Source organism: Schistocerca gregaria, chromosome 4 (assembly GCF_023897955.1).
Source record: "Schistocerca gregaria isolate iqSchGreg1 chromosome 4, iqSchGreg1.2, whole genome shotgun sequence".
Taxonomy (NCBI): domain Eukaryota; kingdom Metazoa; phylum Arthropoda; class Insecta; order Orthoptera; family Acrididae; genus Schistocerca; species Schistocerca gregaria.
In genome coordinates, this window is record NC_064923.1 from 182,422,172 (window position 1) to 182,998,887 (window position 576,716).

Here is a 576,716-nt window from a genome sequence, read left to right on the forward strand (position 1 = left end):
AATGGGAATCATGTGATCACAAGGAAGTAGAGGACGCATCTATTTTGTGGTGAGGTCACTTCACACCGTACATTTTATCACTGTAGAAACATTTGACTATGAATCAGGCGACAATTTTAATTTTTTTAATTTAACGTAGGATCTAATTTGTATTTGGACGAAATGAACGGCAATTCCCATTTACGATACAAACCACAAGCCTGGCGTTTTCGATCAACTGCGATCGATGACAATGTATCAAGAAAAAATGTAAAGCGAAAGATTTCTTGTTAACATATTACGCTTAATAATTTGTTGTTTACATTAGTCAAACTATATGAATGTGTCGAAGCATATAAATAAAATGCCAAAACTTTTCAGACCTGCAGAATTTGTTTTATATAAGCAGCACACCCCGCTGTATGAGGGAAAAGAAGGGGACCCGTGCAAAAACGTTCCTGTCGGAGCACAAAAAGGCGAGTCTGTTTGCCTTCAAGAGATTCTGACAGAAATATCGGAACCAGCTGCCTCAATCCTCATTCCGTCTTCCTCACCACAAACTGTGGCGTATTCGCGCTTTTTTGTGCCGAAAGAGGGTAGCAGAGAGGCAGTGACGGTGGTAGAGAAAGGAGACGGTGACCGTGGGAAAGAAAGAGAGGAGACAGTGATGGTGGGAGAGAGAAAATAACAATGAAATAGAAAGAGAATCGGATGAAGATAACACCTGTGGGAGCCAAAGAGACATGAGCTACTGACTGTAAGAGGTCCCCTTTCGCACTTGATCAACTTGTTACAAATTTGTCCCATTACCCTCATCCTCTTTATCCATGTGTTGAAGTTTCCTGGTCGATTTTCCGAGCAAGCCCTAACCAAGAACTAGGAGAGGAGACAATGGTACTTGAAGAGAAAGACAGCAAACTGCAGAAGAGAAAGAAAGAGACGGTAGCAATGAGAGAGAAAAAGAATGGGACAAAGACAATGATTTAGTAACAGAGAGATAGTGAAAGTGCCAGAGAAGGAAATAATGGTAAGGAAGAGAAAGCGATGAAGGCGGTGCCAGCGGGAAAGACAGACAGGGGAAAGTGCCTTTGGGAGACAAGGCAGACAGTGGGAAAGAAACAAATATAGACACAGTGAGAGGGAGATTCTGGATGTGAACGCTTAACTACAATGACAGACTATGAAAATGAGTTTAAAATGTGTGTATTAAAAGATTACGAATGTTCTCATATTCTAAAATCTTTGGTGAGAGAGTCTGACTGAAAATTGAGGCTTCTGGTACTCTACGTTTATTTTGGAGTTTTGTAAAGAGTAACATTTTAGCCTTTTTTGTGTTCCGATAGTACTATCTGTCCGTTGGTAGTATAATAATTCTCACTCACAAAATTATATCCGGATATTCTTCTTATAGACACATCTGACAATTTAGAGTAATTTTTTTTTTTTCATATAGTGACTTGGACACACACACGCCTTTGGAGAAACTTCTTGACGGTTGCGTGTGATTAATATTCCTTTTGGTTTTAATTACTAGAAGCACTTCGCACTTGATACAGTTATCGTCCACTTCGTATCTTGACTGTTCATAGAACACTCTACACTGTCTGTTTGATGTGAGGGTAGGATATCTTCTACAACCTGTTTCCCTTCTTTTATTCGAAAAAAAAAAAATGGTTCAAATTGCTCTGAGCACTATGCGACTTAACTTCTGAGGTCATCAGTCGCCTAGAACTTAGAACTAATTAAACCTAACTAACCTAAGGACATCACACACATCCATGCTCGAAGCAGAACTCTAACCTGCGACTGTAGCGGTCGCTCGTTTCCAGACTGTAGCGCCTAGAACCGCACGGCCACTCCGGCCGGCCTTTTATTCGACTTTAGGAATTCACTCCATGTTTATATAGGCCTGTTTTGTCTGGTATATTCTTAAAATTGTTGCCGACGACTTTCCTCCTTACGCTGGCTATTTATCTCGAGCTCCATTACTAACCGTGGGGAAATAAGCTTCTGTTGTGAATTCTGAAGTCACGTCCAACGCAACAGGTTGTACTTCAGAATCTCAGAATACACAGGCAGCTCACACTGTTTGGATTCGTCTATGGCTCTTGGATGTAATAGTATCTGGGCCGCATGTGTAACGCATTACGAAAATAGAGCTCTGTTCATAATCGCGCACGCGATGTTATCCTCCGCCGCGAAGCCGACCTCACAACAAAGGCAGCTGGCCAGCGTAAATCGACCCGGCGCGGGACACCAGTCCGCCGGTCCGTAACTCACGCCTCACCGTTTACCCAACGCAGCGTCAAACCATCTTGCAGGAAGCGGTTTCCAGCGCAAGCTACCCCAAAAACACCTACAAACTCTGCTTTGTGACACAGTAACACTTGACATTCTACGACATTTAATTTTGCTACCAGACCTATTAATCCACAGGGATGATTGCACACAGCTGAACACATTGCAGACATGAATTTCAGTTACAGAATTCTTAAACACTACTTCAGTCTGTGAGGCACTTTTTACATTGCTGCATTACTAATAACATGAAATACTGTTGCAATACACACTGATGGACAAGAAGTCACGGAAAATTTTTATTTATTTAATCGTATGGATAGGACCCCCCGTCGGGCAGGCCGGTCGCCGGGTGCCCGAATTTCAATTTGACTCCAGTTCGGTGACCTGCAGTCGATGAGGGTAAGCACAAAATCCAGTCCATGGGCGGAGAAAATTCCCCAACCCAGCAGGGAATCGAACCCAGGCCCAGAGGACTGACAATCCGTCCCGCTGACCATTCAGCTACAGGGGGCGGACGTCATGGATAATGACATGGACATACGGAGATTGTGGTAATATCGTGTACACAACGTATAAAAGAGCAGTGCATTGGCTGAGCTGTCATTTGCACTCAGGCGATTCACGTGAAAAGATTTCCGACTTGATTATAGTCGTACGACGGGAGTTATAACCTCTGAACGCCGAATGGTAGTTGGAACTACACGCATGGGACTTTCCATTCCGAAATATGTTAGGGACTTCAGTATTCCTAGATACACAGTGTCAAGAGTATTACGAGAATACCAAACTTCAGGCATTAGCTCATCGCCGGCAAGCCGTCCGGAGTGGCCGAGCGGTTCTAGGCGCTACAGTCTGGAACCGCGCGATCGCTACGGACGCAGGTTCGAATCCTGCCTCGGGCATGGATGTGTGTGATGTCCTTAGGTTAGTTAGGTTTAAGTAGTTCTAAGTTCTAGGGGACTGATGACTTCAGAAGTTAAGTCCCATAGTGCTCAGAGCCATTTGAACACCACGGACAACACCGTGACCGACGTCCTTCACTTAACGGTCGGGAGTAGCGGCGTTTGCGTAGAACTGTCAGTGTCAAGAGACACGCCTCAATGCTTGAAATAACCGCAGAAACCAGAAATACGAACTTATCTGCTAGGATAGTATTGGGAAATTCGTCGTTCACAGGCTATGGCAGCAGACGACCGACGAGAGTGCTTTTGCTAAAAGCACGACATCGCCTGCAGCGCCTCTCCTGAGCTCGTAACCACATCTGTTGGGCCCTAGACTACTGTAAAACCGTGACCTGGCCAGATAGGTACGGATTTCAGTCGATAAGACTTGATGGCAGGGCTCAAGTGTGGCGCAGACCCGACAAACCCATGGGCACAAGTTGTCAAAAATGCATTGTGCAAGCTGGTGGGGGTCCGTAACGGTGTAGGCTGTGTTTACGTGGAATGGACTAGGTCCTCTCATCCAACTGAACCGATCATTGACTGGAAATGGTGGTGTTCGGCTACGTGGAGACCATTTGCAGCTATTCAGGCAGGTCATGTTCCCAGTTGTATGGAGGACAATGTGCCGTGTCACCGACGTACAATTGTTCGCGATTGGTTTGAACAACGGTCTGGACGATTTGAGCGAATTATTGGCTTTCCGAATCGCCCAACATGAATGTCATGAAACATTTACTGGTCATATTCGGGAGATCAGTTCGTGCGCAAAATCCAGCACCAGCATCACTTTCGCTATTATGGACGGCTATAGAGACAGCATGGCTCAGTATTTCTGCAAGGGACTTCCAATGACTGGTTGAGTCCATGCCAAGTCGCGTTGCTAAACTACGCAGGACAAACAGATAACTGGCAGGTATTAGGAGGTATTCTGTGACGTTTGTCACTCAGTGCACCACTGGCGGTAAAACATGGAAGTATTTTCTGAATAGAACACCGTACACAATGACGTATTTCGTTATTTAATCGCACTACGCTACGAAATTTTTACAATAGTGGAGTGTCAGAGATGCTCCAAATATCCCCACCAAATTGTGAAGAAATTGCATATCTAGGATACAGCGTATGTTTCTAAGGACGAAAGATTCAATTTGCCAGAAGACTTCAAGTATGAAACTGGTCGAAACGTCGCTACACATCGACCAACTTACTCTGCTAATATTCAGAGAAGAATTTACCAAGGATGACTCTGATTTATTATCTAGTCAATGGCGAGATGATTGGGAGGTGCAGCTTATTATACGATGCAGAATGTAATAAATGGAAATATCTGTGGATCAATAACGAATATTACCAAGCGACTGTCAAAAGGAAAACTGAGGAGTATTGATTTCGCAAGCTTTCCCTGGCGGTGTTCTCAGAAGCTCCATGAGCAGGTTAATCAACGGCAAAACTCACTTTGTTCCTAGAGCCGCTTCATCAAAATTTCGAATAGTTTGATCCAATCCTGAATTTGCTTCTCTTATCTGTTGATATCTACTCCAGTAGCAGTAGCAGTAGCAGTAGTAGTAGTAGTAGTAGTAGTAGTAGCTTTATTCATCCGTAGATCGGTTTTACAGGGATACAGGACATGTCAAAGTATTTAAAAATTTACATCAATTTAAAATAAGCTATTACACATATATTTACGGGCTTCTAGTTAGAGACAATATACTACACATGAACGCCTCAGATGTCTGTTTCACACGTTCTGATGTGGATCTTCCTCACAAAATGTTCCTCCAGCTTGGCAGCGGCATACGTGACGTTCATAGCTCCCAACGTTTTAGGTTATTAGTTGTACGAGCAAGTCAAACTTTCTTTCAGATATGTTGTAGGGATTAGAGGTACATATATTGAATAATAGTGGTGAAAATAACGATCGACTGATGAATCCGTTTATGGTTGTTCTTGGTGCAAGCACTTTATCATTGTATTTGATAACTACTATTCTTTGGATTGGTTGTGCCAACTATCTATCGCAGAAGCAATGCTGCCTGATCCTTTTTACGAGAGTAGTAGGATTAATTAACATTATCGTATGACTGAGTAATTTCTAAATACATAGCGAGAGCATATCTATTCTTAGCAAGCCCTTGAAATGTATCCGTAGTTAGGCAATATTGCAGCCCCCCTCCTCACCCCCCCCCCCCTCACAAATAGACCACTCTTTTACCGCTCTGTAATTCAAGCCAAAGTTGTAATGTGTCCTGCCACTTTTGGGAACGTTATTGTGGACCATTATCCGACAGCATCCGTTCAACGCGGCCCACTTGCTGCAGGAAGTCACGACGCAATGCGTTGCTGACGGCCGCACCAGTTGCCCTTTTTTAGAGATGACAGTGTTACGAACTTGGACGTTAACTCCATAACCACCATTATGTAGGTATACCCTCGTGCCGTTCTAGGCAAGGTCCCATGAGATCTGTCGCTACTGTTTCCCGCAATTTGGAGGGAATAATCGGCTACATTGGTGCCTGCGTGCGTACTGAGTGTTTTTGCCCTCTGACAATGTTTGAACACGCCCAGTACTTTACGAATTATCCTCTCCATGTTTCGGAAATAGCACAGGTTCTTTAGGTAGCACTTTCTTGGGCCAAAGTGAGCGTTTCTTTAACATTGAGGAGGTGTGGATCTTTATGCTGTTCTGCCTGTATGTTAGTCATTGACGCCATTATAAAATTCTCGAATGCCACCTTTTTATGTAATGAATAGAGAAGGGTTCGTCCTCAGAACATCTACCCTTTCGAGTTGTCCCTCCCATGGCAGAACGAGACAGTGCGTCCGTAATGATGTTAGTGGGACCTGGGATGTAGATCGGTGTGAAGTCATACTTCTGGAGTATGGAAATCCACCGGCCCAGTCTCCCTGTTGTTAACTTCGCCGTCATTAAAAATTCCAGTGCCTTATGGTCTGTGTACACACTCGTTTTTCTTCCAAATAGGAAGTACCTATACTTCTGGAATGCCCAGACAACGGACAAAGCTCGCAGCTCAGTCACGGAATAATTTCGTTCGCACTTCGAGAGCACTCTGCTTCCGAAAGCGATGGTTTTGTGTGTCATCCTCCCATTCTCCACGTATTCTTGGAAGAGGACACCATCGAGACCTGTTTGTGAGCTGTTGTGGCCATGCAGAAATCTTCTGACAAGTTCGGGTGTGACAAGATCGGGGCCGCAACCAAAGCTGCCTTTAAACTCTTAAACTCTCGGTCCACGATCTCGTTCCACACAAATGGCATTTTCTTGCCGGTCATGGCACACAGTTTTGGGTGGCTAATTATTCCACATAGCGGGCCACGGTGGCCTAGTGGTTCTAGGCGCCTCAGTCCGGAACCGTGCGAGTGCTACGGTCGCAGGTTCGAATCCTGCCTCGGGCATGGATGTGTATGATGGTTTTAGGTTTAAGTAGGTCTAAGTTCTAGGAGACTGATAACCTCAGATGTTAAGTCCCATAGTGCTCAAAGCCATTTGAACCAATTTTTTTTCATCCACAAATATGAACTTTTTATAAAAATTAACCACACCCAAAAATCCACGGAGCTCTTTTTTTGTCTGGGGTATCCCGAATTCGGCTATCGCCGCTATCTTTTCTGGGTCTGGTGATATTCCATCACCTGAAATTATAACTCTCAAGAAAAGTACCTGAAGGCTCCCTATACATGACTTCGTGATATTAACCGTCACCACATGTGCTTTCATCTTGTCTAGCAGTGCACTAAGTATCTCGTTGTCCCTTCTCCATTCGCATTCCCCTATCAGAATATCGTCCACATAGCAATTTATCTGCTCCACATAGCAAGTTATCTGGTCCAAAGTCGTTCCCAGACCTCGAATGAACGCTGCCGAGGACACATTTAGGCCTAATGGCAGGCGTCTGAATTGGTAACATCGACCAAACGCAATGAAGGCTGTGTACTTCCGACATTCCGGTGCCAGCTCGATTTGTCAGAAACTGGTCCGAAAGTCGGTGGATGTAATTACTGACACGCCATGGGAACGCTACAGTGGCTCCTCCAATTTCTCTGGCCGGTCAGTCTCCTCTACAATAATGGTATTAATCTGGCGTGAGTCGAGGACAAGGCGGATACCCCCATCTCGCTTATCCACGACCTGCACCGTGTTATTATACGTTGATGTCCTGTATTCAATTATTCCGTCTATCATCTTCTGCAGTTCTAGCTGTACCTCTTTTCGATAGGCTAGAGGAATAGCGTAGGGCGGTACTCGAAATGGTTGGTGTTCTTTCACCTGAAAGCAGTACTGAAATGCTTTCAGGGACCCAGGTTTCGGTAGAAATACGTCAGCTTTGCGCCTGAGTATCTTCTCTAATTCTGCCCTATCGCTCTCCCCTACTTCCGTCAAGTTATTCAATTTTATATTAATGCCCTCATGTAGGTCATATATTGACGTATCTTTCTGAACATTGCTACTCAACCCTCGGTTGTAGCGTGAATGTTCGTCATTTGATTGATTCTCATTTTCTAATCTCAAGTAGCTGTACGGGATTTGCCCTTTGGCCACTTCCTCGTCGAACCGGATACGGATATCCCCACGTTTTCCTAATAGAACAGTTCCACGGCCGATGTCCGTAACTGCCTTTTGCTCCGTCAGAAAGTCCATTCCAAGGAGGACACCGGTGGTCAAGTTGGGCACGACAAATAGATTTGCCACGAGAGGATTACACTGGAACATAAACTCCAGTCTTATTTGCCGCGTTATTTCCGTGTTTCTGCCCGAGATTGCCCCCCGAATTCTTGTTTTCTGAATTTTCAACGTTGGTACAGTTGTACATGCGCCCCATGACTTATACAGCTGTTCTGAGATCGCAGACAGTTGACTGCCACTATCCAGGATCGCATTGACTTTCACGTTCCCGATTATTATCTCTGCTATTGGGTATAAATCATGCTTTTGTCTGTCTCCCGCTTCTTCCATGAGTAGGTCTCCTACATAAACGTAATCCAGCATTCTAATGTGGTCACTACCAATTTGGTATTCGGGACGGGGGTGGTCACTTCTGCTATCGGTTTTTGTCAAGTGTGTGAGCCATTTTGCTGCTGCGCTCGTCCTGGGTTTGGAGGTCGGATCTCGAGAACCAGCAAGCTCTCTTGTCCTCGGTGCGGTGGGTAATTATTTTGGAAGTGGTTTCCGTGTTCACGGTTACCGTTCCAACTTCCGTTTTGTTCGTTTTCACTATTATAAGTATTGTTTCGGTGCTGGATATGGTATCTCCGGTTACCGTTCCAATTCCCGTTTTGCCCATTTTGTCTGTTAAACATCTGCCCGTTAAACTGCTGTCTATTGTCGTTGCCGCGCCAATTATTTGGGCCACGGTGCCGGTTGATTACAGGAGTATTCTGTGGATGATCACTTTGTGACTGCTCGCCGCTATTCTCCTTCTGTTTTAACCTCATCTCTGTCTGTTCTTGCGTTATTACAAATTCTACCACTCGCAATATCGCTCGAAAACCCTCGATGTCATCAACACATTTACCTACAAGAACCTGTTGTTACGCTGGCGGCAGCTTCATAAAACATAAGCGAATTATCCCACTGTCACTGTAAGGCAGTGATTTTTCTTTACCATTTGGTAAAAGAATTTTATCGCGCTCTTAAAACCCGACCCTTCCATGTCTCTTAGCATCATCAACTCTTGCTTGATTCTGTCCTGTGTTACTCTAGAACAGGACTGATTCAAGAAAGCACTACGAAATTCCTCATATGTTTTGCACGATTGTGCTGTCTTTCTCATGGTTCCTGCGACCATCCCTTCTAAGTGTGCGCATACGAAGTCCATCTTCTTTTGCTCCGGCCAATACAGCGGTATTGCTTCCGTGAATTGTTCCATGAAGCTCCGAGGATGGAGCACATTGCCTTCCTCCGTGAAGTGATGGAATTTTCGGATCGTGAGATACTGTTCGTGATTGAATACGTTTTCTGCTTGTTTCCTTTCGCGGCAAATCGTGTGTGGCGAGCTCGCACGTGTAACGTGTGAGTCACAACGTCGCAGTGGTATACAGTTGGAAACTGGCTGCATCACTGGCTCTCTATTCATTTTGACTGTCTGCCGACTTCCGGTACAAGGTACGGTGCCTTGTGATGTTTCACTCTAACTCGGTACCGACATCGGTCGCATACTGCCTTCGCACTGCCTACCGTCTGTATGCGTATGTACGGGCTCTTGCGTACTTGCATCCGCCCACACTGGTATTGGTGTTCGTCTTAACCTTGTTTCTTCGCCTAGCTCTGTATTTACCCGTGTTGACGGTTGACCGCTCTCTCTGTTCGGCAATTCAACGACTGCATTAGTGTTGCGCCTGTCTTCACTTTGTTTTTGTGTTTCTGCCCGTGATCCGGTGGGTGCGTCTTTTCTTTCTAACAGAAGACGCAGCCTCTCCTCTAAACTTTTCTCTATTTTTTTGTATTAAGCTTCCTGACTTTCGATAGACAATTCCGAAGTATGTGTCTTCTCGTCCTCTAATTTCCGAATACGTGTGTTCAATTTGGTCAGTGCTCTTTTGCCTAGTTTGGCAGTCGTGCGAGTCTCCGATCTAGTCTCTTGTGTAATTTGGTTTGCATTACGCGCTACTATTTTAGCTTCTTGCACCCGTATCTGCGCTTTCGCAACTTCCGTTTTCATTTCCGTACGGTAACTTTTCATTTGGTTTTCGATACCTTCCATTTTCGTTTGCAATTCGAGACACGTTTTGTCTAATTTGCTTTGAGTTTTAGTTATTTCAGCTTGTAATTCACTTCGTGTTTTGGCTAATTCAGTGTGAGTTTTATCTGCTTTGTTCACTAATTTGATTAGGTAACTTAAAATGCACGCCATCCCACTATTTTGCTCTAGGGTCTGGTCATTTCACATCCCCTCTAAATTAACAGGTGAGAAACGATCTTCTCTTGGTTCCCATCTATCAATCTCTGATACTGTCCGCCTATACATGTCCTTAGGACTGGTGCATTACGCTCGGTATATTTCTGCCCTACTGATACGTCTCCGTGACAGTGGACTCGCTGTCCCAAACTCCTGCACTAATGTTTCCGGCTCAAGATGCTGCTGTGTTGATTCGTCGGTCCCCGACGGACACCCCATTAACTCACTGTATTCGCTATTCTCTCCTATCTTAAGCAGTTCGCTGTCAATTTCATCTCCCATTCCTTCCCATTCAAAAATGGTTCAAATGGCTCTAAGCACTATGAGACTTAACATCTGAGGTCATCTGTCCTCTAGAACTTAGAACTACTTAAACCTAACTAACCTAAGAACATGACACACATCCATGCCCGAGGCAGGATTCGAACCTGCGTCCGTAGCGGTCGCGCGGTTCCAGACTGTAGCGCTTAGAACCGCTCCGCCACAGCGGCCGGCCTTTGTTCTGTCATGGTAACAGTAACTGGGTATACAGTTCCTACACCCATGCTCTTCTCTCTAACCTTCCTTCGCGTAATCATCTGTCACAAATCAACTACCCAACACAAAACATATACAGTCTACTTTAATCCTAGTACACCACATGAAATAAATTAAACACAACAACAGCAACACAAACCACAACTAAATCACGAGTTATTACAACGCCGTTATGCACAATACCAGTTAGGGCGGGACTCACTTTTACAACACAAATCCTGAAAGAAAAGACATATCATTCATTAATACAGGCGCCGCTGGAGTATTTAAAGCAACTAGTTCTGTTCCACACATTTACATATTTAATTACGCACTCTGAGATCTGTTAGTCCTTACACAAAATATCAGAAGATTCCTATTTTTGCTCAATCCTGGCAGGGTCGCCACGTGCAACGTATGGGGGTTTATTGTAAAATTATCGATATATTGAAAAATATCTAGTGGTAGTCTTAGTCGACCATGAGTTGCTATCTGACTGAAGTTGACTCTGTTTAAATGCGCGGTTATGCCCCCAGTATCAATTGCATCGAAATTGCGGTAATTAGCATATGATACCAAATTAAGATTTATTCAGAAAACAGGATGAGCAATATTTCTAGCCTAACATAACAATACAATACACTCTTAACCTAACTAGCCTATCATGGGCACAATGCATTCTCTTTTCCTAACTACTTAAGCCAACACTGAACCCGCAAGTGACTATTCCAGTTCTGCCTGAACGGAGAGACTCAGAGAGCGCCAGTCAAAGAGCTAGCGGAATATGAACTCATTTAGAATTACAGTGCCCTACTTTGGCTGATGATTGCTAATATCACCGTAATTCTCCGTGATGATTATGACGGTCGGCCCAGCCAACGTAGTGATGTCTTTCCCGTGAGCGAGCTTGGCTTTAATCTCCAACGTGGACGTGGTTTGCACCCGTACACTCCTGTACGTAAGAGTTCAATTGCGGAGTCCGTCACTAGTCAATACTCAAGCTACTTGCACATATGCCAAGAGTAGTTGGTCGACTCAAGTGCGCGACAGCAAAGGTACACTTCAGATTGCATATGAACACCACAAGTTAGTACAAATCTGTTTCTCTCCTCAGAGGAACAGACAATGCTACGTGTGTGGAGTCGTATGCTCTAAACTATTCAGAGTTGGAGAGTAACCACTGGACTCAATGCCGGTAACTTCTCCAATCTACTTCTCTCCACGCTCTCGAAGCAGGGCAGCCAGACACCGCGACTGCTCTCTTCCACAGCCGACCCCAGAGTCCTACTTCAGAGTGTTTTCCAAACCTGGCCGTTCTTCGCCGCATGGATCCGTGCGCGTTGGTAGCCAATCACGACACAGATTTCCATGTATCCGTGCGCGTTTGTACCCAACCACGACACAGAATTCTCCTGCGGTTACTGTTGCCGCCAAACTTTTAACACGTATCTCTACACGCTCTGCGCCAATCCCGTCACAATCTTCCGCAAATTTTCCACTGTGGCGCCACTGTGGGGGCCGAACCGCACAATAACCCTGAATCGTGGTTCGGTGTGGAGCGGCGGAGGGATGATGTTGACTGCGGTGGTCGTCGTGGGGTTGTGGACCACTGCGGCTGCGGCGGTGACGGAGCCTCTCCGTCGTTTCTAGGCCCCGGGTAACATACAATTCGCTATATAAAACTATAATAGATCTGCTCGAAGAATTAATAGTCAGTGCGGTTAAGTTAGAGAGCCTATAGTCGAAGATGATATTGAGACATATTTTGTGTAAACAATTGCAAAGAAGAGGACAGACACGCCTAAGGCTCTGATATCATGGGTGATTGTTGTCTCCTCACCACTATCTCTCCCCTCCTCACTCCTCTTCCCGGCACCATCCACTTCCTCGCTACAATAAACAACTGCTGTCATGTTTAACAGCCCAACTGTGCAGTAGCGACGCAAACAGACGTACGATGTGCTAACTAACACCATAACACTCTCCACACCCCACAATTCAAGCGTTTGAATGTGCATAAGGGCTAGCTTCCACAGACACCATTATATCGACAGAAGTTTTTCCGGGTTAACATTTGGAACAAGTAACCTCGCTAACACTTTGTAAGTAACAGAACTCATCGCAGTAAATACCTTATTTGCTGTATTATAGTGTAGTCAATGGCATTAGAAGATTAAATGATAGCTTCCTCATTCTTTCAAAATTAAGACGGTATTCATAGCCTTGCAAGGATTGAAAGCTGTTGTAGAAAATTTTGTGCCAAAACAAGCAACTGCTATTGTCGTAGACGTCAAAGGCAAGATATTGCTTAAGTTCTCTCATTATAGCATAGGTCGCTACATTCAGTATCCAGCGAGAAAAAACGCAGTAGGCAAAGTTTTGCTTTATAATCAGCACCATTAGCAGTGGAAAATGCAGGAAACAAGTTATGGGAGTTGTGCAGATTACATTACAGCAAGGGATGGTAAAATTAGAATGGATATTATCTCTGTTAGATGTGGATCCTGTCAAATTATTTAACACACAAAATCACGACCGTCTATCGCTCAAGAATTGAAACATATTTAAATACTTCTGAAGATCAATCTTTGGCAGTGACCGATATGAGATGTTTGAACAGTAAAAGTTCCTAGTAAAGCATCTTTATATTTTCTTTCACCTCATGTAAAATATAACTTCAGGTTTTAGAATTGAATCTAAATACCAGAAAGCACTGGTAGATGTAATGTGTGTATTTCTTGGTGGAACACCAATTGCTGTGGCTGTGGCTGTGGCGGTTGCTATGTGAGGTTTTGTAAGAATCAGTAGGCGCAAATCAGTACTTGGCGAAGGCGCACTCCAAATTGATGTACTGCAAATAGTTAAACTCTTAGAACATATATTATACATAAACAATTGCGTAATTTTACTGACTAATTTTTCTAAGAGGAATTAGAAGTTAATACGTGATGGAACAAGTTCAGAACATCTACCGTCACTGAACACTAATATTATAAATACATATCTAGAAATTTCTCGCTGTGAAATGTCAGTTACACCACCATTTAGGATGGAACTCCACGGTCACTGCTTTTTCGCCTCATAGTATGGCAACATATAGCAAAGCAATGGTCAACACTCAGTTGTAATGTTTTGGTGGAAGGGCAGTATAAAGCGACTCTGGCCTGAAGTTCATAATGACATGACGTCACTGGGACTCAGTAAGGTGATTGTGTGGTGTACGCAGAGCTGCCCCCCTACATAGTTCGACCACGACACTTCTGTCTATGTTTAGCGGGCCAGAAACGGGAGCTGCCTCACTTACGGGGCTGTTAGTAAACAGACGACGCAAGGCACTGTGTACAGCGAGCCGCCAGCAGCTGCTGCAGCGTCCGGGGGCACTAGCTTTGCCACTACGTGGCGTGTGAGTGGCAGCCTGCAGCGGTATGATCGGCGGGCACTGTTTCACATCCGCGTGGTACCGCGGCCTATCCTCCCACAGGCAGCTACATACAAATAGGTTTGCGGTCCCCCCGGATGAGGGCGGACACGTCCCGTACTCAGACGGATTAAGAGCCGCTTCAAGTTCCCGCAATGGACTCCGTCTGCTACGACCGCTTCCGCTGCTTGCCTTGCCACCGCGCCGTCTTCGCCGTGACCCACATCCGCCGCCGCGCTTCTGACAGCCGCTCACGAGGCACCACTTCGCCGTGCTTACCAGTGGCAGCCTCCAAGCTGCCCGCCCCGTTGAACCATGCCGAATTCTCTTCCCCTCGAGATATTGTCCAGGATAGCCAGTTTCCAGTTACCCGCCAGGGCAGCCGACAGCGCTAACAGGCTGCTTCCTGGACTCGGGTAGACGCGCCGGTCCCGGATCGCATCGGCACAGCGGATTAACGACGAGGGCCGATGTGCCGGCCAGCCTGGATGTGGTTTTTAGGCGGTTTTCCACATCCCGAAAGGTGAATACCGGGCTGGTCCCCATGTTTCGCTTCAGTTACACGGCTTGCAGCCATCTGAACACATTTGCACAATTCCATGGATTACACTCGACACAGTTGGGGTACACTAATTCTGTCCCGGGGGGTATGGGGTGCCGGCAGGAAGGACATCCGCCCACCCCTTAAACCATTAACATGCCAAATCCGATAAACTATGGCTGACCCTGCGTCACTGCGGGACAAGGCTCAAGCGATAGCTAGACAGACAGTTTCCAGTTATCAAGTTATGAAGATGTTGTACCTCAAAAATGTACTTTGTTTAGTTACCATAATAAACAGCTGTGTTGTAAAAGTTTCAACACCACTCCTCAATATGAGGACATTACAGAGGTTTGTACAAAAGATGTTACGTTATTACTATCCTTTAACTCTCTATGCTATGATAATCTCACATTTTGTTAAAGGTAATAATAAAGTGAGGTTTGCAGAAAATTGTGAGAAAGTTCGCAAAAATAACACCGTGGGATGTTACGTATCACGTTGCACCTTTCGGTCTTTGCCACCAGATGGCACGCGATAGCAACCGTTTCCATTGAAGTATTGGAAACATGTCCGAAATTTTATCTTCTTCATTGGATGCACAGCATATAAGTCATATGCGAGTGGTAGTCTGCCCTCCGTCGACATAAAGTGAATGCCTTGGCCTAGGTTCACTGTCACCTGAAAAATGCTCTGTGTGTACTGAGAGCTTACTAATATTACGCTATAGTTCTTAAATTCATGCAGGCATCACTCGAGACTTTGCGCCAGGTGGATACACGTCTGCCACGTCTTGATGACGCAAAATATTTTTGGGTGTGAGATACCGGTCTAAATTGCGCTCCGTGTATACAGACAAGTAAAGTGAACGTACTGGGTGGTTATAATTAAAGTGCAGCTACTGCCAGTGGTCCAGTGTGGGCTGTAATTATCGTACTGCAGCAAGACTTGATAGGTATGCTAATGTCTTAACGGAAAACCTATTTACTCTGGAAAAAAGTTATTTTCACTTTTGACGACCGCGCGAATCTGGCGCTGTACACTGTTCGTATCACGGCATGACATCCACGCTGTAGTTCGATGAGCTATAGCGTGAATGAACAGTATGACTATCGAGGAGAGAGACCTTGAAACTGTTTTATGTGAATGGCAGCAATGACAGTACTGCATTGAGAGAGTATCGCCGAATAAAAGCTGTGGGGAGAGGCCTCATGTCATCAGATGATTTGAAGAAGACTCTACTGAGCCGGCCACGGTGGCCAAGAGGTTGTAGGCGCTTCAGTCCGGAACTGCGCGACTGCTACGGTCGCAGGTTCGAATCCTGCCTCGGGCATGGATGTGAGTGATGTCCTTAGGTTAGTTATAGGGGACTGATGACCTCAGAAGTTAAGTCCCATAGTGCTCAGAGCCATTTGAACCATTTGAACGCCAATGAGTTATTGACGAGGTTGCTGTTGCTGTAACTGAGCATGCAGCATTTCCGGATAGTGCTAGCGCTCGTGCAATGTCACCCAAATTTTCGATCCAATGGTCCACAGTAAGAAAAGTTTTGCAGTCAAATTTTACTCTGTTACCCGTACATGGACCTTGCCGTTGGTGGGGAGGCTTGCGTGCCTCAGCGATACAGATAGCCGTACCGTAGGTGCAACCGCGATGGAAGGGTATCTGTTGAGAAGCCAGACAAACGTGCGGTTCCTGAAGACGGGCACCGGTCTCTTCAGTAGTTACGCGGGCAACAGTCTGGATGACTGATCTGGCCTTGTAACAGTAACCAAACCGACATTTCTGTGGTGCTACTGCGAACGGCTGAAAGCAAGGGAAACTACAGCCTTAATTTTTTCCGAGGGCATGCAGCTTTTCTGCATTGTTAAATGATGGCGTCCTCCTGGGTAAAACATTCCAGAGATAAAATAGTCCCCCATTCGCATCTCCGGGCGGAGGACGTCATTACCAGGAGAAACAAAACTGTGCGTTCTACGGATCAGAGCGCGGAATGTCAGATCCCTTAATTGGGTAGGTGGCTCAGAAAATTTAAAAAGGGAAATGGATAGGTTAAAGTTAGATGTAGTGGGACTTGGTAAAGTTCGGTGGCAGGAGGAACAAGACTTCTGGTCAGGTGCATACAGGGTTATAAATACAAAATCGAATAGGGGTAATGCAGGACTAGTTAAATAATGAATAAAAAAATAGTAGCGCGGGTAAGCTACTACGAAAAACATAGTGAAAGGATTATTCTATCCAACATAGACACGAAGCCCACACCTACCACAGTAGTACAACTTTATATGCCAACTAGCTCCGCAGATGACGAAAAGATTGAGGAAATGTATGATGAGATAAAAGAAATTATTCAGATAGTGAAGGGAGACAAAAATTTAATAGTCATGGGAGACTGGAATTTGATAGTAGGAAAATGAAAAGAGGGAAACGTAGTAGGTGAATATGGAATGGGGGTAAGGAATTTCGGAAAGAGCAGAACTTAATCATAGCTAACACTTGATTCAAGAATCATGAAAGAAGGTTGTGTACGTGGAAGAGGCCTGGAGACATAGAAAGGTTTCAGACAGATTATATAACGGCGAGAAACAGATTTAGGAACCAGGTTTTAAATTGTATGGCGTTGGGGCGGCTGTGGACTCTGGCCACGATCTATTGGTTATGAACTGTAGATTAAAACTGAAGAAACTGCAAAAAGGTGGGAGTTGAACGATATGGGTCGTGGATAAACTGAAAGAACCAGAGGTTGTAGAAAGTTTTTAGAGAGAGCGTTAGGGGACGACTGACAAGAAAGGGGGAAAGAAATACAATAGAAGAAGAATGGGTACCTTTGTGAGGTGAAATACTGAAGACAGCAGAGGATCAAGTAGGTAAACAGACGAGGTAACAGAAGAGACATTCAATTTAATTAATCAAAGGAAGAAAATATAAAAACGCAGTAAATGAAGCAGGGAAAAAGGGATACAAACGTCTCAAAAATGAGATCGACAAGAAGTGCAAAATGGCTAAGCAGGGATTGCTAGAGGACAAATGTAAGGATGTAGAGGCATATCACTAGGGGTAAGATAGATACCACCTACAGGAAAATTAAACAGCCCTTTGGAGAAAAGATAACCACTTGCACGAAAATCAAGAACTCAGATAGAAAAACAGTTGTAAGCGAAGAAGGGAAAGCAGAATGGTGGAAAGTATAGAGGGCCTATACAAGGGAGATGTACTTGAAGGCAATATTATCGAAATGGGAGAAGTCAACCTCAGGGAAGATCAGTTTGGATTCTGTAGAAATGTTGGAACACGTGAGGCAATACTAACCCTACGACTTTTCTTAGAACATAGATTAAGGAAAGGCAAACCTACGTTTCTAGCATTTGTAGGCATAGAAAAAACTTTTGACAATGTGTACTGGAATACTCTCTTACAATTCAGAAGGTGGCAGGTGTAAAATACATGGAGCGAAAGGCTGTTTACAATTTCTACAGAAACCAGATTGTAGTTGTAAGAGTCGATGGGCATCAAAGGGAAGCAGTAGTTGGGAAGGGAGTGAGACAAGGTTGTAGCCTCTCCCCAATGTTATTCAATCAGTATATTGAGCAAGCAGTAAAGGAAACAAAAGTAAAATTTGGAGTAGGAATTAAAATCCATGGACATGAAATAAAAACATTGAGGTTCGTCGATGACATTGTAATTCTCAGCAGCAAAGGAACTGTAAGAGCAGTTGAATGAAATGGACAGTGTCTTGAAATGAGGATATAATATGAACACCAACAAAAGTAAAACGAGGATAATAGAATGTAGTTGAATTAAATCAGGTTATGCTGAGGAAATTAGATTTAGGAAACGAGATACTTAAAATAGTAGATGAGTTTTGCTATTTTGGGAGCAAAATAACTGATGATGGTTGATGTAGAGAGGATATAAGAGGTAGAGTGGCTATGGCAAGGAAAGCGTTTCTGAAGAAGAGAAATTTGTTAATATCCAGTATAGATTTAAGTGTCAGGAAGTCTTTTCTAAAAGCATTTGTGAGAAATGTAGCCATGTATGGAAGTGAATCATGGACGATAAGTAGTTTGGACAAGAAGAGAATAGCTTTCGAAATGTGGTGCTACAGAGGAATGCTGAAGATTAGATGGATAGTTCACGTAACTAATGAGGAGGTACTGAACAGAATCTGGGAGAAGAGCAATTTGTGGCACAACTTTACTAGAAGAAGGGATCGGTTAGTAGCACACGTTCTATGTCATCAAGGGATAGCCAATTTAGTGATGGAAGGAAGCGTGGAGGGTAAAGTCGTAGAGGGAGACCAAGAGATAAATACACTAAGCAGATTCAGAAGGATGTCGGTTCCAGTAGTTACTGGGAGATGAAGAAGCTAACACAGGATAGAGCAGCATGGAGAGCTGCATCAAACGAGTCTCTGGATGAAGAGCACGACAACAACGATGGCCATACGGTCGAAACAACATTTTTGAGTTTTACAAATAAATATACAGCGACCACGACATTATTTTCAAAATTTTACATTTCTGCGAGCCCCAGCTGCGAGAAGTTAATCTTAGTTTTTGATTCAGATATCTCGAATGTATTACTTTACAAATTCACAAAAACTTTTCGTTTTCCCGGCATGCATTTCAATACTGGAGTACAAGGTCCGCCCACAAAATGCAAATGAAATATTTTGTCATCCAAATCGCATATTTTGTATTAAAATACGGTTATCGCGCCATACTTTGTCGTACTCCAAAATCGCTGCTGTGGTTCCCTGTAGTAACGCGGGCCTCGCACTTGCGGTATTTTGGCGTTGTGTGGACGGCACAGCGGCCGGCCGGGGCGTGTGACAGGTGCGCCAGTCGCGTGGACGACGGCGCGCGACGCCCGCCCCCTGGCCTACCCTCGTGCCCCCACTCTGGCCGGTATTCGCGTTATTTTTAGCCGCGTCTGCCGCTGCACGCAGTCGCTCAGTGGCAGCCGCAGTCAGCGGACCGCGAGTGCTGGAGTGGGTTGGGACAGCGGGCAGCGGGCAGCGGGCAGCGGGCAGCGGGCACCGGACCAGGGCTCACGCAGCACGCCGGCGCGTCGCCGAGGCAGCGGCAGCAACAGGTAGGCGCCCGCCACGGCAGCCCACTCTGCAGCGGGTAGCTTAAAGACTTGCAGGCGTTTTTGTGTGCGGGGACTGGTCTGCAGTCTCCCGCTTAGCATTCGGGAAACCGTGTTTAGCAAATAACAAGCACTGTGCGTGCAAGTCGTTTCAGGTGGGAAGGGACACGCACTGCAGGTGAAAACAGAACGTCGTATGAATATTTGACGTATTATAAATGACTTTTGTGATGCAACGCCTTCTAACTTTAAGAAGTATGAACTGTGTAGGCGATAGAACAATAACAGTTTCATTAACTATTGTGTTTGACTATCAGTTCTCCTTCATCAGTCACGTAAAAAATTGCCACTGTCGCCTTCAGTATTATTGACACATACTGTATTGCTGTTATTTACTTTTCTCTTCAACGCGACTTTGAAAATTGATAAGTGTTTTTTTTTTATTTCGACTAGTTGTAGATTTCGATCTACAGACAACTCCGCCCGCACGCTAAAAAAAAATTAAATTAAAAATTAAAAAATAATTAAATTAAATTAAAAATTAAAAAATAATTAATATGCATCGAACGTCGTCCACAATAAGTCCACTTCAAAAAGTGTACTGCTCCATGAGGGGATTGCATATGTATTCCGTACTGCGACGTTTGAGGTGTTTTCGCCAATGAAACCACCCGCCGGTACTTCGAGAAAGAGATTGTGTAAGAACTGTGCTGTTCGTTAAGACATGTTTGTAAACTCAAAAGCCGGCCAGTGTGCCCGAGCGGTTCGAGGCGCTACAGTCTGGAACCGCGCGACTGCTACGGTCGCAGATTCGAATTCTGCCTCGGGCATGGATGTTTGTGATGTCCTTAGGTTATTTAGGTTTAAGTAGTTCTAAGTTATAGGGGACTGATGGCCTCAGAAGTTAAGTCCCATAGTACTCAGAGCCATTTGAACCATTTGGAAACTCAAATGACCAATGCGTTGGTAGATGATACCACATTACACCTTAACAGAAAAACTCAGCAGGAAATTCATGTCCACATAGGGCGTTCAGAGTGCAAACGCAGTGAGTTTCAAATACTGTCTCTCGAAACGCACTAACAATAAAGCATATGTTTCTATGACTTTTTCATACAGAATGCTCCATGTTATTAAAGAGTAGTGCATGAAGATTCCTGGCAGATTAAAAAAATGTGTCCTGGACCGAGACTCGAACTCTGAGCCTTTTCCTTTCGCAGGCAAGTGCTCTGCCATCTCGAGCTACCCTAGCACCAGTCACGCCCCCTCCTCATAGTTTTACTTCCACCAGTAAAGAGTAGTGTGTATTTCAGTTTCGAGATTCCATTTTCGGTATGTTGCTTACAGCTATCCTTTTTTCTAACATTACAGCATTCTTCTTTCATTTGCACAGTTACACTGACATATCAACTTGCCTTAGATTTTCGTGCGGTGTATAATGAACCTGTGTCGTGTTTCAGAAGTTTACAGGTTTTCCACGAACGGTTCAACACGCTACGTACTCCGTACAATGCTGCTGGCCGTGAAAATCGTAAGGAGGCGTATAGTAAACGTCAAATTATCATGAAGTGTACTGCTGCTTGAACATGCAAACGAGAAGTATTTCAGCGTAGCAAGTTAAAGTAGACATGACTGACACTGTATACATTTTGTATAGAATCAAACTTTACTTTGCTGGTATCTCATCACTGGTCGTATCTGAATGTTGATTGTTTTTCAGGAGATTGTATTGTCCCTTGCGTAAGAAGAAGAAACGTCGAAACGCAACAGACGCAACATCTTGGCCATTCAAGGCCGCAGTTCATAATACTGCGAACTGGCCGCTCGCGTTATTAGGTGTAAGACATAGGATACTTAATCGATGACATTAGGAGGATTATACCCAACGCCACGCAGAGTTTCAATGGTTCCACGCGACTAGCGCTGGAGAGGACTGCGCAGGAATGTACAGCCATTCTGCGTACCTTGACTCAGAAAATCGGCTGGTCTACAGGTAGACTAGTGTCTACGCGGACAACGTGTCGATTTCTGGAGCACCAAGGGTCGTTAGCACTGCGGCCATTGTTGTGGATTCCCTTGAGACGACGCCGGCGTTGGTGGCCGAGGGGTTCTAGCTGCTACAGTCTGGAACCACGCGACCGCTACGGTTGCAGGTTCGAATCCTGCCTCGGGCATGGGTGTATGTGTGTGCTATCCTTAGGTTCGTTAGGGTTAAGTAGTTCTAAGTTCTAGGGGGCTGATGACCCATAGTGCTCAGAGCCATTTGGGCCAACCCTTGATGCGACAGTAGGGAGAGGCACGCTGACGGTGGTGTACACAGGAGCATAGCGCAGCCACTTTTTCAGACGATTCTGTTTACAGCTTTTACAGTGGACGAATCCGTGTGTATAGGCTACGACAGAACGAAAGGTGCCGGATTGCATCCGCCATCTCCATGCGGGTCCAGCATCAAGGTGATGGTACAGGGTCCCACTGGATATACAACACGATCTCCTCTGATTAGCACTGTCAACAATTTGGGCAGTAACTGTGACATTTCTCAGATGTTAAGGACAATGGCTGTACCCTATCTTACGTGATCTCCATGGCGTTATATAAGGGACGATCAAAAACTTTCAGTCTGTGGGTGTTGCTGCAGTGTATATGAAATGTAGCGTGCCTCCGATGAGGATATACAAGCACAGACACGTAGCCAAGATGTCAATGTAGCGTTCGTGTCTTTCCACTGTGCATGTGCTAAAAACAGAAACGTGACTATGGCAACTAAATGCGTCTATTACAGGACCAGCGTACTCTTATTCTGTTCTAGCTGCTGAAGGACAAACACTGGTAGACATCCATCGGTGTACGAAGAAAGTTTAAGGGGCAGCATGTCTGTCCAATAACACCATTGCGGAATGGTGCACCAAGTTCCGTGTTCGTCGTGGTTCGACACAAGACATCGATCGATTTGGGACGCCAGCTTTATCCATTATGGAAGACTGGGAGATACTCGTACACCTGCCCTATAGTCCTGATCTCTCCCCATGCGACTATCGCTCCTTCGGTCCATTAAAAGAGATCTTTAAGGGTCCTGTCATACGAGGATGTGTAGCACGCAGTTACAGATTCTTCAGGCAGCCGGACATGGTGGTTTACCAAACGGGTATCTTCACCCTAGTGCGCCGGTGGGATGATTGCCTGAATGCTCACGGAGATTTTGTCTGATAGGCATATAGATTCTGGACTGCACGGCCTTTGAACGGAATTCTTTTGATTGCCTCACATGTTTTACCAAGATTACGCAACACCACCTGCGGTTATGATATCCTGGTCTGCTTCGATTCAGAGGCTGTTCGACTATTGTCCAGGCCAGCACGTTCTCTAGATCACCGACCCACTGGAAATATGGGGCCATGGGTTGCCGAAAGACTGACACATAGAGATGAAGCTACATGGAATTTCGTCCATCTATCTGGTACTAATCTCTGTTTACCTTCATACTCAGCCGGGAGGAGCTGCTACTTTTATAGGGGGCAGCTGCGTGTAGTCTGCTTGATTTCACACGCTTTATACCAAGAAATCACCCAGACATTTAAATATGCATTCTTTCTGCTGTACTATGAACGCACATAAGTAGGTTTTCGTTGTTTGTTATCCTGGAGTTGCAAGTTTAATGGCCAGCGTGTAGTTTCGTCAGCTCGTTCCACATATTTTTCTACTCCGTCTGCTTTTAGCTATTGTGGAGAAACGTTCTCCTGTCAGTTAATCACATCATCTGTCGTATGATTCGTGATCTGTTAATATCGTCTATCTTCTGTATAGCGGCGACTGGGCTTGTTCTAAAATGCAGTTCCGTTAGTCAAATACGACTATTTACTGCAACTAGTCAAACAGTCTCAGTACAGATTGCCAATGTATGAATAACATTATTACATTTGTAGAAGTCTGGGATGGTACATTCAATCCACTGGCAATACGCTGATGGAAATCATATGAACAGATTATTTATCTTTGTTCTTGTTGTTGTTTTACCAACGGATGTAATGAGCTACGTGTCCCTAGGATACTGCAGCGACACCGACGGCCGGAGGTGTCAGGTGATCCTCACTTGATCTGGTATAGCTGGCACTACAGTCTCAGATTGCAGGACGTTCTGGTCGGAGGTACTCTCCTGCTGTGTTCGTTAGTACACCGTCGATGCTGAGAAATAATTGTTATTTTATTTTATTCATCATCTATAAATGATGGAAGCAAAGGATTAATAATAAACAACTTTATATTGGACTCCAATTTTTGATACAGTGTTTACTGTAAACCTGCTTTTACTTTGAAGCCACTTAAAGGTGTACAAAAAAAGTCATCTTTAAACTGTAAAGTTGCACTATCTAGAAAAATATTTTCTAATTTTTAACTTTGATCATTTATGGGGGAACAGTCGGCATATCGAAATTCATAAACTATCTTGCACTGCCATACTTAATTTCTTTTCTCGTTAGTCTGCTTACTACCAAGACGGCTCTCATGATTAAGTGCTGTATTTTCATTCAGATCACTGCATAAAGCTAACATCACATGGGGACGCCCATATTCCCGTTTGTTGTCTTAATAATACCTCAGTTTTTTCACAGATTTGATGCACCCACCAGGGATTCCTCTGCTGCCTCACTGAGTTCATGACAGCAAACTTTGCTTCATAAACTATGTTACATATTCTAGTCTTTTACAGCCCTACTTTATTTTCCTACCTTTCCAAGTTGTTGCACCAAACTAATTGTTCATGGAAATGTAAACGTATTCCTTCAAGAGCTCATCCATAAACTAAATTTCTTTCCCAATTCTATGCGCTGACTCTTCGTTTCGTAATATACTTGCCCATTTTTTAATAGGCGAAAAAGCAGGTTTTCTATCTGACTCGCGAGAGAAGAAGAAAACAGCTAATGCTACATGGGAAAAGCTAAAAAGAAGGACTTTTTACCCAACATTCGCTTATATAATCGTGAGATGTATATTTTACTTAGGGTACTGTAATTTTCTTCCCTCATACGACAGTGATGTGGCGTTCTCTTTTCTCTAAAGCATATTCTGACGAAAAATCTCTCGAAAGATTCTGACAGCTACGTAGCATCGACCTGAACTATGATTTTCAATTGCTTCACAAAGCATTCGTAGAGCGAAATCATGCCTCCAGATACGGGAAGGCCCGACGTAGTCAAGATTATGTTGCGTTTTCAGTGTGTCATCCTTCAACACTAAACAACTTCATGCTTCGTAGCGGTTTGTTTGCTGTGTTTGCAGGGATCGACGAAGAAAATTCAACTGTTTTCAGTCACATTAGTTTTGCTCATTGTTAAACATTCTCCAATACCACCTGTTGTTTCAAATGGTTCAAATGGCTCTACAGACTGTGAGACGTAACATCTGAGGTCATCAGTCCCCTAGACTTAGACCTACTTAAACCTAACTAACCTAAGGACTACACACACATCAATGCCCGAGGCAGGATTCGAACCGGCGACCGTAGCAGCAGCGTGGTTCTGGACTGAAGCGCCTGTTTCTTTTCTCCATTAATTTATGCAATGCAGGTTTTTGTTTTTAAATGGTGAAATGCAATACTCGATACTTTACGTTTGGCAGATAAAACGAAAGGCATGCTTGCTCAATTAGTGCATTAACTGTTAAAGAAATTGGCCAGGTGTGAGCAGGACTCGCAGTCTGAGGGTTCCGCACAACAGGCAGTTCATGCGTTCCGGGAATCTATGGTCTCTACGATTTTTGTCTGTTATCGACGATGGTACTAACAAGACGTCGGTCCTAGGGATTCCAAAACTTTCGAGAAAGTTTTAATTTCAAGACTGAAGTGTGATAGAAAATGATAAAATAATTTTTCTTTTGACGTGATAAATTAACAATTTTTTAACTTTCCCTTCATCTATACTGTGAAACGTTTCTTCTTGTCGAATTTCATGATCCTACGTCAATTGGAGTGCCAAATAGGTTTTGATGTATGAGTTGCCGTATCTTTTGATTTCATTGGCTTAGAAGCTTAAAGCTATTGCATCGCGGAGGGACCACAGAAGTGACATGAATTTCAACTTCAGACGTCTACCTCTTCCTGAGAAGAAGGGGTCTTAACAGAGGAACAGGCAAAAAGTCTGATAACAAATGAGAAATATATTTTGTTTCGTGTAATGTAATTATAGGTTAACAATATTCGGATTTTTTCCTTTGGTTGTACCGGAAAACTGCTTCTTGGCAGATTTCGTGATTCTTAGTGAACGGGAAGTAACGTGTTCGCTTTGATGAGTGAGTTGGTGGGTGTCAAAGTATGTGACATAAATGGCCATATCTTTTGATTGCATTGTGTTAGAAGCTTCACTTTCTTACAGCGCCAAGAGATCGTTCCAGAGAAATATTTCGAACAGGCAGACATAGAGACGGACATAAGAGAGATCCCATATGGGTTACGTTTTACCTACTGAGGTACGGAACCCTAAAAAAAAACAGTTTATGAATTATGGAGACTAGTTTTTAAACTTTATTCAAGAACATTATTATAATGTCTGCTGATGTTGCGGATGAGCCGGGAAAATATGGCCTATGCTATAGGACATTGGAAATTTGTGGTAAGGTCTTATGGGACCAAACTACTGAGGTCATCGGTCCCTAAGCTTACGCACTATTTAACCTAACTTAAACTAAGTTACGCTAAGGACAACACACACACACACACACACACACACACACACACACACACACACACACACACACACACTTCTATGCCCGAGGGAGGACTCGAACCTCCGACGGGTGGAGGCGCTATAGGAAGAAATATTGTAAGAACGTGTTCCAGGCTACAGACTTTGCATGAACTGTTAATTAGTGCCATTGAAGAACACCTCGTTGTCATCTTTAGACCAACAGATTTTTTCCAGCCTCTTATATACCGAAACGCAGCGTGGCGATGCACGTTCCGACGGCGAAGGAAATGGCATCGATACCCGTCGATCCTCGAAGATTGGCCCATTCCCTTCAACATGCGGCCAAACGTTATCCTGCAGAAGTATAATTTATGGAGTTGCCCACAGGAGGGAGGAAACTTCAGACTCTAAACCATCCCTGTCTACCCTTAACCTGAATGACTCGAGACTAGAGGCAGTATAGAATAGCGACTTGTATTGTGCGACGCTAGACACGGCAGTCTGTCACACTAGGTTCGCCACGGGAACGTCCAGCCCGTTGGCAGTCATCTTTGTAATGCACGTTGAAGTGTAATCGTCCAGAAACACTACACTTGACTACTCAACACCTCAGCGACCATCTCCTACAATGCAGTCTGAGGGATCTGTGGACTTTACAGAATGGCGAATGCACCATCACTAGAGCTGTCAGCTGACGAGGTCAACTCAGACAACTCCACAGTCAGTGCCTGATTCAGTGTCGCACTAGCACTATGGAAGAAACTGTACAAGCCATAGTCATGTGGACAATGTGGCCGTCATCTCATTACACCGCAAGGTCCAGTATTGCTTCATAGATGAGCAAGACAGTGATAAACCTGCTGGGCCAACACATGTAGCTGTCGCAAAAGCACGTCGTGTACGAAACGAAATTTCACAGTACGGTAAACCAGCTCCTGGACAGCAATCACTCTGCCACCGACGTGCAGATATCGCCGGCGTCGAGGTATGTCGCCACCGTGTTTCAGGTTTCCATTCACTTGTCGGCTCTGAACTGTCTCCACTATGACATTCCTGTGGAAACTCGATCAACGTGTACTCTGAAATCCTTACTACTTATTGTTAGTGCACTGATCCACATGTTCTCGGAGTCTAGGTTTATTCGGGCCTTTCATTCCTTCTGTTGCCGTTTTCGCATTATTTTTTTTTAACGTAACATAATTAATCTGAGAATGATGATGGATAGATGAAGTTGTTTAAAACACATGTTTCTTTTGGTGGGATATCCACAACTATTATTCACTGACAATGATGAAATATGCTACATCTGTAAAAATTATTTATTTCGAAGAAGGAAAGCACTACCCAGTTTCAGGAGATACGTCCCATGTGTGTATTCTGTATTGAACCTAGAAACGACGCAGGGTCTTTGTTCCGTCGTAGCCCTCAGTGGTTCAAAACCTCACAACAGGCCATAGCAGTCCACCCTACCGCCGCCCCACACCGGATTCAAATGGTTCTACGCACTATGGGACTTAATATCTGAGGTCACCAGTCCCGTCGACTTAGAACTACATAAACCTAACTAACCTAAGGACATCACACACATCCATGTCTGAGGCAGGATTCGAACCTGCGACCATAGCAGCAGCGCGGTTCCGGACTGAAGCGTCTAGAACCGCTCGGCCGCCTCCCCACACCGAACCCAGGGTTATTGTGCGGTTCGGCCCCCAGGGGACACTCTCCAACCCCCCACCCCCCCGCCACCGCTCAACCCCCCCCCCCCCCTCCCCTCTCGGGAACGTCTCATACCAGACGAGTGTAACACCAAATGTTTGCTTGCTAGAGTAATTATACTGTATGCTTATTTGGAGACAGTGATTGGGCAGCAATTGTCGACATGGTGTAACTTAGGCAGAATAAGGGGAACCAGCCCGCATTCGCCGAGGAAGACGGTAAACCACCTTAAGAACTATCTACAGGCTGGTCGGCACACCAGACTTCGACACTAATCCGCCATGCGGATTCGTGCTGGCGACCAGCACGCCTTCCCGCTAGGGAAGCAGCGCGTTAGACCGTGCGGCTAGCCGGGTGGGCTAAGATTGACTTTAGGTACGCATCCTTTGCGGACTCATATTTTGATATGCACCTGAAGATTAACCTTAGTTATGAACCCTTTGAGGACTCACATTTTAATATGCACCTGAAGACGGGACATATGACCTGCAACTGGGTAGTGCTTCCTTTTTCGAAAGAAATAATTTTTACAAATGCAGTAGATTCTATCATTGATGTCGTTGATATTCTAACAGATATGAGAATTTCTTTGGAACAAAGAATTCATACCAGAAACAACATTCCAATAGCTTCTGTCTTATGAACTTGCAGCTTATTTCACACTTTTTGACACTGAGTTGTAGTAAAAGCCTACATTTCAACAGGATAACGCACGACCGCATGTTGCCGGTCCTCTGCGGGTCTTTCTGGATACAGAAAAAGTCCGACTGCTGCTCTCGCTACCACATTCTCCAGTTCTCTCACAAATTGAAAACGTCTGGTCAATGGTGGCCGAGAAACTGACTCGTCACAATACGCTAGTCAGTGCTCTTGATGAACTGTGGTATCGTGTTGAAGCTGGATGGGCAGGTGTACCTCTAACGCCATCCAAGCTCTGATTGAGTCAATGCCCAGGCTATCAAGGCCGTTATTACGGACAGAGGTGGTTGTTCTGGGTACTGATTTCTCAGGATCTATGCACCCAAATTGCGTGAAAATTTAATCACATGTCAGTTCTACTATAATATATTTGTCCAATGAATACCCGTTTATCATCTGCATTTCTTCTTGGTGTAGAAATTTTAATGGCCAGTAGTGTACTTCTAATCTCTTCTGTTCCGGTTTACCTACAGTCCATTTTTCACTATCATACAGTGCTGTGCTCCAAACGTAAATTCTCAGAAATTTATTCCGCAAATTAAGGCGCATGTTTGATACTAGTAGACTCGTGCCGAAATGCCCTTTTTCCCGTTGCTATTCTGCTTTGGATGTCCTCCTTGCTCAGCCGGCCCGAGTGGCCGTGCGGTTCTAGGCGCTACAGTCTGGAACCGGGCGACCGCTACGATCGCAGGTTCGAATCCTGCCTCGGGCATGGATGTGTGTGATGTCCTTAGGTTAGTTACGTTTAATTAGTTCTACGTTGTAGGCGACTGATGCCCGCAGAAGTTAAGTCGCATAGTGCTCAGAGCCATTTGAAACATTTTTTCCTCCTTGCTCCGTCCGTCATTGGTTATTTTACTGCCTAGGAAGCAGAATTCCTTAACTTCATCTACTTTGTGACCATCAAGTCCAATATTAAGTTTCTCGCTTTTATCATTTGTTCTACATCTCATTCGTCTTTCTTCGATTTACTCTGAGTCCATATTCTGTACTCATTACACTCTTCATTCCATTCATCAGATCATGTAACCCTTCTACTCTTTCACTCAGTATTGCAATGTAATCAGCAATTCGTATCACTAATCTTCTTACACCTTGAATCTTAATTCTACTCCTGAACCTTTCTTTTATTTCCATCATTGCTTCTTCAATGTATAGACTGAACAGTACGGGCGAAAGACTACATCTCTGTCTTACACCCTTTTTTAATCCGAGCACTTGGTTCTTGGGCGTCCACTCTTTTTATTCCCTTTTGGCTCTTGTACATATTGTATAGTATCCCTCTCTCCTCAAAGCTTATCCCCGTTTTTCTCAGAATTTCGGACTTCTTGCACAATTTTACGTTGTCGAACGCATTTTCCACGTCGACATATCCTACGAACGAGTCGATCTTTCTTTAGTCTTGCTACTTCACGAATGCCTCACTGGTGTATTATTTTTGTCAGCTGCTTGGATGCAAGAGCTGTTAGCTGATTGTGCGATAATTCTCGCACAAGTCAACTCTTTCAGTCTTCGGCATTGTGTGGTTGATATTTTTCCGAAAGTCAGATTGTATGATGCCAGACTTATACATTCTACACACCAACGTCAATAGTCGTTTCGTTGCCAGTTCCTCGAACACTTTTAGAAATTCTGATGGAATGTTTCAATCTCTTCTGCCTTATTTGATATTAAGTCCTCCAAAGCTCTCTTAAACTCTGATTCTAAGACTGGATCCCCAGTCTCTTAAATCGACTCCTGTTTCCTCTTCTATCACATCAGACAATTCTTCCCCCTGATAGAAGCGTTCAGTGTGCTGTTTCCACCTGTCCATCTTCTGTTCATTTCCCATTACTCTCTTAATGTTACCACTCTTGTTGTTAATGTCACCGAAGGTTGTTTTGACTTTCCTATATGCTGAGTCAGTCCTTCCGACAATCATTTTTCTTTGGCTTTATTCGCATTCTTCATGCAGCCATTTCATAGCTTCCCTGCACGTCCTAATTATTTCGTTCTTCAGTAAGGGTGACTTCTTATGCTGAAAGTCTTCGGCCACCATTGCTGATTATTAATCAAAATTTAAGTGGTGGCGCGTTTTGAACCTAGGCCCGAGAATGTTTCCATTATTAATCAAAGACGCTAGATTCTAGGCCCTTGTTGTGTCTCCATATTACTTAATATGATTGGGCCTTGGATATATCTCCTAATCTTCTTGTCTCCCCCACCTCCCCTCTGTTTGTCCATCTTCTTCTCTTCCTCTCTTTGTCATCCTCTTCTCACCTTCCTTCTCCCCCCTTTCTATACCAATCCCTCCCTTCCCCTTCAATCTCTCCATACCGCCTCTCTGTGTTCATCTGCTCCTTCTCCCTCTTTATGTCCATTTCCTCCCCCATCTCTGTCCACCTCCCACTTCCTCTTTCCCCGCCCTCCCCCCCCCCCCTCTCTCTCTCCCTTCCTCTGACCCTCATCCTTGTTTATAGTTATTGCAAATTCATATTCTGTAGAAGTATTTTAGTTACAAGTCGATAAGCCACAAATGCAGTTTTCCTGTTTCCTGTGCATGAAAGAAAAAAACCCGCACGTTTTCACAGCAGAGCACAGCACACATTTTCTTTCTTTCACCCGGTTTTAATAGAGAACCTGTACATTGTTGTTCAAATAATATATAGCATATGTCCGTCCGAATGTTTATTAAGTATCGTGAAATATTTTAAATAAATCGGCCGCAAACTTCTCGAGAGTTTTGCTGACAACATTTCCCTATTGAAATGTCAGCAAAACTCTCGAGAAGTTTGCGGCCGATTTATTTAAAATATTTCACGATACTTAATAACTTTGGAGACTCTCGCGAACTCTATTATGGTATATGGTTTCATAAGTTACAGTGCTTCACTTTTCCACTTGGATGGATCGTAGTCTCATCACTGAACAATAAACTTAAAGGAAAAAAATCTTCCAACTCCGCTGTCAGAATGGAGTCACAAAACTCTATACGTTTTTGTTTATTACTATGATTTGACTCTGTGTGTTGTTGTTTATCATCATCGTGACTTGTTGGAATTGAGTACTTAACGGTTTGGAACACTATCAATGTCGTCACAAAACACGCTGTGAATGAGGAATGGCCAATTTCCGACCAGCTTCTGTGGACTAGGTACCAAACTCCGTTAATGGGCTCTTTTACTTCTTGAAAAGCCATAAGGAATACGCCTGCGGGTAACCTTTACGTGAACAACCGCTGTCTTGAAACGGTAAGTACCTACAACGAGTGCTGTGGGCTGCAGGAGGCGCAGTGCCGTCCTCTCGACGAAAATCGCGTCACACAGCTACTGTCGAGCTGCACCTGTTGGAACAGAGAACTCAAAATGAGTTCGGTTGGTGTATTATTAGACTCGATGAGCATTGAGTAGTGAGCGAGATAGCTACGGCAGCGAAACACCTAGCGGCAACTTGCAACTGGTGCCAACGTAATCGCTTAGTGCCCATGTGATAGCTAAAAATTCAACTCAAGTTATCAACTTCATTCCCTTAGAGGCTATAGTCTTGTGAAATCGCAGGAATATATTCGATATATTTCTTAAAAGACATCATAGTCGCCGTTGACTGTTTTGTGTTACTTGAAAATGGCCATAAGGCCGAAATTGCAATAGTAACAATAAGTATTTTATACAGTCAACGGCGACTATGATGTCTTTTAAGAAATATTATACGACTGTGAATCCCAACCATGAGAAGTTGATCATATTTGAAATACCCTGTCTCTTGTGACGACATGAGTAAATGCTCAGAGATAGTGTGTGGAAGAGGAAAGAGCATAAAACGAGGATTTGAAAGATATCAAAATGTCAGCAGTAAAGCGACGTAATTGTCTCATGTACGCAAGAGCGAAGCGTTGCAATAGTCCGTGTATGGATACGTCTAAAATGGTAACACAATGGAGAACGATTATGTACTAAAGTACTTCAAGTGTTTATTTGTCTCACAAACAAGTTTCACAAAAGAAATTATCTTATGTCGACACCAAGAAGTAAACATTTTTTCTCAAACATTTAATTCAGTGTTCCCTTACCTCATTTCTAATTAATACATCCGAGAATTTTAAACATTTTTTACTTACCATTTTATTCTTGATAAAATATTCTCATCAGAATTTATGGAAGAGAAGGTGGCAAAAGTACACTACTTGACATTAAAATTACTGTACCACGAAGATGAAGTGCTACAGATGCGAAATTCAACGGACAGGAAGAAGATGCTGTGACATGCAAATAATTAGCTTTTCAGATGATTCACACAAGGTTGGCGCCGGTGGCGACACCTGCAACGTGCTGACATGAGGAAAGTTTCCAACCGATTTCTTATACGCAAACAGCAGTTCACCGGCGTTGCCTGGTGAAATGACGTCGTGATGCCTCGTGTAAGGAGGAGAAATGCGTACCATCACGTTTCCGACTTTGATAAAGGTCGGATTGTAGCTTATCGCGATTGCGGTGTATCGTATCGCGACATTGCTGCTCGCGTTGGTCAAGATCCAATGACTGTTAGCAGAATATGGAATCGGTAATACGGAGCGCTGTGCTGGATCCCAACGGCCTCGTAACACCAGCAGTCGAGATGACAGGCAGCTTATCCGCATGGCTGTAACGGATGCTCCATCCACGTCTCCATTCCTGAGTCAGCAGATGGGGACGTTTGCAAGACAACAACCATCTGCACGGACAGTTCGACGGCGTTAGCAGCAGCATGGACTATCAGATCGGAGACCATGGCTGCGGTTACCCTTGACGCGCATCACAGACAGGAGCGCCTGCAATGGTGTACTCAACGACGATCCTGGGTGCACGAATGGGAAAGTCATTTTTTTTTCGGATGAATCCAGGTTCTGTTTACAGCATCATGATGGTCGCATCCGTGTTTGGCGACATCGTGGAGAACGCACATTGGAAGCATGTATTCGTCATCGCCATACTGGCGTACCACCCAAAATTATGATACGGGGTGCAACTGGTTACACGTCTCGATCACGTCTTGTTCTCATTGACTGAACTTTGATGAATGGAATTACATTTCAGATGTGTTACGACCCGTGGCTCTACCCTTCAGTCGATCCCTGCGAAACCTTGCGTTTGAGCAAGATAATGCACGACCGCATGCATGTTGCTGGTGCTCTGCGGGCCTTTCTGGATTCAGAAAATGTTCGACTACTGCCCTTGCCGCATCTCTCACCAGTTGAAAATGTCTGCTCAATAGTGGCCGAGCAACTGGCTCGTCACCGTACGCCAGTCACTACTCTTGATGAACTGTGGTATCGTGTTGAAGCTGCATGGGAGGCTATACTTTTACACGACGTACAAACTCTGACTCAGTGCCCAGGCTTATCAAGGCCGTTATTACGGCCAGAGGTGGTTGTTGTGGGTACTGATTTCTCACGATCTATGCACCCAAATTGCGTGAAAATGTAATCACATGTCAGTTCTAGTATAATATATTTGCCCAATGAATACCTTTTTTTCTTTAGCAGTTTTAATGGCCAGTAGTGTAAAATGAAATGTTCTGCGAGGCGCCTTACATCGGTCAACGGCGATGGAGCTACGGCAGAAATGTGGTGGTACTCCTGCGCAAAGGTCCAAATTCTCAACGTGACACGTTCACAAAGACCGATGCGGAGGAGTGGCGTATTCGGTATGGAGACCACGTGGAATTTGGCGACGCGGCAGTTTAGACTAGTGTCTGTTATCTGGGAGAATGGCCTGGCTGTCTGACAGGAGAGATCTGGGGCAGCAGCGGGCGGACGGCGTTTGCTTGCCAGCAGCGAACAGCCGGGGCCACCGCGGTTACCGAGGGGGGAGCCGCGCCGCCCCGCGCCATGCATCCGCCGACCATACCGTCGACCGTAGGCGCTGTCTTGACGACTTTCGCCCTCAGTATTTTCAAACGCATCACCGTTTTTTGTCACGTTACAGTGTCAAAGTGCAACACGTTAGAGTTGAATCAAGATAATACAATTCACAGACGTATAAAACTAAACTACACTCCTCCCGAACAGGGGATGAGCCGGCGGCTGTGGCCGGGCAGTTCTAGGTGCTTCAGTTGGAACCACGCGGCTGGTACGGTCGCAGGTTCGAATTCTGCCTCGTGTATATCCTTAGGTTAGTTAGGTTTAAGTAGTTCTACGTCTCGGGGACTGATGACTTCGGATGTTATGTTCCATAGTGCTTAGAATTATTTGAACCTTTTTTTATGTTTTCCACATGCCTCTCCAAACCGCACCAACATGACGTCATTGACTCGGTGATCGTGATTTTCCAAACCTAACGACAGTATTCCTTCTGAATTAATTCTCGCCGGCCGGTGTGGCCGAGCGGTTCTAAGCGCTACGGTCTGGAGCCGCGCTACCACTACGGTCGCAGATTCGAATCCTGCCTCGGGCATGGATATGTGTGATGTCGTTAGGTTAGGTAGGTTTAAGTAGTTCTAAGTTCTAGGGGACTGATGATCTCAGCTGTTAAGTCCCATAGTGCTCCGAGACATTTGAACCATTTGATATTCGCTGCCAACATGGATGTTCCTGCAGGGACCGTAAAGTATCAGTTGGTAACTACACGTGGAGGTGTGCGTCTTGCCAAAACTGATACCGATACAAAAGTTCGCTCAGCCATTCCTTTTAAAATAATTCCCGAAAAATATTTAGGAGTTTCGTGACGGCACCACACACACACACACACACACACACACACACACATTCAGAGAGAGAGAGAGAGAGAGAGAGAGAGAGAGAGAGACCTCTACGTAATTACCTGTCGCGTGCAGTGAGCCATAAAACTTTAACAGTTTGTACATTTTCGACTACATTGCTATATATAGTACGCGTAATTGCAGCGATAGTTGGCAAGTTTGTTGTGTTCTTTAGAGGCTCCCTTTCCATGTTAAACCTGCGTCGAAAACACTGTCGCTATAGGAGAAAGCTCTCTGCGTAATTTTTGAAACGGAGAATGCGTACACTCTACAGGATGGTCAGAGACAATGCGAAAAACTTGTAAGGATGTTGCAAGGGAGATTTTGCTGAGAAATAATCGTTAAGAAAATAATTCTATATGTAGTGCCATTTCAGAATTATTTAGCATTGAAGTTAGCCCCTCAGGTCGTTGCGCGCACAAATTCGAGTACTTGCAAGCCCTAAAATGCAGCTATGCACCGGAATCTGTGGGTCCGTGAGTTACCATTTGTTCAAACGCTCGTTACCAGATAAATGCGCCTTTTTCTAAAGTGATAAATTTAAGCTAGGCGAGGAAAAACTACGTCTGTAAGGTTTGAGGGGGACCACACGAAGAGCCCGTTTGGGACACTCGTCCTGGCAGACTGCTTTAATTTGTGCGCGATGATCTGATTGGCTACCTTCCATATTGAATAACTCGGAAATGGCACTACATATCGAAATTTTTTCCCAGCCATTGCTTCCTAACACAACCTCCCCTACAGCCCGTATACTAGAGCAAGCACAGAAATGTGGGGAAATCGGATGTTAATATATCATCGTTAATACACCTAAAACCTCACATGAACATCTGCGCTCAGACCTGATTTTTTTTCATGTGTCTCCACCTTCCTGTCTAAAGCGTGTATTCGCACGAGTGTACCTCGGAGGGCACTATGCTTTTGTATATTACAGATTAGCATTGTTGGCACCTTGGGGCTAAATTTCAAAATTATGCGTGGTAATGAGTTATGGGGTTTCGTAAGAATGATCTAATTTTGTTCCGTAGTGTATTTATTCTTCTTACGTTTCCTACTACCGAGTTCGCGTCCCCTACCAGAGTTAAATTTTCATCTCAATTAGCTACCGGTATAACATTTTTAATCTCATCATACATTCCTTCACTCTCTTAATCACCTGCGTTATAACCTGATATGAGGGTGCCTGCTTTGCATCTACTTTGGCAGTGATCGTGCTGTGGTCATGCTGTTCACAGTAGCCCGACCGTATTCTAGTTCTTTATTCACTATTTTAGCCGCTCCTGCATTGCCCCTATGTGATTTTGTGCTAATAAACCTTTTTTCACAATAAACCTATTATCATGCACCCAGAGCCGCTGAAATGCATTCACCCTAATTAGAGCATGCAGGACAAAATTAGTTGGACTACGCAAATGATTTGATTCTCCGGGAATTTAGAAACGTCGTCAGGAAAAGAGTGATTAAAAAACAGAAACGGCAATAATTGGATGCAAAATTCCGTGAGTGAAGCGAAAGCGAGAGATAACGTAATAAATTGCGTGTCACGTGTAATTTTGTTAACAGTTTGAGAATTTTCAGGCGAGCAACGTTTAATTAATTCAGTAAGCCGCCAACTGTGAGAGTAGCATGATTCGTAAATACATAAACAATATATTCATTTAGAAACATGGGCATTATGTATTATCGGTGTTTATCGGTTATCTTGCACTCTCGGGTCCGCTTTAACCGTCATAATCTGGAGTTTGCTGTATTTAGAAAAGTTTCAAGGAGATTGAAACTGTCTTGAAATGCCGTCCACAGTAATACAGTGATCAGCTGGTTACCAGGAAATGGAATACAGGTACTCTAATCTCTAGCCCACGAAGCATCACGACAAGTGCAGTCAGCAACAGTTTAGAAACTGTTGTTTGACCTGGAATAAATGCATGATGGAAACCATTTAAGATGCTCACTTAATTCTTACCTTTTTAGGTGAAGAAACGAGTCACCCCTGGCCTCGAAGGAAATTCGGCTGACATGATAACTGAGCGTTCGCACGCAATACTACACTACTGGCCATTAAAATTGCTACACCAAGAAGAAATGCAGATGATAAACGGGTATTCATTGGACAAATATGTTATACTAGAACTGACATGTGATTACATTTTCACGCAACCTGGGAGCATAGATCCTTGACACTCCCGGCATTGAGTCAAACAGACCTTGGATGGCGTCTACAGGTAAAGCATTCATGCACCCAGGTTCGTCGTTGAGGACACTATCGCAGGCGCTCCTGTGTGATGCGGCGTCAAGGGTAACCGCAACCATTGCAGATGGTTGTTGTCTTGCAAACATCGCCATCTATTGATTCAAGGGTAGAGACGTGGCAGGAGTATCCGTTACAGCCATGCGGATAAGATGCCTGTCATCTCGACTGCAAGTGGTAGGAGGCCGTTGGGATCCAGCCGATTCCATATTCTGCTAACAGTCATTGGATATCGACCAAAGCGAACAGCAATGTCGCGATACGACAGACCGCAATCGCGATAGGCTACAATCCAACCTTTATCAAAGTCGGAAACTTGATGGTACACGTTTCTCCTCCTTACACATGGTATCACAACAACGTTTCACCAGTCAACGCCGGTCAACTGCTGTTTGTGTATGAGAAATCGGTTGGAAACTTTCCTCATGTCGCACGTTGTACGTGTCGCCATCTGCGCTAACCTTGTGTGATGTTCTGGAACGCTAATCATTTGCATATCACAGCATGTTCTTGTCTGTTAAATTTCTCGTCTGTAGCACGTCATCTTTGTGGTGTAGCAATTTTAATGGTCAGTAGTGTAAATCTGTTAGGCATTAAATTATGTCACGCATCAGTGAAGCACGTCTCTCGTTGTTTTTCCCGAGGGCATGCAGCTTTACTGTATCGTTAATGATGATGGCGTCCTCTTCGGTAAAATATTCCACAAGTAAAATAGTCCCCCATTCGGATCTCCGAACGGGGACTACTCAAGAGGACGTCATTATCAGGATAAACAAAACTGGCGTTCTACGGATCGGAGCGTGGAATGTCAGATCCCTTAATCGGGTAGGTAGGTTAGAAAACTTAAAAAGGGAAATGGATAGTTAAAGTTAGATATAGTGGGAATTAGTGAAGTTCGGTGGCAGGAGAAACAAGACTTTTGGTCAGGCCAGTACAGGGTTGTAAATACAAAATCAAATAGGAGTAATGCAGGAGTAGGTTTAATAATGAAGAAAAAAATAGGAATGCGGGTAAGCTACTACAAACAGCATAGTAAACGCATTATTGTGGCCAAGATAGACACGAAGACCACGCCTACTACAGTAGTACAAGTTTATTTGCCAACTAGCTCTGCAGATGACGAAAAAATTGAAGAACTGTATGACGAAATAAAAGAAATTATTCAGATAGTGAAGGGAGACGAAAATTTAATATTCATGGGTGACTGGAATTCGGTAGTAGGAAAAGGTAGAGAAGGAAACTTAGTAGGTGAATATGGATTGGGGCTAAGAAATGAAAGAGGAAGCCACCTGGAAGAATTTTCCACAGAGCACAACTTAATCATAGCTAACACTTGGTTCAAGAATCGTAAAAGAAGATTGTATACATGGAAGAAGCCTGGAGATACTGACAGATTTCAGATAGATTATACAATGGTAAGACAGATTTAGGAACCAGGTTTTAAATTGCAAGACATTTCCAGGGGCAGATGTGGACTCTGACCACAATCTATTGGTTATGAACTGTAGACTGAAACTGAAGAACCTGCAAAAGGGTGGGAATTTAAGGAGATGGGACCTGGATAAACTGACTAAACCAGAGGTTGTACAAAGTTTCAGGGAGAGCGTAAGGGAACAAATAGCAGGAATGGGGGAAAGAAATATAGCAGAAGAAGAATCGGTAACTTTGAGGGATGAAGTAGTGAAGGCAGCAGAGGATCAAGTAGGTAAAAAGACGAGGGCTAGTACAAATCCTTGGGTAACAGAAGAATTATTGAATTTAACTGATGAAAGAAGAAAATATAAAAATGCAGTAAATGAAGCAGGCAAGAAGAAATACAAACGTCTCAAAAAATGAGATCGACAGGAAGTGCCAAATGGCTAATCAGGGATGGCCACAGGATAAATGTAAGGATGTAGAGGCTTATCTCACTAGGGGTAAGATTGATACTGCCTACAGGAAAATTAAAGAGACCTTTGGAGAAAGGAGAACCACTTGTATGAATATTAATAGCTCACATGGAAACCCAGTTCTAAGCAAAGAAGGGAAAGCAGAAAGGTGGAAGGAGTATATAGAGGGTCTATACAAGAGCGATGTACTTGAGTACAATATTATGGAAATGGAAGAGGATGTAGATGAAATGGAAGATACGATATTGCGAGAAGAGTTTGACAGAGCACTGGAAGACCTGAGTCGAAACAAGGCGCCGGGAGTAGACAACATTCCATTAGAACTACTGACGGCCTTCGGAGAGCCAGTCCTGACAAAACTTTACCATCTGTTAAGCAAGATGTATGAGACAGGCGAAATTCCCTCAGACTTCAAGAAGAATATAATAATTCCAATCCCAAAGACAGCAGGTGTTGACAGATGTGAAAATTACCGAACTATCAGTTTAATAAGTCACGGCTACAAAATACTAACGCGACTTCTTTACAGACGAATATAAAAACTATTAGAAGCCGACCTAGGGGAAGATCAGTTGGATTCCGTACAAATACTGGAACACGTGAGGCAATACTGACCCTACGACTTATCTTAGAAGCTAGATTGAGGAAAGGGAAACCTATGTTTCTAGCATTTGTAGACTTAGAGAAAGCTTTTGACAATGTTGACTAGAATACTCTTTCAAATTCTGAAGGTGGCAGGGGTAAAATATAGGTAGCGAAAGGCTATTTACAATTTGTATAGAAACCAGATGGCAGTTATAAGAGTTGATGAGCATGAAAGGGAAGCAGTGGTTGGGAAGCGAGTGAGACAGGGTTGTAGCCTCTCCCCGATATTACTCAATCTGTATATTGAGCAAGCAGTGAAGGAAACAAAAGAAAAATTCGGAGTAGGTATTAAAATCCATGGAGAAGAAATAAAAACTTTGAGGTTCGCCGATGACATTGTAATTCTGTCAGACAGCAAAGGACTTGGAAGAGCAATTGAATGGAATGGACAGTGTCTTGAAAGGAGGATATAAGATGAACATCAACAAAAGCAAAACAAGGATAATGGAATGTAGTCGGATTAAGTCGGGTGATGCTGAGGTAATTAGATTAGGAAATGAGACACTTAAAGTAGTAAAGGAGTTTTGCCATTCGGGGAGCAAAATAACTGATGATGGTCGAAGTAGAGAGGATATAAAATGTAGACTGGCAATGGGAAAGAAAGCGTTTGTGAAGAAGAGAAATTTATTAACTTCGAGTATAGATTTAAGTGTGAGGAAGTCATTTCTGAAAGTATTTGTATGGAGAGTAGCCATGTATGGAAGTGAAACGTGGACGATAAATAGTTTAGACAAGAAGAGAATAGAAGCATTCGAAATGCGGTGCTACAGAAGAATGCTGAAGATAAGAGGAGGTGTTGAATAGGATTGGGGAGAAGAGAAGTTTGTGGCACAAATTGACTAGAAGAAGGGATCGGTTGGTAGGACATGTTCTGAGGCATCAAGGGATCACCAATTTAGTATTGGAGGGCAGCGTGGAGGGTAAAAATCCTGGAGGGAGACCAGGAGGTGAATACACCAAGCAGATTCAGAAGGATGTAGGTTGCAGTAGGTACTGGGAGATAAAGAATCTTGCACAGGATAGAGTAGCATGGAGAGCTGCATCAAACCAGTCTCAGGACTGAAGACCACAAAAACAACATACACATGTAGCAACAACTTAAAATTTGTGCCACGATATATGGCAATGGTGCTTCTTCGTCCAATGTCACTAGTGCTCATAAATGATAAATGGCACACCTGTGACAATGACGGACTGAGACAAGCCGAGATGCGTGCTCGCTTAACACAGTATTCTAGGTTACTCCCAATAAGATGGAAGCCTGACTTGAGTGCCGGTCTAGCGCACATTGTCAACAGCCACTTCACATTCGTTGCACTGAAGATACTTCATAACAGAAAGGTTTGCTCTGTTTTAATCTTCAACGATTCATGTCAGTGCATTTAATTTATTTCATAAACACAGTAATAACCGTAGCTAAAAGAATTTTAGATTATTGAGAATCACCTACGCTTCGTTGATGTTCAGATTGATATGTCTTCGCTACATTAACACTACATTTTGGCAATTGCAGTATTCGGAAATAAAACTGAAATGAATCTAAACGTTTTCCAGAAAATAGGCGTTTCATATCTCTACTTTGCACGTTGTAAAAGTAAGCCGCTGTGGCAGTGACGTCTATGTGGAACCAGTCAATAGAAGAACGTCGTACGCACGGGCGAGCGGGCACTGGACCATGGAATGCGATCACGGCACGGGCTGGTCGCCATCCACTCCGTACCTGCAGCTGCCTGTTAAGTTTCAGCCACAGAGTCCGCTCGACACTGGAGCATTGGTAGCGGCCGTGGTCCACTATGTGTCGAAAGTTCATCGTCACGTGTTCCCCATGGACAGGCGACACCGAAGCCAACAAACAATAAACACGAATCCTTCAGCTTGCAACGGCCACGTGAATGAAGCCACCGACTTGCTGAGTAGCAACAAGTGTTACCATACGAATTCCCATTCATCCGATCGTGCATTGGTGTTGATATCCGTCTTACATTCCAAACAACTCTGCAGCTCACAATTTCCTGGCAAACGGTTTATCGAATCACCTTCAAGCTATTTCTCCACCGTTCCACTCTGCAACAGCGTCCGGGAAAAAAAGAACACTTAAATCTTTCTGTGCGAGCTCTGATTTGTCTTATTTTATTAAGATATTAATTCTCGGCTATGCTGGTGCGCGCCAACAAAATATTTTCAGATTCGAAGGAGAAATTTGACGAGTGAGATTTCATGAGAAGATCCTGCCCCATTGAAAAACGCCTTCATTTTAATGAAGGACACATGAATTGGCCTATCGTATCCGTGGCACTCTCTTCCCTACTTCGCGATAATACAAGACGAGCTGGCCTTCCTTTAACTTTTTCTATAGCATCCGTGAATCCAGTCTGATGCGGAACCTTACCGCACCGCAGTACTGCAGAAGAGGATGGAAAAGAGTCGTGTAGCAGGTCTCTTCAGCAGTGCTGTTGCATTTTCTAAGTGTTTTGCCTATAAATGGCAGTCTTTAGTTCGCTTTCCTCACAACATTGTCTACGTTATCGTTACAATTTAAGTTATTCCTAATTGCAATCCCTAACTATTTAGTTGAATTCACAGCCTTTAGGTCAGTGTGATACATAGTGTAACAGCAAATTTATCGGATTCCTTCTATCACTCATGTGGATGGCTTTTCATTCATTATTTAGAGTCACTATTTATGGATTTGAAAAATATAACGTGAAATATGAAACAATAATTACTCTTTGGAAAAGCTATTTACGCTTGCACTTTTGGAGTGACAACTATACAAAAGAGTTACATGCTTGCTACTGTTATTGTCTTTCAAAGTAGTCACCAGCGTTGTGTAGAGTCCGATGCTAGCTATGCGGAAGGCGTAGTATGCCGTCAGCAGAGCCTGTTCTGTTGATGGTGCGAATGGAGCGGTCTACTGCATGTCGAATCTCTGGAACAGTTCTGAAGTGAATGGTGCAAATGGCTCTGAGCACTATGGGACTTAACATCTGTGGTCATCAGTCCCCTAGAACTTAGAACTACTTAAACCTAACTAACCTAAGGACATCACACACATCCATGCCCGAGGCAGGATTCGAACCTCCGACCGTAGCAGTCGCGCGGTTCCGGACTGAGCGCCTGAACCGCTAGACCACCGCGGCCGGCTTGAATGCCACGATGTGGTTCCTTCATCTTCGGAGTCAAATCAAAGTCACAAGGACTTACTTCCCGGGAGTACGGTGGATGTTACAGTACTTCCCAGTCCCATCGACCGAACAGAGCAGCCGCATTTTGCGCTGTATGTGCAATGTCTGATTTATTGGACCCTTGGGTGTTGAGTAAGTGGTGGGTGTGATGCAGAGCTCAGCCTCTGGTCAAGACAACGTGACGTCTGTGCTCTTAACATGATTATGTATGCATGGTGGCAGGGCAGCCTCGAAACGCACTGCAGTGATGTGTTTAGTCGGTGTTGGTGGTAGCAGTGAGCTGTGGCAGACTGCATTCCACATGGCAAGGATTGCTGCATTGATGAAGAGGCCATGCCACATTTTTGTTTGTTTTAAATAGAGATGTAATTGTTGCCCTTCTTCCTACCCCAGTAGTAGTGGCACAAATGTGATAAATTGTTACATGGTGCTTTAGGGCTATATTGTGTATGTAAGACATACTTACATGGATTTCCCACCGTTATATACTGTAATATTATGTCAGACTCATCCTACATGGCCTGATGTGTATCATTCATTTTACCATACTACTAATGGAGAAATAAGTTCCTTACAGTGAAATGTAGACTCGGTGCATAGAGTCTATTGTTATATAATACGTTGTGGAAGTTGCTTAATGTGGGATACGGCGTAATTTGTGAAAATATCGCACTGTAGTAATTTTAGACATTTATAGCCTCTTATGCAAATGTCTTTCGATGAAAAAGTGGGTTTTTACGGAATACTGACGGAAAATAAGAAAAATTACCCCAAAGTCGTAAATAACAAGATCATACATTGATGTGCTTGCAGAAGATGGATGGTAGGGGTAATTAGCTGTTAAATAAATGAGATATCGCGGAATTTGTTAATATACCACTCTTTTCTAATTGTTTAACATTTCAGACTTGTATTTGCACGTGTCTTAGGATGCCGATCAAGAAAAGAGGGAGAAAATTGATGAAAGAACCGCCCCGAAATTGTAAATAACGTCATACATTGGTGTACCTGGAAGGCATGCAGCATTGTGGGAGATGTTACACATTTACAATTACTTATCTGCACATGTCTTCTTTGAAAGTGGAAGAAAATAGGCAAGATTGTAACAAATTGCCTAAAACTGTAAATGGTAATTGAAGACAGTATGCCTTCAGAAAATGCAATTGTAAACAGCAAAAGCGAAATTGGAAATATTAGTTGCTCCTATTGAAGATCGACTGACATACAGAACACATGTGCTGAGTCTGTATCATGATGCTGGGTGCCCCGAATTGCGGTGGAGGAGGAGGTGGGGGTTGCAGTGGTGGTGAAGCACCAATAGGAGTACACTACACGTGTGGGGGATGAGAGGTCGCCATTTTGGATCATTAATTGTGATTATTAAGGTTAGACTTGCATAAACATAACCTGGGAGGCTATTTTTAGGTCTTAAATTATTATAATTTAAATAACAGTTATGGAAATGGAAATTAGCGTTTCGCGTCATTGGCCGGGAGGTCACTTGCGGGGCACGTCCGGTGGCCTTGGTGCAGGCCTTATTACATTCGACGCCACATTGGGCGCCGGTTGGGGATGAAATGATGATGAAGACAAAACAGTACACAGCCCCTGAGCGGAGCGGAGAAAATCTCCGACCCAGCCGGGAATCGAACCTGGGCCCGTAGGACGGCAATCCGTCACGCTGACCACTCAGCTGTCGCGACGGACAATAACAGTTATGGGCTTTGGTAAAAGCATTTATCGACTAAGTGAGACTTGTTTGAAGAAAACTGAGATCACACCAGTAGACCAAGAAGAATGCCTTTGTAACCATGTCTGAAATGTTGGTTTATCCATAAATAATTTTTGTTTTTTACATTATGACATGGTACTATAAAAAGATGACTTATGTCAAAACTAGGACTGCAAGTGAGCATTTTGTTTAGATTAGTTTCATAGAAAAAGAATGGTTTGTTTTCTTAAGTAGGCTAATGGCCAGTTTGTTTACTAAAGGAAAATAGAGGACCCTTTCTCCCAGAATCCAAACAGTTCCACTACCAATATCCTTCCTTGGATGTGAATACAGCAACTCAGTAACTGCACCATTTTACCCTTCGGTGTCTGGCAGAGGACACATTGCAAACCATATTGAGCCCACCTCCACTAGGACCTTGCCTAGTACGGCGGTGCGGGTCTCCCGCATCATTCCCCCACGCTCATTCACGAAGTATGGGACTTCATCATCATCACTGATCCTCCCCCCCCCCCCCAACCCCCACCCCCATTTCCGATTTCATTCTTGTTTTGTATATGAGAACGAAAACTGTTCGTAGCCCTCTAATCAAATTGCAATTATCATAGTTTTATCATCACGATTGGTCATCTTGCCGTAATCTGCAAGGAAGTTTCATTACATAATATGTTTGTTGGATGGAGAATTGGACATGGGCTCTCTTACCTAATGGAGTAAGATTTTCCACAACATGCAAAATCTTTCTTGTAGTGTGTTTTCTAGTGTCTGTTGAGCATATCTGTGATGCACTCTTACTTTCTAAACATACCCATGACATATCTCATAACTTCCTGTCTTTTCTACCTCTTCCATAAGAATCCCAGACGGATGAAAAACATTAAACAATTGGCCATACGAGGCTTTTGTAGGTGATGTCCATCATGCATGCATTGGGAATACCAATCTTTGGAGAAAGCGGAACCTACGATCTACTCCTCCGTTGCTAATTCTGGTAATTGTTTCACCTTCCCTTCAGACAGATACATTTAATACTATCCTGATGGCTGTGGCAGCAGTATCTGATTACCAAATTTGTAATCAAACACTACCAGATCTTTTTGACGGAATAAGTCCATTGCGTTTCAGGGTCAGCTGTCAGTCTTAACACGAGAGCTGACCATTTCCAAGTCTTTCGTAACAATTTTCTAAAGATATAAAATTCCCATGTACAATCATGCCATCTGTGAACAGATCTGGTAAACTGCGAAAGTTTTCTCTCAGGTCACAGCGTCAACAGTAACAGAGTTATCACTCTTACTTGAGATACGAGATCTCTTACGTCAACGATATCATATTAAGGATTCGGGATGGGTACTGTTGGCTGAGATTCTTCAGTTCAGTCGCATTCACAGCCTTATACTCTGTAAGCTTGTATTTTGTTAACTGGGTAATAAAGTGGAAATTTAGAGTGAGATGGCGCAGTGGTAAAACATTCGGTGGGAGAATCGGTAAAATAGCAACAACCTATCCCAAAACTGTTGATACCATCATACATTGGTGTGCTCGCAAAGTATGAACTGTGGTGGTAGATGTACAGCATTTATAGCTCCACATTTTCACGCATCCTGTTGAAAAGCGATAAAAATGGGCAAAATTGTAAAACATCACAAAAAATTGGAAGAGGGAACTAAAGGCAATATACTGTCAGAAAATGCCACTGGAAATAACTCTGCGTCAAATTGCGATAACGAAATTGGAAATATCACCTACTGCTGCTGCTGTTGCTGCTGCTGCTTGTCGATTGATATATAGCGAGGAATGCTAAGTCCGTCTCATGATGCTGGGTATCCCTCATTGCCAGCTTAATTCAGGTTTCATAGTTTCCTTAAATCTATTATGCCAAATACGTGAACGGTTCCTTTTGGGAGGGACACAGAGGATACGCTTCCTCATTCCTTCCTACCTGAGCTTATGCTGCTTGTCACGAGACGTTAAACCATAACCATAGTCCTTCTGGCCATTTTTTCATACAGGAGAACTGCATCTAAAGAGCGAGGTTATCAGCGTCCTTACACTATAGCTAAAGCTTTCCGAAAGTCAGTACACGTAATGAACGGTGATTTACTTTCAAAGAATATTCTTAAAAAAATTATTTTATTTACTAGCGATTAATCAAGAACATTAACACATTTGATCGCACTATGTAAGAATGGAAGTATTTGCCAAGGAGTAACTGATGAAATCATAACCAAACTCCTTTTAACAAAGGGGAATTTTATTAACTTTAATAGTGCCTAGAATCGTTTTTAAAAGAAAAAGATTTAAAATTATAATTTGAAGACACCCTCTAAATATCAAAGTTACAATTTATTCAGAGGCAGAAGGAAACAAGTTTTGACTGTATGAACTTTCGGCCAGAGAACTTTGCCGCTCCCTTTTGACACGGCCGTAGTTACGACCGCTCACAACAGCCTCTGAAAGACTACACTGGTGCAAATCTGCAACACACTAGATTACTTTAAACTAAAAATTTTTAACAACTCACACAAACGTATAAACTATGCACCCCGTAGGAGGGATGGAAATGGCACAAAACACTAGCAATTAAAATATTAAACTTGCCACCGAAGGTGCAACTTGATTTTAACTTCTAAGAAAATTCTTATGGTGAAAGGTTGGCAACTACATATACTAAAATGATCATTTAAATAAGAGCCCATGAACTGCAATCTTATATAAAATTCTACAAGGTTGGCCAAACAGTAGTTAAGATGCTCTATAGTACACAGATACCGCCTCTGAAGATCATAGGAAATAATATCCAAGTTTCCAAAGATCGAAACATATTTCAGGTATTAGGCCGTTACATTCCAAGCAATAAATTAGTTAACACACCAAATTCGACAAACATGACAGAGGCAGCAACTAATGTACGGTAGATTGATAGGGAGATTACCGAACAATCCGAACCGCAGGTTGCTCTAACCCGCCCCAACTCCATAAGGAAAAAACAGACCACCCACTTAATTAACAACCACCTTCCCGCGGGTGGGCAAACGGAGGAGAATGGTGGGACGACACCAAAGGAAAACGGCTGGTGACCTCACCAAGAAAACAAGTAGAATTTAACAAGAGCAAAACAAACAGCATATCACCAGTCGCTTAACTTCTAAGATACTGCGATATCTCGAGAAGACCTGGCGCAGCACCCCCAAATCGCTCTCCCCACAGCGTCGCAGCTCGCACCGGCCAGACTGATGTCGTGGGTTGACTCCTATTGCTGTGGTGTCGTCCGCGCAGCCACTACCCCTCGCTATACGCCGCGGCCCATTGGACTCACGTGGCGACCTCACATGCGCCGACACTCAAGACGGACCAGTTTCTTGTGTGTCAGTTCGCGACCGACCAACCGATCGATCCAACCGCCAATGACCTTTGACTGAGCAAACTCGAGTAGACTGGCGGCCTAACGCGCAGACTCAGATGCAGGAACGAAGCCCCGACCGGTTGACCACCCGCTGACTTCCCTTGTTGGCGAAGTGGAAAGGCTCTCATTTCACCGGCCTTAAAGGTTGATCCGAACGAAAGACATACTAGCACTCCGAACGAAAGCCAGACACTAATTGCCTAACAAATGCGGAAGAGAGACAGACTAGCAAGCTGGGGACGAGAGACTGACCCACACTGACCCAGACTGACCGACTGGCGAGCTCATAGCGCCTCTTAAATGCACCTTTTTTCCTTTATTGAATTTTACGCTGCTCTGGAGCCTACAGACTTTTTAAAACGTAAGAAGAAAAGAAATAATGAAAAGGCGATAAAACGGTAACTTAAATTGTAAAACGGCAGAAAAATTGGGGAAAGTTAAAACAGAAAGCAAAGGGTTGGCAATGCTAACAAAATACACAGGAATGAGACAAGTAACATAGTAGGCAGACAATTAAAAAAAAAAAAGACCATGGCGACAGTCTGGTTTCTGTGCGACAGTATGATGTCCGTTCGCAACACTTCCGAAAAGACACACAACACTGAACACTGAACACTCAATGCACGCACTGCACGAAAATGTCGGCACAAAGATGACACACCCTAGCCAAGGACAGATGGGTGGGGGGGGGGGGGGGTGGGACAAGGAGGGACGAGAGGAAAACCGGAAGGGGGTGGGAACCAAAGAAGGGAGAGGACTGATAATGGAGGGGGAGGGCAGGGCAGATGCGAGAGGGAATGGGAAGAGGCAGAGGGGGGGGGGGGGGGAATGCAAAAGCACTCGGGGGAGAGAAGGTGGGCAGAGAGAGGATAGGTGGGGAAAAATAGGATGGAAGGGGGAGAGGCAGCCTAAGAAAAGGATTGAGGAAAGGAGGGGGGTGAGGATCAGAGTTGATAGGAGGGATATATGGATGGAGAGAGGGCATCATCTGGGAGGGGGAGTTGATGGAAGCCACCTTGGGAAAGGAGATGAAGGGTGTAGAGAAGGAGGGTAGGGGGGACACAACAGTGAAGACGTGGCAGGGGGTCAGGGATGGGAGAGGAGAGGAGCAATCAGGGGGTGATGGGGATCAAGGCGGCGGGAGGTGTAGAGTATGTGGATATGTTCGAGGAATAGGAGCAGATGGGGGAAAGGAATAAGGTCATAGAGGATCTGCTTGGGGGAAAGGAGGCGGAGTACATGGTGCTGAAGGATCTGGAGGGACTTACAGAATTTGGGGGGGGGGGGGCAGATATCCAGGCGGGACTGGCATAACAGAGGATGCGACAGATTAAGGATTTGTAGGTGTGGAGGATGGTAGAGTGGTGCAACCCCCATGTCCGGCCAGAGAGGAGTTTGAGGATTGAGGGCGGTTGTGGGCTTTGGATTAGATGGAGCAGAGATGAGGGATCCAGGTGAGGTGACGGTCAATGGTGAGGCCAAGGTAGGTGAGGGAATGGGAAAAGGCAGAGGGGGGGGAATGCAAAAGCACTCAGGGGAGAGAAGGTGGGCAAAGAGAGGGTTGGTGGGGAAAAAGAGGATGGAAGGGGGGAGAGGCAGCCTAAGAAAAGGATGGAGGAAAGGAGGGGGGTGAGGATCAGAGTTGATCATGTCGGACAGGACAGGCGCAGACGGTAAGGGAGAAATCCAGGAGCCGGAAGGAGCGAGTGGTACGACCTATGATGATTGCCTGGGTCTTGGAGGGATTGATTATCAGAAGCCACTGGTTACACCATGCGGCAAAATGGCCTTAAATGCACGTGATCTGTCAACCTTTCCCCTTTCCCACCAGAGGGAGACGCCAAAGCTGCGATTGCCACAGTGGCGCCACCGCCAGAAACGGAGGGCGACTGCTTCACACTACACGCTGCGGCGAGCTCTTCAAAACAGCAATTTTTACCACGGCTCAGTAGCATTGACCTAAGCTGAGTTATCTGTAGCTATGTGGATCCTTTTAGAGAGCATAGTAAGCCGCACTTCACATGAACTGTGCTTGTGGAATCCGTGCAGGGCTCTACAGTCTCCCCGAATAAATATCAAACACCTGAGCGAGAACAATTCAATGGCGAATCCCTGCTGCGGCCAGACGCGGCCAGGCGTCTCATCTGCACAGGGCGCTGACGCTGCGGCGGCGTGCAGGCGCAGGCCGGGCGGCCGAGGAAGTGTGCCTCCACGCTTAGGCAGACGCAGGAAGCCGGCAGCTGCGAGGCGCGGACTGACTGATGCTGATTTACGAGCTTCGGAGGCGAGGCGCCTGGCAGCGAGCCACGCCGCCGAGGTGAAGGCCGCAACAGACATTACCGTGACGCGGCCGCTGCCGCTTCCCCTCGCCATACAGAGCGGGCTGTTATCAGCTAATGAGATGACTAAGGTCATGGGACTGCGATACGTACACATACACATGCACTACTGGCCATTAAAACTGCTACACCAAGAAGACATGCAGATGATAAACGGGTATTCATGGGACAAATATATTATACTAAAACTGACTACATTTTCACGCAATTAGGGTGCACAGATCCTGAGAAATCACTACCCAGAACAACCACATCTGGCCGTAATAACGGCCTTCGCACATCTGGGCATTGAGTCAAACAGAGCTTGGGTAACGTGTACAGGTACAGCTGCCCATGCAGCTTCAACACGATACCACACTTCATCAAGAATAGTGACTGGCGTATTGTGACGAGCCAGTTGCTCGGCCACCATTGACCAGACGTTTTCAGTTGGTGAGAGATCTGAAGAATGTGCTGACCAGGGCAGCAGTCAAACATTTTCTACATCCAGAAAGGCCCATACAGGACGTGCAACATGCGGTCGTGCATTATCCTGCTGAAATATAAGGTTTCGCAGGCATCGAATGAAGGGTAGAGTCACGCGTCGCAACACATCTGAACTGTAATGCCCACTGTTCAAAGTGCCGTCAGTGCGAACAAGAGGTGACTGAGACGTGTAACCAATGGCACCCGATACAGTCACGCGGAGTGATACGCCATTATGGCGATGACGAATACACGCTTCCAATGTGCATTCACCGCGATGTCGCCAAACACGGATGCGACCATCATGATGCTGTAAGCAGAGCCTGGATTCATCCGAAAAACTGAAGTTTCGCCATTCGTGCACCCAGGTTCGTCAGTCAGTACACCATCGGAGGCGCTCCTGTCTGTGATGCAGCGTCAAGGGTAACCGCAGCCATGGTCTCCGAGCTGACAGTCCGTGCTGTTGCAAACGTAGTCGAACTGTTCGTAGAGATGGTTGTTGTCTTGCAAACGTCCCCATCTGTTGACTCAGGGATCGAGACGTGGCTGCACGATCCGTTACAGCCATGTGGGTGAGATGCCTGTCACCTCGACTGCTAGTGATACGAGGCGGTTGGGATCCAGCACGGCGTTCCGTATTACCCTCCTGAACCCACTGATTCCATATTCTGCTAACAGTCATTGGATCTCGACGAACGCGAGCAGCAATGTCGCGATACGATAAACCGCAATCGCGATAGGCTACAATCCGACCTTTATCAAAGTCGGAAACATGATGGTACGCATATCTCCTCCTTACACGAGGCCTCACGACAACGTTTCACCAGACAAAGCCGGTCAACTGCTGTTTGTGTATGAGAAATCGGTTGGGAACTTTCTTCATGCCACGACGTTGTAGATGTCACCACCGGCGCCAACCTCGTATGAATGCTCTGAAAAGCTAATCATTTGCATATCACAGCATCTTCTTCATATCGGTTAAATTTCGCTTCTATAGCACGTCATCTTCGTGGTGTAGCAATTTAAATGGCAAGTAGTGTATATAGATGACGACAGTATCGCATACAAAAGGTACGAAAGGGCAATGCATTGGCGGAGCTGTCATTTGTACTCAGGTGGTTCATTTGAAAAAGTATCCGAACTGATTATGGCCGCAAGATGGGAATTACCATATTTCGAACACGGAATGGTTGTTGGAGCTAGACACATAAGACAATCCATTTCGTAAATTGTGTGGAAATTCACTTAACTGAGATCCACAGCGTGAAGAGTGTGTCGAGAATATCAAATTTGACGTATTACCTCTCACGGTAGGCCGACTGCCTTCACTTGGCGACCGGTAGCAGCGGGATTTGCATAGAGTTGTCAGTATAAGCAACACTGTGTGAAGTAACAGCAGAAATCGATGTTGGTTGTACGTCGAACGCATTGGTTAGGACAGTGCCGTGAAATTTGGCGTTAAGGGTCTTGACAGCAGACGACCGACGCGAGCGCCTTTCTAACAGCACGATATCGCCTGCAGCGCTTCTCCCGTGCTCGTGATCATGTCAGTTGCGCCCTAGACGGCCGGTAAACCCTGGTCTGGTCAGATGAGCACCGGTTTCATTTCGTAAGAGCTGATGGCAGTGATCGAGAGTGGCTCAGACCGCACGAAGCCAGAACTTGTCAACAAGACACTGGCGAGCTGGTAATGGCTCCATAATGCTATAGGCCGTGTTTACAGGAATGTAATCAGTCCGCTGGTCCAACTGAACAGATCGGTGACTGGCAGTGGTTACATATGGCTACATGGAGACCATTTGTAGCCATCCATGGACCTGATATTCCCAAACAATGGTGGAACTTTCAGGCATAACAATGGGTCATGTCACTTGGCCACAGTTATTCGCCATTGGTTTGAAGAACATTGTGGACAGTTCGACAGAGGGATTGGGCCAACCAGACCGCCCGATATGAATGCCATCAAACATTAATGGGATGTAATCGAGAGGACAGTTCGCGCAAAAAACCCTGCGCCGGCAACACTTTCATAGTTATGGACGGCTATGGACTCGGCGTGGCTCATTACTTCTGCAGAGAACATTCAGTGCCACGTCGAGTTGCTGTAAACGGAGGTCCGACTCAACGACTTAATCATCTCAGTGTATTCTGCAGTGTATCCCCATTCTAAAGCGGTATACTAAACAAAGAAATATCTAGAATGAGATTTTCACTCTGCAGCGGAGTGTACGCTGATATGAAACTTCCTGGCAAATTAAAACTGAGTGCCGGACCGAGACTCGAACTCGGGACCTTTGCCTTTCGTGAGAAAGTGGACCCTGCTTGTCAATAACTCTCAGCAGACCGGATGGTCACCCATCCAAGCGCAAGCCCAACCCGACAGTGCTTAATTTCGGTGGTCTGACAGGAACCGGTGTTACCACTGTGCAAGACCGTTGGAAAATTTAGCACCTAAGCTTGTGAAATAGTGGATGAGAGAACTAGTGAGGCATTTTTAAAGCTGAGAACTAGTATTAGACTAGTCTGTTAGAAATTAAATATGGGTTTCATAGTTTTAGAAATTCGACCCGTTAGTGGGTGAAATAGAAGATGAAAAGTTTTATGAAAACAGATGATTATGGAAATCGATTTTTGGTCAGAAGGGCATTCAGAAAAGACCAGCCATCCTTGGCGTTAATTAAAACTTAAGAATATTTTGCAATTTGTGAACTACGAAAATCAGAGAAAGCTATTTAAGAGTACCATGAAAAATCGTCTGCGTCAGAAATGCATAGAACAAGAAATTGATCTCTAATTTTCAATAGGCGTGATCAAAAAGTCAGTATACATTGGCAAACTTAATAAACCACGGAATAATGTAGATAGAGAGGTAAAAATTGACATACATGCTTGGAATGACATGGGGATTTATTAAAACCGAAAAGAAAAAGAACAAAGTTCACAAAATGTCCGACAGATGGCGCTGGACAGCAAAACGTCAGTGACTGCGCATGACAATGGTGTATGAAAGGAGCTGTACTAGTTCAGCTTTACGGTCCTATCGACATAGGAATAGAATTCGAGCGGATAAAGGTCCTTTGACAAATGCAGCTGTGGCGAGAATGATTTCGAAGTTCGAAGCTACAGGTTGTTTAGACGATAGACCCGTAGTGGCCGACCGAGCACAAGGCGTAATGCTGCTGAGACAGTTCTGGAAGAAATGGAAAATGTAGCGGGTTCATCTATGCACGTGGAAGTCAACGCTCGTGCAGTCGCATGTCGCACCGGCATTCCATACACTACTCTTTAGTTGGCACTTAGGCGTACCCTCCGATGCCATCTGTACAAAATCCATCGGCATCATGAACTGTTACCTGGCGATTTAGTGAAGCGGAGCGATTTGCGGTGTGGACGTTTCAAAAAATGTAGGAAGATGACGATTGGTTGAATAACGTGTTGTAGACAGACGAAGCTCATTTCACGCTCCGAGGGTCTGTCAACGCCCACAGCTGCAGAATTTGGGCTACCGAAAATCCTAGAACTGTCGTGGAAACTCCATTGCACGACGAGAAAGTCACGGTATGGGTTAGATTTACCACATCTACCGTTATCGGGCCTTTTTTCTTCGAGGAAATGCGTATTTCAGGCTTTGTAACTGTTACCGTGACGAGTGAGAGATACGCCGATATGCTACAGAATCGCATCATCCCCAGCCTGGCTGATACACATCTGCTGGAACGTACGATGTTTATTCAGGATGGCGCTCCACCCCATATTGCTAGACGCGTGATGATCGTGTGGTCAGCCGCCACTTTCGTCATGCTTGTCTCCCAGGTCCCCAGACCTCAGTCCATGCTATTATTGGCTTTGGGGTTACCTGAAGTCGCAAATATATCGTGATCGACCGACATCTTTAGGGATGCTGAAAGACAACATCCGACGCCAATGCCTCACCATAACTCCGGACATGCTTTACAGTCCTATTCACAACATTATTCCTCGACTGCAGGTATTGTTGAGGGATGGTGGTGGACATATTGAGCATTTCCTGTAAAGAAAATCATCATTGCTTTGTCTTACTTTGTTATGCTAATTATTGCTATTCTGATCAGATGAAGCGCCATATGTCGGACATTTTTTGAACTTCTGTATTTTTTATTTTTTTTTTTGTTCTAATAAAACCCCATGTCATTCCAAGCGTGTGTGTCAATTTGTACCTCTCTATCTACATTATTCCGTGATTTATTCAGTTTTCAAATTTATGCTGACTTTTTGATCACCCGGTATGCTACCAAAATTATGTTTGTTGTACTTGCTACATAAACTAATCATTATTGATGACTACATTTGTCGTTTAAATGCCATTCCATACACAGGAATATCTGTCTGAGATGAGAAATTTCATTGATGGGAGCAAGACTAGCGCTAATAGCTATAGCACCATTTATCTGATTTGCCTCTCTGTGTTATTAACACGCTATATGGAATTATATTAAGCCTGTTTGAACAGTTCAACTATGCAAAGACCGACAGCTTTATGAAGAGTCACTCACTCTTTTATAGTGTGTAGAGTTACACACGAGAAAAGGGAGTAACAACATACAAATTCTATTAAAGAAAAACAAAAATTAAAAAAAAGCAGCACGCACTAAGCTAGTACAATATAGTAGGCAGAACAGATGACAGAATTTCTAGGTAATAGGAGAATTTTCGTACACAGCGCTGCTACCTCTGGCAGCAACAACGGCTCTGAATATGTTAGACACGAAGTCGAACAGAACTTGGATGACAGAGACGCGTACGTTATTCCGTGCAGCTTTGATGTAATGCCAGAGTTGAGCAATTGTGATGTCTGGCGAGTGGTGGTATGCCGGCTGCTCGGCAACCATGACAAGGTGAGAGCTGGAGAACGTGCTCACCAGGCAGCCGGTTCAACATCAAAGCTATCAGGTACATTAGCTTTTCATGATTAACATAGAGTTCCATTTCCGCATATATCACCACAATCGAAGTATCAGTGGTTGGAGACACCGCGGACAATGAACGTCCGTCATTGTCATACGTGTCCAGCACTTGGTGTCAGAGTATGTACACGATCACCTCTGGCTCGCTAATTTGGACAGCTCCTGTTACGTTGGTGAGATCAGTGGCTGTACTCCGTCTTGGATGTTTTCGTGACGTTATCTTTTAACAGGGTAATACTGCACTTTGCTTGTGGTGCCGTTTCGCCACTGCTTTGTCCAGTAATATCTACATCTACATCTACATGACTACTCTGCAATTCACATTTAAGTGCTTGGCAGAGGGTTCATCGAACCACAATCATACTATCTCTCTACTATTCCACTCCCGAACAGCGAGCGGGAAAAACGAACACCTAAACCTTTCTGTTCGAGCTCTGATTTCTCTTATTTTATTTTGATGATCATTCCTACCTATGTAGGTTGGGCTCAACAAAATATTTTCGCATTCGGAAGAGAAAGTTGGTGACTGAAATTTCGTAAAAAGGTCTCGCCGCGACGAAAAACGTCTATGCTGTAATGACTTCCATCCCAACTCGTGTATCATATCTGCCACACTCTCTCCCCTATAACGTGATAATACAAAACGAGCTGCCCTTTTTTGCACCCTTTCGATATCCTCCGTCAATTCCACCTGGTAAGGATCCCACACCGCGCAGCAATATTCTAACAGAGGACGAACGAGTGTAGTGTAAGCTGTCTCTTTAGTGGACTTGTTGCATCTTCTAAGTGTCCTGCCAATGAAACGCAACCTTTGGCTCGCCTTCCCAACAATATTATCTATGTGGTCCTTCCAACTGAAGTTGTTCGTAATTTTAACACCCAGGTACTTAGTTGAATTGACAGCCTTGAGAATTGTACTATTTATCGAGTAATCGAGTTCCAACGGATTTCTTTTGGAACTCATGTGGATCATCTCACACTTTTCGTTATTTAGCGTCAACTGCCACCTGACACACCATACAGCAATCTTTTCTAAATCGCTTTGCAACTGATACTGGTCTTCGGGTGACCTTACTAGACGGTGAATTACAGCATCATCTGCGAACAATCTAAGATAACTGCTCAGATTGTCACCCAGGTCATTTATATAGATCAGGAACAGCAGAGGTCCCAGGACGCTTCCCTGGGGAACATCTGATATCACTTCAGTTTTACTCGATGATTTGCCGTCTATTACTACGAACTGCGACCTTCCTGACAGGAAATCACGAATCCAGTCGCACAACTGAGACGATACCCCATAGCTCCGCAGATTGATTAGAAGTCGCTTGTGAGGCACGGTGTCAAAAGCTTTCCGGAAATCCAGAAATACGGAATCAACCTGAGATCCCCTGTCGATAGCGGCCATTACTTCGTGCGAATAAAGAGCTAGCTGCGTTGCACAAGAGCGATGTTTCCTGAAGCCATGCTGATTACGTGTCAATAGATCGTTCCCTTCGAGGTGATTCATAATGTCTGAATCCAGTATATGCTCCAAAACCCTACTGCAAACCGACGTCAATGATATAGGTCTGTAGTTAAATGGATTACTCCTATTACCCTTCTTGAACACTGGTGCGACCTGCGCAATTTTCCAATCTGTAGGTACAGATCTATCGGTGAGAGAAAACTACTGCCGATGCGCGCCTCTCTCTGCTACGCAACAGCGGTCGCCCTGCTGACAGTACGTGGCGCTCCCCAAGTCGCCGAGCTGTCTCCTCGGATGCCAGGCTGCGAAGAAACCCATTTCCTGGCTCAAGATACGTGACATCGCTGCACGATCTTGCTTAGCCGAGCGAATAACGTGTCTATCCTCTCGGGTGCTACTCGTGTGGAACTGTTCAGTACGATTCTCCTGAACACACCGATTCCATGTTCGTATGACAGTCGTGGGACGCCGAGCAAAGTGTGCAACAATGTCGCATATCGTTGTAAGGCAGTCTCCATATGCCAAGATCTTTCATCGAATTCCGGCACATGCTTGTAGACTTTCTCCCTCTTACATGAGGCACAAAAAGATCTTCTCACAAGAAAACAACACTCAAATTTGCTTTCTAAATGAGAAACCTGCTACGCGATCTCTCTCCATACACAGAATGTACATCACTTTATCTCGTTTTCATGTTTGTGCTGAAGTCCTAATCACTTGCACATCTAAGCATGTTAATTTGTTGTTTCTTGGATGTCGCCTTCATAATGTTGCAGTTTTCGTGGCGAGTAGGGCGTAACGGTTCGCATCGCATTGTTAACTTTCTTTTCCCAGGCTGATTTCAAAAACCTACTGCTTTGTACCACTCCAAACTTTTTGACAGATATTGAAAATGACGCAACCATAACACAGGGTCGCGACGAACGATACCGGGTGATCAAAAAGTCACTATAATTTTGAAAACTGAATAAATCACGGAATAATGTCAATAGAGATGTATAAATTGACACACATGCTTGTAATGACATGGGGTTTTATTAGAACCAAAAAAATATAAACGTTCAAAAAATGTCTGACACATCTGATCAGAATAGCAATAATTAGCATAACAAAGTAAGACAAAGCAAAGATGATGTTCTTTACAGGAAATGCTCAATTGTCCACCATCATTCCTCAACAATAACTGTAGTCGAGGAATAACGTTGTGAACAGAGCTGTAAGGCATGTCTCGATTTATGGTGAGATATTGGCGTCGGGTGTTGTCTTTCAGCATACCTAGAGATGTCGATCGATCAATACACTTGCGACTTCAGGTAACCGCAAAGCGGGTGAGCAAACGATCATCACCAAACGAATCGTGCAAGATATCTTTTACGCTTCTAGCAATATGGGGAGGTTGTAATAAAACCCCATGACATGCCAAGCATGTGTGTCAATTTTTATCTCTCTATCTACATTATTCCGTGGTTTATTAAGTTTTCAAATTTATACTGACTTTTTGATCACCCGGTACTTAGCAAAATTTGAGTAAAAGTACTTGTTTGGGGACACGTATTATTTTTACAGTGGCAAACCGTTTGATTGCATTACACAGGACTCACTTGGAGAAAGCATCTAAAAATACAAGCAATGACGTATAAGGCTGTGATTTGGTTCAGTGTATAATATGGTCGTTAAAAGGTATCGCAACGCAACTTCAGAGTTTAGCTTCGAAAACACATGATTGTATTGTGTTCTTAATTGTGCGAAAAGAATAGAGATATGCATATTTACAGATACAAAATCTACAGATGTCACATTTTTGTACATAATAAAACTTTTCACTAATATAATTAGAAATGATACGTACATTTTTGAGTTGTGAATTCACACCATGTCTGAAATGGAATCGTAGCCATTTCACTAAAAAAAGAAGAGAAGAAGCTGACTGGGGAAATAGGCAACCCATACTCATTAATGTCTTAAAGGACTCCGATCGTTCACAGTCAAATTTGGGGCACGAAAACAAGACTCTGTTTACAGCAGCGCCCACTGCCGAATCACACTCACATGCAGGACAACCGTAAAAATTTATTCTTTATGAACACAGAAGAAGAGAGCCGTAGTTGAAGCGGAGTCGAAAGCTAGTGGAAATCGTTGAAAACTACTGCAGTACAGCGAGCACCACTACTGCCAGTTAAATAAAAGATTCAAACTACAGAAGGCACTAACTACTGATAGGCATAGTTAGCGAATGAAAGATTTTAATAGAGAACAAACAATGTATTTACCTTAATAGTCATAATATATGTAGCAGTTCATGACATCCAGTCTTACAAATTTCAAAACTCCATCTCTCTCCCCACATCCACCACTGCTGGCGGCTCACCTCCAACTGTGCAACGCTACGCGCTGTTCACATCCAGCTGCCGCTGCCCAACACTACAATGGCAGACAACAATGCAAACTAGCCACAGACTGCACACAGCACAGCCAGTGATTTTCATACAGAGTGCTACGTGGCGTTACCAATAAAAAACCTAAACAGCCTACTTACAGTTGTAACACCGCGTTATGACCACCTTTAGTCTGTTGGGACACGTTCCGCATTTCTTGCCAGTGATGAGCGAAGCTCTTGACCACGCTATAGTACACGGTAATTTCAAATCCAAGACGTGCCGCTGGAAGTAACTTGCTTTCCTAATAAGCCGACTGCCTCACTACAGCGGGTGCCAGCGTGGAAATGTTCCCACAGCAAATGGATTGTCTGTCATCTACCTTTACTGTGAATGTACTCCTGTCTCTCATCCAACATACTGAGGTTGGTGGTTGTATTCCTTCTCCGGTGCCGAATATGTTTTAGGACACTGAGAATCATACACGAATAATACATTTGCGAAGGGAGTTGAAAATACAAAACTGAATGCTTCCAAAAATGTCACAGTCTCCGCCGTAAAAATAGAAGCGCTTTTAGAAAGTGTAAAGATGTTATTGACTTGGATCCGAGATCAAAGCTAAGCACATCCAGTATTATTGTGGAATTTAAGATCCATTGGTATACATACAGCTAGCGGGTCGGATGCACGAAGACCTCTACTTCTTGGTAGGAGCCGCCTTGGCGAGTGTGAGATTAAGTTCTACTCCCACATGGGGCGTGATGGTTTCTTTTTATGTCCCGGGAGATGGGTGTAACTTTGTGGAAAGCTGCAGACAAATAAAGGGGAGGGAACAAAATCTGTTCATCATTACTCAGTTAAACTTGAACAGTAATTCGATGCGCCCTCGTCTGTTGCGCTTTTTAGCATTGCCTCGTAATATTTCGTCTTGTAGTCACGGAGGAGGAAGGCGAAATAAACGATCTGTGGGATGAATGCTGCTTACTGTTGTTTGTAAAAGCTAATGTATATCCTCAGAGGAGCAGGTTAACTGAAATATACCTTATAATTTGTCTCTTTATTCTAAGCTAATCTTTTTATTAGGGCAGAAGGAGCAAAATAAAACACTAAAATTAATCTCAGAACTGGATCTTAGGCCATGCTCGATCATCCAGGTCAGCTTCTTAGCTTGCTGCTTTGATAATTATGGTCCACGCAGAAGTAATCTGACGTGGCACAATGGAAAACGAGCTTCTAGCGAACAGGCTGTCTGTTGAAAAATGGATCAAATGGGTGTGAGCAAGCCGCCCGGTCTAAGGCGCTGCAGTCACGGGCTGTGCGGCTGGTCCCGGCGGAGGTTCGAGTCCTCCCTCGGGCATGGGTGTGTGTGTTTATCCTTAGGATAATTTAGGTTAAGTAGTTCAAAAAATGGTTCAAATGGCTCTGAGCACTATGCTGAGTTCATCAGTCGCCTAGAACTTAGAACTAATTAAACCTAACTAACTTAAGGACATCACACACATCCATGCCCGAGGCTGGATTCTAACCTGCAACCGTAGCGGTCGCGCGGTTCCAAACTGAAGCGCCTAGATCCACTTTGCCACATCGGCCGGCAGGTTGTCTATTTCGGAGGCCAGATGACCACAGATCGTAAGGATTGACCACAGGTCAGTCAGTAGCCAGTCTCCATTGGCGAAGCTCTAGGACACGAGCGAGTCACATACTTAGCTTTTTCTCTTTGTTTCCGTAGTCTAAATCTCAGTTTACTAGTAGTAGGATGGATAGGGCGTATGCGTGCTGCGTGCGGGCGCAAGAGATGCTAGCCGCAGTTCGTTAACAGCTGATGGCGCTTGTGGCCATTTTCAGCCGTCTCCAGGGTGCTCCCTCGCGGTTTCGCGGCAGCGGAGAGACAGGTGTCGCACGGCACGCCTCGAGTACTTCTTGTTCCGTCCATGAGCACTGCAGCCGAGCCACCTTCAAGTACAAGGTGTTACAAAAAGGTTCGGCCAAACTTTCAGGAAACATTCCTCACACACAAAGAAAGAAAATATGTTATGCGGACATGTGTCCCCAAACGCTTAATTTCCATGTTAGAGCTCATTTTATTACTTCTCTTCAAATCACATTAATAATGGAAGGGAAACACACAGCAACAGAACTTACCAGCGTGACTTTAAACACTTTTTTATAGAAAATGTTCAAAATGTCCTCCGTTACCGAGGATACATGCATCCACCCTCCGTCGCATGGAATCCCTGATGCGCTGATGCAGCCCTGAAGAATGGCGTATTGTATCACAGCCGTCCACAATAAGACCATTAACAGTCTCTACATTTGGTACCGCGGTTGCGTAGACAAGAGCTTTCAAATGCCCCCATAAATGAAAGTCAAAGGAGTTGAGGTTAGGAGAGTGTGGAGGCCATGGAATTGGTCCGCCTCTACCATTCCATCGGTCACCGAATCTGTTGTTGAGAAGCGTACGAACACTTCGACTGAAATGTGCAGGAGCTCCATCGTGCAGGAACCACATGTTGTGTCGTACTTGTAAAGGCACATGTTCTAGCAGCACAGGTATAGTATCCCGTATGAAATCATAATATGCTCCATTGAGCGTAGGTGGAAGAACATGGGGCCCAATCAAGACATCACAAACAATGCCTGCCCAAACGTTCACAGAAAATCTGTGTTGATGACGTGATTGCACAACTGCGTGCGGATTCTCGTCAGCCCACACATGTTGATTGTAAAAATTTACAATCTGATCACGTTGGAATGAAGCCTCATCCGTAAAGAGAACATTTGCACTGAAATGAGGATTGACACACTGTTGGATGAACCATTCGCAGAAGTGTACCCGTGGAGGCCAATCAGCTGCTGATAGTGCCTGCACACGCTGTACATGGTACGGAAACAACTGGTTCTCCCGTAGCACTCTCCATACAGTGACGTGGTCAACGTTGCCTTGTACAACAGCAACTTCTCTGACTCTGACATTAGGGTTATCGTCAACTGCACGAAGAATTGCCTCGTCCATTGCAGGTGTCCTCGTCGTTCTAGGTCTTCCCCAGTCGCGAGTCATAGGCTGGAATGTTCTGTGCTTCCTAAGACGCCGATAAATTGCTTCGAACGTCTTCCTGTCTGGACGCCTTTGTTCTGGAAATCTGTCTCGATACAAACGTACCTCGCCACGGCTATTTCCCCGTGCTAATCTATACATCAAATGGGCATCTACCAACTCCGCATTTGTAAACATTGCACTGACTGCAAAACCACGTTCGTGATGAACACTAACCTGTTGATGCTACGTACTGACGTGTTTGATGCTAGTACTGTAGAGCAATGAGTCGCATGTCAACACAAGCACCGAAGTCAACGTAACCTTCCTTCAATTGGGCCAACTGGCGGTGAATCGAAGAAGTACAGTACATACTGACGTAACTAAAATGGGGTCTAACATGGAAATTAAGCGTTTCCGGACACATGTCCACATAACATCTTTTCTTATTTGTGTGTGAGGAATGTTTCCTGAAAGTTTGTCCGTACCTTTTTGTAACATGCTGTACACTCGTCACGGGCGGTCTGCGCACACTGTGGGTGAGCGGCGGGTTGCTACGCTGTTGCGTCTCTTGAGGTGGAAAAACAATGCAGAGAGTGGTCGTCTGGCCTTGTCCATTCACCCTGAGAGCAGACCGGTGGCCGCTCCTTCAGCAGCGTCAGAATAGGCATGTGATGAGAGAGGTTTACTAGTTATCGGGAGCTGCAATGTTGTGAAGCCACTTAATAAAATAGCGTCTAGGACCGGAAAAAATTACAACGTGCAGTCGGAGTTTCTTCCGGGAGGCCTCATCCGAGATGTGAGGAGGCCTTGCCTGCGGTTATAGAGGATGAATGCTGTTGCTCTTGTCGGCACCAATGAGGGCATCGTCAGATACTGCGGGCGGCTGGGGAAAGTGGTGAAGTCTGCCGGCTTCTTTCGTAGGGTGCAAGCAGAGCTTACTATTTGCAGCATCGTACCAGAGTCTCTTGGGATTATTTGGTTTAGAGCTGAGTGGAGGGTCTCACTTTTTGATTTCGACCGTTCTGTGACGGACATGGTTGCAGATTTCTGGACCTGCGTTATAGGGTGGACGGTTGTAGGACTCCGCTTGATAAGTCACGGGTGTACTCCACAGAGGAAGTAGCAACTTTGATAGCGGACACTCGTGGATGCGCTTGGGGTCTTATTTATCATAGCCAGTCCTGCGAAGAAAGCTCGCCAGTCGGTACGTACAGAGCGAAATCAGATTGTAGACTTACTTCGTATGTAAAATATTAGCCGGCCGCGGTGGCCGTGCGGTTCTGGCACTTCAGTCCGGAACCGCAGGGCTGTTACGGTCGCAGGTTCGAATCCTGCCTCGGGCATGGGTGTGTGTGATGTCCTTAGGTTAGTTAGGTTTAAGTAGTTCTAAGTTCTAGGGGATGTATGACCTGAGATGTTGAGTCCCATAGTGATCAGAGCCATTTGAACCATTTTTTGTAAAATATTAACAGTAAATTGTCAAAGTATTCGTAACAAAATTACTTAACTTACTGCCCTCCGGAGAAGTTGTCAAGCTCAAATTCTTCTCGGAAGCGAGAGCTGGCTGAAACCTTAAGTAAAAAGCTTCGAAATATTTAACGAGGACAGTGTCACTCTAGACTGAGACATTACGAGTAGTGATAATGATGTCATCAAACGGATGATGCTTGCTAAAGTTAATAAATCTGTTCAGAAGTCTAGGAGAGTATTTATGTTGCAAGAAGCAGATAAGCAGTTGTTAACATCTGACTTAGACACTGAATGGACGCCATTTAGCTCCAGTATGACGGACGTTGAGTAATTACGGCACAAACTCCAACTGATTGTTAATTGCGCTCTTGAGACGTGGGCTAACAATCAAATTCAGAAAATGGTGGGGAAACAGATATTGTTGCGCTCTCGATTCAAAAAAGAATGAACAAATGTCGATAGACAAAAGTAAATGGAAATTCTTGCTCCTATAAGAAGGGTAATGCCTGAAGCACACAAAAACTTCTATCTTCATAATGAAGCGAATATACTTGACGAGACATCGAGAAAGTTATGGTCATACGTAAGATCACAAAGCCGGTCGAATGCTTCTTTCCAGTAACTCGTCAGCGATGCAGGGGTGTCAATAGAAGACAGCAAAATGAAAGCTGAAGATTTAAATTTCACGTTTAAGTAATTATTCGCGCAGGAGCATCGAACAAGCATATCGTCTCCAGCATGGAGAACATCGAAATAAGCATCCATGGCGGTTTTACAGAGTACTCTGCGGCAGTGGTCCTGGGGACATAGAAATAAGCATCCGTGGCGTAGAGAAGCGAACCAGTTCGGTTTTACAGGTATTCCCTATTATGTCTACGCTTGCACGCTGTGTGGTTCTTTAGTGGATACAGGAGCGAGGAATAGATGTGGTTGATAAACAGAGAGTTCATATGAGTTTATTCTACATATGAGGTAGTAAAAAAAGTACATAACTTCGTTGCTGTATTTGCAGCGTCAGTTGCTGTCAGTAGATTTGAATGTACATATATACACGGGTACAAACGCACAAGAATGGAGTCTGTGCGTGAATATTCGAACTTAAGTACACCCGCTGCTGGAGATCCGGGGGGAGGATGGTTGCATTTCATTGGCAGCGGCTGTAGGAAACGCGGCAGCGTAACTGGTGGCGCGGGTAATTGAAAGTGCGGCCGACCGGATAGAGGCCGATACCACAGGTCCCTTACTTAGCTTGCATTTATCGCGCATCTCTCGCCCAGCGCCAAGCGCCAGGAGGCTTCAAAAAAGCGCAGGTGATTCCTGTATATAAGAAAGGTAAACGAGACATTAGTTTGCTTGACAATTCTTTAATACACTACTGGCCATTAAAATTGCTACACTACGAAGATGATGTGCTACAGACTGAGAAATTTAACCGACAGGACGAAGAAGCTGTGATATGCAAATGATTAGCTTTTCGGAGCATTCACACAAGATTGGCGCCGGTGGCGACACCTACAACGTGCTGACGTGAGGAAAGTTTACAACCGTTTCTCATAAACAAATAGCAGTTGACAGGCGTTGCCTGGTGAAACTTTGTTGTGTTGCCTCGTGTAAGGAAAGGAAATGGGTACCATTACGTATCCGACTTTGATAAAGGTCGGATTGTAGCCTATCGCGATTGCGGTTTATCGTATCGCGACATTGCTGCTTGCGTTGGCCGAGATCCAATGACTGTTAGCAGAATATGGAATCGGCGAGTTCAGGAGGGTAATACGGGACGCCGTGCTGGATCCCAACGGCCTAGAGTCACTTGCAGTCGAGATGATAGGCATCTTATCTGCATGGTTGTAACGGAGCGTACAACCACGTCTCGATCCCTGAGTCAACAGATGGGGACGTTTTCAAGACAATAACCATCTGCACGAACAGTTCGATGACGTTAGCAGCAACATGGTCTATCAGCTCGGAGACCATGGCTGCGGTTACCTTTGACGCTGCATCACAGAAAGGAGCGCGTGCGATGGTGTACTCAACGACCAACGTGCTTCCACGAACGGCAAAACGTCATTTTTTCGGATGAATCCAGGTTCCGTTAACAGCATCATGATGGTCGCATCTGTGTTTGGCGACATCGCGGTGAACGCACATTCGAAGCGTGTATTCGTCATCGTCATACTGGCGTATCATCCGGCGTGATGGTATGGGGTGCAATTGGTTACACGTCTCGGTCACCTCTTGTTCGCATTGACCCCACTTTGAACAGTGAACGTTAAATTTAAGATTCGTTACGACCCGTGGCTCTACCCTTCATTCGATCCCTGCGAAACTCTACATTTCAGCAGGATAATGCACGACCGCATGCTGCAGGTCCTTTACGGGCCTTTCTGGATACAGAAAATGTTAGAGTGCTGCCCTGGCCAGCACATTCTCCAGATCTCTCACCAACTGAAAACGTCTGGTCAATGGAGGCCGAGCAACTGCCTCGTCACAATACGCCAGTCCTCTTGATGAACTGTGGTATCGTGTTGAAACTGCATGGGCAGCTGTACCTACCTGTACACGCCATCCATGCTCTGCTTGACTCAATGCCCAGGCGTATCAAGGCCGTTATTACGTCCAGAGGTGGTTGTTCTGGGGACTGATTTGTCAGGATCTATGCACCCAAATTGCGTGAAAATGTAATCACATGTCAGTTCTAGAGTAATACATTTGTCCAATGAATACCCGTTTATCATCTGTATTTCTTCTTGGTGTAGCAATTTTAATGTCCAGTAGTGTATATTATAAGTTCGAATACAATAAATCTCCTCGAGACAGAAAAGCTTCTGACTACAAAATGTGTCACCGCCAGACACCACACTTGCTAGGTGGTAGCCTTTAAATCGGCCGCGGTCCGTTAGTATACGTCGGACACGCGTGTCGCCACAATCAGTGAATGCAGACCAAGCGCCGCCACACGGTAGGTCTAGAGAGACTTCCTAGCACTCACCCCAGTTGTACAGCCGACTTTGCTAGCGATGGGTCACTGACAAATTACGCTCTCATTTGCCGAGACGATAGTTAGCATAGCCTTCAGCTACGTTATTTGCTACGACCTAGCAAGGCGCCAGTATCCGTACTATTGACAATGTGAATCATGTACCATAAAGAGCGACGTTCTCCATGAATGGATTAAAGTTAAGTATTCCACCAGCTACGTCCGTTTTTCTCAATTCTAATTCCCTTGTCATGTTCCAGACCTCACGCCAGCCTGCGTGAGCTGAGACGCGTGCATCTCGGCCTCATTTAACCATACGGTTGGCTCTCCTGCCAATCACAACACGAAACATCAAAGATTTAGAAAGCACCGGTCGTGTGAACCTCAGCTTGCTCTTTCCTCACATGATATCCTACAAGCAATGAGTGGAAGCGACATGTACATTCGATATTCCTAGATTTTTGGAAACCTATTGACACAGTACCTCGGCGCAGACCGTTGAAGGTCCGGGCATACAGTTTAGAAGACTTTAGTGCTTCTCTCTCTATCTCTCTCTCTCTCTCTGTCTGTCTGTCTGTCTGTCTGTCTGTCTCTCTCTCTCTCTCTCTCTCTCTCTCTCTCTCTCTCTCTCTCACCTGACTGTCGGAGTGAGCAGCAGTTTACATCTGTTTGGTGCTGACGCTATGGTGTACATAACGGTGGTGTCGTTGAGTGGTTGTAGGATACGAAATCTTAGACTGGGTTTCTAGTTTGTTTGATGAATGGTACCTTGCACTAAATATAGAAAACGTAACTTGATGCGGGTGATTAGGAGAAACAATCCTGCCACGTTGGGATACAGCATTCTTAGAGTGCTGCTTGACACAGTAGCATCGATTAGTATCTGGTAGTAATGTTGCAAATCGATAAGTAATGGTGTGAGAACGTCAGATTGGCAGCAGGGAAGGCGAATGCTCTACTTCGTTATACTGTGAGAATTTTTGCTGAGTGTACCTCATATACAGGGTGTTACAAAAATGTACGGCCAAACTTTCAGGAAACATTCCTCACACACAAAGAAAGAAAATATGTTATGTGGACATGTGTCCGGAAACGTTTACTTTCCATGTTAGAGCTCATTTTATTACTTCTCTTCAAATCACATTAATCATGGAATGGAAACACACAGCAACAGAACGTACCAGCGTGACTTCAAACACTTTTTTATAGAAAATGTTCAAAATGTCCTCCGTTAGCGAGGATACATGCATCCATCCTCCGTCCCATGGAATCCCTGATGCACTTATGCAGCCGTGGAGAATGACGTATTGTATCACAGCCGTCCACAATACCAGCACGAACAGTCTCTACATTTGGTACCGGGGTTGCGTAGACAAGAGCTTTCAAATGCCCCCATAAATGAAAGTCAAAGGGGTTGAGGTTAGGAGAGTGTGGAGGCCATGGAATTGGTCCGCCTCTACCATTCCATCGGTCACCGAATCTGTTGTTGAGAAGCGTACGAACACTTCGAATGTGCAGGAGCTCCATCGTGTATGAACCACATGTTGTGTCGTACTTGTAAAGGCACATGTTCTAGCAGCACAGGTAGAGTATCCCGTATGGAATCATGATAACGTGCTCCATTGAGCGTAGGTGGAAGAACATGGAGCCCAATCAAGACATCACAGACAATGCCTGCCCAAACGTTCACAGAAAACCTGTGTTGATGACGTGATTGCACAACTGCGTGCGGATTCTCGTCAGCCCACACATGTTGATTGTGAAAATTTACAATTTGATCACGTTGGAATGAAGCCTCATCCGTAAAGAGAACATTTGCACTGAAATGAGGATTGACACACTGTTGGATGAACCATTCGCAGAAGTGTACCCATGGAGGCCAATCATCTGCTGATAGTGCCTGAACACGCTGTACATGGTACGGAAACAACTGGTTCTCCCGTAGCACTCTCCATACAGTCACGTGGTCAACGTTCCCTTGTACAGCAGCAACTTCTCTGACGCTGACATTAGGGTTATCGTCAACTGCACGAAGAATTGCCTCGTCCATTGCAGGTGTCCTCGTCGTTCTAGGTCTTCCCCAGTCGCGAGTCATAGGCTGGAATGTTCTGTGCTTCCTAAGACGCCGATCAATTGCTTCGAACGTCTTCCTGTCTGGACGCCTTTGTTCTGGAAATCTGTCTCGATACAAACGTACCTCGCCACGGCTATTGCCCCGTGCTAATCTATACATCAAATGGGCATCTGCCAACTCCGCATTTGTAAACATTGCACTGACTGCAAAACCACGTTCGTGATGAAGAATAACCTGTTGATGCTACGTACTGACGTGTTTGATGCTAGTACTGTAGAGCAATGAGTCGCATGTCAACACAAGCACCGAAGTCAACATTACCTTCCTTCAATTGGGCCATTACATACTGACGAAACTAAAAGGAGGTCTAACATGGAAATTAAGCGTTTCCGGACACATGTCCACATAACATTTTCTTTATTTGTTTGTGAGGATTGTTTCATGAAAGTTTGGCCGTACCTTTTCTGTTACACCCTGTATAAGAGAGATGCTCATACTTGAGCACTGCTCGGGTGATTGGTATCCCCACCAGGTCAGATTAAAAGAAGACATGGAATAATTCAGAAGTGTCCTGCTAGGTTTACCATTTTTTAACTTCGATCAACACGCAAATATTACTGAGATGCGTCGTGGACTTTAATGGGAGTCCCTGGAGGGAAGACGACGTTATTTTTGAGAAGCAGTGTTGTGTACAGTGGAAACTTGCAGAACCAGCATTTGAGGTACTCTGAAAAATAATTCTACTGCCCCCATTTCGCGTAAGAATTACGAAGATAGGATGCAAGAAATTAGGACCCGTGCTGATGCTTTTAGACAGCCTTTTCCCTTCCTCTCTATCCGCGGATGGAAAAAGAAATGAAATGATTTTAAAATTTTGTACTTGGGTGAAGGTGCAACGGTACAACGAAATCTCCTTTTAAAAACAGCAATTTGAGCTGCAAATTGCAGGGTTTATTAAAACCCTTTATCACAGTTTCAACGTTTATGAAAACTTCTTCACAAGGAAATATAGACAAATGATTGTGGTAGAAGTACATTAAGATAAAGCCGAATGGTGGCAGTCAAATACAAAATTTCTCCTCCGTAATAAATTAAAACATTCACGACATTGTTGTTGTCATATTGTATTTCTTCATCAGTGTACAGCTTGTGCACTAGTGAGAAAATATACGATAACCATGTTGTGCGTGTTTTAATTTATTATGGAGGATGTAGCCGTGAGCTAGGGGTATCGTCTTTGATTTATAATCAAAACGTCTTCGGTTCCTGGTTCGATCCCCGCCACTGCCTAAATTTTGATAAATAATCAGCATTGGCGGCCGAGGACTTCCGGCATAAGAAGTCAGCCTCATTCTGCCAACGGCCTTGTCAAAGAGGGCGGAGGAGCGGATAGAGGTTCAGGGCACTCTCTTGTCCTAGGGGTGGAAAATTGCCCCTAAAGGCGGAAGAATCAGCAATGATCAACGACATGAGGATGCAGAAGGCAATGGAAACCACTGCATTAAAGACACGTAACGTGTATCCACAGGACATGTGGCCTGTAGTTGAAGAAGTGTCATGATGATCTCTCCATTGGCAAAAGATTCCGGAATAGTCCCCCATTCGGATATCCGGGAGGGGACTGCCAAGGAGGAGGTTACCATGAGAAAAAGATTGAATAATCAACGAAAGGATAATGTTCTACGAGTCGGGTTGTGGAATGTCAGAAGCTTGAACGTGGTAGGGAAACTAGAAAATCTGAAAATGGAGATGGAAAGGCTCAATCTAGATACAGTAGGGGTCAGTGAAGTGAAGTGGAAGGAAGACAAGGATTTCTGGTAAGATGAGTATCGGGTAATATCAACAGCAGCAGAAAATGGTAAAACAGGTGTAGGATTCGTTATGAATAGGAAGGTAGGGCAGAGGATGTGTTACTGTGAACAGTTCAGTGACCGGGTTGTTCTACTCAGAATCGACAGCAGACCGACAACAATAGTTGAGGTATGCATGCCGACGTCGCAAGCTGAAGATGAACAGATAGAGAAAGTATATGATGATATTAAAAGGGTAATGCAGTATGTAAAGGGGGACGAAAATCTAATAGTCATGGGCGACTGGAATGCAGTTGTAGGGGAAGGAGTAGAAGAAAAGGTTACAGGAGAATATAGGCTTGGGACAAGGAATGAAAGAGGAGAAAGACTAATTGAGTTCTGCAACAAGTTTCAGCTCGTAATAGTGAATGCCCTGTTCAAGAATCACAAGAGGAGGAGGTATACTTGGAAAAGGCCGGGAGATACGGGAAGATTTCAATTAGATTACATCATGGTCAGACAGAGATTCCGAAATCAGATCTGGATTGTAAGGCGTACCCAGGAGCAGTTATAGACTAAGATCACAATATAGTAGTGATTAAGAGTAGGCTGAAGTTCAAGACATTAGTCAGGAAGAATCAATACGCAAAGAAGTGGGATATCGAAGTTCTAAGGAATGACGAGATACGTTTGAAGTTCTCTAACGCTATAGATTCAGCAATAAGGAATAGCGCAGTAGGCAGCACAGTTGAAGAGGAATAGACATCTCTAAAAAGGCCCATCACAAAAGTTGGGAAGGAAAACATAGGTGCAAAGAAGGTAGCTGCAAAGAAACCATGGGTAACAGAAGAAACTCTTCAGTTGATTGATGAAAGGAGGAAGTACAAACATGATCCGCGAAAATCAGGAATACAGAAATACAAGTCGCTGAGGAATGAAATAAATAGGAAGAGCAGGGAAGCTAAGACGAAATGGCTGCAGGAAAAATGTGAAGACATCGAAAAAGATATGATTGTCGGAAGGACAGACTCAGCATACACGAAAGTCAAAACAACCTTTGGTGACATTAAAAGCCACGGTGGTAACATTAAGAGTGCAACGGGAATTCCACTGTTAAATGCAGAGGAGAGAGCAGATAGGTGGAAAGAATACATTGAAAGCCTCTACGAGGGTGAAGATTTGTCTGATGTGATAGAAGAAGAAACAGGAGTCGATTTAGAAGAGATAGAGATCCAGTATTAGAATCGGAATTTAAAAGAGATTTGGAGGACTTACGGTTAAATAAGGCAGAAGGGGTAGATAACATTCCATCAGAATTTCTAAAATCATTAGGGGAAGTGGCAACAAAACGACTATTCACGTTGGTGTGTAGAGTATATGAGCCTGGCGACATGCCATCTGACTTTCGGAAAAGCATCATCCACACAATTCCGAAGACGGCAAGAGCTGATAAGTGCGAGAATTATTGCACAATCAGCTTAACAGCTCATGCATCGAAGCTGCTTACAAGAATAATATACAGAAGAATGGAAAACAAAATTGAGAATGCGCTAGGTGAGGATCAGTTTGGCTTTAGGAAAAGTAAAGGCACGAGAGAGGCAATTCTGCCGTTACGGCCAATAATGGAAGCAAGGCTAAAGAAAAATCAAGACACGTTCATAGGATTTGTCGACCTGGAAAAAGCGTTCGACAATATAAAATGGCGCAAGCTGTTCGAGATTCTGAAAAAAGTAGGGGTAAGCTATAAAGAGAGACGGGTCATATACAATATGTACAACAACCAAGAGGGAATAATAAGAGTGGACGATCAAGAACGAAGTGCTCATATTAAGAAGGGTGTAAGACAAGGCTGTAGCCTTTCGCCACTACTCTTCAATCTGTACATCGAGGAAGCAATGATGGAAATAAAAGAAACGTTCAGGAGTGGAATTAAAATACAAGGTTAAAGGATATCAATGATACGATTCGCTGATGACATTGCTATCCTGAGTGAAAGTGAAGAAGAATTAAATGATCTGCTGAACGGAATGAACAGTCTAATGAGTACGCAGTATGGTTTGAGAGTAAATCGGAGGAAGACGAAGGTAATGAGAAGTAGTAGAAATGAGAACAGCGAGAAATTTAACATCAGGATTGATGGTCACGAAGTCAATGAAGTTAAGGAATTCTGCTACCTAGGCAGTAAAATAACCAATGACGGACGGAGCAAGGAGGACATCAAAAGCAGACTCGCTGTGGCAAAAAAGGCATTTCTGGCCAAGAGAAATCTACTAATATCAAATACCGGCCTTAATTTGAGGAAGAAATTTCTGAGGATGTACGTCTGGAGTACAGCATTGTATGGTAGTGAAACATGGACTGTGGGAAAACCGGAACAGAAGAGAATCGAAGCATTTGAGATGTGGTGCTATAGACGAATGTTGAAAATTAGGTGGACTGATAAGGTAAGGAATGAGGAGATTCTACGCAGAATCGGAGAGGAAAGGAATATGTGGAAAACAGTGATAAGGAGAAGGGGAAGGATGATAGGACATCTTCTAAGACATGAGGGAATGACTTCCATGGTACTAGAGGGAGCTGTAGAGGGCAAAAACTGTAGAGGAAGACAGAGATTGGAGTACGTCAAGCAAATAATTGAGGACGTAGGTTGCAAGTGCTACTCTGAGATGAAGAGGTTAGCACAGGAAAGGAATTCGTGGCGGGCCGCATCAAACCAGTCAGTAGACTGATGACAAAAAAAAAAAACAAAAAAAAAAAAAAGGAGTCCAAATTTTGTACTTGACTGACACTTTCCGGCTCTATTTTAATGTATCTCTGCCATAACTCGTAACGCAGTTGCCTATATTTTCTTCCGGGCATGTTCCGTAACAACATTAACTACTGTAAAATACCTAAGATTAACCATTCTAAGCGACCTAAAGTGGAATGGCAGCATACGCTAAATGTAGGAAAATCATATACCAGGTTAAGACTCAGTGGAAGAATCCTAAACTGAATTGAGCTCAACTCCGTTCGAACAGGCCTTGGAAAGAAACTTCCCGGCAGATTAAAACTGTATGCCAGACCGAGACTCGAACTCGGAACCTTTGCCTTTCGCGGCCGAGTGCTCTACCTGCTAGGTTTGCAGGAGAGCATCTGTAAAGTTTGGAAGGTAGGAGACGATGTTCTCGCAGAAATAAAGCCGTGAGGACGGGGAGTGAGTCGTGCGTGGGTAGCTCAGTTGGAAGAGCACTTGCCCGCGAAATGCAAGTGTCCCGAGTTCGAGTTTCGGTCCGGCACACAGTTTTAATCTGTCAGGAAGTTTCATATCAGCGCACACTCCGCTGCAGAGTGAAAATCTAATTCTGGAGGCCCTGGAATGCCCAACGGTACCTGCCGACCAAAGTGTCATCCTCAGCCGATAGGCGTCACTAGATGAGTATATGGACGGTAGGTGGTCAGAACATCGCTCTTCCTGCCATTATCAGTTTTCCTGACCGGAGTCGCTACGTCTCAGTCAAGTAACTCCTCAGTTGGCCTCACAAAGACTAAGTGCAACCCGCTTGCCAACATCGCTCAGCAGACTCAGATGGCCATCAAAGTGCTAGCGAAGCCCAACAGCGCTTAATGTAACGAGAACAGTTTTTACCACTGCGGCAAGGCCGTTGGCTGCTAAGGAAATGTAATTCATCCACGAAAGAAATTTACCAATTTTTTAGTTCCATAATCTGGGACCGTTACCAAGTAGGATCAAAGAAGAAGCAGAGTAGATTCAACGGAGTGCGGTACGTTTCGTTACTGGATCGTTCAGTCGGTTCGAAAGCGCTACCGTGATGCTCAACAAACTTCGCTGGCAGTCGTTACAAGAGAGGCGCTGTGTATTACGCAGAGGGTTGCTGATGTAATTCCGAGAGCGAACATTCCAAAAAGAGTGAGACAGTACAATACTTGCTTCGATATACATCCTGAGAAATGTCCACGACCAGCAAATCAGAGAAATTAGAGCTCATACGTGAGTTGATAGACATGCATCATTTGCGAATGGATCAGAGAAGAAGGAAACTATATTTCTACCAGAAGCACCCACAGCCACACTCCGTAACGTGGCTCGTGGAGTACAATCTGTAAAAGAGCTGGCCTAACTGGTAAAAAATCATTTTTAATTATATCTCACAGTTTCGTTTGTTTTTAGACATCATCACACACAAGTAGTTTATTTAATTTCTATGTATTGGGTTCTGTTATTCAGGTGGTATTTTTGACATTAGTTAAAGACGGAACGTCGTGTATCCATCTACACACACACTGTAACTGAAGAACTTCTTGTACCTGATTGTGATGAGTGACATTCGAAACTGATGTATAAATAATGAGTTTGGCAGCTGTTTATGGTGGTACAACATGTTTTCCGAAAAATTACTGGAAGTTGCGGGGCGCGAACGACTGAAAATACGTTGAAATGCAGTCTTGAGTGTCGTGCATCATGACGTTCTTTTTCAGTGATATAAAGTCGTCACTGCACGATCCGTGCTTGAAAAAGCGCACGCGATGAGTTATTGAATCATTTACTCGTAATATCGTAATGTTAGCGATGAGAGAGCATATTCTTTTAAGTGATTTATGGCGCGCAAGTTCCTCGCTAGCCAGCTCATTAATTCTGACGCTGTCAGCGCGTGGCAGGCCCCGCTTAACGAACTACATACAACGCGCTGGCGCTGATGACATCATCGCCTCCTATCTGTCTAAATAGGGCGCCTGCACAGACTCAGAGTACAATTACGTTTTCTCGACGATACAACCGTGTTCTGAGATTCACGTCACTATGAAGAATGCACTAACAAAGACATCACAGAAACAATTGTCAAAGTTTGCAATAGCCGAACAGACAGTTTTTCAGTGATCAGGATGAGTTATCGGGCGTTATCTCGCTGAAGTGACCGTGATTTAGGGACGTCGAGAAGACCTTTGCCGCTATAACTGCTGGGTGGGAGGGGGGGGGGGGGGGGAGATGTAAATTGAACTGTACGAAGTTACCTGTTGTTGTGTTTGTGTGTGGAATCCGCCCAGGAGAAGAAAGGGGGGCAGGGGGCTCTTGCTTCCCAGTACCAGCTCCTGTTTGACTAAGCACAATCATTTCCCTTGTTATGGCCACAATCCTAATTAGTTAAGGCCCTGTAGCAATTCAAATGCTAAATAAGTGTCGCAACAAGGCTTTATTGTCTAGAAAAGAATGAAAGAAAGTTTTTCGATGATAACCATGTCAAAGGTCTAACAGTGAAGCTGCACATCTGCTAGTGTGTTTTGATTAGTAATCAGTGATCAAATTGCATTTTTATTATTTCAAGAGCACATCTAACAAGGGATCACATGCCAATACGTCCTAAAGACCTTCGAAAGCCACCTCCCCTCAATGGAACTTGGCTTCCTTTTTCGCAGTTCAATCAGCGATACGGCAAGCTGTGCAAAGTTATGGATAAACTTCCAAAGAAATTTACCATACTGACAAATCGAGTTACGACCTTAGGATTGCTAGGAGGTACACATTCACCTGTAGTGTAACTGTGAGAGGAATCCACTCGAATCTTCCGTGGAGACACATTATGCCCTAAAAATGACATTTCCAGGAAAGCAATTTTGACCTTCTCGTGTTTAATAGTTAACCCTCTCTTTCTAAGCCGAGTAAGAACTTGCTTCAAATGCTGAACAAATTCTTCCCAGTTCCTACAAAAAATGACGAATTTCATTCCGCTAATAAACAAACTTAACGTTAGAAAATAACAAGTCTAACAACTGGCGGAGAACAGCAGCCCCCGTAACAAGGCCAAACACAACATAGAATTTCTGGTTCAGATCCAAGATGGCAATTACTTCTGCTCCAGCCAACCAACCAAAGCAAGTATGTAAAACGGCAATATTATAGAGTGAAGGACCAATTTATTGTACATCTCCTAGGTCTCGATTTTGCCAATGGTTGGGTACCAAAAATATGGGTGCAGAATACAGAAATTTAGAGGGATGGCTGACACCCTGACCTAACATTTTCCCTATGACGTCCTTTAATTCTTTCATTCTAGACAGACGATAACCTCAATTCTGTATGTAATAAGTTCAGTTAACCTAACACATCCATGGATTCTATGCATACCTCATTCAGTTCTTCGTTCTGGTCTGGGGATAAATGATCTAACTGTACTCAATCGTTCACTGCTTCCTACTACTGGACTGACACCGCCGGTAATTCATTATGCTGGCCGAATTAGACGGTCCTATTGATTCTGACATAAAGTGGTCCTCTCCCCAATTAGGGATTAAACCAATTATCTGAATGACACTTGATCTCAAAAAGCAACCAGTAGATATACCTTTAGTCACCCGTAACTAAATCACTCATGTGAAGTCACGAGTCTTTAGCTTATCCTTTATCCAGCCTATGTGGTAATGAAGTAAAATTTGCAGTAACATATTATGTGACCTGATTTAAGTCCACTCAACCACACACAACTTGGTGGGACAGGAATCAAACAATCCCTAAAACAGTTATTGAATTATCAGTATCCAGGAGGGCACACAGTCGCTCATAATTAACGAGACACAAATGGACTCAGGCTTCGTTGCTTAGCTAAGGTGGTCCTGGTACCACCTAGAGCAGCGACCGGTCTAATCCCACAAACTGCTTAGTTTTTCTTAACTTTATCAAGGCTCACTGGTGTCCTTTGCTCTCCCGCCTAACATGCACTCTGGCACAGGGGAAACGACTATCTGGACTCTCGTCTTGAGTTCGCCATTTGGTTTCTTTATGCGTACCCAGAATTTGATTTTATAGGGTAACTCTTCTAAATCTTAGAACATTTAGTGCAGTTTTGCAAGCATTATTAAGTATGCTCGGTCTAATGGGTTGACTTCTTCTACAACGTTTGATACTGCCTCTATCTCAGAGCATGAGATGCAAAATGCCGTCTTGAGTTATTCATATATTCTCAAAACGACTCCTTCACACCTTGGTCACTCCCGTAATACGAATCTTTTAACCGCGTCATACCCTATCGGGAATCATTTCTCTGCAAAACTGTTGATGGAAGCTCCATACTGACTCCCGTGATGGCCACTCAAAGAACGCAATTCACCTACATGTGTGGATACAACACTTGCGAAATTTCGACAGCCCTTAAACCAAACACTTCCTTTTTTTCGTTGAGTGCTACTAAATAGTATAAAAATATTGCTCAGTGTCCCAGATAGAATCCAAAGAAAACTTTTGCTATTTCATCATTCCTAATAGTAATTGTGGCAACATATCGAACTGTTTCCTCCACTGCACCGCCTCTCCACCAGGGGCCGCCAACTCTTGCACAACACAACTGTCACCTTCCTGCGCCATATTTAAATTAACCCTACACCTTCCATGGAGGTAACTGAAAGCATATCATTTAATATTGATTCGTTTTTGCGCAGCCCTTGCCTGCACCTGGATCTCTCCTAACCATGAGTATATGGCGTCACACTGCCACATGGATAAATTCTGTTCCGCCAATCAGCTATAGTCGTTCGTGCGAGAAGCTTTTTCTTTGCCCAACACCCGGTCGCCTTGCAGTCATACGAATAAGACACTGCCACTTGCTACCATCCATATACTAATTTTATGGTGCCGTGACTAATCATGTTAGCAGTGACAATTGTTTAACGCCAATCCCGCCATTTTAAAAATGTTTAGCGCTCTCTCACTATATTTTTCGCTGTTCTTTTTAGATGCAGGCAAATTTTGAAACACGGCTCCGTAAACGCAAGTTCCACCTAACAGCAATTTGTCCTAATTTAATTGAGCACGTCTTCGTTCCTTTCCTCCTCCATAGTATTGCCAACTGAGTATTAAATTTTGACTAGGAACGTTGTGAGTAAATTTTAGATATATCTTTATTAATTTTAATATTGGCAAAATGTGGTGACACTGTACTTTGCTCTTTACCATGTAGGTTACACCTGAGGATGCGGCTTTAGGCCGCGAAACCGGTTGTGTCTAATAAACACAGCTCTTAGCGGTATTCTTCTTAACATCTTACCTTTCAACAGCTCCGGATGCCCAGAATATAAAATAGTTGGCGATGGCGGCATGTAACATAATTGTGATGGTGGGTAGTATGACAGTAATAATGCCAGACCATACACAAGAGTTGCGACATTTGCAACAATCCGGAAACTAGTGTTCATTGTCGTCAACCGTCCTTCTTATAGTCCCGACTTGGCCCCATTCCGATTCTCATGTTTCCAAAATTTAAAGAATACCTTCAAGGACTTCAGCTTCGTAGTGATAAAGTTGTACAAGCAGAGATGATATTAAATAAAAACCGTCTTGATTGCAAATATTTTTATTCATATGACCGGTTTCGGTTCATTCAGAACCATCTTCAGATCTGATATTTCAGTTACAGGAGTAACCCGTCCAAATCCAGCAGTTTTCACATGCTACGTCACATATGCAAAATTATTTTCAATCAAGACGGTTTTTAAGTAACATTATAATTTCACTGATTGCTGTTGTCCCAAAAGACATTATGTCTGTTTTTGCAGAGATGATATTGTGGCTAGATCAACAAAGTCGAACATTTAACGGTGACGGTATGAAGAAGCTGATCTCTCGTTGGGAGAAATGTGTTCATCACCAGAGAGACTATGTTGAGAATTGAATATGTAGACGCAAAGAATTAAAATTGTAGAACTTTAATACCGTTTGTTTCGTTTATAAAGCTTTAAGAGTTTTCACATAAAAAAAATTTCAGCATATTCTCATAGAATCAAACTTCGCTAGTATAGATTCGAAATTTAAAAAGACATGTCAAGAATGTAGAGAATGAAATCGGAATTAGTTGGGGAACTACAATCGGAGTTTGGGAATAATATTGAGGAATTAAAAACAGAGCTTGGTTGCAATCTAGGCAAAGTAGGTGAAAAATTTGACCAGCTGGAAGCTAAACTGTAAGAGGAGGATCAATGCGAATTTGATAGAAATTAGTTGCTTAAGTGGTATGCAATGTGATCTTGTGGAGCAGAAGAACAGAAATATAATATTGTGAAATACATACAGATGCAGATTTTAAGTCCACGAAAGTAGAGATTTCTGAGTTTAACAGAAGAATGGGGATAATAAGATACAATTATAAGCAAAAATAAGTATTTTCGAAGAAACCATTAATAAGGTAACAGCGCGACATGGTAATTTAATGTTAGCATATCGTATGGGACAAGGATTCCATACTAACCCTTTTAGGGAGAGAATAAACACCGTGCAGTAGGTTTCCCGGCTACATGTGAGGATAATTTTATGGCTGACATTAGTTAGACTGCGAGACAGCTAAAATTAAATTCGTAAAAATGCAATTACAAGGGTGAGCCAGACCTGGACTAGTCACAGTTCTGAGAAATTTGTAGATTAGAAGATATTCGAAGCGATGTTCTCGAATAAGTATTCGAACCAGGCAAACCAAATGAGGTTGCAAAATGATTTTTTATATTGGTGAAGCTGTAGAAGTGGGACATAGAACATGAAAGTTGTGTGTTATGGAGCTGAAGAAATTCATCTGAATAGGCCAGTGGGAGTGCTAACAGAAATTTCAATTTTGAATAGAAGACTGCCAGAATCTTTGCAGTGGGAATACATCTACAGTCCTACTGAATGTGTGGAAGAATTTTTCAATTTCATTGAAAACATCGATAGAGATCTATGTTATAGACTAAACTTTGTTGAGTATAGAGAGAATGGTTGGAATCAAGACAGGGAAAATTACCTTAATAACAACAGTTGAAGGGTGGTGAGCTCACTAAAATTATTACCATGTGTATAAAGTTAACATTCACAATTTTCCTAACAGTTATATATAAAACAGTTTATAAAATCAATAACCAAAGCTACAGACACGCTGTACATGCGTATGCCATACAAATGGGTAGGTCTTTCAGCCAGCTATATAATGACATTGTTTACAATTTTCTTGAATAAATGCACTAACTGTTATACATAATTTATTGAATATTTTATACAATAGTGGAACCTTCCCGTCTAATCTTGGATGAACGTTTGCTTGCTGACTGAACGCTGCGTCTCTTAAAATCTTTTAACTGCTGCTCTGTCAAGACTACCTGCTGATTATTACGACGAAACATAAAATGTGTTGTCGCCGTGGCCCTCAGTCGTTACCTGAAATTATTAAGACTGATTCTTACCTTTAATTATTTATACTGGATCGCCATCTGACTGCTACAGCAAACTGTGGAATGAATATACTTACTTCTCTTTAACATAATTATAAGCTGCTGGTGGAGTTTCATAATACTTTGTGACTGGAATTCTTTAAGTTGAAGTTAATTTAGATTAGATAAAAGCTGAAGCTCAGTTTAGACTTTTCTTTTAAGATAACAATAAATTCCGTAAAGCATTTACGTGAATGATTTTGGGATAGAAAATTCTTAATGCATTTAATCTGGTAGAAGTTAACTATATTCTGAGAACGATCTTGACAAACAATTACAAGGGGTATAGTTCTTTACAAAAATTCTTAAAAAGTAGCGTTGCGCTACATACCTAATTTTCCATCAAAATTACATAACTATATTCTGAGAACGATCTTGACAAACAATTACAAGGGGCATAGTTCTTTACAAAAATTCTTAAAAACTAGTATTGCGCTACATATAGCGAGTGGCTGGCGAGCACACCGCTTCTTTCAAAGTGTTAATTCATACCTCGCTTACAGCGACCTCCTCTCTTGTCTCGCTAGCTACGACTGCCTCGTCTCACATCTTACTCGCAACTGCTCGCTTCCAACGCTCAATGCTACAAAAGTGCGGTCTCGCCGCCAACAATGGTTTTTGGTGCAGACAATCCCTGCTACCATTACAGATGTATTACTGCGCGCTGTTTCCCGCTCTTTCTCAAAATGTATCTATGCGCGGTTTCCCGCTCTTTCTCAATAATACACAATGCAATTTAATTAACAAAACAATTTAAATAAGAAAAAGTTCAGATAATTACATGCTAAAACAGTTTAAATACGCCTATTACATAATTACATATGCCGCTTCTCGGCTTTCTTAAAATTTTACTACGTTGTTGAGTCATATGGACTCAACATAAGTATAAAATTTGATTATAGAAAATAGTTTGAACAAAGTGTATACACAAATGCTGTCATACGAAATGATTTGTCTATCTCTAATAAAGAGAATATGTAAATAGAAAGGGTTTTAGTAGGAATTGTACATCAAGTAAAATTTGGTTCCCTTAAATTTAACAACAAGAATAAGAGTAAATGTGAAAATCAATATACAGATCATATGAAGCAATTGAAAGTTTACATTATGAAACATTTAATTCAAATTGGCATCTCTTAGTACCACAATTAAGGAAGGTACAAAAGGAATTGGATAGCATGGTCAAAGCACTGGCAACTGTCTGTGAATGCACTCAAAAGTCTGTTCCTTTCCCTCACATAGCACAACACCAGGTTTCGCCATGTGGTTCCATCATCGCCTTGCTCCATAGTTTTAGTGTACCCAAACACTAAGTACGTCGTCGAATAGCCTGAGTTGCCGCAGCCACATCAGGATTAAGTTCCATCTCCAATGGTCCATTAAGGTTGGTGGTGTGCATCTTGGTATGCAAACACCTATTGTCGTACATCATACTGTGGTGGGTATCTAGGTATGCAGGCACCAATTGACATACATCGGGCTGTGGTGTGCATCTAGGTATGCAAACACCTCGTCGAGAACATCATTGGTTGAAGTCACGTGTTTCACAATTCACTGATTCTGTGCTCAATAACCATGGGGATGCACAGGAATTAAGGTACGGGTAAAATTGTTTTGGCAATGGATTCACGGACATTATTGGTACCATAATTTGACTACCAAATAATTTTCCCTATGACAAAATATGTTGTGTCGTAATTTGTAACAATATGTAGTTTTAATTTAAGAATTCTTCCAGAAAATTATTCCCATATATAAAAGACATAAAAGTTCCTACTTATTCAGTATTTTATAGTATACAGATTTGTTATAGACAAGTACATTATTACTTATTCTGTATTTACATATCTTAGTTTCTTACATCATTAATTATACCAGCTTACAAGTAAAAACACACTTTGGTCATGGAATGAAGACGTTGAAGCTGAATTCGAGAACTTGAAAGAAGCATTATTAAAAGCACCTTTGTTATCACACCCTGACCCAACACAAAACTTTTCCGTTGCAACAGATAGTTCAACCACAGCACTAGGAGTACATATTTTCCAAGAAATAAAGGAAGAAGATAAGACAGTCGTGAAACACATTGCTTTTGCAAGCAGGATACTTTCTCCAGCAGAGCGCAATTATTCTGTAACAGAATTAGAGACACTATGTGTAATTTACGCTTTTAAGCGATTCCGTCATTTTCTATGTGGCCGACATACAACAATATATACAGATCACCGAGCAATCCAGTTTTTATTGTCAGCAAAACTTACGCACGATAGATTAAGCCGCTGGAAATTATACTTACAAGAGTTTGATTTTACCATTATACACATTCCAGGCACGCAGAATACTGTTGCCGACGCATTGTCGAGGTCCATTCACAATAAACGCATGGAGAAAGAAAATACCTTTTGCTACAACAACCATAGTATTATGTATATTAAACAAGTAGCTTTCGAAAAGTTTATATCAGCAGCATTACAGGATATAGAGAGAGAACAGCAGAAAGATGAAACACTGAAAGAGATTGTAACGCTTTGGAAAGACAGAAGTAACGCTAAAGTCAGACTTCATTACACTGTACATCAAAATATACCCTTTATTCGATCATACCGAGACGGTAATAATTGGCTTTTATGCATTCCGGAAGGGATCGTAAATAAACTGATATGGTATACACATCTAAGTTATGGACACTACGGAGCGAGGAAATGCTTTCTGATTCTGCGACAAAATTGCCACTTTAATAACATGGAAAAACACATAAGAAAAGTAATAGCATCATGCAAGATATGTCAAAAAGCTAAATCATCAACAGTGTCACACATTTCACCATTGTATCGCATCATACCGGTTAAGTTAAGACACATGGCAGCAGTGGATCTTTTCGGTCCAATCCCCAGAACAAATAATGGTTATAGTTATATTTTTGTAGCTGTAGAACTAACATCCAAATTTGTAACATTTTCTCCACTAAGGAAAGCAACAGCAAGAACAGTATCAAGAGCGTTTGTAAGAGATTTTCTATCAGTAGTAGGACGTGTACAGAAGGTTATTTCGGATAACGGTCCGCAGTTTAGGTCAGACGTATGGAAGAAAATGTTAGAAAGTAAGAACATAACACCTATTTACATATCAAGATATCACAGTTCTTCCAACCCATCAGAAAGAATAATGAAAGAGATCGGGAAGTTATGCAGAATTTATTGTCATAAAAGACATACAACATGGGATAAATATATTTTACAGTTTCAAGAAGTGATAAATGCAATACCCAATGAATCTACGATGCTATCACCAACCGTAATACTGACAAATAAAGACCCACCTAACAAAATTACCGAACTAATTACTTTTCCTAAGACGCGTAGGCTTCGACATTGTGAAATAATAGACACAGCACTAGCAAACACTAAAAGAGCTGCAGATCGGCGGAAGAAACAACAGAAGCAGGTAAGTCGACTACAGAAGTACGAGATTGGCGACAAAGTACTGATTCGCACTCATTTTCTTTCCAACAAAGGTAAGCACAGATGCCGTAAATTCGAACTTCTGTATGCAGGCCCTTACAGAGTTCGTAATTTTCCTTTGCTGATGCAATGAATCATTACGCGATTTTAGATCTGTGATAGTTTGTTGTATATTTGTCAATGGCGTGTTATTACTATTAGAGTTCTGTTGCACTGGGACTGGTGCAGTGTCGTCTGATCTCTCGTCATTGTTAGTATCTAAAAGATCTATTCTTGTAGTGAGTTCATTGATCTTTTCTGTCAGTTCGTTTCGTAATTTACGGTTGCTTTTGGTGACTTTCTTAAAATCTGCCTTTAAATTTTCTGTGTCATGGTTAATTTCTATGTGTTCTATTTTGTCAGTTAGTGTCTGAACGTCCTCTGTTAATTTATATTTAACATTCTGGATTTCAGTGTCTGTAGAAGTTTTCACATCGATTGTCTGTGTTTGGATTTCTGTAAGCCTGTCTTGTATTTGATTATTTGTTTCTTTGACCGTTTCGATTTCTTCCGAGATCGACTGTATGTGATTGTCTACATATGTTTTGCCCTGGGCAAACACTTTCTTTTTGTCGTCCTGACGCTGTTTAGTGATTGTTTGTAGTAATTCTTTTCGTTCTTTATCCTGCGATCGCACCAGTTTACGGTGACGTATCAAACAGTTTTCTGTGTGATTGTTAAAACGTTCATCAATCTGAGCGTTTTGTTTAGCAAAGTTTTCTGTCATTGTTTCCCGTATACTAACTGCAAATGTTGCTTGGTTATCGGATATTTCTTGAATTTTGTCGCGTAATTCTTGTGTTGATTGTGAACATTTTTCAGCGACTGTTTGAATTTCTACTTTGATTTCGTGTTTTAGATTTTGGTACATGTTGTCTAATTTCTGATCTGTGTGTGCGTGTTCTGCCTTAATTTCGTTTTTTAGATCTTGTGACCTTTTTTCTAATTCTTGTGACACTCTGTTAAAGTTTTGATTCATGTCTTGTCTCATTTGTAGCAAAAATGCCATTATTGGATCCGTTTCGGATTGACTTCTGTGTGTATTTGTATTCGTTGTTAAAGGCTGTAGATCTGTGTTCATTTGAACATCCTCAGATGATTGTGACTGCGTCACGTTTTCCGTAATTTCGGAATTTTGGTCATGAGAACTGTTGGATCTGCTACGCAGGTTGTGTAGCTGTGTACCGTTTGAATCTAAATCAGTGCTTAATGGAGTCTCTCTGTCTGACTGCATTGTAGTGGTTTCGTTACTGAAACTGTTATGTCTACTATGCGGAATTTGTGACTGTGTACCGTCTATTGCATTTAATGCCAAATTATTTTGCACTACCGTTTCATTGTCTGTGGGCATTTCTGAAGTTACTTGTTCGTTAAACGCTTCCATATTGTTACAGTTATTAAATGTCTGTTCACCTAACGTTTCAGAATCAGGGTTTTCACACGTATTATTACTGCCTATTCCAGAAAAGAATCTCTCGTCAGTATTTTGTACAGTTTTATCAGTTTGAGAACGAGTAATTATTCTGCGGGACATTGTCTATAATCATCACACGCAACAAAAAGTTTTATCAGTTTGAGAACGAGTAATTATTCTGCGGGACATTGTTTATAATCATCACACGCAACAAAATATATCACTGTTCAAAGCGGATTCAACACTGAACAAACACTTTTCAACGCCGAATCAATAAAGCAAACAGAATTGCCGATGACCTGTGAATAAAAGTTATACACTTTAGTATATGCGTTGCGCCACTTAACAGTAACTTATTCACACTATTATCAAAGTCAGTATATTCATATCCACAGTAGATTCACTAAAATGTCGTACTGAATGGATATCGCCAAGTGAAACCTTCCCGTCTAATCTTGGATGAACGTTTGCTTGCTGACTGAACGCTGTATCTCTTAAAATCTTTTAACTGCTGCTCTGTCAAGACTACCTGCTGATTATTACGACGAAACATAAAATGTGTTGTCGCCGTGGCCCTCAGTCGTTACCTGAAATTATTAAGACTGATTCTTACCTTTAATTATTTATACTGGATCGCCATCTGACTGCTACAGCAAACTGTGGAATGAATATACTTACTTCTCTTTAACATAATTATAAGCTGCTGGTGGAGTTTCATAATACTTTGTGACTGGAATTCTTTAAGTTGAAGTTAATTTAGATTAGATAAAAGCTGAAGCTCAGTTTAGACTTTTCTTTTAAGATAACAATAAATTCCGTAAAGCATTTACGTGAATGATTTTGGGATAGAAAATTCTTAATGCATTTAATCTGGTAGAAGTTAACTATATTCTGAGAACGATCTTGACAAACAATTACAAGGGGTATAGTTCTTTACAAAAATTCTTAAAAAGTAGCGTTGCGCTACATACCTAATTTTCCATCAAAATTACATAACTATATTCTGAGAACGATCTTGACAAACAATTACAAGGGGCATAGTTCTTTACAAAAATTCTTAAAAACTAGTATTGCGCTACATATAGCGAGTGGCTGGCGAGCACACCGCTTCTTTCAAAGTGTTAATTCATACCTCGCTTACAGCGACCTCCTCTCTTGTCTCGCTAGCTACGACTGCCTCGTCTCACATCTTACTCGCAACTGCTCGCTTCCAACGCTCAATGCTACAAAAGTGCGGTCTCGCCGCCAACAATGGTTTTTGGTGCAGACAATCCCTGCTACCATTACAGATGTATTACTGCGCGCTGTTTCCCGCTCTTTCTGAAAATGTATCTATGCGCGGTTTCCCGCTCTTTCTCAATAATACACAATGCAATTTAATTAACAAAACAATTTAAATAAGAAACAGTTCAGATAATTACATGCTAAAACAGTTTAAATACGCCTATTACATAATTACAATAGTGAGAAAAGCATGGGTTCCGCCATATGTACATTAAAGAGCGGCAGCATGAATGATTTATTCTATTGTCCCATTATCCTGACGTTATTAGAAGAGAATTTTGATAATGTAATATTTGAAAGAAGGTCATTTGAGTAGCATGGTGCTGCCGGACCATGGTGAATTTCAGTAGCTTGATTACTCTGTGTACCCCAGGACACATTGCCTGTAATTGAACAAGTATCGTGATGATTTCTCCATTGGTAAAAGATTCTGGAATAGTCTCCCATTCGGATATCCAGGAGGGGTCTGCCAAGGGGAGGCGACCATGGGAGAAAGGTTTCATAGCCACCGAAAGGGTAACGTTCCAAGAGTCGGGCGAGGAATGTCAGAAGTTTGAACGTGGTAAGGAAGTTAGAAAATCTGAAAATGGAAACTCAGAGGATCAGTCTAGATACAGTGGTGGTCAGTGAAGTGGAATGGAAAGAAGACAAAGATTTCTGGTCAGAACGGGATAGGATAGTGTCAACAGCAGCTGAAGATGGCGTAACGGGAGTAGAATGCGTTATAAATACGAGTAGGAAGGTACCACGGTTAATGAGTTGCTATGAACATTTCAGTGATAAGGTTATTCTCATCAGAATCGATAGCAAAGCAACACCGACAACGATAGTTCAGGTACACATGGCAGCGTCATAAGGCAAGAATGAAGAGAGAGAGACACAGAGATGTAGAGTACGTGAAGGGGGATGAAAATCTAATAGTCATAGTGGCTTAGAATGTGGTTGTAGAGGAAGGAGTGCAAGAATGTGTTGAGGGAGAATACGACTTTGGAAGCAGGAATGAGAGAGGAGAAAGAATAACTGAGTTCTGTAATAAATTTCAGCTAGTAATAGCAAATATAGTACTCTGTTCAAGAATCACAAGAGGAAGAGGTATACTTGGAAAATGCCGGGAAATAGGGGAAGATTTCACTCAGATTGCGTCATGGTCAGACAGAGATTCCGAAATTAGATAATGGGTTTTAAGGCGTACCTAGGAGCAGATATAGACTCAGATCACAATATAGTAGTGATTAAGAGTAGGCTGAAGTTTAAGACATCAGTCAGGATGAATCAATATGCAAAGAAGTTAGATACGGAAGTACTAAGGAATGACGAGATATGCTTGAAGTTCTCTATGATTATAGACACAGCAATAAGGAATATCTCAGTAGGTAGTACTCTTGAAGAGGAATGTACATCTCTAAATAGAGCCATCACAGACGTTGGAAAGAAATACATAGGTACATAGAAGACAACTGCGGAGAAACCATAGGTAACAGAAGAAATACTTCAGTTGATCGATGAAAGGAGAAAGTACAAAAATGTTCCGGGAAACTCAGGCATACAGAAATACACGTCGTTGAGGAACGAAATAAATAGGAAGTGCAAGGAAGCTAAGACGAAATGGCTGCATGAAAAATGTGAAGAAATCTAAAAAGAAATGATTGAAGGACAGACTCAGCATACAGGAAAGTCAAAACAGCCTTCGGTGACATTAAAAGCAAGCGTGATAACATTAAGAATGCAACAGGTGGTGGTGGTGGTGGTTGTTAGTGTTTAACGTCCCGTCGACAACGAGGTCATTAGAGACGGAGCTCATGCTCGGGTTAGGGAAGGACTGGGAAGGAAATCGGCAGTGCCCTTTCAAAGGAACCATCCCGGCATTTGCCTGAAGCGATTTAGGGAAATCACGGAAAACGTAAATCAGGATGGCTGGAGACGGGATTGAACCGTCGTCCTCCCGAATGCGAGTCCAGTGTGCTAACCACTGCGCCACCTCGCTCGGTAGTGCAACAGGAACTCCACTGTTAAATGCAGAGGGGAGAGCGGATAGGTGGAAAGAATACAATGAAAGCCTCTATGAGGAGGAAGATTTGTCGGGTGAGATAGAAGAAGAAACAGCAGTCGATTTAGAAGAGATAGGGGATCCAGTATTAAAATCAGATTTTAAAAGAGCTTTGGAGGAATTTAGAGCAAATAAAGCAAAAGGGATAGATAACATTCCATCAGAGTTTCTAAATTCATTAGGGAAAGTGGCAAGAAAACGACTATTCAGGTTGGTTTGTAAAGTGTTTGAGTCTGGTGACATACCATCTGACTATCGGAAAAATATCATCCACACAACTCCGAAGACTGCCAGAGCTGAAAAGTGAGAGATTTATAGCACAATGAGCTTAACAGATCATGCCTCCAATTGAGGATGTGCTAGATGACGATCAGTTTGGCAGCACTTGCAACTTGCTCTCCTGAGTGAATGTGAAGAAGAATTACATGATCTGCTGAAAGGAATGAACAATCCAATGAGTACAGAATATGGAATGAGTGAAAATCGGAGAAAGACAAAAGTAATGAGAAGTAGTTAAAACAAGAACAACGAGAAGCTTAACATCGGGATTGATGGTCACGAATTAGGTGAAGTTAAGAAATTCTCCTACCTAAGTAGTAAAATTACCCATGACGGACGGAGCAAGCAGGGAATCAAAAGCAGACTAGCAATGGTAAAAAGGGCGTTCCTGGCGAAGAGAAGTCTACTAGTATTAAACAGATGCGTTAATTTAGGGAAGAAATTTCTGAAAATCGACTTCTGCAGTACAGCATTGTATGGTAGTGAAAGATGGACTGTGGGAAAACCGGAACAAAAAATCGAAGCATTTGAGATGTGGTGCTACAGACGAGTGTTGGAAATTATGTTGGCTGATTAGGTAAGGAAGGATGAGGAATCTGAGAGGGAAGAAATATGTGGAAAACTCAAAGAGAATGGACAGGGTGGTAGGACATCTGTTAAGACATGAGGGAATGACTTCCATGGTACTAGAGGGAGCTATAGAGGGCAAAAACTGTAGAGGAAGATGGAGACTGGAATACATTCAACAAATAATTGAGAATGCATGCTGCAAGAGGTACTATGAGATGAAGAAGCTGACACAGGATAGGAATTCGTGGCGGGTCGAAACAAATCAGTCAGAAGACTGATAACTAAGTGCCATGATAAGTGTTTTTAAGAACGTCTGTTAGGTCGGAAGTTGATAAAATGTGTTAGACGGTAACCAAGTTTTCAAGTAGGCGGTTAGGAAAAAGTTCGTAGTCTTTCGTATCGGTTACATGAATCGCCAGAGAGTCAAATGGACTCAAGTGTTACTCGGGACTTAAAAATATGATGTGCTCCAGTTCGGGCTTTAAAAATATTTGTGTGTGTCATTTCGGGACTTAGAACAATTGTGCTACTTTGATCACAAGTGGTTTACATTCGGTTCCATGCGCTAGATAATAATTGTCACTGCTTACGAAAACTCTTATTGCAAAGTAGAATCAACCAATTATGCACTAAAAAACAAAAAATACCACACCTCAGCAACAGTCACCCACCTGCATTAAGCAAAATACCATGTTAACAACACAAGTATCAACATCCTCCATATCCAACCATAACTTGAAATACTTTAAATATACAAACACCAAACAAAACAACCTGAATCTATATTGACCGACAAAAATTATAATATTTACAAAAGTATCATCTCCGTTTTCAGCAGCTGCCTACGTTATTAAATTTGCAATGCGCGCAACACACACACACACACACACACACACACACACACACACTGAATATTTACCATAAATACTTAATTACGTTACCATGACATCCCCCCAAATGTCAAAGAGATGGACCTCATTTACAAATATATCATCACGCCAACAGCTTTTACCCCCTGTTAGCTTGAAACTATATGTGCATCAACTACTGGTACAAATTTTAAGTCCATCTGTATATTTTAAAGCATTAAGCAATGAATTACCGCAACCGTTAGGCAGTTATTACATGAACAGATATAATCTTAGGACCACCTGTAAAGTTTTTGTAAGGTTTACTCTCATACAATCACTCCTTCCACGCTCTCCCTCCCTCTCACTTTCTCTTTCTCTTAAGTCCTTCTGCCACCAACCAAACTGTAAATCCCAATGAGAATTGTTGTTTGTGTATAATTTTACCATTGTAGTCAACATAATTATTGTACTTAAAGTACATGTCACCTGACTGTATAAACGAGTATGAAGTTTAAGCTACATTAACTTGTCAAAATTGGATTTATATACCACCTGGGATATTTTTTCCAACGTATTCATTCGATACCTCAAAACAAAGATCCCCCAAAATCCTTCAAAAATTTATTCTGTAATGTTGTTACGTGGTATATTCTTTTTATTTTGTAACAATGTTTTCTCTTCTGCTACACGATACTTGCACCTAATAACTTACAAGCGCCATATTTGTTTACCAAATATGACAGTACATGTGATGAGTTACAACAGTGAAAGGGACGTATGATCACTGTAGATACTCTATTTTACTTATTTTATTTTTCCCGTTAGATATACGTTTAATCTTTTGGCTAAAGAAACCCAAAACCATGTTCGGAACTAGTATTTTGTTTTTCCACTAGACAGTGGCACAAGTTCCTCCAAAAAATCGTAACACACACACACAAATTTCATACTGACAAAGGTAAATCTACCTGATGATGGAGGTTTAAACCTTTGAAACGCGCCTTGGAGATAAATAAACAGTGATTGGTAACAGTAAACGTGTTGTTTCATGTAAACCAACTTTGCTTTTATATATTTATTGAGTTCACTTTCTACCTATGGGATATCACCATTCGGAATAGCTTTGTGATTTTAATAAATGCACACTTAACACTAATCCTTCGATTGTCACATTACTGTCCTACGACATCACATTTCTGAATATTTCCTCTTTTATTGTTCACAGTCATTTATTATTTTTTCTATATATTTCACTAACGCGTGTATGCAAAATTAAGGTGCCTCATGATGGATCGCTGTTTGTAAGGGTTTAAAGCAATGGTACAGGACCGAACTCCTCTTGTTCAAGTGAGCTGTACTGAGTTTTAAGGTCATGCGCTCAACCTCTGCTTGTTAGTAGGCATATGTTAATCGTTTGCATTCCGAAATCACGGCAGATAATGATATCTCCCGAGGAAACGGCAGCAAGTAATGAGTTGGATGTCCTTGTGCACTCAGTGTTTGCCTGGATGTCGCGGTTAGTGTTGAAGAGGCTGTTCCAGCAGCCATCGAAGTAAAAGGGTGCAACCAACTGTAGATTGTGGCGCACGTTGTAACGGATGTCGGCTATTCTGTGGACTCCAACATAATTTTAGAATCATTCCAGGGGCTTGCAGAGAAAGTTTAGAGACCAAGGCTTGCTGCCTGCTGCCAGACGGCAGCACTGTCTACAGATCTTGTCGCCTGCTCTCCTGGTTCTGAGTCGAGTGGATGGCTTGAAACAGAGACTTCCAGGGGTGTGTGATAAGTTAGGCTGCAAATTCTTCGATTTCCGCAACGAGATTCAGAACTGTAGGGTCCCCCAGTATATAAGCACTTCTAAAATCTTCAAATTCGATTTTCTCAAAAACGGTTGCGAGTTGCGACTTTCCGTTTACATATGTTGACGTCCTAGTTGTGTTCTGCATCCGCTGACAACAGGAATTAGATCGACGAGGGGAAGTTCGTACCTTCCCCTTGGTAGCCATGTGAAGGTGGAGCTCCTGATCCGTCTGATGCGACAGTTCCATGTAACAACAAGAGGTTATGCGATCGGTTTCACGTTCAAAACAGATGAACCCTAACGTCTAAATAATGTAATTACTACAAAATTACAGTATCAGAAAAAGTTACTATATTTCGAATTAAAAAAGCGAAGTTGATATCGATATCTCTGTGGTTAATATAGCTATGAAACAATGTATGTAATGTAGTAAGGAATGTTTCAATATACGTTTGAGTGAAAACAGAACTACGATATCTTAAACGGTTCAGGAAATGTCCGAGGTGAACAGGTTGGTTGAATCCACTTATATAAAAATATTTGTAATGTTTTGGAGAGTTGTCTCACCGGCAAAAGGCACTTTCTCGTTATTCCTCTGAAATTTCGAGGCCTGTATGTGCACAGGTGAAACGACATACACTGAGATGACAAAGTCGTGGGATAGTGACATGCACATGTGGAGATGGCCGTAGCAACGCGTTCACAAGGAATTGCAAGACAGACCATCGGCAGAGCTGTCATTTGTACTGAGGTTATCCATATGAAAAGGTTTCCGACATGTTTATGGCCGTACGACTTTGACCGCGGAAGGTTAAGAAATTAGAGGATCAGAGAGTAAATTAAGGTGGAACTATTGCAGGAGGAGATAGAAAAATCAAGGCTGAGATGGTGTGGACATGTTAAGCGAATAGAGGAGAAGAGGATACCTAGGAGGATATACGAGATGAGACTGGAAAGAAAGAGACCAAGAGGAAGACCTAGAGACAGATGGCTGAAACGAGTGGAGGAATGCGTCCAGAAGAAAGGAGAAGACTGGACCATGGTGAAGACGAAGAGATGGTGGCAAGACAGAAGACGGCGGAGAGGCTTATGTTCCAAAAAGAACCGGACAGAGGCTGGAAACTGTCCACGATGATGATGATGAATGCGGAATGGTAGTTGGAGCCAGACGCATGGGACATTCCATTTTGGAAATCGCTAGGGAATTCAACATTCCAGGTCCATAGAGTCAAGAGCGTGCTGAGAATACCATATTTCAGGGATTACCTCTCGCCACGGACAACACTGTGCCCGACGGCCTTCACTTAACGACCGAGAGCAGCTGCGTTTCCGTAGAGTTTTCAGTGCTAACAGCCAAGCACACTGTCTGGAATACCCACAGAAATCAATCCATTACGAGAGTGCGGCGAAATCTGGCGTTAATGGTTTATGGCAGCAGACGACAGACGCGAGTACCTTTGCTAACAGCACGACATCGCCTGCAGCGCCTCCCCTGGGCTACTGACAATATCGGTTGGATTGTAGACGACCGGAAAACCGTGACCTGGTCAGACGAGACCCGATTTCAGTTGGTAAAAGCTGATGGTAGGGCTCGAGTGTGGCGCAGACCCCATGAATCCATGGACAAGTTGTCTATGAGGCACTGTGCAACCTTGTGGTGGCACCATAATAGTATGTGTTGTGTTTAGATGGAATGTACTGAAAACGATTATGTTGGGCTGCTTGGGCACCGTGTACAGCCATTCATTGCGCCATATTACAGGACCATAACTCTTCGCGATTGGTTTGAAGAACATTCTGGACAGTTCAAGCGAATTATTTGGCGACTCCATCGATTTATGAGGCATTATCGAGAGGTCAGTTGGTGCACAAAGTCTTTCACCGGCAACACTTTCGCACCTATGGATGGCTGTACAGGCAACATGGCTCAATATTTCTGCATGGGACTTTCAACGATTTGCTGAGTCCTTACGTCGAGCTGCTGCACTATGCCGAGCAAAAGGAGGTCCGACACGATATTAGGAGGTGTCCATTAACTTTCGTCACCTCAGTGTTCATGCTAAATGAAAGTGAGGAAAAGTGAAACAGTCATTTGGTGTAGCTAGAACTATTTTGCTGGAGAACTGTGTGATAACTTTTGTCACCTCAGTGTACGTGATAAATGAAAGTCAGGAAAAGTGAAACATTCATTTGCTGTAGCTAGAACTATTTTGCTGGAGAACTGAGAAGAGACTTGTTCCTCGCTCCAAGAGCGGAATGGCCCTCTCCACGCCAGACGTGGTCTCTTCCATTACTCCTTCAGCTCAAGGCGTCAGAAATATCGTCTGCCAATCAGCATTGCTCTTCTAAAACGGGACAATGACATTTCGTTTAAGGCGACCAATTCGGAAATCTGTAGTATCGGCGTTTGGCGTTTGCTGTCTCCCTGTGAAAATCTCTGAAACTGCTTGCTATGTGTAAAGAGTGCCTAGGCTGGCCGCTCCCACACAATGTAGCGGAATTTGCTTTTAAGCCGAACATGGGGTCGTTCCTCCTTTCCCTCGGGCGAACGCTGTCTGCTCCACGGGCATCCACCGGCCGATGTAGATGGGTTGGGACCGGCCTCCTGGTGTGCGGTTGCCTCTCTCAAACTAAAAGCTCCTGTGACCGTCGTGTCTGGAATGTGTGTGTGTACACCAGCCTCAACCACGGTGCGCACTTGCGATTTATTAGTTATTTGTATATCGTTTACATGAATTCGTACAACATTGACTTTATCTTATCGAGTTTGGGTTCGAATGAAGCGTCTTGATGTGCGGAATATGACTGTGAGGGCGGAATTTGTAAGCAATGAAGGTCAGGAGACCACGACGTCTTACAACTGTTCACGTTCCTTTAAATATTGTTAATTTGTCTTAGTGTCTTTGGATAACTGCAGCTTACGTTCTGGGTCTAAGTATGTGGCGTTCTTTGGGCTCACTCTAGTAAAATTCCTTTTTGTTGCAAAATTACTTGATACGGAAATGAATAAATCAGGTATCATAAATTGCTTGAAAGAATGACTTCCGTGGGAAAAAGTTCCTGTGGTCCGGAAATATGAGAGGAAACGGCTTGAGGTTCCGTATTTGGAGCCACTAGCCAGCCGACCCAAGGGTAGGCAGGCTACCAGGATCCGGGCTAGGCTTTGGAACACACGTCGAGGGCGCGAGCGATAAACAGGACGGAATCCGACACAACCTGGCCTCTGCTTTTGAGAAGAGACGTGATGACGATCTGTGTACACTGGCCGAGCGTCCAGCGTTTTGCGCTGGAGTAAAATAGCGATCGGATGTTTGTGAGCCGCGACGGAAAACACGGTGCGGAGCGGGGCAGCCGTGATCGCCACGAGATGCACTGCCGCTCCCAAAGCCGGCCTGCATACTGACTGACTGATGGGTGGCTCTGCTCTGTTCGCTCACAGACAGGGCGCTGGCAAAGAACTACGTGTGTTCTGAAGCGCCTAAACATCTGTTCAAACCGCCCCTTTTTCCTACACTCCACTAACCACTGTGGCAAAGAAAGTCAAAGTGTCCTCCTCAGGATACGAGGGTTGGAACTTTAATAGTGGCAACTATTTACAGCTCGTAAAAAGTTGACACGTGTTTCAAAGTCCCAACCCTCGTACTATAATGTAAGTCCCCTTAACTCTTTACTTATGAACAGCGTGGCAGAAACTAATGCTTCTGTGACTCTGCGTCAGTTATGTCTAATCCCATACCAACTTCACGAGCGTTGCGTAGGTGCCGTAGAAGAGCTGTACCAGAGTCTGGTACTAAAGAGACTCCTTTCTAGATAATGCCCAAGTTCATTTCCGCGATGTAAGCGCTTAGAAGTGAACAGAGCTACGGAATTTTCCGTTGCTCTCTTTCCATGTTGCATGCCCCATTTTCGCGATGGGATACGCTAGTTACCCTTTCACAGGTGGAAGAAATATTCGTTAAGTGATGAATTCTTCTAGGGTTATCAGCCGTTGCGACAATATGACGCCACCACTCGGATGATAACCCGAGAAGCATTCATCAGTGCAATACGCCAAGAAAGACTGCAATCGCATATATTCGTGATGGTTTTCCTGTAGACAGAAAACTATTACTCATATCGCACCAACGAGCCGAAGTAACTGCTTCATCCACGACTGAACTCAAGCGGCCGATAATTTCAAGTTCTCCTGCATCCTTCCAAAAAGGCATTCGTCTGTTATTGAGAGGCTATTTCTGTGTTAGATGCAGTGAAGGGGGTGAATCGGTTTACACTTTTCTACGTTATGACAAACTATAAACCAATGAAGCAGGATGGGTAGGTGATTTTACCAATATATCTGTAGATAACACTCTTTTATAGCAATGAGCTATGTTCTACCTACCAAGTAATTCTTTAGCTTAGCATTGGGATCGATAACCTAGTTTAATGTATTTTCTGCAACAAGTGTCGGTGGAGTACCGAATCGGAACTCCTGAGTATCTTGGTCCTAAAGAGTGCCGTCTGTATAGAGCTGACAAAATAAATTTCTAAAATTTTGCTATGCGTAGATGGCCTTAGTTTCTTTTCCAAGTGTCTCTTGAATATCTGATTTATATTACCAGAGCTTGAAAATACAACTACAGTTGGTAGGTTCTTTTATTCAGAACACGACCGGTTTCCGGCTCTTATACTCCTATCTTAGGTCTCGTAACACTTTTGATTAGGGCTAGATAATTATTTTGCTTCAGTTGCGCATTTAATATAAGACAAATTCCATGCTGATCAGTTACAGTTCAGTTCAAATTATGTTCTGTTTAGTTAAAAGTTAACATCCGATTTTAAGTTGGATAATTGTTTGCGGGGGCATGGTTGTGGTAATACGTAGATTTTTATGGAGTGGGAGGTAAAGTTGAGCTAAATTTCATACAGAAACAAATATATTGGGGAGGTTACACCAGACGTATGCAAACATCGCAATACCCATATCCTGTGAAGACTTCACTTAGCTTGGGCGTAGAAGAGCTCCAACTTATTTTTAAAAAATCTGCATGACCAGTCACAACGATGATTTACTGCCTTCAAAAAGTTTTGCATCAGGCAATGTCGTATGTAGCTTATCTACTGTAGGCCGGTCTTTGTGTACCGAGCGAGGTGGCGCAGTGGTTAGCACACTGGACTCGCATTCTGGAGGACGACGGTTCAATCCCGTCTCCAGCCATCCTGATTTAGGTTTTCTCTGATTTCCCTAAATCGTTTCAGGCAAATGCCGGAATGGTTCCTTTGAAAGGGTACGGCCGATTTCCTTCCCAATCCTTCCCTAACCCGAGCTTGCGCTCCGTCTCTGGTGGCCTCGTTGTCGACGGGACGTTGAACACTAACCACGGCCACCGGTCTTTGTGATAACTGAGGTGACATGGACGGGAAGCAAGTAGCATTCAATATTTGTTAATTATCTGGTGACTGAATCACTTACTTTTTAAGACTTTCCTGGCACTTGTCGGAAGCTTTTTTTCCGAAAAATATTTTTGTCATCATTAATTTTATAGGAGCATTTAATTAATGTAGTTTCAGGATTTTCTCATCACTGCAGATGCTGTATACCGTATAGCACACTGAATTAATATTGAAGGTCACTCTTCGTGATGTCATACATTTTCTCCCATTCCCACGTCACTTAGCGTTTCTGTATTTTGATTTATACCGGGAGTTCACTATTAAGTAAACGCACTATTCAGAAACATGGATGAAAAACAGAAATAAAAGAAACTTATTGGCACTAAGAAAAGACCAAATATTGGAACAACATATTAACATTTCTGCGCTCGCTGGTAGCACACCGCTTCTTGTATTCGTCCACCGCGGCGCTTGGCGTCACAACACCAACTTGCAACACCTGAAGATGGGCGTATAAGGGCCCGAAACCAGTAGTGTTCTATATAAAAGAAACTTACACCTGTAGAGGTATTTTCAAAAATGTTCAAATGTGCGTGAAATCTGAAGGGACCAACTGCTGAGGCCGTCGGTCCCTAGACTTACACACTACTTAAACTAACTCATGCTAAGAACAACACACATATCCATGCCCGAGGGAGGACTCGAACCTCCGTCCGGCGGGAGGGGCCGCGCACTCCGTTACATAGGTATGTTCAATGTTTGGTATAATGCTGAGTTTCGGATGTTCCTCCGACAGGATTATTTGATTTACAGTAGTTTTATGAAACATCCCCTTAGAAAAATTGTACATGACTGTGCTTAAACTGACACACAATTTTTTTTAACGCAACGCAATCTGACTTTCAGTAATCTCTACAAGAGAATAGCCCTGACTAAATTAACCTATACGTTTCACAAATCACTTGCCTCACAAAAATCTTCGTTACTCAAACTACTGCAATACAGCGAGCGCCACTACTGCCAGCTAAATAAAGGATTCAAACTACGGAAGGCACTAACTACTGACAGGCATAGTTAGCAAATGAAAAATTTTGATAGAGAACAAACAATGTATTCACCTCAATAGCAGTTCATGATATCCAGTCTTACAAACTTCAAAACTCCGCCATTTCTCTACCCACATCCACCACGGCTGGCGGCTCACCTCCAACTGCCCAACGCTATGCGCTGTTCACATCCATCTGCCCAACACTACAATGGCAGACAACAATGCAAACTAGCCACAGACTGCACACAGCACAGCCAGTGATTTTTCATACAGAGCGCTACGTGGCGTTACCAATAAGAAAACCTAAAGAGCCTGCTTACAGTTTACGTGCAGTTCACATACATACAAGAAAAAAAACCGTGCTATTTAACTCTAATTTCTTTGAGACGTACGTCTAACTCAGAAGTCATCAATTTTTAGGAAAACCCAGCATATTTAGTGTGTGGGAACTTCGGTAGATGATAACGTAAGCAAAGGATACAAAAAAAGAAACTTTGTTCACCTGCATAACAACAACCATTGACAACAACTCGTCAGTACGAAAGACATGTTTCTATTCAACAGTACTGGTTGTGGAAATCAAGGGTGTACCTGTGCTTACTAGTTCCTCGCTCCATCCTCTACGCTGTTACTATACGACTAGTTTGCAGCTCTGTAGCAAGCACTGCCTGTTGTTGACGTAACCTGCTAACTACAGAAAAAGTCATATAGTTTTCCATCACGTCAGTGACAACTTCCCACGGCTTCAAGGTGAAAATAATTGTAACCAGAAGCCCTAAATTCATTAAATGAATTTTCACTCTGCAGCGGAATCTGCACTTATTTGCTGGCCGCTGTGGCCGAGCGGTTCTAGGCGCTTCAGTCTGGAACCGCGCGACCGCTGCGCTCGTAGGTTCGAATCCTGGTTCGGGCATGGATGTGTGTGATGTCTGTGGGTTAGTCAGGTTTAAGTAGTTCTAAGTTCGGAGGCTGATGACCTCAGATGTTAAGTCCCATAGTGCTCAGAGCCATTTGAACCATAATGCGCTCATTTGAAACTTCATGCCACATTGAAAGTGTGTGCCAAACAGGGACTCCTTGCCTTTCGGTGACAAGAAAGGCAGATGATGAGCTACTCGCTAAAGTCAAGCGGTGAAGGCGGGCAACGAGTAGTGCGGGGATAGCTCACGAAGGTCGACACAGTTTTAATCTGACAGGAATTTTGAGGACTTTTCTTAGAAAAAAAGGAGGCTTCATCACCTGATTTTCATTACGGAGGTAATAGTCAATCAGTGGTGTAATGCAGAATCGGCTTATTGATAGAAGTGTTGTAATCACGATACCGAGCCCTCTTTGCTAAGCTTGCGCCCTTACAATATGTTGTGGTTCTTCCTCACTTTTATGGAGGATAGCAAATTAATTAATGAATATTATCATTGATATTTTTCAACCTTGAATTTTAATCCCACTAATGAACCTTTTATTTCTGTCGTTGCTTCTTCAGTGCACAGATCGAACGGTAGCTTGAAAAAGATATCCTTTTTAATAAGAACACTTCATTTTTCGTCTTCTTAGTGTTTCCTCTTGGTTTTTTGTATATACTAGATATTACTCGTCTATCCCTACACCTTCCACATGATTTGCTGAGATTTTCGAACGTCTTGCACCATTATCCATTGTCGAATTTTATTTTTGTGTCGACAGGTCCTAAGAAGGTCCCCTGATTTTTCGTAATTCTTGCTTTTATTTTCTAACTGGTGCCTTTACGTTTCCTAATGCCTAACTGATAGCCAGCTAAGAGATCAATTTTTTCCCTTTCTTCTGTATACTATTCTTGCGACTGTTGTGTCCGTAGTAGGCCCGTGGTTGTCTGGCTAACTATCTATACTTCAAACATTTAGTACGTAAACGAAACATCATCACTTTTGTTTACTGTATGTACCATAAATCAAATATACATCACGATGGAAAATCTGAGCTTGAACATCAGTAGCTTCAAGCACTGTTGCAATCTCACTGTGAGCCTTCCGAGACCTGAGGGTGGAACGCTGTGAGTGGCGTCTCAAGAAGAGACGACGACAGACCAGTTGGGACGCAGCGAGTTAAACGGTGCGCGGTGTTCTGTGCAGGCGTTCGTAGCGCCAACCCAAGCAACACGGGGAGCACTGTAGCTGTCGACACCAGCTGGTTTCTCGTCTACGAGCTGCGCCTGCTGCTAAGATGTGGACGGCGCGTCGTGTGCGGCGTACATAGGTATCGTCAATACTGAATTAACGAACTTGGATGCAGGAGCTATTACACCGGTGGTGAGATAATACTCGCATTTGTCAGCCTTTTCCATCGTTATGAGGTGTAGATGATACATTGTCTACAAGTCTAGCAGTATGTGTCCAGTCTCAAAGATTCTGGGTACTAACTTGGACGGCCATTTGGTTGCTATTTCCCCCATGACTTTAGAGATTTCGAATATACGTTATGTGCGCCTTCTGCATTATTTCACAGCAAACTCTAGCTGCAATACTGGATCATCCATGTCTTCCATTTCGACTCCCCCTGATTCTTACTTCCGAGCCCATATTTTCCCATAACATCGTCTGCAATACTTCCCCCTTAGTAGAGACTTTCTCTGTGTTTTCTTTCATCCTACACTCTTAGTGCTGACACCATTGCCTTTAAATTCGCCGAAGGCTGCTTAAATATTTCTTTATGCTGTATCTCTCCTTTGGATAACCATCTGTTTTTCTATTTCTTCAAATATTTTCTGCAGCCATTTCACCTCAGCAAGCCTGAACTTCTCATTTACTTCGTTTTAAATGGCTTCACTGCTGTATTCCCGTTCTTTGCTGAACATTTTTCTATTTTCTTCTTTCATCGGTCAGTTCACCATTCTTGTATGTTCCATTAACCATGGTTTCTTCCCAGTTATCTTACTTGTAGCTACAGTTGTCTGTCCAATTCTGTCATTGCCCCTTTTAGAGATGTCCAGATGTCCATTCCTCTTTAACTGAATCGCGTACTGCGTTAACCATCATTGCAGAAAGTGTAGACTCATACAGTTTCAAATGTAGCTCATCATTCCTGTACCTCAGTATCTCACGTCTTTCCACACTGGTTCTTCCTGATGATTAAAACTTCACCGTACGCCCTAGCACTACTTATCGTCTTAGTACGAAGGTTGTTCAATAACTAATGCTCTAAATTTAAAAAAAAGCCATTAATATACATAGATAAAAGTCCTTCTTGGTGCATCACATTTGATGTTTTTTCTGTGCTCCGGTGCAGTTTCGAACTGTTCTGGCAGATGGAAGAGCCGCAGCACAGCGTCAGAATGGCGTTCACTTACGTCTCGCGTACAAGCATCGTGCTGTCATTGAATTCTTTTGTACAGAAAAAGAAACCGTGGTGAACATCCAGTATGGCGAGGCTGCAGTTGATAGGAGTGCAGTTGGGTGATGGGTATTCGTTCCGACCGGTGCATCACAACTCGACAATTAGCTCTACGGTTGTCGGTCAGCATTGGAAGTGCCTCTGCAGTGATCGAGACTCTGAGATATTCAACGATGTGCTCACGATGGGTTCCACGAATGCTCACAGCGGACCACAAGATTCAAAGAAAGACCATTTCATCTCAATTGTTGGAGCGTCTTGAGACCGACGGAGAGGCCTTTCTGTCACGGATCGCTAAGGGGGGACGAAAGCTGGGTGCACCACTTTGAGCCGGAAACAAAAAGGCAGTCCATTGAGTGGCATCATCGTTATTCACCACAAAAGAAGAAATTCAAGACAGCCCCCTGTGCCGGAAAAGTCATGGTGACATTCTTCTGGGATTGTGATAGCGTCATTCTCGTGGATGTGATGCCAAGAGGGTCAACCATCAATTCAGAGGGATACGTAAAGACTCTGAATAAACTAAAGAACCATTTCCGACGTGTTCGATCGCACAAGAATGTAGTAGAAATCTTGCTTCAACACAATAATGCTCGACCACACACAAGTCTGAGAACCAGGGAAAACATCGCCAAATTGGGTTGGACATCATTGCCTTATCCACCCTACCGTCCAGACCTGGCACCCTCGGACTTAAATCTCTTTGGGCCGCTTAAAGATTCTCTACGGGGATCACACTTTGAAGATTCAATCATGCAGTGAAAACATGGCTACGCCTAGAGGACAAGATTTTTTACCAGCAGGGAATACATGCTCATCCACCAAGTTGGCGTACGGCCTTAGAACGTGATGGACAAGACTTGATGATGTATATTGTCACCAAATACTGACTGTTAACTATAAATATCCTCTGAGAAAAAAACAATGTTGGGAATTACTTATTGATCGACCCTCATATATACCTGCTCCTGGTTACGTCTCAGTATCATACGTCTGACTTCGAAATCTCACCATGATGTAACGCAACTGGTACTTTTCTGTGTCTCCAGGCCTTTTCCAAATACGTCTCATCCTCTTGAGATTTTTGAACAGTGTATTCGCTGTTACCTGCTGAAATTTACTGCAGAATTCTACTAGCCTTTCTCCTCTCTCTTATTTCTATTACCGAAACCATATATTCCGTCTTCAGTGCGTTCTTCTACAACAGCGTTCCAAGCCCCCATGATTATTAGATAATCATCTCATCTTACCTACTTATACTTTCTCTACCTCTTCATACTTATGATGTCTGCACCTATCCCGAACTACTATTGTCGCGGTTGATTTTCTGTTTGTATTGATGACGTAATCGTATCACTGAATTGTTCAAAGTAACTCAATCTCTCCCCCCCCCCCCCCCTCTCTCTCTCTCTCTCTCTGGTCTACCTTCCTATACATAACGAATCCTACTCCCGTTATACGCTTTTCTGCTGCTGTTGATACCACACTGTCTTCATTTGACAAAACCCTTATCTTCTTTACATATTATTGACTGCCACTGTATCTAGATTGAGTGTTTTACATTTCCCTTTTCAGATTTTCTAGGTTCATTAAAAGATTCTTATTTATGATACTCCACGCTCCGACTGACACGACATTACCCTTTCCTTGGCTATTCAGTATTTTTTTCATGGCTATCTCCACCTAGGCTGTTCTCCACTCGAGATCCAAATGTGGGAATACTCCGGAATTCTTTGGGAATGGAGAGATCATCTCGACACTTTTTCAATTACAGGTCACATATCCTATGGATGCACATTGTCTATAATACAGGAGTTTACATTGATCTAAAGCACTAGTTAAATTTCTCCTATCACATGGAAGTGCCACGGAACTTTGCGGTTGAATCACGTGGCGTCATACAAATCTTCTATGTGATCCCTTCGAAATTCCATGGAAAGATGCTGAGCTATTTAGCAATTCTGCAAGACATCCTACTTCCTCCTTCCCTGTGTAGACGGCCTACACGACGTTAAATCCACAACTAATGATATCTATCAAGCGTGATCAAAATTTACCGTGTCGTGCTCTGTGGAGGCAGCTCTTGAAGTTGTATCAACATTACTCATACATACGACAGCACTGACTTGTTATAAGGTGTTGTTCACCCAGACCACTTCTATAGGGTCCAGTCACATCAAAGTGACCACCGCTTGGATTCCACGTCAACGTGCTGTAACCACTCACTGACGGCAGGTGGCAGCAGTAGCAGCAGATGGTATATAAAGAGACTGGAAGGGGGGAGGGGGGGGGGGGGAGAAGGGCGAAAAACAGTAATAGTTGTAACGTGGAAACGGAGAGATTTATGTGACGTCCAAAAGGGCATGATTATTGGCTTTCGGGCGAAGGGTTGAAGCATTTCCAAACCTGCTAAGTTTGTAAAATGTTCTCGTGCCGCCGTGATTAAAGTATACCAAAATGACGCTTTCCAAAACCTGCGCTCAGGCAGTGCGGTTCACCGAGGACCATGGAGAACAGGGGGAACAGAGGTTGCAGATATGTATACGGGCGAATAGACATTCAATTGTTGAGCAACTAACGGCTCAAATAGACGAAGGGGCTACCAACAGTGTGTCCTCAACGACCGTTCAGCGAACTTTGCTGCGTATGGGCCTCTGTAGCAGGCGCCTACTTCATGCTCCCAGCCTCACTGGCGTTCATCGGCGAGGAAGGGTGAATTTGCACGCCAGTACGTCCACTGAACATTGGACGTCCACTGAGTGGCGACAGAAGGTCTTTCCAGATGAATTACGTTTTATGCTCTATCGAACATATGTTCGTTGGCGCGTATGGCGTGAAACGTCTAAAAGCAAACAACCTGCAACAATTGTTGGTAGGGCCAACACTGGAGGGTTTTCGCTGGATTACCTCGTCATTCTGGAAGGCGCAACCGGTACCCATCCTTGGAAATCATGTCATCCCCTGCATGCAGTTCGCTTTTCCTCGGCATTCTGGAAGGCATAGCGAATCGAAATCTACCCTTGAAAACCCCTGCATGCAGTTTGTTTTTTCTCTGAATAGTGGCATCTACCAAGCAGGCCTGCTCGCATTGTACGTGCGTGATTCGAAGAGCACCAGAGTGAGTCTACCGTACCCCCTTGGCCACCAGTCCTCCGGATTTCAACCCAATCGACAAGCTGCAGGGCCACCTCATCGGGCTGTTCACGCCGTGGAGCCTCTACTGAGAAGACTTGCGCAGCTGGTCACAGCAATGAAATCGACATCGCGCCACGTCATTGTAGGTACCTTCCAGAACCTCAATAACTCTGCTACTGCACGGTTCGGCGCGGCCAGTGCTACAAAATGATTCTTCATGCTTTTGACAGGTGGTCACATTAACGTGAGTGGATAGTGTGCTTGGGTGTTCCACCCTTTTCCTTTGTCACTATGTGTACGTTAGCTGTAACACTGCATTTCGACGAAGGGAGAAATCAATTTCAAGTCAGAGTTTGGCGCTTCAATTTAATGACATACGCGCACATATGAAGAATTCTGCCACCTAACGTACGCTGTGTGTTTATGTGCGTGCGCGCTTACGAGACGGAGTGAAAGGGCTCGCAAAGTGGGGCGGATCGAGGCAAAAGACCACAGGCAGCGGCAGGGCAGCATTCCGCTGCAGGCCCGGCGCCATATACAGGGGGAGAGCGGTTGGCGGCCGGCAGCCTTGACATCCGCCGCCGTTGCAGTCCGCGAAAGCCGAGCTGCGTGCTGGTAGCTGCGGTGAATCATCCCATCACCTCCTAAACGGCACCAGGCAGTGCTTTTCACCCGTTTGGCTTTCTGTTTCACCCAGCACTCTTAAGATAGTCTTTCAAAAATTAAACTAATTCCTATGTTACGTAGTTGACAGCGTTTATAGAAGCTTAGGCCCTACAACTTGTATTTTTAGGACTCATAAACATTTTATTTTATCTATTAATACTTTTCTTTTGTAATTTCATATACCGACACGCTCCATGACCATGGAGATTTACTCCTCAGTTTGGTACTACTGGCCTAGACAAACAAACAAAATATTAAAAATGTATTCGCAGTTGCGAATGCCATCAGTTATCATCAGCTGTTGAATTGAATGACCACAACGAAAATTTGTGCTGGACCCAGATTTCCCACTTTATTCGAGGAGTCGCCTTAACCTCTTTGCCCATCCGTGTACGATTCACGGCCAGACACAAACTTCCGTATGTCGTCGTTACTGTGTTAGAAACTGTACTCGTACACACACTATCTAATCCAGAGAACATTTAAATTGAAACTCGCTGTCTGGTATCTAGGCAATGTAGTGTCTTATTTATTCGCTGACAGCAGGCAGTTAAAATGTCCTCTCTTTATCGGAATTATATAACGTGTGTACGTCATTCCTTTATACAACCGACGGTTGTTCGTATTCGCAAACGAAAATAAATTTCACGTATTTCATGACATGCGCAGACTGTTTTAACTCTCCCATCAGCGAGGGGATATATCTCTCAGATAATACGTAATTTAAAGCGTATCGAAGCACCATCATATACTGAAAAAAGTTCTAAAAATTGAAAATTACCTTACTCACACAAAACATCAGAATCCCTTTAGTAGAAAATCATCTCGTCATTATTTCAGCTAATATTGTCGAAAACTGCTTGAGTAAACACAAGTAGAAGATAGTATAAATGACGCACGGCACAATTAAAATACCAATCAACGCCAGGATGTAAAAAGCAAATCGCTCGCTTGGAAAACTCAGGTAAAGGGAGAAGTAGTGGACAAATCTCGGCGAATTGAAGAAGCACATCTAACGAAAAAATGTGACCATAACCAAGGAATACATCTACTGCGTGATCAAAAAGTCACTATAAATTTGAAAACTGAATAAATCACGGAATAATGTAGATAGAGAGATACAAATTGACACACATGCTTGGAATGATATGGGGTTTCATTAGACCCAAAAAAATACAAACGTTTAAAAAATGTCCGACAGATGGAGCTTCGTCTGATCATAATAGCAATAATTAGCATAACAAAGCAAGACAAAGCAAATATGATGTTCTTCACAGGAAATGCTCAACATCTTCACCATCATTCCTCAACAACAGCTCCAGTCGAGGAATATTGTTGTGAACAGCACTGTAAAGCATGTACGGAGTTATGGCGAGGCATAGGCGTGGGATGTTGTCTTTCAGCATCCCTAGAGATGTCGGTCGATCACGATACACTTGCGACTTCAGGTAACCCCAAAGCCAATAATCGCACGGACTGAGGTATGGGGACCTGGGAGGCCAAGCATGACGAAAGTGGCGGCTGAGCACACGATCATCACCAAACGACGCGCGCAAGAGATCTTTCTCGCGTCTAGCAATATGGGTTATTTTTTAAGTTCTAATAAAACCCCATGTCATTCCAAGCATGAGTGTCAATTTTTACCTCTCTATCTACATTATTCCGTGGTTTATTAAGTTTTCAAATTTCTACTGACTTTTTGATCAAGTACATCTGAAGTACGACATACACCTAGAAGTCTATGAAGATCGCAGGTTTTGGAAAAGGAAACATTAACACCATTTGCAGGACGAGAAGTGGGACGTCGACGTTTTTCGTATCACCTATGTAGTATCAACATCAGTGCAGTGTCATTTTGTGAATGTGACAATCAGTTTTTCGGAGCTGTAACCCCTGTTGCAAGTATGAAATTGTGATGAAAATATTTATGAAAAAGTTTAATCCATTATGTGTCCAGCTTGTATAGAACATCATTTAACTTTCCAATAGGAACCACCTACAATTTCTTTTATAAATCATTGAATTCATATTGAGAACCCATTTTATTCTGTTTACAAGTGGGAAATGACGTCCTGTACTGTATTAATTTGTGTTTCATCTGATCTGTGTTTTAACATGTTTTACTGCCTGTTAAGCATTGTTCATTGAAACATTTTTTTTCTGATGACTTGATCTTTAAATTTTAATATCACTCATGTTAAACGACAGTTGTAATGTGTAGTTGTCGTTAACCAAATATAAGGTCTTATGGACGAATTATCAATAACAATAAAAAATACTTTGTGAAGTCGTAATAAAAGTGATGTTCATCATAACTGGCTGTGTACTAGAAATGATAACACTCTTTAACAGTGCAAAGGAAAACTTTCCCAAATTAAACACAACGGAATTAGTTTGACTGACCTCTACGCATCTGCAAGGCATAAAGCTGACGTTCAAAAATTGTATTATAATATACGCCATCGATATGAAGGCACCCGGGAAAAACTAAGTCTTAATACATACTTAAATATCGAGAGATAGCTACCAAAATGTTAAATGATGATATGATATTAGCAAGTCTATTTGTAGGATGAAGCATAAATTGCTCCACTATTCGAATTTGGAGAAAAGTGACGACCATAAAACTGCAGAACCAATAGTGTACCTACAGCAGTGTGGGATCGACAGGAGTCATGAATACTTACTTAGAAAAACCAACAGGATATTCAAATGACAGTTTTTCGTTTGACGGCGTACATGACTTTAAACCGATTGGAAAAAATTAAATAAAATAGAAAGGTAGGCAGTTTGTTACACAAAATGAAGGAAGTTGTGATAGATTTTAAAAAAGGATTTAACTTTCTGCAGAACGAAACAAAATGACGAGAAAAGCTATTAAACTAGAGCGCAGGGAAGATAGATTCACTGCATACGTGAGGGGACGCCTGGTAAATTGACATGATATCCCACTATAATAGCTCCTATCACATTTTCGTTGTAGCCAGATATCTTTTCTTTACATATTAGAGGAAATTCACCATTCGTTCTCTAGAATTTCGTCAAGAGCGCATGAAAACAGACGGTTTTCTTTATAGTGATTACTATTGAACGCAGGAATGGAAAAAACTAACGAACGAAGATGAAATATTATATCTTAATATATGTTCAAAGATATCCATATTATATAAGATTTTATGTCTCTCGAGCTTAAGACCCAACCGGGAAACGACAAATAGACGTCCTTAAGCAATGTTCCCACTTGAACGAAATTTTGTTCAGATATTATAAACCTTGCGCACTGCGTATCATCGAACACAAACACACAGAGGCGACGTAAGTCTTGGGATATCTGCCAACATCCTGTGCACCAACTCGAAAAGGCGTGGACTCAACCAGTCGTTGGAAGCTCCCTGAAGAAATATTGAATCATACTGCCTCTATAGCTGTTCATAATTGCCTATCTGTTCAGGTTTTTGTGGACCAACTAACTTCTCGATCATGTACCACCAATGTTGGATGGGATTCATATCGGTCGATATGAGTGGCCAAGTCATTCGCTCGAATTGTCCAGAATGTTCTTCAAACCAATCGCGAACAATAGTGGCTCGGTGCATGGTGCATTCCATAACATTTCCATCCATGAAATGGCTGCGAATGGTCTCCAAGTAGCCGAACATAACCATTTCCAGTCAATGTTCTGTTCAGCTGGACCAGAGGACATAGTTCATTTCACACCGTCATGAAGCCACCAAATGCTTTCACAGTGCCTTACTGACTACTTGAGTCCATGGTCTTGTGCGATCCGCGCCATACTCTAAACCTACCATCAGCTGTTACCAACTGAAATTGGGACTCATCTTATCAGGCCACGAATTCCCATTCGTCTAGGCTCCAGGCAATACGGTCAACGGCCCAGAAGCGATGTCGTGTTGTTACCAAAGGCGTTCGCGTCGGTCGTCTGCTGCCACAGCCCACTGATGCCAAACTTCGCCGCACTGTCCTAACGGGTAAGTTCGTCGCACGTCCTACATTGATTTCTGCGTTATCTCACGCTGTACTGCTTGTCTGTTATCACTGACAACTCCTACTACCAATCCAGTCGTGCGGACAGAATCACGTAGGAAAGCTTTTCGCATGAATCACCTCAGTAGAAATAACAGCTCCGCCAGTGCACTGCCCTTTTATATCTCGTTTACGCGATACTACTACCATCTATATAAGTGCATATCGCTATCCCATGACTTTTGACCTGCCGCGGCTCTAGGCTCTTCAGTCCGGAACCGCGCTGCTGCTACAGTCGCAGGTTCGAATCCTGCATCGGGAATGGCTGTGTGTGATGTCCTTAGATTGGTTAGGTTTGAGTAGTTCTAAGTGTAGGGGACTGATGACCTCAGATGCTAAGTCCCATAGTACTTAAAGCCATTTGAACCATGACTTTTGTCACATCAGTGTATTCTCATTGAATTTTACACTGACGCAAGAAGAACTAAATTCGTTCAGACGAAAGCGATAACAATTATGTATGAGATCCAAAGACACGTGTCTTCTAAGGTTTGCTTGGAAGGAATACACAGTCTGTCAGTGACATTACTCATCGATGAAATTTGTTACTAAGGACCCATTCCAGACTGAAAAAGGGATATGAGCGTCACCACACTTCTCTCATCCTAAAACAGTGACACTCATTGCTCTCACTTCATGTGGGAAAATATAGGGAATCAACCATAAAAAGTTATAAAAAATCAATATATTCAATCAACTAGCCTATCTTGTTAACTGATTTTTACAGACATTAGCACATCAGTGACACTTCTATAACTCTAAAGCAGAGAATCTGAAGTTTATAATGAAGCTTCACAGCTGCAGCTGATAAACAACAGGTTCTTGGAACAATTTGAAGAAGTTTTTTCGTGTGTTCGCACCCATAATTTTCCACTCTGTATTTGCAATAGCGTTTCACAAGTTTCACAACAAATAACAGTACACACTGTCAACTGCACACGTCAGTATTTCTAATCGAAATGATTACATATCATTAGAACTTTATTCTATGTGATACCATGGATTAAAACTTTCAGTCACTCTGAGGACTTACACTTTGAGGACTATCACAGACTATATGTAGGAATAAAACTCTCCATTACGGCGTTGCATATCCTGTGTAAGCGGACGTATATTCAGACTTACTTGCGCACTGAATGTCACTGCGTCACCCCTGATATTACTTTGTTCACACCCAGTGTATTAAAAATTATCTCTGAGATAATAACTGGCTTTTAAACATTCAGGAATATTATACCATCTTTGTGATGCTGTGAAATCCAAAGACAGTGGACAGAATCCAGATATAAAATATCCGCCAAAATATCATATCAAACTATAAAGCAAATACTTGAGAAAAACCTGCTTTTACTATGCTACATTTCGATTGTGAGCGTAAGAGACACTATGATACATTTTACACGGCTTTGGGAACTCAAGTGGGAATTCCTGGAGGGAAGGAGACGTTCTTTTCGAAGAACGCTAATGAAAAAATGTAGAGAACCGGCATTTGAAGCTGACTGCAGAACGATCCTTCTACCGCCAACGTACATTTCGCGTAAAGACCACGGACATAAGATGAGATGGCTCAAATGGCTCCAAGCATTATGGGACTTAACATCTGAGGTCATCAATCCCCTAGACTTAGAACTACTTAAACCTAACTAACCTAAGAACATCACACACATCCACGTCCCAGGCAGGACTCGAACCTGCGACCATAGCAGGCCCGCGGTTCCGGACTGAAGCGCCTAGAGCCGCTCGGCCACAGCGGCCGGCCGATAAGATAAGAGAAAACGGGACTCTTGCAGCTTCATATAGACAGTTGATTTTCCTTTACTCTATCTGGGAGTAACACGAAGAAAAATGTATAATAGTGGCACGATGTACCCTCCGCCACGCATTGTACACTTGGCTACGGAGTATGTACATAGCTGTAGGTGTAGAATTCATTGTTCTGCTTATGCAAGTAGCGATGAAAACATTGTCTGTGGGCATAAAACTAAAGGTGAGATCACCTCGTCTATTAATAAACTGATCCTTAAAATGTGGAGAGAAGTCGTTGGAATGTTCATCCTAAGAAGTTTAGGACACGTGACAATGAAATACACACGTACTTCAGTCTACAGGTTAACGAAGTAGGGAAGTTTCGAATTTTGTGTGTGATAATTTCCTTTGAAGACAGGAGACAACCTTTTCTTACTTGAAGCATACCGCTGTCTACTGAAATACCGGTCGACAAACGCATTGCTTTGTGATATTTTATTACCAAACGAGTGTTGTTCAGACGCCCATTATTTCACTGAATTTTCATATTATTATAAGAAACTGAATCAGGTGTAACGTATCTTTAGTGCTGCAAAATCTGGATTCAGACTTAGATCGCGCACATTTCGCAAAGACAGATTGTAGTGACACCACATTACAACCGACACTCTGCAGGACAGGGGTCATGAAAAACGGTTTTGGCTTTCGCTTAATTTTCGCTGGTATTCCGCTCGAAATGTAAACATTAGAAACTCTCCTTTGTGGAAGATATCGAAATATCCGCCTCCAACATTATACGTCAAATGACTGGGAAATGTAATCGGCAAACGTACTGTAACAATTTTGTGGAATAGTTGTCGCATGTATTTGCTTAACTTGTTAATCACCTTTTCCACTGTACATGTTATACCGGCACTGGCATGCGTACATTAGACTGAAAAATGGAAGAACTGTCCAGTCAGAACAGGAAAAGACAAATCCCAAACTGATTAAAACGGCGGGATGAAGTGTCACTAATTGTAACTATTGTTGAAAAATTACGAACAACGTATATACAGGAAACTTAAGGGAGACGGAAGGAAATTTTTAGCCCCATTCTGCCAATTCCATTTTACCCCAATTCCATTTTACCCTTTGAAAAGTACACTTTTCAAACGAACTATAAGTGATGAAGCAAAGAAATTTGTATTGAATATACATATATGCCTCAAATTACAAGTAAAATGAACATAATACCTCTTATGGTTTTGAAGATAAAAAATTATTCTTTCACTACTAAAATTTAACTTTTTTGTAGATTAATTATTATAAGAGAGTTTCTGATAGTTTGGTGGTCCTCTATTTACTTGTAATAACTTATTATCATCTGCAGGAACAAAATCCCAAATTTCATGTTTCTAGCCCCATTAGTTTATCAAATAATGGCACCTGAAAGTAAAAAATATGTAGTTTTGAGAAAATCCATTTAAAATTTAATATTGTAATTCTAGTATAGTTACCGATAATAATTACTTACCACTAATATTTTCCTGCATCATACTGAGCATCATCTGAATCATACTGATCTTTTTTTTTTCTTCTCTTGAACCCTCTTCTTTTCTGTCTGGCTTCTTTCGTGCATTTTAAATTAGCAATATCTGCTTTGCGGATTCTCTCTTTACCTATTTGCACCAAGGGTTTTGCAGAATTTCCACTAGATATCATGGATAATAATTCCAAAACATCCAGTTTTCTAATTACACCATCATTGAAGCATAAAGTAGCATCATAAACACAATATTTGAGGGCTGTAAGCTAAACAAATACAGTTTTTGGTAACCGGTCCCAAATAACAGAATTCACACATTCATTTAAATTTTGAGTTTTCCCATTAAGACACTTCATCAACAAGGTACCTTTACAAACGTCTCTAAATATGGGTTTAATTTAATTCATTACTGATGCAGGTAAAGAATCTTTGTGGTCATATCTGGCACTTCTCTTGTACATGCACCAACTGTCAGGATCATTCAGGCAAAGACTGTGCGTCAAGAAAACCATCATATCTCACGAAAAAATTGTCATATTCATATAAAACAAAAAGTGTTTCACACAGGAAAACTCAGGCATTTAAAATATGCTAAAATCTAAAATTTGAATTTTAAAGCCCACTTGCCTTCCGTCTCCCCATAAAAAAATGTGTATTTCCTTCTTACTGGAGATGACACTAGACAAAGCTCAGTAAAGGGTCCTAGTAACATATGCCAGAAACCTATTTTTGTTTAAATGTTAGCCGTTCTGTCTTATGATAGCCATATATCTGTCGACATTGCAGTAAGTGCTCAAACTGGTTACTTTCTATTTCAGTTGCTGCCCGTAAAGGGCAGCTTTATTCCTTGGCACTCTTATTTCAAAATTATCTTCCACTCGTCGCGACAGCCACTCCTCCACAGACGGCGTGCGTCTGTGCGACGTCTCTCACGGGCCCCTTCCCTTGTTGCTAATGGTGCCGTACCTGCAAGTCAGCGGAACAAGCCGTCGCACGTTCTTTCCGGGTGGGTCGCGGCGCTGAGGACGTCGTCAGCCGTGCACGCCACGTGTCTGCCAGCTAACGACGTGGGCTAAAAAGCAACAGAATCTTGCGGGGAACGTTGGGACTCCGCGTCACTCTTCAGGTTGTTCACGCCCCACGAAATATTTACTCGTTCTGACGCCAGTATAACCTCAAAACGACATGAGCTGGACGACAGGTGTAAGTGCTACGTCTGACAACAGCATGATTAAGTACAGACACAGACACAACGAATAAGGCAGAAGCAATGAACACCAACAGGACAGCCGGCCGCGGTGGCCCCGGGATTCTAGGCTCTTCAGTCCGGAACCACGGGGCTGCTACGGTCGCAGGTTCGAATCCTGCCTCGGGCATGGATGTGTGTGATGTCCTTAGGTTAGTTAGGTTTAAGCAGTTCTAAGTATAGGGAACTGATGACCTCAGCTGTTAAGTCTCATAGTGCTTAGAGCCATTTGAACCATTTTTGAACCAATACGACACAGTGTGCGTCACCGAATGCTAACCGGTCACAACACAAGCCAAATGGCCCATATGTCAACGAGAATTTGTTTCTAGACGTACATCTATCGTAATGTTGACAATTACCGTCGGCTGTTTTCTTAGGACAGCTGTAATAGCACTATACCCAGGAGCTAGACAGTGAAGCGCTGAGGGACTGGATTACCTTATTCCCAGAGGATAAACAGGATTACACCTTTAATTGATCACGTCCATAATGAGCTTAAACATAGAAGTGTTACAGAAGGAAACTCAATTGCAACTTCTCATTAAAACCTTGAAACACTTCAAATTCCAAGGCCGGCTGTTGTGGCAGAGAGGTTCTAGGCGCTTCTGTCCGGGACCGTACAGCTGCTACGGTCGCAGGTTCGAATCCTGTCTCAGGCATGGGTGTGTGTGATGTCCTTAGGTTAGTTAGGTTTATATTGTTCTAACTCTAGGGGACTGATGACCTCAGCTGTTAAGTCTCACTGTGCTTACAGCCATTTGAGCCATTTTTAAATTCCAGGAAATTACTGCAGCTACGAGCTCTTACAGTGAGAAAATTTACTAGTGACGAAAGGAAAACTGCAAGATTCTAACAATGTTAAAAAATGGTTCAAATGGCTCTAAGCACTATGACACTTAACAGCTGAGGGTCATCACTTCCCTATACTTAGAACTACTTAAACCTAACGACATCACACACATCCATGCCCGAGGTAGGATTCGAACCTGAGACCGTAGCAGCAGCGCGGTTCCAGACTGAAGCGCCTAGAACAGCTGGGCCACAGCGACCGGTAACAATGTTAAAAACCGGTTTGAACGTTACATAGCGTTCTATTAAATTAATTATGTTCCCTAGTCACTTAAGGAATTAATTTTACATATCAGTAAGGCTGCACATTTTCTCAAGAATTGCAGTAACAAAAGACAGAGGCATCACGTTCACAAAGAGTGGGCATAGCTACTGGTATCAGACGACGGAATAATTCCACGTAGCGTTAACAGCAGACCGCCAAGCCATGACATACATAACGCTCGTCAGCCATCAGTACAAGCTCTAGGATTTAAGACTAAAATCATTAAGCTACCTGGAACACGAAAGAAATACACTACTGGCCATTAAAATTGCTACAGCACGAAGATGACATGCTACAGACACGAGATTTAAGTAACAGGAAGAGGATGCTGTGATATGCAAATGATTAGCTTTCAGAGCATTCACAAAAAGTTGGCGACGGTGGCGACACCTACAACGTGCTGACATGAGAAACGTTTCCAACCGATTACTCATACACAAACTGCAGTTGACCGGCGTTGCCTGGTGAAACGTTGTTGTGATGCCTCGTGTAAGGAGAGAAAAAGGGTACAATCACGTTTCCGACTTTGATAAAGGTCGGATTGTAGCCCGCGGTTTATTGTATCATGACATTTCTGCTCGCGTTGGTCCAGATCCAATGACAGTTAGCAGAATATGGAATCGGTGAGTTCAGGAGGGTAATACGGAACGCCTTGCTGGATCCCAACGGCCTCGTATCAATAGCAGTCGAGATGACAGGCATCTTATCTGCATGGCGTAACCGATCGTGCAGCCACGTCTCGATCTCTGAGTCAACACATAGGGACGTTTGCAAGACAACAGCCATCTGCACGAACAGTTGGACGACGTGTGCAGCAGCATGGACTATCAGCTCGGAGACCATGGCTGCGGTTACCCTTGTTGCTGCATCACAGACAGGAGCGCCTGGCTGTTTACAGCATCATGATGGTCGCATCCGTGTTTGGCGACATCGCGGTGAACGCACACTGGAAGCGTGTAATCGTCATCGCAATACCGGCGTATCACCCGGCGTGATGGCATGGGGTGCCATTGATTACACGTCTCGATCACCTCTTGTTGGATTTGACGGTAGTGGACGTTACATTTCAGATGTTTTACGACACGTGGCTCTACCCTTCTCTCGATCCCTTCGAAACTCTACATTTCAGCACGATAATGCACGACCGCATGTTGCAGGTCCTGTACCGGCATTTCTGGATAGATGAAAATGTTCGACTGCTGCCCTGGCCAGCACATTCTCTAGATCTCTTACCAACTGAAAACGTCTGGTCAATGGTGGCCGATAAACTGGCTCGTCACAATACGCCAGTCACTACTCTTGATGAACTGTGGTATCGTGTTGAAGATGCATGGGCAGTTGTGCCTGTACACGCCATTCAAGCTCCGTTTGGCTCAATGCCCAAGCATATCAAGGTCGTTATTACGGCCAGAGGTGGTTGTTCTGGGTACTATTTTCTCAGCATCTATGCTCCCAAATTGCATGAAAATGTAATCTCATGTCAGTTCTAGTATAATATATTTGTGCAATGAATACCCGTTTATCACGTGCATTTCTTCTTAGTGTAGCAATTTCAATAGCCGGTAGTGCATAAGAACAGGCTCAACACAAATTAACACACACAGCTTAAAAGCACCCTGTTCAGATATCCAAAAATGAAGAAAACTTAACCACTTGGACTTTCACAAATAACGAGCTGGTTAAGGGACCGACCATAATAACTTTGTGTCTTACACGATTAGGTAATCATTTAACCTCTGTGACAATCTCTGTCACCCACCGTGCCCCCTCTCATCACGCTATAATCATTTCAGAAGTATTGGGACAAAATTTGTCACAGCCCGGGTAACAGTACAGAACTAGTGCACGGACATTGATCCCTCCTTAAAAAACACTATGGCACACAAAGAGAGAGCGGTAATGCTGCTAGGTTTCTCATAAGAATAACAATTCGCAAGTAAATTTGTCACAGCTCACATTAAACAAAGGAACTCTTCGCACCAACTGGATAAATCAAACCGGATCTACAGGGCGTTCACGATCCCGTAAGAAGTGACCGTATCACAGCAGCCACGACTCCTCCCAAGGCATGCAGCATACGATTCCGTCCGCTACGGCCCACTTCAGGGAACTCTCTCGCCACTACGCGCTTCAAAACACCTCGACAATACTGACGTGTTCCATCCGTTCGGCACTAAAGTCCATAGCAAGTGCGCAGCTGCCACTAGGAGCGCACCAGATTTGAAGCCGTCTCAACGAACGTCATCCGACTCGTTTTTCTCTGGCGGTCGCTCACCAAGCGAGCACTACTGAGCATCCGCTCCCTTCTATCATATTCTCTGCTCGCAACCAAAGGATTGATAACTATCGGTACGTGAGGCAAGGAGGATATTCGCGCGAGGTAAAGCGAAATGCCGCGCCACGGCGGAACACCCTATATAAACCATTACCTCACTTAAAGATCTGTTACAAAAGCGAGATAAGTTTGTACCGCGTAACAATCTGTCGTTGAACGCTGGACATGTGGTAGTGATTCCGTCGATTTTTTCTTACACGTCCAGTACTCTGCTGGTTGACCTCTCACGTATTTCTCATAATTATCAGACGTAAATACTATAAGGGGCGGTCAAAAAGAAACAAGAAGGAGGCATAATTGCAGAAAACAGTACCTGTATGTTAGAAGTATTGATCCTGGCTTTTGAGACAATTATCCCACTGTGACACAAGGTGGTGAATGGCTACCTCATAAAATTCCCGGGGCTGCGATGTTAACCAGTTCCGCACGTACAGCTCGTCGTCCGAGATGAATCGTTTGCCCCTATGCTGACGTTCTTCTTTGACCAAAATGGCCCCCTTCTGATTCACTTCCTGCACCACGGAACGACAGTGGATGGCCAGCGCTCCGCAAACCTTGACCACCCTTCGCCAGGCGATCAAATCAAAACGACCAGGGCAATCTCACCAGTGGGGTCATTCTGCTCCACGACAGTTCAAAGCCTCATATGGCCAACACAGTCGCAGAGCTCCTGCAGAAATTCAAATGGGTCGTTCACGCCACCCTCCATACAGTCCAGACCCTGTGATTACGCCATTATTGGTCCCCTTAAAAAGGCTGTGAGAGGCAAACGATTCACCTCGGACGACGACGTTCAGATGCACGTGCGGAACTGGTTAACATCGCAGCCCCGGGAATTTTATCAGACAGCCATTCACCGCCTTGTGTCCCCGTGGTACAAGTGTCTCAACAGTCAGGCTCAGTACTTCTAACATACAGCTACTGCTTCATGTAATTATGCCTCTGGCTAGTTTCTTTTTAAACTTTCCCTGTACTAGTAAACACTACGTTAAGTGACGTAGTGTGCTACATATACACTACTGGCCATTAAAATTGCTACACCAAGAAGAAATGCTGATGATAAACGGGTATTCATTGGACAAATATATTATACAAGAACTGACATGTGATTACACTTTTACGCAATTTGGGTGTATAGATCCTGAGAAATCATTACCAAGAGCAATCACCTCTGGCCGTAATAACGGCCTTGATACGCCTGGGTATTGAGTCAAACAGAGCTTGGATGACGTGTACAGGTACAGCTGCCCATGCAGCTTTCACACGATACCACAGTTCATCAAGTGTAGTGACTGACGTATTGCAACGAGCCAGTTGCTCGGCGACTATTGACCAGATGCTTTCAGTTGATGAGAGATCTGGAGAACGTGCTGGGCAGGGCAGCTGTCGAGCATTTTCTGTATCCGGAAAGGCCCGTACAGGACCTGCAACATGCGGTCGTACATTATCCTGCAGAAATGTTTGGTTACGCAGGGTCGAATAAAGGGTAGAGCCACGGGTCGTAACACATCTGAAATGTAACGTCCACTGATCAGTGCTGTCAATGCGAACAAGAGGTAACCAATGGCACCCCATACCATCACGCCAGGTGATACGCCAGTATGGCGATGACGAATACATACTTCCAATGTGCGTTCATCGCGATGTTGCCAAAAAGCGATGCGACCATCATGATGCTGTACACAGAACATGGATTCATTAAAAAAAAAAAAAACGGCTCCTGTCTGTGATGCAGCGTCAAGTTTAACCGCAGCCGTGGTCTCCGAGCTCATAGTCCATGCTGCTGCAAACGTCGTCGAACTGTTCGTGCAGATGGTTGTTGTCTTGCAAACGTCCCCATCTGTTGACTCAGGGATCGAGACGTGGCTGCACGATCCGTTACAGCCATGAGGATAAGATGCCTGTTGTTGTGTCACCGCCAGTCACCACACTTTCTAGGTGGTAGCCTTTAAATCGGCCACAATCCGTTAGTATACGTCGGACCCGCGTGTCGCCACTATCAGTGATTGCAGAGCGAGCGCCTCCACACGGCAGGTCTAGTCTAGAGAGACTCCCTAGCACTCGCCCTAGTTGTACAGCCGACTTTACTAGCGATGGATCACTGCCTTCATACGGTCTCATTTGCAGAGACGATAGTTTAGCGTAGCCTTCAGCTTCGTCATTTGCTACGACCTAGCAAGGCGTCATATTCAGTAATTAGAATGCATTCTGAACAGATAATCTTGTGACTCATGTACCGTCAAGAGCGAAGTTCATCATTAATGGATTAAAGTTAAGTATCTAACTAATTACGTCCGCTTTCTCAATTCTAATTCCTTGTCATGTTCCAGACATCACGTCAGTATAGTCCTTCCCTCCGCACGCCAGCCTGCGTGATCTAAAACGCGTGTATTTCGGCCTCCTCTAGTAATCCGGTGTTGGCTCTTCTGCCAACTACAACACATGTCCTCTCGACTGCTATTGATACGAGGCCGTTGGGATCCAGCACGCCGTTCCGTATTCCCCTCCTGAACCCACCGATTCCATATTCTGCTAAAAGTCATTGGATCTCGACCAATGCGAGCAACAATGTCGCGATACGATAAACCGCAATCGCCATACGCTACAGTCCGACCTTTATCAAAGTCGGGAACGTGATGGTACGCATTTCTCCTCCTTACCCGAGGCATCACAACAACGTTTCACCAGGCAACGCCGGTCAACTGCTGTTTGTGTATGAGAAATTGGTTGGAAACCTTCCTCATGTCAACACGTTGTAGGTGTCGCCACAGGCGCCAACCTTGTGTCTATGCTGTGAAGGGCAAATCATTTGCATATCACAGCATCTTCTTCTTATCGGTTAAATTTCGCGTCTGTAGCACGTCATCGTCGTTGTGTAGCAATTTTAATGGCCAGTAGTGTATTTTGTGCCGTATCTGGCTTAGACTACTTGGCTGATTTCTTCTATTTTTATCTCCTCAGCATGTTGCTGAGTCGACGGTCTGTGCCTGTAGTCTATCAGGGTCACACACACGGTCACAGCACATACGCAGATATTATGGCTGTCGACAGTTTTCGGCCTCGCTGTCTCTTATTAGAGGTTAAAATGAGCGCTGCCCCTGACCTTCATACCTCCCCGAGGCGTAAATTCGAAAATCCATCAGCAGCGTCTAGACTACTCCTTCCACAACAACGACGTTCATTGTGGATTCGGCGCTGCCGAGGGAACCGGGTCTAGACATTTACGAGAGGCTGTAAAGATACGTTTTAACGATTATGAAAGCCCCAAAAATACCCCAGAGAGTGCCTCGTAGGCGGCGGTCTCAAGTGTCTGCCGGCGACCAGCGAGTGTTTAACGGGGCGCCGAGTGAAGAACTCGCGAAGCTCCATCGGCTGGCGACGTTCAGACGAGGTCGAGTAATCGCTGCTCATGATGCTGGTGGATGGCTGCCAACACATGTCCGACCGCGTGGGACTGTGGCCGTCGCGCTCCCGACTGTCAGCGGCACGCGATGTGAAAGCGACCTCGTTCCAGCCAGTGTTTCACGTTGAAACGACTAAACAAAGATCAGGCAATGCAGATTAGAAAATCAGCGTTAAGGAAGAACAGAGTCCGGTTCCGTTAACTGTGAATACCACCGCGGACACTGCAACATCTAAATTTCCGTTACGAGCGTAAGTCGAAGTGTGGAGCGAGCCGACCGAGAGGTTACAGCCCAGCGTCTCGACCATGTCAGGGTCATTAAAGGAGATGGTCTTGCTTAACTAGGATACGTCTTCAGCCACTGTGGTATTGAATCGGCGAATATATAGAAGAATCCGCTTTATGTGATTGACCCCCCCCCCCCCCCTTCAACATTTATCTTCATTCAAATTATTTTACATTTGGAAAAATGGTTCAAATGGTTCTGAGCACTATGAGACTTAACTTCTGAGGTCACCAGTCCCGTAGAACGTGGAACTACTTAAACCTAACTAACCGAAGGACATCACACACATCCATGCCCGAGGCAGGATTCGAACCTGCGACCGTAGCTGTCGCGCGGTTCCAGACTGTAGCGCCTAGAACCGCTCGGCCACCCAGGCCGGCTTTGTTTAGAATCTGTATTAACCTTACTGCCATATTATTTACAACTCTGAGCACTATAGGACTTCACTTCTGAGGTCATCAGTCCCCTAGAACTTAGAACTACTTAAACCTAACTAACCTAAGGACATCACACACATTCATGCCCGACGCAGGACCGTAGCTGTCGCGCGGTTCCAGACTGTAGCGCCTAGAACCGCTCGGCCACCCAGGCCGGCTTTGTTTAGAATCTGTATTAACCTTACTGCCATATTATTTACAACTATAAACACGTCACCATTTACGCAATCTGTATATAAGTTAGAATATAAACTTTCGTTACTATTCTCTTTTGGTTTAGTCAGATTTCTGTTTGTATACATAAGAATATACAGCCTACAGTTGCAGGTTAACTTTATCGTTTACCCAGGTTTCAATGTTAGTAATAACGTCTTCTTTTGAACATGAAATATTACTTAAATGTTTGCCTTAAACAAGTCATGTCCTAAATCAATTTTAAGGCAAACATTTAAATCATATTGTATGTTCTGAAGAAGACGTTATTACTAACGTTGAAACCTATGTAAACTATAAAGTTAACCCGCAACTGTAGGCTGTATATTCTTATATAAACAATATCAGTTGCTGTCACTGCATAAAAATGTTAAAAATTATGGATTTCCTTTCGTACTAATACTACGAGTGGAATATTACTATATATAAAAGAGACTAGTTCTAGGACCTTTCTATGAATGGTCCTGCAGTTGACTACTATTAGATTAAGTTTTTTGTTCTCTGGGATCCAGTGATGAAGCTGTCGGCTTCTAAGCTGAGTTCCTTACGATCTTACTACTGTTTCTGTGACGTCAAGCACCAGGTTTTCCTAAGAGGAGATCTGTTGGTGTGGAGAGCAGTGGGAGAGGGTAACTAGTGTACCTACGCTTATGTGTACACACACATACACATTAATATTTCGGTCTCCCTAGAACATTTAGTGACTGTTTATTAAACAGTATCCTTTGTTGAGAACAAGTCAGTCGGAGAGCTCCTAGACAAACACAAATGTACACGCATCTTGCTCTCCCAGTCACAGCACAAATGAAGTGTCGAGTCTTGTACTGCAAAGAGGCAAGGGAGAGGATGTTGTTGTGGGTAGCCAGTATCCTCTTCCTATAACACAAATGCACTCGTGGATTAATGCAGTTCTTTGTTTGCATGAACTGGAACGTTTCCTTAACTTGAATAGAGTCAATGCTTGTGGTACAAGTTCTTCAGTAATAGTCCCGCTATAGTCATTAATCTGGTCTTTATAAACTGTCGTAGCCAGTGATGAACTAAACCCGCTCTGCGAGTTAACTGACAGACACTCAACTGGGTGAGTGAGTGAGTGAGTGAGTGAGTGCCTCTGGTCAGTGTCCTCGGCCTAAATGCGTGCTGTCGAGAGGGTGTTGGCGGTGTGTTGCTTGTGGGTGTGTCTCTGGCCCCTCTCGTGGTAGGCGCACTTGATCCATGGCCTACTAATCGATCTTCCCACTTGATCTTTACCGATCGCTGTGGTGGCGACAGCTTACACCAACACACTAAAACAGGAAATCAGTCTGTACTTCTAAGGCCAGCCACCCTGTTCTCTGTAAACCGAGTTGGCGGCCAAACATGACTCCTATTCGATCTTTGTACCCACCTGGTGCAGGGAACACTGGGCACTAAAATTACGTCCCACAACATCACTGTCACATTTAAACTGTATGTATTATCAGAATACGTGAAGATGTTGGCATTACTAAGGTACACTTGGCACCCAAATCCAAGAGTTGTTTGATCTTTGTACCCATTTGATGCAAGACACAAAGCCATCTAAAATTAAGTATCACAATGTTATTCCGAAATCTAAATTGTCTGCATTGTTTCTCAAAAACTCGTCTTGTTTTGTCCAAAACTGATATGTCATCCATCAGACTCCGGTTATCAGGATACACGCCATGCAACATTCAGAACCTGCCTCCCCAGTAATGGAATCCACACAGTACCAGACACAGTGATTGCGTAGACCCTGTACAACACTTCCTCAAGACGAGGGTATTCAGGAATTTTAATTTTGCGTCTTATTTTCTGCTTAACACTACTGTTAAGCTAACTTCACATTCTCTTATATGTATGTCGTCAACTCTTCCTTACATTATACCGGAATTCGAGTATAGAACTTCATGGTTACCACTTTCAAAACAAATGATCGTTAAATGTACTTATTTCGCCAGTTTTAAACTCCGCAAATGGCTTTTCTATTGCTAGATACATAATGTGTAGACCACCAGATTTATGTATAATGTAACCATTCCTTTTAAATGGATTGAAATTGGTATGAAGGTTTGTAAACTGATTTTTCAACTATGCTGTAATGTAATCAAAGTCCTTGGAGCCATCATTCTCTGCAATTAGCCAACATATGATCAGTTTTATGGTATGTACAGTTAATACTGATATCTTGTTTTCTCCAACCATATCCTAATTTTTGCATATAGTTTGTATACAGTAACTCGTAAGCCTTATTTACACTTCTGCAATCGCTTGTTATTGCTAAGGGCAGAGTATATTTTTTTCCTTTGTAGCAACTGATTTCACCCAATGCTCCAATCTGAATGTTTACTTTGACCTGTTGCATTTCCAGTTTTCTTTTGTGTACGCTTAGTACATGAACTCCACTCAAGAAGAGTAGTTTCTGTAATACACAATTGTTTAAGTCTACGTGATGCATTATCTGTTTTTCTTAAAATCTGCAGAATACCATTCTTCGTGGGAACCAATCGTTTTTCGACAGTATCTGTATTTGGCGGTACCATGGACAATAATGTCCTGGATTCAGAAAAATATGTTTCTCCAACTTTAATATAACACTGAAGTAATAAGCTTATGTCATCTTTCTTGGAATCAGTCTTAACAATTTCCATATAATTAACAGGTAAGTAATTGAATCTGTAGGCAGACAAAATATTGTTTATTATCTTTTCTGGGTGTAGATTATCTGGAAGGTTCACTTATACACCAGTCAACATCTGTGTATTCTTACTACCCCAGGAGACAGCATAGAAACGTTTTGCACAGAGTACATTGGAGCACATTATAAATACTGTTTGTTGCGTTTAGTACACAGAGGCAGTATTCCATTGGATGAACACACCATCCATTCTGTAGTTATAAATCGTAGCTACCAGTCTCGTAATGCTATGTACTACATCTACGTGACCACTCTGCAATTCACAGCTAACTGCCAGGTGGAGGGTTCACTGAATCACCTTCAACCAGTTTCTCTATCGCCCCACTCTCGAATTTCATGTGGAAAAAACGAACACTTGAATCTTCCTGTGCGGGCTCTTATTTCTCTTATTTTATTACAATGATCATTTCTCCCCACGTAGGTACGCACCGAGAAAATATTTTTGCGTTTGTAAGAGAGAGTTGGTGACTGAAATTTTGTTAAAAGAGTCTGCCGCAAGGAGAAGCGCAGTTTTTTTTTAATGATTGCCACCGCATCTTGCGTATCATATCCGTACCATTCTCTCCACTGTTTCGCGACAATACAAAGTGAACTGCCTTTCTTCTTTTTCGATTACCTCCATGCGTCCCATGTGATGTAGATCCCACATCACACAGCGATAGTTAACAAGAGTATTTAATGCATAGTATAGGCGACCCCTTTAGTAGACCTGATGCGTGTTCTAAGTGTTCTACCAATAAATTTCAGTCTTTGATTAGCTTTCCCCACAACATTTTCTACATGATCATTCCAGTTTCTTATTCGTAGTTGCAGTCCAAGGAAGACGCTAAAATTGTTCGTAGTTGTATGTCAGGCACACGTGATAAAAACGATGAATCCCATATTTTTGTTCACTCCAGTGCATGTAATCTATAAATTTCTGTTCGAAGGCTGCACAGGCCAGAATCGATATGCCAATCATGGGAAATCACCTTCAACATCGAGATAATCATCTTACTGACGCACCAGGTTGAAGATACCTATTTGGTAGAACACCGTGACCTGTTGAGTGAATATGTCTGCTGCACAACCTCGCCCGACAGTAATCGTCGACTCTTCAAGTCCTTTCTTAAGGGACGGAAGGCATGTTAATGGCTTGGGGAGAGATCAGGACTGTAGCATGGGTACTCGAGTGTATGCCACTTGATTGAGGTTGAAGCTCGCCCGCCAAATCAACCGGTGTCTTGTGTCGAATCGCAACCAGCCTAATGCTTGGCGTCCCATTCTGCAACGGCGGTTTTCGACAGACATGCTGCTCCAAACATATTCTTCATTCTGTTCATTCTCCCATTCTGTCGATGTTTGTCCTTGGGCAGCCAAGAAAAGAATAGCAGCTTTGTTCCTCTTCAGACGCATTTGGTAATAACGCCGCCATAGTTGGCACGTTCACATTTATCGCATGTACATCAGAAAGACACAAACGCCACACTATTTCCTTGTCTACCTGTCGGTGCTTATAAAGGATGAACATTAATAAAACCGAGAAACTTCAGGGACGGATATCTGACTGGAAATGGAGGGAAAATAGTCCTATACACATTTGTTCGGAAATCCATCGTTGCCAGTGTAGACGGTGCTGACGAATGAAAGTTGCTCTGAACTAGGGCCCTGTGCTCCTTGTGTGTTGAAGGCTGTGTGACTGACGCCTCGTACTATAAGTAGTAGAATGGTCAGGTATTCATACCGCGAATAAGACGAGATGGTATTAGCGTACGGCCAAGCAGATGGAAACGGTCGACAGGCAGCACGGCTATACCGAAACAAGTACCCTCACAGACATCAACCACTTTCAAGCGTTTTCTGGGCGTTTGTGTGATCATGGTCCTTTCAGACAGACAAACGGTCAGGGAGGCGGCACCAGATTTGCGGGACTGGGTTCTACAGGGTACTGTACCCTCGTACAAGCTCCGGGTAAGTGACTCGCCAACTTGGTGTAAGCCAAAGTACCATTGTGTGTATCCTGCTTGTCAGTCGTATTATCCCTATCAACTGCAACGAGTGTAGGATTTTGTCGATGGTTTTGCATCATACCATCAATACTAAGGGATTTCTGGCATCAGTCCTCTTCACCGACAAAGCAAGTCTTGACAGAACTGACATCATCTGTGGGCTACAGACAATCATCTGGGAATGTTTGAGACGTCTCATCACCATCGGTTCAGCATCAATGTATGGTCAGGGATTCTTGATGATCACATACTTGGACCAGTTATTATCCACAACGCCTCGACGGAAGAACGTACATGGACTACCTGCAGAGTGCTGTGCCTGGGTTCTTTGGCGAATGTGCCTTTGGCAATACGACAGGTTATGTCGTTTCTGCAGACGAAACAGCACTTCACTTCCTCATTACAGTTCGCCAACACCTCGACAACATCTTCCCCAGACGTTGAACAGGACTGTGATCACCAGACGTAAAACACCTACATTTGTACCTCTGAGGGCGTCTGAAAAGCGATGTGAATGCTTATCCGGTTCCAGATGTGCAGACGCTTCAACAGTGTGTTCACGATGCTTGTGACGCTATTTGGAGAGGGGCCGGAACGTGCGAAACAGTGCGGCAGTGCATGGTGCGACATGTGAGCGCTTCCATTGCACCCCACGGAGGCCATTTTGAACACGCGTTGTGGCGTGAATGCGATGCAGCTCTGTGCTCTGTTGCAGGATGAGTTTCTGTAGTTGAAGGCACACCATTCATTTCCGGACACGTTTTCATAGGACTTTTTTCCTCCATTTCCAGTGAGGAATCCGTCCCCGCAGTTTGTCGGTTCTATTAGTGTTCACTCGTTATACTCGGAACAGAGTCGCGCTACGTTGCCGTCAAACGGAAACTTTTTGATTGCTCGTTATAGTACAGAAATATCTTACATATTGTTATTCTACAATTGGAGCTTATTCACATTAAACAGTGTATTCCGGCTGCCTCATGGTTGTTTACAACAAAATCTCATAATAACCTTGCATTCTACCAGCTCAATAACAATCATCTACATGAATCTGCTGCTGTATCCCAGGTACTTATCCGTTCGCACAGCTATTGCAACGGTGGCCAATTCCACATAATATAGGCCAGACACAGGATCTTTATTTTCTTGAAAAAATTTTCCATTGTTTCCGTGCTGATTCCTTCCAATATTCTTCCTCACATAATGCTCTAATCCCTGTGTAATAGAAATGGCTATTTCCCCTGGTCGCCATGTCTCGCAGAGATGACCTTAGAGAATTTGTTGCTTGGACTGTCGCTTTGCTAATTGTTATTGATCACAGATTTTAACCACAATAATTTTGTCACATATCAGTTCTGTAATTGGTCCAGTTACATTTAAATTACCCCTGCCGAAGAGCCTGCTATCTTCGATACAATTTGTGCTACTTAGGTAACAAGAGTTTCCAGATTCTCCAACAATATCTTGAAGTAACTTCCGGTTATGGCTCCTAAATTTAGAAGGCTGCTTACAATTTCCTCTTCAGTGCGAACCAGGGCTCTACGTCACATAACCGTGGTGTCACAATGTCACATATTCTGGATACTACATAGCGCTGTGCTGTACATACAACAGGATGCTCTCCCCTCGAATGCGAGACTGCCCCTACATGTAGTCAACCCGGTCGTTTGACATCATGAGGCCGATATTAGACTGAAACGGCTCTGAGCTTGTAAACCATGAGCCAGAACCACATAAATATACTACTGTTATCCTTCAAATGCCGCATTAAAAGTTATATGCTGAATTTGGAAATGATTTCACTATCTTAAAAATCTGAGACATGTATTTGACATCAGCTAATTCCTAGGAGTAGTACTGCTGCCCTATTAACAAAGTTAAAAATAACCTTAGTATAAAATTATATATTATTTTTTTGTTAAAGGACATCTTCTAAACACCATTAATAGCAAAATCAGTATTCTGGTGTAAAACCCATCATCAGTGGCATCTGATACAGAGGACAACAAACAGTTCTATACATATAGATATCTACAACATGAAAACTGTGTACATAACCTCAGAAACGTAAGTCTACTCAGATTATTTCTATATCATAAATTCCTTGTGATCTTCAACGTGATTTTCATCTGAAAAGCAAACAAGCCTGTGGATACCTAGACTCAAATTAGAACCATGTCTGTTTAATCCGTCCTACCTCATAGTGCGCAGTCAGTAACATTTCATGGGCGCAATTGACGTAACTGCCGTATTATGAAAACACTGAACTGACAGCTAGGCAAAAGCGTCTATATTACATTGTTTTGTTATTTCTGCGATGATATTCAGATACGTCTGTGAGATGCATTCTTATATGTTAAATATGTTTGGACGTATAGAATATAAGTGTGAAATATACAAAAACTATGAAATTCTAAAACGTATACAAAGTAGATAAAAACTGGTGTTAATTATCTCGAACTACGCACTGAACAAGTTGGCCTTAATGCAAAATCTGTGTCACACATATAATGAGTCAGCCAATTCGGACTTAGATTCAGTACAAAAACAGACAGCGCACACTAAGAAGATAAAACAAATCAAATTGGAAAACAGCGAGCAACTAGAAAAAGTAAATAACCCTACCATACTGGAGTCACATTTCCTATAAAATAAGTCGATTGTTTCGAAAAACTAGCCTGCGGACTAGGACAGAGAACAATGTAAGATCACACATTATACACTGCATAGAACCAATCATACAATCCTGGAGTGTAAAAAAGAACATATAGTGAATGTGATAATTTTTTTTTTGCATTATAGCAAGAGACTGAGATATACATTCATATGACGAAATACCGACATCATACTTAATGAACAGACAAAGTTACAGGAGTTATTTTAACAATGTTTGAAACGTCCCCTTTGAACAATTTTTACTAGACTGTGCTTAAACTGACACACAATATCTTTAGCGCAACGCAATCTGACTTCCAAAAATCCCTACGAAAGAATGGCCCTGACTAGCATTAATCTATACCTTTCACAAATCACTTACCTCAGAAAAAATCTTCGTTACTCGAACTACTGCAATACAACGAGCACCACTACTGCCAGCTAAATAAAAGATTCAAACTACGGAAGTCACTAACTACCGATAGGAACAGTTAGCAAATGAAAGATTTTAATAGAGAACAAACAATGTATTTACCTCAGTAGTCATAATATATATATCAGTTCATGACACCAGTTCTTACAAATTATAAAACTCCGCCATCTCTCTCCCCACGTCCACCACTGCTGGCGGCTCACCTCCAACTGCGCAACGCTACGCGCTGTTAGCATCCAGCTGCCGCTGCCCAGCACTACAATGGCGAGTATTACAACAATGCCAACCAGCCACAGACTGCACACGGCACAGCCAGTGATTTTCATACAGAGCGCTACGTGGCGGCGGCGTTACCAATTTAAAAAAAACCTAAACATCCTTCTTACATGTTTTAATGGAATAACTTCGGTCTGGAGACTCTCCATCTCCTGCATGAAAAATTGTCTAATTTGACGTGACATGGTGCATCACCGTCGGATACGTGTTGAAGTTGACAACCTCCTTATATGATAGTCAAAAATCTTGCATTAAGGGTAACTTGTTCAATGTGTAGTTCGTGACAGACAACACCAGTTTTTATCTATATCTGTTGTAATTCTTCTTCACTTTCGCTGAAGATAGCCGTTTCATCAGCAAGTCTTATGATTGATACCTTTTGTCATCAAATTTTAACCCCATTCTTGAACTTTTACTTAATTTCCGTCATTGCTCCTTCAAATATGTAATTGCACAATACGGGTGAAAGTCTACATCCAAGTTTTATACCATTTTTAATTCGAATACTTTGTTCTTGGTCTTCGAGTCTTATTGTTCTGTGCTGATTGCATATTAACCGTCTTTCCTTATAGTTTACCAATATTTATCTCAGAAATTCGAACAGCTTGCGCTATATTACATTGTCGAACTCTCTTTCCTGGTCGACAAATCCTTTGTTTTGTGTCTTAATTTTTCTTCAGTCTTGCTTGCATTATCAACTGCAACATGGGAACTGCCTCTGTGTTGCATTTAGATTTCCAAAAATCAAACTAATCGTCATCAAATGGTTTCGCGTTTCACATTAATGACGTCTTCAGGGGATCTTTTATGGGAAAAATACAATTTTGGTTTTACTTGTACTTATTGATTCGAAATAGTTCACTCCTTAATTTTTGTATGAATAAAATGTTACAGTTATCCGTTTTTCCCGCCAAAATATGTGTTTCCTCTCGTCTGACCAGAGGAGAGCGCATTGCCACTACACTTCGAAACTCGTCACATATTCACGTCGGTATGTTTTACGTATCACTTGCAAAAACTAAACTGTGATTATTTCAGAGAAAGTCCGCAGAACAGTCCTCTAACATAAAAGGTGAAACGCTTTAGAGGCGTTTTAAGTTGTAAAACGAATGAACGCTAGTCGAGTTCATGCTCAAGCACGGACTCTGCGTGGTCTTTCATTATTCCCTTCTCTAAGCAACTGTAGAAAAGTTGAAAAATCTAGTCTTAACAATGTAGACGCTGAGAGACGATTCTCAGTGCAGTAGCACTGGTTGCGGCCTTGCATTGTCTCGCCACCAGCCGGCGGAAGCGCCCAAACTGAGGACCGGAAACTATCACCTAACTAAGCACGCCCTGTGACGTAAGGGCGCCGTACAATGTCTGCAGCGAGCACACCTCATCGTATTGCATACACAGGTCGCCGAGCAAAATTGTAAGGCGTTTACGATATCGTTGGATGATACAGATGAACGAGTCTGGGGTTGTCATTCTAGGAAATTTTAGTGAGCCAATTCGATGCTTATGAACGCTTTACAGAAAGAATATCAACGAGTCAGTGGTGAAATAAAGGAAAGAGATATAGGATTTAACGACCAAACCGCCTAACACTGGGTGCCGGTTACTTTCTTACACGCAACTGCTGGAGTCAGATGCCGGCCGTGGTGGCCGAGCGGTTCTAGGCGCTACAGTCTGGAACCGAGCGACCACTACGGTCGCACGTTCGAATCCTGCCTCGGGCATGAATGTGTGTGATGTCCTTAGGTTACTTAGGTTTAAGTAGTTCTAAGTTATAGCCGACTGATGAACTCAGAAGTTAAATCCCATAGTGCTCAGAGCCATTTGAACCATTTTTTGAATAAGATGTAACGTTTCCTTGACTCCAAATTTCAATTATGGGCTTGCTTCTGTCAGTTTCACACGATTCTGATCTTTCGAAAGTACGTATAGATTAGGGAGCCACTGGCTTTAGTGGTCAAACAGTCAACGCCTACTTTTTTCGGCGTCCCTAACTGCACACGTGTTGGTTGGACACCTGGCAGATGAGGAGCGAGTCACATTCAGTACTGTGGGCGTTGTTTGTGATGTGTGTTGGGAAAGTAGTTCCCACGAAAGGTATGCGCTTGATCCGACCTAACTTGCCACGGATGATCAGCACAGTGTCTGCTACACTAAAGCTTCAGAAATTCCATCTCAGTGAGAAAGATCTGATATTTAGATAGAAGCATTTGTGCCGTAAAACTTTTCTAGCCTCAGGTAGCTTCGGGTAGAGCTTCGGGGCGAACTGATAGTCAATGTGACCTTGACTCTTGCGTAGAAGGTTGCCCAGTCTACGTTCACATTTGCTTACATTTATCGCTGTAGGGCATTTATCGACCAGGTCCGAGGGGTTATACTCAGCGGCCTGCCTAGCCAACGGACAGGGCAGTGCAGGTGCTGCGCTGTAACCAAGACTTCGCATATTTATGGAATTGTGTTGTCGGTTGATGGAATACCGTGCAACGTGTGTTCTGGAGCGACAATATGGCTGTGTGTTCTGTCATTGAGACCTTTTTTCCGCATCTGCAGCTAGTAGGAACGGAGGCAGCCAGCGACACTAAGCAACCTCCATACACTGCAATGTGGGGCAGGGTTAAAGCAGGACCTCGCCATAGAAAGAAGCTAAATTTGAATACATCCGTATTGTTATCTAGTGCGATGCTCTAATATGTGTTGGGCTGAGCAGAGGAAGAGTGTGGCATTTATTATTTTCCAGGAAAGGTGGAACTGAGAAGAAACCTACCTCTTTTTAGTATGTTTCCCTTGTCTATATTCCTCTTTCCTTTAAAGTCTGCACCTCGAAATTTTCATGTGAAATCTTTGGGTGTTGTATCGTACAAAATGAATATGATTCCTACCTAGCCGTCGTCACAACATAAAATGTCGTTTAAAAATATGTGAAAATAATTAAAGCATTTACCAGAACCATAACTCTCATGGACACATTATTCTTCACTTTCTCAATGTGAAGAGGGCATTAAGTTTTATATACGGTACTTGTAATCTCGCACAATCATTACCACACATCGATGATCCACGTATAAGATACACTTCGAAGTAAGAGATGTAAGAATCTTATATTGAAATTTCTGAGACGAAAAATTGAGGATCTGCGATATTATGTGTATTCTGTATTACTGATCTTTGTTTCAATTTCATGGTAATTGGAAATTATGCAAACAAATGATGCTTGATTTTCAGTGATGTCACCTAAATGAATGGTCTTGAGCCCATTGCTGTCAGAAGGTCGAGAACATTTTAGACCTAATATCATACAAATGCGTATTTCGGCTGATAAACACGGAGTGTCTGGAGTATGACGCGTGTTGTGTCCGTCGTCGCACGGAATCCAGCACTGGAGGGCAGACGCTACACGAGCTCTACCACGTTTCTCGGTCAGTTCCCAGTGTCTTATCGGTTTTAGCCGAAGAGGAGGGAGGGAGGGAGGGACGGGCGAGTCAGGAGCGTTGCTGGGAAACTCGGAATATCATTATCCCATTTAGCACTTTACACTGGCGTGTCCGCAGCCTCTGATAACAGATCTGTACGTCGACGTAGATATCTTAAAAAGTTACGAGATTAAGATTAGTGACTGGGAATGTCGTGTGACTAGGGCCTCCCGTCGGGTAGACCATTCGCCGGGTTGTAAGGTGTCAGGCAAATCCAACACCTTACATGAAAACCCTGACATGATAAGCAAATCCAGTAGTATGTCACATAGCTCGGAATAAATCGTGACAAATTAACCAAAGTAATACGAGTAACGAGTGAGCAAATGGAATACCACAGACTAACAAAAGAATGCCTAAATGCATGTCGTACCTTCCCACCGTGAGGCAGACGCAGTTCCGAGGGGAGAAACGAGGACAGAAGCCGAGAGCAGAACCGTGTTAAGCTAGATAAGGGAGGGGCTGGGCACCCACGCCGCGAGCCTACCTATACGACTATACAACCCGCACGTTTTAGGGTGAGGCTGTTTCGCGTCTCAGGTATGTCAAGGATCACCCCCAGCCCATGTTAAAAGCTAGAGCCCTCCAGAAATGCAGTATAGATCTTACGATAACACAAAAAGGGCCACTACCACCCGCAAGTTTTAGCGTGAGACTTGTTCGCGTGTCTGTTACATTAGGATCACTCCCCAGCCCATGTTAAAAGATAGAGCCCTCCAGAAGAGCAGTATAGATCTTACGATAACGCTAAAAGGACCACACTAGCTGCAGGTTTTAGCGTGAGACTTTTTAGCGTCTCTGTTACGTTGCAAACTTTAAAAACATTGCCCCACCACGAAAAGTATAACGTTTCTCATTGGATAGACAAAATTTTTGTAGGCGGAGCTTAAGATTAACATTGAGACCCTGATTGGTCAGATGAAAACATAGCCAGATAGTTTTTTTAAACTAACTTCGGTAAATTGTAGTAAGGAGAAGTTAGGAAGAGTTCGTTCCGAGACGGCGAGCTGGACGGCTGGTGCGCCGGCCGCTGCCGCCCTGACGCTGCTTAAACACCGACAAGGTAATGAACGCACGCGATGCCGCATTTTTGAGCGCATAAGGCTTCACTCAGAACTGCAGAAGTCTCATCTGTTACACCCCCTTTTTGCGTAATACTAGTGTCGATCGTTAATTAAAACTCATGGTGTTCACATTTGCCACTTGAAGAACAGATCTGAAACGCGATGATTTTTCTATTTTTATAGTTATTGAGAAGCCACATCAGCCACTGTAATTTACGACAGGTTAGATAAGTAATTAAAGATAATTGAGGGTCACTGTAGACCATTTTGATAGTTTTCTCTTTTGTGAAACTTAATTTAAACCTAGATTATAGATGTGATATGGCATAGGTCATCCTTCGATCGATTGTAGAACTTGGAAACCCATTTAGGGAATATTCGTTCACATTTTTGTTGAACGCAGTTGGTTTTTACCATCCTGTATTAAAACATTTCCTTTTATCAATAGTGCAATTTATAAACGATGTTTTGTGAGTAGAATAAAATTTCCAATGGTAAACTTAGCTGCTTTTTCGACGTTATTTTACCAGCTAACTAAAAATAGGAAAGCCTTGAACCCTGTCCACTATATTTAGTTAGTATTAAGATTCTTTTACAGGGAGTGCAGTGGAGCTGACGCTGAAATCATTTAGTATTTGGTTATATCATCGCTAGTCTCACTGAACTCTTCTGAATTCTACATGTCATGTGTGGTCTGGCGTCTCCTTACCAGCAGCAGGTCCCAGGTTCAAACTAGTTAATTCCCTTAAAAACACGCTCAGAGCGTCGTTGCGCGAAAGTTGTAGGGAGACACGATATAGTACAATCAGACACCACCATGAATGTTTAGAAAATGGCGACCCGGCCAGGATGGTAAAATACCATGATTGAAGGTCGACCACATGCCTAACTAGGTCAGAAAAATATCTTGTAAAAAAATTTTTTTTTCCCTTTAAAGTTATACATAGTCGAAAACAGTAGCTGCAGCGATAGATAGTAAAAGTATTCAAGAAACAGTGAGACATTATACCATAGGCAATAGCATAATTAAGTTATGAATTTTGAAAATTGTTAGAATTAAGTTTTCTCTCCAATGCAAGCGCGCAGGTGGCGGATACATCGTTGACAAGTTGGTTCTGACCCAACAAGTAAGTGAATGGATTGTCAGTCTTGGTAGTGTCAAGTCGTGTGAACAAAAAATTTATGAAACATGTGAGATCTTATGAGCGCATTTTGACGCGAAGTAGGGCGCGTGAATTGCTTTTGAAACAGAAAATAAGGGTTTCAGAAAGATTAGCAATGGCAGATCGAGACCTTGACCGAATTGAGATGGGGACCCAGAATGAAAATGGACAGATAATAGAGTACAGTACAACAGAAGATGCAGTATCGCGGGAAATAGGACATATAACGCACCATAACGAGGATAATGTACGCCAAGGCACAGAAAACCTAAGTCAGCATACGACAGAGAAGCAGGAAAGTAGAGAGACAGTCGATGAGGATTCTAACTTGCGTCTTGAATACGTAGAACCCATAGTACAAGTAATCAGAGCTTCCTCACCACAGAGTACAAGGAACGCGAGCAGAAACGCGTCACAGCAGAGTTCAATGCAATCGGTTGCGATCCAACACTTGGGCGAAAACACAGAGCGTAGGACGTCGGAACAAAACACAATAGGACCCACCAATCTGGCAGAATTATTACAACAAATTACGGAAACCATGACAAGGCAGAATAAAGACATAGCGAACCAAATTCAAATTCAGAATGCAGAAACCACGAGACAAATGCATGAGAGTAAAGAACAAAACAAAAAAAATCAGTTACACCTAAGTCATATTGAAAACGAGGCAAAAGAATCTCGAGAAGTGATAGGAAACTTAATAACAGGTTACAATCAGTTGAGAACAGACATTGACAAGGTACAAGCGGACGTACAAACATTGCGTAATGACACTCAGGACGAGATTAAAACATTACGTAACAACACCCAGGGAGAAGTCAAGAAACTAAAGAAACAGATAAACGTAATTACTAGACAAGCAGCAGGTACAGCGCGTGAAATTGCTGAAAACAGTGTGTTACACAAACGTATCACAAAAGCAGCGCTGAAAAGATATGATAACCGCATTGTCAAAATGGAAGCGCAAACGAAGCGACAATTTCAGAAATTGCGAGCAGAGTTGTTGCAAGCCATTGAAGAGCGTAGTGAACAGGATCGAACAAGCACAGAAACTGCAGCTATATCCGTATCTGTAACAGCACCGGAGAAACAAGAAATTAACGAAGATATTACGCATTTGCGATTCCAATCACAGGCGGAAAGTAACATACGTGAAATCAGACAGACAGCACCGAGGGTAAGCGAAAGTTACAGTGGACAATATCCAATGGATTTACCACAACCGGAAAGAACGACGAGAGAAATGATCAGAAACAAAAGTGGCGAAGATCGCGAATTTCATATGGAACTATGACGAAGTACGACAAAGATCATTTCCTCACAGTCAGAAAATTTCAACATTTTCGCGAAGGAAACTCATTACATCCACGAACTTTTATTGATCAATTCCGAGTAGGATTACCAGAACACTGGACGCTAGCACACAAATTAGACTTTATATGTGCACACATGTCAGGAACAGTCGCAGAAACCATGCAGAATGTTGCAGCGACATGCCGATCGTACGAAGATTTCAGAGAGAAATTTCTCTCATGATATTGGTCCAGCGAAGCACAGAACAGAGTGAAGTACGAATTATTACAGAACCCATATTTTGAAAATTCAGGAGAGAAGAGTCCCGTGAAATTTTTCGAAGTAATGGCAAACAAAAAACAATTCTTAGATGTACCATACAGTGACGGAGAGTTGATTAAATTATGCGCGATGAAGCTACCATTGAAATACCAGCAATCATTAGTAGGTCGCGAAGGCAATGACGTCGAAGCATTTAAAGGTATTCTAAGGGAACTAGAGTTCATATTCTCGGAAGATGATGCAAGAAAAAGACGAAGCGCACGTGAAAACGAAAGCAAAAAGCAGATGAATCCACAAGACACAGTACGAAGAAACAATAATTACGAACCACGCGAAAACTTCGCACCAAGAAACGACGATAGATTTCAGCAGAGAACCGGTTATGGATTTAGAAGAGAATATGGCAATAACTATAATTCACCCAGGAACGGAAACAACTATTGCGTATTTCGGCTGATAAACACGGAGTGTCTGGCGTATGACGCGTGTTGTGTCCGTCGTCGCACGGAATCCAGCACTGGAGGGCAGACGCTACACGAGCTCTACCACGTTTCTCGGTCAGTTCCCAGTGTCTTATCGGTTTTAGCCGAAGAGGAGGGAGGGAGGGAGGGACGGGCGAGTCAGGAGCGTTGCTGGGAAACTCGGAATATCATTATCCCATTTAGCACTTTACACTGGCGTGTCCGCAGCCTCTGATAACAGATCTGTACGTCGACGTAGATATCTTAAAAAGTTACGAGATTAAGATTAGTGACTGGGAATGTCGTGTGACTAGGGCCTCCCGTCGGGTAGACCATTCGCCGGGTGCAAGTCTTCCGATTTGACGCCACTTCGACCAATTGCGCATCGATGGGGATGAAATGATGATGATGAAGACAACACAACTTCCAGTTCCTGAGCGGAGAAAATATCCCACCAAGCCGGGAATCGAACCCGGGCCCTTAGGATTGACATTCTGGTTGGAAATCACATGACATCCGTTGAAGATGATCGTTGATTCCTTTGTCCAGGTTTCTTTTTTTTTTTTACAGGGGGCCACCGCCTCTCTGACCGTAGCGCTGACCACTCAGCTACTGGGGCAGACATGATTAGTGACTAATTCAGATGGTTCAAAAAGACTCATGACACTTAAGTGCATTAACTGCATTTCATTAGTACTACCGATTTCGGCCTTCATCTCGTACGAAGGTCACTAAAAACGTTTCATTTGTCATGAATATTGAAACACAAAGCACTGAATATTTTAATTCACTCGAAACACGTAATAAAAAAACTCATTCATAGCAGTTGCAAGTGCTGGAATCTTTCTATTCATATGAATAGAGCGACTGATCCTTGTAAATGCTATGAATGAGTTATTCATGACATGCTTGATGTGAATTAAAATATTCAATGCTTTGTGTTTCAATATTCATGCCAAAGGAAATGTTTTAAGTGATTTTCGTACCCGATGATGTTTTACGGCCAAAACCGGTAGTTTTTTAAAACATATAATGACTACTGAAAAAAATGTGATAATTCAGATAGGATTGTTTCCATCATCGTAACACCTCAGAGTACTGTCATAGACGCGCAGTCGATGCGAGTTCTATCAATGTACTGCATGAAAAGACCGTAGGACTTTTCGTTAGCTGTTAGTTATCTGAATAAAGCGTGCAGTGTATCGTTTATATACCAATCAGAATTTCTGATAGTGTGGAGAAATATCAGTCCAATAAGGTAATGCACTAACAAAGCAACAGTAATGCAGAGGGTCCTGATGTAACTCGCAGTTTTCATGTATTAGGTTGGTGCATAAGTTAGTACAGTTTTCGTTTCTCATATTGCTATTCCGGTTGTTATGGGGTTATTTATCGGTTGTCAATTTTTATTTCTAGTTCACTGTTGTTGTTTGAGTTTGCGTGCTTCATTTTGTAATTTGGAGATAATGAGTGTCTTGTGGTTGGCAGGAGAGCCAACACCGTGTTACTAGAGGAGGCCGAAAGGCAATCGATTTAGCTCACGCAGGCTGGCGTGAGGTCTGGAACAGGACAAGGAAATTAGAATTTAGAAACAACGGACGTAGCTGGTGGAATACTTAACTTTAATCCATTAATTATGAACGTCGCTCTTGACGGTACATAGTTCAAAATATCAGTAGTAACTGATAATGGCGCATTGCTAGGTCGTAGCAAATGACGTAGCTGAAGGCTATGCTAAACTATCTTCTCGGCAAATGAGAACGTAAGTAGGCAGTGAACCAAAGCTAGCAAAGTCGGCTGTACAACTGGGGCGAGTGCTAGTAAGTCTCTCTAGACCTGCCGTGTGGCGGCGCTCGGTCTGCAATCACTGATAGTGGCGACACGCGGGTCCGACGTATACTAGCGGACCGCGGTCGTTGCAAAGGCTACCACCTAGCAAGTTTGGTGTCTGGCGGTGACACCACATTCCTCCCCAGCAAATCGGCGTATGGTTGTGGCATAAGGCTTCCGCCCGCCGTGGGGAGGACCCCATGTTGACGTATGCGATGAGGTGGGGAGCCTAACAACAGGCGAGGCTGTGCCACCCGCACCCTGCCATTCGGACCGCGGGAGGTAAGAAACGCCTGAAAACCTGCTCCAGGCTGCACGCCAACATGCGGTGTATGCGCCCGAAGAGAGACAGGAGGAGCCGAAGGGTCGCCTCCATCAGGCCGGGGCACCCGACGGGCGAAGACGACATATGGTCCGGAGCGGGCAAGAGTTCCATGTCGGAGGACAACTGGTCACGGGAAGCGATCGGCGGCGCGTGACCGAGGGAGTCGCCCGGCGGTTGCAGCTACGCGCCCAATGCGGGCGTCGCCGGCGGGAGAACAGGCGGTGGCGGCGCGGCGCCATGGGGCCAAATGGAAGGCAGCGTCGGTAACACCTGGGAATGAGGCGAGCCAGTAGATGGGTTCCCGGGGCGCTGACCGGACGGCACCGTCGCTGAAAGCAGACGGCGAGCGGCAGATCCCGTGCGACGACAGAGGCGCAGCTGATTGAGATGCCGACGCACCTCACCAGAGGCCCCCAAAACCAGATACATAGCGCGTCCGAGGCAGCGAAGAATGCGCCCTTCCAGCCAACGCCGTGAACCTCGATAGTGGCGATAGTAGACAACGTCGCCTGGAGCAAAATCAGGTGTCTGCCGCTGCACAGGGACCTGATCCGGCGGATGTAGGAAAGACATCAAGGTTCGATGAGGGCGACCGTGGAGCAACTCAGCCGGCGAGCGACCATCTCGGGGCTGAGGGCGATACGAGGACAAAAAGAGCAATAACGCGTCCTCCCGAGAATGCGACTCTTTCAACTTCAACATCTGTGACTTGAAAGTCCTGACCAATCGTTCAGCGGCACCGTTTAACTGTGGCGAAAACGGCGCGGACGTCAGATGTTGAATACCATTGGCGTTGCAGAATGACTGAAATTCTGCGGACATGAATTGTGGGCCATTGTCGGAAACAATAGTCTGTGGAAGACCTTCAATGCAAAAGATAGCGGATAACGCTTGGATGGTGGCAGTTGACGTCGTGGAAGACATCCGGACAACAACTAGCTCGACGAAGAGAATCAGATTGTTCCTGTTCATACAGTCATGTGAGGCCACCTCTCGACAACAGAATGTCAGATCAGACTAGCACGGAATCCCTGAAGTGATGACACACACAATGTGGTCAAAAGTATCCGGACAACCTCAAAAACATAAGTTTTCATATTAGGTGCTGCCGCCTACTGCCATATATTCCATATCAGCGACGTCAGTAGTCATTATACATCGTGAGAGAGCAGAATGGGGCTCTCCGCAGAACTCACGAACTCACGGACTCCGAACGTAGTGAGGTGATTCGTTGTCATTTGTGTCATACGTCTGTACTTGAGATTTCCGCACTCCTAAACATCCCTAAGTCCCCTGTTTACGATGTGATAGTGCAGTGGAAACGAGAAGGGACATGTACTGAGAGAGACCGCCGACAGTTGAAGAGTAATGTGTAATAGTCAGATATCTATCCAGACCATCAGACAGGATCCACTGCAGGTATTATGACAGTTAGGAGGGAGGTAAGAAAACTTGGATTTCATGCTCGAGATGCTGCTCATAAGCAACACGCCACGCCAGTAAATGCCAAACAATGCCTCGCTTGGTGTAAGGAGCATAGACATTGGACGATTGAACAGTGGAAAAAGTTTGTGTGGAGTGACGAATCACAGTACACAATGTGGTGATCCGATGGCAGGGTGTGGATATGGCGAATGCCCGGTGAACGTCATATGGCAGCGTGTGTAGTGCCAACAGCATGTTTTTCATGGAGGGGTCTTGCACCCCTCGTTGTTTTGCGTGGCACTATCACAGCACAGGTCGACATTAATGTTTTAAGCACCTTCTCGCTTCCCACTGTTGAAGAGCAATTCGGTGATGGCGATTACATCTTTCAACATGATCGAGCACCTGTTCATAATGCACGGCCTGTGGCGGAGTGGTTACACTACAATAACATCCCCGTAATGGACTGGCCTGCATAGAGTCCTGACCTGAATCCTATAGAACACGTTTGGGATACTTTGGAACGCCGACTTCGTGCCAGGCCTCACTGACCGAGATCGATACTTCTCCTAAGTACAGCACTCCGTGAAGAATTGGCTGCCATTCCCCAAGAAACCTTCCAGCATCTGATTGACATTGAATATATACCTGCGAGAGTGGAAACTGTTATAAAGACTAAGGACGGGCGAACACCATACTGAATTCCAGCATTACCGACGGAGGGCGCCACAAGTTGTACGTTATTTTCAGCCAGGTGTCCGGTTACTTTTGATCACATAGTGTACATATCCGACGCTCTGTGCCGTCCTGTTTTATGCTGAGAATCTTGACATTTGAGATACTTCATGGAATAAAGAGAGTCGTATGGCACTGTTGGCTGGAGACCCCGAGAACTAGGTTCAGTTGTCTAAGCGAAGAGTTTTTGTTTGTCTGCTCAATGTTGCCCGTTTCCTCGGTGTATGTCATTAGTTTTGTCTTCAGTTTGTCTGTTGTGAGTAGGTGTTAATATTATGGTGTCGTGTTTGTGCTGAGTCATGATGAGTGGGAGAGGATGAAAGCCGGTACCAGCGCCAAGTCTACTCCTCTCGAATAGCAACAACAGGACCTCCGGGTCTAACATCCGTATCCGACGGATGGAGAACCATCAACTGTGTCACGTGCCCTTATTCCATGACACACTGTGGACAGGTTTGTGAATTTAGCCCAGGGCTAAGGAAAAAAGTTTGGACAACAGAGTCGCGCGGGATAGCCGAGGGCTCTGAGACGCTGCAGTCATGGACTGTACGGCTGGTCCCGGCGGATGTTCGAGTCCTCCCTCGGGCATGGGTGTGTGTGTTTGTCCTTAGGATAATTTAGATTAAGTAGTGTGGAAGCTTAGGGACTGATGACCTTAGCAGTTAAGTCCCATAAGATTTCACACACATTTGAACATTTTTGGAGAACAGAAATTCTTCACCATTGCCTCTTCTACTTGCCGGCCAAAAAGAGGTGGTGTAAATTTCATCCACCACCAGGATTCTAACTGGCTACTTGCGTGTTTAGCGCCATCTCACAAGTGCGTGTTACCGATCTCGGCTATGGAGATTGTTATTCCGTTGAAGGTTCGGAAGTTGCTAGGCGCACTGTTAATAGTGAATTGACATTTCGAATGTGTGTCTATATCGACTGATTATACACTGACGGAAAATATCACAACACCACAACATAAGTAATGCAGAGTTATGAAATTTCGGTAATAAATTTGTCTAGGAAACACATGTAAGAGCAGGAATAAAAAATAGCCAACCAGTTGCAAAAGATGGTGGTTTTCAAATAACCCTGACCACGGTTTCAACGAATCTAAACCCGTCTTCTTCAGAATGACAGACCAGTATACAATCCGATGATTTATAATGAAAACGCCATGGTCCAATATTTCAGAAGCTACTCTCTACAAAAAGTGCAGGAATATCACAGACAACACGGTACATGTCAACATAAGGGCAAGTACTACTTACAACTTCACATTAGCAATTCGCTCAGTAAAAGCTGTATCCACATGACATTTATCGGCAACGGTCTGTATGTACATATATAAAAACTAAGGTCCCTAGAATGAAGGGCTTGTCACGTCAGTAAAAACAATCACTTAGAATAACAGACCATGTTAGTAGCTCTATGATGAGTGAGAGAGAATCTAGAGCGTGGATACCAGGAAAACAACTGAGTCACATGCGCCGATAAACATATACGCTTGGCGGTAAGCATATTGAAGTTACTAAGAGAAGTGCAGCATGTAAATCAACGAGTATAAAATATAATATTGGAAAAGACAAATACAAGAAATATACTGGCATAACTTAAGATCCTTATAGAACTGTCAGTGCCGCGCGGGATTAGCCGAGGGGTCTGGGGCACTGCAGGCATGGACTGTGCGGCTAGTCCCGGCAGAGGTTCGAGTCCTTCCTCGGGCATGGGTGTGCGTGTGTTTGTCCTGATGATAATTTAGGTTAAGTAGTGTGTAAGCTCAGGGACTGATGACCTTACTAGTTAAGTCCCATAAGATTTCACACACATCTGAGGTGGTGGTGGTGGTTAGTGTTTAACGTCCCGTCGACAACGAGGTCATTAGAGACGGAGCGCAAGCTCGGGTTAGGGAAGGATTGGGAAGGAAATCGGCCGTGCCCTTTCAAGGGAACCATCCCGGCATTTGCCTGAAGCGATTTAGGGAAATCACGGAAAACCTAAATCAGGATGGCCGGAGACGGGATTGAACCGTCGTCCTCCCGAATGCGAGTCCAGTGTGCTAACCACTGCGCCACCTCGCTCGGTACACACATCTGAACATTTTTTGTCTGTCAGTGCACTATCATACGGAAGCAGTGATGTCAAAGTACGTTATTACAAGCATGATGACAGCAATAAAATTAATATCACATCCATTACATCAACTTATGGGAAGTAAAACCACCAGTGTATAGGCACGCTATTAAATATAATGACAGTAAAGAGTAAAAATAATGGCAAACAACGAAAGTGGGTGGCATCAATACCCTAGTACAATATAAACAGAGAAGCGAATCTGTATGCACAAAAGTTTCATAACAGAATTTCGAAGAAATGAACCACTCGCAAAGGCTAATGGTAAAGGTACGAAGATTTTTTGGCGAACAGTATAGGTCTGATACCATCGAAAAATTGCCTACAGGTAAACTGCAGCTTGTCATTTAGTACATTCCCGTCGTTGGGCTCAAGATGTTTACACATCTCTAATTCTTCCCAAAGGTCGATCCTGCGCCCTTTGATTTCTTCATGAAGAATGACTATGTATTCCAAATTTTTCGGAGTGTGGTGCAATCTGTAGATGTTCAGCAAACGTAGAGTTACGTATGTCAGCTCCTTTCTTTCCTAACGATGCTCTTTGCATCTTTCCCTCACGGCTCTTCCTGTTTGACCAACGTCCAGTTATTGGAGGTTAATTTATAAGAATTTGCAGTGGGAAACGAATCACCAGTATTTCCAACAGTGTGTATGAGTCGCCTCTATTAACTATTGTCTGTAGAGAAAGAGGGATTACAACTATATTTATTCATTAGAAGACGTTTAATCTTATAAGAAACATTTCCTAAAAAGGGAACGCATAAGAATTTTTTATTATGGGGGGAAAGGTCGTTGCACAACGTCAAACATTTTTTACAGATTCTCTGACTGAAGATGTGATCGACCATGCACGGGTCATACCCGATATTGACTGCGATCGCTCTGATGACATTTAACTTAGCTAGCTGATCGGCAGGCCATAAAGTGGTACTTACAAGACGGTGTTCAAATGGCTCTAAGCACTATGCGACCTAACTTCTGAGGTCATCAGTCGCCTAGAACTAAGAACTAATTAAACCTAACTAACCTAAGAACATCACACACATTCATGCCCGAGGCAGGATTCGAACCAGCGACCTTAGTGGTCGCTCGGTTCCAGACTGTAGCGCCCAGAACCGCACAAAAAACTCCGGCCGGTCAAGACGGTGTATGATGGAAAAACAGCTGCTAATTTATGAGTTTTCGGATGCTTAGAGTCAGCGGGGATAATATTGTCTGAATAAGTTTGCTTACGGAAGATGTTGAAATCCAAGGGGCCGTTTCCTATAGAAATTGTTAAATCTAGAAAATTCAGTTCTCCTTTTTCGTTTTGAAGTTCTCTGGTGAAGCAAATTTTCTCATGAATATTTTGATGCAATTCCGAATTGGAATTGAAAATGTTCTTTCAAGTGCATTGATGAAGACATCACCCAGAATACCGGAAAGTGGTTGCCCCATAGCCAAACCATAAGGTTGAACATAAATTTTACCGTTGAACGTGAAGTAATTATATTTGAGAGCAACTTTCAATAACCTGATGAGCTGAACAAACTGTATTGTACTCATTTTTTCGTGTTGTAGTAGGTTCCTCTCAATGAGAGATATAGCAGTGTTTAGTGGAACATTAGTATACAGAGTGGCAATATCAAAAGAGACCAACCTAGTATCAGCTGTGCATTGTATCATTTGAATTTTGTCTAATTTTTACTATTTCTGACAGAGAAGTGTTGTTCAAAAACAAACGAATCCTTACTTTTATAATGAAGACGCCTAGCTAACATATCATGGGCGCTACCTATTCCATTCACCACAGGACGAATCGGGGGAACTGTTTATGAAGCCTGAACTGGGTTTTGAGCACAGGTGGCTGCGAATTCATGTTTATAAGCCACTTTTTTTAACTTAGCGAAGAAGGTCTCTGTACTAGATAAAACATGTCGAATCTCTTTTTTAGGTCCCCTGTTGGATCTACAACAGCCTCAACGATGACATCATTCCCAAAAAAATTTACAATTTTTTTTCAATAAATTATTTTTTATGAGCAATGGCAACAGTATTGCCTTTATCTCTTTTCGAAATTAAAGCTTTATTTTCTTTCAGCTTACGATTAATTCTGTAGTGTAAACATCAGACTGCAGCGCCAGTTCTTCATCTACCATGTTGTTTAAACCCTGTACAATTTTGACTTGATCGACGTTATCCAGCTTAATAGATTCCAAACCAACTTTAAGGCCAACAATTAGGTTACAAATCACAGGCTCCTTATGAAGCTGAAATTGAAGATTGTACTTAAGGTCTTTACGTAACAAATTCTCCTCAGCCTGCGTAAACATAATGACTGTTTTATTAATCACTATACATAAACTGATGCTTCACACTGGTGTCAGCTACATTGGCATTATTACACGTGGCCCTATTATTGAACTTCAAAACTTTTTATGTCTATCCTTAATTTCATCTCTGCGGTTACGAAGCCAATCATTAATACAGGGTGACAATTACTGAACTATATGAAAAGAAAATTACAAACTGCATCTTGCACACACTTTATTCTACATGTATACGTCACTACAAATATTCGGATTTAGGTTATGACATGTTAGATATGCCTGCCATAATTGGCGATGATGTGGGGCTGGTGAATAGCGAAATTCTGCATAACCTGCTGAAGTGTCGGAACATTGATGCTGTGTATGACCTCCTGAATGGCTGTTTTCAGTTCATCAATGGTTTGGGGGTTATTGCTGTACACCTTGACTTAAATTTAGCCCCACAAAAATAAGTCACATATATTCAGATTCTGAGAACATGGCGGCCAATCGAGGCCAACGGCAGTGGCCCCTGGGTACTCCAGAGCCAGAATGCGGTCTCCAAAGTGCTCCTCCAGGACAACAAACGCTCTCTTGCTTCGATGGGATCGAGATCCGTCTTGCATAAGCCACATCTTGCCGAAATCAGGATCATTTTCGTTAATGGGGATGAAATAATCTCCCAAAACCTTCACGTACCGTTCGGTAGTCACCGTGCCATGAAGGGATATCGCACGGATCACTCCCTAACTGAACATTGCACACCACACAGTCACCCATTGAGAGTGAAGAGAGTCCTCGATCGCAAAATGCGGATCCTCAGTCCCGCAAATCCGCCAATTTGCTTATTGACGAACCCATCAAAAAGAAAGTGGGCTTCGTCGCTAAACCAAACCATACTAATTCCCATCATGCCCTGCAGCCAACCGTGCAGTTTGAACGTCTTAACGAAAACCGCTCAGAAGTTATGACGGTTTTATTTCATATAGCTGAATAAATGTCACCGTGTTCTATTCGAGATGCAATCGATTTGAAAATTGAAAAAGTCATTAAAAGATTTAGCTAAAACCAAATGCAAACAACAGGCTTCACCATTTATATTGTCTTTTATATGAAGTTGTATTGTCCTACCAGAAATGACTTGCTGCGCTAGTTTCTTTTTGAGGAAGGTTCCTTGTTCCATCACTTCACGTTTATGTGCGATTTTACATAATCAGGCATTATGTCCAACTTCAAACACAATTTATTAAAGTCAATGGCCATACCTGTTTTTACTGTCCATATATTTGTAAACAGCCTTAGACACCTTGGCAGGCAGGAACTTCAATATTCTAAACGTGGCTGCACTGCAGCAACGGTTTCAGAACAGCAGTAATAAAGGATAGCAAACAATTGTAGTTTTCAAACAACCTCTACCACGTTTTCAACGGATCTAATTCCGTCTTCTCCAGAAGGACAGACAACTTCACATTAGTAATTCATCCAGTAAAAGCTGCCTCTACATGACATTTGTCGGCAACCGTCTGTCCATAAATAAAAACTAAGGCCCCTCGAATCAAGGGCTTGTCACATCAGTAAAACTTAGAATAACAGACCATGTTAGTAGCTACATGCCGACACACTAGAGATTCTAGGCGCCTTAATTTTTATATATGGTCCTACAGATCGTTGCCGACAAATGCCATGTGGAGACAGCTTTTAGTGATTTAACTGCCAATGTGAAGTTGTAAATAATACATGCACTATGTTGATGTATACCATTTTCTTTGTGATATTCCTACGCTTTTTGTAGAGAGTAGCTTCTGCTAGACACGTAGTATTCGGCCATGGCGTTTTCATTACAAGTCGTCGGATTGTATGAAGGTCTGTCGTTCTCAAGAAGACGAGTTTAGATCCGTTGAAACAGTGTTCAAGGTTATTTGAAAACCACAATTTGTTGCAATTAGCTGGCTGTCCTTTATTCCTGCTATTACATTTGTTACCTAGACAAATTTATTCCCGAAATTTCATAACTCTACATTACTTATTTTTTGGTGTTGTGATATTTTCCGTCAGTTCTACAACCGTTGCTGCAGTGCAGCTACGTTCAGAATATTTAACACATGTAAGAGATTAACATTGCAAGACCGCAGGTTAACGTAGGCCACTGTAAATGTGAAATGCTAGTACATTAATACCTGGTGTAACCGTCAGAATGTTGAATGCAAGTAAGCAAAAATGCATGCATTGTACAGGTGCGAGAAGTCACTTCGGGCGACAGAGTTCCATGCCTGTTGCGCTTGGTCAGTCAACACTCGGGGCGGTTAATGTTGTTTGTGAATGACGCTGGAGTTGACGTCCGATGATGTTCCGTATGTGCTAGATTTGAGACGGCACTGGTGATCGAGCAGACAATGGCAACATCTCGGCACTGTGCAGAACATGGATGGGTACCACAGCAGTATCTGGGCGAGAGTTATCCTACTTGAAAGCAGCGCCTGCAATGCTGTTCATGAATGGCTGCACCACAGGTCGAATCACCAGACCGACGAACAAATTTGTAGGGTGCGTGGGATAACCACGAGAGTCGTCATGCTGTCATACGAAATCGCACACCAGACTGCAGGTGTAGGTCCAGTGTGTTTAGCACGCAGACGGGTTGGTTGCAGGCCCTCCTCTTAACCAACACATGGCCATACTGGCACCGCGGCAGAACCAACTTTTATCTGAAAACACAACTAACCTCCACTTTGCCTTCCAATAAGCTCTATCTTGGCACCACTGAAGTCCAAATGGTAGTGGTTTGGGATCCGCGGAATGCACACTAGAGGGCATCTGACTCGGAGCTGTCATTGAAATAACCGACTTGTAAATGTCCGCTGTGTCACTGTGGAGCCAACTGCTGTTCATATTGCCGCTTCAGATCGAGCCAGGGCCATACGACAAGTATGATAGTCACAATGCCACGTGGCCGTCCGGAGCCCGATCTTATCGGGACCGCATATTCCCGTGACCACCGCCGACAACAATTATATCCAGTGGCTACATTCCTGCCAAGTCTTTCTGTAATATCGCAGGAGCAACATTAACCTTCTCTTTGTCCTAATCATTCAAACCAGTGAGGTGTTGGTAATGGTACCTTTGTCGCCTTCACGGTGTTCTCGACTAACATCAACTCATCATGTCCAATCTCAAAACTACACTACTGGCCATTAAAATTGCTACACCAAGAAGAAATGCAGATAATAAGCGGGGATTCATTGGACAAATGTATTACACTAGAACTAACGTGTGATTACATTTTCACGCAATTTGGGTGCATAGATGCTGAGAAATCAAACAACCACTTCTCGCCGTAATAACGGCTTTGATACACCTGGGCATCAAACAGAGCTTGGATGGCGTGCACAGGTACAGCTGCCCATGCAGCTTTAAGACGATTCCACAGTTCATAAATACAGTGACTGGAGTTTTCAAGATGCCTGTCATCTCGACTGCTAGTGATACGAAGCCGTTGGGAACCAGCACCCACCGATTCCATATTCTGCTAACATTCATTGGATCTCGACCAACGCGAGAAATAACGTAGCGATACGATAAACCGCAGTCGCGATAGGCTACAATCCGACCTTTATCAAAGTCGGAAACGCAATGATATGCATTTCTCCTCCTTACACGAGGCATCACAACAACGTTTCACCAGGCAACACGAGTCAACTGCTGTTTGTGTGTGACAAATCGGATGGAAACTTTCCTCATGTCAGCACGTTGTAGGTGTTGCCACCGACGCCAGCCTTGTGTGAATGCTCTGAAAAGCTAATCATTTGCATATCACAGCATCGTCTTCCTGTCGGTTAAATTTCGCGTCTGTAGCACATCATCTTCCTGGTGTAGCAATTTTAATGGCCAGTAGTGTAACTAGCCCTCACGACCGTTAGACCGTGTATTTAAAGCAAATCTGATTTGCATGCTCATAGTGGCGCTCTTCTGTGACTGGCGCGAAATTTTAATAGACGTTATTTTTCAGACGTATAAACACGCCTATCAACTTTCGTTTATGTCGCACAACTCCTTCTTGCTGATGAAGTTGTTTTCCGTCACTGTGCGTGTCTCCTGTGGTTACACTTGTCGGTATCTTGCTGCCCGAGCTACAGATGCCGCGCTCGCCGCCCTCGGCAGCGGACCGCCGGCCACGGCTAGCGTGGGGCGGCATCCGGCCGCGTGGGCGACGCGCGCTGTGACCGCCGCCGCCTATCTTGAGAAGCGTCAACACCGGCCGCTGCAATCGACACACGCCAAACAAACACGACGCGCCATATTTGTTTTCAGGCGCGTTTTATTAGCCTGATGGCCTTGTCGCGCCAATCGTAAAAAAATGGCGGGGACACCAACCACGTGAGCACGAGATGCCAATGGAATTTTTCCCCCGACGGAATTGACTGTCGACAGGAAGTATCCATTACGTCGCCAAGGTTAAAAGCTATCAACTTCAGACTGCTCTGAGACACGCAGTTTCAGTTTACCATCCACGAAGACTGTGAGAGAAACTGTTGCATTCGAGGAAAACAGTGTGTGACGATGGTAAGTTAGAAACGCCATATATTTCCGTGATGGCTTCCTAAAGGATAAATAGTCCTATTAGGAGTCACAAGACTGCAGTTTCTGTTAAAGCAAGCACAGCCCACTGTTCCATTTTTATATCTTCCTCTGCACCTTAAGTAGTCCTTTAGTGAATACAGCGAGGATCACACGCCGTTCATGAACATAGAATTCAGATATCAATTTATTCTACGTCTAATATCAAGTGGTAAAAATAATACATATCTTCGTTGCTGCATTTGAAATGTCAATCACTAACCGTAGCTTTGAATGTAAAAATGTATACAGATGCAAAAGATTTATAAATCTGTCACTCTCCAGTGCAATATATATTCAGAAGATGTCGAGCCCTGGCACCTATGAGTCTGTAGACGTTATTCAACTGGAAAACACACAAAATGGTTCAAATGCCTCTGAGCACTATGGGACTTAACATCTATTGTCATCAGTCCACTAAAACTTAGAACTACTTAAACCTAACTAACCTATGGACATCACAAACATCCATGCCCGAGGCAAGATTCGAACCTACGACCGTAGCGATCACGAGGTTCCAGACTGCAGCGCATAGAACCGCACGGCCACACCGGTCGACTACACGAAATGGGGTCAGTGTACAAATGTTCGCTCTTAACTATACTACTGGCCATTAAAATTGATGCACCACGTAGATGACGTGCTACAGACGAGAAAGTTAACCGACAGGAATAAGATGCTGTGATATGCAAATGATTAGCTTTTCAGACCATTCACACAAGGTTGGCGCCGGTGGCGGCACCTACAACGTGCTGACATGAGGAAAGTTTCCAACCGATTTCTCATACGCAAACAGCAGTTGACTCGTGTTGCCTGGTGAAACGTTGTTGTGCTGCCTCGTGTAAGGAGGAGAAATGTGTACCATCACGTTTCCGAATTTGATAAAGGTCGGATTGTAGCTTATCGCGATTACGGTTTATCGTATCGCAACATTGCTGCTCGCGTTTGTCGAGATTCAATGGAATCAGTGTGTTCAGAAGGGTAATACAGAAAGCCGTGCTGGATCCCAACGACCTCGTATCATTAGCAGTCGAGATGACAGGCATCTTACCCGCATGGCTGTAACGTATCGTGCAGCCACGTCTCGATCTCTTAGTCAACACATTGGGACGTTTGCAAGGCAACAACCATCTACACGAACAGTTCGACCACGTTTGCAGCGGCATGGACTATCAGATCGGAGACAATGGCTGCGGTTACCCTTGACGCTTCATCACAGACAGGAGCGCCTGCGATGGTGTACTCAACGACGAAACTGGGTGCACGAGTGGCAAAACGTCAATTTTTCGGATGAATCCATGTTCTGTTTACAGCATCATGATGGTCCGTGTTTGGGGACATCGGGTGAACGCACATTGGAAGCGTGTAATCGTCATCGCCATACTGGCGTATCACCCGACGTGATGGTATGGGGTACCATTGGTTACAGGTCTCGGTCACCTCTTGATCGCATTGACGGCACTTTGAACAGTGGACGTTACATTTCAGATGTGTTACGACCCGTGCCTCTACCCTTCATTCGATCCCTGCGAAACCCTACATTTCAGCAGGACAATGCACAACCGCATGGTGCAGGTCCTGTACGGATCTTTCTGGATAGAGAAAATGTTCGACTGGTGCTTTGGCCAGCACGTTCTCCAGATCTCTCAACAACTGAAAACGTCTGGTCAATGGTGGCCGAGCAACTGGCTCGTCACAATACGCCAGTCACTACGCTTGAAGAACTGTGGTATCGTGTTGAAGCTGCAGGGGCAGCTGTACCTGTACACGCCATCCAAGCTCTGTTTGACTCAATGTCCAGGCGTATCAAGGCCGTTATTACGGCCAGAGGTGGTTGTTCTGGCTACTGATTTCTCAGGATCTATGCACCCAAATTGCGTGAAAATGTAATCACATTTCAGTTCTAATATAATATATTTGTCCAATGAATATCAGTTTATCATCTGCATTTCCTCTTGGTGTAGCAATTTTAATGGCCAGTAGTGTATATCCGCCGCTGGAGCTCCAGAGAGAGGTTGCTTGCACCTCATTAGCAGGGCCGTAATCGTTCGTGGTAGCGCCTTCGTGCTGCTGTGGCGGCTGCAGTAAATGAGGCGGCCGATACCGCATCCCTCCCCGCCCAACCCGGAAGGTACTGGGGCAGGCCTGTGGCCTGGAGAGAGATATGAGGGTGGTTGCTTTGGCTGGGGGCAGAGCAGATCAACCCGCGTCCTCACATTGCGTTTTGCGATCGCCAGGGAAACTGTCCCGGAAAACGAGGCGCAGGACGCATCAGACGGCACAGGTAGGAGCCTGGAGGGTGCTGCAGAGCGTACCGGCGACTAGCCGACGGTGACGGCGTCGATGTCAGTGGGAGAGACGACGTCCGGTGTTGGCGGTAAGGGCGTCGGCGGTAGCCAGGAGGAGACTTACATCGGTGAGAGGCCGCGAGTGGAGGCACCCGCTCGGTAAACTGCGAAGGAGGTTGCGTTGTAGCGGACGGACGTGGTTGCGTCACGGCGGCTGAACGTCTTGCAGTCAAGTAATCGGAAACAGTCTGATTTACTGTAGGATCACTGCTGAATCCACGGAGCCGTAGCTGATGTCGATGGCACTAATGCGTGTCTGCCCCGCTGCGAATAGTGTACTGTGCTCTGCCGGCAAATCTCAGAACAACACTAGATTCCCATAAATGTTCCTTGTTGTACACTCAGTATTGAATGACGTTCGGGCGAATTTTTCGTGGTGACGTCTAAAGCTGTAGCAGAGGAGTAAGGAAGAAGCAAGTGAAGCGAGGTCCAAAGGCGTCCCCCGTGCAAACGTTCTGCTGCGAAATTCAGGAGCAGGAAAAGTCCGACATGAGCTCAGAAATATCAGCAATGCATCTTCACTTGAATGTGATGTTCGAAGTTTTGAAATCTGCATCCTGAATGTTCAAACGAAATGTTTGGCCTCGCCGTTAGACTATGGCGAGAAATGGTGATGTCCTGAAACGCTGTAAATTCAAATGGCTCTAAGCACTATGGGACTTAACATCTGAGGTCATCAGTCCCAGAGACTTAGAACTACTTAAACCTAACCAACTTAAGAACGTCACACATGTCCATGCCCGAGGAAGGATTCCAACCTGCGATCGCAGCAGCAGCGCGGTTCCGGACTGAAGCTCCTAGAACCGCTCGGTCACAGAGGGCCGGCGACATGCTGTATTCCACTGCGTTTATGAAATTGTGCAAATTCTTTGAAAGAAAAAGGAGCTCCGTTGTCAGAAACAATTGTTTGTGACAAGCCTTCGAGAGAAATACAGAAGCGAGAGCCCTGATAGTGCTGGCGGCATTCGTCGAATGCTGTGAAACAACAAAGGGGTATTTGCTTTAGGCATCGAGGATAATCGACCAACGTGTTCTCCAGAATGGGAAAGCGAAGTCTGTATGGAGGCGTTGCCATGGAATATCATAAATGAGAACGTCGCAACAGAAAAATTCCTGGCGCGGAACGGCCCGATTGTCCGTCCAAGGGCGACATTTTCTACATCTACATCTACATCTACATCCATACTCCGCAAGCCACCTCACGGTGTGTGGCGGAGGGTACCCTGAGTACCTCTATCGGTTCTCCCTTCTGTTCCAGTCTCGTATTGTACGTGGAAAGAAGGATTGTCGGTATACTTCTGTGAGGGCTCTAATCTCTCTGATTTTATCCTCATGGTCTCTTCGCGAGATATACGTAGGAGAGAGCAATATACTGCTTGACTCTTCGGTGAAGGTATTTTCTCGAAACTTTAACAAAAGCCCGTACCGAGCTACTGAGCGTCTCTCCTGCCGAGTCTTCCACTGGAGTTTATCATCTCCGTAACGCTTTCGCGATTACTAAATGGTCCTGTAACGAAGCGCGCTGCTCTCCGTTGGATCTTCTCTACCTCTTCTATCAACCCTATCTGGTTCGGATCCCACACTGCTGAGCAGTATTCAAGCAGTGGGCGAACAAGCGTACTGTAATCTACTTCCTTTGTTGTCGGATTGCATTTCCTTAGGATTCTTCCAATGAATCTCAGTCTGGCATCTGCTTTACCGACGATCAACTTTATATGATCATTCCATTTTAAATCACTCCTAATGCGTACTCCCAGATAATTTATGGAAAAAACTGCTTCCAGTTCGCATCACACATTCTATTTGTTTATCTAAACCAAGCCACATATAATGTCGGCTCCCTAGCTGCTTAGTGCGAACTGCTCCCCAATGACCTCTGTGTAGAAGGCTTCGCACCTGCTGTTGCAACGGGGCGGGGATCAACACTCTTGCCTGTTCGTTAGGCTTGTGAAGCAAAATCATATCGTTCAGAACAGATAAACTGTTGCGATGCATAAAGTATCTTCGCACAAAGCGGTCGGGAATACGTCCTACAGTCGCGGCCAACCTTAGCTAATGTAACTTTTTAGCAATCCTAGTGATTGGCCATGCTCTGTGGCTCGTGCGATCCGCCGTGAATCAGTAGGAGCCAGAATCCAGTGCCTGCGAGTCAGACGACTCAGTATGTAAACAAGGAGCTTCCGATGCATCGAATCCCGCATCTGCGCCGACAATGTGTCAGGTTTGGTGTTACGCCGTCGGACGATACAGTACTTCATACTCGTAATTTGAAAGTAATAGCGACCAACTTTGAAGCTTCTGCGCTGTGTGGCAGAAACTTGTTTCTACGGATGAAACAATGGAGTCAGAGGCTTATGATGCGTCAACTGGAATTTTTTTTTGCCATACAGGTAATTATGAAATCTGGTTACACCGTATATTATAACCAGGACTTCTTTCTCCAGCTGACTATAATTATTCTGAGCACAGTTGGAAGTTTTGGAAGCAAGTGTAATGGGGCGTTCTGTTTCTCCAGTTTTGTGGGGTACAACTGCCCAATGCCATTGAATTAGCTATGCTATTTGCATATCACATGCTCTTTGTCTTCCTAATAACATTTTTAAGCACCTTACAGTACTGTCTGTAATGGGCTACCGTAGCTTGATTGTGACTACTTCTAACATTTTTATATAATTCCCGCTTTGTTCTACATGGTGTGCTTATACTATTAGCCAGCCACCCGGTTTTCCTGTTATTGCTAGTACCCTATGTAGAAAGTTGTAATGGAAAGCAACTCTCAAAGAGCATGATAAATGTATTGAGGAAATCATTATATTTATCATCTATGTTATCGGCACTCTTGTTCCTTGGCAATAGTTTGTAATTATATGTGACACTTTTTTGAGTAAAAAAGCCTTTTTGTGTTAAAATTTGTGCATCATGGTCTGAAAGGCCATTCACACTTTTCCTAACAGAATTCCCATCTACTAATAAAGAATGAATAAAAATATTGTCTATGGTTGTGCTGCTGTTCCCCTGCACCCTAGTTGGAGAAAACACAGTCTGCCTCAGATCATATGAATTTAGGAGATCTATCAACATCCTTCTTCTTGCACCATTATATACAAAATTTATATTGAAGTCACCATATAACTAATTTCTAGTACTTCGTACAAAGTGAATCAAGAACCCTCTCTAGCTTGAGCAGAAATGCTCTGAAGTCAGAGTTAGGGAACCTATAAATAACAACAATTAGAAGTTTAGTTTCACTAAATTCAACTGCCCCTGCACAACATCAAATATCTGTTCAGTGCAGTGCCGTGAAAAGTCTATGGACCCAAATAGAATATTGTTTTTTACGTATATAGCCGCTCCACCACACCGGAAGGAACTCCTTGAAAAACACCCAGCTAATCTGTATCCTGGTAAAGAAAGCCTCTGAATTATCAACGCATTTAAGTGGTGCTCCTACATAACAATAATTTCAGTCAACATCTGAAAGCACTTCACTAACTTTATCTCTAATACCTCTTATATTTTGATGAAATATGTTAATTACTTCTCTATTTGGAAATATGCCGGCCGCGGTGGTCTAGCGGTTCTAGGCGCTCAGTCCGGAACCGCGCGACTGTTTCGGTCGCAGGTTCGAATCCTGCCTCGGGCATGGATGTGTGTGATGTCCTTAGGTTAGTTAGGTTTAAGTAGTTCTAAGTTCTAGGGGACTAATGACCACAGATGTTAAGTCTCATAGTGCTCAGAGCCAATTGAACCATTTTTTGAAATATGACGTCCTCTGAAGATGAGCCCTTAGTTAGAGGGACGTCCTTTAAGCAGGCATACGACCAGCTGACTTCAGTCTCAAAAAGATGCAGCTCAAACACCAACTACTACAGGAATTTTCCCATGAGTGATCCCACCACCACCCACTAAACTGCCACCTAGAAGCTTTGCCAGCCTGACCTTCCGAAACCTATTGAATCGTAACATATTTATATCATTTCACCTTGAATTTCAATCCCACTCTTGACCCTTTCTTTTATTTCTGCCAGTGTTTCTTTGACTTATTGATTAAAGAGCAGGGCCGAAAGATTACATCCCTGTTCTACCTCCTTTTTAATATGTACATTTCGTTCTGCGTCTTCCACTCCTAACTTTGCCTATTGGTTCTTGCACATATTGTGTATTACCCGTCTTTTCCTATAGCTTACATCTACTTTTCTCAATATTTCGAACATCTCGCACTATTTCACATTATGAAACGAATTTTCCAGGTCGTCAACTCCTATGAACGTTTACGTATCGATATTTCTTCAGTCTTTCTTCTGATTTCAACCGCGACGTCAGAAGTGCCTCTCTGGTGCCTTTACCTTTCCTAAAGCTAAATTGATCACAATGTAACAGATCCTCAACTTTCCTTTCAGGTCTTCTGTATATTATTCTTGTCAAAAACAAGGCTACATGAGCTTTTAAGCTGATTGGTTAGAAGGCTTCGGGAAAGTACGGGGTGGGCTGCAATGTCAAAGGGTTCTTGGCAAATACAGGACGTGCTTGGATCAAGGAACAGTCGGAATTATAGTTGTAAATTGTTGTAGTTGCACTGGAAAAGTCCCTGAGCTTCAAGCGCTAATTGAAAGCACAGAAGCTGATATCGTTATAGGTACAGAAAGCTGGCTAAAGCCTGAAATAAGTTCTGCAGAAATTTTTGCGATGTCTCAGACGGTGTTCAGGAAAGATAGATTAGGCAGAAATGGTGGTGGAGTGTTTGTGTCCGTCAGTAGTGGTTTATCTTGTAGTGAAGTCGAAGTAGATACTCCGTGCGAATTGGTATGGGTAGAGGTTATACTTAACAGCCGAATTAAGTTAATAATTGGCTCCTTCTACCGACCCCCAGACTCCGATGATAGAGAGAGTCTGAGTCTCGTAACAAATAAATACCCCACTCATACGGTTATAGTTGGTGGGGACTTCAACCTACCTTCGATATGTTGGCAAAAATACTTGTTCAAAACCGGTGGTAGGCAGAAAACATCTTCCGAGATTGTCCTAAATGCTTTCTCCGAATATTATTTCGAGAAGTTAGTCCACGAACACACGCGAATTGTAAATGGTTGCGAAAACACACTTGACCTCTTAGCCACAAACAATGCAGAGCTGATAGAGAGCATCATGACTGATACAGGGATTATTGATCACAAGGTCGTTGTAGCTACGTTCAATACAGTTTCTTCCAAATCCATCAGAAACAAACGCAAAATAATTTTATTTAAAAAAGCGGATAAAGTGTCACTAGAAGCCTTCCTAAAAGACAATTTCCATTCCTTCCGAACTGACTATGCAAATGTAGACGAGATGTGGCTCAAATTCAAAGATATAGTAGCAACAGCAATTGAGAGATCCATACCTCATAAATTGGTAAGAGATGGAACGGGTCCCCCGTGGTACACAAAAAAGGTCCGAACGCTGTTGCAGAGGCAACGGAAAAAGCATGCGAAGTTCGCGAAATCCCGAAGATGGGCTAAAATTTACAGACGCGCGAAATTTGGCACGTACTTCGATGCGAGATGCCTTTAATAGGTTCCACAACGAAACATTGTCTCGAAATTTGGTAGAAAATCCGAAGAAATTCTGGTCGTATGTAAAGTAAACAAGCGGCAAGACGCAGTCAATACCTTCGCTTCGCAGTGCCGATGGTACTGTTACCGACGACTGTACCGCTAAAGCGGAGTTATTGAACGCAGTTTTCCGAAATTCCTTCACCAGTGAAGACGAATGGAATATTCCAGAATTTGAAACACGAACATCTGCTAGCATGAGTTTCTTAGAAGTAGATACCTTAGTGGTTGCGAAGCAACTCAAATCGCTTGATACGGGCAAGTATTCAGGTCCAGATTGTATACCGATTAGGTTCCTTTCAGATTACCCTGATACTATAGCTCCCTACTTAGCACTCATATACAACCGCTAGCTCACCGATAGATCTGTACCTACAGATTGGAAAATTGCGCAGGACGCACCAGTGTTTAAGAAGGGTAGTAGGAGTAATCCATTTAACTACAGACCTATATCATTGACGTCGGTTTGCAGTAGGGTTTTGGAGCATATACTGTATTCAAACATTATGAATCACCTCGAAGGGAACGATCTGTTGGCACGTAATCAGCATGGCTTCAGAAAACATCGCTCTTGTGCAACGCAGCTAGCTCTTTATTCGCACGAAGTAATGGCCGCTATCGACAGGGGATCTCAAGTTGATTCTGTATTTCTAGATTTCCGGAAAGCTTTAGACACCGTTCCTCACAAGCGACTTCTAATCAAGCTGCGGACCTATGGGGGTATCGTCTCAGTTGTGCGACTGGATTCGTGATTTCCTGTCAGGAAGGTCGCAGTTCGTAGTAATAGACGGCAAATCATCGAGTAAAACTGAAGTGATGTCAGGTGTTCCCCAGGGAAGCGTCCTGGGACCGCTACTGTTCCTGATCTATATAAATGACCTGGGTGACAATCTGAGCAGTTCTCTTAGGTTGTTCGCAGATGATGCTGTAATTTACCGTCTAGTAAGGTCATCCGAAGACCAGTATCAGTTGCAAAGCGATTTAGAAAGATTGCTGTATGGTGTGTCAGGTGACAGTTGACGCTAAATAACGAAAAGTGTGAGATGATCCACATGAGTTCCAAAAGAAATCCGTTGGAATTCGATACTCGATAAATAGTACAATTCTCAAAGCTGTCAATTCAACTAAGTACCTGGGTCTTAAAATTACGAACAACTTCAGTTGGAAGGACCACATAGATAATATTGTGGGGAAGGCGAGCTTAGAAGATGCAACAAGTCCACTAAGGAGACAGCTTACACTACACTCGTTCGTCCTCTGTTAGAATATTGCTGCGCGGTGTGTGGGATCCTTACCAGGTGGGATTGACGAAGGATATCGAAAGGGTGCAAAAAGGGGCAGCTCGTTTTGTATTATCACGTTATAGGGGAGAGAGTGTGGCAGATATGATACACGAGTTGGGATGGAAGTCATTACAGCAAAGACGTTTTTCGTCGCGGCGAGACCTTTTTACGAAATTGCAGTCACCAACTTTCTCTTCCGAATGCGAAAATATTTTGTTGAGCCCAACCTACATAAGTAGGAATGATCATCAAAATAAAATAAGAGAAATCAGAGCTCGAACAGAAAGGTTTAGGTGTTCGTTTTTCCCGCGCGCTGTTCGGGAGTGGAATAGTAGAGAGATAGTATGATTGTGGTTCGATGAACTCTCTGGCAAACACTTAAATGTGAATTGCAGAGTAGTCATGTAGATGTAGATGTAGATGTAGATTGTGCAATAATTCTTACATTAGTCGGCTTTACACCATTTTCTGCTGCTGTTATCATCCTCCTCTCGTCTGACATTGCTGCTATGTTGATCAGGTGAGAGTTGCGATATTTATTTGCATTTGGTGCCTCCTGGTTACCAGGCAGATGCTCTGATCACCGAGTCCGTGTGGCATAGAGCCTCGGCCTTGTAACCAGGGGACCCGAATTCGAATCCCGGTGCGACACAAATTTCACCTTTCTCCCCATTGATTTCATTCGATGCCCACTTGCGTCCATGATCGATAACTTTTTGTGTAGTACTATATAATGTTGGATGCGTAAGATGGTCTGAGTTAAAGTCGAGATAAATTTGATGACGTTTGTGCCTCCCCGGCCGCGGAACGCATCGCAGCAGTTAGTATCGGATGCGACGGCAGAAGTGGTGGCCGCTGAAGGCAGTATGTGTGTGTTGCAGAGTCGCGGTGCGGCGACCCATGCCGCAGCAGCAGCCGCAGCCGGCATGAACTCGAACGCGATCCGCGGCATCCGCCGCAAGAAGTCGTCGCTGTGCGAGGTCAAGATCGCCGTGCTGGGGGCGGCCGCCGTCGGCAAGAGCGGTGAGTGCACAGAGAAAAGCCGCGTCCTGTTCCACCACCCTCTCTCCCACTGTCCACCATTCGATTCAGATGACCTGGTGACTAAGGCTTCAGCATATCTCGTGGTAGGGCATCATATGCAGGCTGTTACAAAAAGGTACGGTCAAACTTTCAGGAAACATTCCTCACACACAAATAAAGAAAAGATGTTATCTGGACATGTGTCCGGAGACGCGTAATTTCCATGTTAGAGCTCATTTTAGTTTCGTCAGTATGTACTGTACTTCCTCGATTCACCGCCAGTTGGCCCAATTGAAGGAAGGTAATGTTGACTTCGGTGATTGTGTTGACATGTGACTCATTGATCTACAGTACTAGCATCAAGCACATCAGTACGTAGCATCAAGATAGTTTTTAAGAGTTCCTCCTGTTGCCATATGTAGCTTTATATATAAGTTTCTTTACTAGCACGAGCAACCGTGTGCGCTTATATTTAGCTTTCATCTCCTATTTAGCTCGTCTGTTGTTTTATCCATTTCATTTTTTGATATACGTCGATCCACGGTTGGGAATGTATGGGCTATTTAGCCCCAGCCCATGTAAAACTTTCTCGTATTTGTATGCGCATGCGCATTGAAGTAACTTCCCTTGTCTTGTGCATGTGCATACATAGCGGGTCAGGCTTGTAAGTGAGCGACCGTTTGTAGCTGCAATTTATGGCGGGTCATGGTCCATCGAACATAGGCCGGTGTGAGGTGGAGCGTACACCATTAAGTTAAGTAGTGGTTTTGACTTTGTACATATGTACTGTTTGCGTTTTCCTTTTCTTTTTCGTTTATAAAGGTATAGCTATGGTGTTCTTTTAAACATTGACAAAGGTCTTCTTAGGCACTTGCGGGTTTTATTGTTGTTCTGAAGAAGGTGTAGTTATGTACGCCGAAACCTGGGTTCACACTTAACACTAGGTGCTTTTTTCGCGATCGAGGAGGGTTTTTAGTTTTTTAACATCATATATTTCACACTAGCGCATAAATGTTCTCGCGGAGCTCAGAATCGTTGTAACAAATTATTTCCAAGACGATGGAGGTATACTTTAGGGATGTAATTAATCGAATTTTAAATAGAAACTGTGCTTTAAGTGTAGGACTAGAGTCCATTGCCGTCATTGAGATGCGGGCGAGCATGTGGTGAGGTTTTCGAAATACGTTAGGTGAGTGACTCACTTTGCAGGTATTTTTAATGGTATGAGCAGATTTTCCCTAAATCCGAGAATAGGGCGACATTTGCGGAGGATTTCGTTGCGCCTGTACTAAGAGAGGGTATCCAGGGGTCACGAAAGCATTCCTCATCATTAGTTAGCAAAGTACATTAGGAATGGTTCCGCTAGGCAGCATCGGAGAGTAGAGAAATTATTAGGTCACGAAAGCATTGATCATCATTAGTTAGCAAAGTACATTAGGAATGGCTCCGCTAGGCAGAATCAGAGAGTAGAGAAATTATTAGATACAAAGAGCATTTGTGGCAGTACCACTCTGTCGGTCTGCGCGTGAAATTTATTAATTGTGCATGACTCATTACTTGTACTGACTCTGCTTGTACGATTAACTGAAATATGATCACCAAATTAATGTTATTCAACGATTCCTGAAACCACGCAGATTAATCGAAATAGAAACTCTAGTACCGATCGTACTTGTAGGGTTGGACAGCGACACTCTGCCCGTCTGCCGATTCCACAGCTGCATAACTGGCGGGGATAGGAATGCAGAATTTGTTATTTACGCTGGTCACGCAAAATAAACATGAACACAGGTAAAAACTGCTTACATTTTTAATAACTGTCAGTGCACAAACTGTGATGAGAAGAGCATGCTGAATTCAGTGGAGCGTGGGAGAAATCACCAGAACAACTGCGCCAGGCTTTTCCTAGGCGTGGAGAGTCTACTTAGATAGTGAGAGTGGTTTCCTGCTGCGACGCAAGCTGAGGCTCACCTTTCGTGGGGACACCTGCACGACACATCTTCTCTCTAACACTGTCTGCAAGAGCCATCTTGTTAGAACACTAAAATATTTGGCCTTCCTTTTTCACTTGCATGACGTCTGTGAGTGATACTATCTTTGTCTTCTTCAGCGACTTTGAACTTAATGGTCTAGCACTCCCATCCTGCCACAAGAAACATCCGCTGAACAGAATTTAATTTTATTTGCTTATGCATTTATGTCACTTGACAAGATTAAATTCTTCACGCCAACTCTTACATACTGGGAACCCGTAGCGTGTCACCATTACAGTTTGGATAGTACTGAGCAATATACAGCCATATACTAGCTGTTTCTAGCCACGTTTTGCTGTGGCTCAGTCTGTTACAACGGAAAAGAAAGAAAAAAGAAAGCACACGTTTCTAATTTGTATAGAAACTGAATATACATCCTGATCACCTTCTCCTTCCCTGTCTCTATCCATCCATCTTCTTCTCCCCTTCTCTTTTCTCATATCCTCCTCCTTGCCGCTCTCTTTGTCCATCACCTCCTCCCATTACTGGCTGTCTTCTCTGCTCTCCCTCTCTCTCTCAATCTTCCGCAACTCCCTCTCTCAGGCCAACTCCTCCCCTCCCCTCTCTCTTGCCATCTTCTCCTCTCTTTCCCTCCGTATCCTCTAGTTTCTCTTATTTATTGTCGTTGCAAATTCAGGATCTGTAGCAGTATTTTAATAAAAGGTGATAAGTCACAAATACAACTTCATTGTTTGCTAATAACGTTTTTCTATTACACACACATCAAAAAAAGTTTTGCATCACCTCGGTTCCGAGGGTTCCAGAACCTGTACGGAAAATTGGAATAGAGATCGACATAAACGTCATTTCCGCCCTTTTTATTGCTCATGAAATCCACACATTGCATGTTCTACCACCACCTTCAGAGGTGGTGGTCCAGACTGCTGTACACAGCGGTACCTCTAATACCCAGCAGCACGCCCTCTTGCATTGATGGATGCCTGTGTTCATCGTGGCATACTGTCTGTAAGTACATCAAGGCACTGTTGTTCACTCCTCAACGGTGATTCGGCGTAGATCCCTCAGTGGCTGGTGGGTCACGTAGTCCATAAACAGCTCTTTCCAATCTATCCCAGGCATGTTCGATAGGGTTAATGTCTGGAGATAGGTGGCCACTCTAGTCGGGCGATTTCATTATCCTGAAGGAATTCATTCACAGGATGTGCACAACGGGGGCGCGAATTGTCGTCCATGAAGACGAATTCCTCGCCAATACGCTGCCGATATGGTTGCAATGTCGGTCGTAGGATGGTATTCACGTATCGTACAGCCATTATGGGGCCTTCCATTACCATTAGCGGCGTACGTCGGCCCCATATAATACCAGCCCAAAACAGCAGGAAACCTCCACCTTGCTGCACTTGCTGGACAGTGCGTCTGAGGAGTTCAGCCTGACAGGGTTGCCTCCAACCATGTCTCCGACGATTCTCTGTTTGAAGGCATATGCGACACTCAGCGGTGAAGAGAACGTGATGCCAATCCTGAGCGGCGGTCCATTCGGCATGTTCTTGGGCCCATTTGTACAGCGCTGCATGGTGTCGTGGTTGCAAAGATAGACCTCGCCTTGGACGTCAAGAGTGAAGTTGCGCATCATGCAGCCTATTTCGCGCAGTTTGAATCGTAACACGACGTCCAGTGACTGCACGAAAAGCATTGTGCAACTTCGTAGCGTTGCTGTCAGGGGTTCACCGAGCCATAGTCCGTAGGTAACGGTCACCCAGTGCAGAATAGCCCTTGGGCGGCCTGAACGAGGATGTCATCGACAGTTCCTGTCTCTCTGTATCTCCTCCATGTCCGAACAAAATCGCTTTGGTTCACTCTGAGACGGCTGGACACTTCCCTTGTTGAGAGGCCTTCTTGCCGTAAAGTAACAATGCGAACGCGATCGAACCGCGGTGTTAGGCATAGCTAAATTACAGACCACAAGAGCGGTGTACTTCATTCCTGTTGGAATGACTAGAACTGATCGGCTGTCGGAGCCCCCCCCCCCCTCCCCTCCCCTCCCGCCGTCTGATAGGCGCTGCTCATGCATGGTTGTTTACTTCTTTGGGCGGGTTTATTGACATCTCTGCACAGTCAAAGGGACTGTGTCTGTGGTATAATATCCACAGTCAACGTCTATGTTGTGCGTGTGCGTGTGCGGATGTGTCCCATATGGCGTTCCTGTAGGTATATAAAAACGCGTGTATTCGAATGCAATATTGTCTAAAAGTTTCAAAGCAGTCGGTGAAGAACTTTCAGAGATTTAAAATGTTGACAAACGAACAAGGGGCTCTTGCTAAGAATGTCCAGTAGTATATAGAAACACTCCCGTATTTAAATGCAACGTTGTATGAAAATTTCAAAGCAATTGGTGAATAACTTTGAGATCCACGATTTTGAACAAACGAACATATACATTTTTATCTATATAGATAATTGTTCATAATAAAATAATGGTATTAACACGCTATATGGATAATAATGAATATTTGGTACTAGTAGAAGCCTGTGACAACAGGAGAGAAGGAATCAATGTGGAAAGAAAGGGAACATGGCAGCGGAAGAGGGAAAATAAGGTAAGATTATCAAATGAGATGGAGGGACGAAAACGCAAGCAAAAAGGGCGGAGGAAAGCACACTGGTTTGCGGTATGAGGGAAATAAAACAGCTGGCCTATGCCGAGACGGAGGCTATGCCGTGGGTGACCCGCCTCCAATTCGCAACCAAGAGCCTAGGGCTAAGTACCACCGAGGGTACTTCGTGCTCTTCCTGTGTTATCTACCTCACCCACGTTGACTGTTCAATACATCCAAACACACAACATAGCCTCCATGCTGACAATTATCACTAAAGGCCATGGACGAAAAGCAAGCTAATCAATGGGCACCACCAGCGACTGTTGGTTGGTAACCCTCAAATCAACGAGTTGCTGCAATTTCGAAATCTCGCCTGGAGGGTAACGGCAAGCCTTCCGGAACCAGCACGTGATGTGTTATAGGGAGTTCTGAATTCCATTGGATGAATTTTTCTTTACAGAAATTTTGTCTAGTGACAGTTGATCAGAAACTGCTACTGTCAAGGTTGAGTGTGCGGTAATTTAATCCAAACTGTTGGTTTTATTCGATAACTCCTTGTATTAGATAGGGGAAATAAAATTTTGTCTGCCAAAAACTGATTGGCCGGGTTTATTAATGTAGAAATTAATGGAGCTGCATCATTGGACACTGATAATTTTCATTTTAATAAGCCTTGTGGCCTTTAATTCGGTAGTCCCCCACCGCAGATCGACATCCTTAGGTATTTAATGACCTAACAGCAGCAGTATTTGCAGAATCAGTTACGGGAATTCAGTCTCACGTGTTTATGCAAACCACAAAATCTGGTTGTTTTTTCCCCAAAAATTTTTCTGCACTTTTTTGCCATGATCAGTGGGATCACATTTGATTGAGGTCTTCTCCTCTAGATCGTTAGACTAAGTGAGACCTTCGTTATGACAAGGCCAAAGAAACTGTTACAAGTTGTTTGACCAGATAACAAAGTTCACTGCTACAAAAAACACAGTTTATATCAGTAAAAAAATAATGGATGGTTTGGTTACAGTTGCTCTAACAAAAATGCAACCACATTAAGTGTCCTTGATTCTTCGCTGTCTAGGGCGGTGACCCATTGTCACTGTCATTTAAAATAAATAAAACAGCTTTACAAAAGTATCTACAACTTGTAAAGAAACAGTTCTCCTGAGCAGCTATTAAAAACAAAGATCCTAGACATTCGGACTGTCTGCATTATGCTCTTGTGCCGGACAGGGCATGTGCCACAAACGGCTTGATTCTGCTCACTCCCATATCAAAGACCCCACAGATTCCCACAAATGACCACCCAGTACAGACAGGATTCCGCGAGCAGCAAGGTCAACTGAAGTTCCTCTCCGGGGTGGCTGTAAAGAACTCACCCCAAGTATTGTCTTAGCAAATCAGACAACAGAGATAATTAGTGTAATGCCCAACGATTACTATTAACGTTTACAATACATAATTAATTGCTTAAGACTGAGACAAAACTGACTCACACAAGAAATCGGTAATTTAATAAAAGAGATACCAAGAAGTAATCGAAAAAATTGGCAACACAGGCCATGGGGTACTTTATGGCTGGCTGGTTGCCTGGCTTGCCTGCCAGAACGAGCCATCTGTCCATGATTCACTCTCAGCAAAACTCATATAGCTCCTGTAGTGTTTGATTTCGTAATTTAATTCTTTCAGCTTTACTAGATTTAATTTGATTACATTTAACCGTCCTGGTTTCGCTTTCATGATATTCATCCTATAATCTCTTTTCAAGGCAGTATTCATTCCATTTCACTGATGTTCGAAGTTCTTTGCTGTCTCTGCCACAACACCTTTAAGTGTTTCTTTGTTTTCTCTCAACTTCCCATATTTCTTCTTGGTATCCTTTGCTGCTTGCTCAATCAAACTGAATATCATAGGGCGTAGGCTACATCCCTATACTTCTCCCTTCTCAATTCTGCCTCTCTTTCATTTCAAGCCGCGAGGCATTAGCCGAGCGGTCTCAGGCGCTGCAGTCATGGATTGTGCGGCTGGTCGCGGCGGAGGTTCGAGTCCTCCCTCGGGCATGGGCGTGTGTGTTTGTCCTTAGGATAATTTAGGTTAAGTAGTGTGTAAGCTTAGGGACTGACGACCTTAGCAGTTAAGTCCCGTAAAATTTCACACACATTTTAATGTCATTCTAACTACTAAAATTGAAGTTTGATTTCTAAACATGTTATAGATAACCCTTCCGTCCTTGTATTTATTCACTGATAACTTCAGAATACCAAAGAGCGACTCCAGTGAACTAAATCAAACTGTTGTTTTAGTTGCATTTATTCTGTAAATATGGATATAACTTTTCTGAATCTGTCTTCTAAGATAGTTCGTTGTACAAATTCTGTAAATATGGATCTGTCTTCCAAGATAAACTGTAGATCAATCCCACCTGACGTCTTCCTACGTTTTTCCTGAACCCAATGGTATCCCAGATATGCAGGAGTACTTTTGTGAAGGCAGGAAATGAGGTTCTCGCGGAAGTAAAACCGTTATGGTAAGTCGTGAGTCGTGTTTGGAGAGCGCAGTCAGTGCCGGCAAGGTAACTCAACGTGTTCGGTCAAGGGACTGACTACCCTCTGTAATGATGATGATAATAATAATAATAATAATAATGAAAAGAAAATTGTGTGAAGTCTTCGAAAGTGATCTTGGAGAGGTCTCATGCAACACCCGCAGAGACCCAACGACGAACGAACAGACAGAAAGAAAAAAAAAAGTCGGCCAAGCAAGTGCCCTCGTAAGGCGAAGGTCTCAGGTTCGAGTATCGGCTTGGCACACGGTCTTAATGCTTCTCTTTTATCCAAAGCTTTCTTTAATTTTCATATAAGACACTTCTAATTTTCAGTTATTCATGCTTTTATATCTGTGGATTTCTTTTGTAGCAGTTCCTCCTTTGACAATTTGCACCTTCTGTTATCTCATTTTTTAGACGTCTGCATTCTCTTTTGGTTGCCGTACTTGCTGAAATTTTATATTTTATCCTTTCACTAATTAAATTTAATATCTCTTATATTTACCAAGAGTTCCAATTTGCTCTTACTTTTTTTATCTAGCTATTCTTTTGTCGCCTTCATTATTTTATGTCTCAAAGACGCCTGTTTCTCTTTAATTGTATTTCTTTTGCCTCTTTCTGTCAGTCGTTACCTAATGCGCCCTTTTTCTCTTGTTTCACCTCATCCATCTTCTACTCTCTTAATTTCTAAGCTTTCTGCAATTTATCCACTTTTACTCAGCAGTTAAAAACAAATAACTTATAGTCAGAGTCCACATCTGTTCCATGAAATGTTGTGCAGTTTAAAATCTAACTATGCGCAGCATTCTACAAGGTGGTTTCCCCTATTCCATGTCCTACAACTATTTCCTTCCCTTACGTTCCCTAAATTGAATTCCAGTCACACAGGAGTTAGTAGGTATGCACGTCTGTTGTATAGTGGTGAGTCTTGGCTTTGCACTTTTCTTGACTATTGACTACGAAAGTGCATTGACTATACTGTTAATAATACACTCCTGGAAATGGAAAAAAAGAACACATTGACACCGGTGTGTCAGACCCACCATACTTGCTCCGGACACTGCGAGACGACTGAACAAGCAATGATCACACGCACGGCACAGCGGACACACCAGGAACCGCGGTGTTGGCCGACGAATGGCGCTAGCTGCGTAGCATTTGTGCACCGCCGCCGTCAGTGTCAGCCAGTTTGCCGTGGCATACGGAGCTCCATCGCAGTCTTTAACACTGGTAGCATGCCGCGACAGCGTGGACGTGAACCGTATGTGCAGTTGACGGACTTTGAGCGAGGGCGTATAGTGGGCATGCGGGAGGCCGGGTGGACGTACCGCCGAATTGCTCAACACGTGGGGCGTGAGGTCTCCACAGTACATCGATGTTGTCGCCAGTGGTCGGCGGAAGGTGCACGTGCCCATCGACCTGGGACCGGACCGCAGCGACGCACTGATGCACGCCAAGACCGTAGGATCCTACGCAGTGCCGTAGGGGACCGCACCGCCACTTCCCAGCAAATTAGGGACACTGTTGCTCCTGGGGTATCGGCGAGGACCATTCGCAACCGTCTCCATGAGGCTGGGCTACGGTCCCGCACACCGTTAGGCCGTCTTCCGTTCACGCCCCAACATCGTGCAGCCCGCATCCAGTGGTGTCGCGACAGGCGTGAATGGAGGGACGAATGGAGACGTGTCGTCTTCAGCGATGAGAGTCGCTTCTGCCTTGGTGCCAATGATGGTCGTATGCGTGTTTGGCGCCATGCAGGTGAGCGCCACAATCAGGACTGCATACGACCGAGGCACACAGGGCAAACACCCGGCATCATGGTGTGGGGAGCGATCTCCTACACTGGCCGTACACCTCTGGTGATCGCCGAGGGGACACTGAATAGTGCACGGTACATCCAAACCGTCATCGAATCCATCGTTCTACCATTCCTAGATCGGCAAGGGAACTTGCTGTTCCAACAGGACAATACACGTCCGCATGTATCCCATGCCACCCAACGTGCTCTAGAAGGTGTAAGTCAACTACCCTGGCCAGCAAGATCTCCGGATCTGTCCCCCATTGAGCATGTTTGGGACTGGATGAAGCGTCGTCTCACGCGGTCTGCACGTCCAGCACGAACGCTGGTCCAACTGAGGCGCCAGGTGGAAATGGCGTGGCAAGCCGTTCCACAGGACTACATCCAGCATCTCTACGATCGTCTCCATGGGAGAATAGCAGCCTGCATTGCTGCGAAAGGTGGATATACACTGTACTAGTGCCGACATTGTGCATGCTCTGTTGCCTGTGTCTATGTGCCTGTGGTTCTGTCAGTGTGATCATGTGATGTATCTGACCCCAGGAATGTGTCAATAAAGTTTCCCCTTCCTGGGACGATGAATTCACGGTGTTCTTATTTCAATTTCCAGGAGTGTAGTTTACCCACATCCTCTTGTGTTGTTAATTATTACACCTGATCCAGCATTACCTTCTTTGTGATCTTATGTTTACAGTCCTGTATTCACCTGACTGAAAGTAATGTTCTTTTTGCCATCATACTTGACTATGTCTCACAATTCCATTTCTTGTTGAAAGGTGACTGCATTCCCTTTTTCTGTGCTACCTAACTGCACATCCCGCGCGCAGTGTGTTCCGAGGATCGTCCACCTCTGTGCCTATATAGGCTCTCTGTTAGTGGCTTTTCGCGAACTCCTTCTTCCAGCCAAACGTGGCGACTGCAGGCTTCCTGTTCTCGATGCGATGTAGCTTCGTATACATGTTCGCTAGGCGTGACTAGCTTATAGCACGAGTGTAAATGACCGTGAACTACGTCAACGTTTAAACAAAGGGCAGCTCCAACTGAAAGTCAAAGTAAACTTCCTTCCCTCCTCCTCTCCCTCTCTCTCGCGCTCTGTTCTTCTAGCACCAGAACAGTTAACACTGATGGCGTCTTGTGTTTCACTCTTGTAGTTCCTTCTTTTAGGTCTTGACAGAACATTGCTCGTTATAAAACGTCTCTTTGTTAGTCAGTTCCCTCCAGTCACTTCACCGAGCGAGGTAGTGTCATGGTTAAGAAGTGGACTCCCATTCCGGAAAACAGCCGACCAAAACCCTGTACGGCCATTGAGACTTACGTTTTCTGTGGCATTCCTAAATAGATTAATGCAAATACAGAAACGGTTTTTATGAAAGAGCAGGGCCGGTTCCCATTCCTACTCCCGAGCTGTTAATCGTGACCCGCTACCTTTTTGTCAACAGTCCATCTTGCTTCCAATCCTGTTACTCCGATCTTTAATGTAACGATCCATCTGACGAAAATAAACGCTATCAATTTTCAGTTAATTTCTCTGACGTCAAATTCACGTTATTGCGTTAAACAAGAAATTGGGTGAACTCACTAGTATACCACTGTAGACGAATTTAACAGTACCTCAGTGTAGTCTGTTATTACTGATCGTCACTAACATTTACAATAGTGAACTACGGACCAATTAATAAAGGTGGTTACAAATTGATGATAGAAACCTTATTTACCCGTTTTAATCATTATTCAGTGGCTAAGTTCTGAAATGTCAGGCTATGCATCGAGAATTTACAGGTTCAGTCCTAAAATTTTTTCAACAACTTACCGTTATTCAATTGTATTAATGAGTTATCTCGTGAAAAATGCCGAGTTTCAGCGTGTTTCGGAGTGGACGATTAACCAGAGGTCCCCATACACCCTGCAGCCTAGCTCGGAGAAAGTAAGGACATAAACTGTGTGGTAGTCGCCTCGTCAACAAAGCGGTACTTTCAAGAGTGTCGAAAGGTACAAACTAATGGCGGTTATGTGCGAAGAAGTTTGGAATGAAAGGAGAGAAATAGCTGTTTGACACGTCACAGCCATAACATGTTTACAGTAATCACTAAACATCATTGTTAATCGATTATTTTTGTCTGTGTAGTGTCGGTGAGACAAATTCTTATCTACCGTAGGTATATTATCTAAAGGTTTGTACAATAATTCAAAGTCGCTGTTTCTATGCTAGCATTAACTAGAACACGAATTTAACCTTTAGTAATTAACTTTTCACATAGTATTAGCAATATTCTGAAACTGCTACCAATTTCTTGCACAAACATGTATAGTTGTAAAAAGGAAAAAAAATGTATAACTGAAGATCTTCTTCATGTTCGTCAGCAATATCGAAAAAAATACTTTGAAATAGCTTACAATTCCGAACACCATTCTACCAAGAGTTACATAATAAGCGTAGACGATATTTGTGTACAAATTCCATACCACTGATTCCAGTCATCCGGCGGTACAGAAGCTGAATTAGATGTAGTTAGGGTGCTAAATTTTAATAAATGTTTCATTATTCGACTTATAAAAGACGGAAAGCTACCTTAAATTATTCGTATTAGTTTAAGAATCGATTAGAAGTCAGTGAAAACAACATATCCATTTTTAAAAAAGTCCATTTTTTACGATCTCAATTACAGCCGTACTACAGAAGGCACTATATTGGAGTCTATCCAACACAATTAACATTTCACACATTCCACTATGACAACAACCACTGCAGGTGTTCTTTCAGCTAGATAGGCTACTTAGTACCCGTTAATTGTACCTCGCCGTCTTTCAAGAGCACGAAAATAAACTTTTACCACATAGCGACGTTTTGAAAGCAAGCATTTACGCACCTCTACTAGCCATGCCTCACTGTGTTTCATTGCCCATAGGCCATTTAGCACCGTTCCCGAATAAACACACCGAGCTCCAAGTTACGGCTATTAATCCTAATCTGCTATTGCCCAGCCCACAGAAGTGCAGAGATCGGCGAACGCTGTTGCAGCCCCACTGGGAATTATGCACTGGAATGCAGCAAGCGGCGGTCCCTCAGTCAGACTGGCCGCTAATTATAGGCTGATGAATGGGTGCGCGCAGAGTCTCGCTTTCTCAATGGTCCGACGTCGTGGAAATAAACGCTGACGAGTACGCTGCCGGCAGATGGACCCTTGCCGGCTCGGCCCACGTCTTCCCAGCGGGACACGTCCACAGCTCGTGGACTAGGGGCTAGCATTGCTGCCTCTGGACCACGGGGTCCCGGGTTCGATTCCCGGCCGGGTTGGGGATTTTCTCTGCCCGGGCACTGGGTGTTTGTGTTGTCCACATTATTTCATCATTATCACATTTGTGAGAGTGACTAGATTGGATTGTGAAATGTAAATGGACTGTGTAACGATAGGGACTTTGTACGGGTGCTGATGACCGCGCAGATGAGCGCACCACAAACCATCATCACCATTCCCGCGGGACACTTTGCGAACTCCCACCTACCTTGCCGTTTAATGGATTGTTCTTTCATCCAATAATGGGTCAAATGGCTCTGAGCACAATGGGACTTAATATCTATGGTCATCAGTCCCCTAGAACTTAGAACTACTTAAACCTAACTAACTTAAGGACATCACACACAACCATGCCCGAGGCAGGATTCGAACCTGCGACCGTAGCAGTCGCGCGGCTCCGGACTGAGCACCTAGAACTCCTTTCATCCCTTCGCCCTTCACGAAAGAGGGTAAGCTGACAACGGTCGATGCATCATGCCACTCTTCCTCCACAACTATACAATGCGAACTGTTAAAAACATAAAATACTTAAATGTTTCAAAATCATTAAAATTATATCATAGTGATGTCCTTCTGAAAGAAATACTGACAAGGGGAAGGTCTCAGACACGGCCAACGGATTCGGCTCAAATCTGGCAGGTCGCTTGTGTACAACCTAAAACGAAGGAATCTAAGTTATTTTGGGTCAACACCCCCCACGTTTTTGAGAAAATCACCCCTAAAGGTTCTGAAGAGCAATCGACTCAAAATTGGAGGGATCGCTAGATAAATTGTAAATAGAGCATTTTTCATCATCAGGTATGGGGTCGGCAAACGCAAACTTTTCCAGAAATCGAGGAAAGAAACTTTTATAACTGCCGCTTCTGTACCCACATGGTAAACGCTATTCGGCGACGGCGCTGATAACGCACCGGCCAAGGTAACTGGCTGGGACTCGAAGAACCCGGGTTCGAATCTCGAAAGATATGGCACAACAAACAAAAACTAGTTACTACAGCATAAACAGACAAGCTAATTACTTCAAACTACATAAAGTACTCGTCATATGTTTTCATTCACAAAACGTATTTCATTCGGCGCATTAACGATGGAAAAATCACTACATGTACTCGCGAGGTTCGTGGCAGCCTAATGACGGAAAACAACTCTTTCCGATTGACTTCTATAAGGTTCGTGCTGGACACCTTCACTCTTCCAGGTTCACAACTATAATATGACGAAGAGGCAACCGGGACAACATAACTCTCCGCGCGTGCATTCTGTCCCGTGCATCGCTGTAAACAAGCGTCGCGCGGTTGGCTGTCTGTGATCCCTCGTGAGGAATTCGCAGCACTCTTAATCGGAGTTGTTTTCACGTGACAAGGCTTAAAAGTTTAATACTTTGCTAACTCACGGCGTTTGGGAAATTAGTTTGCCTACCTTATTATTATCATTCCTTACTGATTTACTTACCTTATTAACCCTCCTGTCCCTATAAATTGAGATATGGAAAAATACAAACGAAAAGAATAACATCCGCTAGGTTTCTTCGACATGCGGAGTTCTCCCATTCCCAGTCTGTTACCTTGGCCATTGCGCTATCGGCGCTGCCGGCGAAAAGCGTTTTTCATGTCGGTACAGAAACGGCAGTTGCAAAAGTTTCTTACCCCATTTCTGGAAAAGTATGCTTTTTCGGACCCTATACCTGATGATGAAAAGTGCTCTACTTACAATTATCTATCTATCCCGCCGATTTTGAGTTGATTGCTCGTCATAACCTTTAGGGGTGATTTTCTCGAAAACGATGGGGTGTTGACCCAAAATATCTTAGATTCCTTCGTTTTAAGTGGTACACAAGCGACCTGCCAAATTTGAGCCGAATAGGTTGGCCGTGTCTGAGGCCTTCCCCTTGTGAGTACTGAAGCACTTGTACTGAAATTCGGAGGACCGACACTGGGAGTGGATAACTGTATAATTTGGGAGACGACAGGCTTAGTCATCCTCATGACGTATGGTATTGAAAATAAATAGAGCAGGTGGGTTGGTATTTGGGGACAGCTGTAATATGGAAGGTTTGGAAGCAAGTGTAACCACCACTACAGTTCCAGCTAATTAGGACTTTAATCGGAAATTTGTGGTGAGGTCTTACGGGATCAAACTGCTGAGGTCATCGGTCCCTAAGCTTGCGCACTACATAATCTAACATAAACTAACTTACGCTAAGGACGACACACACACACACCCATGCCTGAGGGAGGACTCGAACCTCTGACGGCGGGAGCCGGGCGGACCGAGACAAGACGCCCTAGACATCGGGGCTACCCCGTTCGGCAATTAGAACGTAAATGGACCGCGTATCTAAAGTTCCCTGTTGCGCGAGAAAGGCATCTACTCCGAAGAATAAAGGAAATCCGTGAAATGTAGGTGCAGTTATAATCGAATCGCCAGTGCTCTGTACTTGCAGCAATGACGACAAGAAGTAAAAACTTGGTTAAGGTTAAATGAATATAAAATTTAACTTGATATAATTATAGCAGTTATTTAAATTTGGAAAATGTTATAAGTTTAGGTAATTAATTAAAGACAATTGACTGTCGCCAGCTCACTACGTGAGCAAAATTACTGTCATTATAATCACTGTCTGTTAATGGTGAAGAACTTACGTAAGAATGCTTGGTTTTCTTGGAGGGCGAAAATAGCACAAAATTGGTAAATGTTTCTGTAGCGTGGTTACAAATGGAATGCCACAGTTAAAAAATATCTTTCAATTAAGTAGAGTCCCATGGAAATCACTTAGTAATGACCAAAGAACAACAAAATCTTATCACTTCAAAAAAGCTGTGTAAATGAAAACATTTTTTACGTTACTCACTGTAAAGTTTACTGTCTTTACTTTACTCAAAAAGCTATTTATGCTTGTTAATTAGTGAATTCTGTCATTTAGGTTGAAAACTAACGTAATGGCATAGCGTTAATCAATAACCAGTGAGTTATAGTTACGTAATTTGCAAAGTCAGCATTTCGATTGTAAAAGAATGCAAAGTTCCTGATATGGTTTTACTGATTTATTGGTTTCTCGCAATTTCAGCTTTTATTACTATTTATTAATAAACTGTTAATCACCTTGTGCAATTGCTACTGTTATTAGTTCAAGAACTGCTGTCGCGCTTTTTGACAGTATCGTATGGCCCTACTAAGCCAACGTGTATACTTCGCTAGCTTTGTTGTTGTTGTTGTTGTTGTCTTCAGTCCTGAGACTGGTTTGATGCAGCTCTCCATGCTACTCTATCCTGTGCAAGCTGCTTCCTCTCCCAGTACCTACTGCAACCTACATCCTTCTGAATCTGCTTAGTGTATTCATCTCTTGGTCTCCCTCTACGATTTTTACCCTCCACGCTGCCCTCCAATGCTAAATTTGTGATCCCTTGATGCCTCAAAACATGTCCTACCAACCGATCCCTTCTTCTAGTCAAGTTGTGCCACAAACTTCTCTTCTCCCCAATCCTATTCAATACCTCCTCATTAGTTACGTGATCTACCCATCTAATCTTCAGTATTCTTCTGTAGCACCACATTTCGAAAGCTTCTATTCTCTTCTTGTCCAAACTAGTTATCGTCCATGTTTCACTTCCATACATGGCTACACTCCAAACAAATACTTTCATAAACGACTTCCTGATACATAAATCTATATTCGATGTTAACAAATTTCTCTTCTTGAGAAACGCTTTCCTTGCCATTGCCAGTCTACATTTTATATCCTCTCTACTTCGACCATCATCAGTTATTTTACTTTCGAAATAGCAAAACTCCTTTACTACTTTAAGTGTCTCATTTCCTAATCTAATTCCCTCAGCATCACCCGATTTAATTTGACCACATTCCATTATCCTCGTTTTGCTTTTGTTGATGTTCATCTTATATCCTCCTTTCAAGACACTGTCCATTCCGTTCAACTGCTCTTCCAAGTCCTTTGCTGTCTCTGACAGAATTACAATGTCATCGGCGAACCTCAAAGTTTTTACTTCGTCTCCATGAATTTTAATACCTACTCCAAATTTTTCTTTTGTTTCCTTTACTGCTTGCTCAATATACAGATTGAATAACATCGGGGAGAGGCTACAACCCTGTCTCACTCCTTTCCCAACCACTGCTTCCCTTTCATGCCCCTCGACTCTTATGACTGCCATCTGGTTTCTGTACAAATTGTAAATAGCCTTTCGCTCCCTGTATTTTACCCCTGCCACCTTCAGAATTTGAAAGAGAGTATTCCAGTCAACATTGTCAAAAGCTTTCTCCAAGTCTACAAATGCTAGAAACGTAGGTTTGCCTTTTCTTAATCTTTCTTCTAAGATAAGTCGTAAGGTCAGTATTGCCTCACGTGTTCCAACATTTCGACGGAATCCAAACTGATCCTCCCCAAGGTCCGCATCTACCAGTTTTTCCATTCATCTGTAAAGAATTCGCGTTAGTATTTTGCAGCTGTGACTTATTAAACTGATAGTTCGGTAATTTTCATATCTGTCAGCACCTGCTTTCTTTGGGATTGGAATTATTATATTCTTCTTGAAGTCTGAGGGTATTTCACCTGTCTCATACATCTTGCTCACCAGCTGGTAGAGTTTTGTCATGACTGGCTCTCCCAAGGCCGTCAGTAGTTCTAATGGAATGTTGTCTACTCCGGGGGCCTTGTTTCGACTCACGTCTGTCAGTGCTCTGTCAAACTCTTCACGCAGTATCTTACCTCCCATTTCGTCTTCATCTACATCCTCTTCCATTTCCATAATATTGTCCTCAAGTACATCGCCCTTGTATAAACCTTCTATATACTCCTTCCACCTTTCTGCCTTCCCTTCTTTGCTTAGAACTGGATTGCCATCTGAGCTCTTGATGTTCATACACGTGGTACTCTTCTCTCCAAAGGTCTCTTTAATTTTCCTGTAGGCAGTATCTATCTTACCCCTAGTGAGATAAGATTCTACATCCTTACATTTGTCCTCTAGCCATCCCTGCTTAGCCATTTTGCACTTCCTGTCGATCTCATTTTTTAGATGTTTGTATTCCTTTTTGCCAGCTTCATTTACTGCATTTTTATATTTTCTCCTTTCATCAATTAAATTCAATATTTCTTCTGTTACCCAAGGATTTCTAGCAACCCTCGTCTTTGTACCTACTTTATCCTCTGCTGCCTTCACTACTTCATCCCTCAGAGCTACCCATTCTTCTTCAACTGTGTTTCTTTCCCCCATTGCTGCCAATTGTTCCCTTATGCTCTCCTTGAAACTCTGTACAACCTCTGGTTCTTTCAGCTTATCCAGATCCCATGTCCTTAAATTCCCACATTTTTGCAGTTTCTTCAGTTTTAATCTACAGGTCATAACCAATAGATTGTGGTCAGAGTCCACATCTGCCCCTGGAAATGTCCTACAATTTAAAACCTGATTCCTAAATCTCTGTCTTACCATTATATAATCTATCTGATACCTTTTAGTATCTCCAGGATTCTTCCATGTATACAACCTTCTTTTATGATTCTTGAACCAAGTGTTAGCTATGATTAAGTTATGCTCTGTGCAAAATTCTACCAGACGGCTTCCTCTTTCATTTCTTAGCCCCAATCCATATTCACCTACTATGTTTCCTTCTCTCCCTTGTCCTACTGACGAATTCCAGTCACCCATGACTATTAAATTTTCGTCTCCCTTCACTACCTGAATAATTTCTTTTATCTCATCATACATTTCATCAATTTCTTCATCATCTGCAGAGCTAGTTGGCATATAAACTTGTACTACTGTCGTAGGCATGGGCTTTGTGTCTATCTTGGCCACAATAATGCGTTCACTATGCTGTTTGTAGTAGCTTACCCGCATTCCTATTTTCCTATTCATTATTAAACCTATTCCTCCATTACCCCTATTTGATTTTGTATTTATAACCCTGTATTCACCTGACCAAAAGTCTTGTTCCTCCTGCCACCGAACTTTACTAATTCCCACTATATCTAACTTTAACCTGTCCATTTCCCTTTTTAAATTTTCTAACCTACCTGCCCGATTAAGGGATATGACATTTCACGCTCCGATCCGTAGAATGCCAGTTTTCTTTCTCCTGATAACGACGTCCTCCTGAGTAGTCCCCGCCCGGAGATCCGAATGGGGGACTATTTTACCTCCGGAATATTTTACCCAAGAAGACGTCATCATCATTTAATCATACAGTAAAGCTGCATGTCCTCGGGATAAATTACGGCTGTAGTCTCCCCTTGCTTTCAGCCGTTCGCAGTACCAGCACAGCTAGGCCGTTTTGGTTAATGTTGCAAGGCCAGATCAGTCAATCATCCAGACTGTTGCCCCTGCAACTACTGAAAAGGCTGCTGCCCCTCTTCAGGAACCACACGTTTGTCTGGCCTCTCAACAGATACCCCTCCGTTGTGGTTGCACCTACGGTACGACCATCTGTATCGCTGAGGCACGCAAGCCTCCCCACCAACGGCAAGGTCCATGGTTCATGGGGGGGGGGGGGGGGGGGGGGGGGGGGGGATCGCTAGCTTTAACTAACATTTATTTGATTCTACAATGAGAAGGCATTCCATTTCATCATATAATCATTAGTAAACTATTTCACAAACTTTGATTCATAGAAAAAATTAAAATTGCAAAGAAAAAATTTGTTAGCCCACACAGTTGTTGTGTTACGTAAGGATAAATGGGATTTGAAATAGGTGTAACTAGGATGGAGCCATGATTATCAGACAAGAATAAGAGAGGATATAAGGAATGTGACCTTTAGGAGGGTTACATGTCAGGGAGGACTTCATTGTACAGAAGCGGAAGTCTAACTTCTTAGGAGCGCATGTGGGATGTGTTGATGTACATGCAATAGTCTACCCTGGTTAGAATCAAGTTTATGGGATGTCTAAGAAATAAAGACTACCTACCATCCTGTCATCCTGAGCCGACAGGCGTCACTTTATGCGAATATGAAGGGTCTTGTCTTCAGCGCGCGCTCTTTCGTCCAGTTTCGTGTCCGGAGCCGCTGCTTCTCATTCAACCACCTGTAGATGGTGGTGGGTGGCTATCAACCGTACATTGCCAAAGAGGAAGCTGTGTCTGATTAAATCTTCGTAGGGGTGGGGAGGGGGGGGGGGGGTGATGGTGGTGGAATGCAGTCCCACTGCTCGGGCAGTTAGTAGTTTTAGACTACCGTGGGCTCTCTGCTGGATGGTTAGACGATAGGGTTTCCTTGTTTTCTGTCGAGGGTTGTATTGTATGTTACCCGGGGACATAGAAACGATGGAGAGGCTCCGTCCTCGCCGCAGCCGCAGTGGTCCACAACCCCACGACGGCTACCGCAGTCCACTTCACTCCTCCGCCGCCCCACAGCGAACCCAGGGTTATTGTGCGGTTCCCCCCAGGGAACGACTCACGCCAGACGAGTGTAACCTCTATGTTTGTGTGGTAGAGTAATGGTGGTGTACGCGTACGTGGAGAACTTGTTTGCGTAGGCAATCGCCCACGTAGAGTAACTGAGGCGGAATAAGGGGAACCAGCCCGCATGCGCCGAGGCAGATGGAAAACCGCCTAAAAACCAGCCACAGACTGGCCGGTTCACTGGACCTCGACTCAAATCCACCGGGCGGATTCGTGCCGGGGACCAGGCCCTCCTTCCCGCCGTGCGTTAGACCGCACGGCCAACCGGGCGGGCTACTCTTGAGGATTAGTTGGGAGCTTCAGCTGCTTCGTTACATGATTAGTTTCTGTGTTTTGGACAGGGATATCTTGAGGAGTTACTGTTTGTAACAGGGGTGAACTCTTTGAGTTAGAACTGAAGGGACCGTTTCGATTTCTGAGTGCTAGTGTAGACGATAACGAAGGTCGTGTCACTGTAATAGCGGAGGAGAGAGACAGGGCGTGGTAGTTCGGCCACGTAGTAATGTAGAGGATGTATAGGAGTAGAGGGGACATAGCCTTGGGGGATTCCTGCAGTGGGATGGAAGATGTGTGAGTTACAGTTTGACAGAAAATGTGCGGTTGGTTGGAAAGGATGCCATAATGGAGATATAATTAAAAGGTCTGCAACTGGAAAACTCTGGAACTCCCTGCGTGGTCATAGGCTCTTTTTAGGTCAAGAGATACAATAATAGTGGATTTTCGGTATTTACCTGTTGGCATAGATGATGTGGTACAGGCGTTGGATTTCGGTACAGAAATTTGGACGGAACCCTTTCTAGTTAACAGAAAGGTGAAGGTGCTGATTTAGGCGTGTATGGATAGTCTGGAAAAGAGTTGATTCGGAAACATTGCTAAATACTGAGGTAATAGTGACAGGTCGGTACTGTGCCATGTCTAGCGGCACATTTGTTTCGCTTGCTGTCAGAGAGGAATTTTGGAGGCTTTTTGAGGTGGAACGTCGTCAGAGGGCTCGCTTTCTGTGTGGGCATTAATGCGAGCGCTGCCTATGTTTGACGAAAAATGGATTTGTAAAGTTTCCCTGACCTCTGGATAATGGAGGATAGCATGGACAACATTATAGAGGGTATGAAAGGTTACTGGAAAGAAATGGAGGCGTTATTGCATATGTATATAGGTGACACAGTTATGATCAGGAGCACTTACTTTTTTGAGAAACACCTGCTTTATGTCTTGTGTTGTAATTGGTGTGTTAAGTTTTGTTTATGTTACGTTGTTTAGGTATTGAAAGCTAGTAACAGGGTAAGGCAGACGTACTGGTGCGTTCAAGGACTGTTGGAAATAAGTAATGAAAGTGGGTAGCATCTTGGATTGGAATAATATCGGAGTGGTAAGTTGCAAAGTGATTAAGATTTGCTTATTTCGTCAGGCATATGGAGTGGATATTAGGGAAACGGTTTGTTTCTAATGGAAAGCTTCACTATACTTAGAGGTGTCTATGGGAAATGTGGAGCTGAGCTTGGTTCATGTTTGATACAACCTTCTCTTTCTTTATACTTAGAAAATTTATCGTGTAGCTCTGTATTTTCTAGCGGTATGTGAATATTGCTCGGTCTTAACTGTACAGAAAAGAGGGATATAATCGATGGGAGTCACAGAGAAGGAAAAGAGCTCCTCGAATGAAAATTCGGCAGTGTGGAGTAGTCTTGGATATATTAAAGCCATCAAGGAGGGTATAGTTGTGCAGGAGATACTGATTAGGACTGACATGTGCTCACTTCCAGTAGTGTCAAAAAGACTTCTGAAGTAATGCACCCTGGAGATTAGCAGATGCTAAAATAACATCTGGGGCGGAACTGAGTAGACCTACTGGGAAGTATCTACACATTTATAAATACTTCGACAGGGTCGTTATAGCGACGATCCACATTGCTCCCTAGTTCCACAGTTCCTAATCATCTTCAGGATCGCATGCACTCAGGCTCGTGTCATTACAAAACTCAATCACTTTGGACTTAGAAACGATTAAAATTGATTTCCCCAAGACCTTGATAGAATATTTCACTTATCAGTTCGATGCCAGTTGATGTACACCTTGATGGCCAAACATGTAGATCTGATCAGACGGTCCTGGGAGCGTAAGGCTCCATCGGAAGAGCACAATACCAGATTCTCAGTTTTCAGTTCAGATTCCACACATATGTCTAAACCATCACTATGTCTCAAGTTAACGTAAACTGAGCTAAAAAGCGAAAGATTCTAACTAGAAATCAGCCTCTCTAAGTACTTCCTCCAAGGGATGTCAGTTCTGCATACTCATGGAGAGCCTTGATGAAATGATCCAGGTCAAATAGTGACAAAGCTTTCTCTGATGTATCAATAGAATGAGTGGTCCCATCCAAGTTAGTATTAAGTGGCAATACCTTTGTTTTCTGTTGTTAAGATTCGTTCGTAATTTTAATGTTACGGTTTCCATCTGCGAATGGTTCACGTACAATCTCTGTGTTCAGAAATTATATCTGCTGGCATTGGTGAGGGCTGTGGCAGCCATAGGCATGCAGTATGCCCTGCCAGCCCTTGCTTGACCGCCTCTGACGGAATGGCTCAGACAACACGGATAGTCTAAGCCCGGCACAGTGATGCTGGGTTACACTCTACCGGGGCTAGTCCACCATGCTGCCGGTGTGGCAATAGCTCATGTATCTCGACGCAGGGTAAACTCGCCGAGCGACTCACTAGCCTACGGACCCAACGTCACACGTTATCTCGAGATGGGGTGACCATTAATGCTTGTGATGTTTCGTAGTCTCTCTGACTTGAAAAAGATTAAGAATTATAACAAATTATTGATCATTGAAAAGTGTTTTCTTCGGTTTCAAAAATGGTTCAAATGGCTCTGAGCACTATGGGACTCAACTGATGTGGTCATTAGTCCCCTAGAACTTAGAACTACTTAAACCTAACTAACCTAAGGACATCACACACATCCATGCCCGAGGCAGGATTCGAACCTGCGACCGTAGCTGTCGCACGGTTCCGGACTGCGCGCTTAGAACCGCGAGACCACATTTTCTTCGGTTTCCTTGCAATTAACTGTTACAACTTACTTTACTTATTAGTAAGAAGTTGTGGTGGTCGAACGAATATTTCGTTTGCATAAGATGCTTTTGTCTGGTAAACATGGCTGTTAAGGGGATGCAAATTAATTGCTTGCAAAATAAACTAGTAACTGTAGCAAAGCAGTTTTGCATGGTGTGAGGAAAGATGCGATTTTCGGTGGCAGGAACGACATGAAGAACATTTTGCACCTTTGCTGCTTGGTCCACACTATTACAGTAGATCAGCCCATGAGTTGGTCAAAATGATATGATCCCGGAAAAAACAGCGTGTCCATTTCTTATTCATATCAGAGGAAGAAATTAGTTCATAAACTAATGAAAACTCGATTACAGTTGTGTATGTAGTATCACTGAACGCAAAGAACCGAAGTTCATTGCGTTCTTTTAATTAATATTTTTGAAGTTTATCAGTTAGGAGTCGGGCCTCTTAAAGCACGCAGCTGGAAACCGAAATCTTGCGGTGTCGAACCCCGGTCAGACCACAGAAGAGTTCAGCCTGCCTTTAACCTAGCCTTCAGCTTTCAACGACGAGAGGCGTCTTCAAGAACGACACGTTTTTCAGAGTCTGTTAACTGCCAAAGGCCACTGAGCCACACGAAATTAAAAGTACTGGTTTGGTCGTGTTTGAGGCGGTCATAAAGTGGCGATAATTACTAAAATCGTCGAATGATACTAAATGGACGCTGTGGACACACTTCTGCCTCAATTAAAATAATATGGAGCTACTGCCGTGGTCTAGGGGTAGCGTCTTTGATTAGTTATCAAAACGTTCTTAGTACTGGGTGCTAAACCTGCAACTGCTTAAATTTTGATTAATGATCAGCACTGGCAGCAGAAGACGTCCGGCATAAGAAGCCACCCTCATTCTGCCAACGGCGTTGTCAAAGAAGGCGGAGGAGCGGACAGAGGTTCAGGGCACTCTCATTTCCTTGATGTGGGGAACTGCCCTTAAAGGCGGAAGAAATCTGCATTGGTGTGTCATGATGATCTCTCCACTGGCAAAAGATTCCGAAATATTCCCCCATTCGGGTCTCTGGGAAGGAACTGCAAAGGGGGAGGTGACCATGAGAAATAGATTGAACAATCAACGAAAGGATAACGTTCTAGGAATGGTTGAAATGGCTCTGAGCACTATGGGACTTAACTTCTAAGGTCATCAGTCCCCCTAGAACTTATAACTACTCTAACCTAACTAACCTAAGGACATCATACACATCCATGCCCGAGGCAGGAGTCGAACCTGCGACCATAGCGGTCGCGCGGTTCCAGACTGTAGCGCCTAGAATAACGTTCTAGGATTTGCGACATGGAATGTAAGAAGCTTGAATGTGGTAGGGAAGCTAGAAAATCTGAAAAGGAAAATGCAAAGTCTCAACCTAGAAGTAGCTGGGATCAGTGAAGTGAAATGCAAAGATTTGCTCAGGAGAATATAGGGTAATAACAACAGCAGCAGCAGAAAATTGTATCAGAGGAGTAAGATCCGTTATCAATAGGCAGGAAGGGCAAAGAGTGTGAACAGTTCAGTGATAGGGTTTTTCTTGTCACAATCGGCAGCAAACCAACATCGACAACGATAGTTCAGGTATATATGCCGACGTCGCAATCTGAAGAAGAGAGAGAGAGAAAGTATATAAGCATATTGAAAGGGTAATACAGCACGTAAAGGGAGATGAAAAGCTAATAGACATGGGAGACTGCAATGCAGTTGCAGGGGAAGGAGTAGAAGAAAAGGTAGCAGGAGGATATGGGCTTGGGACAAAAATGAGAAAGCAGCAAGACTAGTTGAGTTCCGTAATAAATTCCAACTAGTAACAGCGAATATTCCGTTCAAGATTCACAAGAGGGAGAGGTGTAATTGGAATGAACCGGGTGATATGGGAAGATTTCAGGTAGATTACATTATGGTCAGACAGATTCCGAAATCAGGTTGTGGATTGTAAGGCGTACAGGCGTACCCAGGAGCACATATAGACTCAGATCACAATGTAGTACTGATGAAGAGAAGGCTGAAGTTTAAGAGATTACTCAGGAAGAATCAGTACTCAGAGAAGTGGGATACGGGAGTAATAAAGAATAAAGATATACGCTAGAAGTTCTCTGAGAATATAGATACTGTGATAATGAATAGCTCAGTAGGCAGTTCGGTCGAGGAGGAATGGACATCTCTAAAAAGGGCAATCACAGAAGTTGGAAAAGAAAACATGGAACAAAGAATGCATGTGCGAAGAAACCATGGATAACACAAGAAATACTTCAGTTGATCAACGAAAGAGGGAAGTTCAGAAATGTTCAGGGAAATGCCGAAATACAGAAATACAAGTCGCTGAGGAATGAAATAAATAAGAAATGCAAGGAAGCTAAGACGAAATGGCTACATGAAAAATGTGAAGAAACAGAAAAAGGAACGACTGTCGGAAGGACTGACTAAGAATACAGGAAAGTTAAAACAGCCTTCGGTGACAGTGAAAGCAAGAGTGGTAACGTTAAAAGTGCAACGGGAATTTCACTGTTAAATGCAGAGGAGAGAGCAGATAGGTGGAAAGAGTACATTGAAGGCCTATGTGAGAGAAAAGGTTTGTGTAATGTCTTAGAAGAAGAAACGGGAGTCGATTTAGAAGAGATATGGGATGAAATATTAGAAACAAAATTTAAGAGAACTTTGGAGAACTTGAGATCAAATAGAACAGAATGGATAGATAACATTCCATTAGAATTTCTAAAATCATTGGTGGAAGTGGCAAAAAAACGACTATTCACTTGCTGTGTAGAATTCATGAGTCGGGTGACATACCATCTGACTTTCAGAAAAATATCATCAACAAAATTCCAGACGCTGCAACAGCTGACAAGTACGAGAATTATCGCACACTCAGCTTAAAATTATATCATGCATCTAAGTTTCTAACAAGAATAATATGTAAACTTTCAGGCAGTGGAATGGAAAAAAGTACTCTGAGGAAATAATTCGCGTGCGAGAGACAGGCTTGCACATCTACATCTGTAGTTCGCGGGTCTTACGATGTGTGGCGAAGGGTATTTTGTGTACAGCCTTTCCTGTTCCAATCGCGAATGGTTCGCTAGAAGATCGACTGTTGGAGAGCCTTCCTAAGACATCAAGACTCTCTCATTTTATCTTCCCGTTCTTTTCTCGAGATACACATAGGAGGAAGTAATATGGTGGTCGGCTCCTCTAGGAACGTATGCTTTCGGAATTTAAACTGTAAAGCACCACGACATATAGAGCGTCCCTGCTGCAGTGACGACCACTGGAGCTGACTGAGTAGCTCAGCGACGCTTTCCCGCTTACTAAATAAACGTATAACGAAACGAGCTGCTCTCCTTCGCATCGCCTCTCGTTCCTCCATTAGTCCTATCTGGCACCGATCCTCGACTGAGTAGCAATATTCAAGTACCAGTTTAATAAGTCACAGCTGCAAAATACTAACGCGAATTATTTACAGAAGAATGGCAAAACTGATAGAAGCCGAACTCGGGGAAGATCAGTTTGGATTTCGTAGAAATGTTGGAACAAATGACGCAGTACTGACCCTACGACTTATCTTAGAAGAAAGATTAAGAAAAGGCAAACCTACGTTTCTAGCTTTTGTAGACTTAGAGAAAGCTTTTGACAATGTTGATTGGAATACTCTCTTTCAAATTCTGAAGGTGGCAGGGGTAAAATACAGGGAGCGAAAGGCTATTTACAATTTGTACAGAAACCAGATGGCATTTATAAGAGTTGAGGGGTATGAAAGCGAAGCAGTGGTTGGGAAGGGAGTGAGACAGGATTGTAGCGTATCCCCGATGTTATTCAACCTGTATATTGAGCAAGCACTAAAGGAAACAAAAGAAAAGTTCGGAGTAGGAATTAAAATCCACGGATAAGGAATAAAAACTTTGAGGTTCGCCGATGACATCGTAATTCTGTCAGGGACAGAAAAGGACTTGGAAGAGCAGTTGAACGGAATGGATAGTGTCTTGAAAGGAGGATATAAGATGAACATCAACAAAAGCAAAACTAGGATAATGGAATGTAGTCGAAATAAGTCGGGTGATGTTGAGGGTGTTAGATTAGGAAATGAGACACTTAAAGGAGGTTTGCTATTTGGGGAGCAAAATAAATGATGATGGTCGAAGTAGAGAGGATATAAAATGTAGACTGGCAATGGAAAGGAAAGCGTTTGTCAAGAAGAAAAATTTGTTAATATCGAGTATAGATTTAAGTGTCAGGAAGTCGTTTCTGAAGTATTTGTATGGAGTGTAGCCATGTATGGAAGTGAAACATGGTCGATAAATACACTCCTGGAAATTGAAATAAGAACACCGTGAATTCATTGTCCCAGGAAGGGGAAACTTTATTGACACATTCCTGGGGTCAGATACATCACATGATCACACTGACAGAACCACAGGCACATAGACACAGGCAACAGAGCATGCACAATGTCGGCACTAGTGCAGTGTATACCCACCTTTCGCAGCAATGCAGGCTGCTATTCTACCATGGAGACGATCGTAGAGATGCTGGATGTAGTCCTGTGGAACGGCTTGCCATGCCATTTCCACCTGGCTCCTCAGTTGGACCAGCGTTCGTGCTGGACGTGCAGACCGCGTGAGACGACGCTTCATCCAGTCCCAAACATGCTCAATGAGGGACAGATCCGGAGATCTTGCTGGCCAGGGTAGTTGACTTACACCTTCTAGAGCACCTTGGGTGGCACGGGATACATGCGGACGTGTATTGTCCTGTTGGAACAGCAAGTTCCCTTGCCGGTCTAGGAATGGTAGAACGATGGATTCGATGACGGTTTGGACGTACCGTGCACTATTCAGTGTCCCCTCGACGATCACCAGAGGTGTACGGCCAGTGTAGGAGATCGCTCCCCACACCATGATGCCGGGTGTTGGCCCTGTGTGCCTCGGTCGTATGCAGTCCTGATTGTGGCGCCCACCTGCACAGCGCCAAACACGCATACGACCATCATTGGCATCAAGGCAGAAGCGACGCTCATCGCTGAAGACGACACGTCTCCATTCGTCCCTCCATTCACGCCTGTCGCGACACCACTGGAGGCGGGCTGCACGATGTTGGGGCGTGAGCGGAAGACGGCCTAACGGTGTGCGGGACCGTAGCCCAGCTTCATGGAGACGGTTGCGAATGGTCCTCGCCGATACCCCAGAAGCAACAGTGTCCGTAATTTGTTGGGAAGTGGCGGTGCGGTCCCCTACGGCACTGCGTAGGATCCTACGGTCTTGGCGTGCATCCGTGCGGTCCGGTCCCAGGTCGACGGGCACGTGCACCTTCCGCCGACCACTGGCGACAACATCGATGTACTGTGGAGACCTCACGCCCCACGTGTTGAGCAATTCGGCGGTACGTCCACCCGGCCTCCCGCATGCCCACTATACGCCCTCGCTCAAAGTCCGTCAACTGCACATACGGTTCACGTCCACGCTGTCGCGGCATGCTACCAGTGTTAAAGACTGCGATGGAGCTCCATATGCCACGGCAAACTGGCTGACACTGACGGCGGCGGTGCACAAATGCTGCGCAGCTAGCGCCATTCGACGGCCAACACCGCGGTTCCTGGTGTGTCCGCTGTGCCGTGCGTGTGATCATTGTACAGCCCTCTCGCGGTGTCTGGAGCAAGTATGGTGGGTCTGACACACCTGTGTCAATGTGTTCTTTTTTCCATTTCCAGGAGTGTAGTTTAGACAAGAAGAGAATAGAAACTTTCGAAATGTGGTGCTACAGAAGAATGCTTAAGATTAGATGGGTAGATCACATAACTAATGAGGAGGTATTGAATAGAATTGGGGAGAAGAGGAGCTTGTTGCACAACTTGACTAGAAGAAGGGATCGGTTGGTAGGACATGTTCTGAGACATCGAGGGATGACCAATTTAGTATTGGATACACTAAGCAGATTCGGAAGGATGTACGCTGCAGTAGGTACTGGGAGATGAAGAAGCTTGTAGAGGATAGAGTAGCATGGAGAGCTGCATCAAACCAGTCTCAGGAGTGAAGACCACAACAACAACAACAACAACAACAACAACAACAACAATCTCTTGTTAAGAAACCGAATTGAATTATTTTTAAGAGTATATTACAGCCAGATAATTTATCTTTTCAAGCCACCAGTATCTTGTAATGAAATTTCAAACAATTCAGTGGGTGCTAGCATAACAGAGCAACAATCTCGTGTTATTGTACAGCTGTTATTATTTATCAGAAATGTTTAATTTCGTGGGCAAGAGCAGAATGAAGTTAACATTTCATGTAGATTCATGAGTACAAAAATACGTAGATTCCGTATTACAGATACTTCCGTCACTGCTCAGCAGAGCAATTTCGTATATATCAATATAAAACACTGTCGTCTTTTTTACTTGTAAATACAGACTGTAAAACTCCATGGTTTTTGTTGTTGACAAATATGTATACTTCGCTGCTCTACAGTACACATTCGCTCAGTGCCCCTAAACAAAGAATGATAATTACAGAGAGAAAGAGGTAAAAGATTGTTTTATTATTCCTGCCTAACATAGTCAAGTGCTCACTACTTTATGAAATTTCATTCGGTTCTTTGTACATAAATGTAAAGTACATTTGACTGCTTACTCTTTGGCTACGCACTTCGGTAAGGTACATGAAGTTTTCGAGATGTAGGTGAGATGAGCACTGGAGCACTGCCGTGAGTGTTGCTACCTGGACCTGGCCGCGGCTCGCGAGCTGCCTGCTGGCCAACTGGGCCAGGGGGACCAGCGTGGGCTGCGGCCGGCTGGCCGTGCCGCGAGCGTAGCGGCCTGCCTGCAAGGCCAGCCCGAGTCGGGCCGCATGAATCACACAGCTGCTTTCAAGGACGCCTAAGTACCCTCCACACTGCAGCCACTGACTGAGGACGAATGATATCGTCCACCCTATCCGCGTGCTCATCATTGTCTTTCTCCGGCTGCGATCTAGAGGTTGGTCCGCCTTCGGCGTTGAAGCGGCCAACACCGACTCAAAGGAAGGCCTCGGCGCTTGTTCGTGACGCCACGTCAGCTAGGCACGGCGAACGCCAGGTCTGTTTCAGGCCTACTCATAATGGTTGTGCCTCCCTCCCTGACACAGGAAAATGTGAAACTATTGGCGATAGTTGAGCAACACACATTCTTCTGAGAGATTTCTGCAATCAAATATTGTGTAATTCATTACACTTCTTAACAAGTAGTGTATTCCTGAACTTAAATTTCCACCTGTTCTGGACCATGAAGTTGTTTTTGTATGTCAATCCTTAAGATTGACATACAAAAACAACTTCATGTTCCAGAACCGACAGAATTCGTGCTTCTTTACCTTATTTGTAAATCTGAGGAAGTTACATTTGTACTGGGTTACTTTCACAAGAAACTGTGAACATATTGGTGCTCTTCTTTAGGTATCTTGGTTGACTATGGGGTGAGGAGCACTGAATGTTAATTAAATACCTTGCGATTGTACACGTTGGGGGAGGGGGTGGGAGACAGAAGAAGAGGCAAAAGAGAGATACTTGTTTTATCAAATAAGATTTTTTTATCTTATAAAGTTTCTCCTTTGAGTTGCAAGAGGGTAATATTTATCTTTTCTAATGTGCGTGTTTTAAAAAGTTTAAGCTCAGCACTATTTTCGATGTATGAAGCTATTTTGTTTCCTGTTTAGAATTCCTTTCGTTGAAAACGACTGTAATCTAATGACTGGCAACAGTTGGACATTTACACATGTAAATTAGTTGACATTTCCAGTGACGATGTCAAACGAAAATAAATAAATAAATAAAAGAAACGAGTTCATTGTAAGGAGGTTGGGGTAAGTTTCGATAACAAAATGGATCAAGTAAATATAGTTACTTGAATGTAAAATTTCCTAAGCTTGCAACGGGGCAAAACGTCTTCTCATATTGATCTACGTTTGTTTCGACAGGTTTAAGTAATACAGAACTATGATCTTCATTTGTAGCTTTACGATAGCAAGAAAATCTTTCATCTAAATAAAACTGCAGAATCCGAAACAATACCAAACATTTTGTCCAAAAATAAGAGATTTATAGTGATAAGCACGCCCAGGCGTTTTTGCCTGCAACAGACCTGGCGTTCGCCGTGCCTAGCTGACGTGACGTCACCAGCAAGCGCCGAGGCCTTCCTCTGAGTCGGTGTTGGCCTAGCGCACCGGCCGCGCTCCGTTTAGCGCGAGCTTTGTTTAGATGCGTGAGGCTTCGCATAGCGGTGTATTGATTACTACACATCACGATGGCTCTTTCCTGCTAGAAGGCGACTATCAAGTCCACGTTCGATGCACAATACACAAGACCAAAAGCATACGAAATCGAACGTTTCGTGCGCGAAGTGGTGAAACTAGATCCCCGGGAGCTGATTAGGATTCACCTATCAATAGTGGCCAGCGTCGTATACCCAAATCTCATAGACGAGGCAGCGTGTGACAGACTCATTCGTCGGTCCACCGACTGTTACTGTTTTTGCCACACCGACGGGAACGTGTTGATCACGTAGGTCTCAGAGCGAGAACGGTACGTGTATTCGAACTCCCGTTCGAAGTTCCTGCATACATGTTTATCGCAGCACTTCGCCCCTATGGCAAGGCCCTTAATCATGCTGCGAAGAAATGGACCCGATTCGAGACGAATCCCGTACTCAACTGAGTGCGCCAAATACGAATTGAACTCCGGAAGCACATATCATCTTACGCGGCAACATGTGGCTGTCGAGCCGTCGTTATATACGATGGTCAACCGAAAACCTGCTCTGGCTGCGGGTAGGAAGGCCATATCCGAACTGACTGTCTTCAGCGACGTCTCGTACAGATACCTCGGGACACCCAGCACCCGCTACCGCATATGACATCGCTACCTATTGCGTAGTTGAAACGTTAGGGAGCGACGTGGGCGACGTGGGCGACGAGCATGACAGGCCGTTGCCTGCAGAGTCTGCAAGTATAGTCCCAGATGCCACGTCACTGACGGCGCAAATGGTCTTATCACAACATCAGCCAGACGCCCCACAACCAGCCGCGGAGCCACGGTCGTATCACGCTTCAGTCCAACCCATCTTCAGATATAGAAGCGGGTTCAAATGGTGTAAATGGCTCTGAACACTATGGGATTTAACATCTGAGGTCATCAGTCCCCTAGACTTAGAACTACTTAAACTTAAGTAACCTAAGGACATCAAACACATCCATGCCCGAGTCAGGATTCGAACCTGCGTCCGTAGCAGCAGTGCGGTTCCGGACTGAAGCGCCTAGAACTTCTCGGCCACAGCGGCCGGATAGAAGCGGGTCCGAAAGAAGATCGTACTTAACAACACCCCTCAGCAGACATGGAGGCTCCACTACGAAAACAGCGGTCGAAGAACCGAAATAAGAGCTGGCTGTCCACAAAAGACGAGCACTACAACCGAGGCGATGAACAAGACAGTGGGAATGATCATGACTCGTTTCCATCGACTGGCCAGGACGACGTCACAACCACAGCGTCTGTGCTACAGACCGTGGAGAAGCAGCCACATCAGAAAGACCCAATGGATGCACTTACGCTACAGGATGACGTCTCATCTGTAGATGAATGCCGGTCAACAGCGACATTCCTCACCAATGTATTAGGAAACTGGGCACAAGAAATTGACCAATTGTTGAGATGCAGGAGGTCGACGTTCAGTTCTTGGTTCCCACCGACAACAAGTCGTAAGGGAACCTTGTCCTTGGCGGCCAACGAGGCCGTGTCGTGTGGTCCCGGTCCAGGAAGAATGCTCCATAGACAGTCGATTCGCACCACAATAAAGACCCAAATGCTACAAGATGTGCTGCGTGCAGCAGACGTCGACAAAGTTTTTTTGGCAGAAGGTACGAAACGATGCCCCAGTTGAGTTTTATGGTTATTACGTCTACCGTTTAAAAGATTACGGCGATAGCTGCGGCACATCCATACTGTTACGAGAACGAATAGTGGCGGAAGATGTGCGTGTTGCCCTGACTGTATGGGATGTCCGCTTGGTGAACGATTACGCACCATGTTGCTCGACGAAGAGATACGAACGAAAACCTTTTACACAGAGGAAGTGTCACCGCTGTTTCGAGAACGTTAGGAGAATTATATCGTCGGCGGCGACTTTAGCTGCGTTCTGCAACCAGAGGGCCAACGACAACACTTCCTCCCTTGCCAGGCGTTACAGATGTTGGTCCGGCATCTTGCACTCCATGACACCTGGAAAAACCACGCAAGACGACAGCCGCGGGTATACAGTAATTGTCACGGTTCGTGCGGCTACCCCCGTCGGAGGTTCGAGTCCTCCCCCGGGCATGGGTGTGTGTGATGTCCATAGAGTAAGTTAGTTTAAATTAGTTTAAGTAGTGTGTAGGCTTAGGGATCGATGACTTCAACAGTTTGGTCCCATAAAGACCTTACCACAAATTTCCAAAAAATGCAGTACGTACTTTACGAACCACTCAGCCAGTCGACAAGACAGGGTGCATTTGTCAAGTGGTCTACACAAGGCGACGCTTACATCTGCACCATCGCTCTCCCACGACAAAAGACAGCACAGTAGGGCCCATAGAAGCTCAACTTCACCGACGTTCCCGATGAGAACCATTTACGGGAGGCTGAAGACACATGGCATCAATGTAAACAGCATCAACGTTCGTACGATTCAACCCTTAAATAGTGACTTTAAGCAGAACTTTCACACGATACGGCCAAGATAAGTCACATTGGCAACGGGTGACTTCCGAATTTTATTTCACAGCCTTACATGAGTTGGCGACGCAACCACCCTCTCCCGACCATCAGCAGGCTGTCTATCGTATCAAAGCACAACTACTGCGTCTCACGGTAATGTAGATGGAAGGAGTTGAAATAAGTGCGAGGATACTCGACAGATTACGCAACGAGTGGTCATCATTACACTATATAGTGAGAGAAAGAAGGCAACGGCGACGTACATTTATAAGGAATCTCAAAATGGTCGATGGATCGCGAGCCATGTTACAGATGGACATTGCACGTGCTTTCGCTCACCACTATCGCAGTTTCTATGTGGAGGACCAGCTGGACAGATGAGGACTGCCAGACGTGCTTCGCTGAAGTGGACGGCCTCATGGCTGAAATCACCATAGATGGTTTGGACACTGCTCTAAAGTGTGATGCGTTAAACAAATCTCCTGGACCGGACGGGCTCCCTCTCCAGTTCTACTGCACCTTTGCTCCTCTGATGGGACCGACGTGCATACAGATGTATGGGAAAAGGAATATGTGGAAAACAATGACAAGATAGTAGGATATCTGTTCAGACATGAGGAAGTAGCTTCCGTGGTGCTAGAGGGAGCTGTTGAGGGTAAATACTGTAGAGGAAAACAGAGATTGCAATAAATTCAGCAAAGAACTGAGGACGTAGGCTTTAAGTGCTAGCCTAAAAGAAGAGTTCGCAGAGGAGAGTAAATCGTGGCGGGCCACATCAAACCATTCAGGAGACTGATGACTTAAAAACTGTTCGTTATTGGAACCACTGAGAATTTGAGATTTGAACGTTGAGACTAAACTCTCATCGTTTCTTCTGTTCTGGGGCTGGTGGGAGTGAATCAGGGTGTACGTGAGGTCAGAGGTTCCAATTTAGTTCGAAAAATGCTGGAAATAATTGACATATGAAGTAAAATGCGTTTTCTGAAATTGTTGTTTATGGCAACCCTCCTACAGGAAAACACTACACAATATAGTGACGATTGTTTCAGCAATAATATTGGACATCACATTTATGATGTACAGAAAACTTGACAGTGTATGATAGATGATTTCAAACAGTGTAGGAATGTCCTGGCTGAATCTATGAAGAGAAGCCCACAGGGTTGTGTGGATATCTGTGGGTGAAAAAAAGAAGAGACCAATGCTTTTAAACCAATAGCTAGCGTGAATAACTGACTTTCCATTCTCACTGGATAATCTCTATCCAACTTAACTGACTGTGTGGCACAAGAAATGTTAGATGTGGAAACTGGTTGGGGATTGTGTGAACTTAGTGTGTTAATAGAATTTGCATATATTTATTAATTAATTTCAACAGTTCCGAGTGCATATATAAGATGATACAAGGTGTTCAGCACTTACTTTACAAAATTCAAAAATTAATACCTAATACAATTTGAAACATTTGAAAAAAAAATTATTTGCCCCTTTTAATTTCACAAACTACAATAAAGAGGGCAAGAAATAACATATCAAAAAAAAAAAAAAGACACAACAGTAAAAGGAGAACAACACAATAATCAGTCTTAGCTTAGAATACCAAAGCCTAAAATGTACCCGCTACAGACTAGGATGTTGTCTGACGCTCACAGCAAGCCACTGAGAGCGCCACAACCGAAAGTCCACCAGGCTGCCTCGCTGCTCGTCTTCTGTGGACAGCCACCTCTCCTTTCGCTTCTTCGACCGCTGTTTTCGTGGTGGAGCCTCTATGTCTGCTGAGGGATGTTGTTCAGTGAGATCTTCTTTCGGACCCGCTTCCAGCCATGCAAGTTTTTCAAGCTTAGAGAGCAGCCATGCAAGATTGCCGGTTGTGTGACCGAGCGGTTCTAGGCACTTCACTCCAGTGGTGGCGCTCACATTCGACCTGTGCGCTGTAGGCAACATCTGCGCGACCTGCTGACAAATCAGGCAGGAAAAGAGCTGTAATTAATAGCACAGCCGCTTGCTAGACATTTTGTCTGTGTCTTTTGCGGAAAAGAAGCAAAGCCTCCAATGGTACTGACTGGAAACATGGCTAACCCTATTGACCCACCTGTGCACTTGTGACAAATATCTGATGCTGTGTCAATAGTGTATGGCATTGAGAGAAGAAAAGATGTAGGACGAGGACAAATGGAGTCCTTTCAGCCCAATGTTTGTGAAAGCGCGACATTACTTTTCTCAGTAATGGGTCGGATTCTATCACATTTGCGATGTTTAGCACAGTGATTGGAAACAATACTATGGCTTTTAACAGCCAATTAATAGCCAATCCCTGCTGTGCACTTGCTTCATTGGAGATTGAGCGACTGTCTGATTTATTCCTATGTCCAATAACATCAATAAGTAAATACATTTTCCCAGTAAATCCTGTAAGTCTGCTATTCCTTTAATTGACCATATTTCTGTAGCTTCTGAATGACGGTTGGCGATGCGCCCTTTCAACTAAGAATGAGATCTAGATATTTAGTTTGTTCTTGAAAGAATCTATAATTGTCAGTTACATTTTAGGTCTGCGTAATACAGTGTGGAGAAGATGGTTCGCGAATTATTAGAGTTATCTTACTTATACATACCTATGAGAACCTCCTTTATGGCCAATTTAAGTCAGCCGTATTTAACACTGCTACGTCTCCTTGGCCACAAACTGCTTCTACTGGGTTTCCCTGTAATGTAGGTTCTCATCTGTCTCACTGGCACATTACAGCGCTTAGGCCTCGATAGACAATGGACGCCCGTGAGTTTCCCTATTTTGTGGTGATTCTGTGCTCTTTGTGGCACTCAGTTCTGGATGACGGGGTTCGTTTCACAATTCCTGAAGGCTGACTCTTTCGACCATATACTTAAATGACACCAAAATGCTCCTTAACTCACACACTTCCAGTTCATACCTTTTTGGCGTGCCATATATGTTATGAAGTAGCACACAAATTTATAAGACACAAATTCATAATACAAGAACATAAATATCCTCAAGCGCCAGATCAGTAGTGTAATTATTTGTAGCGGTGTTGACGCAGCATGCTTTACAATTAAAGAAACTTACATCTAACACAAATTATGATTTGCAGTACATTAATTAAATGTCCAATGAAACTATACATTTATCCCCACTGCGCTCACTTTCACAGAACCTCTTTATCACAACGAAGTCTTCAGTGGCGCTCCACAGATACTGAGCTGAAATTCTGTATGACTCTGCATTACATCGCCAATGCTTTTCGGGATCAGATCTGTTGAAATTCGATTAACATTATCAAGATTTTTGTACACCTACATAAGTTTCCCTTAACTGCTGGGGAAATCTGAGGAATATGTCTGACGCTCACTATTTCGAAAGATAATAATTACTTTTGTACAGGCCGAAATTTACATCAATAATTGTGATGTTTTAAGAACCAACATCTAACGAAGGTTGAAAATAAGAACATGCAACACGAGTTGCTAAGAAGCAGATTGGTTGGAGGTGGAACATAGAGTAAATGTCACTGATTGAACTATTAGCTGTGGTTTGAAATCGCCGCAAAGGAGCAGAGGCCTATTACTTCTGTTGACAAAGACAATTGATGTTCCACAGCCACTTACGGTCCCTAGTTAAATTGCGAAACTAAACTAAACTCCACCCAAACAGGCCTCGGAAGGCCCAACAGCCCGACCAATAGTCACATCATCAAATGATCAAATGTATGTGAAATCTTATGGGACTTAACTGCTAAGGTCATCAGTCCCTAAGCTTACACACCTAAATTATCCTAAGGACAGACAAACACACCCATGCCCGAGGCAGGACTCGAACCTCCGCCAGGACCAGCCGCATCATCTTCAGCCGACAGTCATCTCTAGTTGCAGATATGGTGGGGTATATGGTCAGCACACCACTCTCCCGACGTCTGCCAGTTTTGATCAACCGGAGCCGATACTTCTCAACCAACTGGCTCCTCAACTGGCCTCTCAAGGGCTGAATGCACCCTACTTGTCAACAGTTTTCTACAGACCTAGACGGTCAGCCGTGGAAGTGATAACGAAGACAGACAGTGAAACTTCCTGGCAGATAAAAACTGTGTGCCGGACCGAGTCTCGAGCTCGGGACCTTTGCCTTTCGCGGGCAAGTGCTCTACCGACTGAGCTACCCAAGCACGACTCACGCCCCGTCCTCACAGCTTTAATTCCGCCAGTACCTCGTCTCCTACCTTCCAAACTTCACAGAAGCTCTCCTGCGAACCTTTCAGGTAGAGCGCGAAAGGTAAAGGTCCCGAGTTCGAATCTGGGTCCGGCACACAGTTAATGTGCCAGGAAGTTTCGTATCAGCGCGCACTCCGCTGCAGAGTGAAAATTTCACTCTAGAAACATTCCTCAGGCTGCGGCTAAGCCATGTCTCCGCAATATCCTTTCTTCCAGGAGTGTTAGTTCTGCAAGGTTCGCAGAAGTTTGGAAGGTAGGAGACGAGGTACTGGCGGAATTAAAGCTGCGAGGACGGGCGTGAGTCGTGCTTGGGTAGCTTAGTCGGTAGAGCACTTGCCCGCGAAAGGCAAAGATCCCGAGTTCGAGTCTCAGTCCGGCATACAGTTTTAATCTGCCAGGAAGTTTCATATCAGCGCTCACTCCGCTGTAGAGTGAAAATTTCATTCTATGACCGGCAGTATTTAACTTTGTTGATATGAGGGGTTCAAATGGTTCAAATGTCACTGAGCACTAAGGGACTTAGCTTCTGATGTCATCAGTCCCCTAGAACTTAGAACTACTTAAACCTAACTAACCTATCACACACATCCATGCCCGAGGCCTGATTCGAACCTGCGAGCATAGCGGCCGCGCAGTTCCAGACTGTGGCGCTTAGAACCGCTCGGCTCGAACCCGTGTTCGCACTGCGGAAAGACCGTTGGCACTAGTTTAATTACTCCCATCCCAGTCTCTTTCTTGTAGCCTTTCCTGTCCGTTTTTCAGGCCATTCCTAATTAAGAAACGTTTAGGTTACTTAAATAAGGTTTAAGAGTGGCTGTTGACGTGAAGGGTTATTTCTCCGCGATTTTGGAGTCGGAACTAGTGCCGATGGAGGCGAGGCAGAGCGCTGACGAGATGTCTGCTCCGCGCCCCTGCAGCCCGTCAGTCGGCAGTGCGGCTCGGCGGCTCTCGCCGGCGCCCACGGTCAGCAAACAGCGGCGCCGGCGCTGCATTGTGTGCCACGTGTGGAGGGCGTCCGCGCCTGCGCATTGTCAGCGGCAGCGTCCAGCAGCGGCCGCCAGGCACAGGTATTTCGGAGCTGGGAGCGCTCCAGGCTAAAACTGCCCGCCCAGCGGCACTCGAGCTGCTAGAGGCCGCTCTTCACACCTCACGTGGCGGCGCCGTCGTCCTCCATTTGTCGTCGGCGCAAGAAGAGAGAGCGTGAGCCACCGCAAGAGCTTGTTTGTGTGTGTGGGTAGAGGGGGAGGGGGGGGGGGGGTATCGAGAGAGAGAGAGGGAGAGTGTGTGTGTGTTTGTGTGTGTGTGAGAGAGAGAGAGAGAGAGAAAGAAGGAAAAGAGGAAATGTCAGAATTTAATAAAGTAAAATCAGGAACAGAAAAACGTAAGCACCTCAAAGAAGCCGCGGCAAGGGAAATAAAGACTATCTGATTATACACTACTAGCCATTAAAATTGCTACACCACGAAGATGACGTGCTACAGATGCCAAATTTAACCGGCAGGAAGAAGATGCTGTGGTATCAAATGATTAGCTTTTCACAGCATGCACACAAGGTTGGTGCCGGTGGCGACACCTACCACGTGCTGACATGAGGAAAGCTTCCAAGCGATTTCTCATATACAAACAGTAGTTGACCGGCGTTGCCTGGTGAAACGATGTTGTGATGCCTCGTGTAAGGAGGAGAAATGCGTACCACCACGTTTCCGACTCTGATAAAGGTCGGATTGTAGCCTATCACGATTGCGGTTCATAGTATCGCGACATTGCTGCTCGCGTTGGTCCAGATCCAATGACTGTAATCTGTGGGTTCAGGAGGGTAATACGGAACGCCGTGCTGGATCCCAACGGCCTCGTATCACTAACAGTCGACATGACAGGCATCTTATCCGCATGGCTGTAACGGATCGTGCAGCCACGTCTCGATCTCTGAGTCAACAACCATCTGCACGAACAGTTCGACGACGACGTTTACAGCAGCATGGAATATTAGCTCGTAGACCATGGCTGCGGTTACCATTGACACTCCATCGCAGACAGGAGCGCCTGCGATGGTGTACTCAACGACGAATCCGGATGCACGAATGGCAAAACGTCATTTTTTCGGATGAACCCAGGTTCTGTTTACAGCATCATGATGGTAGCATCCGTGTTTGGTGTTTGGCGACATCGCGGTGAACGCACATTGGAAGCGTGTATTCGTCATCGCCATACTGGCGTATCAGCCGGCGTGATGGTATGGGGTGCCATTGGTTACACGTCTCGGTCACCTCTTGTTCGCACTGATGGCACTTTGAACAGTGGACGTTACGTTCCAGATGTGTTACGACCCGTGGCTCTACCCTTCATTCGATCCCTGTGAAACCCTACATTTCAGCAGGATAATGCACGACCGCATGTTGCAGGTCCTGTACGGGCCTTTCTGGATACAGATAATGTTCTACTGGTGCCCCGGCCAGCACATTCTCCATGCCTCTCATCAACTGAAAACGTGTGGTCAATGGTGGCCGAGCAGCCGTGTGCTGACCACATGCCCCTCCATCTCCGTATCTGGCGACACCTCTGGGCTGAGGGTGACACGGCGGCCGGTTGATACCGTTGGGTCCGCCAGGGCCTGTGGACGGAGTTTATATTTTATATGTATCTCTGATCCAAAATGTAAACTAGCTATGAATAATCTCTGAAGCGAAGTAGCATACCTTTGCATCGGTACAATCTTTGGTTTGTTTATATTAGTGTTCCTGCGTAAAGAATCAAGTCAGAAATGTCCATTTATGACGAACTGCAGAGTTTTATACACTGGAATAGAATGTAACTCCATCACCATTTCAAATGTATAATATAGTGCCATATGACGATGACATGTGCCTCTTATACCTTTTTTGAAACAAAATGAAACCAAAACGAACAACTATCTCCATTTAGCTGGTACACATGTAACAAGATATGGCTGTTTTCCACCTGAGGCTGAGACTATAAAATCTCGTAACGCGTCGTGGGAGAAAATAAAAGTGACTGACATAGATACATTGTTTTATTTGTACTTTTATTGTCAAGGCAGTCGTAGTTTCCTTGAGAAAACAGTCCAATATGGATGACATAAGAGTAGGTATTGGAAGTAGTATGTCGTTTGCCTGTCGGATAATTTTCTGCTAGGGGCGGTCTAGAGAAAAAAATTATAGGCTTTTCTGTAAGTCCATGGGTTTTAAATGAGTCTGCACGTGCAAGCCACCCCATCTGTGCATAGTATTGCGGCCGACATCTGTTTTAATCTGCTACTTTATCCAAGCCTCGGTCTCCCTTTACGAATGTAAATAAAACCACCTCTTAAGATAACAGCTATGGTCGTTTTCTTAACAGGAGCCGAAAGCTCTAAAGATCGCCTCCCAAACTAGTGGTAGGTTTCCTATCTGGAAGGTGCTCAGGCGACAAAAGTAATGCCATATGTCCGTACGCTCCATGGGGTACTGTATACCATTAATCTTTTATAACTCACAATTAATGTGTGCATCAACGAAATTTTTTTACTTTGAAAAATCACAAATTACCCCCCCCCCCCCCCCCCCCCCCATGTGTTGCTCAGAGCTGTTTTACGCCTCAAACATAACCTTCAAGAGAACCAACTCTTCACTCCATTTTCTCTTAAAACTTTCACAGAAGCTGTATGCAGAATGTATCGCCTGCAACATCTGTGTGGTTTTCACCCTACCCGCACTGCCGACTATCAGCATTCATCGAGACATTGCTCTTACATTTCTGTCTCCGTCGATCTAGAAAAAAATCCTTTTGCCTTCAAAGTCTATTCACGCTTCACATCTATATAATTTAATCAATTACGCCCGTCTGTCTGCCTCGTTTCCAGCATAACCTACTTCTTCTCTATTCCTCTTATGTTACTGTTAACAATACCCAACGCCGTATCTTTCATCTTTCAACAGGAAGGCCTGTAGTCTCCTTCTAATCCCCACTGTACTGACGAACCGAAATCATGGCATGCCATCCAGCGGCTCCACTAGGTCGACGACATTGTTCTCCCACTTTTGATACAAACCTCCGCTCCCCCCATATACTGTTTCTGCTGCATTTTTACGTCTTCTCTTCTTTATCTTGACACGTCTTATTATATCCGCCAAGACTGTATACCTGTCTTACGAAGAATCACTGTTGACAACTTTCGGCCGTATAGCCACTTGCAAGAGGACGCGTCCATTGGTATCGATCACGTGACGTCCTACTACAATCAGAGAATCTAAACGCGCTGTGTATCACGCAGTCTTATGAAATAATGATAAAAACACCTTCCATAAACATGAAAGCATGAGAGCTATAAAACTTTTCTCACTCATTTGTTCTTACACTTCTTGTGCAATGTTTGATTCCTATACAAGTTTTCTGCTCGGAGGATTGCTTTGTCATAGTTCCACAGCTTAGTTCGTTTACGAGAAATGTTTACCAAGGAGCCAGAGTTTGTTTGACGTCCGCGTCTGAGTGTTATCGACGTTAAATTTGTTGCAGCAGGTTTGTGAAGGAACAAAGTACTCAATTTCCGATTAAGACTAATCGCAATTTACGATTTCCTTTGCGAATTACGTGTATGTGCAACGAAAGTAAAAATCTACCTGGATTTTAATACTAAATTAGGAGTGCAGGTTGTACCGTTATGAATAGCGCATACGGCGAACGCCGCAGGAGTCTCACACGGCTTCTTCTGCAGACACATGCCTCACCTGGTGAATCGTCCAGCACACCTGATTTTTTCCAGCTGGACAGTCTCTCACGTAACTTCGTCACGCTTAAGCTAACACCGCGCAGTACAGAGCCGCGAAGCAGCCTGTTAAATTCTTGGCAATGGCAGAGATGAGATCGATGGCAAGACGGCAACATCTGCGCTGTCCATTCGAAAATCTTCCTTCTCATTCCCTGTGGAACATTTCGCCCACCCTTGAAGAGTTTACGTGTCGCCGGTGGAAAACACACTCCCACGCCGATCTGGTTCTGACAAACATCTCGTGCCCTTGGTGCGTAAATATAGAACAACATCTCGAGCACTTCGAGGCTAGTGGACTATACTCGCGAAACGTCAAATCTCTAAAGAGTATTCCCCGCTATCTCGCCCTTCTTCTGAGCAGTACAGCTGTCCCTGGAAAACAAATACAGGTGAGCAATAGTGCTGGCTGGACTTACGCTGACTGTTTCGCGCTGGATGGAGGGGTTAGTAGTTAACGCTCAGCTTAAATAAATCTAGAGCACTGCGCGTAAATACTGTTTTACTGCGTTAAATCACTGGAAACAGTGTCGACTGTAAAATACCTAACGGGGAGAACACGGCAAGCGCCATCACCCGATTTCCCAGGAAGAGGAGTCAAAATAAACAAACAAAAGCCTCGGCTTATCCATAGATAATCGACCATCCTACGGTCGTTTTCAGAGGTACTTCATGTTCCTTTTAGGGGCCGATATTCTCAGACGACATGGTGGCTCAGTGATTATCGTCGCGGCTTCTTACTTTTTACGGTCCGTGTTCAAACCCCGATTATTGTTTTTATTTATTTACTTTTCATTGTTTTTATTGTTAATGTTTTTATCTACTCACATCTGTAGAAAATTATTAAACGAATGTTTCTTGTCTAATTAGGGAACACAAGGGCGTTATATTACTTTTAAAATTACAACTATATTTCGCAATAAGTGAACATTTATCACATAATATATGCGTGTGTATGGTATATTATGAGGTTCGAATCTTTTTAAATTCTCATATTCTGTTATTTCATTTACGTATAAATTCTTATATTAATTCTTATATTTTAGTCATATATTCACTCCTCGGGAAGATTTGGTGCATTCTCTTGGATGATATCGATCGTAGAAACATTCGAAACAAAGATATTTCAAACACCACGAACATCGCGTGCAGGTAGGTTTACCGCAGTGACATTTTTCTGTATGAATCTCACTCGGGTAAGAAACGTAGGTAACGTTGCTGAAGATTTCGGGTGTTGGTAATAATATTGCGTCAAACCACGCATAACGGATAACTTTTCCAAAAAAAACTAGCACTTGCGATTGATTACGAATTAAGATATACTACAGGAATTTCACTGAAGATAATTTCAAATAAGTGTCTCTGTTTTAAAACTCATTTATCTTAGATATAACTAATAGACGAATAAGTACAACGTTACACCAGTACAGATTGGAAAACATTCGTGTAGTAATCTTTTACAGGTAGGGGTACATAAATGAAAATCAGAAATGACAGTTATAACCGGGTTTCGAAACGGGGCGCAACAGTTATAAGCGGGTTTCGAAACGGGGCCCAAAATTAATAATTTGCGACGCTAATCATTGTACCACCAATTCTTCTGAGGATATTATGCGGTATAAGACGTATAAAATACCTAGAAAATACTCTGGAAACTATGGCCGTCGTTTTTTCAGAAACAATCGGGTATCTACAGATTAGCCGAGACATGTGGGGAAGGCGAAACAAAGACTGCGCTTTGTTGGCAGAAGACTTAGAAGATGCGACAAGCACACTAAAGAGACAGCCTACATTACACTTGTCCGTCCTCTGCTGGACTTCGAAGGAGGACATCGAAAAGTGCAAAGAAGGCTAGATCGTTTCGTGTTATCGCGCAATACGGGTGAGAGTGTCACTGATATGATATGCGAGTTGGGGTGGCAGTCACTAAAGCAAAGGCGGTTTTATTTGCGGCGAGATCTATTTACGAAACTTTCTATTCCGAATGCGAAAATACGTAGGGAGAAATGATGATCATAATAAAATAAGAGAAATCAGAGCTCGAAAGGAAAGATTTAGGCGTTCCTTTTTCCCACGCGCCATTCGAGAGTGGAATAGTGGAGAAGTAGTTTGAACCGTCTGCCAAGCACTTAAGGGTGAATTGCAGAGTAACCGTGTAGATGTAGATGTATATGTGTATATTTATTTTGACCCCTTTCCAGTCACTGAAATTTCTGGGAAATCAGGTTATGGCACCTCCCATGTTCTTCTCGTAGCAGTAGCCGTGTCAAGTGACCTAATCGTTATGACAACAACAGAACCAGCTATAGGAACAGTTGATTCCAGGAAAATATTGACTTTAAGGATAGTAAGGAAACGTAATTCATCCACGAAAGAAGTGATCTACAAAACAGACTATCAAACGATTCTTGAGTAGCGATTCTCAGTCTAGGAACCTCATCGTTTACATTTAATACAGCAGAAGATATGACGAAAAACAGCGTTTTTTGTCAGTGCTTCCTTAAGTAAGTGCGAGAGTGTTATGTACATGATCGCCGCACTCCAGTGGCAGACGTTACAGGAGAGGCCCACAGAGAGGTTTAACGCTAAAATTCTGAGAGTTTCCGTTCGCAGAAGTCAAGCAGTATAGAACTGCACCTTCGCAAAACGTGAAATTCTCGGATACGCAGCAGAATGTAGCAGTTATTACACATTTTAATACTTTTGATCGCAAAACACCATACTAGATAACTGGTTTCCGTTGAGCAACGACAATCGTCAGAAACTGTGATCTGAAGACAGTTGTTGGTCAAACGAAACTGACTATCTAGTGACAGTTAGACTGCATTGTAAATGAAGATTGTTAAAAATTTGTCGACAGTATTACTTGCTCCCATTTACATTCTCGAAATGACCATGTCGAAAGATTCAGAGAAACTGAAATTCATACTGTGAGGTTCCTCCTATTTTGAAATTTATTTTATTTTCTAAATTTTACATTTTCTAGAACACGGCAGGCAGCAGTAGTAGTTCGCCTTCAGCAGAGCTTCAGAATACGATGGCAGCGAGTAGGAGGCTGGTACCCACAAAGGTAATGCCAAAGAGTGGACCGCATGGTGCTATAGTGAACCAAGGGAGTAGAAAGAAGCATGCTTGCCCTGAGAGCGTATCTTGCTAGGTAGTCAATATGTAGGAAACCGCAAGTGTTCTGGTGAGAAACTCAGAATTTTTCTTCATTAAATACTAATTATTAAAGTCCACTTTTGACATAGTAAATGTTAGGAGGAGCAAACGGGTCATCTGTGTGTTAATGCCATAATATTACCACACAGAAAGCGAGTTAATACACATGAATATTGTTAAGTTACCGAAGATGCACGAAGGACTACGAAGTTTTATGATGTAGTCAAGAAATTCTGGTCACGCACCAAACTCGCCAGTCGGCGACAGGATATACGCGGAGCCTGTTCTTATGTGATAGTCGGTCCTACCAACCTCTGTAATTCCATCAATCTTTCGAGACGAATTTTTTCTATGTATTAAATTGTTACTGTTTTACTATATTTGCTAATAAAGGCATCTTAATGTCATCCCAGGACTTATTTTAAGTAAATTTGCTATCCGCTCACCCACCTATAATCACAGACAATCTACTTGCATCTTCTGATGAATCGAAGCCGCTTCAAGAGCTGCTTCGAGGGACAAGATCTATGAGAGATTCACATAAACCCAACAGATGGAAATCCTACGCACCAATTTATTAGTAGGTCGTTGTGGTCGAGCGGTTCTCGGCGCTACAGTCTGAAGAACGCGACCGCTACGGTAGCAGGTTCGAATCCTGCCTCGGGCATGGATGTGTGTTATGTCCTTAGGTTAGTTAGGTTGAAGTAGCTCTAAGTTCTAGGGGACTGATGACCTCAGATATTAAGTCCCATAGTGCTCAGAGCCATTTGAACCATTTTTGAACCAATTTATTAAGATAATCCACAAAAGGAAAGCTAGTCTAGTCTCGGGTGAAAATGCATGATCAGTTATTCGGTGCGACAAATATACCACTTTCGACGAGATCGCCGATAAACTGAGAAAAGTTTATATCAGTTTTGCTGAGCGAGGGGATTTTGTAATGTGGAGGGTTACTGGTAGTGGTCCTTCCTACACACTGTGGTTGCGACATGAAAAGGGGAAATCATGGGCAAACTAAAACACCGTAACATATGTGGAATATTCAGTGCCGTATGAAAAATACAAGGGCGATGTACTTGAGGACAATATTATGGAAATGGAAGAGGATGTAGATGAAGACGAAATGGGAGATACGATACTGCGTGAAGAGTTTGACAGAGCACTGAAAGACCTGAGTCGAAACAAGGCCCCCGGAGTAGACAACATTCCATTAGAACTACTGACGGCCTTGGAACAACCAGTCCTGACAAAACTCTATCAGCTGGTGAGCAAGATGTATGAGACAGGCGAAATACCCTCAGACTTCAAGAAGAATATAATAATTCCAATCCCAAAGAAAGCAGGTGCTGACAGATGTGAAAATTACCGAACTATCAGTTTAATAAGCCACGGCTGCAAAATACTAACGCGAATTCTTTACAGACGAATGGAAAAACTGGTAGATGCAGACCTCGGGGAGGATCAGTTTGGATTCCGTCGAAATGTTGGAACACGTGAGGCAATACTGACCTTACGACTTATCTTAGAAGAAAGATTAAGAAAAGGTAAACCTACGTTTCTAGCATTTGTAGACTTAGAGAAAGCTTTTGACAATGTTGACTGGAATACTCTTTTTCAAATTCTAAAGGTGGCAGGGGTAAAATACAGGGAGCGAAAGGTTATTTATAATTTGCACAGAAACCAGATGGCAGTCATAAGAGTCGAGGGGCATGAAAGGGAAGCAGTGGTTGGGAAAGGAGTGAGACAGGGTTGTAGCCTCTCCCCGATGTTATTCAATCTGTATATTGAGCCAGCAGTAAAGGAAACAAAAGAAAAATTTGGAGTAGGTATTAAAATTCATGGAGACGAAGTAAAAACTTTGAGGTTCGCCGATGACATTGTAATTCTGTCAGAGACGGCAAAGGACTTGGAAGAACAGTTGAATGGAATGGACAGTGTCTTGAAAGGAGGATATAAGATGAACATTAACAAAAGCAAAACGAGAATAATGGAATGTAGTCAAATTAAATCGGGTGATGCTGAGGGAATTAGATTAGGAAATGAGACACTTAAAGTAGTAAAGGAGTTTTGCTATTTAGGAAGTAAAATAACTGATGATGGTCGAAGTAGAGAGGATATAAAATGTAGACTGGCAATGGCAAGGAAAGCGTTTCTGAAGAAGAGAAATTTGTTAACATCGAATATCGATTTATGTATCAGGAAGTCGTTTCTGAAAGTATTTGTTTGGAGTGTAGCCATGTATGGAAGTGAAACATGGACGATAACTAGTTTGGACAAGAAGAGAATAGAAGCTTTCGAAATGTGGTGCTACAGAAGAATACTGAAGATAAGGTGGATAGAGCACGTAACTAATGAGGAGGTATTGAATAGGATTGGGGAGAAGAGAAGTTTGTGGCACAACTTGACTAGAAGAAGGGATCGGTTGGTAGGACATGTTTTGAGGCATCAAGGGATCACAAATTTAGCATTGGAGGGCAGCGTGGAGGGTAAAAATCGTAGAGGGAGACCGAGAGATGAGTACACTAAGCAGATTCAGAAGGATGTAGGTTGCAGTAGGTACTGGGAGATGAAGCAGCTTGCACAGGATAGAGTAGCATGGAGAGCTGCATCAAACCAGTCTCAGGACTGAAGACAACAACAACAACAATGAATTGGCTGATGTCAAAACTTCTCTATGACCAACGATTAATCTGTTACAACACACAGACGCGTCTCTGCTCTATGGCCACGTGTCCCGCGTTTGGCATAGATCTCGCTGGCATGTTTACAGACGGTTGGAAGAAAATACTGACATTTACTCGAAAACGTTTCCAGTACTTTGCTCCGCGGATGGAGTTCGGAAAGTACACGGTATCAGTAACTGGACCAGAATAATCACAAAAGATTGTCTGTGAGTTTAATGATACTTGACAGAGCACACATCCTGCTATATTAATCATACTTTATCGATCGCTGGTGGGACCGAAATTAGATGTGAAGTAGAGCTATCACTCAGCATATAGCGTACCGTTGCGTTGTAATCTCCATTGGAGGAAGCCTTTGACACTGACCAACCGTTTGCTGTTGGAAGGAAAGGAGAGTAAGATAGACGGTTATGACATTAGGTACGAAGCTAGACTTGATTTTGGCAAACTCCAGGGTGCTAAAACCTGGACAGGAGGGCGAGGAGTCAAACCACCGCCCTCCTGAACGTTACTCCAGTGCCTTAAACGCTGCGCCATCTCGCTCGGTCCTGTTCCTGTAAGCATCGGAAAGGCCTCTGTGTTCAGCACCCATTCCTGGAACATTAATTTTGCGTTCCAGACTCCAAACTTCGGAGATCAAAAATGGTTCAAATGGCTCTAAGCACTAGGGGACTTAACATCAGTCCCATAGACTTAGAACTAATACCTAACAAACGTAAGGAAATCACACACATCCAGACCCGAGGCAGGATTCGAACTTGTGACCGTAGCAGCAGCGCGGTTGCGAACTGAAGCGCCTAGAACCGCTCGACCACATCCGCCGGCTTTGGAGACCCGACCGTTGAGAAATGAGTTGACCTATAGGAGCTTCTGCGGATAAATTGAAACAAAAGGTGTAATCATTACATAATAACAACGTTCCCACATTATCCAGTTAACCAGAAGAATCATCACTTATAACGTCCCTCTCTTCAGCTACTCTTGTCCGTAAACGTGAAACATTAACTATAAATTCGTGACAACGTAGCGAAATTCAATTAAAATATACACCGGTCAGTCAAAAACAATCGATCAACCACATGTGGCTAACACCTTTTTTTTTCGTCGAGCATAACAATTATATTCTCCGTCGCACAGAACCCGCCAGTGTTTAGGAGAGATGCAATGATCGTGATGTAAATTTATCGTCCCTCAGTTTCTGCCCTCATCTCCCCAGCACTGCAGAGTGAAAGCCTCGTTCGCCTTCTGAACAAAACGCAGGCGGTGGTTGACCTATGGCAATATAATAAAGGCGTCCAACACCAAAATAATTTAAAAATAGAAGAGAAAAGAAAAACAAGACGAGTTATCCGAAAAGCACAGTCGTCCCACTTTCGAAGAACAAATTAATAAATCATTTTCACATTTTACTCTCTGAAACCGACACCAGTCGTGTACAAGAGCTGGAAAGATCCTGAGTTATCCTACAACATCCAAGTACAGCTGTATTGCTGACGTATTATTGCACATACACTACTGGCCATTAAAATTGCTACACGAAGAAGAAGTGCAGATGATAAACGGGTATTCATTGGACAATTATATTATACTAGAACTGAAGTGTGATTACATTTTCACGCAATTTGGGTGCATAGATCCTGAGAAATTAGTACCCAGAACAACTACCTCTGCCAGCAATAACGGCCTTGATATGCCTGGGCATTGAGTCAAACAGGGCTTGGATGGCGTGTACAGGTACATCTGCCCATACAGCTTCAACACGACACCACAGTTCATCAAGAATAGTGACTGGCGTATTGTGACGAGCCAATTGCTCGGCCACCATTGACCAGACGTTTTGCGTTGGTGAGAGATCTGAAGAATGTGCTGGCCAGGGCAGTAGTCGAACATTTTCTGTATCCAGAAAGGCCCGTACATGACCTGCAACATACGGTCGTGCATTATCCTGCTGAAATGTAAGGTTTCGCAGCGATCGAATGAAGTGTAGAGCCATGGGTCGTAACACATCTGAAATGTAACGTCCACTGTTCAAAGTGCCGTCGATGCGAACAAGAGGTGACAGAGACATGTAACCAATGGCACCCCATACCATCACGCCGGGTGATATGCCAGTGTGGCGATGACGAATACACGCGATGTCGCCAAACACCAAACACGGATGTGACCATCATGATGCTGTAAACAGAACCTGGATTCATCCGAAAAAATGAGGTTTTGCTATTCGTGCACCCGGGTTCGTCGTTGAGCACACCATCGCAGGACCTCCTGTCTGTGTTGCAGTGTCAAGGGTAACCGCAGTCATGGTCTCCGAGCTAATATTCCATGCTGCTGTAAACGTCGTCGTCGAACTTTTCGTGCAGATGGTTGTTGACTCAGGGATCGAGACGTGGTTGCACGATCCGTTACAGCCATGCGGATAAGATGACTGTCATCTCGACTGCTAGTGATACGAGGCCGTTGGGATCCAGCACGGCGTTCCGTATTACCCTCCTGAACCCACCGATTCCATATTCTGCTAACAGTCATTGGATCTCGACCAACGCGAGCAACAATGTCGCGATACGATAAACCGCAATCACGATAGGCTACAATCCGACCTTTACGCGAGGCATCACAACAACATTTCACCAGGCAACGCCGGTTAACTGCTGTTTGTGTATGAGAAATTGGTTGGAAACTTTCCTCATGTCAGCACGTTGTAGGTGTCGCCACCGGCGCCAAACCTGTGTGAATGCTCTGAAAAGCTAATCGTTTGCATAGCACAGCATCTTCTTCCTGTCGGTTAAATTTCGCGTCTGTAGCACGTCATCTTCGTGGTGTAGCAATTTTAATGGCCAGTAGTGTACAGTGCTTCATATAAGGCTGCCAAAACATAGTACACTGTTCCACACACACACACACACACACACACACACACACACAGTTCAGCAGAGCACAAATAATATGGTCGCGGCGGCGAATGTATTATTTATTATTTTTGTATACTGAGGAGCGTTGAAAACCGCCCCGCACCTCGTACCAGTAGTTGGCCGAGGCCCAGGTGCAGAGAGCCGTCCGGGCTTCCCAGATCGTGGTTATTTACAAGGGACGCCACGGAGGGGCGACGCGTGCTGGTTATTGTCTACAGTGGAGCGCTTTGTGTTCAGGGCATGCGTAGCTGCAACGAACCGTCGCCTCCTATTGAGTCGGCAGTTTTTAGCACGATCACTTAACACGATGACTTGCGCCGTCTGATACCACTAGTGACATATTTTCATTCTGGCATAATTTCAGCAAAGACGTATTTGATGAACAAAGAAAAAAGGGAAGTATTCGAGGACGATTCCTGCTTTCGCACGCAGTTTTAATCTGTCTAGACTTTTCACTACAATTTACGATTTACTGCTTTGTTAAAGATTCACTCGGGAAAAAATACTTCGTTTCACCACAGTATTTACTTCGTTATTGATATCAACAGCACGAATCAAAAATAAATTCACGCATCAAGGAACACATTTCCAGTTCTTGCAAATATTAGTACTGCGTCAGCAAAATACAATGACTGTCTCGCAATGAAAATTTATTCGTTAAATTTTTGAGTTAACTTCTACACATAACAACACACATTTGAATACGTTGTACGTTAATAAAACCGACAAACTTCAGGGACTGATTCCTCGCTGGAAGTAGAGGAAAAAAGGTCGTGTGAACATTTGTCCGGAAGTGGATCGTTACCAAATTACAAGACGCTGACGAATGACACTTCCTCCGACCAAGTGCCATGTGGTCCTTGTGTAATGCTGACTGTGTGACTAATGCAGCGTACTGTAAGCAACAGAATGGCGCCGTATTCACATCAGAAACAAGCCGAGATAGTACGGCCAAGCAGATGGAAATGGTCGAGAGGCAGCGGCTATACCAAAACAAATGTCCTCCTGACACCAACCACATCATATAACATTTTACGACCTATTAAAGCGTTTTGTGTAATCATGGGTCCTTTCAGAGAGACAGGCAGGCGGTTGACAGTGCGTATAACAGATCTGGAGGACCAAGATATTGAGAAGAACCCTAGTACAAGCTCCAAATCTGGTGTCCGCATATTCAACAGTCTCCCAGCACGTTCGTTTGTCTGAAAGGACCCATGATCACACAAAGACCCAAAAAGGGGTTGAAATTATGTGTGATATAATTGGTGTCCTTGGCAGTATTTGTTTTGGTATAGACGTGCTGCCTCTCGACTACTCCCAAGTGAAATTAGGTGTGCCATCAATGCCATCAACATCATCCACAATGTCAGGGTTTGAATCTTAGTTTTCATAAAACTATCTGGCATCCTCTGGAATGAGATTCATTATCTATTTTATGGCCTTCAAGTTTGACAGTGATACTGGTTTTCCATCTGACCATAAAAATACCAAGAATGCTGTTAGGTCTGGCGAAGACTTCGGGCAGCCTGCAGTACGTCTCTGAATATATACTTCAACGAAATTCTCATCGAAGTTCTTGTTCATAAACACTGAATAAGGTTTCTCCCTGGTTATCTTATTGGACGAAGTTTCGGCCAGTTACCTTTGTTGTTGGGTATGTCATTCTTTCTATTTACTGTGTGTATTTTTATCTACTCCAGATTTTTTCTTCACCATAGTGTGGATTTGAAGAGGGTGTTTTATCTGGCTTTTTGCATGACAATGATGTGTTGTATTATGACGCAGGGATACATATTAAAATACTCTGTGGGTTATAGCTATTTATTTTTAGTTTTGAAGATAACTTACTGATTAATGGTATTACTAGGATGTTATAATATATAGCCGCTAATAGCCATCATATGTTTATGGGAGAACATGGCCACACTATCCTCAAAATGACTGCCTTCAGTATTCTCCACCGATTACAAAGACACCATGGACTTCCCTCTGGGTAAAATCTCTTCGACAACAGTATGTTTCTTTAAACATAGGCTCCTCATAATTACCCGTTAATTACTTATATTTCAACTCCAGTACATAATAAATAAAACAGTGACATCCTTACAAAGATTTGGTTCCATATTGCCAATCACTGCCGAAGGGTACAGCAACTGGTAGTTGATTCAGACCTCTCTAGACACAGCACCTTTTGGAATGGAGTTGGCTCTATTTTTTATGACATACTACACATATTCCATTACAGTTTGCAGCAAAGAACCAGAAGGCTGATAACTGGTAGTTGGTTCCCAGAATTGCATTAGTATGTACAACTAAAGTGCAGCTACTCATGGGGGGCCAATACGAGCTGTAATTCTCGTATGGCAGCGAAACTTGGCAGATATGCTGATGCGTTACTTTGGTGATTACCTGCAAATCTGGCGCTGTACAACATCTCGTCGACGTCTCGGGTGCTCGTATTGAACAAGCTGTGTAAGTGGCGGTTAATAAGAAAATCGACATTATCCTTTCTCGCTTATTTGATCTTTTCTGTTCACATCCCATTCGTAGGCCTTTACATATGGAAATATTTCTATACGTGCCATAGTTTCATCTGGTGGCAAAAATTGAAAATAATTGTTTCCTGTGCAAATCGGTTCCGCATCAACACATTACAATATCTATAATTATAGCCTTCTGGTACTTAGAGGTACTAACTAACCTAAAAGCATACTACTCCTAGTAGCTATAATTATTTGCCTACAAATGAACTAAATACTGATATAATGGTCTTCAGTACACTGTTCTCAGTCACTAATGAAAATATCTGCACTTGTACGAAATTTGGCAGAAAATCCTAAGATATTCTAGTCATATGTAAAGTACACTATCAGAAAGGCGTAATCACTACTTACATTAAGTGGTAACAACGATAATGTTTCTGATGAAAGTGCTACTAAAGAAGTGTTACTGAAGACTGTTCCAATATTATTTGCTCAAAAAATGCGAAGCTAATGTTCCAGAATTCGAATGAAGAACAACTGCCAACATGAATAACTTAAACATAGTTATCCTCAGTGTAGCGAAGCAGCTTAAGTCTTTGATAAAATCCGTCCAGTAAAGATCGAATACCAGTTGGGTGCTGATACAATACCTCCATACATAGCAATGATATACGAGTACAACAGCTCGGTAGTGTAAAGATCCTTACCTAGTCGATTTGCAGTAGTATTTTGGAAGATATACTGTGTTCAAACATTACGAATTATCTCCCCAAGAAAACTCTATGTTGACAAATAGCCAATACGGATTTAGAAAGTATCGTCCTTGCGAAACGCAACTAGCTCTTTATTCCCATGAGGTAATGAGTGCTATCGCCGGAGGATGTCAAACTGATTCCATATTTTTACATTTCCAGGAAGTTTTTGACACTGTTCCTCAAGAGCAACTTCTAATCAAACAGTGTGCCTACAGAAAATCGTCTCAGTTGTGCGACTTGTAAGAAAGTGTTATAGGCCCTCTGCTGTTCCTGATCTATACAAAAGATCTAGGAGATGATCTGAGCAACCTCTTAGATTGTCTGCAGATGATGCTGTCATTTATTTTCTTGTAAACTCATCAAATGATCAAATTCAATTGCAAAATGATGTAAGCAAGATATCTGTATGGTGTGAAAAGTGATAATTAATTCTAAATAACGAAAAGTGTGAAGTCATTCGCGTAAGTACTAAAGGGCATCCGCTACATTGTGTACACACGATAAATCACACAAATCTAAAGGCTGTGAATTAACTAAGTACTTAGGGATCACTTTCACAAATCACTTAAACTGCAGGGGCCGGCCGCGGTGGTCTCGTGGTTCTAGGCGCGCAGTCCGGAACCGTGCGACTGCTACGGTCGCAGGTTCGAATCCTGCCTCGGGCATGGATGTGTGTGATGTTCTTAGGTTAGTTAGGTTTAAGTAGTTCTAAGTTCTAGGGGACTGACGACCACAGCAGTTGAGTCCCATAGTGCTCAGAGCCAATTGAACCATTTTAAACGGCAACGATAGCGCAAATAATATTGTGGGAAAGGCAAAGCAAAGATTGTGATTTATGGCAGAACACCTACAAGATGCGACGGGTCTCCTGAAGAGACTGATTACACTACACCTGTCCGTCCTCTCCTAGAGTACTGTTGGAAGGTATGGGATCCACATCAGATAGGACTAATGTAGTATATCAAAAAAGTTCAAAGAAGGGCACTTAGTTTTGCATTTTCGCGAAATAGGGGAGAGAATTCCATGAATATGATATCCGATTCCGGGTGGCAGTCATTAAACAAAGGTATTTTTTGTTGTGGCAGTATCTTATTATAACATTTCAGTCACCACCCTTCTCCTTTTTGCTCACGGTCTTCCCATAGCGATAAATGATCTTGATAATAAAGTAAGAGAAATAAGAGCTCCCAAGGATTTACGTGTTGGTTCTCCCGTGGACTTTTGAGAGTGGAATGGTAAAGAAATAGCTAGAAGGTGATTCCATTAACCCTCTTGCTTAACTGTGAATTGCAGAGTAATCATGTAGATGTAATGTAGAAAGCTGAAAATATAATAAAACATCACTGTTTTTTCCTAAGTCAGCATCACTGTATTTTCCTAAGGCAGTATATCTGCTTTGTGTAATTCAAAGTAGAGTAGCAAGGAAAGTACTGGCTCAAATTGCTGAATCGCTTCAAGAATGACAACACTTTTGGTATCAGACTACACAATTGTGCGGCGTATATACAAGGTAATACCCATTGCTCCCTCTCCATCTTCCCACAGTCTACCCATATACCTGATAAGGAGTTATGGTGTCAGGTTATACTTAATCTAGAGGGAGATTATCATTAGACAATAGGCTGAGGTATATTAGAGATCACCCCCCTCCCCCTTATCCACACAGACCCGCCATGCACCTGAGGCCAGGGGTTTTAGATACAAATGACCTTGAGGAGGAGTATCACATTACATGCAAAGGACTTCTGGGAACCATGCCAATACACATGTATGCTTTAAATTCAAGGCTGCCTGCCCCTCCCACCTGCACACATGGTGTACTGCCAGTTCAAGTCAAAATGGGTTATTACTGGTTTAGATAAGGACTTTGGGAATCCTGTCGATGCATCCTAGCCAACTGGACAATTAGGAACACTTAAAAGCGACGGGACACACATGGACCTATAGGATAGAGCCGCCACTCCCAATACTGCTGCTGCCACCCCCGTCGCTGACGCCACCGCTGCTGCCATCGGCCTTGACGCTGCCATCACTCAAGACGCCATACCCAACGTCTTCAATGCCGCTGCCGCTACCCCAAACGCCAGTGCCATCAACACTGCCTCCAAGAAAAAATGCCCTTGGTGTCTGATACGACTGTCCCTGTGGGGCCGCAGTTTATCAGGCCTGACAAGTATCTACCCATGGATGTTCTAGTACAATCTGCAATCATTATATGTAATACATATATCGTCAGTTATACACTCCTGGAAATTGAAATAAGAACACCGTGAATTCATTGTCCCAGGAAGGGGAAACTTTATTGACACATTCCTGGGGTCAGATACATCACATGATCACACTGACAGAACCACAGACACATAGACACAGGCAACAGAGCATGCACAATGTCGGCACTAGTACAGTGTATATCCACCTTCCGCAGCAATGCAGACTGCTATTCTCCCATGCAGACGATCGTAGAGATGCTGGATGTAGTCCTGTGGAACGGCTTGCCATGCCATTTCCACCTGGCGCCTCAGTTGGACCAGCGTTCGTGCTCGACGTGCAGACCGCGTGAGACGACGCTTCATCCAGTCCCAAACATGCTCAATGGGGGACAGATCCGGAGATCTTGCTGGCCAGGGTAGTTGACTTACACCTTCTAGAGCACGATGGGTGGCACGGGATACATGCGGACGTGCATTGTCCTGTTGGAACAGCAAGTTCCCTTGCCGGTCTAGGAATGGTAGAACGATGGGTTCGATGACGGTTTGGATGTACCGTGCACTATTCAGTGTCCCCTCGACGATCACCAGAGGTGTACGGCCAGTGTAGGAGATCGCTCCCCACACCATGATGCCGGGTGTTGGCCCTGTGTGCCTCGGTCATATGCAGTCCTGATTGTGGCGCTCACCTGCACGGCGCAAAACACACATACGACCATCATTGGCACTAAGGCAGAAGCGACTCTCATCGCTGAAGACGACACGTCTCCATTCGTCCCTCCATTCACGCCTGTCGCGACACCACTGGAGGCGGGCTGCACGATGTTGGGGCGTGAGCGGAAGACGGCCTAACGGTGTGCGGGACCGTAGCCCAGCTTCATGGAGACGGTTGCGAATGGTCCTCGCCGATACCCCAGGAGCAACAGTGTCCCTAATTTGCTGGGAAGTGGCGGTGCGGTCCCCTACGGCACTGCGTCGCTGCGGTCCGGTCCCAGGTCGACGGGCACGTGCACCTTCCGTCGACCACTGGCGACAACGTCGATGTACTGTGGAGACCTCACGCCCCACGTGTTGAGCAATTCGGCGGTACGTCCACCCGGCCTCCCGCATGCCCACTATACGCCCTCGCTCAAAGTCCGTCAACTGCACATACGGTTCACGTCCACGCTGTCGCGGCATGCTACCAGTGTTAAAGACTGCGGTGGAGCTCCGTATGCCACGGCAAACTGGCTGACACTGACGGCGGCGGTGCACAAATGCTGCGCAGCTAGCGCCATTCGACGGCCAACACCGCGGTTCCTGGTGTGTCCGCTGTGCTGTGCGTGTGATCATTGCTTGTACAGCCCTCTCGCAGTGTCCGGAGCAAGTATGGTGGGTCTGACACACCGGTGTCAATGTGTTCTTTTTTCCATTTCCAGGAGTGTATATAAATTTACATAGAATATGACCAATGGTATACTTATGTTAGGTTGTTCATAATGTGTGCACATCCTGCAACTGCGTCTGATCACCATTTCCGTGCTGTCTTGTATCATCAATAATTATGTACCTTTTCTCTATGCTCATAACGTTCTTACTGTCATATGTTGTGAATAATTACTTGTTTTTCGTAAGATTTAGCAAATATTTGCTGTGCATACCAGTATTTCTGGTGCGCTGTATGCTACTGATTCTACTCTCCCCCCAGTTACTTCTTTGGCAGAGGCAAGATGATAGCAGAGAGTAGGCTAGATCACGAGAACGACTATATAGAGGCATGAGCAGCATGCCTGAGGGAGGTGTTGAATCCACTCGTGCCAGCGAGTGAAGGTACGTTGTGTGGGGCCTGGTGCTGGGCTGCCTTGAGAAGCCAAACAGAGTCACAAGGCAATGGCTGCTTGAAAAAGATGCTGCCGGGCACTGTAACTTCAAAGCGGAACTGCTGTGTACCGTCATAATTGTTCAAACATTAAGAGCAATTTGGTGGAAGGTGATAAACATCTTTTTTCTACCTTGTTTATATGTTAAGTGTAAGTTTTATGATAAGTGTCTCTTTACTTTAGAATTATAATTTCGGTGCCAATAAGTAACCGATTAATTGATTCTGGTTGGCTCCCTTTTGACCTGAGGTACCCATTGAAACTGGCCTCTTGGTCGTACAAACCAAAATTTCTGCAGTGGTATAAGTTTGATTAATAGGAGAATCGGTGAGTGATGGCTTCAAGTGGGGCTAATGTGTCCAAGAGTGTTTAAATTCTCGTCGTTCAAATGCTTAACTATGTAGCTGCATAGTCACAAACCGGGGAGTGCTATTGCTTAAAGAATACTATCAGTAACTGATTGTCTGAAGTTTAACGAAAATCTGTGTACGCATTGGTAGCAGTGCCCAGAAGATTAAACTCACTATACACCATATGTTAGTGGTATCACCATTCCCATGTTCTGTATGGTGATTCTGATACTTTGGCATGACTGAACGGTACTTGCAATTTAGGTTTAATGTATTGCAGTTAATACCTACGGGCACATAATATTGGTTACGAGTTTTTAACTTAGCAATGCTATTTGAGTTTGTTACTTTAGACTAGTGTCTCCATGTTGCGAACTGTTTCATTTGTAAATTGAAGTAAGTAAGTTATTTGAATGCGTTATTATTACAGCATGATAAAGATTTGTTCGTGTCTTTTACCGAACTCTGTAGATATTTTTGTCACTTTCTTTAATTGTATAAATAAACTGATTGTTAGCTGTGAACTTTGTCTAATAGGGGAGTGGTACACTACCACGCCAAATCTAGTTCCCAACTGTATCAATGGTAGCAGAGCATGGTTAACTCGAGGGGCAGGGTCCTGACTCTAGGTTTAGGTTAGGGTGCCTTTGTTTTAAGTATTGTGTACTGTGTTTTATTTCGATTGTTTCAGGTTTTACTACATCTGGATCGAAATCATTTTATGTGTTTTAATTTCATTGTGTGTGGTTTCTGACTCGAGTGGTAAACGTATAATACTGTTTATCACAGAGCTGAAGAATGCATATTTTTGCGATTTTGCTTGGCAGGAATTGTAATTTATTATGGTGTCGGCTGTGGCCGGTGTTTGGAAAATGTACTTGTTGTTAGCGCTGGTTTTTTTTAGGTCCAGAAAATCACTGGGTTTGCTCATATCATCTTCTGTAGAAAATTTCATTTTATGGTGTAGATTGTTAAGCTCTTGGTGAATTAGTTGTGTGTCCATTTCTGTTCGTTCGATCACCAGTAACGTATCATCTACATGTATGCAGTATGTACATATGTTATGAACAGATGAACATAGATATAGCTTTTTACTTGTTCTGTGTATATAACCATCTAACTGATGACATCGACGCTATGTAAAACGATAGCATGTTATACTATAAAATGATGGTAGCGCCGAAATAAGCTTAAAGCACGGAAGAATATTAAACTCAAACCCGCTAAAAGGAATTAACTATTTTTTCAAATGTCATGCTGTACGAGGGGTGTTTGAAACGACCAGGCAAAATCCGAGAGATGGCACCACTGGAGCGTATCGAGGTCATATTTAGTTAGTAGAGTCTTTGGAAAGAACACACATCAAGTTTCAGTCATATTGGACTATTTATTTGTGTTTGGCATTCGTGTGAATCAAGGAAGTCGAGTGATTTCGTATGGCGATTAAACATTACTTTATGAAAGGCAAAACGCCTCATGAGACTAAAGAGAAGGTTGATAAACATTACAGTGACTCTGCACCTTCGATTAGAACAGTTTATAAGTGATTTCAAAATTTTCGGAGCGGCCATGTGGGCTGAACTTTCTGGACGCCCTGTGGATGTTACGACTCCAGAAATCGTTGATAAAATCCATGATATGGTGATGGATGACAGAAAAGTTAAGGTGCGTGAGATTGCTAGTGCTGTGGGAATCTCGAATTAACTGGTACATCATATTTTGCATAAACATTTGGACATGAGAAAGCTATCCGCAAGGTGGAATCCGCGATTGCTCACGCTTGACCAAAAGCGGAATCGTGTGAAGTGTTGCAAAGATGGTTTGCAGCTGTTCAGGAAGAATCCGCAGGACTTAAAGCGTCGTTTCGTCACTGTGGAAGAAACATGGATATATTACTATACTTCTGAGACCAAACAACAATCTAAACAGTGGGTTACCAAGGGAGAATCTGCACCAAAAAAGATGATCAGTCCTTCGGCCGGAAAGGTAATGGCGACCGTCTTTTGGGACTCGCAAGGGATAATCCTCATCAACTATCTGAAAAAGGGTAAAACTATTACAGGTCATATTATTAATCGTTACTGGATTTTTTGAAAAGCGAGATGCAAGAAAAACGTCGGCGATTGGACCGCAAAAAAGTGCTTTTCCATCACGACAATGCACCAGCACACACATCAGCAGTTGTGGTCGTAAAATTAATGGAAGTAGGTTTCAAACTCGTTTAAAATCCCCCTATTCTCCAGACTTGGCTCCCTCGGACTAATTTTTGTTCCCCAATTTGAAGAAATGGCTGGTGGGACAAAGATTTTATTCAAATGAGGAGGTGATTGAAGAAACTAATAGCTATTTTGCAGACTTGGATAATTCCTATTATTCAGAAGGAATCGGCAAATTAAAACAGCGTTGGACGAAGTGTATAAGTCTAAAAGGAGACTATGTCGAAAAATAGAAGAGGTTTACCCCAGATACGTAAGTAGGTTTTATTTTTGCACGGACTTTTCAAAAGCCCCTCGTATCCTGTATTGCTGTAAGCCCTACAATGCAGAATTTATTTGTGGATATCTCGGACAACTGGGTTAAGCAACATTCCTGAGTATACCAAAGTCAATTTTCTCCTTAAAGATTGTGATTATTACTGTATTCAGAGACACATCACGAAATATACACTCTCTGCCCTCTCACAAGTTGATAATAAGCACTGCCGCTTTGCACATTTTCATAAGCTTCTTCTTGCATTGCTAATAGAGCCCAGTATAGCCTTCTTTTACAGTGTGATATCAATATTTTTCAAAGTTCGATACACTGTTGCAAATAGTGTATGTTGATAGTGATTGATATCCCGGGTTCGATTCCGGCGGGATCAGGGATGATTACTGGGTGTTGCGTGATGTCCTTAGGTTAGTTAGGTTTAAGTAGTTCTAAGTTCTAGGGGACTGATGACCATAGCTGTTAAGTCCCCTAGTGTTCAGAGCCATTTGAACCATTTTTGATTGTGATTGATAAATTGTTCGCCCAGTCATGTACACACTCACTCCTCGGAGACTGTGTAAGTACGAATATTAGTGCCGGTAATGCTTTATAGGCGGAAAAATATATACGTTTAACTAACCATAGTTTCTTTTTTTCTTCTTGTAGGCGATGCCAAGCCGCCGCAGCAGCCACTTGACATGCCAGTTATGTTATTTCGCGTCAGTTATGGTTTAAACAACAGTGGCTGTAAATGCATGTGTCCCTATGATGTCAGCCTGGGAGTTGTAATCTGTGGCTGCACATGAAATCCATCACTTGCTGATGCTAAAGTAATATTATCCACAGATGAATAGGTTCGGCTACGTGAAACGTAAATGCAGGTTTCCACTTTGTTCCATGGGAACATTCACTCTCCATTAGTCCAGTAGAGGACTTCACTAAAGCAGTTAAAATATTAAACAACAAAGAGTGCATACATCTATAGGAACAGGCTTTCATGAATTTAATGTACACAAGCTACGCTATAAAGTAGGTTGTAGACTGCCGACTAAGGTGGCAAGTCCATGTCCACCTATTCTACAAGACTTCGTGGTATAATATGTCGGAGTCTGCTCAGAAAATTCTGTGCTCATTGGAAGAAACCGTCACTCAACTCTATAATTCGTGCTGAGCCTCTATATAAGTAGACATGTACGAGCTATAGAAGTATGTTCTGTGCGCTGCACATATAAACATTTATGAATGACAATAGTATAAGAACTATATATGTAAGTTCTCTATAAAATATTTTGCATGTTATGTGAGCCCACGGTCATGACCGTGTGGACAAAACATTCCCATCACAAGACTCTTGTAGTAATTGACTGGTCCTGTCAAGATACTGGAAACCAGAAGAAGAGCAAAAAGAATGGATTGTTGCTTCCCAATAATAAACATGTTTTAATTATCAGACCTTCTGATAGTGGTAAGATTAATCTGGCTCTGTCATTGTTACGTCCTGAGAGGATTCCACTTTAAGCATGTCCAAATTTTTTCTAAAACCTTGTTATAGTGCAAATATCTTCTATTGCCGGAGATTCTGCATGGTATCAACGTAGTGAAGTGCCAGATGTTAACTGAAGCCAATGATGTTCTACTCCCTGCCGGCCGCGGTGGTCTCGCGGTTCTAGGCGCTCAGTCCGGAACCGCGCGACTGCTGCGGTCGCAGGTTCGAATCCTGCCTCGGGCATGGATGTGTGTGATGTCCTTATGTTATTTAGGTTTAAGTAGTTCTAAGTTCTAGGGGACTGATGACCACAGATGTTAAGTCTCATAGTGCTCAGACCCATTTGAACCATATTCTACTCCCTGAAAAAGAAAAGTTTAACAGTGTCCTCATATTTGATGGTTTAAAAGTGGAAAACCTATATGAGATACGTAAATATTTCTCTTTTCGACAATACATGAAAGACTATGTCTTCTCTTTGAGACAGACATACTCAAAGATTCCGAATCAGTTTGTGAGGGATGGTTCAAATGGTTCAAATGGCTCTGAGCACTAAGGGACTTAACATCTATGGTCATCAGTCCCCTAGAACTTAGAACTACTTAAACCTAACTAACGTAAGGACAACACACAACACCCAGCCATCACGAGGCAGAGAAAATCCCTGACCCCGCCGGGAATCGAGCCCGGGAACCCGGAAGCGGGAAGCGAGAACGCTACCGCACGACCACGAGATGTGAGGGATTATGTAAACCTTACTGTCACTTCAAAAAGGATTTTATAAAATATTTACGAAGTGTATGTACAAACTGACATACCATTCAGTAAATTTGTTATCGTAGATGGGGATTGCTGGAATAGCTCACAGCATGGCTTTCTGGTTACAGACAGAACACAGAAATTGACTAATGTTCGATATATATATATAGACATAAAGGCAAAGTCTCCGGTCCAGATTGTATTCCACTGAGGTTGCTTTCAGAATATGGTAATACAATAGCTCCATATTCAGCAATTATATACAACCACTCCCTGACAGAAAGTTCAGCACCTAAAGAATGGAAAATTGCTCAAGTCACACCAATACCTAAAAGGGAAGTAGGAGTAATCCGCTGAATTACGGGCCTATATCACTGACGTCGATTTGTAGTAGGGTTCTGGAACATATACTGTGTTCGAACACTATGAAGTACCGGTAAGAAAACGATTTATTAAAATATAGACACCAAGGATTCAGAAAACATCGTTCTTGTGAAACACAAGTAGGTCTTTATATTCATGAAGTAACGTGAGCTATCGACAGGAGATGTCAAATTGATTCCATATTTTTAGATTTCCAGAGGGCTCCCGACACCGTTCCTCACAAGCATCTCATAATCAAATTGCGCGACTATGAAATATCGCCTCAGTTGTGCAACTGGTTTCGTGATTTCCTCTCAGAAAGGTCATAGTTCGTAGTAATAGACGGAAAGGCATCGTGTAAAACAGCAGTAATATCCAGCGTTCCCCAAGGAAGCGTTATAAAAAAATGGCTCTGAGCACTATGGGACTCAACTTCTGAGGTCATTAGCCCCCTAGAACTTAGAACTAGTTAAACCTAACTAACCTCAGGACATCACACACATCCATGCCCGAGGCAGGATTCGAACCTGCGACCGTAGCGGTCTCGCGGCTCCAGACTGCAGCGCCAGAACCGCACGGCCACTTCGGCCGGCGAAGTTTTATAGGCCCTCTATTGTTCCTGATCTGTATCAACAACATAGGAGACAATCTGAGTAACCCTCTTAGATCAGTTTTAGATGATGATGTCATTAACCGTCTTGTAAAGTCATCAGATGACCAAAGCGAATTAAAAAATGATTTAGATACGATATCTGTATGGTGCGAAAAGTGGTAATTCATCCTGAATAAAGAAACGTGTGAAGTTATTCGCATGGGTACTAAAACAAATCCGTTATATTTCGATTTCGCGATAAGTCACACAAACCTGAAGTCTGTAAGTTCAAAAAAATACTTAGGGATTACAAGTACAAATAACCTAAATTGGAACGGTCGCATAGATAGTGTTGTGAATAGAGGAAACCAAAGACTGTGATTCATTGGCAGAACACTTAGTAGGTGCAACAGGTCTACTAAAGATACTGCTTACACCACGCTTGTCCGCCCTATTCAGGAGTACTGCTGTGTACTGTGGGATCCGCATCAGGTGAGACTGATGACATCGAAATAGTTCAAAGAAGGGCAGCTCGTTTTGTATTATCGCGAAATAGAGGAGATGGTGCCACAGACGTGATACGTGAATTGGAGTGGCAATAATTAAAACAATGGGTTTTTCGTTGCGACGGATTTTTTTCATGAAATGTCAATCACCAGTTCTCTCTTCCGATTGCGAAAACATTCTGTTGGCACCCACCTACATAGGGAGAAATGATCACCACGATGAAATAAGAGAAGTTAGGGCTCGCACAGAAAAATTTTAGTGCTCGTTTTTCCCGCGCGCCTTTCGAGAGTGGAACGCCAGAGAGACAGCATGAAGGTGGTTTATGGAACCCTGTGCCAGGCACTTTATTGTGAATATCAGAATAATCACGTAGATGTCGATGTAGATGAGACTTCCAGGAGATTCTACATTAAAGGTAGTGTAACTATACGTAACTGTATCAGATCGCCGTAGACAAGTTTGCATGTATGCAATGCACCTATTCCAAGGGAGTGAAGCACAAGCCAAACATACGTCTATACGTGACGGAAATATCGAGAAAAATCAAGATGAACAGAATTGGATAGATGTGTCAAGACAGCAGCTTCACAACAGAGGCATTCAACAATGGCATTTCAAAGTGAAAAAATTGTCTTACGTGTAGTGCTTCTTTCATGAGTGCAGGCAATTTTTGTTTGAAGATGTTGCATTTGTTGCGCTCACCATCACTGAATGAGTATTGACATCGTCCTCTACTATCGTCTCGTTGCCTACACCATTGATAACAGTACAAAGCGACAATCCCTGATGGACAGCTGCTTCGTTGGCTCGCTTTCACCGCGCAAAGTGGTGCGATGATGATAGAATCCAGTTTGAAGAAATGGCGACATTGTTCCTAACCCACAATCATAAGGACAGCATAGTTCACGTCATAGGTTGTGAAAAGTGTTGTGGCTGTATGACATATTGAAAGGCCTTCAGTAAGGATCCTTAAATAATCATGGAAAAGTAAGTAAAATGAATGATGCATGAAATTTTTGGCATAGTTGTATAAACTCTTTTGCCAAGAAAAGAATCCGATTGCTTGAACAGTGAACTGGTATGTGTGAAAATTCCTACTGAGGTTCTTGGAGAATGGCTGCCACTACAAGAGATGTCCATTCATCGTGTACAATGACTTTAAAGGCCTCTAAACTTCGGTGGTATATTGTGAAAGTGACCCCACTGCCTCTCAAGGCAGAATTGGATGTACAGTATGTGCAGCATATCAAGTTGTATGTTCATATGATTCCTGTTGCAACGACCATATATCAGTAATATGCCAGGGATAATCCTGCTCGTAGACTGCTCTCCAATCTTGAAAAACTTGCATGGGAAATTGATGGTATTTATAACAACAACCTCCTCTTGAGTGACTTGCACGAGAATGAAGCCTTGTGCAAGCAGCTGGTGATTGTCATTACACAGAAAAGCAGAAACTCTGTGTAGAGTTCACTGTCATCTAATGAGGACGTTCCATGGTACTACTCACAATGCATGCGACGTAAAGTACCAACTGCAATGCCATATAACAATCTTCTTCCATAATCTGAGCAGGTATGGTGCTCACTTTCTTGCTGAGCGCTTGGGTGATTTCAGTTTAAAGGAAATAAGATCACTGTTATTTCTGACACCACTGAAAACTACATTTCATTTTCCAAGAGAATCACGCCAAGAATAACACTCTGCTTCGTGCCTTCACTACATTTCATACAAGCTTATCTTCAGCAACTTGCATCACCGCAGTTGCATGTCCCGATGATGAATATTTTGAGCTTGTGACGAAAAAGAGGGCTCTTACCTTATAAATATCTGGATTCAACGGAGAGACTCCATGACACCACATTGCCCAACATAACTGCATTATTCAGCAAACTGACAGACACTGCCAAACCAGACACAGGGTATGGGCACAGTGTGAATGTTTTCCAGGAGTTCAATATCTCTGGTATAGGGGAATGTGCAGGATTATACATAAACTCCTATACATGCCTGCTCATGGAAATCATAATGGAATTCCAGGCTTACGCCTCGGCACAGACTTTCTGCCTCCTGCCTTCTATTTCATCACACATGGCTTTCTGTAGGACGTAGTGTTCAGGAAGATGTGTGTTGACATGACACTGTTGACCGATGTTGTCTTGCTTTTCTTCTTCGAATGCAGGATTTGAAGATGGCTTTGCCGATATGTGCACAGGTACGTCAAGGCAAATAATCCACGATTCTGTCGAATTGAGTTACATCTTTTACTTGGATGTAAACAACCTCTAGAGGCAAGCTATGCATCAATCTCTGCTTATTATAGGGCTCCAATGGATTTCCAAAGGGAAACCACCAAACTGAACGAAAATATCCTATATGTGGCTAAGGATTCCGACGGAGAATATGTCCTGGAGCAGACCTGGCATATACTGCCCATTTGCGTGAGATGCAAAGTGACTTGCTGCTGTGTCTGGAGTGCCTAGACCCACACAAAGCTTCCACATCCATACTGATGATAACACTGGAGAACAAGCACAAATAAATTCTTCGCTACAGAAATCTCCAGTAATATTTCAGGTTGAGGATGAAATTTTTTAGAATCATCTTGTCACATCCTGTAACCAGTCATTCTGGTCGAAAGAGTACATTGATTTAAATACCAAAAATAGGGCATCCTCGATCTACGATTTTCATAAAGATTTTTAAAAAGTAATGAGTATTTAAGATTATCAGCAAACGATGGAAAATGTTAGTGAATGTCGTGGAATTCATTTAGTTTACCATTGGGATGGGTGGCACAAAAGAGACTGCATCGCCAGGCCAATTTCAAGTGGCCCATTTTTTCAATTAAGGACTAGTAACTGTCGAGATGGTTAAGATCTCAGTGCAGTCCACAATGTGTATCTACATCGGTTTGTGTTCTGGACTTCTCCAAACTCTACATTTGCCACTTTCAATATGAGTTTGTAAAATCAGATTTCGCTGATCCCAAAGTACTTTGTATAGATTAAGACATTTTCATCTGCTGGCTGAAAGGCTGCTACACATATGAAGTAATTATGTACAATACAGAAACATTCAACACATCTGAGTATGCAAGCAACAATCATTGTATCACCTCAAAACAATAAAGTATCAGCTTGATGAAAGACGAGGCGGCTGAGTCACAGACATAGAGTGTGAGCCGCCCAAGTCAAAGATGTATGCACATAGCATGGACGTAGGTGACATTCAGAGGTGGGCTATGGGTGTGTGTTGTTTGGCCTCAGAAGCAGTCTCGATAGAGGATTACAAGAGATGCCTGCTTGAGAGCACCGTTGTCAGATCATATATGCCTTGCAAAGTAGTCCCGTCGAGAGACCATAACGTACAAACGGCACTGGAGCTGAAAGCTGAGCTGTCACATCATAACAAACAGTTCATCTGTGTGGATGCGACCAGGACCCTCTCATACTTACATTATTCACTTGAGTGTTACTGTTACTGAGTGTGTGGGTGGTAAATTTATTTGTAAACAGAGCATGCATATACAGAATAGTTGGACGAACCACTTTTCATAGATATGTGTGTGAGTGAGTCCACACATGATGTTACTGCATACTATGTGTGACTGTAAATACTGTATATAGTTGTGTGTGGGGGTTTCTTCACCTGCTGCAGCTAGTCCATTTCCCATTCACTGTAAATAGTTTCATCAGCAATTAAAGTGTAAATATTGTTTTTAAAAAATGCATACAAAGAAATGAATGTTGTAAAAACCAGTCAGAAAATAGAGATTAAATGGGAAACGTAGCAGATAGATTTTTCTTTAAATATCTTTATATCTGATATTATTAGTAATGTATAAGTCATCAAAAATAATTTATTGTGAAAAATACTTGTTGTTAAGAAACTAAGATAACTGCAAAAATATGATTGATAAATAAACAAACAAATTTGATAATTGTATCACAAAGAAAGTTATTATTAATTAATCTCATGTTAATTTATTAAATAACTGTTTGTCATTTACTGACCCTTTACCACAGATCAATTGTACAGAAAGTAAATTATTGTCAAATCTGATGGTCCTTTCCCTATGATGGCCAACTAAAGAATCAAGTCACTCAGTCAAGTGCTCTAGTTACAGAAGGAAGAGGAGGAGGGGGATACTGAATCCCCCTGGTCCAGAGAGTAACCTTCATTTTCCAAACCAGAAAACACATGACTGGTACCACTTCAGGTGCATGGGCAGCATTCTGAGAAGTTCCTGACTCACTCGATGCAGGCACTGTCATGTCAGAAACCTATCCACCTGTGTTCCATAAAGTCAGAAGAGACGTTAGAGATAGTTTGTGGTGGCAACAGTGATGGTGACATTGGAGGTGCTGACAGTGTTGGGGATAGCTGTGTAGCTGTGTCAGTGGCAGTGGCAAGGGTGTTGGCGGGAGTAAGGGTAATGGTGGCAGGGGCAGTGGCATTGAGGGCATTGAGGATGGTGTTTTGGTAGCAGTAGTGGCATTGGTGGTGACGATGGCAACACAGGCATTGGAGACAGTGGCACAATTTGTATTGGTCCATGTGTAGCTCGCTCTTCTTAAGCCTTCCTATTGGTCCAGAGGGATAGGGGAAATGAGCATGGTTCCCAGAAGTCCTCCTCTAAACCACTAATAACTGGTTCTTGGTTTGAACTGGCAGTACCTCAAATGCCTGAATAGGAAGGGAGATGTACCACACATATGTGTGTGTGGTGGGGGGGGGGGGGAGGGAGAGGTAGTTTTTTTCACAAGACCTCATCAGTGCAACCTAACACTCCCTCTCAAGGTCGTTTTCATCTAGAACAATTCATGTCTCACGTGTGTGGACAGGCCTAACAGGAAGGGAACGGCGTGACCAATATATCTCACTCAAATGCCTCACGACGCCCTCTCTCAAGGTCAAGTGTAACCTGACAGTGGAAGTCTTTATCATATGCACTGGAAGGCCTAGGGCCTTCAGTGGGCTGACTTTGAATACAAAACATGCATCTTTGTAAATTAACACAGTAAGTGATGTCAAGTTGGAAGAGACTCAGTTCTTTCAGCCAGAACTCTCCTTGCTATGCTACTAACAAAATCTGCCATTTGACACAGTGGCAACCACGCAACAGGAACGTTATACAACTGCTTGCAACATAGGCATTTAGCCTGAAGACAACCATTGGCTGTTGAAAGTGGTTATCGCATTGGAAAGTACTCATGTCATTGTGTCATATAAAATATTAAAAAAAAATCTTTCATATAAAATATAAATAATAAAAGGACGTCACGTTTTACACAGTTTGTGAGACTAGTAAAATTTTGTTAGACTGAAAGGAATTACTCAAATCTGGAGGATGTGTAGAGCAGTGTACGAACAGTAGGTGATTGGCAATACAGAATGATGGCACATGCATACAGCCAGCAGTGGCGTCTGAGAGGTGGATGTTAACAGAAGTAATGTTGTTTTAAGCAGGCATCTAGATTTTCTCTAAATAATGCCTTTAGGACCCTTGTGGAGCTACTGCTCGTGACAAACTGTTACCCAGTACTGTTTCTTATCGGTTTGTGGTTCTGTAGTCTATAAATTTATTAAAATTAAAACATTATTTACTCAGAAACATAGGTTTACAGATAAATGACGTTGAAGTGTGGTACAACAGACACATTTCCGTATTTTAAAATCATTTTCATTCAGTTTTTGCCGTTGGGGTAATCCAGTTGTTAGCCTGATTTACTGTTCCCGCTTCAGTGAAACCGACGTGTCATATTTCTCTTGGCCCTTTTCCACCAACAATCGTTGATGAATGTGCAAGACTTCGCGAAGGAACGACGGGGACCACAGGGTGCCTCACCTGTATCTTTTCCTGACCTGTCTTTGAACATGTTTGGCCAGTAACTCGCTTCTTATAACCAACAACCATCAATCATCCTTTGGCCAAATGCCTGTGTGTACATGCATTTCCCGGGACTGTATCAAAATCACAACGATTCTAGTCTATTACTGCAACACCTAGAGACATCACACAATACTAAATTCTCAGTCAGTTGTCCTGTACAGTTCTACAAACCAGACAACTTGTGTGTACTGGTATGTTGATTACAAATACTCGTCCAAATTTTGAAGTTATGAGGTATAAAACTCAGGGAGAGAAAACTTATCTACACTGTGCACAAAAGCCATGCAGCAGTTATGAGAGCCGAAGAACATCAAACAACAGCAGTAATTAAGAAAGGAGTGACACAGAAAGCAGCCTATTCCTCTGCCAAGAGTGGCACTATTTTGTTTATGTAACTGGGTTGACACCACTCTGAGTCTATGAGTCGCTGGGCAGAGATGGTACGTGATCCCACTGGGGACATTGATATATATCGTGGCTCCGAACCGTGAGCCGAGTCCAGTGCTGCCGACTACGGAATGTGCGATGCGACGGGCGTCATCCGTGGAGAAAGGCCGCTGTCCTGTCAGGAAGAGTACACACACTCGGTGTTTGGGAACGTGTGTCTCGCCGGTGTCGAGTATGCGGTTGTGGCTGGATTTCTAACACTTTGCACACGGTACGTTCTTGCGTGATCCGCAAGAAAAGACTTTCGCACGTGCCAAGAAAGAAGATGCATCGATCATGCACTGTAAGCTAATGTTTTTGCTAATTCTGTTGTCGCTTAGCCGGACAGAGTGGACTGTTTTAGTACAATGGAAATGTTTGTAAATTGCTTGTTATATGAACTGGCCGTTAGTAATAGGATACGATGGCACAGTCACTGACGTTTTCGTTGCTTGCAACTATTCAGAATCAGTTTCGTTTAAAGTGATTTAAATTGATTTTTGAATTCATTACATACAGTTGTAAATTTTTTAGACCTTGGAAGAGATTTTCTGAAATATTTAATCTCAAAGCGACACAAGAAAGGCCTATGTGGTATCTTGTCTAATATTGAATTGTTTCCTGTAAACCTTTGAGTAATGGTTAACTGTGATGTAAACTGCAAGCACGGATCATGACTGATGATTCAGCTAAGATTATTACGCAACCAGTATGCATGTGTAACGGAACTAGGTGGGTGTTTAATAGCAGCCACGTTTGAGCAAGACGGAATCCAAACCCGGAACAATCGGAGTTCATTATAGAAGGATACCTTCCTTTCTTACAATGCTGATTGTTAAGGTAGTATCATAGATCTTTCAGCTTCCGTAATCATTCAGAAGTTCTCTTTTGAATACAGATTTTACTACCAGTAAGCTGCTTTTAAGCAAGGTGTTTTTACAAGTGTTAGGCTGCTTTTTAATTCTTCAGATGTTGAGGTAAATTGCTTGTGAGTCTTGTTTTTACAGTTTGTGAAGTTTTAATCTTGTTTCTGTTAACGAGACGTATGTGTCATAAATGTAACTATTTAATTTATTAGTTGCTTGAGCTCAAGCTAAATTTCATCACTGAAAAGTATTTTGCTGAGATGCTCTAAAGAAGGATCTGTGCAAGTTAGTGCGGTTTGTTATGATTTCAAAGATCGTTGTTTAAATAAATGGACAAATTTTTCAATTTGTAACTCAGCTCCATCAGCTGGTCCCAGCCTTCCTTCCTGCTGTCGTGTGCTGCCAAATTCCCCAAGTTATTCAGCCCGTGCACTCACGAAACAGTAAAAGAAATCAAGGAGAAATTTCTGGGAGAGTAAATAAAAGATTTAAGATTTGCCGATGACTTTGTAATTCTATCAGCGACGGCAGAGATCTTGGAAATTCAGTTGAAGGCAATAGATAGTGTTTTGAAGAGAGGCTATAATTTGAACGTTAACAAAAGTAAATCGATGATGATGGAAAATTGTAGTATTTAATCTGGTAATTCTGAGGGAAATTACACACGTCAAAAAAAAGTTCTTCATTACCCCGCTTACCAAAACTCATGAAGACAGACGTTGACTGTGGATATTATATCAAAGACACAGTCCCTTTGCCGGCCTGTGTGGTCAAGCGGTTCTAGGCGCTACATTCTGGAACCGCGCGATCGCTACGGTCGCAGGTTCGAATCCTGCCTCGGGCATGGATGTGTGTGTGATGTCTTTAAGTTAGTTAGGTTTAAGGAATTCTAAGTTCTAGGGCACCGATGACCTCAGCAGTTAGGTCCCACAGTGCTCAGAGCCATTTGAGCCGCAGTCCCTTTGACAGAGATGCCACTAAACCCACCCATGGATGTAAACAACCATGCATGAGCAGAGCCTATTAGACGAAGGGGGTCCGGCAGTCGATCAGTTCCATTCACTCCACCAGGAATTAGATACACGTCTCGTGTTGTCTGTTGTTCGACCATGCCTAGACGGTCAATACCGCGGTTAGATCGCGTCCGCATTGATACTTTGTGCCAGGAAGAGTTCTCAACAAGGGAAATGTCCAGGCGTCTTGGAATGAACCAAAGCGATGCTGTTCGGACGTGGAGGAGATACAGAGAGAGACAGGAACAGTCGATGACATGCCTCGCTCCGACCGCACAAGGGCTACTACTGCACTGAACGAACGCTACCTACGGATTATCGCTCGGAGGAACCTTGACAGCAACGCCAACATGTTGAATAATGCTTTTCGCGCAGCTACAGGACGTCGTGTTACGAATTAAACACTGCGCAATATGCTGTAAGATGGGAAACTTCACTCCCACTGTCCATGGCGAGGTCCATCTTTGCAACAAAAACGGCATGCAGCGCGATACAGAGGGGCCCAACAACATGCCGAATGGATCGCTCAGGATTGGTATCATGTTCTATTCACCGATGAGTGTCGCATATACCTTCAACCAGACAACCGTCGGAGATGTGTTTGGCGGCAACCCAGTCAGGCTTAACGCCTTAGACACAATGTCCAGCGAGTGCAGCGAGCTGAAGGTTCCCTCCTGTTCTGAGTTGGCATTATGTGGGGCCGACGTAGCCGATGATGGTCATGGAAGGCACCGTAACGGCTGTACGATACGTGAATGCCATCCTCAGACCAACAGTGCAACCATATCGGCAGCATATTGACGAGGTGTTCGTCTTCATGGACGACAATTCGCGCTCCCATTGTGAGGATCTTGTGAATGACTTCCTTCAGGATAACGAAATCGCTCAACTAGAGTGGCCAGCGTGTTCTCCAGACATGAACCCTGGAATTGATTGAAAGGGGCTGTTTAGGGACGACCTAACCCACCATTCACTCTGAGGTATCTACGGCGAATCGCCGTTGAGGAGTGGGGTAATCTGGAGCAACAGTACATTGATGAACTTGGGGATAGTGTGCCACGACGAATACAGACATGTTTCAATGCTAGAGGACGTGCTACTGGGTATTAAAGGTATCGGTGTGTAGAGCAATCTGGACCACCACCTCTGAAGGTCTCGCTGTATTGTGGTACAACATGCAATGTGTGGTTTTCATGAGGAATAAAAAGATCGGAAATGATGTTTATGTTTTTCTCTACGCTAATTTTCTGTTCACGTTCTGGAACTCTCGGAACCGAGAGGATGCAGACTTTTTTTGTGTGTTTACATTAGGAAATGAGACCTAAAATTTGCTGATGTGTTTTGCTACTCAGCCAGTAAAATTACCGACGGTGAAGTATGTTGTTGTTGTTGTTGTGGTCTTCAGTCCTGAGACTGGTTTGATGCAGCTCTCCATGCTACTCTATCCTGTGCAAGCTTCTTCATCTCCCAGTACCTACTGCAACCTACATCCTTCTGAATCTGCTTAGTGTACTCATCTCTCGGTCTCCCTCTACGATTTTTACCCTCCACACTGCCCTCCAATGCTAAATTTGTGATCCCTTGATGCCTCAAAACATGTCCTACCAACCGATCCCTTCTTCTAGTCAAGTTGTGCCACAAACTTCTCTTCTCCCCAATCCTATTCAATACCTCCTCATCAGTTACGTGATCTATCCACCTTATCTTCAGTATTCTTCTGTAGCACCACATTTCGAAAGCTTCTATTCTCTTCTTGTCCAAACTAGTTATCGTCCATGTTTCACTTCCATACATGGCTACACTCCAAACAAATATTTTCAGAAATGACTTCCTAACTCTTAAATCTATATTCGATGTTAACAAATTTCTCTTCTTCAGAAACGCTTTCCTTGCCATTGCCAGTCTACGTTTTATATCCTCTCTACTTCGACCATCATCAGTTATTTTACTTCCTAAATAGCAAAACTCCTTTACTACTTTAAGTGTCTCATTTCCTAATCTAATTCCCTCAGCATCACCCGATTTAATTTGACTACATTCCATTATCCTCGTTTTGCTTTTGCTGATGTTCATCTTATATCCTCCTTTCAAGACATTGTCCATTCCGTTCAACTGCTCTTCCAAGTCCTTTGCCGTTTCTGACAGAATTACAATGTCATCGGCGAACCTCAAAGTTTTTACATCGTCTCCATGAATTTTAATACCTACTCCAAATTTTTCTTTTGTTTCCTTTACTGCTTGCTCAATATACAGATTGAATAACATCGGGGAGAGGCTACAACCCTGTCTCACTCCTTTCCCAACCACTGCTTCCCTTTCATGCCCCTCGACTCTTATGACTGCCATCTGGTTTCTGTACAAATTGTAAATAGCCTTTCGCTCCCTGTATTTTACCCCTGCCACCTTTAGAATTTGAAAAAGAGTATTCCAGTCAACATTGTCAAAAGCTTTCTCTAAGTCTACAAATGCTAGAAACGTAGGTTTGCCTTTTCTTAATCTTTCTTCTAAGATAAGTCGTAAGGTCAGTATTGCCTCACGTGTTCCAACATTTCGACGGAATCCAAACTGATCCTCCCCGAGGTCCGCATCTACCAGTTTTTCCATTCGTCTGTAAAGAATTCGCGTTAGTATTTTGCAGCTGTGACTTATTAAACTGATAGTTCGGTAATTTTCACATCTGTCAGCACCTTCTTTCTTTGGGATTGGAATTATTATATTCTTCTTGAAGTCTGAGGGTATTTGGGCCTGTATTAAAATTCATGGAGACGAAGTAAAAACTTTGAGGTTCGCCGATGACATTGTAATTCTGTCAGAGACGGCAAAGGACTTGGAAGAGCAGTTGAACGGAATGGACAGTGTCTTGAAAGGAGGATATAAGATGAACATTAACAAAAGCAAAACGAGGATAATGGAATGTAGTCAAATTAAATCGGGTGATGCTGAGGGAATTAGATTAGGAAATGACACACTTAAAGTAGTAAAGGAGTTTTGCTATTTAGGAAGTAAAATAACTGATGATGGTCGAAGTAGAGAGGATATAAAATGTAGACTGGCAATGGCAAGGAAAGCGTTTCTGAAGAAGAGAAATTTGTTAACATCGAATATAGATTTATGTATCAGGAAGTCGTTTCTGAAAGTATTAGTTTGGAGTGTAGCCATGTATGGAAGTGAAACATGGACGATAACTAGTTTGGACAAGAAGAGAATAGAAGCTTTCGAAATGTGGTGCTATAGAAGAATACTGAAGATAAGGTGGATAGATCACGTAACTAATGAGGAGGTATTGAATAGGATTGGGGAGAAGAGAAGTTTGTGGCACAACTTGACTAGAAGAAGGGATCGGTTGGTAGGACATGTTTTGAGGCATCAAGGGATCACAAATTTAGCATTGGAGGGCAGCGTGGAGGGTAAAAATCGTAGAGGGAGACCGAGAGATGAGTACACTAAGCAGATTCAGATGGATGTAGGTTGCAGTAGGTACTGGGAGATGAAGCAGCTTGCACAGGATAGAGTAGCATGGAGAGCTGCATCAAACCAGTCTCAGGGCTGATGACAACAACAACAACAACATACATCTTGCTCACCAGCTGGTAGAGTTTTGTCATGACTGGCTCTCCCAAGGCCGTCAGTAGTTCTAATGGAATGTTGTCTACTCCGGGGGCCTTGTTCCGACTCAGGTCTTTCAGTGCTCTGTCAAACTCTTCACGCAATATCGTATCACCCATTTCGTCTTCATCTACATCCTCTTCCATTTCCATAATATTGTCCTCAAGTACATCACCCTTGTATAAACCTTCTATATACTCCTTCCACCTTTCTGCCTTCCCTTCTTTGCTTAGAACTGGGTTGCCATCTGAGCTCTTGATATTCATACACGTGGTTCTCTTCTCTCCAAAGGTCTCTTTTTAATTTTCCTGTAGGCAGTATCTATCTTACCCCTAGTGAGATAAGCCTCTACATCCTTACATTTATCCTCTAGCCATCCCTGTTTAGCCATTTTGCACTTCCTCTCGATCTCATTTTTGAGACGTTTGTATTCCTTTTTGCCTGCTTCATTTGCTGCACTTTTATATTTTCTCCTTTCATCAATTAAATTCAATATTTCTTCTGTTACCCAAGGATTTCTAGCAGCCCTCATCTTTTTACCTACTTTATCCTCTGCTGCCTTCACTACTTCATCCCTCAGAGCTACCCATTCTTCTTCTACTGTATTTCTTTCCCCTATTCCTGTCAATTGTTCCCTTATGCTCTCCCTGAAACTCTGTACAACCTCTGGTTCTTTCAGTTTATCCAGGTCCCATCTCCTTAGTTTCCCACATTTTTGCAGTTTCTTCAGTTTTAATCTACAGGTCATAACCAATAGATTGTGGTCAGAGTCCACATCTGCCCCTGGAAATGTCTTACAACTTAAAACCTGGTTCCTAAATCTCTGTCTTACCATTATATAATCTATCTGATACCTTTTAGTATCTCCAGGGTTCTTCCACGTATACAACCTTCTTTCATGATTCTTAAACCAAGTGTTACCTACGACTAAGTTGTGCTCTGTACAAAATTCTACTAGGCGGCTTCCTCTTTCATTTCTTAGCCCCAATCCATATTCACCTACTATGTTTCCTTCTCTCCCTTTTCCTACACTCGAATTCCAGTCACCCATTACTATTAAATTTTCGTCTCCCTTCACTATCTGAAGAATTTCTTTTATTTCATCGTACATTTCTTCAATTTCTTCGTCATCTGCAGAGCTAGTTGGCATATAAACTTGTACTACTGTAGTAGGTGTGGGCTTCGTATCTATCTTGGCCACAATAATGCGTTCACTATGCTGTTTGTAGTAGCTTACCCGCATTCCTATTTTCCTATTCTTTATTAAACCTACTCCTGCATTACCCCTATTTAATTTTGTGTTTATAACCCTGTAATCACCTGACCAGAAGTCTTGTTCCTCCTGCCACCGAACTTCACTAATTCCCACTATATCTAACTTTAACCTATCAATTTCCCTTTTTAAATTTTCTAACCTACCTGCCCGATTAAGGGATCTGACATTCCACGCTCCGATCCGTAGAACGCCAGTTTTCTTTCTCCTGATAACGACATCCTCCTGAGTAGTCCCCGCCCGGAGATCCGAATGGGGGACTATTTTACCTCCGGAATATTTTACCCAAGAGGACGCCATCATCATTTAATCATACAGTAAAGCTGCATGTCCTCGGGAAAAATTACGGCTGTAGTTTCCCCTTGCTTTCAGCCGTTCGCAGTACCAGCACAGCAACGCCGTTTTGGTTAATGTTGCAAGGCCAGATCAGTCAATCATCCAGACTGTTGCCCCTGCAACTACTGAAAAGGCTGCTGCCCCTCTTCAGGAACCACACGTTTGTCTGGCCTCTCAACAGATACCCCTCCGTTGTGGTTGCACCTACGGTACGGCCATCTGTATCGCTCAGGCACGCAAGCCTCCCCACCAACGGCAAGGTCCAAGGTTCATGGGGAGGGGGGGGGGGGGGGGGGGGGGGGGGGGACGGTGAAGTATAGGGAATATAAAATGCAGATTGTCAATAGCAAGAAATGAATTGCAACATCTCTTTACATCAAAAAATAGGCAATTTGATATTGGAGGAAAGTGTGGGGAAGTAAAGAGGGAGAAGGCAGGCAAAAATGAAGAGACTGTCATACGTAGACCAGCGTGGAGAGAAACATCGATTCACTTATCGGACAGACGACCTTAATTACAACTACAGTATATCTGATCTGTTGTGTTAAGTTCACTCAGCGTCATCTGCCTTTCTTAGTGTTATAACTTTCACGAGTAAGAGCATGAAGGAATATAAAGCACATATCAATTTACTACATGCTTCACGAACTATGCTTTCCTATGAGCCTCGAATATTGTCTTTCTTCGAATCGAGAAGAGGCCCAGCCAGCCTGTTGACGGAGAAGCTTGATGGTTTAACTACGGGGAGTATGAATAGTGGTGTGCGTTACTTTAGTGAAAAACCTCTAATCTCAAGCATCAAATGGAAACCGAATTTAGATAATTTGTTGAGGTAGTCTGTTACTTCGAAACTCCACCAGTGTTGTCGAATGTCCAAAAAATAAATTAAATATCTTATTTAAGGTACATTTATTTTGATCACTGAAAAACGATTAGGCAAATGAGAAGTTATAACTAAAAACGATGATCTAATATTACTGCACGATCCTCTTGAAAACTAAAAGACAAGTTGCGACGTCAACAAATAAATGTTAATCACCCATGCTGTGCGATGGTTGGACGAGAGATTTATGCTGATCGCTTTTATGTGAAGTGTAATTTAATGTTTTTGCTGTGATTGCGTACCTCGAAGCTAGCCATTTGATGGTACTTTATGTGGTAGTAGAGTTATTTTTCTGCTGTTCTCTTCACACAGGGGTATCCGTCTTTAGTCCTAATGTTATACGACGTAGATATCGTCACAAATTGTGAACCACAGTCATCTGAGAATGAATATTTCGTGCTACATCTACATCTGCAGCTACATGACCTTTCTGCAATTCACACTTGTTACACAGAAGGTTCTTATAACCACTTTAGACTGTATCTCTGTCGATCCACTATCAGAAAAGTATGTGGGAAATATGAACAACGAAACCTTTCCGTATGAGCTATGGTTTCTGTTATTTTACCACATGGTCATTTCTCTCTATATAGATGGGTCAGTAAATTATTTTGTATTCCAAAGGAAGATAAATGATTTTAATGTTAAATACCCTAAGAAATGCGATATTATACATCCTTAGGCGCATAATTTCTGGGAAAAAAGGCCTTGGATGCAACATTTTGCTGCTGAGAAGTTTGTGAACGTACATGAGCAAACAAAGTGGAGATTATGAGCTTGACCATTGGATTAGACACATTCGTAATATCTAGTCGCCACTTTCTACAAGAAAAAAGGTTTTATTACCCATCTCGTCTGATGGCGCCTTCGACTTAGTAGCATAGATTCGGTCAAACAATGAAGCACTGGAAGCTCTAGAGAGCCATATTAATCCCAACCACTCTACTGCTCCCACAACTCACTGAGATTAGTAGGGCGTGGGTACGACGCGTAGGTGTACAAATGTTCGCATATAGACCGACTATGCATGTCTGTATCGTTCGCCGGTGAGAGGCTCCCAGTATAGCCCTACAGAAACATCCTCTAAGCGAGAATACCTCCATCCCTATCCAAACGGTGCCAGTGGTCAGCGGAACACCACGTATGATTTTTAACTTACACCATGGACACATACTGAAATGTCCCGCGACTCATCACTTGAGACCAGTTTCGTCATACCTCCTAATGGCCGTACGTTGTAATGGGTACGTTCCTTCATCCTTACTAATCGCTGTGCCTTCTGACGTGTGGTGAGCATGGGTGTGGAACGAACGGTGGCTCCTCTAACCCTAGCAAGAAGGTATTGCAGCTACTGGAGGGTATGGCGGTCACTGGATATTGGTGCACAACACTGAATTTGGTGCATTGTGGCCCGTCTGTATTTAGTTATAATCTACCCACAGTATTTTCTGTGACCCCTGTTGCATACACGTTGTTGGCCACCGTTGTTGACTTTGCAGCGACGGTTTGGCCCGGATTAAAGTGCACACGGCACAGCCTTGGCACAGTGGCTCGCGAAATGCCCATTGCCTACGCGACCTCGGAGATGGAAAGTTACAGGCGTCGGATGTCCAGGATCTGGCCGAGTTCGTATTCACTTACATCGTTTGTCCTGCTCTGAAGATAAACCACTAAAATGACACAGTAATCTATTTCATTCGATGTCTCTCCCGAACTTAATAGCCCTTTCTAACTCAGTTTCATGACTATTCATACCGGTACCTGGTAAGCTAGTAATGTCTGCTGAATCAGTGTCAAACCTGAACACGTGCCTATTGCTGCTAGTTGTAGCTCTAAGTCAGTTGACGTGGTACATGTGATTGAAATGAATGTGTCTCGATTCCAACCCTGATCCGCCACATGGAATGAGACAGTTTTTACTCCGTTAAGAATAAAGGTAACACAGACCAACGAAAAACGTTTTTTACTTTGATAACTGATCTTCATAGGTTTTTATGGGCTGAATCCAAATCTAGCCTCCGTTTTTTTTGTATCACCCGTAGTTTTCGAGCAATATGCTTTTTATTATATAATATAAAAATCCTATTCTATACGGTAAACGGGGAAATTAATGAAACGCTTTGTTACAACATAAGCATGGTTTGTATCTACAGTAAGCTACTTAAAACAATGATATGTGTTAATAGAGATTTCACTTGTCAGCTGGAATTGGTTTGTATTTTCTCTCTCTCTCTCTCTCTCTCTCTCTCTCTCTCTCTCTCTCTCTCTCTCTCTCTCTCTCTTTTTAGCTTCTTGTGTAGCTTTTTATAGGATGAGTCGCTTTGCTGAGCTTCTCGGTGAAGTGACCAACAGAAGTCCCCCATCATGTTGGTGTTCCAGCGTCCTTGGTAGCGTTTTTCTACCACTTTCATGTCCTGGTGAAAACGCTCTCCTTGCTCCTCATTAACATCTCCCATATTGTCTGGGAAGTAATCAAGGTGACTGTTCGAAAAGTGAACTTTCAGACTCATTAAACGTCCTAAAGTTTTAAACTTCTGTAACATTGTAGCTATAATAGAAACATATTCTGGCTCTTTTTCAAGTCCTAAGAACTTGCTTGAATGATACCCATTTTTTTCTCATTTAAGATCACTGTGAATTCAAAGTTAACATCAAACGTCAGTTTTCTAATGTCAGGTCCGACAAAGACGCCTTCTTTTAGTTTAACTTCTGAAAGATGTGGAAACTTTTGGCAGGGATACTTAAAATATGGTCCATCTTTAGGCAAAGCCTTTACTAACTGTTTCATTAGGCCTAACTTTATATGTAGAGGTGTTAGGGGTAGCTGATTACCTTCTTGTTTTTCGAATTATGACCAATAATATCAACAGTGCAAAAGTAGCAATCATCAGAATGATTTTTTGGCTCCCTCCATATCATGGTAACAGCAAATCTAAAGACTTTTTTCTCCTTTTCGGGCCATTTTCTTAGATCTTCAACACATACATAACATACCTTATGCGGCGCCCAAGATTTATCTTAATCGCCAAGTTTAGATCCAAAGTATGATAGATAAACTTTTTTCACAAAGTTTGTAATGTTTCTTAGATGTTTTTAATCACACATTCACCAGAAATATAACAAAACTGTCAGAAGCGAAATTACAAGCACTATTAGATATTGTACAGAGCGCATGTATAGGAAACTAGGAAGTGAGGTTAGGTTGACAGTAAACAAAACACCATCTGTTAACACAAAAATATAATCGGCCTTTCTTTTGCCACCAAATGTTTTTCAGCAGGGCTACAACGCCATCTACATTCGTTACACCTCTTTTTAAAATTATTTTAACTATATAAAAGCTGTTAAATTCTTTAAAAATCGTTTAATTTAATAAATGAAATGGTAAAATGTGAAGAAATGGTGGGTGATACAGTTTTTTAAGTATCATATTTGGATTTCCTACCCTAAAAAACATAAGAATAAGGTATTTTCAGGAAAAAAAGTTTTTCCATCGTTAGCCTGTGTAATCGTTCTACTAATAGAGAACAGTGGCTGCAAAGAACACGTGCGAATTAGCAAAAAGCTCTCTCAGAAGCTCCTTCACTCAGATTATTGACTAAAGCTACACCCTTCTGTTGGCAGCTAAGATTTGGAGGCAACTCACAAGTGTCATACAAGTTCTTGAGTCCCTTCAGACATAAATTAGAGTGGAAAGGCTTCTGAGTGAGAACAGACGTTCCGGAAGCAGCGAAGTGCCATTCTGAGATGTCTGTTGCTGAAGGGACAATAATAGAATAGCTCCACAACTGAGAATAGAGACGCCGGAGCGGGGAAGCCCGCGTATAAAAACAAACGCCGAGGGAGTTAAGTGAGAGATTAATGGAGCTGCCTGAAGCAGGCCGCGTGAACAAAGACGGCCTGATGCCACTTTTAAAAACATGGCGCTGATCGCTAGCACGGCAGCCATTTAGGGAAACTAGTCACAAAAAGCTAGACAGTCAGCTGGTATGTCAACTTCCCAACAAAATACACGATAAGAAGTAAGTACTAATCACTCGGTGTGTAGTACTGTGGGAAGAACCCCATATATGCGGCTGCCACACGGATTGGAATGGTTGGTGGAGACGGAAAACATTGATCATAGTGTTTTTAGCCAGTTGCTTCTCGTTTCACTAACATCCTATTTCAGTTCTGGAAACTAGGAAGTCTGTGAAACAGCATTTTGGGTTGCATTTAGTTCTTCTTATATAAAACTTCTTTGTTATATTTACTGATTGTTACTGACTACTACGAGTATCTTCAACAGAAAAACTGTCAAAAAATGTGACATCATTCACTTTAATTTGGAAAACAGTATTAATCACATTCTAATTCATCTTGTCCGTTCTTTGTGATTCTGGAGTAAACGGAGGACAATCCGCACAGAAACTGCAAACAGACACGATTTATTGCCACATTCAACCACCCATGAACTATCTTTCAAGATACCGCAAAATTGTCACCATACGTAGCGTTTGCAGATACGCGATTTTGTCACTGAACTGCTGATCATCACCGAAATTGTGCGGTTACCACATAGCACATAAACGAGTGTTAATTTTGTGATTTCGAGGGTAAGGTACTGACACCGGATTGTGGTCATGCATTTCCCTCCTTATGTCCAGTGGATATTTATTTTCCTCGTCGGCTGCTGTGACCGCTCGGTTCTACGCGCTTCAGTCCGGAACCGCGCGACTGCTACGGTCGCAGGTTCGAATCCTGCCTCGGTCGTGGATGTGTGTGATGTCCTTAAGTTAGTTAGGTTTAAGTAGTTCTAAGTTCTAGGGGAGTGATGACCTCAGAGATTAAATCCCATGGTGCTCAGAGCCATTTTTTATTTTCCGCAAATTGCTTTAACTTTAGATGCAATATAGATATGAGCTACTAATAACACTAACGTAAGAAAGTTGTCTTTCCTGGAAGAAAGCTGCAACTGCCGTACAGAATGACTAAAAACCAATTTCCCCTCTACTAGTAAAGGACAGTATGCAAAGATCTACGTAGATTCTACACATAAGCGTTTCTTGCGTTGGTAGTATTAGTCAGTCTTATCTGCATTCAACACAGTATAGCCTCCCCCGGGCTTGTTCGCACACTTTCTCGCCAATGATTAATGAGGTGTGGCGGATCGAGATGGCTTTATGAAGCCCCTGTTGTTGCTTGTTGTGACGAAATAGGGTAGATAGAGCGGGGAATCACTTGCTCATTCCTTCATTTTACGGACCTATGAAGGAGAGAATTGCATGACGACAATCCGGCGTTTTAGCTCCCATCGCGCGTCTACGCTTCACCTCGGCCCCTTCCATCCAGGTGCACCAACAGAACACAGTTATCCCTTAATATGGCTGTATTGCACTTAGACATGGTACACACACATTTAATATTTGCTCATAGCCCATCTCACTTAAAAGTAAACAGTAGTTTTATACTAAAAGTTTTAACTTTAATAATCTACGAACTGTCTATCCCCTGCAACGCTGAATCTCTGGTCCTAAAAAATAATTAATACCTTGTTGTAGGAGATTTAATGTAGTTTAATTTTGTACTGGGAAACATTTTTGTTTGAAGCCGCGGTTTACGAGTTATTCAAGAAAAACTTGAACAGTGACCTTTAAACTCCCTCCCCCCCCCCCCCCCATCCCCTCCTCCCAACCTCACCATTGCGGAATTTTAGTATGTTGTTCATGACAATACCTCCTATCACTGAACAAAAATTTGCGACTAGATGGTTTTTTTTCTATATTCTACTGCTTTTGATCTTCGTTGACTGAGCTAGAACATCGACAAGTGTCTTCACGTGGTTAACGAAATGTTGTTAATGAACTGATTCCATCGGTAGACAAGTCTGCAGCAGCTTGAAAGCAGGGTTGTATGATTATCAGCGAAATTTTCATAATGGCACTGTACGGGGTTTAAGCACCAGCGTTTCAGTATCGATTCTGAAGTATTTGAAACATCATAACAACGGTGTTAAAGACTAAATATACCTTCGATATTAGCAAAAAGAAAATAACGCTACTTGTTACCCGTGTCAGTATTTCTTCGTCATTTAAAAGAATCTTTTTTTCTGAACATACAACGACATCACTGCAATGGTTAACGAAGTAGAAATAACATTTGGAAGAAAAAGTCATATGGATGCACAACTGTGTAGGAAGAAACTATGCTGAAAATACTGGCAAATTATTTGAGTATACTGCTGAAGTAAAAAAGATTGCCATGTGGTTTAAAGAAAATGTAGTAGCGAATGATAAGCTAATAAAATAGATAGACGTCAAATAAATTCAAGAAATATCGATTATATGGAATGTCTATATGAGTGACAGATTCTTACAGTTCCGTCCACTGATTAATAATATCATTAACTGCCATGATAGTGTATCACCCATGCTAAGAGCCATACGTGCTGCAGGTCTCGCACAAAATCTGCGACCTCTAGAAGAGCCTTCTCAAATTTTCGTAAAACAGTACTCTGCAAGCAATAAACTATTCCCACAATTGTCCGCATCTCGTGGTCGTGCGGTAGCGTTCTCGCTTTCCACGCCCGGGTTCCCGGGTTCGATTCCCGGCGGGTTCAGGGATTTTCTCTGCCTCGTGATGCCTGGGTGTTGTGTGATGTCCTTAGGTTAGTTAGGTTGAAGTAGTTCTAAGTTCTAGGGGACTGATGACCATCGATGTTAAGTCCCATAGTGCTCAGAGCCATTTGAACCAATCCCACAATTGGTATGCTGAATATCAAAACACGTGGCAAGCAACCAAAACATACTATTGGATAGAGTCAGAAGAGTGACACCACAGCAGACATCAAAAAGCGTTTACTGCCAACTGGAGACGTTAACATATTAGCTATATCGCCGTTGCTTGATTCTATATTCAAGAACATACACTTTCAAGACGTCTTAAAATGTTCGAAGGCAATCAAAACCAGGGATTTGACAACAGCTGTTGAAATGACTGTCAGTGAGAATGCGAAACACGTTCATATATTATAGGAAAACAGAGAAAGCAAATTTGATTTCTGAACATTATAAAACAGTACAAAAAAATAACCATTTGCAAACTGGAACAGGAACGGACCTACTATCACAGTTCTGTTACTAACTGGAAGATGGCCATCTAGATCGTAAAGAAAACCCATTATGAGTATGGAACCACAACATCGGTGGGATTATTATCCATCCAAAACCGCAAAATATTGTACTTCAGTATCTGAGCAACATAGCCACATACCAGCTTTTGAAAGGCGCCGGTCGTGGTTGCCGAGCGGTTCTAGGCGCTTCAGTCTGAAACCCCGCGACCGCTACGGTCGCAGGTTCTAATCCTGCCTCGGGAATGGATGCGTGTGATGTCCTTAGTTTAATTAGGCTTAAGTAGTTCTAAGTTCTAGGGGACTGATGAACTCAGCTGTTTAAGTCCCATAGTGCTCAGAGGCATTTGAACCATTTTTTTGAAGGACTGTTTTCAAAAACGGGATATGGTGTGTATCAACAGCGCAATGGACTAACGGAGAAATTTCTCTCAAAAATGTTATTTTAGCACTCTGTAGTCAAAAAGTAGTGAGATGCATAATGTTAATTATTGCTTTGTTTATTGACTAACAAATACTGTACTAGATATATTTGTACTTCGCCTGTTAGTCCATTCTTTAAATTCATTTTTTAACATCGATGTTAACAACAATAAATGTTTTGGGGTCGACTATCACCATCTATTGAAGTTTATACGTCGATGAAAAAATCGAAATCGACATCTATGATTTGTCAACATCGCGCATCCCTATTTGAAAGGTCCCTCGTGATGATATGAAAACTACATATCACGCTGGTTGTCCTTTCTCCTGAACTCGTCCACCACTTCTATAGTCGTAAAAGAGACGTATTCGAGAAGGATGGCTGGCTGCTGCTAGTCACAGGTTCAGCTTGGGTATTATACTGAAAGTATGTTCCAGTTACTATTTTGTGACTGTGGGCGTAAGGTGAGTGTTAATATTATAATCAGCTACTGAAAGGACATGTTGATGACAGGTGGTTTGTTAGGCGTTTGAAATGGAGAACATTGTTCTTCTCTTCACTGCACTATTCCTAGAATTAAAAATCTAGCCTCCGCAATGACATCCCCGCAGAGGAAAAAGAAGGGAAAGAAGGGACAGAAACGAAAAAGCGCATGCCGAAGAGACTAAACCTCACCAACAGAAGGGGGCAGGGAATGCACGTGGTAGCCACCGGCCGACGGGGCCAAAGTAAACCATTTATATTTCCAGACAGGCGCGGCCCACTTGGTTGCGTAAACAAGTCCGTCTTGTTTGTGTGTCACTGCCGAGGACCGCCGACATGGCCCGCCCCACCGCTCTGCCCGTGCTTAAAGCCACGGAGATAAACCACGATATTCTCACCGACACCTGCGTGCTCACATCACCGAGTTGCGGCACTGCGACGCGTCTTGAACGTGGCCTGGCTCCCAGAGCCCCAGAAACCCCAGGGCGCGATGTTGCCCTTGGCCAGCGCTAAGTAAAGCTGTCCGCCACCTGCTTGCAACAGGTGGAGAGTCGTGGGTGGCTTGGAGGTACAGTGTGTAGCAAAACAGGACGTCCTCCAGGGCAGCGATATTCACTCTTCTTTTAGACGGTGTATCCCAGCGGAAGAAAGAGAATCGAAGTGTTTGAAAGCTGCTGCTGTACATGAGTGTTGAAATTTAAGTAGACTGACACATAAGAAATGAGGTTCTCCACGAAACAGGCGAGAAAAGAAACATGTTCAATTGAGCGATAAGAAGAAAGAACAGCATGATGGATGTGTGTTAAGACATTAGGGAATAACTCTTGAGGTAGCTTCAGGGGACTGTAGAAGGAAAAACCTGCAGGGGAAGATAGAGACTACAATATATCCAAGAGATAATTGAGGACACGGTGCAAAAGGTTGGCACAGGGGAGGAATTCATGGCGTGCCGCATCAGACAGCCCCCCCCCCCCCAAAAAAAAAGGATCTTACGATTCCCAAAATTCCGTGAACAGGTCAGGTTTGCGACAAGTGATAGTTGAAGGAGGGAGAATTTTGATGTGCTTTTATTGTTCGAGATTATAAGGCAACTACACAAATCAAAAAAAGTTTTTGCATCACAGCGGTTCCCAGTACTTCTGAAGGTAGACGCTGACTGTGGACACTGTATCACAGGCACAGTCCCTTTTACTGTTCAGAGATGTCACTAATCCCGTCCAAGCATGTAAACAACCATGCATGAGCAGCGCCTGTTAGACGCAGGGGGTCCGGCAGCCGATCAGTTCCAGTCATTCCACCAGGAAGGAGGTACCCGGTTCGTGTTGTCTGTAGTTCAACCACGCCTAGACTGCCAATACCGCTGTCCGATCGCGTCCGCTTTGTTACTTCATGCCAGGAAGAGCTCTCAACAAGGGAAATGTCCAGGCGTCTCGGAGTGAACCAAAGCGATGTTGTTCGGACATGGAGGAGATACAGAGAGACAGAAACTGTAGGTAACATGCCTCGCTCAGGCTACCTGCACACTGTTGCTCGGAGGAACTCTGACATCAATGCCACCATGTTGAATAATGTTTTTCGTGCAGCCACAGGACACCGTGTTACGGCTCAAACTGCGCGCAATAGGCTGCTTGGTGGGCAACTTCACTCCCGACATTCATGCCGAGGTCTATCTTTGCAACCACGACACCTTGCAGCGCAGTACAGATGGGCCCAACAACATGCCGAGTGGACCTCTCAGGATTGGCATCGCCAATGAGTGTCGCTTATGCCTTCGACAATCATCGGAGATGTGTTTGGAGGCAACTCGGCAATGCTGAACGCCTTAGACGCACTTTCCAGCCAGTGCAGCAAGGTGGAGGTTGCCTGCTTATTTGGAGTGGCATTGTGTGGGGCCGATGTACGCCGCTGAAGGTAACGCCTGCACGATACGTGAATGCCATCCTCCGACCGATAGTGCAACCATATTGGCAGCATATTGGCGAGGCATTCGTCTCCATGGACGACATTCGTGCCCCCATCGTGCGCACCTTGTGAATGACTTCCTTCAGGATAACGACATCGCTCGACTAGAATGGCTAGCATGTTATCCAGTCATGAACCCTGTCTAACTTACCTGGGATAGATTGAAAAGGTCTTTTTATGGACGACGTGACCCACCAACCACTCTGAGGCATCTACACCTAATCGCCGTTGAGGGGTGGGACAATCTCGACCAACAGTACCTTGATGAACTTGTGGATGGTATGCCACGACGAATACAGGTATGCATCACTGCAAGAGAACGTGCTACTGGGTATTAGAGGTACCGGTGTGTACAGCACTCTGGACCACAACCTCTGAAGGTCTCGGTATATGGTGGTACGGTATGCAATGTGTGTTTTTCATGAGCAATAAAAATGGCGGAAATAATGTTTATGTTGATCTCTATTCCAATTTTCTGTACAGGTTTCCGAAATCTCGGAACCGAGGTGACACAAAACTTTTTTTGATGTGTCTGTTTTCTTTAACGGGAGTATTCTCGTTTTATAGAGCATTAGAGAGCGCTTAGATAAAGTTGTGGAAGTGCTTTGCTTTACTATGAAACTTTTCCAAGACACTCTGAAAATGGCCTAAAAATGTAGAATAATATTTTTCGAACAATGCTTTTTGCCGAAGTTTTCATGTCCGGCAGTCTGGCGTATCTTGTTTTCAACATTTTCCATGAAAAATTTTTTTTTCATATCTCAGCTGCATAAGGCACTGCATTAAATGCAACTGTGACGTGCGAAAATGTATGCCAGACCGGCACTCTAACCAGATACTCCGCTTCTGTAGAACGTTTGCGCCTCGGCCATCCTAACATACCTCGCGTCCAGGCCAAATGCCGCATTCTGCAGATGTAGTGTCGTCCGTGCTTTGTTGGTTGCTCGGTTGATTGGGGGGGGGGGGGGGGGGGAGTAACAAACAGCGAGGTCATCGGTCCCATCGGATTAGGGAAGGATGGGGAAGGAAGTCAATCGTGTCCTTTCAAAGGAACCATCCCGACATCTGCTTGAAGCGATTTAGGGAAATTACGAAAAACCTAAATCAGGAAGGCCAGACACGGGTTTTTAACCGTCGCTGTCCCGAACGCGAGTCCAGTCTGGTAACCCCTGCTCTCCTCCTTCATCGCCTATTTGCTCGCACGAATTCAACTCAGTCCCACATCTTCTTACGTGAAGAATTCCACTACAAAAATTTGCAAACGTTGTACAATTAAGTGATGTAATTATAAATTTTCAAAACTCTTAAAATATGCCTGTTTCCATTCACAATCCTTAGCTGCTTGCACCGTAGCTTCATCCAGTGCAGCAGATGTTCAAATGTGTGTGAAATCTTATGGGACTTAACTGCTAAGGTCATCAGTCCCTAAGCTTACACACTACTTAACCTAAATTGTCCTAAGGACAAACACAAACGCCCATGCTCGACGGAGGACTCGAACCTCCGCCGGGACCAGCCGCACAGTCCGTGACTGCAGCGCCCAAGACCGCTCGGCTAACCCCGCGCGGCGCAGTGCAGCAGACTAAGTGGTGTTTTATGGTCTCCATATAGCATGCTAATGGACCTCCACTTAAACACTCTTATCTGGGTGGAGTATACCACCCGGATGACCGAACGGTTGGAGCCCTGTAACATATACCTGCTTATAGTTTTCAAACCCCCCCCCCATGAACCATGGATCTTGCCCTTGGTGGGGAGGCTTGCGTGCCTCAGCGATACAGATAGCCGTACCGTAGGTGCAACCACAACGGAGGGGTATCTGTTGAGAGGCCAGACAAACGTGTGGTTCCTGAAGAGGGGCAGCAGCCTTTTCAGTAGTTGCAGGGGCAACAATCTAGATGATTGACTGATCTGGCCTTGTAACACTAACCAAAACGGCCTTGCTGTGCTGGTACTGCGAACGGCTGAAAGCTAGGGGAAACTACGGCCGTAATTTATACCGAGGGTATGCAGCTTTACTGTATGATTAAATGATAATGGCGTTCTCTTGGGTAAAATATTCCGGGCGGGGACTTCTCAAGAGGATGTCGTTATCAGGAGAAAGAAAACTGGCGTTCTACGGATCGGAGCGTGAAATGTCATATCCCTTAATCGGGCAGGTAGGTTAAAAAATTTAAAAAGGGAAATGGATAGGTTAAAGTTAGATATAGTGGGAATTAGTGAAGTTCGGTGGCAGGAGGAACAAGACTTCTGGTCAGATGACTACAGGGTTATAAACACAAAATCAAATAGGGGTAATGCAGGAGTAGGTTTAATAATGAATAGGAAAATAGGAATGCGGGTGAGCTACTACAAACAGCATAGTGAACGCATTATTGTGGCCAAGATAGATACGAAGCCCACACCTACTACAGTTGTACAGGTTTATATGCCGACTAGCTCTGCAGATGACGAAGAAATTGAAGAAATGTATGATCAAATAAAAGAAATTATTCAGATAGTGAAGGGAGATGAAAATTTAATAGTTATGGGTGACTGGAAATCGGTAGTAGAAAAAGGGAGAGAAGGAAACGTAGTAGGTGAATATGGACTGGGGCAAAGAAATGAAAGAGGAAGCCGCCTGGTAGAATTTTGCACAGAGCACAACTTAATCATAGGTAACACTTGGTTCAAGAATCATAAAAGAAGGCTGTATACATGGAAGAAGCCTGGAGATACTAAAAGGTATCAGATAGATCATATAATGGTAAGACAGAGATTTAGGAACCAGGTTTTAAATTGTAAGACATTTCCAGGGGCAGATGTGGACTCTGACCATAATCTATTGGTTATGACCTGTAGATTAAAACTGAAGAAACTGCAAAAAGGTGGGAATTTAACGGAATGGGACATGGATAAACTAAAAGAACCAGAGGTTGTACAGAGTTTCAGGGAAAGCATAAGGGAGCAATTGACAGGAATGGGGGAAAGAAATACAGTAGAAGAAGAATGGGTAGCTTTGAGGGATGAAGAAGTGAAGGCAGCAGAGGATCAAGTAGGTAAAAAGACGAGGGCTGCTAGAAATCCTTGGGTAACAGAAGAAATATTGAATTTAATTGATGAAAGGAGAAAATATAAATATGCAGTAAATGAAGCAGGCAAAAAGGAATACAGACGTCTCAAAAATGAGATCGACAGGAAGTGCAAAATGGCTAAGCAGTGATGGCTAGAGAACAAATGTAAGGATGTAGAGGATTATCTCACTAGGGGTAAGATAGATACTGCCTACAGGAAAATTAAAGAGACCTTTGGAGATAAGAGAACCACTTGTATGAACATCAAGAGCTCAGATGGAAACCCAGTTCTAAGCAAAGAATTGAAAGTAGAGGGGTGGAAGGAGTATATAGAGGGTCTGTACAAGGGTGATGTACTTGAGGACAATATTATGGAAAAGGAAGAGAATGTAGATGAAGACAAAATGGGAGATACGATACTGCGTGTAGAGTTTGACAGAGCACTGAAAGACCTGAGTCGAAACAAGGCCTCGGGAGTAGGCAACATTCCATTGGAACTACTGACGGCCTTGGGAGAGCCAGTCCTGACAAAACTCTACCACCTGGTGAGCAAGATGTATGAGACAGGCGAAATACCATCAGACTTCAAGAAGAATATAATAATTCCAATCCCAAAGAAAGCAGGTGTTGACAGATGTGAAAATTACCGAACTATCACTTTAATAAGTCACAGCTGCAAAATACTTAGGCGAATTCTTACAGACGAATGGAAAAACGAGTAGAAGCCGATCTCGGGGATGATCAGTTTGGATTCCGTAGAAATGTTGGAACACGTGAGGCAATACTGACCCTACGACTTAACTTAGAAGCTAGATTAAGGAAGGGCAAACCTACGTTTCTAGCATTTGTAGACTTAGAGAAAGCTTTTGACAATGTTGACTGGAATACTCTCTTTCAAATTCTGAAGGTGGCAGGGGTGAAATATAAGGAGCGAAAGGCTATTTACAATTTGTACAGAAACTAGATGGCAGTTATAAGAGTCGAGGGGTATGAAAGGGAAGCAGTGGTTGGGAAGGGAGTGAGACAGGGTTGTAGTCTCTCCCCGATGTTATTCAATCTGTATATTGAGCAAAGCAGTAAAGGAAACAAAAGAAAAATTTGGAGTAGGTATTAAAATCCATGGAGAAGAAATAAAAACTTTGAGGTTCGCCGATGACATCGTAATTCTGTCAGAGACAGCAAAGGACTTGGAAGAGCAGTTGAACGGAATGGATAGTGTCTTGAAAGGAGGATATAAGATCAACATCAACAAAAGTAAAACGAGGATAATGGAAAGTAGTGGAATTACGTCAGGTGATGCTGAGGGAATTAGATTAGGAAATGAGACACTTAAAGTAGTAAAGGAGTTTTGCTATTTGGGGAGCAAAATAACTGATGATGGTCGAAGTAGAGAGGATATAAAATGTAGACTGGCAATGGCAAGGAAAGCGTTTCTGAAGAAGAGAAATTTGTTAACATCGAGTATAGATTTAAGCGTCAGGAAGTCATTTCTGAAAGTATTTGTATGGAGTGTAGCCATGTATGGAAGTGAAACATGGACGATAATTAGTTTAGACAAGAAGAGAATAGAAGTTTTCGAAATGTGGTGCTATAGAAGAATGCTGAAGATTAGATGGGTAGATCACATAACTAATGAGGAAGTATTGCATAGGATTGGAGAGAAGTTTGTGGCACAACTTGACCAGAAGAGGAGATCGGTTGGAAGGACATGTTCTGAGGCATCAAGGGATCACCAATTTAGTATTGGAGGGCAGCGTAGAGGGTAAAAATCATAGAGGGAGACCAAGAGATGACTACACTAAGCAGATTCAGAAGGATGTGGGTTGCAGTGGGTTCTGGGAGATGAAGAAGCTGGCACAGGATAGAGTAGCATGGAGAGCTGCATCAAACCAGTCTCAGGACTGAATACCACAACAACAACAACAGTTTTCAAAAAGCACCGCCATGTGGTTTGCTCTCTCCATAACACGATTTAAGAAGGGCAAACCACTTGTGTTTGTTAGGGAAATGTTTTGAACGATAGGGTAATAAGATCGAATTTAACTTTTGGTAGCGAACCATTTACGTCCAAGAATGGTAGCTTCTTAAAATAATACAAGCACAAAAAACTGCCCCCAGTTACAACTGTGCCTTGCACCAAACTAGAGAAAGACAAATCATAGTCATGCCACACGGATCTTACACCCTATTTCACGACTCACAAAATGTCCCTAGATATTACCACACTTCTGAACTCTGTTTATCATGACAAAGCCACCCTCGTCGATTTTAGGTACTGTCAGGAAGACACAAACACGAAGCGTTAGCATGCCCTAGACAGGTGAACTCTGTTTATCAGGACAAAGCCACCCTCGTCGATTTTAGGTACTGTCAGGAAGACACAAACACGAAGCGTTAGCATGCCCTAGACAGGTGATATGTGTGGGAACCTACGAAGCTGCGTCACCATCGCTACCACAAACTGATGGCGTTGCAGCCACTCCTGGGATGAGTCGCCGACGTTGAAGCTGCGCATTGCATAACACAACGCTATGGCAAGCCTGTAGCTTCTCTGTACGGTGCGACTGCTACGGTCGCAGGTTCGAATCCTGCCTCGGGCATGGATGTGTGTGATGTCTTTAGGTTAGTTAGGTTTAAGTAGTTCTTAGTTCTAGGGGACTGATGACCACAGCAATTGAGTCGCATAGTGCTCAGAGCCATTTTTGTTTTCTCTGTACGTCCACGTCTACATGTCTACTCTGCAATTCACACACAGTGAAGTGCCTGGCATCGAACCACTTTCAAACTATTTCTCTACCTTTACATTCTCGAATAGTTCTTATTTCTCATATTTTAGCACGATGATCATTTCGGCGCCAACAACATATATTCGCAGTCAGCGGAAAAAGTTGGAACTTGAAATTTCGTGAAAAGATCTCGTCGCAACGAAAGACACCTTTCTTTTAATGATTCCCACCCCAACTCGTGTATCGTATCTGTGACACTATCCCACTAAACAAAACTATTTGTCCTTCTTTGAACTTTTTTGACGTCCTACGTCAATTCTGTCTGGTACGAATCCCATATCGAGCAGCAATATTTCTTAAGGCGACTGACAAGCGTGTAGTCAGCCCTTTTGGTAGACTTGTTATATCTTTTAAATGTTCTTCCATTAAAGGTAGTCTTTGGTTCGCCTTCCTCTTAATATTTTCTTTGTGATCATTCCAATTAAAGTTGTTCAAAATCGTAATCCCTAGGTACCTAGTTGAATCGACAGCCCTAAGTTTGTTTGGTTTAGAGCGTAACGGGCTCCTTGGAACCTAGTCGCACAACTGAGACGATACTTCATAGAAATGCAGTATGATTAAAAGTGGAAAGTTGGTTGTGATGATCGGTGTCAAAAGCTTTCTACAAATATAGAAATATGGAATCAGTTTGAGATCCCTTGTCGATAGGTATCATAATTCGTGTCAATAAAGAGTTACGCTATGTGATCAAAAGTGTCCGGAAACTTGGCTGAAAATGACTTACAAATTCGAGGCGCCCTCCATCGGTAATGCTGGAATTCAGTATGGTGTGACCCACCCTCAGCCTTGATGACAGCTTCTACTCTCGCAGGTATACGTTGTCAGGTGCTGGAAGGTTTTTTGGGGATGGCAGCCCATTCTTTACGGAGTGATGCACTGAGGAGAGGTATCGATGTCGGTCGGTGAGGCCTGGCATGAAGTCGGCGTTCCAAAACATCCCAAAGATGATCTGTAGAATTCAGGTCAAGACTCTGTGTAGGCCAGTCCATTACAGGGATGTTATTGTCGTGTAACTACTTCGCCACAGGCCGTGTGTAATGAACAAGCGCTCTATCGTGTTAAAAGATGCAATCGCCATCCCCGAATTGTTCTTCAACAGTGGGAAGCAAGAACGTGCTTGAAACATCAATGTAGGCTTATGCTGTGATAGTGCCACGCAAAACAACAAGGGGTGCAAACCCGCTCAATGAAAAATGCGACCACACCATAACACCACCGCTTCCTAATTTTACTGTTGGCACTACACACACTGGCAGATGACGTTCCCTGGGCATTCGCCATACCCACACCATACCATCGAATCGCCACATTGTGTACCGTGCTTCGTCACTCCTCACAACGTTTTTCCACTGTTCAATCGTCCAATGCTTACGCTCCTTACACCAAACGAGGCGTAATTTGTCATTTAGCGGCATGATGTGTGGCTTATGAGCTGCCGCTCGACAATGAAATCCAAGTTTTCTCACCCCCCGCCTAACTGTCATAGTACTTTCAGTGGATCCTGATGGAGCTTGGAATTCCTGTGTGATGGTCTGGATAGATCTCTGCCTACTACACGTTACGAGCCTCTTCAACTGTCGGCGGTCTCTGTCAGTCAACAGACGAGGTCGGCCTGTACGCTTTTGTGATGCACGTGTCCCTTCACGTTTCCACTTCACTATCACATCGGAAACAGTAGACTTTGGGATGTTTAGGAGTGTGGAAATCTCGCGTACTGACATATGACACAAGTGATATCCAGTCCGCTGACCACGTTCGAGGTCCGTGAGTTCCGCGGAGCGCCACAGTCTGCTCCCTCACGATGTCTAATGATTACTGAGGTCGCTGATCTAGGGTATCTAGCAATGGGTGGAAGCACAATACAGCTAATATGAAGAACTTATGTTTTTGGGAGCGCCCGGATACTTTTGATCACATAGTGTAATTGTTTCACGAAACGGTATTTTCAGAATCCGTGACTATGTATTATTAGGTCATTTCCTTCGAGGTAATTCATGTTCGAACATAGTGTATCTTCCAAAATCCTACAGCAAATGGACGTCAGTGACATCGGTCTGTAGTTAAGCGTCTTACTTGTATTTCCTCTCTTGAGTATTTGTCTGACCTGCGAATTTTTCAGTCCTTAAGTATGAATCTTTCGTCAAACGAGTGGTTGTATGTGACTGCCAAGTATGGGGCTATTATATCAACATATTCTGAAAGAAACGTAATTGACATACAGTCTGGGCTGCAAATCTGCGTTTATTGAGTGATGTAATCCTCGCAGTTACATTGGGGGGGGGGGGGGGGGGGGGTTGGGGGGGGGGGTTTGGGGGGGGATACATGACCACTTTTGCAAATATTGTAATGTAGAATGTAGTCAGTTACTTTATGTTTCAAAGATTTAAAAAATATACTGTTTTTAACGAATTCTTCTGCGAGATTCCATAAATATTTTAAATTTTTCAGTCAAACCTAACCCAAAATTTAGGTCAAAAATTAAACTCTAGGTAGTAGATGTCACTTTCCCCAGTGAACATCGTATTCAAAATTTCAGGTTTAGGGCCTTACTTATACATCAATATCTCTTTAAAAAGTATGTTGACAGTAAAAGTCTGGCCGAGGAATTATAGGCTCTTCAGTCTGGAACCGCGCTGCTGCTACTGTCGCAGGTTCGAATCCTGCCTCTGTTATGGCTGTGTGTGATATTCTTAGGTTAGTTAGGTTTAAGTAGTTCTAAGTCCAGAGGCCTGATGACCTCAGAAGTTAAGTCCCATAGTGATTAGAGTAATTTGAGTAAAAGTCGACCATAATGAACGAAATTTCTTTCTTTTTTTTTTTTTACTTTTTTGTGACGGTCATAAAGTCGGTAGCAGACATTATTGAAAGTGCATTGATATTGCTAAGAGTGTGGTTGAAGATATTTTCATGTTCTGGACCCTAATTACACAGCACTACCTCTTAACTGACACTAAAGACGGAAGCATCAGCAATGATCAACGGCATGAGGATGCACGAGACATTGGAAACCAGGGCATTAAAGACACATAACGTCTATCTAGAGGACATGTAGCCTGTAATTGAAAAAATGTCATGATGATCCCTCCACTAGCAAAAGATTCCGGACTATAGTCTCGTTCGGATCTCCTGGAGGGGACTGCCAAGGGGGAGGTGACAAAGAGAAAAAGATCAATAATGAACGAAAGCATAAAGTTCTACGTGTCGGGGAGTGGAATGACAGAAGCTTGAACGAGGCAGGGAAGCCAGAAAATCTGAAAACGGCAACGCTAGGTTCAGTCTAGATATAGTATACGTCAGTGAAGTGAAATGGAAGGAAGACGAGGATTTATGATCAAATGATAATAAGGTAATATCAACAGCAGCAGAAAATGGCGCAAAGGGAGTTTGATTCGTTATGAATAGGAATGTAGGGCGGAGAGTGTATTACTGTGAACAGTTCAGAGATAAGATTGTTCTTATCACAATCTACAGCAAATCAACACCGACAACGACAGTTTAGGGATCCATGCCGACGTCGCAAGCTGAAGATGAGGAGATAGAGAAAGTATATGAGAATTTTGAATGGGTAATACAGTACGCAAAGGGAGCCAAAAATGTAATAGTCATGGGGGACTGGAATGCAGTTGTGGGGGATGGAGTAGAAGAAAGGGTTACAGGAAAACATGGGCTTTGGACCAAAGAATGAGAGAGCAGAAAGATTAATTGAGTGCTATAACAAATTTCAGCTAGTAATCACAAGAAGAGGAGGTATACTTGGAAAACACCAGTTGATATGGGAAGGGTTATTTAGAGAACATCATGGTCATACATAGATTCAGAGATCAGATACTGGATTGTAAATCGTACCCAGAAGCAGATACAGACTCAGATCACTATGTAGCAGTGATACAGAGTAGGTTGAAGTCTGAGAGATCAGTCGGAATGAATCAATATACAAAAAATTGGGTACGAAAGTACTAGGAAATGACGAGGTATTCTTGAAGTTCTCTAAGGCCATAGATTCAGCAGTATGGAACAACTCGGTAGGCAGTATAAAGAGGAATGGACATCTCTGAAAAATGGCAATCACAGAAGTTGGAAAGAGAAACAGAGGTACAAAAGAAGGTAACTGCGAAGAAACCATGCGTAACAGAAGAAATGCGTCAGTTCATCGACGAAGGAAAAAAGTACAAAAATGTTCAGGGAAATCCAGGAATACAGAAATACAAGTCGCTGAGGAAGTTAAGATGAAATGGCTGCATGAACATTGTGAAGAAATCGAAAGAGAAATGATGGTAGGAAGGACTGACTCGGCATACAGGAAAGTCAAAACAACCTACGAAGAAATTAAAATCAAGGGTGATAACATTAAGACATGGGGATTCCACCGTTAAATGCAGAGGAGAGAGCGAATAGGTGGAAGGAGTACACTGGAGGTCTATATGAGGGGGAAGAATTGTCTGATGTGATAGAAAAAGAAACAGGAGTCGATTTAGAAAAGATAGGGGATCCAGTATTAGAATCAGAATTTAAGAGATCTTTGTAGGGCTTAAGATCAAGTAAGGCAGAAGGGATGGATAACATTCCATCAAAATCTCTAAAATCAAGGGGGGGGGGGGGGGAGTTTCAACAAAAGGAATTCTCACGTTGGTGTATAGAATGTATGAGTCTGGCGACATACAATGTGACTTTCGGAAAAACATCACACACAAAATTCCGAAGACTGAAAGAGCTCACAAGTGCGAGAATTATCGCACAAGCAGCTTCATGTCGCAAGCATCGAAGGTGCTGACGAGAATAATATACAGAAGAATGGGAAAGAAAATTGATAATGTGCTAGATGCCTATCAAGTTGGCTTTAGAAAAGATGAAGGCACCAGAGAAGCAAATCTGACGATGCGGCTTATAACGTAAGCAAGACGAAAGAAAAATCAAGACATGTGCATAGGATTTGTAGACCTGGAAAAGCGGTCGACAGTGTAAAATGGTGCAAGACGTTCGAAATTCTGAGAAAAATAGGGGTAAGCTATAGGGAGGGACGGGTATTATACGGTATGTACGAGAGCCAAGAGAGATACTAATGAGAACAGAGGACCAAGAACGAAGTGCTAAAATTAAAAAGGGTTTAAGACAGGCACGTAGTTTTTCACCCCCTGCTGTTCAATCTGGACATCGAAGAAGCAATGATAGAAATAGAAGAAATGTTTGGGAGTGGAATTAAAATTCACGGTGATGCAATATCAATGACACGATTTGCTGATGACATTGCTATCCGGAATGAATGTGAAGAAGAATTACATGATAACCTGAATGGAATGAACAGTCCAATGAGTAAAGATTATGGATGGAGAATAAATAGAAGAAAACGGAAGTAATGAGAAGCAGAAATGAGAACAGCGAGAAACTTAACATCAGGACTGAGGGTCACGGAGTTGAAGTTAAGGAGTTTTACTATCTAGACAGCAAAATAACCAATGATGGACGGAGCAAGGAGGACATCAAAAGCAGACCAGCACTGGTAAAAAGGGCATTCCTGCCTAAGAGAAGTCTACTAGTATCAAACATAAGTCTTAATTTGAGGAAGAAGTTTCTGAAAATGTACGTTTGGATTTCAGAACTGTATGACATTGAAACATGGACTGTGGGAAACCCGGCAGAAGAAAATGAAAGCATTTGAGAGGTGGTTCTACAGACGAATGTTGAAAATTATGTGGACTAATAAGGTAAGTAACGAGGAGACTCTGCGCAGAATCGGAGAAGAAAGGAATATGTGGAAACACTGACAAGGAAAGCGGCAGGGTGATAGGACATCTGTTAAAACACGAGGGAATGACTTCCATCGTTCTAGAGGGAGCTGTAGAGGGCAAAAACTGTAGACGATAACAGAAACTGGAAGACACGCACCAAATAATTGAGGACGCAGGTTGCAACTGCTACTCCGAGATGAAGAGGTTGGCACAGAAGAGAAGTTCGTGGGGTTTCGCATCGAACCAGTCTGATGCCTCAAAAAAAGAATTAAATAAAGTACCCCCTCCCCCATTTGAAAATGCGCGTTATGGAACTGCTAGGGTTAGGCTGCTTCGCTACGCCTAGGATACATGCTTCAGTTATTCATGTTGGTAACTGTTCTTGATTCGAATTCTGAAATATTTACTTCGTCTTGTTTGATGAAGGTATCGGGAAAAACCGGGTTAATAACTCTACTTTAGTGACACTGTCATCGGTTATAGTGATGTGCTGTGGCGCATTGACGATATTGATTGTATCTTGCTGCTGGAGGTCTTTACGTCGACTTTAGATATGACCAGAATCTCTGCCTGGTTTCGAGACAAAGTTTCGTTGTGGACAGTATTAAAATATGTCACTGCACTGAGTTTCGACCTACTTTAAAATTTCGCAGTTGTTTGAAATTTCAGTTTCTTTTAATCTTGGGCACGGTGTTTTCATTGCTTCTGCAACAGTGTTCTGGTCTGTTTTGCGTACCGTGGTGGGTTAGTTCAATCTCTTATTAATTTATTTGGTATATGTCTCTGAACTGCCGCCGATACTCTTTGAAATTAAGCCATATCTGTCGCCAGTTACATACTTGGTTTGCATGCAGTTTGAGGCTGTCTCTTACGAAGACATCAAAGTGAATTTTTATCTGCTTCTTATAAGTATTTGCGTTTATTTTAGATGAATTTGGATATTATAATATTCACTCTCGCTGCAACACCTTGTAATCAGTAATCCCCGTATCTGTCGTGATGCTCCCTATTAGCTCCGGATTATGTTGGTAAGACATGAATTTTTTTTTTCACACCCAATTACACTTCGAAAGAACTAACTGTCCAAAATTGTTTTCAGAGAAAGCATTTAGTACGATTTGGGACGTGTTTTATACCTACCACAAACTTTAAACATGTATTTTCGCCAGCATGTCGAGGGTACATTGAAGTCACCGCCAACATTAATTCAATGATTGAGGCACCTACTTGAATCACTACTCGTCACATTATCAAATAATGGACATGTAGTGTTGAATGGCGGGCTCCATGTGGTTTCCAAGTTGTGCAGCGACCGTAAACCATAAAACTACCAAATAGGCAGCAAACATGATTTTGCAAATGGTTGCTGCTTACTTGGTAATTTTATTGCATGGAGTGTGTTCGGTAGCACCGGCCTTCCCCGTTACGAAACAATGTCCTAGGAAGAATTTACAATGCGCATCAGAATTAAAGGATCATTTTTTCAAAAGCTCATATTTCCCACCTATTGTGAAGCTTAAGTTTGAAATTTGAATCAAAGGTGTGCACGGTCTTCCTCTGTAATCGTGCAAAAGTTTCGTGCCCTGCAACGTCACCCTCGACTCGACGACGCCTCAAACGCCGAGATGTCGACACATCCGAAGAAAAGGACAGAGCTCAGAACTTCATACACTACTGGCCATTAAAATTGCTACATCAAGAAGAAATGCAGATGATAAACGGGTATTCATTGGACAAATATATTATACTAGAACTGACATGTGATTACATTTTCACGCAATTTGGGTGCATAGATCCTGAGAAATCAGTACCCAGAACAACCACCTCTGGCCGTAATAACGGACTTCATTCGCCTGGGCATTGAGTCAAACAGAGCTTGGATGGCGTGTACACGTACAGCTGCCCATGCAGCTTCAACACGATACCACAGTCCATCAAGAGCTGTGACTGGCGTGTTGAGACGAGCCAGTTGCTCGGCCGCCATTGACCAGACGTTTTCAATTGGTGAGAGATCTGGAGAATGTGCTGGTCAGGACAGCAGTCGAACATTTTCTGTATCCAGAAAGGCCCGTACAGGACCTGCAACATGCGGTCGTGTATTATCCTGCTGAAATGTAGGGTTTCGCGGGGATCGAATGAAGGGTAGACCCACGGGTCGTAACACAACTGAAATTTAACGTCCACTGTGCAAAGTGGCGTCAATGCAAACAAGAGGTGACCGAGACGTGTAACCAATGGCACCCCATACCATCACGCCGGGTGATACGCCAGTATGGCGATGACGAATACACGCTTCCAATGTGCGTTCACCTCGATGCCGGCAACACGGATGCGACCATCACGATGCTGTAAACCGAACCTAGATCCATCCGAAAAAATGACGTTTTGCCATTCGTGCATCCAGGTTCGTAGTTGAGTACACCATCACAGGCGCTCCTGTCTTGATGCAGCGTCAAGGGTAACCGCAGCCATGGTCTCCGAGCTGATAGTCCATGCTGCTGGAAACGTCGCCGAACTGTTCGTGCAGATGGGTGTTGTATTGCAAACGTCACCATCTATTGACTCAGGGATCGAGACGTGGCTGCACGGTCCGTTACAGCAATGCGAATAAGATGCCTGTCATCTCGACTGCTAGTGATACGAGGCCGTTGGGATCCAGCACGGCGTTCCGTATTACCCTCTTGAACCCAGCGATTCCATATTCTGATAACAGTCATTGGATCTCAATCAACGCGAGCAGCAATGTCGCGATACGGTAAACCGCAATTGCGATAGGCTACAATCCGACCTTTATCAAGGTCGGAAACGTGATGGTATGCATTTCTCCTCCTTACACGAGGCATCACAACAACGTTTCACCAGGCAACGCCGGTCAACTGCTGTTTGTGAATGAGAAATCGGTTGGAAATTTTCCTCATGTCAGCATCGGCTCCAACCTTGTGTGAATGCTCTGAAAAGCTAATCATTTGCATATCACAGCATCTTTTCCTGTCGGTTAAATTTTGCGTCTGTAGCACGTCGTGTTAGTGGTGTAGTAATTTTAATGGCCATATGACACCTAAGGTGCGTAAATGATACTACATTGACACCACATTTCACCACAATTCTGCCCAAGGTCACCGTGCACATTTCGCACCGTCGGAAGATAGTCACATCCGTTCTTACCAACATTTCACCCTTCTTTTGACTTCTCTACGATGGAGGTCAGAACCGCAATCCACGGTGTTTATATAAGGGGGTTTTCTTATGAATGGCACAGCGCTGCGGTTTTCTCTTGAGTGGGCACACCGCCGCTCATCACCGTCAGAAAAAGGCCGCAGGGGCTGACACAAAGAGCGTCAATAAAACCATTCCTTTCCCTGGGGCGTTGATCCCCAAACATTTACAGTTTGCAGTGCAATCAGCGACAGGTTGTCGACCTTGACCACCTTTACACTGGTTACAGCGTTTGGTGTTTCAACCCTTCTCGAAGGACATTGTGAGACTGCGTCCCCAGTCGCAGCCGTGATCGCACCCGTTTGGAGAACAGTCGTCAGCAATTTTTGCTCTTGAGTATGGGTTGAAACTACCAGAGGCAGTTCAAAAGCATTCGAAGACGTGATCCAAAGCGTCAAAGCGTGCTTATGGTTTTTCAGCGCTCCTGTTTTGTGTCCTCCTGTGGTGTGATCACGGGAGAATGCGGGATATGCATGAATAAAACGGCAAAGGGTCCCTCTAAGATCCCCGAGTGTGGAAAAACCCTCAGCGGCACCCACCAACGTTTACTGAGAATTCTAAGAATACCCTTGAACAGACAAAACCTGTGACGTAGTCCTAGACGCTTGCAGACCGGATGGCCTGCAATCAGACGCAGGAACGGCAATGTAGAAACAGGAGAGCAGCAGTGTAGCCTACCTGCAGGCGCATGGGACTCTCGTCACAGGTTCTGTCTGCACGGGTACCTTTGGTGGGCGACACCAAAGGTTTTGCCGAACAGGGGGATCTTAGAAGGGCCCTTTGTCTTTTTATTCGCGCATTTGTCAATATCACAAACCTGTGAACAGGAGGGATGAACGAGAACAAAACTTGTGGTGGCGCTATGCTGCAGAGCGGTCAGACCACGTTTAATGAGGATGCAGCCTCAAATGTGTCCTTAGAAGAGGGTTGAAACGCCCTACGGCGACAGTACTGTCAAAAGGTTGTCGAGAATGTCTTTCTGATCCTCATTGCACTGCGAACTGTCGTTTTCTACCGTGAAATGTGTCGAAGTCAACGCCCCGTAGATTTGGGTAGTTTCATTGACATCCTTTATGCCATCCACTGAGACCTTTTCGTGCCGATTCTAAGTGGCAGTGTATCTGTATTGTTTTCTCAGTCCACTCTCAAGCCAACCGCTTGATTTAAATAACAAAACAGCGTGATTTAAACGCCGTGTATTGCGGTTCTATCTCCCATCGCAGAGGCATCAAAAGAAGAGATGTCACGTGAAGATAAGAGGGGTTGTGACGACCTTACCACGGTGGCGTTGTGCAAAATTATGGTGAGCTTCTGTGCCAATGTGACTTCATTAATCCACCTTACACGTCACTTGAACTTCTGAGCTGTGGCCCTTTTTTCTCCGCGTGTGTCGGCTTCTTGGCGTTTGAAGCATCGTCGAGGCGGAGGGTGACGTCGCAAGACACCACGCTTTTGTAGTATTATAGAGGAAGGTTGTAGGCACCTTCGACCCAAATTTCAAACTTAAGCGTCGAAAAAGTGATTTTTTAATTCTATTGCGTTGTGTATAAACGAAATAGCTTACACAGTGAGGTCGATGAGGTTGCTTTGTACTTTATACACAGGTCTCGTACTCGGGAGGTTGGCGCCTGTAATCCCCCTCCAGCACAGCCAGTCTGATTTACGTGTTTCTCCTAACTGCTTGAAGCGAATGCTGGAATCGCTCCCTGTCCTGTCGCTCCCTGTCTAGTCGAACTAGACCCGCTCGCTAATTCCTGTATATATGAATTAAATATTTTGTTCTTAACTTGTAATACCAGAACATAACCAATATTCTTGAAAAGTGTTACATGCAACGCCCTGGCAGATTAAAGCTGTGTGCCGGACCGAGACTCGAACTCAGGACCTTCGCCTTTCGTGGGCAAGTGCTGTACCATCTGAGCTACCCAAGCAAAGGCATAGGCGAAATGCAAAGGTTCTGAGTTCGAGTCTCAGTCCGGCACACAGTTTTAATATGCCAGGAAGTTTCATATCAGCACACACTCCGCTGCAGAGTGAAAATCTCATTCTGGGAACCTCCCCCAGGCTGTGGTTAAGCCATGTCTCCGCAATATCCTTTCTTTGAGGAGTGCTAGTTCTGCAAGGATCGTAGGAGAGCTTCTGTGAAGTTTGGAAGGTACGAGACGAGGTACTGGCAGAAGTAAAGCTGTGAGGACGGGGCGTGAGTCGTGTTTGGGTAGTTCAGATGGTAGAGTACTTGTCCGTGAAAGGCAAAGGTCCCGAGTTCCAGTCTCGGTCCGGCACACAGTTTTAATCTGCTAGTAAGTTTCATATCAGCGCACACCCGCTGCAGAGTGAAAATCTCATTCTGGAAAGTGTTGTATGGATTAACAAATTCTACTACAAGTAGTACCACTACTACTGCCGCCAACATCATTTCAGTATTGATACACAGATCGCAAATAGTAGGTAATACGTTATTCCATCGCGGACAACACAAATTACGGTTTACTAGGGGCGACGAGTAATTATCCGTCATTATTCCACTGACAGTACAGCAATGTACCTATGACGTTGGAGGTACTAAAACATCAGTTATTACCATTTCTGTAAGTTATGCCTAACGTGCTTAGATAAAAGATCCAGAAGGGCAGAAATCGAAGGACTTTTCATATCTGTGAATGGGCGCTTGGGACAACAGGGAAAGGGCTGCACTGCTGTACTAGCGGGGATACTATGCTACTCCCTTCCTCCAATTTATTAGAGTGTGGAGACTGTCTCCACCGTGTGCAAGACTAGAGTGTTTGAACTATGTCATATAGTGCGTCAACAGTGTCACAGTGTCACATGTCCTGAGACCATTGCGGTAAGGCTTGTAATTTAACTAGAGTTGTAAAAGTACCATAAGCTACCGTAGATTATTATAATTAAACGTAGACCATGGTAGTTTTCCTAGTAGCTTTCGTCAGTCATCATATAAACCACGTTAGCTGTACATTAGGTGTGTTACATTCCTATCGGGCGTTGCGGCGTTTGGATCGCTCACTGTCTTACTAGACCCCCTATAAAGCGGAATCAGTGAACTGGCTAGAAACTGAGTGAGGATATATAGAGGGCCGTGTAACTTACAGAAAATTTTTTGGTCTACATATTTACCCTCGTGTCTATTACTTAAAAATAAACAGTATTTATAGCAAAATTTAAATTGTTAATGTTTAATTCAGGTTGAAAATTGTTGATTTGTAACCCAAAACAGAGCGATGTTGTAGTAAAAATAAGGAAAACAATACAAATTCATCGTTTAGCGCTAGGAAAAACACAATTTCCTCAACAAAGAGGTAAGATAAGAAAACGCGAAATAAAAATATATCAAACATCTCTTCAGTATTTCTTCGGACTTATACAAAACATGTTTCTGATATTGAGAAACAGCTTCTGGATTTATCAAAATGGTTCAAATGGCTCTGAGCACTATGGGACTTCTGACGTCATCAGTCCCCTAGAACTTGGAACTACTTAAACCTAACTAACCTAAGGACATCACAAACATTCAGGCTCGAGGCAGGATTCGAACCTGCATCCGTGGTGGTCGCGCGGTTCCAGACTGTAGCGCCTAGAACCGCTCGGCCACATCGGCCGTCCTGCATTTATCACAGGAACGCTTGCCTTTGATCGTGATGAAGAACGTTCTATTGAGTCTATTGAGTACAAATTAACAACAATTTTATGTAACTGTACTTGCATCAAAAGTAATTGCTTTGATTACCTGAAGGTGCTGAAATTACGAGATCAAATAATTTTAATTATTTACGCAATACACGTTGAACTGTTAGTGATTGTTACGCGTTTGTAATTATGTACAAAACAGGCAAAAAACAAAGAGAAGTCGTCAGCTACCAGTTTCTTTCTTACACATTCGTTTATGATACTTTCCTACCATTTCTACCAGTACTACTGGTAACCCTGCCGTTCATTACGTATTTATGTAGTATACCAAAACTACCAAACCGTTGCTCTGGTAAGGAGCAACTATAATCTAGCACAGGACGCTGACACAGAGTCTTGTAAAAAGAAGCCCCTTTCGCCGCCACCTGTCTACTCTTGCCGTCCATACACAAGTAATGAGAATTTGCCAAACATCAGGCCTCGCACAGACTATGTCACTATCGACTAGCATCGCCGTAGCAACCTCGACCAAACAGATTGTAAAACAATCAGGCAACATTGCAATAAGTAAGTAACGAAATGGATGCTGACACCAGAACAAAATACATTTTGAAATCCAAAGAGAAATACTAGAACAAGGGATAGGGAGACAGACTTAGACTACATTATCAAATTAACTAAATCGTGGATGATAAAACTTCGATTTCAGTCATTCAGTCATTCTTATATTTTAAGGCAAAGGGAAGGAAGATATTAACGCTACTTAAAATTTCCTCCATCTCCTGTCTGACTCGTGGATGTTATGCAGTAGTCAACCGGTTGCAATGTTTTATTGTTGTCACAGATTACGAGATAACACAATCGATTTCAATTAAATACTCCGTTCTGCGTTAATTCGGTCACTGTCAAATGGATTAAAAATCGGCGGAATGCTTTTACAGTATACAGTGCATTAGAACGGAAACAGAAATAGCGCTTTGTTCCAAATGCAGATGTATCAATTTGTATTCCAAACTTAGGACGGGAATAAATGCTACCGTTTCCAATATACCGAAAATGTTCGTAGTTAAATAAAACTGCTGTATTACCGAATATTATCACACTATTGGCTAAGTTTTAAATTACACATATTTCCGCCTATTAGAGAAAAACTTTAAAAACAACATTAACTCGAGAAGACATAAAGCAACTGAGATGAAAGCCGAGAATTTTTTTTCTATAAATAAAATTTCATTATTTGCTGTCCTTCCTGCCACTGCAGGTTTAATGAGCAGCTGTGTAACTTGTCTTTCAACAGCAAGAAAATATTTCTGCCAGAATGGAAAAAAAAATTATGTCCTATGGAATATCCCCTCAATGAAGATGTACAGAAGCCTGTCAGACAGGCTTTAAAAGATAAGTGTTTACTACATAATTACAGAAAAGATGACTTTCACATTCTAAATCTTATAGCTGATGTTGTCTAAGAAAAATCAAGGCATAACAGACACTGTGGGGGAGACGAATAATGTCTGTAGACAAGTGCTATCAAAATTCAGTCACAATCATTTTTCTAGAACCACGTGTTAATATCTTCAAATATTTCATTGCCCGCCATTTCGTATACGGTAATGGAACTATTTTTTATTTCAACTCTTATGCAACTAATCAAACGATTTGTGTAATGATAGTTAATCACCAGATCTGTGATTGTGATTTAACTATGTTCAACGCCAAGTAGAGTATGTGCAAGATTGACTTGGGCAAGAGAAAATACTACACTACTGGCCATTAAAATTGCTACACCACGAAGATGAAGTGCTACAGACGCGAAATTTAACCGACAGGAAGAAGATGCTGAGATATGAAAATGATTAGCTTTTCAGAGCATTTATACAAGGTTGGCGCCGGTGGCGACACCTACAACGTGTTGACCTGAGGAAAGTTTCCAACCGATTTCTCATACACAAACAGCAGTTGACCGACGTTTCCTGGTGAAACGCTGTTGTAATGCCTCGTGAAAGGAGAAGAAATGCGTACCATCACGTTTTCGACTTTGATAAAGGTCGGATTGTAGCCTATCGCGATTGCGGTTTATCGTTTCGCAACATTGCTGCTCGCATTGGTCCAGATCCAATGACTGTTAGCAGAATATTGCTGGGTTCAGGAGGGTAATGTGCAGCCACGTCTCGATCCCTGAGTCAACAGATGGGGACGTTTGCAAGACAACATCCATCTGCACGAACAATTCGACGACGTTTGCAGCAGCATGGACTATCAGCTCGGATACCTTAGCTGCGGTTACCCTTGACGCTGCATCACAGAGACGAGCGTCTGCGATGGTGTAATCGACGACGAATCTGGGTGCACGAATGGCAAAACGTCATTCTTTCGGATGAATCCAGGTTCTGTTTATAGCATCATCATAGTCGCATCCGTGTTTGCTGACATCGCGGTGAACGCACATTGGAAGCGTGTCTTCGTCACCGTCATACTGGCGCATCACGCGGCGTAATGGTATGGGGTGCCATTGGTTAGACGTCTCGGTCACCTCTTGTTCGCATTGACGCCACTTTGAACAGTGGACGTTACATTTCAGATGTGTTACGACCCGTGGCTCTACCCTTCATTCGGTCCTTGCGAAACCCTACATTTCAGCAGGATAATGCACGACCACATGTTGCAGGTCCTGTACGGACCTTTCTTGATACAGAAAATGTTCGACTGCTGCCCTGGATAGCACATTCTCTAGATCTATCACCAATTGAAAACATCTTGTCAATGGTGGTCGGGCAACTGGCTCGACACAATACGCCAGTCGCTACTCTTGATGAACTGTGGTATCGTGTTGAAGCTGCATGGGCAGCTGTACCTGTACACGCCAGCCAAGCTCTGTTTGATTCAATGCCCTGGAGTAACAAGACCGTTACTACGGCCAGAGGTGGTTGTTCTGGGTACTGATTTCTCAGGATCTATGCAACCAAATTGCGTGAAAATGTACTCACATGTCAATTCTAGTATACAATATTTGTCCAATGAATACCCGTTTATCATCTGCATTTGTTCTTGGTGTAGCAATTTTAATGGCCAGTAGTGTAGATAAAACTAAGTGCTCCTTAAAATGACGACATGCAATCCAACCAAGCTGCAGTCCTCTTGCATTACTTGTACACAACCCGCTTCCATACTTATACTTGCTTAGGGAGTTAGGGATGGAGGGGTGGGGCGGAGCACCGTAAACGAATACTGGAACGATACAGAGATTAGCATGGTCCCTGTCAAAGGACGACATGCAAAATTATGGAACACTGAAAAAACTAAATAAGTAGACGAGATGTGTAACGCACATTTCTGATGGTTCGAATCAATAGTATGTTTAGCCAGCAAGGACAGGAGAGATGGTAGCGTAAAATCTAGTTCCTGATCACCAGGCTTTGCACGAATGTCGTAGATTAAATCCCTGACGTCTCCGCGTGAAGTGAGGGGGCACGTGACATTTTGTGTAAGTGTCCGTCTTAGCGGTCCCCTTGATGCTACACAAGAGGTGTATGCTATTTGCTGGCACGGGTTTCCGCTCTCTTCCTTATCATCATACAACACAAAAATGGTTCAAGTGGCTCTGAGCACTATGGGACTTAACATCTATGGTGATCAGTCCCCTGGAACTTAAAACTACTTAAACCTAACTAACCTAAGGTCATCACACCACACCCAGTCAACACTTTACATACTTGCGCTACGATCGTCGACAATTAAACAGACACACCCCATACACAACTCTCACATACCTCAACGAAGGGAGCCATTAGCACGGCGGAAGGAAACTGCTAAGTCTAGTTCTGATTGAGAGGCAGAGAGAATACAACCCAGGCAAACAATGCAGAACAATTCCTCCTGGAGACCCACTAAAAAGTTTGTGAAACTTAGTGATTAGCACTAATTTTATACACGTCCTAACTTAGGCTGAAGGTGTAGTGATAAAACAGTCAAAATTAATATTCACTCAGAAGCAGAAGAAACTAGTGCAATGAAGGTCGATGGCCGATACCAAGTTATGGGCTGTCTCTGATGCTGAGAGATAGTTCTGGTGATGATGAAGGTAGATGCTGACGGCTCTCTCAGTGAGTTGTGGCTAGTGTGGCACGGCGTTCTACGTAGCACAGTTTCTGATCGTGACTCTGACTGAGGAAGGGGGCGTGCAGTCGGCGCCTGGCCCAGACGTCGATGGAAAATGCCCTGGAGCACCTTACACCGGTCTAATATCCAGGCTACCTACAGATGCTATTTGCGATCACGAGGCCTGTGGAGGCAAACAGGTGTGCAAGGCCAGCGACCTATAGCAGCACTTACTCTTGTACCTGTTAGTCTAGGCAGCGCATGTGATCGAAACTTTGTCATCTGCTGATGTAGCCCCTTATAGGATATGTCGTTGGTACATCATTGCTGTGAGAATGGTTACGGGACTGTAACGCATTCAACCCTTACATTGCATCCCTTCCCCCCATGAGGCACGAGTGGGTGTCGTACATCTTGATGTCTGAGGAACCTGGCGCCTCTTCGTTGACCAGCCAACAATATGGTGATGTCAATGACCTGGCTTCAATGTACATTCTAGTTGGTATCTGGACTAGCAACAGGATGTGGACCCTGTGACTACTGTGGTTGTGCTGTAGTGTCCAAGATCTCAGGACAGAGTACATCCGACTCAGGAACTAGAAATCGTGACAATCCAGTGCTAGGAGGCGTTGCCGGTTTCCGTGGGCGTAACTAATTGACATGCTTGAGACAAAGTGAGCATGACCTACTACCTTGTAAATGCCTAACCATCAATTGGCGGCTATTTTAGAGAAGGATCAACATCCAGACATCATCTTTGACAGAATAACGGTGACGTCGAGACTTCAGATGGGGAGACAGAGTTCTCATAGGACAGGGTATGAAGAGTTTGGACTGGTGCTGCCATCCATGGAGCATTGCCGTTCAGCTAATGCCTTGCTGTGGGATGGAGCGATAAGATTCAAAAACCAAGAGTGAGAGATTCATCTAAATCATGATGGTGGTGTGACTTTATCAACTATGACTTGAACATGTGAACAAAACATTCAGCTAATCCACTAATTGTCAAATGAGAAGATACTATATGCACTACGGTGATCCCGTGGGAAGAACGGAAAGAGGTAAATTTGGGAGATGTGAACTGAGGCCTGTTGTCAGTTATCATGATTTCTGGAAGCTCTTCTATGGAGAAAATATGTGCCAGAGGCTGGGTAGTCTGTGTGAATGACGTTGAAGACATCTGGAAAACATAGGAGAATCTGCTTCACACAGCAACCACGAATTATTTTGGGTCATTAGTCTTCTGACTGGTTCAATGTGGCCCGCCACGAATTCCTCTCCTGTGCCAACCTCTTCATCTCAGAGTAGCACTTGAACCTACGTCTTCAATTATTTGCTGCGTGTATTCCAATCTCTGTCTTCTACTACAGTTTTTGCCCTCTACAGCTCCCTCTAGTACCATGGAAGTCTTTCTTTAATGTTATAAGAGATGTCCCCTCATCCTGTCCCTTCTCCTTGTCGATGGTTTGCACATATTCCTTTCTTCCCCGATTCTGCACAGAACCTCATCATTCCTTACCTAATTTTCAACATTTGTCTGTAGCACCACATCGCAAGTGCTTCGATTCTCTTCTGTTCCGGTTTTCCCACAGTCCACGTTTCACTACCATGCAATGCTGTACTCCAGACGTAGATTGTCAGAAATTTCTTTCTCAGATTAAGGCTTATGTTTGATGCGAGTAGACTTCTCATGGACAGGAATGCCCTTCTTTCCAGTGCTAGTATGATTTTGATGTCCTCCTTGCACCATCCATTACTGGTTATTTTGCTGCCCAGGTAGTATAACTCCTTAACTTCATCTACTTCGTGATCTTCAATCCTGATGTTAAGTTTCTCGCTGTTCGCATTTCTGCTACTTCTCATTACTTCAGTCTTTCTTCGATTTACTCTCAACCCCTAATCTTTACTCATTAGGCTGTTCATTCCATTCAGGATATCATGTAATCCTTCTTCACATTCACTCAGGATAGCAATGTCATCAGCGAATCGTATCAGTGATATCGTTTCACCTTGGATTTTAATTCCACTCCTGAACATTTCTTTTACTTCCAACATTGCTTCTTCGATGTACAGATTGAACAGTAGGGGCGAAAGACTACTTGCCTGTCTTATACTCTTTTCAATTCTAGCACTTAGTTCTTGGTCCTCTAGTCTTATTATTCCCTCTTGGCTCTTATGCATTATAATACCCGTCTCCCTCTATAGCTTTTTCTCAGAATTTCGAACGTCTTGCACCATTTTGCATTGTCTAACGCTTTTATAGGTAGAGAAATCCTATGAATGTGTCTTGATTTTAGATTTTTCTTTCGTCTTGCTTCCGTTATAAACTGCAACGTCAGAATTGCCTCTCTGGTGCCTTTACCTTTTCTAAAGTCAAATTGATAGACATCTAGCACATCCTCAATTTTCGTTTCAGTTCTTCTGTATATTATTCTTGTCAGAAACTTCCATGCTTGAGCTGTTAAGGTGATTGTGCGATAATCCTCGCACTTGTCAGCTCTTGCAGCTTTCGGAACTGTGTGGATGATATTTTTCCAAAGTCAGATGGTATGCCACCATACACATACATTCTTTTGCTGCCTCTTCCACCGATGATTTTAGAACTTCCGGTGTAATTTTATATATACGTTGTGCCTTATTTGATCTTAAGGCCCCCATAGCTCTCTAAATTTCAGATTTTAATACTAGATCCCCTTTCTCCTCTAAATCGACTCATGTTTTTTTTTTTTTTTTTTTTTTTTCTTCTTATCACACCAGACAAATCTTTCCCCTAAAAGAGGCCTTCAGTGTACTCTTCCCGCCTATCCGCTTTCTTCTGTGCGTTGACTGTGGAATTCCCGTTGCACTCTTTATATTAACACCCTTGGTTGTCACCGGAAGTTGTTTTGACTTTCCTGTATGCTGCATCAGTCTTTCCAACAATCATTTCTTTTTCGATTTCTTCATATTTTTCATGCAGCCATTTCGTCTTAGCTTCCCTGTTCTTCCTGTTTATTTAATTCCTCAGCGACTTGTCTTTCTGCGTTCCTGAATTTCCTTGAATTGATTCTTCCCGACTCATCTCTTAAACTTCAGCCTACTGTTCATCATTACTACCTTGTGATCTGAGTCTGCATCTACTTCTAGGCATGCCTCACAGTCCAGTGTCTGGTTTGGGACTCTCTATCTGGCCATGATGTAATCTAACTGAAATATTTCCGTGACCCCTGGCCGTTTCCAAATATACCTCCTCCTCCTGTGATTCTTGAACAGTGTGTTAGCTTCTACTAGCTGAAATTTATTACAGAAATCCGTTAGTCTTTCTCCTCTATCATTCCTTGTCCCAAGCCCAAATTCCCCTGTAATCCTTTATTCTACTCCTTCCCCTACAACCGTATTCCATGCATGAATAATCAAAGAGGATACCTGCAAGGTGTAAATGGAATCACAAACAGGCAGCTGAACCATGTCACCAAGGGAAATACGGTGAGTGAGTGTTGCCTGTTTATTTTGGCAGGTCTCACATGCCGCCACCTTGCTGGCAATAACTGCCTCAATCCCTCCCAAATATATATGTTGATAGGCCTTGATAGGCCAGCCTCTTCATGAGCACAACTCCCCAGTAGCCGAGGCGTGGAGGGAGGGGGCGGGGATGGAAGGTCGGATGCAAAGCTGCAAGGCCGATGAGATCATGATGCAGGTCCGACCATTTTCCCCTTTCAACAGGATGACTCTGTTGAGGGTGGAGAACTTGTGACATCCGTGTCCGAATGCTTATTGGTGGTCCATCAGTCACCTTCGGTGTACGAGATGGAGTATTTTCAGGATAACTGGATCCTCGGAGGAGTGATGGGGGATGACTTTTTCATCCAGCTTCTTCCTCTTCTGTGTCCGTGGTGCAACAGACATCTGGTTCCTGATAATATTGCATGCCCTGTCCCATTGGTAACCTGGAGAGAATGTCAGTTTTGGCTTGTTGAGCTGTCAAGCAATATTTTATTTCGAGTGAGTAGCTAGTCAAAAACAACGCCTATTAGTTCAGAATACTGGAGTCTGTCATGATTAATGGTAAAAGAGATTTATGGTCAGTCAGTAACTTGAAACATCAGCCGTACACATCATTGTGGAATTTCCAGAGTGAGTACATATTAGCCAGGGACTCCTTTTCTATTTGATTGTAGTTGCATTGCGCGTACCAGAGTTTTGGATAGAAATGCAGTAGGACTTTCCACAGCATCTGCTTCATGATATATCGCTGCACTCAAGCTGTAATCAGAAGCGTCAGCTGCTACATTTTTAGGTTTTGATGGCTCACAGGACAAAAGGCATGCTGGATGGAGCAGGGTATGCTTGAGATCTCGGAGGACATAAAAAGCATAGTGCGAAGATTGCTCTACTATTATCAAACGTTGGCCTTAATTTGAGGAAGAAATTTCTGAGAATGCACGTTTTGAGCACGGGATTGTATGGTAGTGAAACATGGACTGTGGGAAAACCGAAACAGAGCAGAATCGAAACATTTGATATGCAGCGCTACAGCAGAATGTTCATAATTAGGTGAAGTGATAAAGTAAGAAATAAGGAGGTTCTCCGCAGTATCGGCAAGAAAACGGACGTGTGGAGAACAGTAACAAGAAGAAGGAACAAGATGGCAGGACACCTGTTAAGACATCAGGGAATAACTTCCATGGTACACAGGGAGCAGTAGTCGGTAAAAACTGCAGGGAAAGACAAAGACTGGAATATATCCAGTAAATAATTGAGGCCATAGGCTGCAAGTGCTACTCTGAAATGAAACGGTTGCCACAGGAGAGGAATTCGTAGTGGGTCGTGTCAGACATATCAGAAAACTGATGACTGATAAAAAGCCGTCAGTAACGGATTGTTAATTGGTTGGCCTAGGAGCATCGCAAATTCGAAATGATCCATTCGTCTTTTCCATAATAACAATGGAAGCAACCCACTGTCTGCTGATGACCACGGTGACAATGCCTCACTCTTGGAACTCCTGTAGTTCCACCTGTACCTTATCTGTCAGAACGAATGGAAAATTCAGTGCTTTGAAGAAGCAGGGAGTGGCTGACTACTAAATGCTATTGGTGGAGTCATGTACTTCCAAGCCCAAAGCATTAAAAAAATCAGGTTTGGAGCACAGCATTGCATGGTAGTGAAACATGGAGTGTGGGGAAGCCGAAACAAAGGAGAACCGACGCATTTGATATGCAGCGCTACAGTAAATGTTCATAATTAGGAGAAGTGATCAACTATGTTTGTGGCGCCTTCAGTATTTCCAGTATAATGCTTGACACAAAGACAGAATGATACTAAAAATGCACCGTGAACTGTAATTTGACTCTGATAGTTCTGTTGCTGTAGCTACACAGATGTCTGAAGAATTCCTGTAGCGCAGATGAGACAAAATGATGGTAAGTTTCCCAAACCATGATTGTCGTGGATGAACTCATATCACCATGGAACTCTACTGTGACTGTGTTGATTTCCACTATGAGTGTTAAGAATCTATCAGACACGGGAGGCACAGTGTGGACGTGTAAAACGTTTGGAGTCAGGCATTTCCTCAACTCCAGGGAAGAAGGCCGCTTGCAAGTGTAACCTACACTCATCTTGAGGGAAGACTGGAAAATTTCTGCTTATGTCCTATCTTGTAGCAGAAAAAACACGTAGCCCAGTGATACTAACACTGTTGCCATGGATGAGTAATAAAACAGTTGTTGCATGATTGTAACCATTTTCGGGCAACACACATTAGTCGAGGACTTACCAGCCACAGACAAATCAGAATGCTGTGAAAGTCATAGTTGTAGTTGAGGGTGGTGAGTCAGATGAGCCACAAACACTTGTGAAGGGGTCGTATAATGTTGCTGATGACCCCATAGACTGTTCAAAAGCTGTAATATTGGGGATTCAAAGCCCTAACGACGGGATGCTGGAGTTTGAGTAGTCCTTGCGGAGACATTCATTTGCTGAATGTACAAGACTCATGTCTATGACAAGAGAAGTTGCATAGGGCCGTTTACATTGAGGGTTAGTACACTAGAACCGACAGTCTTGGGATAAACTCTGCCGTTTTGTTATCCACTCTCTACAATTTTGCCCAAACAGCTTGTGGCAGCTAGAAAACTTGCGGCGGATCGCTGTAACATACACTTGAGAGCCGAAATATTTTAGTAAACAATGCCTTTAAGCGATTGTATGTGAGGGCAACTGTCTCCATTTGAGGTTTCTACTTTCTAAGTCTTGCTCTGGTTGAGGTGCAGTGAGAACAAAGTTCAGCTAAACAATGTAGGACAGATTCATTGAAAAGTATAGAAACAAAACTACTCCTCCGTTGGAGAAGGGTTTTCACCGCTGACTTTATCCAAGTCCTAACTCAGGCTGAAAGTCGTAATGAAGAAACAGTGAAAATTAATATTCACTTGAACAAAATAAGGAGAAGATGAAGTTCGACGTTGATATTAAGTTCTGGGTCATCAAGATGCAGAGGCCACGTCCTGTTGATGGCGAAGGCAGATGATGATGGCTTTCTCAGTGAGTGGCGGCTGGTGTGGCACGGGATCGTAAGTAGCGAAGGTTCTGACTGTGATTCCGAAGAACGGCGCCTGGTCCAAAACTCGACGCAAGATGCTTCGGAGCGGCTTTGCACCGCCCTTAAACAGCCAGGCCATGCGGAGATACTAGAGGAACTATTTGTGATCACATGGCTTGTGAAGGCAAACAGATCGCGGGGCCAGTGACCTCTTGGTGGTGTTCACTCTGCCGCCTGCTGGCCTAGGCAGCGTACATGATTGAAACCCTTGTCATCTGCTGGAGTAAACGCTTCGAGGTTAGGTCGCTGGTACGTCATTGGTGTGAGTAGAGTTGCTGGTCTGTAGGGTGTACAGCTGTAAGCAACAAAAACCTTTTCCGTTTAGATGACTGAACTTACCTATTGATTCTGGAATCCAGCAATGCCATGGGACTCTTTCTTTAGCTATACACAGCAAACATCCACATTTTGCAGTGGCTGTAGTAAGACTAAAGGAAGAGTTAGGTATCTCACCATCATCGACGCCAGTGGAGAGGTAGCAAAATATTGGACTGGACACAGAGGTGCCAAGCAAATGACAGGGATGTTACTTAAGGGAACATTCAGGCAATCGCTACGAGCTGTTAAACCAGGGCGGAGTCTAGGTCAGGATGACTGGACGAGAATATGAACTGCAAATTCCCAAATACGAGTCCATTGTAGTGGCCATTGAGACAACACAAATGGAATGGCTTTGGGCCTGATGAACTGCACTGTAGGGTCTTTGATAAAATTGAGGAAGGTAAGAGTTAAACATCGGCGATGTAGTTAAATGTTAATATTCCCTTTGTCCATGTATTGCGGCAGAAAATGTCAGTTGCAGGTTGCACATGCTGTAAGTGTAGCAGAAAACCACCAATTGGTTTGTGGTGCCTAAACGATTGGAAGGAATAGTATGCCTGGCTGCAACCCTTATTTGGTTGAAGCTGCCGAGTACAGTGTTGGGAAGGTTTCGTGGGGTGACCAAACAAATAAATACCCACGGCAGAAGGAAGCGTGTGCAATGTCAACATTAGTCAAGCTCTCACCATGGAGGAGGCCTGGTCTATACTCTGGTTAAAATTTCTTTGTGAATGACGGTTCACCACTTCGAGTGGTAGTGGCCAGACGCCGGTCAATCGTCGTTCTTTGTCGAGCGCCAAGTGCTCGCTGTTCTGCCAGTTTTGTAGATACACGCAATTCAGGACAGAGTCCACCGAAACGTACTTCCATTTGCCCTTGGTTTGGTTGTATGAATTTCCTAACAGAAATGTCATTCCTAGGAGCTATCCACGGTCCTTAGAAAATGGAGATAGGGTCGATCTAAAGCACGCAATTACACTCCTGGAAATTGAAATAAGAACACCGTGAATTCATTGTTCCAGGAAGGGGAAACTTTATTGATACATTCATGGGGTCAGATACATCACATGATCACACTGACAGAACCACAGACACATAGACACAGGCAACAGAGCATGCACAATGTCGGCAATAGTACAGTGTATATCCACCTTTCGCAGCAATGCAGGCTGCTATACTCCCATGGAGACGATCGTAGAGATGCTGGATGTAGTCCTGTGGAACGGCGTGCCATGTCATTTCCACCTGGCGCCTCAGTTGGACCAGCGTTCGTGCTGGACGTGCAGACCGCGTGAGACGACGCTTCATCCAGTCCCAAACATGCTCAATGGGGGACAGATCCGGAGATCTTGCTGGCCAGGGTAGTTGACTTACACCTTCTAGAGCACGTTGGGTGGCACGGGATACATGCGGACGTGCATTGTCCTGTTGGAACAGAAAGTTCCCTTGCCGGTCTAGGAATGGTAGAACGATGGGTTCGATGACAGTTTGGATGTACCGTGCACTATTCAGTGTCCCCTCGACGATCACCAGAGGTGTACGGCCAGTGTAGGAGATCGCTCCCCACACCATGATGCCGGGTGTTGGCCCTGTGTACCTCGGTCGTATGCAGTCCTGATTGTGGCGCTCACCTGCACGGCGCCAAACACGCATACGACCATCATTGGCACCAAGGCAGAAGCGATTCTCATCGCTGAAGACGACACGTCTCCATTCGTCCCTCCATTCACGCCTGTCACTACACCACTGGAGGCGGGCTGCACGATGTTGGGGCGTGAGCGGAAGACGGCCTAACGGTGTGCGGGACCGTAGCCCAGCTTCATGGAGACGGTTGCGAATGGTCCTCGCCGATACCCCAGGAGCAACAGTGTCCCTAATTTGCTGGGAAGTGGCGGTGCGGTCCCCTACGGCACTGCGTAGGATCCTACGGTCTTGGCGTGCTTCCGTGCGTCGCTGCGGCCCGGTCCCAGGTCGACGGGCACGTGCACCTTCCGCCGACCACTGGCGACAACATCGATGTACTGTGGAGACCTCACGCCCCACGTGTTGAGCAATTCGGCGGTACGTCCACCCGGCCTCCCGCATGCCCACTATACGGCCTCGCTCAAAGTCCGTCAACTGCACATACGGTTCACGTCCATGCTGTCGCGGCATGCTACCAGTGTTAAAGACTGCGATGGAGCTCCGTATGCCACGGCAAACTGGCTTACGCTGACGGCGGCGGTGCACAAATGCTGCGCAGCTAGCGCCATTCGACGGCCAACACCGCGGTTCCTGGTGTGTCCGCTGTGCCGTGCGTGTGATCATTGCTTGTACAGCCCTCTCGCAGTGTCCGGAGCAAGTATGGTGGGTCTGACACACCGGTGTCAATGTGTTCTTTTTTCCATTTCCAGGAGTGTATTTATGTTTGCTAAACATATCCATAACGCTATCACGCTTACCAAATAACCCTGTGACGAAACGCGCCGCTCTTCTTTGGATCTATCTCCTCTGTCAGCCCGACCTGGTACGGATCCCACACTGATGAGCAGTACTCAAGTATAGGTCGAACGAGTGTTTTGTAAGCCACCTCCTTTGTTGATGGAGTACATTTTCTAAGGACTCTCGCAATGAATCTCAATCTGGTGCACGCCTTACCAACAATTAATTTTATATGATCGTTCCACTTCAAATAGTTCCGTACGCACACTCCCAGATATTTTACAGAAGTAATGTTACCAGTGTTTGTTCCGCTATCATATAATCATACAATAAATGATCCTTCTTTCTATGTATTCACAATACATTACATTTGTCTATGTTACGGGTTTGTTGCCACTCCCTGCACCAAGTGCCTATCGGCAGCAGATCTTTCTGCATTTCGCTGCAATTTTCTAATGCTGCAACTTCTCTGTATAGTACAGCATCATCCGCGAAAAGCCGCATGGAACTTCTTACACTATCTACTAGGTCATTTATATATATTGTGAAAAGCAAGTTACGCGAGGGGCTTTTCAATAAATAATGCAACACTATTTTTTAAGAAAACAGGTTGGTTTTATTCAGGATTCCAGTAGTCCAATCTTTTGGATACAAAATCCCAGTTTTCAACATAATCTCCGTTCAATGCGACGGACGTTCCTCACCTTACTAGGAGGGCCTGTACGCACACAAGCTAATACTCTACTGGTCGACGACGGAGCCAACGCCTTGCTGCAACAACAACCTCCCCATCATCCATATACTTCTTACCGCGGAGTGCGTCCTTCATTGGGCCAAAAAACACGGAAGTCGGAAGGTGCCTGATCTGGGCTGTAGGGTGGATGAGGAAGAACCCTTCAAGAAAGTTTTCTGAGCTCCTCTCGAGTGCACAGACTTGTGCGAGGCCTTGCATTGTCATGGAGAAGAAGAAGATCGTTTGCAATTTTGTAACAACGAACGCGCTGAAGTCATTTCTTCAGTTTCCTCAGGGTTGCACAATACACTTCAGAAATGTACCTTGCCGGCCGTTGTGGTCGAGCGGTTGTAGGCGCTTCAGTCTGGAACCGCGCGACCGCTACGGTTCGAATCCTGCCTCGAGCATGGATGTATGTGGTGTCCTTAGGTTAATTAGGTTTAAGTATACTACTGGCCATTAAAATTGCTACACGAAGAAGAAATGCAGATGATAAACGGGTATCATTGGACAAATACACTCCTGGAAATGGAAAAAAGAACACATTGACACCGGTGTGTCAGACCCACCATACTTGCTCCGGACACTGCGAGAGGGCTGTACAAGCAATGATCACACGCACGGCACAGCGGACACACCAGGAACCGCGGTGTTGGCCGTCGAATGGCGCTAGCTGCGCAGCATTTGTGCACCGCCGCCGTCAGTGTCAGCCAGTTTGCCGTGGCATACGGAGCTCCATCGCAGTCTTTAACACTGGTAGCATGCCGCGACAGCGTGGACGTGAACCGTATGTGCAGTTGACGGACTTTGAGCGAGGGCGTATAGTGGGCATGCGGGAGGCCGGGTGGACGTACCGCCGAATTGCTCAACACGTGGGGCGTGAGGTCTCCACAGTACATCGTTGTTGTCGCCAGTGGTCGGCGGAAGGTGCACGTGCCCGTCGACCTGGGACCGGACCGCAGCGACGCACGGATGCACGCCAAGACCGTAGGATCCTACGCAGTGCCGTAGGGGACCGCACCGCCACTTCCCAGCAAATTAGGGACACTGTTGCTCCTGGGGTATCGGCGAGGACCATTCGCAACCGTCTACATGAAGCTGGGCTACGGTGCCGCACAACGTTAGGCCGTCTTCCGCTCACGCCCCAACATCGTGCAGCCCGCCTCCAGTGGTGTCGCGACAGGAGTGAATGGAGGCACGAATGGAGACGTGTCGTCTTCAGCGATGAGAGTCGCTTCTGCCTTGGTGCCAATGATGGTCGTATGCGTGTTTGGCGCCGTGCAGGTGAGCGCCACAATCAGGACTGCATACGACCGAGGCACACAGGGCCAACACCCGGCATCATGGTGTGGGGAGCGATCTCCTACACTGGCCGTACACCTCTGGTGATCGTCGAGGGGACACTGAATAGTGCACGGTACATCCAAACCGTCATCGAACACATCGTTCTGCCATTCCTAGACCGGCAAGGGAACTTTCTGTTCCAACAGGACAATGCACGTCCGCATGTATCCCGTGCCACCCAACGTGCTCTAGAAGGTGTAAGTCAACTACCCTGGCCAGCAAGATCTCCGGATCTGTCCCCCATTGAGCATGTTTGGGCCTGGATGAAGCGTCGTCTCACGCGGTCTGTACGTCCAGCACGAACGCTGGTCCAACTGAGGCGTCAGGTGGAAATGGCATGGCAAGCCGTTCCACAGGACTACATCCAGCATCTCTACGATCGTCTCCATGGGAGAATAGCAGCCTGCATTGCTGCGAAAGGTGGATATACACTGTGCTAGTGCCGACATTGTGCATGCTCTGTTGCCTGTGTCTATGTGCCTGTGGTTCTGTCAGTGTGATCATGTGATGTATCTGACCCCAGGAATGTGTCAATAAAGTTTCCCCTTCCTGGGACCATGAATTCACGGTGTTCTTATTTCAATTTCCAGGAGTGTAGTTTCTGGCACTACACTCTCACAGAAATACGAAAGTGGAAATTTCAAAAAAAGAACACCTTATGCACTAGTCAACATAGACGTAGATACATCCGTAAATGTAATTCTGTTGTTTGGCTCTGCGCAACACAATTATAGGATCACTTTTTCAAAACCACCTAATTATCTCCCATCGCAACGTAAATGTTTCAGATCCGCCGCAAAGGCGCCCACAACATTTTTCTGGTGCAAAAACGTGGCGCCCTCGAGCTCACCGAGGCAGAATCGATACGAAAATCCCTTAAGAGGTTGCACAAAGTGAGACCATCCTTTATATTAGGGCTTTCACTTACACACATTTCGCGGTCAAAAACGACAATGTATAGTGCCGCATTGCTGACAGGGTTCAATACTGCTTACACCCCCTGAACGAATCGACTTTTCTCTGTGGACATCATGGGGTAGCAACCCCACTGAACGTGAGGTGACACCTTTGGAGTTTAGCGCGACCACAATTGTTGCTACGGTATACAGGTTGGAATCACTGACACCGTTAAAACGACGCGACAAAATTTGAGCTTGATTCGAAGCAGCAAAGGGTGTTTATTCTTTTTCAGCCCTCTTGTTTCGGGTCCTCCTGTGTCATGATCCCGAAGGGGGAGGTTGCAAGATTATTAACACATGCGTGAGTAAAATGGCAAAGAATTCCTCTAAGACCCCCCCCCCCCCCCCTCAATATTTCCGCAACACCAGCGATGCCATCTGCACCACTTTAAAAATGTCCCTGTACATACACTTCAACACTTATTCAGCTGAATGGCACTCCACTGCTGCTCTAGTGTCAGAGGGCAGGCAATCTCTTCGACACCCCTTAGATTCTGCAGCAGGCGGTTGTGCAGGAACGGAGTGTTACTAGTAGCTGAGTGGGCGTCGAAGTCTCTATACAGGTACATTTTTAAAGTGCTCAACAAAGGCGTGTGGATGGCACCGAGGGTGTTGCCAAACTGGGGGCTTTAGGGGCATCTTTTGCTGTTTTATTCGCGCACGTGTCAGTGCTGCACCTGCCTGGGATCACGCCGTAGGAGGATGCGCGAGGGCTGAAAAAGCTTGAACACCCTTCGCGGCAAGACACAATCAATGTCTTCTCTGCGCGATATCAATGGAGATACTATCGAAAGCAGTGCTGCCAAAGCAGAGTTACTGAACACAGTCTTGCGAAATGCCTCCACAAAAAAAGACGAAGTAAATATTCCAGAATTCGAATCAAGAACAGCTGCCAACATGAGTAACATAGAAGTAAATTTCCTCGGAGTACTGAAGCAACTTAAATCAATAAAAGCAAGTCTTCTAGTCCACACTGTATACCAATTAGGTTCCTTTCAGAGTATGCTGATGCATTAGCTCCAGACTTAACAATCCTATACAACCATTCACTCGACGAAAGATCCGTACCCAAAGACTAGAAAGTTGCATAGGTCACACCAATATTCAAGAAAGATAGTAGGAGTAATCAATTTAATCATAGGCCCATATCGTTAACGTCGATATGCAGCAGGATTTTGGAACATATATTGTGTTCGAACATTATGAATTACCTCAAGGAAAACGGTCTATTAACACACAGTCAACATGGGCTAAGAAAACAGGACGACGTTTCAAACCCGCGTTCGGCCATCCTGATTTAGGTTTTTTCGTGATTTCGTTGACAGTTGCTGACTGCTGTTCAGGGAGCACGTATGCCAGTAATAGCTATTACGAGACCAGTTAAAGGCACTGCTCTATTTGTAACACGAAGGTTACTGGATTGAAGCAGTTTAGCCCTGAAGATGACGTAGTGTAACGTCGAAACCGGTTGCCACCTAGAAATATACCTATACAACAGAGATTGGTATTGTTTTTATTGAACACTGAACAGCAGTAGGTCCATACTCCACCAGAAGATGGAGTTACATTCGCTCTTTAATGTGTCTGCCGCGACAGAACAACTTGGGATCTCCAAAAAGGCTATAATAAGCGAACATAAAACATGTTCCATTACTCTCCGACAGAGTGGTAGCTACGTTGGCCTGTAGGATGATTGTTCTTGAAAATGAAAATAATTTATAACTTTTCCCCATTCGCTTAGAATTAATCGTTGTTCCAGCTGTCTATGATAAAGATATAACAGAAGAGGAGCGAATTCTTTAAGAAACCCACACAAGCACTCAAATAACTCACTAAGGCCAGAGGTCATGTGCGATTTTTGTATACATTGCGTTTGACTCATCTCTTCAGTATTCGTTATTGGATTGTACCACAGCTCAGTCGGTCTTCTTTAGTGAAACAGTATCAGAAATGGAATTCAATATTTCAGCCTTTCGTCTGTCACGGTTTGCTTCACATAAAGTATGATCAATGAGCGATTGAATAAGTAACGTTCATCCGTTGGATAACATAGGTTTTTCCAGTTTTTTGTTAGTTACAGAACTTCCACCAGCTTGAACAGACCCCTGCTGACATGCAGCGTCCACGGCTTCATGAGTTGATTTCATATCCGTACTCGTCCATCCTCTCGATACAATTTGAAACGACACTCATCCGACCAGGCAGCATGTTTCTAGTCACCAACAGTCCAAAGTCGGTATTGACGGGCCCAGGCGAGGCGTAAAGCTTTGTGTCGTGCAGTCATCAAGGGTACACGAGTGGGCCTTCGTCTCCGAAAGCTCATATCGATGATGCTTCTTGAATGGTTCGCATGCAGACACTTCTTGATAGCCCATTATTGAAATCTGCAGCAGTTTGCTGAAGAGTTGCACTTCTGCCACGTTGAACGGTTCTCTTCAGTCGTCATTGGTTCCGTTCTTGCAGAATCTTTTTCCAGTCGCAGCGATGTCGGAGATTTGATGTTTTACCGGACTCCTGATATTCACGGTACACTCGTGAAATTATGGTACGGGAAAATCTCCACTTCATCCCTACCTCGTGGATGCCGTGTCCCATCGCTCGTGCGCCGACTATAACACCACGTTCAAACCCACTTAAATCTTGATTACCTGCCATTGTAGTAGCAGTTACCGATCTAATAAATGCGCCAGACACTTGTTGTCTTATACAGGCGTCGCCGACCGCAGCGCCGTATTCTGCGTGTTTACAAATCTCTGTATTTTAATACGCATGCCTATACGAGCTTCTTTGGCGCTTCAGTATTTATCATGAGATTTTGGCATGTTAGTCACCAAGAGATCTGTAAGGTTGTCCTCAGGGATCCGATCTCGAACTAGTTAAACAAAACACTTTTCGGATAACAGTCTTAGCGTAATCCTACACGAATATCTGCCTCTGCGGAATGCCTGAACAAACGAGTGCGTCACACTGTAGTAGGAACGTTAAATCCCCTGTCCAATGTTACCGTACTGCGAGAGTCACTACAAAAGAAATGCACACTGTTTTTGTAAAAATACAGTTTTCATTCTGCTTGTGTGAAAGTTTTGCAGTGTGTAGATACATCCTTATCGCTTGTTTTCAAACTTAGATCAACCTGTTCCCGTGAGTGGCGCCGTCACAGCATGTCTTCAAAATGGCTGCTATACTTGATGTTCGTCAGAAGCAACGTGCTATAATAGAATTCCTGTGCTGTGAAAACGAGACGGTGGGAAATATCCACAAGAGGTTGAAAAAGGTGTATGGAGATGCTCCTGTAAATCGCAGTACAGTTAGTCGGTGGGCAAGCGGGTTACGTGATGAAAGCGGGCACGGCAAAATTGAGGATTGTCCTCACAGCGGCAGGCCTCGTACTGAGACAATGATGTGCAGAGAGTTAACGAATTGGTGACTGATGACAGATGCGTCACAGTGAACGAATTGTCACGCTACCTTGGGATAGGGGGAGGAAGTGTTTGCAGAATACTGAAAGTGTTGGCGTTAAAGGTTTGTGCCAGGTGGGTTCCCAGGATGTCGACAGTGGCTCACAAAGAAACAAGAAAAACGGTGTGCAGCGAACTTTTGGAACAGTACGAGTATGGTGGAGACGAATTTCTTGGAAAAATTGTGACAGGTGATGAAACAATGCTCCATCATTTTTCACCAGAGACGAAGAGGCAATCAATGAAGTGGCATCATGCAAATTCACCCAAGAAAAAAAAAATTCAAAACCGCACCTTCTGCTGGAAAAGTTATGTCTATGGTGTTTTTCGATTCCGAAGGGCTCTTGTTTGTGGATATCACCACATTTTCTGATTCATATGTGACGACACTGAGGAAACTTCAAGCTCGACTGAGTCGTGTTGGACCACATCAGCCAAAGCAGGATATTTTGCTGTTTGCACGACAATACACGGCCACATGTCAGTCAAAAAACCATGGAAGCGAACACAAAACTCAGATGGACAACACTGACCTGGCTCCATGTGACTATCACCTCTTTGGGAAACTGAAAGACTCTCTTCGTGGAACAAGGTTTGAAGATGATGACTGCCTTTTGCACGCTGCCAGACAGTGGCTCCAACAGATTGGTCCAGAATTTTACCGTGCGGGTGTACAGGCGCTGGTTCCAAGATGGCGTAAGGCAGTTGAGAGGGATGGAAATTGTGTGGAGAAATGAAAATATTGTTCCTGAAGGATATATCTACACACTGTAAAACTTTCACATATGTAGAATGATTTGCATTTCTTTTGGAGTGACCCTCATATGATCGAGAAATTCATGTGCGTTTTCTTCAGATATTTTCTGAGGTTCCTCGTTCATTGCGGATAAAAGCAACCGAAAATTGTGTTTGAACCACCTTTAATGTTTATCTTCATCCACATTACATTCAGTTTTGGTTGAAAAAACGCGGAATTTGCTGTGGGACAACGCAGAATATCGTGCTTCAGCCCTTAAAGCTTGATGAAGTTCCGATAGGTAATGGCGCTGTACGTAGCCTTCAAAACGGCGTCTGTAACGGAGCTGCGCTCCAAGCAGAGAGTTGTCACTGAGTTTCTTTTCGCGGTAAACCAGAGCACCGCAGAGATTCATAGGCGCTTGCGGAATGTCTATGGAGACCTGGTAGTGAACAAAAGCACAGTGAGTCGTTGGGCGAGGCGTCTATCATCATCACAGCAAGGTGGCGAAAACCTTACTGATCTTCTACGTGCCGACAGCAGCACACAGCTGTGACTTCTACAGTGTTGGGATGTGCAGACACTCTCATTCGAGGTGATCGACGGATCACTATCAGACACCTCTATGCTAAACTGGACGTCACTGTTTGTAGTGTTGACACATTCCTCCACCAGTTGGGGTACTCAAAGGTTTACGCCCCGTGGATTTCTCGCCGCCTAACGCAATATCGTAAAGAGCAACGAAGGATCATCTGTACGGAACTGCCTGCGCGTTACGACGCTGAATGTGACAATTTTTTGTCCAACGTTGTCACAGGCGATGTATCATGCGTTCACCACTTCGAGCCGTACATAAAACAGCACTCCATGGAGTGGTGCCACACCTCCTCTCCTTCGAAGGGAAAGTTCAAAGCCGCATCCTCAGCCGGTAAAGTCACGGTGACGGTTTTCTGGGACTCTGAAAGCGTTATTCTGTTTATTGCCCTCCCTCAAGGTACATCTCTTCAAAATGGTTCAGATGGCTCTCAGCACTTTGGGATTTAACATCTGAGGTCATCAGTCCCCTAGAACTTGGAACTACACTATTGGCTATTAAAATTGCTACACCATGAAAATGACGTGTTACAGACGCGAAATTTAACCTACAAGAAGAAGATTCTGTGATATGCAAATGATTAGCTTTTCAGATCATTCACACAAGGTTGGCGACAATGGATAAACCTCCAACATGCTGACATGAGGAAAGTTTCCAACCGATTTCTCATACATAAACAGCGGTTGACCGGCGTTGCCTGGTGAAACGTTGTTGTGATGTCTCGTGTAAAGCGGAGAAATGCATACCATCACGTTTGCGACTTTGATAAAGGTCGGATTGTAGCCTATCGCGACTGCTGTTTATCGTATCGCGACTTTGATGCTCGCGTTGGTCCACATCCATTGACTGTTAGCAGAAAATGGAATCGGTGGGTTCAAGAGGGTAATACGGAAGGCCGTGCTGAATACCAACGGCCTCGTATCACTAGCAGTCGAGATGACAGGCATCTTATCCGCATGGCTGTAACCGATCGTGCAGCCACATCTCGATCCCTGAGTCAACAGATGGGGACGTTTGCAAGACAACGACCATCTGCACGAACAGTTCGACGACGTTTGCAGCAGCATAGACTATCAGCTCGGAGACTATGGCCGCGGTTATCCTTGACGCTGCAGGACAGACAGGAGCGCGTGCGATGGTGTACTCTACGACGAACCTGGGTGCGCTAATGGCAAAACATCATTTTTTCGGAAGCATTCCAGGTTCGGTTTACAGCACCATGATGGTCGCATCCGTGTTTGGTGACATCGCGGTGAACGCACGTTGGAAGCGTGTCATCGCCATACTGGCGTATCACCTGCGTGACGGTGTGGGGTGCCATTGGTTACACGTCTCGGTCACTTCTTGTTCGCATTGTCGACACTTTGAAAATTGGACGTTACATTTCAGATGTGTTACGACCCGTGGCTCTACCCTTCATTCGATCCCTGTGAAACTCTACATTTCAGCAGAATAACGCACGACCACATGTTTCAAGTCCTGTATGGGCCTTTCTGGATACAGAAAATGTTCGACTGCTACCTTCGCCAGCACATTCTCCAGATCTCTCACCAACTGAAAACGTCTTGTCAATGGTGGCCGCGCAACTGGCTCGCCACAATACCCCAGTCACTACTCTTGATGAACTGTGGTATCGTTTTGAAGCTGCATGGTCAGCTGTACCTGTACATGCCATCCAAGCTCTGTTTAACACAACGCCCAGGTGTATAAAGGCCGTAATTACGGCCGGAGATGGTTGTTCTGGGTACTGATTTCTCAGGATCTATGGACCCAAATTGCGTGAAAATGTAATCACATGTCAGTTCTAGTATAATATATTTGTCCAATGATACCCGTTTATCATCTGCATTTCTTCTTCGTGTAGCAATTTTAATGGCCAGTAGTATACTTAAACCTAATTAACCTAAGGACACCACATACATCCATGCTCGAGGCAGGATTCGAACCTGCGACCGTAGCGGTCGCGCGGTTCCAGACTGAAGCGCCTACAACCGCTCGACCACAACGGCCGGCAAGGTACATTTCTGAAGTGTATTGTGCAACCCTGAGGAAACTGAAGAAATGACTTCAGCGAGTTCGTTGTCACAAAATTGCAAACGATCTTCTTCTTCTCCATGACAATGCAAGGCCTCACACAAGTCTGTGCACTCGAGAGGAGCTCAGAAAACTTTCTTGAAGTGTTCTTCCTCATCCACCCTACAGCGCAGATCAGGCACCTTCCGACTTCCGTGTTTTTTGGCCCAATGAAGGACGCACTCCGCGGTAAGAAGTATATGGATGATGGGGAGGTTGTTGTTGCAGCAAGGCGTTGGCTCCGTCGTCGACCAGTAGAGTATTAGCTTGTGTGCGTACAGGCCCTCCTAGTAAGGTGAGGAACGTCCGTCGCATTGAACGGAGATTATGTTGAAAACTGGGATTTTGTATCCAAAAGATTGGACTACTGGAATCCTGAATAAAACCAGCCTGTTTTCTTAAAAAAATAGTGTTGCATTATTTATTGAAAAGCCCCTCGCGTAACTTGCTTTTCACAATATATATAAATAACCTAGTAGATAGTGTAGGAAGTTCCATGCGGCTTTTCGCGGATGATGCTGTACTATACAGAGAAGTTGCAGCATTAGAAAATTGCAGCGAAATGCAGAAAGATCTGCTGCCGATAGGCACTTGGTGCAGGGAGTGGCAACAAACCCTTAACATAGACAAATGTAATGTATTGTGAATACATAGAAAGAAGGATCATTTATTGTATGATTATATGATAGCGGAACAAACACTGGTAACAGTTACTTCTGTAAAATATCTGGGAGTATGCGTACGGAACGATTTGAAGTGGAACGATCATATAAAATTAATTGTTGGTAAGGCGTGTGCCAGATTGAGATTCATTGCGAGAGTCCTTAGAAAATGTACTCCATCAACAAAGGAGGTGGCTTACAAAACACTCGTTCGACCTATACTTGAGTACTGCTCATCAGTGTGGGATCCGTACCAGGTCGGGTTGACAGAGGAGATAGAGAAAATCCAAAGAAGAGCGGCGCGTTTCGTCACAGGGTTGTTTGGTAAGCGTGATAGCGTTATAGAGATGTTTAGCAAACGCAGACTCTGCAAGAGAGGCGCTCTCTATCGCGGTGTAGCTTGCTATCCAGGTTTCGAAAGGTTGCGTTTCTGGGTGAGGTATCGAATATATTGCTTCCCCCTATTTATTCCTCCCAAGGAGATCACGAATGTAAAATTAGACAGATTCGAGCGCGCACTGAGGCTTTCCGGCAGTCGTTCTTCCCGCGAACCATACGCGACTGGAACAGGGAAGGGAGGTAATGACAGTGGCACGTAAAGTGCCCTCGGCCAAACACCGTTGGGCGGCTTGCGGAATATAAACGTAGATGTAGATAACTCATTCGGAAGTGATTGTAACCTCATGAGATACGATCCAGTTCCTCGCGGCAAAATAGGCTCCACCGCTGCTGATCTCCAGACTGTTCTTCCGACACATATTACATTCGAAAAGTAAGATATTTACCTCTGGTTTATGTCGCCTTCCTAGTCGTAACCATAGCAAGTTTAATCAGCACTCGCACTTTACCCTGGGTACACCTCCAGTATACTAACACCATAGTAATATTCATCTCTTTGCGGCCTGCAATTGTAACTTTTTCAATCTCTCTTATAGCGTAAGTGATCTACACATCTGTCCGAGTACCTGCACGTAACGACCATGTGTACTCTTATCAGAGCAGCTGCTTCTTGTGTGTAGTGCATTTCCGGCCTATTGAAGGTGTAGTCAACTCCTGTTCTCTTCGAACTTCATGTTGAGAAACATGTACCATCTAATTTAGACTAAAAATAAATTAATAAATAAAAGAGAAAGAGAGAGAAGTAATTTTTCCAGCAAAGTTACGTGCATGGAATTGGTTTCTATTTTGCAGAAAGCTAGACTCCCAGAAATGTTTCTGATGCCCTTCAAGTCGAGAGGATGCCTGAAACCGGAAAAAACAATATACGGATTTGAAGCAAAGAGTTACTGAAACTGTTTGCTGCGCGTTAGATAAAGTAAGAGTAAAGCGTCATCAGCGGGGTCTATGTTTTTGAAAATTGAAATCAGAAAGGAAATGAAGGCTATTGTTGTATTGAAATCCGAGTTACTCCGTCATGCAGAGTACGCCCCCCCCCCCCTCCATCCACCCCACCCCACTTCAGCTCGCCGATCGATGGCTGGACAGGTGAAAAAGCATCCAGGCTAGTGCAATTACCGCGGGGAGCTTCGCGCGCTGTGCCCTCTGCATCTGCCGCATGGATCAAACTCCCAGCAGCACCGGCTTTCGGCCAGCACTCGTGCAACGCCCAGCTCGCGGCGTTTGACCACTACGTCTGCACACATTCACAGCAGGCAATTATAATTTACTTCTGTGCTTCACATCTACATAGCGTGATACATACTACTGGCCATTAAAATTGCTACACCACGAAGATGACGTGCTACAGACGCGAAATTTAACCGACAGGAAGAAGATGTTGTGATATGTAAATGATTAACTTTTCAAAGCATTCACATAAGGTTGGCGCCGGTGGCGACACCTACAACGTGCTGACATGAGGGAAGTTTCCAACCGATTTCTCATACACAAACAGCATTTGACCGGCGTTGCCTGCTGAAATGTTGTTGTGATGCCTCGTGTAAGGAAGAGAAATGCGTACCATCACGTTTCGGACTTTGATAAAGGTCGGATTGTAGCCTATCGCGATTGCGGTTTATCGTATCGCAACATTGCTGCTCGCGTTGGTCGAGATACAATGACTGTTAGTAAAATATGGAATCGGTGGGTTCAGGAGGGTAACACGGAAACTCTGTGCTGGATCCCAACGGCCTCGTGTCGCTAGCAGTCAAGATGACAGGCATCTTATCCGCATGGCTGTAACCGATCGTGCAGCCACGTCTCGAACCCCGAGTCAACAGATGGGGACGTTTGCAAGACGACAACCATCTGCACTAACAGTTCGACGACGTTTGTAGCAGCATGGACTATCAGCTCGCAGACCATCGCTGCGGTTACCCTTGACGCTGCGTCACAGACAGGAGCGCGTGCGATGGTATACTCAACGACGAACCTGGGTGCACGAATGGCAAAACGTCATTTTTTCGGATGAATCCAGGTTCTGTTTACAGCATCATGATGGTCGCATCCATATTTGGCGACAACGCGATGAACGCACATTGGAAGGGTGTATTCATCATCGCCATACTGGCGTATCATCCGGCGTGATGGTATGGGGTGTCACTGGTTACACGTCTCGGTCACCTCTTGTTCGCATTGACGGCATTTTGAACAGTGAACGTTACATTTCAGATGTGTTACGTGTTGTGGTTGGCAGAAGAGCCAACCGTGTTTTCCTAAAGGAGGCCGAAATGCACGCGTTCTAGCTCACGCAGGCTGGCGTGAGGTCTGGAACATGACAAGGGGATTAGAATTGAGAAAAACGGACGTAGCTGGTGGAATACTTAACTTTAATCTATTATTGATGGACTTCGCTCTTTATGGTACATGATTCACAATATCAATAGTACGGATACTGCTGCCTTGCTAGGTCGTAGCAAATAACATAGCTGAAGGCTATGCTAACTATCGTCTCGGTAAATGAGAGCGTAGAAGTCAGTGAACCATTGCTAGCAAAGTCGGCTGTACAACTGGGAGCTGAGTGCTAGGAAGTCTCTCTAGACCTGCCGTGTGGCGGCGCTCGGTCTGCAATCACTGATAGTGGCGACACGCGGATCCGACGTATACTACCGGACCGCAGCCGATTTAAAGGCTACCACCTAGCATGTGTGGTGTCTGGCGGTGACACCACATTACGACCCGTGGCTCTAACCTTCATTCTGTCCCTGCGAAACCCTACATTTCAGCAGGATAATGCACGACCGCATGTTGCAGGCCCTGTACAGGCTTTTCTGGATATAGAAAATGTTCGACTGTTGCCCTCGCCAGCACATTCTCCAGATGTCTCACCAACTAAAAACGTCTGATGAATGGTGGCCGAGCAATTGGCTCGTCACAATACGCCATTCACTATTCTTGATGAATTGTGGTATCGTGTTGAAGCTACGTGGGCAGCTGTACCTGTACACGCCATCCAAACTCTGTTTGACTCAATGCCCAGGCGTATCAAGGCCGTTATTACGGCCCGAGGTGGATTGTTCTGAGTTCTGATTTCTCAGGATCTATGTACCCAAATTTCGTGGAAATGTAATCACATGTCAGTTCTAGTATAATATATTTGTCCAATGAATACCCGTTTATCATCTGCATTTCTTCTTGGTGTAGCAATTGTAATGGCCAGTAGTGTAGTATCACTATACCTACACCAGTACTCCGCAACTACATAGGATGCTATAGTATCACTATATCATTATACCTACATCCTGTTCCATTCGCGAAGGCTGCGCAAGGATAGCCTCAATTTCATTTCTCTAATTTTATCGTAATCGGTATTACGCGAGACGTCTGAGGAACTGACACATGCAGTCCCATCTCTTTCCAAAAGCATCTCTAAATGGAATTTGTTATTTAACTCTGATTTGTATATTTGTGTCATTTGGGGAAAAATATCTGGTTATGGATCCAGGAAATCGCACACGTATTTGTCTTGTGAATTCACTGCGTCTGATCGGAGTTAACCATGATGCTTAAGTTCTGACGCTCTAGTTCTGGAAGCGTCGAATTTCGTTCGTCTTATGTAGACAACTTTCGTTGTCGTTTTGAACGAAATACTGTAAGTTTGATTTACGTTCAGACTTACACGAAGATGGATAAATGAAAGAAATGTCTGTCCCTGCCATTTGCAAACCTCATTCATCTAAGTAAAGTATGACACTGTTGATTTGAACCAAGTTTTTCCTCCAGTTCACGGCTTCATTCTTTATATTGTCATAGAGAATAATAACAGAAGTGGACTCATCATACAAACGTTTCTCTAAATTGCGCCACTTAACCCTCTGCCTACGAGGTGAGGTGGGAAACCACTCACCCATCCTATTTGCCTTAGCATACATGTGTGGTGTAGCTCAGGTCTTATCCCGAGCTAGTGTAGCCTTCTAGCCCGTCATCCTCACAGCATTGGATGGGTAACCTGCTCCATGCTCTTCGTACGGTCATCGAGTGGGATTCCATGCAATCTTCTTATGCAATTGACAGTAGCATGAGTGGATTTCCACCCAACTTTGTTAATTTTTGTTGTATTTTAGGTTATACCACTTTGGCCCAGAAACAGTGTTCACCACCCTTGAAACGGTTTTGAAGGAGTTGTAAGGGCAAATGGCGATGGATTCTCATGATGAGGATGCAGACAATTTTGATAAATAGTTGCTGATGAGTCTCCCAGATTGTGTGGCCATGGTCAAACAAACTTTTCGGTTCCTGACGCTTCTTCCAGAGTTTCGCTGGACAACTTCAGAGCCACTCCAGCTACTTCAGGACTGAAAGAACATAAAAGTCTTTGCTCACGAGGGAAAACTGTAACAGATCGTGTGCTTCAGTCAGGAAATCATGAAGTGAAGTTTTCCAAAACCAAAATTTTATCTATTACAATAAACTATCATCCACGACGATATAAAGAAGCAATCGAAATATAAAAGCATATTGATAAGTTTAGCATAAAAGAAGAAGCCATGAGAGACAGTGACATATGGACAGTGTTCTGCAGAATCGATAAACAGGATTTTCTCCTTGACAGGCAGCAACCGATAGTTAAGTTTGATCTTTGACAAAGATTATATCTGCTCATCACGTGTAAACTCGACCCCGTCCACTTCGCACTTTACGTTGCTCTCCGACGTCCAACTCGTCAGTCAAGACTCAGTTTCGACAGAAGTATCTTCGAAGATGTCCGCCGCAGCCCTGGATAAAACATCAAAACTTTCTTCTACCGCGGCCATACAACCCGGAAGACTCATCAGCAACTATGACATCCGGTCATGAAAGCCTTCATTGTATAGTTTTGATGAACCTTGCTCAGAGCCATGGATGGCATATTATTCGATGAGGCCATTGACGAGGAATTCGAACCCAAGGAAGGATTCCCTCAACAAGAAGAACAGATATCCATAGACAACGACGAAGAAACTGCATACTTTTTGCTTGTGAAATATTTAGAAACAATATGGACCAACACATCTCTGAAGTCTAAATATGCCAAAACGCCAACAAAAAATATAATATTACATCTTCCCTTGCCTAAGGGTATCGCTAAAGGCTACACAGGTGGGGGAAATCTATTTTCGTTGTTTACAAATCAAGAAATGATTGATACGTCGATGAAACACACAAATCAGGAAATACACTCCTGGAAATGGAAAAAAGAACACATTGACACCGGTGTGTCAGACCCACCATACTTGCTCCGGACACTGCGAGAGGGCTGTACAAGCAATGATCACACGCACGGCACAGCGGACACACCAGGAACCGCGGTGTTGGCCGTCGAATGGCGCTAGCTGCGCAGCATTTGTGCACCGCCGCCGTCAGTGTCAGCCAGTTTGCCGTGGCATACGGAGCTCCATCGCAGTCTTTAACACTGGTAGCATGCCGCGACAGCGTGGACGTGAACCGTATGTGCAGTTGACGGACTTTGAGCGAGGGCGTATAGTGGGCATGCGGGAGGCCGGGTGGACGTACCGCCGAATTGCTCAACACGTGGGGCGTGAGGTCTCCACAGTACATCGATGTTGTCGCCAGTGGTCGGCGGAAGGTGCACGTGCCCGTCGACCTGGGACCGGGCCGCAGCGACGCACGGATGCACGCCAAGACCGTAGGATCCTACGCAGTGCCGTAGGGGACCGCACCGCCACTTCCCAGCAAGTTAGGGACACTGTTGCTCCTGCGGTATCGGCGAGGACCATTCGCAACCGTCTCCATGAAGCTGGGCTACGGTCCCGCACACCGTTAGGCCGTCTTCCGCACACGCCCCAACATCGTGCAGCCCGCCTCCAGTGGTGTCGCGACAGGCGTGAATGGAGGCACGAATGGAGACGTGTCGTCTTCAGCGATGAGAGTCGCTTCTGCCTTGGTGCCAATGATGGTCGTATGCGTGTTTGGAGCCGTGCAGGTGAGCGCCACAATCAGGACTGCATACGACCGAGGCACACAGGGCCAACACCCGGCATCATGGTGTGGGGAGCGATCTCCTACACTGGCCGTACACCTCTGGTGATCGTCGAGGGGACACTGAATAGTGCACGGTACATCCAAACCGTCATCGAACCCATCGTTCTACCATTCCTAGACCGGCAAGGGAACTTTCTGTTCCAACAGGACAATGCACGTCCGCATGTATCCCGTGCCATCCAACGTGCTCTAGAAGGTGTAAGTCAACTACCCTGGCCAGCAAGATCTCCGGATCTGTCCCCCATTGAGCATGTTCGGGACTGGATGAAGCGTCGTCTCACGCGGTCTGCGCGTCGAGCACGAACGCTGGTCCAACTGAGGCGCCAGGTGGAAATGGCATGGCAAGCCATTCCAAAGGACTACATCCAGCATCTCTACGATCGTCTCCATGGGAGAATAGCAGCCTGCATTGCTGCGAAAGGTGGATATATACTGTACTAGTGCCGACATTGTGCATGCTCTGTTGCCTGTGTCTATGTGCCTGTGGTTCTGTCAGTGTGATCATGTGATGTATCTGACCCCAGGAATGTGTCAATAAAGTTTCCCCTTCCTGGGACAATGAATTCACGGTGTTCTTATTTCAATTTCCAGGAGTGTAGAACGTATAGTCAGGCATTCAGTTCTGTCCAGTGGTACACCACACCCACAGACAAGCTTGAGATGAAAGCGCTTAGTGGATCAGTGTGCAAGAGTGGATACATGAAGAATTCCCATCTGAATATCGAGGAAATGTTTTTAAAAATTGACGGATTTACAGTGTCTAAAAACCGCTTTGAATTTCTGATCCGTGCCCTTAGATTCGACGACAAGAAAAAAGGGATCAAAGGAAGCAAAAAAATGCGTCCTTTCTAGAGTTCTGGGCTCTTTTTACCACTCAGTGAAAAGGCCATGATACGCCATTTGAATTCTTGACTGTACGTGAAACATTATTTAGCTTCAGAGGATGATGTCCTCTCAAAATTTTTATGCCAAAAACAGCATGGCAAACATGGCCCGAAAATTGTCAGCATACGTGATGCAAAAACATTTTATTTTCCGGATGGAATTCCATGCGTTGGGGAACAACCAAAGAAAAAAGAACTATGCCAACGAGGTGCGAGTATGATTACAGCTCTGTAAATCACTACAGACAATTGGTTTACATCGTGTGAAGTGGCCGACAAGTAGACTAAAAAGAAACTCACATTAGATGGCAAGTTACGCAAAAATAAAACGGAAATACCACCGTAAATTATCAACTCCAGGAATACAGTTCCTATGTCATGTCGCTTTTTCTACAGCCCTTATAAAATGCCCTTTCCTTTTACATCACAGAAATACAAAAATAATACAAAAATGATATTCCCTGGACTAGATGGGCATTCACAAAAACGTGAACAAATCTAATTCTACAATATAACAAAATGCGGAGTGGACGTTTCTGACAAACTGTGTCACGATAACAGCACAACGATAAAACTTGAAGATGGCCACTACGGTATTTTTACGGAGTTCAGGGTGCTGCCAGTGTGAATGCATTTGCACTTTAAAAATTTAATCGCCCGCATGGACATGGTTTTTCTGGTAGGGAACGTGGCTGATTCCTTAAAAGACTTTTCCTTGATTTAACGAAACCGCTTGTGAAGAAGAGAGCTTATAATTCTGGTATACCATGAGAACTTCGACTTTCTATTCAAGAGAAGGAGGTAAGTCGGAATATGGGAAACTGACAAGAAAACCTCGTCGATGTGGCATTTGGAATGAAAATAAGTGTAATGATGATAGTAAAGGTTATTCCTTTTGTGCAAAATGCCGTAGAGGTTCATGTGGTGAGTAAGAATGTGGCTTGTTCCAATTGTTTTGACATATAGCAAATAAATAATTTTTTATTTTTCTCTATTCTTGAATTATTGTATATTAAACAGTCTACCTTGCTGGAGTATAGTTGTCTACTCACGCGATGTGATTAATGTACCTAACTGTGTCTGATGTGACACTTGTAGAATAATATGAAGGTCACTCCAAAGGAAATGAACACTATTTTTTAAAATCCAGCTTGTATTCTACATGTTTGAAAGTTTTATAGTGTGTAGATACATCCTTTAGGAACAATGTTTTCATTTCTCCACATAATTTCCATCCCTCTCAACTATCTTACGCCATCTTGGAACCAGCGCCTGTATACCCGCATGGTAAACTTCTGGACCATCCTGTTGGAGCCACTGTTTCGCAGCATGCACAAGGAAGTCATCATCTTCAAACTTTGTTCCACGAAGAGTGTCTTTCAGTTCCCCAAAGATATGATAGTCACATGGAGCCAGGTCAGGACTGTTTCAGAGTTGTCCATCCGAGTTTCGTGATGGTGTTTTGACTGACATGTGGCCGTGCATTCTCGTGCAACAGCAAAACAGTATTCTGCAAACACTTCCTTCCCCTGTCCCAACGTAACGTGACAATTCGTTCACTGTGATGCGTCTGTCAGCAGGCACCAATTCATTGGTTCAAACGGCTCTGAGCACTATGGGACTTAACAGCTATGGTCATCAGTCCCCTAGAACTTAGAACTACTTAAACGTAACTAACCTAAGGACATCACACAACACCCAGTCATCATGAGGCAGAGAAAATCCCTGACCCTGAAGGGAATCGAACCCGGGAATCTGAGCGCGGAAGCGGGAAGCGAGAATGCTACCGCACGACCACGAGCTGCGGACACACCAATTCATTAACTTTCTGCACATTGCCTGGAGTGTGTGCAGTACGTGGCCTGCTGCTGCGAGGACAATCATCAATATTGCCGTGCTCACTTTCATCAAGTAACCTACTTGCCCACCTCTTGTGGATGTTTCCCACTGTCTCGTTTCCACAGCACAGGAATTCTATGACAGCACATTGCTTCTGACGAACGTCAAGTGTAGCAGCCATTTTGAAGAAATGATGTGATGGCGCCTCTCACGGAAACAGGTTGAACTATGTTTGAAAACAAGCGGGAAGGATGTATCTACACACTGTGAAACTTTCACACATGCAGAATGAAAACTGCATTTTTACAAAAATAGTGTGCAATTCATTTGGAGTGACCTTCGTACATGTAATACTGAAGATTTTTGGACATAGTCACTTGTTACCTATTTCAATAAAATGTTGCTTTTTTAGTGTTCCTTTTTCCCAACAATATCAACAAACACTGGATTTATTAATATCAATTATGATACATTTCATTATGCTTAGAAACATGTGTTTCAGTGGGTGGTGTTCCACACGTGTTGTTAACGCCCTTCCAATCCATTTCGAGGGCACGGTTAATAGAACATGCGTTATGAGTTATGGAGCTCTCATGTGAAGAATTCTGTCTCATAATTTTCTCCAATGTTGTGAACTGAGGATTACTAGTAATGGCATGAGATTAAAGACTGCTTTTACACTGGCGGTTCGGCTGCTTTTGATATTATTCTCTCGGCGACTTACGCGCGAGGCGTTGTCAGTGGGGGTGGGGGAGGGGGGGGGTGGGGGGGGGGGGGGTGAGCAGCTTTACATTTGTTCTTATTGACTGCCCTATTATCGATTGCATCCTTTACCTACCTCGTTCTGTGAAGTTTGTGCTTTCATGAAGCTGAATGACTTTCGATTTGGAATTTTTCGTTAGTGAAATAGATTGTCACGCAGTTTGGAGTTCAGGAAATAAGAATTACAGCAATTAAATTTAAAATCGCAATACTTTGGAAGAGGTGCGTAAATAATAATGCAGTTCTCAACAAACGTCACCAGCGTGCTAAGGCAAACTCTGCTGAGATTTTCCTTAGTCCTTAAACAATTGTAATAAGTTGCGCGAGTTATCAGCATTAGACGACTGTAATTCTTCTGTTGACATCGTCGACGCCTATGTATTCTTTCCAGTAATTGTCGCCAAAACCCATTCAGTAACTGCCTTGTGCAAGCACTTAGCTCTAGCCATAGCGATTCAGCCATGTTGTGATGATACAGGAAGTTTACCGAACATCTGGCAGGGAAAACAAAAGCGTGTTCCTTTTCGCCACTCCACATAAACCAGTGCCGAGAAACAGATTTGTTAGTTTATTTTCCCTGTAGTGAAATACGGAACAGGAAACAAGGTCATTTACAACAATGAGAATCTGGTGTGCGTGAGTGGCAGCGCCACGACATAAACTTGTGCGAAGTAACATGCACTTGCGCTGAAACATGTGGAAATTAATATATTGGCGCAAATTAGCTGCCAAAGATGTGAGAGTAATGTGTTACAGCATTAAGTAACTTGTATATTTGGTGAACAGCTTTTGTTGTTTATTCCTTGGTTATTTAGTTGTTGCTAGTGCGTCGAAAGAGCATACTAGATTATCTCGTGTCGTATTATTCTGGGTTATAGTAATTGGAAGAAAGTAACCACCAAAGTGGTGACCCCAATGTGATTCATCGTAAACGAAGATAGTTTTCAAGAGAATGACCGACGCAGCTGCACCAACAGCTGCGACGGGAGTCAAACAGAACAACCTGCAGCCTCGACTAAGTCGCATCTATGTTCGTCAAGATGAATCATCTGGGACGTGTCAAGCTTCTACCGTTTTGGCCTAACCACTGAGCGACTTGGTTTATGCATGTTGAGCGTGTTTTCAACAGCACGGCGTACTTACGAACGAAAGCAAATACGTAATCTTTGTGGCATATTTAGAAGAAGGCACCGTGATACAGGAAATGAGGATGTCCTATCGCAACGTTGCCACACTGCACTGAAGGAGGCACTTACGCAGAGAGCCTTTAAAGATGAACTGATGGGTAACATCGCCGACAAGTGATGTGGGCCGCACGTGCAGGGCCCAGGCCTGTTGTCCCGTCATTACGCATACTTTGGCTGCGCAAGTTACCTGCGAATTTCGCGCAGTGAAAATAAATGAATAAATAAAATGAGCGTATGACATTGTTGGCTGGGAGGCCTAATGAGGGGGAGTTCGGCCGCCGTATTGCAAGTCCCCCAAAAGACACAAAACACCCAGTCCCCTACCGGGAATCGAACCCGGGCCCCCTGCGTGATAAGCGGAAAAGCCACCGCTAAGTTACGGAGGTGGACATTCGCGCACTAATAACTTCATATCAGGGTTCGCCATAGCAAGAGCTTGCGAAGAAAGCAGACGTCATAACAAATAGCCGGGTTGAAGTTTCCCTGTGTGCCACCGTCGTAAAACAAGTGTAAAAATGACCAAGGAAAAGGCGGTACAAGTGGATAGCGAGTCATGCGGACATCGCACGGAGGAGTCGACGCAAGAACAAAAGGTAGAACAGATGGAGAAGCAAAAATCACGCATGAATCTAAAGTTACTGGAACAGCAGCCCAAGGTACGATGCCGATATGATCGTATTCTGGAGAAGCAGACCGTCCACAAGAAAGATGATCGAAGCAAGCACGAGATGGAAATGGATCAGTGGTGCTGGTATCACAGCGTTTTGAGGTACCTGCACATCACTGTACTACACCCTGCGGTTACCGAAATGCTGTGGGCAGATGTTAAAGGGCGCTGACGTCCGCCACCAGCAACTTGTGCATCCACAGACAAGTTGCAAAGACAGCTGCCAATTGCAGTGCTGATAGCACAGCACAAGTCGCAGAGGTTGGTTGTACATGACCTCATCTACGGTAAGAATTTTTTGATGGATTCTGGCTCTGGGGTGAGCACCTGTACGAAACAGCTAAATGTCAGGCCTATCACACTTATGCAACGTACGCTCACAGCAGCAAACGAGTTGGCCACCGAAACTTATGGAGAACAGAGTTGGACGTTGGACTTGGATCTTTCATTTAAGCTGATATGGACATTCATAATTGCAGATGTCACCAACCCCAAACTCGGCGCCGATTTCTTCTCACATTTTCGCTTGCTGCCAGATCTAGTCAGCGGACGATTAATTACACTCAAACGCAGTTCCAATCCAATGAATGTGTCGTCCATGCTGGCAGATGAAGAAGCGCCCACTCAGCCAGGTAAAAACCAATCGACCACACTACACAATAGGATGTCTGACACATTGAAGGATTTTCAATCGTCAGGAATGGATACTACAGTATACGAGGATGAGCACTTTGGCTGGATAATGGAAGAGTTCCTGACACTCAACTGCAAATTCATTACGAAGAGAAGATACAGACGCTCTATGAGGCACCACATTTGCAAGACGGTGGGCCAGCCTGTTGCAGCTTGTCCGAGAAGACTGCCACTGGGCAAACTATGGTGGCACAGGCTGAGTTTGAAGAGGTCCTGAAAGCCGGTATTGCAGTCAGATCAGATTACATATTGTGAGAAAAAAAGATGGATCGTGGCAATTATGTGAAGACTATAGCGCACTCAATACTCGAACAATACTCGATGGTTACCCAGTGCCAAATGCAAGAATCTCTAACAGCGCTATCGCCCAATCTCATTTGTTTAGTGTAGTTGGCAGTGCAAAAGCCTATTTGGAAATTCCCATGGCGGAGGAGGATGTACCAACAACCTTGGTAACAACGCCTTCCATGCTTTTTCAGTACAAATGTATTCCCTTTGGGTTGAGGAGCGCTGCACAGAGGTGGCAGCGTTTTATGCACGAGGTATTGCATGGTCTGCCTTTCTTTGCTGCTATATTCTAGTATTTTCGCCAACATCCGCAGAACGGAAGTCCCATTTGCGGCAGCTTTTCTCATCATCTGCAAAAATTCTGAGTAATAGTTAATCTGGATAAGTATTTGTTCAGCAAATGAGAAGTGCACTTCTTAGGGTATGTTGTCTCTTTGGCTGAGTTCGCACTGCTGCTAGAATGTCTCAAGGCAGTACAGAAGATGCCAATACTGACAACATACAAACGAGTACATGTATTTTTAGGTATGGTAAACTTTTACTTACGACACCTTCCAGGACAGACAAGGCAGCCAGAACCACTCACCGTATTGCTCGTGGACAAACACACATCTGGCAATCGAAAAGTGACTTGGTTAGTGACGAACAGTCAAGTAGTGTTTGGTGCAAGCAGCAGAATTGGCCCATTCACAGATTAACGCACCAGGGGCCGATATGGAAGACGCAAGTCAACATGCCAGGAGCAGAACTGCAATAAAAGATAGATGGCAGTGGCAGCTGCTTGCTTTCACATAACCTCACATCCCAACGAAAGAAATGGAGCACTGTTTATCGATAATTTTTGGCAATCTACACTGTCGTTAAAATTTTTCTGTCCTCGGTAGAGAGCAAACAATCCACAATCTTCACAGATCACAAAGCACTAATGTCATTCTCTCAACACACCACAGACCACAGCACACCCCGACAGCGCAGACAGAGTACATAGCACGTACGACTGAAAACATCATTGCAGATTGTCTGTCATGGAACTGCGCTGGTCTACAAAAAGTTCCATGAGCAGAGATAGTAGTAAAGCAGCGAGATGATACAGTAGTAAATGATTTCCTCACAAGTGAACATACAGCCCTACAGCTACTACGCATTCCTGCATCTTGGTGATATAAGTATTTATACAATACTGGTACATTGTGAGGAGCAGAGCACCCTTACATCCCCACAGAATTTTGATGTAGCATTTCCCAAGCACTAAATAATTTAGCCTCACTCAGGTATATGTGGTATGGCAAAATTAGTGGCAAGCGAAGTGCTGTGGCACAAGGACTGCAGATCTTGGGTACGCTTGTGTCTTGAATGCCAACACAGCAAATTTACTTGTCACGTTTTTACACCAGATCACCATGGTCAGATTTTCTCACATATACATGGACATTGTGAGACCATTACAATATTCTGATGGCAACTGTTATCTGATTATAGCCACAGTCTAGTTCATGAGATAGCCAGAAGCAAAGTCATTAGTGAGTGCATGGTTTATGAGATTTGTTATTTCTCACTCAATGACGACGAATCACAGACGACAGTTCGAATCACAGCTTTCTGTGGAAATCCTACAGCTATGTGGCTGCAATTATCTGTGCATTATCAGCTAACATCCTGAGAGTAACAGGATAGTGGAAAGCCTGCATCATGAACTAAAGGCTGCAAGATAGGGGTGTTCTTCATCTACAATTATGGTAGTGCTGTCATTCTTATTTCTGGGCCTGTGCACAGCGGTCAAGTAGGATTTACAATGCTCACTAGCTCAAATTGTCTATGGAGAACAGTTGAGGGTGACAGGGGGGCTCATAAGCCCAACAAGAGTTTAGATCCGAACACCAGAAGTTATGGAGTTTGTACAACAGCCCAGCATGTACATGAGATTTTCATTCACAAGGACACATGTACTGTATCACACATCTGGCTCTGAGACAATTTGGTGTTCCCACCATTATGCCAGCCATATAATGTGCCATACAAGATACTTTCGAGGCACACAAACACATTCAAAATTGACAAGTACAGTAGATACAAAACAATCTCCGTAGACCAGTTAAAGCCTGCCTACCTGGACGTGGAGGAACTGGCATAACAGCGATCCATGAATTCTACATCAAGACAAGATGATCCAACAGCAGCAGCTGACATGGAAGGTTTTATGGTGCCTCGAGAAGACATTCCTGCAACACTCACTGTTACTATGCCAGAACCTCCAAGATCCATTGTTGCGAGAACCAGACATCAAGTCAAGCACCAGTACTCAAAATATCCCCAGGGCACTGGGCTTTAAAAAGGAGGGGGGAGATTGTAGTAACATTAATATTTTACTGCCAAGTAGCAGCCAAAGACACGAGAGTAGTGCATTACAGCATCAAGGATTTTGTAAATTTGATGAACAGTTTTTGCTGCTTAATACTTGTTTGTGTTTAGTTGTTGCTTGTGTGTCAAATAAAGCAGCACACTAGATTATCTTGTGTCTAATTATTCTGGCTTATTGTAATCAGAAGAAAATAACCACAAAAATGCATTCTTGTTGTGAGCACTGGGCAATTCCACCCCAGTGTTCTGAAGGGGTGGCCCACCTAAGTTGACTGTCACTTGCCAACTTCACACTACACATGATCTCATGGCTACCTCTTTACCACACAGCATGGAAACAAAATCTTTGTATATTGTAGGTGCAGGAAAAGTTCTTCATAATCAGGCATGTGCATGATATGAAATTTCATTAAATTTTTGGCAGAAGAAGCAAACAAGGAAGCAAAAATCTCAATAAAAGCTCTACTTGTGACAGCTGCAGAAACCACTACATATTCTAGTCACGTGATAAAGAGGTTAAAGAAGGAGTAGGAAAACATAAATACAAGTACCATACTTCCAAAGGCTTCACTACTTTGAAATGTTGCAGATAAAGGAGGAGAAAATTTTATTTTTTGCTAAATTGTCAGACTGATTATCAGAGAACTGAGCATAATTTCCATGCATATGTTCTTTATCATACATTGACAGTATCACATTGAGCAACATTTTCCACTATAGAATATTTTTACCCATTTTTGTTTTAGGATATTTCCTTCTTGTCATACGTGGTTGGACTTGTTTAGCTTAGCTTGACTCTTGTAGAATACTTTCCATTGGGGTACTTGGGTACATAACCCTTTTACATTAGTACTTCTTTCTGCTACCTATAATTTCGCTAGTTCCAAACCAACTCACAGAAGAAAAAGTTTCTGTTTGTTGTGTTCCTTCTCATTCCATGTTCAATATAGCTGGATGAATTATGGTGGTTACATTGTTAGCAAAGACAACAATGAGAGAATAAAATACTGACAGAGGTCATATTTTTGTTCTCCTCTTGCATGTGTATGTATGAGCCATTTTATCAATGGTATGTATTTATGTGGGTTTATGCTTCTCTCTTCCTTCAGTGCCTTTATCTTGGTATATTGTTGGTAACATCAGCAAGATTTTACTATGAAGGTTGCCCAAGTAACTAGTGGTCTACCTGTTGTCGGGTCTGTTAACAAGAACATTGATGAATATAGCTCTCAATCTGCCTGTGTGATAGGAGAGTTCCTAATGTAGCAACTTTGTAGTCTTGGTATAACTCTTCCAGCAAATCCAATGGTCTGTAGTAATATTTCAACCAGTATTTTCCACAGGCACCGCCATACATTCAATGACAGCTAGTGAACCTGATTCTTCCTTGAACAAACTGTATACTTTACCTGCCTGAGTTTCCATATTCATTATGTATCTCTCTATTGCATCTGACATCACGCATATAAGGATGCCATACTTTTATGTTTTGTCCATCATAAATATTTTGAAGGGGTTGTGTCTCTATACAAACTAAGAATCTCTTCAATAGTAATGGGCACTCCAGGTTTATGGGGTAGTGGAAATCTATCTTTACTTTGTTGAAAGCTCCATTGGTTGTTGTGGACTTGTCTGCTTCCTTTCTTTGCTGGTGGGTAGTTTTGGGATAGGTCAGCTTTTAAGGAACTTTTTCTGTTTCATACTGACAAAATAAAATAATATTATGAACACAACAACCACTTGCTGATATTGCTGCATATGGAAGCATTAAATTTCAACCTCTGTATTTTTCTGTAAAATACAGGGCAGGCCTAAAGTCGTCGTACAATTATCAACATTTATTTTACAATAACTGTAAAACTTACAAGTTTGTGGTTAGTGACAAATGAAAGGATAAATCGCCAAGTTTGTTCGCATATATTTGTTGCAGATAGAAGCTGAGTAGAGAGCACTGCAAGAAGAAGGTGCAATGCTCTTTGTGGTAAAGAGAGACAAAATCTCAATTTACTGTGCAATGAAATTTTTGAAGACAACACAGAAGAGAAGCATCTGACAGAAGAATTGTTGCATGATACTTGAAGTTTAAAGAGATTGGCAGCATGTTGGATCTTTTGTGAACAGACTGGCCTTCAGCCAATGAACAACATGTCAGAGCTGTGCAACACGCATTCTACAAAGCCCTTCCAAATCTACTCGACATGTATATTGTGAATTAGGGATCCCTAGCAGCACATTGTGAAGAATTCTAAACAACAAACTGCATCTGCATACATACAATTATAAGGTTCAAATAAGATATGCATTACAACCCAGTTATGGAACTTGTTGAACATCTTTTTTGACTGAAATATTGGCACAAATTGGAATGAATATCTTCAACAAATTTGTTTTTCAAATGAGGCTACTTTCCACATACAAGGTAAAGTTAAAAATTCACAATATGAGAATGTGGGGCTCCAAAATTCCACATTTTGCCTTAGATCACATTAGGGAATCCCCTAAAATGAATGTGTGGTGGAGTTTAGTGCACAAGAGAGTCATTCACCCTTGCATTTATGGACATGAACATATGCTGACTGTTTGCTCCATTCCATCATGTCCACAAATTAAATGCTGTCCCACAAGATGAAAGGTAATTTGCACATTTGGCTGAACTGGTGTCCATTGTCTCTCTGCAGCCACAAGCCTTATTACACACTCAATCAATGAGTATGCACCCTTATTGGTCATATTTACCATAGTCATGCAGTCATGGCATGTGAATATTTCTGACAGTGCCTCTGCAAGGTTTTTTTACTGTACCAACAATTGTCAGTAAATGTATTATTATGTAGTCAAGTGTTTGATCAATTACTGTTGCTGAGACTAGACCCTGAACTTAAGTGTATGGGTCCAGCAGTAAAAGCTGGCTCACCGCACAATGGACTTGAAAGCACTTCACTTCATGGAAAACTGAAAAAAAACCCTATTTGAATTATTCAGTCTCTTTTTCTCTGCTTCTGACTCGTTCACTGCTCTGTATGACACCTAGCATTTCCATAATTTTCAAATCGTCTGTGTTACTGTTACTGCACAATTTATGTTGCTCTCGTCATGGCCTAAAGACTATCCCTCAATATTTGGTCCCAAGCGACATCTCCCACATCCTTTAACCATTTTGTAGGCACATAACTGCAGTGACTAAGCAAAGTTAATTTTTGTTTACATCATTCTTTTTTGTTGTGCCTGTCTCTGACCAATATCTCCAATACGTGCTGAGTAGCAATTTCCCATTTTTGTAATACTGTCTTTGTTCATATTACTCCAGAATAGAAATTGACTGACTATATTTAATTTTTGATCATTTCATTTTTGAGACTTAGGACTAGAACTACTGTGGTAATTATTCTTACCACTGCCTGGTGTGAGCTGTTAAGTGGTTGCCATAACCCAGTTTCAAAATTCCTTTAATGGCATAAAACATCTATAGAAGCCCCTCGCTATATTCCGGATTTAAAAGTTTACCAATTTCTGTTAGTTTCTTCCATTATACCAATGTGCAGCAAGTCACAACAGTATTTGCTCAATATTACTAAAGAGGTTTGTATGGTAGAAACAAAGCAATGTGTTCCTACTTCATAAGTTACAACACTAGAGATATCACAAAGAACAGGAAATGATGGTTGTAGCAGTTCTTAGACACTTGGTGCAATGTTCTTTTCAAGATGGCAGGCAGCAAGACATATTTTCATGACTACATTAAAAGAATTAAGCTAATGGTAAGCATGCTTCCTGCAGTCCACAAAAAAATATTAATTTTGTGGTAAATATACTTCCCATGTCTCACGCAAAAATTACTTTGCTGGTAAGCATCAGCCCAACAGCCTTTAAAACAATGTTATTTGGTGGTATGTACACTTAACACAGCCTATGGAAGACACAAGAGACATTTCTTGACAGTTAAAAGCTACCTTTCACTGTCAACTACAGATGTTGCAGCAAACTTCAACCAGGTGCTAGTAGCGCACAGAAGACATATTACTATGTACACAGTCAAGAAACACAATTGGTGGTAATTGTACTTTCTGGCATCTACAAAAGGTTTACCAAGCAGGTCCTGAAATCTATAACATTACATATATTTATCACATGTTATCGTCTACCAAGTAGTCTACTTTCTCTCATCCTAACAACTTTTTAGGCCACTATTTCCTTTTTAGAATAAGTAAGATGAAACATGTCTGGATAAATGAATGAGAGAAAATGAAAACCATTAGACCCACAGTAATGTTTCGACAGTTTCTGAAGAGAAATACCTGTGTACAAGAATAACAATGAATTAATAAATGGAACAATATCAGAGCACAAAACTCATACAGGGTGGTTCAAAAAGAAAACACTGATTTGTCTTGCTATAGTATCAGTGATGGGAGTGGAATGGCAGGATGAGTGACCTACTGCTTTGTAGGCTAGAGCATCCAGTTTAAGTTGCAATGGTGCAGCGGACTGTGTATCATCACATTTTCGCTGTTAGACATTCCTCCAAAAGTAATGTCTCTGTGATCACAGTCCAATGGCTTTTCCGTAGAAACTTCAATGTTCTGCGAAATGGTTCACTATCTGATTGCAACTCAATACTACATTGGATTGCCTCCTTTCACACAACTGGGTCAGTTATGAAGCAGATACTGCCTGGTCATTCTCACACAGTGTGAACACAGGCAAATATCAATAGAGTAACAGCATCTGTTCTTCAAAGTCCTCACTGAAACACTGGTGACATACTCCACTTATGGCTTGTCTTGTCGCTCGCTGCAGCACTTCCTAAAGGATGTGTTACATTTTCATCCTTACAAAATTATGATTGTGCAGAATATTCACATCCCTGATTATAGTGAATGGACACAGTTTTGTGAGAGAATGTCTGATGTTCTTGCTGCTAATGATGTTGTATTGATGATGAACGATGAGACGCACTTTCACTTAGATGGTTATGTAAACAAACAAAACTGTTGCTATTGTGCAGTAGACAACCCACAATAAATGCATAAAAAACCACTGCACAGTGAAAAAGTGACAGTGTGGTGTGGTGAACCCAAAGTGGGAATTGTTGGGCCTTATTTATTTATTTTATTTTATTTTATTTTTTTTTTTTTAAGAAGGTGGTGGTAGTGTAACAGTGAATGCTGTGCATTATGCTGCAGTGCTATGCAATTTTGTGCAGCCACAACTGGACACTATAGGGATAAACATAGAAGACATGTGGTTCTAACAAGATGGAGCCACACCTCACACAGCTAATGATTCGATGGCAGTTGTTCGATAAATGTTTCCCCAACATGTGATTTCGCATTTTGGCAATGTTCACTGCCCAGCGCACTCACCAGATTTGTCTGTTTGTAACTTCTTCTTATGGGGTCACCTAAAAAGTAAAGTGTACTGCAACAAACCTCATACACTCAATGACCTGAAGGTTTCAATGTGTCAAGAAACTGCTGCTGTTTCACATGACATATTGACAAAAGTAATTGCAAACTTCAAAGAAAGGCTTTTAATGTGTATTCACAAAGAAGGCTGCTATCTGCCTCACATTATCTTTAAAACATGAAAAACATAACACTACATAGATTGGATACATTACTAAATATAGTGATGTGAACACATTTTGTATGTGATCAAACTAGAGCCAGTTATACTAGCTTGAAATCCATGCATTCTTTTTGTGTCACCCTGTATTTATCTCCTTAAAATAGGATAGCGGCCTTAGTCAAGAGTTATGCACAGTACTCTACACTGAAATATTTCAGTTGCAATATAACAACTGTGCTGGTTTATTTCTTCTGTTTTAGCACTGTCTGTACGCTTCATCACTAGACGTTACATAGGAGAATATGATCACCAAACAGGTGAGTGTTACTCTTTTTTTATTTTGTTACTAATTACTGAAACATAAATCTCTCTTTTCCTTTAATGAACTCTCTGCCAAAAGCATATTCAAACTCTGTCCCAAAAGTTATATTTGTTCATAATTCAGAAAACATATCTATATCACTTTTAATGTGAATGAAGTTATCTTTCTTTATTTCAGTCCCTGTTTTGAAATCAGTTTTTCAAAAATATTTCAAGTAGAAATTTCAGTGGCATAAACAAGTGTCATCTCTGCAGCAACATCTACACCTACTTTCACAAGTTGCTAAACACTATGAAGTGCAGAAGGTACTCTACATTTTTATAGTTTCTTCCTCTTTCATTCACTCATGTAGAATAGAGAAGAGTGACTACTTTAAAGCCTCCATCAGCACTGTAATTAGTCTAATCTTGTCTTCACGGTTCCCAAGGGAGTGACATGTGGGATACCGTAGTACATTCCCAGATTCCTTACTTAATGCTCATTCTTTAACTTAGAAAGTAGGGTTTTGTGAGGTATTTGACTTCTATCTAACAGTTTTGCCAGTTCTGGTTTTCCAGAATACTTGTGACACTCTCCTGAGACTCAGACTTGTGACCAGTCATGCAATACTTCTCTGTATACATTCAATATCCCCCATCAGCTCCATTTCATAAGAGTCACACACTTGAACAATATTCTAGAAAGAACCATCTGTTTTCTATGGAATTGCTTTCGTAGACAGGTTGCAGTTCCCTAGTGTCCTACAAGGGTATCAAAGTCTGGCACTTGATTTACCTACAACTGAGCTTATGTGATCATTCCATTACAAATCTCCACAAATCGTTAGCACTCAGATTTTGAAACTCATACTTCAGATGGTGTTGGGAGTAGGTCACAAGTAGGGTATTCCAGAAATAAATGTGAAGGTAATGAAGAAAGAGTATTTGAAATGTGACAGTTTCAGTGCATTGTGATGAACTGTGTTTGTCCTGTTTTATTACTGTAAAAGTGGCAGAAAAAGAAATGGAGTCACAGGAGAATGTGGTAATGATTTTGCGTAGCAACTATTTCATACTACACCAAATCACAGTAAATGTTTTGACCAGAGATGTACACTGTTGAAAATTGTGTGCTTTTAGAGGTACAGCATGCATGAAATGCAAAACTATATATTATTTTAAATTTATTACCTTCATTCCAATGCACAGGTTATGGTGTAATTAACAAAGATCCATGTTTTGATTGTAGCTATGATATGACTTAAACAGTTAAAACAGACATTCCAAAAACGAAAAATGCAGTGACCAGTTGTTAAGCACATGTACCCTCCAAGAATAACTCAGGTCACAGAATAAACACTATGAAAATGAGACAGAGTGAGGTTACGTTAGATATGGTGCGTAGCATAGCTTCAACTGATTATTCATGTAGATTCAGGAAAATAGCAAAAGTGGTGCTTTGGTGCAAACAGTACAATAAAGTTTCACCATTAATATGCAAAAGTGGACCCTTCACTGACAGACAGTGACAAATCTATGGAAGTGTGGATACGTGAGCACTTTAAAAATACTGTATTCTGCCACATAAGGTGACTTTTCCATGCATATGGAAATATTCCCTAATGAAAGAACAGATAATATAAGGGCAAAAATTGTTGTTAGATTTTTTCTAGATTGTTAATGGCTTAGTAATTTTTAAGACCAGAATTTTCTCTTTATAGTAATGGTGTTTCCTAACTGAAGATAAAATTAGGTGTGTTTAGGGTCACAAGATTTAAAATATATCTGATGCATGTGAGTTGTTGAACTAGTTGCTTAAGACAGTTTTCACATAAAGCATTCAGAACTGCTTTGCAATACTGCCTGTGCACTCCACTGGGGATGAGAGCACAGTTGTTTCAATCAATACTGTCATTAAAGTCTCCCCTACTCCTGTTTCAAGGAGTAGTCAGAAAGTTTTAGTTACAACCTAGAAAATCTCCAGTTGAAACCTGAAATTTAGTGAGGCATTACTCCCTCTACATATATGAGGTCTGTTCAAAAATTCAGGAACATTCATAATTTCACACCAAATGCAAAGTGCATCTCTGCACACACTTGTGATTAATATGTAACTGCTGGAAGTTTCATTGTTGCATGTCTGTTAGTTACTTTTCAGTGATGTATTGAATAGAACATTGTATCACACAGTTTGCAAATTTCGAGATGGCAGAGTTAGAGGAGCAATGTGTCCATATTAAATTTTGCATGAAACTCAAGAAGATCTTTACAGAGACACACCAAATGACTCAGGATGCCTACGATGCTTGTGCCATACTCAGTGTTATGAGTGGTTCACATAGTTTAAAAATGGCTAGATGGAAGATAAAGATGACCCTTGTTCATGATGCCCTTTGTAATATACCGATGTCACCCACATCAGGAACATCAACAAAAATTGTGTGCATCAATCGAAGACTGATCACCTGAGAGATTGCAGAAGACTGTAACATTTCAGTTTTATGAAATCCTGACACAGCATCTTGGAATGCATCATGTTGCTGCCAGGTTCATCCCATGGCTCATGAGCCAAGACCAGAAAGACCTTCGCCTTGCAATCTATGAAGAGCTTCTGGATTGCGCAAATGAGAATAAGATGTTTCTTAAAAGAATCTTAACTAGTGATGAGGCATGGATCTATGGTTATAATCATAGCATGTAAGCTTTCACGGCCGGCGTCATCATTAATTAAAACTTCTGGGCTGAATTGCCATGGTCCATATATAAAACTTCTTCTCCTTCCTGACATTTCGTTGCCGACTGCGGGCAACATCTTCTGAGGTGAGTCGGCGACTGGCTGCTAGGCACTGGTGGTCCCACTTATATAGAGTGCTTAGATGGCGCCACCACTCATTACGTGATTTCAACTTTAAAACTATCTCTCGCTAGTACCATCTCTCTCGATTACAGGTAATTTATTGTCACTTCGTTAGTACAAAGTCGAATGCCATATCTTGTCTAGTTTTAATCATTCTTCTTTTTTATTAAAATTATTTCCGTGCTTGTACATCTCTATAGCTTCTCTATACATTCGAGTATAATAATGTGAGGTCCTAGCTATCACGTTTGTCTCACTAAATTTTATTTCATGATCACCGTGTTTGAAAACGTGTTCCGCTACAGCTGATTTCCCAATCTATCCCGATCTACAGTTCCTTTTGTGTTCCATTAGGTGGGTATTAACACTCCTTTTAGTTGTTCCAATATAAACCATGCTATAGCTACATGGAATTTTATACACATCTGGGGTAGCTAAAGGGTGTCATGTGTCTTTCACCGATCTTAAACGTTCACTAATTTTCTTGGTAGGTCGAAAGATTGTCTCCACTTGAAACTTGGCCAAAACTTTACCAATACAGTCCGTGATGTTATGAATAAATGGAAGGAAAACTTTTCCAGCCAACAGTTGTTGTTGTCGTGTATTTTCGGTCACTTTTCTTCTAGGGTGGAGAGCTCGATCTATTTCCTTGTCAGTGTACCTATTCTCTTGAAAGCTGTTCGCAAATGGCTTAATTTATCTTGCAAGTAAATTGGCTCACAGATGTTATTAGCTCTGCACACTAAAGTTTTTATGACTCCTCTCTTCCGCCTAGGATGATGATTGGAATTCACCCTCCATTTCTTTGTTACAGAGGTTTTTAAATGCGTATATCTAAAAACAGAGACTAGAGTGGTCCACACTAAATTTAGACAATATCTAACATACTTAGTTCCATAAAACTATCTTACTCTAGTGCCCTGGACCTAATGTACATTTTTACAAGAAAAGTTGCAACATTCATTTGCTTGATGATGATGTTGATGATGGAGGGTTGAGTCTTTTTGATGATAACTTCCTTCTGTGGGATATATATATATATATATATCACGCTTCAAAAACCAACAGTAATCACTTCACATTGAAGGGTTCCATCTACCTTTACAGTGGCTTTTCATTCACAAAATGTTCTGATGTAGCCTTTCTCTGTGCTCGTACTAACCACTCCAAAATTGGTAGGGAAGAAATCTAAATGAGAATGAAGGAAGTCCTTTTTTAGTGACATTAAGCATCCAAGATTTTTATGGTTCTCTAAAAGAGTTCCCACTAATATGTCACTGTTTTCTGCTCTTGTATTCCCTAGGAAATCTTCAGCGACATCCTTAAAAGAACACCAGGCTACATGTTGTAAGTGACTTAATTTTTCTTCAAAGTTCTTATAGTGCATTAACTTCCTAATCTGTGGCCCAATAAAAATCCCCTCTTTCAATTTGGTATCACTTAATTCAGGGAACACTTCATGTAGATACATAAAACCATTAACATTTCTGTCCATTCCCTAGATAAAATTCTTCACAAGGCCGAGCTTAATATGCATTGGGGGAAAGAAAACATTTTGAGACTCCACCAAAGGTAAGTATTTCACATTTTATCCCCCTGGAGCTAATTTCTCTCATGGTGGCCACTGTTTACCTATATAATGTTTATCTGTTGCACAGCTGTCCCAAAGACAAAGGAAACAGAAATACTTTATGAAACCACTTTGGAGACCAGTTAGTAAATCAATCACATTAAGATCACCACATATTTCCCAATTTTCTTCCTTATACTTAATAGCTTCAAGTATCTATGACAAATTTATGTAGTTCTCTTTCAAAGTCACAGAGTACCCTACAGGTACAGATGGAAACATATTACCATTATGCAATAGTACAGCCTTCAGACTTGTCTTGGAAGTTTCACTAAACAAGTGTCACTCAGCAGCATCGTTTGGTATGTTTAATTGTTTCATTAATACTACTGCATCACTACAAGCATAAACATTGCTCACCATATGGTAATACATCATCAGATCTTTATTACATTGCCTAAAGTGAGTAATTATTGTTTCTTCATTAAGTAAGTTCCATTCCTTAAAACGTGAAGATAAAATTTCTGTATGCTCCTTGGATAAGTATAAATCACAAACTGTGTCATTCAAGTCTGCTTGTGTAATTAAATGTGGTCTTTGTTCTGGAAAGTGCTCCTCTTCACTTGATTGACATAGTGCTTCCTCAGTGTTTGTAGATTCATGAACAGAATTAGTAACTTCTTCCCACACTAATGGAGGAGTTGGAACTGGCAGGTCTTCACCATGGGCAACAGGTCTAATCGCTGAGGGCACATTAGGGTACTTAACATTCTTCTTATTCTTTGATGAAGAGCCAGTTACATTAGTCAAACAGAAGTAGCAATCATCAACATGATTTTGAGGCACTTGCCAGAACATTGGTATGCCAAATGGTAAGGGCCCTTTTCTTCCATAGTTTAGAATTGCACCTACTGCAAGTTATGTGAGGTGCCCAACCTTTATCCTGATCTCCCAGTTGGTATTTGAAATATAAACAATAAGACGTCTTCAGTAAGTTAGAAATTAGTCATCTTTGTTTCCTTGTTGTGAATTCACCACATATATAACAAAATGAATCAGGATGGTTTGTACATCCCTGTCTTGATTTGCTCATGTTGTATTTTCAATGTCTACAAAACACTTTTCTGTCAAATGAACTTAGCCTGATCAATTCCTGAAAAAGAAAAGAAAAATTCAAAGACTTGAGATAATATAGAAAGAAGAGTAAGCAAATGTTGAGACTGGAGGGTTTAAATATACAATGTAAAATACACTAATGTTACATATTACATTTAAAAAGTAGTCCACATTCAAGTTAAGAACAAAAAAGTTCACTGCACTAACTTTTATCACATTCCTTTCAAACACAAAGCACTTAAAAATTATACAGTAAATTCAACTATGTTATATAGCTTGCAGGTCCTAACTTTTAATCCTGATGTGATGGACACTTTCTGATTTCACATTTTATGTCACATTACAAGATAGAATTAAGTTTTATATGTACGTTGTCTGTACCAAAACCACTGTTGACTAGTGTAATTTGTTGACACTAGAGAATCCATGTTTCTACTCCCTGTTTCACTTTTTTTGTCTTGGAGACACAGCAACACATCCAATACTCATCTGCAGTGATTAGGCAGTTAAAGAAGTCACCTGCCTTGGCCAGACACAGCTGCAACATTTCCACAGCTGCCTCAGTTTGGCACATATTTTGAATGGGTGAGAGCAGTCAAGTTCAAAAAAATCATGCAACGAGTTGGAAACAGATGCATGAATGACTTTCACTTTTGTCACTAACACCTCAAACGTGATACATCAGTCTTTGAAAACCAGTGCCTCCACTTCTCTTTCCATTCCCAGTTCTTCACAGAGAGATGGTCTGTCTCTCTGTTGCCGTACATTTCCAGCAACTCAGCATGACTTGTGGCAGTGTTGTCCCCCTAATTACTGCACAAGACTCCATTTTATCAATGGGCAAGACCAGTTTGTTTTTGTTCCTCTATTAGTGTGCTATGGTAGTGTGGCACAAGGATATCAATGTCTACATGAGCTGCATACGTTAACCTGCTCACAAACAAAAAAACTGATTATGTAACTTACATTTTTTGAGTTGATGATTATAACTTCACAAGTACATCTTGTACATAATCATGGTATTTCTACACAACAGAGCTTAAACTTTCCTTGAACAACTGTGCAACTTTTGTGGAATCAGAAGCTTGTTAAAAGCATCTTATGACTAATCTGAATGCATCTAGGTCAGTTTCTTTTGTGCAGCAAATTTTGCAGCCACACTGAATTTCAAGCTTGGTAAACATAACATTCTTATTTATTACAATGAACATATCCCCTACTAGATAATCTAATCCATCTTTTCAATATATGTTCCATGTCTCATTAAATATTCCAGAACTTTCCACTCTGGCCTTCATTTAGCTCTCAGTTCAGAGTATAATTAGACACAACATATTTCCTGCAGTGTGAATTCTGGTAGTTTGTTAGGAGTGCTCCATCACTTAATTATTAGAATCTTGATATTGTAGTAGTAATAGTAGTACTAGTAGTAGTAGTAGTAGAGGGGTTTTGGGCGCACGACAGCAAGGTCTTCAGTGCCCGTTCAGTAACTTAGTGAGACGGGTGTCAAGAAAAATCCCAGAACAGGAATATAAAATGGAACAGAAAACATGGGTAACAATCGTTGAAAAACATGTGCTCACCCACACTAAAGCGTGGGATGAAGCAGAGCATCAGCAGTAAAACATGGACAACACAGGAAGAAAATGATAGAGGAAGCTAAAACAATGTAGCAGATGGAAGTGGCTGGCTGACCGCAAGGAAAAAAAGGGGAGGAGTCAGCCACTCTGCAATACACTAAAACCTACAGCCTAAAATTTTAGGCCAGAGTCCAGACACATCACAAAACTTAAAAACCCTAGACACACACGTCTCATCATTAGCTAAAACAGAAGGCCGATCCCCATCAACTTGTGCTTCTGCCCGTGCATCATGGTATAAAATGCAGTATGTTAAAATGTGCCGGACAGAGATGTGCACACCACAAGCATCACAAAACGGTGGATCCTCCCGCCATAATAAAAAGCTATGTGTGAGAGGACAGTGCCCGATCCGAAGACGTGTGAGGGCCACCTCCTCCTGCCTGAGCAACCGGCAGGACGAACGCCATGGCCGAGTGGTTGACTTTATCAACCCCAGTTTATTGGCCGTCACCGCCAGCCATTTGTCCTCCCACAACTCCATGCACTTCCTGTGGAGTGCAGTGATGACTGACTGTAAGGAAATAGGACACTGGACCACATCCTGCTCTCTGCAGGCCTCCTTGGCAGCCTGATCGGCCTGTTCATTGCCCCAGATGCCGACATGACCAGACACCCAGCAGAAGGATACTTATGTACCCCACCGTTGGAGCAACTACAGTTGGTTATGTATCAGCTGGACCATCTCCTCAGTCGGGTACAGGTTCTGCAGTGATTGTAAGGCACTAAGAGAATCGGAGCAGAGAAGAAATCGATCGCCCCGAACACGATTCATCTGCTCCGGTGCCTTCAGGATCGTGTGGAGCTCCGCTGCGAAAACGGTATATTCAGCAGGGAGGCGAATCCGGGTAACTTGATCAGGGAACATTACAGAACAGCCAAGGAAATTCTCCTGTTTGGAGCCATCAGTGTACACAACAGTGAAACCGTGATGCACATCTAAAATGTTAAAAAACAGAGATCGGAATGTAAAATCTGCTGTGCAATCTTTCTTAAAATTAGTCAAATCTAAAATAAGTTTGGGTCTCCGGAGGAGCCAAGGTGGAGATCTGCTCCAACCGTGACAAAAAACACGAAGACCAGCCATAGACATCGCAGCGAGGCAATTCTGTGCGTGAATCCCATAGGGCTGCGTCGCACGTTGCCGGTTATGAAATAACTGTGCCAGAGGGGGCTGAGCAATGGCATGGTATGCAGGGGTGTATGGTGTGGACAATGTTTTATATGCCTGGTGCACTGTAATTAGCCGTCGCCGCATAGGAAGTGGCGGTTCACCAGCCTCTGCACAGAGGCTTGGTATGGGGCTAGTTCGGAATGCCCCAGTGGCCAACCGAAGCCCTTCATGGTGCACAACGTCCAACATCTTTAAATAGGAAGGCCTTGCAGAACCATACACCGTGCACCCATAATCCAGCCGAGATCGCACAAACGCCCCGTAAAACTGGAGCAGACAAGTCCTGTCAGCTCCCCATGTACTGTGGCTAAGACATTTTAAAATACTTAAAGCCTTAAGTGACCACCATTTCAGGTCTTTAAGATGAGGTAACCACGTTAGCTTCGAGTCAAAAATGAGCCCCAGAAACCTCACCGTGTCTTTAAAAGTAAGAACAGTGTCCCTCACCCACAACTCAGGAAAGGTTAAAATCGAACGAGAATGGTTAAAAAGAACACATACAGACTTCTCGGTGGAAAACTTAAAACCACTCTTCCGTGCCCAATCACCCAAACGTCTAATCATAAGTTGCAACTGACGAGTTGTCGTTGCAAGGCTTGAAGAAGAGCAAAACAAAGAGAAATCATCCACAAACTAAGAACACTGGACAGGACTTTTCACTATGGACGTAATGCTATTAATAGTGACGGCAAAGAGAGTCACACTTAAAACGCTACCCTGAGGGAACCGTTCTCCTGCTCAAAGTGATCAGACAGGACGTCACCAATTCGGTATCTAAAATATCGTGGCGAGAGGAAAGACTGAATACAAAGAGGAAGACAACCACGAAAACCCCATTCGTGAAGTTGCCCCTGGATGAGACGCCTCCAAGTGTTATCGTAGGCCTTCTCAATGTCGAAAAACACCTAGAAGGTGATGACGGCGTAGGAAAGCTTGTTGTATGGCCGCCTCCAGGAGGGCAAGGTTATCGAAGGTGGAACGAAACCTCCTGAACCCACACTGAAAGCGACTAAGGAGTTGCCGGGATTCTAACTTCCAGACAAGGCGGCAGTTGACCATCCACTCCAAGGTCTTCCCTATGCAACTAGTGAGCTACGGTAGCTACTTGGGCTCGTGCGGTCTTTCCCAGGTTTTATAAAAGGGATTAAAACTGCCTCACGCCACGCGTCAGGAAAGTAACCCAACGCCCAAGTGGCATTAAAAAGTGTGAGGAGGATTTATTTGTTGCACATTGTAAGGTGCCATAGCATACTGTAATGGATCCTGTCATGTCCAGAGCTCCAGACAATGCAGAATCCAGCTCCCACATAGAAAATGGGCAGTTGTAAACTTCATGAGAGGTGGACTGGAAGTCCAGACTACATCTCTCAGCAATGGCCCTATGGCGCTGGAAACCTGGATCCTGACTGGTTGTTGCAGTAACTGTGGCTAAATACGCTGCCATAGTCTGGGCAACGTCTCGTGGATCCGTGTGGAGAGTGCGTCATTCATTACAGCAGCTATGGGGCACCTCCCTCCTCTGCCAGAAATTCTCCTGATGGTCTTCCACACAATGGAACTTTTGGTGGAACGGTTAATGGTGTTCAGAAACTGTTGACATGACCTCTTCTTGCTCTCACGAATAATGCAGCGACACCTTGCCCTCGCCACCCGAAATACTGCAAGATTCTCAGCAGTCGGCCGAGACTTGAACCGACGCAGAGCCGCACGCCTGGTCCTGATTGCAGAGCGGCATTCGGCACTCCACCAAGGCACAGGTGGCCTCTTCCGGGGGCCCGTGGACTGTGGAATGGATGCTGCAGCGGCATGGTGGACCGTTTCGGTAATATGATCCACCCACACCTCAACAGTCACACAGTGTTCGAATTGGGCCAACTTGCTAAAAAGTGTGCAGTCAGCTCCACTGAGCACCCATCGAGGTGGTCTCCTTTCAGGGCCCACGCCATCTGGCAGGTGAATCCAGATGGGGAAATGATCACTGCCATGCAAGTCAGCGACCACTTCCCAGTGAGCACTGGCGGCAAGAGCTGGAGAGCAAAGAGAGAGAACAATGGCAGAGAATGACCCAGTCGCTGTGCAGAAATGAGTACTCTGTCCTCCATTGAGCAAGTAGGCACAGGATGACAGGAGAAGCCTCTCAATTGCTCTACCCCTGGGGCAGGTAATTGCAGAGCCCCAAAGCACATTGTGGGCATTAAAATCACCACAAATAATGAATGGTTGGGGGAGCTGTGTAAAAAGGTCGGTGAGGGCCACTTCATCAAGTGCGTCATGTGGGGGCAAGTAAAGTAAACAGACAGTCAATGGATGACGTACTCGCACAGACACAGCCACAGCCTGTAAAGTCGTCATAAGTGAGAGAGACGAGGAGTGGTAGTCCGTCCTGATGAAAATACTTACACCTCCTCTAGCTCTCTCTCCACGCAGGTCGTCCATTTTGTGGAGTGTATAGCCTCACAGCTCAGGGGAGTATGAGGGATGGAAGTAAGTCTCCTGGAGACAGAGACACAGTGGTCTACCCTGAGAGAGGAGACGAAGTTCCTCCACATGCATCCTGAACCCTTGCAAGTTCCACTGAAGTATGGGAGCCATCTATGTTGGGGGTAGCACCTTCATCCTGTCTCTCCGATGGGGTGGGGAGACCACAGCAGGTGGAGGGGCAGGTGTGGGATGAGATGATTGCACCACACATACGTCGTATTCCATCAACTCTGGGGAAGAGTCAGATGAAGCCTCACATAAAACAACAGCCGCATGGTCAGACGGTTTACCACGGGATTTGACCCGGTGTTGCTGCTGTACAGGAGCTTTCTGTGGTTTGGTGGGCTTTGGGGGAGCTGATGTGGGAGTGGTAATTGGCGCAATGGGCTTGGGAACAGCCTCAGCTGTTGGAGGCGACAGGGGCTGGCCCAAGTTCGCCACTGTACCCTTGTCTGCCGTTCGAGTAGGGGCTACCGGCTCTGAAACACTGGCTGCGTTGCAAGTGCACTGACAGCTGCAGGTGTTAGTGCCGACACTCACCACCTCGGTCTGCGTTGAGGCATCGACTTTTGGAGTAGGCTTCTGAACCAGGGATGCGAAAGATGTAGCAAATGTGGGAGGTTGCATCAACTTATAGACCTTCTTGGCCTCACCGTAGGGGGTATGCTTGGTTGTTTTTATTTCCTGGACTTTGCGTTCCTCTAAAAATATTCGGCAGTCCCTACTCCAAACAAGGTGGTTCGCAGAGCAGTTAATACATCTGGCTGGAGACAAGCAACCAACTCCTTCATGAGCAGCCTTACCACAGTTGCCACAAGTCGCTTCTCCTCTACACCCTAAGGTGGTATGCCCAAAAGGCTGGCATTGGTTATGGGAAATAAGGGCGCACACTAAGGCGAAGGAAGCCAGCTTTAATATGTTCTGGAAGTTTCGTGCTACTGAAGGTCAGAATAAAAGAGTCGGATTTCACAAGATTGCCATCAACTCTCTTCATGATATGTTGAACATCAACGATACCTTCCGGAGCCCACTCACGTTGCAGTTCGTCTTTAGGAATGTCGACTAGAGCCCGGCATGTCACAACACCTTTGCTATAATTCAAGGTGCTGTGCAGTTCAGTGTCTATGGCATACTCCCCAAGGCATTTAGCAGCTTGCAGGTTAGTGGCTTGCTGGGAAGTGGAAGTTTCCACGAGCAAGGTCCCATTACGCAAACGCTTCACTGATTTTAAGGAGCCACAGATGCTCTCCAGACCCTTCTGTATATAGAAGGGCGAAACCTTCTCAAAACTACCGTCCTTCCGTTTCACAATGAGAAACATATTCTGAGTACCAGAATGCATTCTGTTACTAAAGACTTCACTTGTCAAAGATGTGCTGTAGTCAGGCACGAGTGGTTTCACAGTGCCTTAGATGCATCATCGGGTGCAGTAAAATCAAGTCCTGTTCAGGCTGAAAAAAAAGAGTGTGGTATAACTCAGCATTCATAATCATCAAACTTTTAGGAGCTGCATTCTAACACACTGCCTAATTAATGGTGGTGTACTGATTTGATAATTTAACAAGCTTAAGCTAAACATATTATGGTGTGTACTTGTAGATTAGTAAATCTTCTCGGTGTGTAACTAAAAAATACAGTGATCTGTTGAAAGAACAGTGACATATTGTGTTTTGTTACTGATTCGCGCACAATGGCAATGACCAGTTCTGAAAATTTGAATACTATTTATGAAATAAATGAGGAAGCATGGAATAAACTGTGTTCCTGTAAAAAAACAACAAGAGAAGGTATGTTGTACAAAGTATAAGAGGACATTCCATTACTCGTGTGTACATGGAACGAAAAGAGTGAAAAGCTGCAAATGTAGTGATTGTTTTCGTTCTGAACGTGGGAATTTAAGGAGATGGGACCTGGATACACTGAAAGTACCAGAGGTTGTACAGAGTTTCAGGAAGAGCATAAGGGAACAATTGACAGGAATGGGGGAAAGAAATACAGTAGAAGAACATTGGATAGTGCTGAGGGATGAAGTAGAGAAGGCAGCAGAGAATCAAGTAGGTAAAAAGATGAGGGCTAGTAGAAATCCTTGGGTAACGAAAGAAATATTGAAGTTAATTGATGAAAGGAGAAAATATAAAGATGCAGTAAATGAAGCAGGCAAAAAGGAATACAGACGTCTCAAAAATGAGATCGACAGGAAGTGCAAAATGGCTACGCAGGTATGGCTAGAGGGCAAATGTAAGGATGTAGAGGCTTACCTCACTAGGGGTAAGATAGATACTGCCTACAGGAAAATTAAAGAGACCTTTGGAGAAAAGAGAACCACTTGTATGACTATCAAGAGCTCAGATGGAAACCCAGTTCTAAGCAAAGAAGGGAAAGCAGAAAGGTGGAAGGAGTATATAGAGGGTCTATACCAGGGTTATGTACTTGAGGACAATATTATGGAAATGGAAGAGGATGTAGATGAAGATGAAATGGGAGATACGATACTGCGTGAAGAGTTTGACAGAGCACTGAAAGACCTGAATCGAAACAAGGACCCGGGAATAGACAACATTCCATTAGAACTACTGACGGCCTTGGGAGAGCCAGTCCTGACAAAGCTCTACCATCTGGTGAGCAAGATGGATGAGACAGGCGAAATACCCTCAGACTTCAAGAACAATATAATAATTCCAATCCCAAAGAAAGCAGGTGTTGACAGATGTGAAAATTACCAAACTATCAGTTTAATAAGTCACAGCTGCAAAATACTAACGCAAATTCTTTACAGACGAACGGAAAAACTGGTAGAAGCCGACCTCAGGAAAGATCAGTTTGGATTCCTTAGAAATATTGGAACATGTGAGGCAATACTGACCTTACGACTTATCATAGAAGAAAGATTAAGGAAAGGCAAACCTACGTTTCTACCATTTGTAGACTTAGAGAAAGCTTTTGAGAATGCTAACTGGAATACTCTCTTTCAAATTCTAAAGGTGGCAGGGGTAAAATACAGGAAGCGAAAGGCTATTTACAATTTGTACAGAAACTAGATGACAGTTAGAAGAGTCGAGGGGCATGAAAGTGAATCAGTGGTTGGGAAGGGAGTGAGACAGGGTTGTAGCCTCTCCCCAATGTTATTCAATCTGTTCATTGAGCAAGCAGTTAAGGAAACAAAAGAAAAATTTTGAGTAGGTATTAAAATCCATGGAGAAGAAATAAAAACTTTGAGGTTCGCCAATGACATTGTAAGTCTATCAGAGACAGCAAAGGACTTGGAAGAGCAGTTGAACGAAATGGAGACTGTCTTGAAAGGAGGATATAAGATTAACATCAACAAAAGGAAAACGAGGATAATGGAATGTGGTCGAATTGACTCGGGTGATGCTGAGGGAATTAGATTAGGAAATGAGACACTTAAAGTAGTAAATGTGTTTTGCTATTTGGGGAGCCAAATAACTGATGATGGTCGAAGTAGAGAAGATATAAAATGTAGACTGGCCTTGGCAAGGAAAGCATTTCTGAAGAAGAGAAATTTGTTAACATCGAGTATAGATTTAAGTGTCAGGAAATCGTTTCTGAAAGTATTTGTATGCAGCGTAGCCATGTGTGGAAGTGAAACATGGATGATAAATAGTTTGGACAAGAAGAGAATAGAAGCTTTCGAAATGTGGTGCTACAGAAGAATGCTGAAGATTAGATGGGTAGATCAAATAACTAATGATGAAGTATTGAATAGAATTGGGGAGAAGAGGAGTATGTGACACAACCTGACAAAAAGAAGGGACTGGTTAGTAGGACATGTTCTGAGGCATCAAGGGATCACTAATTTAGCGTTGGAGGGCAGTGTGGAGGGTAAAAATGGTAGAGGGAGACCAAGAGACAAATACACTAAGCAGATCCAGAAGCATGTGGGTTGCAGTAAGTAATTGTAGATGAAGAAGCTTGCACAGGATAGGGTAGCATGGAGAGCTGCATCAATCAAGTCTCAGGACTGAAGAACACAACAACAACATATGAAGATATGGACAAAATCAAAACAGACCTGTTAAAAACGTGTGTGCGCAAAATGTTAAAGAATGAACTCACAATAGGTATTCTAAAACAATTATACGTGTACTAAAAAACAAACTACAGAAGTGAGAATCAGCCAAGAAAGAAATGTGTAAAAACTACAGATTTGAGGCATCCAACATAAAACATGATTCACAACACAGCGTGCATACCACTACACAGAACATAGTCCAAAAAAGAAAGCAATCTAAGGGTGCAGCAATGAAAATGCTAACCTTTGCTCCTGAGAGTTAGTCAATGAGTAGGAGATCCAAAATATTCATTGCCTCTGATGGTCATGGCAGAGAATGTGCAAGAAACATTTTAAACTTAGCTTCAAATAAAAATGATATTAAAGGGAAGGTGATACCAGGTGCTCCCACTAGTGTACTATTAAAAAAAATACAATGACCTGCATAAGCTGACAAATGAAGATTTTGCAGTTATTTGGGCAGGGGCTAATGATGTAGCAAAAAATGAAGGCAACTTGTCAATTTGTTACCTACATTAAGCCTTGTCAGAATTACATAATACAAATGTGATTGTAATTGGTGTACCACACATGCATGACCTGGCTGAATGGTCTTGTGTAAACCAAGAAATTCAAACAACAAAAAGAAAACGAAAAAAAAAAAATAGTGAAAGGCTTCCATAACACTTGTTTTGTTAATACTCCTAGTAACAAGGAGCTATATACAGCACATGGACAGCACCTAAAAGCAAATGGTAAAGAACTAAGCACCACAAGTGTACAAAACAGCAATAGAACTTAAATGGAAGGATACTGCAGTCTCGGATAAAGAATCAGTGAGAATTGTTACTGACACAACTCCAGCACAAATAACAGCAGAAGTGAATTCTATATGTGAGGAGAGCACAATTACTCAAGAAATAAATATACCCAAGAGATCAGTGCAAAAGTTAGAAGAAGCAACAAATGATGTGGCAGGAAAGAAGAGAACATATGAGAAGAGAGAACTATTTGCAAAAAGAAGAATAGTAACTCAAGCTCAAGGAATGAGAATACCAACAGGTGGAGTACGGAAGTCAACCTGAAGAAAGAAACCACAACCAAGGGATCAGGATTTTTGCTGGGATCTGCAGTGGTTCCACAGAAGAAAGCAGTTAACAAAGTGAGTCATCAAGTGGGTGAACAGGGTGTGACTATCGTAACACAGATTACCACAGTGCCTCAAGATTAAAGACATTAAATGAACCTACAACTTCACATATAGAGTCAAATTGCTCTCAGAGGAATACAGACAGAGACAAACTACTTACTTTTTTACAAGTTAACACCCATAGTATTAGAAATAAGGTATTAGAATTAGAACATTTATGTAACACTGAGCATGTAGATTTTATATGTGCATCTGAGCACTGGTTAACCCAAGTACATATGTTTGTTCCCCAAGGGTATGTTGTGGCAGACGTGATATGTAGAAAACAGAGAAAGAATGGTGGTGCTGGAATTTTTATCAAAGAAGGAATAAAGTTTTCCATTATTTATGTATCAATATACTCCTCAGAACTAGATGGGGAGTTTAGTAGTGTAAAACTAATGAATGAAAATATAGTGGTAGTTAGTCTATATGGGTCCCCAGATGGTGACATAAATTTGTTTATTGAAAAATGTGAATTAATAGTTAAAAAGATACTGAAGAGTAAAACAAGAATTGCTATATGTAGTGATTTCAATATAGAAATAGTAAGCACACAGAGGCCAGTTGCTAGAACATTTTTGAATATGCTAAGATCATTATATCTATTGTACAAATAACCAGGCCACACGTAAGAATGCCTGCATAGACAATATTGTTGTGAATTTCCATAGGGAAGATTTTACAGTCAGACTTGCAGGAAGTGGACTTGCAGATCACGAGCCACTACTCCTTACAATCTGTAAGAGGCAGACAGTTAAAACGGAAGAACCTAAAGTAGAAATGGTACGAGGACAAAAGGAACAATGCATAAGTATATTTGTTGATAGATTAGGAAGTGCAGATTGGGACTTTATATATAATTGTCAATCTGGAGAAAGGGAAGCTGAAATTACATTTGATAACTTTTTTAAAAAGTATGCAGATTTATGGTATTCTTGTTCAACAGTAAAAAACTTAGATATCCAAGTGAATTGAAAAAGAAAAGTCTGAACTGGTTTACAGAAGAGCTAGCAGAAATTAGAGGAAACATGCATATGCTGTACCAGATGCATAAGCAAGACATTAACCAAGGAGCAGAACAGAGTGTGAACATTCATAGGTCATATCTGAAATGGAAAAAAATACTACAAAGCTAAACTTCTTCTGGCAAAAAAGCAAGCAGTGGAAAATTATATAGAAAGGACTCTCAATAAATACAAGGCAGCATGGCAGATAGTAAAACAAGAGGATACACCAAAATGTACAGAAACAGCTCTGCTTGAACCTGAGGAATTAAATCAATACTTTTTAAACTCAGTTAAAGAAATAAGTACCAATGTTAAAGCAACAAATTCATCTGCAATGGACCTTGTTGGAACATCACTGTCTGTTAACCTGGTATTTCAATGGAGGGCTGTCACACCTGCTGATATTATAAAAGCTGTACCCAAATTTTCAGGTTCTAAATCAAATAACATAATTAAAAAGACAATACACTCAGTCGCCAAACCATTATTAGCTTTTATTTTTAATAAATGTGTAGAATTTGGAGTTTTTCCAGGTGCATTAAGGAATCAAAAGTTGTTCCAGTTTTTAAAAAAGGGGACAAACATCTTCCCCAAATCTGCAGACCAGTCTCCATTGTTCCAATATTCTCAAAGATATTTGAGGCACTGATACATGCACAAATGAGCAGCTTCTATGAAAAACACAAAATCCTATGTAGCAATCAGTTTGATTTTCACAAAGGGAAAAACACAACAGGGGCCATTTTGGAAATCATTGACCAAACCTTACCTGCTTTTGAAAACAATAACATAGTATCACTGGTATTATGTGACCAAAGCAAAGCTTTCGGTTGCATTCCTGTTGATGTACTACTGGGGAAACTAGAGTTTTATGGGGTGTAGGGAGCACTTTAGCTGTGATAAAGTCTTATTTAAGTAACTGAAAACAATTCATTTCAGTCATAAATGTAAATTCTTGTGTAATGGAAATCAGCACAGGGGTACCACACGGGTCTATCCTTGGACCCTTCTTCTTCATTGTAGCTATTAATTCCTTACCTAAAAACATGGCCCACCCTGTCGTGTTATGCTGATGATACAACACTATTTACCACACATCAGAACATTTCAAATCTGAATAACCAAACAAAAGAAACACTTAATAAGGCCCTGGGCTGGTTTGCAGCCAATAAGCTCCTGTGCAATCCTGATAAAGCCCAACAACTTTTAATGGGAACAACAAATGAAGTAGGAAGTAAGTCAGTGAGACTCAGGTATTCACATTGACTCCAAACTCTATTGGGAGGAACATGTCAATCACGTATGTGAAAAAATATCTCAGGTGGCATACCTTATCTTGAAACTAAGGGAGGTAGAGAGCTTAGAGTACCTTAGGGTGACATACTTTGGGCTATTCCAGTTACATATTTCATATGATCTGATTAAATGGGGGTACTCCCCTCACATCACATCTTGAAATTACAAAAAAAAAAGTTTCACACATAATATGTAAAAGAAGTCATAGGGAGCACTGTCGTCCTCTTTTTTTCAAACTCAGAATACTCACAATTATAAATTTCTCATCTACATGTCTGTACTCTACATTAAAAATAACATTTCAGAATTTATTGCCAGAGGGTAAATACATGAACATGACACCAGGGCTAAGGGCAATTTAGACATACCGCGCCACAGATTAGCAATAACAGGAAATTCCCACAAACTTAACCCACTCAAAATGTTCAATAAACTGCCAATTTGTGTTCAGTCTATGGATATATATATATATATATATATTTTAATTAAGTGGTACAGCTGGCTTAAAGATCATCCATTCTATGACATTCAAGAATTCTTTGAGGTGCCTGAGGAGGATATTAGCATTTAAAAGTTGTCTCTAGTTAAACTTATTAGGGTGTGCTGTGGTTTATCATGTGTAATTACATAGTGTATACAATAAACAGTGCAATAGTATATTATATTAGATTATAGTATAGCTTATTGCATTAACTTTTAGAAGCGATGTAATTTGGTACACTGCCATGCTTCAAATGTATTCTATAATGTACTGACACTTGTATATTTTATTATTCTGTATGTACTAGTACATCCTGTACGATGAAGCCAATATCATTGTAAAATGACCTATGGTGAATAAAATTCTTGATTCTTGATTAAGACACAATCCCATGTAGGCACTTGCTGCTGGCGAGTGAGTCACTGTTAGCTGTTCAATTTTACATTATTCTCCAGATGATCATATTTGGTCTGTGCTTTGATCACCAGTTCAGCAAATGGAGACTCTGTTAGCTCACCATATACTGTTACTCACTGTTTCACTGATGTTTTCTATGTTATTTAACTACTTAGAGAAAATTTGCCAATTATGAATGCTGGGTAAGCCCATTCTCTTTCTTCGATCTGAACATGACTTGATTTTATTGCACTTAATGATGCAGCTAAAATTCTGTGAAACTGGTCATGGCTATAAGTAAAGGAATTACAGCTACAGTATTCTTCTCTCTTCAAAATGGAATTCCTTATTTTATATGGTTTCGTGCCTGGAAAGCAAAACAAAGACCAGATCCTTACAATTCAAGAAGTAACATTCAGTTTTGGCATGATGATACCACAAAAGACTGTGAAATATGCTCTTCCATCACTTAGTTTTTTATGCTGTACTGATCATGTACATACAGTAGAACCTCACTAGTCTGTCCCCTATAGAACCCGGAGCTAGGTCAGAATGTAAAAAAAAGGTCGGATTACCAGAGGAACACTTTTATTGACCCATAACTTCACAATACAATGCAGCACAACCTTGCTGTTCAACTGGAAATGCACTCTCAAAAACGGTTCCATGTTAAAAAGGTAACAAAACGAAACACTGTTCCATGTTAAAACAGTAACAAAACGAAAAGGAAACACCACACACTAAAAAAAATCTTGCACGGTGGTGGTGGGTGTTGGGATGTTTAAGGGGGACTAAACAGCTAAGGTCATCAGTCCCCCATTCCAAAAACAGGCGAAACAAAATGTACAGAACAGGTAAAACCCCAAGGGGGGAGGAGACGCCCCTCCCCCCAGTCACTGAAAGAACACCAATGTGGCAGCGAACACTAGAGACAAGAAGAGTACAGACGAACACCAGAGAGAAAGAAATGGAAGAAAAGAAGAGGGACGGAGACTGGTTGACTGACCATGGGAACAAAAACTGGGAAAGAGTCAACCATCCGAATACACACATTAAAATCTGCAACCAATGAGAGACTCGAGGACAAGATACACAGAAAGGGAAAGGGGCAGGTCCCCCCTAAATGGAACCATAAAAAGGACTACCACAGATAAAATTTAAAACGTCGTCAGCCATGGAGGCATCGTCGCATAAAACCAAAGGCAATGTACCCGGGAGATTAAAAGTCTGCCGGAGGGTGCGCAGGCGGGGACACTCCAACAAAATGTGGGCGACTGTCAACCAGGACCCACACTGACACAGGGGGGGATCCTCCTGACGCAAAAGATGTCCGTGCGTCAGGTAGGTATGGCCGATGCGGAGCCGACACAGGATGACAGAGTCCCTGCGAGAAGCCCGCAGGGAGGACCGCCACACATCGGTCGACTCCTTAACAGCCCGCAGTTTATTCGGCAAAGTCAGGCTACGCCACTCGTCATGCCACATCCGAAGCACCTTACGGCGCAATGCCAGCTGCAGATCACGAGCCGGGAGGCCGATCTCCAAAGTGGGGGCGTCGATCGCCCCTTTGGCCAGCCTGTCGACACGTTCGTTCCGCGGGATGCCAACGTGACCTGGCGTCCAAACAAAGACCACCGAACGACCAGAGCGGGTAATGGCAAAAACAGACTCCTGAATAAAGGATACCAGAGGAGAAGAGGTATAGCAGCAGTCGACAGCCTGGAGGCTGCTCAGGGAGTCACTGCAGATGACGATGGACGTACCTGAACAAGAACGCATATGCTCAAGAGCGCGCAATATGGCCACCAGCTCTGCAGTAAAAATACTGCAGCCAGCCGGCAAGGAGCACTGTTCAACATGGGCAGCGTGAGCAAAAGCATAGGCAGGACGACCATCCACCAGGGAACCATCAGTGTAGACAGGCTCACAGCCTGAAAATGAGGCGAGGAGCGCAAGAAAACGGTGACGGAGGGCCACATGCGGAACCGAGTCCTTGGGTTCCCGTGCCAAGTCCAGGTGGACTGACGGCCGGGGCATACACCAGGGAGGCATGGGTGCATGGACCCGGAAGGGTGGCAGAAGAGGGAACGACCCCAGTTCCGACAGCAGGGACTGGACGCGGACAGCAATGGAAAGCTCAGACCTAGGCCACCGGTCGGGCAGAGGGAGGACCCTCGCAGGGAAAAGCAGGCGATGATTGGGATGGCCCGGTCAGCAATGCACATGGACAGCATAGTCGGCGAGCAGTCGGTGGTGGCGAATCCGCAGCGGGGGAACCCCGGCCTCCACCAGTAGACTATCCACGGGGCTCGTACGGAAAGCGCCAGTTGCAAGCCGAACCCCACAGTGGTGTATGGGGTCCAACAACGTCAACACTGAGGGTGATGCAGACCCATAGGCCAGGCTCCCATAATCAAGCCTGGACTGCACAAGGGCTCTGTACAATTGCAACAGCGTGCAGCGATCTGCACCCCAAGACGCGTGGCTCAGGCAGCAGAGGGCGTTGAGGTGCCGCCAGCACTTTTGCTTCAGCTGAGTAATATGAGGAACCCATGTGAGCCAGGCATCAAAGACAAGTCCTAAGAAGCGGCTAGTGTCCACCACTTCAAGTAGGTGACCGTCGAGGTAAAGTTCCGGATGAGGGTGGACTGTCCGACGCCTGCAGAAGTGCATAACTCGAGTCTTGGCTGCAGAGAACTGAAATCCATGAGTCAGAGCCCATGATGCCACCTTGCGAACAGCTGCTTGCAGCCCGCGTTCGGCAACTCCCGTAGTCGTTGAGCTAAATGAGATGCAGAAGTCGTCGGCATACAAAGAAGGAGACACCGATGACCCCACGGCTGCAGCCAGACCATTAATGGCCACTAGAAATAAGGAAACGCTCAACACCGAGCCCTGCGGGACCCCATTGTCCTGTATATAAGATGAACTAGAGGTGGCACTGACTTGCACCCGAAAAGAGCGACACAATAAAAAGTTTTGAAGAAAAGCTGGGAGCTGACCACGAAGACTCCACTCACGCAACGTAACAAGGATGTGATGCCCCCATGTAGTGTCATACGCCTTCCGCAGATCAAAAAATACAGCAACGAGATGCTGACGGTGGGAAAAGGCCATACGGATAGCAGATTCCAGCCGCACCAAATTGTCCACAGCAGACCGGCCCTGACGGAAGCCACCCTGGGATGGAGCGAGGAGACCGCGCAACTCAAGGACCCAACACAAACGCCACCCCACCATACGTTCGAGCAATTTGCACAAAACGTTGGTAAGGGTAATGGGACGATAGCTGTCCACTGCCAGAGGGTCCGCACCGGGCTTCAAGATGGGGATGATAACACCCTCTCGCCATTGCGACAGGAACACGCAATCGCTCCAAATGTGGTTAAAGATGGTGAGGATGTGTCTCTGGCAGTCCCTGGAGAGATGCTTCAGCATCTGCGCGTGGATGCAGTCCGGTCCTGGTGCTGTATCAGGGCAATCGGCGAGGGCAGCGAGGAATTCCCTCTCGCTGAAAGGAGCATTGTATTTTTCAGAACGACGTGTGTGGAATGATAACGTCGTCCGCTCGGCGCGCTCCTTTAGAGAGCGAAAGGCAGGAGGGTAAGTTGCAGTCGCAGAGCTCGTAGCAAAGTGCGTGGCAAGGTGGTCAGCAATGGCGGCAGCGTCCGTGCAGACAACACCGTCCAGGTAGATTCCAGGGACACCCATAGGGTTCTGGTATCCATAAATCCGCCGGATGCGGGACCACACGAGCGACGGGGAGACACAGGAGCCCAAGGATGAAACGTACCTCTCCCAGCACTCCTGCTTACACCGTGCAATAAGACGACGGGCCAAGGCACGGAGCTTCTTAAAGGCGATGAGAGTCTCCAGAGACGGGTGCCGCTTGTGACGCTGGAGAGCCCGATGACGATCGCGAATAGCCTCAGCAATCTCCGGCGACCACCAGGGGACAGCCTTCCTCCGAGGGAGTCCAGAAGAGCGGGAGATGGCAGCCTCGGCCGCAGAAATAATTGACGAGGTCAAGACACGGACCACCTCGTCAATGTCACCCTCTGGGGGAGAATCAATGGTGGTAGCGGAAGTAAAAGCCGGCCAGTCAGCCCTGTTAAGAGCCTAGCGGGGCAGGCGCCCAGAGGAATGACACTGGGGCAGTGACAAATAGATGGGAAAATGGTCACTACCACACAGGTCAGGATGCACTCTCCAGTGAAGGGATGGGACAAGTCCGGGGCTGCAAAGAGAGAGATCGATGGCCGAGAACGAGCCATGGACCACACTGAAATGCGTGGGAGCACCGGTGTTCAAGAGGCTAAGGTCGAGCTGAGCCAACAAATGCTCCACGGCACGACCGCAGTCATCGGAGACAGTCCCACCCCATAGAGGGTTGTGGGCATTGAAATCGCCCAGAAGTAGCAATGGCGGCGGGAGTTGAGCCAGCAGCGCAGCCAAGACATGTCGGGGGAGCTGCCCATATGGAGGAACGTAAACAGAGCAAACAGTAAAAGCCTGACAGCGACTGCCTCTAAAGGCGTCAGAAGGGGTACTGGCGAGCTACAGACAGAGTGGTGAACAAAGAGGCAAACTCCACCTGAAGCTCGTTGACAGTCAGCACGGTTCTTATAGTATCCCCGAGAACCGCGAAGGGCAGGGGTCCGCATTGCTGGAAACCAAGTTTCCTGAAGAGCAATGCAGAGAACAGGGGAAACACTCAGAAGCATCCGGAGCTCAGGCAGGCGGCGGAAATAACCGCCGCAATTCCACTGGAGAATGGAAACAGGAAGGGACTGGGAGGGCGTGAAGGCGACTAAGAGGCAGACGGCACCGCAGAGTCAACGGCCACCACCGGGCAAGAGTAAGCTGTGTCCATAGGACAGGCCCCCGAGGGTTCCGTGAGGGCAAGATCCGCGGCAGAGGCGAGGATCTCCACCTCATCCCCAGAGCCAGAACTATGTACAGCAGGCGGTACTGAAACTGCCGGAGCGTCCTTCTTGGACACGTTCCGTTCCTTCTTCTCGCGTCTGTCCTTTGGCTTAGAGGGCTGGGAGAGTTTCTCTGAAGGAGCGTCAGAGGCTGACGACGACGCAGAAGCCCTATGACCAGCAGGTGGCGGAACCTTCAGCCACTGGCTGACATGCAGCGGGGTAGGAGAAGAAACAGAAGAAGGGAGGGCCCCGAGGGACCCCTTCCGCGAGAGAGGAACTGGCAGAGGCAACGCCAGTGGAGAACGAGGGGGAGGGGGAGGGATCGAGCCCCCTGGTTTTGGAGCAGATGTCACTCCCGAAGCATGTGCGAGGGGAGTGACAGAAGGGGGTTTGCCCCCAACTGCTAAGGGGGCAACAGAGGAAGGCTTGCCCCCAGACACGAGGGGGGCAGACAGAGATGTACGGCCTCGAGGGCCCACTGAAGGTGGCACAGATGAGGCAACAACTGCCGCCCATGAGGGCGACAATAACATGGCTGCAGCATAGGATGGTCGAAGTGGGACAGGATACAACCTTTCGAATTTAAGTTTTGCCTCGCGATAAGTAAGCCGGTCCAGGGTCTTAAATTCCATAATCTTCCGCTCCTTATGAAGAACGGGGCAGTCTGGCGAACATGGAGAGTAGTGTTCCCCACAGTTGACACAGACAGGCGGAGGCGCACATGGAGAATCGGGATGAGAGGGGCGTCCGCAATCTCGACATGTGGCGCTGGATGGGCAACGGGAGGACATATGCCCAAACTTCCAGCACTGGAAGCACCGCATCGGGGGAGGGACGTATGGCTTGACGTCACAACGGTAAACCATTACCTTGACCTTCTCAGGCAATACAGCACCCTCGAAGGCCAAGATAAATGCACCGGTGGCCACCCTGTTAGTCTTGGGACCTCTGTGCACACGATGGACAAAATGCACACCACGTCGTTCCAAGTCAGCTCTCAGCTCGTCATCGGACTGTAACAAGAGGTCGCGATGGTAAATAATCCCCTGGACCATATTTAAGCTACTGTGGGGAGTGACGATAACAGGGACGTCTCCCAGCTTATCACACAAGAGCAACGCCCATGACTGGGCTGGGGAGGACGTCTTGAGGAGGATGGACGCATCCCTCATTTTAGACAACCCCGCCACTTCCCCAAACTTATCCTCCAGGTGTTCCACAAAAAACAGAGGCTTTGTCGAAAGAAAGGAGTCACCATCAGTCCTGCTGCAGACAAGGTATTGTGGTACATAAGGCTCCAGCTTGGCACTAGATCTGTGTCCCTCCCACGGCGCAGCCAACGAGGGGAACGACTGAGGGTCATATTGTGCGGCATCAAATTCAATTCTGCCTCGCTTAGAAACGCTGGTGGCAGTGCGACCACCAGCTTGGTGAGATTTATTGTGCTTCATTGTGCCACATCCGCCCAGATGCCACCTACTCCGAACGAGGGCTCTCCCCAAGGGCGCCACCCAGCCAAAGCAACGTGTATCTGGCCGATATCCCATTGCCCAGAGTCCCCGTGCCCCAGACAAGATGGGCACATACTCCTTGGCATGCATGGGGAGGAAACAGCTCTGGCATCTGTAGTGCGATCCCTGCATGGTCAGGGGGCTACCACCAAGAGGGTACGTGATGACCCCACCACAACGGACTGGCTACCGTGCTGGATTTTAGGTGTGGAAAGGGTCCACAGATGTCGTGGGCGCTAAGAAGGGGATTGCGCACAAGACGAGGAGGCAACACAGAAGACATGGGGTGTAAATCTCATCACACGACAATAGATAGCATGCAAGATGGAGGTGCACAATGGACCAATAGAAGAACACCACGTAAGGTGTCCTTCCCCAAATGGCACGCACTAACAACGGAAATTTTGAAAATGGCAGGTCAAACCCAAGAGGGGACCATCACATAAGGCCGAAACTTTGGAGTCTCCTTTTAGTCGCCTATACCGCGGACCTATTCTTACCCCCGAACCCGCAGGGGGGTCTTGCACGATAGTGTAATCTGCAGTAGTGACTGTACTGTAAAATACATCTGTATTGTGCAGTAAGATACTGTTACTGTGAGTGTAAGTTTAACATCTGTTCATACCTTATTACAATAATGGTAAAAATGTGTCTTCTCTTAAGCAGGATGAAACAAATCTGTAAATGGTAGCAGAATTAACTGACAATTAACTCACTGACCCTGTAACTCGAACAGCCGATGAGAACAAGAACAATGATGACAACAATGAAGATAATAAACCTATGGCTCGAGTACCACATGAGACATCCGTGCTACTCTTCATTGTTGTCATCATCATTCTCGTTCTCATCAGCTGTTCGAGTTACAGCATCAGTGAGTTAGTCAGTTAATTCTGCTACCATCGTGCACTCAACATGTTGTAATGATCCACTTGCTTATGGCACTGGGCTCAACGTCCGGTTGTAAAGACAGCATTTAGATAGTTTCCTAATTTAGTTTTATGCACCTTAATATATAAGAAGAACACCGTCACTACTTTATAAAACAAATGTGTGCATAACAACACTTATAGATCGAGTTAGCAACAAGTTATTTCATACGAAAAGTGATCCAACTATCACACCTAGCATTGGTCAACTGTCTACTGATCCATATCACAGACAGTCTTGACTGTAGCAGCAGCCTGTGCAGATAAACAAACACCTGGAATGGGATGGTCGGACTAAGCGTGAGTCGGACCATCTAAGGTCGGATTAGGGAGGTTGTACCGTAAGTGCAAATTATTTTACTTAACTTTAACTAACCACAGGTGTAGGACTACACATCGTAAGTGTAGTTCTCAAGAACTCTCCCACATTCACCTAGGTGAATGGTAGTATCATTTCCAAGTCCTATTCACACGAAAGTATAAGGCAAATGAGATATAGCAAAAATTACATTCTCATCAACAGGTACTTCACAGCAGAAAGTTAAGTCCTACGAATCTACAGCTAGGTGAATGACCTAAAATGTTGGGATATACATGCATTTTTTTAACCTACAACACTTATTTGTAATATATTTTAATTATGCACGTGACCCATTATGTTCTGATAATGTGTGTCAGGAAACCTTCCTGACAGATTAAGATTAGATGCTGGAGTGAGATTTGAACAAAATATTTGCTTTCATCTATGTCTACAGTTACATGACTACTCTGCCGTTCACATGTAAGTGCCTGGAAGAGGGTTCATCGAACCAGTTTCAGACTACTTCTCTGCTGTTCCACCCCCAAACACCACTTCAGAAAAATGAACACTTATATCTTTCCATACGAGCTCTGATTTCTCTTATTTTATTATGATGATCGTTTATCTCTATGTAGTTTGGCATCAACAAAATATTGTTGCATCCAAAGGAGAATGTTGGTGGCTGAAATTTTATGAAAAGGTCTCACTGCAATGAAAAATGTCTTAGTTTTAATGACTGACTCCCCTAGTCACTATCATGTTCATGATGCTTGCTCCACTATTTCCCAATAACACAATATGAGATACCCTTCTGTGCGCTTCTTCAATATCCTCCATCAATACTATCTGGTAAGGATATAAGACTCTAGCAGTATAGGCACTGCCTTTAGTAGATGTGTTGCATCTTCTAAGTGTTCTGCCAGTAAAATGCACTCTTTGGTTTGCCTTCCCCAAGATATTATTTATGTTATCATTAGTTTGTAATTGTAATTCCTAGATATTTAGCTGAGCAATGTTTGGAAAGTTGAGACTTTGCAATGAATCTCATTGCCTGACTCAAAATTTCAGTACGCCTGAACTTCTCTGTGCCAAACTTCTCAGAAACAAATACAAAAAACTTGGACCTGCACTTGGCCCCTGTGTAGTGACTGAATCCAGAAGAAAGAATGCTTCACTCTGCAGAAGTATGTATAAAAGGCAATCAAATGAAAATGAGACAGATGGGAAAAAGTAAGTAACCTATTTACTATTTCAAAGTAATCACCATAATTGCTAGTACATTTGTCCCACTGAAATGCAAGATGGCATGATGCCCTTCATGGAAAAATGTTTGCAGTTTCCTGTGGAACCTTGATAGCACACAGGTGTGTATAGCTCTTCATCTGAAGTCCTTCAGGACTCCAAAATTATTAAAACTGGGAGAGATTGGGACTGTATGAAGGATGTGTAAGGGATTTCCAGAAAACTTCTGTGTCATATTTGAAACAGTCTGCCAACAAAATGCCTGCCCACAAGTTGCAGAGGTTGTTTCTGAATATGCGGCAGAGGGCTGGCTGGGAAGCCTGTACACATCCTCTATACAGTCCCAGCCTCTACTGATGCAATTTCTGTATTTATGGAGCCCAGAAGAGAGACATTTGTGTGTGCTGACATGCTTCGGGCAAAGAGGTGCATGCCTGGGTACAATCATGGTTGTATTAGGGACCACAAACATGTTTCAACAAAAGCATTGACCATATTGTCTCACAGTGGGGCAAATGTAGTAACAGATATGGTGATTACTTCTGAAATAATAAACAGTTTACCTACTTTTTCCCATCTGTCTTATTCTTATTTGACTTCCCACCATACAACGAAATAAAGCAGCTCTGATGGATTAAACTTATGCCAAACCATGACTGAAACCCAAGCACTTGCCATTTGTGAGCAAGGACACTAATGTTTGTTGACAAAGAAACTGTGCCACCATTGAGAAATGAGAGACTGCAGGTATATACCAATTCACAATACTGTTGACATTAGCATAATCAAGCAAACAATTATTTACCATAAAAGTCATAAGAATAATTTTTCCTACTTCTTGCTTCACTTTTTTGTTTTGGAGTCACAACAATATACCCTACACTCATCTACAGTGATAAGGCAGTTAAAGAAGAAACGTATTATGTATTGATTATACTACTTATTGAGTAGTGTAAGCAGTCAAATTCTGTAATTAAAGTGTCAAAACTGTAGTTTCATCAGTTATATCAGTAGATTCTGTAGGTATATCAGTACAGCTTCCTTTCTATTTCCCAGATATAACAATATCAGTGTCTTGGTCACTTTCTTGATCAATAATTTCAAGTACAAACAGTACCAGCTGAAAAATGCTCCTATCAGAGCACAAAAGAGGCAAATGTGATCCCCTTTAAAACACTCTGACAGGAAAATGCAGAACTATCTGCCTAAATCCTCACTCCTCCTTCCTCATCAAAAATTTTGGTATGCAGACATGTCCACACTTTTTTAACTGAGAACATTCTAAATCCTTTATATTCAGGATCTCCCACTCATTACCAGTGTTTATATATGTCTATCTCTCACTGTCTTCATCCCTTTCTCTCACTCTTCCTTACCAATGTCTCCTTCTCTGCCACTTTCACTGTCCCTCTGTCCCACTGCCATTATCTTTGTGCCATTCGTTTTCTCTCCCATTTCTAATGTCTCTTTCTTTCTCACTTACAGCCTTTCTCTTCAGTCACCATTGTCTCCTCTCCACACATGTCCTCGGGAATGATATTGATATCGTCAGGGTTTTGGCCCCTAGACCAAGTAACCTTAGCACCCAGGTATAAGGGATGGGGGAAAGTGTGTAAATGTTTTCATTAATCAGTTCACCATTCACCATTAGAGGGGGGGGGGGGGGGTCCATATGCACCTAATCTATATATGGTCTTCCACTCATCTCTCTTTTTCATTTCTCCTGCCTCCTCTCTCTTTCATTCCAGGTTTACTATCTTCACTCATATCTCTTTCCCTTTTATTGCCACTGTCTCTCATCGACCATCACTATCTCCTGTTTCTTTGGTCCCACTGCTATTATCTTCTTCTTCCTTTCTCTATCACTGCCAGTTTCTCTCTCTCTCTCTCCTTCATCACTGTCTCTTCTCTTTTTCTCTCCCATTGACACTGTATCCTCTCTCTTCCACCATCACTGTCTCTGTGCTATCTCTTTCAGCCCAAAAAAGTGTGATGTAGTGTTTTGTCCATACCTGGCTGATATAAAAGTGAGACATATACGTAACAAATACTGAATATCTCAAAAAAGGAGTGCAGCAATCATGTGATTTAAAGACAGTAAGTATGGTGCAAACATTTTAACTCAGTTGATTTGAAATGGCATTGCAGTGTGCAGGTTGAGCAAGTGCTGTAATGGACAGGAGTGATGTGCAGGAAGTATATTTTGTAATAAGTATCTATCCTCACTGTGGATTGTTAGGTTTCTTCACTGAGAGGGAGTTGTGAGCAGCACTTTCAATGCACCACAAATTCCTTCGTCATTCATTTTAACGCGCGCACACACACACACACACACACACACACACACACACACACACACACAAACTAAATATCACTCATCTTTCATTATGTTTTTAAAAATAAAAGCATTGCAAGAAAAAGTCTTTTATTCTACCGTTTAGCTAGGAGACAACAGATGGTGGGGGATGGGTGGGGTAGTACTAGCTGATGTCTAATTGCACTCAGGGGTACTGGCCTAAGAGAGGTTCGGAACCATTGTTCTAAAGGTATAACACACTGAACTGAGCTTCTTGATTACTTTATATACATGCTGATTCCACTTTACCTTGTCATCCACCTGGACCCCATGGAATTTTACACACAGTCTCACATAGTGTATGACAATTAATGTTTACTTCTGGTGTTAACAGTTCATTATTGCTTGTCACAAACTGCATAGTGTGACTCATTCAAGAAAACAATGAAAGAAACACAACAGAACATGCTAAATTAAATAAAACTAAACATAACTGTATTCAAAATAATATGAGAATATAAATGAAAATTAATTTATTAGGAATATTTAAAAAATAATACAAGTATGAAGAAAACAAAATAGAAACTCATAGTGAACAGATGTTTCATTTCATCAATTAAGATGCCATAAGACAGTAATTACCAATAGATAGATAAATGTACAAGCACTCCAAGATTTCTCTTGGTGATTGTTTAGTTCAAAAGATGAAACAGAAACCATTTTTTAAGCACTGGAAATTGTAGAAAGAAATAACAATGTATGGAAAGGATAGACTGTTACTCATCTTACAGAGGAGGCTTTAGCGTCCTTAGCTGGTGACCATGTGTGTGTGAGTTGTGCTCGCGTGAACGTACGTGTTTTCTACTGCAGAAGGGCTTTGTCCAAAAGCTTTAATATTTTAGCAAACTATTTTTTAATTATTTATTTCAGCCTCAGGTTATGAAAATAGTATCCTTACCAGTTTTGACTTCTTATCAAGTCATGATCAAAATTATTTATCAAATTTTTCAAAAAGACAATTACTTCCAAAAACTGGAAGAATGCAACTACTGCTTGTGATAGCAACCAATGGTTTGTACTGACATGCAGTTCGGTGCCAGTATCAAAGCAATGTGTAGTGAGCCGATCTTCATTGCTGGAAAGAGGTGGTAGCCATTTGGCACCAAATCTGGGCTGTGTGGTGGATGATCACACACCTCTCATCCAACACCCTGCACAAGCCCTCGGGTGCAATTAGCTGTGTGTGGATGTGTGTTGTCGTGAAAAAACAAAACTTCTGCACTAAGTTTTCCCTGACGCTTGCTTTGTATCACGTGCCTTAACTTTGTCAGTATGTGACAATATCTCTCCGAGTTAATTGTTGTGCCACATTCATGGAAATCAACAAGTATCACTCCCTTGGAGTCCCAAAACACAGTAGCCATGATCTTTCTTCCTGACAGAATTCGCAAACACTTCCTTTGTTCCTTGAGAGAATTTGTATGTCCTCGTTCCATCAACTGCCTTTCTGTTTCACAACTGACATGCTTCACCCAAGTCTCATCTGCAATTACAATAGGATCAATAACTTTAAAAATTTTCTCATAACCTTAGAGGAAGGTCAGTGGTGCAACCTTCCGCCTCCAGTAGCTGAGTGGTCAGCGTGACAGAATGTCAATCCTAAGGGCCCAGGTTTGATTCCCGGCAGGGTTGCAGATTTTCTCCACTCAGAGACTGGGTGTTGCGTTATCCTAATCATCATCATTTCATCCCCATTGATGTGCAAGTCGCCGAAGTGTCATCAAATCAAAAGACTTGCACCCAGTGAACGGTGTACCTGATGGGAGGCCCTAGTCACATGACCTAGCACAAAATTTGTGGTAACCAAGCTTCTCTGCCACAATTTCATGCACAAAACTCCATGAAATTTGGGGAAAATTTTGAAAAAGTTTCATAATTGTGAATTAATGATTTTTATGAATTTTGTCATTGATTTCTGTATGGCTAGGCGCACCACTGCATTCCTCGTCATGAAGATTGTTATGACCATTTCTAAAATCAATGCACTGTTGCTTCATTTGGCTTTCACTCATTATTGCTTTCTTGTACACATCACAAAGGTCACAATAAACTTCAATTAGTTTGCAGTTTTTTGCCAACAAAAACCTAAACACAGAATGCACCTCATGAGTGATGGGAGTTTCTATTGCAGCATACATTTTAAAATGTTACAGAAACCAGAGACACAGGCCACATACTACTACCGCTGGATGTATACTGAGTGTAGGAATGTTATGGCACCAAGATGGTGGCCTTAGCCTTGCCACCCTGCAACGGACCAAAATGTCTGTTAGTTTCTGGATAGCCCTTGTACAATACAATATGTAAATTTCTGGATATGTCATGGCATTATGCATCTGTAAAGAAGATCTTGACATCTGCTAAACTAATGTTAAGTAAGCTTTGTAACATACTTCACATTGAAACTAAAAGTACCAGTAATCCTTTTTAGATCCTTCAATACTACTACCACTACTACTACTACTACTACTACTACTACTACTTTCTGCAGTATGAAAATAAAAGAATGCAAGAAAAATTTGTCATTTTATTGTTTTCTGTTTTACAATGTCCTGTAGAATGTTAAGTATTATGTCTTTCATTTACTAAATCTTAATATCAAAATGTAATTAATGGACAAAGCCATCTGTGGTCTAGCACTTGCATCTTTGACTAGTAATCAAAATGTCCTGGGCAGCTGGGTTCAAACCCTGCCACTTGAATAAAGCTCAAAGGCAAAGGTAGCCAAACATTTCCAGCATAAGAAGCCACCCTCATTCTGCCAAAAGCCTTGCCCAAGAGGACAGAGGAGTGGACAGAGGTTTAGGCCACTCTCTTGTATTGGGGTAGGAAGCTACCCCTAAAAGGTGGGTGAATCAGCAGTGAATCAATGACAGGATGCAAAAGGCAATGGAAACCACTGCATTAAACACACATAATGTGCATGCACATAACATGGGCCCTTTAACTTAAAAAGGTGTTACAACTTTGTTGTTATTGGGGTGTCTTGCATGACACAGTGATACAGATAGAGGTACTGCAGGTGCAACCACAATGGGAACATATCTGTTGAGAGGCCAGACAAATGTATGTTTCCCGAATAGGGTCACAGCCTTTGCAGTACTTGCAGGTTAACGGTCTGGATAACTGACTGATCTGGCCTCATAACATCAACCAAAATAGCTAGCTGTGCTCGTACCGAAAGAAAGGGGAAACTACAGCCGTAATTTTTCCTGGTGTAATGCAGCTCTACTGTATGATTAAATGAGGATAGCATCCTCTTGGGTAAAGTATTTTGGATATAAAATAGTCTACAATTTGGATCTTCAGGCAGAAACTACTTAGGAGAATGTTGTCATCAGGATAAACAAAACTGGCATTCTATGGATCAGAGCTTGGGACGTTAGATCCCTTAATCACACAGATAGGTTCAAAATTTAAAAAGGGGAATGGCTAGGTTCAAGCTAGATAAGTTTGGTGGCAGGAAAACACAACTTCGGGTCAGGTGAATACATGGTTATAAACACAAAATCAAATAAGGGTAACGCAGGAGCAGGTTTTATTAATAAATAAGAAGCGTATCTCACTAGGGGTAAGATAGATATTGCCTACAGGAAAATTAAAGAGACCTTTGGAGAAAAGAGAACCACTTGTATGAATATCAAGAGTTCAGATGGAAACCCAGTTCTAAGAAAAGAAGGGAAAGCAGAAAGGTGGAAGGAGTATATAGAAGGTCTATACAAGGGCGATGAACTTGAGGGCAATATTATGGAAATGTAAGAGGATGTAGATGAAGATGAAATGGGAGATATGATATTGCGTGAAGAGTTTGACAGAGCACTGAAAGACCTGAGTCAAAACAAGACCCCAGGAGTAGACAACATTCCATTAGAACTACTGACAGCTTTGGGAGAGCCAGTCCTGACAAAACTCTACCATCTGGTGAGCAAAATGTATGAGATAGGCGGAATACCCTCAGACTTCAAGAACAATATAATAATCCCAATCCCAAAGAAAGCAGGTGTTGACAGATGTGACAATTATCGAACTATCAGTTTAATAAGTCACAGCTGCAAAATACTAACGCGAATTCTTCACAGACAAATGGAAAAATTGGTAGAAGCCAACCTCGGGGAAGATCGGTTTGTATTCCGTAGAAATGATGGAACACGTGAGGCAATACTGACCCTACAACTTATCTTACAAGAAAGATTAAGGAAAGGCAAATCTAAGTTTCTAGCATATGTAGACTTAGAGAAAGCTTTTGACAATGTTGATTGGAATACTCTCTTTCAAATTCTGAAGGTGGCAGGGGTAAAATACATGGAGCGAAAGGCTATTTACAATTTGTACAGAAAGCAGATGGCAGTTATAAGAGTCGAGGGGTATGAAAGGGAAGCAGTGGTTGGGAAGGGAGTGAGACAGGGTTGTAGCCCCTCCCCGATGTTATTCAGTCTGTATATTGAGCAAGCAGTAAAGGAAACAAAAGGAAATTTGGAGTAGTTATTAAAGTCCATGGAGAAGAAATAAAAATTTTGAAGTTCACTGATGACACTGTAGTTTTGTCAGAGACAGCGAAGGACTTGAAAGAGCAGTTGAATGGAATGGGCAGTGTCTTGAAAGGAGGATATAAGATGAACGTCAACAAAAGCAAAACGAGGATAATGGAATGTACTCGAGTTAACTCGGGTTGTGCTGAGGGATTAGATTAGGAAATGAGACACTTATAGTAGTAAAGGAGTTTTGCTATTTGGGGAGCAAAATAACTGATGTTGGTCGAAGTAGAGAAGATATAAAATGTAGACTGGCAATGGCAAGGAAAGCGTTTCTGAAGAAGAGAAATTTGTTAACATTGAGTATAGATTTAAGTGACAGGAAGTTGTTTCTGAAAGTATTTGTATGCAGTGTAGCCATGTATGGAAGTGAAACATGAACAATAAATAGTTTGGACAAGAAGAGAATAGAGGTTTTCGAAATGTGGTGCTACAGAAGAATGCTGAAGATTAGATGGGTAGATCACATAACTAATGAGGAGGTATTCAGTAGAATTGTGGAGAAGATGAGTTTGTGGCACAACTTGACAAGAAGAAAGGATTGGTTGGTAGGTGGTAGGACATGTCAACAAAACTTTCAAGTCCAGCAACACTTGGTACTCCTGTACCACCACGAAGTTTTTGTTTGCAAACTGATCTGTTTGCGACTGAGCCGCTACGCGGCGCTCGCTCGCTTATATAGATGTCCGAACACGCGTGACCTTGATTCGGGCACTAGTCACTCTGTTTTCAAGTCCAGCAACACTTGGTACTCCTGTACCACCACGAACAATGGCAACGGTAAACCATCCGTTACCATGACCAAATGAATCGTTTATATCTAAACTAAAATTGAGTCTACAACTGACGAACCCGCCGAGCATCTTACGTAATCTTGGCAGCGCCTGGCTGGCGCACAGCGTACGCGGGCACCTAGAATGACTAGTGCCCGCGTACGGGATAACGCAGCAGGCAGTAATATTCTAAGTCCGAATCAAGGTGACGCGTGTTCGGACATCTATATAAGCGAGCGAGCACCGCGTAGCGGCTCAGTCGCGCTGCTGCTGCTGCACAGGCAACTGCATTGAACGGTGCCAAGATGCCGTACAGAAGATATCGCCACCGTTCTAAACAAACAGTCTACAAGACCATCGAGAACATCGAATTTGCTACAACAGCTGGAGACAAGAAGAATCGTATTCCAGTTAAGTCTGTCGCTGCACAAGCTCTGCTGGATGGTCCTGCTGTTTTCATCAGTTGTAGACTCAATTTTAGTTTAGGTATAAACGATTCATGGAGAGCAGCGTGGAGAGTAAAAATCATAGAGGGAGAGCAAGAGATGAGTACACTAAGCAGATTCAGAAGGATGTAGGCTGCAGTACGTACTGGGAGATGAAGCAGCTTGCATAGGATAGAGTAGCATGGGGAGCTGCATCAAACCAGTCTCAGGACTGAAGACCACAACAACAACAAGAAACTAGGAATGCAGATAAGTTGTTTGAACAGCATACTGAATGCATTATTGTAGCAAAATAGACACAAAGCTAACACTCACAACAGTTTTACAAGTTTATATGCCAACTACCTGCACAGACTAAGAAGAGATTGAAGAAATGTACAACAGAATACAATAAATTATTCAGGTAGTTATCTGAGACAAAAATTTCATTGTGATGGGGAAAGGAATGAAAGAGAAAGCTGCCTAATAGAATTTGGCACAGAGCATAATTTAATCATATCAGACACTTGGTTTAAGAATCATGAAAGAAGGTTGCACCTGTATATGTGGAAGAGACCTGGAGACACCAGAAAGTTTCAAATTTTATTATATAATCATAAGACAGAGAGATTTTAGAAACATGTTTTAAATTGTAATCAAACAATGGAAAATCCTGGATGGAATATAACAATATCATGAAAAGGGAAGTTGCTACTCACCATATAACAGAGATGCTGAGTCACCGATAGTCAGAACAAAAGGCTTGTCTCAATATAAGCTTTTGGCCAAAAAGGCCTTTGTTGAAAACAGATGACACACACACACACACACACACACACACACACACACACATACACACACACACACACACACACACACACACACACGACTGCAGCCTCTTGCATCTTAAGCCAGAAACATTTGCATTTGTGTGTGTGTGTGTGTGTGGGCGTGTGTGTGTGTGGCGTGCGCTCCGCTACATGGTGAGTGGCAACTTTCATTTTCATAATATTATTATTTTAAACTGTAAGACATCTTCAGGGGCAAATGACCACAATTTATTGCTCATGAACAACAGAGCTAAAGAAATTACAAAAAGGTAGGAAATTAAGGAGATGGGACCTGGACAGATTGAAAGAACCATAGGTTTTTCGGAGTTTCAGAGGAGCATTGAACAACGATTGACTAGAACAGGGGAAAGATATACAGTAAGGGGAAGGTGTGTGAGATGGCAGTGTGTGAAGGCTGCAGAGTATGAAATAAGTAAAAAGACAAGGCCTAATAGAACTCCTTTGGTAACACAGAACACATTGAATTTAACTGATGAAAAGAGAAAACACAAAAATGCATCAAATAAAGCAGAGGAAAGGGAATAGAAATATCTAAAAAATGAGACTGGCATGAAGCGCAAAATGGCTAAGCAGGAACAGCTAGAGGACAAATGTAAGGAATTTCACTAGCTGAAAGATGGATACCATATACAGAAAAAGTAAAGGAGCCTTTGGAGGACAAGAAGCAGATTTAGGAAAATCAAGAGTTCAAGCGGAAAACCAGTCCTAAGCAATGAAGCAAAAGCTGAAAAGTGGAAGGAGTATATAGAGAGTCTATACCAAACAGATGAACTTGAAGACAATATCTATAGAACTGGAAAAGGACATAGCTAAAGATGAGATGAGAGATATGATACTGCAGGAAGAATTTGACAGAGCACTGAAAGACTCAAGTCAAAACAAGGCCCTGGGAGTAAACAATATTCCGTTAGAGCTACTGACAGCCTTGGAAAAGCCAGCCATGAAAAAAACACTTCCATCAGGTGTGCAAGATGTATGAGACAGGCAAAATACCCTCAGATGACAGGAGGAATGTAATATTTCCAATTCAAATGAAAACAAGGTATCACAGGTGTGACTATTACTGAACTGTTAGTTAAACAAACATGGTTGCAAAACAATAACACAATTTCTTTATAGAGGAACAGAAAAACTGGTAGAAGGTAACCTCGGGGAAGTTCATTCTGGATTCTGGAGAAACATAGGAACACACGAGGCAATACTGACCCTACAACTTATCTTAGAAGTAGGTTAAGGAAAAACAAACCAAAATATGTACAGTTGGAGAAAACTTTTGACATTGTTGACTGGAATACTCTGAAATTCTGAAGGTAACAGGGGTGACATACAGGGAGCAGGACGCTATTTACAACTACTACAGTAACCAGACAACATACATATGAGTTCAAGAGCATGATTGAGACTGGATTGGAAAAGGGTGTGGCCCTTCACCAATGTTATTCAATCTGTGTACTAAGCAAGCAGTAAAGGAAACCAAAGGAAAATCTGGGGTAGGAATTAAAGACCCGGGAGAAGAAATAAAATCTTTGAGGTTTGCCAATGACATTGTAATTCTGTCAGAGACAGTGAATGACTTGAAAGAGCAGCTGAATTGAATGGATTGTGTCTTGAAAGGAGGATATAAGATGAACATCAACAAAAGTAAAACTTGGGTTACAGAATGTAGTTGAGATAAATCAGGTGATGATGAAAGAATTAGATTAGGAAATAGGGCACTTAAAGTAGTAGATGAGTTTTGTCAATTGGGCAGCTGAATAACTGATGATGGCTGAAGTGGAGAGAATATAAAATATAGACAGGCAATGGCAAGAAAAGAGTTTCTGAAGAAAAGAAATTTGTTAACACCGAATATAGATTTAAGTATTAGCAAGTCTTTTTTGAAAGTATTTATATGGAGTGTAGCCATGTATGGAAGTGAAACATGAATGGTAAACAGTTTAGACTAGACGAGAATAGAAGCTTTCAGAATGTGGTGCTACAGAAGAATGCTGCATATTAGGTGGGTAGGTTATGTAACTAATGAGGAGGTACTGAAGAGAATTAGGAAGAAAATAAATTTCTGGCACAGCCTGATTAGAGGAAGGGATCATTTGATAGGGCACACTGTGAGACATCAAGGGATCACCTTTCTAATATTGGAGGGAAGTGTGGGGGATAAAAATTGTAATGGGAGACCAAGAGATGATACAGTAAGCAGATTCAGAAGGATGTAAGTTGCTGTAGCAGTTACTCAAAGGTGAAGAGGCTTGCACAGAATAAAGTAACATGGAGAGCTGCACCAAACCACTTTTTAGACTGGAGATAAAACAACCAAAGAAAGCCTACCATTCTATGAGTCACTGCATGGAATGTCAGAAATCTGAATGTGGTAAGGAAGCAAGACAATCTGAAATTGATAATGCACAGGCTCAAATAGATATAATGGGGGTCAATGAACTAAAATGGAAAGGATTCCTGGCTAGATGAAAATAGGGTAATATCAAAAGCAGCATAAAATGCCATAACAGGAGCAGGATTCATTATGAACAGAAAGGTAGGGTAGAATAACAACTTCCGGTGAACAGATCAGTGATAGGGTTATTCTCATCAGAATCGACAGCAAACCAACACAACAATAATAGTTCAAGTATACATGTCTACATAGCAAGCAGAAGACGAAGACAGAGAGAAAGTATATCAGGATAGTGAGTAATAAAAGTGAGATTAAAATCTAATAGTCATGGTGGATTGAAATGTGGTTGTATAAGGAAAAGTAAAAGAAAAGGCTATGGGAGAACACAGACTTCATCTACATTTACATCATACTTCATTGGATCTTCTCTATTTCTTCTATCAGTCCTACCTGATAGGAATCCCAAATAGATGAACAATACTCAAGAATTGGGTGACCAAGTGCCTTATAAGCCACTTCCTTCATGGATGAGTTACATTTCATTAAGATTCTTCTGATGAATCTGAATCTTGTGTCTGCTTTTCCCACTATCTGTTTATATGTTCATTCCACTTAAGGTCGCTCTGGATAGTTACGCCTAGATATTTTACAGCAGACACTGTCTCCAGCTGTTTGTCATCAATAGTGTAGCTGTACAGTAGTGGATTTCTTTTCCTATGTCTCCGTGATATGTTACATTTATTTACGTTCAGGGTCAACTGCCTGCACCATTCATCAATTCTCTGCAGGTCGTTCTGCAAATTCTTACTATCTTCTGAAGTTGTTACTTTGGTATAAACAACTGCATATCTGTGAATAGCCTTAAAGAGTATCCATTGCTTTCTACTAGATCATTTATATACATTGTGAACAACAACAGTCCTATCACACTTCCCTATGGTACTCCGGATATTACCTTTACCTCTGTCAATTTAGTTCTGTTAAGAGCAACATGTTGAGTTCTATCGGCAGGAAAGTCTTGAATCCAATCGCAGGTCTGCTCTGATGTCAAATGCCTTACTGAAGCTGGCCACTGTGGCTGAGCGCTTCTAAGCGCTTCTGTCCAGAATCGTGCTGCTGCTATGGTCGCAGGTTTGAATCCTGCCTCAGGCATGGATGTATGTGATCTCCTTAGGTTAGTTAGGTTTAAGTAGTTCTAAGTCTAGGGGACTGGTGATTTAAGATGTTAAGTCCCATAGTGCTTGGAGCCATTTGAACCTTACTGAAGTCAAGGAACATGGCATCAGCCTGAGTGCCCTTGTCCACTGAGTTGTAGATCTCATGGATCTCTGTTTGTGGAGTCCATGTTGATTTTTATAGAGGAGTTGTTCATTTTCCAAAAATGTCATAATTCTTGAGCATAAAACATGTCCCGTAATTCACAACAGATACTGGTAGTAGGAATGTTAGAGGGGAAAAGACTGATTGAGTTCTGCAATAAATTTCAGCTAGTAATTGCAAATACTCTGTTCGAGAATCACAAGAGGAGGAGGTATACTAGGAAAAGGCCAGGTGATATGGGAAAATCCCGTTTACATCATGGTCACGCAGATTTTCTGAAATGGGATAATGGATAATAAGGCATACCCAGGGGCAGATATGGACTCTGATCCCAATTTAGTAATTATGAAGAATGCACTAAAGTTTAAGAGATTAGGAAGAATCAATGCACAAGAAATGGGATGTGGAAGCACTAGGGAATGAGGAACACACTTGAAGTTCTCTGAGGTTATAGATACGGTGATGATGAATACTTTAGTAGGCAGTTCAGATGAAGAGAAATTGACATCTCTGCTAAGAATAATCACATGTGTTGGAAAGAAAAAAATAGGTACCAGGTAGATAATGGAGAAGAAACTATGGGTATCAGAAGAAATACTCCAGGTGATCAACGAAAGAAGGAAGTATGAAAACGTTTGTGGAAATTCAGAAATACAACTCACTTGGGGATGAAATAAATAGGAAGTGCAGGGAACCTAAGGCAAAATGGCTGCGTGAGAATTGTGCAAGAATCAAAAAAGAAGTAATTGTTGGAAAGACTGACATGGAATACAGGAAAGTCAAAACAACCTTTCGTGAAATGAAAAGCAAAGGCAGTAGCTTTAAGAGTTCTATGGGAATTCTACTTTTAAATACAGCTGAGAGCATATAATGAAAGGCTCTACGAAGGGGAGAACTTGTCTGATGATGTGATAGAGAAAGAAACATGAGTCGACAGGGAAGAGATAGGGGATCCAGTATTAGAATCAGAATTTAAAAGAGCTTTGTATGAGTTAAGATCAAATAAGGCATAAGGGATAGATAACATTCCATCAAAATTTCTAAAATCATTCTGGAAAAATGTCAACAAAATGTCTAATCACACTGATGTGTAGGATGTGTTACACTGGCGGTATACCATCTGAGTTATGAAAAAAAAAATCATTCACACAATTGGCAAGAGCCAAAAAGTGCATGAATTATTGTGCAATCAACTTAACAGCTCAAGCATTCAAGTTGCTGAAAAGAATAATATACAGAAGAATGGAAAAGAAAACTGAGAGTCTCTTATACAACAACCAGTTTGACTTTAGGAAAGGTAAAGGCACCAGCCCCCCTCCCCAGTCCGCCTTTCAGGCGATACAGATAGCTGCAACATAGGTGCAGCCACAAGGGAGGGCTATCTGTTGACAGGCCAGACAAATGTGTGGTTCCTGAAGAGGGGCAGCAGCCTGGATGATTGACTGATCTGGCCTTGCAACATTAACCAAAATGACCTTACTGTGCTGGTACTGTGAACGGCTGAAAGCAAGAGCATTCAGATCTCCGGGCAGGGACTACTCAGGTGGACATCATTATCAGGAGAAAGAAAACTGGCATTCCACAGATCAGTGTGTGGAATGGAAGATCACTTTATCGGGTAGGTAGGTTAGAAAAGTTAAAAAGGCAAATGAACAGGTTAAAGTTAGATATACCGTATTTACTTGAATCTAAGCCACACTTGAATCTAAACCGCACCTGAAAAATGAGACTCGAAATCAAGGAAAAAAATTTTTACTGAACCTAAGCCGCACCTGAAATTTGAAACTTCAAATTCAAGGGGAGAGAAAAGTTTTAGACTGCACCTCCAAACCGAAACAAAGTTGGTCCATTGTAACATGAGACACAATGTAAGTCAAATGGATGAAGACAGAGCAACAGTAGTTTGGTTCGAGTTGTAAGCTTAACAGTTAAGCTTTACCAAGTAGCCATTGCTATGTGTCAGACGCTCCATCTGTATTTACACGGGTATCCTTCCTTTTTCACATGCGTCATCTGGTTTGAATCGATTGCTTATTTTGCTTTGATCTGGTAAGTGCCGTTCTCTTTCTTACAGGTGTTTACATCACTCTAAGCTGAAAATGCGTTATTTTACTGTGTCATGTACTGTTTGTCACATTCTGATAATGAGTGTTTACGACCTGTTGCTGCTCGCGGCATGGCTTGCATTTGTGTGCGCTACCGCCGCTTACAATAAAAAAAAAGACAAGAATTGTCTCATTAGTGAAACAATGGCAAGATACTGCTATTTGTTGTTACTTACACTGCCGCTTTCTTTGATGGTGATCAACAAGAACCAAATAATAGACTGCGTATGACAGAAGATGTTCTGAACGAGAGTTTACCGAAAAATTTTCTCTGTTTGAAAATCTTTGCAGACACCTCTTTAGTACATTACATTCTGCACAGAAATTAGAGTTATCTTAGATTTAAAAATCTAGTCAGTTGCCGTGCTTCATTTCTGATTGTTCAAATGTGTGTGAAATCTTATGGGACATAACTGCTAAGGTCATCAGTCCCTAAGCTTACACACTGTTGTTGTTGTTGTTGTTGTTGTTGTGATCTTCAGTCCTGAGACTGGTTTGATGCAGCTCTCCATGTTACTCTATCCTGTGCAAGCTTCTTCATCTCCCTATACCTACTGCAACCTACATCCTTCTGAATCTGCTTCGTGTATTCATCTCTTGGTGTCCCTCTAGGATTTTTACCCTCCACGCTGCCCTCCAATACTAAATTGGTGATCCCTCGATGTCTCAGAACATGTCCTACCAACCGATCCCTTCTTATAGTCAAGTTGTGCCACAAGCTCCTCTTTTCCCCAATTTTATTCAATACCTCCTCATTAGTTATGTGATCTACCCATCTAATCTTCAACATTGTTCGGTAGCACCACATTTTGAAAGCTTCTATTGTCTTCTTGTCCAAACTATTTATTGTCCATGTTTCACTTCCATACATGGCTACACTCCAAACAAATACTTTCAGAAATGAATTCCTGACATCTATACTTGATGTTAAAAAATTTTTCTTCTTCAGAAACGCTTTCCTTGCCATTGCCAGTCTACATTTTATATCCTCTCTACTTCGATCATTATCAGTTATTTTGCTCCCCAAATAGCAAAACTCCTTTACTACTATAAGTGTCTCATTTCCTAATCTAATCCCTCAGCATAACCCAAGTTAACTCGAGTACATTCCATTATCCTTTTTTTGCTTTTGTTGATGTTCATCTTATATCCTTCTTTCGAGACAGTGTCCATTCCGTTCACTACTCTTTCAAGTCCTTTGCTGTCTCTGACAAAACTACAGTGTCATCAGTGAACTTCAAAATTTTTATTTCTTCTCCATGGATTTTAATACCTACTCCGAATTTTCTTTTGTTTCCTTTACTGCTTGCTCAATATACAGACTGAATAACATCAGGGAGGGGCTACAACCCTGTCTCACTCCCTTCCCAACCACTGCTTCCCTTTCATACCCCTCGACTCTTATAACTGCCATCTGGTTTCTGTACAAATTGTAAATAGCCTTTCGCTCCCTGTATTTTACCCCTGCCACCTTCAGAATTTGAAAGAGAGTATTCCAATCAACATTGTCAAAAGCTTTCTCTAAGTCTACATATGCTAGAAACTTAGATTTGCCTTTCCTTAATCTTTCTTGTAAGATATGTTGTAGGGTCAGTATTGCCTCACGTGTTCCAACATTTCTACGGAATTCAAACTGATCTTCCCCGAGGTCGGCTTCTACCAATTTTTCCATTCGTCTGTGAAGAATCCGCATTAGTATTTTGCAGCTGTGACTTATTAAACTGATAGTTCGGTAATTTTCTCATCTGTCAACACCTGCTTTCTTTGGGATTGGAATTATTATATTCTTCTTAAAGTCTGAGGGTATTTTGCCTGCCTCATACATTTTGCTCACCAGATGGTAGAGTTTTGTCAGGACTGGCTCTCCCAAGACTGTCAGTAGTTCTAATGGAATGTTGTCTACTCCTGGGGTCTTGTTTTGACTCAGGTCTATCAGTGCTCTGTCAAACTCTTCACGCAATATCATATCTATCATTTCATCTTCATCTACATCCTCTTCCATTTCCATAATATTGTCCTTAAGTACATCGCCCTTGTATAGACACTCTATATACTCCTTCCACCTTTTTGCTTTCCCTTCTTTGCTTAGAACTAGGTTTCCATCTGAACTCTTGATATTCATACAAGTGGTTCTCTTTTCTCCAGAGGTCTCTTTAATTTTCCTGTAGGCAATATCCATCTTACCCCTAGTGAGATAAGCCTCTACATCCTTACATTTGTCCTCTAGCTATCTCTGCTTAGCCATTTTGCACTTCCTGTCGATCTGATTTTTGAGCGTTTGTATTCCTTTTTGCCTGCTTCACTTACTGCATTTTTATATTTTCTCCTTTGATCAATTAAATTCAATATTTCTTCTTTTACCCAAGGGTTTCTACTAGCCCTCATCTTTTTACCTATTTGATCCTCTGCTGCCTTCACTATTTCATCCCTCAAAGCTACCCATTCTTCTTCTATTGTATTTCTTTCTCCCATTCTTGTCAGTTGTTCCCTTGTGCTCTCCCTGAAACTGTACAACCTCTGGTTCTTTCAGTTTATCCAGGTCCCATCTCCTTAATTTCCCACCTTTTTGCAGTTTCTTCAGTTTTAGTCTACAGTTCATTACCAATAGATTGTGGTCAGAGTCCACATCTGACCCTGGAAATGTCTTACAATTTAAAACCTAATTCCTAAACCTCTGTCTTACTATTATATAATCTATCTGATACCTTTCAGTATCTCCAGAGTTCTTCCATGAATACAACCTTCGTTCATGATTCTTAAACCAAGTGTTAGCTATGATTAAGTTATGCTTTGTGCAAAATTCTACCAGGTGGCTTCCTCTTTCATTTCTTAGCCCCAATCCATATTCACAGACTATGTTTCCTTCTCTCCCTTTTCCTACTCCTGAATTCCAGTCACCCATGACTAATAAATTTTCATCTCCCTTCACTACCTGAATAATTTCTTTTATCTCATAATACATTTCTTCAATTTCTTCATCATCTGCAGAGCTTGTTGGCATATAAACTTGCACTACTGTAGTAGGCGTGGGCTTCGTGTCTATCTTGGCCACAATAATGCATTCACTATGCTGTTTGTAGTAGCTTACCCGCACTCCTAGTTTTTTATCCATTATTAAACCAACTCCTGCATTACCCCTGTTTGATTTTGTATTTATAACCCTGTATTTACCGGACCAAAAGTCTTGTTCCTCCTGCCACCGAACTTCACTAATTCCCACTATATCTAACTTTAACCTATCCATTTCCCTTTTTAAATTTTCTAACGTACCTGCCCAATTAAGGGATCTGACATTCCACGCTCCAATCCATAGAATGCCAGTTTTCTTTCTCCTGATAACGACGTTCTCCTGAGTATTGCCCACCCGGAGATCCGAATGGGGAACTATTTTACCTCCAGAATAATTTACCCAAGAGGACGCCATCATCATTTAATCATACAGTAAAGCTGCATGCCCTCGGGAAAAATTATGACTGTAGTTTCCCCTTGCTTTCAGACATTCGCAGTACCGGAACAGCAAGGCCATTTTGGTTAATGTTACAAGGCCAGATCAGTCAATCATCTAGACTGTTGCCCCTGCAACTACTGAAAAGGCTGCTGCCCCTCTTCATGAACCACACTTTTGTATGGCCTCTCAACAGATACCCCTCCATTGTGGTTGCACCTACGGTACGGCTCCCCACCAACGGCAGGGTCCATGGTTCATGGGGGGGGGGGGGGGGGGGGGGGGGGGGGGGCTTAGACACTACTTAGCCTAACCTAACCTGCAGTCATGGACTGTGCGGCTGGTCCCGGAGGAGGTTCGAGTCCTCCCTCGGGTATGGGTGTGTGTGTTTGTCCTTAGGATAATTTAGGTTAAGTAGTGGCTTACACACTACTTAACCTAAATTACCCTGAGGACAAACACACACACCCATGCCCGAGGGAGGACTCGAACCTCCTCGGGGACCAGCCGCACAGTCCATGACTGTAACGCCTTAGACTGCTCGGCTAATCCCATGCGGCCTTCATTTCTGACTGTATCACTATTCAGCATAAGAATAATATGAATATAAACATGACATGATATGTATATTCTTCCACGTTTGCTGCTGTCTCACTCTAGTTTCATAGTTTATTAGGCAGACAGGATTTAAATGAGGTAGCAGCAAACATGAAAGAATACATGGCATAATGTTTACATTCTTCTACCTTTTCTTTTAATTTATTTACTGACACAGAGGTTTTGTCATCAGTATTTATCTCAGTGCCTCTAAAGCATGCCTGTGCAGCGATACATATATTTGACAGCAGAAATTAGCTGTGCCGGCACCTATCGACATTTTTCAGAACTTCCACTTACTTTGCACTTAATTCTAAGCCACAGGTGGATTTTTGAATTACAAAAACCAGAAAAAAAGTGTGGCTTGCATTCGAGTAAATACGGTAGTGGGAATTAGTGAAGTTCAGTGGTAGGAGAAACGAGACTTCTGGTCAGGTGAATACAGGGTTATAAATACAAAATCAAATAAGGGTAATGAAGGAGTACATTTAATAATGAATAAACAAATAGGAGTGCAGATAAGCCACTATGAACAGCATAGTGAATGCATTATTGTAGCCAAGATAGACACAAAGCCCATACCTACCCCAGTAGTAAAGTTTATCTGCAAACTAGCTCTACAGATGATCAAGAGATTGAATGTGTATTATGTGATAAGAGAAATTATTCAGATAGTTAAGGGAGGTGAAAATTTAATAGTCATGAGGGACTGGAATTCGATAGTAGGAAATAAAAGAGAATGAAAAGTAGCAGGTGAATATGGACTGGGCATAAGGAATGAAAGAGGAACGCCTGGTAGAATTTTGCACAGAGCATAAATTAATCATAGCTAACACTTCGTTTAAGAACCATGAAAGAAAGTTGTATACATGGAAGAGGCCTGGAAACACTGGAACGTCTCAGATAGATTATATAATGGTTAGATAGAGATTTAGGAACCAGGTTTTAAATTGTAAGACATTTCCAGAGAAAGATGTGGACTCTGACCACAATTTATTGGCTATGAAATGTAGATTAAAACTGAAGAAACTGCATTAAGGTAGAAATTTAAAGAGATGGGACTTAGTTAAACTGGAAGAACCAGATGTTGTAGAGATTTTCAGAGAGAGCAATAGGGAACAATTGACAAGAAGAGGGGTAAGAAGAACACTGGGTAGCTTTGAGAGATGAAACAGTGAAGGCTGCAGAGGACCAAGTAGGTAAAAGGCAAGGGCTATTAGAAAACCTTGGGTAACAGAAGAGATATTGAAAGGAGAACATATAAATATGCAATAAATGAAGCAAGTAAAAAGGGTATAAATATCTCAAAAATGAGCTCGACACGAAGTGCAAAATGGCTAAACAGGGATGTCTAGAGGACATACAACATTACCAATCCAGAAAAAGCATTCGACAATGAAAATTGGCAGAAGATATTTGAAATTCTGAGAAAAACAGAGGTAAGCTATAGGGAACATGGGCAATATAGTGTGTACAACAACCAACATATAACAATAAGACTGGACGACAAAGAAAAAATACTCAGATTAAAAGTGGTGTAAGACAGAGATGGAGTGTTTCATCCATACTGTTCAATCTATACACTGAAGAAGCAATCACAGAAATAGAAAAGTTCAAGAGTTGGATTAAAATCAGGGTGGAAGGATATCAATGATAAGATTCACTGGTGACATTGCTATCCCCAGTGAAATTGAAGAAGAATTACAGGATCTGACAAATAGAATGAATAGTCTAATGAATACAGAATATGGATTGAGAGTAAATTGAAGGGAGCAATGAGAAGTAGCAGAAATGAGAACAGCAAGAGGCTTGATATAAAAAATGGCAATCACAAAGTAAGTGAAGTTACAGAATTCTGCTATCTAGCTAGCAAAATAACCCATGTTTGGTTGAGTAAGAACATTAAAAGCAGACCATCACTGGCAAAAAGGGCATTCCTGGCCAAGAGTAGCCTACTAGTATCAAACAAAGGCCTTAATTAGCAGAAGAAATTTCTAAGAATGTATATTTGGAGTACATCATTATTTGATAGTGACACAGGACTGTGGGAAAACTGAAACAGAAGAGACTCAAAACATTTGAGGTGTGGCACCAAATAAGAATGTTGATAATTAAGTAGACTGAAAAATAAGGAATGATGTGGTTTTCACAGAATTGACAAGAAAAGGAATCTTTGGAAACCACTGAGATGAAGAAGGGACAGGATGACAAGACATTTGTTAAGACACCAGGAAATAACTTCCTTGGTACTAGAGGGAACTGTAAATGGTAAAAACTGTAGAGGAAGACACAGATTGGAGTACATCCGGCAAATAATTGAGGACATAGGCCACAAGTACTACTCTAAGATGAAAAAGGAGGCACAGGAGAGGAATTTATGGCAGCCCACATCAGAGCAATCAGAAGATTGATGACTAAAAAAAAGTATTTAGAAGAAGTGAATAGTAACAGAATGTTTATGTGAACTAAAAGTTCACAGAATTTTTAGAAAATGAAGCATTTAGGGATAAACAAACCTATTTGATTTTGAATAAATCATTACTATTATTTGCTTGTTGTGAACAACATTATAAAATGAGTAATGAGCAATGACCATGAATTAAAGTTTAGTCTGTGTTTCACAGATTTTGAGAAAGCTTTTAATTCAGATTTAGCAAAATAAGCCTGAAAAATAAACTGGAAAGATGAATAAGATATAATGGTAGTGGAACATATCTGAAACATCTTCAGTTTTCTGATAACATAGTACTACTTGCATACAGCACAGAGAAAACAGCAACAGGAAATGAAAGAAAGACAAAGTCCGAAAGTAGGTTTCAAACTCAATTACAATAAGTTTAAAATGATGTATAATGAACATACTGAAAACAAACCAGTACAACTCATCAATAAATATAGAGCTTTTGCATTGAAAGCACTAGAAGGCAGTGATCACGTGGGCAGTACAGGCTGCAATAAAAAGAGTAAAATTGGCCTAGAGTGCTTTTGGTGAACCAAATAGGGTGTACAACACTTAATTTATAAGTCTGAATTGACAAGCTTACAAAAGTTGGATAAGGAAAAGTGTACAATGAAAGACATAAAGACTTAATTATTATGACAGTACCTAAATTGAAATGAAGGGGGGGGGGGGGGGGGGGGCATGTAACCAAACAAGTTGTTAATAGGTGGACTAAGAAAGCTCTCTGTTGGGTTCCAAGAAGTAACAGAAGAGTAAGACAATGACTTAATGGAAGAGGAACAGGTGACATTAGAAAACACGCCAAACATGGATGCATATGGCTGAATCCATAATTCATGGGAAGTATAGAAGTGGTTTATTTTTGGGCAATGGGCACCCAGTGGAAGTTGCTTTTCTTGATGATGATTATAATGACGTTACTAAACTTGATGCTATTTAAACTGTACATGATCTGACAGCTGATTTAATTTAAGTGTGATAGGTCATCAGCCAGCAGAAAGTAAGATCATGGGTTACAGTACTCTCCAACACACAGTTTCAGCCTGCAAAGAAGTTGTGGTTTAATCAGTTTTTACAACAGCCCTTATTGTTGTAGTTGCTGCTGTTGTTTTTTGTGGTCCCAATCATCACTGTAATAGTTTCAAAACTATTGGATTCATAAGTCAGTTTCAGTTGAATTCATGATATTCTAACAGTCTAATTGTCAGGTATTGATTTGTATGAATAGACATTTAATAATGCTGTGAAGTTTTGATAAGAGATACAAATAATGATCATTCTGATGTTTCAGTACATCTGCAAGTATGTGCAAATACAAAGTCACTCAGTAGTGCATACACAAAAATGCCATTGGTAAAGCAAATAGTTCTCAACAGCACTGATAAAACAGTTCCACAACATTTACAGTCACTATCTAATTTTTGCAATGCACATTATAAGAGGATCCAGCAAATCACAGTCAGTAGACAGAATATATGAAGGCGTGCAAAAAAATAATGTCTTTGATTTATTTATGTCAAATCTCTAATGGATTTTTAAATAAAACAAACTTTATTAGTATTCTACATCTTTGTTCTTCATATCTACATATTAATTCCTCAAAACATTCACACGGTGACTAGCACATTTCTCCCAACGAGAGACATTGTCACTGTAGACTGTTGATGGAGCCATGACTCATTACAGCTTACACCACTTCATTGCTATCGAAGTGAGTCCTCAAAGGTGCTTTTTAAGCTTTGGAAACAGATGAAAATTAGATGGGGCCAAGTGGATGCTGTATAGAGGACGATAAATGATGGTGAAATCAAAACATTGAGCTGTTGCAGATTTTGCAGCACTCGTGTGTGGTTTGCCAGTGTCATTGCTCCACCTGCAAGCAAACTCTTCAAATGTGTGCATTCATTTTTCTGGGGGTGTCTCACGCACTGATATAGTTATAAGAATATTATGAGTTGGTAAGTTGGTACTCACAATATAGGGGAGATGCTGAGTCGCAGATAGGCACAACAAAAAAACTGTCATAATATAAGCTTTTGGCCAACAAGGCCTTTGTCAAACATAGATCACACACACACACACACACACACACACACACACACACACATACACACATGCGCATACGACTGCAGCCTCTGACAGCTGAAGCCACACTGCAAGCAATAGCAGCAGTGCACAATGGGGGTGGCAATTAGATAAGGGTAAGAGGGAGACTGGGGCGGGGAGCTGGAGGGATAGCAGTGTAGGGGTGCAGGACAGTGAAGTGCTGCTGGGGAGCGTGCAAGGATGAGATGGAGAGAGGGTAGGGCAGCTAGGTACAGTCGGAAGGTTAGCCAAAGGGCAGGGGAAAGGTGAGGAGACACCGGAAAAGGAGAGAAGTAAAAAGACTGGTTGTGTTGGTAGAATGAGGGTTGTGTAGTGTTGGAATGGAAACAGGGAAGGGGCTGGATGGGTGAGAAAAATGACTAAGGAAGGGTGAGGCCAGGAGGGTTACGGGAACATAGGATGTATTTCAGGGGTAGTTCCCATCTGCGCAATTTAGAAAGGCTGGTGTTGGTAGGAAGGATCCATATGGCACAGGCTGTAAAGCAGTCATTGAAATGAGGGATGTTGTGTTGGGCAACGAGCTCAGCAGCAGGGTGGTCCACTTGTTTCATGGCCACAGTATGTCGGAGGCCATTCATGCGGACAGACAGCTCAATACCTTTTATGTGCAGGCAACAAAGGGCTCTGCCAACAACTGGTGATGTGTGTGACATAGCAGCACCCCCTTCATCTAGGCTCTCTTCATACATTATACATTCTGAATTCAAGTCTCCATTAACATCTATAACAGAAAACACCTCTCAAAAAAAAAAGAAGAAGAAGAAGAAGAAGAAGAAGAAGAAGAGAGAGGGAGGGAGAGAGGGAGGGGGAGAGAGAGAGAGAGAGAGAGATTTTGAGCAATACAGAAATTATGTAGGAATGCAGGCTTTCTTGATGAATTTTACTGACGAAATCTTATTAGGTTATCAGATGATTCTGACATGTTGTCGCAACATTTTGATGCGTTTTCTACTTGTCATCTTCAGGCAAAGTTTCACATTCACACCTGGTATGTTCCTCTGAAGCAGCCAGACAACAGATCCTCTGCCAAGGGCTCAATGGAAGGATAAATCGCATGCCTCTGGAAGTGGTATTGTGGATGGCAATGGGATAGCCTCTTCATAGGGTGGAGGGGGGTCCAGGGTCTAGGTGCCAAGTCCTGGAGCTGCCTGCCCACTCCGTCCACCATCCTCGCAGCTGACAATAGCACGGCAATGGTTCTGTTGCAGTCAGACAACTACTGGCAAAAGACTGTGCTGCTACTACAGGATCTGGCACAAAAGCAAGTGGAGGAGGATTCTATGCCACCTGTGACAAGGAAGTCCATCTTAACCCTCAGCAACTGAAAGACCATCTCACTCCTCAAAAATTAGGTCTGTACATGGATATGGTCACGATGCTGCACCCACAGCACAGGTACCACAACAGCCTTAGAGCCTCATGAAAATATACAAAGAGGGAGACCACTACATCTAACAGTGAATGCTATAAATTCATCAGCATAAGGCATAGCCGAACACATGGCACAGCTACTAAAATCTGTCAACACCAAGTAAAGAACTCAGGGGAACATCTAGACAAGGATGTTCAGCAAGTCAGCTTTGACATCACATCTCTCTTAACACAAGTACAGGTAGGAGATTTTGCAATATTACTACAGATTCACTTCAACAAAATGAAACTGTTTTGGCAAGTGTTAACCACCACCTACTTCCAATGTGGTGGAAATTTCTACAGACGGAGAGATGGAGTCACCATGATATCGCTTCTAGTGCCAGACATAACCTATACACGAAACACTTAGAGGAAACAGCACTCAAGACCACACACCCGAAATCACAGGCATTCTACAAAGAATGGAGAACACATTCATTGTTAGGTTTCATTGACAAGAAAGCCAACAAGAATTCCTGTACCGCCTTAACAGCATACATGACAACATCAGATTCAGTCTCAGGTGGAAGAAAACAGATGGCTACCTTCCCTAAACATTCTGATAATGAAGAATGCTGATAGCACATTGGAACATTCAGTCTGTAGAAAGAAGACACAAACAGACATGTACTAAAATGCCCCAAGCTGCCACCATCCAGTGCAACCCAAGTGCGAGCCATATGCAACAAGGATAGTCTGCCTAGCACATTACAGGATCAGTGCAAAACATTTCACAAGAATGACTACTCAGAGACACAAATAAGACACACTCTCTTGCCAAGCAAGTAGAAGAAACAAAACAGTCCAGAACAAGCACTTCGTGTTGCTTGCAAACACAGGGCTGCCTACAGTCAAGATTGCCAGGATAATGGAGAAGCACACCATACAAACTATATTCCACCCAAGAATTAAGATCAGGAGTGTGCTTGGGTAAGTCAAGCCATACATTGGACAGATGCAGTGATGCATCTCTCGGCACTGTTCAGAACATGTGAGAAGTGCTCGCCTCAGCCAAACTGACATGCCTGCAGTGACATAGCACAGCATTAATGAAGGCCACATTTTTTGTTTTTGAACAGACAAAGAAGTTGCGTGTTCTTCCACCAAGGAGTTCTGGGAGTAGATCATCAAAGAGACAGTTGAAATAAGAATGTACGATGATCTTGTCAACTGTGACATCAGTTTCCAGTTGAACTATAACAGGGGTGTGGCATTAGCAAAAATACATCGGGAATGCTCTGATGTGAATGTGGTACAGCCAATGAGTGGAAAAGGCACGCAGCTCCAGGCCTCAATTCCCCCCCCACCCCCCCCCCACCCCCCACCCCCATCTTTCCATTCTACCAGAAGGCCACCTGCAACATCCGAGTCTATGGTCCAGCATCCATAAAGGAACAAATGGGACATGAATGCAACACATTGCCTGAAGATGACAAGTGTGAAACTCATCAAAATGTTGCAACAAGATTTCACAATTCAGCTGATAACCCAAGCAGATTTCCTCAATCAAGAAATTTTATAATTAAAATAGATTGAATAGTCACAAACAACAGTGGTCGAATTAAGGCTCATTCTATGCACATGATGTCACACAGTCTCTTAGTAGCCAATGAGCATTCAGTAGTGTTCTGAGCACTCTCCTGTGAACATCGTAGCCAGTGCAAGCCTTAAACATTATCATAGTGAGTTATTTAGTGAATTATCACTCCATTTCTTGTAAGTTGTCATGGTTGATGAGGGCAGTAAGCATTAAATTCTATGTAAGTAAGAGAGAGACAAAAAGTTTTGGATACATACTTTCTTCAAGACAAAACCCTTCTATGCACGTATCACAACTGTAACTTGTAACTGGCAACACTGCCTCAAGCTGCAAAGATCATCACTGGTCAGGGATCACACTACAGTAACAGCATTTTGTCCAGTTTCTTCACATTATAATTACAACAGTGTGCAATGGTAGTATTATAATGTTATCATCAACTCAGCTGGTTTGAATATTTCTTCATTTCACTACCAGTTTCAAGCAATGCTCATTACTGAGTGACTCAGTACCTAACACTTACAAAAGACGTAGAATTAAGTAAAAATGTAACATCTAAATAACCTGCCCGGTTAGCTGCGTGGTCTAACATGCTGCTTCCTGTGTGGATTAGTGTTGAGGTTGGTGTGCCGGCCTGCCTGTGGATGGTTTTTAAGGCGGTTTTCCATCTGCCTCGGCAAATGTGGGCTGGTTCCCCTTATTCCACCTCAGTTACACTATGTCGACAATTTTTGCACAAGCACTGTCTCCATGCTTGCGTACACCATCATTACTCTACCATGCAAACATTTGGGGTCTGGTATGAGACATTCCCGGGAGGTGGGGGCACTGTTGGCTGAAATGCACAATAACCCTGGGTTCAGTGTGGGACAGCGATGAGGTGGGTGGAATGCTGTGGCCTGTTGTGGGGTTGTGAGCCCCAATGAGGGCCATGGCAGGGCGAAGCCTCCACGTCATTTCTAGGTCCCTGGTTTAATACACACAATACATCTAAAAACTGCAACTGAAAAATGCACTTTATAGCCGTGTGCTCTTCACATATATACAATTAATTTTCTTTTGTCAGTGATGCAAACTGATAGTATAATTTATGTTAGCTGTTCAGTACATAATCTGACAATACACAAATTCATCGTGTTAAAAGTCAATCTCCTTGGAATCAAAGAAGCTAAATAAAAGATCCAGAGTTCCAATCAACCAAACAATTTTTTTTTCTTTTTTTCAGAAAATAGATACAAACATGAGGCAATGGTTGATGGAGAACCAGTGCTGTTTGAAATCCTAGACATGTGTTCAAAGGTAAGCAGCATAATTGTAATTTCTTTCTTGAAATAACATATCACGACAATCATCCATAAATCTGGGTCATGAATCAAACAGAAAAAAGCAAGATGTGGGCAAATGAGATGAAGGTTTCAATAAGTCAGATAGGTTTAGTAAAAATGGAAAGCATAATAAATGACAGGGTTAGGGGAGATAACATGAGGAGCCACTAGAAGAGAAGACTGACGGCATTAAAATGGGATCGGTTTTTGAAGAGAATGGTGGAGGCAAGGACACCTATGAAGATGCACAAGCTGAAGATGAAGAAGGATAGGAGGCCAAGGGACAAGAATGCATCTGGGGCAAAGTAGCAACAAAGAGGTGGTCGAAAGAGGTGAGAACACCGAGAGGCTCATGTTGCAAGCAGATCCGCCCAGTGGCAAAAAACTGTATAAGATGATGATCATGACGCTGACGCTGGTGATATGGAGGTTCAACAATTTTATTGCCAAACAAATATATTATCTTAAATCTTTAAAAAATACATAATTACTGACAAATATTTGATACTGAATCTTGAAATTATATATAATGAAAGAGCTTGTATAGCTATACATAAAAATATCCAAAGAAACTGTTTACAAAGCCATTCGAAAATACTAACACCAGGTCTCACAGTTGTAGACTGAAGATTGTTTTTCTCAAGTGCAAAGCAGAGTGTGGGGAACAGAGGGAGGGGGAGGGGGGGGGATTGGATTTTAGGAAAAAGAAGAAATCAATGGGATGGTTATTTGATAAGTATGAAGCAAAGTAGTACAAATCAAAATCAGAGAAGATACACCTATAACATTTATTAAATTATGTGATGACAAAAGATAATTATACACATGTGATTAAAATGAATTTTGGATAAAAATATTCAAGATGGAAGATTAGAGCTCAATATATCAACAGTGAGACCATTCAAAATGGAGTACTTATTCGGAGTGATCTAGGAGATGGAAGGCCTTGTTTAAGGTACTATCCAAGTATTTGAGAAATAAGAAAAAAACTGTTATTAGGAGGAGCAGCAGGATGTGTTGAAATAAGCCCTTGAGTTCATGGTATGAAATTGAAAAATAAAAAATTTGTAACTCAGGATTGCCCATCATTAGTCTTGTTCTTTCAAGGTTCAAGAAGTATTGTGATGCTCTTGTCAACACACAATGCTGAATAATTCCACACATAAGATGACATAAGGAACGTCTTTCTGAGGCTATCTATATTAAGTGAAGTGTGTCTCCACTGATATAGCTGCAACAGCTTCTAAAAGAAGGCTTTGGAGGCCAATTTATTTCTCATTTCCTCATTTATCATATGTTAGTCACCTCCTGAAGTAAATGTACAGTTTTGGACAAGTTTCCAAGCATGCCTGTGATTTAAAATGCATTTAGTAATACTTCATGTGAGAAGCTGCTGTTACTTTATACCAGTCTCCAGATGTAACAGAAGAGGGTTTCAAACACAAGTGAGATATTGATTATGCAATCAAAAGCTAAAACTGAGTATCAAATATCACTCAAAATTAATTTTTATTGTTAGCCACAGAGATCATTAAAGACTAAATGCACTGAAGGTGTAAAAATGCATAGGTACCTGAAAAAGGTGTTGCATGGTGTTCTGTTTACTGGTTTCACGCAATATGGTCTCTATCTCTATTAGTAGGTGAAGAATTTATTAATTATAGATTAGAATTGTTAGCTGGATGAGAAATAATGAAAATGCACAATGAAATACAAATTTTGTAGGCATGCAAAACCAATGAAAGATAATAACATGTACAAAACACCTACAAAGAAATGAACATTCAAAATGAAGTTACTACGTCAGATAGTAAGGAACTGACACAATTCAAAAAAAATAAGTGAAGGAGTACTTTTTGGAATCACCAATCCCTCCATTCAGCAGAGAGATGAAATGGTTCAAGGACATAGCATAATTTGATGCTTACACAGGAAAGTCATTCATTAAAGAAAGTCATTCATTAACAAGAAGAGAGACACATATATCATCTGTCAGGCAGTATGTATTTTGATCCATTGTTCTGGGGAAATTTCCAAGCTAATCCTTCAGTTATCCAGTTCCTCTTCTTTTTTGCCATATGAAGAAACCAACGATGAAAAGCTCTTAGTTTCCTAGATGAGTATCAGTGGTGATACAGTGTGATGTGTTTTTAATGATTATCATTTTCATCACCTTCTCACCAATACATCACTGTATATTAATACTGTCACTTGGCTGGAAATCTGAGAGCTTTTCATCAGTAGTATATGCTGAAAAAGTCCATAGTCACAAGTGAAAAGTACATTGTTCACAAAGGAAATATATATATATATAAATATTTTCTTTGTATTAGCTTGTTACCACCTATCAAGTATAAGTGTTTCATATTTTTCTTTGAATGTAAGTCCCAAACAAGCTGAGTGCTATCACCCAAGTGTCTTCCACTTCAGTTTACCATCTATAAGAATTCTAACAACTGATAATAGACATTAAATTATGTATAATTTTATTTAACTTTTAATTATAACCACTTCTGAGTGCCATGCCCATAACATAATGTCGTCTGCAGTTTTGCAATGCAGATGGGAACACGTTATTTCAAAGCATCTGGCTTTGAATGGCCAGATGCTCCACTGAGTGAAATAATGAACCTACAAAAATTAATTGATGAAGTTAGTTTGAATAAAGACAATTTTGTTATGTTAAAAAGAGTCAAATGATGTCTATAGAAATGAGATGTAAAGGCTACTACAGAAATGAGGTAAAGTTTAAACAATTTAATTCCACGTCATCATGATTTACCACCCTGGTCATATGTGTACTGCGAAACAAGTGTATCATTCAAGCACATACTCACTTTAAGGATGTCTATACTGTAGACATAAGCAGCTTAGAGTGAGGATTCCATACAGTCCATGGACTTCATTTAAATGCGGGGAAGGAATTACTAGCTGAAAAAATACATATTCACATTTCGAGGAAGACGGAGGAAAAAATTACAGGTGCCGAACAAATGGAGATTACAAAGTGTTTTAGAAGAGTTACAAACAATAACGTCATCAGCCAAATGCAAATTACCAAGTGGTTTAAATCAAATAGGCCAGAAGCAAATAATCAAGTCATCAGTCAAACACAAATTATGAAATGCTTTAAACTGAAGAGGACAGAAATGAATGAAACAAAATATGTATAAGCTCCAGAAGTTAACTCACCTATTGATTGTCATCAGCAAGCAGAAGCCACATACAGGAAACACACTGAATGTGTTATATTACAATTGCCGTTAGATAAAGAACTAGAAACTGTATCAAAGAAGGTTTCTAAATGGCCAGATTTTGCTGTATTACACTATAACATTCGGTCACTCACAAAAAATTACCATGTTGAAAGCACTATTCCAGTATAAAATAAATGTAAACATAATTAGTATTACTGAACACTGGCTACAAAATGACGAAGTAAAATTAACCTCAATCTTAGGATATGCATTAGCAAGTCATTTTAGCCTTGAGTTCTCTAAACATGCTGATGCTGCTCTCTTTGAGGCAGAGCTAATAAATTTCTGTGGTGTCAATAAAAGTTGTATTGACCCAATTGAAAAAGACTTCACACTATCTATTACTAAGCTGCCATAGCTCAATTTCATAATCATTAACATATACAGAGCATCAAGTGGAAATGTACCAGTCTTCATGAGCAAACTTTTAACTTCTACTGAACAGGATCAGAGCATTAACTATGAAGACAGTGCTTGTGGTAATTTCAATATTTATTTTTCAAAAGAGAGCAATATCAGAGACACTTTGATAAATACAACTAACATGTTCAATATGATCCCCACAATACACTGCCCAACAAGATTAACAGAATTTATAAACTCCATCATTGACCAAATATTCATCTCAGACACAAGTTAAAAATTCACAAGTAGACTACTGAGCAAGAGATAGTAATCAGGAGCCACATCTTCTGTGTATAGAAATGCCAACAGGGAGTAGCAAGTGCAAAAAAGTAATTGAAGAAAGAACTTTTTATGAAGATAACATTACAGTTTTTAATTTTGCACTAGGTAAGTTAAATTTGGAAAGCAACTGCATTTGGAACAATGCTGATAGCATGTACAAGTGTTTTCAGAACATCTTTCTTTACCATTCTAATGTAGCATTTCCAAAAGAAGTAAAAACCATAAAACATAACAACAACAAGCAATGGGTAACTGAAGGTATAAAACTTTCTAGTGAGATAAACAGATTTCTGCAGTATTGCTGTAAAAAATATAGGGATACCCAAGGATTTGCAGACTGTTGTAAGACCTACAAAAAATCTACAATACAATAGCCAGGGAGGCAAAACTATGTGGGATGACAATCTGGTAAGAAACTCATCTAACAAAATGAGATCCATCTGTGTGGAGAGTTATAGAGAAAGAAACTTGGAGCTCAGTACCAAAAAAAGAGAATGTATAATAAACACTAGAGGGCTGAAAATCACAGTCATGACAAAATTCAATGAATACTTCATATCAGTAACTGAAGACATCACTCAAGTACACTGTAGAGGACCAGTGCAAGTTCCCCTGACAAACTGTGCAAGTTTCCCCGAGTGCCTCTACATATATTTATGAAACATATCCTGATGAAATTATAATTAACCCATTAAGCAATATAATGTGAGGTGGCTTTGATGAAATACCTGATTTCATATTAAAAGTATGTACTTACCACATAGCAAAACCATTGGAAAACATTTTCAACCTCTCTCCAGAACTGGCATCCATCCAGATAATCTCAAAATAGAAAAAGTTTCGCCACTGCTCAAAAAAAAAGTTCTTCTCATAAAATATCAAACTACCGATTTGTGTCACAGTTAAGTTCCTTCTCAAAAGCTCTAGAAAACCTCTTTTATGACAAGATTTTAAGTTTCATAAATAAGTATTCTCCTCTTACCATACAACAACAAAGTTTTAGAAACTCTAACACCATAGACAGCAATTTTTGAATTCTTAGACAGTGCTTTGAAATCCTTTGACCAATATAAATTAGCTGCAGGTATTTTTCTAGACCTTTCAAAAGCCTTCGATGTCCTGGACTATAATGTTCTGCTCAAAAAATAAGAAGGGCAAGAAGTAAGGGGTGTAGCACATAATTGGTTGTGTTTGTATCTAAAAAACCACAGGCAGAAAGTATCACTCCAGTATGAATTCAACACCAAAAATAAAACAAGAAACAACTCATTCCTTTTGAGCATATTACCAATAAAATATGGTGTACCAAAGGGTTCAATCTTGGGTCCACTGCTCTTCTTGATTTATGTAAATGACATTGTTGACTATATGAGTTCCCAAAAAACTATCCTATTTGCCGATCACACAAGCATATTGCTTACTGGATCCAGATACTTTGCAGTCAACAGCAGAAAGTACTATGAAAAGACTTTCTGTGTGGTTTAAAAACAAACTCATTGTAAATATTGAAAAACTGTGTGTGTGAGCTTCCAATTATTTCCTCCACCTAATCAAATGTCCATTCAAGCACGATTAAAAAAGTGATCCCTTAGAAAATGTAAATGGCACAACATTTTTGGGTCTGTTGGTTCACGAAGACTTCAGTGGGGACACATATATGAATAACTTGGCTAGAAAACTCTCATGCATGTGCTATGGTCTTAGAATTTTCAGTCAACAACAAGCAAAACAACAGTACTGAAGGCATACTTTGTGCAGTTCCACTCACTGCTTCGATATGGGATAATTTTCCAGGCACAAACAACTCACAGTCTACAGGTTTTTAGAATCCAAAAAAAGAGCTCTGAGAATAATTTGTGGCCTTAGAAAGATGGAGTCCTGTAAATCTCATTTTACTGAGCTAGGTGTCCTGAATGCTCCCAGTTCATTCATTTATGATAGAATACTGTTCACTAGGGACTACCTCTTGTAAACACACAAACTGCTACAGAACAAAACTGTACACTATAATTGTACCAGCGGGAAATCAAATGTGGATAAAAAATGTCACAGAACAACAGCCTATCAGAGAAGCATAATTAACATTGGTGTAAAACTACACAATAAGACACTGGAGGAAAATAAATACTACATAACCAACATTTAAAATTAAACTAAAGGCATTTCTAATACAGCACTCTTTCTACTCTGGAAAAGAAATTCTGAATATGTAAGAAAAAAAAAGTTACTTAAAAATTAAATTGTAAGAAGAGGTATCTAATGTTACTTGCCTACTGTTTGCTAAGACTATGTATTATAGCAATTTTTCTTTGACCTGTCCAAAATCAGTTGTACAATTTTTGCTGTATGTTAAAACTAGACCAATAAAAAATCTGTCTATTAGTCTTCGACACATGCCATGCCTTTAATACTGCAGAAATGATGACTTAGTGAGAACTGCTACGCCCATAATATTAAGGGTTTGGCAGTTCCACACTAATATTATTGGCATGGCTTTCTTTCCAACACTGAGGACAATGAAATATTATGGGTATGGCACACAAAGTGTTAAATGGCATAAGGTTTTTTGTTTTTGTTTTTTCTTCCTTAGAAAAGTGTATTTGTGATTATTTCCATTACTTAATATATCACAGAAAATTTTTGTTTTGGTAAAATTACTTTCATTTTGTTGTTATAGTTCTTTCATATCATAAAGCTTTCAAACTGCATCACTTTTTCTAAGTTAGTGTTAGGTACATGCCTGCTTTCCTCTACATTGTCTCAGAGTGTAAAATAAGTTCCTATCATTATATGTCCCCTCAAAACTTTTTCTTCCTGTTGTCCATTCTTACAAAATGAGAAGATTGTATTCACTGTGATGAAGCCTTTGGCGCCTTCATAATCTGTATGCCCCCACATATGATAAACCTTTTTACATGAATCATATTCCAACATACATGGAGACCAAGACACACACTGCTTTTGTCTTTCTGCTAACTAACAAGAAGTGTTACTACATTGTTAGTCTTGAGAAATCTGTTGTTTTGCACTTCAAATTTTGCAATCTTTAAACAAATTACAAATAGTTAGAATTTTTCATTATCAACATCAGTATTGCGATATTGTAACTTGGATTATATACATTTTGAATGATGTGTAACTGAACAGGTGACAATGATACCTTTCTTTTAACAGAATGAAGATGACCTTCCTAGCAGTGAATCGTTACAGTGGGCAGATGGGTACCTATTGGTTTACTCTATCACTGACAGACATTCATTCAACTTTGTGCGGAAGGTTAGACAGCAACTGCCTGGTGATGCACCTATGGCTCTTGTTGGAAACAAAGCAGACATGGTACATTTGCGCCAAGTTAGCACAGATGAAGGTAACATGTTAATTACTTAAAATTTTAGAAAAAATATGTTGTCAAAAAAAGCCACAAACATATAAATCAGCACATTGTCACTAAGTATATAAATAATGTGAGAAACAACATCAAATTGTTTGAGTAGCAATGCAATATCTCCACATAGAACATTAATGAACAAGACTAATTGGGGTGAAAGGTATCGGAAGGAAATGGAATTGGTAAGAGATAGAAAGGGAATAACGATGCCCAGCTGCACAGGGCATTGCAGCAATCCAACAGTGAGATCTGAAAATTTGTGGTGGATTGGGACTCATACCCAGATGCTCAACATCTCTAGAACAGTTGCTGTAATTGCCTCAACCATCCAGACATGCTTTCCATAGGACTCAAATTCCCAGCTTCCCGCCTGCCACACTGCAACGATACCCAACGATTAACACTCTACTCACAGAGTTCTGATTCCCACAGGAGTTCGAACACTACTTGTGCATCCACAATGAAACTTTTTCACTGAAAAGCCATTGTGTCCATATGTGTGTATGCACAACCAATATCTGAACTCCTACAGAGCTCAGAAATCTGTGGGTAGGGGATTAATGGATGGGGGTCATTGCATTGTAGCAAGTGTGAAGTTGGGAATTAGGGTCTGATGGAAGGCATGTCTGGCTGGCCTAGGTGGTTAAGGCAACCATTCTAGAGAAGCGGAGCATCCGGATTCGAGTCCTGGTCCAGCAAAAATTTTCAACTCTCAATGTTGCATTGCTGCGGTGCACTGTGCAGTTGGAAGTCATTATTCCCTTCCTATATCTTTCCCATTGTGTTTCCTTTCTGTTCATTGCTTTATTGCAAGTAGTGTCTGCTCTGTCAGACATGACTGGCAGAACAGACAATACTCATATCCATTAATAAATAAACCCACAAAAATTTTTCTATACCACCTACAGTACTGATTTTATCTTATTCACTTGATTTTCTTAAGACAAATTCAATAAAAATTTCAATTTTTATGAAGCAAAGATACTTTTTAAATGACTCATACATTTATTCCTGTCAATTTATATTCTCTCTTATAACAGCTGTGAGGTGACAATGTTGATCTCAGCGATTCATGTACACTTCTTGGAATCTCTTGCAAATAACAACCACTGACAACCAAGAGACTTTTCTTCTTATCTGGAATTAATAAAAGTATAATTCATATTTTCTTTTGCACTATAATCTACAAGGTTAGTTGCATAAGGCAAAACACTTTTTTTATTTTGTGAATGGCTCAACAATCAGCCAAAGGTTTTTGATAAACAATAGAACACAGAAAGGCATGTAATTGTTGTTTGTTCAATCCTTTTAACTCTCACATTAATTGACACATTGAAGCCAGTGTTTTTCTTTAATTGGAATGATTTATCTTTTAGCAACCTTTGAAAGCTCTTAAATCAGGAAGTGTAATTAGGTAGCACTTGTTTCTGAATCAACTCCAGTGAGACTCATGGATATTTTTAGTACGTGTCTGTTCTGGAATATGTGGATTTTTTTCATAGTAGTTACACCTAAATGACTAAGAATGCCTTTTGTAAAGAATTTGACAAGTTAACATTTTCCCATTCAGAAAGCAGGGCACTGCTGCACTGTATTTTGTACATTCCACTATAATCTTTAATAAGATGGCATTTTTATAACATTGTACTTAGGTATGGTAGATTTATCAGTGTGTGTTGTCTTTGGTGTATGATTTCTATTAAGCATATTGATTGGCTTTCTATTGGGCAACTTGCCACTTGTTTTTGTTGAGGACCTTTTGTTTTAATGGTAGAATATGTCTCCATGTAGCACTGAACTGAATGCAGCATATTTGTGTGTGTTTGTGTGTGTGTGTGTGTGTGTGTGTGTGTGTGTGTGTGTGTGATATCAGTATTGTCATGTCAGTGTAGGTTACTTCCCTGTCATTATAAAAGTATTTTGCAACTGTTCATTACCAGCTGCATGATCTAGGAAATTTATGGAATGATCGGTTCCATGTTCTATAGTGAACTCTATACTTATGAGTCAAAACATTATGACCATATGCTTAACTGTGTGTTGGTCCACCTCTGAATCACAATACAGCAACTATTCTGCATGGCTTGGATTCAATGAGCCCTTAGTAGGCTTATGGAGCTATGTGGCACCAGTTGTCTACATACAGGTCATGCAATTCCCATAAATTATGAGCCAGTGGTTTGTGGGGAGCTGCTCCCTAGCATCTGAGATGTGTTTCATGGAATTCAGATCTGGCAGTCTAGTGGCCAAGACGTCAACATCATGCCCCCAGACCACTGTAGCCCGATTCTGGCTGTGTGACATACACAGTTATCTCATTGGATGATGCCATCATTATTGGAGGAGACTTCAAGCATGAAGGAATGCAGATGGCCTGCAATGAAGTTCATGTAGTCAACAGCTGTCGTGAAGCCTATGACTGTAATCATAAATAATGATGACGTTGAGTCAAACATGGAAACACATAGGAGTCATCTGTTGTGGAACCCCCAGCTTCAACAACATTCACTGAATAATGTGCTCCAAAATTTTTGTACATGTACCAACACTGTACTCAGTTATCATATTTGACACAGATCCCCATTTGTCCTGCTTTACAGAGTGGACAAGCCTGCAACCTTCACTTTTTATGATGAGGTATTGATGACTAATACATTGTCACCTACTTGTTGTTTCACGAACCTTCAATTACTTTCCTCAGATGCTCACAACAGTGGCATGCAAAATGTTAGATGGTCATTCCCTTGTGCCAGGCCATAACAACCTACCCTTTGTCAAAGTCACTTATGTCACTTGATTTTCCTGTTTGCATTTTGTATTATCACTAGCATGATTCCTCCATTTCTCTCTCCTGTGTTTATATACTTTTCTGCTGCCTCATTCAATCTCACAGCAGCCAATGGTCATAATGTTTCAACTCATCAGTGTGTATTTGTGTGAAGTGAATTAAATACTAAAAAAAGTTCACTACATTCTTCTTTGTGTCATTAAATAAATTTAAAATATCATCAAAATACATCTTTTTTTTTTTAAAAAAAAAGGAGGTTCCTTCTTTTACAGGAAAAATTATTTAAATTATTTTCAATGGCATTAATGAATATGATCATGCTACCACTTCTTTGTCTTAGTAAATTTTATCATTAAATGAGAAACAATTATAAGACAATACCAGTTCCAGTAGTTATCTTATCTTGGAAACTTAAATTGTTATAAGGGTTTTAATTTGTCAGTATTTTATCTGGAAATGATGTTTCAAATTCACAAAATTTTCTCAGTTACCATTCATCAATACAAAACTGTATATGCTGGCATGTTGTTGGAGTTAGAAATAGATCTGACTGGAGGAGTCAGGTTTGTGGATTATTTGTTTCAAGGCAATGGTATTCACTACAATGCAATTCTTTGTTTGGTAATAGGAAGTGTCATTTGCTTAGCATTTTTTTAATTGTTTGTCCATGTTTCAGTTCAAGTAATGGTCACAGAAATTTCAGTTCTTTTTAGTAGTATATTAATTTTTGTTCCTTACAGGATAACTTGTTTAAAATTGTGTCTAAAACATTTTGTTCATTATGCTTAAGACTCACTGTGTTTGTAACTTTTTTGGTGCATACTATGCGATTTATCATGCTGATTTGGTTTAGGGCAGACTGGATGTTTTGACTTTTTTGTTTATTTATGTGCAATCTGCTCTAGGGATTCCATTTCAGTTCCTCTAATTTCTATTACAAATAGTGTTTATCATGCTTGTACAAAAATTGTAATGTATTCAAGAATAAAATTCATTTACAACAGATAGTTAACTCTAAATGTAGGTGCTAATGACCTCTCTTAATTTCATCCTTCTGTTTGTGCTATAGCTTAAGCTCAATTTTTAAATAAATTTTCCCAATTTACTTTTGATTAACTTGATTTTTTTGGTGAAACTGCAGAGCATCTAACCATCATAAAATTTGTTTTAGTACTTAGATTTACAAATGGTTGTTTATGTGTTTTTTGCCTTACTTGCTACAAGAATTTGTAATGAGCACAAATCAATATGCTTCAAGCAAAAGAGAAACTGAGCAGAGAGCCATGAGGAAGACAAGTGACACGGGATGAGGGATGAGACTGACTGGCACTGAGGCAGGATCATGGAATGAGTTGAGAACTCTTGAAAGAGTAGATGCAAGTGGAGAAAGGAAAGACGGAAAGAAGGAAGGGAGGAAGAAAGGAAGATTTGGTAACGTCCTGTCGACAAAGGAGTTGCTATTCTCACGGCTTCATTGATACTTTAACCCAGAAACTTGATGTGAAAGTCGAGATTTTAATATTATCATGTTCCATGGAGTAACCATTTCTGATGCAGTGAGCAGCTACAGTAGTTTTGCTAGGTTGTAAAAGGCAAACAATTGTTCTTACACATTACACCAGTCTTCTAGCTACAGCTGATCACTGTGCTATAGTTAATCCATACTGATGTCTTCAATGCATTATTCTTGGCACATGCCCAATCTTGTGGATTAAATCTGAAGAATACAGGGAGATGAAAAATCTGATTCCCAGAGTAAACATAATGCCAATCTATTCAGGCAATTTGTTGTATCCGTAATTGGAGAAACAAGAAATAACGATAGGCGTATGAGTTCCAAATTCTGTTTATTGCCAACAGTTCCACAATACTAACACAACTTGGTGCTTGAGCAAGAGCAGCGACTGGGCTGCAGAGTCCAAGTCTGGTATGGTAAACAGTCGTAGCACAGCGTAGCATCCTTCCTGGGTGTGACGTTGACGTAGTAACACGAGACTGCCAGGCGTAGCGGCTATGTAGGGCGGGTAGCGGAGGAATATGCCGACCATAACCGAGTCCACTTGTCGTGTCCTGTTATGATTGGCAGCGCGGCCTCACGTAACTCTCTCTCGGGAGGACGCCAGCAGAGGTTGCCATGACAGTGCAGAGGCACTCAGTGTCTGAGGCCCGTGCCTGCGCTGTACAGCTGTGCAGAGCTGCACATAAGCGGGGCGTGATGGCCGTTGGCTGTATGACGTAAAGACCACGGCCACGCAGCTACAGGCTGCAGATACAATGGAGGGGTATCTGTTGAGAGGCCAGACAAACGTGTGGTTCCTGAAGAGGGGCAGCAGCCTTTCCAGTAGTTGCAGGTGCAACAGTCTGGATGATTGACAGATCTGGCCTTGTAACACTAACCAAAATGGCCTTGCTGTTCTGGTACTGCAAACGGCTGAAAGCAAGGGGAAACAACAGCCGTAATTTTTCCCGAGGGCATGCAGCTCTACTGTATGCTTAAATGATGATGGCGTCCTCTTGGGTAAATTATTCTGGAGATAAAATAGTCGCCCATTCGGATCTCCAGCCAGGGACTACTCAAGAGGACGTCGTTATCAGGAGAAAGAAAACTGGCGATCCACGGATCGAAGCGTGGAATGTCAGATCCCTTAATTGGGCAGGTACGTTAGAAAATTTAAAAAGGGAAATGGATAGTTAAAGTTAGATATAGTGGGAATTAGTGAAGTTCGGTGGCAGGAGGAAAAAGACTTTTGGTCAGGTGAATACAGGGTTATAAATACAAAATGAAAAAGGGGTAATGCGGAGTAGGTTTAATAATGAACAAGAAAATAGGAGTACGGGTAAGCTACTACAAACAGCATAGTGAACACATTATTGTCGAAAAGATAGACACAAAGCCCACGCCTACTACAATAGTACAAGTTTATATGCCAATTAGCTCTGCATAGTTGCAACAATGAAAAATTGTACTGAAATGCAGGAGGATCTGCTGCAGCGAATTGACACATGGTGCAGGGAATGGCAATTGAATCTCAATGTAGACAAGTGCAATGTGCTGTTAATACATAGAAAGATAGATCCCTTATCATTTAGCTACAAAATAGCAGGTCAGCAACTGGAAGCATTTAATTCCATAAATTATCTGGAAGTACGCATTAGGAGTGATTTTAAATGGAATGATCATATAAAGTTGATCGTCGGTAAAGCAGATGCCAGACTGAGATTCATTGGAAGAATCCTAAGGAAATGCAATCCGAAAACAAAGGAAGTAGGTTACAGTACACTTGTTCACCCACTGCTTGAATACTGCTCAACAGTGTGGGATCCGTACCAGATAGGGTTGATAGAAGAGATAGAGAAGATCCAACGGAGAGCAGCGCATTTCGTTACAGGATCATTTAGTAATCGTGATAGCGTTACGGAGATGATAGATAAACTCCAGTGGAAGACTCTGCAGGAGAGACGCTCAGTAGCTCGGTACGGGCTTTTGTTACAGTTTCGAGAACATACCTTCACCGAAGACTCAAGCAGTATATTGCTCCCTCCTACGTATATCTCGCAAAGAGACCATGAGGATAAAATCAGAGAGATTAGAACCCACACAGAAGCACACCGACAATCCTTCTTTCCACGAACAATAGAACAATACGAGACTGGAATAGAAGAGAGAACCGATAGAGGTACTCAGGGTACCCTCCGCCACATACTGCCAAGTGGCTTGCCGAGTATGGATAGGGGGAAAAAAAAAAAGACAAAGAAATTGATGGAATGTATGATGAGATAAAAGTACAGTAGTACAAGTTTATATGCCAACTAGCTCTGCAGATGACGAAGAAAATGAAGAAATGTATGATCAAATAAAAGAAATTATTCAGATACTGAAGGGTGACGAAAATTTAATAGTCACGGGTGACTGGAATTCGGTAGTAGGAAAAGGGAGAGAAGAAAACATAGTAGGTAAATATGGATTGGGGCTCAGAAATGAAAGAGGAAGCCGTCTGGTAGAATTTTGCACAGAGCATAACTTAATCATAGCTAACACTTGGTTCAAGAATCATGAAAGAAGGTAGTACACTTGGAAGAACCCTGGAGATACTAAAAGGTATCAGATGGTAAGATAGAGATTTAGGAATCAAGTTTTAAATTGTAAGACATTTCCAGGGGCAGATGTGGACTCTGACCACAATCTATTGGTTATGAACTACAGATTAAAACTGAAGAAACTGCAAAAAGGTGGGAATTTAAGGAGATGGGGCCAGGATAAACTGACTAAACCAGTGGTTATACAGAGTTCAGGGAGAGCATAAGGGAACAACTGACAGGAATGGGAGAAAGAAATACAGTAGAAGAATGGGTTGTTTTGAGGTATGAAACAGTGAAGGCAGCAAAGGATCAAATAGATAAAAAGACGAGGGCTAGTAGAAACCCTTGGGTAACAGAAGAAATACTGAATTTAATTGATGAAAGGGTAACTTATAAAAATGCAGTAAATGAAGCAATCAAAAAGGAATACAAACGCCTCAAAAATGAGATAGACAGGAAGTGCAAAATGGCTAAGCAGAGATGGCTAGAGGAAAAATGTAAGGATGTAGAGGCTTATCTCACTAGGCGTAAGATAGATTCTGCCTACAGGAAAATTAAAAAGACCTTTGGAGAAAGAAGAACCACTTGAATGAATATCAAGAGCTTTGATGGAAACCCAGTTCTAAGCAAAGAAGGTAAAGCAGAAAGGTGGATGGAGTATATAGAGGGTCTATAAAAGGGCGATGTACTTCAGGACAATATTATGGAAATTGAAGAGGATGTAGATGAAGATGAAATGGGAGATATGACACTACGTGAAGAGTTTGACAGAGCACTGAAAGACCTGAGTCGAAACAAGGTCCCCGGAGTAGACAACATTCCATTAGAAATACTGACAGCCTTGGGAGAGCCAGCCCTGACAAAACTCTACCATCTGGTGAGCAAAATGTATGAGACAGGCAAAATACCCTCAGACTTCAAGAAGAATATAATAATTCCCATCCCAAAGAAAGCAGGTGCTGACACATGTGAAAATTATCGAACTATCAGTTTAATAAGTCACAGCTGCAAAATACTAATGCGAATTCTTTACGGACGAATGGAAAAACTGATAGAAGCCGACCTTGGGGAAGATCAGTTTGGATTCCTTAGAAATGTTGGAACATGTGAGGCAATACTGACCCTACAACATATCTTACAAGAAAGATTAAGGAAAGGCAAACCTACGTTTCTAGCATTTGTAGACTTAGAGAAAGCATTTGACAATGTTGATTGGAATACTCTCTTTCAAGTTCTGAAGGTGGCAAGGGTAAAATTCAGGGAGTGTAAGGCTATTTACAATTTGTATGGAAATCAGATGGCAGTTATAAGAGTTGAGAGGTATGAAAGGGAAGCAGTGATTGGGAAGGGAGTGAGACAGGGTTATAGCCTATCCCCGATCTTATACAATCTGTATATTAAGCAAGCAATAAAGGAAACAAAAGAAAAGTTCTGAGAAGGTATTAAAATCCATGGAGAAGAAATAAAAACATTGATGACATTGTAACTCTGTCAGAGACAGCAAAGGACTTGGAAGAGCAGTTGCACAGAATGGACAGTGTCTTGAAAGGAGGGTATAAGATGAACATCAACAAAAGCAAAATGAGGATAATGAAATGTACTCAAATTAAATCAGGTGATGCTGAGGGAATTAGATTAGGAAATGAGACGCTTAAAGTAGTAAAGGAGTTTTGCTATTTGGGGAGCAAAATAACTGATGATGGTCAATGTAGAGATGATATAAAATGTAGACATGGCAAGGAAAGCGTTTCTGAAGAAGAAAAATTTGTTAACATTGAGTATAGATTTAAATGTCAGAAATTAGTTTCTGAAAATATCTCTATGGAGTGTAGCGATGTATGAAAGGGAAACGTGGACAATAAATAGTTTAGACAAGAAGAGAATAGAAGCTTTCGTAATGTGGTGCTACAGAAGAACGCTGAAGATTAGATGGGTAGATCACATAACTAATGAGAAGGTATTGAATAGAATTGGGGGAACAGAGGAGCTTGTGAAACAACTTGACTAGAAGAAGGGATCGGTTGGTAGGACATGTTCTGAGACATCGTGGGATCACCAATTTTGTATTGGAGGGCAGCGTGGAGGGTAAAAATCATAGAGGGAGACCAAGAGATGAATACACTAAGCAGATTCAGAAGGATGTAGGCTGCAGTAGGTACTGGGAGATGAAGAAGCTTGCACAGGACAGAGTAGCATGGAAAGCTGCATCAAACCAGTCTCAGGACTGAAGACCACAACAACAACAACATATAAAAAAGGTCTAGAAAAAATATAACTTTATGACACAATGTAGACTACAAGTACTGAAACATTAAGAGGTAGAATTACTATTCTGTGAAATATTTTTTTCTTGTTAATTTTCTTCAGTACCTATGAATATTTAAAGATATTATAGTTCACAATGCAGAAATATATCTGAGGATTTCTTTATGTTGAAAACAGTCTCATACATATTCACAGCTGAACGTTACATGGATATTTCAAAAATAAATGGCACGGTTGTGGTGTACAAACTAGTAACTCATACCAGATCTATAGGATTCATTTGAAGAGTGACAAAATTATTGTCAACATGCACCCACGCTCAGTCTGCCATTTCAACTCCTCTCCAGTCCACCTGTATTATAATAGCTCTGAACAATATAATCAGAAAATGTTAATTAAACTCAACTCCACAGTCTTGCAGCACTGGAGAACAAATTGTGTAACATTACATGAAAAGCCTAATCAGCAGGTCAAAGGAAATCTTACAGCGCAATTTCAATACAACTAAAATTAGATTTATGTGATACTTCATTTCATATCACTGTACTTAGTTAATGCAAGGTATATGAACAGAGTTTCTGATACTTAATTTGACATCAACAATGTAGACAAATAAGGAGCTAAGCCCGAACTTACTTTTCAAAATTATGTTGTCGCAAGGTAATCGCTCTTGCTCCAAGATTAAAGACAAATTCATTTGAATCTAATGCAATATCTCTGTACTTTGTACACAGATACTGATGGGACAACAAGTTATGACCACAGCCCACTGCGAGACTGAATGAAGCCCTGTAGTGTTTGCAGGTATATGATGGGGGATAGCAAGAACATAAATGGAGCAGAAATGCATAGTGAATCATTCTAGCAAGGACATGGGCCACATACGGAAAAATCAACTGATATAAGCAACTTTGACAACAGGAAATTTGTTGTGGTTCTGTGTTTGGGAATGAGCATTTTTTAATGGCAAAGCTGGTTGGCTGTTCACATACCATTGTTATGTGCATGCATGAAAGGCAGCTGAAAGACAATGAAACTAGAAGTAGGCAACATGCTGTTGGATATCCACACCTCATCACAGAATGTGTACATCAAAGGCTTGCCTGATCTGTACAGGAAGACATCGCCTGTGGCATATCCGACAACAGATTACAATGCTGGTGCTGGCCCAAGCATTTCTGATCACACTATTCATCATTAAACATGGTGCTCTTCAGCAGATGACTGCCATGTGTTTCCCTGTTGCCTCAATGACATCATCAATTACAACTGCAATGAATAATCTTGATCACCTTGTGCTCCACAGAAGATTCATGTTAAAAGTAGCAGCCACCAGAGCTCTGTTGAGGAAACATTTATTATGTCATGAGTGGTTTCATTCAGTCAACATCATAATATGGGCACAATTCTGTTATGAAGACTGTTGACATTGTCATGCAATGATGATCACTGAAAATGGAAATGCCATGTGTCTAGGGCCTCCCGTCGGATAGACCGGTCACCTGGTGCAAGTCTTTTGAATTGACGCCACTTCGGTGACTTGCGTGTTGATGGGGATGAAATAATGATGATAAGGACAACACAACACCCAGTCCCTGAACGGAGAAAATCTCCAACCCACCAGGGAATCAAAACCGGACCGTTAGGCATGATATTCCATCACACTGACCACTCAGCCACCAGCTACTCAGCTAAAGTCCCCCGCCACCAAATTTGCCTGATCTGAACCAGATGGAACACCTCTGAGATACCTCCAGAAACCTAGCAAGGATATGACAAATCCAGGCCTCACAGTATCAGCACTGTATTGCGATCCACAAGTGAACCCACACACTATTGAACTAATGGCCACAATGTTCTGGGTCGTCAGTGTCTGTATCAAGTACAGTAAAGCAGTACATGGTTTATTCTACCAGCAACGACTTTTTTATTTTTTTGTATCGGACTCAGTAGCCAGTAAGTAAAATAAAAAAATTTGACTGTAGACTGAAACATATTATTTATAAAGGGTATCGGTTTCTGTTTCAAACAACAGTAGGTTGAGAGTATAAAGAAGTAAAGTGTTCTACATGAATATAGCAGCTAACAACCACTATTAATACTGTTCAGAGAGAAGCAACGTTCACTTTACCATCTCAGTGCTGCACTGCCCTGAACTGTCAGTACAACTGTGTTTTAAATTCTCTCTGACAGTCTTTCATTACAATTTTAACTACAATGGAGTTACGTGATTTATCATTTTCCATCCGAGAAGAAGTAATTAACACAAAATTTCAAATTAAATGTAAATACATGTTCGGTCTGTTTACTGATCACCTTCACATTTACAAAACTTCTCTCTCTCTCTCTTGCCTTTATGGTCTTCTGATGTTCCCAAATGAAAATTCATAAAAATCACGTGTATTTACCTCAATTCACTTTTTCAGGCCAAGAACATAGGTTTCAGAGGACTTGATGCTTACCTTTTGTGTGCATATGCTGATCACTAGCATACAAGCTCTACTCATGTATGTTACAGAATATGTTATGTTTGGAACAAGCCATGTTTCCTTTGTGTGTGACCTTCCCTGCCACTACGTGCATTTTTCTGCACCTTAAATAGTTTGAAGTTATGACATCTTCTGGCAGATTTTGTAATATAGTATCCTATACCACTGTACAGAAACTATGAAGAGTAATTGCAGTCCTTTCACTATATCCATGTGTATACTCAGAACATTTTGTGGGGCTGCTCAACCATTGGGTGCATCTGGTAACTCCGACTTTCTAATTTTCATATCCTGTCTGGGGATTGATAGTAGTTTCTTTTTTTTATTTTGTAATTCTTTTTTTTTTTTTTTTTTTTTTTTTTTTTTTTTTTTTTTTTTTTTTTGAGAGATTTTAAAGGAAATTTATGTTTTTCATAGAAATTCATTTGCAGAAACTTAAAAAAATCACATTATTATTATTATTATTATTATTATTATTATTAACATATTCCAATGCACACTGAACATATATAAACTTAAACCAAACAATAATTCCAGTTTCTTGAATTTATCAGTCTTTATCCAATACAGGTGAAATCCTGGCAAAGGACTTTGAATGCTGGTTTGGTGAAGTGACAGCAGCAGAGCAAGTAACCCAAGTAGCAGATGCATTCCATGAGGTGTGTCGTGAAGTCCTTGGTCTGCGTCGGCGCAGTAAGCAGTCACTACTGGACAGAGTCCTTGGTGGAAAAAGTACAGGTCTTGGACTACGTGCTTATTCTCGGGGAAAAAGTGACAGTGCTCTTCCCAAGGACTGAACTGCTGTGTTGTTTCCATGAGATGTACTGTGCCAACTGCACTTCTTAACCTAAAAATGGAAAGTACAATATACTGCTGAGTGGTAGGCAGAAACTTCAGTGAAGTTTCTGGTATGATGAGTCACAGTAGGTTCTGTGGTGAGCTGTACTGTGGAATCTTTTAAAATACTCCTGTTGTTACTGAACAGAAATAAAGACATTAAGTACATTAAAAACACAACAATACCTAGGTGATACAGTTATGTATGAAAAATAATTATTCTTGAGTAATAAATGTACAAACCAGCAATAAAAGTGAACTTTTTTCTGCCAGCCTGGTGTACAGCAACTTTAAAAATGCACAAAAGAAGCTTGTAATTTGCATATAAATATTTTGTGGGATCACCCTGAAATCACTACTATTAACACTCTGGTAAACAGTTGCATATACTTAAAATATTTAATGTCTTAAAACCCATTTTTTTCTTTTAGAAAAACCTACTTTTTCTTTTAGAAACCTCTAAACAGTGAAATGTTTATTATTATACATGTCATCTAAGTTAAGGCAGAAAAGCCTATAGTGGCTGGCAATGGGTGGGTGTGCCTTATTTTTATGTGGTAGTCAATGCAATGTGTTGGTGCAAATCTGTGGATACAAATATCAGCTACTGTGAGAAATTTGTGTGTACTACAATAAACAACCAAAACAATTTGCAACAGGCTTCAGCATTTGGGCTGTGATCAATCACTATTTAATGAATGTAACAGAAGACGTGTTAGCCTACATATTGAACTGAATTGCAAGTGCCTATTCAGTTACAGAATGAAAACAAGATACACTGCTGAGATAAGGATTGCAACATTTGGTGATGTGCCACTGATGCCTTACAAATGAAATGGTATAATTAACATGTCTTCAGAGTAGTCTTCTAAGTTGCACATTTACACGTGAAATCAAACACACAAGGTGCATTCAACAAAGACAGAGACAGATTCTGAAAAGAACTTTATTACCAAATACTCACTCAAACTCAATATTTTCCCCTTCAATATAGCCACCATTAAGAGTGTTGCACTTGTTCCATCATCTCATTAACTTTTGGAAAACATCCTCCAATCCATTTCTTGATGACCACTTCAAAATCACCTCTAAAGCCTTCAATACATGATTTTCAGAACTAAATCAACATCCTTTGAGATCCTTTTCACAGCAGGATACAACAAAATGTCACTCGGGACAACCTCAGGGCTAAACATGGGTGTGGGACTGTACAAATGCCCATTCTGGCTAAAAACATCGTAACAGCTGCTGCAGCATGAAGCCACTCATTGTAATGGTGCAGTTTTCACTTCCCATGACATTCCCTCCATTTCTTTGGGATATGGTCTTCCAACAATTATTGGCACATTCTTGCAGAATTCTGCATTTACTGTCCAAGCTCTGAGAACTTGAACTGCGTATACCATGCTGTGATGATTTAAAAAATGCAACCAATAAAGCCTTATTTGCTTATTTCTCGATGTACACTTTTTCTTGGGAAAGGCTGTCCCTTTTGAACTGACTCTGTATTCTGTCTTTTCTTTTCAGGTTCTTAAAAACTGACACAAGATTCATCAGCAGTGATGAGGGTTTTCCACTAATTGTCCCCTTCATCTTGGGCACATTCGTTTCCAATAGCTGTGATTGTCAACTGTGTTCTGTTTCTGAGCAGAAGTCAGTAGTCAGGAGTCTGTCAATCCAATGAGCACACAATGGTGACATGTTTAAAGAATCCTTCAAAATGGTGTTAGCATTTCCCACTGAAATTGCAAGCATATTTGTTAGTTGTCTACCAGTCACAAGAGATTCCTCATGCACAACTGCTGCTGAACTGTAGATTGCAATGTTAGTAAGGAAAGTGCTGGAGGTCCCTCCACTCTTTCAGCTTAAAACTCTCTCTCCCATCTTTGAAAACTTTATGCCATCGAAAACATGCAGCATGAGGCACTGTAGGTTCACCAGAAGCTTTATGAGGATCTTGAAGTGTTTCCGAAGCAGTTTCTTCTGCAGAATACAAATCTTTGATTGCGTAACATTCCTATCAACTTTCTGCCATTTAAACTTTAGATGCAGCTCTTGCTACAACCACATTCAATATGCTATTGCTGCAGAATGAATGAGATCAGACAGGGGTGGTGCCTGGTGGCAGTTAAGGATATTAGTAGACATGAAGCAACCACTAAGTGACAGTGCAATGGCCTTTTCAATACATTTGAAAACTGCTCTCCATCTTTATTGGACAAACCCTCAAACAAAAGCACCAAGCAGATATAGGCAATGACACTGACAAGACTGCAATGCACATTTCCTGAATTCGTAAATTTTTTATGATGTGGCATTGAAGCCACTCAATCTGACATGAAAAAATGGCTTCCTTCACAGCCATGTGTGAATTCAATGCTCAATTTAATTTAAAAATTCAGGGATTATTCCCATTACTGAATCTTTCTGATTCATGTAACCATGTGTTTAGTTTGAGTGGAAGTTGTTTTTATTGCAGAGCTACATAACATGAGTGTCGCCTGTCATAAAGACTGCATTTACATCTCTTTGCGGTTGAAGTTCCTTTCCAAAACCACAAATTTGTTATCTGCACCTCCATCTACAATCCACTTAACATCTACTGTTATTAGAGAACATTTGGAATCATTTACCACAATAAATAGAGCTGAATTTTACAGATCAATGCATCTCATTAAAAGTTGTCAATAACAACTATAAATGATAATAAATCTCCTCCACATATCAAGTATTTATATTATCAAATAAATATGTTAGTAGTACAAGAAAGTGAATATTGAAATTTTCTGGATCAATGTCAATATCAAGAGACATGAGATCACCATCAGAAAAAGTGACATGTGATGAACCAGAGTACTGACTCTAGACATCAAATGACTAGTATTCTCCTTTGTTACAAACTGATTCGCACTGGAAGACTGTAATTTCAGAAGCTATGTTTCAGTGAACATTAACATGTGATTTTCAATGATTACGCAACGTCTTGTGTATAAACCACCAACTGAAATAAAAGAAAGAAAAAGCACTACATGTAACCAGTTGATATGTTTTGTCAAAACATGAATGTGTGTATGAATCAAAATAATTCTGTGTACTACTTTTTTGTGAATAAATGAATATGTATTTCATTTGAAATGCAGTTTATTTTCTAATGTGAACAAAATATGATTTTCGATTCAGACTGTGTGATACGGACAAAGGTGAGTACTGGGCAGAAATCTCTCTCTCTGCACCTATAAATTTAACCAATTTTGGTATGGAATTTTCTTTTTTATGTAAAATACAAAACATGCACACTGCATCAAAGTAGCAGTTGATGACCTCCCCCACTTTCTTCCTTTCCTCAGCTCAAAAGAATTTCCCCATATATTTTACATAAGTCTCCATTTTATTGAGTTAGTTGGCAAAGTGGTTATCACATTGGACTTGCATTCAGGAGGACGATATTTCAGATCTGTTTCCAACCATCCAGATTTAGACTTTCCATAGTTTCCCTTAATCACCCTAGGCACATGCTGCAATAATTCCTTTGAAAGGCCATAGCTGATATCCTTTCCCATCCTTGACACAATCCAAGCTTCTGCTATGTCTCTAATGACAAATTGCCAATTGGCATGTTAAACTTTAATTTTCCTTTAATCTTCCTTCCATTTAATATTTTCAGATTACACAACATGATTATAAAAATTTCAGTATTTGCCTTTTAAATATGTCTGCTTGTGTCTGTGTATGTGCGGATGGATGGATGTGTGTGTGTGTGTGTGTGTGTGTGTGTGTGTGTGTGTGTGTGTGTGTGTGTGTGTGTGTGTGTGTGTGCGAGTGTACACCTATCCTTTTTTTTCCCCTAAGGGAAGTCTTTCCGCTCCCGGGATTGGAATGACTCCTTACCCTCTCCCTTAAAACCCACATCCTTTCATTTTTCCCTCTCCTTCCCTCTTTCCTGACGAAGCAACTGCCAGTTGCGAAAGCTCGTAATTCTGTGTGTGTGTTTGTGTGTTTTGTTCATGTGCCTATCTGCCGGCGCTTTCCCGCTTGGTAAGTCTTGGAATCTTTGTTTTCAGTATTATGAAAAGAACAGATTGCCACTCATCACTGAGAGGAGATGCCGAGTTGTAGAGAGGCACAACAAAAAGACAGCTTACACTTTCGCTGTCAGCCAAAAGGCATTTTATGAAGTAGAAAAAACACATTTGAACACTGTCTCTGACTGCTGTGGCTATGGTCATGCTCCACTTTCAGATGAATTTGATATACTAGTGTAAATCTGCGCCCAATTTAGCTTCTTTGTGCCTCTTACTTACAGCAATTTTGTGATTAATTTTCAGTGAGGACACCACACTTATTTCTCGGTATGTTTTACTTTTTTTCCACATGTATATAAAACAGCTATTTTGTGTAAATACAAAAATATGAATGGAAATACACTGAACCATAAATAATTACCAGTAGTTTCATTTATCTTCATAAGTTTCAAGAACATCTGCCAAATGTTCATTATCACGCGGCTTCTTGAAAACTTTCTTTCGCTGGTTTGGTTTCTTTCGTTTATGATGCAGTATTTTCTTTGGTCCATGATCTTGCATTGACCTGATACCCTGAAATAAAGGAAGAGAAAAGCATGAGAATAAACCTACAATTCTTATCAACTGGATAATTTACAAAATAAACAGAGCTATTCAGTGAAAGAAAACAAAACTTTAATGGTGTGAGACAGCTCCTACAGCACAATATTTGTAAAATAAATTACAGGGAACTGTTGTATATGTCATTTATGCAATGCATAATGATAGGGTGTCAATTCTAGATACATCTTCAATGAAATTAAAAGTGTCTTCGATGTGTGTGTATTACCATTATTTTCTAGGCAACTATCTTTGTACCCATTATTTCTGGGAATCTCTGAGACCAGGTTTAACACTTTGGAGACCAGAATATTGGGCCCAGAAAACTGGCCATTTATGCCATTATTTAAAGTGTTACAGGCACACATGCAACTGATGCATCTTCAAGAGTAATACATACTAAAAATGACCAAGCTTCCAAGATTTATTCTTCATATTTACTTCAGTTCTTTGACAGATTACAAATATTAAAATAATGATGAGGAAGTATCATTATCCTCCCAAGAAAAAAGTGAGAGGTGAGTTATTGAGTAATTTATTCCTTCTGAGCTTTGAAATATTCTTCCTCACTCAACAAATGTGATGTAGTTGTAGCAGAAACAAAGCAAAACTGTGAAACCTAACGAATACACACAAGGAATTACATCAATGTGATCAAGTTTGCTCAGCCATTCATGACATTAACTGTTATGTTTGCTGATGTTTCTTTTGAAATAATTGAGAAATTGACAACAGAAGGCAGCACCGGTCAAGGCGCAGCTCACAGATGTCTATACATTGCTCTTGTATGAAATAAGTCCAGTTTTTAAAATGAGATGTGGCTCACATGCTGATAAAATTGCAGCATGAGCCATACTCGATCGTGGTGTTTTTTTCTTCTTTTTTCTTTTAACACCTAGTTGCGGCCTGAGCTATACTCAGGCTTGATCTCCAAGATGGAGTGGGATGGCTTGTGTGCCTGATACCTGTTAACAAAGGTGTAACCACATCAAAGGGGTATCTCTGCAGAGGCCAGATTAACCTATGGTCCCTGAAGAGGGGCAGCAGCCTTTTCCTTGGTTGTATGAGCAGCAGTGGATGATTGTATGTTCTGCCTTGTAAAATTAGTCAACAGACCTTTCTACATTAGTACTGGAAGAGACTGAAAGGAATGGAAAACCTCACAGTTATTTCTCTTGAGGGCATGCAGCTCTACTATACTGCTCAAAGACAATGGTATCCTCTTGGGTAAAATATTCCAGTTCGAAGATAGTTCCTCACTCAGACCTCCAAGCAGGAGCTATTCAGGAGGCTGTTGTCATGAAAAAAAAAAAAAAAAAAACTGCCATTTTACATGTAAATAACATGGAACATTAGAGCCCTTAATAGGGTAGGTAAGTTAAAGAATTAAAAAAGGCAAATGGACAAGTTGAAGTCATATTCAGTGGGAACTAGTGAAGTGTGGTGGCAGGAAGAGCAGGGCTTCTTGTCAGGCCTGAACAGGGTTATAAATGCAGTCATGGGGAAAGGAGGAGCAGGTCTACTACTGAATAAGAAAACATGAATGCTAAAGTTTGTATGCCTACTAGCTCTGCATATGATGAAGAGATTGAAATAATGTATGATGAGATAAAATAATAATTTCAGATAGTTAACAGAGACAAAAATTTAAATGTGATGAGAGACTATATTTGTTAGTACTAAGGAAGAGATGGCAAAGTAGTCAGAGAACATATACGGGGGGGGGATTAAAGAGGAGGATACCTGTAATTAATTGAATCAGAGCTAATACTTGTTTTAAGAATCATGAAAGGAAGTTGTATATGTGGAGGAGATCTACAGCCACTGGATGGTTTCAGATGGATTATGCTATGATAAATCAGATTTTAAACTTCAAACTATTTCCAGAGGAAGATGTGTACTCCGACCATAATTTACTGGTTATGAACTGCAGATTAAAACTGGGACCTGAAATAATCAAAAGAAGCAGGGGTTTATGAGAGTTTCCAAGGGAGCATTATGCAATGATTGACTGAAAAACAGGAAAAGAATACAACGGAAGAAGAATTAGCAGCCTTGAGATGAAAAGCAAAGGCAGCAGGGAATCTTAATATGCAAAAAGACAAGTCCCTATAGAAATATGTGGATAACACAATTAAATTTCATTGATGAAAGGAGAAAATACACAAATGCAGCAAATGAAGCAAGCAAAACTGATTAGACGCATCTACAAATTATTGACAGGAAGTGCAAAACGATTGAGCAGAAATGGCAAAAGGACAAATGCAAGCTTACAGAATAAAGATGAAAGACAGATGCTACCTAGGAAAATCAAAGTGATATTTTGGATAAAAGAGAAGCAGCTGTATAAAGATGGCAAACTAGTGATAAGCAAAGAAGGGAAAACTAAAAGGTGGGAAGAATACACAGAAGGGCTATATACAGGAAACGAACTTGAAGATAGTATTATAGAACAGTAAGATAAAGTAGATGAAGATAAGATGAAACACTGAAAGACAACATTTGAAACAAGGACTCTGGAATGGAAGACTTCAGAATTATTGAGCTCTTTCCGGAGAGCCAGTGGTGCCAAAACCATTCCACCTGTTGCCCAAAATATATGAGGAAGACAAAATAACCTCAAATTTCATGAAGCATGTAGCAATTTCAATTCCAAAGAAGGCAGGTGCTGACAACCATGAATATTACTGCACTACCAGTTTCATATGACATTTATAAAATACTGACAGAAATTATTTTACAGAAGAATGAGAAAACTGATAAAAGCCAATCCCAAGAAAGATCGCTTTGGGTTCTGATGAGATTTAGGACCACACGGGATCATACTGGCCATACAACTTATCTTAGAAGTTAAGTTCAAGATTTATATTTATATTTATAGCATATGTAGACTTAGAGATAGCTTTTGACAATGCTGACTGGAATTCACTCTTTGAAATGTTGAAGGTAACAAAGACAAAATACAGGAGAAAAAGATTATTCACAACTTGTTTGGAAACCACACTGCAGTAATAAATAGTCAAAGATAATGAAAGGGAAGAAGTAGTTGATGAGGGAATAGGATAAGGTTGTAGCCTGCCCCAATATTATTCAATCAACACATTGAACAACCTGTGAAGGCCATAAGAAGACATCTGGAATGGGAATTCAAGTTCAGGGAGAAGAAAAAAAACTATGAATTTTGCCAATGACACTGCAATTGGACAACCAGTTTGACAGGATAGGTATCTCTCCATATAAGGTAAGGCTTGTACAATGAATATCAACAATAGTAAAAGCAGGGTTGGAATATGGGTGTAAGGAATGAAAGAGGAAGCCGCCTGGAACAATTTTGTACAGAGCATAACTTAATCATAGCTAACACTTGGTTTAAGAATCATAAAAGAAGGATGTATACATGGAGACACCGGAAGGTTTCAGATAGCTTACATAATGGTAAGATAGAGATTTAAGAACCAAGTTTTAAATTGTAAGACATTTCCAGGGGCAGATGTGGACTATGACCACAATCTATTGGTTATGAACTGTAGATTAAAACTGAAGAAACTGCAAAAAGGTGGGAATTTAAGGAGATGGGGCCAGGATAAACTGACTAAACCAGAGGTTATACAGTTTCAGGGAGAGCATAAGGGAACAACTGACAGGAATGGGAGAAAGAAATACAGTAGAAGAAGAATGGGTAGCTTCGAGGGATGAAATAGTGAAGGCAGCAGAGGATCAAGTAGGTAAAAAGATGAAGGCTATTAGAAATCCTTTGGTAACAGAAGAGATACTGAATTTAATTGATGAAAGGAGAAAATATAAAAATGCAGTAAATGAAGTAGGTAAAAAGGAACACAAACGTCTCAAAAATGAGATCGACAGGAAGTGCAAAATTGCTAAGCATCGATGGCTAGAATATATATGTAAGGATGTAAGTGTAAGATTGATACTGCCTACGGGAAAATTAAAGAGACCTTTGTAGAAAAGAGAACCACTTGCATGATTATCAAGAGCTCAGATGGAAAACTAGTTGTAAGCAGAGAAGTGAAGACAGAAAGGTTGAAGGAGTATACGAAGCGTCTATACAAGGGCAATGTTCTTGAGGGCAATATTATGGAAATGGAAGAGGATATAGATGAAGATGAAATGGGAGATATGATATTGCGAGGAGAGTTTGGCAGAGCACTGAAAGACCTAAGCTGAAACAATGACTCAGGAGTAGACAACATTCTCTTAGAACTATTGATAGCCTTGGGAGAGCCAGCCCTGACAAAACTCTACCATCTGGTGAGCAAGATGTGTGAGACAGGTGAAATACCCTTAGACTTCACAAATAATATAATAATTCCAATCCCAAAGAAAGCAAGTGTTGACAGGTGTGAAAAATATCAAACTGTCAGTTTAACATCTTTCACAAAGATTGCCCAGAGCAAATGTGTGTAACAGCAATCTGCCTTCAAGCAGAAAGAAGAAACAGAAGAGAACAAACCACAGATGTTAGCATACATGCCCTATACACAGGACTATCTCTGTGAAGATCAGCAGAATTCTAAATAAACTTGCCACTGGATCCAGTCACTAGAAATGGAAAGACCCGTCACCTGACAAGCAGTCTATTTGCCAGTGCAAATAACAACTTATGCTTTTGAAAGCCTGGTATCTACAACATCACTTTTGAGTGTGGCATGTTGTGCATTGGCCAAACAATCAGAACAAAGGAAGTTCAATGTGTGGCACACCAATGCCACACTAGGCTGGGATCAGTCAGTAAATCTGCAGTAGCTGGACACTGTCTGGAATACAATGAACTATGACAAGACTCCAGGTTCTGGGATAGTATCATTAAGAGGGGTAATTGAAAGCAAGTTGAGGCAAAAACTGGGAACCAACTAAACAAGGCATGAGACACCATGCCCCAATAACTGACAGAGCAACAGCATCTGCAAGCAGTTAACAGAATCTGTGATCATGAATGTGCACCCGCAATAAGTCCTCCAGTGGCAGAGGAAACATTAAGACACCATTCATCAAGCCGTGGCCAGGAACCTGGATAAAGGAGTGGACAGAGGCATGCAGTAGGGGAATGGATGGCATAACAAATCACTGCCACAGAGGATGAGGAGACAGAATCAAGGGAGGAGAACTTTCACGACAAATCAGTACATCAGCAGTACCTGATGATGATGGCAAGTTATATCTATGAAATCTTGTGCCAGTCAGAGGTGGTCATCCAGCTGGAAACTCGGGATGACTGTAGGCATCATGATCAGTGTCAGAAGAAGATGAGAAGTTACATAAGTATTTTGTTAGTTCTACAATTTCATTACCTATTTAGTTACTGCAAATACTGCACATCTAATTACCTGTAACTTTATCTCCTTAGTATTTCCTTTATGTACAGTCCATAACATAGTCTTAAAATATTTTAAATTATCTACACATCTTTCTTACCATGGGTCCCATATCAAAGTATCTCATTATGGAGCAGAGGTGCTTTCTTTTCAGGGCACAACTCAGAAACCATTTTCATGACAATTTTTGTGTATTAAAATTAAGTTAACAAATATACATTTAAAATTATGACAGCAGTTTTCTGGGAAGGAACTGACTAGGTTGGGGAAGGTTAAAAAGTAAGAGTAGGTTGCTCAGACACCACAATGACAGGAACCACATGTGAGGACAAAGGCAGATGAAGCTCTACACTGCTAAAGTGGCCACCACAACAAACTACTAAAGCTGTAGTGTGTACTGATAACTGACATAAAAAAGCTATAAACAACACAAGAAAGTTTCGTTACCGCTGCTGTGCTGTTGATCATGGCTGCTCTGCTGTCTATTGGCACCAAAGAAGAGCAACATTCAATGATCCATTTTTTGTGGTCGGAAGGTGTATGAGGGGCCGAAATTCATCGAAGAGTTTCGGTACTGTACCGGAACAATGTTTTGCCACAACAGAGTGTCTACGAATGGATTGAAAAGTTCCTAAATGGTCACACAAGTGTTACGCACAATGAAGGAGCCGGACAACCATTTACCACCAAAAATGAAGAAACCATTGAGCATTCATGTGAAATGATTCTCTTAGACAGACAATTAACTACTGACAAAGCGGCACATTGTCTACAAATTAGTCATGGTTCTGCTTACGAAATCATCCACAACACAACTTACACGGTTGCATCAACAAATGCACTTGGACACCTGCAAAGAACATTTGGATCGCTATGGTAACGAAGGGGGCAACTTCTTAGACAGTATCATTACTGGTGACGAAACATGGATCCATCATTAAGAGCCGGAGAGTAAATGGCAGAATATGGAATGGAAACATCAAAATTAGTTGTGCAAGAAAAATTTCACGACTCAAACATCCACAGGAAAACTGATGCTTATGGTTTTTTGGGACACCCAAGGTCCGTTACTGGAACATTATGGGGAAAGGCCAAAACAATAAATAGTGTACATTACAGTAAGATGCTTACTGCCAGGCTAAAGCCTGCAATTCGAAGCAAACACCGAGGATTGCTGTTAAAAGGTGTTGTGTTGTTGCACGACAATGCCCATCCACACACTGCTGAAACGCTCCAGAAACTCAAATTTGAAGAACTGGATCATCCTCCATATAGTCCATATCTTGCCCCTTTTGACTATCACTTGTTTGGTCCACTCAAACAGGCATTGAGTGAAAGAAGCGGTGTATTCCTGGCTCGCAGCTCAACCAAGAACCTTCTTTTATGAGGGCATCAGAAAGCTTGTACAATGGACCAAGTGCATTGAAACGCATGGAGACTATGTCGAAAAATGATGTTGTTGTAAGTTTCCTATTTGATTACAATAAAATTTTATAACTATTTTGCGCATAATAATCGACTTACCTTTGTAACTAATCCATCCACTCGTAATGTACTTGGTTATAAAATATCCATCATAGTTACAATGGACTGTAAGCCTACCAGTCAGAGGAAATATAGTTTTGTGTTTTTTTTAATTTGATTCATAGTGTTCATTGTTTTCATTTAGTTTGTAATCCAATAGAATGCTGGATTATGCCAGATTCTTATGACAATTTAATGAAATTGATCTGCATTCGAAAAATTTTTGTCAATTCATACCTTTATATACTTGTCTTAATTCTTACCTGTTTCTCCAAATATTCCTCAATTTTTTGGTCATCCATACTCTCAACAGCCACAGAGCGCCACAACTTCTGAAATTCCTCATCTACAGGTAGTGTGTCTGATTTATCATTAAAGAATACAATCTTTTTCTTGTCAATGGGCCGCGTAATATATATTATCTCATTCTGCAAACTCTAGAACATAAGGTGTAACATGAGAAACTACACAAAATAATATGATGTACATACACAAAATACCAATGGTACAATTGCACACATTTAGTATCTAAAGTGCTCCCATTGATAAGAAAACCAGTAAAGATTACAGTACAGAAATAAACATCATCTCATACATCAAAAAGAGAGTAATAATCCTACTGATATAGTGATTTCAAAAATACTACATACTTCATTTCTATGTAACTGACCATAAGTGTCACAAAGAGCAACGGGAATTTTGTGAAGAAAGACAAGACTTTGTGAGGATACTGAAAGAACATAATATTAAGATTATAAAGGAAGAATTCAATGATAAAATCACTGCAGCCTAGATGTCTGTGATAAATTCTGTCTGCTCCAACACAAACTCCCTCAGAACCTGTATTAATAATCTCTCCCAGTTTTACCTGTTCTGCTACTACTCCACTGATCTGGCACACAAACAAATCTCCCTGGCAACCTCCAACATTCCAACCAAAATAGCTGGCATATAAATCAAAAACAGTTCTCCTGAAAATAGATTATTTCTCTCTCATGTCCTCCTTACACCACCCTCTGTCCACTTTCCAACAACCTCCAACAACCTTCACTGACTCATTGCCAGACTGCACAACATTCACAGTCCAAAATCATTACTCCAAGGTTTCTACCCCAACTGAAAAACTTTCCTCACGGACCTGATCACTGCCATTTTCTGTAGCATCACGACAAGTATTTTGTACAATATTAAAATCAGAGCAATATGTGAAATGGTTAATGTTGTTTACCAAGTGATGTGTTCAGTGCATGTCTTTTTATGTAGGGAAGACCATCATCAAACTGGCCACATTAATAGGTACACACTGACAAATAAAAATCACAACGCCAAGAAGGAGTTGTTGGACATACATGAAAGTAGGTAGGCGTATCTCTACATCTGAAAGTGGATGTCTATTTGAATTTTGTGCCATTTGCCTAAGAATGGGGCTAGTAACGCCACTACGAGGATGCAAATCAGGTTTGCTTTAAATATGACACTCATGTTTGGCATCTGTAGCAGCAATCTGAGCAGCAGCTGGCACTACAGTGACACAACAAACTGTTACAAACTGGATACTTTACGGACAGACCCCAAACTAACACCATATGCGACTTCAGTGGTGTCAAACGAGAGCTCATTGGAGGGCAGGGTGGATGTCTGTTGTGTTTCCTGGTGACAGCTGGTTCTGCCCTGGTGCTAGTGATGGCCGTGTGTTGGTTAGAAGGAGGCCTGCAGAGGCCTGCAACCACCCTGTCGGCATGCAAGAAGCACTGGACCTACACCTGAAGCTAGGTTCTGGGACGTTTATTTCATATAACAGCAGGAGCACTCCCACAGTTATCTCGTGTATCCTGACCGCAAATATGTAAGTCAATCTGGTGATTCGAGCTGCTGAGTTGTCATTCATGAACAGCATTCCAGAGGGTGTTTACAACAGTATAAGACTCCCCCACATATTGCTGTTGTCACCCAGCATGCTGTACAGTGTTGACATGTTGCTGTGGCCTACTTGATCACCAGATCCATCTCCAATTATGCATATATGGGGCATAATTGGATGACAACTCTAGTGTCATCCAGAAACAACATTGAACATACCTGTATTGATCAACCAAGTGCAACAGGCATGGAACTCCATCTCACAAACTGACATCCGGCACCTGTACGACACAATGCACATGTATATGCGTGCTTGCATTCAACATTCTGATGGTTACATCAGTTATTAATGTATCAGCATTTCACCTTTGCATTGGCTTGTCTTACACTTCCATTAACCTGTGATCTAACACTTTCAATGTTCTACATTAATTATTTTGTGATGTTGCATTTTTTTTCAGTAGTGTATTGTAACTATCTATGTTGAGGACATCCAGTACTCAGTTGCTGAATATGCTTTATGGCAAAACTCAAGAGACTCGTGTGTCTGCTATAATCCATAGGCAATTTGGATCCGCCCATACAGCGACACATAAAGCAATTTACAAGTGCACAAGTGTGTCAAGATGACAGAGTACCTGACTTCTTCGGGAAGAGACCACAAACACTCTTAATACTAGAAGGATCATACTTGTCAAACTGACCAATGAGCATTGTTTAACATTTAATAAATAGTGTATGATTCAATTCAGGGGCTTATGCTTCATAACTTTAAATATGCTTTGATGGTTACAAAAATGTGGTGGTTACAAACATGTTCACTTTAAATTATCACAGCCGGTCATTTTGAGTGGTGCGACATTTTGCATGTTTCACGTCTCTAAACAAGCAATAATGGATTTTTACATCTACTTTGCGTATTTTATTTCATTATTGTGATCTCGTTCCTTCTTTTTCTTTCCATTTTAATTTATGTAGTGGAACAGTTCCTGTTAATGTGTTGTGCTCTACAGAAGTTCAGCATTCCTCATTATTATGGTGTGTCAGTGTTTTCATTCAGATGAGCATCTACAATTGCACGAAATTTGGAGCTTATATTCTGGACCAGATATCTTGTCCATACACGTCAAATTTGGCTGCTGCAAATGGCCTAGGGCCATTTTTTTCAACATGCTAGATCTTGCAGGAATCAACACCTGGATCCTTTACAAAGAGACACAGGAGAAAAGGTTACCTGGAAAATATTTCTCTTCAGATTAGCAGAAGACCTCTCTTCCGCATACATGCTATCGAAGAAAGGTCCTGTTCACACTTTCATTGTGACCACTGAAATATGTAATGTACTAGTACAGGAGGCCTGCTAGAGAGGAGGATCACAAGGTCAAACAAAACTAAAAATCTGTGTATGCGTTGCAAGAAATTCATATGTCGTTCATGTGCTGGAAGTGTTCAGTGTGTGTGTCCAAAGTGTTTTGATAAAGATGGTGGCTTCAATTGAAAACACGTCACACACAGAGGAAAACAATATTACCTTTTCATAACTGCCATGGCAATTTATGTACATTTTTCTTTCTATTTCTTAATAAATGTATATTTATGGCCTGTGTGGAGCTTTGACTGAGAACAAGTCATATAGATAAAAAACATTCTGTTATTATTACATGTTTATTTGTATTTGTAACGTTAGTACCTAAGTTTAGTTTCAATGAATATTGAACTTATGTTTGTGATGTATTCTTTACTTCAATTGTTTTTCTTTTAATTAAATATAGTGTCTATGGAAAAAATTTAAGTATAAGGCATTGGTATGGTAAACATAATACATTAGTGATATTTAAAGAGCACACTGAATTAATTTAACAAGTAAAACTGAAATAAAGAAAGATAATCATCACCAGTCAAACTGACCAGTAGCAGTCCTCCTAAAAAGTTCACTAATCCAGTCCTCCTCCTATTAAATCCAAAGCTGTTATCTCCCAGGGTCATAAATTCAGATGTGAATGGCAATGACATCGTGGAGTCGACTCTCGAGTGAGAATCCTGACTGGAGGTATACTTGCGGAATCAGTGCCCGGCCTAGGAAACTCATCCGGTGCGAACTGGTCTTATCTGGTCTGAATGCTGCACTAAGTAACACTCAGCACTAGGATACAACCAAGCCTATTTTCTATCAAATCTCTTGTGGGAGAGAATAAATCCATGCAACACAGACTCTGGTAGCACTTGGGTTGCCTCCTGGGGGACTGTCACAGCATGGCCATCTTTCTTCTAGAAAATTGCCCTCTGTGTGTTAGGCATCTTTGAAGCACTGATGTGTGTTGCTTGCTGACACTGCAGGTGTTAAGTCTCGATAAAATACACAAGGGAATTGTTTCTCACCATTAAGTACACAAGATGTGGTGTCCGCCATGGTTGCTGAATGCTCTGAAATACACACTACATCTAACGGAACATGTTCCTCACCGAGATTTGCAATTGCAGTGCTCTCTAGTGGCAGTTCTCAACTGCATTTGGCATGCAAATCACACTATTTTCTTCCGAAAATGGACATGCATAAAATAGCTGCATTAATTTTTTCAGTGATTGTCAAAGAATAGTAGTAGTGAAATAGATTTTGAACTCACTGATGGCTTGGATAGCAAATTGCTGGTTGAGGAATATCCCATAATGCTGTACAATTATATGAGATACACACTAGTGTAAGTTACTTGTTAACTCAATTGAATTATCATCTCATTTTCAGTTCTAAATTGAATATATTTAAAGTATAGTGTGTGCCATCAGTTAGCACATGCATAATATCAATATTTTCAAAGCTTTATTCACTGTCACCACTCAGAAGTAACATATTTCATCTCATGGGTCTTAAGATTAGGATTTGTTTTGTAATTTCAGTCAAATAGAGGAGGACATTTTTTGAAGCTGCTCACTGTCATTGAAAAAGATATTTACTGTCAAGTTACAAATATGAGGCTCTGCATAAAGCCAAGAGATAGGTATATATATATTTTACGCAGTGTTGCATAATTAGCAAATCTTCCTGTGTTGCTTGTGTTAACTTTCTGAAACAGACTGGCAGTCATTAAGATTTCTGGCCACTGGGGAAACATTCCTGTTGTTGGCCTATTCAACAATAATTGCAGCAAATACATTATTTATAATAAATAACATCAACTACTGCAGGTAATCTTCTATTAAATTAATAAGACCCTAAATCTTTTAAAAAGTAAAGGTGAAAGAAAATACAATGTAGCTAGACACAAATATGCCACATTTCCCTTCAGATTTCACAACACGATCAACTATGCTACAACTTCAACATGGCACCTGTGCTTTAGTTATATGACAGACACTGTATACAGACTGAATGTACAAGTCTTATTAGTTGATATTTAACTATGACAAACTCTACCAAAACCAACGCACTTCATTGTGCCATGTCACTGAAATGGTATACTTTCATAGCACACAAGTTATAGCATTAACAACATCAAATGCAGAAAGGCTTTAATTAGCAGTATGTAGTTTCCTGATTTTTTTTATAACGTGCATGAAAGAATCTGTGATCTAAATTCAATAGTAACAAAATAATCAGTCTTGATCACAAAAAGAGATGTTTTATTGCTAATGATGGGTTTCGGTATACACAGATCATCTTCAGGCCATGAGGCAACTCCTTCAGTGATCTGCAAAACCGCTAAGTGGAACTGAACTATATGCTGGAAGCCACAGTTGTCAACTGCTCCTGTGTGTTATGCTTTATGCCCTGAAGATGATCTGTATAGATCAAAACCAGGCACCATTAATAAAGCAGCATCTCTTTTTGCCTTCAAGACTGATTATTTTGTTACTAAGTTGTTTCCTGTCATTTTAATACAACTAATCATACATAAAATGGCACATTTTCAAGAGATCCTCAGTGTGCCAGTGCTGTGATAGTTTATATATACAATTTTAAAAATCACCTAATACGTAATATAGCTCCATACAACATTGTGTCTCCTAAATGCTGCCTATAATGTAAAACTGATACCACATCTTACTAACCAGGTTTCTCTCCATGTGGCAAAAATCTGACATGCCAGATTCTTCATTCCATGCTCCACAATGTAGAAGAACCTGGAGATCCACACTGTGATATCACAAGCTCCTCATTCATGAGACGATGGCTTAAGTAGTACTCATAGCACTGACAAATATCTACAACTTATCTCTAGCAGGTGACGAAATGCCAATCCTTTTCTCTTTTTTGACTGCCTTTCTCATCATACTTTTGGCCTGCCTGTAAACTTCAAACTTTGAGCATCCAGCTATAGTGTCCAACTGGTGCCACTGTTTCCAGTACACCAAAACACAAGTGTGACCTATTTCTATTTTTTGTGTATTACTCTATGCCAATGAAATTTCCTTTGTGTTCTGTCACTTGCCTTGGTGGAAGAACTTGTAAATAAAATAATTTCATTTATACCTAAGGCACCTGTTGACACCCCTGAATTGCAAATTTGATGTATTCTGTTTTACGTGGAACTATAAGAAAAAAGACTGACAACATTGCTAAACATGGCTGGTAGTAAAGAAAATATAGCAAACAAGTCACTATCTGACTCGCTTTTGTAATATGCTTGAATATATAGTTACTACGTGATTTACAACAGAAGCACAATGTTATACTCTTGTTTGCATCCAAGAAAGATTACTGTATTATAGAACATACCTTTAAAGCTTTGTCACAGTGTGGTAGGGACTCTTGTACATCTTCCAGTAAAATTCCTCCAAGACCTTTGAGATCATTATTTCTCAGCAGCCTTAATAAACTTTTCTTGTCTTTAATTTTATATGGTGGCTTAAAAATAAACTTCCCCTCCTCTGTGACTTCAATTTTCGGATTGCTAATAAGAGCCTCTGAGAGCAACCACTATAACTGAACAAAAATTTAATTAAGAAAACCAAAAAAAACACACATGGGGGAAAAATCATTACGTAGATGTCAGTGCAATGAACAGAAGCTACCTCACTATATGGTAAAACAGTGGTCGTTTAGAGTCAGTTACCACTGTTAACTTGTTGTGAGGTGACTATCACTCGAACTCCACAATAATTTCAATATAAAGCAATGCATTTGCAACAATCATATTATAATCAATTTAACAGAAAATGAAGGCTGAGAATATTAGACTGACCTGTTTTACTTTTGACCCAACATCTAGCTGGTTTGTCTCATCTAAAATTTCATCAAGAGTTAATGGGTGATCATCACCTTCTTGATGTCTGGATTTCATGTGCCTGACAATTTTTGCCAGTACGCCAAATTTGTACTGAGAACTTCCAGTCATAGTTTTATAACTGTTGGAGTAATGCAGAAAGTATGAGAACTATCACAGCACTGCTATTAATGATTACTGGTTTCAAAATCTTACTATATGAAATAAAGTGGACATACATCTAATATGAAAACCAGCTTTATGTGTTTGACAATTGATGTCAAAAGCTAGACACATTTCTGTATCTAAATAATGTATAAACTGAGGTAAGGTTCATATGACCACTATTTCTAACATAAAAGACAGCTGTCCATACAATTAGAATTAGAAACAACCTAGACAACAGAGTTACACATAGTCACATTTGAAAAAAAAAAAAAAGATAAAGAGTGTTAACATAACATTTAAGAAAATATGCAATAATGAATCTCCACCACCATTTCATTCAAATGTGGGTCATGGAGAAAATTCTGGAGTACTAGATGTCAGGAATAATCCATTCAATAGTTATAAAAAGGAGCCAATACAAATAGTTATAAAGGAACAACACACTCATGCTAAAGTTACAAAATTTTCATCCACATTATTTACAACAGGTTTAAAAACTCACTCTTAGAACAGAAATTTGGAGAATGCTAAGGAGAATTTCTCTCATACGGCAGATGTCCAGTTCAAATTCTCTGTCAGAAACTATTAATGGAATATTGCAAGTAAAGAAATGAACAGCTTTTTCTCTCACTCATACTTTTTTTTTTTCAAAAAAAGCATGCAACATTATCCAGTGTTCTAAATTTTAAAAATACTCAAGAGTACGTGGTCTTCATACCAAACTAACAAAAAACATTGAACTAACTTTAACCAGCAATGACTCCAAAGTACATTTCTGGAGAAAAGAATCAAAAGCATACACAATTTGGATCAACATCTGACAAGGTGATAGATTATCCACACTGCTTTCCATGATGTCCTCCAATTTCACCCCAAATATCTCAAAAAATGAAAAATGAGGGGGTGTAGTTCCTACTGATTTCCCACCTAAGCTAGCAGAAACTGTCTACCTTCTTCCAGCTCCTAAGTTTGAAACATTTTTTCTACTACAATCAACTAATAACATGGAAGAAATAAAGAGTGTTGATAAAATAGTATAAAAACAAAAGTCTCTGTGCATCAACTGAAACAGTCTACCATCTTACAAATTCAGTACTTTGTGATAAGAACAATATTAACACAGATAATTCCATTTATATGATACTCCTCAAAATATCTAAAGAAAATACCTGTCTCATAATATCCAAAAGTAAAAAACACTTACTTGACAACATCCAGCTTTGGTGCTGCTGAGACATTGGATGGTGCTTTTGCTTTCTTTTTAGAGTCATCTCTGGGTGCTGAAGAATTTTCGTCTTTCTTTTTCTTCTCAACCCTGAAAAAGAAATTAATCTTCTTGATATTACTATAGCACACAACACAAGATTGTAAATCATATGTGGTAGGATAATATGTAAACTGATAGCATTACTTAGGAATAATGATGATGAGATGGTATACCGTCATCTTCAGCTAGCCTGTGCACCAGCTACTGAGAAAGCTATGTATCAATATGGAATCTGTGCACATTTGTGCTGCTTAAAACTTTTCATATACATGGAGCACAGCCAGAAATCATGTTAAGGGCCAGGAAACAAAGTCCTACACCCAGCCATGTGACAACTGAACCTCAAATCTTTGGATTACTATTCTGATACCTGCTGCAACAGTACATTATCCATTCATGCTGAATGGCATGAAAGCGAGTGCAAAGTTTAAGCAAAACCGCTTTTCACAGTTAATCAGTGGAAAACCACAGATCCATTCTTCAAGTCAATGTAGATGGTCCAGACAGGATAAATTTGAATCTCTAAACAAATTATTCATTGACCATATACAAGATTTACAAGAAAAAATTGCCTAAGATATATATCCTGTTTATTAAAAAAAATCTTTGTTGGCTCAACAATAGAATCTGTCAGCAGGTTCACAACACAGAACTATTCATGGCTGAACTAAATGGATCAATGATCACATTACTGCACAAACCACCTGAGATAACACAGTCATCTCCATCTTTACACCACTTCTGACATCTTACATTTACACACAGGCTTTCATAGCCATCACACTTTGATATTACTATATACCAGATGTGCCTAGCTGGCATGTCAGAGACAGAGACTCCCACAGGCTGCTGGAGGCAGAGCTGTTAATGAGCCTGATGAAGGAGTTGAGAGGCTGCCCCAAAGAGGTGAGTGAGGCCAACAACAAGTTACTGACTGTCATAGTACACATCTATAATGATTAACTTGGTTGCGCAGCTGAAGATTGTGGAATGTCAGCAAAAATATTTATTGATGTGAATTACAAACATTAAGCCAATAGCTGCATATGAAATTCAGACATACTTTCAGCAGGTACTTTTACACCAGAATTATGAGTGATAAGGCCCCTTACTTTATGCACAATATTTTTTGAAGTTCACTCAGGGGAAACCTGTACAAATAATGATAACTGTATGGAAATTAATAACAGTATATAAAATGGTGCTAACACCAGAATTCAACATGTAATTACTTAATTAAACATAGAAAACAATCAGCCACACCAACATATATATCAACAATATTTTGGAATGGATTGATTGCTTTTCACTGTAAAGATGTCAAGCTGAATTGCAGACAGATATAATGAAAAGTCTGTTATACATTTAGCTTTCGGCCAAGGCCTTCTTCAGAAAAGAAAAGAAACTGACATTCACACAAGCAAGGACACCTCATGCACACATGACTGTTATCTCCGGTCACTGGACAGAATACAACTCTCACATTGAATGAAATCAGCAATCTGAAATGAGACATGGAAGAGGGAGGGATAGAAGGACATGGGTTGAGGGTGTGGGGCAGTAGGTTACATAGGTTAAGGGCGGGATAATGTTGGGAGCAGAGAATGTATTGTAAGGACAACTTCCATTGGTGCAGTTCAGAAAAACTGGTGGTGGAGGGGAGGACAAGATAGCCTGGGTTGTGAAGCAGCCACTGAAATCAAGCATGTTATGTTCAGTTTGCATGTTGTGCCACCAAGTGGTCCACTTGGTTCTTGGCCACAGTTTGGTGGTGGTCATTCATCCAGGTAGACAGCTGGTTGGGAGTCATGCCAATACAAAAAGCTGTGCAACGATTGCAGCAGAGCTAGTACAAGACATGGCTGGTTTCAAGGTGGCCCGGCTTCTGATGGGGTAGGATAAGCCTGTGACAGGACTGGACTGGGAAGTGCTCGGTGGATAGTCTGGGCAGGGCTTGCACCTGAATCTTCCACTATCCTTCGGACATGCCTGCATGTCATTCAGTATAAATGGGAGATATACTGTTGCAGCCCTTATCAAAATATTAATTCAAATATTTGAGGATCAATTATCACACAGCTGGTCATACGACTTTGTTTCTTGGCTTTTAATATGATTTCTGGCTGTGCTCTCTGTATGTGTGGATGGAGCCATCAGAGACATGTGGCCAATAGAGCAGATGGGAGAGAAGGTGTTGACGTCGTGAAGGAATGAGGACAGAGTTTATTGGCTGTGAGTCTGTATAAAGAAGATATTATCTCTAAACCTGAAACAGGCCAGGGATTTGTGGTTTTGGGAGGGTACAGCCCCACAGTCCTCGTCCGGTTCGGGTTTACTGATGACTTCTTCACGATCTGGACTCATGTCCAAGGTACCCTATCCTCATTCTTTCAATAACATCAACACTTTCTCTCCCATTCACTTAACTTGGTCCTCCCGTTCACTTAACCTCCTCAACCCAGTGTGCCATCTCCCTGGACATTGGCCACCTCTCTCTGATGGCTCCATCCACACCACTGTCCACATTAAACCTACCAGCCACAAACTGTATCTGCATTATGACAGCTGCCACCACTTTCACACTACAAAGCCCCCCCCCCCCCCCCCATATAGCCTGGCCTGGTTTGTCCAGTATGCTGAGAGTCTCACAAAAACTTCACAGACAGGCACTGTCCCCCAGCCCTTTTCCTCAAATAGACTTCCTGTGCAATATACCCACACACCACTAATCTTTCCACCAATGCCCCAAGAGCAAGTTACAAAGGAGCACTCCCGTTGTTACCCAGTACCACCCAAGACTGAAAGAACTGAACCACATAGTTCATCACAGCTTCGATCATCTATCATCATGCCTTGATACAAGGGATGTCCTACCTAAGATCCTCCCAACCCCCTAAAACAGTGTTCCAAACTCCACATCCTAGTCTATCACTATGCCACTCCCAACTCCAACCTCTTGCAACAGGAATCACATCTATCTGGAAACCTGAGTGTAAGACCTGTCCAATTCACCCACCCAGCACTTCCTATTCCAGTCCAGTCACCGGCTTATCCCATCCATTCACTACCTGTGAAAGCAGCCCTCTCATGTATCAACTCTGTTGCAATCACTGTATAGATTTTTATACTGGAATTACTACCAACTAATGTCTACCAGGATGAATGGCCACCGACAAACTGTGACCGAAAGCCAAGTGGACCACCTTATGGCATAATATGCAGATGAATATAATGTGTTTGATTTCAATGGCTGCTTCACAACCTAGGCCTTCTGGATCCTCCCCTGCACCACCAGCTTTTCTGGACTGCAAAGATGGGAGTTTTAATTACAACACATTCTCTGTTTCCAACATTATTGCAGGCTGAACCCACACAGCCCACCCTACAGGTTCCACCCCCTCTGTCCTATCATCTCCTCCCATTTCATGTCCCCTCACCCTTATTGTGCACTGCTCTCTACCAGCACACTCACTGATCTTTTCCCCTTCTCTATTCTTCTCCTTTTCTGCTTCCTATCCCCCCCACCTCCAACCCCTCCCTCACCAACAGCCTCCCGATGCTTGGCCTGGCAGCCTTGCTCTGCTGTCATCTAGTACCTGCACACACTGTCAGATAGTTCTCTTCTCCCTCCTCACCCATACCCTGGAATCCCCCCCCCCCCCCCCCACCTCCTCCCCTTTACTCCACTCAACTCCAGATTACACTTTCATTCACTATAAGAGTTGCATTCTGCCTGCAGCAGCCAGAGATAGTGGTTATGTGCTTGAGATGTGCCTGCTTGTGTGAATGTGTGTGTATTTTCTTTCATGAAGAAGTATTTGGCCAGAAGGTAAATGTGTAAAGGTCTTTTTGTTTTGCCCGTTTATAACTCAATGTGTCATTTTTATGGTGAGTAGCAACCTATTCTTTTCATAATATTGCTGACATTCCAGTCTGGGGTTTCCACTTTAGGCATACACCTCAGTGAGCCATATGATACCACTGAATTAATTAAGAGGCTTGGATGCATATGCAGACACACACACACACACACACACACACACACACACACACACACACACGTGCGTACGTGCGTGCCACGAGTTTACATGCCAATTAGCTCTGTAAATGAGATATTGAAGACATGTACAATAAGATACAAGAAATAATTCGGATAGTCAAGGGAGATGAAAATTTAATTGTGACGGGAGACTCGAATTCAACAGTAGCAAACAGAAGCAAAGAAAAAATTGTGAGTGAGTATGGACTTGGGTAAAGGAACGAAATAGGACGCTGCCTGGTAGAATTTTGCACAGAACTTAATTTAATCATCACTAAAAGTTGGTTTCAGAATCACAAAAGAAGATAGAACCAGATTTTAAACTCCAAACATTTCCAGGGGCAGACGTGGACTCTAATCATAATTTATTGGTTGTGAACTGTAGATTGAAACTAAACAAATTACAAAAAGGTAGGAAATGAAGGGGATGGGACCTGGATAAGTTGAAAGAATCAGAGGTTGTTGAGGGTTTCAGAGGGAGCATTAGGCAATGACTGACTAGAATAGGGGAAAGGAATACAGTAAAAGATGAGTGGCTAGCTTTGAGAGATGAAATAGTGAAGGCAGCAAAGTGTCAAACAGATAAAAAGACAAGGCCTAGTAAAAATCCTCAAATAACCAAAGAGATATTGAAAACGAGGAAATTTAAAATGAAGCAAATGGACCAGGTAAAAATGAATACAAAGTCTAAAAAAATGAGATTGACAGGGAGTGAAAATTGCTAAGCAGGAAAGGATGGAGGACAAATGTAAGGATTTAGAAGGATATTTCACTAGGGGAAAGATAGACACTGCCTACAGGAACATCAACGAGGCCTTTCGAGCAAAGAGTTTAAATAAAAAACTAATCCTAAGCAAAGAAGGGAAAGCTGAAAGGGGGGAAGGTGGAAGGAGTACATGCAAGGGAGATGAATCTGAAATGGAAGAGAGCCTAGATAAAAGTGAGATGGGAATTATGAAACTGCGAGAAGAATTTGACAGGCCACTGTAAGACCTAAGCCAAAACAAGGTCCCGGGGGTAAATAACACTCTGTAAGAACTACTGATAGCCTTGGGAGAGAAAGTCATGACAAAACTCATTTCATGTGCAAGATGCATGAAATAGGCAAAATATCCCCAGACTTAAAAAAAAATAATTATAATTACAATTCCAAAGAAATCACATGCTGACAAGTGTGAATATTACTGAACTATCACTTTAATAAGTCATGGTTGAAAAATTCTAACACAAATTCTTTACTGAAGAATGGAAAAACTATAGAAGCTGAATTTGCAGAAATTTATGTTTTATTCTGGAGAAATGTAGAAACACATGAGGCACTACTGGTCCTACAACTTATCTTAGAAGATAGGTTAAGGAAAGGAAAAACTTGTACAGAAACCAGATGGCACGGTTGGAGTGGGGGAGGGGGGGGGGGGGGGGGGTGCATGAAAGGGAAGCCTCAACTGAGAAGGAAGAGAGACAGGGCTGTAGCCTATCCCAAGACCAAAGAAAAATTTGGAGTAGGAATTAAAAGTTAGAAGATGAAATAAAAGATGTACATCAACGGAAGCGAAATAAGGATAATGGAGTACAGTTGAATTAAATTCGGTGATTCTGGGGGCATTAGATTAGGAAACAAGACATTTAAAGTAATAGAAGAGTTTTGTTTTTTGGTCAGCAAAATAACTGATGATGGTCAAAATAGAGAGGATATAAATTGTAGACCGGCAACGGCAAGAAAAATATTTCAGAAAAAAAGTAACTTATTAACGCAGAAATCAGATTTAGGTGTTAGGAAGCCTTTCCTGAAAATATTTCTATGCAATGCAGCCGTGTATGGAAGTCAAACACGGATAGTAAGCAGTTTAGACTAGTATAGAATAGAAGCTTTTGAAAGGTAGTACAACAGACGAATGCAGAAGATCAGATGGGTAGATCACATATTTAATGAGGAGGTACTGAACAGAACTGGGGAGAAAAGAAATATGTGGCGCAAACTGACTAGCAAAAGGGATCGTTTGGTAGGACACATTTTGAGACACCATGGGAGACCAAGTAAGCAGATTCTGAAGGATGTAGGTTGCAGTAGTTTCAATCTCTGTGGATAAATGCCTTGAGTTACTTATTTATTAAAAAGTTTAGATAAGACAGGGCTTATTATATGATTCAAATCTTTAGTACTCTGTTGGATACACCATCAAATCCAAATGAGCTTTTATTTTTGAGAGAATATTTAATTTTCTTAATTCCAGGGGGAGAAGACAGTGATACACTCATATGACTGAATTTTATGAGTTGCTTTTTTAACATACTTCTGTGATTTTTCTATTGAACTGTTGGTCTCCGTATTTTCTACCATATTTAAGAAATAATTATCAAACACATTTGCTACCTGTGACTCATAATTTACAGCCCTTCCATTTAATTCAGTGGTGATATCATCCTGTTCTTTGGCTGGTTGTCCAGTCTTTTGTTTCACTACATTCCATATAACCATAAGTCTTGTGCTGGTGTACACAGGCACCAGCACACCACATGGCATAGAGGTTACGAGAGAATCAACAGAGGCCAATGACAAGAATTGCTGGAAACATGCCACCAACACCCTCTCAGCTGCCAGTATTTAGGATCACTGCTGAGGACCAAAGGGTCAGTTTTCGCCAGTTACTTCAACCCTGTTCCCCCAGTTAGTTTGAGTCTGTATGCAGTGGAGTTTTAGAATGTCATTGAGACAGAGCCTCAGACTTAGCCTCTAACACAGAGACAGGCCGCACATAGTAACCTTATAGTGAACAAAGCGGACTTCTACTTCAACGGCATTGAGGTTATGTGGACTATACAGGAGATAGCTTGTAACGCAGCACATGGAAACTTAAAGCTAAGCAGCTATTTGTTTATGAATAAAGAATCCAGTTATTAATTGCATGCAATTTGTGTTACAGGACGAGGATACTGGCCACCAACCAACATCTTCTCCTTGTTTTCCACCGTACAGCTCTACAAAGACAATGTGAGCAGCTAAAGAGAATACAACTGTGTGATGAGAAAATTGGAGTGACGGAGAGTTTGCTTGCTTCTCTTGTGTTCAGGGGTGCACATATTCACGTATTGCTAATTTGTTGTTGTGCTCTTGCATGTACTCCAGGAAGGGAGCTGCAGAACTAATTAAATTCCTATTTTCAGATGCTTTGCTTGCTTGTTTTTTGCTATGTAAACCATGGCTATCCTGCCCCTGCACCTCAGCCGCAGATGGCCAATGTAATGGATCTAACACAAGCTTTTCAAAACCAACAAACTGCTGCCTTTTTGACAATGGTACAACTTCTGGCAGCACAAGCAATGGCAGCCACACTACAGACCAACTGACACACACAAAAAGTGCCACAGACCAGCAATTTAATGACACAGAAGGGTAGTGGCATGAATACCTGACACTGTTCCAAGGTCACTGAACATTCATTGTACTGTGAAGTTACAATACTTTCTTTTGATTGCAGGGTCCCCAGTGTTCAGGTTAATACATAAACTGTTCCCAACTATGTCTCCTGACAAACTCAGTTATGATGAAGTACTTCCTGCATTAACTAAGTACTATGATCAGCAAGTTCAAGTAGCTGCAGCCAGATACCAGTTTTTCACTTGCAAAAAAAGCCAGTACGGAAGTACCATCAGTGGTATACAGAATTAACGGGCATCACTAGGAAATGTAACTTTAAGTGTAGTTGTGGCAACTTTTACAGTGACCTCATGCTTCGAGATGCTATAACATTCAATGTCCCCGATAACAGAATATGGGAACAGATCCTAAAGTACTCTGATCCTTCACTTCCTCACATGTTGCAAATCTTAGAGCAATATGGTTTGGGTGCCTTAGCAGCTGATAAGTTTGACCAGGCCCCGATATGTCAAGTCGAGTCACCCCTTTCTTGCGGCCTCCCCATTCAGCCACAACAGGAAACGAGTACACAGCCACGCGGACAGCCATGTCAACTTGTAAACAGCCCTGTAAACTTGGTGAAATCTTGCTCTAGATGTTTTGCTCACCATAAATGACAAGACTGCCCCTCACCCGCCATTTTTCAATGTTACTTGGAACAGCTGCCCGCAAAAGTACCATTTTGTTCAAACTACCTTGACAATATGTTTGTCACTAGAGGAACATATTGCCAATTGGCGTGCTCTGTTTCAAGTGTTTTTCAGAAGCAGGACTTGAGTGTCGTCTAGAAAAGTGTGACTTCTCCCTTCCCCCCCTCCCCCCAACTGAACTACAATACTTACATCATGTGATAAACAGTCAGGGTGTGCACCCCCTCCAATCTCATTTGCTTGCAATCTGTGACCTGAATGTTCATCACAATGTGACTGAACTGAAGTCAGTACTAAGTGAGATTACTTATGAGGGTGAGTCAAATTAAAACCTTAAATATTTTTTAAATATTATTTATTGTGCAAAAGTGGTACAAAGCTGTATCACTTTTCAACATAATCTCCCCCACACTCAATGAAAGTCCTCCAGCACTTACAAAGGGCAAAAATTCCTTTAGAAAAAAATTCTTTTGGTAGTCCACGCAACAACTCATGCACCGCATGGCATACCTCTACATCAGAACGGAACTTCTTTCCTCCCATTGCGTCTTTGAGTGGTCCAAATATATGGAAATCACTTGGGGCAAGGTCTGGTGAGTATGGTGGATGAGGAAGACACTCAAAATGCAGGTCTGTGATTGTTGCAATTGTTGTACGGGCAGTGGAGGGCCTTGCATTGTCATGTTGCAAAAGGACACCTGCTGACAGCAACCCACATTGCTTTGACTTGATTGCAGGTCACAGATGATTTTTTAGATCTGTGTATGATTCACTGGTGACAGTCGTCTCTCTAGGCATGTAATGCTCCAAAATGATGCCTTTTTCGTCCCAAAAGAGAGTCAGCATAACCTTCCCTGCTGATGGTGCTGTTCGAAACTTCTTTGGTTTTGGTGATGAGGAATGGCGCCATTCCTTTCTTGCTCTCTGCATTTCCGGTTGGTGGAAGTGAAACCAGGTTTCATCCCCAGTAACGATTCTTGCAAGGAAGCCATTACCTTCTCGTTCAAAGCGCCGAAGAAGTTCTTGACAAGCATCAACACACTGTTCTCTCATTTCGGGAGTCAGTTGCCGTGACACCCATCTTGCAGACACTTTGTGAAACTGGAGCACATCAAGCACAATGTGGTGTGCTGACCCATGACTAATCTGTAAACCTGCTGCAATGTAATTCAGTGTCACTAGTCGGTTTTCCTTCACTATGGCTTCAACTGCTGCAATGTTCTGTGGAGTCACAACTCATTGTGCCTCACCTGGACGAGGGGCATCTTCCACTGAAGTCACACCATTTGCGAACTTCCTACTCTATTCATAGACTTGCTGCTGTGACAAACATGCATCACTGTACTGAACCTTCACTCGATGATGAATTTCAATAGGTATCACACCTTCACTATGCAAAAACTGGATAACAGAATGCTGTTCTTCCCTGGTGCAAGTCACACCTACAGGCCATTCTGCACACTGTTTGTAGCACACTTACCAACTTAGAGGGTAACGGCGTGAAATTTCGATCTGTTATTACAAATTTAAGGTTTCATTTGACTCACCCTCATATTACATTTGATTCATACCAAATGCCACTCAGATTGTGGCTCCATTGCATTGCTTGCATCGCAAAAATATACTTTTCATGTGGGCTAAAGACTGTCAAGATGCATTTCAGAAGCTCAAAAATGCTTTTCTTAGTGATGGATGTTTACTGCATTTTGACACTACCAAGCCAGAAGTTTTGCAAGTCAACACTTCTTCTTAGGACCTGGCATTGTGCTTTCACACAGAATTGGTGCACAAGACAGACCTATTGCTTTTGTCTCAAAGTTGTTAACTCAGTGAAATTACTCTCGAACTGAAAAAGAAGACCTTGCTATTGTGTATTGTGTGATGAAATTCCATCACTATTTGTATGGTCACAAGTTCTATTGTGTGACAGATCACAAGCCTTTGTGGTCCTTGTTTTGCCCGTCAAAGAAGGTTCCTACACACACTGCTCAAAAATTGCAATGCTGGGCTTTGCTGCTTTCACAGTATCATTATGAAATTGTGTACAGACCTACAGCAAAGCATGGCAATGCAGACACCCTATTTTGCCTTCGGATTGGTCCAGACTCTGATTTTAATGCATCTGCTGCATCTTGTTGCCAAACCGACGCACAGGACTTTGAATTGCTGGAATATTTTCCCTTGCACTACAGAAAAATACCACAGGTTTCGGAAGCAGACCCAGATCTCAAGATTTTGTTGCACTCTATTCGCATGTCTTGGCCTTGCTCATTGATCAGTATCCAGAGCTCAGCTATACACTGATATTTTGCACATCGCCAAAGCCTTTCAGTTCAACAGGGTGTGCTTCTAGTTCAAACTGACAGTGAAGAATCCCATGTGCTTATTGCCAAAGTGTTGCAAAAGGATGTGTTGGAACTGCTCCATCAAGGACATTGAGGGATTGTTTGCACTAAACAGCTAGCACACTGGCACTGTACTTGGCAGTGCATGGACGCCTACATTGAACGGACGACGTCACAGTGTCGTGCATGTGCGGAGAACCAATTTGCTCTAGACCGATTAAAATTAAAAATAACATATTCTTCTAAAACACCTCTGAGACAGAAAAGACAGTATGATGAAAGGCAGGTTGTCGGCAGCGGATCGAAATCTCTGGGATTCACACTGAGAGTGGCTAAAGAGTTTCCTGAACTCTGACAACCAGACAGACAACAGTTAACCAATCACTCCAGGATCTTTTCTACACAGCTCATTAAAGTGATAATCCGATAACTACTAGGACATGTTCGGTCCTTTCCTGGCTTGAGGAGAGCCACCAAAAGTGACTGTCCCCATGACTTGGGAAAGTTACCTGTAGATATATGAGATTAAAGTGTTCGAGAAGGATCTCCTTTGATGCTATTGGCAAATGTCAAAGCATGCAGTACTGAATTTGGTCAAGACCAGGTGAAGTATCACAAATCCCAGACAGAGCCGATTGCAACTCCTCCATGGAGAAAGGATTGTGGTAAGTATCAGAACTGATGGATCAAAAGTCCAATTTTCCCGTCTCTACAGTCACACGGTAGTGATGGAACACTGGATCCTGGCTGGCATTGGGAGTAGTTTTAGAAAAAAGCTCAACCAACATCTGAGAGATGTCTCTGGAGTTGTCTGGAGACACCCCTGTTTCAGTACTGCTCCTATTGGTAAATGACTCTGTTTACTGGAAATCCTCTGGGTGCCTTCCCACACTTTTGTAGAAGAAACGGAACAGTTGATGGAGTCCAGGAATGCTTGCCCTGACCTTTTCTTACTTTCCCTTAAGATGCATTGAGCCTTGGTCCTCACGACTAGAAAGTCCCTGCAGTTATCTGCTATTGGTCAGCATTTAAAATGTCAAAGAGCCGCATGCCTGTTCCAGATTGTCAAACGGCACTCATCCATCCACCAAGGTACATGTCACCTCCTAAGATTACCTGAAGACTTGGGGACAGAGAAGTCAGCGGCATGACGGATCACCACTCATGTACTGTGGTACACCCATCCTTGGATGCTGTTGCAATGTTCGAACACAGCCAGCTGGCTGAACAGCGGCCAGTTAGCCTTGCTGACCATCCATTTTGGAGGCATCTCTTCAGGTTGTGAACCACCCAGTAAGTGAATGTGAAGTGGGAAATGATCACTGGAGTGAAGGTTATCAATGGCTTCCCGTTGAACAGAGTCTGCAAGGGCTAGAGAGAGAGAGAGAGAGAGAGAGAGAGAGAGAGAGAGAGAGAGAGAGAGAGAGAGAGAGAGAGTGAGAGAGTGAGAGAGAGAGAGAGGGGGGGGGGGGGGGGGGGGGAAATGCCCCACTGCAGCAAGAAATGAGCTCTTTGGATGTCATGAGGCCCCAAGGGCAAGTGAAGGTTGAGCCCCACAAGCCATGCTGAGCATTACAGTCCCCTAAGAGGAGAAATGGGCAACGTAGTTGTTCCTGATGATCTGTGAGAGCCTCAGAGTGTACTGCATCAGAAGGAGGTCAATACAGCAAAAAAACTGTGGTCCTCCGACATGAGTGAATTTTAACTGAAACTGCTTGGAGGTCAGTAGTCGGGGGAGAGAAGCAAAATGGTGCGTGTAATTTACAAACACAGAAACACCTCCCTTGACTTTTTTGCCACTTACGTCATCCTTGTGATAGGTATAGCCCCATAGGACAGGGGCATCAGACGCTTTAAAATTTGTTTCCTGACAGATACATACTGGGCGTTCCTGTGCTAGGGGCTTCATTTCCTCCACATGGGTCCTGAACACATCAACATTCCACTGGAGAATGGGAACCACTTATCACAGGGATTGCACTTTCACCCTGTCATTCCACCTGGGAGGCTGCTGAGCTTTGGTGTGAGATGATTGCCTTATGAGAGGACCTTCCGGGAGGTGCATCAAGTTATGAGCTCCCACTTCGCCTGCTTATAGTGTGGGTAAGCACCTATCACACCCTAAAATTGTAGGTGCCAATGCTGCCACATTTTTGAAATAGTGCCTGTTAAAGTTTGGGCAGCTCTTTATATACAGAAAGGTTTCACTACTGTGTCAAGTGAGTGAGTAGCCGAGTGGCAAGCGAGCGACACTCCTGTCCAGTGGACCCTGGCTCGACACTCGTCTAAGCTACTTTTTTTTTTCCCAAGTGCCTGTTTTAATTTATAATTAATCATGGAAATTCTGCAAGGAATTGATTAAAAAGAATTACAATCCTCTATAAATCAAAATTATAAACTGAATGTCACATTTTGTTTCAATCTTTTCGTTTTTTAATTATTTTAACATGGAACTAACGGTAACGTAATTTCTTGAAATATTTCATTATTGTTCATTTTTTCATTGTGTTTTTAATTTTGTTCTGCTGAGGTAGGGAATATTAAAAAATACCAACGAATGAGGGATTAAAAATATGTTTCATTTAATGGAAAGTTAATTGATATTTCCTATATTTTGAAGAGTACATTCCAACAGATGATACTTGTTATAAAAACAATCAAAACATTCGTACTTTCGACACTACGAACATTGTACGAATGCACATTCATTTTCGTCACAATCACATCTGTATTTTCTCAGGTCTGCAGGAAACACCACAGCACTGACGTTATGGAATACTTCCTTCTGCAATGGATCTAGCTTTATGGCATGCCAGGCATATCTGTAACAATATTAATGATGTACTTGTAGTATATCTGAAAATCCAAGCAAGCTATCCGAAAATTGAAAATAATGCTTTATTACGTGTCTTTTCATATTTTTATATATTGGTCATGTACCAGTGAATGGATTTTTACCATGTCCTCCCAGGATGTGATTTCTATGTTGTGTTGCAATAGGTACGGAGCGTTTTGGAAGTGGCGAATGTAATTCTTCACTTGACGATAAAAATATACTTCACATGGCTGACAAAACGGTGTACATTGCAGTGGTATCATTGAAAGAGTACAAGTTGGTAGGCCACCTTCATCGTTGAATTTTATTTTATGCAAGTCCATGGAGGTTTGTCCACCCCATGAGTCAACGATGTAGAGGAATTGATTATTTTCCACGTATGGTTGAATTACTTCATCCAAAAACTCTTCGTAAGTTTGCTTATGCAGTTTTCCGGACTTTGCTGATGTGATGTGAACATTCTGGTATGTCTCCATATACCTCTCGACATCTTTTCAGACTCGAGGGCCAAACGTTCCAGTCACTTATTGCAGGCAAACAAATACTTTAGGCAGCAGTTTTCCAGACAATGTGATTGTCTATTGTGCAGTAGATGAGTGTGTCAATTTAGTTAATTGTCCCACAGCAATTTCGGTGACTTTTTCACCTTTGTGGGACAAAGTATGCCTGCTGCTTATTTTATATTCACATCATGTTTGATCGATATTTATGATATAGTCAAGGTTGACTCTCATGATTATATTGCTTATTTGCTGCTGATATTCCATAGTGATTTCCAGAAGCTTGTCTTTCTTGCTAACATATTTTGTTACATGCCGTTGAGATATCCGATGCATCGATTTGAAGTAACAAACCCAATATTCCGACACTTTGAAGTCAAATTTTCCATCCAGAAATTGAAAAGCAGCAGCCATTACCCACTGTTGCCGTACATGTCTATAAATCGTTCGAACATTTCTCTGCCGATTAATGAAATAGTTCGCTAAAGTTGGAGCTCACTGAGTCCAGTATGAAGTTGTTTTTGATAAGTAACTGCCATAGACAATGCATTGAGTCTGTTAGCTCCTGCCATTCTTCATTATTAGGTGGAGCCCACAAAAGACCTCCTTGGTCTTCAATATTGTCAAAATTGTACTCACTGACAACTTGTGAACAACTTACACTTTGCTCCATTTTAAAAGATACAACATCCGCACACTTCAAAGCCAAGCTTTCAATTGATGAGAAATGTTTATTTGACAGTTATAACCATTGCTATTCACGTACACAGACAGTAGAGTCTTTTTATTCGTGGAACTCCAGGTACAAATAGGTGAACCACAAACAGGACTAGTTGCAACAATGCGTCAACGATCTGACAGGTATAAAATTTTCTAGGACCCTGTCCCAACATTTGTGTGATGGGTTTGTGACTATTTTTGAAGAAATATTTTAACAACTTCTCTCAATTTTCAGGCAAATAGGCAAATTTATGTATGCCAACATTTTAATTACAGTTAATTTCCTGTTAAAATTAAAAAAAACAAAAGATTGAAACAAAATGTGACATTCAATTTGTAATTTTGATTTATAGAGGCTTATTAATGACTTGCAAAATTTTCATGAGTAATCATAAATTAAAACAAGCATTTGAAAAGACAAAAAGAAAACAAAAGTAGCACAGACGGGGCTGGAACCAGGGTCGCCTGGATGGGAGTCTCTCTCGCTTGCCACTCAGCTACTCGCTCACTTGCCGCAATAGAGTAACTTTTCTGTATATAAAGAGCTGCCCAAACTTTAACAAGCATTATTTCAAAAATGAGTCCGCATCGGCACCTACAATTTTAGGGTGTGATAGGTGCCTACTCACACTATAAGCAGGCAAAGTGGGAGCTTATAACTCGATGCACCTCCCAGAAGGTCCCCTCGTCAGTCCAACATCAAGTTCCATTTGCTCTAATGAAGAATTGAGATGTACATCAAAGATGACAACTTCAACATCATCAGACACTTTACTTCCTATCTCTGTTATAAGTTTACACTTTGACTTACATTTTTAGCCCTGAATGGGCTTTGGGGCCACAATTGTGTGGCGGCAGTGGATGGTGGACTAGGCTGAACCTTCAGAGGGGCAGGGAGCTCTGCAACAGTAGCAACTAGAGCCTTGTCAGTAGTCTTGGGTGGAGGTATGGGCTTCAAAATAACTGGAGCAGAACAAGTGAGCTGGTAAAAGCAGGTACTAGCGCTGACACTGGCAATCTTCGTTTGTGTAGCATCATCGGTTTTAGGGACTGACTGTTCAAAAACACACACAAAGGAGGTAGCACCTGTCAGGGATCACATAGTCTAATAGATCCTTTTGTCCTCTCCATATGAGATACATTTAGTTGTTTGTATTTCCTGTACCTTTCTTTCTTAAAGAAAGACACTGCAGTCCGTTCTCCAAACAGAGTGATCCCCAGAACAGCTGACGCACTTTACACGAGATGAACAGCCAACTCCTTCTTGGGTGGCCTTCCCACATTTACTACAAGTGGTATCTGACAGTAGTGTGCCCAAAGCGTTGGCCCTTAAAGCACTGTATCAGGTTCTGGAAATAGGACTATAAGCTAAGGTGAAGGAACCAGCCTTAACATGCTCTGGAACTTTTGTACAATGGAATGTCAGTACGAGTCTGATTTCACTAGATTGCCATCTACTCTTTTCATAATGTTCTGAATGTCAACAACCCTTCCCGGACCTTTCAGCTTTCAGTTCTTCTCGAGGAATGCCAACCAGATCTCTGCATGTCACAACACCTTTGCTGTAGTTCAAGGTGTTGTGCAGTTCAGTTTCAATTGCATACTCCCCAAGGCATTGAGCCTTTTTAAGGGTCTTCACTTGTTGGTAACTGGACGTTGCCACCAACTGGGACCCATTTCACAAGGAATTAGCAAATTTTTATGCCCCAGCAATGCCCTCCAATCCTTTTTACACATAAAATCGTGAAATTTTGTAGAAACTGCCCTCTTTTCTTTTCACTATTAGAAACATATTCTGAGAAATGGCATGTGCTCTGTTACAAATGACTGAGTCAAGAGGACTGGCTACCCCAGCCCTCTTATTTGATTGGGTGTTGTTACTTACCAACGGCCCACCCATTCCACTGGGAGATGGAAGAGAAAACTTCGAAGGATCCATCTTGATTCTACAAGCAGCTAGGGAAGTAAAAGTCCACCTAGACAGAGCTCTCCATGTCTAGGTAAGGCTTATACAACTGAGGTGTGCAGGTTCCCCAGAGGTTGCCCACTAACAACTGTTCCACCTCACCAGCCATGCATCTCAGAAGTGCACAAAACACTTTGAGGAAGAAGGTTTTTTATAGAGCTTTTTACCATCCTCATGATCTGGGCAGTCAAGCCAAGATCTCCATTCCCTGTCACGCATAACATTCAACTGTCGCACTATACAGTGGTCGCTGAAGTGTGCCTAGAGCTTATGGTGACAGGGGACTGGCAAGCCTGTACTCAGATGCTGAGTCCCTGAAGGCTCATAGTTTTGAGTGCTGAATGTTTGAATAACAATAATCATTGCTGTAGCTGAAGATAAACACTAAAAAAATATGTTTCAGGAGCCTAATTTGTATATTTTATATACAAACAAGGGTGAATTCATTAAAAGTAAATCACATAAACTGTGAGAGTTTCAGTGAATGATTCACGTGAAGCACTGTGTGTAACAGCATCTTATGTTATGCTCCAAACCAGCATATTCATGAGCTTTCAAAATTGCTTGTTGTAGGTTAATAAACTGTTGTGTAAAATAAACAAAGAAAACCTTGTACCTTGCTACTTTGGCATATCAGATGGGGCTGGTTGTCGTGAGAGTCATCAGCATTCTACTGTGGCAAAAGTCAACTACAGGCAGTTAAGGAAATGTCACCAATGTACAATGAGCTTCTATGACATAGGTCTGGGATTATTTTACTGAAGGTGCTCAAATTTGCGCAAATCATAATGTCTTGTTGATAACAAAATTTAAATTCGTGCAGAAGACTTGCTGCAACCCATTTGGCAAAGAAAAACACATAACCAAGAAGGCTTTAACACCAGTAACCACTGCAGTGTCTGATCGGTTGAAGTCACTGACTAACGAAGTTTTTAAACCTGGTCAGAAAATTTGTACCAAATATAGACATGAAGTGGCCCAGAAAGATTCACCCCACAGGGAAAGCAAAAATAGTTATCTGCTGAAGACATGGATGTTGTTAATGCTTGCTCTACTGCTAACACTTCATTATCGTCACTTGGACAGTCTCATTAAAGCTTCAACAGATAAACAAAAGGGATTCAGTTGGATACAAAAAGCACAAAGTTCTGAAAGCCAAATGTAGCATTACTAAGGTAATGCCACAGCTGCTGGTGTGAGCCAAGTAGCTATTCCTCAAATACAAAGGGAAGTTGATATGGACATCTTAATTGAAGTTCTCAAGATTAAGTTTCGGACTTCAAGCAACTGCAGCCAAGTTCAAATTTGCTCTCACCCAAAATAGCTGGACTATAGAAAACACAGCTAAGGAATTTTCTATTTCAAATAAAATGGTGAAAAAGGCAGATGGAAGGGGCAATTTTGGAAACACCTGCTACAAACCTAAAAGGGAAAACACTCAATAATGAAGCAAAACAAAATGTCATCACTTTCTTTTAAAGACAAAGAGTTTTCTCATTTATGCCCAAGCAAAAAGGATTGTGTTACGAATAAATGAGGAAAATATTCACAACCAGAAATGCCTGTTCCTTTGTAATCTGAAAGAAGTGTTCCATTGCTTGTTGTGAGCAATATGGAAAACAACTGAGTTTCTCAAAATGTTATGTGCTCAGGCCAAAGTGGTGTACTACAGCTGGCACTTCTGGACCACATTCAGTATGTGTACAGCTCGTGGTCTTGTGGTAGCATTCTCTCTTCCTGCGCACAGGGTGCTGGGTTTGATTCCCGGCGGGGTTAGGGATTTTTCCTGCCTCGAGATGACTGGGTGTTGTTGTGTCGTCTTCACCATCATCATCATCATTCATCCCCATTACGGTCGGAGGAAGGTAATGGCAAACCACCTCCACCAGGACCTTGCCTAGTACAGCGGTGTGGGTCTCTCGCATCGTCCGCTACGCTGCTTGGAGTATGAGACTTCATCATCATCATCATGTGCAATTCATCAAAATGTCAAATTAATGTTGGCTTCAGAAACATCCATCCAAGATGATTACAAGGATTTGATGAAAGAAACTGTATGCAGTTTGGATTCAAAAGATTGTATGCTGCAATGTTGTGAGGAGTGTCTTGGAAAAATGCAACTAGAGGCTTTTCTTGAAGGCACTTTTAAAGACTGACCCTGAAGAAACAATGAAACACACACACTGGGTCCATACTGACTGACATGCACTGGAGACATGTCAGGGAACTGTTGAAGATTTAATGGAGGCACTGATTTTGAAAACTGCCAGTTGAAAAAGGCATCACCTTGTGCCTGGGTCGACAGAAGCGTCCAACCCAACCCATCGGCTTAGACCCGTGACGTAAGGCTGTTGTGGTGTGTGACGTCATGACAGCACAGAGTTTGGTTTGTGAGTGTGGCGTGTTTGTAGGTGTCATTGTGTTGCTGTTTGTGGTGCCCTCTGGTAGTGTGTTTAGGGGTTTCCTGTTGTGTGGTGTATTGGGTTCAGTTTGGTGTTACTGCTTCTTCTGGCTGGTTCTCGTTTTGGCTGTGTGTGGAGCAGAATTGGTTTCAGTGAGTTAACAATTTAGTATTTCTGTGTGAAAGTTATGGTAGTGCTGTTCGCTGTAGGTCATGTGTTAATTTGAGTAAATTAATTTGTTGATGCTCTTGTTAGTTATGGATATGATGGATAAAATTAATAGTGTGTGCTTGCATGATATGATGGGGTGAGTCCATTGGAGTTAATAAAATTTCTACAGCTGTTTAGGCTGTTGGCGAAGGTGGGGGGGTTTCTGAATGTGTTTTAGGGTTGTGAAGAAGCGATCTAAGAGGGAATTAGTGGGGTTAATTGAGGAGTTTATAGAACCGGGTTCTACTGTAGTTTCCAATGCTATTTCTTCTTATAGGAGGTTGGGTGAGAGGGGGTACAATCATTTAGAAGTGAACGACAGTTTAGAGTTTAAAAATTATGAGATGGGGGCTTGTACGAATACCATAGAGGGGTTTTTTTTTTAGGTGTGAGGGGGGGGGGGGGCAATTAAGTCAGTTCTTGGGAGGGGAAGTGGAGCTGTTCTAACCTTCAGTCTCATTTAGATGAGTACTGTTGGCGGAAGAGCGTCCCTGAGGGCTATTCTTTTTTCGGTTTTCTTAAGGGCTATCAGTAAGATGTGATTAGTTAGGGTGGTTTGTGTGGGTGGGTGACAGTGGCCAGGGGGGGGGGGGGGGGGGGTTGGTTTGTGATTTAATTGTGGAGGATCTATTTTGTTGCATTGTAGTGTGTGATCAAGATTTTTTTTATTTTGTGTTCGTTTTTTGTTTATGGGTATTTTATTTTGGGGTGAGGGGGGAGGTTGGGTTGGGGGTGTAGGTGGGTTGGGTCTTTCTTTTGGTTGTGTATTTTTTTGTTGGTGTGTGTAAGGAGGAGGAGGGGGGGGGGGGGGTTGTAGGTGTAGGTGTGTGTGTGTGCCTGTGTGTGATTGCGGTGGCCGACCTAGGTTGCGGCGCCAGAACGTTGTTGTGGCAAGTTTTTATTTTTCTTGTTTTTAGTGTATTTGTTGCATGTTGTTGTGGCTGGTGGGGTGGTCCTGAGTTGTGTGGTTTGTTGTATTAGTGATTTGGTATTGTGTGTTGGTTTGTGGGTATGCAGTTGAAGGGAAGTTTTAGACTCCAATTTGTGGTCGTATCTGTGGGTTTTTTGGTATTGGGAGTCGCTGTTAACCTATGTGGGTGAAAGGAACTGTTTGATCCCAATGGGTAGTTGTGGCTGTGGGTGTTCCGGTATTGGGAGTTGTTGAGCTACATAGGTCAAGGGAAGTGTTCGATGCCACTGTGTGGTTGTGGCCGTCCTGGAATCGGCAGTTGCTGTTGAGATACATAGGTCAAGGGAAGTATCTGATTCCAGAGGATGTGGTGTTTGGTGGACGTTTGGGGAGTTTTGTGTTGTCGGTTTTTTTCTTCATTTTGTGTGGGTTGGTATGGTAATGTTGTCTAAATTTGTTGATATTTACTTTGTCCCCACCCAAAAACTGCCAATTTCCCATGCTTGTCCCATTAGTTTCATTAGGTTTTTTGTGGAATATGTGTGTGTTGGTTTTTCAATGTATTTTCGTGTTTGTTGTCATGTTTATTAAATAACATCATAGGTGCCATATTTGAATCATAGTGTATGGTCATTCCCGCCTTATCTGTGATGTCATGAGTCAAAGCAGACGGGTGGAATCGGACGCTTCTGTAATTCATTGTGTCAAAACATCAAAGTCTATAAATTAACCAGCTAAAAGGAAATCTTAGGCGCAGAAAATGAATTAATTATATTGATGGATTTTGCTAAGAATTATTCATTTGTTGTTCAAGATGCAGTGCAAGGATTTCGTTGGGAGAATAGTCAGGCCACATTATATCCATCTGGTGTCTATTTTGGTGGCAAAGAATGTCAAAGCATTAGCATTTGTATGATCAGAAACTGTCTATATGTCATAATGCCACTGCTGTCTATGTCTTTCAAACAAAGTCAATAGCATATTTAAAAACAAAGATTAAAAACATAAAAAAAATATTACTTTAGTGATGGTTCAGCAGCTCAATATAGGGATCTCACAAACTTCATCAACTCAGGATTTTGGCATCTCTGTCAAATGGAATCTTTTTATTTAACAAGCCAAGGTAGACTGCCTTGCGATGGCATTGGGGGAACAGCAACAATACTAGCAGCCTGTACTAGTCTACACAGGCCCTCCACTAACCTAATATTGACTGTATATGATGTTTTCAAATTCTGTGATTTTTTAATGTACCAAAGGGAGGAACTGGAGGAGAAAATCTGTCTGATCAAGAAACAAGGTTTGCCAGGAGACACACAATAGTTGGAACAAGAGAAAATCATCAATTTTAGCCTAATAACTGTAATCAACTACAGTAGGTGGAATTTCCAGTGATGCTACAGCAGACATAATTAACACCTTCAAAGCAGATGAAGGAATTCCAGCAATCCCAATTACAAGTTTTCAACCAGGACTGTATGATGCAAGAACAGTGAAACCTGTTTTACATTTTCAAGCGGTCCAGACTTAAAACCACAAAACTGAGGAAAATGCAGAATCAAAGAGAATGTTAACCCCCCCTCCCACAAGAAATAAGCAAAAACAAGTGTAATTGGCATATATATGATTAAAAATCACAATCATCTACAAAACTTTGTATAAAATATGTCGAAGTAAAGGAAGTAAAATGTACAATACCGTGTTTATGCAATAATTTGTGGTAATGTATTTTGTCAGTTATTAAAAACGTCACAGATTTGTAATAGCAAGTAAAAATTCAGTAAAAAATTTATCTGGGTACAAGGTTTTCGAGCTATTTTCCGATGCTACGAGCACAAATTATGTGTTCAAAATGTGCGATTTTAAGAATCATCCTCTGCACTCACCCAGAGAAAAGCAAAAATTGATGGACATGTTGAATTAAACCAGAAACATCACAGCAGCTACGTGATTAAACCATAAGCATAAAAGTGGACATCTGTTTAAACGACAAACTTTGTCAACATTGCTGGACTTGATGAGAAAAGTAGAGACATGAAAAATAAATAAATAAAGGAGTTTACTTCACCGGCTGATGTTACAAGCTTATTAGAAATTGGCTCAGTGAATTCTGTACACTGTGCAAATGTAAATTTGAAAGAAAGCTCAGAACACGAAAGTGTTTCAAATGTGCTATCGCAAAACCGTTGTTCAATTTACCTGTGACATCTCTGTCGTAGCACATCATTTGCACAAAAAGCACTTCAAAACACACCTTCACCACTACCTGCACTCCTGTGATTGAAGGGTCACTCCCCCTCTCCACACATCCAGTACATGAGCACATTTTACATGTGTTAGTGTGATGTGGTGCTTGTGCTGGCAACTGGGTGACTTAGCTAGTCGTTAACCAATAAGAGTTCACTGGCCAGAAAAGGGCGAAGTTTCCTTGATTACAACCAAAAATATTCTTCAAGACTCAGTGCTTTAATTTAAAAGGTTGACGCTTGATACTGTAGCTGAATACAGTACATCAGAAATACATGCAAAAGGATGAACTGTGTTACAAGTGGCACAGGACAAGGTAGTGGCTGGGCCCCTTCATCACATATTGGCTTGGTCTGGAACACTTTGCATAGACTGTCTTGCTTTTCCATTACCTCTGCAACCTAGCAGTAGTTGTACTTTGATTGTGCGGTAAAGCTAACATGTTGCAAGTCATTTTGGCAAGACCGATTTCTCTCCTCTCCGCAACTGCTGAAAATATTCCCTTAACTTTGCAACCACCCACAGTGCGAACATTTTGTGCCACTTATAACTCGATCAGTCACATCAAATATCAATAGGAAGACAGCGGGACAAAGTCAAGCGAGATATCGAGTAACAACTTTCAATCAAGGTAAACCTTACTAGGAAGAAATGTAATTTTTTAAAGCATTATCTTATGGTTTTTTTTTTTTTTTTTTTACCAGCACTACATATTTATGATGTAGAATTGTGAAAAACATAAAATCAAAGAATGTAAAACTGAAGTTCCACTGTATGTATGACAATTTTTGGTGGGTTGGAAATGTGTGTGAAGTATCACATGAACAACAAGAGTTCCTCATCAGCTTTATGCACTCACTTAACTAGGCTTGTTCCTTCCAATGCCCAACTGCTAAAGACAGCTGCTGAATTCCTGAGCAACATATTTGCATAATTTTAGAAGCACCATCGTCATTATAATCAGGAAGGCAATACAGTTATCCACAAACTGTCCTTGACATAGTAGAAGAACTGTTTAACCAAAATAGGATCTGACTTTTTTAGTGTTTTTGTTTTGCTGTGTTGTTTATTGTACTTGTTTTTATGGATGTGTTGAATTAATGTCCAAAACTGATCTATACACTCAAATAAAAAATAATAATTACCAGTATTATTATGAAGCTTAATGAGAAAAATTTCCTCTTTGCAATCTTCTCGAAGTGCTAAAGTAATAACCTTCGAAAAATATTCTTACTCATCACAATGCAAGATCCAGAGACTAAACAACACAGTTTGAATGCTTAAATCAAGCTATTTCCAGGTGTGGCAAGGAGAAAATGTTTGAACAAAACACAGTTTATATATTGCCCGCCCCAAAAGTAGCAGTGGTCCATCGAACATTGTATCTCAGAACTGCACAATTTTTTTTTTGTGTACCGATATTTAGGTGTGGCTAAATCCCTAATGTTATGCAGCGGTCTGATTCAGCATAAAAAGTTGTCTATCTACATTAAAACAAACGAGCAAATGTTTGCTAGAACTTTTAAAAAAAGCCTATCTATGTTGGCACATTTGCACCTTCGTAACTGATGCATAGGTGAGTATCCTTCTTTAAAACCTCTTAAAAATTCAACCACTGAAGATACTGAACTAAAATTTGTTAACTTATATAACAATCGAAGGCATTACATAACCTTCACGCCAAAATCCATTAGATCTAGAGATAGCCGAGAGAACCCCTTGATGTGGAATGACCCAAAACTTAACACAGGTGCCACATACACAGTAAATTTTTGTACTTACTTAGAACACATTGTTCCATTGTGTGAAATGTCTAGCAGTAATGAAGGGTACAGAACATTGCATGCCCCAAATATTGCATTTAAGCAAACTACATGCTACACCTAAAATTGGGGAATATAGTGTACTCATTACACAACTTATTTCTGACAATGTGAGTATTGTGATTGATAATTACAAAACTTGTCAGAATTTAACGATAATAGTTATGGAAAATAGAAACATTTTTGTAATTGATTTACATTGTCAAGTTTCATTAAACATATTTCATCAATATTTGGAATAAAACTTTTTTATTTATTTATTTCCAAACAAATTTTTCATTTGGGATTACTCAAACCCTGCCGAACAAATAAAATTAAAGTTGTTGGCTAGAGTAACGAAGCGTTAAAGTTGTCGATGTCGGTGGCTAATACATGACTATATCCCCTCATTTAAATCACCTGAACAACAAGTGAAAAGTTTGAGCATCATTTCCAGACTATGCGATTACTGTAAAATTTGAAGAAAAGTTTCACAAACGATACAAAACCAGGCATGTTCAATGAAATCTACTACTAACGCAACAGAAGATTTATTGATAACCCAAATATGATGCTAAGCTAAATTGAATTAGGATTCTCACTGACACTGGATGAAGTCCGACAAATGTAACCACTATTTGCTCATTCAGTTTTTGACAAATGTAGTTTCTATTATAACAATACGAGTGGTTGTACCGCAGTAACATATTAATTCGTACTTTAAAACGCAGTGATACCCCAAAAAAGTATCTATACTCATACCGCCGAGAAAGACTTACGTAGGTGTTGATAATGCTCTTTTTTTGAACAATTCTCGTTCCCTCAGCAGCGCAGGATCCATCTTGATTGCAATTCTCTTCCCGTAATTTGCTTACAGATGTTTATCAACACAACAGAAATACTAAACAACACACACCAAACACCCCTCACCCAAGTATGTCAACACTGTCAAAGATCCTGTTGTAGTATACATGCTTCGACCACAATATTTATGGTCGAAGTATTGATGGAGAACTTGACAGAACACAGTATCGATAGGACGATGGTCAGCGAAAATATATTCCACTTTTTGTAAGGAAACCACCAGGCCCCAACACCATGTGTAATAACACCACATTTCCACGGGAAACGGAAACTCGCACATTCCAAGACATTCATTAATACGATGGCGATTCCACTATTGGCTCCAGAGGCCAGTAAGTGTCATTAGTGCTACTGACGCAGATTATGGAGTAAACCATACACTAAGCTAATTAAGCGGATATTAATAAAGAAGACACGAAAACAAAATCTTAATAGAAGTAATTACTGGGCTTCAAACGCTTAAATATAAAAGACAGGGAATGAAGTGACTATGGAATGAGAAAAAACGATTTTGCAAGCCTTTTGTATTGTATTGCTTCCTCCATGCAGAAGCCAGACACGTATATGTCATCTAAGCGTTACAATTAAAGATGTGTTCACGAACGCAACTAATGTGACGCCACAGCTTGTGGCTTTCAGTAGTGGCACCGTGAGCTACGGCCGGGTTCACACACGCAATAAAAGTGTCGTCATAGTTAGGGGCATACTGCAGTTGCATGTGTAACTCTCAGTTTTTAGTGGCACAACTTAAGAGACGCAACTTTCGTCATTCCACAAAAAGTTCAACTTGGTTTTACTTTGTTACTGCCACTTTCCTTCCACCACTGCTCTCTGGTGGCAGTATTTGAAACACGAGCATTCTGTCGCAGTTATCGTGGAGTAATTACTGCGGCATATTTATTACCGAAAAATGTATAAACAGTAGTCGGCAGGAACACTTTCGCAGCTTCTCGAACTGCAATAACAGCAACCTATGTTAGATTTTCTGCAATGTAGTGTATAGTGGAAGGGGGGGGCGGAGTGGTCGAGGAGATGGAGGGCAATATTTGCAAACGAATGAAGAATCCCACTATCTTAAAAGAGTTTTGGATGAATAAATAAATAATTCTAATAAATGTAACGAAAAAAGCGATTCATATAAACTCCATGATTTGTGAGGTCAAGCATTGTAAAAGCTGTGAATTATATACAGGAAATAGTTCCCATGGGTGATGTGGCAGATGCCAGCTGGTGGTTAGTTTGCCATTGCAGACAGCATGTTTGTTTCCAAGTGCTATTTCTTTTATAAATGCGTTTGTGGCTCCTGATTTATCCCTGTGTGAAATTTATTTTCGGATCCAACATATGCATTTCGTCTTCCTTGTATTTAACTCTTTTGCAGCTTCAGTGCTACAACCTGCACTACTACCTCCACACCCGCCCCTATGATTTCAACTGACACCACAATGAAAATTGTGCAACTACGTAAAATTTCTGGCATCCTGTGTGAACAGTAGCTCACAAAGTCACTATGTAAAGCCACAAGTTGTGGCGCTGCACTAGTTGCACATGTGAAACCCAGCTTACTGTTCACACAAGATGTCACAAATTCTCTATAGTTGTACTGTTTTCAATATGGCGTCAGATGAAATTGTATGGGTGAGTATCAAAGTTACCGTGTAGGTTATGACATTAAAGATGTAAAAAGAGTTCAACACAAGAAATACAAAACCCGAATGTTAGCTCCAAAACTAAATTTCACACAGGTGTACATCAGAGTCTGTGACCCCATTTATAAAAGAAATAACAAAAATTGTCTCTGCTATGGCAAACCAACTAACAGCTGGCATGTAAACATCATCTGAAAATACTCTCCAGTTCCAAGTTTTCAGAATTTTCTTATTCATTTATGTGTGCATTTCGAATAACTAATTTTTAATTTAATAGTAGACACATCACACTCACGGGCTATTTTTCACACATGATGCACAATTTATACAATACTTGGTCTCACAAAGTTTAGATAGGTATTTTGTGTATGATAAATTTATTAAAAGTGCATAACTCTGCTTCATTCAGACAGTGTATTAATTCTGTAAGTATTAGCTGTTCTAGTTTAATATAATGTATTCACATATTTTGACAATCTCCTGGCAAATTACTGTGGAAGTGATAGTATTATATTCAGGTGTTCTATGGTTTTATGTTGCACTTTCTGACATGTTCCACACCTACGAGAATCATATTACTTTTGGGTATACAGAACAAAAAAATTAATCTGAGCTAGTATAATCTAATTAATATATGACTCAGTTTTTTGATTACACATTAAGTTTATTTATACATTCATCCAAAAATCTTTTAAGGTTATGGGATACATCGTTGCTCTGCAAGTACTGCACAAACACACACACACACACACACACACACACACACACACACACACACACATGCATACATACACACTGCAACAGAAAATCAAACACAGTCAATTGTTCTTGAAGCTCCAAAAGTTGCAAAAGTCCGTTTGCCAGCTACTGTTCTTAATTTTTTCAGTAACAAAATGAAGACACACTGAAATTGAATGGAGTACAGCAGCAATTACTCCACAATGACTCAGGTGGTTATTTCCTAGACCTAAAATACATTCTGTTCCAAAGATGATTCTTGACAGTGCTGTCAATCAATGAGAACTAAGTTACCATCAATCAATGAAAAGTAAAAAAGTTCAGCGTGAACCGACTAGAACTTAATTCTGACGTTTACAAAACATTCATGTGTCAGTTACTGATTACAGAAACATTAAGAATCTTTGGTTAGCAATGAAATAACGCTGTTTTTCCGATCGCTCTCAAGAATATTGAGAAAGATTGAATAATTGTTAATAGTTAAACTGTGTGTCTGCAGTAAAAAAAACTTCTCGACAAAGCAGGGAACGATACGAGATTAGTTGCCTTTGAAGCAGCAGTGCTGAGCAGTCACTTGTACGTCATGCGGCTGCTGCCACCATTTCCATTGGGTGTTAGTGGAAGTGTTATCAAGTGTTCTCTGTGAATCTGCTGGGTATATTAAGGACAAAACTTTAGCAACAAATATTAAACATCGTCATTGGAAGATTTCTCTCAGCAGCAATTTTTTAAACTGGAAAATAAGGACAAGATCTCAGTTGACACCAGTGAAGGTCGTTTATAGTGTTGAATATGTGTCAAAACATTGAAACAGTACTGATATGCCCTCCTTCAACAGTGATAATTCCAGAACAGCACCAACTGGGTACCACTGTAATGCGCTTTCAAGATTTCTGTCCTCAGAACGACAGATAGAACTGAATCAGCTTCATCATACTCAGATGTCTCATCGCAGTGTCTGACAAACAACACTCAGCAACAAAAGGCAAGATGACGATGACCATCATCCAAAGAGGTAACAGCTCCAGATGCAAATGCACCAAAGAAGGCGATGGTAAGGGAAAAGCACAGCAATAATGTTGTAGGGGTTGTAGATATGACAGATACTGATAATGACACATACACTGTGGAAGTAGCTGTAGCAGACAGTAACATGAGGTTAAATGTGGGAGACAGGAACGGTAATGGGCAGCCTACTACCTAAAATTCTCTTAGTCTTAAAGACTTGGACAATTCAGTGTCCATAATGCTTTGTCCTATGGGAAGTAAAACGTTTACTAGCAACCGAAAATGTGCTAGTAAAGATAATACATACCAACCAACAGGCAGGAGTCCCAAAATTTTATTTGTAAAGGTAGAAAATGATAGTGAGTTAAAGTTACATCCAGTGGTCCTTGGCAGGATATTGCTTACAGAAAGTAACATTTTAAGACATGAAATTGTTAATATCTCTTTTATTGGAATAAACATATATGAAACTGAAACATAACGTATGAAAGTTCAGAAAGAAAGAAATAGAAAATGGAGAGATGAATGTACTGCTACCACCAAAATGTGTTGTAAGATTTACATCTTAGCAACATCCCCAGTATGTATATTGGTGAAGTATGAAATGCCCTGTTGAACTGTATGTCGAATCAGTTTTACAATATCACAGTTGTCTTAGATATTTCCATTTAAGTTCGAAATGTTATAGTAGTACCAAATGTGTGCGAGCTCATGAGGCCCTGCAGTGCTCACATACTGCATATCCCAAATGTTTAGAAGCATAGAGAACCAAAGCGCAACGAAGCCTATAGTGCCTCTTATGCAAACACTGTCGCATCACTGCGACCATTATTTGCTCAGAGTACTTCTGTTGTTTTTACAACATGAGAGCTGTCTCCTAGTGACTTACCTAAAGTAAATGAGAAACGAGCAAGTCTGACCATGATGGACAAAAGGCTACAGCAGGGACCTAAACATATAGTTATGTTGGTTACAGCTCCTAGATCTTACAAAAATAAATCATTTACCCACAGTCTATATAAGTAGGGTTATTCTGGTATGTTATACGAATTTCATGGAATTCAATACAGAAAAACTCCTCCTCCTCCTCCTTTGGAAACATGTCATACAGATCGAGAAAATGCTATTAAGACCCTTTGAGCTTTAATAATGCAGATCATTCTCTTTGTTAAAAATTAAATAGACATGGTAATGACGCAGGCTCTTATACATAATGCTGTTGAAAACTTCAGCAAATGTGACAATGGGTTTTAAGGTATTCCAATGAAATGTATGATACCCAATCTTGAATAGAGAAAATCTTTATCAGTAGGTTACTAGTAACCACATATTGGATGCCCGTATTTGCAAAACTTGGTTTCAGGCGACACAATGATTTCAACTGATAAGATATACAATGCTTAGAAACGACAGAGATGGTGGAAAAGGATGAGGATTGGCCATTTTAATTAGAGATGCACTTAAGTTTTAAAAAATGAAAATTAATATTATGACAACAGACAGCCACACTGTGGCTGCTGTAATTTATTCTCGTATATTTGCCATTGTCACCATTTACAAACCACCTACAAGTAAAACATGAAATCTTTCACTGGAGTTCATTATTGCCCAGCTTCAAACACCATTTCTCTGTTCTGTAGACTTCAGCACCCGCTACTGACCATGGACTTGTGGAACAGAGACTGATGGCAAAAAACTTCTCACACTTCTCGAAAACTCAATTCAGTCCTTCTAAACGATGACTCTCCAAAAAGACGACTGTTGGCCATCGCTTTGACATTGTGCTGTGCTGATTCAAGCCGTGTAATGGGGTGGACAGTCAAACGAGGGCCTTTTGGCTTGGATCATCTCGCTCTGAAAGCCAGAAGAGACTTACCTACAAATACAGCATAAATTATAAACAGTTAAGTGGGAAATCAAGGACACTGACTGGCCAAAGTAGATTGCTATGGTCAAGGCAAAGTTTCAATCTTTCAGTAATTTGTTAACTCCAAAATTTGCCTACCAACAGTTAATGTGGTGTCACCGCCAGACACGACACTTGCTAGGTGGTAGCCTTTAAATTGGCCGCGGTCCAGTAGTATACATTGGACCCGCATGTGGCCACTATCAATGATTGCAGACTGAGCGCCGCCACACCGCAGGTCTAGAGAGACTTCCTAGCACTCGCCCCAGTTGTACAGCCGACTTTGCTAGCGATGGTTCACTGACAAAATACGCTCTTATTTGCCGAGATGATAGTTAGCATAGCCTTCAGCTACGTCATTTGCTACTGCCTAGCAAGGCGCCATTATCAGTTATTATTGATATTGTGAATCATGTACTGTCACGAGCGAATTGCATCATTAATGGATTAAAGTTAAGATTCCACCAGCTACGTCCGTTTTTCTCAATTCTAATTCCCTTGTCATGTTCCAGACCTCACGCCAGCCTGCGTGAGCTAAAAGGCGTGCATTTCGGCCTCCTTTAGTAGCACAGTGTTGGCTCTCCTGCCAACCACAACATTGGCGACGAGAGTAAAAGTGTTCTTATCTAAATTGCCCTGATTTACTTGTGTAATGGCTTCGCCATAAGCTCCAGAAGTACTGTCCGAATTTTATCGCTTACAGAATCAGCAGACGCAGGTCTTACTGGATGCCCTCGGACAGCTCGTCCAGGGTCAACGTGCAATGCAAAACGATGGGGCAGCCGCCGCTCCACCGCTGACGCAGCCACAACACGCTGTTGCCCCAACTTTTCGTCCTTTTGATGCTGCACTGGAAAGCTGGACGGAGTGGTCACGCCAATTTGGATTCCATCTCACCGCCTACAGAATTCAAGGTAACAAGCGGCAGCCTTATCTGTTGTCTTCTGTCGGCGTGAACACGTACCGGGTGATAGTCAAATTACTTCCCTGACGCGACGTAGCAACTCTGTCCTACGAAGAAATTTTGTCTGCATTAGATGCATGTTTCAAAGAATCAGTCAATGTAGTCGCGAAAAGGTATACCTTGTTTCGTACAAAACGTATGGCAGGTCAGACTAATCGGGAGTGGGTTGCAACCTTGCAAGGCCTTACTAGGGATTGTGCTTTTGAGTGTCAATCTGGACTCCCTTATTCAGATACTATGGTACATGATACAATTGCACAGAACGTTTCTGATGTTCGTATAAGGGAACAGATTTTGAAACTTGTCAATCCCTCCCTTCAACAAGTTATGGACATATTGGATCGGCAGGACACACTTGACTTTGCTCAGGAATCATTTCAAACTTCGCCAGCAGTGTGTTAGGTTAACCGGCCCGCTGGGCGAGCTGCACGGAGCAGTAAACAGCCCTTGCGCCCGGCCGCGCCGCTGCCGCCGGGCTCTCAGCCACGTGTGCCGTGCATGCAGGAAAATGCAGAGATCAAATAATGCCCGCGGTGTGCTACTAAACATTCGCGTGAGAATTGCCCGTCACGCCAAGCTATTTGCTTTTATTGTAATAAAAAAAGGACATGTTCAGAGTGTTTACAAGAAAAAGCTCAGATTGGAAGCTCAAAACCGTTCCAGGCCCTTTGCTTCGCGCTGGAATCGGAATCAAACCAAGGATACACAGGCTCGCGAAACTTCGCCCATGGAAATTCATGTAGTCCATTCCACTCAACGCAGTGCCACTCTCTCTAACAGTGACTGTGTTCGTCCCAAAAATAGTGTGCGTCGACATCGCCGGAACTCCCGTCAAGTCGCAAGTGCTTATATATCAGTGTCAGTTCATGTTGCACGAGACAGTCGCTCTTGCCGTTAGCAGGACAATAAACTTTTTGTAGACTTGGTCATTAACGGCAAAGTGATACCATTCCATCTCGATACCGGAGCTGCAGTTTCACTAGTCAATCAAAACACTTACAAACTGCTGGGCACACCTCCGTTGCGTGCCGCAAATGCCAAGTTAACTAGCTATTCCGGTCAACAGATCCCTGTGTTAGGACAGTGCAACCTTCTTGCAACATACAAAGGACAAACAAAACTTGTGTCAATTACGTCCTTCGTTCTTCTTCTGCGGTGAACTTGTTTGGTTTCGATTTATTTCAGTTGTTTAACTTGTCTATAGTAAATCAGGTCCTATCAGTGAACCAGACTGTGCCTTCAGACAGTATTTCTCGTCTATATGAAGAATTTGCAGACATTTTTGCACTGGGCCTCGGTTGCGCTAAGAACTATAAAACACATTTGGAACTGAAAGTAACCGCGCAACCAAAATTTTTCAGAGTGCGCAATGTTCCCCACGCATTGCGTGGTGAGGTCGCAAAAACATTACACGATTTGGAATCACAAGATGTAATTGAACGTGTGCAGGCTTCTCTCTGGGTGATCATCACCCTTAGTAATTTTGCCAAAACCTTCTAGAAAATTGAGACTTTGTGTGGACTTCAAGGTAACAGTGAATCCACAACTAGTGATTGCAACTTTTGCTTTACCCCGCCCGGAAGGTCTTTTTGACAAACTGTGCCCGGGTAAATATTTTTCAAAGTTGGACCTAGCAGATGCGTACTTGCAAATACCGGTGGACAAAGAATCCCAGCGCGTTTTGGTGGTTAACACGCATCTTGGTTTGTATCAATTCAAACGACTGCCATTTGGGTGTGCATCCGCCCCTGCATTGTTTCAGCAATATCTACAAACTGTTTGTGCGTCGGTCCCTACTGCAGCTAATTATCTGGACGATATTGTGATCTCTGGAAAGACAGAAGAAGAACATTTGGTCAATCTCAGAACATTATTTCAGGTCTTGCGACAACATGGTCTTCGCTTGCGGAAGGACAAATGTGTGTTATTTGCTCGGGACTTGCCATATTTGGGACATGTACTCAATGCCCAAGGCATACATCCCAGTCCAACGCACCTCCGTGCCATACAAGACTTGCCGTCGCCGCAGAATTTGAAGCAGCTACAGAGTGTGCTGGAAAAAATCAACTATTATCATAAATATATTCCGCATGCCTCTTCCATTTCAGCTCCGCTTCATCGCTTACGCCGTAAATGTGTTCCGTTCGTCTGGGCGACGGAATGCGAACGCGCCTTTCGCCAATTGAAATTGGCGTTGCTTTCCAATACCTGCCTTACGGCATTCGATCCCCAGAAGCCCCTCTTGTTGATGGTGGACGCATCGGATTTCGGGATCGGTGGTGTGCTTGCGCTCGAAGATGGATCGCACGATCGCCCTATTGCATTTGCGTCCAAATTGCTTTCGTCTGCTCAAAGAAATTATTCACAGATCGAGAAAGAAGCATTGCTTCTCGTATTTGGTGTTACAAAGTTTCATGATTTCTTGTATGGTCGTCACTTTACCATAATCACAGACCATAAACCTTTGACACCCCTTTTTCATCCGACCACGCCTGTACCTCCACGTACAGCGCAGAAATTCATTCGCTGGTCTATTTTCCTCCCGCAGTACCGCTATGATATCTTGTATCGGTCCACTGCTAAACACGGAAACGCCGATGCGTTGTCCCGCTTGCCTGTTGCTGTGGATAGGGCATTCGATTCCTCCGAACTTGCTTGCATGTTTATTGATGCGGAAACCGATGACGTGGTCGAATCGTTTCCGATTGATTTTCGTCGTGTAGCTACAGCCACAGCTGCCAACCCTGTGCTTGCTCCCGTTCTGCGTTTTGTTACTACACAGTGGCCCTTGTCAAAGTCATGGATCGGGGACCCGTTGGTTCGCCGCTTTTTTGTGCACAAGGAGAGACTTTTTGTACGACGTGGTGTTTTGCTGTTGCGTTCTGATAATGATCAGTCCAGGGTCGTGGTACCACGTTCGTTACAGACCTCTGTCTTACAGCTTCTCCACCAAGGACATTGGGGTATAGTGAGAACGGAACAACTTGCTCGTCAGCACTGTACTTGGTTCGGAATCGATGCCGCGATTACGAATATGTGCTCCTCTTGCATGGTGTGTGCCAAACAACAATCAGCACCACCGTGGAAATTCTTTGCATGGCCAAAAGCCACTTCCCCTTGGCAACGCTTACACATCGATTTTGCTGGTCCATTCTGGAATGGTCGATGGTTGGTTGTGGTAGATTCATTCAGTAAGTTTCCTTTTGTTGTCCGGATGTCTTCCACGACGTCATCTGCCACCATCCAAGCGTTATCCGCTATCTTTTGCATTGAAGGTCTTCCACAGACTATTGTTTCCGACAATGGCCCACAATTCATGTCCGCAGAATTTCAGTCATTCTGCAAGGTCGATGGTATTCAACATCTGACGTCCGCGCCGTTTTCGTCACAGTCAAACGGTGCCGCTGAACGATTGGTCAGGACTTTCAAGTCACTGATGTTGAAGTTGAAAGAGTCGCATTCTCAAGAGGACGCGTTATTGCTCTTTTTGTCCTCGTATCGCTCTCAGCCCCGAGATGGTCGCTCGCCGGCTGAGTTGCTCCACGGTCGCCCTCATCGAACCTTGATGTCTTTGCTATATCCGCCGCATCGGGTTCCTTTGCAGCGGCAGACACCTGCTTTCGCTCCAGGCGACATTGTCTACTATCGCCACTATCGAGATTCACGGCGTTGGCTCGAAGGGCGCATTCTTCGCTAACTCGGCAGCGCTATGTATCTGGTTTTGGGGCCGTCTGGTGAGGTGCGTCGGCATCTCAATCAGCTGCGCCTCTGTCGTCGCACGGGATCTGCCTCTCGCTGTCTGCTTTCAGCGACGGTGCCGTCCGGTAGCGCCCCGAGGACCCATCTACTGATTCGCCTCAGCCGCAGGTGTTACCGACGCTGCCTTCCATTTTGCCCCATAGCGACGCGCCGCCTCCGCCGCCGCCTGTTCTCCCGCCGGCGACGCCGGCATTGGGCGCGTCGCTGCAACCGCCGGGCGCCTCCCTGGGTCACGCGCCGCCTATCGCTTCCCGTGACCAGTTGTCCTCCTACATGGAACTCTTGCCCGCTCCGGACCATATGTCGTCTTCGCCCATCGGTGCCCCGGCCCGATTGAGGTCGACCCTTCGGCCCCTCCTATCTCTCTAAGGGCGCATACACCGCATGTTGGCGTGCACCCTGGAGCAGGTTTTTTCAGGCGTTTCCTAGGTCCCCGCGGTACGAATGGCAGGGTGCGGGTGGCACAGCCTGGCCTGTTGTTAGGCTCCCCACCTCGTCCCATACGTCAACATGGGGTTCTCCCCACGGCGGGCGGAAGCCTTATGCCACAACCGTACGCCAATTTGCGGGGGAGGAATGTGGTGTCACCGCCAGACACCACACTTGCTAGGTGGTAGCCTTTAAATTGGCCGCGGTCCGGTAGTATGCATCGGACCCGCATGTCGCCACCATCAATGATTGCAGACCGAGCGCCGCCACACGGCAGGTCAAGAGAGACTTCCTAGCCCTCACCCCAGTTGTACAGCCGACTTTGCTAGCGATGGTTCACTGACAAAATACGCTTTCATTTGTCGAGACGATAGTTAGCATAGCCTTCAGCTATGTCATTTGCTGTGCCCTAGCAAGGCGCCATTATCAGTTATTATTGATATTGTGAATCATGTACTGTCACGAGCGACGTGCATCATTAATGGATTAAAGTTAAGTATTCCATAGCTACGTCCGTTTTTCTCAATTCTAATTCCCTTGTCATGTTCCAGACCTCACGCCAGCCTGCGTGAGTTAAAATGCGTGCATTTAGGCCTCCTTTAGTAGCACGGTGTTGGCTCTCCTGCCAACCACATCAGTTAATGTCAATTATTGAAGACGCTGCAACAACTTCCATTCCAAGACAAAAGGAAGTCATCGTTCTCAATTAACAGCCCCCCGTTCTGTGGACACCAGAGTGTTCTAGAGCCATCGCACAGAGAAAAATTATGTACAGTAAGGTCTGTAAATAACAGGATGTAGAAAACTTCATTGTATATCGGAAAATAACAGCGAAAGTTCGCAGACTGTAAAAAGAATGGAGGTAATGAAGGTTTCTTAAAAATAAGAACTCCACTATGTGTAAGCCATTAAGAGACGCATGGCTTTTAGACTTTGTAAATTTAATTTCACCAGCTTTGGCAGCCAAACCGCCATTTTACCCCCCCCCCCCCCCAAAGGGTTGTTGTTGTTGTCTTCAGTCCTGAGACTGGTTTTATGCAGCTCTCCATGCTACTCTATCCTGTGCAAGCTGCTTCATCTCCCAGTACCTACTGCAACCTACATCCTTCTGAATCTGCTTAGTGTACTCATCTCTCGGTCTCCCTCTACGATTTTTACCCTCCACGCTGCCCTCCAATGCTAAATTTGTGATCCCTTGATGCCTCAAAACATGTCCTACCAACCGATCCCTTCTTCTAGTCAAGTTGTGCCACAAACTTCTCTTCTCCCCAATCCTATTCAATACCTCTTCATTAGTTACGTGATCTATCCACCTTATCTTCAGTATTCTTCTGTAGCACCACATTTCGAAAGCTTCTATTCTCTTCTTGTCCAAACTAGTTATCGTCCATGTTTCACTTCCATACATGGCTACACTCCAAACAAATACTTTCAGAAACGACTTCCTGATACATAAATCTATATTCGATGTTAACAAATTTCTCTTCTTCAGAAACGCTTTCCTTGCCATTGCCAGTCTACATTTTATATCCTCTCTACTTCGACCATCATCAGTTACTTTACTTCCTAAATAGCAAAACTCCTTTACTACTTTAAGTGTCTCATTTCCTAATCTAATTCCCTCAGCATCACCCGATTTAATTTGACTACATTCCATTATCCTCGTTTTGCTTTTGTTAATGTTCATCTTATATCCTCCTTTCAAGACACTGTCCATTCCGTTCAACTGCTCTTCCAAGTCCTTTGCCGTCTCTGACAGAATTACAATGTCATCGGCGAACCTCAAAGTTTTTACTTCGTCTCCATGAATTTTAATACCTACTCCAAATTTTTCTTTTGTTTCCTTTGCTGCTTGCTCAATATACAGATTGAATAACATCGGGGAGAGGCTACAACCCTGTCTCACTCCTTTCCCAACCACTGCTTCCCTTTCATGATCCTCGACTCTTATGACTGCCATCTGGTTTCTGTACAAATTATAAATAGCCTTTCGCTCCCTGTATTTTACCCCTGCCACCTTTAGAATTTGAAAAAGAGTATTCCAGTCAACATTGTCAAAAGCTTTCTCTAAGTCTACAAATGCTAGAAATGTAGGTTACCTTTTCTTAATCTTTCTTCTAAGATAAGTCGTAAGGTCAGTATTGCCTCACGTGTTCCAACATTTCGACGGAATCCAAACTGATCCTCCCCGAGGTCTGCATCTACCAGTTTTTCCATTCGTCTGTAAAGAATTCGCGTTAGTATTCTGCAGCCGTGGCTTATTAAACTGATAGTTCGGTAATTTTCACATCTGTCAGCACCTGCTTGCTTTGGGATTGGAATTATTATATTCTTCTTGAAGTCTGAGGGTATTTCGCCTGTCTCATACATCTTGCTCACCAGCTGGTAGAGTTTTGTCAGGACTGGTTGTCCCAAGGCCGTCAGTAGTTCTAATGGAATGTTGTCTACTCCGGGGGCCTTGTTTCGACTCAGGTCTTTCAGTGCTCTGTCAAACTCTTCACGCAGTATTGTATCTCCCATTTCGTCTTCATCTACATCCTCTTCCATTTCCATAATATTGTCCTCAAGTACATCGCCCTTGTATAAACCTTCTATATACTCCTTCCACCTTTCTGCCTTCCCTTCTTTGCTTAGAACTGGGCTGCCATCTGAGCTCTTGATATTCATACACGTGGTTCTCTTCTCTCCAAAGGTCTCTTTAATTTTCCTGTAGGCAGTATCTATCTTACCCCTAGTGAGATAAGCTTCTACATCCTTACATTTGTCCTCTAGCCATCCCTGTTTAGCCATTTTGCACTTCCTGTTGATCTCATTTTTGAGACGTTTGTATTCCTTTTTGCCTGCTTCATTTACTGCATTTTCATATTTTCTCCTTTCATCAATTAAATTCAATATTTCTTCTGTTACCCAAGGATTTCTAGCAGCCCTTGTCTTTGTACCTACTTTATCCTCTGCTGCCTTCACTACTACATCCCTCAGAGCTACCCATTCTTCTTCTACTGTATTTCTTTCCCCGATTCCTGTCAATTGTTCCCTTATGCTCTCTCTGAAACTCTGTACAACCTCTGGTTCTTTCAGTTTATCCAGGTCCCATCTCCTTAATTTCCCACATTTTTGCAGTTTCTTCAGTTTTAATCTACAGGTCATAACAAATAGATTGTGGTCAGAGTCCACATCTGCCCCTGGAAATGTCTTACAACTTAAAACCTGGTTCCTAAATCTCTGTCTTACCATTATATAATCTATCTGATACCTTTTAGTATCTCCAGGGTTCTTCCACGTATACAACCTTCTTTCATGATTCTTAAACCAAGTGTTAGCTATGATTAAGTTGTGCTCTGTGCAAAATTCTACTAGGCGGCTTCCTCTTTCATTTCTTAGCCCCAATCCATATTCACCTACTATTCACCTTCTATCCCTTTTCCTACACTCGAATTCCAGTCACCCATTACTATTAAATTTTCGTCTCCCTTCACTATCTGAATAATTTCTTTTATTTCCTCGTACATTTCTTCAATTTCTTCATCATCTGCAGAGCTAGTTGGCATATAAACTTGTACTACTGTAGTAGGTGTGGGCTTCGTATCTATCTTGGCCACAATAATGCGTTCACTATGCTGTTTGTAGTAGCTTACCCGCATTCCTATTTTCCTATTCATTATTAAACCTACTCCTGCATTACCCCTATTTGATTTTGTGTTTATAACCCTGTAGTCACCTGACCAGAAGTCTTGTTCCTCCTGCCACCGAACTTCACTAATTCCCACTATATCTAACTTTAACCTATCCATTTCCCTTTTTAAATTTTCTAACCTACCTGCGCGATTAAGGGATCTGACATTCCACGCTCCGATCCGTAGAACGCCAGTTTTCTTTCTCCTGATAACGACATCCTCCTGAGTATTCCCCGCCCGGAGATCCGAATGGGGGACTATTTTACCTCCGGAATATTTTACCCAAGAGGATGCCATCATCATTTAATCATACAGTAAAGCTGCATGCCCTCGGGAAAAATTACGGCTGTAGTTTCCCCTTGCTTTCAGCCGTTCGCAGTACCAGCACAGCAAGGCCGTTTTGGTTAATGTTGCAAGGCCAGATCAGTCAATCATCCAGACTGTTGCCCCTGCAACTACTGAAAAGGCTGCTGCCCCTCTTCAGGAACCACACGTTTGTCTGGCCTCTCAACAGATACCTCTCCGTTGTGGTTGCACCTACGGTACGGCCATCTGTATCGCTGAGGCACGCAAGCCTCCCCACCAACGGCAAGGTCCATGGTTCATGGGACTGTAAAAAGAATGGAGGTAATGAAGGTTTCTTAAAAATAAGAACTCCACTATGTGTAAGCCATTAAGAGACGCATGGCTTTTAGACTTTGTAAATTTAATTTCACCAGCTTTGGCAGCCAAACCGCCATTTTGCCCCCCCCCCCCCCCAAAGGGTATGAGATAAAAAAAAGTCGTGTGGCGAGGGCCTCCCGTCGGGTAGACCGTTCGCCTGGCGCAAGTCCTTCGATGTGACGCCATTTGGGCGACTTGCGCGTCGATGGGGATGAAATGATGATGATTAGGGCAGCACAACACCTAGTCCCTGAGCAGAGAAAATCTCTGACCTAGCTGGAAATCGAACCTGGACCCCTTGGATTGACAATCTGTCGCGCTGACCACTCAGCTACTGGGGGTGGACAGGGAATGAGATTACCATCACCCATTTGTGGAACCATTTTCATATGAAGAACTGATGAACGACATTGAAAAGGAGTTAACTTCCACACCTGGTAAGGGTACTATACACTATCACATCATAGAAAATCTTCCAGAAGTAGCACTCAGGAAACTGTCACAGATATTTAACCAAATATGGATGAACGAGAAAAGTAATAGAAGATTGGACAACTCAAGTAGTGGTATCTGTACCAGATCGACATAAAGACAAAGAGGAGTCCAACTCATATAGACCTATTTCTCTATCGTCCCGTATCAGTGAAGCCTTAGAGAGCCTGGTTAAAAATCGTTTCGAATGGTGGTTGGAATCAAATCAGACACTATCATAGAATCATTATGATTTTAGAAAAGGCAAGGGGACAACACATAATTTATATATCTTAACTTCAGATATTTATGGCACAACAACAAGAAAAGAGAATGTAACAGCTATCTTTCTGCACACATACTGAAGCACCAAAGAAACTGGTATAGGCATGTGGGAGCAGGTTGTTCTTCTATATAGTGTTTTGGTGTGTTAGTGAGTGTTTCTGACATCGATAAGGTTGGCTTCACAGCTATATGTTCTGTGATATGACAAGAGACAAAATAAGATTGTATTGTGTTTGAGAGTTGTAAAATATATTGTTGCCTAAGCAAAACGCTGATTCATATCTTATGAAATGTTATAATAAATAAGGTTTAATTTCTTATTTGTGTGTGTGTTTACCTGTGTTAGGCACCACCAACAAATTGGTGACCCTGACATGATCGGCGAAAGAGCAAAAGAAATCCTGCAACATAATAATCGGCGAATTGTCCAACACAGAATCTGCTGGAATTCGGTTCAGACGATGTTCAATAAAATACTCGAAATGCAATCAGGAAGTGGACTTGACAGGGAAAATCCTGTAAGTACTCTGGAAATCAATAAGGTAAGCGTAAAGCTTCCTCACTTTTGGTTAGAAAAGCCAATTATTTGGTTTTGCCAAGCCGAGGCTCAGTTTACAATCCAACAGAAACAACTAAGTTCAATTATCTGCTGGCCCAAAATATGTTGAAATACCTGGGATCTGGCAACTAGTGATGAAAATAATAAATATTCACAGCCAAAAGAACGGCTCTTGACAATTTTCAAGGAAAGTGAAGAGTGTAAAAATCAAAAAACTGGTGACTGGATTGGAACTTGGCGATATGAAACTTGGCCAGTTATTACGAAAAATGAGAAACTATGCAGGTACCAACTTGTCTGGGAACACATCAAAAACGTTGTGGCTCGATAAACTGCCTAGTAATAGTCGAAATAAATTAGTGATATCGGAAGAAATGATGGACAAGATCGCGCAGATGGCCGATCGTATAGTGGAGATGCAGTATGTTGAGGAGCTTCATCCAATCAGTTCCTTCCACATCATTATCAGTCCCAGATCTTCTTGTAAAAATTAAAGACTTATAAAATGAAGTTAAGACACTCCGAGAATAAAAAATAGATCCAGGTCGCGCAGCAGAAGTAGAAACAGAACACAGTTTAAAAAAAAAGGTAAACATTGGTATTATCACTTCAAATTTGGCTCACGGTGTAAGCTTGAAAAGTGTGTACAACCTTGAAAATGGAAAAGTAAGGAAAAAAAGGAAGGGTAGAGTCAAAAGAGGCTGAATGTTCTACCCTAGCGCCTGCATTAAGCCGCCAATATCGATTATTTGTTAAAGACAGAAATTGAGGACGATCTTATCTGGTAGATAGCGGTGCAGATTTGTCTGTTATACCAGTGGCAAAAACTAAGAAACTTGAACCCTCTGACTTAAGTCTCTATGCTGCAAATGGTTCGAAAAAAGCTGTTAACCACTGATTTAGGTCTTAAACGTAAGTTTGAATGGCCATTTATAGTAGCAGATGTATCAAAAGGAATAGTGGGAGCCGATTTTCTTCATCATTTTGGTTTACTCATAGATCCGAAAAATAAAAAGCTTATAGACAACGTTACGAAGTTAAAAATTTCAGCAGAGGTAACCACTGAAGATGCTATCAATTAAGTAAGCTCACTCTATGCAAAATATCAGCATTCAAAGCTATTAGAGAAATTTCCTAATCTAACAAAACCATCTTTAATACCAAATTCGTTTAGTCAAAGAAGACAAACCAAAGTCAGCGGTTATTCCTCCTCTTGGTCTGTATGAATTTAAATATATGCCCTTCGGACTTCGAAATACACCTAGCGCATTTCAGAGGTTTATACACGAAGTTGTGAGAGAGCTGGATTTCTGCTTTCCCTATCTGGATGATATTGTAATAGAATCAGAATCTCCCGAACAACATATTGAGCATCTAAATTCACTCTTTAAAAAATTGAATCAGTACGATCTAGTAATAAACGTTGCAAAATCCTTATTTGGAGAGCAAGAACTCACATTCTTGGGACAATTAATCACATCCCCAGGAACTAAGCTGGCTCCAGAAAAAGTGTCTGTGCTAATGAACTACAAGCGACCTCAAACTGTTCGCGAACTTCGAAAATTTTTAGGAATAATCAATTTTTATCGTAGATATTTAGAACATGCCACAGAAAACCACGCCTTGTTAAATGATTTCCTAAAAGGAACAACTAAAAATGACCGAACACATATTGACTGAAGAGGTAATTTCTCAGTTTCAAAAATTTAAAGAAGACCTCACAAATGCAACACTTCCGAGTTTGCACAGCCAACTCACATTATTTGTGGATGCATCCGATTTTGCAGTGGCAAGATGAACAGTTGAAACCTACTGGATCCTTTTCAAAAATGTTCATGGAAGCACAAAAAAAGTATTCCACATATGATGGAGAACTACTTAGTATATATATATATGGCTGTCAAGTATTTCAAATATGTGTTAGAACACAGAGACTTTGTTATTTATACTGATCATGTCCCTCTAACATATGCATTCAAGCAGAAGAATGAGAAAGCAACGCCAATCCAATTACGTTATCTCCAATATATTTCACAGTTTACAACAAATTTGCGACATATTTCTGGTAAAGCAAATGTTGTGGCTGAGAGCGTTTCAAGGCTTGAAGAATTGGTTCCAACTATGAAGAGATAGCCCAAGCACAAGAAAAGGATGAACAGTTTCATCAAGTGCAATCTGGCAATAATACTTCGTGTGAATTAAAATACTATTTGACTCAGACAGGAAAGCAGTTGCGATGTGATGTCTCAACACAAAGTATTCGACCTTATATTCCTGAACAATTCTGTTATGCTATTTTTCAACATTACCATAATTTCTCTCATACATGTATCAAAACAACTGTAAAAATGATTACATCAAGATGTGTCTGGATGAATATGAAAAGGACATTGGAAATTGGTCACGAGCATGTAATGCTTGTCAGAAAAGAAAAAAAAACAAGGTATCATGACATGTGCATTCACCAATAGGACACTTTCCCAACACTGATGAACGTTTTAAAGTAGTCCATCTGGATCTGATAGGGCCAGTGCCTCCTTCTGATGAATATACATATTGCTTAACATGCATTGATAGAGTTACGAATTGGAAATAGGTAATACCACTTCAGGATACACAAGCAGAAGCTGTAGCTCAAGCTTTCTTCAGTTGTTGGATTACTAGATTTGGCACACCTTATCAAATAGTAACTGGCTGTGGAAGACAATTTAATTCTGAGCTATTTCAAGCACTAGCAGAAATATGTGGTTGTAATCAAACTCAAACTATGGCATATAATCCACAATCAAATGGACAAATAGAATGATTTCATCGCACACTTGAAGCAGCAATCCGTTCACATTCAACTACAAAATGGTCTAAAATAATACCTGTGATTATTTTTAATCTTCGTTGCTCAATCGGAGAAAACACAAATGTTACGATAGCAGAAATGGTTTATGGTTCACCTATCAGGATACCTGGTGATTTTTTTCAAGAAATCGGAACAAAAAGGGACTCAGACATACCCCAATTTGTTTTACAATTAAAACAATATATGAACCAGCTGAAACTTGTGTAAATAGCTCACAAAGTAAAAGAGACGCCATTTCTATACAAGGACCTCAGCACTTCAACACACTTATTTGTAAGGGTTGACAGAGTTAAAAAGTCGTCAGAACCTCCATATGAAGGCCAATACGAAGTCATGGAAAGAACACCAAAATTTTTCGGACTCAAAATTAACGACCAAGTAAACACTTTTCCATCGACCAATTGAAACCTGCATATTTGCTGAACAAAGACGTTAGATTGCCAGTTTCACCACTACCCCAGGGCAAACAACCTGAAGATAAAAACCACGAACATCAAGGTAGGGTCGCGTAATTCGGTTTCCCGCAAGACTAGAGGACGTTGTACAGTGAATTGTGACCGTCTTACTGAGAAGGGGGTGATGTGGGAGCAGGTTGCTCTTTCATATAGTGTTTTAGTGTGTTAGTGAGTGTTTTGAAATCGATAAGGTTGGTTTCAGAGCTATATGTTCTATGATATCACAAGAGACAAAATAAGTTTGTATTGGTTTTGAGAGTTATAAAACGTATCATTGCCTAAGCAACACGCCGATTCACGTCTTATGTAATGTTATAATAAAGAAGTTTTAAGTTCTTATTTGTGTGTGTGTTTACCTGTGTTAGACACCACCGACAGGCATGCCTATCGAAATACAGAAATATTTAAACAGGCAGAATACGGCGATGCGGTTGGCAACGCCTATATAAGACAACAAGCGCATGGCGCTATTGTTAGATCCGTTCTGCTCCTACAATGGTAGGTTATCAAGATTTTAGTGAGTTTGAACATGCTGTTATAGTCGGCGCACGAATGATGAGAGAAAGCATCTCCGAGATAGCGATGAAGTGGGGATTTTCCCGTATGACCATTTTGCGAGTGTACTGTGAACATCAGGAATCCAGTAAAACATCAAATCTCCGACATCACTGCGGCCGGAAAAAGTTCTTGCAAGAACGGAAGCAACGATGAATGAAGAGAATCTTTCAACGTGACAGAAGTGCAACCCTTAAGCAAATTGCGGCATTTTTCAATTCTCGGCCGTCAACAAGTGTCAGTGTGTGAACCATTCAACGCAACATCATCGATATGGGCGTTCAGAGGCGAAGGCCCACTCATGCATCCTTGATGATTGCATGGCACAACGTTTTATAGCTCGCCTGGGACCGTCAATACCCACATTGGGCTGTTGATGACTGGAAACATGTTGCCTGGTCGGACGAGTCTCATTTCAAATTGTGTGGGGCAGATTGACATGTACGGGTATGGAGACAACCTCATGAATCCATGGATCCTGCATATCAGCAGGGGACTGCTCAAGCTGATGGAGGCTTTGTAATAGTGTGGGGCGTGTGCAGCTGGAGTGATACGGGACCCCTGATACATCTAGATACGACTCCGACAGGTGACGTGTACATTAGCATCCTGTCTGATAACCTTTCACATTCATATCCACTGTGCATTCTGACGGACTCAGGCAATTCTAGCAGGATAATTCGACACCCCACAAATCCAGAACTCCTACAGAGGTGCTCCAGGAATACTCTGCTGAGTTTAAACACTTTCGCTGCCAAGCCAACTCTGTAGACATGAACATTATTGAGCATATATGGGATGCCTTGCAACATACTGTTCAGAAGAGATCTTCACCCCGTCATACTCTTACGGATTTATGGACAGCCGTGGAGAATTCATGGTGTCAATTCTCTCCAGCACTACTTAAAACATTAGTCAATGCCATGCTGTGTTGCGGCACTTCTGCATGCTTCCAGGTGTTCTACATGATATTAGGCAGGTGTAATTTTTTTTGGTTCTTCAATGTAGTTGGGCGTATGCTAATGTCCATATAGCCGTGTTGCTACAGAAGTTGGAAGCCTTTGGAAATCCAGTACAAATGATTTATGGAATCCCTGCCAAAAGACACATATGAGCTTGATTCTGCAGCGATTTAACTGGATCACGCGGATGATATTTGTTTGTATGTGTTGACCAGTGGGACAGACCAGGCTGTGTGTAAGCTATCAAAGGCGTGGGTACAGCTGTGGGTTACAGATTTCGCCAGAAAAATTGGTACATGTCCCTTTCACGAATTATATTATACCAAGATGTTTCAACAGTTATGCTTTGGCAACTGCCATGGAGCTATGTGTTCTTCTCCCACTAATGCTTCTCTCCTGGAAGCTTCAGTAATACATTTATGTATTCGCAGAACAACGCTGTCTGATCGTTATATCTTACACCTAAATGCAGACACTAAACATTCACTGGTAAAGAAGTGTGGAGTGCACTCTCAAATTGTATATAACAGAAATGTGAGAAAACAACAGTTTTATGTCTACAGTCAGTACAAACACTGGAAACATCTGCAAAATAAAATACACCGAAGTGAGGCTCTCCCAGTGTTTCTATATGCACTCCTGGAAATTGAAATAAGAACACCGTGAATTCATTGTCCCAGGAAGGGGAAACTTTATTGACACATTCCTGGGGTCAGATACATCACATGATCACACTGACAGAACCACAGGCACATAGACACAGGCAACAGAGCATGCACAATGTCGGCACTAGTACAGTGTATATCCACCTGCAGTCTGCTATTCTCCCATGGAGACGATCGTAGAGATGCTGGATGTAGTCCTGTGGAACAGCTTGCCATGCCATTTCCACCTGGCCCCTCAGTTGGACCAGCGTTCGTGCTGGATGTGCAGACCGCGTGAGACGACGCTTCATCCAGTCCCAAACATGCTCAATGGGGGACAGATCCGGAGATCTTGCTGGCCAGGGTAGTTGACTTACACCTTCTAGAGCACGTTGGGTGGCACGGGATACATGCGGACGTGCATTGCCTGTTGGAACAGCAACTTCCCTTGCCGGTCTAGAAATGGTAGAACGATGGGTTCGATGACGGTTTGGATGTACCGTGCACTATTCACTGTCCCCTCAACGATCACCAGAGGTGTACGGCCAGTGTAGGAGATGGCTCCCCACACCATGATGCCGGGTGTTGGCCCTGTGTGCCTCGGTCGTATGCAGTCCTGATTGTGGCGCTCACCTGCATGGCGCCAAACATGCATACGACCATCATTGGCACCAAGGCAGAAGCGACTCTCATCGCTGAAGACGACACGTCTCCATTCGTCCCTCCATTCACGCCTGTCGCGACACCACTGGAGGCGGGCTGCACGATGTTGGGGCGTGAGCGGAAGACGGCCTAATGGTGTGCGGGACCATAGCCCAGCTTCATGGAGACGGTTGCGAGTGGTCCTCGCCGATACCCCAGGAGCAACACAACAGTGTCACTAATTTGCTGGGAAGTGGCGGTGCGGTCCCCTACGGCACTGCGTAGGATCCTATGGTCTTGGTGTGCATTCGTGCGTCGCTGCGGTCCAGTCCCAGGTCGACGGGCACGTGCACCTTCCGCCGACCACTGGCGACAACATCGATGTATTGTGGAGACCTCACGCCCCACGTGTTGAGCAATTCGGTGGTACGTCCACCTGGAATCCCACATGCCCACTATACGCCCTCGCTCAAAGTCCATCAACTGCACATATGGTTCACGTCTACACTGTCGCAGCATGCTACCAGTGTTAAAGACTGCGATGGAGCTCCGTATGCCGCGGCAAACTGGCTGACACTGACGGCGGCGGTGCACAAATGCTGCGCAGCTAGCGCCATTCGACGGCAACACCGCGGTTCCTGGTGTGTCCGCTGTGCCGTGTGTGTGATTATTGCTTTTACAGCTCTCTCGCAGTGTCCGGAGCAAGTATGGTGGGTCTGACACACCAGTGTCAATGTGTTCTGTTTTCCATTTCCAGGAGTGTAAGTACCATAACATTTATCACAATATCTCTGCAACATACGTCGACTGTTCTACCAAAGGCAAAGGATATGGGCAGTTCTCACCCCCATCACACCTGGCGGAAAAATGGCAGGATATCTCTAACTCTAAACAGATGGCTCAAAAATGAGGGCGGAAATTCACGCCAGATGCACTTCTACTGTACAGAATCTACAGAAAAAAGAAAGTTTCAACTACCAGGCGATGCTTCCATATTTCTAGCTGAAACCTCTAATACCCATTAGTACGTTGTCTTGCATCGATGCATGCCTGTTCATCGTGGCATACTATCCACAAGTTCATCACGACACTGTTGGTCCAGATTGTCCCACTCCTCAACGGCGATTCAGGGTTGATCACTGAAGAGTGGTTGGTGAGTCACGTTGTCCATAAACAGCCCTTTTCAATCTATCCCAGGCACGTTCAATAGGGTTAATATCTGGAGAACATGATGGCCACTCTAGTCTAGTCATGTCATTATCCTGAAGGAAGTTATTCACAGGATGTGTACGATGGGGCCGCGAATTGTCATCCATGAAGACGAATGCTTTGTCAATGTGCTGCCGATATGGTTGCCCTATTGGTCGGAGGATGTCATTCAAGTATAGTACGGCCGTTACGGCGCTTTCTATGACCACCAGTGGCGTCAATTGGCCTAACATAAAGCCACCAAAAAACAGCACTATATCTCCATCTTAAGGCACTCGCTGGACAGTGTGTCTAAGGCGTTCCAGCCTGACCAGGTTGCCTCCAAACACGTCTCCGACGAAACTTGATCCCAATCGTGAGTGGTCCATTTGGCATGTTGTCAGGCCCATCTGTACTGCGCTGTACAGTGTCGTGGTTGCAAAGATGGACCTCGCCATGGACGTCGAGAGTGAAGTTGCGCATCATACAACCTATTGTGCACAATTTGAGTCGTAACACGACGTCGTGCAGCTGCACAAAAAGCGTTATTCAACATGGTGGCGTTGCTGTCAGGGTTCCTCCGAGCCATAATCCATAGGTAGCGGTCATCCACTGCAGTAGTAGCCCTTGGGCGGGCTGACCGAAGCATGTCATCGACAGTTCCTGTCTCTCTGTATCTCCTCCATGTCCGAACAACACCGCTTTGTTTCACTCTGAGATGCTTGGACATTTCCCTTGTTGAGAGCCCTTCCTGGCACAAAGTAACAATGCGGATGCGATCGAACTGCGGTGTTGACCGTCTAGGCATGGTTGAACTACAGAAAACACGAGCTATATACCTCCTTCCTGGTGGAATGACTGGAACTGATCAGCTGTCAGATCCCCTCCATCTAATAGGCGCTGCTCATGCATGGTTGTTTACATCTTTGGGAAAGTTTAGTGACATCTCTGAACCAAGGGACTGTGTGTGTGATACAATATCCACAGTCAACGTATATTTTCAGGAGTTCTGGGAACTGGGGTGATGCAAAACTTTTTTTGATGTATGTAGAATTTGTGTGGGTCGAATCACATTCTTTACAATGACAAAGCCGATCAACTAGCGATAGAATACCTCATCACAGTAAAAGAACAAGTGCTTCTCTTGTGTCAGAAAGAACGGCATGGAAGTCAATAGAGAAGGGGTAGAAGCTTCATATCAAGACAGCCATAGTTTGCGAAGTCCAAACATTCAAAATTATAACATCTATTGTGAGAATGCGTCTCAATCAAGGATCTTTCCCTGTCCATTTACATAGAATCTGAGTATCAGAGACAACCTACTGTCGGTGTGAAGAAGAAACAATCGGTAATGTAAACCCTTCTTATTTCACTGTAGACGCTGTGACAAAGGTAGAGTCAACTTCTTAAAGAGCTCTTAATACTTGATCACTCGCGGGAGCTTTGCACGATCCGCATCCTCGGACATACAACCAGGAGGACCTGGGACGCCATATCCAGATTATAGCTAATGAAGACATAAACGGAGTTGTGTATGCTTTCCAATACATTTAAATTGTGAGGACTATAAATATATGTTAGAAGCTATTGAAATAAAATAAAAAAGAGTGCAGATCCAAAAAAAATATTCGCCAGTAATGGCAAAAGCCACAACTCATTCCAGTTTGGCAAACAAGTAAGCTTTGTGTGTTAAGATTCCCCATGAAATTTTATATTTTTTGTATGTAGGCGTGATTTGATTTTGTGTTGTGGAAGTCATTAGAACCTTGGTCGCAGTGTTCCATTTTTTTAAACTCATACTGAAACTTGAATTTGTGCCCTGTGCGTGTGTCTGATAACGATAGAAAAATCGCGGATTGATACTTCGTGAATTGCAACTGGTTTGAAATGTATGTTATTGTTAATGCTAGAGATTATCAGGTTTTTAGGTAAGTAATACCTATATATTACTTAACATAATTCCAACGAAAGTACAACCATGACAATAAGATAGACGCAGAACAATGGAAAAAAATAGAAAATCACAAAGAGAAAATAAGTGAAAGCGTAATTATTAAGTCCGCGTCAATGATGTACAGGTATTATCACGAAGACGAGCGCTAAGATAGACGCTCAAAAATGTACATGTGATGGTAACCAGCATTCCATATGATTGTGTAAAGAAATCTCGTGTAAACGAAGAAATAAAAAAAACTAACAGACTGCTTCACAAAATAACAAAGTGCTACCTAAATTCAATATTTGTCCAGCTAGATTTCAGAAAAAAACATTTCATAAACAGTGGAGATCTCCTAAATAGAGAAGGGCAAATGCATGTCTGTGCTCAAATTATGAAAACAGTAAATAATCTCAATGATCAACACAAATTGCCTAGTGTCCCCACCATACCATAGCAGTAACTGAGCAAATGGAAATTTGCAAGGAAACGTCTAAGATGAGAGAGATACCTAACATACCGGTACCAGTATCTGAAGGAGTGGTACAATATGGGGTACCAGCAGAAATATCAGGAACATCCAGCAGAGTTGAAGAGGAAACAATTTCTTCAGATGAGAAAGCCTATACACCTAGTGTAAACTCATGTGCACCTGAAACCTCCAAGGATGAAGCTGTCAGCACATTCGACAGACTTAATGCCTCATGCTCGCTTGTAACTAGGACTGCAACCACACCAACAGCCAAGAACCATTCTACTAGATCCAGAAACTCATCAGCTGCTCTGCAGACATCTCAAAGGAAGATCCTCAGCATAAGAACTGCTGTGCGTAGTGACTATTTTTTATGGGATCTTCGCAATTCAAAGAAGAAGAAAAGGTTGAATCTTTACAGTGTCAGCAACAAGGAAGTACAAAGGTAAATATTGCAGCAAATCCACCACATGAAACTTTAACAGTTGTATACCAAAATGTGCAGGAACTAGAAAGTAAACTAGCTGAAATAGAAGTTATATTAACTGACTTTCTAAAAGACATTAACATACTATGCATAAGTGAGCACTGGGTAAAAGAAATGCCAGCGTTTGGCATAATTATTCCAAATTTTGAAATGATTAGCATATTTTGTAGAATCAACCATAAAGGGGGGTGGGACATGTGTTTATGTTAAGACAGGGGTAGAATCAAAAGAAATTAAATGTAAACTAAAATGCATAGAAAAAGATTTTGAGTACAGTGTATGTGAGCTAACCAAATTAAAAATTACTATTGTGTGTTTGTATCGATCACCATTGCGCAACTTTGCCATTTTTATGGAAAACCTTGAGGGACTATTGAATGAACTTAAACATAATATAATTGTTCTTGGTGATTTTAATGTTAACTTTAAGAATGATTGTAGTAAAAAACAGCAACTGTGCAATCTGTTTTTGTGTCGTAATATGATGACAACTGTAAATGAAGTTACCAGATGTGGAAACATGTCTGAAACTATACTAGATCAGGTATTTATAAACAAGGGCAAGTGTGAATATAACACTGAAGTAACTGACACGGGTTTCTTGGATCACAAGGGTATCAAATTGAGTCTAAATGTCACATCTTACAAGGACCCTGTTATCAATAACAATTACAGAGAAAGGAGGTTTATAAATGATTACAGCATAAGAATTTTTAATTACATTTTCGAAAATAACAACTGGGGTAGTGAATCAAGTGATGATGTCAACATAAAGTTTGACTCATTCCGTGAGAGCTACAAACACTGCTTCGATGTTGCCTTTCCTATAAAAAATAGTCAAAACTAAACATAAAACCAAAACAAGGGTTACACAGAGGATTAGAAAGTCATCAGACACTCTCAGAAAGTTAAATAAATCAGCCAGGAAGAATGTAGCACTGAAAGCACATGTGAAATGTTATAGAAGCCTGTACAAGAAAGTAATAATTGCAGCTAAGAAGCTTGATAATGATTCATATATTGAGAAAGGTAACAACAAAATGAAGTCAACTTGGGAGGTAATAAATAAAAATATAAGTAAACACAAAAGAAAAGATAACAGCTTTGTCATTAAAAGTGAGGGTAAAACTGTTAAGGGCCCACTTCAGATTGCCAAATTATTTAACAAACATTTCTCAAATATAGCCATAAATTTAATTAAAACTAAATGCAATTCCAATAGCAAGGTAAAAATCCCCATGAATAACATGGCAGTGTTCCTTTATCCAGTAACTGAATCAGAGGTACTAAATGCTATAAATAAGTTAAAAAATAAAATGTCATGTGGGTGTGATGGGATTCCTGACAAAGTCATTAAGTAAAGTGCAAGAAACATAGCCTTACATTTCACTGAAATTATAAATGAATCTTTTAAGACAGGGGAGTTTCCATCAAAACTTAAAACGTAAACCATAAAGCCACTTTACAAGAACTGTGATAAATATGATGTTAGTAACTTTAGGCCTTTATCAATGTTCTCAGGTTTCTCAAAAATAATAGAAAGGATAATGTATCATAGACTATACAAATTTCTTATTAAGAATAGAATATTGGTTAATGCGCAAAATGGTTTCCGTAAAAATAAATCAACTGAAACAGCTATCTTCAGTTTTTTGCAACTTGTTCTAAATTCCATAAATAGAAAGGAATTAAATTGTGGATTGCTTTTAGACTTATCAAAGGCCTTTGATGTCATCAACCATAAGTTACTGCTTAGGAAGTTATATGCCTATGGGATACGTGTAGTTGCCCACAAATGGTTTGAATCATATCTGTCAGACAGGTATCAGAAGGTGGAAATAAGCCATGTGGATAGGACATATTCATCAAGATTTGAGAGAGTTTTGTACAGAGCACCCCAGGGATCTGTATTAGGGCCATTACTGTTTTTAATATTTATCAATGATCTACCAATAATAGGTATAAAGAACTTTATAGAAAAGTGAAAAGTTTTAAAGGCGGGACATACCATCAACACAGATTCATAAAAGGTGCCAATCGAAGAATGTTAACAGAAGATTAAAAAATTGGAAGAAGATGGATGGAATACTTCAGATAATTACTAAACACTGATGAACCAACCGAACTACTTGAGTTTGATGAACCAGTAACAGTAGACCCAGAATATCCTCCACTCACCATTGAAGAGATAAGGAACCAGATTAAAAACCTTAAGAATGGTAAAAGTCCAGGTGAGGACGGTATTCCTGCTGAACTTCTCAAGGCTGGAGATGAAATCCTCTGTTTCAAAATCCACAAGCTAATCGAGCAAATTTGGGTAAAACATGAAATACCAGAGGAATATAAAGTAACTGTGATATGCCCCATATATAAAAAGAAAGACAAATCAGTATGTGACAACTACAGGGGCATAGCGCTACTCAACACCTCTTATAAGATCTTCTCCAACTGCCTATTAGAACGAATAAAACCTCTAGCAACAGACATAATTGGAGAATACCAAGGAGGTTTCCAGGCAAGGAGATCAACCACGGACCAGATTTTTGTCCTAAAACAGGTCTGTGAAAAAATGTACGAATACGGACGAGAGATACATCTCCTGTTTGTAGACTTCAAGAAGGCTTACGACAGTATACATAGACCTAGCCTGATTAGAACTATGACAGAGTTTGGTATACCAAAGAAGTTGGTCAAACTGGTGGAGGTATGCCTAAATGACACAAAACTTAACGTTAAGGTAGGCAATCAAATGACAGAAAGGTCCCATGTTGTAACAGGATTACGCCAAGGAGATGGGCTATCACCTGTCCTCTACAACCTGGCACTTGAGAAGGGCCAGCCGCAGTGGTCTTGAGGTTCTAGGCGCGCAGTCCGGAACCGTGCGACTACTACGGTCCCAGGTTCGAATCCTGCCTCGGGCATGGATGTGTGTGATGTCCTTAGGTTAGTTAGGTTTAAGTAGTTCTAAGTTCTAGGGGACTGATGACCACAGCAGTTGAGTCCCATAGTGCTCAGAGCCATTTGAACCATTTTTTGAACTTGAGAAGGTAATGCGGGATTTCAACAAAGAAAACATCAAGGGCATTCAAATTGTTAATGAACACATTACATATCTGGCCTATGCAGACGACATTGCACTATTATCATGCACACAAGAAGATCTGAAGAGAAGTATCCAGACCGTGGAGTTATTGGCAGCTAGGATTGGTCTACAAATTAGCTCTGAAAAGACAGAGTATATGGTCATAGGAAGAAAGATCCAGAACTCTCAAGATTTAATTGTGAACAACACCTGGTATAAACATGTGAAAGAGTTCAAATACCTTGGATCATTTTTTACAGAAGTAACATCAACTGAAGCAGAGATAAAAGCACGACTGCAGGCGGGAAACAGATACTATCACTCTCTAGACCCTATATTAAAATGTAGAAGTGTCTCTCAATAACTAAAGCTACGATTGTATAAGACATTAATAATGCCAGTAGTACTCAAACCTGGAGCACTCGAAAACAAGACCTTAAGCCACTGCTAACATTTGAAAGGAAAGTCCTCAGGAAAATATTTGGACCAGTCAGAGTTCAGACTACTGGAGAATGGAGAAGACGCCATAACACTGAATTAGAAGAGCTCTACAAGGAGCCTAACATCTTGGGAGTGATGAGAAGCAAAAGACTGCAAATGGGCTGGACATGTTGTTAGAATGGAGGCAACAAGATGGCCCAAAATCACAATGGACTGGATCCTGTCAGGCAGCAGACCAGTGGGAAGACCTAGAAAGAGGTGGATCGATGGATGAGAGAAGACCTGTTGCAGCTGGGAGTCACAGAAAACTGGAGACAGATAGCAGAAGACAGAGACGGATGGAGAGCTCTAACTGTGGTGGCGCGCGGTCCTCTGGGCCTGATCGCGTGAATTGAATTGAATCAATGACCTACCAAGTCAACTATCTGAAGCAGAGGCAGTACTGTTTGCTGACAATACAAGTTTGTTTGTTAAAGCAAATAGTGAAACCGACTTACAGGAAATAGTCACATTAGCAACAGACGAAACAGACCCATTGTGAATGGCATAAAAAAAAAAATCAAAGTGGATCAACTTCAGACATATTACAAATGAAATAAAAACTAACCTTATAGTAGAACTGGGTAAGCGTAAGATTGAACAAGCATCATACTCTAAATTCTTGGGAGTATGGTTTGGTGAACACTTAAGATGGGAAAAGCATGTAATATAATTGAACAAAAAATTAAGTCAAACATGTTATATACTTAGAATGCTTAAAAGCTCATGTAATATTAAAACAGTGTTATGTGTTTATTTCTCATTCATGCACAGTTTATTAAGATATGGTGCACAGTTTTGAGGGAACAACACTCTAACAAAACATTCATTTAGACTACAAAAGAAGGCAGTCAGAAGGACTGTATAGGATATAGAGACTCTTGTAGGCATGCTTTCAAAGAAGTAAAAATCATGACACTACCATCCTTATACATATATGAAAGCATATGTTTCTTAAAAGAACACGAGGAGTTTTCTACATTAAACAGAGAATTTCACAGCTATGAAACAAGGAATAGGAGTGATTTCCACAGAGAAATTCATAAAACAGCTATGTGTCACAAAAGTGTACTATACCAACCCAAAATCCTTTACAGTGCTCTCCCAAAAGAACTAAAAATAATACCAAAACTGCACATATTTAAAAGAGAATTAAAAACATGTTATTGAGCAATAGTTTTTACAGTATTGAAGAGTTTATGAATCATTGACAATAAAAGTGCAGTTAACATTTCCCTGACATAATAAATATGTGTAATTGCCCACATTTAAATACTTGCTGTTTCTATGAAAGTGTGAAACAGTGTTAATGTAAGAATGGAAATAATCTTTGATGTGTGAAACACTAGCACTTTTTTTTATCCTACTTGTATGTTTTTATGTTAATGTTCTTATAGTTCTATTAAAATTGTAATGTCTAAGTGACAAGTAAATTCAATTATAAATTTTCATGTACATGTATTTTAAATTGTGATGTTTATTGACAAGTCCTATGTCATTTTGATGATGTACTACAAGGACGCTAATAAATTGAATTGAATTGAATTGTTATCGTTGAAATCAAATAAATGAGCAGCTAACATTTACCCAATACAGTAGTGAATCACTCATTGGAGGCATGATATCTGCAACCCTTGAATATTTCTACGTACTACTCTTAGGATTCCCATATTCAGAAACCTCAGAGTGTGAATACCCACAATAGGATTGATCACCTTGCTTTTAGGACACTTCCAACCTGGCTCTTGAAAAGGAAGTATGCCTGCCATATCTCGTATCTGTAGCATACCCCAGGTAGTCGGTACAAAATAAGGAAGTGCTTCTTTAACAGTGTCTGCAATGTTCCTATCGATATCCGGAATAAATATTGTAAAACTGCCGAATGTAACATTGTTGTAGTAGTAGCAGTAGTAGCCACAGTCTAACATGTTAGACTGTGGTGGTAGTAGCTGTATTCATCCGTAGATCTCTTTTGACAAGGATATAGCAAATAATTGGTTTTATGATGTTGTCATATGGCTGTATTAGAAATTGAAACAAACAAAATAAAAATGTTATCGCCTACACTACACGTGTAAAAAATTTACTGTAGAGTGCATATTGCTTGCGTATTTTTCATGAACGAAATCTTGTTTAAAAGATAACAAATAAAATCTTAGGCAGATTAAGTTTTAGACATTCAGCTGTCAGTGTATTTATCTCCTTTGTCCAATGCAGCTGTGTTAAGGAAAACAACTTCTCAAGAGATTCTAATTTAACACCCACAAACTGCAACTTTAAATCTGTATTGCAAGATAAATTCTGTATATTCCACCAATGACCAAAATATCATGAGCCTCAGAGGAAGAATGGAGCTTTTGGGTTTCATGTTAAATGAAAACCAACCACATATATTGTGCTTTACAGAACACCGTGTAAGGTCTGCCGCGCTGATCTCCATCTGGAAGGTTATGTTTTAGCTGATAGTTCCTGTAGATCAAACAGAGAGAAAGGTGGATCTGAAATTTATGTCAAAGAGGGTATACCTCATAAATGACTCGTCTTAGCTATGTATTGTGAAGATTTTAATTTTGAAACATGTGGATCTGAAATTTTTACTGATGATAAGTCTATTATAGCGGTAACAATTTATATTTAAAAGAAACACTTTTCTGGCGCTAATACTGGAAGGAACTGCCCTAGAATAGGAAGCCTGTTGTTGAAAGGGGAAAAACTGGCCAATGAGGAGGGTAGGAATGTGGTGGTATAAGGATGGAGGACTGCTGCATAGTATTGACAGGGTAGGAGTGGCTGTTGGGACAGAAGAGGAGGCAGAGTAGAGTAGAGTAGAGTATTGTTGAGGCTAATAGTTGTTGGGTATAGGGGAGTGGGTAAAGAAAGTCAGACAGGGAAATAGGAGGCTGTAATCGAAAGGTGGTGAGGGGAGGAAGAGGTAGAAGAAGTGGAATGGGTGGGGTGGACTTGCAGCTGGTTGCATGAGTAACTGTCAGGATGGAGTTCATGATCTGTAAGGGGGGGGGGGGGTGTTGAAGACTCTTTGCAGAGTATGTGGAGGATGTGTAGGTGTAGGGTTGGTGAGATGTGTTAGGAAAGGTGAGGCAGCATACATGGATTGGAAAGTAGTTGGGAAGCTATAGAATTATTGGAGTGAAGCTTGTGGATGGTGTGAGTTGTTCAGAGGTATTCAGTGTGAGTGAGGAGAGTTGGTAAAGGATCCTTGTGGGTGAAAGTAAACAGATGCAGAAAGTGAGGTGGATTGCATGGTGTTCCAGGATCCAGAGAGAACTACAGAACTTTTTTGGGGGTGGGGGGGGGGGGAGGGGGGGTTGAGATCCACACAACATTTGCATAGCAAAAGATGTGTTAGATCAAGGTTTTATAGGGTTGGAGGACATTGGAGGGGTTCAGTCCCCAAGTTCAACCAGTTAGTAGGTGTAGGCTTTCGGTTGAATTGTTAATAGGTGAGGTTTCCACATTAGTTGCTGGTTGATTGTTAGTCCAAGATATTTTAGTGTATTAGGTAGCTGCATAGGGGAGTCAGAAATGACAAGGTAGAAGTCATGGAGTTGGAAGGTGTGGGTGGTGTGTTTGTAATTATTGCATGGGTTTTGGAAGAGTTGGCCTGGAGGACCCATTGTTTACACCAGGAGGTAAACTGATTGAGATGAATTTGGAGGGGTAATTGGGATTTCTGGAGTGTAGGATAGAGAGCAAAGAAAATGATGTCATCAACATACTGAAAGACGTACTGGTGGAGATGGTTTGGGCATATCAGCTGCGTAAAGGAGATAGAGGAGAGAAGACAGTACAAAGCCTTGGGACATATCTGCAGTGGGATGGAAGTTGTGTAGACATTGGTGTTGTTGAGGGTGACAACAGAAGAGCAGTTAGACAAGAAGGATGCAATAGGACAGATATAATTAACTGGAAATGTGTAAGTCTATAGTTTAAAAAAGAGACTGGAATTCCATACATGGCTGAAGGCATTCTGTAGGTCGAGGGAGACAAAAATAGCAATTTACAGGTGTTGATCTGGGGAATAGGAGATGGGTGAAGTGCAGGAGCTGGTCATCAGAAGAGAAGGAGGGCTGGAAGACACACTGGTTAATGGGAAGGAGGTAGTGTTGGTTCAGGTATTGATGGATGTGTTGGGAGAGGGTGGAGCCAAAGACCTTGCTAATCACTAAGGTGAGGCATAGTATTTGTATGTTTGTGAAACAATAAACTGGTAGCCAAGATCACAGGAATTCTTTTTATTCCATGATTACCGGTTTCGGCAAAACTAAAGCTGCCATCATCGGATCTTAGGACACATACAGGTTACAATATAAGGCAAACAATGGTGATATTAATAGCTGCCTATAACACGCAGGCCTTTGTATGCATCTCAACACTACATAATATGTCTTTGAAAGACAATTGCAGATCACTGCTGTAAGCTGCATGCACCTAATTATGAACATCTTTTGGTCTTCTTTACAATATGTGGAACAATCAGATAATAATTACAAAATTTTCAAGTAATTAATTCTTTCAATATGCAAGCCTTAACAAGACATTTTACTCCTTTGAAAGCCAGCACTAGTGTGTACTGTTGAATGAATGGTGTATTGTCTTATCTCATGCTACAGCCAATAAAAGTGATATCTTCACAAAAATTAATCATTTGTAATGTCTTCTTATTTAATGCCTCTTTTCCTTGATATAATTGGTTTTAAATAAATTTTGTACTCATTTAAAAATGGATTTTGGTAATTTCCAAGAATTATTGCCAGTTGTACATGAGATGTGTGACTATATTATTAATAAAGAGTGATCAACCTATCTTCTCCCATGATTTAACTGAAAAACATTGATCCACTTAGTCAGTGTACTTATGTAGATTTATCAGTGTGCAGCTCTCTGTTGTTACACAATGTCTGCACAGTCATACTGAATAAGTGGATCAATGCTTTTTAATTAGATCATGAGAGAAGGTAGATGGATCAGTGTTCATTAATAATAGAGTTACACATTCAGTATATATCATTAGGGGCCTGTGCACTTGATAGGCAATCATTCTCGGAAATTACAGGGATCTTTCACCATTACAAAAATCACAGATCAGATTAACATTGCACTTATGTATTGTTGGCATACATGAAAAAGAAACAGGCAATCATGAAACACATGTAAAATTACATATACAGCATATTAATTACCTGTTTTAATGATACTATAAGTAGTCATTAGTTTAATTCTCCAAATACTGAGATTAAATTGATGAGTAAATGAAAATTATGAGCTGGCACAAAATATCAAGTGATAGTGAAATCTTATGGAAATGAAAGAGGATGTAGATGAAGATGAAATGGGAGATATGATACTGCATGAAGAGTTTGACAGAGCACTGAAAGACCTGAGTCGAAACAAGGCCCCTAGAGTAGACAACTTTCCATTAGAACTACTGACAGCCTTGGGAGAGCCAGTCCTAACAAAACTCTACTATCTAGTGAGCAAGATGTACGAGACATTCGAAATACCATCAGACTTCAAGAAGAATATAATAATTCCAATCCCGAAGAAAGCGGGTGTTGTCATTTGTGAAAAATTACTGAACTATCAGTTTAATAAGTCACAGCTCCAAAATACTAATGCGAATTCTTTAGAGACGAATCGAAAAACTGGTGGAAGCCGACCTTGGGGAAGATCAGTTTGGATTCCATAGAAATGCTGGAACATGTGAGGCAATACTGACCCTACGACTTATCTTAGGAGAAAGATTAAGGAAAGGCAAACTTACATTTCTAGCATTCGGAGACTTAGAGAAAGCTTTTGACAATGTTGATTGGAATACTCTCCTTCATATTCTGAAGGTGGCAGGGGTAGAATACAGGGAGCGAAAGGCTATTTACAATTTGTACAGAAAGCAGATGGCAGTTATAAGAGTCGAGGGGTATGAAAGGGAAGCAGTGACTGGGAAGGAAGTGAGACAGGGTTATAGCCTATCCCCGATCTTATACAATGTGTATATTAAGCAAGCAATAAAGGAAACAAAAGAAAAGTTCTGAGTAGGTATTAAAATCCATGGAGAAGAAATAAAAACATTGATGACATTGTAATTCTGTCAGAGACAGCAAAGGACTTGGAAGAGCAGTTGTACAGAATGGACAGTGTCTTGAAAGGAGGGTATAAGATAAACATCAACAAAAGCAAAACGGGGATAATGGAATGTAGTCGAATTAAGTCAGGTGATGCTGAGGGAATTAGATTAGGAAATGAAACACTTAAATTAGTAAAGGAGTTTTGCTAGTTGGGGAGCAAAATAACAGATGGTGGTCGAAGTAGGGAGGATATAAAATGTAGACTGGCAATGGCAAGGAAAGTGTTTCTGAAGAACAAAAATTTGTTAACATTGCGTATAGATTTAAATGTCAAGAAGTCGTTTCTGAAAGTATTCGTATGGAGTGTAGGCATGTATGGAAGTGAAACGTGGACGATAAATAGTTTAGACAAGAAGAGAATAGAAACTTTCGAAATGTGGTGCTACAGAAGAATGTTGAAGATTAGATGGGTAGATTACATAACAAATGAGGAGGTATTGAACAGAATTGGGGAGAAGAGGAGCTTGTGGCACAGCTTGACTAGAAGAAGGGATCGGTTGGTAGGACATGTTCTGAGACATTGAGGGATCACCAGTTTAGTATTGGAGTACAGCGTGAAGGGTAAGAATCGTAGAGGGAGACCAAGAGATGAATACACTAAGCAGATTCAGAAGGATGTAGGCTGCAGTAGGTATTGGGAGATGAATAAGCTCGCACAGGATAGAGTAGCGTGGAGGGCTGCATCAAACCAGTCTCAGGACTGAAGACCACAACAACAACAATGAAATAACTGGCTTGGTCTAATATTTTCATGACCATTGAAACTTTTGAATATCTCATGTGCATCAGTATTGTTTGCATCGGCAAACTGGACTTTGCAAAGTCAATAACAATTGGGTTCTGAATAAGTACTACAGCCCATGGCTATCTCAGTCAGATAGAAAGAATGGCAACCAAGCAAACTTTAACCCAGCTCGTTATTTCCATTCATCCAATATAAGACTCACCTGCCTTTTCACTAACATGTCTGTTAATAACATACAAAAGGTATTATCAGTATGAAATAAAAAAGTATTATACAAGATGTAAAATCAGTTTTTTTGTTATTATTGTTTAAACTCACTTACATGAACATTTATGTCTTGACAGTACAAGGCCAGGAGAAGGAAAGGTAAAGAAGGAATGAGATATGAAGAATGTCAGACAAAAGACAAGTTTTACTTTACAGAGACAGTCCAGTCTTTCCACGCATTCCTGCAAAACTATTAACTTTCCAGTTCTAGGATTTGGTGTTTTACATCTTATAATGTTCCTCTCGGATTGTTACATGTGGCATAACTTTCTATTGCCTGAAGTTCTTTTGATGAAAGAATATATCAGTTTCAAACTTCACAAAATTTATTCACAACTGCATACTCGTTATGTTATCAAAAAACTGACTGACATACTTCACAGATCTCTTTGACTGACTAACAAAACAACAACTCAAAAACTAACTTGACCTTGCTGCATCATTTTATATAGAATTTTAAAAATAAATTTCAAAATAACAAAATATTAATTTTGATGTTACAATTAAAATTTACAAAATGTAAAGAAACTCACATTACAGACAAATGAGGTATAAAATACAATATTGTATTACATAAACTTTTTAGTATTATCTGTAGTTTTAAATAAAAAAAAGCAATCTGAACTTTAATTACAAAATGTCTCTTGTATTATTTTAGTTACATAATTAACTACAGTATGGATTTGGTTACTAACATTCAATGACAGTACAAATCTTGTGCTTTATCCATAAAATTTACAAATAAGGCATTAAATTCTGAAAATTGGAAAGTTGTGTTTTGTAAACAATTGGAGAGTTAATTAGAAATATAATTACAAAGGGTATTAAGTACAGAGGAGGACTTAAAAATAGATAACTGATGAAAATACATCGCTTGGTAATAACTTTTCAGCTGTTTCTCAATATAATGATGTTCTCTGTGTCAGCTCACTAATCAACTGCAACTAAGGTAATCAGAAGTGCCAATCACCTATGCCAACATTTCCACAGCCTCTTAATATTTGCTGCCAGATAATTATCACTTCAATTTCTTGATTATACATGTAACTCAGCACATGTACATAATTTTGTTAATGACAACAATCCCCTGACAATCATGATAAAATACATCCTTCCAGAACATTCTATATGCTTTCACAGTGAACATCAAGTGTTTTAGCAAATTGGACAGAATGATATATATATATATATAAAGACACACATACAAGTCCCAAGGAAGCACTGACACACACACACACACACACACACACACACACACACACACACACACACACACACACATATATATATATATATATATATATATATATATATATATATATATATATATATATATAAAACAGAAAGAAACTTCCACATGGGAAAAATATATTAAAAATAAAGATTCCAAGACTTACCAAGCGGGAAAGCGCCGGCAGACAGGCACATGAACAAAACACACAAACCCACACACAGAATTACAAGCTTTCGCAACTGGCAGTTGCTTCGTCAGGAAGGAAGGAAGGAGAGGGAAAAATGAAAGGGTGTGGGTTTTAAGGGAGAGGGTAAGGAGTCATTCCAATCCCGGGAGCGGAAAGACTTCCCTTAGGGGAAAAAAAAAGGACAGGTATACACTCGCACACACACACACACACATATCCATCCGCACATACACATATGTGCGGATGGATATGTGTGTGTGTGTGTGCGAGTGTATACCTGTCCTTTTTTTTTCCCCTAAGGGAAGTCTTTCCGCTCCCGGGATTGGAATGACTCCTTACCCTCTCCCTTAAAACCCACACCCTTTCATTTTTCCCTCTCCTTCCTTCCTTCCTGACGAAGCAACTGCCAGTTGCGAAAGCTTGTAATTCTGTGTGTGTGTTTGTGTGTTTTGTTCATGTGCCTGTCTGCCGGCGCTTTCCCGCTTGGTAAGTCTTGGAATCTTTATTTTTAATATATATATATATATATATATATATATATATATATATATATATATATATATATATATATATATATATATATATATATATATATATAAAGATTCCAAGACTTACCAAGCGGGAAAGCGCCGGCAGACAGGCACATGAACAAAACACACAAACACACACACAGAATTACAAGCTTTCGCAACTGGCAGTTGCTTCGTCAGGAAGGAAGGAAGGAGAGGGAAAAATGAAAGGGTGTGGGTTTTAAGGGAGAGGGTAAGGAGTCATTCCAATCCCGGGAGCGGAAAGACTTCCCTTAGGGGGAAAAAAAAAAAAAAAAAAGGACAGGTATACACTCGCACACACACACACACATATCCATCCGCACATACACAGACACAAGCAGACATATTTAAAGGCAAAGAGTTAAGGGCAGAGATGTCAGTCGAGGCGGAAGTACAGAGGCAAAGAAGTTGTTGAAAGACAGGTGAGGTATGAGCGGCGGCAACTTGAAATTAGCGGAGGTTGAGGCCTGGCGGATATCGAGAAGAGAGGATATACTGAAGGGCGAGTTCCCATCTCCGGAGTTCGGATAGGTTGGTGTTGGTGGGAAGTATCCAGATAACTCGGACGGTGTAACACTGTGCCAAGATGTGCTGGCCGTGCATCAAGGCATGTTTAGCCACAGGGTGATCCTCATTACCAACAAACACTGTCTGCCTGTGTCCATTCATGCGAATGGACAGTTTGTTGCTGGTCATTCCCACATAGAAAGCATCACAGTGCAGGCAGGTCAGTTGGTAAATCACGTGGGTGCTTTCACATGTGGCTCTCCCTTTGATTGTGTACACCTTCCGGGTTACAGGACTGGAGTAGGTGGTGGTGGGAGGGTGCATAGGACAGGTTTTACACCGGGGGCGGTTGCAAGGGTAGGAGCCAGAGGGTAGGGGAGGTGGTTTGGGGATTTCATAGGGATGAACCAAGAGGTTACGAAGGTTAGGTGGACGGCGGAAAGACACTCTTGGTGGAGTGGGGAGGATTTCATGAAGGATGGATCTCATTTCGGGGCAGGATTTTAGGAAGTCGTATCCCTGCTGGAGAGCCACATTCAAGGTCTGATCCAGTCCTGGGAAGTATTCTGTTACAAGTGGGGCACTTTTGGGGTTCTTGGGATTCACAGAAGAACCCCAAAAGTGCCCCACTTGTAACAGAATACTTCCCAGGACTGGATCAGACCTTGAATGTGGCTCTCCAGCAGGGATACGACTTCCTAAAATCCTGCCCCGAAATGAGATCCATCCTTCATGAAATCCTCCCCACTCCACCAAGAGTGTCTTTCCGCCGTCCACCTAACCTTCGTAACCTCTTGGTTCATCCCTATGAAATCCCCAAACCACCTCCCCTACCCTCTGGCTCCTACCCTTGCAACCGCCCCCGGTGTAAAACCTGTCCTATGCACCCTCCCACCACCACCTACTCCAGTCCTGTAACCCGGAAGGTGTACACAATCAAAGGGAGAGCCACATGTGAAAGCACCCACGTGATTTACCAACTGACCTGCCTGCACTGTGATGCTTTCTATGTGGGAATGACCAGCAACAAACTGTCCATTCGCATGAATGGACACAGGCAGACAGTGTTTGTTGGTAATGAGGATCACCCTGTGGCTAAACATGCCTTGATGCACGGCCAGCACATCTTGGCACAGTGTTACACCGTCTGAGTTATCCGGATACTTCCCACCAACACCAACCTATCCGAACTCCGGAGATGGGAACTCGCCCTTCAGTATATCCTCTCTTCTCGATATCCGCCAGGCCTCAACCTCCGCTAATTTCAAGTTGCCGCCGCTCATACCTCACCTGTCTTTCAACAACTTCTTTGCCTCTGTACTTCCGCCTCGACTGACATCTCTGCCCTTAACTCTTTGCCTTTAAATATGTCTGCTTGTGTCTGTGTATGTGCGGATGGATATGTGTGTGTGTGTGTGCGAGTGTATACCTGTCCTTTTTTTTCCCCTAAGGGAAGTCTTTCCGCTCCCGGGATTGGAATGACTCCTTACCCTCTCCCTTAAAACCCACACCCTTTCATTTTTCCCTCTCCTTCCTTCCTTCCTGACGAAGCAACTGCCAGTTGCGAAAGCTTGTAATTCTGTGTGTGTGTTTGTGTGTTTTGTTCATGTGCCTGTCTGCCGGCGCTTTCCCGCTTGGTAAGTCTTGGAATCTTTATTTTTAATATATTTTTCCCATGTGGAAGTTTCTTTCTGTTTTATTTACATCGTCATATATATATATATATATATATATATAAAGAAAGAAACTTCCACATGGGAACAGGAAAGTGCTGGTAGACAGGCACGATACATAAAACACACAAACACACACACAGAATTTCTAGCTTTCGCAACCGATGGTTGCTTCTTCAGGAAAGAGGGAAGGAGAGGGAAAGACGAAAGGATGTGGGTTTTAAGGGAGAGGGTAAGGAGTCATTCCAATCCCAGGAGCGGAAAGACCTACCTTAGGGGGAAAAAGGACAGGTGTACACTCGCACACACACGCATATCCATCCACACATACACAGACACAAGCAGACATTTGTAAAGGCAAAGAGTTCGGGCAGAGATGTCAGTCGAGGCGGAAGTACAGAGGCAAAGAAGTTGTTGAAAGACAGGTGAGGTATGAGCGGCGGCAACTTGAAATTAGCGGAGGTTGAGGCCTGGCGGATATCGAGAAGAGAGGATATACTGAAGGGCAAGTTTCCATCTCCGGAGTTCAGATAGGTTGGTGTTGGTGGGAAGTATTCAGATAACCCGCACGGTGTAACACTGTGCCAAGATGTGCTGGCCGTGCACCAAGGCATGTTTAGCCACAGGGTGATCCTCATTACCAACAAACACTGTCTACCTGTGTCCATTCATGCGAATGGACAGTTTGTTGCTGGTCATTCCCACATAGAAAGCATCACAGTGTAGGCAGGTCAGTTGGTAAATCACATGAGTGCTTTCACACGTGGCTCTGCCTTTGATCGTGTACACCTTCCGGGTTACAGGACTGGAGTAGGTGGTGGTGGGAGGGTGCATAGGACAGGTTTTACACCGGGGGCGGTTACAAGGGTAGGAGCCAGAGGGTAGGGAAGCTGGTTTGGGGATTTCATAGGGATGAACCAAGAGGTTACGAAGGTTAGGTGGACGGCGGAAAGACACTCTTGGTGGAGTGGGGAGGATTTCATGAAGGATGGATCTAATTTTGGGGCAGGATTTTAGGAAGTTGTATCCCTGCTTGAGAGCCACATTCAGAGTCTGATCCAGTCCCGGGAAGTATCCTGTCACAAGTGGGGCACTTTTAGGGTTCTTCTGTGAGAGGTTCTGGGTTTGAGGGGATGAGGAAGTGGCTCTGGTTATTTGCTTCTGTACCAGGTCGGGAGGGTAGTTGCGTGATGCGAAAGCTGTTTTCAGGTTGTTGGTATAATGGTTCAGGGATTCAGGACTGGAGCAGATTCGTTTGCCACGAAGGCCTAGGCTGTAGGGAAGGGACCGTTTGATACGGAATGGGTGGCAGCTGTCATAATGGAGGTACTGTTGCTTGTTGGTGGGTTTGATGTGGACGGATGTGTGAAGCTGGCCATTGGACAGATGGAGGTCAACGTCAAGGAAAGTGGCATGGGATTTGGAGTAGGACCAGGTGAATCTGATGGAACCAAAGGAGTTGAGGTTGGAGAGGAAATTCTGGAGTTGTTCTTCCCTGTGAGTCCAGATCATGAAGATGTCGTCAATAAATCTGTACCAAACTTTGGGTTGGCAGGCTTGGGTAACCAAGAAGTCTTCCTCTAAGCGACCCATAAATAGGTTGGCATACGAGGGGGCCATCCTGGTACCCATGGCTGTTCCCTTTAATTGTTGGTACGTCTGGCCTTCAAAAGTGAAGAAGTTGTGGGTCAGGATGAAGCTGGCTAAGGTGACGAGGAAAGAGGTTTTAGGTAGGGCGGCAGGTGATCGGCGTGAAAGGAAGTGCTCCATTGCAGCGAGGCCCTGGACGTGCAGGATATTTGTGTATAGGGAATTGGCATCAATGGTTACAAGGATGGTTTCCGGGGGTAGCAGACTGGGTAAGGATTCTAGGCGTTCGAGAAAGTGGTTGGTGTCTTTGATGAAGGATGGGAGACTGCATGTAATGGGTTGAAGGTGTTGATCTACATAGGCAGAGATACGTTCTGTGGGAGCTTGGTAACCAGCTACAATGGGGCAGCCGGGATGTTTGGGTTTGTGAATTTTAGGAAGTAGGTAGAAGGTAGGAGTGCGAGGTGTCGGTGGGGTCAGAAGTTTGATGGATTCAGGTGAAAGGTTTTGTAGGGGGCCTAAGGTTCTGAGGATTCCTTGAAGCTCTGCCTGCACATCAGGAATGGGATTACCTTGGCAAACTTTGTATGTAGAGTTGTCTGAAAGCTGACGCAGTCCCTCAGCCACATACTCCCGACGATCAAGTACCACAGTCGTGGAACCCTTGTCAGCCGGAAGAATGATGATGGATCGGTCAGCTTTCAGATCACGGATAGCCTGGGCTTCGGCTGTGGTGATGTTGGGAGTAGGATTAAGGTTTTTCAAGAAAGATTGAGAGGCAAGGCTGGAAGTGAGAAATTCCTGGAAGGTTTGGAGAGGGTGATTTTGAGGAAGAGGAGGTGGGTCCCGCTGTGATGGAGGACGGAACTGTTCCCGGCAAGGTTTAATTTGGATAGTGTCTTGGGGAGTTGGATCATTAGGAGTGCGATCAGGATTATTTTTCTTCGTGGGAAAGTGATATTTCCAGCAGAGACTACTAGTGTAGGACAGTAAATCTTTGACAACGGCAGTTTGGTTGAATCTGGGAGTGGGGCTGAAGGTGAGGCCTTTGGATAGGACAGAGGTTTCAGATTGGGAGAGAGGTTTGGAGGAAAGGTTAACTACTGAATTGGGGTGTTGTGGTTCCAGATTGTGTTGACTAGAATTTTGAGGTGTTGGGGGCAGTGGAGCTGGAAGTGGGAGATTGAGTAGATGGGAGAGACTGGGTCTGTGTGCAATGAGAGGAGGTTGAGGTTTGTTGGAAAGGTTGTGGAGGGTGAGTGAGTTGCCTTTCCGGAGGTGGGAAACCAGGAGATTGGATAGTTTTTTGAGGTGGAGGGTGGCATACTGTTTTAATTTGCGGTTGGCCTGTAGGAGGATGCTATGAACAGCCGGTGTGGATGTGGGAGAGGAAGGATTGAGGACGTTGATTTGGGATAGGAGTTGACGGGTGTGTTCATTGGCCAAGTCGATGTATAGGTGAAGGATTAGGCGGGTGAGGGCTATGGATTGTGCAGTTTGGAACTGGTATAAGGACTGATGGAAAGAAGGATTGCAGCCAGAGATGGGAACTTTAAGTGTGAGGCCTTTGGGGGTAATGCCAATGTCAGACAAGCCTGAGTAAATAAAATATGGGAGCGTAATCTGGCTAGGGTGAAGGCATGTTTGCGGAGGGAATGTAAATAAAATTTAATGGGGTCATTGTAGGGATGTTGTGAGGTTGACATGGTATTAGAAGGTGGAAAGGGTAACATGAGGTTAAAGTGAAATATATAAGGAAAAATTTCGAAAAAACTGCGTGTAAATGTATTCAAAGGACTGGTTATGTACTGGCAGATTATGAAAATGAGGCTAACAATTGTTTGACGAAGAAATAATAACGTTTAAACCTGTGGGAAGCTGCTAAAAAATGATCGGTTATGTGGGAAAAATGGGAATGGAAATAAAACGAAAGTTGTTGGAAATATCTGAGATGGTTGTTTAGTGGGTGAAAGGAACTGGAGCTGTGAAATAGTATTCTCGAGTTTACACGAAATGTTTGTAATTTAATTTTTAATATATTTTTCCCATGTGGAAGTTTCTTTCTATTATATATATAGGTGGCATCATACACTTCCTATGATTCTTGGAGGAGGCTGTACAGTTACACTCCCCCCTCCCAGCCACTCTGACAAGTATTACTTGTATGAATGACTGCTAAATACATATACCCAATCAAAAATGTTTAAAAATATTTTCTTTTCTTAGCCGTCATTCCAGTCACTGGTTCACACTGCACATCTTAAGGAATTGGCAGCTCACAATCATCTGCCCTTTTGCGCTGTCCATCTTGTGTCTGCAACTACTCTTTTCTGGCAGTCTCTATGTTGCAATAGCAGAGTCCACTATCAGTTTCAGTTTTTAATTTTTTACTTCCAGTTTAGCTAAGGGTTTTGGATATGGTTCTCTAGGTAGGAACAGGGTTGAACTGATTACTCAAGGTACGCATACAGGTTGCAATTAAGATCATCATCATCATCATCATCATCATCATCATCAGTGTTCTGCCTAAAGGAAGGTTTTCACATGGTAGTTCTCCAGGCTGTCTGGTCTTCTGCCAGCCTCTTCAGGTCTGCATAATTTCCTCTTCCCTTTATGTCGTTTATCACCTTGTATCTTCTTCTTCTTCCTCTCAGTCTTCTCACACAAACCAATGATTCCAAAGCATCTACTAGCAAGCACTCCCTTCTCAATGAATGTCCCAACCAGTTCTTTTTCCTTTCTCTTACAAACTTCAGCAGGCATCTTCTCTCTCCAACCCTTTCCAATACTCTTTCATTACTCACTCTTTCCATCCAGCTTATTCTCTCCATTCTCCTCCACATCCACATCCCAAATGCTTCTAACCTTTTTTCATCCTCTCACATCAGTGTCCATGTTTCTGCCCCATATAGTGCCACACTCCAGACAAAACATTTGCAAGGCTTTTCCTTAGTCCTTTATCTAATTTGTCACATAAGAGTCTCCTCTTTCTGTTGATTGCTTCCTTTGCTATGGCAATTCAAGTTTTCATCTCCTGGTGACATCTCAAGTCGTCAGTTATTGTGCTTCTGAGATATTTAAATTGACTTATTTGGCTAATGCTAGATTGTCCTATTTTAATATTTGACAGTCTGCGTCTTGTACTGATGGCCATAGTCTTTGTTTTTGCTGTGTTTATTTGCATCCCACATTCCACACAAGCTTCATTCAGATCTTTGAGCATGTTATTCACTGTCCGCTCACTTTCTGCCACTAATACCATGTCATCAGCAAATCTTATACATTCTACTCTCTTTCCACTAATACATATTCCTATTTTGCCATCTAAACTTTTCACAATAATCTGTTCAAGGTACACGTTAAACATCAGTGGGAAAAGGCAACAAACTTGTCTAACACCTCGTCCAATGCTGCTTCCTTGTGACATTTCATTTCCAGTCCTTATCCTTACTTTCTGGTGTAAATATAGATTCTGTATCAGTCGTCTCTTTTTCCAATCTACTCCTTTCCTCTTCAAGATATCCATCAGCTTGTTCAACTGAACTCTGTCAAAAGTCTTTTCTAAATCTATAAAGACAGCAAAGATTTCTCTACCCTTTTCCATATATCTTTCCCCTATAGTTCTTAGTACCCGGGGTCTAGGGGTAGTGTCTTTGATTCATAATCAAAACATCTTCGGTCCCGGGTTCGATCCCTGCCACTGCCTAAATTCTGATAAATAATCAGCATTGGCGGCCGAAGACTTCCGCCATAAGAAGTCAGCCTCATTCTGCCAACAGCCTTGTCAAAGAGGGCGGAGGAGCGGATAGCGGTTAAGGGCACTCTCTTGTCCTAGGGGTGGGAAATTGCCCCTAAAGGCGGAAGAATCAGCAATGATCAACGACATGAGGATGCAGAAGGCAATGGAAACCACAGCATTGAAGACACGTAACGTGTATCCACAGGACATGTGGCCTGCAGTTGAAGAAGTGTCATGATGATCTCTCCTTTGGCAAAAGATTCCGGAATAGTCCCCCATTGGGATCTCTGGGAGTGGACTGCCAAGGGGGAGGTTACCATGAGATAAAGATTGAATAATCATCGAAAGGATAATGTTCTACGAGTCGGGGTGTGGAATGTCAGAAGCTTGAATGTGATTGGGAAACTAGAAAATCTGAAAAGGGAAATGCAAAGGCTCAATCTAGATATAATAGGGGTCAGTGAAGTGAAGTGGAAGGAAGACAAGGATTTCTGGTCAGATGAGTATCGGGTAATATCAACAGCAGCAGAAAATGGTATAACAGGTGTAGGATTCGTTATGAATAGGAAGGTAGGGCAGAGGGTGTGTTAATGTGAACAGTTCAGTGACTGGGTTGTTCTAATCAGAATCAACAGCAGACCAACACCAAAAACGATAGTTCAGGTATACATGCCGACGTTGCAAGCTGAAGATGAACAGAAAGAGAAAGTGTATGAGGATATTGAAAGGGTAATGCAGTATGTAAAGGGGGACGAAAATCTAATAGTCATGGGTGACTGGAATGCACGTGTAGGGGAAGGAGTAGAAGAAAAGGTTACAGGAGAATATGGGCTCGAGAGAAGGAATGAAAGAGGAGAAAGACTAATTGAGTTCTGTAACAAGTTTCAGCTAGTAATAGCGACTACCCTGTTCAAGAATCACAAGAGGAGGAGGTATACTTGGAAAAGGCTGGGAGGTACGGGAAGATTTCAATTAGATTACATCATGGTCAGACAGAGATTCTGAAATCAGATACTGGATTGTAAGGCATACCCAGGAGCAGATATAGACTCAGATCACAATATAGTAGTGATGAAGAGTAGGCTGAAGTTCAAGACATTAGTCAGGAAGAATAAATACACTAAGAAGTGGGATATGGAAGTTCTAAGGAATGACGAGATACGTTTGAAGTTCTCTAACGCTATAGATACAGCAGTAAGGAATAGCGCAGTATGCAACACAGTTGAAGAGGACTGGACGTCTCAAAAAAGGGCCATCACAGAAGTTGGGAAGGAAAACATAGGTACAAAGAAGGTAGCTGCGAAGAATCCATTGGTAACAGAAGAAATACTTCAGTTGATTGATGAAAGGACAAAGTACAAACATGTTCCGGGAAAATCAGGAATACAGAAATACAAGTCGCTGAAGAATGAAATAAATAGGAAGTGCAGGGAAGCTCAGACGAAATGGCTGCAGGAAAAATGTGAAGACATCGAAAAAGATATGATTGTTGGAAGGACAGACTCAGCATACAGGAAAGTCAAACCTTTGGCGACACTAAAAGCAACGATGGTAACATTAAGAGTGCAACGGGAATTCCACTGTTAAATGCATAGGAGAGAGCAGAAGGTGGAAAGAATACATTGAAAGCCTCTATGAGGGTGAAGATTTGTCTGATGTGATAGAAGAAGAAACAGGAGTCGATTTAGAAGAGATAGGGGATCTAGTATTAGAGTCAAAATTTAAAAGAGCTTTGGAGGATGCACGGTCAAATAAGGCAGAAGGGATAGATAACATTCCATCAGAATTTCTAAAATCATTAGGGGAAGTGGCAACAAAACGATTATTCACGTTGGTGTGTAGAATCTATGAGTCTGGCGACATACCATCTGACTTTCGGAAAAGCATCATCCACACAATTCCGAAGACGGCAGGAGCTGACAAGTGCGAGAATTATCGCACAATCAGCTTAACAGCTCATGCATCGAAGCTGCTTACAAGAATAATATGCAGAAGAATGGAAAAGAAAATTGATAATGCTCTAGGTGACGATCAGTTTGGCTTTAGGAAAAGTAAAGGCACGAGAGAGGCAATTCTGACGTTACGGCTAATAATGGAAGCAAGGCTAAAGAAAAATCAAGACAGGTTCATAGGATTTGTTGACCCGGAAAAAGCATTCGACAGTATAAAATTGTGTAAGCTGTTCAAGATTCTGAAAAAAGTAGGGGTAAGCTATTGGGAGAGATGGGTCATATACAATATGTACAACAACCAAGAGGGAATAATAAGAGTGGACAATCAAGAATGAAGTGTTCGTATTAAGAAGGGAGTAAGACAAGGCTGTAGCCTTTGACCCCTACTCTTCAATCTGTACATCGAGGAAGCAATGATGGAAATAAAAGAAAGGTTCAGGAGTGGAATTAAAATACAAGGTGAAAGGATATCAATGATACGATTTGCTGATGACATTGCTATTCTGAGTGAAAGTGAAGAAGAATGAAATGATCTGCTGAACGGAATGAACAGTCTAATGAGTACAAAGTATGATTTGAGAGTAAATCGGTGAAGGACAAAGGTAATGAGAAGTAGTAGAAATGAGAACAGCGAGAAATTTAACATCAGGATTGATGGTCACGAAGTCAATGAAGTTAAGGAATTCTGCTACCTAGGCAGTAAAATAACCAAAGACAGATGGAGCAAGGAGGACATCAAAAGCAGACTCGCTATGGCAAAAAAGGCATTTATGGCCAAGAGAAGTCTACTAATATCAAATACCGGCCTAAATTTGAGGAAGAAATTTCTGAGGATGTACGTCTGGAGTACAGCATTGTATGGTAGTGAAACATGGACTGTGGGAAAACTGGAACAGAAGAGAATCAAAGCATTTGAGATGTGGTGCTATAGACGAATGTTGAAAATTAGGTGGATGATAAGGTAAGGAATGAGGAGGTTCTATGCAGAATCGGAGAGGAAAGGAATATGTGGAAAACACTGATAAGGAGAAGGGACAGGATGATAGGACATCTGCTAAGACATGAGGGAATGACTTCCATGGTACTAGAGGGAGCTGTAGAGGGCAAAAACTGTAGAGAAAGACAGAGATTGGAATACGTCAAGCAAATAATTGATGACGTAGGTTGCAAGTGCTACTCTGAGATGAAGAGGTTAGCACAGGAAAGGAATTCGTGATTCGTGGCAGGCCGCATCAAACCAGTCAGTAGACTGACGGAAAAAAAAAAAAAAAAAAACTGTTCTTGGCAGGCCAATAGCATCTCTTGTTCCTTTTCCTGTTCTAAATCCAAACTGCTCCTCTGAAATCCCTCTATCTAGCTTGCCATATAACCTTCTGTTTCAACATTCTCAGCAAGACTTTAGCTGCATGAGAAATGAGACTGATGATCCGGTGCTCTTCACATTTTTTAGTATTTCTCTTTTTCGCCATTGGTATCATAACTGTTGTAGCAAAGTCCTCAGGCCATTCCCCTTTGTCATATATCTTGTTACAGAGGTAGACTATTTCTTTTCTTGCCATGTTTCCCAGACTCTTCAACAGTTCTGCTGGCAAATCATCTATTCCACACGCCTTTCTATTCTTCATCTCCTTCAGCACCTTTTCTACTTCTGCTTCCAAGATGGTAAATCCCTTTCCATCTTCCGGCACATATTGCTCCTCTTCAACCTTAATTTCGCTTTGCATTTCATCCCTCTTATACAGACACTCAATATATTCTTGCCATCTGTTCGAAACCTCCTGTGGTTCTTCCGCTAGAGTACCATTCACTCTTTCTATTTCCACCTTATTCCTCTTTCTTTTACATCCAAAAACTATCTCACTAGCCAGTCTATACATCATTTCATAATTTCCCTCTCTCTCCATTTTCTCTATTTCGTCATATTTCTGTTTCATCCATTTTCTCTTGCTTCTTCAGTTTCTCTTCTTAATTCATTATTCAGTTTCCTGTACCTCTTTCTGCCTTCTTCAGTTTCTACACTTTTCCACTTTCTGCGCTCTTCCATCTTTCTCAACATGTTTTCTGTTATCCATTCTTTCCTTGTGCTTTGGGATCTTCTAATTCCTAGTACTTCTTTGGCAGAGTCCATGAGTCCTTCCATCATTTTTATCCACTTGTCATTAACACTTTCATCAACACTACCTCTTTGCCATTTTTCAATAAACCTGTTCTCTAAATCTGGTGCCTTTCCTACCTCTTTGAGTCTTTCTATGTTTAGTCTTTGCTTTACCTCTCCACACTTTTTTCAACTTCGCTTGTATTTCTCCCATCACTAGGTTGTGGTCTGAATTTATATCCGCTCCTGGATAAGGTTTAGCATTCTTCTCAGGATGTAGTCCAGCTGATATCTTTCCCTATTAAAATTTGATGTCCATGTGTAACATCTCCTTTTGTGGTGTTCAAATAATGTGTTACCCACTGCTAATGAATTTTCTTAACAGAAACTAATTAGTCATTCACCTCTCTCACTTCTTATTCCTAATCTAAATTTTCCTACTGTATCTCCATCTCTTCCTTCACCCACCACTGCATTCCAGTCCCCCATGATGATAATGCAGGCATTTCTATTTTCTTTCTCAATGAGTTCTTGTATTTCTCATAATATTCTTCCACTTCCCCATCTCTGTGCTGGCTGGTTGGCATATATACCTGTTTTAATACCAAATCTTTTGAACTGCCCTTCAGTCGTATCATCATCAGTCTTCCATCAATATATTGTACTTTCATTACCTTATTTTTCAACTTTTGCCCTATTAGTATTCCTACTCCATTTTCACCATTCTTGATTTCTCCTGAGTAAGAGAGTTTATAATCTCCACTTTTTATCTCCTCATTCCACTAAAAGGAACAATTAAGGTCACATCAGTTATAAATATGTCAAAATCATTCACACAATATCCCGTACTATTAGCATATTTATAAACAAAATCACCCAAAAACAAGCATCTCTAAACTGTAAAGATTCAGCAATATACAGATTAAAGTCAGCGAACAAAATGAATTATGTACACAACATTTCTTTTTGGTTAATATTTCTGTATATTCCACTATACAGTGTATTTAACCTCCCAGATCTCATTTAACTCTCTATTGTATCAAACATGAACTCACAGACTGTTCAGCATCACACCATCTTGTAATAACAAACTTTTCACAAAATGTCTTGTCACAGTGCAACTTGTCCATCTTTAACATTGTCAATTTGTATATCTCATTAGTAAATTCATAAAATCATGACCATGCCTGTAATTCTAAAAGAACCACCCACAAAATCAAATACATGCTGTACAGGTTATAACTACATAAACTGGTCAATTACTACTGTTGGAACGGCAAATTTAGTACACAGTTCATATTTTCAAATTATTCCTCAAATAATGTCAATCAGTAGTCATTTCACATACAGAAACTTATGCTACAGAGAATGGATAGTATTTAAGGCAAAAGATAACTTCATTACAGGTTTATAGATGATTAAAAGATGCAGCATCCGAAAATGATAAGAAGAAAATAGAATGCTACATAGCTCGGAGACCTAGTGCTCGCCAAGCACTTGACACAAATATGTGTCCTCCTGAGGGCATTTATATTTTTCTTGGTGTTTCACACTTACTCCAGATGGTTTGATAAAAAAGGTTCGTGATGTTTTAGATTAAGTCTACATTCATAGTTTTTCACATTCCCAGGTTTCTCACTAAACACATCTTTGTGCACCCACAACAAACTACCTAATTGATCTGTCTGTTCTTTATCTAGACTGGCAGCTTTCTTCAGTTTGGTGGCCACTAATTCAGCATACTTGTCTTCACTGCATTCTTCATCTTCATGCAACAAATCATCCCCAATCTCTCTAAAGTCCAAGTCATTTATATAATTTTTGTCTGCACAATTTCTCTTACTTGTCTGAATTTTACTTAGAGCTACAGCAGATGATTGCTTGATGTCATGTCTCTCTTACACGCTGTCTACTTTTCCCGGAACAGATCTCACTGAAAGCCTGCTGATTGGTTCTGCCCGGTTGGAGTGCAATTCTTCACAAATAATCTTGATGACCCATTTTACTCTGCCACTGTCACTATAACCATTGTAAGTATCCCATAAAGTTTCTAGCATCACATCTAAATCATAATTGTTGCCCACATGTTCCTTATCTGATGATACCTTCCCAGTTTCCATTGGCACAGTCTGATTCTCATATCCTTCACAAATACTACTGACATCATCTTCTTCACCATTAATTAAATCTTTTTTAACCTCCATATATGCCATGCGGTCTAATTCTTCCTCCCATTCATAATTACTACTGACACTTTCACTATCAGTATTACCACACATGCTATCATCTCAAATGCTAGACACTTCTACAACATTTTTACAATGATAATCAGAATTGTTCACAAGTACACTAGTACTGGTAACATCACTTAATTGCTTGACAGGGATAGACTCTTCCTCCATTAATTTACTTAATCAAAACTCATCAAGATACCATCAGAACCAACATTTTCTTTGGAAACTTCTTAGCCATGTTTATGTAGACATGAAATAATTTCCTCCTCTAATGGAACTTCTTTAACACTCTTACAGATGCTAATACTTCTACCTTCAGCATTTTCATTCATACTTTTCCAGAATTTACTCTTAAACTGTAATTTGCTAATCTGATGTGCTCTTCTTACATTAGTTGTGTAATTTTCACTCCAACATCTTCGATTACTCTGTCTTGTGTAATTATTTTCAATGTCTCTAGGCCAGTGGTGTTTAGCCTGATATAGTGCTTATTTCTCGTCCCAAACTGACAGGCTTCCAATGAGGCATCCATCTGTATAAATTGCCCCGTCTTGATTGGTGATTATCTAATTGTCTAATACTATTCCCCAAGGTCTCTCACTGTTGTCATGTCATCTGTTGCCATTCCCATTGCTATGGTTGAGCCATCTGTTATCATTTCTATTGTAAGCACTATTATTATTCTGATTTTCATTATCATTCCTGCTTTGATTCCTGCTCTGATTCCACCACCCGGATGATTGATTGCCAAATCTGCCATTATTTAACCTGTCATTTCTCTCAAAGGCTCTATCCAACTTATGTACATATCTCAAGAACTGATCTACAGAGTAATTTGGTCCATAAATCAACTCCCACTGTACTCTTTTTGCTAATCTCTTTTTTAAGGCATCTATTTGTATTAGTTTGTCTAAGTGTACTAATTTCCTCAATTGGCTGTCACAAAAACACTTCATGCTACCATCACCTTCCCTATACATTCGACCATTCAAAGACTTATTTAGGAACTTTCTTTCAAATTCATCATATGACATGGTAGAATTCACACTCAGGTCAACAGAGGCACCCGATTCCACCTATCGGCTTTGACCTGTGACGTAAGGGTGTTGTGGTGTATGAGGGCATGGAGTTTAGTTTATGAGCGTGTTGTGTTTATAGATGTCATTTTGTTAAGGTCATTGGTGTCCTCTAATGGTGTGTTTGTGGTGTATTGGGTTCATTGTGGTGTTGCTGCTTGTTCTGCAAGGTATTGGTTTTGACTGTGGTGTGGCAGGGATTGGTTTCAGTGAGTTACCACTTTAGTTTTTGTTGTGTCTAAGTTATTGTAGTGCTGTTTGCTGTACGTCGTGTATTAATTTGTTTAATTTAATTTGTGGCTGCTTTTGTTAGGTATGGATATAATGAATAAATTTAACAGTACTCGTTTGCATGCAGAAATGGGGGACAATGCGTTGTCTCTTATAACATTTTTGCAACTGTATGGGCTGCTGGCAGAAGTGGTTAGGTGCGGCATGTGTCAGCAGGAAATGTGGTTGGCAAAAGTTCTGGCATCTTGGATCAGGGATGGCTACATGTGGCAGTGCCATAGGGACAACCTATGGCGCTCCATAAGGCGTGGTACATGGTTTGAGAGGTCTAGGTTGGACATGCGAGAGATTGTGCTGATGACTCATTATTTTTGTTATAGATCCTCTCACAGTTTTTGTGTGCATGAGACTGTAGTGAGTGAAAGGACTCTTCCTGACTGGTTTTCTTTTTGTAGGGAAGTGTGTTTTGAGTATATTAAGTACTGGGGTAAGTTGTGTGGGCCTGGGGTGGTGGCGGAGGTTGACAAGTAGCAGTTTTTGAAGAAGTAGTATGGGACGGGTAAGTCTCTGGTTGGTTTATGGGTGTGGGGGGCTGTTGTATCTGGGGGTGGTTTTTCAGAGTGTGTTTTTAGGATTTTTGGAGAGGGAGACGAAAAAGGAATTGGTGGGATTAATTGAGGAGTTTATTGGAGACAGCAGCACAATAGTTTCCAATGCTTTTTCATCTTGTAGGGGGTTGGGCGAGAGGGGTATCATCATTTAGTAGTTAACCATGGTTTGGAATTCAAAAATTATGAGACTGGGGCATGCACAGATACAATAGAGGGGTTTTGAGGGGCAGATAAGTCAGTTATTGGGAGAGGGAAGAGGTGCTCTTCTAATCTTCAGTCTCATATAGATGAGTATTGTTGGCAGAAGAGTGTCTCTGAGGGCTACTGCATTTTTCTGGTTTTTTAAAGGGCAATTAGTAAAATGTATAGGCCAAAGATGGTTGGTTAAGGAGGTGTTGACAGGTTGGGTGGGGGGGAGGGGGAGGGGTCGAGGGAGTGTAGTAGTTGGTAATGTTTGTGGAGGTAGGTGGGTGTGGGGCGGTGGTTGTTTTGTTATTCTGGAGGATCTATTTTGTTGCAGTTGTTGTTGAGTTGTAATGTGCAACTGAGATTTGTTTATTTTTTGGTTTTTATTTGTTGATGGGCCTTTGATTTTGGGGGGAAGAGCCAAATTGCGGAGGGGGGGGGGGGGGGGGTTGTGGATGGGTTGGAAGTTTCTTTTGGTTGTGTTTTATTTGTTGGTGTGTGTGTGTGACTGGAACATTTTTGTGGTAAGTAGTTGTTCTCTTTGGTGTATTATTTGTGTGTTATGATGGTTGGTGTGGTACTTCTGTGTTGTTTGGTTGGAGATATCGGTGTTTTGGTAATGTGAGTTGCTGTTGACCTATATAGGTGAAGCAAAGTGTCCGATTCCAATGCTTATTGGGGTTTTGGTATTGTGAGCTGCTGCTGAGCTGTATAGGTCAAGGGAACTGTTCGATTCCAGAGGATATGGTGTCTGTGTGTGTGTGTGTGGGGTGTGTGTGTGTGTGTGTGTGTGTGTGTGTAGTGGAATTTGGGAATTTCCTGTCGTTGATTTATTTGCTCATTTTGTGTCATTTGTGTGTGTGTATGTGTGTATGTGTGTGTGTGTGTGTGTGTGTGTGTGTGTGTGTGTGTATGTGTGTGTGTGTGTAGTGGAATTTGGGAATTTCGTGTTGTTGATTTATTTTCTCATTTTGTGTCATTTGGTATGGTGGTGTGTGTGTTTATATTTAGTTTAACTAATTAATGGAAAATCTCATATAAAGATGTGAAACAACTACTAACAAAGAGATAGAGGGGCTGGCCAGTACTTACCTCAGCTCAGTACAGCCAATAGAAACACAAAAAACAACCGAAAATTTAAGTTCCTAGCTTTCGGAATAAATGTTCCTTCATCAGGGAGGAGAGAGGGGAAAGAAAGGGAAGAAGGGAAAGCGGATTTAGTTACTCACAACCCAGGTTATGAAGCAACAGGGAAAGGAAAACAGGGAAGGTAGCAAGGATGGAGACATGGTTGTCAGAGGGAAGCCCACGAATACCTAGGCTGTAGGGAAGGGAGCGTTTGATGTGGAATGGATGGCAGCTATCAAAGTGAAGGTACTGTTGTTTGTTGGTGGGTTTGATATGGACAGAGGTGTGGATGTGAGCTTCAACAAGATGAAGGTCAACATCCAGGAAGGTGGCTTGGGTTTTGGAGAAGGACCAGGTGAAATTCAGATTCGAAAAGGAGTTGAGGTTATGGAGGAAATTAAGGAGTGTTTCTTCACCATGAGTCCAGACCACAAAGATGTCATCTATAAACCTATACCAGGCCAGGGGAAGCAGCTGTTGGGTCTTCAGGAAAGCCTCCTCCATGCGGCCCATGAAGAGGTTGGCATAGGACGGAGCCATCCTGGTTCCCATGGTAGTTCCCCTGATTTGTTTGTAGGTCTGGCCTTCAAAAGTGAAGTAATTATGGGTGAGGATGAAGTTGGTAAGTGTGATAAGGAACAAGGTTTTTGGAAGATCTTCGGGTGGGCGTTGGGAGTGGTAGTGCTCAAGGGCAGAGAGACCATGGGTGTGTGGGATGTTTGTGTAAAGGGATGTAGCATCTATGGTGACAAGAAAGGTTTCAAGTGGGAGAGGAGTGGGAATGGATTTGAGGCGTTCTAGGAAGTGGTTTGTGTCCTTGATGTAGGATGGGAGTCTGTGGGTGATAGGTTGGAGGTGTTGGTCTACCAGAGCTGAGATACGTTCTGTTGGGGCTTTGAAGCCTGCTACAATGGGACAGCCAGGATGGTTCTCTTTGTGGATTTTGGGTAATAGGTAGAAGTTAGAGGTACGTGGCTCAGGTGGAGTGAGTAAGTCTATGGAAGCCATTGTGAGGCCTTGTGAGGGACCTTGGATTTTTAGGATTTTCTGCAGCTCAGTCTGGATGGAGGGAATGGGATCCTGGGTAACAGCTTTGTAGGTTGAGGTGTCGGAGAGTTGACGCAGTCCTTCTGCCACATACTCCACACGGTCAAGTACCACAGTTGTGGAGCCTTTATCTGCCGGAAGGATTACAATAGAGCGGTCTGTTTTCAGCTGCTTAATGGCACGGGATTCAGCTGCGGTGATGTTGGGGCTTGTTGGGATGTTCTACAAGAAGGACTGGGAGGCAACACTGGATGTGAGGAATTCCTGAAATGTCTGCAAGGGATGGTTTTGGGGGAGGGGAGGAGGATCCCTTTGAGAAGGCGGTCGGAACTGTTCTAGACAAGGTTCAACACTGGGTCTAGTATTTGGGGGCTGTGTTTGGGTAGTGAAGTGATATTTCCAGTTGAGGTTCCGGGTGAATGAGAGGAGATCTTTAACCAGGGCAGTGTGGTTGAATTTAGGTGTGGGGCTAAAGGTTAAGCCTTTTGATAGAACAGATGTCTCTGGAGGAGAGAGGGTTCTGGATGAGAGGTTTAGAACTGAATTGGGGTTGGTGATATGTAGCATTTGACTGTGGTTATAGTTGAGATTTGGTCTGTGTGGGGTATGTGCTGGGATGGGGAGATTGAGTAGGGTTGACAACTGAACTACATCCTCGTCACATTAGCATTAGCTGACATACTTCACAGCTCTCTTTGACTGACTTACAAAACAATACCCCAGCCTTGCTGCATCGCTTTATATAGAATATTAAAAATAAATTTCAAAATAACCCATTATTAATTTTGTACAATTTTGATTTTACAATTAAAATTTACAAAATGTAAAGAAACTCCTATTACAGCCAAATAAGGTATAAAATACAAATACTATTATCTGATTTTTTTAGTATTACCTGTATTTTTAAACATAAAAAGTTAATCTGAACTTTAATTACAATAATGTTTATTGTATTATTTTAGTTATGTAATTAATTACAGTTTGGATTTGGTTACTAACATTCAATGACATTTACAAATAAGGCCTTAAATTCTGAAAATGAGAAAGTTGTGTGGTATAAAAATTGGAGAGTTCATTAGAAATGTAATTACAAAGGATATTAAGTACAGAGGACTTAATACATAACAAATCAAAATACATCGCTTGGTAATAATTTTTCAGCAGTTTCTCAATATAATGATGTTCTCTGTATCAACCCACTAATCAGCTGCAATTAAGGTAATTAGGGGTACCAGTCATTTATGCCAACATTTCCTCAGCCTCTTAATATCTGCTGCCAGATATTTAACACGTCAATTTCTTGATTAAACATGTACTCAGCACCTGTACACAATTTTGTTAATGACAACAATCCCCAGAAAATCATGATAAAATACGTGCTTCCAGAACATTCTATATGCTTTCACAATGAATATCAAGTGTTTTAGCAAATTGGACAGAATGATATATATAAAGACACACATACAAGTCCCTAGGAAGCACTGACTGATCCGAAAATTATCTGGATCCATAAAAAAAAGGTCTTATCAGACATTCAATATGATTCTTGGGGGAGACTATTGTTATAGTCTGTAAGTCCTGTATTTCTTACTTGTCATTACAAATAACACATTTCATAGGCAGACTATTATATCTGCTCTTACAGATAAAAGAAAATAATTTAGCTTAAATAAAAAATACTGTTGAGTGTCTACAGCATTTAAAGTAAATAATGTATTTACATGGTTGAAGTGAGCAGTAAGAATATTGTATAAAGTAGATAACTTAATATCTTGCAGAGGCCTCCTTAAGGATCTTGAAATATTTTCACTTCTCCATTTAATCCCTTCTTAATGGTTTTTGTTGCTGATAAAAAAGATCGGTTATGGCTGAATTTTGATCTGTGCAATAAAAGAAACAAAAATTATTTCCATGCTGACTTTGCCTCCTTGTCCACAGTTCAATGTGGAGTTATTAATCTGATACAAACACATTACACAAGCTCCCATGTATTATAAAGCAAAACAATATTGACCCAACAGCAGTTGAAATGAAAATAAAACAAGCATAATTAGACACTTCCATTAATTATCTAGATTCAATGATTGAAAATCTATAATAGTTACATAGAAAATAGCAATGTTGATTGCAAAGCTAAATCTCACACAGCAGTACACTGTAATCATGTTTTCTTTTAGGAATGAAGCAAGCTTTAATCTACCAGTAGAGGATAAGGAGCAACTATTTTTTATAACTGAGGTTGCAGCATCTTATTCCAGAGGAGCACTTTCCTTCTAATTTACTTGGTTGCTTATGGCTAGTGTTAGAAGAAATAGTGTTGAGCAGCATAGTGACAGTGTGTCACCAATACAGTGTGCAGATTTATTTTCTGTAATTTGCTTGTCCTTAGTTGCTGTATAACCTGACTTGTTCACTTCTCCTTGATGGATCTGCAGAACATGATGCATAACTGTGTGGGGACGTAGAACCACTTACTTTACCTGCCTGCTGCCCCCCCCCCCCCCCCCCCCCCAGTCATGTTGCCACCCTACCGCAGTAAGAACAACTGTGTCTTTGCCAGATCAGTTCTCTGTAATACACACTCTGTACTACATGCATTGTGTATATGTTGTGAGAGTAAAAGTATTCATAGTAAGTGATGTGAGTGCGAGTGATGTGTTCTATTCATGAGCTCTCCAAAATACTCAGTTCAGCAGCCTTTGTCTTGCATATAATAGCTTAAGGTACTATCATTCATTTCTGCCTTAAGTTGTCCTATCTGTTGTAAACAAGTTCAGATACACGAAAAGATTACTCAAAAGAGAGCATTCTAAATCGTAATTGGTATCCATACTAGATAAATTGTACGAAACACTTCTGGAAATTAGAAATCCATTGACATCACAATCTACCTCTTTGTGTAATCCATTGCTAAGAACTTTTCACTGAAGAAGACAAACAATATACAGTAGTGACAACAGACATTATGAACATGACATGAACAACATTAAGAAACAGTGCAAAACTATTTTATATATATGTTATAACGTGAAGTTTAACACATATATTTCAGAACGACTCAACACATAAGTCACAGAGTAAGTTGACAAGCAAGACATGTACACGCGTTAACATTCGAATGAGCACTGAGTCCCAGTCTAGCATCCGCTGCCACTTAGGTGGCACAGCTACTGCATGGCTGGCAGACAGCGCCGCACGTAGAGGATGCACGTAATTGCGCGGCGGCACTTTGCATGATCGGCGAGTCACAACACTTTTCCCCCCTTTGAAATTGTTGCACTGCTCCTGATGGAGGTGTCCTGGAGATGGCTAACATCCATGGGCGTTGTTTGACTCACCGTAAAGTCTCAAGGAGGTGGCTTTCCGTACGGATGGAAGTGTCCCCGATGATAACGGGTCGAGATGACAGGAGACGTAGGGGTCGAATCTGCTGGGGCCCCATGCACAAATCTGCCCGTTGCGGCAAGTCCAATTGATATGACAGGAGACATGGGCGATGTGTCGGCGTCCGTTGGAGGATGAGGCGCTTAGATTTGCTCTGACAGAAGATGGTCATAAGGTCCCTGCATGGGCACATCTCCTGGTGGTGTCCGTTCATGTGCTGGCATCGCGATGACGGTGAGAGGGCTGCGTTGTGAGTAGTGAGAGATGCCAAGATCCCGAGTGTTAGGTAGAGCCGAAGGTGGTGTAGCGGCATTCGGAACAGGCATTGCCGGCACATGAGGCCGAAGCTGGTCCGAATGACGCACTGCAACACTCGTGTCCATCTGGATTTCATACAGGCGTCTGCCATGGTGTCGTAAGATGCGGACATGGGGGTGAAACGGTAAGACGCCATAAACTGGAGAAGCACATCATCATCAGCAGAAGAAGTCATAAGTTTCCGCATCTGAGCCTTAAATGTGCGGACCAGTCATTCAGCCTCACCGTTTGATTGTGGATGGAACGGCGGGGCCGTGCCAAGCATAACGCCGTGACACGCTTAACGCCGTGACACGCTTAACGCCGTGACACGCTTAACGCCGTGACACGCTTAACGCCGTGACACGCTTAACGCCGTGACACGCTTAACGCCGTGACACGCTTAATGCCGTGACACGCTTAAGCAAAGACGCAAGTACCACAATATGTGGCAAAGCATTGTCAGTGGAAAGGAGGATAACATCATCCCTAGCCGTGAGGCGGTAGTGCAAAGCATAGTAGTTCCGCAACGGATCAGAAGTCTTTGCGGACGGGCAATCTGGCCAACCCTTCCGAATACAGTGTAAAACCCGGGAGAGGGTAGGGTCAGAACCCATAGCAGCCGCCAGCCTGTCCCCAGTGATGGGGAACCTGTGCACAACCTGCTGCTCGGCAACATCCAGGTGGAAACACAAAAGTTCGTCCCTATCAAATGCCAGATCAGGACCCATGGGAAGGTGAGACAGAGCATCAGCATTTGCATGTTGAGCCGTTGGCCAGAAATTAATCTCATAATTGGAACGAGACAAGTAAAGAGCCCAATGCTGGAGGCATTGTGCAGCCTTGTCGGGAAGTGACGTTGATGGATGAAACAAGGAAACAAGTGGTTTGTGATCCGTAACAAGATGAAATTTTGAGCCATAGAGAAAAACACCAAACTTATGAAGAGCATAAACAATGGCCAAAGCTTCTTTTTCAATTTGAGAATACTTTTGTTGGGCATACGTGAGCGTTTTGGAGGCATAACCAATTAGCTGTTCCAAACCATCAGAAAAATGGTGCACAAGGACTGCACTGATCCCGTATTGAGAGGCGTCTGTGGCAAGAATAAGATGTCGGCCAGGTCGATAAGTAGCCAGGCACGGGGCCTGTTTCAGCATAGTCTTCAATTTCTGGAAAGCAGCATCACATGACGCGGACCAGTAAAAAGGCACGTTTTTATGCAACAGGCGATGAAACGGCTGAGCCACCGAAGCCGCAGGCGGTAAAAACATGTGATAGTAAGCTATTTTCCCCAAGAAGGCCTGCAGTTCCTTAACAGATGTAGGGCGAGGAAGGGCATCAATTGCAGCGACAGTTTGCTGAAGCAGACAAATACCATCCCGAGAGTGTTGAACCCTAAGTACGTGGTAGATGCCTGAAAAAATTGTGATTTCTGAAGGTTACACTTAAGACCGGCAGTCTGTAAGACATTAAAAAGTGTGCAGAGATTTTGAAGATGTTCTTCAGTGGTGGAGCCAGTGACAATGTCGTCCATGTAATTGATACACCCAGGGACAGGGTGCAATAATTGTTCCAAAATCACTGAAAGAGAGCAGGGGTGCTAGCAACGCCGAATGGCAAGCATTGGTATTGATAGAGGCTGAAAGACGTGTTAAGGACCAGAAACTGCCGGGAAGCACTGTCGAGAGGAAGTTGATGATAAGCTTCTGACAGGTCAATTTTAGAAAAATACTGGCCTCCAGTAAGTTTAGTGAACAGTTCTTTAGGTCGGGGCATAGGGTAAGTGTCGATGAGTCATTGAGCATTTACAGTGGCTTTGAAATTGCCACGGAGACGAATATCATCATTTAGCTTAGCAACGACAACGACAGGAGAGGACCACTCACTGGAAGTGACAGGAAGCAAGACCCCTGAAGTAGTGAGACGATCCAGCTCCCATTTTACCCTATAACGAAGGGCCACAGGAATGGGCCAAGCCCAAAAAAACTTAGGTCGAGCAGTGGGTTTGAGCGTGATATGAGCTTCAAAGTTGTTTGCACGGCCTAACCCAGGAGAAAAAAGGGACAAAAATGTCATCGACAAGGAATCCAGTTGAGCATAAGGAATAGCATCAGAGACAATATTAACAGAGCCATCTATGGAGAACCCAAAAATGCGAAAGGCATCGAAACCAAAAAGATTCTCTGCTTTCCTCTGGTCGACCACAAATATGCGAACAGTGCAAACGACAGATTTGTAAGATACCTCAGCATTAAACTGTCCCAAGAGAGAAATCTTCTGTTTATTGTATGTCCATAATTGCCGAGCGACAGGTGACAGGAGTGGAGATCCCAACTGAAGATACGTCTGAAAATTAATTATAGTGGCAGCAGAACCGGTATCCACCTGCATGCAAACATCTCGACCAAGGATTTGGACAGTGAGAAATAACTTCCCTGAAAGGGAAGAAGTGCAGTTGACAGACAACACAGAATCAGTATCAGCGTCATGTTTATGAACATCATGTATGCAGTCGGATTTGCAAATAGAAGACACGTGACCTTTCTTTTTGCAATTGTGACACACAGCCCAACGTTGGAGACAATCCTTGCGTGAATGTTTTGTAAAACACTGCGGACATGAAGGAAGTTGCCGGGGGTTTTGCTGCAGTTTCTTAGCGGGTTGTTTACTGTTAGGCCGAGGCTGAGCGTGGGAGCGCACTGCGGCCACGTCGACCAGCGGGGACACGCTGCACGCGTCGTCAACAGCGTACAGAGGTTGTATTTCCCCGACATCACCCCACGCCTCTATTTGCACCCCAGCGGCGTGAGAAATTTCAAAAGACTGCGCAATGGAGAGAACTTCATCTAGAGTCGGATTTGCCAACTGAAGGGCACGTCGCCGAACTTCTTTGTCGGTCCCCGACCGGATAACAGCATCCCATACCAAGGAATCGGCATAGGATTCTTTGTGAACGTCAGTAACAAATTGACACTTTCGACTGAGGCCGTGAAGTTCAGCAGCCCAAGTGCGATAGGATTGATGTGGCTGTTTGTGACAACGATAAAAGGCAACACGAGATGCTACCACATGCATTTGCTTTTGAAAATAGACAGACAGAAGTGAGCACATTTCAGCAAAGGACAAAGATTGAGGATCCCTCAAAAGAGCATACTGCGACAACAACCGATACATTTGAGGTGAAATCCAGGAAAGGAACAGAGACTTACATGGTTGTTCATCCGTGACACGAAATGCCAAGAAGTGCTGCCAAAGCCGTTTTTCATAATCAGACCAGTCTTCCGCCATATCGTCGCAAGGAGGGAAAGAAGGTATAGCCAACGACGAGAAACGCCCCGCATTTGAGGCCGCGGCGAAATTGCGAATCGCCACTGTTAGAAGCATTCGCTGTTCAAGGAGGTTTTGCAATAGTTGCTAGGCAGTAGCCATGGAAACGTGTGGGTCAACAATGAAAAGGAAAAATCCACTACATCGTCACCAATTGTTATAACGACAAGTTGAACACATATATTTCAGAATGACACAACACATATAAGTCACAGAGTAAGTTGACAAGCAAGACATGTATACACGTTAGCATTTGAATGAGCACTGAATCCCAGTGTAGCAGCTGCTGCTTGGCTGGCCACTTAGGTGGCGCAGCTGCTGCATGGCTGGCAGACAGCGCCGCACGTACAGGACGCACGTAATTGCGTGGCGGCGCTTTGAATGATCGGTGAGTCACAACAATATACTACAAGTTGTCTTGTGCAATTTGTGTATAATTAAAAGAACATTGTTTAATACAGAACTACCAAATAAGGCAATGCGCTTTTGGAAGGAATTAGTTTGCTCTGTCTGGTCATCCTGATTTAAGTTTTCTATAGTTTACCCATATAATTTCAGGCAGACGTCAGAATAATCCTTTCAGCAAGGCCATAGGTGAGCATCTGTCCTATCCTCATATAAATATCCTTATGTGTTTCATGTGTATGTATATTTATACTATTTACTTTCATTGTATTATGATGACAAATTCTATATTATTGTGGAAGATCCCTGAATGAATAGATAAATAGACATTGTACCATTAATCTCAGTGAATGATCTTGTGGAACATAAAATTTTATCCATTATTGTCAATAAGCAGCTGTGAAGCACATTTTAAGAATAGAAATAATCAGCTGTCAGCTGCGTAGATTTGTTTATTAAATTAACTTCTTAAGAAGTTATTTTTTAATGAACTTCTTAAGAAGTTAATTTAATAAACATTTATGCAGATGACTCCTGATTATTTCTGTTCTTAAAACTTGTGCAACATAAGTAAAAACTTCTACATTCAGTTGGAATACATGTCTTATTTAGTGTGCTTCATAAGATGGAATTCATACAGCCAAGTAAATGTATCTCATATTCTATTTTGTGAAGACTTGACACAGTACATATTTTAGCAATTTAATTGTTGACTGAGTCAATGGAATGTAAATATACATGAGTACATACACATATAATTAAATATATTCCTCATTCCCACAAACACTGACTCACAAATGTACCCAAAGATGAGATGTTCTTCTGTGCTCAGTGGAAAACTCACATATTTAGTGCTTCCTTCTCAAGACCAGCTGCACATGTCCTACTCTAGTGATAAAGGAACAGTACCAAATTATAAACCTGCAATTTTCAATTGTACATTAAGAGTGTTTTCCTTTTCTCTCATCACAAAAAAGATCCTACAGAGATCTGAAATCAGTATAGAACTACAGGAACACTATCATGTGGCTATTATAAACTGAACCCTTACATTAAAACAACAAATAAATCTCACTAATGCTAACTGACTCATTAATATAGATTGTTATATACATCCCTTCTTAAACAGTTGTATAGAAGTGTTCCAATCAACAAAGGAGATGCCATTTTGCAAAGCAGCTATTTTCTAATGTGTACTGTTTAGCTTGTTCTTGTACATCACTAGATGCTGATACTTTGAATTTACAGTGAAATAATGTTAAAAAAGAAATAAGTGTATAAATAAATGTCTGTCACATGGCTTTCAGTGTAGTACAAATCTTTTACCTTTACAGTATGTTTTATTCTAGCATCTTGAAATTTGTTTCATAAAAGTGGTGGACCATATTATTTCCGTTCCATTTCTGTGAAATCCAAGATGATCACTAGGAAACACTTCATATGCAGTCACATATCTGTACTTATTGATGGGAAACAGTTTTCTACGTAACATAGGAATGAAGGCCTATATTTCAGTATTTAAGTTATCTCTTACAGGTACTAACGTTTCCAAAATTTATATATTCTGATCCGTTTTAGGATAAGCCACATTTTTTTAATATCAGATTATCATAATTTATTGTATCTTTTTGCAGGAGCTGTACTAAAGACTTCTGCATCATTACAGGTCTAACTCAACACATTTTTTTCTGAAATAGACATGCATTATTCGTCGCAAATTGTTTAAAATAGTAAAGATTCTGTAATGTGACTGTAAGATTTCCTAGAGAAAAGTGTCTGTGAGGCACTATTTAGTTGTAAACTCCTTTGATTCTGTTTACAGTGTATCATATTCATACATCCACTCTTACATCATGTTCTGTGAATATCATCACATAGGGAAACATTCAGGAATGTGAAGTGGGAATGATATTCATTATCACAGGTTCAAATCCTGCCTCGGGCATGGAGGTGTGTGATGTCTTTAGGTTAGTTAGGTTTAAGTAGTTATACTATTCTGTTCATGATGGAAATGGGGATAGTTTTTGAAAGCTTGAGAATTTTAAAGTAAGCTGTCATCCAAAACCAATTTTTGTATCTATGGCAGAATGTGTGCTGTTACGAAACTGACTGGCAGATTAAAACCGTGTAACAGACCAGAACTCAAACCCAAATGCTTTGCTTTTCAAAAGAAAATAGTCATCAACTGAACTATTCAGTCATGACTCACGACCTGCCCTCACAGCTCTACTTCCACTAGTACCTGTCTCCTACCTGCACTGTAGCTAGCAATGGAAAATCCAGGATGAAATGTAACAGTATTATGAAAATAAAATTTGTTACTCACCGTATAGCAGAGATGCTGAGTTGCAGATAGAGCACACTGTTCAGTGCTCATTGTTGTATGTATGTATACATCTCTTCCTCTTACATTGTTCAGCTGTTTTTATCTGATACTTCTACCTAAACATTTATGAAACTTTACACAGAACACTGTCAACTGTCTGTTTACTGGAAGAGATAAAATCTATGTAACATGAACATTACTGATTAAAAGAATAGGAATTTACATCCCAAAGTTAAAATTATATGTTAAATCCCAGAAGACGTGGCTAATAAGGTTTTCTTTTACCTTCATTTTGAATATCTGGGCGTTTCAAATTTATGCCTGATATATACCAGCAACCTGTTACATGCTTTTTCACTGGAAGATAAAACTTCAAAGGGATGAGAAGTTTATACGGAAATAATTTTTACTTCTAGTGTTGCTGTTGTGAATTTTGCACTCACCAAAAATTCACTCTTATTATTAAAACCATAAATATGAGGATGAACCAAAATGTTATGGGCACTGCCTATCGCAAGAATGAATGCTGTCTGGTGGTGGTTTTGGCACATAATGTAGTCAGGAAAGTATATATATGAAGAGCAGAGAGGAATGGGGAATCACTCTAATAACAATATAGGCAGCAAATGGTGAAATACTCTGACTCAAGTGATTTTAACAAGGGGCAGATTGTTGTGACCTGGCACCTGGATATAAGTGTCTCAGAAATAGTGAAGCTAGTTAGCAGTTTGAATGCTGCTATAGTGAGCACCTATGGAAAGTGGTTAAAGGGCACTGAAATACTGAGTAGGTGACATTGTCGTAGATGTCCACTCCTAACCACAGAACACAGAGGTCAGCAATTTTCTCTCTCTGTAAAGCAGGATAGGCAGAGATCTGTGACAGAGTGAAATGTTGGTTGAGGCACAAGTGTTTCAGAGCACACTGTTCAGTGCACATTGTTGAACGTGGGGCTCTGCAGCAAACAACCACTATGTGATCCTACATTAACCCAATAACATCATTAGTTATGATTGTAGTAAGTGCAGGGTCACTGTAATTCGGCTGTGGATCAGTGGAAATGTGTTGCCTCGTCAGATGAATCACACTTCTTGTCATATAAGGTTGATGGTTGTGTCCAGATATCCAGGTGAACAACTGCTCAAAACATGTACCACACCACAGACACATATCTATGAGTGAGTATTATGCTATGGTGGATCTACACTATGGGACCTACAGTAGTTGGACTGTGTGAGCTTTGTTACAGATCAACATGTCGTCCTGAGTGACGATTGCGTCCTCCAGCAGAATAACTGTTTACGTCACAAGGCCAGAATTGTGCTACAATTGTTTCAGGGGCATACTATTGAACTCACATTGTTGTACTGACCATAAGATTTGCCTGATCTGAGCCCAGTGGCACACATCAGATATGCTGTCAGGCATAAACTCTGCACCCAGAAACCATGGGCCCACAGTTTCTGGGAATTTTGTGACCTGTGCATAGACATTAGGTGACACATACCACCAGAAACAATCTACATATTTGTCAAATCCATGCCATGAAGAATCGTGTCTGTACTGCATTCCGAAGGTGGACCAAATTGCTATTAAGCAAGTCATCATAATAGTTCTGTTCATCAGACTATCATGTGAGCAAGTTCCTTGAAGAAGCTTTCCCAATACACTGAATTATCAGGATTACATAATATTCTTGGTGAACACTTCTGTACAAGTAATACTTCTTTGACACTAGCTGCATTGTTCCAAAAAATTATCCATTAGGATGGTACTGACTGAAAATATGTTGGCAAATTTGTCTTCTCGTCATTACAATGAGATATATTACTAAGTGCAAAGCAGACAAAATGAAACATTTTGTACTACAAATAACCTTATAGGTCGAGCAACCACAGCTAAAAAACTTGTACATAATGTGATGGAGAACCAAACAAGATGTTGCGATCTTCAGCCTGTGATGGCATGGCGCATCCTTGGTTTCACAGTATGCGCTTTGTGGCTAGTGCTTAAGGCGTAGTTCTATTTTATGCCTGTCAATATGTTTTAGTGTTTTGATGACTCCCAAGGATTGTGTGTCTTTTAATTCATTGTTTTCCCCCTGGATTTTGATGATGGTAGGTTTCTCCTCTTTTATGCTCTACTGACACTGTGAGCTGTGTTTTTATTTACATTACATTCATTCTGCAATGTTTGTGCTCATAGGTTTTATCCTATCATACATTGATTGTCATGTGCTGTCTGGACTCATCTTTGACAGTGTTTCAGAGACATATTACTGAGCAGGTGTGGTTCAAATCAGATGCCCTTCTGCCGTTTCATCCAAGGTTTTATATGTTTTTATGCACACTTGCATCTTGGAAGTCATGGCACATGAGGCATTAGTTTTGTGAGAAGATACCTTATAGTATACTTTGTTCAATAGTTTATGTTGACTATTAGCCCTTTTACTTATGTGGTTTCATTCTATATGCAGATATGATCTGAAGATATACCTCCAGGGTAGGAAACCAGTCATCATTCAGTGAAAACACAATAAACAGCAATTGTGGATTTGGATATTCAGTACAAGAAGCAGAGAGCCAAAGGTACATTCTAAATATGACTCTGAGTATGAAAGTCATAGACATCATTCAGACAGCACATTGATGTGGCACCAGCAAGTGGACACGTTAAACCAAAAAGTTTCATGTAGTGTGAAGGACAACCGTATCTATATTTTTTAATATAGACTATTTTACAATCTCTAATTTGAAATTGTTTGGTTGTCGTTCACACTATGTGAAACTTTTTGGTTTAACGTGTCCATTTGCTGGTGCCACATCAATGTGCTCTCTGAATGATATCTATGGCTTTCATACTCAGAGTCACATTTAGAATGTACCTTTGGCTCTTTGCTTCTTGTACTTGTAAGTAATTTTTATTTGTTTGGTCTTGCATAATGTGAGACTTTGTAAGATTAAGAGTTAATGCTGCTTACTTTAAACTAATTATAATCATACTATTATAAGCCTGTCCACTGTTGTCTGCTATGGGTATGATTGGATCTTGTATCATTATGCTTGTGTCAACAAGAAATGTTAGTAAACATCACAGAAGTCCTCCAGAATCATTGGTAGATTATTTGTTTAGTAAGGCTTGACATAGTGTCAATTCAAAGTTACACGAACTACTTTCTCTTCAATAAAAAATTCTGTTTAGTCGCATTGCTAATTGTTACAAAAAGAACAAATACTTCTTTTGGCAAACTGTTGCCATCAATAGAGGTGAGATTATTATTTTGGAAAGGTTTCATTAGTTTTGAACAAAAGATTTATGAGAATATTCATATAACATCTGTCAACTGCAATGACTGACCATAACTGATAATGTGATCATTTTGTAACAATTAATGACCTGACCAAAGAAAAATGTTTACTCATAATTTGCATATGTCAAGAACTGATAAGAGCATACACCAATCACTATGATGCCCAGAATTTAATTTTCTCCACTTTGAATTAGTTTCTATTCTGTGGTATCATTTGTTAATGTGACACACTGTTTTCTGTTGTCAAGATATGACACCATACATGTACGGGTTGGTGCTTTTAACACCATAACATCTGCATTTATTTAGTAAAATTTTATGATCCACACAATTTCCACCTTGGCAACACTACAGAAAATGCATGATGGCATATTTACTTATTTACCTGTAGCAAATTTGTCAACAGGCACACAAAAACAAAGAAAACTTCCTGGCTTTCAAATGGATCAATTTCCTGTTCATGATCCTTCCCACCCCTCCTATGGTGGTATTCCACTAACTACCAAACCTACACAACATCCTCATCCAATTCTATGCCACTCCCACTGCCAGCTCTTTGCCACAGTTGTAATACACCAGTCGAAGACCAGGTGCAAGACTTGCCTGGTCACCAATCAACTACATCCTACTCTAATCCTTTCACAGGCTTATCCTATCCCATCAGAGGCAGGGCCACCTGTGGACACAGCAATATCATACACCAGTTCAACTGCAATTTCTGCACAGTAATTGATGTGGGCATGATCACTAACCAGCTGTACACTAGCATAAATGGCCACTACAAAGCGGTGGCCAAGAACAGAGTTTATCATCCAGTTGTGGAGTGCACTTCTGAGAGCAAGATGTTCATGTTCAGTGGCTGCTCCATAATCTATGCCATCTGGATCCTTCTCCTCAGTACCAGCTTTTGGAAGATGAAAGTTATCTGTGCAATACATCCTTTACTTCTCAGTCCTGCTGACTTCAATTCCAGATAACCTACTGCACCTACATCCTCAACCCTACAGCTTTGCCTACTTCTGTCCTGTCACTCCAGTCCAATTCACACATTCAAGTCACTGTCATTGTCATTGTGCCCCATGTAAACTCACCTTTGCCCATGCTCCTGCTGCCTCTCCTTCCAGTGTTCCACATATGAGCTACCTCCCGCCAAGCTACTAGCTCAACCTCTTCAGTCCTTCCTTCTGCACTGCCTTGCTCTCTCTAAATTATTTGCATCCTGCCAGAACTTTCCTTACCATATTTATACAGCAGAATTGTGTTTATGATGTCACATATTGACTTCTTTATAGAGAACCCTTTATTGAAGTCAAACTCAGCAGTTTTGGAGAGATATTGTCATTAGTGTGGTTCAATATTCTATTATATACTATCTGCTCCAAAGTTTTCGAAAGCACATGAAAGAGGGAGTTGAGTCTATAACAAGAGTTCACTCTGTTAATCTCTATATTTATACATGTATATAATAGAGGGAAACATTCCACATGGGAAAAATATATCTAAAAACAAAGTTGATGTGACTTGCCAAACAAAAGCACTGGCAGGTCGATAGATACACAAACAAACACACAAAATTCAAGCTTTTGCAACCAAAGGTTGCTTCTTCAGGAAAGAGGAAAGGAGAGGGAAAGACGAAAGGATGTGGGTTTTAAGGGAGAGGGCAAGGAGTCATTGCTTACCTTAAGGGGAAAAAAGGACAGGTATACACTCGCACACACACACACATATCCATCTACACATACACAGACACAAGTGGATGGTGGCATCAATAGTAATGAACAGGACCATTTGGTGAAGGAACAGGAACTGTGGAGAGTCCGTGGAGGAAATGATTGGTATCTTTTATATAGGAAGGTAGGTTATGGGTAATAGTCTGAAGGTGTTGGTCCATGAGAGTATAGATTTTCTCAGTGGTGGCACAATAATCAGGCACAATGTGGTGTTGTAGGTAGCTGGCTTTATGGACTTTAGGAAGCAAGTAGAAGGCAGGAGTGCAGGGTATGGAAGAATGAGGAAAGAGACTGACTCATGGGAAAGGTTCTATGATGTGCCTAAGGATCTGAGCAGAGAGTCTCTGTTTCATATCTAATTCTTCACCAAATTACATTAGCTTTGTTCTTGTAATGTTAATTTCAACTTTAAAGTTTACTGAAAAAACAAAAGTGTTGTCTTACTGTAGGCATCTTGTTACTCAGTTTTAATCCACAACAGTAAATTATTTTCTGAAATCTACACAAAAATGAAAAGTCTATACAGAAATAATTGTTGATTTTAATATCAGCAATAAATACCATTAAAGATATAATATTGTGGTAAGTAAGGGTAAGAACCCCAAGGACGTTCGACAGGCCCCTACAAAAGCTTCTGCAGTTTAGTTTATACTCCATCTTTATGACTCCCTTTCGCAAAATTTATTTTATTGGCCATTATTGCTTGCTTAAGAAAGCAATTTCATAGGATAAGAATGAGAAAAAATAAGCAAAACAAGATAGTGCAAATACTTTCAGGCCACCCAATGAGGAACACCTTGTGATAAAAGGTATGCATAAAGTTCATCAGTATATTGTGTAGCACCACAGCTAATTTGTGTGGAAATCTATGGGAATATCACGGTAAAACATTGCAGCACTTACTGGCAGTTGGCAAGTTTCTGGTGCTGGCATCCATTTACAGCAAAATGGCTGTTTATGCATTGTGAGGTGGACCAGCCTTGGCTCTGCAAAACCTACCAGCACGGTGGTAAAATATGGTATGATTCGTGCAGTACAGGTGATGAGATTTCTCCATTGGCGTGCTTTAGTATTATTGTCAAGAACATGGCTGGAAGCATCATTGGCATTGCAGTTGTCCTGATATCCTGTACAGATAGCTGTCATTTTGTAACAGAATCATTTGCAGTCCATCAGCACTATAAGGACATGGAGGCTACACTTGATGAGGGGTTGACATGGAGCTGCCAGGAGCAGTCAGGAGTTTGGGTCTCTGCCACCATACCTGCCTCCTGCATTAAGTCCACCTGCTGTGTTTCTCATTATCACCTACCAGAATATAGCCATCCCTGAGGAGCTGGTTACTGCTGCAAAAACTTTGGCTGCTCACGAGTGCAACTGATGCCATGTGCTTCTAGCATGAATCACATAACAGGTTGCTTACCATATACTGGTCACTGGTATCCACAGTCCTGAGTGCACTTCTCACAGCCAGCCTCACTGACCATGTGACTACACTATGTGCTGAAAGGGGCTCAGTCACTACTCTGCATTGACAGAGTGCAAATGACCAAGTAAAATAAAGTGCTTTTTTTGGTATCTTTGTTTCTCTGTCCCACCACTTATCTGCAAACCCATCCTGCCATTCTGCACCAAACCTGCCCTGCCACTCCCAGGGTCACTTTCACTTGGGGTCAGAAGTGGGATCTTTGACCCTGTCACCATGTTTGGTGACAGCAGATGGGGCAACAATACCTGCAACCATACATGGACGAAGAAGTTGACTCGACTACAGCAGGATTGCAATCACATCAAAATACAGAGGGGTGAGAATTTATGCAATATACAGAATAATAATGTTGTTTAAAGTTGAGCAGAGTAAGGTAGAAGTACAAGCTGTGATATGACATGGTATAGTCAAGTCTGGGCTACCAATGTGGGTAGCAACATGTGTGATGTAAGTGCAGTAGTATTGACTGCATTGGGGTGTAATGGATGTTGTTTAGAGCCCATCGAGCCTGGGTCAGCTGCACAGGGAAGTACATGTGCCAATGATTTATTGCGTCATACAGAGTGGAGCTGCAGACAGTGGGCCCTTCATTGGATGTGGGCAGGTAAACAAAGATGTGGAAGTAAGAATGTTGGGCTTTGCAAAGGGTGTTATCATGAGGAAGAGCTATGGTTCATTGTGTAGTAATATGTAAAGTATTAACCATGATTTATGATTCAAAAGGTGAAACCAAGTTTAGTCACTGTTACAATGGGTAAATAATAATTATGAGCAGCCACTCAGGGAAAAGTAACTAAGTTGCAGTAAGAAGTAACATGATAGTGTTACAGTTAATTGTCTCCATAACTTGATTTATATTTGCTGTTTTGTTGTACTTATCGAATGGAGTTCTCAAGATGCTAGAATCTGAGAATCATTGGAAATGCATGGTAGATTGTGCTGTTTGGAACAGGCAAAAGTATCGAGCAAAGAATATGGCTCAGTATTTAAGTGTGTAAACTGGTGAGAAGTGTTGGACAATAGTACATGGAAATGTTCTTGCTTTTTCTGTTTGCAATTGACAAAAGGTAATCATACCATGGTCAGTACCAAAGGGAGCAACATTTTCAATACAGTGAGGGGTTACCAAAAAGGCGATATTAAAAAATTGTAACAGATTAGGTAGAAAGGCTACGAGGGGACATTGAAAAGCTGTCTAGGAAACTGAGAGCACTTTATATTAGGGAGGAGGAAAAAGCATTTGCAATACTCTGGAGTATGTGAATGAGAGGTAGAGATGGTTTGATGTCTGGTGGGTTAAAAACAGTCCTTGGTATTTGAGGAACAGGAAGATTCTGGAGAGGGAGGGAAGAAGGATAACAGAGAAAGTATGGAGAAGAGAGAAGGAGAAAATGGAAAGATAGACAGACATACCTATGAATAATTTACCTGTACCTGCAGTACATCCAGCTGCCATTAATGGGGTTCAGTGTGTCGGTCTTGTAAGTGGTTGGGCAGAATGTGACGACTGGTGGGACATGTGGCTGAGTTAGGGTGTCCATTTCATTGTCATTGAAAAATGGGACAGCTAAAATAAATTAGAGAAAAACCTGGGACAATGAAGAAAAAAAGCAGGACATAAATATTGTATTGACCAAATTTAATACACATACAAATTTACCTTTACAACGTCCACTCAGAAGATCTCAAATCACTTTTTACAATTATTCTGCCACACTATCACTGTACTTTTCACTTTTACGTAGTTTATCAAGAAGTGAATTTTTGTTTAAAATTGTACCATAAAAGTCAGTACACGATACACCATTAAAGTGTGTTTTGACAATGAGCAAGGCCCTCACTGTTTCAACTTTCATTCTGTTTTTTTCATCCGACCACAAAGAGTTCACTAATGAAAAGACACGCTCCACAGCAGCATTTGACCCAGGAATTCCCAGACAAAACTCCATCAAATGAATCATGTTTTTCATGTTAATGTTTTTACTTTTGAAATAGGCAAATATTTTATACCATGTTGCACACTTTCTTTGTCTCCTTCTTCACTTTTTATGAAGTTCTGTGCACATGAAAATTCATCGCACAGTTCGTCTTCATCAACAGGAAAATTTGGTACAATACTTTAACAAAAACACAACAGTCCTGAATATCCTTCCACTGTAGCTGCTCCTTTTCAGTATTAACCCAGACAAATGTTTTAAAAGGTGTGAGAAATGGTAAACACCATTCTTTAATATACTCATTGCAAGAGTCATAGAAGAAGTCAGCGTGAATATGAAATTGTTCTACAGTAATTTCACCCTCTTCTTCCAGCTTTCTTAGAGTCTCATGTACAAAGGATGTGAGAAATCTTTCAGATTTTCTACATTGTAATTTTCCCAATAATTTGTTTATTTCTTGATAAACTTTCACTATTGTGATTTCTTGTTTCTCAATACATTTAATTGTTGTGAAGAAAAGTTTTAGCTGGCTAACAGGGTTATCAAAGAATTGTTTAAGGATAACAGGACACTTATCAAGGGAAATGAAATATGATTTCAAAGCAGGAACTATCTCTACAATTCTTTCCAATGCTGGTAGCAGAGATAGCCACCTTGTTGTGCTGTGCCTAAGTACAGTTTTGTATTCCGTTTCAGTAAACTTACAGAATGACTTGAGAGATTCAACCCTTACTGTGTATATGTGAAAATGCTGGCAGATTTTGTTTACAATTAATTGATAGTCAATGGGTAGGCAATCTGAGCCAGTTTGTAAGGAATTGTGCACCACATGTGCTGGACAGAAAACACCTACTATATTATTCACTGTGTCCTGTTGCAGTTTATAGAACAAATTGTTTTTTCCTTTCCTCTGCTTACCACGAAAAATGGTGTTAGTGTTGTCTACAAAAACTGCAATCATCTTTCCCTCAAGATCATATTTCTTCAAAACCTCCAGCACTTAATTCTGAAGTAAATCTGAAGTTTCTCCAGCTAAATTAACTAATTTGAGCACTTTCACCGTGTTGCCATTTTCAGGGTGAAAGTACCTGATAATCCAGATTATTCGATGTATCAATCATTACAGAAATGAATTGAGCACTTTTCAGTTCATTTAAAAACCTGCTGAGCTGCATACAGTCCAATAACATTTGAAATAATTGCATTACATTTTGTGTGTCCACATGTGAATTTAGGATTGAAAAGATTTTTAACAAGTGCTGTGGTACAGTCCATTGACTTAAAGCTATGGTTATGCATTGCACTGTGCTATGCAAATGTAGTTTCTTGTGCTGCCAGCTACCTATCCATTTCTGTTACTGATTTTAAGTTTACATAGTAGTCACTCACGCATTTATTTGCTCTTTTCGTTTGATCACTCATGCGATGTTTCTTCATCTCAATGTGATTCACAATGTCAGACCTTCCACCATGGCCAATAGCAAATTTTGATCTACCCAATGTACATTCTACAGTTTCTCCACTACCAGTGATAAAAGGAAACTCGCTTTTTATATTGCTGTTAAAATTACACTTTCGTTTTGGCATAACGAAACAGTGATTGCACAGTGCAAAACATTAACAGTGTGGTGACAAAAGCCAGAGAGCAAGTATCAGTGGTGTAAGATATCTCTGGACCGAAAGGATGGATTCAGTGGATTGATTTAGAAGAGAAGAATCTTCGTTGTTATTCGTAACCTATAGTGCGTTTAAAATTACTTGCGATATTTGACAGTTCGGTACATGTTTGGGGTATGCTGAAAGTCATCACATGCTTCCTAGAGTAAATAATTGCGCAGTTAATAGCAAGTCAAACAACCAGTTGCGTAAAATGCTCTAGCCAAGCGGAATTATAAAAAAAGCAGGACATTTGAGTGCCCCCAAAAAAACTTTCAGCACCGTGGGACATTTTGGTAAAGAACGGGACTGTCCCGGGAAAAACGGGATGAATGGACACCCTAGGCTGAGTGGAAAGATTAAAATAATTAGTAGAGAGAGTGGTGACACTATACCACATTGGAATTTAGTCATTACATGTTACAATAATGTTGTTAATATAGAGGACAATTTGTTGAGTTTGGTGTAGCAGGAATGAGTGTGAGCTGTAACACAATGAATAAGTGTGGGGATAGCAACATGGGTGATGCTAGTGCAGTAGTATGATGGGAGTTATTTAGAGGCTGTGGAGCCTGGGACAGATGCACTAGGAAGTGCATGCAACAATGATTTTTGCGCCATATAGATAGAAAATGCAGACAACGTTGTTATGTTAGATACTATGGGGAAGGCACAAGAAGTTGTTGATTGTTGTGTTGCAGGTGTTGTGGCTGAAATGTTACAGATGTTTATATCTCTCCAGCAGAAGGGTGGGCATTGGAATAGGAAGAGGAGACACGATCATAAAATTAATGATCGGGCAACAAGGCAGCATCCGCTCAGGAATGTATGCCCAGGGTTTGGAATGTAACAATAGCACAAGGACTGCATCACGGACTTGTAGATCAAGCTGTTGCTGTGCAGTGTGAGCTGTTTGCAATGAAGAATGATGAAAGTAAAGTAGATGAAGGGTACGAGGAAAACCTGAGATTAAACTTCCTGGCTGAACTTCATACCAAAATTGACAATCTGCAATAGGATACTGTCAGCAGTGTAGGGCTGCCATGATGTGTGTCTGTTGTATGGAACAAATTGGTTAAACTATGTGCAAGTACATACAGAGCCAGTTTCAGGCACAAGCAGCACAACCACCACTTAGGGCGCCAAGCTGAGAGGGGCACCATAGTTGTCACAAACATTATATTGTAGGTTAAATGAAGTCTCTGAACCACATGGTACAAACTACCTGACACTTGTGTGGTGGAAACTTGCGTTATAAAATGTGATATGACATTCATTGGGTATGATCAAATAATGGAAAATCCAGGATGGACTTATACAATATTATAAAAAAGTCTGGCTTCAGCTGCCAGAGACTGTGATCATGTGTGTGAGAGTTGTGTTTGTGTGAATGTGTGTGTCTGTTTATTTCTGACAAAGGCCTTTTTGGCTGAAAACTTATTTTGTGACAGTCTTTTTGTTGTGCCTATCTGCAACTCAGCATCTCTGCTATTTGGTGAGTAGCAACTACCCTTTTCATAATAGTGGTTCACTGGGTGTGGTAATTTCTGTTGTAGATCTGTGCAAAGTGGGTAACCAGGGGACTGGGTTTTCTTGCTGAAGTGTTAGTATAGTTCCACTGCTATTTTTGTGGGAAAATATATGGAATGTGGTGGTAAAGCATTGCAGCAGCAGCTGGGAACTGCATAAGTGCATGGTTTTGCATTCCAGTTATGGTAACACGGCTGTATATCCATTGCGAGCTGGGCCAGGTCTGGCTCTGCAAAACCTGCCAGCACAGTAGTAAGATACTGATCTCAAAGCACAGACAAGGGGATTTCTCCACCAACAGGCTTTAATGGTGTTATCAAGAACATGTCTGGAAGTGGCACATTGGGATAAGAGGTGCACTGCTATCCTATATAAATAGCTGTCATTTTGTGCAGGATCATTCATAGCCTAGCAGTACTAATATGACATCTAGGCTTCACAGGATGAGGGCATGACACGTGGGTGCCAGAGGCAATTAGGTGATTGGATCTTCAACACCATACGTTCCTCCTGCACTAAGTCCACCCTCCAGACTTGGTGCTGCCATGATACGAAAGGTGATCCCTTGCCCACTGTGTCACTGAGCCTGACTCCTGCCAATGGTGGCAGCAGGTTGAGTCACAGGCACAGCAGGTGCCTTCCACCACTGCCAAAGCAGGCTCCACTGCACTTCCTGTCATCACTTACAGGGATGCAGCCATCCACCGAGGAGATGGTTACTGATGCACTGATTCCAGTTGCCCCAGGTGGTGCTGATGTCATGTATTTGTTGAGTGACTCATATAACAGGTTTGATTTCCATGTACTGGGCAGTGGCGTCAGCAATCCTGGATGGGTGTGTCACTACCAGCTGGCTGAGCAATAGTTGTCAGCTCACCAGCCAAGAGGCCTCCACCAAATACTGAGAGGGCTTGTTTGCTACCCCACAGTAGCATTATGCAAATTTCGAGTAAAATAAAGTGTTTATTTTGATAACAATGTTTCTCTGGTCCACCAACAGCCTGCAGCCCTGCCAAAATTCTCCACTGTGTACCATCCTACACCAAAGGCATCCCACTAGCTCCAGTGTGAGCTTAATTTGATTTTTTTGAAATTTTTAACAAACTGAACATATTTTACACCTATTTTGATATAGGAAATAATTAGCAATGTTGAACTTCAGTATGTGTTACTGTGCACATATTTCAATAAACAGGATCAGACATTAAAAGTCAGACACCAATGAGTTAACACAGTGAGGCACAGTAATAATGCACATGTATTACCTGTTTTAACAAATATGACTATTTTTTCTCTTCCATATTAAAATAAACTTTCATGAAGTAGCATTTCTATTTTTTACTTGTTAGTTGTGTCCTTGTAGCACAGTGAAGATTATGTTTACTTTTTTTTGATAAACCAGGTCTGTCCCCATGGTTCAAAGAAATATGCACATTGTTTAGAGAGAAGTAAGTTAGCCCTGAGCAGGACCAGTCTGCTTGCACGTTTGTGGCCCTGACAATAGTATCTCATCTCTGTGTGTAAACACTGGTTTATTGACGTATTGTGACTTCATGTTAAGGAAATGATAAAAATACCAAATGGTGAATGTCATACACACATTTCCTCTCCATTATAGGCTAAGATGATGATGCATCACTAAAATGTCCTTAGGTGTAGTAATCTTCACAGAATGTGTCACAATACACAGGATGTCTCAAAAGGAAGTTTGTATTTAAAGAGCTCTCTGCACATGCACAAAAGATTGGAGTAGAGTGGGTGTAAATTCATTGCTTGCTTGGCCTTTAGGAATGCAATGAATATGGAGTGCTTCTTGGGAGCAAATCATGCATTGCGTGTGAAAATTTTACAAAAACAGTGATTTGGTGACCGTGGCATTTTGCAGTGATCATAAATTGCATGTAAATGATGCTCCAGATGTTCCCCTTATCCAGAAATGGAACAAAATGTTTGAAGAGACTGGTTTAACAATGGCCAAACCGAAATCTGGGCAGCCAAGAATGGAAAAATCCATGAAGAGTGTAAATCAGTCTGTTGATGACGATTCTAACCTCTTCATTCATAAGCATGCAAGTTCTTTAAATGTGCATAGATAATCAGTGGACTGAATTCTGCAAAAAGGCCTTAAACTGTGCCCTTACAAAATCCAGTTGGTGCAAGAAGCCTTAGGATGCCAGACGTATTCTCCGCCTTGTTAATGATGAGACTGAGTGCCCTTCATTTAACAACATCTTGTTTTCTGACGAGGCTCTTTTTCACCTGAATAATCACATCAATAAGCAAAACTACCGCTACTGGAGTGCAACTAATCCTAAACAGAAGCTTGAGAAACCCCTTCACTCATCAATCCAAAGTTACTGTATGGGCTGCGATGTCGGCTGGAGGAATAATTTGCCTGTAATTTTTAAGGTCAAGAGTGGTCATGCAATTACAGTGAATTTGGAAAATTATGTGACAATGTTAAATGACTTTTTGGTTCTTGAATTGCAAAACTTCCATTATTATATAAAAAGTACATGGTTTCAGAAGGACAAAGCCAAAGCACAAATGTCCAATGCATCTACACTGAGAGTTCGAGAAATTTTCCCTGGCAGATTGGACTCCAGCAGGGGTGACATAAAGTTGATGTCAATTATCTGACTTCTCTGGAGCAATTAAAAAAAATATCCATAGCAGTGTGGCAGCCATCCCAGAGTCTTGATGCTGGCCACCATGCAAAATTTTGTTCATTGAATAAATGAGAGATATAGGAGTCCTGGATTGCATTTAAATGACATTATTTTTCAGAAGTAAATTCCTAAACTGTATATTCAATAATAAACAAAGATTTTGTTGATAGAATTCAGTCACTATTTTACTTTAACACGTTATATATAAACTTTCTTTTGAGGCATCCTATACAACAAAATTATGAGACAGAGTGCAGAATGGTATATAATATCACCTTAAATATAGCGTACAGTCTAGGAGAGATGGTTTTCATCATGTCATGTATGTCTTTTTCTGCTACCATGACTGAATTTTTTTATTGGTTACAGCCAGTTTTGACAATCCTTTACACTGGGAGTGATGATGTATCACGTAATTATTTCTGAACCTGAGGAAAATACTCTTGCACAAATTATAATTAAACACTGTAACCATAACATAAAGTTACTACACTTCTGTTCTTATTTATTATAGTGCATGTTTAATTTGCATTAGAGATGCAGATAATCTAACATACTCTTTTCACCAGTTAAAGTTGTGCAGTGGTCATGTTTTCACATTTTAGTGAAAAAATAGTGGGAAAAATATGATTCTGGAAGTGAAGAAAGTAAGCAGCAAAAACTGTGTTCTCATTGTTAGCTTTTATTGAAATAAAAATGACGAACAAATATTCATATGAAGTTTTCTACACATCATGATCATCTCCTCTTGTTTCTTTAGAATATTCAGTTAGTGAGCAATCTACATGCTCAAATTGAATTCGCACAAAATATACTGCACTTATTCAAAACAGTTTTACTTTACATATTTTTCTGCTCTTTTTTATAAACACAACACTTGTTTCTTAATTAATCTCCACATACAAGCACTGATATCTACAGGAAATTAGTTCTAAAAGCTTTCTCAGTGTATAACAATATTCTCTCCTGTGTAAACATAGGAGGTTCCATTTGTAAGTCCTTTAGAATTAATGTGTAGCCTATATGCTGCAGATATTGACATGAACCTTCTTATGTTTTGATGGGTCTTTACTGCAATAAGAATTTTCTAATGAGGAACAATAGTATAAAGTGCTCCAAAAGCAGGAGTGCTAGATCTTTGGTATGTGGCTAGGTGATTTAATGATCTTTTTTGAACCAAAGGTGTTTGTATCTCCATACACATACAAGCTATAAATAATTGGCCTTGATGCCAGTGTATTGCTTATAGCAGCACTTTTCATGTTTGTCTACAGTTAAGAGAGAACAGTGTTTATAATAATTAATTTTTATTTTTGGAATGATTGAGCAATATAACTGTGGCCTTTGACCATTGAATTAATCTTCATACACACATAAACATTTTAAAATGAATACTCTTTTTTTTATGTACAGTCTGTGTCACTAGCACGCATCACAGAAGGTTTGCTACAGGTGCCACGAGTGAAATTTTTTTTAAAAAAAAGTTCATTAATTACTGAGTGTCACAAATTGATGTTGAATTTAACTTTACTTTAACATAACAAATCATAAATGACGAAGACCTGTAAAATTAGTAAATGTCAACTTGTAGAAAATCTTCAAAGATCAGACCAGCCTCACTTTTTGTCCTGTTGTTGCCTAGAACACCCTACAGCATTATGTCCTAACTGTACTTATTCTGTACTTTTTTCTTTGAGGTGAGCATTTGTTTAACAAAATAAAACTGAAAAAATAATGTTATGAAACATATTTTATGTGCATTTTCCAATACATTAGTGTAAAACATATTTGTTTTATGACTAAAAAGTGTTGCTGTTAAACAGAAGTGTAAATGTTAAAATTAATTAAAAAGATGTTGACCCAGATATTTTATTGGTAATAAGTGAGATGAAGTTCCAAAAATATGTCAGGTGCTAATCCTTTTTATATATGTTATAAATATAATTGATTTGAAACTAAAACTATGCAATTGGTCAGCACGTACTTTGTTGTAAATTTTAGTGATTGCTGTCCATTGACTCATTGTCTATGTAAACTAAATATTCATGAGGGCATTGTGAGTGTAACAATGAATATTGCTTTTCATTCTTCCATTAACAGTCACTCATTGTCTAAGACTTCCTTTTCTAATGGCAATGTGAGTTAATATTAAGAGAAAGAAATAAGCCAAAAAGTGCATGTTTTTTTTTTCAATTTCGACCATTGCCACATTTTATACTTGGAGTTTTGCACCCATTTATCAAATTGACAAATCATATTTATGTTTTAAAATTATTACTGTAATATTTTATTAACTGAATTATTTAAAACTGGTATTTGTTTCTCATTTATATTTTGTGTGTTATAAAATGGCAGTTATGTGTTGTGAGGATATTATATCCTAAGATTAAAGTGCACAAACCTTTCACTTTACATCATGGCATCAATTAATAAATATTTGTGCTTTCAGTAGAATGCATAAAATGAAATTAATTTGCAGAATTGTACATAAGTGCTAACGATTGTGTTTAAGTAAGGCTGTTATTAGTGTAGCATTGAAAATGCTGTTTGATGAAAAAGATTGCAATTTAATTTTAATAACCATTTCATTCAGTAAAGCAATGTTAAAACCACCACGTATGTCCGAACTTCTCAGATTATTTGCAATAATTGAATGAAAATTTTATGAAAAATCCATTCACTCACTCAAACTATGTGTTCATGTTTTAAATATATATCTGTGCCAGTTTCTTCAGTTTTGAATGAGACTTGAGAACTATCATTTAATGAATTTTCGCATTCCTTACAGACTAAAATATATATTAGTGTACTTTTTACATCTGATCAGATTATTTTTAATCTCCTTTTTGTATAAAAGTATTTTTACTCAGTGATCTGGGTCAGGTAATAGGGAAAAGCTACTTATCTCAAGGTCTAGTGGGCCCAGGAATTAAACTGTTTGTGTTTGCAATTAGTTAACATGAAATAAATTCATTTTCAACATTTACATACAAATATCAACCAATAAAAATAATATGATAGACAGGCAAGAGTGATTAAATGACGAATCAGTGATGGTAATTTGGCAAAGAGAGCTTCCTCTTTCATTACTTTATGTGCATTTGCACTGGCTTATATGTATATTTACAGGTGGTGTGTGCTTTCTGTTTTCATTGTGATGAATCAGTACGATGTGTATGGAAGTACGGACTGTCCACAGTGTAGGACCATTAGCACTAAACACTTGCTAAAATTTCACTGACTGACAGCAATGACCTACTCCAGTTTACAAACATTTCTTTAAAAAGCCTAAATATCAAGAATAAATACTATGAATATCCTCAAGTACCAGTTATTATGTCCCAACAATTAAGAGAAGTGGTCTGCAGGTCTTTAATCAACTAATTGAAGAAGAATGTTACACTTATCTGATGTAAACATTTCTTCACGTCTTTGGAACAATGCCACTACAGCTTTGAACTTCGACACCTCCTGCCTGTCATGCATATTAAAACACTTACTTTAAAATTTTTACCAACAAATTTAACACATTTGATTGTAACATATCAACAGGTTTATAATACTTAATTTATCATTACATAGTAACAGAAATATATATCAGAACCAGTCTGATTATTTTAGTGTGCCACAGAGAAAACAACATTCAGTGATAACGCTTTACAATATTTCGAAAGCACAGTGTCAAGCAGTCGAACACAGACGTCTCGCGTGCGAGTGGAAGGGCTGATGTGGAACACGATAACAATTCTCATAGAAAAAGGAGAAGGTTGGGTCGGGAAGGCTACGGGAGCTCTTCTCTTACGATACACTTGTATTAACTCATTTTAAAAAATTAATGAATCCTGTGTTCAGTTTATCATCTGGATTACAACTACCTTTTTACTACATCAGATTTTAGAATGGCGAACTTCACACACGAGGTTCAGTTTTCAATACAAAGTATCTCCTGCTGCTCATTACATCCCTTTCTCGCTTCCAGGCATCCGTAAGTAACTAGAAGAATACATCAACATTTCTTTACTGATTTAAAGAGTTCGTTAGAATATTTGTATTCACTCTACATTACAGAAGTACTAATGTTCTTTCCACATTCCTATCACCACACTTTGTCATTCACAACCACGAATACTGACGTGTCCACACATTCTTAGCACCGCTATCGCAGTTACATACCTACAGTACGTGTGAATATATCATTTCTTTATCATCATCATTATTATTATAATAATAATATTATTATTATTTAGAATAACAGCACATGTGGCTACAGTACAGTGTCGAGAAGATGTAACAGGCTGTGCGTGAACTGATAGGCTGTGGGAGTGCTGGCGTACGTGTAGTGTACGGCGGAAATCATACACACGGTTGCACTGAAGAGTCCGTAATTCGATCCTTATCCCACTCCTGAGTAAACAAAAAAAAATTTTTTTTTTAGTCGCCACTTGCCATTTCTCGCTATTGTACGCAGCACGCTCGACGGAGCGCAATACACGCCCCTCTAGTTCGTAGAAACTTTACAATCAGTGAGGAATGTAAAAAAAGAAATAGAAACAGAAAGGTGTGATGATGAGGAGAGGGAAAACAGGCAAAGAAACGGTGGGCGCTCAGTCCTCCTCGAGCAGCACGAGATCGTCCGCGACGACGTCGCTGATGTGTAGGTAGATGATCCAGTACATGAGGTTGAAGCACACGAAGCAGACGGGGAAAACGATGCGCGAGTACTTGTCGATGTCGCTGGGCGTGATGCCGTACAGCTTGTTGATATCCTTGGTGGGGTGGATGAGGTGCTGCGGCGCCGGACCGCCCGCTTCCTCGTCGGCGCGCCCGTTCACCGTGTTCTCCAGAGTGCCGCCCTTCGAGTGGGCCTTCGGATCGTGAACCTTGAAACGCACCTCCTGGAACAGAGGCACGGCGCCGACCACTTACAAGGGACACGTACAGGCGCTCTCTTCACACAGCTACACCTCACCTCGTCCCGTTAGGAGCCATGTAGCTTGCAAACAAAGAAGTTAGCGGGAGATCGCATAGTTGACATGCAGAACATAACATTCGTAAAGTTTGTTTTTATTTTATTTTGTTTCTATATGCATTTTATTCTCTGTCATTCAAATTTAGAGCAGGCGGATCGAGTTCTGACCCATTGTACACTACTGCCCATTAAAATTGCTACACCAAGAAGAAATGCAGATGATAAACGGGTATTCATTGGACAAATATATTACACTAGAACTGACATGTGATTACATTTTCACGCAATTTGGATGCATAGATCATGAGGAATCAGTACCCGGAACAACCACATCTTGCCGCAACAACGGCCTTTACACGCCTGGGCATTGAGTCAAACAGAGCTTGGATGGCGTGTACAGGTACAGCTGTCCAAGCAGCTTCAACACGATACCACAGTTCATCAAGAGTAGTGACTGGCGTGTGACGAGCCAGTTGCTCGGCCACCATTGACCAGACGTTTTCAGTTGGTGAGATATCTGGAGAATGTGCTGGCCAGAGCAGCAGTCGAACATTTTCTCTATCCAGAAAGGCCCGTACAGGACCTGAAACTTGCGGTCGTGCATTATCCTGCTGAAATGTAGGGTTTCGCAGGGATCGAATGAAGGTTAGAGCCACGGTTCGTAACACATCTGAAATGTTACGTCCACTGTTCAAAGTGCCGTCAATGCGAACAAGAGGTGACCAAAAGGTGTAACCAATGGCACCGCATACTATCACGCCGGGTGATACGCCAGTATGGCGATGACGATTACACACTTCCAATGTGCGTTCACCGCTATGTCACCGAACACGGATGCGACCATCATCATGCTGTAAACAGAACCTGGATTCATACGAAAAAAATGACGTTTTGCCATTCGTGCAACCAGGTTCGTCGTTGTACACCATCCCAGGCGCTCCTGTCTGTGATGCAGCGTCAAGGGTAACCGCAGCCATGGTCTCCGAGCTGATAGTGCATGCTGCTGCAAACGTCTTCGAACTGTTCGTGCAGATGGTTGTTGTCTTGCAAACGTCCCCATCTGTTGACTCAGGGATCGAGACGTAGCTGCACGGTCCGTTACAGCTATGCGGATAAGATGCCTGTCATTTCAACTGCTAATGATACGAGGCCGTTGGGATCCAGCACGGCGTTCCGTATTACCCTCCTGGACCCACCGATTCCATACTCTGCTAACAGTCATTGGATCTCGACCAACGCGAGCAGCAATTTCGCGATACGATAAACCGCAATCGCAATAGGCTACAATCCGACCTTTATCAAAGTCGGAAACGTGGTGGTACGCATTTCCCCTCCTTACATGAGGCATCATAACAACGTTTTACCAGGCAACGCCGGTCAACTGCTGTTTGTGTATGAGAAATCGGTTTCAAACTTTCTCATGTCAGCACGTTGTATGTGTCACCACCGGCGCCAACCTTGTGTGACTGCTCTGAAAAGATCTTCGTGGTATAGCAATTTTAATGGGCAGTAGTGTAGAATATTGCTCGTTGTTGCCAAATACAGGCGAGCTGGTAGTGAAACAGATGGAGTCTCTGTTGGGAATATTTGATAGGAGATTTCCTGTGCTAATATTTGCTTTGCATTTACAGCTACGAGAGAGTGAAGTAAATCTGATCATCATTTAAGTAAGCTTCGAACATTTTTTAAAAGAAATTTCCCTCTTTTGACTGTTAATTGTTCATTTATCTCACACAACCATGATTTCGGCTTTATAGCAGTTCTCAAGTACATGTTGAAACTGAAAATTAAGAAGGCGTAAATATCATGCAGTGCGGGCTATAGAAGCAAAAAGTTATTACATAACTGAAAACAATAGTTATATTTAAAGTATATTTGACCTGTCTGTGACACGTCATCGTCGAGAAATAGGCTAACCAGATTTCAAAGAGAAAAAACCTGGACACCTGTGTTTTTATTTTATACCTAACTTAATTACTACAGTTACATTTACCTATCTTGTCAGTTGTCGTGATACTTTGCAATCGATAATAGGCCTGTGACGATGCAGCAGCCAAAACTCCATAGCAAAAATGTATCTTCATTTTGTGAATTTGAAAGGGACATGTGAATACATTACACATAAATAAAATTATTTTCTTTGGAAATAAAAAAAGACTGCTCTATACTCTTTTATTGTAATAGCGGGATGTATTTTCTGCAATGTTTAGTCACTAGGCAATTAGGTACAATTTGTTACTCCCAGAAACTGTGTAAAATTATACATTTCATACTAAAATTTAACATTTTGTTTGACTGCAGACTCTTAGTGCAAGTGTGCGTACATGCCAAAAAATATTCAATGAGCACTGCCAATATACGCTCCGTCGCTCACATTCTTTACAAAATTAACTTCCACAAGGCTGCATCCCCTTAGGAGAAATGGTTTAAGTGATGCTCCTTCATACCTCCTTTGGTTTTGATTTCACTTGTCCCGAGGGTTGTTATGTGGAGGGTCGGCAAGTTACAGGCGGGGCAGTTAATATCTGCTTTTCTTTTCAAAATAGTTCTTACTCTTTCTTTAGGCATAAGACGAGTTAAACCAAATGCGGTAGATCTTTAAGAGGTACTATTTCTATATAATTTGTTTTTATGAACAATTAATTAAATGATTAATATTATTGGCTGCATTTTGTTGATAATCAACAGTCAAATGCTGGAAATTTCTTTGAAAAAATTCTACATGGCTGTGGTCCTCCAAGAAGGAAAGATTATTTACGATTATTTCGTTTTTCTTTACTTGATATTCTACAGCGCTTTCTGCTGAGAGCCATGGCTTGTTCCTTCCCACTGTCGAGGACTCGTCTGACAAAGACAGCAACATTTCTCTACCTGTGGCATGAATTTCCTAGTTCCAGACCTAAGCCAGGTTTCCATATTGCCCGAGCATCCATATGTCCATCTGGTGGGAGATGTTCAGACTGGGCCATCCATCTAATCTGCTGCGACGTTTGATCTTTCAATAAGAAAATCTTTTGGTCGATTGTAAACAAACATCGCGCTTATATCGTATCACATCGCTTTTAATCTTCATAACTGATTCAGTTCGACGACGAAGAAAGTCGGCAAGTCTTTTCAGGAGTGCTATAACAATCTGAAGTCCAACACGTTCAACATGAAAGTGTAGAAGATACTGAACAGGGAAACAGTTGGTCATGGAGAATGTTGAAAGTCATGATACGAAAAACACGGTCAAAACATCGCAAGACTATGTCTGGCCTGAACTATACCTTCCACATATTGCAGGTTAAAAACATTATTGAGGCATCTATGCAGTCGGTGGCTCAAGTCAAGAGTCAAAATCGCGACTTCGTCGAATCAAACTACTCGCCTCCAGTAGGGCGCAGTCTAGTTCCTATGGTGTTTGGCCCAAGAAAGGTTTCGTGTACCGTTGTGAGAAATGGCCTTTTATGAGGTGTCCGATTCCAAATGTCCGTTTCTTGCAGTTCCCTTCGCAATGTTCACTCGGAAACTGGCCGAGATGGACCTGCGCTCACTGACGCCAACAATTTGTATTGGATTTGAAATAGACTGTCATTGACAGGCCGTGACATTCGTCTCTAGTTTCTGTCAGTTTGCATCTTTTCAAGACAATTGTTTTTATGTCTCGCTACATGGCTAGTAGAGGCACACCATTCCTTGCAGACACGTGGTACTGCCCGTGTTGAAACAAACCGTGTGGTCTTCAGCGAGGCCAAACACAGCACCTCCTTTCTGTCATGCTGCCACGTCTCCATGTGCACCGATTTCACTTCAGTGCCAGGTTTTATGTCAGCGGTGGTCACAACACAGCCTGGTACCAGTTGTCATCCTGTACCGTGCCTCAAAGCGACCAGTGTGCTATTTTCAGGAAGTAACTGATACTTTCTCTAGTGGCCTTATCTGCATCAGTTTCCTCGAGGTAGATGTTATATTTCATCTAATAATCGAAGGTGCAATACCTGCTAGACAGTATCACACAGTTTCCAAATTGGGATTCCTTCTGCACCATTCTCGGCCTGTTGGAATATCTGGCTGAAAAGAACGAAGTCCTATAGTAGTCCGCCCTGCTCTCACGAGTTAGAAAAAAGAAAAGAAAAAGGCAATGTCCCATAAGGCAATCAGTAATTAATGTACATTTTTCGTTTAGGGTTATGTACTATTTAGTACGGTACGACTTCTACCGGACAGAGCAACCATATTATGATGCATAGTAGTGGTAGCAGTTTCTGAAGCTTGTTGGCTCAGACGTTATCACTAGTTTGAGAGGGATGCAGTTTCACGCAAACTCTTGTTTGGTGTTTACAATAATTTTCTTAATACCTCGTAATGGGACGAAAAATTATTAATATGTTATAGCGTCACAGAAGTTGTGCAGTGTAATATTATACTCCACAAAGTCTGTCTGAATATGACGCAATTTCATTATATCAAAAAGATAAACAAACAATTAAAGAAAAAGAGTAAATGAAGAATATTATGACGTGAAGCGCAGATTGACTGTGGTTCTTAGAGTCTCTACCAAATTCTCGAGACATGAATTAAAGTTTCTTACGATACGCACTTGTCTTACTCATGTCATATGAGAAATTTGAAACTTGAATATCTCGTCCAGGGAAAAATATCCCCTTCTTGCAGAGTACACTGCATTTTATCTCCTTACAAATCGCAATTCATCTTCTAGAAAGGTATTTTGTTAAATCGTATATATGTTTGCAATACTTCCAAAAGAAACTCTACGTGGAAAGAAAAAGAGCATGCAAATCACTAAAGCTGTCCAAACATAAAAAAAGAAAAATACAGCCATTACATGTTTATCAGGAGAACAGACTGCTGTGAAAGACTGCAAAGGGCATGAGGTCGGGGGGAGTAAGTACCATCTGAACCGCCGCCACTCTCAACCTCAAACTTATCAGAACTCCTAAAACGTCACTGATCCGGCGATGAAGTACTAACCGTAGATCGACAAGAGTGCCACAGTGCTGTTCACTCACATGGCTCAAACTCTAAAACTCTAGCCTCTATGTGCGTACCTAATTTTTGTTCCAGTTCTGATTACATCTCTCTCATAAGCAGAGTGATCTAAAAGTCCATTAACATTTGAAAACTCACTTAATTCACGGAATAATGCATGCAGAGAGGTAAAAATTAACACACAGACGCCTGAAATGACATGGGATTTTATTGAAACAAAAAACGAGTGCAAAAACTGGTCGACAAATGGCAGTGGACACTAACACGTAAGTGACACCGCATGAAAATCGTGTATAAAATGAGTTATAATAAGAGAGAGAGAGAGTCATCACGGCTGATAAACACCTGCTGGAAGGTACAACTTTTAAGCAGGATGGCGCTACACGTGTCAGTTATCTTCCTTACGCCGTGGGGTGAGGATCGCGTACTGTTATTGGCTTTCCATTTCCCCAGACCTCAGTCCGTGTGACCGTTGGTTGTGAGGTTACCTGAAATCTGAAGTCTACCGCGATCTTCTGATCTCATTAGGGATGCTAAAAGGCGACATCTGACGACAATTTCTCACCATACTTATCTACTGATATGCTGTACAGTGCTGTTCATAACAAGGTCCCTCGACTACACGTCGGTTGTTGATGAACGATGGCCGAAATGTTGAGCATTTGCCCTAAACGATATCGTCTTTACTAATAATCAATTATCGTGCTAATTATTGCTTTTGTATCATCTGAAGCGTCGTCTATTGGTCATTTTCTGCATTTTTTGGTTTCAATAAAATCCCATGTCACTTCAAGCATGTGTGTCAATTTTTAGCTCTCTACCTATATTATTCCATGAAGTATGAATTTTCAAATGTTAAGAGAGTTTTGGGCCACCCTGTACATCAAACAAAACTGCAGTAACTCGAGGAATTTAATAAGGAAGGCTCGTGCACCAGTGCCAAGACAGTGACAAATAGATCCAAACATCAGGTGCAGTATTAGGATCTACGACCGTTTCTCTAGTTCATAATAAAAAACAACGATACATCGACGAAATCTTATAAATAGCGTACCAAAGAAAAATTGCATTTTTGTGTACACAGAATAAATTAAAAATGATTTATTTCGAAACCGGTGACAATACTATGGTGAAATATAATTCAAAATATGCTACAACGGTGATGTTCAACAAGCATTATGTCACTGGTCAAAGTCGTCGGCTAATATCGCAGGTTCCTCTTGACTCACACATGCTTGAGGCTCTGGAGCCACCACTATAGAGTAAGCGTTTTTGCGTAGTCAGCATTAAGGTGTCACAAATTGTTATGGTATAGGAAGGAAAGCGACAGCAGCCGGTAATTTTTAGCGTTTATACGGCACTTGATCGCATAGTCGAGTCTCTATTTTAAAAAATTATGCCGCGGCCACACTACGAAGTGGCTTCCTAGAATACCAAAATGAAAGTGTCGCGAAAACCGTCTAATTTCCATGCAGCAAATTAGCGATTAATTACCAGCTGAAATATTTATGGGGACGAAATTCTTTTCTTTTTCTCTTCTGGTGTCCCATTTTAACTTCCATTCATTTCTCAGAAATTAAATTACTAACCGTACGTACTCGATCTCAATGACGATTACTAATGCTACAGTTTCCTAATGAGGAAACTTAAAAACAAGAACTGTTATTGGGAGATTCGTATAATCTGAGGTGATGAGTCAGACTGTCGTAAACAAATTTTGTCTGCAAGTGAAAATTGCTTGAAATGTGTGCACACATTCAAAGCATTGACTATCAGGATACATCCACACTACCGAATTTATCTAACACTTAACCATACATCTTTGGTGGATTTTCAATTGCATCCGTAGGAGTTGCAATTACTCAACTTACTGCTCCTAATAACTGTGTAAAGACAGGAAAAATAAGTACAACATTGAAGTTTCAGTGTTACAAGGGAGGATCTCCAACTCGACCTCATATTTTAAGGAGAAAAAAGTACACTGGCAAGATATCAAATGCAGCAATAGATGAAATACAAATTTCATCAATTGTCATTGATCTTCCTTCAGAACATTTTTTTTAAATGTTATGCAGATATGCAACAAGCGCACTGAAACTATAAATACAAATGCAACTTTAGCTGCGAAAAGTCACATACATTAGTAAGACTTAAATTTTTGACTTCGGTTTTACTGAAATATTTAAAAAAAGGTTCGGAATGTAAAATAAGAAATCATTTAAATCAATACTCCTTGAGCTAGGTTGCAGTGGGGCGGAGCGAGCGACAAACAACCGTGCACGCGAAATTTAAAAGCTGTACTTTCGGAAGGTTGTAGGCGCATATTATCAGATTTATTGCCCAAATTCTCGAGCGGAATCGAGTGCTGAGGCTGATATCTTTCAAGAGTGCTCCCGCCCCTTCAAATACAAGATCGAGTTGGTGTGGTCCCCTTGTTAGCGTAAAATGCAAATAGCGACGTGACATGCTCGGGCTGATGTTGCTGACAAGGGAACTTCCCCATCGCACCCCCGTCAGATTTAGTTATAAGTTGGCACAGTGGATAGGCCTTGAAAAACTGAACACAGATCAGTCGAGAAGACAGGAAGAAGTTATGTGGAGCTATGAAAAAAAAGCAAAATAAACCAACTGAGTAGTCTATGTGCAACATAGGTAACATCAAGGGTAATGTGAACTCAGGAATGCCGTGGTCCCGTGGCTGCCGGCACGGTAGCTCAGCACGGTCAGAAAGCCGGTTGGCCTCTGTAATAAAAAACTGACTGGAAGGGTCAGCCACCGAACTTGAACAGGATGTCAACGACCAAACACAACGATCAATAACGAACAAAATGAGAAAAAAGAAAAAAAAAGTGGTTAGCGTGAGCAACTGCGAAACAAAAAGTTCTTGGTTCAACTCTTCCCTCGAGTGAAGAGTTTAATTTTTTATTTTCAGACAATTATTATCTGTCTTTTTTGGGAGTGATTATCACATCCAGAAGAAAACCTAAATCGGGCAAGGTAGAAGAATCTTTTTACCCATTCGCCAAGTGTACAAGTTAGGTGGGTCGACAACAAATTCCTGTCATGTGACGTACATGCCGTCACCAGTGTCGTATAGAATATATCAGACGTGTTTTCCTGTGGAGGAATCGGTTGACCTATAACCTTGCGATCAAATGTTTTCGATTCCCATTGGAGAGGCACGTCCTTTCGTCTAATAATCGCACGGTTTTTGCGGTGCGGTGCGGTCGCAAAGCACAGAAACTAAACTTATTGCAGTGAACAGAGACGTCAGTGAACGAACGGACAGATCATAACTTTGCGAAAATAAAGAAAGCAAACTTTTCACTCGAGGGAAGACTTGAACCAAGGACCTCTCGTTCCGCAGCAGCTCACGATAACCACGGGACCAGAGCACTCCTGAGCTCACATTGCCCTTGATGTTACCTATCTTTCACATAGACTACTCAGTTTGTATATTTTGCTTATTTTTTTCGTAGTTCCACACAACTTCTTCCTGTTTTCTCGATTGATCTATGTTCAGTTTTTCGAGGCCTATCCACTGTGCCAACTTATAACTAAATCTGAGTGGGGGGGGGGGGGGGGGGGGGGTGCGATGGGGAGGTTCCCATATGAGATCCGCTCGAGAGATATTCCTGCTCCGTGGCTGTCGCTAGAGAACAAGGCAGGGCAGGAGCGCTGGTGCAGCGATGCGGCTGCGGCATTGTGGCGCGCGACACTCACTGTTTGCTTGGGGGCGTGGTCGCCCTCCGGAGGCGGGCCGGGCGGCGGCGCGTGCGGAGCCTCCAGACCGGCCTTCTTCTGCTCGGCCATCTTCTGGATGGCCAGGAAGCGGTTCTTGCGCATCTGGATGCGCTTCGCCATGTAGCCCACCGTCGCGTACTCTGCGGGCACAGACGCTTCTGTCACATAACCTGCGCTACGGATAGAAGATGTTGCGGCAGCGCCGGTGACCACTAAACTAAAGGCCCGACCACACGCAACGATCTGTCTGCGCAAATGTCTGCGCACATCACATCAGCGCAGACAGATCGTTGCGTGTGGACAGTAGATTTGCACCAATCTGAGGTGTGTGCAAACCTGGAAGTTGGAGTTGGAGGTTTGAGCGAAACCTCTCAAATCTGTGGATTCAAACCACATCTGCGCAGACAAGTTGGAACGTGGGGACAGGAGATAGCCGCAAATCTGGCCCGAAACAGCTGTTTGCTCAGTCTAGTGTTTGTATTTGTGCGCACAGGGCATTGGTTCAAATGGCTCTGAGCACTATGGGAACTTAACAGCTATGGTCATTAGTCCCCCAGAACTTAGAACTACTTAAACCTAACTAACCAAAGGACATCACAGAACACCCAGTCATCACGAGGCAGAGAAAATCCCTGACCCCGCCGTGAGTCGAACCCGGGAACGCTACCGTACGACCACGAGCTGCGAACGCACAGGGCATTAAAATGGCTGATACTCGTCAGTTTTCTAGAGAGTTTGTAAGTGAATTCATTGAAATATATAGAAACCACCCATGTTTGTGGAAGATTAAAAGTAAAAAATATAGTGACCAAGACAAAAAGACAGCAGCATACAATGCTCTAATTGAAAAATTGCGGGCAGTTGACACCTCGGCAAACAGAGAAACAGTAATAAAAAAAATAAAAACAAAATTCGTTGAGAACTGTTGACCGAAAAGAGTTATACAAAGTTCAGAAATCTAGAAGATCTGGTGTAGGAGTAGATCAAGTATACCAGCCAACGTTATGGTATTTTGATTTGCTTGGCTTTCTTAGTGTTCAAGAAACGCCAAGACCAAGCAGAAGTACAATTGAAGATGAAATTGGAGTGTCAACGCTACCGCCAGCCGTTCATGAGGAGAAATTACTCTTCTCATACAAGTATTTTTTCTCGTAATATGAGAGGTTACAAGCTTTAAGAGGTAATTATAAGTTTCGGCATCCATCCACAAATAATTTCGCCAGTCGTTAGGTTCGCCCTGCAACTCTCGCAGTAAATTTACGTGAGAAAAATGCTTTCGCTTTAGCAGCCACTGTCTACACCATTTTGACCGCTTTCTCTATTTCCTGCGGTTGGTCTGAATGTTTCTTGCAACACAAGTTGCGAACACAGACCACAACAGAACTTCCTCCATTTCTATATTTCAAAATAACTGACTTAAATTTTTGACGTTTGCGGGGAGCGTAGTCGCTTACCACTGATCTTTCTTTTCTACACCGACAGATGGTGGGCGAGGAGTAGATTGGGGTGTGTGTCGTGTGAACACACATCTGCAGCGATCTTTTGCATGTACAGACATGTGCGCCGATGTCTGCGCAGACAGATCGTTGCGTGTGGACCGGGCTTAAGGAATTGTGCAGGATCATTCTGCACTCTGCCAACACATTTCCACAAATTTATCGAGGTTATTGGCATGCGTAGGCCCAGTTGCTCTTCATAGAATAGTTCATTCGGTTTGTTACCCTGGCTATCTTTAAGGCTTGTGACGGTACGTCACATAAATGGACATTTGGAGAAAGGGAAAGGAAGTTTTTGTTATGAGACGTGTGAATTATAAATTATTTCAAGACTGTGAACGTGTGTGCGATGTATAACAAATAGTAAAGAAAGTAAGTTATTTTTATCAAAACACAAATATCCATGTAATTAACAAAACACAGTTTCTTTGGTATAATCTCTGTGTAACATAGGCCATGAAGATCAGAGACAATGCGTTGATTGAACTATCTCTCCTGTTTTTGTTTCGTCTAGCGGTCGGCCGCCATTGAAGTGCTGTCTGATAATTATCGTAAGTTTTATCTGTATTTTGAAAAATATAATAGAAATTGTTATTAGAAAGTGTGTATTATTGACTTAGTTGTCACCTCTCATGATCGCAACCATTAATTATAATTAACAAAATTTGTACAGGACTTCGTAGTGCAGGGAGATCATCTCCTCTAGCAGGATTTAGTCAACCATTACGCTGACTGTATTATTTAATTAAAATTGCATATCATAATATTAAATGTAAATGCGAGAGACTACTCAATTTTGATCTTTCATTAATTTCAAAGTTAAAAAGAGTCAAAATACATTTCGTTTATCAATATTTATAATACTGAGTGAGTTCATTATGTTTCATTTTGGCCGCCTAACGGCAGACGAGATTTTCTCCAGTTTTGCCTTGCAAATAATGAATATTTAATATTGAAAACCATTACATTCCACAGTATCTCAGTTAATCTTTATGTAATTTGGTACAAAAATAACCAGTAGCCCCTGAGACCTATATTAATAATTATAGTTTGTGTAAGAATATGCATATTTTCTTTTCTAAATAGCAGCGCTCACGCAAACTATTTATTAGAAGGCGGTGAGTCGCGTGCTGTGTTTAAAAAATATTATATCGTACGTACTTCGGGGCAGCCGATGTCCGTACGAGTGTTATCGCGGTATAAGTTAATTAAAAGTCTCATGCTAGCCCGCAATTTTTAAGGCCACCCCAACCAAAATCATAAAATATATAATTATAAAAGTAAAAATATACACTCTATAATGTGATAGGCTGCATTCCACTAAAATATCTGAAATAAACTTGCTTCCGCAGCTGAGCTCACTAACCCATGCTCGTGCTCGCGGCTCGGAAAAAGCGGATTGGTAGTCTAACATTTGGGCGGCAAGGCAGGAGAGACTGTGGAGTAAACGTATTTATTGTCAGACTTTACACGAAGGTCCTGGATTATATTCCAAACTCTGTGTCTCATGAAGTGAGGGCAAATGACGCTGTTGATGGCGGTCCATCCGTCGGATGGGGACATTAAGCCCTGCCGTCCCAATGTACTACTTACGAGGCATACGGTACTGCAGTGCCTACATATTACTTCGGATATGCGCGCAGTCACTACAGTGGTTATGAAGTACATGAAAAGTATTCGCAGTTGCGTCGAAAATTTCTCCCGAACCGGGACTCGAACCCGGATTTCCCGCCTTACGCGGGCGGTCGCCTTAATGGCTTTGGGTGTGTGTGCTCGACTCACGGCAAGACCCAAATTTCCATACATCGTCATTCCAACGTCATAACCTGTACTCGTACACACATTACGTAATTCATGTATACAGGAGGATATTTTAATTGAAAGTCCGAAGGAATATTGTATCGTTCTTCTTAATAATACAGACACTGCAGTATTGTATTTATCCGCCGATCCCAGGCAGCGACTTTCAGTTAAAATATCCACCGCTGTATGGGAATTATATTGTATTGTGTATCGTGTATTGAACTGGGGACCTAGAAACGACGGAGAGGCTTCGTCCCGACGTAGCCCTCAGTGGTACACAACCCCACAACAGCCCACAGCAGTCCACCCACACCACCACCGCCCCACACCGAATCCAGGGTTACTGTGCGGTTCGGACCCCAGTGGACCCCCCCTCCCCCCTCCAACATGTCTCATACCAGACGAATGTAACCCCAAATGTTATGGGAATTATATAACATGTACACAAGTTCAGGAAGTGACGCAGGAGCGACTATATAATTATGTAACCTTTTGTCTGGTCGTGAGTCGTGCACGATAACCAAAATGATAAAGGCGACTACTCGCGTAAAGCGGGAAATGCAGGTTCGAATCCTCGTTCGTGACAAGTTTTCACTGTCGTCGTTCCCTTATACAGCTGATGGTTTTTATTCGCAACTGCGAATGCATTTTATGTATTGTGAGGAGTAGGATATATGTGCCGGCACCAGGTTTCTCACTCTCTCCCTTTTCTCATCGTTTTACTACACAAACGTGACATCCCAGTGTACACACGCTCATTACAGTCACCTGTACTCAACAGGCGCAGTTAACACACAAATTTCATACACCGCTTGGAAACGGGCATTGTACTCCTAACAAGAAAATCCTTTGAGATTAGTAGGCTCAACAAATTCTTCTACCTAGACTCCAGTACAAATCGAATATATGTTAGTTTAAAAGGGAAAGTTTCCCCTCTTTGGCGCATAGTGCTTCCTATTGACACATTTTAAGATCTGTAATACAGCTCAAATGGTTCAAATGGCTCTGAGCACTATGGAACTTAACATCTGTGGTCAGCAGTCCCCTAGAACTTAGAACGACTTAAACCTAACTAACCTAAGGACAACACACACATCCATGCCCGAGGCAGGATTCGAACCTGCGGCCGTAGCGGTCACGCGATTCCAGACTGAAGCGCCTAGAACCGCACGGCCACACCGGCCGGCCGAGTGTAATACAGCATTCAGTATTGTATCATAGTATGTGATGTACTACACAGTGACATTGTGGTTGCATTCTGTTACATACGATAGAATTCTTGTCTTCTCAACGTTCAAACCTAAAGACGAACGAAATACGCCACACATCCTCGTATTACCTTTATGTGAAACTGTACGCAGATATTGTGAGTAAAAGAGATTCACCGTGATAATCGGTGTAATAAACCAAACGAAATTCTGTGCATAGGTCCATTGGAAAACACTCGACAAACAGTCATGAGAAATCTGCAGAAGCGTTTCGGCAGGATTCGGGCTTATCCAGCATCGCAATTTCACCAGTCTTTATCCATCGTTATGCTATTGCAGTTCCTAATACTTATCAACGACGCAGTTTTCTGGTGACATAAAAGCCTTTAAAAGCAACTGTTCAGTCAAGAGCATGTGAAAAAATGCAGCAATTGCATATACAGCCATGCCTGTAATAAAAATGTGCCTTGAAAATTACTTCAGTTGTGATGAACAATTTCTGTGTCACGCTAGCAACAAAATGTAAATTATTTAGTAGATCTCTACAAACTGCCAGATGTAGTGGATGCAAAAGACGAAATTTGTCTGCGTCAGGACCCGTTTCATGGCTATAGAGGCGCTTCATCTTTCAAGTACCACCAACTGACGTCTCGATCCGCAATTACATCTCTGTTTGAATGACTATGTGCGTAGCCGTCATTCAAGTACCTCCAAATGGTGTCCTGAATTGTAACATACGGGGTGTTCAAAAAGTTTCTGCTCACTGCCGTATGATTGTTAGCTGCGCGTGCCGTATGATTGTTCGCCTGTTTGGGTTACTTCCCTTCAAGTGGACTCTCCCAACATCCCACTGTTTCGACTATCTCAGCCAGCGTCAGTAATATCGTTGGTGTGTGTCGTTATGTGTTGACGTTAACGTTTAAGTTTAGTTCCTTTGTTCGTTTGTTTGGTTTTTGTTGCTGTTATAATGCTAACCATTGAAGAACGTGTGTTTTTAGTCGATCAAGTGTTTAAAGCTGGCGTTAAATACACAGTTTCAGTTCGTCAAACATTTAATTCAGTTTCCCCGGAGAAAACACTCCCGCATCGCGATACTGTGCAAGATTTGATTAACAAATTTCGAAGTACGGGTTCAGTGATAGATGCACCGAAAAGTGAACGTCCTAGCGTTTTGTCTGAGGATAAACTTGTTGATATTTCCCATAAAATGTCCACGAGTCAGAACAAGTCAGTAAGAAAACTCGCTCAGGAAATCGATGTTAGTGTCGGAACGGCCCACTCATCTGTAAGGAAAAAATTAGAACTTTTCCCATACAAAGTGGCAGTCGTGCATGAACTGAAAAATATTGATCATGGCAAGAGATTGCATTATTGTCAATGGTTAAAAAATTTCGTTCAACAAAATGGAAGGGATATTCTTAATGAAACGTTTTTCACTGATGAGGCGTGGTTTCATTTGTACGGGTACATGAACTCGCAAAATTCTCGTATGTGGAGTACTGCAAATCCACTGCGTATTCGTGAGGAACCACTTCGTTCTGTGAAAATAGGAGTTTAGATTGCATTTCTAGACGTCAGATTGTGGGCCCAATATTTTTCAACGAAATAATAAACGCACAACGATACTGTAGAGATATTCTGTACGAACGGTTATTTTCAACAAGATGGTGCAACGGCGCATACAGCTCGCGTTTCAATGTCACTGCTTGCTGATGTTTTTGGTGATCGCATAATTTCACGGGGACTTTGGCCTCCTAGATCGCCTGACCTAACATCACCTGACTTTTTCTTCTGGGGTGTAGCGAAAGCAACTGTCTATAAAAACCGTCCAAAATCCATCGATCAGTTGAAAACTGCAATATCCACTTTCACTGCTTCTGTTACAGAAGAAATGTTACAGCTTGTGTTTGGAAACATGATTAGACGAATTGAATTGTGTATTCAACAACAGGGGGAACACTTTCAGGAATTAACGTGAAAATTTGTAAGTAAAAATGAATATTCAATAAATTAATAACTTGCATTTCACTGAGTTTCATTTCGGTGTATTCACTGCGGCATACGGCACGCGCGGCTAACAATCATACGGCACTGCGGAGAGACTTTTTGAACACCCGTATTTTTGTTTGTGTCACCAAATGAGTAAACAGTGTCGAGTCTGCTGCCCAATAATACAGCAGAAAAATTCCTAGTACATTCTAAATGTATTCCAGCGTCGACAAGTTCCTAAGCCTTATAGACGAAGGAATGTTGTATACAGGTAGTCTCTAAGTAACTCCTGTATTACATTATAATGTTGCGTAATACGCCATGAAGAAATCGCTGGAAGTAATGCTGCACACAAAGCTTTACATACCTCTGCGCTATCTCCATGCTTGCAAGGAATTTGAGAGGGATTTGGGAGCAATAACTGTCAGTCTTCCCAAACCGTAAGACGGTTGTCGTCAGTATACGGCATACACTTCGTGGTGGCAAATCTTGAAGCGTTCTATCCAGCACGAAGGGTGAAGCGACAAATTTCAGAATACGTGATGCATCGCCACTCTTGCCTCCAGGTACGACATTTCTTGGAGCAATTATAATGCATCTGAAAATGGTTGAGTGCTCAATGGTGAACAGAGAAGCTGGTGGGGCGCATTAAGGGCAGTCTCCTGTAAAGGGACACAGGTCATCTCTACTGTTTCTTGCACGACTCTGGCCCGTACAGAGCCATATCGAGTAAGCTCTGAGATCTGCTTCAGACAGTACTAAACAACACGACACTGAACACACCTGTGCAGTGTGCAGGTCCTCACATCCAGCGGACTCCAGGGAGAGCAGTCGTCGTACCTTATCCAAGAGGATCCCAGAACTTATCACTAACTAAACATTTTTGGCATAAACTAGGATGACGTTGTGACGTTCCTCCTATTGTGGACAACATTTTATTTGGCAACACTAACGTTGTTTTGAGACCCTGAAGTTAATAGGAATAACTCCCTTCATGGAACAGCAATGTAGAATGCTACAGTGAGCGAAAAGCAGTTACAAATCCCGGAATCCAGGCACCGACCCTGGTCGTATCAAATGGTGGGGATGTATACCGGTGGAGTGAGAAACTACGAGTAAGATGTAAGAGTGGAACCTCCTCGACGTTTCTGAATAACAAGCATCCATCAACATTTAGGCTTGAAAGTAAATTAAGTAAGTGAAATGTCAAATATTAACTGTGACAGTCCGCTTTTGGCATATTATATGCTAGAGGGATCCTAGGTATTATTAAAATTTTGCTAGTACAGTGCAACTATGCAGTAATGTATTTTGTATCACGAGACAAATAACATTATTCTGCCAGTATTTTACAAATAATTATGATGTTGCCGGCCCGAGTGGCCGGGCAGTTCTAGACGCTACAGTCTGGAACCGCGCGACCGATACGGTCGCAGGTTTGAATGCAGCCTCGGGCATGAATGTGTTTGATGTCCTTAGGTTAGTTAGGTTTAATTAGTTCTAAGTTCTAGGGGACTGATGACATCAGCACTTAAGTCCAATAGAGCTCAGAGCCTTTTGAACCAATTATGAGGTTATACAAAGTGTACTAAAGATATCTGTTGCGTGACAATCTCTTCAGCTGGCACTAGGATGCAATCCAGATCTGTTCTCTGTGTTGGCAATGTGCTCGATTGGTTACAATTTTTGAAGTTATGTGTTACAAACTGCGCCATTGTGAATTATTTTATGGTGTTTGTTAATAAATGCAACTTAATAGCACCCTGGAGTTTATTAAAAGTAGTTTAGCTACCCACATGTCCATTTATAGCCATAAATATATTCTGTCTGCATCTCCGAACGAATTCAGAATGCTGGGAGAACTACTCCGTAGAGAATAGGTAGGGAGGAATTTGAATCGTTCAATTCACTAACTTGATCAGAGAAAGGATTAACTTAACGTTTGGAGTCGCTTGTGGAAGTAATGATCAGTAATATTGTATGTCATCTGTACCACTTTTTACGGATTGAGAAATATCTGTCGAGGTTTAGGAACATAGGAGGATCTTGCAATATGGCCTTCCTTGTGGGGATAATTTTTTGAAAATCCTGTATTGAAGATAGAAGATGGAATTTGCGTCGCCTGCATCAGAACGGATAATTTGTTGAAAAAATTGTATTGAGGGTAACGGATCCAGTTTTGGAGTTCCTTTGCTAAAAATAAGGAATATGAACAGCGGCCCAAGTTTTTGGAGATTTAAAATAGTGCAGGAAGTGACTGTAACATGTGGCTTATGGGGAGCAACACAGAGTCATAAATGCACACATGACGGAACGTGAAAAGTGTGCATAACAGAAAGTAGTAAGTTCATGTCAAGAAAAAATTAAGAACACATCCAAGAATTGCGAGTGAACAGCTATCACGAGGAAGTAGACGAAAGACAGCAGCAACAGATGTGGCGAAGCCAGTCACGTATCCAGAGGAAAAATTGCTGCACGCAGGGAGCAGTCCGAGTCAGAGCATGACCAAAGATAGATGTGTCCTTGGGGGTGCACAAGCAGAGTTCTGGAGATCGTGGGCGCCGTCACAACGCCGGCATATTCTACGATCAGTTACATCATATGGTGAGTACGAGAACGTACAGAAAGTAAGTATAGGTTCACACTAGTGAAATATTAGTAATTAAATAACGTGACGCATGATCCCATTGGGGACAACTAAAATGGTGGAAAGCAAAATGAGTATTTTAGGAACATGTGAGGAACCAAAAAAGAACTCAAGGAGCTGTAGAGTTAACAAAAGATAGTGCTGACGGTGATACCCACATTGTGAGTAACTGGAATGAAAGTAAAGGGAATGTAAAAATTAATTTCAAGCTTTGGAGAAACTGCAAAGAGACCAAATCTGATAGTGTGAATTAAATGATGGAGCGTATCTCTGAAAGACTAGCAACAAATATTGCTCAAAAACTAGATACAGTTGTTAGGGATAATAACTAATATTTTTACTAAAAATTAAAAAATAAAATTAGTAATAAAGAAGCCAATATTACTGAAAAATTAGAGGTATCTGCTAGAGAATCACTTCATCTGCTAAGGATGCTAACAACAAAACTGGTAAAGAATTTGAGAATATAAGTGAAACCATAGAAGTATCTGTTACGAATACTAAAAGTAAAATTGACAAAATAATAACCAATATCACTATATCACTGACGCTAATAAAGAAACAAAAGACTTCAAGGACACTTTTTCGATTTCAGAGAACAAATCAAATCAATAATAGATGTTTCATCCAACAGAGTAAATGTAAATGACGACCTTGATGTTGAACAAAGTAAAGATATCGAAGGTACGAACTGTAAAACGAGTGAATTGGACAATACTGAAGAGCAGCGAATGACTTTAGAAATGATGCATGTTGTACATACTACTACGAGCAAAATTGACAAAGCAGAAGTAAAATGAAGAAATATATCAAGGAGGTTAACAATTGGAAAAGTAGAAGAATGCTTTAGGAGTATTGCCAAAAGTGTGGAATCTCATCGATGAAAATATCGAAGCTGTCAGTAAAATAGAGGGATCCACTAGGAAGACTGACAGAATGTGGGATTTTACGGATACACAATTGGATGCTTTGGAGGAAAATACGGAGAAACCCTTTAAGAATAATAACAAATCAGAGTGCTCATAAATAAAAGAATAGAGGAATGTGATAAAGAGATATGCAGTATAATGGAAAATATTAACAAAGAACTTAAGTACATAAATGAAGAAGGCAATGAAACTGAGAATATCATTAGTACTTTGCAGACTACTCTTAGTGAAAAGACTGAAAATGTAGAAGGATATTTTTTGATATAAATAATAAAATAATTCCAGACAAGCAGGTTTGGTCCAAACTACCTTTCTAAAACTGACTCTGTTAAGAAATTTAATTGTAGTAATGTCTAGAAGTACTGGTGTTTGGAGTGAGGTAAGTGATTTTAATAACGTACGCATTGAACTATCTGCTGAAAATGTAAATAAAATATAAAATTCGAAATTGAAAAGGAGGGTTACAGTGAATAACGATAATGGAAAGATTATCAATAAAGACGACTATTTGAAAGCCGGTAATTTTCACAAATTTGTTACTAGAATTGAAGTATGCCACATTGAGAATCGTAGAAATAAATTGGGGATATTTTGAAGGTCCTGTATCAAGTGGTTGTTTCGTCAGAAAAAGCAATACGCGGTATTGGTTGCAAGAGTGTGAGTTAGTAATCAAACGATAATGGGAAGGGAACATTCGCACCAAGAAGAATGAGAGACTTAGCAACAGTTTTTCCAGGAAAGGAAACCCCGAATGTGAGAAACAAAATGGTTCACATTTTCGTGACACTAGACAAAACTGTGATTGTGATATGAAACAATTATTGAAGGTGTTCACGTTTTCATAGCAAGATACAATATAATGATTGTGATAGTGAGAACTTGTCAGGAATTCAAAATTTCTTGATAATAGCGAATATGATAATCATAACAAAGGAAATGTGGATAGGAGAAAACAAAAAACGAACGAGAGTAGAGGGAACTATCAGATAACTGTAAGTGTTAAAGTTGGTGGAACTGAAACAGTTACGATCATCGGCTGTGGGAGCAGTTTATGCACCATTGGGGAAGGACCTTAGAGGCATATAATAAACAGAGAGCACCACAATTTCAAGTACTAACGTTTGAGGTGATAGATGTCATTTGAGGTAACAGCGAAACATTAAAAGAAATAAATATTAATAGAAATGAAGCATCAAGAAACAGTGTTGAGAGTTACTGGCACATGATATCTAATCTGTGTATCAGTTTTACTAAAGGAAAGGATCTGTTGGTAGACCATACTTATGTTATAGGTTCTGAGAAAGCAAATATGACTGTGAAGGCAAGTCGTACAAAGACTGAGATAAGATGTGCAAACATTATTAGTCCTTGCAAAAAAGTGCAGAGAAATTATGTTGGCTGAAAGGGATGAGTGAATGTATTTAATGGGGATGCAATAAAAATGAAATTACCTCACAGAAATGAAAGAGCGCTCAGAGCAATATTGAAAACTTACAGGAAGGAAAGAACAGTCAAATGAGTATTGAAAGTAGAGAATCAAACAATGAAATAAGAACTGAAGTAAAGGAAATTAGAGCAATTAACAGAGTTGTAAAGGAAGAGTTAATGAATTTGTTTTTGAAATACCAAAATGTTTTTTCAAAGAAGGTGAGTTTAATGAAAGATGACGGAAAATTACTCAATACTAATGACGAGACACGATTTCTATGAGAGTTTTGAAGGATTGTATGCCGTGAGCAGCATGTCTCACCCAGACGCATTAGAAGTGTGACATACTAAGACCCAGTCAGTGAAAGGGGCGTATATCTTAGTAGATATCAAAAAATAGCGCGGTAATTAGTAGAAAGCCGCTTGGCTGTAATGATACAAATGTCATGTACTGCAAAAAGCACCTCCATTGTGGACAAAAATAGAATGGTTAAAAGAAAGAATACTGTGTGGATTTGAGTGTGCACTGTTAAGTAATTGAAACTAAGCCAACAAATGTAACGTAAGATGGTACCAAGAGACTTATTATAATTCATGTTTGTTTTGTTAAATGTTTATGAAAGTAGAAGGGGCTGCCAGGAGTCAATGAAAAGCTTGTTAAGGATGAATGCAACCGAGTGCGGGATAGTGTAACATTTAAAGGGCGGCGGACAGAGGTGTCTTGCTGCTAATGACCCTGCAGAATGCAAGAGCAAGCTGTCAGTGTTGGAGCGAGCAGTGAAGTCAAAGTAACGTAAGTATGGACGTGTCATTATAACAGGTGTTTGTAAACACAGTTTGTAGATATTGACTTTATCGTCGGATGTGTTTATACCCTCGTAAGGTAACTAAAGAATATTATTTTGTATATAAAAATAGCAAAATAATAATTTTCAATAGATTTTGGCAATTTAATAATAATTATCTGACACTTGGGCAAGAAAAGTTAATAATTCACAAGCATTATGAATACGTAAAAAATATTTTGTATGCTTTGTCCAAAATGTTTCTTTTAGTACATGTAAGCTTAATATAAGCAGCGATGCCTGGAATCATGGGAACAGTTGAACACATGAGGACCAGATGACTGAGGCTGAAGCCAAAAATTGGAGCCCCAATCAGCAACAAAAAAGATGTAGTGGGAGACTGCTTGATGTTGACTGTCAACGCTGTGTCATGATGGCACCACAAACCACAGTACCAATAATCAACACATTCAATGGAAGAGTGTCAAGTTGTTTAAAAATATCAGTGGCGTGTGTTCTTCGAATAAAGGCCTCATAGTCGTAAGTTGTTGCGATTAATGACAATGAGAAGTAATAAATTGGAAAGAAAGGTTAATATCCCGTGTATAGTGCAGATATGTAAGAACAGTAGGTAGCTGAACAGTATTCACATGGATTTCTACCAGATTGCACCCAGAGTGCAGAAAAACATGTGTAATGTTTGTCTTAGTTTGTACAGGTACTGTAAATATCAGATTTAGATAATAATTATTTGCAAAACTTCGTTTACCAATAAAAACTGAGATTTTTTATATTGTACAAGTTGAAAAGAAAAAATACTGACAATGACTCCCTGTTTTTTTCAACATCGAAAACGCAACTCACTTTGGTAAGGATTTTATTGTCTTAAATTATTAACTTGAAGTAGTATATATTGTATGTTAACTTCACTGCATTTGTGTTTAACTATACTAAGACTGGTAACGAGAATTATTATTGTAGGAGCATGAAAAATAGAGTTTGAATATGTCGTAATCTGAAGGAAAAGATTGCACATCTGATGTATTTCTGTAATTTTTAAAAATTGTTTATTTTGTAGTAAGAGTTGCAAGAAATCGGTTAATGAAGAATTTGTGTTTACTCGTAGATCATAATGAAAATCACTTTCTTAATTACTAAATTTAAGTAAACAGTCAATAGGCTTCATTTAAAATTATGTTTTTGATACTTATGGAATGCATAAGTGTAGGGTATAGCGAAAAATTTCAAAAAGTAAAGTCTGGTCCTAGATATTTTAATACCATGATCCTACACGTTTTCGAAATTGAAATTTTGTTTCCAAAAAGTCGCAATTTGGAAAAGAAAAACCATAGGGGTATGTGACATTACTCCTATTTTAGACAAAATTTTATTTCGTAGCGTTATCATTGTGTTGGGAAGCTGCAGTTAACAGGAATAAGTCGCTTTATTGTACAGCAATGTATAATTTTATAGTAATGAGTGGCAAATCGTTCCCATATTCAAACCACAGGCAGTGAAACTGGTTATGTGATATGGTACTGAATACTCAAATCCTATTTGGCTGCCCTTACCGTACTTTCATTACCATTCTTAGATAGTAAACAACAAATACAATAAGGTTAATATACAATATGCACTATTTCAAAGCAATCTTAGAAGACAATAAAACCCTTACTAAAATGAGCTGCTTTTCGAAGCTAAACAAAATCAAATATTTTTTCTTTATAATTGCACCTTACCAAAATTTGCAGTTCTCATCACCAAATTAAATTTTGACAGTATTCATAAATAAACATTACACTCACGTTTATCTGATGAGCCCTAGTTACCATCTGAATATATATAGACATGCCACTGAGATTTTTTAACCACATTTCAATCTGCCAGTGACTGTGGTGATTCTTGGTACTGTTGTCTGTAGTGCCGTCATGATGCAGTGTTGGTCGTCAAAATGAGACAGCCGCAACTTGCATCTTTTTCTTTACTGACAGGGTCTCTGATTTTTGGGTTGAGCCACGAACATCTAGTCATCATGGCTTCAACTTTTTCTATGACTCCAGGCGTCATTGATTATATCATGTTTTCCTGCACCAAAGGTACGTATTTTGGACAAAGCATACAAAATAGCCTTTATTTTTTCATAATGATTGCAAATTATTAACTTTTCTAGCCAAGTATCAGGTAATTATTATTTAACTCCCTAATTTATCGGGAAAGAATATTTTACTGTTTTTTTTATAAATAAACTAATATTCTCTAGTTGTCTTGCAAGGATATGAACCCATCCCACGATAAAATAAATATTTACATTATGTGTTTACAAACACCTCAAACACGCTCCATTGATTACGTTTCTGTTATCTCATTACTTGCTCCAATTTTGCGGCTGGTTGTCGCATTCCATAGGGTCATTAGCAGGAAGCCATACCTCTGTCCGCCGCCCTTTAAATGTTACGCTTGTCCGCGCTCGGCTTCATTCATCCTACACGAACTTTCCATTCATTACTGCCAGTCTCTTGTACATTGATAAACATAAGCAAAATAAACGTTATTTTGCACATCAGTGAATTTGTCTGCTTATGACATATTAAATGCTAAGCGGAGCCAAGTGTCATAAAAAATTTGCTGGTACAGTGCCACTATTCAGTAAATTATTTTTATCAGGAAGCAAATGATAATTATTGTTATGCCAACAATGTAGGAATATTTCTAAAGTTTTACAAAACTGTACTAAAGATATACTCTGGACATTCCATATTTGTTGCAGTTACATGCATGTTTCAGACTGTATCATTGTGACTTATTTTACGGTTTTTATTAATAAATGCATCGTTGTAGCATCTTGGCACCCATTCACAGCCACATACTAGTACACAGATTGCCTGTATCTCTCAACGAATCCAATACGCTACAACAAGAAGTGTTTCAAAGGACTATATAAGCAAGAGCAAGACACAGAACAGGTAGGGAGATCTGATAGTCGATTGCAGTCTTGGTTGGGAAGGAACGACCACTTGCACGTCGCCCGTACCACTTCCTACACACTCGTAGCTAGACTCGGAAACATCAATGGATGTTCGATAACGCGGGGGTAATTTGGAACGTTTGATCCCTTATTAGCCACTGCGTCACACGATCGACAATCTAAAGCCGCATCCACAGCGGCCTCGCCGCGCCGCATGTGGCCGAGAAGGAAAGATGTTCGGCGCAGGAAGGCGTTGTTGGCGTGGACGTCAAACGGTGCCGCTCGGTGTCGCTCTGCGCAACAACGAACAAGTTACGCACATGCCGGTGCATCAAAGGAAACGGTACGTACGTGCGCGCTCAGCGCTCAATCTGGACTGCGTTTCCCGCTTCCCATTTTTATTAAAGCTAGCGCGCACGATGGAACTTTGCTCAGCACACTGTGCTCCATTCTGCGCAGTTCTGCCCGGGGTTTGCGCCGTTCTGTGCTGCTCTGCACCGCGCGTTTGTGCGCGGTGCGTCTCGTCCGGCGTGGACGCAGCTTACGCATGAGGCTGTAAGAAGAATGGCGGAGCATGTCTGCCTTCATTCAAACTAGCATCACCATTTGCATAGTGCTGTTGAAGTACTCACTGAGCTGCCAGTGGCCAGATGAATGGTTGTAGTTGAAAGATGACAAATGTCGGCTGATGAAGCCGACTGTGCAACTGTGGTATTACGTCCTCCTGTCAGTGAGGCACATTCAAATGCTACTCGCTCGTCTCTGTATACGGTAATGCGCATGATGCATGGTGAGTATGCGCATGATGCATGGTGAGTGTGTGAAACCCACGTTGTCTCCAACTATACCTATACGCATATTATATTAATTCTCTCATCGAAGTAATGATTACATAAATGCAGCAAGTAATTTGAAGTATACTGATGAGCGAAAATATTGTGGTCGTCTGCTGAATATATAAGTTGCTACAGCTCTGGAACACAATAAAGCAGCGGTTTTGTGTAGCACCTGTACTACAGTTGCTTGCTAGGTTTCAGGAGGTGTATAGCACCAAATGTCCTGTAAAATACGGGTGAACTGTTTGTGAGAGAGGAGCTGGCAGCTGACAGCGTTCCAGATATGATCCATCAGATTCAGATCAGACCAGTTTGGTGGCTAAGTTATCAACCTGAGTTCACTACACGCATCTCAAGCTACTGCAACATGATTTAAGTATTGTTACACCGACAGTTATACTGCTAGAAAGTGCGATCATCGTCGGGGAAGACATCAGATGGGAGTGGATATGCGTGGTCTGCAACAGCCAACACATATTATAAAAGTAAGTATACAATGTAAGTGCCGCTAAAACGTAGAAATGAGTCCTGTTACGATCAAGTGAGTTATATTGTGTGGTAGCCCTTTATCCCCCATCCATGAAGGAGGACCCCGCTTCTACCTGAAGGGCGTGCTTTTGAGGGTGTAAGGGCTGGGAAGTTTCGCTCTCTAGAAGTTTCTAGATCATTGCAGAATATTCGAGAGTATTTGAAAACATTCCAGAACATTCGAGACTATTAGCGAGCACTCCAGAAAGTTCCAGAATGTTCTATAATGATCCGGGATGTTCCGGAATGTTCGGGAACAGTCTTGAACATTCGGGAAGGTTCAAGAATGTTCGAGAACATCCCGGAACATCCCAGATCATTGTGGTACATTCCAGGACACTCGAATGTTGTGGATTGTACAAATTTTTCGAATTTCCTACTCGAGAGCAAGCTACGTGTAAGAAGCAGGAATCTTTAAAAGGTTGATGCCACGCTGTTTTAAGGATTGTCCCAGCGCTTTGTTAATTGTAAAACTGTAGGCTAATTTGATTGGAAATTGCCGACTTTTAAATTGGAATGGCACTTCAGAAGAGATGAGTGGTTTCTGGTAATAAACAATGTGTGTCCTTTGTCCTCTCCAGTCATAAGTTCGGGTTCGATGATGTTATTCGATAGCTGACGGTCATCCATATTCGATTACATAGATTTGGTGAGTTGAGATTTCTGAGTAGTATCAGCGGAGATTCAATTTTAAGTCGAAGGCAGTTTAATGCATTCCTGGTACTTGCATAGAGTTTAGAAATTCTGTAGGGAAGTTCAATGTTCACCATCGAGTCCATCGACTTGTATATTCTCTCTTCACCGAGAATTTTCTTTTGAGTATTGAAGTAGATATCATTGACAGTATTATTTTTAGTTGTCCTTCAAATATCCGGTCTGAACTAGTATAGTTGTGAACAATGTTTAAATAAATACGCTCAATGAGTTCATTTTCAGCATTGTCTATGTTGCAGAAATGTGCTGCTGTTTTGTCTTTCGATAGCTCAACTTTCATATTTTTTGCTAGTCGCAGTATTTGTGTACGTGGCCAGAGATATGATTTTATAAAGCATGCATTGATCTCGTCGCTGGTGTTGACTTAAGGATAACTGGAAGTGTTTGTCGAAAATGTCTTGGGAGTATGAGTAGAGCTACACCCATCACTTCAGAGTTTCCTCGCAAGTGTTGTAATGTTCTGTCCATGGCTTCGACTGATTTTTAATGTGCCACCGTGCAATCTTCCCAGAAGATAATTTTAGCTTGCTTTAGAAGTTCACTCTATCTAGATACTCTTGAGATTTTACACACCGGGAACTGTTCTTCGGTTATATTCAACGGTAGTTGTATGGCGGAACGGGAAGGTCGTCGTCCTTCGATAAGTGTGGCTGCAAATCTGTATGATACCATTGCAAGTGCGATGTGTTGTTTAGTACGTATTTCCGCCAACAATAGATTTATTAGAAACGTTTTCCCGGTGCAGCCTGGTGCTTCCAAAGTAAATAATTCCGCCCGTGTTGTTGTCGATCCGGTCGTTGATAATGTTATAAATTTCCATTTGATTGTCACTGAGAAGTGGTTTGTTGTGAGCAATGTATTGAAGTACTTCGTTGATACTGTAACTTTTTTTCTTTGTAACTTCGAAGTTTAGCGCACTGGTAGCATCTTTTCGTGGTGCTTGCATCCCAAGTTGTACTAAGGCACTGCACTGCTTTTTCGGCTCCTCCTTTCGTCACTGATAAGAAACTAACGCTCGAACCCACGACGGGTCTTGCTTTATACACCCCTACCAAGGGGTAGCCCCACCAGTGGCGAATTCCAGAACGTACCAAGAAGGCTTCGAATGGCCCACAATGTTCCAGAACGTTCCACAACATTCGAGAGTGTTCTAGAATGTTCCACAATGATCTGGAATGATCAGGGAGGTTCCAAACATTTTGTAATCTTCCCGATTGTTCCAGACTATTCCCGAACATTCCAGAAAATTCCAAATCATTGTGGAACATTTCGGAACATTCTAGAATGTTGTGAATAGTCTCGAATGTTCTGGATTGTACTCGAATATTCTCGAATGTTCTGGAATGTTCTAGAAATTTGTAGAAAGCAAAACCTCCCAACCCTTATAAGATATTCAAAGGTGACACCTTCAGGTAAAAACGGGAACCTTCTTTATGGACGGGAGATAGTGGGCTGCCACACCAAATAATCCCCTTGATCGTACCGCGACTCGTTTCTGAGTTTTAGGTTCCCGCACATTGTACACTTACTTTTATAATCTCTCACGGCGGACAATGCACTGACCGACGGTTTTTACTTAACGAGCGACAGCTGCGGCGTTTGGGTAAAGTTGTCAGTGCTAATAGACCTGCATCACTGCGTGAAATAACAGCAGATATCAATGCGGGATGTACGACGAACGTATCCATTAGGACAGTGCGGCGAAATCTGGCGTTACTGGGCTGTGGCAGCGAGAGCATTTGATAACATCATCACGACATCGGCTGCAGTGCCCCTCTTGGGCTCGTGACCATAACGGTTGGACACTTGACGAATGGAAAGCCTTGGTTTGATGAGATGAGTGTACACTTAATTACATCCAGCTGAACAGATCGTTGACTGGAACTGATAATGTTCGGCTACTTGGAGACCATTTGCAGCCATTTATTGACTTCACGTTCCCAAACAGCGATGTCATGTCACCGGACCACAACTGCTTACAGCTGGTTTGAAAAAGCCTGGATAATTCGAACGAATGATTTGGCCACCCAAATCGCCAGAAATATACACCATCTAACATTTATGAGACACAATCGAGGGACTAGATCGCACACAAATTCGTGCACTGACAACACTCCCAGTTATAGTCGGCTACAGAGGCATTATTACTCAATTTTTCTTCTGGAGATTTCCAACGACTTGTTGAGTGCACACCATGTCGAGCTGCTGAGTATGGAGGGCAAAAGGAGCTCCCACAAATATTAGGAGATATCCCATGCCTTTCGGTATCTCAGTGTAATAATGCCCTCATCAACTTGCGACCACTGCGCAGTGCAAGTTGTTAATGCATGCAGAACATGCGTAGGATTTTTGAATATGTACATTCGTCGATGAGGAGATGTGCTGAAAGCTGCTCCCACATGAAATGTGGCCTTGTAGAAGACTGTTGTAATGCGTTTGTCCTCAAGTGCATATCTGCAGTTTGGGGGTCTTAGGACTCTGTTATGATGACTTCGTCATATTATGTCGTTTCCAGAATTCTGTTTATTAGGATTATTTGTCTGCCCTGCTGGTAGATGCATCATGACGAGGACAAACAAACTTCATGTAGGGATGGATACGGTCCCCAAGGATAGACGTATACTCGTGTTGACCCGGTGTACCTTTCAGAATGACGAGATCACTCAGGAAATGCCACGAAAACATTCCCTACAACCTAACGTTCTCTCCCCCGGCCTGGACCATTCTGACGATGGTTACAGGGTGTTTGCTTTCAGTCCGATGTAGCACAAAATGTGATTCATGTGAAAAGATCACCTTTCGCCAGTCAATGGACATCCAGTTGTGGTTATGATGTGCTGATTCCATGCTTCGTCGCCGATGAACAGTAGGCAGAATGGGTACATGAACCAAGCACCTATTGCGGAGGCCCATAAGCAGGATCGTTCACTGAACTGTCATTAAGGAGACAATATTGGTAGCCCTTTGGTTCATCGGCGCGTTCAGTTGGCTCTCTGTTCGCACGTATATGGCGTGTCGTGCACCACATTTGCCTAGGGGTCGGTTTTGTATAGTGCCATTTTTCCTCTTATGGTATTATGACTGTGGCACAGGAACAGTTGACAAATTAAGGCCTATCAGAAATGCTTCCATCCCTAGGAACAGTTGATAAATTTAGGCCTATCAGAAATGCTTCCATTCCTAGGCACAAAGCAAATGATCATGCCCTTTTGCCTATCAAATAAGTCACCCCGGTTCCGCATCACGACAATGATTGCATTGTTTTCGGGGTCGTCGTCCCCCCCCCCCCCCCTGCCGACATGCTTTAGATACCTTCTACTGCTAGTGCTGCCACCTGCAGTCTGTGAGTGATTATGGCACGTTGACGTTGATCATAAGCGGTTGTCACATGATTGTGACTGAAATGTTTAAAAAAAATTAGTTAAACAGCCTGTACTCTTTCCTTACCTCGTCATGTGCCCACAAGCTACCATGCGGCATTCTATCCTGTGGTGGACAGCTGTCGTAATGTATTGTGTCACTGCTGGAGACCCACTGCTTTCTAACAATGTATAGGAGGAAAAAATAGGTTTAAAATCCCGTCGACGACGAGGTCAAATAGAAGTGCAGTGACAATTTGGTTGGAAACGATGGAAAAGGATGTGGGACGTGTTCTTTTTAAGGAATCCACTTACTGCAATCATTGTAGATAAAACATAGAAATCAGCAATCTGGATGGCCGGACGAGGATTTACCACTACGCTTTAACCACTGCTACATTTTGCTCTTAGCTAACAAAACGATTATTAGTGTTTGGTGGAAACTCACTCCTTAGTCAGCAGCGAAAAAGTTCAAACGCGTCTATGTTGTTGATATTGTGGCATCGAAATATTTTACACAAAAGATTACAGTTAATTTGATTGCTTCTATTAAATACGACTCACGGGTCTATGTTTAGTACATTTTTCAATGGTAAGTGACAATAATAAGCTACATTCTACACATACACTCTGCAAACCACGTTGTGGTATGAAACTTAGATTAAAACTGTGTGCCCGACCGAGACTCGAACTCGGGGCCTTTGCCTTTCGCGGGCAAGTGCTCTACCATCTGAGCTACCGAAGCACGACTCACGCCCGGTACTCACAGCTTTACTTCTGCCAGTATCTCGTCTCCTACCTTGCACTTACACTTGCACTTGCCGGCGAAAGGCAAAAACCCCTAGTTCGAGTCTCGGTCGGGCACACAGTTTTAATCTGCCAGGAAGTTTCATATCAGCGCACACTCCGCTGCAGAGTGAAAATCTCATCCTGGAAGCATGTTATGGTATGTTCCGATGGGTACTCGGTGTAACTCTGCCACTTTCTCTTTCCTGTTCCCGTTGTGAGCGGTATTCGTGAAAAACGAAAGTTGACAAGTCTTCATGTAAGTTCAAATCTCACTGATTTTACCTTCATGATCGTTTAGCGAGATATATGCAGGAGGAAGCAATCTGTTGTTACACTTTTCCAGGAATATACGCTGTCGGAATTTTGGCAGTAAATCACGAAGTGACGCTCAACGTCTCCATTGAAAGTTAGAAGAGCACCTGCGTGACGCTTTCGTTTTTACTGAACAAACCCTTGACTAATCGCGCAGTTTTTCTATGGACCTTCTCGATTTCCTGTATCAATCCAGCCTGGTATAGGGCCCAGACTGAATGTAGTGATGTTGTGACAATACAGTGATCGCTTATGAGCGTGACGTACTAAGATTTGACTAAATATACCGTGTTTAACTATCGTTTTCCTCCAAAAAATGTACTAAACATAGACCCGCGGGTCATATTTACAAAGGAGAATCACATTAACTGTAATTCTCCTGTAGCACAATTCAGTATTGCAGCAACGTTGTAGCGTCCGACCTTCATTTCGGTCGAAAGAGGGTTTTGTGAGATACCGCCTCCGCGAGTGGATTACATGTCCTGAGGTTTCCTTCAATGAATCCATGTCTTGCATCCGCCTTTGTTACGATTAGTTTTACATGATTGTTCCACTTTAAATTGTATTCTACTATCCAGTAGATGAAAATGTTTCCACAGTATCCGTTTACTTTTATCTACTGTTATAACATATTGGCTGAAACTGACGTAAGTAGTACATAAAATTTGTCTACAGATGTTATTGTCAAATGTGGAAAGGAATACTCGAGGAAGAGCTACTGAAAAATTACGGTGTCCTACTAGAACTATGCTTCACTGAAGAGCCAAAGAAACTGGTATAGGCATGCGTATTCAAATACAGGGACATGTAAACTGGCAGAATACGGCGCTGTGGTCGACAACGCCTATATAACATAACAAGTGCCTGGCGCAGTTATTAGATCGGTTACTGCTAGTACAATGGCAGCTTATCAAGATGTAAGAGAGTTTGAACGTTGTGTTATAGTCGGCGCACGTGCGATAGAACACAGCATCTCCGAGGTAGCGCTGAAGTGGGCATTTTCCCATACGACCATTTGACGAATGTACCGTGAATATCAGGAATCCGCTAAAACATCTAATCTCCAACATTCCTGTGGCCGGAAAAAAGATCATGCAAGAACGGGAACAACGTCGACTGAAGAGAGTCGTTCAACGTGATAGAAGTGCAACCCTTCCGCGTATTGCTACAGATTTCAATGCTGGGCCATCAACAAGTGCCAGCGTGCGAACCATTCAACGAAACATCGATATGGGTTTTCGGAGCCGAAGGCCCACTCGTGTACCCTTGATGACTGCACGACACAAAGATTTACGCCTCACCTGGGCCCACCAACACCGATATTGGACTGTTGATGAATGGAAACATGTTACCTGGTCGGACGAGTCTCGTTTCATATTGAATCGAGCCGATGGACGTGTACGGGTGTGGAGAGAGCCTCATGAAAGCGTAGACCCTGCATGTCAGCAGGGGACTGTTCAAGCTGGTGGAGGTTCTGTCATGGTGTGGAGCGTGTGCAGCTGGAATGATATGGGGTTCCTGATACGTCTAGATACGACCCTGACAGGTGACACGTACGTGAGAATCCTGTCTGATCACCTGCATCCGTTCATGCTTACTGTACATTCCGACGGATTTGGGCAATTCCAGCAGGACAATGTGACACCCTACATGTCCAGAATTGCTTAAAAGTGGCCAGAGGAACACTCTTCTGAGTTTAAACACTTCCGCTGCCCACCAAACTCCCCATTGAATATATCTGGGATGGCTTGCAATGTGCTGTTCAAATGTGTGTGAAATCTTATGGGGCTTAACTGATAAGGTCATCAGTCCCTAAGCTTCCACACTACTTACCTAAATTATCCTAAGGACAAACACACACACCCATGCCCAAGGGAGGACCCCAACCTCCGCGCAGTCCATGACTCCTGCGCCTAGACCGCTCGGCTAATCCCGCGCGGCTGCAATGTGCTGTTCATAAGAGATTTCCACCCCCTCGTACTCTTACAGATTTATGCACAGCCCTACAGGATTCTTGGTCTCAATTCCCTCCAGCACTACTTCAGATATTAGTCGAGTCCATGCCACGTAATGCAGCAGCATTTCTGTGCGCTCGCGGGGGCCCTACACGATATTAGGCAGGTGTACCAGCGTGTATCGACAGCGCAGAAGAATACATAATGAACGCGGATTTCGCCTGTCAAATACCCGTAACAACATTTCCCTAACAGATGACTCGGTGTGTAGTAGTTAGTACCGTCAAGGGCAGAGAATATCCAAACGTTGACTGTTCAGAACAGCAAGAAGTGTATGGATGTTACGCTTTGAAATTATTTCGTGTGACTCAGGTACATTATAACGTTTGAAATAAATTATTGTGATTTGTATAGAAAGAATGCGATAAGACTGTTTATAAACTTTAATATTTTGAATTGTGGGTAACGATGTATTATTAACGAAGGTAATGGTTTGAAAATGAAAAAAATCGTTAGAAACTAGTCACAATTAACTTAAATGTGAACCAGCTAAGACAGAATATTAAACAGATGGCATTATTAAATAAAATTATTGGTGTTTCTGCCAACTCAACGTTGGGATTCCGCATAGAAAGGGATACTTTTTTTTTGGTCATCAGTCTACTGACTGGTTTGATGCCGCCCGCCACGAATTCCTTTCCTGTGCTAACCTCTTCATCTCAGAGTAGCACTTGCAGCCTATTTGCTTGACGTATTCCAATATCTGTCTTCCTCTACAGTTTTTGCCCTCTACAGCTCCCTCTAGTACCATGGAAGTCATTCCCTCACGTCTTAGCAGATGTCGTATCATCCGGTCCCTTCTCCTTATCAGTGTTTTTCACATATTCCTTTCCTCTCCGATTCTGTATAGAACCTCCTCATTCCTTACCTTATCAGTCCATCTAATTTTCAACATTCGTCTATAGCACTACATCTCAAATGCTTCGATTCTCTTCTGTTCCGGTTTTTCCACAGTCCATGTTTCACTACCATGCAATGCTGTACTCCAGACGTACATCCTCAGAAATTTCTTCCTCAAATTAAGGCCGTTATTTGATATTAGTAGACTTCTCTTGGGCAGAAATGCCTTTTTTGCCATAGCGAGTATGCTTTTGATGTCCTCCTTGTTCCGTCCGTCATTGGTTATTTTACTGCCTAGGTAGCAGAATTCTATAACTTCATTGACTTCGTGACCATCAATCCTGATGTTAAGTTTCTCGCTGTTCTCATTTCTACTACTACTCATTACCTTCGTCTTTATCGGATTTACTCTCAAACCATACTGTGTACTCATTACACTGTTCATTCTGTTCAGCAGATCATTTAATTCTTCTCAACTTTCACTCAGGATAGCAATGTCATCAGCGAATCGTATCATTGATATCCTTTCACCTTGTATTTTAATTCCACTCCTGAACCTTTCTTTTATTTCCATCATTGCTTCCTCGATGTACAGATTGAAGAGTAGGGGCGAAAGGCTACAGCCTTGTCTTACTCCCTTCTTAATACGAGCACTTCGTTCTTGATCGTCCACTCTTATTATTTCCTCTTGGTTTTTGTACATATTGTATATGACCCGTCTCTCCCTATAGCTTACCCCTACTTTTTCCAGAATCTTGAACAGCTTGCACCATTTTATATTGTCGAACGCTTTTTCCAGGTCGACAAATCCTATGAACGTGTCTTGATTTTTCTTTAGCCTTGCTTCCATTATTAGCCGTAACGTCAAAATTGCCTCTCTCGTGCCTTTACTTTTCCTAAAGCCAAACTGATCGTCACCTAGCGCATTCTCAATTTTCTTTTCCATTCTTCTGTATATTATTCTTGTAAGCAGCTTCGATGCATGAGCTGTTAAGCTGATTGTGCGATAATTCTCGCACTTGTCAGCTCTTACCGTCTTCGGAATTGTGTGGATGATGCTTTTCCGAAAGTCAGATGGTATGTCGCCAGAATCATATATTCTACACACCAACGTGAACAGTCGTCTTGTTGCCACTTCCCCTAATGATTTTAGAAATTCTGATGGAATGTTATCTATCCCTTCTGCCTTATTTGACCGTAAGTCCTCCAAAGCTCTTTTAAATTCCGATTCTAATACTGGATCCCCTATGTCTTCTAAATCGACTCCTGTTTCTTCTTCTATCACATCAGACAAATCTTCACCCTCATAGAGGCTTTCAATGTATTCTTTCCACCTTCTGCTCTCTCCTATGCATTTAACAGTGGAATTCCCGTTGCACTCTTAATGTTACCACCGTTGCTTTTAATGTCACCAAAGGTTGTTTTGACTTTCCTGTATGCTGAGTCTGTCCTTCCGACAATCATATCTTTTTCGATGTCTTCACATTTTTCCTGCAGCCATTTCGTCTTAGCTTCCCTACACTTCCTATTTATTTCATTCTTCAGCGACTTGTATTTCTGTATTCCTGATTTTCCCGGAACATGTTTGTACTTACTCCTTTCATCAATCAACTGAAGTATTTCTTCTCTTACCCATGGTTTCTTCGCAGCTACCTTCTTTGTACCTATGTTTTCCTTCCCAACTTCTGTGATGGCCCTTTTTTGAGACGTCCATTCCTCTTCAACTGTGTTGCCTACTGCGCTATTCCTTATTGCTGTATCTATAGCGCTAGAGAACTTCAAACGTATCTCGTCATTCCTTAGAACTTCCGTATCCCACTTCTTAGCGTATTGATTCTTCCTGACTAATGTCTTGAACTTCAGCCTACTCTTCATCATTACTATATTGTGATCTGAGTCTATATCTGCTCCTGGGTACGCCTTACAATCCAGTATCTGATTTCGGAATCTCTGTCTGACCATGATGTAATCTAATTGAAATCTTCCCGTATCTCCCGGCCTTTTCCAAGTATACCTCCTCCTCTTGTGATTCTTGAACAGGGTATTCGCTATTACTAGCTGAAACTTGTTACAGAACTCAATTAGTCTTTCTCCTCTTTCATTCCTTGTCCCAAGCCCATATTCTCCTGTAACCTTTTCTTCTACTCCTTCCCCTACAACTGCCTTCCAGTCGCCCATGACTATTAGATTTTCGTCCCCATTTCTGCATTACCCTTTCAATATCTTCATACACTTTCTCTATCTGTTCATCTTCAGCTTGCGACGTCGGCATGTATACCTGAACTATCGTTGTCGATGATGGTGTGCTGACGATTCTGATTAGAACAACCCAGTCACTGAACTGTTCACAGTACCAGACCCTCTGCCCTACCTTCCTATTCATAACGAATCCTACACCTGTTATACCATTTTCTGCTGCTGTTGATATCACCGGATACTCATCTGACCAGAAATCCTTGTCTTCCTTCCACTTTACTTCACTGACCCATACTATATCTAGATTGAGCCTTTGCATTTCTCTTTTGAGATTTTCTAGTTTCCCTACCACGTTCAAGCTTCTGACATTCCACGCCCCGACTCGTAGATCATTATCCTTTCGTTGATTATTCAATCTTTTTCTCATGGTAACCTCCCCCTTGGCAGTCCACTCCCGGAGATCCGAATGAGGGATTATTCCGGAATCTTTTGCCAATGGAGAGATCGTCATGACACTTCTTCAACTGCAGGCCACATGTCCTGTGGATACACGTTACGTGTCTTTAATGCTGTGGTTTCCATTGCCTTCTGCATCCTCATGTCGTTGATCATTGCTGATTCTTCCGCCTTTAGGGGCAATTTCCCACTCCTAGGACAAGAGAGTGCCCTTAACCGCTATCCGCTCCTCCGCCCTCTTTGACAAGGCTGTTGGCAGAATGAGGCTGACTTCTTATGGCGGAAGTCTTCGGCCGCCAATGCTGATTATTTATCAAAATTTAGGCAGTGGCGGGGATCGAACCCGTGACCGAAGAAGTTTTGATTATAAATCAAAGACGCTATCCCTACACCGCGGGTAAGTGTCTAGGCTTACATACTACTTAATCTAACTTAAACTAGCTTCAGCAAGGGACCTCAGACGGCGCGGCTACTCTGCGCAGCTTCAAGTAGATAGTTACGCTGAGTTAGTATGGGGGGGTTATTTTTGGTAACCGGAATAAAATAATAAATGGATTGTTTTACCGACCTCTCAACTCAGATGATACTGTTGTTGAAAGGTTCTAAGGAAATTTGTGTCTAATTTCAAACACGTACCCGACTAATACAGTTATAATTGTTGATGACTTTAATTTATTCTCGATATGTTGGCCAAAATACGTGTTTAAACCCGAAGGTACACATAAAACAGCGTCCGAAATTGTGCTGAATGCATTCTCTGAAAATTATTTTGACCATATGGTTCCTGAACCCACTCGAATAGTAAACGGTTGTGAAAACACACATGACCTCTTAGCCGCAAATAATCCTGAGCTAACAACGAGCATCAAACCGGGTACAGGGATTTGTCAACATGCGGCTGTCGTCGTGAGACTGAATATTGTAGCCCCTACATCCTGCAGAAACAAAAGAAAAATATAAAAAAAATGTTCAGATGTGTGTGAAATCTTATGGGATTTAACTGCTTAGGTCATCAGTCCCTAAGCTTACACACTACTTAACCTAAATTACCCTACGGACAAACACACACACCCATGCCCGAGGGAGGACTCGAACCTCCACCGGGACCAGCCGCGAAGAAAATATACCTATTCAAAAAAGCAGATAAAAACACGCTTGACGCCTTTCTGGGAGATTATCTCCACTCCTTCAAAATTAACAACGTACTGGTAAGTACAGACTAGATGCGGCTTAAATTCAGAGAAATAGTATCGAAACCAACTGAGAGATTGGTATCAAATAAATTAGCAAACTAGAGAGCTGGTCCCCTTGATACACAAAACGAGTCAGAACACTGTTGCAGAAACAAAAGCATGCAAAATCTAAACGAACGCGAAATATCCAAGATTGACGATATTTTACAAACCAAATTTTAGCGCGGACTTCAATGCGAGATGATTGTAACAGTTTCCACAACGAAACTTCGTCTCGAAACCTGGCAGAAAATCGAAAGAAATTCTGGTCGTAGGCAAAACATGTTAGCGACAAGACACAATCAATGCCTTCTTTGCGCTATAGCAATGGAAATACTATCGATGACAGTGCAGCTAAAGCAGCGTTACTAAACACAGCCTTTCGAGATTCCTTCACCAAAGAAGACGAAGTAAATATTACAGAATTCAAATTAAGAATACCTGTCAACGTGAGTAACTTAGAAGTAGATATCGTCGGAGTAGAGAAGCAACCTAAATCATTTAATAAAAGCAAGTCATCTGGTCCAGACTGTATACCAATTAGGTTTCTTTCAGATTTTGCAGATGCAATACCTCCATACTTATCAGTCATATACAACGGCTCGCTCGACGAAAGATTCGTAGCCAAAGACTGGGAAGTTGCACAGATGACACCAATATTCAAGAAAGGCACTTTGAGTAATCCACTAAACTACAGGCATATATCATTAATATCGATATGCAGCAGGATTATGGAACATATGGTGTTCGAACATTATGAATTACCTCGAAGAGAACGGTCTATTTACACACGGTCAACACGGATTTACAAAACATCGTTCTTGCGAAACACAAATAGCTCTTTACTCACAGGAAGTGTTAAGTGTTGTTGACAAGGATTTAAAATTGATTCCGTATTTCTAGATTTCCAGAAGGCTTTTGACAATGCGCCTCATAAACCGCTTGTAGTTAAATTGCGTGCTTATTCAATATCGTCTCACTTATGTAACTGGATTCGTGATTTCCCATTAAAGAGGTCAGAGCTCATAGTAACCGATGGAAAGTTATCGAGTAAAACAGAAGTGATTTCTGGCGTTTCCCAAGCTAGTGTTATAGTCCCTTTGCTGTTCCTTATCTACACTCCTGGAAATTGAAATAAGAACACCGTGAATTCATTGTCCCAGGAAGGGGAAACTTTATTGACACATTCCTGGGGTCAGATACATCACATGATAACACTGACAGAACCACAGGCACATAGACACAGCCAACAGAGCATGCACAATGTCGGCACTAGTACAGTGTGTATCCACCTTTCGCAGCAATGCAGGCTGCTATTCTCCCATGGAGACGATCGTAGAGATGCTGGATGTAGTCCTGTGGAACGGGTTGCCATGCCATTTCCACCTGGCGCCTCAGTTGGACCAGCGTTCGTGCTGGACGTGCAGACCGCGTGAGACGACGCTTCATCCAGTCCCAAACATGCTCAATGGGGGACAGATCCGGAGATCTTGCTGGACAGGGTAGTTGACTTACACCTTCTAGAGAACGTTGGGTGGCACGGGATACATGCGGACGTGCATTGTCCTGTTGGAACAGCAAGTTCCCTTGCCGGTCTAGGAATGGTAGAACGATGGGTCGATGACGGTTTGGATGTACCGTGCACTATTCAGTGTCCCCTCGACGATCACCAGAGGTGTACGGCCAGTGTAGGAGATCGCTCCCCACACCATGATGCCAGGTGTTGGCCCTGTGTGCCTCAGTCGTATGCAGTCCTGATTGTGGCGCTCACCTGCATGGCGCCAAACTCGTATACGACCATCATTGGCACCAAGGCAGAATCGACTCTCATCGCTGAAGACGACACGTCTCCATTCGTCCCTCCATTCACGCCTGTCGCGACACCACTGGAGGCGGGCTGCACGATGTTGGGGCGTGAGCGGAAGACGGCCTAACGGTGTGCGGGACCGTAGCCCAGCTTCATGGAGACGGTTGCGAATGGTCCTCGCCGATACCCCAGGAGCAACAGTGTCCCTAATTTGCTGGGAAGTGGCGGTGCGGTCCCCTACGGCACTGCGTAGGATCCTACGGTCTTGGCGTGCATCCGTGCGTCGCTGCGGTCCGGTCCCAGGTCGACGGGCACGTGCACCTTCCGCCGACCACTGGCGACAACATCGCTGTACTGTGGAGACCTCACGCCCCACGTGTTGAGCAATTCGGCGGTACGTCCACCCGGCCTCCCGCATGCCCACTATACGCCCTCGCTCCAAGTCCGTCAACTGCACATACGGTTCACGTCCACGCTGTCGCGGCATGCTACCAGTGTTAAAGACTGCGATGGAGCTCCGTATGCCAGGGCAAACTGGCTGACACTGACGGCGGCGGTGCACAAATGCTGCGCAGCTAGCGCCATTCGACGGCCAACACCGCGGTTCCTGGTGTGTCCGCTGTGCCGTGCGTGTGATCATTGCTTGTACAGCCCTCTCGCAGTGTCCGGAGCAAGTATGGTGGGTCTGACACACCGGTGTAAATGTGTTCTTTTTTCCATTTCCAGGAGTGTATATAAACGGTTCAGGAGAAAATCTGAGTAGCCGTTTTAGGTTGTTTGCAGATAATGCTGTTGTTTATCGTCTAGTAAAGTCATCAGAAGATCAAAATAACTTGCAAAACGATTTAGAAAAGATATCTGTATGGTGCGAAAATTAGCGATTGACCATAAATAATGATAAGTGTGAGGTCATCCAAATGAGTGCTAAAAGGAATCCGTTAAGCATCGGTCACACGATGAATCAATCAAATCTGAAAGCCGAAAACTTCCACTAAATACCTAGGAATTATAATTACGAATAACGTGAATTGGAACGAACACATAGAAAATGTTGTGGAGAATGCGAACCAAAGACTGCGTTTCGTTGGCAGAACATTAACATGCAACAGATCTACTAAAGAGACTGCCTACACTATGCTTATGCGTCCTCTTTTGGTGTATTGCTGAGCGATGTGGGATCCTAAACAGATACGATTAACGGGGTACATCTAGAAAGTTCAAAGAAGAGCAACACGTTTTGTATTATCGAGAAAAAGGAGAATGAGTGTCACTGACATGATACAGGATTTGGTGCGGACAGCATTAAAATAAGGGCGTTTTTCGTTCGGCGCAATATTCTCACGAAATTACAATCACCAACTTTCTCCTCTGAATGCGAAAATATTTTGTTGACACCGACCTACTCTTCATGATAAAATAAGGAAAATCAGAGCTCACACGGGAAGTTATGGGTGCTCGTTTTTTTTTCCGCGGACTGTTCAAGATTGGAATAATTGGATGACATCGGAAGTTCACTGAGGCTTTTTGTAGATGATGCTGTGGTGTATCGAGAGGTTGCAACAATGGAAAATTGTACTGAAATGCAGGAGGATCTGCAGCGAATTGACGCATGGTGCACGGAATGGCAATTGAATCTCAATGTAGACAAGTGTGATGTGATGTGAATACATAGAAAGATAGGTCCCTTATCATTTACCTACAAAATAGCAGGTCAGCAACTGGAAGCAGTTAATTCCATAAATTATCTGGGAGTACGCATTAGGAGGGATTTAAAATGGAATGATCATATAAAATTGATCGTCGGTAAAGCAGATGCCAGACTGAGATTCATTGGAAGAATCCTAAGGAAATGCAATCCGACAACAAAGGAAGTAGGTTACAGTACGCTTGTTCGCTCACTGCTTGAATACTGCTCAGCAGTGTGGGATCCGCACCAAATAGGGTTGATAGAAGAGATAGAGAAGATCCAGCACAGAGCAGCGCGCTTCGTTACAGGATCATTTAGTAATCGCGAAAGCGTTACGGAGGTGATAGATAAACTCTAGTGGAAGACTCTGCAGGAGAGACGCTCAGTAGCTCGGTACGGGCTTTTGTTAAAGTTTCGAGAACATACCTTCACCGAAGAGTCAAGCAGTATATTGCTCCATCCTACGTATATCTCGCGAAGAGACCATGAGGATAAAATCGGAGAGATTAGAGCCCACACAGAAGCATACCGACAATCCTTCTTTCCACGTACAATACGAGACTGGAATAGAAGGGAGAACCGATAGAGGTACTCAGGGTACCCTCCGCCACACACCGTCAGGTGGCTTGCGGAGTATGGATGTAGATGTAGATGTAGATGTAGAATAGAGAATTATTGCGAAGGTGGTTTGAAGAACCGCCTGCCAGGCACTTACATGTGATTTTCAGAGTATCCATGTAGATTTAGATGTAGATGTAGAAAACAACTTGTTTTTTCTCTATTCCTAGTCTGCGTATACAAATCATACTCCTTTAGAGCAAACTATTCCTCCCGAAAAGTGTGTAACATTGCAGTTCATACCACCTGGAAACACTGAACAAACTCAGTCTCTGGATCTTTGTTTCTACCTTGCCTATAAAACATATTATCGCACTATCTGCAGCCAAAGAATAGACAGTTTCACGATAAGCGAGGCTCTTTCGCATTCGGTTGCTTGTCATCACATTTCATTAGTTCTCAGCACCGCGTTACACCAGTACGATTCTACATGCATTCTTTAAGAGTGGATACCTAGCTGAATGTGCTGCACAGTTTGTAGCTCCCAAAGAGTTAGCCTTCGATGTTGATGTCGTGAACCTTTGTGATTACTGTGATGCGCCATTTTTCATTCAGTGTTCATAGTGCAAGCTAATGATTTGTTCTGAACATTTCTTGGATGTCGACGATGTCTATTTTGTGAAGTGTAATACATAATCCCATAGAAGGTTGATTCCTGCACCTCCCGGACACTCATTTTCTTTCGCCCTCCTGATACACGTGATGAGTCATTGGCAGCTAATATTTTTCCTCTCATAATTGTTAACGTAATACTTTCAAAGATTGCAGTCATGGGGTTCCTTGTGAATCTCCTCGTTGCTGGTGGGATGTGCGTGAAGGCCTATGCTTACTATTCATTCAGTCATATACACTTCTTCTACTGTGAATCGCATTCTGCTTATTTCGCCGGCAGGTGACGTCAAGGCTGGACGTGTATGCTCACTGCGGCCAAGGGTGTCAAATGCAGCAGCGGACCAGACGGAAGTCCTTGAAAGCAGGCTGGTTCTGGGAAAGACGATGAGTAGTTGCTTGGTGAGAACACATCGAGCGCAGCATTAAATGTGTCGAGGAGGGGGATCCGGTTTCATCTTCGTTCTCGAGTGGTTGATTCCTGAGTCTTGTGTAGAGCAGCGAACTGGTCGGAGCTTGAAGACAGCGCCTGGGAAGACGATGGGCGGGCACTGGCTGACAACACACTGATAGCGGTATCGAATGCACCGCGGTGCCCTGTCCGTAGTTGGCTCGGTTCCCACTCGGCCTGTTCCTGGAGTCTCACTGAGCAATGGAGTAGCAGGAGCTTGGAGCTGGGGCCATGGGTGGCTGTTGGCTGCCAACATGCAGACAGCGACGCCGAGTGCATGGGGGATGGGCCAGCCGATGTTGTGTTGGTTTCGAGAATGTCTGGTGTACACGTACGGCAGGGAGGAGTTATACAGCCCGGACTCGGATTGGAGCTGAGTCGCTGTTGGCGGTTGATGGCGCAAGGAGAGAGAGAGAGAGAGAGAGAGAGAGAGAGAGAGAGAGAGAGAGGTGGGAGGGGGGGGGGGGGAGGGGGCGGCTTCGAGCGCTTGGAGAACGGGCATACTGGTGTTGTGGTGCCCGTGAAGACTTTGTCTGGAGTACACGGAAGTGACATGGCCCAATAATACGTGCATGTATACAGGAATGCTCAAGAATGGTTTTAGACTTCGCAGTGTGCAATTAATAATTCCTTGATGCCAGTTACGCATTCCTTTTGCTTATCATTGTGATTTCGTTAAGTGCGTGTCACATTCTTAAGACTGTGTGGCTAATTGCAGATCACCATTTCAAAGCCTGTTGCACAGGCACTATCGTTAACCCAAAGTGATACTGCGTACATTGATCAGTGTCACTGCAACTCATGTGCTGGGAAGGCCTTGTAGTAGATTAATATTGATACTGCTAAACCATTTATTCATAAATTGCCAAGTTTTCGCCTGCCGCGTTGACCGAGCGGTTCTAGGCGCTACAGTCTGGAACCGCGCGACCACTACGGTCGCAGGTTCGAATCCTGCCTCGGGCATGGATGTGTGTGATGTCCTTAGGTTAGTTAGGTTTAAGTAGTTCTAAGTTCTAGGGGACTGATGATCTCAGAAGTTAAGTGTCATAGCGCTCAGAGCCATTTTAACTACTTTTTTTTTTGCCAAGTTTTGGAATAAGTACCCCACTAACTTTTCTGATTTCAAAATTCAAATTGCTCTGAGCACTATGGGACTCAACTGCTGTGGTCATCAGTCCCCTAGAACTTAGAACTACTTAAACCTAACTAACCTAAGGACATCACACACATCCATGCCCGAGGCAGGATTCGAACCTGCGACCGTAGCAGTCGCACGGTTCCGGACTGCGCGCCTAGAACCGCGAGACCACCGCGGCCGGCTTTTTCTGATTAGTGCTTACTTATGTTGCTTTCTTAGTAGGCTTATTATCTGTTATTATTCTATTAAGTCAGACGATACATGAATGTCCAGAGGCAGGTTTTCAGCTCTCGTAAGAATATTGTCTCAAGCCAGGATTGTGTGTGTGTGTGTGTGTGTGTGTGTGTGTGTGTGTGTGTGTGTGTGTGTGTGTGCGTGCGTATATGTGTGTGTGTGTGTGTGTGTGTACTTCGTTGTGTTCATCCATGCTACATTTATTCCGTCTGATTTATTTTTTATTGTTAATTCTTTATTTAAATTTCTGTCACAGTTGTACGTAATTTAGTGTGATGACTAGTTTCGAATGTAGTCGCTCATTATCAAACCAAACCTGCACAAGAAGTGCTTATCAAAGCAAAATTTCACAGACGTACTTCGGTAGTGTCCACAGTTCACATATCGATACAACAGACACGGAGTAATCTTGCCTGATACATTCAACAGAAGAAACTGCAGTTCCATGTATCACGCATTTAATAAGATTACTCCGTATCACTGTTTATTGTGTGGACGTTACTCAAGTATGCCAGAGGAATTTTGCTTTGATAGGCATTTTAAGTTCAGGTCTGGTTTGTAAATGAACGATCATGTTCGAAACTATCAACAGTATAAATTACATGCAATTGTGACCTAAATTTAAATGAAGAATTATCAAAACTAAGTTCCTGGCCCTTCCCCAGCAAAATGTTGGATCTATGTATTTTAGCTGTGAAGATACCTTTGTATCTTAGGTCAGGATTCTAGCGTACACGTATTGATTTATTTAGTAAGCAAGGATTTATAGAATTTAGAGGCAGAACTCAACTACTGATTTTGAGATTTTGTAATACAGCTTTGACGTGTGATTTACTTTCGGCCTATGTTGCTATTTACAATACCCAGTGTGTCACCATCATGAAGAAAAGCCTTTAGGTATGTGAACAAGTCAAGCTACAGAATGAATTTTTCACTTTGCAGCGGCGTGTGCGCTGATTTGAAACATCCTGGCAGGTTAAACCTGTGTACCGGACCAGGACTCGAAAGTGGGACTTTAGCCTTTCGCGGGCAAGTTCTCTACCGGCTGAACTAGCCAAGCACGACGTACTATCCGCCCTCCTAAGTTCACTTGCGGAAGTACCTCATCTCCCTCCTTGCGAACTTCACAGAAGTTCTCCTGCAACCTTGAGGGTTAGCACTCGTGGAAGAAAGACATTGTTGAGATGGGTCGAGAGTCATGCTTGGATAGCTTACTCGGTAGAGCACTTGCCCCCGACAGGCAAAGGTCTCAGGTTCGAGTTCCCATCTGGCGACGGCTTCAATCCGCCAGAAGATTTCAAGACAAAGTATGCATTAACAGGCAAAACAACCATTAGGTGCTACCTCACTGGAGTGTGCTGACAATAAATTGTGACAAGCACCAAACTGTTCAGATTGATAATTGTGTTATAAATTACTTTATATACGTATGTTAAGAGAAAACTGCTACTCTGAACAAAAGCTACCGCTACTTCTCCTATACCATTCAGCAGCTTCCAATACTTCAAACAAAGCATAGATACACACGTACGACTATCAGATTTCATTTGTATTGGCGTTAGCCGGACACACCTAATACAAATATTAGAGCTACACGGAATTTATACTCTCAAGTTCAATTATTCTGATAAATAGTAAGAGTGGCTAATGTGTATTTTTTACTTTGTGTGTAAGTAGTTGGAGATATTCAATTTCCTGTTCTTTGTCCACTGACAACTTTTACACCAGACTATAAAGGTCCATTTACAACCTTTTATAAGGATGTACAGTGTAAATGGAAATTGTATCTACTTCTAGCATTGTAGTTGTGAACTACTGAATGCTTCCTAAATGCACTCTCGTTATTAACCATGAATAGGGAGTATATGTGTCACCATGTAGGTGCAAGCTGCTCTAGGCCCAGGCAGAAGCTTCTACAAGACGTTTGATAATCAACATTACACAATATTCATATTCCACGCTGCTGTAGAATATCCGTAGACGCTTTTTCGACCTTAGCTACACTACTCCAGAAGATTATACCATAGGACTGAATTTAACTCTAATCTCAACTATTTTATGCCGATTGATTTCTACTTCTGATACCAGTAAGTCATAATTATTAGTTCGGATCGCATAATATGAGTTTTTGCGAGATTAAGCACTAAGTTCTTAGCTGTAGCCAGTTGTAGGCCTTTACTGTTATTCTCCTTGCTGTGTCTGGTTGTGGATATGTTTAGGCCCTTTATCGATATGCTTGTGTCATCAGCATATGTCCTTAAAGAGTCCTCCAATGGCCTTAGTAAATTATTTGTGTAGACCAAGAATCAGAGAGACAAACACCAAACCTTCTGATACGCCATATTTAATTTTTCCTTGTTCTCCTAAATTATAATTTAATTTTATACCTTTTATATAATTTGTTAATGAGATACTCTGTTTTCTGTTCTTAAGGTATGACTTCATGTATGCAAGGGGAAGACTTTTAATGCCAGAAAAATGTTTGTAGCAATGGAGAATATAGGCAAGCAACATCTACGTGGAGGAGATGCGAATGTCAAAAGGGGTACTGTGGACGGAATCCAGTAATATCAAAGCAGCAAAACAAAATGAAAATATAAAATGGACGGCAAAAGAAGATCTAAGTAGGTTTAAAAATATGAAGGCTTCATGGCATGTACAAACGGAAAGGGGGATGAAAGGATATATTTGAGCACAGAAGCTCATGTGCAATGACTGTAAAATTTGAAGTCAGTGAGAAACCAAGGGATACTGAGAAAAAAAACGTGGAAATAGGTCCCTGGAGCAACGAATGTTAACTAGTCACTGGAAAAACGGAGGTCATTCCTGTTTCCAAGAAGGGTCGAAGGACAGACGCACATAATTATAGGCCTAAACCGTTGATATTAGTCTGTAGGAATATTATGAAACATATTTTATGCACATACACTCCTGGAAATGGAAAAAAGAACACATTGACACCGGTGTGACAGACCCACCATACTTGCTCTCGACACTGCTAGAGGGCTGTACAAGCAATGATCACACGCACGGCACAGCGGACACACCAGGAACCGCGGTGTTGGCCGTCGAATGGCGCTAGCTGCGCAGCATTTGTGCACCGCCGCCGTCAGTGTCAGCCAGTTTGCCGTGGCATACGGAGCTCCATCGCAGTCTTTAACACTGGTAGCATGCCGCGACAGCGTGGACGTGAACCGTATGTGCAGTTGACGGACTTAGAGCGAGGGCGTATAGTGGGCATGCAGGAGGCCGGGTGGACGTACCGCCGAATTGCTCAACACGTGGGGCGTGAGGTCTCCACAATACATCGATGTTGTCGCCAGTGGTCGGTGGAAGGTGCACGTGCCCATCGACCTGGGACCGGACCGCAGCGACGCACGGATGCACGCCAAGACCGTAGGATCCTACGCAGTGCCGTAGGGGACCGCACCGCCACTTCCCAGCAAATTAGGGACACTGTTGCTCCTGGGGTATCGGCGAGGACCATTCGCAACCGTCTCCATGAAGCTGGGCTACGGTCCCGCACACCGTTAGGCCGTCTTCCGCTCACGCCCCAACATCGTGCAGCCCGCCTCCAGTGGTGTCGCGACAGGCGTGAATGGAGGGACGAATGGAGACGTGTCGTCTTCAGCGATGAGAGTCGCTTCTGCCTTGGTGCCAATGATGGTCGTATGCGTGTTTGGCGCCGTGCAGGTGAGCGCCACAATCAGGACTGCATACGACCGAGGCACACAGGGCCAACACCCGGCATCATGGTGTGGGGAGCGATGTCCTACACTGGCCGTACACCTCTGGTGATCGTCGAGAGGACACTGAATAGTGCACGGTACATCCAAACCGTCATCGAACCCATCGTTCTACCATTCCTAGACCGGCAAGGGAACTTGCTGTTCCAACAGGACAATGCACGTCCGCATGTATCCCGTGCCACCCAACGTGCTCTAGAAGGTGTAAGTCAACTACCCTGGCCAGCAAGATCTCCGGATCTGTCCCCCATTGAGAATGTTTGGGACTGGATGAAGCGTCGTCTCACGCGGTCTGCACGTCCAGCACGAACGCTGGTCCAACTGAGGCGCCAGGTGGAAATGGCATGGCAAGCCGTTCCACAGGACTACATCCAGCATCTCTACGATCGTCTCCAATGGAGAATAGCAGCCTGCATTGCTGCGAAAGGTGGATATACACTGTACTAGTGCCGACATTGTGCATGCTCTGTTGCCTGTGTCTATGTGCCTGTGGTTCTGTCAGTGTGATCATGTGATGTATCTGACCCCAGGAATGTGTCAATAAAGTTTCCCCTTCCTGGGACAATGAATTCACGGTGTTCTTATTTCAATTTCCAGGAGTGTATATTATGACGTTTTTGGAGACGAAATTTCTGCCATAAAAATCAGCATGGGTTTCGCCAACAGAGATCTTCCGAAACTCAGCTCGCTCTGTTCCTCCACGAAATCCACAGCTCTCTAGACATCGGCGTTTAGGTTGATGCCGTGTTTCTCGACTTTAGGAAGAACTTTGACACCCTCAGCATGTCGCTCTTAACGCAACAAAATTGACAGAAGTACAGGAAACTTCGGGGGTACCCCAAGGACGTATGATGGCAATGTTATTGTTCACAATGTATGAGGTGATTATATTTAAACTTTCAAAACCTTGTAGGAATGACACCACTGGTTCAGAATGACGTGAAACTGCAACGGAATACCATCGGAAAAGGGGGAAAATCGCATGGCAGAAGAAAAAAAATAGTGCGAAAATTGATCAATGGATCATTGTCAGAATACGTAAATGAAAACACCTCTCATGCTAACGACCAAATGAAGGTGGTATAAGCACGAAGGATATACGGCTTTTCCTCCTTTCGCATCTGCGACATTCGACATGACTGTCTCAATGCAGGATCGCGCTTCGCTTGTAAAGCTATATTACAAGAATGATGATTGCTTGTAAAGCTATATTACAAGAATGATGAGTGTGCACACGTCGCTCTGCAGAAGTTCAGGACATTGAAGGCTTTGAAAAAAAGGCGTTGGTCCGATGACTGCCGTGGGTCTGGAGAAAATGATACGGAAATTCGAAAATACAGGTCCTTCTGGTGTGCAGCCTGGTAGAGGGAGGAAACGAGTTGATTCGACGTCAGTGGAAGCAGTGGCCACAGCAATGCAGGAGGAGACGAGTGGTGGTGTGCAAACGTGTAAAACGTGTAGTGGACGGAGAATCGCCCGAACATTAGACATACCCGTGAGCGTGGATGTGTGGATGGGATCATTTTCATGCAAGATGGCGCACCTCCGCACATTGCAAATCCAGTTCAGCAGCTGCTAAAGCGCCGTTTCGGAAGTGCTAGAATTATCAGCCGCCATTTCCCTACAGCCTGGACGTGCCGATCACCTGATCTTAATCCGTGTGACTTCTGGCTGGAGGGTATCTGAAAGATGTTGTGTTCAGTATTCCGATTGCAAACTTAGCTGCATGGAAGGCACGCATTGCTCAACACATTCTGAAAGTGACCATGCAAACACTTCGATGAGTTGCGGAACATGCTTTTCTCGATTTCAACTTGTTGCAGAAATCGGTGGGGAGCATATTAAATATGTTTTGCGCCAGTCGCAAGGAAATTAATAATCTGATTTGATTCTGATTGATGCTTTTTATGCAGTTTTGGCCTCAGGACAACTGAAAACCGATTTTTCCCATCCGATGTGATACGACCTTACGTAACTAACGGTATCACAACTGTAAAACCATTGACACTGAGTTATACAGTTTGTTTAATGTCAAACGTACACCTTAGGCATTGTTGTAGGATTCATTTGTCATTTGTAGTCGACCACTATTAAATTATGCTGCTTACAGCGGTATCTATTGCTACATTTTCTAAATATTTATTTTTCTTCTGCAGCCATTCTCCGATAATATTCCGTTGCAATTTGACGTCATTCTCACCAGCTGTGTTATTTCTACAGCGGTTTGAAAGTTTATCTTTAATTACAATCACCCTATAGTAATAAAGCAACGGCCTTGCCACAGTGATACACCGGTTCCCGTGAGATCACGAAGTTAAGCGCTGTCGGGCGTAGCCGGCACTTTTATGGGTGACCATCCAGCCACATGCGCTGTTGCCATTTTTCGGGGTGCACACAGCCTCGTGATGCCTCGACTGAATAGTAGCGGCTCTCGTCAAAGAAAACCATCATAACGACCGGGAGAGCGGTGTGCTGACCACACGCCCCTCTTATCCACATCCTGAACTTCAGGATGACATGGCGGTCGGATGGTCCCGATGGGCCACTTGTGGCCTGAAGACGGAGTGCTATAGTAATAAACGTCGGAAGCTTTTTAATTCTGTTCGCAGATAGTGTGGTTGCCTATAAGACGGCAGCAATGTCTGTAGGCAGTAATGATTTGCGGAAGGAGCTAGGGAGGATTGACGGATGGTGCAGGGACTGGCAGCTGACCATGAATGTCAGCAAATGTAAATCCACTAGTGTATAACTACACTGTTAATGACAAATTGCTGGAAACAGTAATCACCTTAAAATATCTATTAGGAGCGAGCTTAAGTGGAATGACCACATAAAACAAATAGTAGGAAAAACAGATGTGAGACTGAGATTCATAGGAAGAATCTTAAGGAAATTTAACTCGTCCGCTCAGGAAGTGGCTTGCAAGGCGATCGTTCGACCGATTCTTGTGTAGTGTTCATCAGTATGTGATCCTAACCAAGTAGGACTGGTAGAGGAGATCCAACGAAGAGCTGCACATTTCGTCACGGGATCGTTTAGTCGGCGCTACAGAGTTAACAGGGCTGCTCAAATAACTCCAGTGTCAGTGGCTACTAGAAAAGTGGTGTGCATCACGGAGAGGGCTACTGTTGAGATTTCGAGGGAATTTTTTCTGAGAAGAGTCGGACAACACATTACTTCCTCCCACATACGTCTCGCGAAATGACCACATACAGAAAATGCGAGGAATTGGAGCTACTATAGAGGCTTACCGAATACAGAGGCTTCCATTTGCGGATGGAACAGGGAAGCGGGTGATCAGTTAGTGGTATCGGTACCCTTCGTCACATACCTTCAAGTAGCTTGCTTAGCATTGATAGAAATGCAGATGTAAACAGAAAGCTGCATTTCTTCCATACAGTTTCATATGCGCTGAAAATGTGACTTAGAAGCCGTCCGTTCTTTAACTCTGAAATACAGCTTGAACAAGCAGAGAAACGTGATGATGATTTCGGTAGAAAGGTTGCCGAACACCTCAACAGTGTTTTGTGTTTAGTAGCTCTAAAAGCCTGATATCAAGATTGTTATGCTATATTAGTGAAAAAGATGCTATTTGCCAAGAACTACCTAATGTTTTAGATTCTTCATAGGAATTGGAATTTACACTATCCGATTTACTGGAGAAAGTCTATTAATGTCTTCTAGAATGAGATACACTTACCACAAATTGACTGAACACTACACTGTGGAGTTCTGGTGATAACACCTTGAATGGTGTCGGATTTCAATATTTTAATGTACTTGTGGGGTCAGGCAAATAATGCTGCCATACTCTCACGTTCGCCACCCACTACCGGCACCTTATGGCTCCATTCTTTTCGAATATGTAGGCTTGTAGTCGAGTCCAGCTATGGTCGGGGAAATCAGGGCTGGGGAGGGAGGTGGGGAGGGGGGGGGGAGGACTGAAACTCACCCCTCTCTAATGTTCACATGAAACGACCACCAGCTCCAGGCAAGTTATCACTACTGATTTCACGTGGCTGCACTCAAGGTTGTGGAGAGAAGTCAAGTGTATGACGGCTGATTTACACTGCACAAAAAGTCGTAAAAGCTGTCGAGAACAAAGCTGCCCCGACGTTACTCGCAGTGTTTTGACACAAGATTTGGAGGGTGTTTTCTGTAAATAATTATATACAACAGCTTATTTTTTCAACAGATATCCTTGTATTTTAGTAGTGTAGGTGACGTACTTATGATGATTGTAAATGTATTATAAAGACAGTAATTGTTGATTAATTCTTCAATAATTCTTAATTATCATGACAAATAATTTTGATTCCAGTGTAATGATAACGTGCGCAATTGTGAACAAAAAACTGTGTAGCAGAATTGTTCGGAATTAATAAATGCCAGTTTCAAAATGAATTTCTCTCTCTTACCTACAGATTTTAGTGCTAACATTTACGTGTTACATATTTGTATCTACATGTATAAAAGGCTAGTCGTTGTGGAGAAACAGACGAAATATTTAATTGAATTAAAATCAATGTTATTAACTATGCCAAACCCATAGGCTAATGGATTTTTAATCCTCCAAATAGGATGTCTCACAAACTGATTATATTGTGTAAAACATGCAAGTCACATTCTTTAAGCAGAATTTCATAGTTTTTTTTGTTACAACAGATGTCTTGGAAGAATAAACTGGTTTCGTAATCATTGAGAAACGGTAAAAGCATTGAATTAACGAGTGGGAAAAGGGAATGCTGATCTGCTAGCAGAGAGAACTTTTCTGTTTCTTACTACTACATCCCATATGAATGTTTTCCAAAACTTTTTAAAACTATTTTCCCCATTTTTCCTAATTTTCATGGGCTGAGGTACACTGGGAATTTACTACTACATACAGCATTAATTTTCCTAAATGAACTCACGTCAGTTTTACTCCCCTATTTCTTTCTTTAAGTGTCAAGTCGCTTGTTGTTTTCAGTTGACCTAAATACAAGTCTGTCTACTGTAACACGACACCCTATTGTAAAGGGAGGAGTCACTTCATTCAGTCACAAACACGCGACCGCGCACACACAGGCGGAGGTTAAGATCGGATCATATTCATGTTGACAGCTGAAATCAGCTGGACAGGAGCATTTCCTGGAGGGCAGTTTCACTCTATGCTCTACAGATAGTGTTGTGACTGGACCTCCACCGGCCGTTAAGATGATAACGTGACCGGGAAAATTCGTCCGTTGGGCAGCACAATGGCTGCTCGTTTCTCATGGTGGCTTTTCGTGTTCGGCGCATAATTAAGGCTCACCCTCACATTAATAAATATTTAACCATATTTCTCACTGAAGAGCCAGTAAGCTCATTGGAAGCAGGAGAAATGGACAATTACGCACGTGAAGACGCGCCTTCGATATGAGCAATAGTTCATAATTTATTGTAAGTTAAATGTTCTAAATAATTCCGAAAATATAAAATTGATATCTGGGCAACAAATAAGGTGTCTACGGATACATCTCGTAGAATTATGTCGGACTGCGATATTAGAATTACTGGAATTATTCACGTATTTAAATGAGAGTCCAAAAAGTGGATATTGCGCAATTAGAAACTTTTTCCTTACTAAATAAATACAGTAACGTTAAAAGTAGCGGCGATACTGTAAACTCCAGATATGTAGAAAATTATTTAATGTATAATTTAAATTGTCTGTTAATATTTACACTTATAAAGCCGATAACGGAATAAACCCATAGAAATTATTGTTCATGAATAAACTATGGCACATAAAACAAAACTGATAACGGCTTAGTTCGCCTGGGAAATTTCCGCATAATCTGATGTATCATATATGTATAAGAGGTTAAAAATAAGAATTTCAGCAATTTTCATATTGAGTTCTGTGGTACTTGACTGAGGTTTCCTGGGTGCACAACGGCATTTTGGTGAAGAGTCTATGTTCGGACGCCGTTTAAGGGGGTCAGGCTGTGTTAGTCTGTGTTTGGACAAAGTTTTATCTGATGAGCGGTGAAATAGCCGCTAGTTCGCGTGTGTGAATTATTCAGAGTTCCTACTTTCAGACACTGAAATTTATCAGCATCGGATGGACTTGTTATTTTTTGGGTTATGTGTGATACGAGCCGCACTTAGAAGGTTTCAATGTGTAGCCATTGTGGAATTTATTAGTTTGAGGTACTGTGGAACTTTAACGGTTTTCTAATGATATCGTGGTTTATTCATCCGCCTCCAAATTATTAAGAAATTCAGTCAGGCTCTGAAATTAAGTTATTGTGAACTGCAACTTTCAATTTTTCTGTATCTTATTAGAAATAAAGTCGAATTCTTGAAACTTCAAGAAATACGTGAGTGTGAACGTCATTTTTGCATAGCAAATCCTACCTGCATTTATATCAAATACTTTTGTGGAACACTGGGTAGACGGCGGCGAAAGGGAGTTGGCGCCCCGTAGAAGAATCGTAGGCAAACTTGCAATGCCATCCACATTTACAGGGGCCCACTGAAGTGCTCATGCTGTGTAATGTGTGGGTAAATCTTTTTGTGGAGTAGCACTTGGGGGCTCCAAGCTGATACAGAACTTGCGAACAGTTTAGAACTTTGATTTTCGGCGAGTTGATGAGAGAGATTGCATATTATTTCGTCATCCAAACCACACTCACATTCCCATACAAACCGAACGGTCGCACAATTGTGTCTATATTTTTATCTTTGATCTTCACTTTGTTCCTAGCGGCGACCTGGTTGTAAATTATTTTGATAATGCTGTAATTATTCGTAATGTCTACTGTCATACTTGCTCTGTTCAGTTCCTCAATCCTTTGCTGAACTTCTTGATCCAAAGCAAACAAAACAATGTCAGCTCCAAATCGAAAGTGGTTCAGGTAAGACCCACTAATGCGTATTCATTCTCCATCGTAGTTTGACTCTTCTTCTAAGGCGGTACAAAATAGTTTTGATGAAATCTAGTCACCTTACCTAGCAACTTATCAAGATATGAACTTTTCACTTTCGTGATATAATCGAACGGAAAATGTAACCTTGTTGTGTATATTTTTCAGTAAACTTCTCCATGCACGTAGATTCTATTCCTTAATTCTGAAATGGTACCAGTACTGTATAGAGTAG

At 42.3% G+C, this 576,716-nt stretch overlaps 3 protein-coding genes and 1 pseudogene across 10 annotated transcripts in view; 2 read left to right on the forward strand and 2 right to left on the reverse strand.

The window, feature by feature from the left end:
• The first annotated feature begins 19,561 nt into the window (after nucleotides 1–19,561).
• On the forward strand, nucleotides 19,562–394,192 carry LOC126267037 (ras-related and estrogen-regulated growth inhibitor). Its single transcript, XM_049971825.1, has 6 exons — nucleotides 19,562–19,707; nucleotides 162,691–162,832; nucleotides 315,463–315,519; nucleotides 371,174–371,247; nucleotides 378,392–378,584; nucleotides 390,798–394,192. The coding sequence occupies exons 2-6, from the start codon at nucleotides 162,736–162,738 to the stop codon at nucleotides 391,022–391,024; spliced, it is 648 nt and encodes a 215-aa protein (XP_049827782.1). The 5' UTR covers nucleotides 19,562–19,707; nucleotides 162,691–162,735; the 3' UTR covers nucleotides 391,025–394,192.
• Nucleotides 273,752–273,852, forward strand: LOC126268516 (U6 spliceosomal RNA; annotated as a pseudogene).
• Nucleotides 379,596–436,058, reverse strand: LOC126267036 (general transcription factor IIE subunit 2). Of its 2 annotated transcripts, none has more exons than XM_049971824.1 (7): nucleotides 435,864–436,058; nucleotides 410,977–411,087; nucleotides 409,584–409,746; nucleotides 409,118–409,318; nucleotides 402,807–402,980; nucleotides 395,508–395,659; nucleotides 379,596–379,742 (listed from the first exon to the last, which is right to left on the reverse strand). In XM_049971824.1, exons 1-6 carry the CDS (start codon nucleotides 435,923–435,925, stop codon nucleotides 395,516–395,518), a joined length of 855 nt encoding a protein of 284 aa, XP_049827781.1. In that variant the 5' UTR covers nucleotides 435,926–436,058; the 3' UTR covers nucleotides 379,596–379,742; nucleotides 395,508–395,515. The 2 variants fall into 2 exon arrangements, with proteins under 2 accessions (XP_049827781.1, XP_049827779.1); XM_049971822.1 differs by lacking the exon at nucleotides 379,596–379,742 and adding an exon at nucleotides 390,688–391,074 and having other exon boundaries at nucleotides 435,864–436,057.
• An 81,673-nt stretch (nucleotides 436,059–517,731) lies between these two features.
• Nucleotides 517,732–576,716, reverse strand: part of LOC126366011 (gamma-aminobutyric acid receptor subunit beta) — a 603,333-nt gene continuing 544,348 nt past the window's right edge. For 4 of the 7 annotated variants that reach the window (XM_050008857.1, XM_050008859.1, XM_050008856.1 and 1 more), the window contains exons 8-9: nucleotides 530,754–530,914; nucleotides 517,732–521,964 (exon numbers count right to left, since the gene is read on the reverse strand). In XM_050008857.1, coding sequence (XP_049864814.1) covers nucleotides 521,674–521,964; nucleotides 530,754–530,914 — 452 coding nt within the window. In that variant the 3' untranslated portion in view covers nucleotides 517,732–521,673. The remainder of the gene's footprint in view (nucleotides 521,965–530,753; nucleotides 530,915–576,716) is intronic. The other 3 variants (XM_050008861.1, XM_050008862.1, XM_050008860.1) reach the window with 1 other exon arrangement.

Coding starts and splice junctions, on each gene's coding strand:
- LOC126267037 (XM_049971825.1), top strand. CDS start 162,736: ATGAACTCGAACGCGATCCGCGGCATCCGCCGCAAGAAGTCGTCGCTG. Junction 162,833..315,462: donor GGCCGCCGTCGGCAAGAGCG/GTGAGTGCACAG, acceptor CTTCTGTTTTAG/CACTGTCTGTACGCTTCATC. Junction 315,520..371,173: donor AGAATATGATCACCAAACAG/GTGAGTGTTACT, acceptor TCTTTTTTTCAG/AAAATAGATACAAACATGAG.
- LOC126267036 (XM_049971824.1), bottom strand. CDS start 435,925: ATGGATCCTGCGCTGCTGAGGGAACGAGAATTGTTCAAAAAAAGAGCA. Junction 409,747..410,976: donor CCAAAGCTGGATGTTGTCAA/GTAAGTGTTTTT, acceptor TTACTCCAACAG/TTATAAAACTATGACTGGAA. Junction 409,319..409,583: donor TTGGGTCAAAAGTAAAACAG/GTCAGTCTAATA, acceptor GTTCAGTTATAG/TGGTTGCTCTCAGAGGCTCT.